Genomic DNA, 522,447 nt, shown 5'->3' on the forward strand with positions numbered 1-522,447 from the left:
ATACTTTTGCATCTCCTTACACACTACTGTTCTATGCCAATAATGTTAATTTTCTCTTTGGTAATCTGAAGTTTTTCAATGGAAAGTTTCTTTTTAACTTTCTTAAATCTTTTTAGAATCATTAGTTGACTATTTTCCTTATTTGAATAGTTTGAAATAAAATTTTCTGTAATTGCATTATTCTTCTAGAACGAGCAGTCATTCGTTTCATAAGAATAACAAAAGAAAACTGTATATTTTTTTTAAGATTATTAAAATTCACAGTTGATGTATACTTAGCTGCTGTGATTTTTTGGATCCCAACTCTTAACCATTAGTTATTTGTTTGCAAATGCTGTTGCACAAAGGAATTTCTAATCTTCCAACAAACATGCTCGCCTTTTCAGCAGTGTTATAATGTGTTGGTCAATTCCACTATTCATTGTTAAAGGTAAGCTGTGGGAGGTTATGACTAGATGCCTTCCCTTTAGTCTTACACTACTAAATTAAAGACGGCTAGCTCAGATAGCTCTTGAGTAGTTTTTCGTAAAATTCAAGAAGAAACAAACAAAAAAACAAACCATTATCAAGAAACTTAAGCATTATGAAATGAAAAAGGAATTATGTAGATTCATGTTTCCACTTAATCTGTGTTTATTAAAAGCTGTATGGAAGTCCATCAGTTTAAAGGAATGTGTAAATCTATATTTCACTTCCCGATCACTACTAATTTCTTTATTAACTCTCGGCCATCTTTGTATATACCTATGATTGGGTACAATTTTGCTTTAAATTCTCTTTTGATGCTGGATAATTATCTCTAAACATCTATTTAACTGTATTTGTGATATTTAATACTTAAAATATTTCTTTCTAATAATACAGAACGAGAAATGACTCAAAGAATATAATTTTCGAAACTGGATTCTCGAAATGAATTTGGAATTTTAAAACTTATTCAAAATGGAAAATCAATAAATAAGTACTTATACGAATTGAATCAAAAAAACATTTATGGGATGGTATAGGATTCCACTTTTCTATAAGTCTTACTTAAACTAATTGTTGTGTATATGCCCTGAAAAGCATATCATTTAACATAGTTAACAATGTGGACAGCGAAAATTAAATAACACGATAAATATAGCTATATTTGCAATAGCTTTTCTTTATCTTGAATCCCCCTGTGGAACAGTAATAAGTCTTTGAATTTTCAACGCTAAATTCAGGGGTTTCATTTCCCTCAGTGGATAGAACAGATAGCCAATTGGGGCTTTGCTCTAAGAAAACATACACAAACACTTACTTGATCTTAATTCATACGTTATCGTTTTCATGAAGTGAACTTCGTATGTTTACCTCATATATTACACACATTATTTTCGTTGAAAGACGATTTTACGGTCAACATTTATATCAAACTAATTTTTCTTGCAATAAAAAGCAGGATTTGCATGTTATTAATAATGATAACAAATAACAGTTATAATGTATTCTATTTAAGTTCAACAAATTCTGTTGATGAAATAAGTTTAAAAGAATTTGTGATTAATACTGACGTCTAAAACCTGATTCAAAAGTTATGAAAATAAATATTATAATTTGAAATGTTATAAATGATCGGTATACAAGAGAATGATTGAATTTTGAATTATAACCTTATGTAATTTAAGACGTTTCTAATATTATGTTACACTGCTTTTTCTGCACAGTGTTATTACAATCAATAGTTAGTAGAATTGATATTGTACACCAATTTACATTCAATGATGGTATTGTGTATTATATGTGAGTGTTTAAGTGTTGTTATATATATATAACTGATTATCTTTGTTTATTTGTAAGAAACTGTAATAAATGCTGTTATCATTTTTAAAAAGAATCTTCTCTTCTTTTATAACATGTTTACTTTCTGCTTCTATTTAGCTCGGCATGGCCAAGCGTGTTAAGGCGTTCGACTCATAATCCGAGGGTTGCGGGCTCGAATCCCGCTCGCACCAACATGTTTGCCCTCACAGCTGTAAGGACGTTATAATGTGACGGTGAATCCTACTAGTCGTTGGTAAAAGAGTAATTCAAGAGTTGGCGGTGGGTGGTGATGATTAGCTGTCTTCTCTCTACTCTTACACTGCTAAATTACGGACGGCTAACGCAGTTAGCCATCGAGTAGCTTTGCGCGAAATTCAAAAACAAACTGTTTCAGTTTTGTAAAATAGTGTTGTAAAACAAGCAATAATACAGTAATTACACTTAGTAGCTTGTTTAACTTCAACCCCACTTTGTTAACTAAGGCGAGCCTTACAATCTACGAGGAACTTGAAATAATCCTTACTTTTGGTTCGTCAGTAGCACAGCGATGAATCTGGAAACTTACAATGTTAGAAACCGAGTTTGAGTACCAGTTGGGGAGAGAGCCAGAGAGTACACTGAGAAACATCGTGGTGAGCTCAAATTGAATATACCAACCGCAGTATTAATTCAGACATACTAATTACTACAAATCCATATACATGTATGAAATCATTGTTATATTTCTAAAGTTTTTCAATGGATTATCCACATGTACAGAGAATTAATGATACTTGATTTGTTACAATATGTAATCCTGATGTAACGATGTTGCGACATGTTTTAGCTGAGGCTTTTTTTTTGAGAATTTTAGCATATATAAATTTGAGTTAAGGCGAAATCCATGTAATTCGATAAAACAGTAACATCAGGATGACACGTCTTAAAATCTTCACTGTGAAATGCGTCAATCTTAGACAGAAGAAAATTTACGGCAGCAAAGGATCCCAAAGCCAAGCTCTAAACTAATTTAGGCCTCATTTATAAAAATGGTACTGGATGTGTACGTTTGTGGAAAGAGGTCAGAGATTCATTTTCACTTATTTCACAACAGCTTATTATAATGGAGATTACGATAAAGTCAAGTGATAAAGAATAATCTGAACGTCATACTTCACATGGTAATTGAAGCTGTCACCCTAAATCTGAAGCATGGATCTTTTAGTACCATTAACGTAAGAAAATAATTGATGTGCTCTTTGATAGACTTGTACAAATGTAACCATTAATCTGATATTTACAAACTGTGGAACATGTCAACAACACGAAACAAGCATTTATGCGAATATAAATCCCACTGAGGAAAAGAAAGTCAACATTAGCTGACTTGAAGTTTTTGTAACAAGAGACTTGACAACACATTGTTAAAAAAATGCTGACGATATTTAATGTGAATGAGCTCTTTTATTTAAAAAAGAGACATCTGACGTTTAAGGATATTCGTTCTATTTGACAGACCCAATACTTGTATTCGTATATTACTTTGATTCGTTTGGAATCTCAAACAATGTCATCGAACTAGAAACTTTACTTTTTGGGGGTTCATTATAAAACTGAATAGTGGGGGAGAACATTTTGTTAAACAAGTTATAATTTATTAGATTTATTTATTAACATGTATATTTCAAACTTTTTATTAAATCCTCTAGGCGTATAATTGTAAAGCGTGTTGTAAGATTGCAATTTATGTATCTTCAACAATGTAATTCCATTCTTTTAATTAGCTTACTTTACATCACTCTCACTAGATTGAGGAATGTGTAACTAGCTAGTGAAGGTACGTGAAATCTTGTGTTTGCTGACCAGAATGAGACACGTTAAATAACATACATATATTTTACTAAATGGAACTATACTCGAACAGTAGATATCCACTTAATACACTACGCTAGAGAGACAAGAAAACGTATGAATAAACGGTTTATATAACATGTTCATTATAGCATTTTATTGATGTTGTCGTAATTATTTTTTACATTCTAGTCATATTTTTGAAAATAGTGCCTTATGTAAAATGTTACAAAGTATTCTGGCAAAATATTTGAAAAATAGTGGAGGTTATCTTATTCACACCATAACTGTACCTCTAACATTCACCACTATTAAAGAAAATTATCGTACCACACGCTTGGTAGATAGGTTATATCTGAGTAAAAGAAATTTTCGTATTAAATTTGGTACTATGATAAATAGTACCATAGATTTTCTCGTATCAACTAAAATGAACGGATCGTAATAGTCTATGTATTACTGAGGATTATTCTTATTTGTCATTTACAGTGAGTGTGCTATAGGCCTATGATGTTATAATTGTGATTAACGTCTGAGAATTGTAAAACTACAGACACTTGACCAGAAAAGTTTATCGATGTCGAACAGTACTAACGTTCATCTTGAGTGAATTACTTCGGACGTTATTATTTCTACGAGTACATTAATTAGCTTCCCTTGTATAAAGTGAACTTGTAATCGGTGTGAAGCCAATCAAGAACGATAACTAACTCCCATAACCTAGATGTAACGATAACAACCGAGAATTAATTTGCGCGTCTTGAACCTATATAGTCGATAAAATATCGAGTTCTAAGCCGGATACAAGACTCAATGTTGTTTATAGGTTGTAAAAGTCTTGTATATATCATTTACAATAATTATTAGCAATAACCGTTATTGGAAACTGTATTTTGTGATATTAAAGTATACTTATTTTAAAAAATAAAATTATATGTATTAATGTATTTGGTAAATGTCATAAATTTCATACATACTAACATTTAATTAACTTCGAAATTCAAACTTAATTTTATGGTTATTTGAAATAAAGAGTAAAAATAGAATATACGTACTTAAATATCTATTGATCCCAAGAGATGACGCTGTATTTCGATGTATGGACACGCTTCTGATTCCAAATGTAAGATATATATTTTATACAGGCAAGACATAAAAATTTAACAAACAAGAGTTTTAAAAAATTATAAATATTAAAATGACGTAGTGACCTTACTATGAAAACTATTATAAGAAAGTTAAAACTACAATTATTAATTTTTAAAATTTAATTCTTACTTCATATATTTATTTGTGAACCATATAATGATTACATTTTATTACATCGTAAATGAGATTTTATTTCTTCTAAACCTTATAACGATCACGGATATGGCTATCCTAAAACTTTATGGATGTTGTGTTCCTTCAATGGACGTATGAAAATAACAAAAAGTTCATTTTTGTATCTCCATGGAATAAGGGTAAAAATGAAAATTTAATACCAAATATGAATCGTTGACTATCAATAAAAATGCTAAAAAGTCCTTTCAAAATAAATGCTACAATATGAAGTATACAAATATTTTACAAACTCTACTTTTTTGACATATTTCATTGTTTCAATTAGCTATACGGATCACAGTGCCAACCAAAGTAGGGACTTAACATCTTTCAAAAAATCTATCATATGCATATACTGTACATTTCAATAAATTATACTACATTTTATTCTAGTAATAAATTAAAAAGTAACTACTTTTTGTATGTAGATACCGTTTTTTTACAATAACGTATACCGAATTTTGTTGTTGTAGGGAATTAAAGATACTGTAAACATAGCTCTTCTTGTGGTTCTTAGAATAATGGGAACACTACAATATTTGTTTGATTACCTTTTACTTCTTGGTACAGCTCGATTTTACATAATCTAATTTATTTCACGTAACTATGAAATATTTGGGTAGTAGCAGTTACACAGTTATTTGTAAAATACTGTACTATTGTGTTTAGTATAAACATTTTGCACACATATTTTCAAATCTGACTTCTAAGTGAATTGTCGTTTGGTTTCTTATAACGAAAATGTATCTTTCTTTCTTTACTATTGTCAAATAATAAAGATGTTTACGTTATTATATTCAATGAAGCAAACATTTTCTATTACCTTTTGATTTTGCTAAATTACCAGAGCTTTAGGAAATAGTTTTACAAATAACAGAACAAAAATATGGAATTTTAACAGTGATAGACCCCCACAATATTAAGAAGTGCAGTTGCGAAAAGTATTAGAGCTCTAGTTTTGAAGAGTTTTAATTATAACATTTCCAAAAATAAAGTTACAGTTACAATACATTTATTGCTTCTGTATTTCTGAAGTTTCAGAACTATATTTTAGAATGAAGAAAACAACCAAAAATAAAGTTATAATTTTATTCACATCATACAAAAGTTTAAAGTAAACTAAGGACAATATAACATTTAATATAATTAAAAATATATATATTTTCGGTTAAATATCTCTTCGCAAAGACTTCTAGTACTATCTTCGTCTGCTTTCGGTCGCCGACGTTCTACATCTTTCGTTGGAGATGCTGTGGTAGCACCTTCGTCAGCCTCAAGTCGCAAAAATCTACTAAATGGGTAGGAGAAGCTGGGAAGTTGGTAACACACCCTGGACTCCATTATCCTGCGTAACATCTGCACGTGCTTACGATACAGACTCTGTACTCTTGGAAAAATGCTCCTGGTATAATGGGGATACATTTCAGAAAACACCAAACATGGCGAATGCAAATCTTTCACCGCACGTAAGGTAAATTCAGCCGTCACCGAGAATACTTACCAAGAAATTGAGGTTGAAGAGAATTCTTACCCTACTTATATGGCTCGAACCAAAAGACCAGAAGGCCCAAACAGAAAAACGATTTACAAAATAAAAGTGATCCCTCTTAGAATCAAAATGAGACTCCTGCCAAAATATTAAGTCAACCTTCAAATGGTTGAAAAGAGAAAATGAATAGAATTGCTTTGCGCAGCTTCACATTCCCTGGATGTTCAGTGTGATGTAGGATAGACCCATCAACGTCTCCCGAGGGAGCAACTTACTTGCGTTGTTACTCAGGTGTTACAGCTGGCAGTGAAGGATCATGCACTCTTTTTAGACGAGAAAGAGACGTAGACTAATTAGCTTGGTCACGTGATTAGAATAACCGCTCTAAAACTTTGCTTTCTCTCAGACTTGAATCTGGAAAATGGAGGGTATGTTATGTATCAATTTATTTTTGCTCTTATGATGATGAATCTAGAAGACTCAGAAGAATTGGAAAATTCTCAAAATATTTTCCGGGAGACATGCCTTCCATAAGAAATGATGGCAAAGGTAGTTCATGCTACACCAGTGTGAGGTCCCGACCCTTTACTAAAGAGGTGGCTTGATCCTTCCCCAGATCTGCAAAGAAGTCTGAGCCCCCATAGAGATAGGAACCTTCTCTGCACCTAATAAAAAGGTCTGAGCCCCATCAGAGATCTCAACCTTCTTTCCATTTAACAAGGAGGCATGAACTGCCTGAGGAACTGGAGCTGTTGAAGGGGCTTTAGCCCCCAGAGAGGCCTCAATCTCACTGTGAACTAACTGGGAAGCCTGAGCGACCCTTATAGGAATCAACATCCTATAAAACCGGTGAAGAGGTCTGATACTCCTCAGAAGCCCCAACCCCATCCCCGGGCGGCAAGGATCCCTAAGTGCCCCACCAAAGACTGATCCGACTGGCCATGTTGTGATGGCTTGATCTTCTTACTCTTTCCCGCGACCTTGACTACGTACGATGTTACGCGTCGTGGACAAAGTGATAACGTATTATCGCCATCACAAAAGTAATATTTTACTAAGCATGTATCGCGTGTGTGTCCATATACTTGGCACTTATTGCACTATGGAGCGTCACAATTTGCAGATAGGTGGCCCTCAAGGCCACAACGACGATACATGCGTCGCATGCCGGGATAGTTCACCATAACATGAAAACCTTTAATTTTAAGGAAATTTGGAACAGGTGTTTTCGTATTAAAACACATTCTTCTGTTACTTTTGCATATATTGGAGCGTATCTGGTACCATTCGTGTTCCACTTTGATCATCGCCCCATATTTCTGTAGTTCTGACGCTATTGCGTCATGAGGTTGTTCGTAAGGAGATGATCGAATGATCAGCCATATACTATTCTGGTCGACCGGCTCAACTGGGATCACTTGTCCTTTAAAGGTAAAGTCATCTCTATTCAGAAGTTTTTGAACAACTGTGAACGACGACAGCATCGCCACATATTGCTCCTTGCCAAAATGATGCAGACTGTCAAGGACGTTCCCACAGAGGTGATCACAAATAGCGTCAATTATCGCTGATGAGTTCGAGTCTGCGGGGATCACGAATCTAATCGACCATGGTCGAACGGAATATGGTAGAATGGCCGTAGCCACGACGACCACTCCTTACAAGTTAACTGATTTAATAAAATATAACCGAAAAACAGGACGTTAGATACTTTATACTTTACAACGCACACGACACAGAAAATGGAAATAAGCAAAAACACTACAATAAAGTGTTAAAATAGAAGAATCTAACAATCACTTACTGATTGCAGAAAGAAACAAATCATCGAGCCAACTAAACTAAGTAGTGTGGCTCACTATAACCACCCATTTATTCAATCTTATCAAAATATTATGCTCTAAACAAACTTTTATATACAGTAACGTGTAGATTAGAATGTTTCAGTAAAATTTCTCAAATTTTTATTACTTTATATTTATTAATTCATTCTTATATTTGTTACAAAATAGTTTAATAATTTTATATAAAGTTTCTTTATTGATCATTAATTTTTGTATCAGTATTTCAACATTGCTGATAAAATATTGTAATTTATAGCAAATTTTACAATCTTTGAATAGTAGCAAAGTTTGGTTTGTTTTGAATTTCGAGCAAACTTCTCTATAGTTATCTGTGCTAGCCTTCCCTTAATTAGTAGTGTAAGACTAGAGGGAAGGCAACTAGTCATCGCCACCCACCGCCAACTACTTGGGTACTCTTTTGACAACGAATAGTGGGATTGACCGGCACATTATAACGCCTCCACGGCTGAAATAGCAAGCATGTTTGATGTGACAGGGATTCGAACCCACGACCCTCGAATTACGAGTCGAGTGCTTTAACCTCCTGGTTAAGCCGAGCCTAGTTGCGAAGTAAATATGCTTATAACAGAAGAGTGCGGTACATTGCTATTAAATATTAATTTATTGCATCACACTACTTTATCCAAACCAGTATGCGTGTGTGTGCTGTTATAATTGGCGAAATGCTGAACTGATTCACACTAAAATTTGTATGTACCGTTATGGACCTACAGCGGCCCTCATGTCTTCGTCGTGCTTTAAACGAGTACGATAACAAATACGATAAAAATAAATTGCCCGACATCTCCACACATCAACAAGGCTGTTGTTTGCATTTTGTTTTACTAATTTATTAAAAACAGCATCTGATTGTAAACCAGTGAGCAGGGTGTAAAATAGCGTTAGAAAATCACTAATTTTGACGTAATGAGACATAAATAAAAGTTGATGAGGCTTAGCTTGGCTAGGTGGTTAAGGCTCTCGAGTCGTAATCTGAGATACGCGTGTTCAGATTACCCAACATGCAAATTTTAGCTTTTTCACAGTTCTCTTTAGAGACAGTAAAAAGGCCGATAATTCATTCATTCTATGTACCGGTCTTGTAAAATATTGATATTGTAATTCAAGTTCACATATCATAAATGTAGGTTTTTCTTTTCATTTGAATATTTTCTTACAAGATGGTGCATTTAACAATTAATTTCTGTTAAACAATAATGCCATATCATGTTGAATTGGAGTGTAGTCGCATATAATTCATGTGGATTAAGTTGTAGTCTAGTGAGTTACTGAGACACAAACAAATTTGAAGACTACAAAAGTCGTTTTGGGTTAAGAACTAACACATCACTCAAAGAAACACGTTAACATAACTTACTTTATAGACAGTCTTCAACATAGTCTATCTTTAAATTTATGTTTCTCTTTCTGCATCTGTCGATTTAGTAGTTGCTAGTTTTTTGTTGTTATTATTTAGAATTAAGCACAAAGATACACACAGGGTTATCTGTGTTCTGTCTACCACAGGTATCGATACTTAGTTTCCTTTATCAAAAATATACTCTTTTTCATTACTGTAGTCAAATATTATAGGTGTTTACTTGGTTCTATGAAGTAAAAGCTTTATATTACATTTTCGTAATGCTAAAACACGAAAGCTTCAGCAATTACTTCTATAAATGAAGGAACAAAGATAAAATATAATGAGATTAAGAAGGGCTGTAGCGAAGAAAATTAGAACTGTAGTTTGGAGGATTTTACTAATTAAATCATAGTTAGAATACAGTTATTGTTTCTGTATATCTGAAGTTTCAGAAGTATACTTGACAACTGTGAAAACAACCATTAATAAAGTTTAAATTTTATTCATACAAAAGTTTAAAATGAACTAAGGACAACAGAACAAAATATTTCCCTAAAGTAGTTTATAGTTTCGGTTAAAGATATATTCGTAAAAAAAATTGTAATATAATTTTCGTCTGCGACATTTCTGTGAGCCTGTTTCTAAGAATTGGTGGGTTGCTGGTTTGGTGTACATAGTTTACAGGTGTGTATGGACCAATATACACAGTCTGTTTCCTTGTCTTAGTATTTTATGTTGTTGTACTGGGATCTTCTGTGGAGTGTTGTTAAACATATTATATGTGACTTGACATCCATATTCTATTAACGGATAGATGATGAATAGTTTTAATGTTTTCTAGATATTATCATTAAATGTGAGATGTGTTTTTTTAATGAGATAAGTGTATGTTGTTAACATGTTTTTTCCATGTTAATCTTGAGTCGAAAGTGATGCCAATGAACATGATGTGCTTGCTCATGATGATAGGCGTATTGTCAAGTGAGATGTTTACTTTTTCCAGAGTTTTTCTGTGTCATTTTAATTTCATATATAAAATGATTTCTTGCGTTTTTGTCGGATTTAAAACCACTCTTCACTTGTTGCTCCAGCTCGAGACATTATTTAATACTTCTTGAACGCAAGGCATGGTCATTAATGAGTTTCTTGAGATACTACTGATAGGAATGTCGTCTATTTATTGTAAGTGTATGTTAAACTGGAAAAATGTATATCACTAACAAAAATGATGTACAGGAGTGGCGACAGGACGGATACTTTGGGCACTCCTGCAGTTATTTTGATGAGGTTTTATTGACTTTTACTTGGGCTGTTCTATCTGTTAAGAAGTTTGATATCCATTTAATAACAGTGCGAGTTATTTTCAGATGAGTTAATTTATACTTAATGGCGTTATGCCAAACAATGTGTTTATGCTTTTTAACGTCTAAAAATACATCTATGGTTACCTGGTTGTTATTAAATGCTTTGTAAACTGATTCAGTGAGTCGTGTGAAGTGATCTGTTGTTTGTCTGTTTTTCCTGGAAGCATTTTGAGATTGCGGTAGGATGTTATTTATTTCACAGAAATGAAGAAGTCGGTTTTAGACAAGACAATTTAACAGACTAATGGGTCGGAAGTTATCAGGATTTATCCTGTGTGTTTGTTGTTGTTTTTTTACAGATGTGTGTGTGTGTGTTTATTTATTTATTTTAAACTGGGTAGGCGTTTAGGTTTTAAAGCATTTGGGGAGACCCCAAAGGCAAACCTGGAGCGCTCAGAAACTTCTGTTTCTCTTCAGTCTCGCATATGAAAGAAGGTTAAAGTCATCGTAGCTTAACGACTTAGTAGATTTCTGATAATATACTTGGGGCAATTCGGACGTAGCTGCAATTCTGGTTAGAAGAGCTGAAGGAGAAAAGGAGGAACGAGCAATAATGTGTTAGGGGATAGTGGCTTCATGGGCTGGAGAGTAGATACAGATTAATGTGGGTGTTACATGAATTACAGAGATGATACAGGACAACAAACCTCGTTTCATTTCAGGACCTGGGTATTGAAATACCCAAAATTTTTCTGTGGGGGGAAATGGAAGCAGCTCGAGGAAAACATACTTTCACGTGTAGTCCCCCGCTAGTACAGCGGTATATCTTCGGATTTACAACGCTAAAATCAGGGGTTCGATTCCCCTCGGTGGGCTGAGCAGATAGCCCTTTGTGGCTTTGCTATACGAAGAACGCTCGTAGGTGTGTGTGTTGGTTGATAGTAGACAGGTATTCAGGTTAACTTATTATTTCGTTTCCCGATACTACTGATTCTTCTGAAGTAGCAGATTCGTTTATAGAGTTTTGAGAGTGTGGTTTTAAAGTGATCAGTCCAAGCTAATTTCTTGTTGAATCTGATGGCAAGAAATTTTATACTTGAAGAAAATTTAAGATTAATGTTCATCATTTTCAGTTTAACTTTAGGGATAGATTTGTTTTTCTCGAGATTTTGCGTTTAAAGATTATAGCCTGTGTTTTAGTTGCATTAAACGCAACCCGCTAAGTGTTCCATCAGGTGGTAATGATGTTTAGTGTGGATTGGACTTTAGATGCGGCCAGTAGGGGTTCGCGTGACATACTTCATACTGCTATGTTGTCAGCATATTGCGACGCATAGGTGTACTTGAACTTGGGAAAGGGGATGTCATTAACATATAATACAAACAACAGAGGGCTCAGTACTGAACCTTGGGAAACACCAGCTGAGAGGTGAACAGTGTGGGATGTAGAATTTTGAATTCTTTTGCTCTCCTGTTATCTAGAAAGCTAGATATTCATCTTATTAAGGTGGACGGGAGGTTAAACTGAAGGAGTTTAAACTTGAGACCCTCGAGCCAGACAGAATCAAAGGGTTTTTTAACATCCAAAAGTAAGCTCATTGTGATGTGATATCTATTAAATCCTTGAATAACGGATTCGGTTACTCGCCCTAAATGATCGGCAGTTTGTCTTTTTCTTCCGAAAGCATTTTGTATATCAGAAAGTAACATGTTACTTTCCAACTACCATGTAATGCGAGTTGCTAGAATTTTTTCCAGTAATTTACCAGTGCTGTTAATTAGGCTAATGGGTCTGTAGTCTTTTAAATTATTAGATGCAGGGGTTGTTTTAGGTATGTTTTTTAATTATAGCGGACTTGCATTGGGGCGGGTTTTGGTTGCTAGTTTGATTTCGACCTGTGTAATGGGTCTGGTGAGTTTTTGAAGGTCGGTGAGGTGGACACTGCTGTCATGGGATAAGTAGCATGGGAAATTTGTACTGAACGGTGTTAAATTATTTTTGATGTAATTCTGGATTGTGCTAAAATGATTGTTATCAAAGAGTGGCGAGTTCGGAGTGGTGAAAACCTGTTTGTAGTAATCGGCTAATAAGTTAGCTTTTTCGAGGTCGCTGATTGCTGAGCTGTTTTCGAGTTTTAAGCTGGGAATGCTGTTAGTTCAATTGTCGTTACATATGCTCTTGAACTTTCTCCAGAATGTAGCCGGATCTTTGTATGAATTGTCTAAGCGCTTACAAGTTAAAAATACATTTACATAATAATTGAAAATAAAATATAATAAATATATAGAAATATATACAACAGTGTAAACTGTGTTTACAAAAAATACAAATAAAAACACAAATAAATGAAAATACAAATAGAAAAAGGAAATACAAGAACAAAAGTACACTTTTATAAGTACACATATAAAATGAAAATACAAAAAAAGCACTACTTTATTTTCGCATTTTGTTGTCACTTAAATTTTTGATAATCTTGTCTAATGAGTATTAAAGGAAGCTATCTTAAAACGCGGGGAGGCAATATAACATTCTTCGTCAGCGAAAAATAAGCAACATTTGAATAAAAACTTATAACAAAATACAACATTCAAGTAAACACCAAATTTATTCAAAAACCAGATACAAAGCCAAAGTCCATATTATGCTAAAACTACATCGACAAACATAACACCAACATTATCTATAAAATACAATAGAACTACTGCCACAACGTTTTTTACTGGAGAAACAAGCATAAAAATGGAAACCAGATTCAAAAAACACAAAAACACACGTTCACATGTTTTTGAACACTGCAAATCAAGTAAACACAACATAACCTCTGAAAATATAAACAAACTCAAAATCAAAAAAGCCCACTAATATTAATTCATAACCTAGCATTTAACTGCAACACCCACTACAATTCCGTACAAGTTTTCTTTCCTTTCTCAAAGATATGTGCCCAGCAACGGTCAGTTCTAAACTCTCTGTTCGTTAACCTAAAGATGACCAAAGAAGGTCGAAATGTTGTTCTGTAATTTATTTTAATTAACGTTCTAAAACCCATTCCAGTCGTCTTGAAAATATATTTTTGCTTCAAGGGGGATTCTCATCGTCACGAAATATATTTTCAGATAATGTAGGGTCGACAAGGCTAAATGATTAAAGCACTTCATTCGTAATCTGAGGGTCACCGGTTCGAATCTCCGTTACACCGAACATGCTCGTTTTTTTAGCGTAGGGGTGTTATAATGTGATGGTCAATCCCACTATTCATTGGTAAAAGAGTAGCCCAAGAGTTGGCAGTGTGTGATGATGACTAGCTGCCTTCTCTTTAGTCTTACACTGCTAAATTAGGGATGGCTGGTGCAGACAGTTCTCGCTTAGATTTGCATGATTTTCAAAACAAAACAAATCTTTGTCCATGGGCATTGCTAACATTGTCAACACGTGTTTTGCCTAATATGGTCAACTATATTCGGCTTCGCCTGTGCATAAAGGAGTTTAGCAGGACTTTACACAGTTCTTGCCAGTTCACAATCCTTTATTATTTGAGGATCTGATGAAACCCTTTACCTTGGGTCTGGTCCATATAATTTGATAAGTGTCAGGAGCCACATGGTTTACGAGTGGAATTATGTCGTCACGTATATTACATCGTTGGACTTCTTTTAGTTAGACTCTTCAATGACTGTCTGACACGAGAATGCATACCTCTGTGCGTATTGGACTGGTTAATTAAATTAATTAGTAAGAATCCCTCCCACCCAATCAGAAGATATTTCATCATGGTGTCCAAGATTCTGTGTACACGTTTGAGTGCTGTTAAATATATCTGTAATCATGCTTTTAGAACTCAAATGAGTGATACTTCTACACAACCTGTTTCCTTACGTAACAGACAAAATCATCCCTGGAATTTTTTTCTGTCGATCAAAATTAGGCTTTTGATTGAGTCCACCATACTATTTTGTGGTATGTTCTGTAAAGGTTTTAGTTTTGTGTATTATGCACGAGCTTTCTGCACGTCTACTTCAAGCAGGCTCTTAGTGAATGGATACTTGATGGCTCCCTGTTACATATGTCAGGGTGTTTGTCAGGAGTGACCATTGTCACCATCGTCATGTACATTAGTGTGAGGGTATCTGTTTTCATCTGTGTAGAACCCGGTTTCAGTAATTAGTATTTTTTTGCTTGGAGGGATGTGTATGAAGTATGTCAGTCATGCAGGTGATGTAAAAATTTGGTTGCTAACCAAACATCTTTAGGTTCAGCACTTGAAATCGTTAACAAGTACTCTCATGCCATTGAATCCCAGATTAAGTACACCAAGTCTAAGGATCAATGGTTAGGTAAATAGGCCTCATCTTCAGATTCCCCATTTGGTTTGGTATGGACTTTTTCTTTGATCAAATCTTTTGGGATTCACTTCCTTGCAGAACCCAGGGCTGCATGGGTGAAAGTTGTGCAATATGTCAGTTTGATAATTCAAGATTATTGCTATAGCTTTGGTAAATTGTTTGGCGTCACATAGGTGATAAAAATGAAAATACTCCCCTTGATGTGGTATATTGGGGCATTTCTTTGTCTGATTAACCATGGTGCATGACCTGTTGAGCGGCATGTCTTCACCTTCATGTGGAATGGTAAGACCGGGGCAGTGTCTCGATTGTCATTAATAAAGCCACAACTATCCACTGTTTGTCCTAAAAGGACCATTCCTGTAGCCAATTTGCACATTTCTCACTTGGCACCGGGCTTGGACAGTTTGGTGTTTCAGCAAACCTGAGTAAATCAATATGTTTTGATCCTCCGAAATGGTATGCTGATGCTGTTGTAGCGATTATATGTTGTCATGCCTAGTCATGTGAAATTTCGATGGACACCAGTTCACTCTACCGTCTGCTTGTTCCCCAATGAACTCACAAGATAGAGCAACACCACCCTGCTCTTCTATGGGACGTTATTAGAGGCTTGTTCTCTCTCTGATATCGGATAGGATATGGAAAAAGGTGGCTTGCCTTTTTCGTGTCCCTTTGTTCTTAGGTAGGGCCATACTGTGTCGTGTGCAGGTCCCCATTCCCAGTCACCTGGTCTTTACATTTCACTACACTTTAACTGTGTTTAAGTACGTCATCTGGCTTACCCGTACCCAATACGTTTATGAGCGGGCTCCGGTGACGTACTATAAAATACTGGCTAAGGCCAGGTACAAGCTGTTACTCTGCCTTGAGGCGGACTATCAGATACTGGGACCAAGGGATATTTACCATCGTTAGCATCCAGACGTGTCGACTGTACGTACAGTTAGCAGTGAAACTTTTCAGTTAATGTTTGAAATTGTGGTTGTATTTTCATTTTTGCAACTATATTTACATTTTTTGTAACTGTAATTTTATTTTTGTAAATAATATTCCTCTACATATTTTTATATATTTTTGTTCTTATTCTTGAATTGTGTATAACATTGTATATTCTTGTATGTGTGTATGTATATATGTGTAATAAAATTGCTTATTTTTATTTGTATATGTCATTGTCAATACCATTCTCGTATTGTTTGTATATCCATCTTTTGTTTTGTAAATTTTCCATATTCTAATGTTAATTCTATTGTTTATTTAATTTTTGTACCTTTGTTTTGTGTTTTACATCTTGTTACATCACTGTTCTATATACTTATTGTTCTCTTGTATGTTTATTCTGATTTTGTGCTTAATAAATTCAAATTTATATTAGTTTATGTAAATAATTATACTTGCAATTGTGCAAGTAGCATGTCTTTGTGATTAATCTACCAAGTAGGTAAACATTAGGAGTTGTCGGCATATCTACGGTCCTATGGCTATTTTCTGTTTGCCCACTATCAATCAGGTTCGTAGTTCCCGCAAACGCGATCTCATTAGCGGTAATAGATGTTATTTGTGATCACCTTGGGAGAAATGTACTGGAGTGTTTGCAACATTTTGGTAATGGGCAATACGTGGTGCCGTTGTCCTCGCCGACTGTCGTTCAAAAATTGTTGAATAAAGATGACTTTATTTTTAAAGTAACAGCTATCCCCTTTAAGCTGGCCAGCCAGAATATTAAATGGCTGGCCATGAGATCATCGCCCTATGAACTGCTTTACAACGGAGGGGGTACTTGGACCTCTTCGCCGATCCGGGAAGAGGTAGAAGCCTATGAAGAGGTTTAGGCTTCTTCACCAGTCTGGGAAGGAGATGGGGCATGTGAGGGAGCTCAGACCATCTTGTTAGTTCAAAAAAAAATTCAGGCATTCTTGTCAGTTTTAGAAGTTCTGGTTTCTGAGGAAGATTGGGCATCGTTGTCAGTTCAAGGAGAGATTCCCGCCACAAAGGGTTCTCCGGCCTCCTGGTTAGTTAGAGAGGAGGTTCAGGTTTCTCAAAAGACTTAGATCTCCTTGCGGATTCGGGGGCTCGTGCCCCCTTTTTGTTCAGAAGGGAAGACTCTATGCCAGTACAGAACAAACTGCCTTCGCCATCCTTTTTTTTTTTTTGGAGGACATGCCCCCAATAATACCTGGAAAATTTTCCAAGTCTTCCGAGCTCATCATTGAAGTAGTCTGAGGAACCTGTGTCAGGACATCCCCTTCAAAGTTATGGGGTGGTTACACCAATCTCGTGACCACCCAGATGAACCTTTGCTAGAGCAATACAGTTTGAATAGAATGCACGACCCTTTACTGCCAGATGTAACAATAAAGCAACAGCGAAAATAAATCGATCCCTCCAAGACGCCGATTGGTCAATCATGCCTTACACTTAACATCTAAAGAATATGTAGCTGCACAACGCAGTTCTAAGCATTCTCTCTTTACAGCTGATATCAGATTGTTGCAATATTCCTGCAGGAGGCTAATTTCGTCTCTAAGACGAATTACGGCTCCTTTAAAAATCGTTTCTCTATCAAAGCTTTCTGGTCTTTTGGTTCGATCATGCATGAGAAATGGGACTTTTTTTCAATCCCAGCTTCTTAGGAAGTATTCTCGCATCACATAGTGATGCTAAAGAACGGGTTGTATATGTTGATGTCATCACTCAGAGTCGTAAGATATGGCTTGTTAACGTATATGCGCCTGTTCAAAGGAAGAAATTGTAGATGTTCTTTTCCTCCTTCGACAGGATTTTGATAACACAGACCCATATTGTCCTTGGTGGGGACCTCAACTGTGTGCTCGATCCTTACCTTGATAAGATTGGAGGAGATCCCCTTTCTGGTGATCAAAACACGCAGCCTTTGTTCTCAGGGATGTTAGACTTCGGCTTCCACAATGTCTAGCGCACACTTTATGGAGCTGCTTTTATTGTCATTTGGATCGGTCATAGCATATCATGCCGCCTTGATCATCTCTATGTGACGCCTAATCTAAAGCAGTGCTTAGCTGGGGCTGCTGTTTAGTGGGTTGGCTATTCTTTATGTCATGTGTCAGATCATCGGGCTTTTTTAATCACATTCCAGGACTTAAACCCCGTTTTTTGGTATCCTGGAGTATGGAGACCCAATGTCTGACTTCTCTGTGAGGAAGAGGTGAGGGATGAATTGACAGTCTTTGTCTGAAACCTCTGTTCCGTTGACGCCATTAATAAGACCTGGTGGGTGGGTTTTAAGAAAGCATGTGCTTCTTTGCTGAAGTAGGCAGACATGAGGCATTCGAGAACTCGCCGTCTTGGCCTATTTAGTAAACAAGACATCTTAGCAGCCTTGCAATGAACCAGTGGATACTTTCAGACATTGACAGGCTCATCAAGAACATAGACTTAGAATATGCCAATTATTCTTAGCAGCAAGAATTTCTAGTCTGATATAGCCACTAGATCCCAGAAATGTTATTAGAGTTGCACTGTGTAATGCACAGGAAATGTCTAAAAACAAGCACATCTCCAGTCTGTTGAGGGAAGATGGTCAAGTGTCCACAGACATTACTCACATCCTCAACACGTGCTTTAACTATTATAGCCAACTATATTCCGCTTCGCCCATAGACGAGGATATTTCCGAAACATTACACAGTTCTTTTCAACCCTTGATTCTCACAAGTTGACAACCTCAAGAAATCCATTACACTGGGTAAATGTTGGGTAGCTATTTGGTCTCATGTTAAGTGGTAAGTGTCCAGGACCAGATGACCTACCAATGGAATTCTATCACCACGTATGGCTTGTTATCAGACCTCTCTTTGTTAAACTTTTAACGACTTTTTGACTCGTAAATCTTTGCATTCGGGTACGTTGGATAGGTTAATTACTCTAATCTGTAAGGATCCCATCCACTCCAAAGATCTTTCCTCGTGGCGTCCCATATCACTCTTGAATGTGGATGCAAAGATTGTACCTAAAGTCCTACGTGCCTGTTTAAGTGCTGTTATGCCCAATCTTGTCCTTGTCACTCAGACATGTGGTGTGCAGGTAGAAGTATCCAACAAAATTTGGTGCTTCTGCATTACCTGTTTCTTTATATCAAGGGAAGGAACATTACTGCAATTTTTGTGTCGCTCGATCAGAGTGAGGCCTTTGATTGAATTCACTACAAATTTTTGTGGTACGTTCTGGAGAGATTTGGTTTTTTTCCAGTTTTTGTGCAGTTTGTCCGAACTTCTGTACATCTTCTTCGAGCAGGCTCTTAGCAAATGGATACCTAATGGCCCGCTATAACATCTCTCAGGGTGTTTGTCAAGGTTTTCCATTATAATCATCTCTCTATACGTCGGTTATGCTCTCTTACCTGTACCACTTGGTTTCGGTGTGTAGCCTTCATTTGCCAGGAGGGGTGTGAATCAAGTATGTTAACCATGCAGATGACGTAAACACCCCATGTGGTTTGGGATAGACTTTCTTTCCATTCAAATATTTTGGGATTTGAATCCTTATTGAATCCAGGGTTGCCTGGGAGGTGGCTGTGCAACGTATCAGTTATTGGCTATTGCTATAGCCCAGCTAACTTCCTTGAAAGGCTAGAAGTGATAAAAAGAAAAATACTCCCCTTGATGTGGTATTATGGAAGTGGGTGACAATGTACGAAGCATTGAGTATAGAGTGGAATAATAAGGCGTTTTTCGGAAAATAACTCACTTGGCACTCATTGTGCAAAGTTAATATGTTGCTAATATAACTAGGGTTGGATGAATCATTCTAATTATGGTTCTATTGAATTCATTCCTTATGTGGCAAAACATATGGTTAGACACCAAAATCAACTTTATAAGTTAACTGGTTCAAAAGTTATGAGCGATTTTGCGAAAATACACCCAAATGTGGCCGCCATCTTGGATTTCTGCCATATCACAAAATTTCAAAATTCCATATTTTGGTCCTATTTGTGCTTTATACATCAGTGACTAACGACAATTTAAATATTATAGGCCAGGTGGATGCAAATAATAATTATTTCATATATATTGTAGAATTTTACGATTTTCGGTGGCGGCCATTTTGAAAAAAGCCCGAAAACCCCCTTATACCATGAAAGCGCAACCGGAAGCATATTTAATCTTCAAAAGTATCCTAAAAACTTTAAAAAAAAGTTGGTTTGAGAAGATCATAGGGGGGGTGCAGGCAGACCTATTATACATGCCCGACTATACGTCACTTCAGCCCTCTCAAAAATAAAATTGTTGCGGGTAAGTCAGATGACATATTTAAACACCGTTATGGTGTAATCAAGCGTAGAGGCCAGGTGGCTGGGAACAGGGGCCAGCACGTGATAACGATGTTGCTAGCAGAGATCGAAGGGACACGGAAAAAGACGAACTACGTTTTTCCTTATTATATCCGATTCAGAGCAGAGTATCAACGTGAGCAGGACAGACTCCACCTGAACATGACACAATGGGTATGACACGGTAGTATGGATTTTCAGAGGTATAAATATTCTCTCACCAGTAGTATATTATGAACGATGTGCCAGTTGAAAGCCTGTAAGTTACTACCGAGATGCCTCATTGTCACCCACTCCATAATACCACATTTGGCAGAACCCAAAAAGCAGATATTAAAGTAAATATGAACATAAACATAAACGCGAGACAACCTGATTAAGGGCATGACAATAATGTTGCCTTGGCTGGGATCTAAAGATCCAATGCCTAAGATTTGGCTGTGGGGGGAAACGGGAGTGCCCCGAGAAAACCCACTTTCACAGAGAGATTTACCTGTCCTGTGCCCGAAACCTGAAAAAGAAGTACATATTATATACGTAATGTTTATCATTTATGTACTTTGTTGTGTGATTTCTAATTGTTGAAATATGTTGTATGGGGGAAATATATTTTGTTGGTGCACTGGCTAATTTACAGAGTGATGCGGTTAGTTTGTTTCTGTGTTCTTCTTTTAAATAATATTTGTATGGCATTTCTGTTAGTCTGTTTCTAAGAGCTGGTAAGTTACTGATTTGGTGTATATCGTTTATGGGAGTGTAAGATGGTAGTCTGTATGCTGTTCTTAGTATTTTGTTTTGTTGTACTTGGATTTTCTGAAATGAGTTATTTGACATATTATACGTACCTTGACATCCGTACTCTATTAACGGACGGATGTAAGCTTTTTATATATTTGAATAACGGTCTTTGGTGAGCAGTTTGAGTGTTTGCTAGTAAGAGTTATTAAATGTGAAATGCGTTTTCTGATTGATGAGTGTATGTTGTTAACATGTTTTTTCCATGTTAGTCTTGTGTCGAAAGTGATGCCAAGGAATGTGATGTGTTTGCTAATGTTAATGGGCGTATTTCTGAGTTAGAATTTTACTTTTTCTAGAGTTTTTCTTTGTCTTTTCAGTTTCCTGTAAAAGGTGATTGATTGTGTTTTGGTTGGATTTCAAACCACTCTCCACTTGTGACTTCAGTTCGAGAGATTGTTTTGTGATTCTTGAACACGAGAATCGGCCATTATTGGGTTTCTGGAGGTACTCCAGGTAGCAATGTCGTCTGCGTATTGCGAATTATGAGTGTATGTTAAACTGGGGAAAGGTATATCGCTGACGAGAATAATATACTGTAGTGGAGAAAAAAACTGATTCTTAGGGCACTCCTGCAGTTATTTTGAAAAATTTGGATATAGTTTTACTGACTTTTCCTTGTGATGTTTCAGTTTCCTTATTTACATACTGTTTTTATAATAAATTATAATAAATTTTGTTTTAACAACAAATAAAAGAAAATATAAACAATACTGCTGTTGGTGATAAATATAATAAGAACACTACTAATATTTTGATTATCGTTTGAAGAGAAGGAACATTTCTTTCAGTTTGGAAGTTTTAGCTATTGCAATACTTCCTTTATTTTACGTACTTATTTTGTATTATGTTGAGATTCAACTTTAAGTTTAGATGCAAGAAATGTATATTTTTTCATTCCAAAGTAATATTTTCCTGAATGATGATGCTTTTAATAATCATTTTCTATAAAACCATTTGTGTGGAATGAAAGTTTAGGCGAAGATAATCTCATAAAGTTAGTTGTGGTCTTGTAAATTATTGTTACACAAAATAGATCTCCGAAAATTAAAGTTTATAATTAGTTGGTTTGTAAACACTATTCAATGCAGTCCAGATTTATAATTATGTTTCTCTGTTTGAATATATCGAGAATTACAAATCACGCTTTACAACAATTCTCAGGAACCGTTATAATGAACGAATGGATTATGTAGTTTCAAATAAATCTTCATTTATTGCTAAAACGACAGTACTTTAGTAAATAATTCTATTAATTACAAAACAAATATTGAATCTTAAAGATAGACACATAAGAGGTTAAAATGTGAAGTAACGAAATTAAAACTACACATTGGAAGAGCTTCACTAACTAAATGTCCAATGTAACTTACAATTATAAAATTACTGTTTTTGTACTTCTGAGGTGTACAGAAAGTACAGCACTTTCTATAAAGTGTACTTAACTAAGAAAATAATCATGAATAAAGTTCGACTTTTATTTACATTATACACAAGTTTAAAATTACGGAAAATGCATCTCAATTTTTGAATTCAATACATAGTCATAGTAAATTTCTATCAACATCGTCACCCGTCCCCAATTAAAACTCCATGGAAAACTAGGATGATGATGCTATATCCTCAGAGTACAATCTGGGGCCAATGAACCATACAGAGAACTGGAATACGTGGCCAGAAAAAATCACAAGACGAGGCCCAACAGCAGCAAATAGCTGCAACAGCTATAGTGTACCACGTGAGGGAATGAAAACACATTGGTTTACTCAGGCATTGCAGTATTCCAAATTACTTAACTTACTGTGTCAAGTAGGAAACAAGGGAGCTCGTACAGCGATGATCCTCCCAAAAGAGACTACAAATAGTGGTAGGCAATACAAAAGAGAGAGGCAGTTTGACGGTATACATGGCAAACCCAATTTAAACTTGTGAGGTGGTTTTATTAAAGATCATCGAGACAACAGTTCGGTCTTAGCACTTCACAAGATACCACATCAAATGGAGCATTTTTCTGCTAAACAAGTCAGCATGGCTGTAGTCATAGTCTCGTACTGCCGAACTGACATATTGCATAACCTCTTAAAAGGCACCCTTGGTATCCACGATGAAGAGAATCGCAAAGTACTGAATTACAGAGATAGTCCTTGCTAAATCAAATAAGGTGACTGCAAATGAGGCATTGAAACAGTGTGGACCTATGGACGTTTAACAAAAAAGTTTCACATTCATCTGCAATACTGAAGTATTTAATGGGCGCATCACCTGGTAATAAAATACCAGGCATTGAGACAACGTGAAAGAAGTTACAAAGCAGGCACCAGCATATACATTTATATGGTAATATACATTTTTGATGAGCACCCTGAATTAAGTGAAAGGAACCATAAAGTATTAATTTCCTAAAATCCTCCTTCAAGAAGACTTATAGAAGGTTTTTAAATAATTTTAAAAAACTGGAAGAAAACCATATCTTTCCAAAACATACCACAAGAAATAATGGTGGACTCAATCAAAGGCCTTAAGCTGATAGACTGAAACAAAAATTCCACGGTTGTTTTTGTCTATTATTTGATAAAACAGGTCGGCGAGAAGTATCAAATTATTTTGGATTCTTCTATCCTACACTTCACACGTTTGAGTTCTAAGAACAAGATTACGCATAACAGCACTCAAACACAAAGACAGATCATCAGACACAATTTTTTGTATCTACACTTAGGAGATATATTGGAAATGATGAGGAAATATCATGGAGATTTAGTGTTAAACAGGGTAAAGCTATAAATACCTACAAAAGTGGGAATAGCTTCCTTATACTGCTGCTTCACTGTTACATTAGGTAACAAGGAGTTGTAAACACATTTCAATCAACTTTGTTCTATATACTTAGCAACATCATTCACCTGCGTGTGGACAGTGAAACTTCACTCTCGTCTCCTCTAACATATTTCCATGCTTTGAAAACAGACACTTCACACCAAATGACAGAGTGTCTGACAGCACAACTAAACATACCGACAAAGCAAGATCTTGTATTATCGGGTGGTAAAGTTCATGTCAACTAACTTGGAGTTCACTGAGCTAAGACTATTAAGGCAAACTTCGCCACGAGACAACTGCAAAAAAGAAATAATTTACCAAATTCTGTGCACATAAAAAAGGAGTCCTCTATTCATAACAAAGTAGCAGCAACAATTTAGTAAATGTCGTGAAAATACAAACATAAAGACTACATCTCCAACTGATGTAACACGACACAGTGTAAAAAGTGCTTGACTTTTACCATAACAGTAAAACATGCAAAATGGGAAATGTGTAATGGTGATCATATCTCATCTCTTTCACTCCAATACGTCACTTTCTACAAAGGTAAGTTTCCAGGGATGCTGACGATGGAACCCATAGTGAGACACACTGTTCTGACGTGAGTGCAACCCCTGCCACAGGTAATAACAGAAGTACAGTCCCCTTCAAGTAGGACGAGGGTAGAGCCTCCGTCAAAAGTTCTATCAGAGGTACAGCCTGAGTCACAAGTAGCATCAAAAATACAGCCTGATCCAGACATTGCATCTGATATTCATCCTGAGCCACAACTACAATCAGAGATACAGCCTGAGCAACAAGCAATGATAGAGGTGTAGCCTACTCTGCAGGTACAACCTATGCCACAAATGACGTTGGAGGAATAAACTAAGACACGGGTGACCATGGTGGGTGTAATCTGTTTCACATGCAGTGGAATATTTCCCTTCCTTATTTCTGAAATGTCTCCTCAACCATACAAAAGAGCATTTTCCAAGACTTCCGAGTCTGCCCAGTTCGACGTCCATAATCCATATAGATATCATAGGAAAATGTCTTTGGGAATAATCGAGTCCAATAGGAAGTCATCATGTTACTTGCTTCCCCGTCTATCTAGTAAATTCTCTCCATGTGCCAGTTGATCTACCATGTCCTGGAACAAGTAAGGTAGTACAGTGGTCATCACAGTCACATGGCCACTCACCTTCCACTGCCCAAATGGATGATGATTTTATGTTTGTGGAACAAAGTTGTTTTAAACGTGTTTACAACCCCTTGTTACCTGATGTAACAGTAAAGCAGCAGCATAAGTAGATCTTTTTTTGGAGGTATTTGAAATTTATCCTGTTTTGACACAAAATTTCTAATGGATACATGCCTATACAAAGCAGTGGTATGCATTTTCCAATTTCAACTACTTTCAGGTTGAAATTATCCTTTTTAGGAAATCCACTTTAGTCAGAGGTAGGACATTTTTCTTTATTCAGAACCCTCCTGTCAGTGCTTTATGGTCTTTTTATTCTATTGATTGGCGTTGGTTAGGGGTTATTTTGAACACCAACATTCCAGAAATAATCATTTCATAACTCAGAGATGCAGAGGTATGGTCGTTTGTGTTGATGTCCTCTCTCAAGGCATAGGACCGGCTTGTTAATGACTATGCGCTAGTTTGGAGGAAAGAAATATGATTGTTCTTATTCTCTTTCGCAATATTCTTGATCATGCAGGTCGACATTATCCTGGGTGTGAATTTCAACTGTTTTTTAGATCCTCATCTTGAAAAGATTGAAGGAAATCCTCTTTTTTGATCAAAGTAGACAAACTCTCAGTTTTTTGTTATCATATTTTACTCTTAATGATGTCTGGCGCTCTTTAGATGGCACTTCATTTGTTGTCACTTGGATAAGTAATAGTGTGTCATGTCGTCTTGACTGTTACTATGTTACACCTGACTTGAAGCAGTGTTTGACCAGGGCTGCTATCTACCATGTTTTTAATGCTCTCAATTATGTTACTGATCATCGAGCTTTCTCCACCACATTCCAGTGGTTACTCGGGACTTAAAGGGTAGAAATTCAATATTTCCCTGTTCACTGATGAAGTGATAAGAGAACAATTGATTACACTTGTCCAAAATATGTGTTCTATTGACACCATAAATGAGATCTGGTGAGTGGGTTTTTAGAAAGCCTATGCCTTCTAGCGAGATGACAGGTATTAAGTATTCTCGAACCCACCGTCTCAATTCTTGAAACAATCAAAAGACCCTGACAGCTTTACTTTGAGGTTAAACAATGGATCAATGGGCACTTTTGGACATTGAGAGGCTACAGAAAACATAAGCTTGGAATATCTTAAACTGTTCTGAGCTGCCAACGTTTCTAATCTGATGGAGTCATTCTATCTCAGAAGTACATATTGAGTTCTATTGTATAAAGCATGGGATATGTCTAAAAAGGGTCACATCTTTCGTTTGTTACGGAAAAATGGTCAGTGGTTAAAGATCATTGCTGACATCCTTCATATGTGTTTTGATTACTATAGCCAACTATATTTAGCTTTGCCTTTCGATAGAGAGGTTTGTCGAGACCTTACACATTTCCTACCAGTCTTTGTTTCTTCACTGTTTGATAATGTGATAAAACCCATTAAAATGGATGAAAGTTGAGCAGCTATCTGGTCTATGTCACTTAGTATGTGTCAAGGATGGAGCGATTTACCATTGGAATTCTATTATCACGTTTAGTATATCATTGGATTTCTTTTTAATTAGACCCTTTAATTACTTACTTACACTAGGGTCCTAGATTCTGGTTACTCTGGATGGTTTTATTTGTTTTGCAATTCTGCGCCAGCCATCCTTAATTTAGCAGTGTATGACTAGATAGAAGGCGCCTAGTTATCACCAACCACCGCCAACTGTTGTGCTACTCTTTTACCAACGAATAGTGGGATTGACTATCACATTATAACGCCCCCACGGCTGAAAGGGCAAGCATGTTTGGTGTTACGGGGGTTCGAACCCACGACCCTCGGATTACGAATCGAACGCCTAAACCCAGGATACTGTGGATTGATTTATTACATTAAGTTATAAGGATCCCATCCTCACGACATCTCACATCTCTCCTTATTGTAGGTGCAAAAATTGTGTCTAGGAATCGCTGTACACCTTTTAGTGCTGTTATGCCTAATCTTGTTTTTAGCACTCAAGTATGTGGACTGCATAGTAGAAGTGTCCAACAACATCTGGTACTTCTATGCGATCTGTTTCACTATATCCCAAACAGAAACATAGAAACATTCCAGCATGTTTTGTTTTACTGATGAGAGTGAAGCTTTTGAATGAGTCTACCTACATTTGTTGTGGTATGTTATAGGGAGGTATGTGTTTCCTCTATTTTTTTCGTTCATTACTTCAGAACCTTCCACACGTCATCTTGTAGCAGGCTTTTAGTGAATCAATATTTGGCGGCTCTCGTTCCCCAAACATAGTATGTTCATAAAAGATGTCCACAGTGAACGCTGGTGACAGAATGCTTGCTTTTAATCTGTTTCACTCTGTCTTGTTGCGTGGTATTTTATTGCCAGGTGAAGTGTCCATTAAATACGGAAGTCATTCAGATGAAGTGAAGCATTTTTTCTTGGATAAAACATCCCAAGGTTCAGCACTGGATGGCCCGGCAAGACCAGGTAGTTCAGGATTTTGACTTGTAATCCGAGGGTCGCGAGTTCGAATTCCCGTCACACCAAACATTCTCGCCCTTTCAGCAATGGGGTTGTTATTATGTAACGGTCAATCCTACATGTCGTTGGTAAAAAAGTCGCCCAAGAATTATCAGTTGATGAGTGACTCCCTTCCTTATCGCCTTACATTGCTCAATTAGGAAAGGCTAGCGTAGATAGCTGTCGCCTAGCTTTCGCGAATTTCAAACCGAATCAGCAATTGTATTCTAACCAACTTCATCTCAACTGAATTACGCTAAGACTAAAGCTTGGTGGTTGGACATATGAGCCTCACATTCAGTCACCCCATTTGGTTTAACATAGACTTTCTATTCAGTTATGTTCTTTGCAAATCACTTCCTCGTGAATCTCGAAATTGCCTGGGAGGAAGGTTATTCAACGTGTCACTTCGGCGGTACGGGGCTATCGCTATAATGACTTGTTTTACAGGGCTGAAGTAATCTGTAGGAGAATTTTCTCCTTTATGTGGTATCTTGTGGCAGTGCTTTCTTTGTACCAATTCTATGTACATGCTATCAATCGGCGGGTCTTCACCTTCCTGAGGAGTGGTAAGACCGAGCTGATGTCTTGATTGTCTTCAAAAAGCTGTCCCACGAATATGGGCTAGGTATACCAAATGTCTGAACTAAGTATCTCTCTCTCCTATTGGCTTTTACTAAAAAGATCATACCTTCCGACAGCTCACACATTTTATATGTGGCACAAAGCTCAGGCAGTTTGATGTACCACCACACCTGAGTAAACCAAATATTGCTGCGATTTGCCACTGTCCAGCTGTAAACAGTGATTTTTCCTTGGCTTCAGACTCCTGTTCTCTCTACGGTTTACAGGTCCGAAATTGCACCCACAGGATAGAGCAACATCATCCTGGTCTTCCAATGAGTGTTATTTGTGATCGAGTGACGGTGCGTCATATTAATAGGCATTTGCAAGCCTTCAACTGACGCGTTTTTCACAATGTTCTACCAATGAGAGAACATTTTTCTTTGTTTAACATCAGTACAACCGACGCACGTCCATTGTGTCAAACTCAAGTGGAATTTGTTCTCTATTTGTTGGTCCTGTGCCTGATATCCAGTAGGATATGAAAGTTTATAGCTCGTCTTTACTGTAACCCTCTGGTCTAAATCAAAACTATATTGTACTTCGTGGTTTCAGACACCTAACCTTTACGTTTTATTGCACTATTACAATGTTTAATAATGTTTAATGGATCACGAGGAACCAATTTGTGTACGAACAGGTTTCCGTGACGTTTATAGGATATTGTTTAAGGGTAAGTTTAAGTTGCTACTCCTCCTTGAATCAGATTACCAGCTACACGACCTCTCCTACGAAGGATGTAGAACGTCGGCGACGAAAGGCTGACGAAGATACAACTAGAATTCTGTGCAAAACTTTCATTGTATACAACAGAGTACAGCCTTTTACAAATAAATATATAACTGCTACTACCCGAATATATCGTAGTTTCGTGATATAAATTAGATTATGTAAAATCGAGCTATACCAATAAAGTAGGAGAAAAAGGCAGTCAAACTTGAGTGCAAACAATCAAAATTAATAATCTTCACGGAAGAAATTTGTACTTTATTCATAGAGTAATTGGTTAAAAGTCAATTAATTTAAGAACTTCTATAAGAAGTTACAACATTTTTTTGTATCGTAGTGTTTGGCGATAAAATGCATGATGTCACTCGATATCGGTATGGAAAACTATAAAAACGTGTCGATATTCATGCAACTTTCTTATGGTAAAAGATATATTTCTATTTCTCTTTTCTGAAACCCGTACCCCAGAACGGTAAGTATTCGGAATCCTACTTCCAAAACTAGGTTGCGATAATCGTAATAAACAGAGCACATATAACCCATTGTGTACCTTTTTGATTAATTCCGAATAATATTTAACTTTGACAACTAATAAATCAACAGATGCAGAAAGAGAAATACAAATTTAAAGCGTGAAAGTTGTGAAAAATCTTTATAAACCAGCTGAATTTAAAGTGTATATTTGTGTGAGTTCTTAGTTTTAACCCAAAACATTTGTCGTATACTTCAAATTTGTTTTATGTAACAATAACATACAAGGCTATAACTTTAACAATATGAGATTTTCTTCGACTATACTCCACAAATATCAGTTTTAAATGGAAACAAAACCTACATTTCTAGTGGTTGAACTTCAAGTGAAATATCAATATAATACAAGATCAGTGCATAGAATGAAATAATTATAGACGTATCTATTTGCTTTTAGGAGAACTATGAAGTTGAAACTTGCGCACCAAATGCTACGTTCCTTCTCTCCAAACTACAATAGAAATGTTAGCAGTGTTTCCATTTCTCTAATTACTGAAAGAGTAGTTACGCTTACAGTATCTTCAGTTTATTGCTGGAATAAAATTTAGTATATTTTGTTGTAAAATACAGTATGTGCATATGATATATTTTAGAAAGATGTTAAATCCCGACTTTGGTTGGCACTGTGATCACTGTGATCCGTATAGCAAATTGAAACAGTGAAATATGTCAAGATATGTAGAGTTTCAAAAACCTTTTGTATACGTTGTATTGCAGCATTTATTTTGAGGAGACTTTTACAGTATTTTTATGAATAAACAACGATTCATATTTAGTATTCAATATTAATTTTTCTCATTATTTCATGGACATTTGAAATATATACGTTTTACAATCAGTTTTAAAGTTTTAAATTCAGAGAAACAGAATTTAAATATCTGAAATAGATTTTTACACAGATATAATCTTTAGCATCAAAGAAATCGTAGTCCTTATTATTTTCTTTTCATTTACTTAACCACCTAACATTTGCAAAATCAATAAAATCATCAAAAGTACAGTCACTGCTTTTCTTCAAAGACTCAACAAACTGTCAATGGATGAGAGAGCTTTAACTTCTAATATAATTCACAATTTTTACAACAATATCCATTAAATTTTTCAATTCATCACTGTTAGACATCTGATGCAACATACAATGGAAAGATGGCAGCGTGGACTTCACATTATTTTTAAATAATTTGAAAACTTTCGAAAGATAACAATGGTTTGATACATGTATCTAGATTTATAGTAATTAGTAAGTCTGAATTAATAATGAGGTTTCTTTATTCACTTTTAGTACAGCACAAATATTCCCAACTGGCTATCAGGGCTTTCTCCACCACAGGCATTTAAACCAAGTTAACAGCACTATAAGTATCAAGAAACATCGCTGTGCCACTGGTGGACCAAGAATAAGGTTTATTTTAAGTTTCTCGTAGCTTATAAGCGTCGCCTTAGTTAACACAGAATAAGCAGTGCAACTTAAAGCATAAAGTGAAGACATTAAAAGGAGGAGAGAAAATTCTTTCTAAAATTGATATTAACATTTATTTCACTTTCTTAAAAATAAAGACAATCAGTTATCAAATACAGGATATATAACAATACTTGAACACTCACATGTAATACACACTGCACTATCATTCAGTAAACATTGTTGTATAATATCAATGCTACTAACAATAGTTTATCATTCAATTGACCAGTAAAACATAATATTAGAAATCTCTAAAACTGAATAAGGTTGTAGTTGTAAATTGATTATTTCCCTAATACATTTCTTCTGTATACTAATCATTTATAACATTTCTTCTGTATACTAATCATTTATAGCATTTCAAATTATAATATTTCTTTTCGTCACTTCCGAATGAGGTTTGTAACATCAGTATTAATCATAAATTCCGTTAAACTTATTTTATTAACAGAATTTGTTGAACTTATATAGAATACAATATAACTGTTATTTCATATCATTATCAATAACAAGAAATTTCTGCTCTTTATTCCTAGAACAGTTAGTTCGACATAAAATGTTGACCGTAATATCGTCTTTCAACCAAAATAAGGTGTATAATTTCAAGGATAAACCAACGTAGTTCACTTTATAAAAACGATTACGTACCAATTAAATTCAAGTGAGTGTGTGTGTGTTTTCTTAAAGCAAAGCGACCATGGGCTATCTGTTGTGTCCACCGATGGAAATCAAACCCCAAATAGACTTACTACTGTCCCACTGGGGACTCAAGATAAAGTAAAGCTATTTCAAATATAGTTATATTAATGAGTTAATTAATTTTCCCTGTCCACATTGTTAACACTGTTAAATGATACGGTTTTCGGGGAATATACACAACAATCGTGTTTAAGTAAGACTTACACGAAAGTGGTATCCTATCCCATCTGGTAAACTATTTTATTACATTCTTATTGGTATATATTTATTGGTTTTTCATTTTGATTAAGTTTTAGAATTTCCAAATTCTTTTCGTGAATCCAGTTTCAAAAGTTATAATCTGTTGAGTAATTTCTTTTTCTATATTGTTGCAAGAAATATTTAAAGTGAATAAATATCAAAGATACAGTTAAGTAGATGTTTAGAGTTAGTATATCCTGCATAAAGAGAGAATATAAAGTAGAACTGCACCCAATCATACGAATAGACAAAGATGGCCGAGAGGCAAAATCGATATCAGTGGTGATGGAGTTGTAAACTTCCTAACTTCTGACTTTAATTCAGGGGACGAGTGGAGAACATCTATAGGTATTATTGATAGGATGTTTTAGAATATGTTTCGTTGTTGGATCTCACATCTAAAAAGAATGAACTCCTTACTATTCAGAGGCTTCTTTTAATCTCATTCCGCTGGTGGACAATTTAAAGAAAGTATTTCAGTGTGCCACATAATAGGAAAGGTCTGTAAACTATAAGTAAAAGTTCGTTATACTTCTCAAATCTGACGTCAAAGACACTTCTATACATTTCTTTGAAATGATGGACTTTCACACAGCTTTTAATAAACAAGGGGAAAGTGGAAACATTAATTTACATAATTCCTTTTTCATTAGATAATATTTGAGTTTGTTGATTATGTGCAAACAGATAACCAAAGATTAGGTGCTGGGGTCCAAAAATTCCTAACAGCTAACAACACTTCAACTGTGAATTTTGAAAAATCTCAAAAAATAAAGGTACTGACCATCACATTATAAGGCCCCCCACAGTTGAAAGGGCGAGCATGTATGGTCTCTCGGGGATTTGAACCCGCAACTCTCAGATTACGAATCGAGTGCCTTATCCACCTGGCCATACCGGTCCCTCTTCAATTCGAACTTATAAATTTCAGTCATTTACAACGTTTTAAAATACAATGTTAAAGTAAAAAACAGGGTTTAGAAATTCATCATAAATAATATCAAACAACGAGTTTCACTTTCTAAAACTCAGGATCTAAAAACTTTACAGATTTTCATTGAGAAAAGTTTTAAAAAATTATCTCATACGAAAGTACTACGGTCAAGACAAATACAGTTCTAGACTCCTTGATATCGTCATTACCAATGTGTATTATTATTTAAAATGTCAATAAAGAAATGAATAAAATATTAAGATATTAATCCCATATGCAAACATGTATTGTAATATCTTCCCAAAGGTACAATACTGTAAATCTATAATAATGTGCTACATACTACATACTACATGTGCGTTTTAAAATTTAAAAACTGAGGTACCACGTAAAACCAATATTGCGGAAATGTTTTTAATAGATTATGCTTTCGTAACTGAAATAGAAAAGTAATTGAATATGAGTCATTATACGTATTGTAAGACCTCGATATTTATAAGAATTTGAGCTAAGTAAATAACTAAATACGAATTATGATTTAAAACTGTAAATCCCCATTATAAACTATTATATGATTCAACACATTTATTGAAATGATTGCAAATAAAATTGAAATGCCCTAAAGTTCATACATGGAATATTCCATGAAAATGTTAGGCCAAATTAAAGTTTGTGTAGTTTTATTTACATGCTTGTAACATGAGGAGGGCGAAAGTATGCAGCTGAAACGAGTAGTAAATGTTTACTAGAGACCATGTATTCGTCGAATTTGCAGAAATCAGAAAAATAATTTAAAGAGCTTCAATGCAGTTAACTGGATTGTAAAAAATGTATATTTCATTTTTGAAACAAGTCTTGAAATTTCTAGAAATAATTTCATAAATGAAGTCGGAAAATATTATAGAAAATAACGTTACTCAATTTTATACAGATGAATGTAATTCCAATAAATTTTTTTCTTCAAAATTACACAAAACCTGCTTCATAAAATTACAATTATTTTGTGCAAAAAAATATATTGTCGAGTTTTTATTAAACTTAAGTTTTTAATCAACCATTGGTAGTTTTTGAAATCTTAAGGAATTTCTTCCTTTTCTCTCCAAATAGCTCTCTTTTTGAGTAATCTTCTGTTTCTAAAAGAACAAAGAACTAAATTCTTAGCATGTAGCTTAAGTTTATAACTTTTAAAGTTTGATTTTCATGTGATTGTCATGAATTCTGGTTGGTATGAAATCCGTCATCATACTATCATATCATTAGAAGTGTAGTTTACTGTCTCCTATACATCAACATGTACATCTTCCACTGTTACACTTCGTTAAAGAGTTGGGTAGCTTGCAGGTCACCATTGGAATTATAACTCAGACATGAATATTTATTGTCTGAATCTAAATGGCTCACATTGGGAGAGTAGTGATTATAAAGAACCACAAACCTACAATCATGGTTTGCTTCCCCTCAGTGTACCTAGTGTGGCTTTCTATGCAACAACACATACACACATTGAAAATACACATGGTATCTTTGGTGAAACTTACAATCCAGTTATCATCAAACTGAACTAGTGTTTAGTTAAAGTTTCACCAAGCAAGTAATATCTGGTAAAAATTACCATTGAGTTAAAAGTCAATTTTCCAACACACAGAGAATGTTATATTACATTGTTAACCCTTGATTTCGCATCTTTCCCGTGAATTTCAGTGTATAAAAAGTGAGCTCTAGATGATACATTCCACAGAATTTTTACTAGTCACTATTTCTGTTTTCTCAATTTACTTTCAAAATGACGTACATAATAGAAACGCATTCACAGTACAACGAACAACCCAAACCATACCAATTAGAAAACTAATCTGGTTAATTACATATTGATAGTTAAGTGACGTCCTTTCAGTCTCCCTCATTGGTTACTAAGGTATCCTGTCTCCATATGGTATCCTGTTTTCATACACTTCATTAGCTTCTTTCTCATATCACTTGTCAAGTTACTTTAGCAGGGAACAAACTTTATCGACATGCTATACACAGTTCACATATCTCATATTCACTGTAACTTATATACTGTAGGATGAACTTGTCGGATCCGTGCTTTTATGCTCCTGGCAAATGCCACAACCACACCACTCACCATGTTGGAATATTCACTGTTTTACTATTTAGCTATACTACCTCTCTTTTTTGTGCTGTTTTACATAAAAACTGTTAAGAAAACTCATGTGCATTTGACAGTGTAAACCTCAAACATTTTATACAGTTTCGAGGGCAACTTTTCCTTTTGGTAGCGTATCATAAATGATGTCCATGAGAAGAGATATTTCCCATTAATATTAGAGGTAGCTGTAAACAATCTACTCTTTGTTCTTTCTACTATTGTTGATTACAGTAAGTGTTTTATATCATTCAATCCCTTTTGGTTTAAAACGATTTGCTAACATCTTCTTTATAGTTTGTTTTATGTTTACTACCTAACTATCAAAATGTGAATGATAAGATGAGGTATGTATTTGCTGTCGGCATAAGAATTTCTCTTTTACCAGTCATATAATAGCATAATGCTTCATAAATAATACACTCAGGAGCTGTTATGGAAACCACTTGAACTTTATACTATTTATAGTATCACTGGCATCAGTGGCTACGAAATCCAACAACCCTGAAAAAGGCAAGCGAACATTAAGGCTTCTTACAAGGCTAATTTTCGGTACTGAGAAGTTTGGTCACACTCTTTCGTCGTATGGAAATGCTCCTCCTATTTTTTGAAGAAAGACAGAAGTGCTTTTTTCGTTGATAATTTCTCCTTATGTTGTCGATATTGAAATAAAATCCTATGAAAATAGTTCACTGAGAAAAGTATATCTAATATTCTTGTTGGTTTATGTACTGAAACAATAAAATGTATTTACGAAAATCTGGAAATTTATATATTAATTCAGAGTTTCCGTTAATTAAAGATGTTTATTTTGTATTGAAAACGTAGATGATATAACATAAAATTGCTTAACTGAGAAATGATCCAATTGTATAGTTTAACGATGTTTTAATAAACTTTATATGTTGGCATTTCTTACTCTTCTCAGTTGGAGAAATCAAGCGTGATATTACATCACACAGTGGTCTTTAGATACATTACTCTTGTTAACGAGAATTTTATTTGACTCTCCTGTTAACAAAATTAAACATAAAGCAAATTTCTACCTGCATTCAATGTTATAAAGATATAGAAACTTACGAGATTCTACTAATTTCTACATTTTTACAAATTTATACGGTGAGAGATTTAAGTAACATACATCCATAAGATACGGAATTATTCAATACTCTATATTAATAAGGATTTCGTGTGGGGCAAGATTCTAATAATTCTATTAACGTGAATCCATAAGATGAAAAACGCTTCTAGAATGTATAGTAAAATCATCTCATACAAAGCGAGATTCGAGGATTGCTCTATCAAAATAACTTCCTTATATTTAATGTATTTTTTTCTTCCTTTTATAGATCGTCAAAACGATTTCTATCATTTATGGAAACAGTATTGTTATTAACTTTAAGAAACGTTGTGCAAATTACAAGATATGGGAGCAGAATTGGAAAGGCTGTAAGCTTATTATATCAACACTTGCAATACGGATAAGGTTTCATGCTTACCTTCCACCTAGTCACTAAAATATTATTGTGTATATAATAAGCAATCTGTTTTATGCTGTTAAAAGCATTTTGTCTTTTATCACTCTTCATTATTTGAAAAAGCAACAGTGAAGTGATATGTAATCGATGTTATAAAGATTAGATCACTTAAAACGTTTCTTGGTTTTTATATTTAGTATTAATATATCAAATGTGGGTGCTTAAACCAACCACATAAGTTGCCTTCATTGAAGGCAAAGAATATATGTGCAACGCAGTTGATAGATCGTGCAGATGATGCAATTATCAAATCAAAAATGAATTGAACATGCAAGTGGGACTCCATTCTTACAAAACATTACTGAGGAAATTAAAAATGAAATATTTCCTAAAACATTTGAAAAAAAATTAAAACACTATGTCATCACTGATAAAACCCCAATCATATCTAGTAAACTAGTGATTAAAATATCTCTTTGTTATGTGTCGCTAATAATTGTTCTCTTTGATTTGGTTTAGTTGAAAGAAAAGGATGCTGAAGTTTATAGACGTTTCCTTTAATATGTTTGCATGATGTAAGATTTCATAGTGGATATTTGAAACATAATTTCGTCGCATTCTGCTCAGATGGTGCAAATGTAAGGTTTGGCCACAAGTCAGAGGTGAGCACTAAACTTAAAAATTATTTTCCTGACATCATATTTTGGCATTGTTTAAATTACGGACTGCAACTGGTGTTAGATGATTGTATAACTGATATAAAACAAGAGAATCACTTCAAAGTGTTTACAAATAAAATCTAGACGATCTTTCAAGAATCAAATAAAAACTAGATGGAACTTTTCAACATTTGGGAAGAAACTGGACGAGAAATTCTTAAGATTAATAGAATTATGGGGCCAAGATGGACCAAGACCTGTAAAACTATAAAAAGGGTCATTAAGGCAATTAAATGTTCAAAGACAGTAAGGGAACCTTTGAGAAGAAATGTGATGAAACCATTGCTGCTGACGTCTTTAGGAATATTTACTTTGCTAACATCCAAAGATATGTAGGCCTTTATTTCCAAAAATTACTTGAAACTATAATAAAAAATATGAAAGCTGGATTAATGGATTGTGATCCCTTAAAATACAAAATAATGAACAAGGAAATGGCAATACAATTCATGAACTTGTAAACATTCTTGAACAAGGTTCTTGGAATATTGATAAATTTGTTGTCCCTTGGAAAGACGCTGAAGAAAAATTGAATGAATCCAGTAAGCTCTTTAATCACGAAATCAGCTTTAATGATTTCAGTGACTATGTGAACAATTTTCTACGAAATCAGCATAATCATGAGATTCCGAGAACTATACAAAAGGTTAAAAGTATCATCAATATTGTTGCTTTTAGTTTCGCAGAGACAGAAAGAGGGTTTTCAATGATGAATATTATATATTCACATAAAAGAAACCTCCATACAGTTGAATATGTTACAAATCTGATAAGAATTAATTTGATTGGCCTCCAACTGGTTTCACTTTAGTTCAAACACACGGTTGTTGACAACAGGGTCAAACGAGGAAAGAATAAAGATTTTGATAATAATCCAGTTACGATTTGGAAATGTGTAAAGAATGTTAAATGAATTATTTCAGTAAGATATTTTGTTATTATTTTTCATTACAAAAATGGTGTGTGTAAAGCGCCACATTCAGGTCGTTTTGCTGAGTTTAATGCTGACTTGCAACTAGTGCACTTGATGAAGATTAAGCTGTTACAGTTGAAGAACTAGACAGAAATACAATTCAACCCATTCAAAAGTACACCATCATCTGTAACTGCTTAGAGAATTGTCAATACTTTGAAAAAAGGGTCCTCCATCATTTGATAGAAGCCAACCTCAGAGAAAGAGTGGATATTTGTACATCTCTGTACTCTCGTGAAGCTAACTCGACGTTTTTGGACATGTTAGTGACTGGAAATGAAAAATAGATGTGTTATAAAAATGTTAAGCGCCCCAAACAATGGTTCGGTGGAGGTAAATTAGCGGAAGCACAGCCCATAATGAACCTTCACTCTAGGAAAGTCCTGTTAAGTGTGGGTGGGATATTGTTGGTGTGATTCATTTTGAGTATCTGCCACTCAATGTAACGATTACATCTGACTTCGACAGTCAACAGCTAGAGCGCTTGAATATTGTACTGAAAGAAAATTGGCCTGCTTTAATCAATCGTAAAGGTGTTGTGTAACACCAGGGTAATGCGCGGCTTCATACAGAAGGGATCACATCTGCAAAGATTGAAGAGCTAGACTGGAAAAACCTCCAAAGCCTCCTTGGTATTCAGACATTACCCCATCTGATTAAAATCTCTTCCGAAGTTTCCAGAACTATCTTGATGGAAAAGAGCTTAGAGCACAAAAACATGTCAAAGCATCCTCTATATATTTTTTTTCCTCCAAACACCAAGAAATTTATAGAAGTGGCATTTTAAATCTTGAAAATCGATGGCAGTGAGTAATTGATAATAATGGGGCATGTATTATTGATTATATAACATTAAAGCGTTTGAAATCATTCCATTTCAACTGAACTTAACATCGAATCATTAGTTAAGGAATGCGGTGATATTACAAACGCACGTATTTTTTTATAACAATCTTGGAATTTCATTGGAATCTTTATAGTTTTGAATCAGTTAACTGTGGAATACTTCTTTTATGAATAATTTAGAATATTTTAAAATATTTTTTGACAGTTTAATTCCTTTTTGTTTTTATTTGTGTTTAGTAGCCACCACTACGTGGCGATTGAGTGATGATTTTGTTTTCTCTTTGTATTTGTTTACTATGTTCATAAAATGGTGTACGTGGGTTAGTTGTTCAAAAATATTTTAAAGAGTCAAATATACTACGTAGCATTATGATAAACTTGGTACTGGAAGCACATGTGCACGGTTTTGCTCGAAAAGACAATGGAAAGCTTGTATTCATTATGTATGAGCGATTATGCTAGGTAAGAGGTTATATCTACATGTTGATGGCATTTGGAGAATAACATCTAAAAGAGTTTAGCCTTGCTTTAAAACTAATGTCCGTGCCATCTGTAGATAGTGCACTCACTGATAATTAAAATATTGTTACAGGATATTCATAGTGTGAGGAACGTACGTACACTTAAAGAGGTCGGCAATCAACTTGATTTTCCTGTAACATATAATGAATACGGACTGTTCTCTTTACTGCATAATTAAAAGCATGCGCAATTCTAGAGCTCCCAGAATTTATCAATGACCGATTGTATAAATACCAGAAGATGAAAGCATGAGGACGTTTACAGATTTTAGTTTATTGTATTTTTCGGTGTATTATTTTTCCACTTTTGTCGTCAGAAATGGAGTGAAAAATTGTAGTTGGTATATTGTTTGTATATTTTAACATTATCTATCTGAATTGTTTTCCAACAACTCACACACCACCTTAGATATTCATTACAAACATTGATCAAGCACTAAGTAAAAAAAACATGAACGACGCGAGGCTGACGAAGGTGTTACGACGGCCTCTCTAATGGAAAGTGTAGAACATCGGCGACGCGAGGCTCACGAAGACACTATGACGGCCTCTCCAGGAAGATATTAACTATAACTGTAAACCACTTCAATGAAATGTGTTGTGCTTTGTTCATATTGAGCTTTTGTGTTATGTGAATAAAATTTTAACCTCTTTAGTAATCGTTGTTCACTACTTCTATACTTTTTTCTAAACCTTTTAATCAATTACATTTTCATTAAATAGCACCATGTAAACACTTCTATTCGACTACAGGACCAATTAGGTATCCTGAACTATATATTTATTTATCGCCACAAGCGATAGGTTAAATAATTCAACAGCATTTTGTATTAAAATATTTAAATGAGAAACATATGTATCTGGTGTCTGAACACTAGTACAATACCAACATATTACATGATCAGTAGAGACGAGAGAGATTTAAAAGGTTAACTTTCAAACCGAAAGCGACGTTTTTTGTTTGTAAACTTAAATACACATTACCTGTATTTCTACTTATTCCAATATCTACATTGTGAAATGCACATGAGTTCCCTTAACATTTTTTATTTACAACAACGGGAGGTAGTTGTACTAACTACCTAACCTAAAATAACTTTTCTGACACGTCTTGCTTAAAACTCATAATGTCAATTATTTAGTATAACTAAATAATGAAACAGTGAATATTCCCACGTGGTGAATGATGAGGTTGTGGCATTTGTTAGGTACATGCAAGCACAGATCGGACCATTTGATTCTCCAAAGAAGGAGATACTGTGAATATGAGATATGTGAACTAAGTGGTGCATGTCAAAAAATGTTGTTGTCTACTGAACTGACTTGAAGTGATCTCGCAAAGCAACTAATAAGTTGTATGAAGACAGAATGCCATACAGAACTTAGTACCTTAGGTGGAACGCTGAATGGGCGTCACTTAACTATCCATACGTGATCAGCCAGGTTTCAAGAAACTTCGATTGGTGTTTGAAAAACAAAAGCATGATAAAGCTGTTTTAAAATATTGTGTTTGCACAAAATATTAGTAATTTTATGAAAGAGGTTTCGTGTAATTTTAAGAAAATTCATTGGAATTACAACTATCTATATAAAATTTAGTAGCGTTATTCTAGAATATTTTCCTACTTCATTTAAAAAAAAATTATTGTTAGGATTTTCAATGTTTGTTTCGAAAACTATGGATACGTTTTCCACAATCCATTTAATTGCTTTCGAGCTCTTTAAACTATTTCCTGACTTCTACAAATTCTACGAATACATTCTCTCCTGTAAACTTTACTATTCATTTGAACTGCCAACTTAGGTACTTTACATATTAGTAGTATGTAAAAAAAAATATATATATACGCGACCTTTAATTTGGCGTAACATTTTCGTAAAATATTCCATGATTGAACTTTAGCACATTTTAATTTTATTTGTAATCATTTCAATAAATGAGATGAATCGTTTAATACTTTATAATAGACATTTGAAGTTTTAAATCAGAATTTGATTTTAGTTATACTCGTAGCTCATTCCTATAAATATTTAGGTCTTACTATACCTATAATGACTGGTACTTAATTTGTTTTGTATTTCAATTACGAAAATATCATCTGAAACAAACATTTCCTCATTACTGGTATTTCATGGTTACCTCTAAAGAGTGAAAATGTAGCACAATATTGTATTCTGAAAGTGTTGTAGCTTTGGGGAAGATTTTACAATAAACGTTGCTAATGGGATTAATATTTCATTCATTTCTTGAATGATATTTTAAACTATAATTCACATTGGTAATAAAGATATCAAGGATTTTATAACTATATTTGTCTTGACCATAGCACTTTCGTTTGGGATTATTTTTTAAACTTTTTAAAAATCAAAACGTGTAAATTCTTTGGATACTGAGTTTTGAGAGTGAAACTCGTTGTTTGGTATCACTGAGGTTGAATATGCAAACTTTGATTTTTACTTTTAAATTGTATTTTGAAACGTGGCAAAGACTGGAATTTATAAGTTCAAATTGGTAAAACTGATGTCGCAGTACTTCCATGTATCATACTTTTGCATCTCCTTACACACTTCTATTCTATACCTATAATGTTAACTTTCTCTTTGGTAATCTGAAGTTTTTCAATGGAAAGTTTCTTTTTAACTTTCTTAAATCTTTTAAGAATCATTACTTGACCGTTTTCCTTATTTGAATAGTTTCAAATAAAATTTTCTGCAATTGCATTATTCCTCTAGAACGAGCAGTCATTCGTTTCATAAGAATAACAAAAGAAAACTGTATATTTTTTTTAAGATTATTAAAATTCACAGTTGATGTATACTTAGCTGCTGTGATTTTTGGATCCCAACTCTTAACCATTAGTTATTTGTTTGCAAATGCTGTTGCACAAAGGAATTTCTAATCTTCCAACTAACATGCTCGCTCTTTCAGCAGTGTTATAATGTGTTGGTCAATCTCACTATTCATTGTTAAAAGTTTGCTGTGGGTGGTGATGACTAGATGCTTTCCCTCTAGTCTCACACTAGAGACGGCTAGCGCAGATAGCCATTGAGTAGTTTTGCGCTAAATTCAAAAACAAACTGTTTCAATTTTGTAAAATAGTGTTGTAAAACAAACAATAATACAGTAATTACACCTAGTAGCATATTTAACTTCAGCCCCACTTTGTTACCTAAGGCGAGCCTTACAAGCTACGAGGAACTTGAAATAATCCTTACTTTTGGTTCGTCAGTAGCACAGCGATGAATCTGGAAACTTACAATGTTAAAAACCGGGTTTAAGTACCAGTTGGGGAGAGAGCTACTGGGAAACTTCGTGGTGAGCTCAAATTGAATGAACCAATCTCAGTATTAATTCAGACTTACTAATTACTACAAATCCATATACAAGTATCAAATCATTGTTATCATTCTAAAGTTTTTCAATAGATTATCCACATGTACAGAGAATTAATGATACTTGACTTGTTACAGTTTGTAATTCTGATGTAATTATGTTGCAACATGCGTTAGCTGAGGCTTTTGGTTTGAGAATTTTAGCATGTGTAAATTTGAGTTAAGGCGAAATCCATGTAATTCGATAAAACAGTTACATCACGATAACATGTCTTAAAATCTTCACCGTGAAATGCGGCAATCTTAGACAGAAGAAAATTTACGGCAGCAAAGGATCCCAAAGCCACACTCTAAACTAATTTAGGCCTCATTTATAAAATGGTACTGGATGTGTACGTTTGTGGAAAGAGGTCAGAGATTCATTTTCACTTATTTCACAACAGCTTATTATAATGGAGATTACGATAAAGTCAAGTGATAAAGAATAATCTGAACGTCATACTTAACATAGTAAATGAAGCTGTCACCTTAAATCTGAAGCATGGATCTTTTAGTACCATTAACGTAAGAAATAAATTGATATGCTCTTTGATAGACTTGTAAAAATGTACCCACTGATCTGATATTTACAAACTGTGGAACATGTCAACAAAACGAAACAAGCATTATAAATCCCACTGAGGAAAAGAAATTCAACATTAGCTGACTTGAAGTTTTTGTAACAAGAGACTTGACCACACATTGTTAAAAAATGCTGACGATATTCAATGTGAATGAGCTCTTAGATTTAAATGTGAGACATGTGACGTTTAAGGAGATTCGTTCTATTTGACAGACCCAATATTTTTATTCGTATATTACTTTGATTCGTTTGAAATCTCAAACAATGTCATCGAACCGGAAACTTTACTTTTTGGGGGTTTATTATAAAACTGAATAGTGGGGGGAGAACATTTTGTTAAACAAGTTATAATTTATTAAATATGAAAATCATCAACATATAAGACATACTTAATAATGAAGAGTATGAAGAATCACTCTAACAGAGCTATGAATGCACTTCTCTACTGAATAACACTTGAATAACTGTTATTTAATTTAATAATTTTATTGTAACATGTATATTTCAAACTTTTATTAAATCCTCTAGGCGTATAATTGTAAAGCGTGTTGTAAGATTGCAATTTAGGTATCTTCAACAATGTAATTCCATTCTTTTAATTAGCTTACTTTACATCAGTCTCACTAGATTGAGGAATGTGTAACTAGCTGGTGAAGGTATGTGAAATCTTGTGTTTGGTGACAAGAATGAGACACGTTAAATAACATACATATATTTTACTGAATGGAACTATACTCGAACAGTATATATCGAGTTCTAAGCCGGATACAAGACTCAATGTTGTTTATAAGTTTGTAAAAGTCTTGTATATATCATTTACAATTATTATAAGTAATAACCGTTATTGGAAACTGTATTTTTGATATTAAAGTATATTTGTTTTAAAAAATAAAATTATATGTAATTATGTATTTGGTAAATATAATAAATTTCATACATATTAACATTTAATTAACTTCGAAATTCAAACTTAATTTTATGGTTATTTGAAATTGTAATACGTGACGTGTTACCAAAAGTAAATTTACTTAACAAAAAGTTTGATTGTTTTGAATTTCGCACAAAGCTACATGAAAAACTAAAGACAACGCAGCTAGTCATCACCACCACCGCCATCACTTGGGTTAATCTTTTACCAACGAATATGGGGTTTGACTATCAATTTGAAACGTTCCTACGGCTCAAAGGGCAAGCATGTTTGATATGACGAGGATTTGAACCCGCGGCTCTTTGATTACGATATAGTGCCTTAACCACCTGGCTGTGGCCTGGCATGGCCAAGCGCCTAAGGCGCGCGACTCGTAATCTGAGGGTCACGGGTTCGCATCCCGGTCGCGTCAAACATGTTCGCGGGGGCGTTATAATGTGACGGTCAATCCCACTATTCGTTGGTAAAAGAGTAGCCCAAGAGTTGGCGGTGGGTGGTGATGACTAGCTGCCTTCCCTCTAGTCTTACACTGCTAAATTAGGGACGGCTAGCACAGATAGCCCTCGAGTAGCTTTGTGCGAAATTCCAAAACAAACAAACAAACCACCTGGCCGTGCCGGGTGGAGATAAATACAATATTATTCATCTGATACTATGAATTTTGTAGGTTTACCTAATATAGCAATAGAAAAAAAACAGATTTTCAAACAACAATGAATATAAGAAATTTCATTAAAGTATAGAAGTAAATTCAAAACTAGACATTTCATTATTACATATCATATAAAAAAAAGACAAATAACTGGTGCAATAATTTTAAAATAGTTTTACTCTATATTGACAAATTTAGATATTAAAGTGTTAACAAAAGCTAATACTACCTTCAAAGGTTTGTTTGTTTATTTTTCAATATGGTTATAGTTACATAAGGGCTATCTGCATTAACCGTCCCTAATTTAGTGATGTAAGAAAAGAGGGAAGACATCCAGTTATTACCACCTACCGAAAAGCTTTGGGATACTCTTTTACCAACGAATAGTGTTATTGACCGTTACATTAGAATTCTCACACAGAAATGCAAGTTTTAATTTTTCATATTTCAAAAATATAACCTTAATGTCTACAATTACGGAAGCAAAGACCTTGCTCGTTTGTACAGAAGTGAAATTACATGTCATTTGCTAACATATAATACAGAACCTGCTGAAGTGTTAAGCTTAATCCAGACTAAGGGTTTTATTAAAATTCATATAATTGTCATATATAGTTATTGCAATACAAATATAAATTATTTTTTTTTCGATAACTCAGAGTTATGGTAGAATTATTTTAAAAAAATAATTACTTTATAGCCAACGTAAATGCGTATGTTATCCATGACTGTGATTTTTAAAACTATAAAAGATTTCAGCAAGAAATGGTTTACACCAACATATAAATGAATACATAAGAGAAGATAATATCAGTACAAAATTTGTTTCAGTTGTTAATACAATTAAAATATCAAATTATTATTTTTTTATATTTTAATTGATACATAAAAATTGTCATAAATAAATGATAGGTAGAATTAATGAAAGTAATATAATAAATTATTAAACTGACTGATATGAATTAGCAAGTAATATTAATAATTATACAGTATTCTGTTTACACCATTCTCCACAATGTATGAGAAAGGAAAAAATAATGGACCAGAAAGTATTACTGTTGAAATAAAAAGTTGTATCATAAGAGCGCTATATATAGCGGATACCTCACTAAAATAATTCAACAAATGTATGTTATAGATATAATTGTGTGAAAAGTGAAAAAGGAAAAACATTCAAAAGTAAAATATAGAAAAAACAATGGTATCTCTCAAGGGTTTATAATAACAAAATATAAAAAAATATTAAAAATTATTATAAAATAAATGAAAACTTAAGTGACAATTACAGATAAATTTGTTTGTTAGAAATAAAAATACCAAGCTACACAATGGATTATTTGTTATACGTCTATCATTGGTATAGAAAACCGGTTCCTAGCGTTGTGAAGCCGCAGACATACTGTGCTTCGGAATGGCGTTCAAAGCAGATATAGTTATATATAGTTCATATAATGAAGTACAGTAATACTTAAGTGTAGGGATAAACACCGAAAATTCTCTCTATTGAATTTGAAAGCAAAAAACACATCATTCAAAGTATTCGTTTCGCTGTTTTAAGCACACATATACTAAAGTGCTGAAAACCTTCCAGTGAAACAACTCAATGATTTCTAAAACAGAAACCATTTCTTTTCCTTGTCTATCGCTACACAGTTTAGCCTATAACTACAATATTTCTCCAGCTTATGTGATTAATTTGTTTATATCACAATTTGTAATTCCTCTATGTATACACATATTTTTAATAAAGAGTAAAAATAGAATATACGTACTTAAATATCTATTGATCCCATGAGATGACGCTGCATTTCGATGTATGGACACGCTTCTGATTCTAAATGTAAGATATATATTTTATACAGGCAAGACATAAAAATTTAACAAACAAGAGTATTAAAAATTATAAATATTAAAATGACGTAGTGACCTTACTATGAAAACTATTATAAGAAAGTTAAAACTACGATTATTAATTTTTAAAATTTAATTCTTACTTCATATATTTATTTGTGAACCATATAAAACTTTATGGATGTTGTGTTCCTTCAATGGACGTATGAAAATAATACAAAGTTCATTTTTTATATCTCCATGGAATAAGGGTAAAAATGAAAATTTAATGACAAATATGAATATCTGACTATTAATAGAAATGCTAAAAAATCCCTTCAAAATAAATGCTGCAATATGAAGAATACAAAAATTTTACAAACTCTACTTTTTTGACATATTTCATTGTTTCAATTAGCTATACGATCACAGTGCCAACCAAAGTAGGGACTTAACATCATTCTAAAAATCTTTCATATGCATATACTGTATATTTCAATAAATTATACTACATTTTATTCTAGTAATAAATTAAAGACACTATAAGCGTAACTACTTTTTGTATGTAGATACCGTTTTTTTACAATAACGTATACCGAATTTTGTTGTTGTAGGGAATTAAAGATACTGTAAACCTAGCTCTTTTTGTGGTTCTTAGAATAATGGGAACACTACAATATTTGTATCATAGTTCGGAGAGAAGGAACGTAGATTTTAGTTCGCAAGTTTTAGCTTTTTCACAATTTTTTTCAGAGCAAATAGATACGACAATATTTCTCTCCTTTCTATATACTGATTTTGTAATGTATTGATATCGTGCTTCAAGTTCACACAGTGGAAATGTAGGTTTTTTGTCTTCATTTAAAAGTAATATTTTCCAATAAGATGCTGCTTTTTACAGTTAATTTCTGTTAAACTACAATACCATATGGTGTTGAATTGTCGATGATAATCTCATGTAGTTAATGTTACAGACTAATATGTTATATAAAACATATTTGAAGCCTACCACAGATGTTTTGGATTAAAAATTAACAACTCACTTAAATATACACTTTAAAATCAGGTGGTTCATAAACGCTCTTCTAAACAGCCCAGCTTTAAATTTGTATTTCTCTTTCTGCATCTATCGACTCCTAAGTTGTAAGAGTCAAGTTATTATTTGCAATTAATAATAAATATACCCAATGGGTTACCTTTGCTCTGCTCATAACGGGTACAGAAACCTAGTTATAGGAGTGGGATTTCGCATACATACCGCTCTGCCACTGGGATACGTTTTACCAAAAACAAAAAAGTTGCATGGATATCTACATGTTTTTGTAGTTTTTTATATCTATATCGAGTAACATCATGCTTTTGGCGCCAAGCACTACGATATAAAAAAAAACAACAATGTTCTAACTCTTTATAGAAGTTCTTAAGTTAACTGACATTTAACCAATTATCCTATGAATACACCGCAAGTTTCTTCATGAACATTATTAATTTTGACTGTTTTCACTGATGTTTGATTACCTTTTTCTTCTTCTTTATTGGTATAGCACGATTTTACATAATCGAATTTATTTCACGTAACTATGAAATATTTGGGTAGTAGCAGTTACACAGTTATTTGCGAAATACTGTATTATTGTGTTTAGTATAAACATTTTCCACACATATTTTCAAATCTGACTTCTAAGTGAATTGTCGTTTGGTTTCTTATAACGAAAATGTATCTTTCTTTCTTTACTATTGTCAAATAATAGAGATGTTTACGTTATTATATTCAATGAAGCAAACATTTTCTATTACCTTTTGATTTTGCTAAATTACCAGAGCTTTAGGAAATAGTTTTACAAATAACAGAACAAAGATATGGAATTTTAACAGTGATAGACCCACACAAGATTAAGATATGCATATACTTGGCACTTATTACACTATGGAGCGTCACAATTTGCAGATAGGTGGCCCTTAAGATAACAACGACGATACATGCGTAGCATGTCGGGGTAGTTCACCGTAACATGAAAACCTTTTGTTTTAAGGAAATTTGGAACAGGTGTTTTCATATTAAGACACATCCTTCTGTTACCCTTGCATATATTGGAGCGTATCTGGTACTATTCGTGTTCCACTTTGATCATCGCCCCATATAATCTGTAGTTCTGACGCTATTGCGTCATGAGGTTGTTCATAAGGAGATGATCGAATGATTAGCCATATACTATTCTGGCCGACCGGTTCAACTGGGATCACTTGTCCTTTAAAGGTAAAGTCATCTTTATTCAGAAGTTTTTGAACAACTGTGAACGACGACAGCATCGCCACATGTTGCCCCTTGACAAAATGATGCAGACAGTCAAGGACGTTCCCACACACGTGATCATAAATAGCGTCAATTATCGCTGATGAGTTCGAGTCTGCGGGGATCACGAATCTAATCGACCATGGTCGAACGCAATATGGTAGAATGGCCGTAGCCATGACGACCACCCCTTACAAGTTAACTGGTTTAATAAAATATAACGGAAAAACAGGACGTTAAATACTTTATACTTTACAACGCACACGGCACAGAAAATGGAAATAAGCAAAAAACACTACAATAAAGTGTTAAAATAGAAGAATCTAACAATCACTTACTGACTGCAGAAAGAAACAAATCATCGAGCCAACTAAACTAACTAGTGTGACTCACAACAACCACCCATTTATTTTGTCTAATTAAACTATTATGCTCTAAACAAACTTTTGTATGCAGCAACGTGTACATTAGAATGATTCAGAAACATTTCTCTAATTTTTATTACTTTATATTTATTTAATACATTCTTATATTTGTTACAGAATAGTTTAATAATTTTATATAAAGTTTCTTTATTGATCATTAATTTTTGTATCAGTATTTCAACATTGCTGATAAAATATTGTAATTTATAACAAATTTTACAATATTTGAATAATTGTAAAGTTTGGTTTGGTTTGAATTTTGCGCAAAGCTTCTCGATAGCTATCTCTGCTAGCCTTCCCTTAATTAGTAGTGTAAGACTAGAGGGAAGGCAACTTGTCATCGCCACCCACCGCCAACTCCTTGGATACTCTTTTGACAACGAATAGTGGGATTGACCGTTACATTATAACGCCTCCACAGCTGAAATAGCAAACATGTTTGATGTGACAGGGATTCGAACCCACGACCCTCGAAGTAAAATTGCTTATAACAGAAGAGTACGGTATATTACTATTAAAGAAAGGTAAACCATAAATTGGACAAAATATTTCCTTTTGTCAAAGGAATTTACATTGATATCTTTAAATTTTTAAATAATTGAAAAACACATTATTTAGATAATGACTTAAACTAAGGAAACTTGTCAGTATTTTGTCACCGTGTTTGAAACTTTCATGTTATCAAAATTGACAAATTCCCAACAATCCAATATCAACTAACTTTGAACAAACCAGCATTTTTACCTCTGATCGAACATGAATGGCAGCTTACATTATTTGAAAATGTTTTTTTTTAGTATAGCATGTGCAAGTAATAGCATTATTTACATATTTTATATAGAAAGAACATTTTTCTAAACGTTTTAGAATATTGAATTGGTCTCTCAGAGAGATATTCATCCTGGATTTTCTTCATTATTCTACCAAAACATGATTGAATCAATGTGGCTGCTACACAAATTGAATTGTTTCATTTTTATTTTAAAACCATTTTTTCCTTATTTTAAATGAATAACAACTTAAAACTGTATAAACAAGATTTGGTTTTTGTTAGAAACTTTGAAAACGTGGTTAGACTTTCAACAGCTCTTCATATTGATTACACCTATAGTAAGATGTATTCAGGTAAGTTTTAACTTTTTGTGTAGATGTTGTGCATGTAGCTAATGACATCTTTGTGAGGCGCTTAATTTGTGATCTGAGGGTCGCAGGTTTGAATCCCTGTTACCCCAAACATGCTCGCCCTTTCAGCCTTAGAGGCGTTATTATGCATGATCTATTTGAAAAGCTACTGCAGTAACAAATCTTGAAAACACTTTCAAATTATGGTCCAATTCCATTCAAAGAAATCCGTTTCTCACCTGCTGATTTTAGAATAGTTTTTGAAATATAATAAAGAAAATAATAAATGGTTACACTGTTAGTGTTAAGAGTAAAACGGAGGCTTCATGATACATACTATTCAGAACGTATTAATTGGTACAGAATATCAGAGTCCTTTACATGCCGAGTTTTGAAAACCTTAATTTCCCTACCTAAATAAATGATATATTAAGCTATCACAAAAGTGTCCCTTTCCTCGTCGTTTCAAATATAAAATTTTACCCAATTAAGCTCTTCCAGAGGTTCAGTGGTCAGTCTATATAGGTATAACGCTAAAAATCGGGTTTTGATTCCACGTGAAATACAGCACAGATAGCTCATTGTGTAGTTTCCCTAAACAACAAATAAGTACCACCATATAAACCTACACTTTATTTCATGTAGAGCATATTAAACATAATGTTCCACATATTTTTAAAATAATTTTATCTGTACATCAAAACACAGGCCTACTTGTTTAAACTTCATAAAAGTTGTTTTAATTTTGATATTGAATTTTCCGTAATTCAGCTACTTCGATTTCGAAAATAATATTCACTATTTTCTACCGCGTGTGGATTTTTTTATAAAACGGGAAGAAAAAAATCTTGTTTAGAAAAAATTATTATTTCGTTTTCCACAATGAACATTTTTTTATTATTATTATGTCAGGGTTCTAGAGCCATCGATAAAACTCTCACGTCGCAATTGGTCTAGAGAAACCTATAGCTACTGGTTGTCACCACTTTAAGCACAATAAACTGTGTCCCGATTTCAATGAAAATGATTCACTTATGTAAAGGTGCATTTAACATCTCTGAAAAATCTGTACGTGATACAGAAAAATGATATCATATTCAGATTTAGCGTACAAGAATTACCGTAAAACATGTAAACATTTTAAGACAATAAAACCATTGCAGGCATGTTTAAGGAAACAAGTCTCATTATTAATGGAGAGTAATTTGTGACTGAACAAAACATAATGTTATAAAACTACTTTCCTTCATATCTAAGATACGATTTCAACCACAGAATATCACAACACTAAGCTTACATACAAATAATAGTTTGTTTGTTTCAAGTCAAAGCTCCATTGGGATATCTGCTAAGTCAACTACAGGGAACATAAACCCCGGATTTTAGCATTATACGTTTGTAAACTTATTATTGTCCCAGCAGAGGACTACAGGATATGTAGTGAAGCATACCAACATTATGTTCAGTGTTTCAAGACAAAATTGAACCGTGTATCCTTTAGTAGAAGGACGGTACTGGTTTACCAGCTTTTCACTTCCGATTTCTACAGTTGTCCCTAATTACTCGCAATATAGCTGCACAAAAATTTAGAAAAAATTACCAGAATATACCTGTGAAAAGGTATAATCTTTATTAATTATGGAATGATGGAATGTTGCAGTTTTTTATCCTATTTCTTTAAGAAAAAACCCTAAATACCACGAAGATTTAATTAGTCTAAATATATCCATCAACCAAAGTCGTGTTTAACTTGTAATTTGATGAACAACCATAACTCTGTATATTTCGCATTCTAGCATCAGATTTGTATGTGTTCACTTTGGGTTATTTTACATTCAGCGTATTTTGTCTCTGTATATGATAAAATACATGTTTTGTTTTTCCGTGTTTTATTTCATGGACTGTACATACGTGTAAATTCCGACTATTCGTTTTCTCGTTTATGTCTAAGTTAAAAGTTTTCAACCGACGATTTAACTTTATCTCACCTGTGCTAAATTATATTCACATAGTTCATTTTTCAGACTTCTCTCATGAGAAATAAACATATTTCACAAACACGGGGTTAAAATTTTTTTCTCAAGCCATCGTTTTTTTTTATCTTATGAGACAAATTGTTATTCAGTAAGACATTCAACCAAATAGTTGGTCCCTCCTATTCTACCACTTTAAAATAATTAATGAAACTGTCATATTCTATATTTTGTTACTCATGAAAAAACATATTCATTTCATTTTCATGTTTTTATGCAAATCATTGTTACGTTTGAAACAAAAATAATTTAAAATACTTAAATAAATACCCATTTATTGCATCACACTGTTTATCCAAACCAGTATGTGTGTGTATGTGCTGTTATAATTGGCGAAATGCTGAACTGATTCACACTAAAATTTGTATGTACCCTTATGGACCTACAGCGGCCCTCATGTCTTCGTCGTGCTTTAAACGAGTACGATAACAAATACGATAAAAATAAATTGTCCGACATCTCCACACATCAACAAGGCTGTTGTTATCTGATTGTAAATTAATTGTAAACAAGTATATATTATTAGTGAGCAGGGTGTAAAATAGCGTTAGAAAATCACTAATTTTGACGTAATGAGACATAAATAAAAGTTGATGAGGCTTAGCATGGCTATGTGGTTAAGGCTCTCGAGTCGTAATCTGAGATACGCGTGTTCAAATTCCCCACCATGCAAATTTTAGCTTTTTCACAGTTCTCTTTAGAGGCAGTATAAACGCCGATAATTCATTCATTCTATGTACCGATCTTGTAAAATATTGATATTGTACTTCAAGTTCACATCTTATAAATGTAGGTTTTTGTTTACATTTGAATATTTTCTTACTTGATGGTGCATTTAACAATTAATTTCTGTTAAACAATAATGCCATATCATGTTGAATTGGAGTGTATTCGCATATAATGCATGTGGAATAAAGTTATAGTCTAATGAGTTACTGAGATACAATCAAATTGGAAGACTACAAATGTTATTTTGGGTTAAGAACTAACACATCACTCAAAGATACACGTTAACATAACTTAGTTTATAGACAGTCTTCAACATAGTCTTGGAGAAGTCTCAAAAATTCTCTCCCCAACTGGGGTGAGCAGAAACGTTGTGGTTCCTCTTCGTCCCCTCACGTGAAAGATTACTTAACTGTGCTTAAAACTTTGCGTGTATTTAATTTTTATTTGTTTAAGGTGATGAAGTGCGATGGGGCATTATAAAATTAACGGATGAGAAAGAGCGAAACAAAGGCGGCACCGGAGAAGTGAGCCAGGCCAGAGCCCGACAAGCAGATATCAACGTAAAACGACCCGATTCAGGGCTGGGCAATAGTGTTGCCTTGGCTGGGATCTAATGATCTAATGCCTGAGATTTGGATGTGGAGGGAAACGGGACTGCCCCGAGAAAACCCACTTTCACAGGACAGACGCCGAAAGCTTCACCCGTCCTATGCCCGAAACTGAAAAAGAGATAATATAAGCATGAATTTACCTTATCTGTGATTGTGTATTTTGTTGAGCGAATTGTGATTGTTGAAATGTGTTATGTTGTGGAATGTATTTTGTAGGTGCACTAGCTAATTCACATAATGATGGAGTTAGTTGGTTTCTATATTCTGCTTTTGAGTAATATTTGTATGATATTTCTGTGAGCCTGTTTTTCAGAATTGGAAGGTTACTGATTTGGTGTACATAGTTTACGGGTGTGTATGGACCACCATACACAGTCTGTTTCCTGGTCTTAGTATTTTATGTTGTTGTACTGGGATCTTCTGTGGAGTGTTGTTAGACATATTATATGTGACTTGACATCCATATTCTATTAATGGATAGATGTAAACCTTGTATATTTGGATGATGGTCTCTGGTGGGTAGTTTTAATGTTTGCTAGATATTATCATTAAATGTGAGATGCGGTTTTCAATGGATAAGTGTATGTTTTTAACATGTTAATCTTGAGTCGAAAGTGATCCCAAGAAATGTGAAGTGCTTGCTTCTGATGATAGGTGTATTGTCAAGTGAGATGTTTACTTTTTCCAGAGTTTTTCTGTGTCTTTTTAATTTCATATATAAAGTGATTGCTTGCGTTTTTGTCGGATTTAAAACCACTCTTCACTTGTTGCTCCAGCTCGAGACATTATTTAATACTTCTTGAACGCAAAACATGCCATCAGTGGGTTTCTTGAGTAGGTAGGAGTATTCTTTATAGGTATGTCGTCTATTTATTGTAAGTGTATGTCAAACTGGAAAAAGGTATATCACTAACAAAAATGATGTACAAGAGTGACGACAGGACGGATCCTTGGGGCGCTCCTGCAGTTATTTTGAAAAATATTGATAAAGTTTTATTGACTTTTACTTGGGCTGTTCTATCTGTTAAGAAGTTTGATATCCATTTAATAACAGTGTGAGTTATTTTCAGATGAGTTAATTTATACTTAATGGCGTTATGCCAAACAATGTGTTTATGCTTTTTAACGTCTAAAAATACATCTATGGTTACCTAATTGTTATTAAATGCTTTGTAAAATGATTCAGTGAGTCGCGTGAGGTGATCTGTTGTTTGTTCGTTTTTCCTGGAAGCATTTTGACATTCAAGTAGGATGTTATTTATTTCACAGAAATGAAGAAGTCGGTTTGAAATAATTTTCTCCATCAGTTTGCCAAAACAATTTCACAGACTAATGGGTCAGAAGTTATCAGGATTTATCCTGTTTGTTTGTTTTTTTACTTTGAGAGGTGTGTGTGCAGCTCGAGGAAAACCCAATTTCACGTGTGTGTGTGTGTGTGTGTGTGTGTGTGTGTGTGTGTGTGTGTGTGTGTGTGTGTTGGTTGATACTAGACAGGTATTTAGGTTTACTTATTATTTCGTTTCCCGATACTACTGATTCTTCTGAAGTAGTAGATTCGTTTATATACTTTTGAGAGTATGGTTTTAAAGTGATCAGTCCAAGCTAGTTTCTTGTTGAACGTGATGCCAAGAAATTTTATAGTTGAAGAAAATTAAAGCTCAATGTTCATCACTTTCAGTTTAACTTTAGGGATAGATTTGTTTTTTCTCGAGATTTTGCGTTTAAAGATTATAGCCTGTGTTTTAGTTGCATTAAGCGCAACCCGCCAGGTGTTGCACCAGGTGGTAATGATGTTTAATGTGGATTGGACTTTAGAGGCGGCCAGTAGGGGTTTGCGTGACATGCTTCATACTGCTATGTCGTCAGCATATTGCGACGCATAGATGTATTTGAGCTTGGGAAAGAGAATGTCATTAACATATAATACAAACAACAGAGGGCTTAGTACTGAATCTTGGGAAACACCAGCTGAGAGGTGAACAGTGTGGTATGTAGCATTGTTAATTCTTTAGCTGTTCTGTTATCTAGAAAGCTAGATATTCATCTTATTAGGGTGGACGGGAGGTTAAACTGAAGGAGTTTAAACTTGAGACCCTAGTGCCAGACAGAATCAAAGGCTTGTTTAACATCCAAAAGTAAGCTCATTGTGGTGTGATTTCTATTAAATCCTTGAATGACGGATTCGGTTACTCGCCCTAAATGATCGGCAGTCTGTCGTTTTCTTCGAGAAGCGTTTTGTATATCAGAAAGTAACATGTTACTTTCCAAATACCAAGTAATGCGAGTAGCTAGAATTTTTTCCAATAATTTACCAATGCTGTTAATTAGGCTAATGGGTCTATAGTCTTTTGGATTATTAGATGCAGGGGTTGTTTTAGACTTTAATTACAGCGGACTTGCATTGGGGCGAGTAGTACCCTGTGTAAAAAGAAAGGTTAAATAAAGCTGCTAGATGACTTATGAATGAGTTAGAGGCTTTTTTAAGAATGGTATTACGTATGCTATCCTCACCTGGGGCACTATTTTTAAGTTTTTGGTTGCTAGTTTCATTTCGACTTGTGTAATATGTCTAGTGAGTTTTTGAAGGTCGGTAAGGTGGACACAGCTGTCGTGGGATAAGTAGCATGGGAAATTTGTACTGAATAGTGTTATATTATTTTTGACGAAATTCTGGATTGTGCTAAAATTATTGTTATCAAAAAGTGGCGAGTTCGGAGTGGTGTAAACCTGTTTGAAATAATCGGTTAATAAGTTGGCTTTTTCGAGGTCGCTGATTGCTGACCTGTTGTCGAGTTTTAATTTGGGAATGCTGTTAGTTGAATTGTCGTTACATATGCTCTTGAACTTTCTCCAGAATGTAACCGGATCTTTGTATGAATTGTCTAAGCGCTTACAAGTTAAAAATACATTTACATAATAATTGAACATTAAATATAATAAATATATAGAAATATATACAACAGTGTAAACTGTGTTTACAAAAAATACAAATAAAAACACAAATAAATGAAAACACAAATAGCAAAAGGAAATACAAGAACAAAAATGCACATATAAAATGAAAATACAAAAAATGCACTACTTTATTTTCGGATTTTGTTGTCAACTAAATTTTTGATAATCTTGTCTAATGAGTATTAATGGAAGATATCTTAAAACTCGGGGAGACAATATAACGTTCTTCGTCAGCTAAAAATAAGCAACATTTGGAAAAAAAACTTATAGCAAAATACAACATTTCAGTAAACACCAAATTTATTCAAAAACCAGATACAAAACCAAAGTCCATATTATGCTAAAACTACATCGACAAACATAACACCAACATTATCTACAAAATACAATAGAACTACTGCCACAACGTTTTTTACTGGAGAAACAAGCATAAAAATGGAAACCAGATTCAAAAAAACACAAAAACACACGTTTCAAAGAAGTCCTACTTAAACAACAACTAAAACCAAAATTAAACCTATATAAATGATCACCTTTACACCAATAATAATTCATAACCTAGCATTTAACTGCAACACCCACTTCAATCCCATTCAAGTTTTCTTTCTTTTCTCAAAGACATGTGCCCGGCAACGGTCAGTTGTAAACTCTCTGTTTGTTAACTTAAAGATGACCAAAGAAGGTCGAAATGTTGTTCTGTAATTTATTTTAATTAACGTTCTAAAACCCATTCCAGTCGTCTTGAGAATATATTTTTACTTCAAGGGGGATTCTCGTCGTCACGAAATATATTTTCAGATAATGTAGAGTCGACAAGACAATGTTAGTGTTATTAAGTGATGGTCAATCCCACTATTCATTGGTAAAAGAGTAGCCCAAGAGTTGGCAGTGGGTGATGATGACTAGCTGCTTTCTCTTTAGTCTTACACTGCTAAATTAGGGGTGGCTAGTGCAGACAGTCCTCGTTTAGCTTTGCATGATTTTCAAAACAAAACAAATCTTTGTCCATGGGCATTGTTAACATTGTCAACACGTGTTTTGCCTAATATGGTCAACTATATTCGGCTTCGCCTGTGGATAAAAGGGTTTAGCAGGACAGTTCTTGCCAGTCTTCAATCCTTTATTATTTGGGGATCTGATAAAACCCTTTACCTTGGGTCTGGTCTATGTAATTTGATAAGTGTCAGGAGCCACATGGTTTACGAGTGAAATTATGTCGTCACGTATGTTACATCGTTGGACTTCTTTTAGTTAGACTCTTCAATGACTGTCTGACACGACGATTCATACCTCCGTGCGCATTGGACGGGTTAATCAAATTAATTAGTAAGGATTTTCCCCACCCAGTCATCAGATATTTCATCATGGTGTTCAAGATTCTGTGTACGCGTTTGACTGCTGTTAAATATATCTGTACTCTTGCTTTTAGAACTCATATGAGTGGAGTGTGGGGTAGAAGTATCCAACAAAATTTGATATTTCTACACAACCTGTTTCCTTACATAACAGACAAAATCATCCCTGGATTTTTTTCTGTCGATCAAAATTAGGATTTTGATTGAGTCCACCATACTATTTTGTGGTATGTTTTGGAGAGGTATAAGTTTTGTGTATTATGCACGAGCCTTCTGCACATCTACTTCAAGCAGGCTCTTAGTGAATGGATACTTGATGGCTCCCTGTTACATATGTCAGGGTGTTTGTCAGGAGTGACCATTGTCACCATCGTCATGTACATTAGTGTGAGGGTATCTGTTTTCATCTGTGTAGCACCCGGTTTCAGTAATTAGTATTTTTTTGCCCAGAAAGATGTGTATGAAGTATGTCAGTCATGTAGGTGATGTAAAACTTTCACTAGCAAAAAAAAAATATCTTTAGGTTCAGCACTGGAAATCGTTAACAAGTATTCTCATGCCAGTGTAGACCAGTTTAAGTACACCATGTCTAAGGGTCAATGGTTAGGTAAATAGGCCTCATCTTCAGATTCCCCATTTGGTTTGGTATGGACTTCTTCTTTGATCAAATCTTTTGGGATTCACTTCCTTGCAGAACCCAGGGCTGCATTGGAGAAAGTTGTGCAACATGTCAATTTGGTAGTTCAAGATTATTGCTATAGCTTTGGTAACTTCTTTGGCGTAACAGAGGTGATAAAAAGGAGAATGCTTCCCTTGATGTGGTATATTGGGGCATTTCTTCGTCTGATTAACCATAGTGCATGACCTGTTGACGGACATATCTTCACCTTCCTGTGGAAAGGTAAGACCGGAGCAGTGTCTCGAATGTCTTTAATATAGCCACGCCACAAAAGATGGTTGGGCATGCCATGTATCTACACCAAGTGTCTTTCTCTGTTCCTCCCCACAATTATCCACTGTTTGTCCTAAAAGGACCATCCCTGTAGCCAATTTGCACATTTCTCACTTGGCACCGGGCTTAGGCAGTTTGGTGTTTCAGCAAGCCTGAGTAAATCAATATGTTTTGATCCTCCTGAATGGTATGCTGATGCTGTTGTAGCGATTATATGTTGTCATGCCAAGTCATGTGAATTTTCGATAGTCTCCAGTTGACTCTATCGTCTGCTTGGCCCCAAATGAACTCACAGGATAGTGTAACACCACCCTGCTCTTCTATGGGACGTTATTTGAGGCCTGTTCTCTCTCTGATATCAAATAGGATATGGAAAAAGGTGGCTCGCCTTTATCGTGTCCCTTTGTTCTCAGGTAGGGCCATACTGTGTCATGTGCAGGTCCCCATTTCCAGTCACCTGGCCTTTACATTTCACTACACTGTAACGGTATTTAAGTACGTCATCTGGCTTACCCGTAACCAATACGTTTAGGATCGAGCGCCGGTGACGTACTATAAAATACTGGCTTAGGCCAGGTACAAGCTGTTACTCTCCCTCGAGGCGAACTATCAGATACTGGGACCAAGGGATTTTTACCATCGTTGGCATCCAGACGTGTCGACTATACTTACAGTTTGCAGTGACTTTTTAGTTAATGTTTGAGATTATGATTGTATTTTCATTTTCGCAACTATATTTACATTTTTGAAACTAATATATTTATGTATTTTTGTTCTTATTCTTGAATTGTGTATAACATTGTATATTCTTGTATGTGTGTATGTATATATGTGTAATAAAATTGCTTATTTTTATTTGTATATATCATTGTAAATACGTATTGTTTGTATATCCATCTCTTTTTGGAAATTTTCTATATTCTAATGTTAATTCTATTGTTTATTTAATTTTTGTACCCTTGTTTTGTGTTTCACATCTTCTTAAATCACTGTTGTATATACTTATTGTTCTCTTGTTTTGTTGTTCTCATTTTGTGCTTAATAAATTCAAATTTATATTAGTTTATTTAAATAATTATACTTGTAATTGTGCAAGTCGCGTGTATTTGTGTTTAATCTACCAAGTAGGTAAACTTTAGGAGTTGACGGCATAGCTACGGACCTTTGGCTATTTTCTGTTTGCCCACTGTCAATCAGGTTCGTAGTTCCCGCAAACGCGATCCCATTAGCGGTAATAGACGCTATTTGTGATCACCTCGGCGGAAATGTACTGGAGTGTTTGCAACATTTTGGTAATGGGCAATACGTGGTGACGTTGTCCTCGCCAACTGTCGTCCAAAAACTGTTGAATAAAGGTGACTTTATTTTTAAAGGAACAGCTATCCCCTTTGAGCCGGCCAGCCAGAATATTAACTGGCTGACCATGAGATCATCGCTCTATGAACTGCTTTGCAACGGAGGATGTACTTGGGTCTCTTCGCCGATTTAGGGAGAGGTAGAGGCCTATGAGGAGGTTTGGGTTTTTCACCAGCCTGGGAAGAGGATGGGGCCTGTGAGGGAGCTCTAACCACCTTGTTAGTTAAAAAAAAATTCAGGCATCCTTGTCAGTTTTAGAAGTTCTGGTTTCTGAGGAATATTGGGCATCCTTGTCAGTTCAGGGAGAGGTTCCCGCCACAAAGGGTTCTCCGGCCTCCTGGTTAGTTAGAGAGGAGGTTCAGGTTTCTCAAAAGACTTAGATCTCCTTGCGGATTCGGGGGCTCGTGCCCCCTTTTTGTTCAGAAGGGAAGACTCTATGCCAGTACAGAACAAACTGCCTTCGCCATCCTTTTTTTTTTTTGGAGGACATGCCCCCAATAATACCTGGAAAATTTTCCAAGTCTTCCGAGTTCATCATCGCAGAAGTCAGAGAAACCTGTGTCAGGACATCCCCTCCAAAGTTATGGGGTGGTTACACCAATCTCGTAACCACCCAGATGAATCTATGCCAGAGCAATACAGTTTGAATAAGATGCACGAACCTTCACTGCCAGATGTAACAATAAAGCAACAGCGAAAATAAATCGATCCCTCCAAGACGCCGATTGGTCAGTCATGCCTTACACTTAACATTTAAAGAATATGTAGCTGCACAAAGCAGTTCTAAGCATTCTCTCTTTACAGCTGATATCAGATTAATGCAATATTCCTGCAGGAGGCTAATTTCGTCTCTAAGACGGATTACGGCTCCTTTGAAAATCGTTTCTCTATCAAAGCTTTCTGGTCTTTTGGTTCGATCATGCATGAGAAATGGGAATTCTCTTCAATCCCAACTTCTTAGGAAGTATTCTCGCATCACATGGTGATGCTGAAGGACGGGTTGTATATGTTGATGTCATCACTCAGAGTCATAAGATATGGCTTGTTAATATATATGCACCTGTTTAAAGGAAGAAAGGCTGAGTATTTTGATCACCAGAAAGGGGATCTCATCCAATCTTATCAAGTTGAGGATCCAGCACACAGTTGAGGTCTCCACCAAGGACAATATGGGCCTGTGTTATCAGTGATGTTAGACTTCGGCTTCCACGATGTCTGACGCACACTTTATGGAGCTGAATTTATTATCACTTGAATCGGTCATAGCATATCATGCCGCCTTGATCATTTCTATGTGACACCTAATCTAAAGCAGTACCAAGCTAGAGCTGCTGTTTATTGGGTTCGCTATGCTTTATTTCATGTGTCAGATCATCGGGCTTTCTTAATCACATTCCAGGACTTAAACCCTGTTTTTTGGCGACCTGGAGTATGGAGACCCATTGTCTCCCTTCTCTTTGAGGAAGAGGTGGGGGATGAATTGACAGTCTTTGTCTGAGGCCTCTGTTCCGTTGTCGCCATTAATAAGACCTGGTGGGTGGGTTTTAAGGAAGCATGTGCTTCCTTGCTGAAGTAGGCAGGCATGAGGCATTCGAGAACTCGCCGTCTTGCCCTATGTAGCAAGCAAGACATCTTAGCAGCCTTGCAATGAACCAGTGGATACTTGCAGACATTGACAGGCTCATAAAGAACATAGACTTAGAATATGCCAATTATTCTGAGCAGCGAGAATTTCCAGTCTGATGGAGCCACTAGATCCCAGAAATGTTATTAGAGTTACACTGTGTAATGTACAGGAGGTGTCTAAAAACAAGCACATCTCCAGTCTGTTGAGGGAAGATGGTCAAGTGTCCTCAGACATTACTCACATCCTCAACACTTGCTTTAACTATTATAGCCAACTATATTCAGCTTCGCTCATGGACGAGGATATTTTAGAGACATTACACAGTTATTGCCAACCCTTGATCCTCACAATTTGACAACCTCGTGAAATCCATTACACTGGGTAAATGCTGGGTAACTATTTGGTTTCATGTTAAGTAGTAAGTGTCCAGGATCAGATGACCTACCAATGAAATTCTTTCACCACGTATGGCTTGTTATCAGACCTCTCTTTGTTAAACTTTTAACGACTTTTTGACTCGTGGGTCTTTGCATCCGGGTACGTTGGATAGGTTAATTACTCTAATCTGTAAGGATCCCATCCACTCCAAAGATCATTTCTCGTGGCGACCCATATCGCTCTTGAATGTGGATGCAAAGATTGTACCTAAAGTTCTGCGTGACTCTTTAAGTGCTGTTATGCCCAATCTTGTCCTTGTCACTCAGACATGTGGTGTGCAGGTAGAAGTATCCAACAAAATTTGGTGCTTCTACTTTACCTGTTTCTTTATATCACGGGAAGGAACATTACTGCAATTTTTGTGTCGCTCGATCAGAATGAGGCCTTTGATTGAATACACTACAAATTTTTGTGGTACGTTCTGGAGAGATTTGGTTTTCCTCCAGTTTTTGTGCAGTATGTCGGAACTTCTATACATCTTCTTCGAGCAGGCTCTTAGCAAATGGATACTTAATGGCCCCCTTAAACATCTGTCAGGATATTCGTCAAGGATTTCCATTATAACCATCTCTCTATACGTCGGTTATGCTCTCTTACCTGTACCACTTGGTTTCGGTGTGTAGCCTTCAGTTGCCAGGAGGGGTGTGAATCAAGTATGTTAGCCATGCAGATGACGTTAACCTTTTTCTATCAAACCAGACATTCTTGGGTTCAGCAGTAACGATGGTCAACAAGTACTCTTAAGCTAGTGCAGCCCGACTCAATTACATCAAATCTAGGGCTCGGTGGCTGGGTAAATGGGCCTCTTCGTGAACACCCCATTTGGTTTGGGATAGACTTTCTTTCCATTCAAATGTTTTGAGATTTGAATCCTTATGGAACTCAGGTTTGCCTGGGAGGTGGCTGTGCAACGTATCAGTTCCGCAGTTCATGGTTATTACTATAGCCCAGTTAACTTGCTTGGAAGGCTAGAAGTGATAAAAAGAAAAATACTCCCTTTGATGTGGTATTATGGAGTGGGCGACAATGAGGCATCTCGGTAGTAACTTACAGGCTTTCAACTGGCACATCGTTCATAATATACTACTGGTGAGAGAATATTTGTACCTCTGAAAAACACTACTACCGTGTCATGCCCACTGTGTCATGCTCAGGTGGAGTCTGTCCTGCACACGTTGATACTCTGCTCTGTATCGGATAGAATATGGAAAAAGGTAGTTCGTCTTTTCCGTGATCCTTCGATCTCTGCTAGCAACATCTTTATCACGTGCTGGCCCCTGTTCCCAGTCGCTTGGCCTTTACGCTTCATTACACCATAACGGTGTTTAAGTATGACATCTGACTTACTCGCAACAATTGTATTTTTGAGCGGGCTGCAGTGGCGTACTATAAAATACTGGCTTAGATCAGGTATAAGCTGTTACTCCACTTGAGACGGACTATGAGTTACTGGGAGTTATATAATCGTTGACTCCAAACGTCTCACCTATAAGTACACTTGGCAGTGAAATGGTTCAGTTTTATTTTCAGACTGTACATTAATTTATTTTATTTTATCCTTAAATTTTAATTTTTATAATTGTATTTTATATATTTAATTCTATTTATTTTTTGTAAATACAATTCCCATTGTTGTACATACTTGTATATATTTCTTGTTCTTAATTTTATATTTGTATATGTCATAATATGTAGATGCATATAATTAATTTTGAATTTGTATCTGTCATTGTATATTGTTGTATATATTTAATTTTCAATTTGAGTATATTATTGTAATTATTTTCACATGTAAATCCAATGTTCCTTTCGTTGTTTGTATATTCTTAAGACCTTTAGTATATTTTCTTTTGTAATTTTTTGTTTTGATAAGTTCACAATTATACTACTTTATTCAGATAACTGAATGGGACTCTTTATACTGGTATAATTCGTATACTGGGCTACTAATCAGTGCCTTTCTACCATAAGGGGGGCTGAAATGCTAACTGAAAGAGGTAGGTTTTAGTTTACTTACCCTTAATTAGTAGTGAACTCAGCAAATAGCCCGATGTGGCTTTGCTATAATAAAAAATAAACACAACCAAACACTTTGTAGTACCTTATTTTTCTTATTCTTATTTTTACTTTTCAATTATTTTTTTTCTTATTTACTTTGGAGAACAGTCACCTTCCCACAGCTGTCTGCAGGAAATGAAGGGTGATATGGTTGTGGGACGTTGTAAGCTTGAGCATCCACATTTCACTCTCCTAATTTGGATGTTTGGATTTGCTGTTTTAACGCTTTTGTTTGTTTGTTTGGGAATTTCGCACAAAGCTACTCGAGGGCTATCTGTGCTAGCCGTCCCTAATTTAGCAGTGTAAGACTAGAGGAAAGGCAGCTAGTCATCACCACCCACCGCCAACTCTTGGGCTACTCTTTTACCAACGAATAATGGGATTGACCGTCACATTATACACCCCCACGGCTGGGAGGGCGAGCATGTTTAGCGCGACGCGGGCGCGAACCCGCGACCCTCGGATCACGAGTCGCACGCCTTACGCGCTAGGCCATGCCGGGCCCTTGTTTTAACGCAATCCTTCCTTTTGATTTGTTTGCTTAACTTTATCAGTATTAATTTTCTCTAATATACATACATATTATTTGTAAAAGCAGTAATTGTAGGGTAAATTCAGTTTCAAGCATCATACAGTTGAAAAAAAAACAATTTTTTGTTAATGTTGATATCCATCATTTTTTAGTCATGTTCATATTTAGTTCTGAACGTTGAAGATTTTCCAATAACTTCTGTCATTGCCGTCGCGCCAAACATGCTCGACCTCTTAGCCGTAGGGGCGTTATATTGTTGTGGTCAATCCCACTATTCGTTGGTAAAAGAGTAGCCCAAGAGTTGGCGGTGGGTGGTGATGACTAGCTGCCTATAGCTAGACGAATGGTTCGTATAAATAGTATTCCGATCAGAGGTAATTTTGTTTTGTCCTGCCCGGCCTGGGAAGGATCTCTGTAATTTAGCACAACACAGCAAGATAATGTGGTTTGTTGGATATGCGGTGAATGAGATAATTTTGTACACTTTCGTGTTCTTGAAAAACCCTAAGAGACCAAATAAGGAATAGAGTGTTAAAATATAATATTACTATTGTCTCATTACTCTAGTGTCCTTTTATCGTTGAGCGCAAAGCTCAGAAGCGAAGCTAGGGTTTTCAGCGCACGGGGACAAAGTCAGTTTTCGCGCCACCTCGTGACAAAATGTAAGCCATAAGGGGTCCGTCATGCTTTCCCGGAAATTTAGGAGTTTTAGAACATGAAAACCTGCATTTCGTGGCGTATTTTTAGGGTATGAAGGAGATGAAACAAGTGAAATAATTAAGGCATCAATTGTACTTTGAAGATATAATTAAATAACAGAAAAGGACAGAATCAGAAACAAGAACGCATATATAAGTCAGATTCCAAATCAGCCGTTGGTTCGGTTGCGCGCTCACCCGTTTCAATTTTAAGATCAATGCCGAAAGGTGCAAAAAGTTCGGACTCGTATCTGCTATTCGCAATCTAGTCCAGTGTTAGATTTTCTTGGCTTCGCTTAGATACTTCAGTCAGATTTCCTCGGCTTCGTTTCCAGCTTTACTAGACTTGCGGGGGTCTGGTAAAGTCATTTAAACTCCCATTTTAATTATCTGTTATAGCCATTCGGTTACTCCCCAAGGACAGGGTGTTGAGGCTGTGGTATCATTCCGAAAACTGGATCAAGTAATAGACAAATTTCCGGCTTTGTTCAGTGAAGTATCCGTGTAATGTGCGTTCTAATTACTGATTTACAGCATATAATGTTACATTTCACAACGTTTACACAATGTTGCATAACAACGTTGATTATTCGCTACGAAGTGACTGCATTTTGACGTTTTCATAACGTTTAGACACTTAATAGAAAAATGTGACCAATTACGACGTTGTAACAACGTTACACAACAATGTCCATTATTCGTCAGGAAGTGACGTTGCAATCTTACGTTTTCGCAACGTTTAGACGGCGCTATGGTATAACGTGACCAAATCACAAACAACCAAGTTGTGGCAACACCCATATATTGGACACTGGGCATTAAATGGTTAAGAGGAGAAAACGTTTAATTCTGAAATTAATTCCTAATTATGTAACATCAATTTGGCGCCCCCAAGCCCTGATGCTACGCCCGGGGACAGATGTACCCCTTTGTTCCCTCTAGCTACGCCACTGGCAAAGCTATACAATGGGCTTTTGTTCTTCCCCGCCCACAGATATCGAAACTGATTTTATACCATACTTGCATATATTGCGTTTTTTATTGTCTTCATAATGCACGCTGTTAGGATAGTTTTTTTTTGTCGTGTCAACTAGGTGTTTTCATAAGTATAGAAAAAATACTTTTTACAGTGAGACGAAATCGTATAAAGAGTATGAATTTTAAGATATTCAGACTGGTAATGCTTTATTGTTAAAGTCCTACCGGAAAGTTTTGAGTAATACAAGTCACGTTTTATTTTATAAGGGGCAATGAAACAACAACAACTAGAAAAAGATTAGAACGTTACGCCTAAGAAGAACTTTTGGCTAAATTTCTGTCGTGCATATTGGAGGATAAAAGACATTCTAACACAGTAAAAAACAACTTTATAATACCAAATCTGTTGGCTCGGCATGGCCAGGTGCTTAAAACACTCAACTCGTAATCTGAAGGAGGCGGGTTGGAATCCCTGTCATACAAAACATGCTCGCCCTTTCAGCCGTGGAGATGTTATAATGTAACAGTCAATCCCCTATTCGTTGGTAAAAGAGTAACCCAAGAGTTGGCGGTGGGTGGTGATGACTAGTTGCCTTCCCTCTAATCATGCACTGCTAAATTAGGGACGGCCAGCGCAGAAAACACTCGTGCAGCTTTGGAGAAATTAAAAAACAAACGAGATATGTTATTTTTAAATTGACGACTGAATGAGTCAGGGTGAGAATACTTATCATTTCTTAAAATTACAAGATATTTGTATCAAGTACATGTCGTAAGAGTTCTGCTTGAATGAACAAACTGATCATATATAGGTTCTGGAATAACTGTCACGGTACTCCAAGCAGCAGTATCTTAACTATACAGAAAGAAGTTAGTTAGCATATGGTATTGGTATATGCAAGAATGCATCAATTTAATAGCGCTTCACTAACAAATATTGATAAAAACAGCATTTAACACTATATATATATATATATATATATATATATATTTTGTTTTGTCTTGCCAGAGCCTAGAAAAACATAAAGAATTGTCTGTAGACCAGAGAGTCGCATAAAAGTTTTACGTGATGTTGATTGGAGTCTCTGACAAACTTCCGCAGAAATGCTCACCGAACACTATTAAGTACACCTTAGATCATGAGATCGAGACAGGTAAATGTGAAAATTGGATAGGAAAAGAAGAACTTCTAAACTCAATGTTACTGATTTTAAGTATCTTCGTTTATGCAGCTTTCGGAACAGAACAAAGACTGCCACTGATCTGAATCATGAGATAAACGACCATGAATGACATTAGAGTGTCCAGGTATACAATGTTAAGAAGACTCAATAATAGACTGAAATTTACTAAAAAATTACAAAACTGCGCTGTTGATAAACGAACGAACGAATACAAGTTTGAAATATCTGTTTCAAAATGTAGGTTGTACGCCCTGATGGAATAAGGTAAAAGATATTTACCTCAATTCGTAACACCTACCATGAAGCATGAAAGAGGCAGTGTGACGGTTTGGGGATGTTCTTTTGCTGAGACGACAAAAGATACTTACGAAATAGATAGAATAATGGATCAGTGCAAGTACCATTAGATATTGATCCGTCGGGATTTACGTATTATTGGTAAGAAATTCCACTACTAAGAAGATAATGACCCCAAACACTCATTCACAGTACAGAAATTACTTAGCTAAGAAAGAAGCTGCTAGTGTCATTCGGATGATCCAACGGCCCCCACAGATCCTCTTTCTCAATCCAATTGAGCAGATCTGGGATTTGACAAATCAAAAACTTGATAAATCAAGAGTTACTTTCAAAAACACTTTATGGGAGTGTATTAAAGACATTTAAGCCAAACTCACAAAGGCCAATCTGATTAAATGTATTGCAACAATGCCTGAGAAACTGTTTGCAGTTACTAAAGAAAGATGAGAACACACAAAATATTAACTGTTTACTGAACTCAAACACTTTCTCTAAGTCTGTGTTGTACTAAATATGAAGTATATACAATTTTGATGTTTCACCCGTGATTTACCTTCCCTTGCTCTTTTAGAATATTCTGAAATATAAATTTTGACTTTGTTCTCTTATGTTTATACAGTACTGTACATATATTTATATGCGTGTGTGTTAGTGCGCTCAACTCGTAGTCTGAGGATCGCATGTTCGAATCCCCATCGTACCAAACATGCTCGCTATTTCACTTGTAAGTTGGCGTTATACTGTGACGGTCAATCTCTCTATTAGTTGGAAACTTAATGGCTCTATAGCTGGCCTTCCCTCTAGTTTTACACTGCTAAATTAAGAATAGCTAACGTAGATATCCCTCGTGTAGCTTTGCGCGAAATTAAAAAGAAAACAATCCAAACCTGTTACTTCTTCTTCAAACATTTAAATTATAAATCATACAAGCATGATGATGTGGATAGCTCGAGTCCTCAAGATTATACCATATCCACTAATTATTCGCATGACATTTTATTAATTGTAAATATGTGTGTGGTTATTTGGTATATTTATCTGTATGTAAAAGAAATATTCACATATGAGTGATCATTGACAATACCTTAATAGGTGCTTGGTGTATTATCGGTAAAATACAGGATTATATTCTCTGGCAAACAGTGTTTGGTCTTTTTGAATAGCTTTGCGCTGAAAAACAACTTTATATCAGATGGTTGAATATTTTAGCTCATATATAAACTTTGTTTCATATATCATTAATACAAGTGTCAAAGTCATAAGTTTTATGTAGATATCTTAGGCACTTGGTACGTGTACTTTCAAAACATATTGCTGAATTTAATCCAACACACATATAATAACATAAAAGTTTAACTAATACAAAGTTTAAATGATACGTTTATTGACATTGAATAGTTTTCCAAGAACTTGCGATACTGACAATGTATATAGATCGACATAAGTTATAGCGAATTGTATTATAAGATACAATATGCAGTATTATTCTCACGTTCCGCACTTTTAACTGAAATGTGTTTAGAGCAAGAGTTAATTCCGATATTCGTTTAATAGTTAGGCAAGTTTGAGGGAATCATAGAGGGTCTTTGGCCTGACTGTTTCGCCCGTTGTGTGCATAAGATGTTGTTAAGGTGAATAAATAAGCAAACAAACGTTAGTTTTGCATATATACTGAATAGGAATGTAATTGTATGTTTAACACAAAAGAAAACAAACACAGAGTTTCTCAAAACTTTATAAAAATTCCTGCGATAAGTATGATATGTTAACTGACAGATGTGGATACTTTACATAAAGTTTTTTTTTTTCAGTTTAAGATTGACAACCTTATGTAAAAAGAGAAAATAATTTATGTATTTAAAGTCACCCTGACAAAACTACCATAATTAATTTAAATATTGTTAAAAATATAATTTCCGATAAAGATGTTATTAAAAGTTATATTTAAAAGTTATTGTCCAGTTTTTTGTTGCGGCATTAGTTCCAAATTGCCACATTATAGACATAGACAGCCCTTTTGTATGAAACTTGCAAGAAGTATTAGAACACATGTTGTGGCATAACAGGTAAGGTCAAATTCACTCCTGCAACTATATATCAATGCAATATTGAAGAATAAACAAAGACAATTGTACGTTTCACAGAAACTTTATTTATTCACAACCATAGTTTCGCCAGGCACCTGATGATGCCTCTACTGGTAAAAGCATGGTCGTGAATAAATAAAGTTTTCATGAAAAGTACAGTTATCTTTGTTTTACTTCAACACTGCTTATGGAGTTTTACCAAAGGTCGACGATTTCAAGTATCAGTTATATATATCACTAGATAATGACACTTCCTAGTGTTAACGACAAGGGCCAAGTGGCGATTATTTAACTTGGCAAATCTCAAAAGTTTCCAATGAATATGGTCAGAAGAACACTGCTAAGTCGACTAGTTTACTAAATGGATTTGTTGATTCACAGACATAACCAACGATATCAGCAAAGTTTTGAGAGGTGATGGGAACCACTATATTTTTTCTTTGAAAACAATATGAAGCGAAAAATATTTCTATCATATTAGACTGGGTGAGACTCAGGTTAACATCGCCTCTGTGATCCTTCATCAAGACGATAAATATCTTACTGAAGAAGAGAGTTCTTTACTAGGAAATGCAATCACTAAAGGCATTTGGAATGTCAGTTACTGTATGCAGAAGTCTAGCTGAAAATCTTGGAAGATACAAGTGGATGTACTTGAACTTGAAAGGTCAGTCAGATTGTTTCTATGAAGAGGTTAGGAAACTTATCAATATAACACATAAGTAAGACATTTTCTTAACACATACATGGAAAACATAGCGATTAACATCAAATAGATTAAATATTGCAAACAGCTTTTGAACTTTCAGTTTTATACCACTCACATTATCATTATATCTATCCATCAGATAGAACATCAAATTGATGTCAATGGTTTAATTTTATCAGTGGGATCAGAAGTATAGAAAAATACCATTTTTTTCTGAGACAAAATATTTAGTGACTATAAAATTGGTGACATTTAAACCAGTAACATTATCTGAAATTTACAGTTGTCATGAATCTGTCTTATTCCAAAAGTCAACTAACAATAAGGATCAAAGAGAGGCACGAATATTAGGCCTAGAAAGTTTTTAGAAATTAGTATCTCAAAAAAGCACAATGGAGAGAGAGTACAAACTATAGAGCCATTAACCACTAGCAAGATATTGCTTCTAGAGGTTAAGTACATCTGGAGACTTATAACGCTAAAAATCAAGCTTTAATACTCGTAGTTGGAACAATACAAATAGTCCATATACAATATACTGTATTTTTCAGAGTTATCCACGACAGATTGAAACTACAGATGAAAAAGTACCTTGTATAATAATAATCAGACGTTAGAGTGGAAAGAAGTAAAATGGAGAAAAAACTCAGTTATCATGAAATGCACCTTAAACATAAGAAGTCTTCTTCCACAACACCATTGACTTCAAGAAAGGCTTACTTCAAGCAGGCCTAGCAGTAAGCATTAGGGGCTACAGCAAGAAAATTATTGATAGAATATACTTCCTTTACCTTGATACAGAAAGTAAAGTGCTGCTCAGTTATGTACTAGGCAACTGTAGTCATTGTTTTATTTTGGGAAAAACTTAATTTTTAATTTATTGTGCCGATCGCCATATTCTATTATTTATTCTTTATCTATAAGTTTGTTTCATTTATACTATTCATGCAGTACTCGAATGCTTGTTATATGTTACAAAAATTCCCTGGTTGAAATTGCAAACAGAGCCCTGGACTTCCATATCTACAGACTGGCATGCTAATAACTGGAGCACGCCTGATCTTGTGAGTAAATAATTAGTTGTTGACATTAAAACCTTTAAAACATATCAAGAAATCATTTTATTAATAATAACAAAACTGATGCATTGAACAAACACTAATGGTAAAAACAACAGTATTCCAAATTATGCAAATACCTTAAAATAGAATATAGAATAAATGAGAATCTGCAGAGAACATATTTGAGAACCGCATATGAGGATAAAAATGTTTTTAAATACAATAAAAAACAAAAATGTACAAGCCTTAAAGGTCTGAGTTATTCCTTCTCGTGACTGAGAACCGCAGAACTGTCCTTTGGTAAAAGCAGTCAGACTTTGAATCTTCAAGTGCCAGCAGTGCATAAAAACTTTTAATTGTGTACCTGTTATGGGTGAAAGAAAGCTGTTTCGCATACCTGAGAAAACATAAAAGTCAAGCGTTTTCTTAAATATGCTGCTTTCTGTGTGATTGACCTTGGCTGAAGTAAATCATTGTAGGGAATATTTAAAAAAAGTTTAGTATGATTACCATTCAATAGCACAGGACATATGGTTTTACACAATTTTACCAAATTTTCACTCTGATTATCATTCAATAACACAGAAAGTGTATGTAGTTTCGTATAATTGTACCATACCATTCGTATCATTAACGTTTAAGACTCATAAGGTTAATGTGGTTTCACACAATTTTACTTATCACCAGTGGCGTATTTAGATAGGAGCTAAAGAGGGCTCATGGTCTTAATAGGGGCCCATTGATGATTCTATTATTTTTAAAATTCCATGGGATGTAGGGCCCATTGATGATTCTATTCTATGTAAAATTCCATGGGATGTAGAGCCCAATGATAAATAATAAATTATGCTCACATAAATTATTAGACACTGGGCCCACACAACCTTATATCTGCCACTACTTATCACTTTTATTTCTTCGATATAATTTTCAGTTTTTCTACATTTAACATTCAAACAAAAGGATTTGTTTGTATGTTTGTTTTTGAATTTCGCGCAAAGCTACACGAGGGCTATCTACGCTAGCCGTCCATAATTTGGACTAAATGCAAGACTAAAGGGAAGGCAGTCAGTCATCATTACCCACCACCAACTCTTGGGCTACTCTTTTACCTACGAATAGTGAGATTGGTCGTTGTAATGTAACAGTCAATCTCACTATTTGTTGGTTGATTACCCTTTCAGCCGTGGGGTGATTCGAAACCACGACCCTCATATTACGAGTCGAGCGCCTCAACCACCTGGCCATGCCGAGCTTCAAACGAAAGGATTATAAAAACCTATGTTTACTATAGTTAGACGAGTACACATCTTAAGCATAAAAACAAAAGCACGTGACTTCATTTTGTAACAAGAAGTTTGCTTTTTTTTTTTTTGGTATACTTATTGGTACTCACAATGAAATTAGAGTATTTCTGAACAAATTGAACTTTACGTATCTTATCTAGATACTTATATAAATGTTGCCATTTGCTTAGTAATTCATGAAGGAGAGCTGATTGTTGAATCAGTTGTGCTTATATGTTGGGAGTTTATGATCCCAAAGTTCACGAGACCGGAACATTAGCGATATCTGCTCGTGGCAGAATGGCTACAGATTCTGCTAAAAATTCCTATTTCCGAAAAAAAAAAAAACATGGGAAAGTTAATAAAAGATGTTAAAATTAATTTATCAATGTGCTCAATACTAAATTCTATCCTAATACAGAGCATACAAAATATACGTTAAAATGCGTTGTTAAACCATTATGCCAGATTGCTATCTGCAATGTTAGAAAATATGTAAACAGTTTTATTGAGTGTTTTTTACTCAAACTAAAAAGTTCATTTTTAGTAAGAAAAAGTACGCCGAAATACATTTTTGTGCTTAGAATCCAGCAATAAAAGTCGAGAGAAATCATTTGTCATAAAAAACCAATTATCGCGAGGAAAAATGTTTAATCATTGAAATTTTATTTCCCAGTTTTCAAAAAAACAATAACATGAAATGGGGAAAATACTATAATTTGGCATTGGTGAACATGCTAATTGAGATGTTTTGCATCTGACAGTTTTATACAAACGAACAGAAGCCGAGTATTTGGGTCTTTTTTTTTTTGTTGAATGTTCAGCGCAAAGCTACATAATAGACTATCTGTGTTGCCCACAACAGGTATCGAAGCTTTGTTTTCGTGTTTTAAGTCTTAAAACGTATCACTGAATCACCTAACAAAAGAGTAACCAACTTTTTAAACATATATTATTCACACTCTCCGGACACAGAAAATACACAAAAGAGAATAACAAGCGAAAGTGAGTTAATACTTAACAGCATTATATTTCTAACATGTTTTCCGAAAAGGGAGCCAAAGTAGTGTGTCGTCTATCAGTCAGTCAGTAGACATTAAAATACACTGAAGTTCAACTAGTAATTACGTACATATTTTGTTAAAATATGTAAACATAAAAAGGGTGGGGAGCGATAAACCACAGGCACCATCTGTAACAAAAGATGTGATATAAATTATTGCCACAAGCTTTTGTCTATCAGAACCAACTTGTTTTCAGATACGTACATTTAAATTTATAAAATACCAAAGATTATTATAATAATCTCATCACTATTATTTTATTATAAAATGAAATTAAAACCCTCCTCACTGTACTCATTATACGTTGTTGTTAAGATCCATGCTCTTGTGTAGTTCCAGTGTAATTTTTACTTTTCAAACTACGCATCAAAATACCTATACTAATTCTTAGCCAGACTGTCATTGTATTTCACCATAATATTTATTAATGCTGGAATTTATTGGATTTTGTGAAGTCCAGTAACGTCTGAATTTAATATGGGATTTTTCGGTTTGAAATATGTTTGTTGGTTGTTTTATTATCATTAGTGTTTCTTGATTTAGTAGGTGTGATCGTGCTGCCTCTGTGTAAGTGTATATAATTGTAGTCCGTACGGGTTTATTGTGTGTTACTGGTGTGATTAATGGTGTTTTCATGTTAGAGTTTGTTTGTTTGTTTGTTTTGAATTTCGCGCTAAGCTACTCGAGGGCTATCTGCGCTAGCCGTCCCTAATTTAGCAGTGTAAGACTAGAGGGAAGGCAGCTAGTCATTACCACCAACCGCCAACTCTTAGGCTACTCTTTTACCAACGAATAGTTGGATTGACCGTCACATTATAACGCCCCCACGGCTGAACGGGCAAGCATGTTTTGGTGAGACCGAGATGCGAACCCGCGACCCTCAGATTACGAGTTGAATGCCTTAACACGCTTGTTATGCAACATCGCAGTATTTAATTTGAATAAACATAGTTTAACTGTACGTTTTGATAAGGCTACTTGAATGGGACTTAAATTAGTGACTGAACAAAACATGTTACTCTGGTTTACTGATGTTACGTTTCATTCGTAATACAAGCAAATCAACGTTAGAATTTTAACTATATAGTTTTTTAGTATTTGTTTACCCAGGGTCTCGAGGAATGACCAGTATTTGTAAAGTTGTTGGTAAACGTTTTGATAACTAGTTGAGGGATTATATTAGCAATCTACTTTCACAATTGGATCCACTGCTTATGCCAGGGGCAATGAGACAGTGAAGAACTGTTCTATACAACCTAGTCATGAAGCATGTGTATGTTGGTAGCCAATGTCCAGCTGAAATATGCCCATGAAAATATGTACGGAATAATAATCTTCTGAAGCAATTCACTGAAGCTGAAGGGTTTGTAATGTTAAACATCTATAAATGCTTCTGGTTCAATTCTGTAGTTTTTTTTTATTAATAGATGTTAATTACAATTATAACTTCCTTGGCCTATAGCATACTGATTGTAGCTGTCCAATAATATTCACCTTCACTGTTTCTCGGCTGGCTACTTTTTATACCAAACACGAGAGACTCTAGACCTTCACCACAGCTCACGACAATACTGTCAATCACTAGTATTACGTATACATTTAGTACATTGTTGAAAAGTACCAAGTACTAAAATAAATGCACAACGGTAAATCCGTTACATATGAATACTCATTTCATTCTCCAGCTACTTAAACTATGTGACAGTTGCAAGGATAAGTTGTTGAAGACACTCGGGTACGTATGATTTATGTTTCTTTTTCATACGTTGTACTGTTGTTTTCGTCTGGATTTTCACCTTTTAAAAACAAACACACTTTGCTTACTATCGTTGTGGTATGATTTGTTGCATAGACTATTTTTGTAATGACCCTGATACTCCAAGTTAATTAATGTTTATGTTTTCCAATGTCACTGGCCCGATATGGCCAAGCGTGTTAAGGAGTACGACTCGTGATCTGAGGGTCGCGGGTTCGCATCCCGGTCGCGTCAAACGTGTTCGCGGGGGCGTTATAAAGTGACTATTCGTTGGTAAAAGAGTAGCCCAAGAGTTGGCGGTGGGTGATGATGACTAGCTGCCTTCCGTTTAGTCTTACACTGCTAAATTAGGGACGGCTAGCAAAGATAGCCCTTGAGTAGCTTTGTGCGAAATTCACAAACAAACAAATAAACCAATGTTACTAATTCAAAGGGTAACTTATTCCATCCGAACACATATATTTGTGATTGCATCACACTATCTACGAAATGCTTATCAATGCTAAAATGTTGTTCTGATATATTCAGTTCCACAGCGATATCATATGGCTCAACATCATTGTTTGTTTTGCATATTCAAAATATTTTTACTACAACGTGCTGAAGCATCTGTAGAACATATGATTTTTGCAGTAGTTTGTAAAGATAGGTTTCATATGCTGAATGAGGATAAGGAAGAACGTATTGCACACTTTTGAGACACCTTTTGAAACAGTCTATGTCGTATTCAAACTTTCCTGGATACAACTGCGAATGAAATACAGTTTTCCTTGCACAAATAGTTTTAAGATATAATAATTTAATGTTTATCAGCCTTCCGTCGCCGACGTTCTACACTTCCCGTTGGAGAGGCCGTCGTAGCGCCTTAGTCAGCCTTGCATCGCCGATATTGCATATTGCTTGGTTCTTGATTAATTTGTGTAATGAATATCTTACATGGTGATTGTGTTGCTAGATAACGCTTCACACAGATAAAGTTAAAACATACAAACAATATACCAACTACAACATTACACTCCATTTCTAACGCCAAAATAAAATAAAATAAAAATAGTATCAACTAAAACCTAAAAACGTCTCCATTTTCTCAGCTTCCGGTAATTATACAACCAGTCGTTGATGGATTCTGGCAGCTCTGGAATTGCGCATGCTCCTACATATGCGTTAAAGAGAACAGTCCGTATTTATTATATGTTACAAGAAGGTCAAGTTGATTGCCGACCTCTTTCAGTGTACGTACGTTCCTTACACTATGAATATCCTGAAACAATATTTCAATTATCAGTGATTGCACTATGTACAGATGGCATGGACATTGGTTTTAAAGCAAGGTTAAACTCTTTTAGATGTTTTCTCCAAATGTCATCAACATGTAGATATAACCTCTTATCTAGCGTAATCGCTCATACAAAATGAATGTAAGCTTTCCACTATCTTATCGAGCAAAACCGTGCACATGTGCTTCAATTTCCAAGCTTATTATAATACTACGTAGTATTTTTGAAAATTTAAAATATTTTTCAATAACTCACCCACGTACACCATTTTATACAAATAGTAAACAAATACAAAGAGAAAACAAAATCATCACTCAATCTTCACGTGCTACCTACTAAACACAAATAAAAAGAAAAAGAAATTAAGCTGACAAAACATATGGACCCAGTTTTCTATTTATAAACTAATTTACATTGTTGATAAAAGAAGTATTCTACAGTGAACTGATTGAACATTATAATGTTTCTGATGAAATTCTAAGATTGCTCTCCAAACAATAGGTGGGTTCACAATATTATCTCATCCCTTAACTACTAATCCGATTTCAGGCTCAGTTCAAGAGAAATGACTTCGAACGCTTTTAATGTGTTTTAATCAATAATGTATGTTCCATTATTATTAATTACTTTCTGCCAACGATTTATAAGTTTATGAATGCCACTTCTATAAAATACTTAGGGTTTGGAGGAAAAGAACATAGAGAAATTGAAGTTTGGCATTTTCTTGTGCTCCAAGCTCTTATCCATCAAGATAGTTCTGGAAACTTTGGAAGAGATGATAATTAGATGGGATAAGATCTGGATAATTAGGAGGCTGTGGAAGTTTTTCCCAGTCTAGCTCTTCAATCTTTACAGATGTGATCCTTTCTGTATGGAGCCATGCATTGTTGTGGTGCAGCACAACACCTTTATGATTAATTAAAGCAGGGCTCTTTTCTTTCAGTACAACATTCAACAGCTCTAACTCTTGACAGTAGAAGTCTGATGTAATCGTTGCATTGAGTGGCAGCAACTTAAAATGGATCACATCAACAATATCCCACCAAACGCCTTACAAAACTTCCCTTGGGTGGAGGCTCATTATTGGCTGTGCTTTAGCCAGTTTACCTGCCCCTAGTCATTGTTTGCGGCGTTTAACGTTTTTATAATATATCCATTTTACATTTCTAGTCACTAGCATGTCGATCAACGTTATGTTCACGAGAGTACAGTGAAGTTTAGGTACACAATCTTACGCTGAGGTTGGCTTTTGTCAAATAATGGAGGACCAAATTTTCCAAGCGTTTAGACCTTTCCAAGCTGTTGCAGATGACGGCGTATGGCCTGGCATGGCCAGGTGGGTTAAGATGTGCGACTCATAATCTGAAAGTCGTGGGTTCGCATCCCTGTCTCACCAAACATACTCGCTCTTTCAGCCGTGGAGGCATTATAATGTGACCACCAATCCCACTATTCGTTGGTAAAAGAGTAGACCAAGAGTTGGCGGTGGGTAGTGATGACTAGCTGCCTTTCCTCTAGTCTAACACTGCAAAAGTAGGGACGGCTAGCGCAGCTAAACCTCGAGTAGCTTTGCGCGATTTTCAAAAACAAACAAACAAAAGATGACGGTGTATTTTTGAGTGGGTTGAATTAAGCTTCTGTGCTAGTTCTTCAACTGTTACAGCACAACCTTCATCAAGGCACCAGCAGCAAGTCAGCATTAAACTCAACAGAACGACCTGAATGTAGCGCATTACTTAAGCTGTGAACACATCCATCTTCATAAGTTTTTATTTGATTAATGATCTGAAAAAGTGGGGTTCGTTTAGTTTCTATTATTTATCTGAATATATTTATATACGTCCTACTACATATTTTTGTCATTAAAGCCATCTATAAAGACAGAATTTGTGATTCACTTTCTTTATTAAAATTTCTGACATTACTGATAGGATAAACTCATATAAAGGAGTTATTTTTCTTTTGAACTGTTCAGTAGTCGGTGAAGTTGTATGTCCTTTTAAGCTCTGTTTAGTTTGGTTCCATTTTTTTAAGTTTATTAGCTAGTTCTACGTAGCTTTTGTGATTAGTGATTGTATAAACTTATTTTGGGTGTTATAGACTTTAAACATAATTTACAGCACATACAACTCAAGTTCACATTATTTAGAACTGTATTTTTTTTGTTCTAGAATAATGTAATCCCGCTCTTAGGTGCTGTAAGTCATGTGGTATGCCGGGTAGAAGCATACGACAACATCTAGTGCTTATCAAGGATCTGTTCCATTACATTATGGACAGGAATATTCCTGTGTCTCTCAACCAGAGCAAAGCTTTTGATCGCGTTCACAACTTCTTGTGGTTTGTTCTAAAGAGGTGTGATCTTCTAACTGTGTTTGTCTCATGAGTGCAAGCCTCGCACGCTACCACTTCGTGCAGACTCTTGATTAATGGATATCTGACAGCTTACTTTCCTATCTTACAGGATGTTCATTAATGCTGTCTGTTGTTGCATTCAATTTATAAATTGGTGATCGAGTGTCTGCTCTCTTATCTGTATTAATTGCTTTTGGTGCATGGCCTCCAGTTGTCGGGGGTGTGCATGTCAAGTATGTTCCCCATGCTATACACATTTAACAATATAAGTTACATACATTTCTAAATAGATATATATTAAAATGAAACAAACACAGATATTAAAATAATATTAAATTCTTTACAGATAGTTTATGGAATCTTGTTACTAATTAACTATACGATTTAGTTTCATAATGAGTAATTATAAACTATATTAATTAATTAATAGATGTAGAACTTTGCTGAAGTTTATGTATGTTTACTTTTAGGTAAGTAGTATATTTTTTTAGACTTGACTTGAATATATCTGTATGAGTACTTTATAATTTGTACATTTTATATACTTAACCACACTAAGTTGTTTTTTCAGTTTCTTAACAAATGATTGTCAGAAGTTTAATTTCAAATGTGTATTACTTTCAGTTTCAAACGCAAACGCAAACACAAACTAACGTAGCAGGGGTTTAGTTTAGAGAGAGAGAAATCTGAAGAATTCTCTCTCCAACTGGGGTGATCAGAAACGTTGTGGTTCCTCTTCGTCCCCTCTCATGAGAAAATATTGAAATTTGCATGGGGTTTTTACCTTTCTTTTATTTTGTCTCTTTTTAGGTGAAGGAGTGATGAGCAAGACAAAGGCCGCACCGGAGAGACCAGCCAGAGCAGAACCCAATAAGCAGATGTTAAAATAAATATGAACATAAACACAAACGCGAGACAACCCGATTCAGGGCATGACTAAAATGTTGCCTTGGCTGGGATCTAAAGATCCAATGCCTAAGATTTGGCTGTGGGGGGAAACGGGAGTGCCCCGAGAAAACCCACTTTCACAGGACAGGCGTCGAAACATTTACCTGTCCTGTGCCCGAGACCTAAAAAAGAAGTACATATTATATACGTAATGTTTATCATTTTTGTACTTTGTTGTGTGATTTGTAATTGCTGAAATATGTTGTATGGTGATATATATTTTGTTGGTGCACTGGCTAATTTACAGAGTGATGCGGTTAGTTTGTTTCTGTGTTCTTCTTTTAAATAATATTTGTATGACATTTCTGTTAGTCTGTTTCTAAGAGCTGGTAAGTTACTGATTTGGTGTATATAGTTTACGAGAGTGTATGATGGTAGACTGTATGCTGTTCTTAGTATTTTGTTTTGTTGTACTTGGATTTTCTGAAATGTGTTATTTGACATATTATACGTGACTTGACATTCATACTCTATTAACGGACGGATGTAAGCCTTGTATATTTGAATAACGGTCTTTTATTAGCAGTTTGAGTATTTGCTAGTTAGAGTTATTAAATGTAAAATGCGTTTTCTGATTGATGTTGTTAACATGTTTTTTCCATATTAGTCTTGTGTCGAAAGTGATACCAAGGAATGTGATGTGTTGCTAATGTTAATGAGCTTATTTCCGAGTGAGAATTTTACTTTTTCTGGAGTTTTTCTTTGTCTTTTTAGTTTCCTGTAAAAGGTGATTGCTTGTGTTTTGGTTGGATTTCAAACCACTCTCCACTTGTTACTTCAGTTCGAGAGATTGTTTTGTGATTCTTAAACGCGAAACATGACCATTACTGGGTTTCTGGAGGTACTCCAGATAGCAATGTCGTCTGCGTATTGCGAATCATGAGTGTATGTTAAACTGGGGAAAGGTATATCGCTGACAAAAATAATATACAGTAGTGGAGAAAAAGCTGATTCTTAGTGCACTCCTGCAGTTATTTTGAAAAATTTGGATATAGTTTTACTGACTTTTTCTTGTGGTGTTTAAGTTTCCTTATTTACATACTGTTTTTATAATAAATTACAATAAATTTTGTTTCAACAACAAATAAAAGAATATATAAACGATACTGCTATTGGTTATAACTATAATAGGAACACTACTAATATCTTTATTATAGTTTGAAGAGAAGGAATATTTCTTTCAGTTTGGAAGTTTTAGCTTTTTCGATACTTCCTTTACTTTGCGTACTTATCATGTACTATGTTGATATTCAACTTTAAGTTTAGACGTAAGAAATATATATTCTTTCATTCCAAAGTAATATTTTCCTGAATGATGATGCTTTTAATAATCAATTTCCAAAAAAAAACCATTTGTGTGTAATAAAAGTTTAGACGAAGATAGCTCATAAAGTTAAAGTTGTGGTCTAGTAAATTATTGTTACACAAAATAGATCTCCGAAAGATAGAGTTTATAATTAGTTGGTTTGTAAACACTATTCAATGCAGTCGAGATTTATTGTTATATTTCTCTGTTTGAATTTATCGAGAATTACATATTACGCTTTACAACAATTCTCACGAACAATTATAATGAATGAATGAATCATGTAGTTTCAAATAAACCTTCATTTGTTACTAAAACGACAGTGCTTTAGTAAATAATTCTATTAATTACAAAACAAATATGAAATCTTAAAGATAGACACATAAGAGGTTAAAATGTGAAGTAACGAAATTAAAACTACACATTGGAAGAGCTTTACTAACTAAATGTCCAATGTAACTTATAATATTTGAATTCAATACATAGTCATAGTTCAGGGAAAACAACTCCTCATAAAGATATTGTAAGACAATCTTGGTAAACCTCCCGACATTCTCTAACTTTTGTTAAAAAGGCCGTGGTTGAGCCTTTGTCAACCTTCTTTCATCGACGATCTAATTCTACTCCGTTAAATATAGTATTGAGAGTAAAGATGTAATATGTCGATCTTTGCAGACACTTTTGTTTGTACTTGATTCAGTGTAATCCAAAATCGTAGCAGGATGTTCTTCGAATAACCTAAATTGATTTTCTTGTATTGAAGAAATATAGTAAACGTATAATTAAAAGATAAGAAAGTTTTCTAATTAAAATATGAAGCAACATTATTTTTATTATGTTAAAAATAAATAAAACATTATTCTATTTCGATTTTATTAAGAAATAAAATACAAAGTACAAATAAAAAAAAGAATGTTAAACAATAGAAACATGACATGTTAGGAACAATATACATAGCTCAATTGAAACGTGACAGTGGAATTAATAAACTTAATGGGCTCCATGTGAGTTTCAACATTTTTCTCCCGCAACATTACTCGCGAAGGAAGTAATGCGGTGGGGACAAAGAAAAGAGGTATGATCACCATGACATATTTCACATGTAATTATTCACGTATCAGTTTATGGCCAAAGACCAAGCATTTCTTACACTGAACGTATTACACTGGTTTCACTGGTGGCCTTCAATGCAATTAACGACGGAAAGAACGGCGTATTCCTGGATCGTTGATCATAATTGTAAATCATTTGATATTAATTAAATTTAGTACGGGTATTTTCAAACTAATACAAGCGTGAAGATTCTCAATATAAACATTGGGCATGGTACACCCACATGGCCATGCCGGGAAACTCTGGATTGATTTATAACATTAAGTTATAAGCATCCCATCCTCACGACATCCCACATCTCTCCTTATTTTATTTTAGATGCAAAAATTGTGTCTATGGATCGCTGTACACGTTTTAGTGCTGTTATGCCTATTTTTGTTTTTAGCACTCAAGTATGTGGTCTGCATAATAGAAGTATCCAACAACATATGGTACTTCTATGCGATCTGTTTCACTATATATATGTTTCACTATAACAGAAACACTCCAGCATGTTTTGTTTCACTGATGAGAGTGAAGCTTTTGAATGAGTCTACCTTCATTTGTTGTGGTACGTTATAGGGAGGTGTGTATTTCCTCTATTTTTTTCGTTCATTATTTCAGAACCTTCCACTCGTTATCTTGTAGCAGGCTTTTAGTGAATCAATATTTGGCGGCTCTCGTTCCCCAAACATAGTATGTTCATCAAAGATGTCCACAATGAACGCTGGTGAGAGAATGCTTGCTTTTAATCTGTTTCACTCTGTCTTGTTGCGTGGTATTTTATTGCCAGGTGAAGTGTCCATTAAATACGGAAGTCATTCAGATGAAGTGAAGCATTTTTTCTTGGATAAAACATCCCAAGGTTCAGCACTGGATGGCCCGGCAAGACCAGGTAGTTCAGGATTTTGACTTGTAATCCAAGGGTCGCGGGTTCGAATCCCCGTCACACCAAACATTCTCGCCCATTCAGCACTGTGTTGTTATCATGTTACGGTCAATCCCACATGTTGTTGGTAAAAGAGTCGCCCAAGAATTGGCAGTGGGTGAGTGACTGTCTTCCTTCTGGCCTTACACTGCTAAATTAGGGACGACTAGCGCAGATAGTTGTCGTGTAGCTTTGCGCGAAATTCAAACCAAACCAAACCGAATCAGCAATTGTATTGTAACCAAGTACTTCATTGCTAGTGCATCTCAGCTGAATTACGCTAAGACTAAAGCTTGGTGGTTAAACATGTGAGCCTCATCTTAAGATACCCCATTTGTTTTAACATAGACTTCCTATTAAGTTAAGTTCTTTGCAAATCACCTTTTTGTGAATCTCTAAATTGCCTGGGAGAAAGGTTATTCAACGAGTCACTTCTGCAGTACGGGGCTATCGCTATAGCTTTGATGACTTGGGTGAAGTGACTGTAGGAGAATTTTCTCCTTTATGTGATATCATGGGGCAGTGCTTCCTTTGTACGAATTCTATGTACATGCTATCAATCGGCGGGTTTCTAATCCCTGGGTGCTACTGATGGATTTTTCCCTCCTTGTCAGCTGGCTAATCTTAAACCTTGGAATCTCTGATTAGACCATTTAGCTCATACATTCAGGTTCAAAATACTAAATACCTTAATTTGTTAATTACCTTCCTCGGGAGTGGTAAGACCGAGCTGATGTCTCGATTGTCTTGATAAAGCTGTCCCACGAAGATGGGCTAGGTATACCAAATGTCTGGTCCAAGTATCTCTCTCTCCTATTGGCTTTTACTAAAAGGATCATCCCTTCCGACAGCTCACACATATTCTATGTGGCACAGGGCTCAGGCAGTTTGATGTACCACCACACATGAGTAAACAAATGGATTTTAATCCTCCCGTGTTGTATACTGACATTGTTGCTGCGATTTGCCACTGTCCAGCTGTAACCAGTGATTTTTTTTGGCTGCAGACTCCTGTTCTCTCTACGGTTTACTGGTCCGAAATTGCACCCACAGGATAGATAAACATCATGTGTTATTTTAGATCGAATGACGGTGCGTCATATTAAGAGGCATTTACAAGCTTTCAATTGACGTGTTTTTCACAATGTTCTACCAATAAGAGAACATTTTTCCTTGTTTAACATCAGTACAACCGACTCATGTCTATTGTGTCACACTCAAGTGGAAGTTGTTCTCTATCTGTTGGTTCTGTGCCTGATATCCAGTAGGATATGAAAGTTTGTAGCTCATCTGTACCGTAACTTTCTGGTCTAAATCAATACTATACTGTATCATGTTTTCTTTCATGATTCCAGACACCTAACATTTACATTTTATTACACTGTTACATTGTTTAATAATGTTTAATGGATCACGAATAACCAATACGTGTACGAACAGGTTTCCGTGACGTTTATAGGATATTGTTTAAGGTTAAGTTTAAGCTGCTACTCCTCCTTGAATCAGACTACCAGCTATCACGGCCTCTTCTACGAAAAATGTAGAACGTCGGCGACGGAAGGCTGACGAAGATAATACTAGAATTCTGTGCAAAACATTCATCTTAAATAACAGAGTACAGCCTTTTACAAATAAATATATAACTGCCACTACCCGAATATATCGTACTTATGTGAAATAAATTAGATTATATAAAATCGACCTATACCAAAAAAGTAGGAGAAAAAGGCAGTCAAACTTGAGTGCAAGCAATCAAAATTAATAATCTTCACGGAAGAAATTTGTACTTTATTCATAGGGTAATTGGTTAAAAGTCAGTTAATGTAAGAACTTCTATAAGAAGTTACAACATTTTTCTTGATATCATAGTGTTTGGCGATAAAATGCATGATGTCACTCGATATCGGTATGGAAAAGTATAAAATTCATGCAACTTTCTTATGGTGAAAGATATATTTTAATTTAACTTTTCTGAAACCTGTACCCCAGAACGGTAAGTATGCGGAATCCCACTACTTAAACTAGTTTTCGATAATCGTAATGAACAGAGCAGATATAACCCATTGTGTACCTTTTTGATTAATTTCGAATAATATTTAACTTTGACAACTAATAAATCAACAGATGCAGAAAGAGAAATACAAATTTAAAGCGTAAAACTTGTGAAAAGTCTTTATAAACCAGCTGATTTTAAAGTGTATATTTGTGTGAGTTGTTAGTTTTAACCCAAAACATTTGTCGTATACTTCAAAATTGTTTTATATAACAATAACATACAAGGCTATAACTTTAACAACATGAGATTATCTTCGACCTTACTTCACAAATATTAATTTTAAATGAAAACAAAACCTACATTTCTAGTGGGTGAACTTCAAGTAAAATATCAATATAATACAAGATCAGGACAGAGAATGATAGAATTATAGCTGTATCTATTTGCTTTTAGGAGAACTATGAAGCAGTTGAAACTTGCGCACCAAATGCTACGTTCCTTCTCTCCAAACTACAGAAATATTAGCGGTGTTTTCATTTCTATAATTACTGAAAGAGTAGTTACGCTTACAGTATCTTCAGTTTATAGCTAGAATAAAATTTAGTATATTTTGTTGTAAAATACAGTATATGCATATGATATATTTTAGAAAGATGTTAAATCCCGACTTTGGTTGGCACTGTGATCCGTATAGCTAATTGAAACAGTGAAATATGTCAAGATATGTAGAGTTTGAAAAATTTTTGTAAACGTTGTATTTCAGCATTTATTTTGAGGGGACCTTTTCAGTATTTTTATGAATAAACAACGATTCATATTTAGTATTCAATTTTAATTTTTCTCATTATTTCATGGACATTTGAAATATATACGTTTGACAATCAGTTTTAAAGTTTTAAATTCAGAGAAACAGAATTTAAATATCTGAAATAGATTTTTACACAGAGATAATCTTTAGCATCAAAGAAATCGTAGTCCTTATTATTTTCTTTTCATTTACTTAACCACCTAACATTTGCAAAATCAATAAGATCATCAAAAGTACAGTCACTGCTTTTCTTCAAAGACTCAACAAACTGTCGATTGATGAAAGAGCTTAAACTCCTAATATAATTTACAATTTTTACAACAATATCCATTAAAATTTTCAATTCATCACTTTTAGACATCTAATGCAACATACAATGGAAAGATGGCAGCGTGGACTTCACATTATTTTTAAGTAATTTGAAAACTTTAGAAAGATAACAATGATTTCATACATGTATATGGATTTATAGTAATTAGTACGTCTGAATTAATAATGAGGTTTCTTTATTCACTTTTAGTTCAGCACAAATATTCCCAACTGGCTATCAGGGCTTTCTCCATTACAGGCATTTAAACCAAGTTAACAGCACTGTAAGTATCAAGAAACATCGCTGTGCCACTGGTGGACCAATAATAAGGTTTATTTAAAGTCTCGTAGCTTATAAGGGTCGCCTTAGTTAACACAGAATAAGCAGTGCAACTAAAAGCAGAAAGTGAAGACATTAAAAGGAGGAGAGAAAATTCTTTCTAAAATTGATAATAACATTTATTTCACTTTCTTAAAAATAAAGACAATCAATTATCAAATACAAGATATATAACAATACTTGAACACTCACATGTAATACACCCAACACTATCATTCAGTAAACATTGTTGTATAATTTCAATGCTACTAACAATGGTTTATCACTCAATTGAGCAATAAAATATTAGATTAGAAACCTCTAAAACTGAATAAGGTTGTAGTTGTAAATTGATATTTCCTAATACACTTCTTCTGTACACTAATCATTTATAACATTTCAAATTATAATATTTGTTTTCGTTACTTCCGAATGAGATTTGTAACATCAGTATTAATCATAAATTCCGTTAAACTTATTTTATTAACATAATTTGTTGAACTTATATGGAATACAATAGAACTGTTATTTCTTATCATTATCAATAACAAAAAATTCCTGCTCTTTATTCATAGAAGAATTAGTTTTATATAAAATGTTGACCGTAATATGGTCTTTCAACGAAAATAAGGTGTATAATATAAAGGGTAAACCAACGTAGTTCACTTCATGAAAACGATTACGCGTCAGTTAAGATCAAGTGAGTGTGTGTGTGTTTTCTTATAGCAAAGCGATAATGGGCTATCTATTGTGTCCACCGATGGGAATCAAACCCCTAATAGACTTACTACTGTCACACTGGGGGACTCAAGATAAAGTAAAGCTATTTCAAATATAGTTATATTTATCGAGATATTTAATTTTCCCTGTCCAAATTCTTCACACTGTTAAATGATACGGTTTTCGGGAAATATCCACAACAATCGTGTTTAAGTAAAACTTGCACGAAAGTGGTATCCTATCCCATCTGGTAAACTATTTTATTACATTCTTATTGGTATATATTTATTGGTTTTCCATTTAAATTAAGTTTTTGAATTTCCAACTTCCTTTCGTGAATCCAGTTTCAAAAGTTATAATCTGTTGAGTAATTTCTTTTTTTTATATTGTTGCAAGAAATATTTAAAGTGAATAAGTATCAAAGATACAGTTAAATAGATGTTTATAGCTAGTATATCCTGCATACAGAGAAAATTTAAAGTAAAACTGCACCCAATCATACATATAGACAAAGATGGCCGAGAGGCAAAATCGATATCAGTAGAGATGGAGTTGTAAACTTCCTAACTTCTGACTTTAATTCAGAGGACGAGTGGAGAACATCTATAGGTATTATTGATTGAGTGTTTTAGAATATGTTTCGTTGTTGGATCTCACACCTGAGCAGAATGAACTCCTTACTATTCAGAGGCTTCTTTTGATCTCATTCCACTGGTGGACAATTTAAAGAAAGTATTTCAGTGTGCCACATAATAGGAAAGGTCTGTAAACTATAAGTAAAAGTTCGTTATATTTCTCAAATCTGACGTCGAAGACACTTCTATACATTTCTTTGAAATGATGGACTTTTACACAGCTTTTAATTGACAAGGGAAAAGTGGAAACATTAATTTACATTATTCCTTTTTCATTAGATAACATTTAAGTTTATTGATAATGGAAAATTAGCCGTTCCTTTGTGAAAACAGATAACTAAAGATTAAGTGCCGTGGTCCAAAAAATCCTAACAGCTAACAACACCTCAACTGTGAATTTTAAAAAATCTCAAAAAGTTAGTGTTTTTTGTAATTTTTTGATTTTCTTACGATAGGTGTCACTATTCGTTTTAGAAATATACATACAATTACAGAAAATATTATTCCAAATTATTCTATTAAGGGAAACGGTCAATTTTCCGATTTTCAAAATATATAAGAAAGTTTAAAAAAGAAACTTTTCATTGAAAAACTTCTAATTACGAAACAAAAGATTAATTTTTTAGGTATAGAATAGAAATGTGTAACGAAATACAGAATTCTCATAGTAGAAAGAAGCAAAATGTAGCAAAGTACTAACTATGATTGAAAAAAAGATACATCATGTTAAGAAAAGACAAACTTTTAATTGCCAAAACACTTAATACAGACCAAATAAGATCAATAAAGGATGTAAACATGTAACAAAAAGTCAACATTTGATGATTTAATAAGGTTCAATCATACTATAACTAAAAATTACTTTAACAATTCCCTCTTTCCAATCACCCCATTAGATTTTGGTTTGCTTTATTTGGAATTTCGCGCAAAGCTACTCGAGGGTTATCTGCACTATCCATCTCTAATTTTGAAGTGTAAGACTAGAGGGAAGGCAGCGAGCCATCGCCATCCACTGTCAAATCTTGGTCTACTCTTTTACCAACGAATAATGGTACTGACCATAACATTATAACGCCCCCACAGTTGAAAGGGCAAGCATGTATAGTCTGTCGGGGATTCTAACCCGCGAACCTCAGATTACGAATCAAGTGCCTTATCCACCTGGCCATACTGATCCCTCTCCAATTCGAACTCATAAATTTCAGTCATTTGCAACGTTTTAAAATACAATTTTAAAGTAAAAAACAGGGTTTAGAAATTCGACATAAATAATATCAAACAACGAGTTTCACTTTCTAAAACTCAGGATCTAAAAACTTTACACATTTTCATTGAGAAAAGTTTGAAAAAAAATCATCTCACACGAAAGTACTACGGTCAAGATAAATATAGTTCTAAACTCCTTGATGTCTTAATTACCAAAGTGTATTATTGTTTAAAATATCATTAAAGAAATGAATAAAGTATTAATCCCATATGCGAACGTGTATTGTAACATCTTTCCCAAAGCTACAACACTTTCAATACACAATATTGTTCAACATATTCGCGCTCTAGAATTTAGAAACTGATGTTAAAAAATGTTTTTAATACGTTATGTTTTCGTAACTGAAATAGAAAAGTAATTGAGTCATTATAAGTATAGTAAGACCTCGATATTTATAAGAATTTGAGCTAAGTAAATAACTAAAAACGAATTTTGATTTAAAACTGTAAATGTCTATTATAAACTATTATATGATTCATCTCATTTATTGAAATGATTGAAAATAAAATTCAAATGCCCTGAAGTTCATAGATGGAATATTCCATGAAAATGTTAGGCCAAATTAAAGTTTGTGTAGTTTTATTTACATGCTTGTAACATGAGGAGTACGAAACTATGCAGCTGAAACGAATAGTAAATGTTTACTAGAGACCATGTATTCGTCGAATTTGCAGAAATCAGAAAAATAATTTAAAGAGCTTCAATGCAGTTAACTGGATTGTAAAAAATGTATATTTCATTTTTAAAACAAGTCTTGAAAATTCTAGAAATAATTTCATAAATGAAGTAAGGAAATATTGTAGAAAATAACGTTACTCAATGTTATACAGATGAATGTAATTCCCAATAAATTTTTTTCTTCAAAATTACACAAAACCTGCTTCATAAAATTACAATTATTTTGTGCAAAAAAATATATTGTCGAGTTTTTATTAAACTTAAGTTTTTAATCAACCATTGGTAGTTTTTGAAATCTTAGGGAATTTCTTCCTTTTCTCTCCAAATAGCTCTCTTTTTTGAGTAATCTTCTGTTTCTAAAAGAACAAAGAACTAAATTCTTAGCATGTAGCTTAAGTTTATAACTTTTAAAGTTTGATTTTCATGTGATTGTCATGAATTCTGGTTGGTATGAAATCCGTCATCATACTATCATATCATTAGAAGTGTAGTTTACTGTCTCCTATACATCAACATGTACATCTTCCACTGTTACACTTCGTTAAAGAGTTGGGTAGCTTGCAGATCACCATTGGAATTATAACTCAGACATGAATATTTATTGTTTGAATCTAAATGGCTCACATTGGGAGAGTAGTGATTATAAAGAACCACAAACCTACAATCATGGTTTGATTCCCCTCAGTGTACCTAGTGTGGCTTTCTATGCAACAACACATACACACGTTGAAAATACACATGGTATCTCTGGTGAAACTTAAAATCCAGTTATCATCAAACTGAACTAGTGTTTAGTTAAAGTTTCACCAAGCAAGTAATATCTGGTAAAAATTACCATTGAGTTAAAATTGAGTTAAAATCAATTTTCCAACACACAGAGAATGTTATATTACATTGTTAACCCTTGATTTCGCATCTTTCCCGTGAATTTCAGTGTATAAAAGTGAGCTCTAGATGATACATTCCACAGAATTTTTACTAGTCACTATTTCTGTTTTCTCAATTTACTTTCAAAATGACGAACATAATAGAAACGCATTCACAGCACAACGAACAACCCAAACCATACCAAAAAGAAAACTAATCTGGCTAATTACATATAGATAGTTAAGTGACGTCCTTTTAGTTTCCCTCATTAGGTACTAAGGTATCCTGTATCCATATGGTATCCTATCTTCATACACTTCATTAGCTTCTTTCTCAGATCACTTGTCAAGTTACTTGAGCAGGGAACAAACTTTATCGACATGCTATACACAGTTCACATATCTCATATTCACTGTAACTTATATACTGTAGGATGAACTTGTCGGATCCGTGCTTCTATGCTCCTGGCAAATGCCACAACCACACCACTCACCATGTTGGAATATTCACTGTTTTACTATTTGGCTATACTACCTCTCTTTTTTTTGTGCTGTTTTACACAAAAACTATTAAGAAAACTCATGTGCATTTGATAGTGTAGACCTCAAACATTTTATACAGATTCGAGAGCAACTTTTCCTTTTGGTAGCGTATCATAAATGATGTCCATGGAAAGAGATATTTCCCATTAATATTAGAGGTAGCTGTAAACAATCTACTTTTTGTTCTTTCTACTATTGTTGATTACAATAAGAGTTTTATTTCATTCAATCCCTTTTGGTTTAAAACGATTTACTAACATCTTTATAGTTTGTGTTATGTGTGCCACCTAACTATCAAAATGTGAATGATAAGATGAGGTATGTATTTGCTGTCGGCATAAGAATTTTCTTTTACCAGTCATATAATAGCATAATGCTTCATAAATAATACACTCATGAGCTGATATGGAAACCACTCGAACTTGTCACTGCGACATTAAAAGTCGATTTATATTATCACCAGCATCAGTGACTACGAAAAACCAACAACCCTGAAAAAGGCAAGCGAACATTAAGGCTTCTTATACGGATAATTTTCGGTACTGGGAAGTTTGGTCACACTCTTTGCTTCTATGGAAATGCTCCTCCTATTTTTTGAGGAAAGACAGAAGTTCTGCTTCGTTGATAATTTCTTCGTATGTTGTCGATATTGAAATAAAATCCTGTGAAAATAGTTCACTGAGAAAAGTATATCCTAATATTCTTGTTGGTTTATGTACTGAAACAATAAAATGTATTTACAAAAATCTGGAAATTTATATATTAATTCAGAGTTTCCGTTAATTAAAGATGTTTATTTTGTATTGAAAACGTAGATGATATAACATAAAATTGCTTAACTGAGAAATGATCCAATTGTATAGTTTAACGATGTTTTAATAAACTTCATATGTTGGCATTTTTTACTCATCTCAGTTGGAGAACTCAAGCGTGATATGACGTCACACAGTGGTCTTCAGATACAATACTCCTATTAATGAGTATTTTAGTTGACTCTCGTGTTAACAAAATTAAACGTAGAGCAAAAATCTACCTGCATCCAGTGTTATAAAGATATAGTAACTTACGAGATTCTACTAATTTCTACATTTTTACGAATTTATACAGTGAGAGATTTAAGTAGCATACATCCATAAGATACGGAATTATTCAATACTCTACATTAATAAGCATTTCGTGTGGGGCAAGATTCTAATAATTCTATTAACGTGAATCCATAAGATGGAAAACGCTTCTCGAATGTATGGTAAAATCATCTCATACAAAGCGAGATTCGAGGATTGCTCTATCAAAATAACTTCCTTATATTTAATGTGTTTTTCTCTTCCTTTTACAGATCGTGAAAACGATTTCTATCATTTCTGGAAACAGTATTATTAGGAACTTTAAGAAACGTTGTGCAAATTACGAGACATGGTAACAGTAATGGCAAGGCTTTAAGTTTATTATATCAACACTTGCAACACGGATAAGGTTTCATGCCTACATTGCACCTAGTCACTAAAATATTATTGTGTATATAATAAGCAATCTGTTATATGCTGTTAAATGCATTTTGTCTTTTATGACTCTTCCTTATTTGAAAAAGAAACAGTGAAGTGATATATCGATGTTATTTAGATTAGATCACTTAAAACGTTTCTTGGTTTTTATATTTAGTTTTAATATATCAAATGTGGGTGCTTAAACCAACCACATAAGTTACCTTCATTGAAGGCACAGAATATATGTGCAACGCAGTTGATAGATCATGCAGATGATGCAATTATCAAATCAAAAATGGGTTGGACATGGGAGTGGGACTCCATTCTTACAGAACATTACAGAGGAAATTAAAAATGAAATATTTACTAAAACATTTGAAAAAAATTAAAACTCTATGTCATCACTGATGAAACTCCAACCATATCTAGTAAACTAGATTTCTGTTTGTTATGTGTCGCTAATAATTTTTCTTTTTGATTAGGTTTAGTTGAAAGAAAAGGATGCTGAAGTTTATAGACGTTTCTTTTAATATGTTTGCATGATGTATGATTTCATAGTGGATATTTGAAACATAAATAAACGCGAAATAAAGGCTGTGTTGTTGTGTTGGTATTTATGATGCATTTTGCTATTATTTGAACGGTAAAAGAGAAATCCTCATGTCGACAGCTAATTCGTACTTCATGTTATCATTTACATTTTGATAGTTAGGTAGCACACGCAGAAAAAAAACTATCAAAGAGATGCGAGCAAATTATTTTAGACCTGAAGAGATTGAATTGATTGTAATCAATAATACCAGAAAGAACAAAGAAGTTGACTGTTTACAGATACCTCTCATATTAACAGGAAATATCACTTACCATAAGCATCATTTATTATACGATACTGAAAAGAAGAAGCCCTTAAACTGTATAAAATATTTGAGATCTGAATTGTCAAATGCACATGAGTTTTCTTAACAGTTTTTGCGTAAAACAGCACAACAAAGAGAGGTAGTATAGCTAAATAGTAAAACAGTGAAAATTCCAACATGGTGAATGGTGTGATTGTGGCATTTGCCAGGAGCGTAGAAGCACGGATCTGACAAGTTGATCCTGCAACATATAAGATGCAGTGAATATGAGATATGTGAACTGTGTAGAGCATGCCGATAAAGTTTGTTCCCTACTAAAGTCACTTGACAAGTGATTTGAGAAAGGAACTAATGAGTTGTACCAAGACAGGATACCATACTGAACTTAGACAAACTACCTAATGGGGGTGATTGAATAAACGTCACTTAACTATCTATACATAATTAGACAGATAAAGTCATTAGTTTCCTAATCGATATGGTTTGGGTTGTTCGTTGTACTGTTAATGCGTTTCTGTTATGTGAAATGTCATTAAATGCATTGAGAAGATCATTTTGAAATGAAATAGAAGAAAGTTTATAGCAGCGAAGGGTTCCAAAACCACACTCTAAACTAATTTAGGCCTCATTTACAAAGTAAATGATATGGTTATGGAAATTAACTATCCGATAAATGAAAACGGCTGTTTGACGAAGCTGTTTGTATCTCTGGCACAGTTTATAGGATAACAAACAATATTACAAATTTTTAAAGCTTCTGTCTGACCACACTAGTAATCAGTACCACGTTTTCGTTAGAAATATGATCGGAGAAACTGAAATTACAAAACATAATTCGACCACATCGCTATCAAGCATCCCAAAGCAGTGATTTTGGTTTGCTTGAAGATGATATTGGATGTCGACGTCCACGTACAAAAGAGCGTCTGTGGAAAGAGGTCAAAAATTGGTTTTCTCTCTCTTCTCAATAGCTTATTACATTAGAAGAGGCGATGATGCCAAGCGATAATGAAAAATCTGAACATCATACTGAACATGGTACATGAAGTTGTGACCCGAAACCTGAAGCATGCATCTTTTAGTATCATTAACATAAGAAATAAATTGATATGATCTATGATAGGCTTGTACAAATTTAATGACTAACAATATATTTTTAAACTGTGATACATGTCAACAATATGAAACAAACTAATGTAACGTTTATTTAGTTTTTAGATTTAATGAAAAATTCTTGCAATTTAAAGACACGTGCTCTTGCTTTCTGTGTGTGTGTGTGTGTGTGTTGTTTTTTCTTATAGCAAAGCCACATCGGGCTATCTGCTCAGCCCACCGAGGGGAATCGAACCCCTGATTTTAGCGTTGTAAATCCGGAGACATACCGCTGTGCTAGCGGGGGGGCCTATTGCTCTGTCTTTCAGGTTTCGAGCACGCATTTGTGCGAATATAAATCCCACTGAGAAAGAAACATTCAACAGTGATAGTATCTCTCTTAGCTGGCTTGAAGTTGTTGTAACAAGAGACTTGACCACACGTTTTTAAAACAATGCTGACGATATCCAATGTGAATGTGCTCTTTGATTTAAAAGAGAGACATCTGGCGTTTAACGGGATTCGTTCTGTGTGACAGACAGGATACGTTTATTTGTATATTACTTTGGTACGTTTGAAATCTCGAACCGGAAAGAAATCTCTGACGTTACTTTTCTCGAGTTCATTATAAAACTAAATAATGGGGGAGATCATTTTGTTAAACAACTTATTGATGAGATAATTTATTAAATACTAAAATCATTCAGCATGTAAGACGTACTCAATAATGAAGTGTATGAAGAATCACTCTAACAGAGCTATGAATGAACTTCTCTACTGAATAACACTTTAATATTATTTATCAGAAATTAATAATTTTAGAGTAGCATGTATATTTGAAACTTTTTACTAAAACCTCTAGGCGTACTCTTGTAAAGTGTGTTATAAGATTGCATTCTAAGTATCTTCAACAATATAATTCCATTCTACTAATTAGCTTACTTTATATCAGTCTAACTAGATTGAGGAATGTGTAACTAGCTGGTGAAGTTGTGTGAAATCTTGTGTTTGGCGACAAGTATGATGTTCTATAACATACATATATTTTGCTGTTGTTGTAATTACTTTTTTAATTATAGTTATATTTCAAGGAAATAATATGCTTTGCGTTATTTAAAGTGTTACAAAAAAATTGTGGTGAAATATGTGAAATATATCAATTAAAAAGAATGGATCTTAACAGCGTATATGTCAGGGAGGAAGCTGGTCGTTGTACCTATAAGAGACTTACTGTTCTTCATTTATTTTAGTGTCTACGTTTGTTTCAGTGTAGTTTTCTTGTTTTGCCTAGTACGCATTTTGTTGGTTGGGTATTGCGTAAGTCCCGTCTGTTCTCGAAATCTGTAAAAGGTTCTTCAGTGTAAGAATCAACAGTACCTGTTTTACGAAAATGCTGGCGTGTTCGAACTTTGGTGAAGATTCTTGAGTCTTGAGTGATTCGTATAAAAGGCGAGAGACAGTAATTGAAAATTATTGTTATTGGTCAGCTACTCTCTCCGTAGGAAGTGAACTTGTAACCAGTGGGAGGTCAGTCAAGAACGATAGCTAAACAGCTTAAGTGAGGTGTGACAATAACAACCCAGAATTAATTTGCTCGTCGTGGACCCGTATCGTCGATAAAATATCCAGTGTTTGGCCGGATATAAGACTCAGTGTTGCACGTAAGTTTGTAAATCTCTTGTATATAAACCATCGTTTACAATAATTATTAGTAATAACCGTTATTGTAAATTGTATTTTTTATATATTAAAGTATATTTGTTTTAAAAAATAAAATTATATGTATTAATGTCTTTGGTAAATATCATAAATTTAATACATATTAACATTTAATTAACTTTGAAATTCAAACTCAAATTTGTGGTTATTTGAAATAGTAGTACGTAACTTGTTGCAAAATGTAAACTAGTTAAATATAACATTAATCGGCTAGAACTATGAATTTTCCAGGTTTACCTAATATAACAACAGAAAAAAGATTTTCAAACCAATGAATATAAGAAAGTTCATTCAAGAATATAATAAAATTCAAATATGTAGATATTTGATTATTGCGTGTCATATAGAAAAATGTAAATAACTACTGGAAAATTTTCAAAATATTTTTACCATATGTATTGACAGATTTAGATATTAAGGTGTTAATTTGGCGACTAGTTACATGAGGGCTATCTGCGCCCACCGCTAGTACAACGGTAATTCTCAGGATTTACAACGCTAAAATCAGAGGTTCGATTCCCCTCGGTGGGCTCAGCAGATAGCCTTATGTGGCTTTTCTATAAGAAAACACACACACACACACACATTTAGTAGTGTTAGACAAGAGAGAAGACATCTGGGTATCACCACACACCGAAAACTTCTGGGTTACTTTTTTACCAACGAATAGTGTTTTTGATCGTTACATTATAATTCCCCCACAGAAATGCATGATTCAGTTTACCTTATTTCAAAACTATAACTTATATGTCTGCAAATTAAGGAGGCAAATGTCTTGTTCGTGTTTATAGAACTGAAAGTACATGTCATTTGCTAACATATAGAACCTGCTGAAGTGTTAAGTTTAATTCAGATTAAGGATTCTATTAAAATTTATATAATTGTCATATATAATTATCGCAATATATGGTTAAACTATTTAACTAAAAAAAATTGATTTATAGCCAACTTTCATTCGTATGTTGTCGATGATAATATGATTTTCAAAAGTATAACATATTTCAGCAACAAATGGTTTACACCAACATACAAATGAATACATAAAATAAGATAGTATCACTGCAAAACATTCAAATAAATAATTTTTCAGTTGTTAATACAATTAAAATATCAAATTATTATGTTTTTATTATTTTAACTGATACTCAAAAATTGTCGTTAATAAATGATAGCTAGAAATAATGAAAGTAATATAATAAATTCGTAAACTGACTGATTGAATTAGCAAGTAACATTAGTGGTTATACGGTATTCTGTTTACACCATTTTACGCAATGTATAACAAAGATAAAAAAAGAAGAGTAATACACTAGAAGTAATTACTGTTGAAATTAAAACGTGCATCAAAATAGCGTTATATATATAGTGGATACCTTACTAAAATAATCCAACAAATGTATGTTACAAATAAAATTATGTGAAAAACGAATTAACATTTTAAAAAAGATAATATAAAGAGATAATTGCATCTCTCAATATAAAAAACATGGATATTATTTATAAATTACTGGGGCACAAGTTATCTACAGCAGTAAAGAACTGACCTCAGAGCAATAACACGTGTTCGAACTTTTCAATGTGATGGCTAACCCATTAATTTTATCCTCGACTCAGTCAAAGACAAATCATCCACAGAAACTATCAGATCCATATCACCGTCTAGTTTCCGAAATAACAAAATGTCAATAAGAAATCAAAACATATCATCAAAAAGTTAACATTGAAACTCGTTATGAAGTCCCAAAAACTGTGAGGTCATTACTAGTACATACCAAACCAGCTGCACAAACACTTTTTTATAATAAACAAAGAAATACTTTGGAGTGAATCTTAAAGATCACAAAAACAATGTTAGCTGATAAATACACAAATATCTACCTTTACAAAGCATGCCTTTCTCACATATCACACCACTAGATTGGATAATTAGAAGTTTCTCACCAAAGAGTTGTAGTGGAATAAACCAAAATTCAACAGAAAAAATGCCAAAAGTTATAGGCACGGGTTTAGAAGTCAGCTACCTTGGGTATCCCATTCTGAGAGTCGCAGGTTCGACTCTCCATCGTACTAAACATGCTTACCATTTCAGTGGTGGGGACGTTAAAAAGTTACGATCAATCTTACTATTCGTTCGTAAAAGAGTGCCAAGAAATGGCGGCAGGTGGTGATGACTAGTTGCCTTTCCTCTAGTTTTTCACTGTTAAATTCAGAATGTCTAGCATGGATAGCCTCTGTGTAGCTTTGCAGAAAATTCAAACCAACTCTGTATAATTATATGTTCAAGAAACAGTTTCAAATAATAACAGTGGCCCTGCAGCAGAGTCATACTGGAACAATCTCTCAAAGACATCCTTGCACTTATCGTTTTTTCAATGAGATCTGAGTCGTCTTGATATGTATGTTAAGAATTTTAATACCAGTAGACTTAAATACAGAGTAAAAATTAACTAAATGTCATACTAAACTAACTTGCTTTTCCAGAGTGATTATTCTTAATCTTAATTTGATTCTTTATTTCACCAAAAATCGTACTTTTTTCCATGTTTAGGATAGAAGAATGGTGTTGCTGAAAAGAAATTATGAATCAAAAGTTGTTAATTAAGAAGTAAAACAATATTGACTTTTTGTTATTATTTGCGTCAAATAATCCAAAGAGCTCAAAGAATAATAGAAATCATTACAATAGTGGTGCAAATAATAAAATTATTACAATAAAGAAATAAATAAACTCTAGGCATATATTCAAGATGACATGTGCTGAAAATAAAATTGAAAGTCTTATTGAAATGAGAAAATAGTGCAAAGAATGCTGGAAAAATGAGACAGAATATCAGAAAAAAGAACAGAACTCAGAAAAAGAATTACAATAATGACATACGTTTGACAGGATATTTACAAACCAAAATCAATTTTATTAAAGATAAAAGTGAGAAAGCCCCAAGGAATGCACAGAATAACTATAACAAAAAAATTAAATACAAAAGGACTTTGATGAAGTAAAAAAGGATTATAGCACTAAGGTCAAAGAAGAGAGAAATTGTATACAAAAGCACATAAGCTCTAGAATAAAATAGCTATTGTTTGTTTTTTTGTTTTAATTTCGCGCAAAGCTACTCGAGGGCTATCTGCGATAGCCGTCCCTAATTTAGCAGTGTAAGACTAGAGGAAGGCAGCTAATCATCACCACCCACCGCCAACTCTTGGGCTACTCTTTTGCCAAGGAATAATGGGATTGATCGTCACATTATAACGCCCCACGGCTGAAAGGGCGAGCATGTTTGGTGCGACTGGGATTCGAACACGCGACCGTCGGATTACGAGTCGAACGCCTCAACACGCTTGGCCATGCCGGGCCAATAAAATAGCTATAACCTGAATTAGCATATACAAGGATAAAACCAGGCATATCGCTTTCTGAAGCAGCCTGAGAACTTCAAACTGAAATGTCATTTTATTATTTGGAAGTGAAAAGCATATGATTAGGATATATCATAACAATTTTGAATATGCTAATCAACAATTCATGTGAAATCATCAATATAGAGTTGTGGTCAAGGGACATGTAACATAATTACATCTTGACTCTGTTTGGCATTGCAAAGATAGGACGATACCACCTAAATCTGACTGCAATTGGGAAAGGGTTGTAATAGTCTTCTCTGATGTCAAATATTAATTTCAAAAAGATGTGTCTAGATTGATGATTAAGAATTTCTAAAATAAGGATAGCCTGTGCACACAATGGCATTGGCAGACAAAATAATATGGATCAACTTGAGGCACCAGAATTATGCAGTAAGAGACTTGCAACAAATAACATCCCATTCGTAGTAAGCATTTGTCAGTTTGTAGCAGGTAATGGCCCGTTATTATAAAGGTCAGGGCCAAAAGCTATCCATGTGTCTGAGGCAATAATATACAACATAAGATATCTGTACTTTAAAACCAGGCCAACAAGATATTAGTTCAGAAAAACAACCCTCCCATTTAACTATCAGATGCTTGAAGCATCTAGAGCAGTGGTATACAAACTTTTTGAGTCAGGGGCCACAAACAGACTTCTCGTAATCATTGGGGGCTACAAAAAAGTGAAGATTAAAATCGTCCCACAGTTGTTTCACACAAGATGGACATCACATTTAATGACACACAAATAATGATTGCATCAAAGAGTTTGCACATTATTCTAAGAAATGTTATGATACATCAACTGTCACAAAGTCAGTGCGATGGATGGTGCTGCATGTCATCTACGAGCTTAGAAATGTCCGACTTGATGTTTGACGTTGAAAGACGCAAGACTGCTTCTAGATGATCATCAGTCAGCTGATTGCGAGTGTTGCTTTTGTTATGTTTCATATGCGAGAAAGCTTGTTTGCAGCAATACGTGCTGCCAAACATACTGGTGTGGACAAGTGTGTTTTCTTTCAGATAAGCAAATGTGTCAAGCAACGTTTTGTAGAAGTCAATCAAACTGTTTTCTCGGTAAATAGCATGCAGTTCATCAGATGCCTGGAGATCAGTAAGTTCGAGCTGATATTCTGCTGACAAGTCATCCACTGACACACTGAACGGATCAGCAAAATGTTTCATCAACAATCTGCATTGGTCAAAGTCATTAAACCGTGAGTTCAAGGATTCAATCAAGGTATCTAGCTTCCCAACATAAAATTGTGTGTCAATGTCCTGATTCTTCTGTAGCTGTGACTGAAAAGTTGGAAAGTGCAAGAAGTTGCCTGATTCTGCTTGCTGCCAGAACAACTGCAACTCTGTCCTGAAAGCTGAGACGTGATTTGCAAGCTGAAAGACAAGCTGATTTTTTGCCTTGCAACTTCAAATTCAGATCATCAAGTGTTGTGTCATGTCGACCAGAAAGGTCAACTCAGCTTGCCATGCTGGATCAGTCATGGAACTTACTTCTGTGTCTTTGTTCTTGCTTTTGAGGAATTCTATCACCTCATCAATCAACTCCCAGAATCTTCTGAGCATCTTCCCTTGACTCAGCCAGCGTACTTCACAGTGATACACAAGGTCACCATAGTTTGAATCAATTTCTTCAAGAAGACTTCGAAACTGACGGTGATTGAGCCTTCGTGATTTGATGAAATTAATGGTTTTCGTCACTAATGCCATCAGTGCCTGAAAACCAAGTTCTTTACTGCACAGGTTCTCTTGTGAATAATACAGTGCAACTTCACCAACTGTCTGTTCTGCTTTCCTCGATGCTTCATCAGCAGTGCTATCAGCCCGTTACTTTCTCCGGTCATGGTTGGTGCTCCATCAGTTGTCACACTTACCAGTTTAGTGAAATTCAATGAAACACTACTAAACAGTTGTTTTGTCTCCTCGAATAGAGCAGATTCAGTTGTCTGACCCTTCATGAAACCCATGCCGATTAGTTCCTCTGTGATATCAAACAATGACGACACACCACGAACAAAAACTAGTAGCTGTGCTGTTGAACTGATGTCAGTCGACTCGTCTGCTGCCAAAGAGAAGTAGACAAAGTTGGCTGCTTTATTTGTAAGCTGCCTTGTCACGTCTGCTGAGAGGTGTGAAATTCTTCGTTGAGCTGTCATACGATTCAAAGCCACCGTCTGTAGCTTGCGAACTGCTTCTGGACACAAAGTTTCCGATGCAGTAATCATACATTGCTTGACAAAATCACCATCAGTGAATGGTTGACCAGATTTCGCTATCATCAACGAAATATCGTAACTGACCTCACATGCTGCACCTAAATCTGCTGACTGCTTTGAGAAAACGTTCTGCTGGTGATTCCACGACCGCCGCAGAGATTTATTTCGAGCTGTTTGTTCATCACCGGCAACGTTGTGGAAATCTTTATGCTTCGACACATAATGACGCTTTATATTGGATACCTTCGCCACTGCTACTGTCGAATGATACAGAAGACAAATCACGTTATTCTGTTGTTGAACAAAACAGTATTGCGCAGTCCAATCATCATGAAACTGTCAGTTTTCGTCGTCAACTTTTCTTTTACGATTAGCTGCTATTTTTGTTACGAAATAATATCAAAATAGGGCTCGTAAGTAAATCTCGAAGAACAATTGGAACGCGTGAGATTTCGTAATTACGGAAATATTAAGTCACTGCGCCAATGATTAAATGCCTATGCATTAACGAGATTTGCTTATTAAATTTTCTTCATTGCTCGACACACATATGGTACCATCCAGTATCTAATTTAATGCATATTCTTCTATAGCTCTTAATCTTCGCGCAGGCGCGAACTCTCTATGTTTGACTTTCCCGTTGGACATCGCGAGCCACTCGGCGACTCGTCGCGAGCTGGATTTGGCCCGCAGGCCGGACTTTGTGCACCATTGATGTAGAGAATGAAATGTTTATTTGTTCTATACCATATAAAAATCATACCAGTCAAATTGCCAGACGTAAACACTACGGATTTCTGAGTGACTGAACTCAGTGACTGAAAGATGTCCAATTGGTAATGAATTTGAATCAATTAAAATTGCAGAAAACATCTAAAGATACAATTCAGGAATTATTGGATTGTTACATCAAATACTTATAAACTTCAAATGTCTCTAGCAGAGGTATAAAATAAACTTAAAGACTAATTATGCAATCGTTTCCTCTTACTAGAATAAGTAAACCGTAACAGAGTGGGTGTGTGGTATTCAGCTCCATTGATGTAAAATACATAAGTTTTAAATGTTTATTTATTTGCAAAATGAAGATTCTCTTTTAAAATAACTGTGTCAGTCTTCATACTTATAGACAGCTTAATTCTTTCTATTGTGACTTCACTGTCTATTGTGGATAAGAGGAGTTTTATATTAAAACATACTTAACAGGTAAAAATAAAAAGGATTTTAATTTACTCACAAAAATCAGAACAATCGTAGAAAATGTAGTACATCAGAATCCAGTGCTGAAGATGACATCACTAACTGTTTCGTGTAACATTTATGGAGTAGAAAACCCTTAATTAATACTGATTTGTACAAGTATCCGAACTTCCTCTTAAGATGCTCTCGCCACAGCGCTAGGATCTCAAAAACAGTCAAAATGGCACACAATTAAAACCATAGTGCACAATCTTAGCAAAGAATGAATAAAATGATTAGTCCACTTTCGACACCTGTTTAACAAAAATGTCATTTTACATTCAGAGCGTTTTGAGAAATTTTTAAAAAAATATTTGAATATTTGACTAAATATATATTTTAAACTAGTTGTGTAGGGGTGAAATTCGTGATTATTCGTGATCACAGGTGTTTCAAATGAAACTCAAAAGATATATTTCCTGAAAAAAAAGTTAAAGAAAACTATTATAAGTGTGGAAAACAGGAACATTCATGAATCACCTTGAAAATGTTGTTAATTTGTTATATCGTTCATTAGATAAGAAAAAAATCTAAAAAACTATATGTTATTAGAATGCACTCGACGCGATATGTTCAAATATGATGTAAAATTCTAATTTTAACACTGGCTTTTATAAACATCTGAGCCTTTCACGATTTTAGTTACATTTTCTCATAAGAAGTGTTGTGCACCTGCTGTTGTGTCTTGGATCTTCTCATTCCAATTAGCCTACAAAATGATCAAACAAGTTTCTCTTTGCCTAGTCAGTACTGCCTAAGCTAGATTTGCATCCTTCATTCGTTCTTCCCAAACCATCTGTTAATCATTAGCTACAGTAAACGTTTAAAATCATGTCTCAGTGTTTTTACGAAAAATCAGTACACCTTTCTGCATATATGACTGTATACACGAGTACTACATGATATATTTTTTAATTTATGTCAGTTGTGTTTTAGTTTTTTGCTTAGCATATAGTGCCCAAACTAGATTTCTTTCCTCATTTGTTTTTCACAAAGTTTCTGAATTGTTATTTGAGGTATTCATTCACCAGTGCAATGATCACATCATGTATGTTTTGACATCTCTGTAGCTTTAATGTTTTTTACTCCCTCAAGGTGTCTAGTATCAGGACTTTCAACAAAAAAACAAGGTTTTACGTTATTGTGAGATAATCCATTGGAACTTTTGTATTACAGGTCTGGTCAATGACTGATAACAATCATACTTTTGCAACTTTGGTATCACATGTGTACTCATTCAGTACAACTTTTTGAACTGTTTGGGACATTTTCATTACACTTGATCCACAGAAATTATGAACTTCTTAGTATTTCAAGTAGTGTTATTAGTGTTAGGCAAACATTACAGTTGCAATGAATTCTTTATTTGTCGTGTTGTTTACGTGCTTAACATCCATCAGTACATAACCAGCTTAATTAAATTGCAACTTCTTCTCTATCCTGTACTTACGGCAATATCAATCCAATTCCACGTTTGCTGGAATTAGTATCCTACAGAAAAGAATAATTGTTATGCGGTATGCCAGCTCTATAGCTTGTACTAAAATGCATATTAATGACTGAATTACATAGTAATAAAGAGCACTTCTCCAAAACATTCATTTTAACTTTAGTCAAAGCAGACATTAATACATTCATCTTCAAGCAGTTGAATAAGAAGAATCGGTAATACAACAAAAACCTTAAAAAAACTATAAATCTCTAAATGTTTCTTCGTTCAGTCAGTTCCTAACTGATGCGGTTTTCATAGGGTCTGTCAGAGGTCCATCACTTCCACAATGTGATAGAGGAATTCCGTTTGTGCCTGCACACTGCTTTGGGTTTCATTTTTCCCCCACCGAACGACCATTACTAGATTCTCAAAAGCAGACTAAATTTGCGACCACACACCAAGAAATCGTGAAAAATAGATCAGGCATCTCTTCTAATACAGCTCTTATAGTGTAAGATCTATCAATTGCTCGAAAGTGTCCGGCACCTTACACAGATCAAATGACATGACCTGGAATTCATACAAACTGTTTAGCATGCTGAAAGCAGTGTTGGACCTGTTTTTAACATGTATTGCTGTATATATTTAGAGGTAAATTACTGTTGTCTAAGCGTAACAACCAAAGAATGCTACAAACATTACAGCATATTCAACCATAAAAGTTTCGTATTTTTAGCACTATACTGAACTTCTATTGTTTTTGCAATCATCAACCAATGCAATCACATGTGTTTGCTCTCAGGCAGTAGATATCGTAGGAACTAGAGCAATAAAGTTAGTTCCAGCCACTTCTCCTTACCATGTTAATAATCATTCCAGCAACTATGTATTCCTAATTATAGAGTAAGTTGTTCCCGTTTTACTATTAGACAGATAACTGATCACACATGATGAAATTTGACTAATGTGCTTTTCATACTGTTTGCTAAAAACGACCTGCACTTCATTAGTTTTCTACTAGAGTAAAAGTAACCATAGATTTCCTCAGCCCTCTTGCATATAAAGACCAGTTGGGTGAAATGGGTGATTTCTCCTATCTTAATTGGTGCCAGTGTTTGAAAAATTCACTTTATGGTATCCTACCGCCCAGCCACCAAAATAGATACTCCTACTTCCCTTCCAGAGCAGTGTAAAGGTAAATTATTGCAGCACTTGCTGAAGTATGACGATTATGGGAAGCCTAAAAATTACTTCCAATTCATTTATAGACATTGCAACTGTTTGAAAACTCTAGAAAATGTCTGTGGATAGGTAGCTTTTTCAGTAACCTAAATTTTAATTCTGTGATAAAGCCATATTGGGAGGTACAGACATTGAAGCTACCAATACATTCTTATGGGTCAAAACGTCTGCACATTTTAGTTCCTCATCAGAAAACTTAAATGATTCAAGCAGTGGTCCTTTATTTTGAACATCAGTCATTGGACTGCTTGTCCTTAAATTCACCCTTTCCAATCTAGAAATGTTTCGGGTTTCTGTGATTGTATGAGAAATTTCACATAACAAGTGGTCAAGAAAGTTATTAAGTTAATGCCATTCTAGCTTTGTTAGTCTACTGAGGTCACGCCTGTTCTAACCTCAAAGAAATGATTGTAATAGTTTATGCTGTGCAATAATATAGAATTAAGTGTTCTTTAGAAGTATGTTCGACAATGTTTAAAGGTTATGTTCTTCTTTATGCTTGAATGATAATTACCAGCGCTTGGGTAACGCTAGTTATTGTAGGTAAATCAAGTTTTATCTGTGAAACAAGGAATGTTAAATTTAACTATTTTGGTAGATGACTTTGGATTGATCATTTAGAGAAAATAGTTTCAGTCCAATATAATCAGTAGCACGTTCTCCAAAGTAAAGATACCATGTCTTTATGTTACATTATAATAAACACTGTACTTTTGTATCTCACATTGTGTTTAACCTTTATATTTAATTTTCAAGAAATTGGGTATTCACAGAAACAGACTATAAATTTGAAATAAGTATTTTTTCAATATACTGTTATTCTGCGGACCTATCCTCCTGCTCTAAAGGAAATCACTTTGACATGGATATACCACAACAGCGCCAACATTTCATCTTATTTGTCTACTTTGTGGTATTATTATATGCATTGATGTACTCTTCTGGGAGTAACTGTATTTAACAGGAAGATCAACCAAGATATACATATATTACAAAATTAAAACTAGAAAAGTGACGTGATTGAGTTGGCAAAAGAAAACTGGATACAACGTTAATTTAACAACGTCAAATATTTTTACAAAAGAAGTCAACGTAATAGAAGGTTCACAATATTTTAGACAGCATTTTAGAAAGACGAATAGCATTTGAAGATTCTTGATGTTATTCTAAAGAGGTTCTTTGTGAACCTGACGATGACCAAGGAAGGTCGAAACGTTGTCCTCTACATAACAATTTTCCTCAACCTAAGCCAGCCGTTTTTACATATACATTTTTCTCTTTCGTATATGAAAAGGTCTAAGAGCACTCTGAAGTATTCAAAACATTTCGATAAACAATTTTATTTCTAAGCAAAGAAAAATGAAAAGACAATATTTTTCCAAGTACCACACTTAAATTCATTGATATTCATAAAGAAAATTGCAAGTAATATGCAACAGAAGTAATTTTGAGGCCAAAAGAACGCCAGAGTTTATTCATAAAACTAAGAGGGGAATAAAATAATGACGGCATCGCAATGTTAAGTTAGGCAAAAGTTCTAGTTTCGTAATGACCAAAGGTTTAGTTAAGTATCCCATTAAAACTTTATTGTGTGTATGTAAGATTATTTATTTTTTCTATTATGTGCTATAATAGGAAAGGTGAAATACAGCAGTTTTTTCAAATACTGAAGCCAGAGACTGGTCAACAATTTCAATGATAAACACAGATGGTAATAAACTGTTCATATTATTCAAGATACAACACGACTTCATTGTTTATATTATCAAACTTGTTAGTAAGTTTGGTCAACAGAGTTCAAAGTCCCATCATTACATTAAACTTCATTCTTAGATGTTTGTTGGTTTGTTTTTGAATTTCGTGCAAAGCTACACGAGTGCTATCTGCGTTAACTATCCCTAATTTTGTAGTGCAAGACAAGAGGGAAAACAGTTACTCATCACCAACCACCGCCAACCCTTTTACCAATATAGTGGGACTGACCGTCATATTATAACGTCCTTCAGTGAAAGGGGGAGGATGTTTGGTGCAACGGAGATTCAAACCCGCAACCCTCAGATTAGGAGTCGAGTACTTTAACGATCTCGCCATGCCGGACCCGTCTTAGATGGTTGTTGTGTTAAATATACTTTTAAAATATTTAAAAATATATTAAAACAATAAAATATTTACTTTATTTGTACGTGTGTGCTTACTTTAATTTTATTTATTTATTGTTTTGATATAATGTAAGAAATTTTATGTTCCCACATTTATTATATGATTTACCAATTTTCATATAAATATTTCTATGAAAGAGGGCGCAGTGTTACTAGTTATTCTGCGATGTTTAGAAAATTACGTGAAAGGGGTGTAATGAGAGTGATAGGTAAAATTACAGTATATTGAAGTGTCACTCGTATTTAATTCACTGCTTTGTTGAATATGATAAAGTATGAAGCATAACCTTTATATATTTTTGACAATACAGTGTTTTAAATCGCATTGGTTAGCGCGACTACATGCGCAATAAGTCTGAGCTTGAAAGTTGGCTTATTACTAATATTAGTAACGTCAGTGATAAGTCATGTGATTTTTGTTTGTGGATTATTGAGACGTAGGGTTAACCAACTGTATGAGAAGTTTTAAGATCTATAATAAAATGGTTTACTCACTCGTTAGGGAAAAAAAGTGAATGACAAATTGACATTTACAGCTAAGTGGGAAGTTATGAATTTTGTTCAAACATTAGTGTGAAGAAGGTTGTATATTTTTCCTATCCTTGAAATTAGATCTGCTTCTGATATTTTAATTAGGATTTGAGTTTTTGTAGCACGTGAGCTTGAAGCTACTGAGTCTGAAGACTGTAAAGTAGATTCTTTAAAAATTGTGTGTGGTTATACTGTAGTTAAAACCTTAAACCCTATCATTATGTTCCAAGCTCTATTATTTTAGTAAGTATCACTGATACTTTCAGAAGATTGTGTATATACTTAGTACAAGCTTCCCAACAAGTAAGAAAACTGTCTAGTTATTTCTGTGAGAGGAAACTTGCAGTCTGTGTTAGAAAAAATAATGGCAGCAGAAATTAAACCTGTTGGAGGAGCGTTAGGTAATTTGGGAAGTTCATGCAAACCTCAACTCCTTAACAAACTAGAGGGTCATCAGGATACTGTGAACATGGCTGTAATTATTCCTGGAGATGATGGAGTAATTAGTATCAGTGATGACAAGTAAGAATATTTTAAGTTCCATGCACACCTTTTGAACTTAGAATTATAAATGTGTCAGCTGTACTCATTTCTTTGTTATGCACTCTTCAATATTTAAATTCATAATATATGTGATGATAATATTGAGAAAACGTAATATGTGAAAGTTTTATATCATTGTATTATTGGCAGTACCCTCAGAATACAGTCCAGAGATAGCAGTGTATTATAAGCTGTAAGTAAGGCTAGATGTGGGTGTTATTTACAATGGCACAGACTCTGTAAAGAATTTTATTAATGTTAAAGAATATTGATATTTTTATTTTTAAATGGTGCAACTTGTGAATGTCAGAATTTTGAAGTATTTATTGAATGTTTTAAATGTGTTAAAGGTTGAAAAAAAATGAGAAAATAGCATTTTATCACTTGTTGGCCTTAATATTTTAAATTTTGAGATTACATTATTATAGTATTAGAAATAAAAGGTAAAAATAGTCATACCTTTAAAGTAATGAACAGTATTGCAAAAGATAGAATACATAAAGTATGTGATGAGTGAAAATAAAAAGAGTAGGATATTATCTTTTAAGGAATTAGCAAGGAAAAAAATAGCCCATGAACTGTTAGGTTTTTATTAATTAATAAAAAAGTTATGAATACTATCATCACAAAAGTTTTGTGAAAATTACTAACAATGAATAATAGTTTTTTGATAGTTTACTTTCTAGTAACTTACTGATTTATTTTCTATTATTATTACTTCATGGATAAAAATAAATGAATTAAAAGTGTTGTGATGTTTAAATATTTTGACTTTCTAAATTTTTTTTAGTATAATGTGTAGATATAAACTTGTAAATAATAAAATATTTGTGAACTTAAAATTTGCAGTGAATGTGGTATGTGTGTGTATAAGAACTTGTGCATAAACAATGAGATACTATATCATTATTCCCTTGTGTAGAAAAATTTGGAGTGGTCATGTAACACACCTAAATGAAAAATTAAGAAGCCCTGCTTTTGCATATTCTAAAAACATTATAATTAAGCTACAATCCCTTCTTTTAATATGGTCATTATTCATGATAAAATAAGAGCTAGCCAATCTGTTTGTATAACTTACTACTTAACAGTTTTTCGTGGTATATTCTATAGTTATGTGAAATATTGTCTACTTAATAGTACAACTGGTAGAATTTCCTATGAAAAACTGTTTTTAAGTACTAATTGATTTTAACATTTACCTCAGTGTTTATAAAGGTTTAACAAATTACTAAAAACTTCAAGTTAAATTTTAATAAAGGATTGTTTTATCAAAGATCCAAAAATTTTAGTAATGATGCTAATACTGCTGAATAGTTCTTCATGGTTAATAGTGAAATAAAAGTATAAATAAATTATTCAGAAATTAAATACAACTTTTATGAGTTAGTGAATAAAGAATAAATGAGAATAAAATTGTGACAAAAGAGTCACTGACATCTGAGATCTAAGATGAAACAAGTGGGATGACAGATCTCTTCAGCTGATCAGTTACCTCACCACGTACTATAAAAGTGCCCCATAGTAACTGAATTAAATGTAGACTTTTGAGTTTCATATACCAACAAAATATTTGACTTATATTAACAGCACATACCACATCATAAGTAAAATCATCTTACAAGTTGAAACTTCTTAGAGAATTCTCGCATGTAAATTTTATGAATAAGAAGCCTTATTTTGATCTTTCAAAATATGTTCGTATTACCCTTAATAAGAAAGTTTGTTTCCAGTACTTTTTATTTCATTAAAAAGTTGTATGTTAGGGAAACTCCCTTTAGTAATATTAGTAGATCTACTTGTGAGAGGTTTATGAAAACTAAGAACTCATTTCTATGATTAATTTGTTGATTTTTATAGCAAAGGGTCCTTGTTTTATGTATGTCTACATTTTACTGAGGTTTGTGGCCATGTATGTGTTCACAACTTTATTTTTGTCAGATGTCCTCTGTGTTCTTCATAAACTCTAACTTAACTTGACATGATCACATCCTGACTGACATGTTAAATACAAAAATGTACATATTTAGATGTCTTATAATAAAGCACACACTGTTGATAGCTATTGTCATGAAGTATTTATATCAATGAATATTAAAGCTCTCAAATTATTGATGAGCTTTGGATATTAAAGTTTTAATAATTATGAATATAAAATTTTGTTTCCCTAAAATATGCCAGTGGATATGGGTGGGGGGAAAAAATCCCTCAAATGACTGGCAGGATTTCAAAATAAAATACAAGGTTAAAATTAATATTTTATAAGTTATGAATATAAATGGTGTTTCTGTTTTAGCCCTAAGTATGCATGTAATGATTTAAAGTACATACTGTATCTATACTCCATACAATGAAAGAGGAAAATGGAAAAATCTTATCAGTACCCTTGGTGGCGGTTTTTGATAACTGATGTATATTTAGCTGTCATAGAAACTATGAAATTATGCATTTTAAGAGAAATTTCTTGACACATTCTGATTAAACCTTAGTTAGCAGGTCAAAATGAAAAAAGCAAAGGTGGAGTTACAGTATAAACACAAACCTTTCTCAAATTGCCCTTCAATGCTGTGTACTTGCACATCCATCCTCTGCAAAAGTAAAAAATGTTAGCCTACCCTTTTCTTTTCAGGAAGTCCATCAACTTCCTTCTTAAACTCCTTTGAGGTGCTGGTTTTTGCAGTTGCTAACAGCAACATTTCCATAAATCAGTCACACCTTCAGAAAGTAAAATTACTTGAACATGAGTCTAGACTGTTTTCTGAATCTTAAACTTTCATCCTCTCATCCTGTTACCTTCAGAATACAGTACAAAGAAATCAGTTTATCCTATTGATCTCTTGAGTAATTCAAAATGAGATCACTTCTTAAAATAAGCAAAAGTAATCTACACTGTCCCTGTAAGATAACCCTTGCATCCTTGGAATTGTTTTAATAGCCCTCCTTTGAACTCTTTCCAGTTTGTCAATATCTTTTATATACCTACTTAGAAAAGGATTCCAGAACTATACTTAAATTTCAAAGTTGTATAAGGGTTCAAGTTGGCTGGCCTATATTAGCAATGACCTTTCTGCTTTTCCCATTCAACAAAGCTACAGTCCATTTACCCAGTTTTGTTTTGTTTTTTACCTCAACCCTCACCATTAAAAGTTTCTTGCCAAATATTATTTGTTTCTTATCATAACATTTTTCAAGATCCAAGTACACTAAATCCTCACACTTAACAAATTGTATCCTTGAAAAACAATGACAAGCTAGTAATACAAGATTTCCATTGGATAAATCTGATTATCTAATAACAAAGGCAACTCTCAAATCCTGAGTCCTCTGGCCACAGTTTATTGGCATATCACAAGTGAAAGTGCATTTTCTTATAGCAAATCCACATTAGGCTATCTGCTGAGCCCACAGAGAAGAATCAAACCCCTGATTTTAGCATTGTAACTCTGTAGACATACTGCTGTACTTGTGCAGGGGCAAAGTGAATGAGAAATGCTTGCATATCTTTGACCTCCCTTATAATACTGAAAGATATTTTCCAGCTTTAGTGTTTTATCAGTTTTAATCCCTTGTTTCTGCTTACCATCAAAGAATTAACTAGAGAACACTTAATAGGACATGTACCTCTGCCACTCAGCCTTGATCACATTCAACCTTAAAAAAATATGAAAGTTTGTCTGTATGACCATTATAAATGGCCAGAACAATTTGTGTAGGACAATAAGGAATAATATTCTACATATGTCTGCCAAGTTTCATCTAAATCCAATCATTTTTCACTGAGTTTAGAACAAATATAGTGTAAAAAATATCTGCCTCTATTAACTGATAGGGTCTTTCTTGTCGTGACCTGGCTATGGAAAAGACCTTTGACCTTGTCAATTCCACAACTAATCACTTCTAAGTTTGGTCACAGTCCAAATTTATACAAATTTTCATCCATATCTCTTAAGCCATTTTCAAGAAGTCTTGTCACACACACACACACACACACACACACACACACACACACACACAGGGTGAAAATATAACCTCTGTCTACATTCAGTGGCAGAAATAATAAATGATTCAGGCCAATTCTAATATTTACCATAAAATATTTTTTGAAATTTTCTTATAAAGTAAGAGAGAAAAAACTTAAACTTGATTGCTTTCTTGTTTTTAAGTGCAAATTTCACATTCTAATATTTTGCATACCATTAACATACTTAAAACAAAGACAACCCTCATTGTCAAGGTTTAAAAGAGTCTGTCAACACTTTCTCCTAAATTCTTTTGGATTTGCTAACTTTAAATCAGGTTTGTTGCTTTCTGTAGAACTAAATCTTTCAACTTATCTGTGAATTTAAACTTCATAAATTTATGGTATGTATCCTTAATTTGCACCTTTTGCTCTTAGCAAGGCAGTTAGGTTTTATCTTCCCTGTTAATCTTTTGTGTTTTAAAGAATGTCTTTCTTGAATGGAAAAGCAGCTTATTTTTCAACATTACTCAAATTTGTCTAACATCGTCTATTAACTTTGACTGAATTCATTGATGATACCTTATGTGGCCTCAGAACTGGCTTTCTAAAGATTAAGAACTAACTTTTCATTTTCTTTTATCACGCCATGTATCAAAATATCAAATCTGATTATACAATGATAATTCTCTCAACTGTTTCTTTGGTAAACTCTTGCAATCGTAGTTTTAAAGTGGCATACCATCCATCTCCACCTGCACTCAAGCGTGCATGCACGCACACACCAATTTGACTTTCACAAAAAACTGTTGTTTGTTTATATCTTAACTTTTACTTGCCAAGATTAATAAATTCTCTTACAATATATTATTATAGTTTGTAGAATTTATTCTGGTTAATATGTGTATTGTGTAGATTTATGTGCTTTAAATATCCATTTTTAAAGATTTTTTTTTTTTATCTTAGGACAGTGAGAATTTGGTTAAAGAGGGACACAGGACAGTACTGGCCAAGCATCTGTCACTATATGCCTTGTGAGTATTTTAAAAATATTTTTCCAAAATTCCATACTCTTATTATTAAATACCTTGTGTTCACTCAAAGGAAGCACATTTATATTTAATAATTTATGATACTGGGTAATAACCTTAGTCTCTAACATTGTAGTTGAGCCTGTAGCTTAAAAGAAACTTTTGTAGCAATTTCACTTCTGGGGTGGGTAAATTATAAAACATAGACATTAATTCACAGTAGAAATACTACTGAGATGTATTATTTAGTGTTTAAAAATTTTGTTGGCCTAATATTACTGTCTTATAACATACTTTTGTAATGGTTTTAATAAATTATTACTTTACTCAACCATAATCAATGTAATATATGCTTAAAGATAATTAATGAATCTCCTAGCCTTAATACATATGGTAACATAAATAAAAACATGAAATTTGTTTTGATGAGTCAAGAACAGACCACATTTTCAAATAAATAATGGAGATAAATCTAACGTGTGTGTTCTATAGAGGGTGTCCATAAGGCTACTGGAATATTTTTCAATCTGATTCAAAGCATTGAAACTTAATCTGCTAACATAACACTAGCTGACATGCCCATTTGATGCACAGAGAGGACACAGATCGGGTTACTTAGGAGGATCAGAACTAAATACTGGTTCTCCACTCCCTCTCTGTCACTCCCAAGGAGAAGGAAAGATAAACATACATATCACATTTGGTGTCCAGCAGTTTTCAGTAATAAGTGGGGACACACTCATTGTGCATGTAATTTTTATTTCTGTCTTGGTTATAAGAAATGAACAAACAGAACATATATTTCATGTTTGATATAGTATTTTTATCCCTATAATACTTGTATCTAACTATCTGCTAGTTTTTTTTTATAATCTGTTACTACATGTTTTCATTATACCTGTATATTTTAAAGTTAATTCTGTCTTGTAGATCATAAAATTGAAGATATTTTCATATAGTTTAATCCTCAAAAGAAACTTCTTCCTACTGTTAAGTAATCAAATACTAATTCAGAAGAAATCCTTTGAATTTACATCTCTATTTCAGAGTTAGATTTGCAGAATGTATTTGATTTGTGAAGTTTTGATGAAGCCATTCAACTCAGTTGAATTTTGGCTTGATTGAATGTGATATTTCTTGTTATTTGTATGTCCGAATGTTTTGGTCAGCCACAAGTGTGTTTGCGGATATTTAAAAAAAATATGTAATATGAGAGAGAGGGAGATGCACTTGTAATCAGGTTAGTCAAATTAATGAACCAGTTAATCTAAGTACAATATACTATATTTATGTCACTATTTAATCATAATTCAGACTAAGTACTAATGGTAATTATTATTTTAGAAGTTTTTAATACCTCTTCTGATAGAAATAACGTAAGTGGATAGTACGTACCAAGCATATCAACAGTATTGTGTTACAAAGGATGTGGTTCGTTGATTGCATTTATTTTTGTGAATGTAAAGTGGAAGAAGCTCTGTAGACAGGAAATGTACAAGTGATTACATCATCTATTAATGATTCTAAGTGGACACATTTTTTGTTCTTAGTCTAGCTTGGTTATTTTACTTGACTACATGCTTAAATTCTGGTATTTTTATTGTATGAAACCTATTGAAGTAATAACTTAATTTTGTAACTTCAGAAATTAACCACCAACATCTACATGTTGCTTTGATCATTATATAAATTGTTACTAGTATATGATAAAAACTTGTATACCTAAGTGATTTTGAGTTGTTTTAATGTATGTGTTCACTCACCAAGGGGATAAATTATATAATGCAATTAATTAATGATGATAGGAAAGGCATGTTAGAAATATTAAATGTACATGGTATAATAAGTAACGAACTACAGCTTTTATATCCCATTTACCTTTACAAAAATGAGTTGACAAAAATGACACATTATCAATTATATATTTATTTTAATCAAGTGTGTATAATTTGTTTAAATCAGAGGTCTCCAAACCTTTTTGTTCAAGGGCTGGGAGGTAGATTTTTTTAGGGTTTGTGGGCTGGAGGGGTCATGGTAAAATTGAAGTAGGAATGCATGCATAATCTGAATACAACATTACTTACTTATTTCTCGAGGAGCACATATTGAAAATATTTAAGATGTACAATAGTCTTTTTTAGCATTAGTGAGAAACATGAAACCGGTGCTTTTCTGACAAAATAACACTTAAGGAGCACCAACTTTGAACCTCAATTATCATCAAAAGTGAGTGCAAGTGCTCATCAGATAAGGCTGATATGTAACTAGATTCCACATACTTTATTTTTGAAAATGTTTTACAGAAATAGTTAGTGCTAAAAACTGAAATAAATCCACAAGCAAAGTTTTTGTTTTTTTTAAATGACTATATTGATCACTTGGAAGGCATTTATAGAACTCATCAGTTTTGCTTCTTTGTTGTCCTTCAACATGTCATTGGATTGCAAATCAGTCACTTCCATATGAACTTAATGTGGTAGTTCATTGATAACACAATCAAATGGGTTTTGGAATATCCTTATTTCTGTTGCACTTGCATCAAGATAAAAACAAATGCTTCTTGTAACTGTAGTCTCAGGTTAGAAAGAGAATGTTGTGCAATCCTGCATGGGAATGGGGATCCCCTTTCTTGCTTGAACTTTTTACAAAATGGAAAGTGTGTGAAGCAACTCCTCACCAGTTGGGACTTGTAAAGAATTAGTTCTTGTCAAAATGCATTCACCTTGGTGACCATATAACAGATAAATGCAGTTTTGCCTTGTAATCTAAGATTGAATTAATTCAGGTACAAGGTCAAGTCTACAGAAAAAACTACCAAAACCATTCACAGTTTGTGAGTAATGGTTGAGGGAAGTTCTTTTCATTTAAGAAAATTTCACTCTCGTTTCTAAACTTAAAAACATCACAACACAACCTTCCCACAACTAAGCTATTGAACTGAAGTGTGGTAGGGCAAGTCGGGGTATGCTTTTTCTGTTTCCACCAAACCTTCATGGAATTAACAATTGTTGAGTCTATGAGAATAAATGAAATTTACTGTTGAAACTTCAAGTTCCATGACACAGGACAGATCCAGATGTTTTCCATGCTGTGCATGTTGATGAATAATGGAGTGAAGAACCATAGGCTTGGAACAACCTGCACTCTCAACAGCTTTGTAAATTTGCCCAACTAAACCTTTTCCTACACCACATGTTTTTGCCACCATCTGTTGTAATGCACTGTAGGTGTTTCCATTCCTGGTTGTGCTGAGTTAATGATTTTTCGACCTCTCTGAAAGTGTCCTTACCTGTGGTTGTTTCATGCATGTTGTGCACAGAAGCTAATTCTTCAGTCACTTCAAAATTAATATTGACTCTGCAAATAAACAGCAGCAGCTGTGAAGTCTAGAACACACATGTTGACTCATCAAGCAAAATGAAAAAGCACTCAAACTCTGGCCTTGTCTTTCTGCTGAGACACTGTTGCTTCCAGTGTCATTGACTCTACAAGCAACTGTATTAGCCAAAAGGCTAATAGTCTTAAATAAGTTTACTTTTTCTGGGCACATGTGTTTGGCTACTTAAGTCATACATAATTTAATTAGCTTACCATTAGTAACAGGTATGCCACTTGGAAACTTGTTCTTGTTGCAGCTTCATTCTTAGCTTTCTTCCTCTTAAATACAAACTGTTGTGATGGTAAGTTATGTTTCAAGGTATTGAATTTGTCTGAATGTAGCTTTCCTGTGAACTGAGAATATTTTGAGTGCTTGGTTTCGTTATGTGTACGAATGTTGTATTCTTTTAGCACTTCGATAGTCTTGTTGGATATTAAGCAGAACGTTTTGTTACATGATTTAATAATGAAGTAGTCCACACTCCACCTTTTTTTAAGAACACTATATTCAGGGTCAACTTTTCTCTTCTTCCCTTGTCATGACATAACTAGAAATAGCTGTGCACTCAAACATAAAGTAAACAGCAGCATTCATTGACACAAACTGAGGTACATGGGACAGACATGGGAAAAGACACGCTGCTTCAGGGCACTGGGATTGATAAGTGAAATGATGCAATACTAAGTAATGTTGTTTACAAGCAAATAGAAAAGTGTATTGCTCCTAGATTGGCTTTTGCTCAATTAAGTTTTTTTATTTTTATATCATTAAAAATGAAAATATTACTTTAATGAACTGTTGACAGGCTGTATCACAACTAGATTAGCTTTTGCTCGATTACATTTTATTTTTTTGTTTTTATATTAAAAATTATATTATTACTTTAATAAACTGTTGAAAGGATGGATAAACTGAATTCACAGGCCAGCTGATGACCATCCAGCCCATGTGCTATAGTTTTAAAGACCCCTGATTTAAACTACTAACATCATTAACTATATGTAATATTGAGGTGTCTCCTTAAAACATTTTGTTCACAATTGTTTCACCTTATGACCAAAAGTAAAATGCAGTTTTTCATTGTATGTTGTGTTTAAGATTCTAACCAGAAAAGGCAGTCAGTGTAAAATAATGAAACTTTACCCTTGTGCACCTTTTAAACTTTACTTATTCTGTATAAGAATAATAAATGTTGCTGTTCGTAATGTGTAAATATCCTACTTGAGTTCTGTTGTTTCATTTATTGATCATTATAAAAAGTTGAATAAGGTTAGATTTTGTGCTATTAAATGATGTAATGCATGTTATCTTAAATGCAGATAAAAATTAAGAATTTAGTTTATAGCAGTATTTATTACTGTTGTATGATATACTGTCAAGTTAAATATGTATTTCTCGTAATTTTAGATTTTAACTTGTGAATATAATTGGGTAATTAGTTAATATTTTCTATAATATTCCTATAGCTGCAGCAATGTGTATGGACTATAACTCAGAAACTAAAAGACTCTTTGTGGGAATGGAAAATGGCTCAATATCTGTAAGTATTAGGATGTTGAATATTTGACTTGCATGATCCACACAAGTGGAACTACTTGTGTTCAGGTTGTAATGTGTAATTTAGTTATATACTAGAATAATTTCAAATTAAAGAAATTGGTACATGTGTGTGTGCTGTGTGATAATTGATCATTTCTAACCATATCATTTAAAAGGATATACCTCTTTAATCAGGTAGATTTTGTATGAAACAATAATGTTAAAGGTTTTTACTTGAATAATACTCTTTGCAATCATGATTATTTGGACTCTTTTTAGTGCTGCCTCAAAATGCAGAATGGTATTTATTATCATTTAAATTAATTTACTGCTACTAAGTTAAAAAAAAATTCAAACCTGCACAAATTAAAATAATTTGGAATTCAGAAATAATCTTTTTATTGAGTTTTATATTTATCATAATTGCAAATTTGCATTTTAGCATTTCTTTTTGAGCCAGTACCTAATTAATTGTTTTAATTTAACCTGACTGATGATGATAATGGTGAAATAAAGCCTTTTTTTCTGTTTAATAATTTTTGTATAAACTTATTTTTCTGTGCATTTTACAAGTTTGTTTTTTTTTATCAGTTACCTTCAAAATACTTTATTATTGTAATATATGAATGAATAAGGCACCAAAATTTAGCTAGTAATACAAATTTTAATATTATGTAGCCTTTAAGTTCTTAATTCTATAAAGCATTATTTTTACAAAAAACATCAGTTTTCCCCTGTTATGAGACTAACATTTGATCTCTTGGTATTCTGTAGCAAATCAGTCCTCTTGCCACACCCTACATATTACATTCTCTTTCACAAATGCAAATACTTACTCTAATTTTTAATACTGTATTATTTATAACAATAGAAAGCAAAGGTTCTAATATACTGAATTACATAGTTTTTTTTCTGGTTCAATTTTATTTCAACAAATAACACATTGCCATCTTAGCTGGATTCTTAACTGCTCTTGTTACATTGTTACAGATCCAGAAAACTTTTGATAGTTATGGATCATTGTTTTTCACACGTTATTAATTTGGGTTCTTTGGCACATTATTTAAATAAATAGTATTTAGTTCAGTAGTACCATTGGTATTAAAAGTAGGGTTATGCTCCATCTGATAACAGCAAGATAAAAAACAGGGTAGGTACTTTTTGTTAACCTGAAGATGACAAAGGAAGGTCAAAAGGTTGTTCTCTCTTTATCAATAAAAGTATTAATATCCATACCAGCTGTTCTGAAATACAAGGTAAGTACTTCTTGTTTTTCATGTCTATTCTGTATTCATCTTTATAAAAGTAAATAAAATCTAAAAATTAAAGATTTTTAGATCAGGTAAAATGAAGAATTTGCATGAGGATACACTCAAGACAAACTCCCAAGTAACCTTCACATGATGTAACACAGTGAGGTAACTTGAGCTACACATATACCAAGCAATTTACAACTTGTGTAGTGGGAATATTAGTTATATTCAAACAACAGTCAAACAATAAAATTTAAGTATGAACAGATGTTTACTGTTATGAGTTTAAACATAGTTTGAAATTACAAGTTGAAGTCATTTTAGAAAGGGAAAAAGTGATGCATATTTTCCTTGTATACCAACTTTGTATAAAATTAGGGAATTGAAAAAATGGATAAAATAGTTTTACTGAAGGAAAATTATTGAAATTTTATTTAAGAGGCTTTACAGATAAAACAAATGAAATTTGATATTTTTTAGACTGAGAAAAGTATTTTTAATCTTAACATGAAAATTACTTGGTAGTTGGAGTAGTTAACAGCTTGACCTCGTATATTCATGGAGAAATGTTTAATGAAAGTGTTTCATTAATTGTTTTGTCTACATATAACTTGCTGATTAATGAAAGCTTTCAAAATTTTATGAAATTACAAAAATCATAGTGGAAACTATATTACTGAAACTTTTAAGGTCATGTTGGGGATGTGAAATTGGCCACACCCATAGTGTGCTTCTGTTAACATTGTGTCAGATTGGTCAGTTTTTTGTATATTTCTGTAACAACATCGTATGTATGATTAAAATTATAGGTGTTAAATAAATTCATTTTCAAAGCTATCGTGCTAAATGAATTTTTTTTAATTGGCAAAAGATACTATCTTTACCATTGTCATTTTAATAAACAAAAAATTGTTTACTGTTTAAATTCAATTGAAAAAAGTATATCATTTAATTTGGATTTATGATTACTGTATATATCAAGTAAGATTTTGGTACTGATTAATACATGACAATAAATATAAACATTTCTAGTTTCTGTAATGTGCACAGAAATACTTGGATATGTTTAAATTGTCAAAATTACTGATTGCATAGAGAAACGTTTATTTTGAAGTTCAGTAAACTTAACTTTTCATCAGTTTGATAACATAAAGTGGGACAAACAATGAAATAATTATTATTGTTAATCATAAAATGTATTTGCCACTATGGTCTGATAGATTCTGTAAAACTACATCACAGTATCAAGGTTTTCACAGGTCAGGAAAATTCTAGTAAGCCACAGAATTTTGTAAGTATTTTATCAGGAGGTCTGACAGTTTAATGCCATTTCTCCAACATCTCCCATTTCTATTGGCAACAAGCTGTGCTATTTTGTTTATCTTAGTTTTGTGAAAAAACTTATCTAGAAAATGAGACTAATAAAATATACTAATTTAGCAAATAGTCAGTAACAGGTCCTGAACTATGCACCTCTATCTGCAAGTGAATAGATGTCATGTGATTACTGCTGGAATGATACTGTTAGGACAGAATAAGATCAGGACTTGTTTGGCAAAAAATATAAAATCATGGATTAAGATTGATAAGACAAATTTATAAACATTTCAGGATCTTAACTCAATTTTCAGTGTAAACACTTCAAACTAACCAGCAATATTTCTACTTTATTTTTATCAGTTGTTTCCTAAAAGTTGTTAATTAAGAAAAAACTGCAATTCCAAATGTGTACAGTATAAGAAAATGAGTAGCAAACATGCTATGCATGAAATAGTGAAAATTTTTATTATTAAAATTGGCCTCATCTTAGCTGTGAATATTTCACCTGTTATTTTTACAGTGATTGATCTAAGCTGGAATATTTTGAGTGACATCTTGGGCTCCATCATTAAATATGTTGGTAAAAATATTCTGTGTTTAAAGGGCAGTCAGGACTAAATATAGTATGATATATGTTAAGAATGATGCTCTGAGTCAGTTGGACTAATGGTATAATTTTTGGTAATGAATTGTGTCCATATGAAGTTTGGAAAAATTGGAGTAAAGTATATGGGTCTGTGGGACTTGATACAAGGAGTCTTTCTGCTGCAGATACTTGTGTAGCAAAATGACCATAGTAATTTCCTATTTCTCCAAAGTTAATTGCTTCCACAATGCTGGTTGTGGCTATCCATGTCTTATAACAATTCTATAAATATACACAGTTTATAGGTAGCTATGCTTCTCTGAAGCTGTTTTTTGGCATTTTATATCAACTTATCAGCAATTGTTTGTATCAAGAGTGACATTTGAGGTAAATGAATGTGTATCTTATTGATGAGATTTGTGAAGATTTCTGCATTCTTGATGTGGTGAGATTTAAAGTCAAGTAGCTTATGTCACATCTTGCAATCTTGAGCTACTGCTACCCTGTGCCCAACATCAATGTCACAGTGCTTCAAGTAGTCTTTACCTATTACATTGTTAACCTTGTGATCATTAGCCTTTATAAAGCTCTTCACAGAATATGTTCTTTAGGAGGCATGGTTTTAACATTCTGACATGATTCTTTGTTGTACTTTTATTATGATAACACTAATGCATGACATGCTTTTTTGTTCCAGGACCTTTGTTTTACTTTCTCATTCTTGTCTTTCATCTGAGACAGTTGAGGTGAAAATGGTTAAGTTTCTTCAAACAGTTACTATATATCTTCTGAGGCTTGCATGCATAAATCAGAGATAGAATGACTGGCTTTATACTCATTTCTAAATATAAAGTCTTTTAGTTTGTTAGTTTTTTTTTTGCAATTTGAAGTTTTACTGTTCACTGAATGAAATAAAATTTTTATATAAATATATATATATAAAAGACATACAATATCAGTATTCTACCTTATTATGGTTACTTTACAATTTTAAAATGTTTCATCAGCACAACAATGTGCTTTCTTTATCAATTTCTCCACCAATGGTGTGTTTTTTTCACATTGTGCTCTCCAGGAAAGTAAATTGCCTACTGCTTAACACTCCTACGAAAAGACGTTTCTAGTCCTGATTTCTCCAAGCCCGTTCCCCTGGCTGTGGTTTTGCTAGATAGTAGATAGGGACAGTGGGAATCTCGTTAATTCATTCATTAATGGATTTAAATGGCAATTTCATTTAAATACAAAATTATTAGCCTAATATTAATAACCTTTCAAGTTGCTCTGGGGCCTATTAGGCCCCACTTTTCGTAGGAGTGTTAAAGAACATTTGTTGGTTACACAAAGATGGAATTCTAAAAATTAGCGAGGTTTTGGTTTGTAGCTAAGTTTTAAGTAAGTTTAGTGACAATGAGTTTTCTTTTCAGGAATATTCTAACTGGTTTTACATGGAAGTTGAACTTTGAAGAATGAGACCATGATCTGTTTGGCATTTTGTTCTCCTTATGGTATTTTCTGTCTAAGAATAGACTGAGAGGATGCAGTTGATGGTACAGCTATGCCACTCAGTATATTTACATCAGAAAAAGCTGCAATTAAACTTGTCAGAATAAAAACTTTAATGGCAATAAACATAGAGATGAACTGTTTTCTCATTATTGGTCCTGTTATGGTGTGGAGGAGGCCAGCATAATAATTGTATAATTGTTTCAAAAAGGCAGATTTACTGCTCAGTAGATATTGACTTAGTTTTAAACCTAATTGTATTGTCTCTGAATGCATTCCATCCAGACTCTGTACTAACTTTGAATAATTCATAATGTCATACTTTCAGGATTCTAATATAAAACTACAACTTTGAACAAGATACTTAGAGATCGTAGATTGGCCAACAAGAAGACCTTAACTTGTCACGTTGTCAGTGAACTTCACATTCCACTTACTGAGGAGTAGAAAATTATGACCTATGTCTCAGAGCTTAACAAATTAAACAATATAGTAAATTATCTATAAGCTGTGATTTAACTTCAATTAGTATAATGTAAACCAGTTGATTAATTAAATGTACCATTAGAATGATTAGATCAATTAAATGAAACTAATATTTCCAGTTATTATTCTTTCCATTTATTCCAATAATCGATCAGTCAAAATTATGATTGAATCAGTTGTCGTGAACATAATCAGTTAATTTAAATTAGGATTCTTGATTATTATGATTTTTAATTATTCCGAAATATTGACTATATCTGTTTGTTATACATAATTGAATAATTTTGTACTGCTGGCTAGAGGAAAGTTAATTGGCTAGCAGTACCCACTGCCAACTTTTTCTTCATGAACTACTAACTAAGTGGAAGACATCTATCTGGCAAAATATTTTTGTATATACAGTGGCTTGAGGAACACAGTAATAACTGTTATTCAAATGTAATCAACTAGCAGGTGTCATTTAATCACCAAACTACAAGGTCTTTCAATAAATGATCAGAGTATTCCATGTATTTCTGGAGACAGTATGAATTTCAGGAAGTTTATAACCAATACTGAATTTTTGTTGTTGTTGTTGTGCCACATGTTACTTGGACTAATCAATTCAAATCTTAACTCTGAACACCTTAAATGTAAGAGGACTCGTGTTCCATATGTTGTTACTTCTGGTGTATTACCAATATAATAAAACAAGTTTTATACAGTTTCAGGGGATAAATAGTACACCTTAGGTTTACTTTTAACTCTTCCACTGGCATGTTTATTGTAGTTTTAACAATTCTTAAAAGTAATGTTTATTTTTGTACAAACAGAAACACATGATATATTATAACTGCTTGTGCATAGTTTATTACTTGTCATTTAAACAATGATGCAATTAAGAGAAAATTATCTAAAATATTTGATAAATGATGTTTCATTAATTTCTAAATTTAATTTTTATATATTTTTTTAATTTCAACTCAGGAGTTTCTAGTAGCTGAGGACTACAATAGAATGGCTCATCAACGTAATTACCTGGGTAATGTACTTTGTCAGCTTGTTGTTTTAAGGGATTTTGGACTAATATATGCATGTGTGTCTGTAGTTTTCTTTTTTAATAAGAAATGGTTCTATTAACAAGGTTACTGTAGCTAATATCCAACTTTGTAGAAATGAAATCAATCTCTGAATTCCTTAATATCAATATTTCATTAGACATTTGTCATATTTGTAGAATTGTATATGTTGTTAAAGTCCATTGAGATGATACATACAACAGTAAATTACTAAATGATATTTATTGCACTCATTTAAAAGGAAAACTGCTTTCTGAATTACGTTTTTACTATTAGTTAAATGTAATTATACCTTTATTTGAATTTTTTAAGATGTATTTCCATTTTGTAATGCTTAATGAGCAGTTGCTTGTAATTAGCTCATCAAGCCCGTGTGACTGGAGTTGTATTTTCATTAATCACTGAATGGGTGCTTAGTGTGGGACGGGACAAGTACTTTCAGTGGCACTGTTCTGAGTCTGGTCGAAGATTTGGTGGCTTTCACTGTAATGCGTGGTGTACAGCTCTGCAGTATCCTTGTGTAAAAATTCAAGTTCATAGGCTTAAAACAATCTTATAGTTGTGATACTTCAGCTGATTGTAATTTATATCTCACTGTGAAGGTTTTTGGGTCTTTTTAAATAGTTCAATTATATCAATCCAAGAAGCTTTAAAATTAATGAATGTATTACAATGCCAAGTAATATAAAATTTACTTTGTGTATTTATTTTTCTTAAACTCATAATTTAGCACTTAACATACCAGTTTTAGTAACAATATCATGTGGTTACCTGAACTAAAATTATTTGAGAATTGTTTCTCTATAACATCAAATGAATTATGTAACATGCATTAGGCTTATTTTTTAACATGAACTGTAATTGTACCAAGATGTATTATCCACTTTGTCAGTATTTAGTTGTTTGTTTTTCTAATAGAACTGTGAACTAAAACCTGTTTATTGTGTGTTATTCAAACTTTGTTTTTTACAGTAATACCCAATTGATAAGTTTTACAATTTATTTTTTGTAACTCTGGTGTTAGAAATACCAATCACAATGACAAATTGTGAATTACATAATTTTTTACAATTATCAAAATATATTTATTCCATACAGTAATTACTTATGTTTAATTTATTCTAATGTGGTTATAGTGTTGCATAATGTATTTACAATCCAGTTATTTTGTTTAATGTGTCCACAGTTGCATATGGCATGCATTTTGTAACTGTATACTTACAAGAATTTAATTTACAGTCTCACCATTGGAAATGTCCATAGCATTTAATTACTTACTGTTCTTGTCATCTTATTATGGTTCAAAGAAAAATGGTTGCTAAGAACAAAGAAAACTTGAATTAATGATATCTGCATTTTAAATAAATTCCTTTTTATTTTTAAAGTTATTCTGTTTTACAATTTATTGTATCAGAAAGGTAATGTACTATCTGGTAAATATGAATTGTTTAATATTAGTGACTGTATTGCTTTTCAGTATGATTTACTTTCTTTACTTAGTTACTTTATATTTACTTATTTGTTAAACTTAAGTAAATTTAATGATGTTTATTTACAAACATTTTAACCTAATGTCACCTCTGCCATTTTCGTACCTCTTTTCTGCATGTTACTGAGTTACATTCAAAATGTCATTAAACCCCCTTAACAGGAATGTATTTTAATAAAATTACTATTATCAAGTGTGTCATGACTTAGTCAGATATTATCTATATTTTATTTCTTTGTTTTAAAAATTAAATAATCAAAATGGCAATTAAAACTGCAGTTGTTTTCTCAAGTGTGATTCCCTTGCAGCTAAGTCTAAAGTTTACAATCTTTTATACATGATACTGTGAGAATATAATACTGTTGGCATAGAAGGTCAAATTAAGGTTCTACTTGTCTTTCTTTTGTGTCTGGAAATTTTCCAAGAATTTCTTGATGGGGTTTTGACATTCTATTATTTCTAAGCTTAAGGCCATCCACATCCACTTGGAAAGCCAAAGCTGTGTTACCAGGTGAAATTTGAAGTTAAATGACATGCTTAGCAATGGAAAGTGCAGATTTTGCACTATTAAGTTATAGCCTGAAGAAACCTCTATATATGGATTTCTAGCATGAGATAGAAAAGCTTAGTGCATTGTTCTCTTGAAGTATACATAGTGCTTGGCAAGTGTTTTTTGCCTTTGTATTAATTTGTTAAACAGATTGCATTTAGGTTTTACATTTACATTTTAATTAGTTATGTATTATTTCTGTTAACAAAAGCATATTTGTATGCATATGATTGTATACATTTAACTTGATGTAGTTTGACTTGTGGAAATGTCTGGGATAGGGCTTCATTCTTGGGTGCAAACATTAGGGAAGGACTTTGTGGACAGTCTTTGCTCTTTAATAAATGCAGAACATTGTGAGGTCACTTTGGCAGTAACAGGTTGGCATACTTGCATCAAGAATAAAATACAAAGAATTGGGAAAGAAAGTATGATCTAAGTGAAGAGATGGATATGTAAAATAATGTGTATGGGGTAAAAAAACAAAGAAATATTCTATGAAAATTTAAAGGGTGTCTACATATTTCCATTTCTTAATTTAAAATATTTCATTGCACTGTACATTGATAATATCTAGTTAATGATATAAGGAAAATGAAAAATAAAATCAAAATATTTACTTCACAGAACATTTGAGAATGTTTTGTGATATTCATTTAGGAAGTTCTAGAGATTATGCAAATGAAATATGAAACAAAGAGATAAATAGTATTTTTATATTCAAAATGTAAATTACATTGTATATGAATTATTCAGTCAGAGTTCAAATAACTGCATTAAATAATGAATATCTTGTAACATATAATAGAAAATAATCAAAATTATGTTTTATTTTTCTAAAGCTACATAATTTAGGATCATTCAAGAAAAAATTTTAAATTATTTCTTCAACAGGTTTCAATTTTGTAAAGAACTTACAGTGCAAGTTGGTTGTAGTCATTTGGTTACAGTGCAAATTTTAAGAAGGTCATAAAATTTTAAGGTAATTAATTACCTTAGTTTTGTGTTACACTGTAAGAATAATTGTTCTAGAATAATTTTGGGAAATGTTTGAACCATTTTTGTTTTATTTCACATTGTATAACTGCTATCAAGTGTGATTTCTTAAATGTAATCAACATCATATTGTTTTAAACTAGTAAACTTTGTTCCTATGCAAATCACGCCTTGTTAAAGTGCTTCTGTATTGTAACAGTGTTGAAAAATGATTTATTGTTAGTAAGAAGTATGACATTAAAGTACTTTACACATTACTTCTCACTGAAACATTTTGAGCTTAATATCATTTATCTTAAATTTCAATGTTTGTGTTTGACTTGAACTACATTGGTGTAAGCTTAGTGAAATGTCATGCAGTAATGGCTTTACACTGATATATTTTAGGTGTTGTGATGTAGATAAATATTTCATGGTTTCTTGTGTGCTATTGAAATTACGAAGTATATTACTACTTAATAAACGTGCATCTTAGTTGTAGCCCTCTAGCTGTGATTTTACTCAATTATGTTAACATTCAAGGTTTCATTCCCCATGGTGGACAGAGCACAGTCTCATTGTGTAGCTCTGCATCAGAAATATCCTCAGAATTACTTTTTGAAAATCACATTAGATTGCTAGTCTTTAAGGCGCAAAGGTTTGGAAAAATTTTAAAAAGTGGAACTTAAAAATACTTTATTTCTAATATTGTAATGTGTGTGATGCCCAAATGTTTGTTGTTTTCTTGTGCTTGCATTACAGTCAGAAAAATAATTCTTAATAAATGTTTTAAAAATGATGTTGCTTAAACATTATTTCCACTTTAACTGTCAAATGTTTAAATGTTATTCTGTAAAATAAAAGCTAAAGTAAACTAATTTGTAGAAAAAACATTCACTAAATTTTAGTAACTTTAAGCTAAAAATACTTTAAATCTTTGGTTTTGTGGATTTAACTGAAAACACACTTTGCAGTTGTATCTTTTGTGTATTAAAGGTTAGATTAAGCTTTTCCCTTTTTGTTTGCTTCCATTTTCTATAACTGTTAGTAGTTTGCAATTTAAAGTTTTACCGTTCACATTATTTTTAACATAATATCAGTATAATATCTAGTCTACCTTGTTATGGTTACTAATTGTAAACTTAGGCCTAAATAAAATTTATATACTTGTATATATTTCTGTTTACAATTATTTCACAAGTTTATGTTTAAGTACACACTAAGAAATATTGCTTTGGAATTCATTTAGTTATGGTAGCAGGTACTTTAATTACAAATCAGATTTGATATGCAGTCTAAACATGCCTTTATTGGAGATTACTCTGGACAGATAACTATGCTGAAAATAGAAGCTACTGGCTATAAACCTGTTACTACACTTAAAGGTCATTCAGGTTAGTTTATTCACTTCCCTCAAGTTACTTAATGTTGTCAGTTATAATAGCATTTCCTAGATATTTCTAGATACAAGGTGCATGTGCTTGTTAACATTGGAGTAAAATTTGTAGGTAGCAGAATTCCATTGCTTTGTTTTTGCATATGATAAAATAATTAAATCTGTTAAAATGCATTTCAGCTTCTGAACTGTTCAGACTTTTGTTTTAAGAGTTTGAATAACCATGTGACAGTTTGAGTTTTTACAAAATACCAGTAAGTGTTAGTGGGTTAACCCTATAACTCAATTGGTAGATCAAGAGATTTTGAGTTCAAATCAGTATCAAGTTAATAAATTATATCATAAACTCTACAAGTTAGTTTATTTTGAAAACATTCTGTTAAGTTTTAATTAATTACCAGTTCCTTATCTATTCATGTTTTATTTGTGATATGAATAAAATAAAATGCTATTAATTTTTTAGAAGTATGTTTACAACTAGCACAGCTATTGTCTGAACAGAAGGCTAATGTTTAGCTATTTTTAAAGAGAGGATCCACATTTTGCTTTGCACATAACGTGCAGTTTCCAAAACTTGTATCTCTGCTCTATAGCTGTTTTTTTTATTATTTACAGGTTTTCCATTCTTTATCCATCTAAGCATTGAATGTGTTTGCTTCAGTCTTTCACACATTTGAATACCCTTAACAAATTTTAGTGTGCAAAATTCACTACCAGCTTCAGTGTACTCTATGTACTGTATATAAGCACTTCATTCAGATTTCAGTTTCCATTGTGACTTGAAAGTGGTTGGTGTTTCTATGGTCATATCATTATTTATATTTATAAATTACTTTTAAAAACTTATGAGTATGAAGTCTTGTTAATGTTTCTAACATGGAGGCCAACAAGATCTCTCATATCTCTGCTATCTAGTGTATGTCAGTACCCAGGGGATGGGTCACTCTCAGCTGAAGCTGTCTGTAATATCATCCATTGGATGTCTTTCCAGAAGGTTATGAGGTTGCTTTTGCAAATGACCCAGGACAAGCTGGAGAGAATTGACTTTTTTTTATATATATACTTTTACTATGTTGGCCTCAACAGAGACTTTTTACCAGCCCCCTTCTCTTTAGTTGATTATACTTGGATTTTGTGTAGTTTTGGGATTCTCTTCAATTGAATTTCATTCTACTCCTACTTTGCTAGTGGAAATGAGAGCAAGTGACTACTTGGTTCTTTTCTACTTTTCCTTATGTTGCTGTTCATATTGGAAGATTTGCTGCTTAGTCACATGATGCAATGGCCATACCTTGACTGCCACATTTATCAGAATAGTATGCTTTGGCTTATCACTGAGAGGAGGAGATGTATTTAGATTCTCAATGGTTGGGACCCTCTTTTGGTCATGTATTGTTTGAGATTGGAACTTGTGATCACTTTTCTTGGATTTATCTTACCCTTGTGACCATCTTGAAATATTTTTCTTCAATCTAACTTTTGTCTGAAGCCTATGAATATTCCTATCAGCAATTTGAGGACAAGTTGAGAATTTTGCTATTGTCTACACCAGTCAACTATTTTTGTTGTTGGGATATTTTTAATATAAACAATTTGTTAGAAAGTGTTCATTACCATATTCTGCCCTTGGGGAGTTACAGGAAGACCAAATTCTCTAACACATTGATTTCTGGGGTTCGAGGGATGTTAGAATCATGAACTGATACAGCTTGTTTACATTCTTCTTCTTTATCCTCATTGGTTCTCTACTTTCTTCAGCATCGGGTGCTAATTTAGTAGTGTCAGCCCATCATGTTTCCTACACACACCCTCCTTTGGTTCCTGTACATGGTGAGGAAGGTTCTGTTCTTTCAGTTCACCTCCTCTGGGATCTAAACATCCATGCACATGTTTGCCATGCATGGCAACCTGTGAAGGGGAGGAGAGGATCCTGGTGGTTGAGGGTCAACCTTAACACACCACTTTGGTCTTGAATTCCTGGAGACTTTGGGCTGAGGGTGGCTCCCTTGGGTCAGTCGGCTGGTCCACTTGGGCTATAGTCAACCAAGTACCAGTGTTGGATGTTCTCAGCAGGTGTCATGGATACTGTATCTGATGATGGTGTTTGGGTATAGTGCTCACAAAACCCTAGCATTGCTGCAATGTCTTTCCTTGATATTCTAATGCCTGTCCCCTCACAGGGCTTCATAGTAAGGAGGGGTCAGTGGACACCGAAGTTTTCTTTTTTTTATTATGGATCCCCCCAAATAAAAACTTAATAGTGAAAAAACAGTCCATGAGTAAGCATCCACGTCTAGAAGATTCTGAGCAGCAATTTTCAACACCTATAACACCTGTTGTACCTCATTTTCTTATCCAACATTCTCTTTCAGACAAAACATTAGGGCACATGTCTCCCTTTTTCATTCAGAAGGGACTAGAGGGATTTGCTCACACTCCAAATTTAGTAAAGAAGCTTTGATCTAGTGACATTGATGGAAACATCCACTTCTCAATGCAATTGCATTCTAAGGCAATTGGGGATATACCTATAGAGGTTACACCTTATGCTATTTTGAATTCATCATGAGGAGTTATTGTTGAGAGGGATTTGATGAATTTCCCTGAGTTAGAGATTTTCACTGGTTTCTCCACTCAAGGAGTTTCTGCAGTGAAGTGCATCTCCACTCCCAAAGGTGGAATTATGATGCCGACCACTATCCTCGTTCTGACATTTACATCACCACGTCCACCTGCCACCATCAAGATAGGTTATCTTAATTGCAGAGTATGGCATACATTCTAAACCCTCTTTGATGTTTCCAGTGTTAATGGGTTTGGTCACTGAAAGACATCAAGTCATGGTTCCTTGATGTGTGCTCGTTGCAATGGCAATTACCAAGATACCTATGATTGTGAAACGGACCTTCATTGCATCAGTTGCAATGTCTCTCACCCATCCTACTTTCATTCTTGCCCTAAATGGTTGGAAGAAAAAGAGGTACAGCATTTGAAAATTATTCATAACATTACTCACCCTGTGGCTCGAAAGTTGCTGTCCACAATTTCATCTCGGGCATATGCTCTGCACTTCATTTCACTACTACAATGGAAGTGCAGACAAATCTCTCTGTGCCTCAAAACAAATGTCAAGTCTTTTGACCTCCATTGTTAAAGTTGATGAATCAACTTCATCAGCCATCTCTGTTCCTCACATACATTCCAACAAATCCCAAAATCCACTTCCTCCAGTTCTGGGTACAGGCATTTTCTTGTATACATCTTCTCCCATCCCAAGATGTAAAACGATCACTCATTCATGTCCTCATTCACTGGATTCCTCCACCAACAGCAAAGACTTGTCCAATTGACCAGGACCCATGGAAGTCAAAAGACCTCACTTGAGTAAAGACAGTAGAGAAAAAAGACATGGTCTTAAACAGAAGGGTTCTCCACCCAATTTTCCTACACATAAATAAGAATGGCTACCTTGATACACTGGAACTGTCGAGGTTTACGTTCTACTCTGGATGACATCAAAACACTGATTGCTTCCTACCTTCCTGTATGTCTTTCCTTACAGGAAGCATTTCTGAAACCTGCTGATACAGTCACCTTTTGGCAGATGTCTTTGTACAGAAATGACAGGCTGTATGATGGATGAGTGCATGGAGGGGTGGCACTGTTGGTTGATCAGCATGTGCCCACGCTGTCTTTGCCACTCGACACACCCTTGGAGGCCATAGCCGTCTATGTTTCCTTGTGTTGTACTATCACTGTTTGTTCTCTCTACCTCTTGCCTGGAGAGACATATGATCAATTAGACCTTGATGCTCCCATTAAACAGTTACCACTTCCCTTTTTAGTCCTGGGGAGTGCTGATATTGATAGAAGGGGTCACTCTGTACAGTGTATACTCATGATCACAACCTTTCTCTTTTCAATGCTGGTTCTTCTACTTATTTTCATGCACCTAGTCAGTTCTTTACTGCTATTGATATCTCAGTTTGTTCCCCTTCATTATTCTCCCATTTTTCATGAAGGGTTGATAATAATCCACAAGGCAGTGATCATTTTCCTATAATTTTGAGAAAAATTGACTGTGGTCGATGCCACACGAACCGCATGGCCTGGTGGGAGCTGGATCACACAAACTGGCCCTCTTTCACTGCTTTTCAGAACTTGATCCTGCCATTGTCTGTAACCTACCCATAGAAGACTGTGTGGCAGCAGTAACTGACTGTATTATACAAGCAGCTGCTCAATGTATTCCTAAAACTTTGACATGTTTTCCATGATATCCTTGTCAGTGGTTGAATTCTTCCTGCCACATGGCAAAGAAGGTTCAAAAACAGGCCTGGTATACTTTTTGTAGGCAACCTACACTCTCTAATCGCATCGCTTTCCAGCAGGCCTGTGCACATGCTTGGTGGGTAAGACATCAAAGCCAGAAGGAATCTTGAATTAAGTTTGCAACCAGCAGCAGCCACAGCCTGCCCTCAATTGTATAATGAAGTGGACCATAGTAAATGGCTATAATTTTTCTCTCTGTAAAACTGTTTGCATGCACTTTTGCCTCCAACAGGGTATTCATCCTGATCCTGAACTCTGTATTGGTGAAGTTGTGTTGCCTGTGGTTCCTGAGACAGAGTTTTTGGAGCTTAACTTTGACCACAAGATGACCTTTATAATAAACCACACATCAAGTACCTACAGGTCAAATGTACAAGACCACTGAAAATCATCTGTGTCCTCTCTATCACCACTTGGGGAGTGGATCAATGTTCATGGATCACTGGTCTGTGGTTCTGCCACATCATCATCAAGGACATTGGCTCTGCACTGGGGCTTTCCATGCTTCCCCAGTTCAGAGCTTATACATAGTCTCATGAACCTCCTTTGCACCTCTGCCATTTGCAACTATCTTTACTATATGCTTTGGAACTTTGTTCCTTACCAAAGCATCCCACCTGGGGTTGTGTTTCCTTCCTCAGTGGGCCATACTTTCTCAGAACAGATGATCTGTCATTGCTCCTTTTGGCCTTCGTATCCAGGTGCTGTTGGAATAATTGGGTCTGTCCTAGGATAACATTGCTGTATCCACTGGTCAGCCCATTTCACCATGGCTTCTTACAGTCCCTAAATGTGACCTATCTTCAAGTCATCTGAGAAAAGCAGACACTCCTGATTGGAAATACTGTCTGTTATTTGCTTAACATCTGTCAAACCATTCTTCCATTCCTATTTATACAGATGGTTTGAAATCAGGTGACTGTGTTGTCTCTGCCATGGTTTGTTGCAGTTTGGTGGTTGCATGCAGAATCCCCTCTACAGCTTCTATGTTCACTGCTGAACTATATGCCATTTCTCCTGCCTTAGATCACATAGAAGCTAATCAGTACTCAAACTGTGCTATTTATACTGACTCGCTTAGTTCTCTACTGGCCTTGGAATCTCTTCACATTAGTTCCCACACTGTTTTTGCTGATATTGAAAACTGACTGGCCCATTTCTCTTTAAAATCTACTTCTATCCAGTCTTACTGGATACCAGGCCACGTTGGTATTCACAGGAACAAGCTCGTCGACATCACACCTAAATCTATTTGTTTTGGCACTATCACCACTGTACCATATGTGGACTATATTCCTGTATTTAAGGCTCTGCTCTGTGCCAGCTGGCAGTTGACTTGGAGTGAGCACTGTGAAAACAAGCCTTTTGAAATAAAATCCTATATTGGACTTTGGCCGTCTTGCTTCTGTAAAGATCAGAAAGAGAAAGTTGTTCTAACTAGACTACGTATTCGTCACAGTTTTTTAACTCATTGTTTTCTTTTATCTGGAACTGATGCACTAATGTATAGTCTGTGTAACACTCAGGTCACAATAAGCCACATATTACTTTCTTGCTGTTGTTAGGACTCTCAATAATGGCACCATTTTAAACATGTTCTGTCCCAAGGTTTGTCCATAATGTTAGACAGTGTTATTGGTGATGGTGACACTGTCTACCTTGGAAATGTTTTTAGTTTTTTAAAGGTCATTAGTGAATTTCACTAAATTTAATTTTAACTTTTTACTGGATGGTTGGTGCGGATAGCCTAGCTGCTTTGTGCCATAAAACACCAAATCAACCAACCAACCTTTAGTTCCCTTAATAGAGTTTATCCTCATTCTCTAGGATCTTTGTCGGTATAATTGAACCAATGTCATTCCTGACTATCACATGGGTGAGGGAGCAGTGGGAGCATGATTACTTCACTTTCTGGACATCTGAAGATCTTTCACCAGGGATGCATGGGTACTTCAGGTTCTGGCTTCAGGATTGGTCATTCAATTTACATTACTTCCAACAGATCCACAGTGAGTAAAGCTTTATTTCAAAGCCATAAGTAAATTGCTAGTCAAAAATGGTAGTAGAGGTAGTTAATTTTAGATTTTATTCCAATTTATTCATTGTATCCAAGAAGACAAGAAATTGCCATCCAGTCATCAATCTGTCTTGGTTCAACAAATTTTTTTACTTGATTTACAATGGGATGTTTTCTCAGCTTAAGATGGCACTTCATGCCAGGATTTTGGATGACCATGTTTAATGTGACTAACACTTATCTTCATATTCCCATAGTGGAATCTTCCTGTATGTTCCTCAGGTTTGTATACAGAGTTGTTCAAACTTTTTCTCATCACCTGCATTCCTTGGGTCTGTGCACACATCATTATATGGATACTGCTCCTTCTGGCAACATCCCATCAATTAGCAGAATAACATTCTCAGATTTTCCATTCAGAAACCACAAAAGTGGGCTTCCTTATGAAATTTTAGAAATCCATTCTTTCATCAACACTGTCTCCCTCTTGAGTATGGTTATCAATACTTACTTAAGTCATTCTCAACCAACTCCTATCAAGCTTCAAGCTACAGAAAGAGCCACCATGCTTTTACTTGTCTTCTTCTACTGCACATACGATTCTTTCTCCTTTGGGAAGGTGGACATCCCTCGAGCCTCTCATTTCTCTGGGATTAACATACGAGGTTCCTTCAGTGGTCACTGTGCAACCAGTAGATCACACGATCCTTTGGATCATCTGTTTCATTACTCAGGATCAACATTATTGACTATTAATGTTAATTAGATTGGAACAACACTACCATTGGGATGTACCCATCCCACCACTTCATCCCAAGATCAGTCTGTTTACAAATACATCTCTTTGGGGATGGAGAGCATATATTCAAGGTTAGGAGTTTTTGGATGAAAGAATTGTCTACCCTCTGTGTCAACGTTTTTAAACTCTTTGCAGTACACTAGGCAATGGCTTAAGGTTCTTTTTTCTAGAAGGGAAAAGTTGTCATGGTAGATTCTGACAATTCTGTAGTGTTATCTCAGATTTCTTGTCAAACAGGCACAAATTATCAAGTCCTTTGTTTTTGTACCTTGGACCTTCTCTACTTGTCTCATTCCCTTCATATCAGTCTTAGGATGTATCTTTTATTCCATATTTATCCTGCTTTACCCCAATAGGTCTTTTCTTCCCAAGACTGACAGCCAGGAAATGGGAAAGATCCTTTTCACCAATCCATTTGCCAACCATTTCTCACCTTTATGACCACTTCAGTGCTGATTGTTTCTGTCCTGTTTGGACCCTCAAGTGCTGTGTCTTGTACTAACTCATTTCAAGGTACTAGAAGTTTTATTCATAAGTTGGGATCCTTCAACTTCCCATGACTTTTCTCCATTTAGCCTAATGAGATGGCTACACAATTTATTCACTTGGCCTATAATGGATTATCATTACAGGAAAAGAATCTTTTATATGTCATATCTCTGTCATTAGCCACCTGGTTGAATTGACCTGTGGAAGTTATTATGCTTGCTGGTAAGTGCATTACTCTTAATACTGTCCTATCTCATTACTAACATGATCTAGAAGTTGCCTCTTTTGAAGGTTTTCAGCTACTTCCTTGTAGATATTTTGACCACATCTGTTAGACTTTAACCAGAAGTGATTATTTAGTTCAATCATATACAGTCCTTTATTTAGAGAGTTCTTTTATATTTCACTGTGCCCCTTTCTGTAGCAATTGTTGCCCAGGTAGGTATGCCTTTATTTTCAGTTTTGCATTAGTAACCATGTTCATTATAATTACTACAGGTTATAACAAGCTTTGTCAAAATGGGGTGTTCCATAAATCCATCTAGTTGCTGACTGGATGGTATTACCATATTATCGTGGATTATCATGTATATCCCTTTACTAATAAATTATATTTGTGTTACTTTTGTCCTTCAGTTTTTGCTTGTGTGATTTAGACTGAAGCCCTGAAGGTTTGACAAAACCCTATTAAAGTTGAACATTGATTCTTAGGTGAAATTATTTATTCTTATTATACACACACACACACACACACAGAGGTTGTTTTATTAGTATAGGTGATGAAGTGCTATTTGAAATGTTTTAACAGTAGCAGCTATCCATTAACACACTGCATTTCTAAAATAAGAAAATGTAAATTACTGTTGTTAAAATATTTTTTACATTAAATTTCTAAATTTTTGTTATTAATTTTATTTCTTTATTACAAGGTTCTTGTTATTGTGTAATTTCCACTCATTATCATCCGACTAGCCTAAAACCTGATTTTATATTTTTGCTTTAATGTTTTATATGACTAGTGAGTATTTATGCTGTATAAAAGCCCTTCATCAGTTCAACGAGGTGTTTTTGACAGCTACAACATTCACTTTGTTGCTTTGTTTTGTTTAAAGCCTTCCTTACAGCAACTCCCCCAGTATCAAAGGTGTGTGTTTGTTTGAGTCTTATATTTTTTTTTACTTTTTATATATTAAGGAAGTATTCGTTGCTTATCATGGGATGCAGAGCGTCAGCTTTTGTTTTCTGGGAGTTTTGATCAATCAATTGTAGTTTGGGATATAGGTGGTAAACAAGGAACAGCCTATGAACTGCAAGGACATCAGTAAGTAACAGGCTATCATGCTTTTTGTCATCCTTGTGTGTTATTTTAGAAGCCTATAGTCATACATCTAGATTAAGTTTTATTTGAAGAATTTTATGAAAAGAATTTGACTTTCTTCTGCATATCCTTAGTTAAAAACAATAAATTGCATACATAATCAACTATTATTACACCTTTCTTTTACTAGAATTATCAAAATATGAAAGCTTTAGTTTGCTTGGTAGTCATGAAGTCTTGGTAAATTTACTTTTAATAAATAATATGTAGTATTTATATTTTGAACTCCTGAAAATCTAAAAGTACATGGATTTGAAATAAAATATTTTTATAGTTAGAGTAAAATAAAAAAATTGGAATTTGAAAAGAGCTGCAAATTATTGCTAACATCAGCACCTGACAGAATTATTACTTTTAAGTGTAAATATTTTGATCATTTATTTATTTTGCTTTTCATTTTATTTATATTTTAAAGTGATTTCAACAGGAAACTAAATGTTCATTAATACGTGCATCAAGTAATTTAATAAGCCTTTTCTTCCTGTAGATCAATGTGATAACTAGCTATTTAGTCGTGAGCAAGTTAATTTTTTTTTCTATATTTTCTTGGAATGAAAACATCCATCTTATTAAATTTTAGTTTGTTTCAGAGAAATTTATAGCAGTAATTAAAAAATTTAGCAATTTTTTTATAGATTTGTGACTGCTTGATTAGGTAAAATTATACATGGTATTGTGTTCTATGTAACTTTGATTCAAGCAGTTGCAAGTGATATAAAAATGTCTACAAAAAACTTAAGATTTCATAGAAATTTTTGATCATTAAATACAGGAGTCTTGTTTCTCAAATAATTGTGCATGTTTTTATTTTCAGCAACAAGGTCACTGCATTATGTTATGCTAGAATGTCCAAGCAACTAATATCAGGAAGTGAAGACAGTATTCTAGTTTTTTGGCACATGGAAGTTGGACGTCAAGAAGTAAATTATTTTTTAATGTAAAACATTTGAATTTTACAGTTGCGTTCCTAATTACTTTATAAATGTAAAATAATACAATTAAGTTAGTTTTTCCCATAGCTTTGATTTTTTTTCCTCTGCAGTGAGAAGAAACATAACAGTAGCTTTTCTATTCCCAAACAAAATTCAAACTGCACTTTAAAAAAAATTGCTTTTAGTCTACAGTACATTTTTCAATGTTAATGATTTTAGATGTCAGAAAAGCATGAAAAGAAAATGTAATTCTTTAATCCAAAATAGATAAAATATCACAATACAAGAAGGAAGTACTGAAGAAAAGTACAATACATTAAACAATTTAATCATGTGCACACTGCAGGGCTTAAGTGTGCATGTTACAACATTTTACATTCAAAAGTTGGTTAACATTATTCTTCAATAACTTTCAATATTTAGCATAAATTACTTATATAAATATTAGTAAAGCAAAGCCTTATTTTTTATAGTGTTAAATCTTTGTTTAACTATTTCCAGACAGGTCACATATGATCATGTTTGTTGACTTGCTTTCAAAGTTGTATTGAAATACTATTTTAGGAATTTATTTCCTTAAGTTTGGTATCGAACTGTAGATTATAATTCAAATTTTCATATTATACATTAATTAATATTTAATTTATAGGTAAATATTAAACACACCTGAATACCAGTTTTGAATGCAGTACTTTTTCAGATTGGATATTTGTGATGTCAAAATACAAAATGTATGAATCAAAAACTCACTGATATTGACAAGCTAAAATACACAATAAATTCTTTAACTTTTCTGTTTGTTGAGCTATCGTGATACTTAATGAATTAAGCACAGTGACCTTCGCTTACCTCTTTCCATTTTTGGAAACAGTCCCTTATATATATACTTCTATATTTGGCACATGAATAACCAGTCAAAAGCTCAGAATGTCTCCTTATTGATTTTTTTTTTTTCCAGCCATTTTCAAATATAATTGCATCCTCTCTTTCTTTTGAGACAAACCTTTTGAGTTGGTAAGTTGAGTCTTTAGTCTCTTTTGATTTTGATTTTTTAGATACAAATACAGCTTAGTTATTAAACTTTATAATGGAATCTTGTGGTATCAATGAAGTAATTTGTGCTTTTTTGGTTATTCAGATATATAAAACCTAAAATTCACATCCTCCATATGCAAAATTTCTTAAGATGTAGGAAGCAAAGATGACAGCAACGAGTACAAAGGCCGTAACTAGAAGGGATAATTGTGTGCTTTATTTCTTTATTTACTGTTCTATAACTTAAGAAAAATTTTATAACGTGTTTGTGTGTGTGTGTGTGTGTTATATATTCACAAAATGTGTAATTGAAATGACTATTAACAAATACTAATCCACTTAAACACAACCAAGATGGGTTACTTTGTAATAGCCAGATATGACTGAAAGGTCAATATAATAAAAATAATGAATCTTTATAAATCTATAATGTTGTGAGTTTTAAACTATTTAATCTAAACACTTATGTTTTTAGTTTATAGTCTCTAGTCCTCTAGAATGAAAAAGGCATAATTTATATTCATTTCATAATTGTTTATGGCGAATACGAGATCAGTCAAATAGACTAAATGCACACAGAGGTTTGTTAGGGAAAATAACATAGAATATAAAGTTTTGTTTTAAGAAACATTTGATAAAGTTATCTGGATATTATAAGAATTTTGCATGTGAAATTCAAATTTTCCTGATGTGTAAAAATATTTTTAATCTTACAATGAAAATTGCTTTGGTTCATAAATAGCAAGCAAAAATAAAAAAAAGGCAGGAAAAAAAATTACTTAACAAATCTTAAGACTTAATACATAAATTTGATTTTTGTGTTTTGAAAGTTTTGTAATGTTTACTGATAATTTGCACAATTTATTTAACTTACACTTACTAATTTAAAAGAAATAGCATGAAAACTATAACAAACACAAAATGCTTACAGGGTCAATCCCAGAAACCGAGCCTGTGTTGAAGAGATAAACTAGAAAATCAGATTCCTTGTGACACCTATGTCATATCCTCTCTTTCTCAAATTGCCATTAATTCTATGTTTTATATTACATCAATAGAATGACAGTTTTAGTATACCAAATGGTGTATTATGTTGTTTTCAGTACAGTATATTGTCTATTGTGTGAAATTCCTTTTGAATTTCATTTTCCTCCTTCAGATGACATTAGGGTTCATGATCAAACATTTTCAGATCACCTTCAGGCAGATTTTGGTATGCTCTGTTCCTCTTGCTTGTCAGACTAACATTCTTTGATGTACTATGGCTCTTAAGATCCATAATTGGATTATAAACAATTGAATCTTCTTTGAGGATCAGATCTAGAAATGACTTCATTTTCCTCCTTCAGATGACATTAGGGTTCATGATCAAACATTTTCAGACCACCTTCAGGCAGATTTTGGTATGCTCTGTTCCTCTTGCTTGTCAGACTAACATTCTTTGATGTACTATGGCTCTTAAGATCCATAATTGGATTATAAACAATTGAATCTTCTTTGAGGATCAGATCTAGAAATGACTTCATTTTAATTAGGTTTAATTCTCAAAAATTTGTCTTTCCAACTTCTATTTACATTACCTGTATTCCTTCCAATTATTGTCAGAGGTCTTTTATTGTTCTCCTAAATATTTTTCAGATAAGCTCATGTCCATCCCTCCTTGGGTCCATCCACTATGGCTTGTTTATCAACCTCTTCCCTTTCCCATAATGTCTGGCTCATCTGCTGCTTGGACTTGTTGGAGAGATGCATTACTTGCAGGAGTGCATATCTCCCATTTATCCTTGTGGGATCTACATTAGGACACTTTCCTAAGCAATATCATATTTGGTGGTTCCTGGGAATCCAGGATTGATGTAGCTGTATTGCATTGTTTATTATTTCTACTGGCTATACATTTATCTCAACCTCCTCCTTCCTACCATGAGTGGCCTGCCCTTGTTTCCTGTCCCTCTTTGCATAGGCTTTTGCTTTCTCTATCCTTGTTATTTTCACACCCAGACTGACTAGCTGCCAGCATTATAGGTGAAACTATGGAATTTTCCAGACAGTTGCGAGCCAGATTGCTTCACTTTTTTGTCATGTAGCAGCATTTAATGAAGGATCCATAGCTTCTGAGAGTTATTTCAAGAGATCTCTGCATTCAGTTCCAATTCCACTATTTTCTTCCCATCCTTACTAGATCCAACATATCTTGGTTGTCTTACAAAGGCTTTCAATGACCTGTTTTGCAAAGAAAGTATCGATTGCATATGCCTTGTACAACTATGATTCTATCCGCATCTATTCATGATCTCCGAGAAGACAGGAGATTTGAGAACTATGAATGATCTATGTGAGTGTAATTCTTTTCTGGAATCCTTGATTCATCATGAAGTCCTATCTCTCACTTTGGTGGGTATTTTCTCCAGGACTGAATGACCAATTTGGTGTGACAGATGCTTGTCTTTACATTCCTATTGCTTCTAAGTCACATTGTTATCTTTGGTTCATTCACAAGGATTTGATATTTCAGTTCAGGGCCCTGCCTTTAAGACTAACCTCATCCTTTTGTGTATTTTGTTGAGTAGTGTGAACTGTGAACTTTTGCCTAACATCTTCACTCGATGGGTGTTTGCACTCATCATTACATGGATGACTGGCTCCCATTCATAGTCAGAGACCACACTTGTCTTTTCTCCAAGAAGCAGGTGGATGTGATTTCTCATAATGATAGAAAAGTCCATTCATACCCCCAGTTCATTTTGGGGGTTTTCTTCAGCTTCAACCTCACTTGGGCCCAGCATTCTGCATGTCATCTTGGAGATATGAAGCAAGCAGTCCACAATGCCCTCATCTTATATTCTCTCACAGCCTGAAAGGTTGTATCTGTCTTAAAGATGTGGGATTCCTTAAAATCTTTCATTCCCATGGGTTGAGCTCACATGCATTCCCTTTAGTGTACACTCCTTGATCAGTTCAACTTCTTGGATTCTTTGAACCAGTCAGGGCAAACTTGGTTTGGTGGCTAGACAATGACCAGACTGGCAGGGATTCTGCTTCCATCACCTTGTCCAGATTTACACCTGTTCACAGATGTATTTTAAAAGATTGGGGTACTTACCCCTGACTCTGGGAGACTTCTTATATTTCGTCTGTATTCTTTACAAGCTTTGTCCCATTTCTTTCCTCTCCTTTGTGAAGGGTGGTTATGGTATAATCCAAAAACTCAACAGTGTTCATTCATAGATAAGCAAGGGAACACCAAATTTATGTCTGGATCTCTCTTTTTCTGAGACCACAGTTTCCACCTGCTAGTCTGAGCTAGCCATGTTCCTGGTGCCCTGAATCTGATTGTGGATCATTTATCTCAATCCAACAAGATTCTCCCCACAGAATAGTCCTCCAATCTTTGAACCTTTTAGTTGATATTCTCTCAGCTGGGGATTTCTCATATTCATGCTTTTGCCACCCACTGAAACAATAAGCTTCATTCTTTATCTTTTATTTCACACCTATTAGCTCTGGGAATAGGATGCATTCAGTCAAGATTTGGGGGAGTCATCCCATCTATGCTTATTCTCCTACTCTGCTTGTCTTAACACTCCATGTCTAGTCCTTCTGGTGGTTCCATTGGCTAGTGCAACCATGATTCCTACTTTTCTCACTTGTACAACCTCCTTTACCCTTATCTCTGTCTTGGTTTCTGTTTCATAAGTCTCAGTCAGACATCATTTACCCAGGTTCATTGTCCTCCATCTTCACATGACTTTTAGTCAAGTCCATTGCTTCAGCCCTTTGACTGACTGCATGTGTTGTCTCTTTCCACTCCAGATCCACAGAACCTTTTCTCCATGTCTCTTTACCTGGAACAACAGTCTGTTTTTTACCTTTTGATCTCTTTGAAGTGATTTCCTTGTTTTCCACCCTTCTGTTCATCATCTTTCTTAATTTTTCACCTGTTTTTCTAACAATGGTTTGTTCACTTCAGCTGTGTCAAGCTACCAGGTGCCTTTCTTAAGCATCTTCTCTTCCTCCAAGTTATGTAAGGTTTTCTTTTCCTTTGTCATTTCCCTTATTTTCTGCTCCTTTTCATCATGCATTCTCCATGTTCCTTTGAATTGTCTGACTGGGATCTCAGTATGGTCCTTTATGCCCTTTCCCATTTTCCCTTTGAACCTTTGTTTACATGTTTTGTAAGTCATCAAGAGATGTCCTTCTCCACCTCGCTTGTGGGTGGCATTTATCAGGTACTTATGCCGTTAATGTTACATATGTTATCTCATATCCATACCTATGCTGCCTATGAAGGCTCTCTTGTGTTTGCACTCATTTTCTTGCTGCCTTTCTTCACCATGTTAGGTGTTGCCTGGTCAGGTATGCTTTGCCTTAATCCTTTCGCAATGGGCTTGATATAAAATACATGATTTATTATATACATGTTAAATATTTCTATTATAACTTTGAATGTGTTATGGTGTATCTTCATAAAATTTAGAAGACTTTGAGCAAACATTAAGTCTTGTATACAAAAAATCAGGTTTTTTAATGAAGTACTTGTTACTAAAGATTTATTTGAGAATATATTAAGTCTTTCGTTACTACTATGAGCACGAGGAGATGTTATGATTAAAAACTATTCTTTGTTCTAAAAAAACCAAGTATCATATATTTAATCTATAAAACCTAAATACATTGCAAACCATTCAGTAAAACCATATCTTGTGTTATTTTCTTTACCCTAAGTCTGAGAGATTAGTCAATTTGACCACCCTCATAACTGCCATAAAAATTAGAAAATATAAATTTTGCTTTTCATTATAAATTACAACATTAAAACACAGATGTTTAACATAAATAGGTTAGATCTCATAAAATTATACATTTATATAAATTCATTATGTTTATTATACTGACTTTCTAGCCATGCCTCGCTAACATTAAAGCTACAATAATGCAATATATGTGCACTCGTGTTACAGTATCCAAGGAAAAAAAAGACTGGCCTTTACGAAGTGGCCTGTCTTAGCTGTGTTTTAGTAAACTAGTATAGTGTAAAATAAAATCACATCTCAGTTATATTATTCATGTGTATAAATTATTATTATTATTATTTGCAAACAAGTTCTTAAACTTATTTTTTTGAAATATAGAACAGTAAATAGAGAAGTATAGCAAACAATTATCTTCTCTAGTTATGAACTTTGTACTCATTTACTGCTTGCTGTAGACTGCCTAGTCTTATCAAATTTTGCATGTAGAGGATATGAAACAAAATAATTTTTAGGTTTTATATATACATTTGAAAATAACAAAAAATCATAACAGAATTTCACTATAATTTACAAGCTTAGTAACTAAGCTGTATGTAGTCTTAAAAAAATCTTGAGCTCTTTAAAGTTTTATCTTACTGTTTGGATTCCCCTCAATGGACACAGCAGATAGCCTGAAGTGGCTTTGTAACAAGAATTTGCACACATACACATGCACAACTACTGCTTGGAATTAGCATATAAAGAAAGTGTTTGTCATATGAGAAAGCTACTAGAGGGACACTTTGAAATTTTGAACTTTAAGTTGTTTATTCACATGTCATAGACAAAAGTATGGTGACTGGGTCTACTGTGTTTCATTCAGTAAAGGTAGCAATGTCTCGGCAACTAGAAAATATAGGAAGTTCTTATTTACCTGCTTTTGAATGTCAGTAATTTGAGTCTGTACTTTGTAACAAACTATAGACTTTGTATTTGGATGTTTCAAACATCTAATATGAACCAGTGTTGCATTTAACATATGTCACACAAATATTAATATTTGCCTTGTTTTTTTAATATTTACTTTTAAATTAAGAAAAACTAATGTATAATACTAAAATTTTAGGTTTTAATCTACAATGTTATACCAGATTTACTGATATAAATTAATAAAGTAGTAGTTCAATAACATTTTGAGTGCAAGTCAACAAACAGTGACATGGCTTTTGACTCATGACCTAAGTTGATATGGTTAAACCTGTATTTATTGGTAGCATTATAATGCTCTGTGTAGAAATGGTGTGTTCTGAAATACCATTCTTGGCTTCCTCTCTGATATATACATATTTCTCAATGTCTTTTCCATTTTACTCAGTTGTGGACTTTCATGAGTAAAGCAGGAGGTTTATGTCCATCTTTCCCAACCCTTTGATTTAAGAGATTGTTGACATTGTGCAAAAGATATCTGAAATTGTTAAATGAAGAAAAATATTTAAATATTATTTTGAAATTTACTTTGCACTTGGAGAAACCGTGTAAATTGTAAATAGTTTTCCACTTGTAGAATGTGAGCATGTTGTGTACTTTGTATGTAAATAAAGTTGTTCTTTGATACTGAAGTGCTTTTCCTTTTTTTTTTTTTTTGAATTTATTGACCTCTACTGAAAAAACAAGCCATTGAAAATCTCTGGGACAGGGACCTTTCAAAAAACAAAAGTTGAGAGAGTGTGGGACCCTAGTAAGAATTGTGATATGTAATTGACATGTCCCAGTTGCATTGTTTGTTTGTTTTTTTGCTGCTATGTATTGCACCTCTCGGAAGAATTCCACTTGTATATATAATTTTTTTTCTCCTGCCTATATCAGGTTCATTTCCTTCTTGAAGGGCATGCTTATTTTAGAAGTAGTGCAATACCCCACATGTAATTCAGTTTATCTTGTAGCACATCTATTCATTCTGAGCAGTCTTTTCTATTTTGTTTCAGTGTTGTGTGCATATGTTAGCACTCTTATTTTTGCAATGTGAGATTCTAGCTTTGTAAAACTGCATCAGGAGTTAATATTTTCTTACACTGAAAATGCATTTTTGAATGGAACTTGCCTCTTTCTTCCTCCCTACTGCCAATGTTAATTTTATAGATTCTGCCAATTCTTGAGAGTAAGTATTCATTCAGCAGGAGTAGGTGAGGGATCTAGCTGTGCCAGTACAGGTGGCAAAATGCAATTAGTTGAAAGTAGTCATATGTAAAGATGTGGTCAGTAGTGTGATGCAAGATTGGTAGTGTATACAAGATGGTGTGCTGAGTGTGAAGCTTTGTTTTAGTAATGTTTATGGGGCACAATAAAACTTTTAGCCCTCATTTGTTATTATAAAAGTAACTAAAACATAATTTGTAACTTATTAGGTTATATAAAGTTAGGTTATGTAAACTAAAATATAATTTGTAACTTATTAGGTTACATAAAGTTACATTAATTTTTTGAACACCAGCTTCTGCTAACTGCATCATATCATTGTAACTATATTGGATTTTTTTTTTTTTAACATTACGTTCTCACTGTGGCTAATTGCTGTCACTTAGAATAGTATCTAAAGGGTATTGTAAAATTAATATATTCAAAGCAACTGTATGCTAATATATGATGGAGGCTGTTATAAACTCCAGTTATTTTAGAAATAAAAAGGTAATTTTAATTTGTACTTTTCAGTTTTTCATTTCCCTTTTCAATGATTTTGCTTTGGTTAAAGAAGAGACTTAATTTAGGAGGTTCTAAAGGATTATACAAATGAAATATCAAAACTGCAAGATGAGAAGAAATTTCATTCTTAACATGGAAATCGCCATTCACTCAGACACTCTGAATGACTTTTCAAAGTTTTCGTAAAGGAACAGATAAATAGTTGGTAGTGTAGTAACACTATGTTAAGAAACCTGATATATTTAGTAAATATAGAATTGCAGTACTGTGCAAAAGTGTTAAGACAAGAGAATATTGTCATTTTTTTCAACTTTATGGGATTAACTACAGAATGTAAACATCAACACTATAATAATGCTTCACTGATTCCTCTTGACAACTGAATAAGCCAGGATAAGAATACTTATCATTCTATAGGTGAAGTTACCAGAAATTTTTGGAAAGTTATACAAGTCATCAGTCTTATGAGGACAATGTAACAAGGACCAGAAAGATATAAAAAAAAAACTGTTTGCTAAATGTCTACAGTGCATATTGGAAGATAAGACATTCTAATTGTAATATAATAAATGACTTTATAATACCAAATGTTATTTTTGAATTGACAACTGAATAAGTCAGGATGAAAATATTTGTCATTCCTTAGAATTCACATGTATTTGTAATAAGGGCAAGTCATAAGGATTCTGCTTGAATAAACATACTGATGAAATTTAGGGTCTGAAATAACTGTTATGATACCTCGTGTTGTGTCTTAACTATATAGAAGGAAGCAAGCATATTGTACTGGTGTATAGCAAGAAGAAATCAATTTAGTAGCACTCTACAAGTAAACCTTGTAAACAAAATATTGACTGTTTGTTGACTGCAAGCACTTATGAGTTTGTTGTACAAAATATGAAGATTAATGAAATTTTGATGTATGTGATTTGTGTTCCATTTGAAAGTAGCCTGAAATCTAATTTTTGTCTTTGTCCTAACACTTTTGCTGATCACCTTATATTAATGTGATTTATTATTGTATTAATTATTACCTGTTTGTAGAATTTTTCTATTGGGCAGTTTTCAAGATGAAGGTAAATTCTGGTATTTTTATGTAGCATAACTGCATTAATCTTGTTTGCCATTTTCATTTGTTTTTGGTCTTTGTTCTACAATGTTAGAATCTATAAAAAAAAAAAAATATGTTAAATTATAAGTTAGATAATATTTTTGGAAAATTCTTGGTAATTACAAGAAAAATGAGAGATCCTTACTTTTTGTCCTTTAAAATTAATTTTACCTCACCTTGAAATTTACAAAGGAAGTATTAGATCAAACAGAAAAGTTAGGATATTTGAATATCAAGCTTCCAAGCTCTTGCATATAAAATAAACCCCACCTAGCATCTTCATCAGCTATTTTAGAAATGATGTGTCCATTCTGTATTGTCTGTGGTATACAAATTGAAAGTAATCTAATGATCCATGATTACACACTATTACATTTTATGTATGTTCAGGGATAATGAAATGTAATATTGGAATGTGATGAGAACTTATTTTAAATAACAGTAACTTGGAATAAGTACACTTTTTTTTTAAATTAATAAAGAGTTAAGTTCTGTGCACATTGTAAAAGTATGTAATAATATATGTGCACTGTTGTAGGGTTACACAGATGTAACCTGTGGTCCAGGATGAAGATTTTAAACATTTACTAAGTGTCTTAATACCTGTTTCTGATTACTTAAAAAAAAAAAAAAAAAAAAATGCATGTATTCCAGTAAAGTATGTATATTTATAATAATATGACAAGAACTCTGTACAAGCCACTGTATCATTTTTCAGCAATATTCATGTTTTATACTTTCACTTTTTACTCTTGTATTGTTTGATATTTGAATTAATTCAGTATTTCGATATTTAAGATGCACAAGTTATATTACTTTTGGTGTTGTGATCAAGCCAGTCAAAGGCTCTTGCAACAGAAACAAAATCACACAAAATTAATTACACAGAGAGTAATTCTAGGATGTTTACTTAATTTTGTTGTAGTTGTTTGCTGTTTTATTGTGCTTCTGAATGTGATAAATTAGTAATTACCTTCCAGACTCCAGAATGGGCAAAAAGCGACTGTTGTCAACGCTGTACTCGCCCTTTTTTCTGGAATGTTAAAGCTATGATAGACCAGAAAACCATTGGTATTAGACAGGTAATTATTACAAATATTTTAACTTTTATACACCATACATAAAGCCCACACTTGTTTCAATTGGAATTACAGCTAATGCATAAATCTCCCAAATTTTGATGGTTTGCTTGTTTTGTTACACAAAGAACATAAACATTTCTATCCATATTAGAAATAGTCACACTATTTGCCTTTATTATGGGTTGTTGAGAAATCAATCAAACTAGGTACAGCTGCATATGTTATATAAATGAAAGTGTCTGTTTATTCCTTTGTTTTGTACTCTTTAACAATAACATAACCAAGTTATTTAATTTTTCTATTAAGAGAAATTCATGAGTGAAGGAGATATAATGATAAGGATTTTTTTCTTGTTGATTCTCTAATTGCTATTAAGTCCCCACTGTTGTATTTATCCTCATGACTGAATAATGAAAATATTCTTATAAATAAATTGCCCGTGTGGTTTATCTGTGACCAAACTTTAGTTGTAAATAAAGAACTGCAAAATGTTTTTACGTAATTTCTGACCGAATTATAAAATTATATATTTTAGAGAATTCCACTGTAACTGTCAGTTAATTTTTATATTAAAAAACAAATTAAATTTTGCTTATCTTTTATATTTTGAAGTAATTTATGGTAGTTATAGTTGTTGTTTTTGCACCTAAAACATTAAAAGCTTCTTTGGATGACATATCTTTTTAGAAAACTAGCTGGGATAATAATAATGGAGTTTAAAAATTACAGTGTAGTTCATGTCGTATTACAAGAGACTGCGCTACTAGTTCAGAAAGTAGTGGCTGAAATGTATAGGGATACCTAATATAGAGATAAAATTCAATCCTTCCAAAAATGGTTCAAACAGATGTACAGAAATTGGCATTTCTTCATAACATGGTCTGGATTTTAGGGCTCTTAATTCGTAATCCACAGGTCATGGGATTAAACCCAACTGCTTGTTGTACATATGAAAGTTTTGCTAGTTTTGTAATCTAAATTAACAGGTTAAGTTATGAATATTGATGTTAACCTTTCTTGCAGCATCACTGTAGGAGATGTGGGAAAGCTGTGTGTGATGCTTGCAGCACTAATCAGAGTTCTATTCCTTCAATGGGCTACGAGTTTGATGTCAGAGTGTGTGATGAATGTCACAGTGTAATTACTGATGATGAGTAAGTTCATGCAGTATTTTGCACAAATGTCTTTAGCTATTTAACTGATTTGCTGACCTTATTGTACCTTGGTAGACATAATGGTCAAAAGGAGAATTACATAATCTAGAATCAGTTGTTTTTAACATTTTTAGCAATCAGACTGTAACTGTAATTGATGTAAATATGTCGAGAAATGTTATACTGAATTTTTTTAAATTGGTACAGCACTTACTGATTGCTGATGCAGCAATTCTTCATATGACAAGGCCAAAAACAAAAAGAGCATTTTGCATACAAGTAAAACTTAAGATGTAAACTACAATGTGAGTAAGATAAATGTGTTCAACTAAAGAAGAGATGTGTGTAAGAAGGGCCCAAATGCTTTTAGTGATACATCTTCTGTCAGATTTAAATTTTCTAATGGTAAGCCTTACATATGATGAAAAAAAAAAACTAAGGGCAGGTATATGTTCATACAACTACAACCTCTCCAGAACTAACAGTAATATTCACTGTTCACTGACAATTGTAAGTTGCTCCTAGTGGAATACAGGTATAAAAATATGCTTCTACAGTCATATCACTAGGATGGTAAATAATTTATTTCCTGAAGTTGGCATTCCAGCACCCATAACAGTCACTTATCCATATGGATACGGTTTTCAAACTATGCTTGGGCTCTGCAAGGAAATTTTACAATGTTAATAGTTTTCAATCAGAGCATACGGTACAAAAAAGTAAAATATATCTTTAATATAACATGTTTATCACGTATTAGGCCTTTTAATATTTTATTCTGCCTAATGCCAGACAATTTTATTTAGCTTAGGGAAAGTTCTTGCTGTGAAAGTGTTAATACAATCTCAGTTAACTTTGACAGTGGCACCACTGGTTGCTAGAAAATATGGCACTATCTCAAGATCACATGCATCATTGGAGATGCAAGATAGCCTAGTAACTTTCGTATGAAACATGGGTCAACCCTGGGTAGTGATGCCAACTGTCTTTTAAAAGCCAGATCTGGATTAGCAGCTAAATCTTGAATGAAATGAAACAAAATGGAACATGATGTTATAACTGAAACTTGTTCAAATTTGAAACATTGTGATGCAATTACATGTATCAATTGTTTCAATTTCAAAGTATATTTATATGAAGTATAATTATAATTGGTAATTGTTAGGTTAGATTCATTATAGTTTAATTAGACTTTGTACCATTGAGCTCTATGACATGTTTCATTTTGTTTGAGATTTAGATGCACATCAGACCTGATTTAATATTTTATTTGGCTTAAGAATTTCTGTTAACCTATTATTTTTACAATTTTTTTTTTATCTTTTTCCTTTATAAGATTGTATTATTCTAGCAGCCTAGCCTTTTTGCCAGAAATCTTTATTTCTGACTTCACTGTGGCAACACTGATCTTAGGTCAGCATGTCATTGTATGATGATAAAATGTAAGTGTTTGAATGATTTTTCATTAAGCTATTTTGTGTTCATGAAAATACTTTTGAAGGGCTAAAGATATAAGAATATGTTTTTAGACAAATTGATAATTAGTTGTCACCCTTATAATGGATAAGTAGCTAAATATCAATAATAAATCTGATAAGAGTAAACATCTTCCTAGGACTAGGCCTAATACATATTCATCAGCATTATGTCAAGTCTTGCAGCACATATCTGATTTGTGTACAACTACTGGGGAGTACTTCCCTCCTCATTTATAAAAATTACTGTAGATTCAAAATCCCTTTGACTCTGCAAATACCAACAATTTGCCTTTGAAAGCATATCAATATTTCAACTGATTACACCCTAAAAACAAAATTTTAGCAGGAAGAAGTTGCACAATTTTGGATTCAAATTGCCATGGAATAAGTAACAGACCTTTTGAAAATTTTGATGCATTTTCCAACAACATAACTTTGCGAGCAAACATTTTCACTGTATACAGCTACAAAGATCCAAATTTAGACAGAGTCTAAATACTGAAGATGATTTGTGCTTACAGGTAACAACCATAACTCCAAATATTGAACTAATTTGTGAACGAAAGCAAGCCCATCTGAGTCACTTATAGTATTTATAAGTGCACTGTACTTTTATTGATAAATTTTGCAAATGGAAATTTTTGAACAAGTAGAAATAAAAATCTTTCTTTAAATATTACTATTTTTAATAAATTTATATTCTAAAAGCTTGAAGTAAACTTTATCTGGTGCTAGTGACAAATTGTTTCCATTTTTTAGTGTATTTTTTTTTAATTAAGGCTCTGTAATTTATTTTTTTTTTCTTTCTGATGTGAAGCTCCACAGGTCCAAAACCTTTGGGAACCCCTGCATATGAATACCCATATAAAATCTGAAATGTGTAAATCAACAATTACTACTATTATAATATAAAATTTAAAAAAAAATTCAAACAAGACAGCATTGAAAACACCTAATCTTAATGTTTTAAGTCACCAATGATAACATGATTGCAGCAAACAACCATGAAATAACTGAAATAACCAATAATCAAATTAAAGCAAAAAAAGTATTTTTGTTTCCCAATGTGATGATTTTAGACTGTTTTATACAAAATTCTGTATTATTCTATGTAGGTTTACTTTCTTTTAAGCATTCAAGAAAACTAAAACCCTATGAAAAATAAAATTACTGTTGGCTTTTTGTTTGTTTGTTTTTTACATACATGAAAAATTGCTGTTTTCAATAAATCAATGTTTTTGCTATGAATCTATAAATATAAGATATATTATTACTAATGCCTTTATTACTAGCTTATAAAAGTACCAATACCACTGCTGTTGAATTAATATCAGAACCATATTAATCTTTTTTTTTCTCTAAAGGAAACTTGACTGAGCAGAAGTTCTAGTTACAAATATATAAATTGATTACCAACATTCAGTTAATAAATCACAACAAAATAGAGATAGATTATAGTAATATTTGATACTTGTAATGCAAAGTGTAGGATGTATAAGTAGTAAATAACAAGTCTCCATCCATGTTTTATTATCTGCATGTATATAGAGAAGAAAAATGTGATTTTGAATTTTATGCAGGTTTAGAAATGGAATGATGTTCTGAGTTATTTTACTTTTCTTCAATTCAAATCAAATATTTCTTTCAATCTACCCATACAGTTGCTTACAGCATTCCAAGTTGTGATTACATCAATATATATAAGATGGGGTATATGTCCTCTTTCAATTATAACATTGCTTTATTTCAGTTCCGATACATATTTTGAGTTTTATGTTAAATGGGGTATTTAAGTCTGTTTTTAAGACTAATGGCAAGATTTAATTCCAAAATATCTTATTTTAGATGTTAACTTTGCTGCTGTTTTTTTTTTTAATTGAGATTATTTAATTCAAAGTCTTTAAAAAAAAAAAATCTTCAAATGGAAAGTCTACAAGTTAGATAATGTTCAGTAAGAGGCCTGAATTCATAATGTACACTGTTGCAACAAATTCCTTTATTTGTTGGTTTTCTCATATCTCTTGTTCCAAAATTGAACTAACAAGCCTAATCAAATAACTTGTGACTTCAGTCTTGGTGTACCTTACTAAAAGACTCAATAATAAATCTACTGTGGTTTAACTTGCATTTTCTACTACTAAAACTTTTTTTTAGAAATTCCAGACTACTTTCAACCATAATTTGATCACTTTGAGTTAAACATCCCTCTAATTAGGCTGTACAAGCATCTGAAGTAAAATATAGCCTACAAAACTGGTAACCTTGCATTTTCAAGTGATATATAATTATATGTTATTCATTCAACTCTTTTATGGTATAAAAATATTTTGGCATGTTAAAACTAATTTTCTGGGAAAGAACATTTAGAAAAATTAAGATGAAACTTAAATGAATCTGAAATATTAATACTACTGGATACTATTAGTGTTAAATGTGGTAATATATTTATAGACACATTTTATAAACTGAATTTCTTATTTTAGTCGAATTCCAATGGCCACATTTCATGATGCTCGTCACTGTATTATAGACATGGATTTAGATGAAACAAGGTTCCACCTTTTGACAGTAGGCTCAGATCGTGTCATGAAGGTAACAATATGCATTTTTATCAAATTGTTCTTAATAAAGACACTGTGGTCCATATTTTTTTAGTATTACACAAACTTTAAAATTTAAACTTTATACAATGGAGGGAAGAAACAAGAGAAGAGGATATTTTTGAAGTCAAAATCACATAATTTAAATTTGTCATGACCAACTATTATTAAATTTTAGCATACTTTGCATTTGAAGACATTGGTATCTTTGTATAAGTTGCATAATTAGTGAAAACCAGTATTAATTGGTCTGTGGTAGAAAGTGGAGAAGTGTAATAGTATTGGTAAATGTAATATTTGTAACTATTACAAATAAATATTTTATAGTTGTAAGCTATTACAAATAAGGTGAAACATTCATTATCCAGCTATCAGTTGTAGGTACCTCTCTATGAAGTAGTTATTTAACTTTAAGTAAAATTGCATGGGTGAATTTAAAACTTCATAAAATTAATTTATAGTCATTTAGATTCTACATTTTCTCAAATACTTAAGTGCTTAAATTTATTCAGTGAAAAGTTGTATTTATCAACTTTTATTAAAAAAAAAAATTGATTTTTATGTTTGGGTTGGTTTCAGTAGCCTGTAATAGGTAAACAATTTAATTTTTTGTTGTTGTTTTTTTCTCTAAGTGAAAGTCTTATGATGCTTTGTCATGTTTTCAGAGAAATCCATTTGCATTTTCATATTGGTAGGAATGTGGGATATTCATCCTTCTCTGGCAATAAATAGTCTTGGGCCTAATTAATAAGCAAATTATACATGTTTTTTTGTGATTGTTTGCTATTCCATACATTTACATGTTGTGCAGTCTTTTTAGTAAAAAAGTATTTCAAAGCAATCTTGAAGTTACAAGTACTTGCCTGGTCTGCTATGCCTGGATAATGGAGGTTTCTCTGTACATCTTACAATAAAATAGTTAAATTTTCTCAGGAATACAAATGGTAATACTAAAACAGTTTCAAAATAATACAAGTGCACACTTCACATTAATATTCTAACTCTTTTGTCATCTCTTAACATGCATGAAAAATTTGTTTAAATTGTTTTAAGATGATTGAAGTAATTACAAAATGACATTATTAGTTTTCTAAAATAAGTTTTGGTCTAATAATCAACTTTTATAGTATTAAATCTGAACATTTATTGCTTTATATTATAGCTCTGGGATGTAAGGAGCCTTCTGAACTGACCTTGTTAAGAAGTATTATGTACAGACAAGAATGTATTTGTTGTCTTCTGTAATTCTGTCAACCACTCTACTAATGTAGATACAAAACAACCACTTGTTAGAACACTGTCCATCAGTTGTGGGTACAACATCAATGTTCCAACAATATCTAGAGAGACATCTAATATTGGCACATGTGTATGCTTAATTTGTTTTAGTTAGTTTTGAAGAAAATTTAAAACATGGAAGTATTGTGTGTCATCAAAGCAACAAACTTTTGAGTGGGGTGAGGGATTAACTTAAAAGCTGTCGAGTGTAACTGTTATTAATTTTGATATTTTATTTCTATTAAACTTTGTATAGTAAGTGAAAAAAGATAATCATATAAAATGTCTGCTAGATATGTTTCTCTCTGACCTTAATAAAGAAAATTATAATATTGTTTCTGAGTTTCTTATTCTTTCTCTGAACTTTAATTGGTGAAGAAAACTGTAATCATTATGTCTTCTTGACATTGTTCTTTATGTGAACTTTGATCACTGAGTGACGTAATCATAAAAAATTATTAAGAGATGTACTTGTGTTTTCCTTTCAACTTTGTTTAATCAGTGAAAGAGTGTAATGAACATAAAAATTAGTTACAATTCAAGATTTATCTCTTATTGTATTGAAGAAAAATATTTAGTTTTGAGCATAAAAGTACCTACTTAATTTGTACTAACATAAAAAAAAACATTAACATTCATAAATCTGAATTTTTGATTTCTCATGTATCTCATGCTTTTTTTAAGAACTCAAGGTGAGCTTCTGTGAATGAACTTCTTTGCACTTTTGTTTTACCAAAGAAACTGAGAATTTTTCTTCAGTCATAGCCCCATCTGGAATAACTTGTGATTATCTAAGAAATGTTCGTTAGTCATATAATTTGTTGTTTCAACCTACAAAGGAAAAGTTAACAAAAAATATTAATTTTTTTAATTAAGATTTTAGAAAAGTTAAATATCTCTCTAAGTGATTTATAAAAGTAAATTCTAAAATAGATGAAATCTGAATAGAATCAAGTTTTTGATAAATCTAAATTTTATGACTGTTGGATAAAACATTGTAATGAATCACATATCATAATGAGAAGTACTGCAGCATGAGTAAATATTTGTCAACATATTTTCTTAGAATTCGACTGACTATAATTATTAAGTTTTGTTATGCCAATATTCTCGTGATACTCAAAAAAAAATCAAGGAACTTAACACTTTCCCTATTTTGTATGATATATATGTTCTGAGTAAGTATCTTAAGTGAAAATGTTTAGGCAGTGTCAAAACTGCATCTCAATGTTTAATGACGAGATTTAATATCTCATAATTTGATGTGAAGGAGTGCTTTCATCAGCTTGTTTGTTTCTTAATATTGCTTAATTTAAATAGAAGTGTTTTTTGTTTTTTTGCATGTTTGTTTATAAATCATTAGGTGGCACACTGTTAGGTAAATTCAACAGTTTGATTTTACTAGCTTAAATTTCTGAAATGAAGATGCACGTTAGCAAAGTCAAATATTCTGGAGATATACCACATAGTAGTGGAAAATGATTAATTTCACTTGTATTATGAAGTATTGTTAAGCAACATTTCTAAGAGTAGAAAGTTTAGATGCAAAAGTAGAATTTAACAGTTCGTAGATCAATTGACAAATGTTATGTACATAGCCTTGTTTTTGTATGTCTTAAATTTTTTATTTTCTTGATCTGTTACAAGCTAATTTAATGTATTAGATAAATTATTATAAATTTTATCATAATGAGGATAAAATCCTTTCATATAGTGTTACTTACAGGCGTGCATTGTATTCCACTAATATTACATGGATTTCAGATAATAGTTTATCGGGGCTGATCGTATAATGCACATGATACACATGGAATGTGCTTAGTCCTCTGAAATTATACATTTTTTAGAACCTATTTCAACTGTTGCATAAGTTTTTGTACTGAAGGTTGTGAACAGAAGTTTCTTTAGCCCTTCACAGTTTTTGAACTACCATGGTACAAAAGAGGAATAAGTTATCAAAAAACAGTGGCTTTGTATAATGGTAATGATTAACTCTCAGAATAGTAATTGACAAAGTTAGCTTTTGTCAATGTTTTATATGGAAAAATGAATTAAGTGTATTGAAAATGTAAAATCTGATGCAAAATTTTGAAATATAGCACAATTTTTAAAAATTTTGCAATGAAGTTAAATAAATTTGAATACTGTGTAACTGATGTGAAAGGATAAGCATAAAGACTAGAAGTTTGAGTTGAGAAACATGCACAAGTTTTTATTTGTGTTAATATTATCATTCTAGTCTGTAAGAAATGGATTAAAGTCGGAACTTTGAATTATGTATAATAATTGTTGTGTGATTTGGTTCTATAAATTATACATTACTGTTTTGACAGTTGTGGAGAAACCCAAGTGGTTCTTGTAACAAAGCTAATTTAATGTACATGCATAAAAAATGTATCTTGGTATTATTATGTAAGTTAGTTGTAGCAGTTTTATAATTATATCCAGTAATTTTCTACAAGTATTTGTGTTTTGTTTTTTTATGAAAATAAAAGCCTGTTGTCAGAATAAATTCAGGGTTTTACACATTAATGTACAATCTTTTTTTTTAATCTGGCCTTTTTGAAAGAAAAAGGTTAATGCAAATAAGGTATTACATTTATATAAAATTGATTATGTTCTGGAAATATAATTAAATGAGGTGAAGTGAAAAATATGAATATAGGGACCATGTAGACTTGTGTTGGGAAAAGCTTTACTGAAATTGAGAAAATATTTCTTACAGAATAATTAATGAACTCAAATTAGAACTGCATTAAAATATTTTTAGTAGTTTCATTAAAACCAAACATATCATCTTGTCATGCTTCATGTAAGACCTGTACTACTAAGGACTAACATAGTGATGTCAGAGCTGTGTAATGTAATCATCTATTGATTCATGGTTTTCTGCACTTTTAATAACTGTGTGATTCTGAATGTTCACTTACGTACTGTGGAAAATAGAATGTGTGCATGTCAGTTTAAATAATGTACAACTACATATAATTATGTAATAGTTTTTCTTTCATTTTGCACATTGAGCCATGTGTATAAGCACTCATCTGATATTTTGTTGTATTGTACAGTGTAGTAACTCTTGTAATGCTTTTCCAATCATTCAGAAACCTAAAATGATAAAGATAATATTTCAATATAAAATGTTCATCAAGTCAGAAAAAGCTGTTAATACCAAAACAGAAAATTAACTGCTGGAAATTATGGTATTTTTAGCCATTGTTATATCAACTGTTTAATCTGCCTTTCATTGGTTTCTAATAACAAATTTTATAACAAACTTTTAGTAACTGTTAATTGAAATTTGCCAGTTTCAAGCATATATTAACAGTAACAATAGATTATTACAGCTTTGTGAAAATAACTATTGAAATAAAATTTGCCTTATTAAAAGTATCAAATAACTTGTTGTATTGATTTTTCAGTAGGGGTTCAGATGTTCTAATGGAGGGAAAAAGTAATTACAGAAAAGCTCGTACATTACAATTTGATTTCGGTACTATTATGCAATATATAACTTTCCTGGAGCGATACTACAGTATTCTAGAAGATATTAGTAAAATATGCTTTTTTATCCTTTCTCACAAATTAAAACATAATTATTGTATACTGAGGCATTCTATTTAAATTTAAAACTGTAAGCAGAATATAACTCAGTCTTTACGAAATTGACAAAACACGAACTTATACAGTCAGAAATATATATGAATGGTACACTACTTCGGGCTGCCAAATCGTCAAAATTCTTAGGCCTACAGTATGATTGAAAATGAACTTGGATTAACCATGTAAACGAAATTAAAAACAAAGTCTGGCGAAGAACAAACTACGCTAGGAGTCTCACTGGCAAGAACAGTGAAGCATCTACAGACAACATAATAATAATTTACAAAACATACATTAGACCAGTAATAGACTACGCAGCTCCAGCATGGATAACTGTAAGCGACAAAATAATTAAAACCACAGTACAACCAATCCAAAATACACTCCTCACAACAGCATACAGAGTTCCAAGAACCACATCATCAAAATTCATACACAAATATGCGAACATACCAACCACACCAGATAGACTCGTACATAGTACAATAACGTACTTCGATAAAAAATGGATGAAAACGAATTACTGCGAACTAGATAGGTGCCTCATACATGAAGTTAGTAAACATCTCTTCCCGGTCAATATGTTTTAAACAAAAATTAAATATATAATAAAACGTGCGTGTGGGAAAAAAAAATTAAAGTGCGACCAATAAACTTGACATCTTGCTGATAGGGCAAATTAATACCCATATATGAATCACAATACATGGACATTGCCCTGAAAAGGATCGGAGTAATATTCAGTTCACTCTGACCCAAAAATGAACTATCACTATCAAATACTGCAAGACCACATAAGTACGAGGAGGAGAAAGAGGTCAAACAGGACCTGATCTTCCAGGGTACGAACATATCATACCCAAACACCGAGAGAGAGAGGGTATTACAAACTTAATTGTATTTTTACTGAAAAAAAATATACTCGTTTACACATAATTAATCAAACAACCATATAACAATATCTTAGGAGAGATAATTGTTTTTTGTTAATTTCGCGCAAAGCTACTCGAGGGCTATCTGCGCTAGCCGTCTCTAATTTAGCAGTGTAAGAAAGACTAGAAGGAAGGCAGCTAGTCATCACCACCCACTGCCAATTCTTGGGCTACTCTTTTACCAACGAATAGTGCGATTGACCGTAAGATTATAACAACCCCACGGCTGAAAAGGCGAGCATGTTTTGTGCGACGGGGATGCGAACCCGTGACCCTCAGATTACTAGTCGCACGCTTTAACCCACCTGGCTATGCCGGGCCAATTGTTTTGTTTAATACAACAATTTGTTATGGGGCATGGATGTTAAAATTTGTCAAATTAATTAATACTTTGTTGCTGTTAAGTGCATGTAATATAAATTGTAATTACAGAAATAATGTTTATAAAAATAAATTTAATCTTTGCCATTTGACAGATCTACATGACACTAACTGAAGAGATATTCCGATCCAATAGCTTACCTCCTTTCACAAAAGGGCCCGGCATGGCCAGGTGGGTTAAGGCGTTCGACTCGTAATCTGAGGGTCGCGGGTTCGAATCCCCGTCGCACCAAACATGCTGACCCTTAAAGCCGTGGGGACGTTATAATGTGACGGTTAATCCCATTATTCGTTGTTAAAATAGTAGTCCAAAGTTGACGGTTGGTGGTGATGACAAGCTGCCTTCCCTCTTATTTTACACTGCAAAATTAGGGACGCTAGCGCAGATAATCCTCGTGCAGCTTTGCGCGAGATTCCAAAACAAACCCTCACAAAATGCTTTCTCGACTTGCACTATTTTCTATAAGTGCAAATTGTCGTTCCTCTCGATGGAAGAAAATACGCATATGCAAATTCTATCTCACCACTAGCATTGATATTCCCACTTATAACCGTATACTAACATGCAAATGATTATGCAACAACCTTCCACCAGTATGACTGTAGCACTACATAACTATCTCACTCTCTAATGTTGCAACTGTTAACCTCTCCTCAGTTGGTAGTCCCATTGAATATAGGTGTCTTTTCCTTGAAGTATGATTCACTCTTCTACAAGTTTTTACCTTCTTAACTTTTGTACCTTAATTGTGTTGTTCTTTACCATTTTAATTCGTTTGTGGAGAGTTACGAATTATTTGTTGTCGTTTTTTTTTCCTTTTTGAATTTTGTGAGTTATTTACTTGCGGTTTCAAGTGTTCACGAATATAACAGCTGCAGCAGAACTGTCAATCATGTCCAACAAACAGAACAAACTGATTTTTCCATCATGATGTTTAGTGTTTAAAAGTTTCGGATTTTGACAGCCTCTAAAAATGGCCTGTTAGTCGTGTGTTGTTTTGGGGGACTTGTACAGACCTCTCCCCTTCGGTGGATTTGATTATTCAAATTTGTTCTGTTCTATTCTCGTTTCTGTTTTCCATCTCTTTTCATTTTGAGGACCAGCCCTTAAATCATTATTTCAGTGCTTCTTCCTTCTCTGGACATTGGGGATCATGCGAGTCGTATTGTGGGAGTGTTTATGGTTGGTGTTTGTATGACATGGACTGTAATGTTTTTTTTTAATTATAGTCGTTTTATCTTTATTTATTTAGACTCAAAACATTGGTATTGCTTCTCTCTTAGTAGAGAATTGGACTTTATTGCATTTTATTTCCCCGACCAATGAGTTTCACTTGTCAACATAATCGTCTTCACTAGGTCTGCCCCCTAATTTCCGCTAAATGTATTTTTTCTAGATACTTCATTTACTTGTATAAACTTTTGAAGAAATCGACAACTTCTTTGCGGGGTTGAATGATGAAATTACTGCAATATATGACTGTCAACTCTATCATAATTGAGTACATATACATAGCATAACACATAGAAGAAAGTTTTGTTTGAAAGCTGCCTATGGAAAGTTTATTTGTGTTGTTTGAAACATAGAGACATGTATTTTTTTTATATCAATATTGTAATCTTCAAATACGCTTTTTACTAGATCGATCAATCCTTGTCCACTACCACTATGGCCATATGAGGAAACAAGAGCTAATGGGCTTTCAACTATTTTCCGGCCAATCACTGAACTACTGCAGCACACTTGTCAGCAGAAATGATGGTATAGGTGGAATCAATCTGTACTGAGAACGCTGATTTAAATTTATGAACATGGGTTTATATGTTAAATAATAGACTATAAATCACTCCTTGAGTTATAGAGAGGCCCACCGGGATTTTACCAGATTGTTTGGCAAGGCCAATCCACCACTAGAAACGTGAACCAACCGAGTTTTTTACCTGCGTCACGAGAATTTGGGCAATAAATAATTTCTGTTTTGACTATGGACATTTTCATCTTCGAAAAACAAGCTTTCAATATTACCTGGTGAAATTCAATTAGTTATCAATGGATTGCATGCTTCGGTAGTTGGGACTTTTGTGAAGAGGGAGATTACATCAAAACTGACCGTTAAAGCTTTAGGGTTTAGTTGATCAAGAATAGATTTAAAGTTAAAAGAGTTTAAAAGACAAGCCGACTGATGTTACATATTTAGAAAATGTATTTACCGAGATTGTAGTTAAATGATTCATAGGCGATTATACGAGAAGTGTAAATCTATAGTGTTTCTTTGTGTACTGCGTTATCTGTTTAAACTCCATTTTACCTGAACGTACCTACATTATGCCATTGTTAACCGTACGCGCTCGTGCGACCGTAACGAAGCTAAGAAACTTAAACCAAAAAATTATTAATAGAAGGAATGACATTTATTTCATCCAACAATGTCAAAAGGAACAACTAATCCCTAATTTTGTGAAAATATACCCATCCGGGAATTTTAATCAGTGTACAAACATTATCCATAATTTACAGAAAAAAAGTTGATAAGTGCTATGTTAGATTCAAATTACAAAGAATTAAATTACTTGCAGAAACAAAAAAAAAAAATGAATTTAAACTATCAACTGGTCTGCTGCATTAAACCAGACATTTGTAGACTCGTACAATGCAACAACAATCAAATCAAAAGTAAGAACGACAAGCAAAAGAAGATTCGCCACGACAAAAAAAAAAAAAAAACACTAAATAAAGTAAGGTGTCAACAACCAAACAGACATCAACACAACGAACCACCAACTAACCTCATAATTAATAGATCCAACTAACAATTAAGCAATGAAGAGATACATCTGCTCAACAAAAGACTCGATTTCTTAGTAATACCTAGAAATATTCCATCCACTAATATGAAAGTCTGTCTGGAAGTCTTAGTTAAAAGACAAGTGATCCATTCTACACAAACCGAAAACAACTATCAGAAAGAAGACAACTTTGACAACAGTTCCATCGACAACCTATCTTTCCAAGTAGAACTGAAAACATCTATTTCCCCTAAGCACGTTAAAATGGAATTTTAAACAACTTTTTCAAAGAATTTTCGTGCAAAACTATCAACATAATTTCACAGAAACGAAAATCAAAGAACAACTTCACACAAAAAGATATTAATTGTATAAATAATCTAAAACAAGACACCAAAATTCTAAAAGCAGATAAAGGCAATGATATAGTTATAATAAACACAAGCGAATACCTTCAGAAAATGAATTACATCTTATCAGATACAAACAAATTTAAACTAATACACACAAATCCAACAAAAACCCAGATTAACAAAGAGAGTTTGCAACTGACTGCAGCCGGTCAAAACATTATCCTGTACTATATTTTTTTAATTAAAGTTTTAATACTCACACCAGCCATCTTGAGAATACACTGTTGCTTATTCTGTTTCTGAATAATCTCGAGAATTGCCATTTAATACCAATGGTCAACAGACCCAAAAACTGATCTTTCTACTGTTATAAACAAAGCAGTATATTAGAATGAAACCATTATTGATTTTTATGGAACAACATGACGTCCATAATTGCAATTAAAACTGCATCAAGTGTATAAGATGGAACTTCGGTTTCGACTGTGGTTTATCATGTCACTGGATTTGGTATTAACTACGACACCAGAGAACAAGAAGTAAATTTCGCTTTATTGGACCTATGTTGGAGAAACAATGAGAAAAATTGAAGCCAGATTCAAAGAACAACAAAAAAAAACCTTCACACGTTTTTGAAAACAACGAATCAAATAACCACAACATAACTATAAGAAACACCCAGATGCTAAGTAGGGAAACAAATATAAACAAACGCAAAATCAAAGAAACTCTACTTGTACAACAACTCACATCAATATAAAAGAACATCTTTATACCTGTACTAATTCATAACCTAACTGCAACGCCCCCTACAATTATATACCCGTTTACACTGTCATCCCTAAGACATGTGCTCGGCAATGGTTAGTTGCAAATATTTTAACCTGAAGATGACCTAAGAAGGTCGAAACGTTGTTCTGTACTTCATATCAGTGAAAGTTCTAATACCCGTACCAGACGTCTCTAGAATATATTTTTGCTTCAAGTGGGTTTCTCGTCATCATGAAATGTCGCTTTAGATGACATTGAAGTAAATGCGAGATATTCGTAGACATACAATGGCTATAACATCTCCAATTATTTCAGATTACTGGAGCTTGAATGAAATATAACCAACTTTAATGGGTCTAACAATAAACTTGCACCTAACAATGTGATTGTTTGAGTAATCATGGTTTGGCGTCACATGGTATTTAGTTTCTAGCTTATTTGTTTGTTTTTAATTTCGCACAAAGCTACTCGAGGTCTATGTGTGCTAGCCGTCCCTGGATAGCTGGGGAAAGTCGGAATGGAACATCTAATAGCTATGGGGTGGTTAAGTATGACCATTCATCACTAGAGACAAAAGATGATCGAGTCGTTTCACTGAATCTTTTAAATGCCAAATATCTTTCTTGGTCCTGTTCTCTTATTAGCCTATCAAGACCTGGAAATATATTTTTCTTCTTTCGGACAGGGGATTGACGAAATGCCTCAAACAACGGGTGGTAATCGTGGTCCACTGCAAAAGCTTGAGATGATTCTGGTTCTGGTGAGTGTGGCGACTGAACTTGAACAGATACGTTTTCTGGGTATTATTCAGTCGTCTGGGACAGTTTATGTTTTATAGGTATTCTAGTCTGAATGACTCGAGAGATGGTTGGGCGCTTGTCTGTTACAATTGCCTTATCCGACTGGGCAGACTGTGCAAGTATGCAACTGGGAAGATGTTGTAGAGCCTAGTGTAACAGACGGCGTTTGAGTTAATTTGTTGAGATGTTGGGTTTTGTTCTGTCCATAATTAGAGGTCGGATTGTCGTTTGTCTGGGACTGGTTGTCGTGCACCTTGATGGAAGTTTGTGTTGATTTGAATACCGACTTTACAGGATAGGATATCTCTGTAGACTGTGGGGGGGGGCAGTTGATTGCATAAGATGATATGAAAGGTGGCGAAACATGTTTTGATTGCTTGGGTGACCTAGGATTACTTGAGCAACGGCGGGGACGTTCAGCACTAAAATGGAAGATATGATAATAGCAACCATTACGTAGAATGGTATCGGCATACTGTTTGGAGGTCGTTACTATTTTCATGTAGTTGGTAGCTTGCTTGGTGGATTTTGAGTATATCCGGTGCACGGCATAAATCACGGACTTAGTTTGGCTCTCAATGGCATGTTTGACTTCACTTGGTTGAATGGAGTGGTGAACTCCTCTTAGGAAAACAGTGAAAAGGTTAGTAGCGCTCTTGGTAGGTGAACATTTAATATTAAATTGGGAATTCCAAGGTTCGCAAAAATAAGACAGTTCAGCAGGCGTTGACGGTTGGAGGAGAATTCCCCCTAGGCGAAGAATTCGCGTTCTGGAAGGGTCTAAGGAGGCGCCAGGCTTAGACTGCGCGATAAACGTGGCGATTTGAAGAGGCGAGAGGTGGGGTGGCAGGCCATCGTGGATTACCGGCGGGACCGTTAGCGGGATCGGCACAGCAGGACCAGGTAATGAGAACGTCATTCTGGTATAGCGGGAGGAGAAAAACAAACGTCTGACTAGCTTGGTATCAAAGCTGGGCTAAGAAACCCTAAAAATCAACCTCTTCCTCCTTCCTTTGTATTTGTTGTGTAACATGTCAAGTGTATTTATACATTGTACACGAAGGCCAGAGTAACCCGCACTTACTCAAGCCCCTATCAGGGTAATGTCCATACGCTATCTACCAAAACACTTGGTGCGAATATATCATTTCTCTCAAAAGTTCAATAACAATTTGCACACTCATTAGTCAAGTATTAACCATAAAACATTCACATAAATCCCTTTCAATGTTTATTAGATAATCCCTAAACTAATGTGGAGTCTAGTTTATAAGTGGCTTTTTTGTTTTATTTGAATACATATATATATGTATGTATATATATATTTACTGGGGAAAGATGTTTAGGACTATCCTCATCACATGTGCAGTATCTGTCTAGTTCGCCTACTAGTTCATTTTTTTTTTTTTTCAATTTTTGTCAAAATAATTTATTTTACAATGTAGTAGTCTATCTGCTGTTGTTTCTCTTGTAAATAGCGTATTTTGTATCGTATGTATTTTGCTTGTACCAGTTTTTACTTACATTTATATATGCAGGGGCTGTATAGTCAATCACGGGTCTAATGCATGTTTTATATATTTTTATGATGTTATCTGCCGTTGCTCCACTATTTTTACCAGTTAGACTCCTAGCATAGTTTGTTCTTTGCCAAATTTTGTTTCAATATTATTTATGTAGTTTACCCATGTTAATTTAGAATCAAATATTAGTCTTAAAAATTTTGCAGATGTAGCAATTTGAAGGAGTGCTCCATTCATATAGATCTGTGGTTGTGCTTTTTTGTGTTAACTTTTTGTGAATTCTACTAGTTGTGTTTATTTTGATTCTATATTTTTGACAATATTCATTTATTCTATTGAACTGTGGTTGTATGTTTGTGGCTGCTATTGCTGGTGTACTTTTCCAAACTGCCACATCATTAGCGAACTGTGAGGAGTATCCATTATTTGGATATTTTAGCAGCATATTATTCACGTACATGATGAATAAGATAGGGCTAACCACCCCTCTTTGAGAGATGCCAGCTTTTGGAGTAAAACACTCTCAGAAGGTCCCTTCAACACCGACTCTGCATATTGTTTAGGAGAAAGTTTGATAGCCAGCAAATAATTCCCCACAGTAGTCTCATTTTTTGCATTCGGAACTAGACCAGATTTCCTCTTAGAGTGGTTTGGTTTGTATTGAATTTCATGCAAAGTTATACGAGGCTATCTGTGCTAACCGTCCCAAATTTAGCAGTGTAAGACTAGAGGGAAGGCAGCTAGTCATCACCACCCACTGCTAACTCTTGGGCCACTCTTTTACCAATGAATAGTGGGATTGACCGTAACATTATAACAACCCCACGGCTGAAAAGGCGAGCATGTTTTGTGCGACGGGGATGCGAACCCGTAACCCTCAGATTATGAGTACCTTAACCACTTGGCCATGACAGGCTCTTCTTAGAGTGACATTCTGCACATTATACAAGGTTAAAAACATGCTAATTAACATTTATAAACTGATTACATTAATACACCTTTTTCCCGTTCAATTCTGGTGGCAACTGTACCACCCTAAATTCTTATGGTGCTGTGTATTTTACCTGAAATTAAATATATACAGCATTTAAGATTTCCTCTTTACTTTTGCCTGGAATTACCACCTCTTTCTTCAAGGATGGCTACTCTGTCTGCATTATGTGTAAAAATTTTCAATCATGCAATGTTGGCTATAATTTGACTTAAATATTTCTGTTGTATGAGACAGTCTAGATATTTAAATAACACATTTAGAAATTTGAGTAACATGGTCAAAATTGATCATGCAATGGATAAAAAACAACAAAAACTGCAATCCTCTCAGTAGCATCATGCCTAAAAGGAAATAAATTCTGTATATGTAAACAAATAACAAGCACCATAAAAAAAAAACTGCAACAATAAGTTTATAATCACTATAGGACACGTGTCATGCCTGCCCCATAAGCATTAAACTGCATTCACAGCTTGCACACAACTATGTACATAGTAAATTATGAGGTTCCATACAAACCACACACTAAATTAAACAATTTGGTGTCAACAGTTATCCAGCCACTGTTATTTGCTAGATAACTACAAATACCTAAAGTGTAAGACCACACACATGTATGTATGAACATGAGATATCCATGGGTGCTGAATAACACAAAGGACAAATATTATGTAACATATGAATGGAAGCACAGGGTTTCATCTTTATGCTCATACTGTGATATAATGTTAATTATGATTACTTACCTGTAAAGTACTAATTGTACACAATGTAAGTGCTATTTTCATTAATACTAGTATTTGAATGTTTCAATTTTGACAGTGCAATAATTGACAGTTAGTGAATTTTCATGGAAAGATAAGAATTTGTTTGTAGTTAAGCACTAAGCTATACAATAGGCTATCTATGTTCTGCTCACCACAGGTATCGGGAACCCAGTTTCTAGTGTTGTGTGTAAACATACCACTCTGTTGCAAGGATAAGAGTAACAGAGAAATTCAAACTACATCTTAGAGGTAAACAATTATACCTTTTGATTTTCAGCAGTGCAAGTTGATTACATTGAATTTAAATACTTATGAGTGAGCTAAATTATCAGTAATTATAACAGAATGGATAATATACCAAATGGAATATTTCCCATCATACAGTTAGAAACAAATATTTAGTAAACAAACAGATTTCTAAATATTTTCCTAACATTATTTTAGCACAACATAGAGTTAAAGATGTACAAAAACTGCAGATTATGTAAGTATATTGTAAAGGACAAAAAATAATGCCTATGTGATGGTACTTTGAAAGTCACAACTAGCAAGTACTAAACCTGTATTTGTAAGAAAGTCCCAATGGGTGCCCACTGCAGGTACACTGAAACCTAATTTTTAGCATTTTTAAGCCTTCAGATTTACTGTTCATGTCCACAGGATAATGTAAATGATAGATGTATCCATATCGCTATATATTTTGTAACTGTTCTATGTTTACTGTTTTCTGTTAATATAATTTATTTTTGAACATTATTGGAAATTACAAATTCAGGGAGTATTTATAAAGAAAACAAAGGGTTCAGGTTTGTGAAAATCACAACATATTTATTTTCAACTTTCAGTAAAACTTACAATATTTGAAAATTAGACTAGTAAAAAGAAATAACAAAATAAAGATAATTCACAAAAACAAGTGTATATATTTCTTTCTTGGCCCCATTATTGGCAAACAAAATACTTTAGCGTTAACCACAAAAAAAGCACAATTTATTAATATTTTATTAGTATGGTTATTAATAAACCTGTTTGTTTACTTTTTTATAAATACACTGTTTTACAAAAATAGTGATTGTCTTCTACATTCATGCTCTTACTATGATATTTTAAAAAAATTGTAGAATCTTTTTTTTTAAAACAAATACACAAACTAAGCATGGTAAATCTGTAATTTTGATAAGTATACAGTTGAAACATTGAATGAGTTATATAAAACTTTGATTACAAGCATCAACTCTTTTTGATTTTTACATATCAATAAATACTTTTTTTTAAGACTCCAACAATGAAAGTGTACATTTTCAATGTAGTTGTTTTGCATATGTGTTACTAGTGCCACTTAAAAATGTGTAGAACGACATAAAATATTTGTATTCACTCAGAAGAAAAGAATTATATAGTTGAGGGTAAATACAAATTCAAATAAAAAAGACTGAATCATCTATTTACAGAAAATTTTTCTGTTTTTACTCATCTTTTGTCTAAAGTTTTTGTACTGAATTACTTAGTTAGAAAGAAGGAAACACATCTTTCAGAAGTCTTTTATTCTAATAAAAGTGATTATGAGGTGTCTTAAACAGATTGTAAAATTCTGAAGTATACGAGATTCTGCTTGTCATTTTGTGCCAAAAATGAAAACAGCATATACGATCTTCCACAATACCACAATTCCTAACTGCATTTTAAAATATTTTTAAAAAATATGAAGGTGGGATAATGAAGGCATATTTCATTAACTAACAAATATCAAATCATTATCTTCAGATATTTCCAGTTTACCATCATAAAACAGTTTAACATTTTCATTTTATTAACAATTTAAAAATATTATTTCAAAACTTGGACAGATAAAGTCAATAAAAATCGTTTTAAAATGTCAGTTCTCTAAATATTCCTGAGATAAAATTTGTGTTAATATTTTCTTTTTATGCCCTTTATTTACAGAAAGACAATCTACATATATTACACTACAATTAATTACTTTTTGAGATTTCCTTATATTTACAAACAAGAATATATGCACATGTATATGTCCTTCCAAAGGTCAAGATTTTCTGGCACTTTTCTACTTTAAGATATATTTTCTGACAACACATTGTGAACACAAGCTTCCTCTAAGCACACCACATTTTTCATTTCATTATTTGTAATACCATTGTTTCAACTTGGCTCTGGTTTATGTACTAATTTGGGTTTAATAAGTTTAACCCAGGTGAATTTCATTTAATTGGGCTAACAACAAAAGGACAAAAGACAAAACTGCCAACCCTAAAATTAGAGGCGCTCCACGAACAGGCATTCGAAAAAGTTTTGCCTGTAAACAGAAACGTATAATTAATAATACACTAATAGTTGCAGTTTAATCAAATAATATTATAGAATGTACTAATTTAGGTTTAAAAAGCTTAACCCAGGCGAATTTCATTTAATTGGGCTAACAACAGAAGGACAAAACTGCCAGTCCTAAAATTAGAAATGCTTCACAAACAAGCACTTGAAAAAGTTTTGGCTGTAAACAAAAGAGTATGATTACTAATACACTAATAGTTGTAGTTTAATCAAATAATATCATGGTGAAACATAAAATAAAGGCATGTGCTATGTTTATGTATAAAAATACCCCAAGTAAACAAACAAGGCTGTCATTTTCTCTTCACCAATATGAAGAAAACTAAGCTTTACAGCAACTTAAGACCATTTTTATCCTTGCCTTTAATTTTTTAAAGTTTTTAATTTTAGGCATTCTTGTATTATTTGAACTTTTAAGTTAATTTCATGTATATATGCTATACCAGTAGTCTCATTTGGTTTTCTTGTATTACTTCCACACACCAATAAGCCTCTTTGATTGTGCTTTAAGTAATTAAATTTTCCAATAATAAGAATAAATGTGATGGATAAACGAAACAAATATTTTAAACTTAATTGTTCCCCTAATTCCATCTTCTAAATAGATGTGAAAATAAATATTTTTACACCAGCATTAAAAATATTACCAATACAAACTAGGGTTAGAAAAAGTTCACTTCTATACAAGTGTTCTCATTCTTCTCAACCATACAATTTGTATATCAGGCTAAGCAGTACCTATTCATTATTAATGTTAATAAAATATAAAAGTTTTGCACTTTAAAAAGTACTGCTCATAAAATTTCTGTCCATTTTGATAGAAAGCTTTTAAGTATATTCATATATATAATATATTTTATGACTAATCAAGCAAAAAACAAACTAGGCTCTAGCAAATCCTGTGTAAAAATAACTTCAACCTGAAATACATTTAGTCAATGAAGACATTTTTTATGCCTTTAAAAATATCAGCTTCTAAATATATCTTGCTTATATAAACACCATAAAATATAGGAATGTGCTGCATTTTAAAGGAAATTTTGCTTTATTAATGAATTTCTTTACCATATTTTTCCATTTTAATTTTTTTGCTAAACATTTAAATGGTCTCTATATAAAAGTCATAGTTATATCAACATTTTTAATTAAAGTATCCTTACCTGCATTTTTAAAGAAGTTGTGTAAAGTAGGACAGAATCCAAGTCATCTTGACTTGTGTCCTGGTATCCAAATGGACGAGCCCGAAGTTCATGCCCAAGTTTTCTAAGTGCTCGGCATGAGCTTGTTAAACGAGCTGCCTAAAACAAACAATTTTTGGCTAAGCTAAGAATAACTTATTGAAATAAATATTTCTAAAGACTTTTTCTTTCTTTTGAGATGGAAAGTATTATACAAACATAAACAAGTTTTAACACTACCACATGCCAGCAAGTTTACAAACCTCACAGTTATTGATCTCCATTTCAAACAGTCTCATTTTACAGTAATGAGGTACTTTTACCATTATTAAAATATCTGCAAGAAGTTTTTTTATATCATTTCATCCAAAATTGAGAAGATCTTCCAAGTTTTTAATTATTTTCATAATAAGACAAACTATTCATTACTGAACTTACAAAGATTATATGAATCAAGTTCTCGTTACATCTTTACTGTTTCTGCTTTAATACAGTTTCATTTTAGTTTTTATATAAATATTCTACGTTTTATGTAACTCGATAAACACAACACAGAATGCAAACATTAATTATTTTACACTAAAAAGTAAGTTTTTACAATAATTACAATTAGTTTAGTAGTTTTGTAAAGTAAGTTCTCATTGTTGTACATTTTTCAGATGTAGTATTCCAATAAAATATAATTTACAATATCAAATACTATTAACAAAAAGGTTATTTCCACATATTTAGATTATAAAAGCATGTAAAAGTTTTTATGTTTAGAATTACAAAAAAAAATCAAATGAGCACTGAACAAATTTCTTTGCATTCTCACTATTAACTTCTTCAAAACTGGCAGTCACTTTAACAAAACTTTGCTTTATTTTTCCAACCACATGCATAAATGTTAAGTAATTACATAAAATTTGGACACTATCATCACAACCCTTAATTTTACAAATAAACTAATTGTCTGCGTCTTATCTTAATTCTTGTAATAACAAACCACTTTTGTTCTTTACTATTTCTCTCAAGAATCATAACACAAGTCACAACCTACATTTTTAACACTGTTTAAGAAAAAGCAAATTAAAGCTTTGTAACTTAAATTATTTCTGTGTACTAACTTTATATGCAATGTAACAAAACATCTGTTTTTTTTTTAAAGTGGATTTGAATATTCAACACAGTTATAATTTTCCTATCCTAAAAAATGTATTTCCAACAGGTACTTTCCTCCTATCACAAGATTAATTATTCTGTCCAGTGCTGCAACTATGCGTAAACATTTTCTTTACATACACCATAAACCTTCTACTCCCCCCTATTGAAATCAAATGATTTCAACATGTCTCATGCAAATCATGAGTGACATACATGACTCCTTTATATGCCTCTACTGAACTATTACTTCGATGTCTAGCAGAAGAGATAAGGACCAGAGAAAAGTAGGAAGTATGTGAGGAGGGAAGTACCTATCAGAAATAATTTTCAGAATACGAAAATTATAACTTCCAATATCGTACTTCCTTCTTTTCATATGATTAACTAGAATCTCACATTGATTAAGTGGAGGGATTGGTACAAAGGCATGACAGAAGTACCCCTCAAAAAAAAAAAAAAGAGTCCAAAGGATATTCCTAGAAATGATAAAGTCAGATATAAAGAGCTGATGAGGTGAACTGCACCACTTCTTACCAGATATACAGTTCGCCCATTCGTGAAGTGTGTAGTAGACAAGGGCAGAAAAAGAAAGGATAGCATCCAAGTGCAAGACAACTGAAGCAGAATCGTGATTTTAATCTTGAGAAATATATGTAACTTAACTCACAAAGTATGAAGGTAAATACATCAATGGAGATGGTCCTAAGTATAGAATGGTTAGGGTGCAATGGATCATAATATTCTGTAAACCAACTATATCTAAAACCTATACCACTGGGAATCAGCATCCAGGACAGGATAGGATGAGAATCATACTGTCTTAAACTCAAGTTCAAGAAACCAAAGGGAATGTAGAACCACTCCAACTTCAGAGCATGATGTGTTTACTTCGATCTACTGATCCAGTGTCACCTACATCTGGTATTGAAAGAATGGCTATTAAATATAAATCATTCCCAAGGAGAAATAAGCCAAGTGAATCAAACATAAAATTCAATTGCTGAGGGTAGAAGGAGTTGGATCCAAAAAGATTTTACTAGGCTTAACCAACTCCTTGGGAGGGGCATAGGAATACAAGGTAAAATCAGGAGGTGGAAATAGGCGATTCAAGTCCTCGTCAATCTGAACAGACTAAGCACGTTCAAGAGGAAGTGAGGCAAGGTCTGGAGATAGAGGTTAACCCATGTAACATTCAATCTACCTGCAAATAAAGGCTGATAAACTCCTGTCAGGTTGCCCACACCAATGGCCTGTGACATAGCACTAGTTGCAGGCATGATCCCCAAAGTAATAGCATGTACTTTGGAATTCATAATCAAAAAGAGTTAACCAAAATACAAATTATAATAACCAGACTGTAATAAACTTGGATTGAAGTGCAGAAATAATAAGAATAAACTTGAAAGTAATTTAAATGAAAACCACTTTGTTAGTATATCAACGATGAACATGAAACCTAAAACAAACAATGAAACATGGTTACAAATATTGTCAAACGAGAAGTGAGTTTGGTTGAAGCATATAGGGGAAGTCACATGCATCACATGAGTATGTCATACTCCCATTGGTCTTTAAAGAAGTGATGCATGATGATCTGCATGAGAGAGATGTTGGAATCATTTAATTTCAACAAGAAGGAGAGCAGAAGGCTTGTAAAATGTGTAAGAAAACGTTCACACAGAGGGTAGCACTGGACAAGAATAGCTAATCTTATGAACAGAAAGAAGTACCATATCAGAAGAATTATTTTATCATATATCACTAATATTTACTTTATTCTCATTTTCGTAAACAAACATTTTAACACTCTTACAGTAAATTTTTGAAAATTCTACAACACTATTAGTCAAAAGTACTGTTGTTCACAAGTTCAAGAAAAATTATATTATTTAACCAAAATATTAAAAAGATATTCTGAGGTTCCAATACATAAATACATTAAACTTTAACACGTATGTCTTGAAATTTTTCAAAATAATAATGATATTACAGGATCAATACTATAATGTATCAAGTGAACACACCTGTATAACTGGAAAGGCCAACAAAATTATCCACAGTACAACAGAATTAAGAACTGATATGAAGATAAAAACATCTCTAGTAGCATTACTGGTATCACTCACAAATCCATAAATAGCTGAAAAGGCAATAATATGTTTCATTTCATTTATGAAGAAGAAAGTAAAAATAGAATGATACCAACATTTACTCCTGAAATTAGCACTAACACATTTCTATGAAAAATTTACCTTAATAAAAATGTACATTTCCAAAGAAAATAGTCGTATTTTTGGTTCCATAAAAGCTTAAATTTAATAATCCAAAACTCAAATCACCATTCCTCTTATTGTATATTTTCGTAGCAAAGAATATACACTTTTTTTATCATCAAGTTGTCCCAGTATAAAATGATGATTGTAAACATAGCCTTTGGCTGTATTTTGTGTATTAACTGAAGTTATTCTTTCAGTTACAAAAATATTAATTTTTATTTCTCTAAACCATTATATCCTTTCTATGAAACAAACATTTCCTACAAGTTTCAAAACAGATATACAACTAAATATATTCAGTCACCACCACACTTACACTCAAGTGACAACATACATGTTATTTTGTTACATATATGTATTCACTTATATTTCAAATAGAGCTTATATATACATGTACATGGGAGACACACAAAATGTATTTATACACATTTTCCATGGAGAAGAAATATCAAATGTTAAATGAAAAACTCTAACAACAATACTTAAAACAGTCTAGGAAAGATGGCAGATTCACAGTTCACACTTTTGTTTGTATTAACAAAGACAGATGCGAATACTTTGACATAAATTACCTTAAGCCATTTGTTAAATGTATTTCACACATCTGTTATTTATAAATATAAACACAAATAAAAATGCACATTGTTATTCAGTGTAATTTAACCACCATTCATATAAAGGACTCATGATCACAAAGTACAGAGTGCAATATTTTGGTAACATGATGCAAAGCATGGATCATCAGATTCAGAGTCCAACACATTAACCATTATATCACATCAAGTTTCAGTGTACATGCAAGTTAACTGTGATGGTTTGAGAATCATATTTCACATATTTGTTTGTTAGGACACAGAAAAAATGCTAGAACTTAGTATAAAATCAAATTACCTATGGTGGTTTGACAACCATAGTTCAATATTAAAAGAGAAACACCAACTGCTTGGTCTTCATTTAAGTAATTGATAAATTTTCTTGCTTCCATGATTTCCTAATAAATGATTAAAAACAATTCATACCAAACAACAACAGTTAACAACAAACAGTACTAAAAAGCATGCATCTATATTGAATACTGAACTTAAAACTATAAAAATTTCATAAAAAAGGAGGATGTAAGTATTGATTTGTTCAATCAATAGATGTTGTAAACAATTCCTGTATTAACTACATCATAACCATCACCTCCAATGACTCATATTGACAGTGAAATGACAAAAAAGCCACATGCTAACATTCGATTAGAAATAATTAAGCTAAAACAATTGAACTTTTAACATATACAGTTACAACAGAAAGTGTTCATACCCCTGCGTCCCAAGTAGTTTTTTGCTCATAACTTAAAAAGTATCATGATTAGGCTAATAGATGTACAGTATATTATAAATATTATACCAACACACATCTACATAACGTTTTATGCAAATTAAACGACAAATAAACTGTTTATAAACAAATAACCAAAAATAGGAGGACAAGAAAGTGTTCGTACAGTTCAGAACATGTGAAAAAACTGATATTCCCATAAATATTTTGTTCAGTTTGGCAATAAACTACATTATACCAATCCAGAACTAAACACTTGGTTCATAATTATTGGAATTTAGCCAGCAAAACATTTACTTCTGGCAATTCAGCACCGTCTCTGTCATTATCTGCTTGGTCATCATGGCGAACAGGAAACAACTGTCCAGTGATTTAAAAAAACGAATTATTATAAAATACAAGACTTGTATGCCTCTTTCTGGTATTGGCACACAACTTAATGTGCCAAAATCTACTGTTCAAACCATAATTGCCAAGTTTAAGCTTACTGGATCAACTGCTAACCTCCCTCGTTCCAAATGCCCCATCAAAATTCCAGAGAGAACCATGAGGAAGCTTCTCAGAGAAGTTAGTAAGAACCCTCGTTTAACATGTAATGACATACAGAAGCTGATAAGAGAAACTGGGGTTGAAGTAAGCACCTCTACAGTTACGAACATGTTACGCTTTTCTGGGTTCAAAGCATGCCATCCTCGTAGAACTCCATATTTAAAGCGTGTTCACTTAGAAGCACGACTGAGGTATGCAAGAAAGCATGTAGATAAACCCTTTACCTATTGGAAAAGTATTCTTTGGTAAGATGAGACTAAAAATCGAGCTTTTCAGCCACAATGATGTTCGCAAGAAGGGGGAACAAAATCTTCCAAAGAACACCATCCCTACAGTTAAACATGGAGGTGCCTTGATCATACTATGGGGTTCCTTCAGCTCTTCTGGTGTAGGCAGTCTTCACTGTGCCAACGGAATCATGAAAAAAGAAGAGTAGGTTGATATATTAGGTACTTATATCAAGAATGATGCTTGAAACTTGCAGCTTGGGGGTCGTTGGATCTTCCAGGACGACAATGTCCCTAAGCACACATCGAAATATGTGCAATCCTGGTTGCAGAGGAACCACATAAGCATTCTGAAGTGGCCATCGCTGTCACCCGATATCAACCCAATTGAAAACATTTGGCATGAGTTGAAGACCAGGGTTCATCAGCATCATCAAAAAACTTGCAAGAGTTGGAGGCCTTCTGTAAAGAAGAATGGAAGAAAATACTACTCAAGTACTGTGAAACGATCATGGAGGGCTATGAGGAGAGACTGCGCCAAGTAATTCACCTGAAAGGCTTCACAACTGACCATTAAAGTAGATGCATGAACACTTTATCCCCCTCCTATGTTTGGTTATTTGTTTATAAACAGTTTATTTGTTGTTCAATTTACATAAAAATTTATGTAGATGTGTGTCAGTATAATATTTATAATATAATATACATGAAAAGCCAGCAATATTTTTAAGGAAATAAAAATTGGTCTTAAATACAAGTCAGACAAATAACTGATTGAGACTCATGCTATTCCAAAAAAATAAAAAAAAAATATTTTGCTATTACAACTTTATAATCCATTAAAATAACAGCTAGGCATCTAATCTGAGTTTTTATTAAATTTTTGTTTCTTTTGGAAGAGGGAGGGGATACAGTATTCATTAAACAACTTTAATGTACAACATATTCATGAATTGTGTGATTTGATTACTCTTGAGGTCTTGCACTTGACAAGGCCATGTTATCCAACAGTCCACTATTTATTTCATTTGATTCTACTAGACAAGCCTGCTAAAAAGTAATTTTTATTTTGAAATTAGAACATACAATTCTTTATACATATATTTGTATTTTTAGTTATTTAGGGAATAATAAAATATTGTTTTCATGCCATATTATATTGTATTTTGTCTTTATAAACAGAACAAAATTATAATTTTTCAATGCTGAAAATATATTTCCCATACAGTACTTACCTCCTCTTACAAGATTTGCTACTCCCCTCTAACCATGAACCTTTTCACTAACACATGCTATAAGCTTTAGTTTCTCCCCTGTTTGAATTAGAATGTCTCTCATGCAAATTATTGCGTCACTTGTTAACAAACAGGAGCATGACATACATACATTGTGCATATGGTCCACTCTACACTCCCTTACCTAACCTTCACTTCAAAGTTAGGCAGGGGTGAACACTAGCAGAAGTGAAGAGAAAGGGAAGGAAATATGAGGAGAGTTAAGTATCTATTGGAAATATAGTTTCAATGCAGGAATATTATAACTTCCAATATGGTACTTACCTCTTCTCACAAGATCAGTTGGAATCACACACTGAAATGGAAGAGGGTCCAGTGTGAGAGAGAAAACAGATATATCCCTAAAAGCATCTAAAATATAACTGTGATCATAAGATAAAAATGAAAAGCACTGCACTCCTTCTGAGCCAGGTATACTTTCCACCCTTGTATATAATACAGGAATCATGAGGGCAATAAACAAAAGGCATAATGTGGCTATGGTACTTTGGACTGTGCACAGCAGGTACATAACATCTTAAACCTCCTTTAGAAGGAGATAATAACCCATGAGTACAGTATAAGAAACATGCTTACATCACTTCTAAACCAAGAACTTGGGATTAAAATCCACACCAATTGCAGGATATTTCTACTTGTGTGAGGACTTGAGTGAATTGGTTCACTCCAATTCAAAACCTCTACTGTGAGTAACTGACATCTAGGTTGGGTGAGATAAGGACCCATTTCAAAAGTGCAAATGCTGTATGGATGAAACTAGCATAACAAAATCTAAAGATTGTTTCACTCAATCCAAAACTCTCACAACAAGGGTGAGTTGAGAATACCCAACCTGTACATACAACACCAGTGGAGGCCATGTCTTTTTTTTTTTAACACCAAATAAACACCACCACCCTATTCTCAACTTAATGGCTATAGTAATTTATGTGGAACCATTCAGAAGAGAATCTCCATGATCCACTATTGCAGTGGCTTGGAACTGGAAAATGGCAAGTACTCTCATACTCTACTTGAAGAAAGGGGATAGCATGTTGGAATGTTCGAAGGACCCTTGTCACTAGAGAGAGTGGAATGAGTGACTACAAAACCCTATCTTAAAAAGCAGATCATACAGTTCTTAACTCAAGGCATTATAGAGATGGGCTGTATCTTCATCTGCTTTACACATCTTTCATGGATGATATGGTCAGGAATGGGCACATTTATAAAACAAATATCAAAATCTTATTTACCTACAAGCAATCTTGTGGAACATACCATCTCAACATGTTGAAAATTATGGATTTAATAGTTAAAGAATATGTGGTCAGGCACTACTCATCACAGAGCAGGATCTAAGAGAAGAATGTGAAGCAAGAGCCCCTATAAGAAAATAAAAAAGCATTAAGAAAGACTTATCTAGTGTCCATGCTGCACCAAAGTGTGAAGTATAACCACAGGCAAGAGAAAATATCCTGAGGATACAGATACTTTAATGTAATGGAGATAATGGGAGATGACACTGATATGGTGGACAACAAGCCTGAATGTAGAATATCCTTCAAGTCCAACCTGTAGGAGAGGCAAGGGGAAAAGGTGAAGATGTAGATAGAAAATAAAGGAAGCCTGAAGATGGGAAGGTGAAATGAGAAATAAACCAATGGATGAAACAATGAATCCAACAACAACAACAACAAAAAAAAAAGAGTAGAGGGAGAAAGATCCTGATAGGAAGAGGGTTACCTGGGAATAAATAGCCAGGAACATGAACAATTGAAGGAAACTTTGCTGACAATATAAGAACCAGTAGGATGTACAAGAATAAAAGTCCATATAAATCTTGATGAGGGTAAACATAGGAGAAAAGAAATTAAGCAAAGAGTAGTGAACATCAAAATTAGTTGAGGAGAAGGAACAAAGGAATGAACTACAAACAGGAGAGGATATAGAATGTGGTACAGTGAAAAAAGAATGGGATAAATATATATGACTGATATCCTCTGCAGGTGAAGAGGGGAAGAAATACCCTCTAAAGAGGAAAAAAAAACACTAGATGAGAGGAGAAAACAGAACTAATAGAATGGAATACAACATAAGCATCCAATCTGGACGCATCGAAACATGAAGGCTTCCAATGCATTTGAAAATAATGGAATAAAGGATAGAACAGGGAAGAAAAGATGTTGTGGTAACAAAGAAAAAGGGAATAAGGAAAAGAAGTTGACACTAGATGTGAGAACCAAACATGTCAGAAACCAGAATGGGAAGGCTGGAATGTAGAATCAGTGACAGCAATTAAAGAAAGAAGAGGAGAGGTAGGGTAGAAATAAATGAAAATGGAGTAAAAAAATTACAGATGAATGGGCTAGAAATGAGCACTTTGAAGGGCCAGGAACATAATGTTAAAGAGGAGGGAGGCAAACTGACAAAATAACTGGAAAAAAGGATAAATGAAAGGGAATGTGTTTGACCAAATCCAAGTGAAGGCAGCTAATGCTAAAACCCAATGATGGGGAACAGGAGACCAAACCAAATGAAGAAAGGAGGAGGAAGTATATGTACCAAAACAAGGAACAAACTACTATGTGCAGAGTCAGTTAACGAAACAAGAACTAAAGAGACCATCATGTAAGGCCATTCTAGCCGAGAGCATAATCTGCCCTAAATCTGAATGTACCCTGCATATGGCACAAAGCCTAACAATCATGGACTAAAATGATTCAAGTGGAAAAGTACTGGGATCTTGACTAGTTGTATTTATGGAAATATGAACCTCAACTGTTAATATGTTAGGTTGAAACACGACCAAATGATCTTTAGAAATAGGAAACAAGGATCCCAAGGCCAGCAAACACCAAAGAGCTCTGCGATGGTGATAAGGATAGAATGTACAACCTCAGGTTAACTGTCTGAAGCCAGACTGTGGTCAACACATACATACCCCATTCTTGAAGGGATCCACCAGAAAATAGAAGAAAATCCATCAATAGAGAATGGACCATGATTCCCACATTAATATGAATCCAGACTCACCATAAAAAGAGATAACCATTATGGCAGTAAAGAAGGGGAACTAGAGAATCCAAAGGATCCACAAAAAGGTTCTAACAATTGAGGAGAGCCCAAAGGAACATCAGACAAGGTCTACCAAGGGGTAAAAGAAGAAAGACTCCATCCCCAAAAGGGATAGAAGCACTGGAGGAGAAAGGAAGGGATGAGACAGTGTGTACTAAATAGTCCATACCAGAGAATAAAGTGAAAAAGACTGCACTCAACTTTAAAGGGTGACTTATTAGCCTTAAAGAATGTGAAATTGAAAAGGATTAAAGGGCTCCCCTTAGTTGAAAAACCAACCCACCTTAGGACCATTGATAAAGAGATAATGAGTAGGACAGGCTGACACTCTTAGAATAGTGAGAAACCAGTTGTCCTAAAAAAAGGGAAAACACATTTCCAAGTCACAAAACTGTAGAGTGAAAGGCCACCCCAATCAACAAAAATGAAAAGGAAAGATGTGAAAGTAGTACACCATCCCATGATGGACAGACCAAATAAAAGGACAAGAATGAAAATAAACATTGGAGAGGGCATTTGCAGTCATCCAAGACCCTTATCAAAGAACCACTAAAGGGAAAGTACAACTCCCTGGTGGATTGAGGGGCAAACAAATGGAGTAAAATGGGGTAGGTCACTGACCATGTCCCAGTTCCTGGTCCATTTATGAACCCCAAACCAGTGGGAATAACTCCCAAACTAGAGGGGGAGGTCTGAAAGCTTGTTGGATGAGGAGGGCACAACCAATAAAGAAAGATACTGGCTTGGCCAGGGATAATGCAGAGAGAAACAAATAAGTATGCCTAAAGCTGAGAAAAAAAAAAGAAATTATAAAAAAAAAACATGACATTAGATCAAGACCCCAATGAGATATCCAAGGAATGCACTGATGAACAAAGTAAACACAGATTCCCACTGTATCCAGACCCACTGAGCATCATACATAACCAATGTTGATGTGCCTTACATCACTGAAAAAAAATGATGAACTATAGAACAGTGAAAAGAAGAAAAAAACATGGACATAGAAGGAAAGTCTGGTAGACAAAATTAATAGCACACGTGGTTTAGACTAAGACAAATGTAGTGCTAGAAAAGAAAGCACAGAAAATTGTTGGACTGAATAGATCATACACACCAAAGGCTCTGAATATATGATAAATATGTATTGTCATTAAAACAGGGCCAAGTGTGGGACCCATAAAAAAAATTCCCAAGGAAAGGATCCATGAAATAAGGCATCCCAACCCAAAATATCTTATCAACAAAGAAACTATGGTTATAGGGTCAGAGCAAAAGACAACAGGTGGACATACAGGAAAATAATGATGGAGAAGATGTCCCTCAGAAAGAAGAATGACAAAACAGAAGAAATGCAATAATCAGTACGAGAAAGTAAAGGAAGGAAAGCAGTGTCTCATGAGCCAAACACAAAATTCAGGGCATGTCCTGGGTGGAAACTGTCAAAATGAACCTAATATATGTGGGCCTGTTAAGAACAGCCCATACAACAATGAGAGAAAGCAGACTAATACAAGACCCATGGGGGACAAGAGAAACTCTAATGCAGTCTCTCTAAAGGTAAGGCAAAGTATAAGGTGTGAACTCAAAAATCAGAGAACAGTGGACTGTTGTTGTTTTTCACATAACTAATGAAAAGTGAAGAATGAATGATAAATTTAAACTTTAAAGAGCAATTGACAAAATACCACATACCTGAAAAATTCATCACTGAGTAACTAACGAAGTCCAAAAATAATTACATCTAGAGTGCAGGAGGGCACGTCTTATGCCAGAAGGGGGGATAAAAGCCAGGTACAAAAAGCACAGGTGAAAAACAAAAGACGTCCATAAAATGCTCAAACTCCTGACAAACAACAGCTGATAAATTCCCCGACAGGTCACCAGTACTTATGGCCTAAAATATAGGTATAGACTTGAAGTGTTAACATGAACTTCAAATACATGCTTGAATTTGTCAAACAAGACAAAGATTTGGCAAAGCAACACATGTAAAGAAATGCTTTCAAAATAAAAGTGAAATTAAACAAATATGAAGTGAAACAAAGAGAAACCCCTGCAACCCCAAACTGGAACTAAAAAAGATGTTGGCACTTGAATGCTGCAAAACAAGAAGTGAGGGTAGGTATGAGAGTGGAAATGGAACCACATGTGTCATATGAATATATCATACTCCTATTGGTTAACAAGTGATACATGAGAAATATGTTGAAATCTTCTAATTCCAACAACGGGGAGCATAAGGCTTGTGGTCTGCATTAGTAAAACATTCACAGTTAGAAGGCAGCACCAAATGAGAATAGTTAATCTTGTGAAAGGAGGTAAGTACTGCATGAAAATTTCATTTTCCATAAAAAAAATCCAAAAGTATGCTTGGTAGCATTTTGAATTACTATGTTGCATGCAAACTTACATACAAAATTCTAAAGAAATACATATGTAGCAAAAAAATGTGTAGGCAGTGCTGAAGACAGACTGATGGTCAAATCCAGAAAACACTATTGGTGTCACAACACACAGAATTATCACTAGCTACCAAAATGCTATACTAATTGAGAACCAGGGTTGTTTCGTTTTTACAGTTTTCTTCTAATTTTTAAACTAATCAACATGCTACAACTGTCTGAACTTCCAAAGCTAATAACCAATCAAAGTAATACCTGAAACACAACATTCCTGCTATTTATGGGTTAATAAAACATAACTGTCACTTCAGATTCTTATAGTTTTTGTAGACTGTAACATACTTATTTGACTGTTGAAAGGGACTGTATAGCTTTGAAGGAAGTACTAAGAAATAGAAAAGTTATATACTACTAGATAAACTATAATTAAATATGTTAGTAAAGAAACTATCAAGTGTTTACTAATTTAAGTTACAATAATTTATAATTAATACACATACATAGATATACTAATAATTTATTGTTAAATAGTTAAATACCACTTCAACAGTAGTTTGGTATTTGTAAACATTATACTGAATAACAAAAAAAAAAAAAAGCATACAGTTCCATATGTCTAGGGGATATCTAAACTTTTCATACATAGACCTAAACTTTCAGGAATAAATTAAAGTTGAAACTTGTTAATCTTATCTGAGTATACATCACAAAGCCATCCTTTTTATGAACTACTTATAAACACATCACAACTTAAAAATTACTATTCATAACACGTAAGAGAAAGATATTTTCACATTAAGTTTCCAATTATTTTAGCAGCAAACATTTTGTTTTTTTTTCAAAAATATATACAAGTTTTTTTTCATTCTAAAACAAAGTTTGAAATAAGTCACAAATACTGATTTTGTAAGGTTGAACAGACTAAATGTTTTTTAAGTTAACCCTGAAAACAATGTTTAACTGAACTTTAAAGATTTCCATCATATTCATTATTTAGATATTATTTACCTTGTAAAATTCCTGGAAGCTGAGAGTCTTTTCTCGAACAGCATAACTAATATTTTCTAAGTAAGAAATTATCAGCTGACAATGGACAGAATAGCTTGTTGCTATAGCAACACAAACAATATCATTCCACAGCAGAGTAACCAGCATCAGCACAATTAATAAGATTCGAAGAAAATTATAACTACAAAAAAAAAAAAATTTGCCCTAAAAACTGCATGCTGAGGTTTGCAAATAATAAAACAAATCTTCAGCATAAATTTGAAAAGTTATTTTGATAATTGTATGATGAAATTATATATATTAGAATCCAGTTTATAAATAAAATTAAAAAAAATTGAAATAGAAACTTTTCAGTAATTCCCTTAAAATAATAATTTACTGAAGTTTAAATTAAGTGTAATATAAATAAAACAAGTTTATAACATTAGTTTCATTTATTTAGTCCCTTTATTAATTTATTTGAAGATAAAAATTATGTACTTATGATTGTGTATCAGAGCTAAACATTTGTTCACACAAATTCATTTTCCGTAAAGCAAGTTTAGAAATAATCTCTGCCAACATTAATGTAACTATTTGTTAATGCATTTTAAAACATGAAACAAAATAATCCTAATAAAAAATAAAACAGTAAAATGCAAAAACATGACTACGTATTAGGTACTCTTTTTGTTGTTTTATTCTATATTGTGCAAAGGTGTTAGGACAAAGTCAAAAATTGTATTTCAGGCTACTTTAAAAGAACAATGGAAGGAAAATCACAGAGGAAACATCAAAATTTATTAGTCTTCATATTTAGTACACAGAAGCTCAGTGAAAGTCCTTGAATTATGCAAACAGTTAATATTTTGTGTGTCCCCTTTTTTGTTTTAATAACTGCAGATAGCTTTCAGGCATTGTTGCAACATATTAAATTTAGGTATCCTTTGGGAATTTACTCACAATGTCTCTAATACACTCCCACAGAGTTTCTTTGGAAGTAACTTTTGATTTCTCAAGTTTTTGATCTATCAAACCTCATCTTTGCTCAATTAGGTTGTGATCAGGTCTTTGTGATCTGTTGTATCATTTGAATGACTCCAACAGTTTCTTTCTTAGCTACATAATTTCTGCATAGGTTGAATAAGTGTTTACAGTCATTATCTTCTTGACAGAATTCTTTACCAATAATATGCAAACCACTGGGTTTTCCATAACAGATCAGTATCTGGCAGTACTTGCACTGATCCATTACTCCATCTATTTTGCAAATATCTCCTGTTACGTCAGAAAAAAAACACACTCCCAAACCATCACAAAACCTCTCTCATAATTTATGGTAGGTGTTATGCATTGAGGTATGCTTTACCTTTCTTTTACCAGACATACAACCTATGCTTTGATCCAAATATTTTATACTTGGACTCATCCGTCCATAACATCCTTTTCCAATCATCAAGAGTCCAGTTTTTTTTAACCTTTTAGCAAAGTTCAGTCTTTTGACAATGACTGGAGATCAAAGTAAAGGTTTTTTATTGCTAAATAATCAAATATTTCATTCTCTTTGTGTCTTCTTGATAATGCAGATCTGGACATTTCTATCATTTGGTACATGGTTATTTATCTCACACTTAATATCAGTAGCAGTTTTCTTTCTGTCCCAAAGATTACATAAACAAAGATACTTAAAATCAATATCACTGGGTTTAGGTGTTCTACCTCTTCCTCTCCTATTCTCAAATTTACCAGTCTCAGTCTCACAATCTAGGGTGTATTTCAACCAGCATCATATAAAGCTTTGATGTGAACTCTTTGCTCTACTGACAACTATGCTTTTTGGGCCATGGCACAACAACAAAATGAAAAATATATATATAGTTATAAACTCTGTTTTTAAAGTTTATTTGTATAGTGCTATTAAAATGATTTCTTCTAGCATGTAGCGGTACCATATACTAGCTTCCTTGTACCAAGAACATGTCACAAGTATATAGGAATTCTAGAAAAAATAAGTATTCTCAACCTGGTTCATTTAATTGTCAACAATCAGTGAAGCAGTGCCATACAGTTGAAAGTTACATTCTGTAATGCCATGGAAAAAATGACAAAATATTCTCTTGTCCTAACACTTTTGTACAGAACTGTATACTTTAAACTTTTAAGATTTTCTGATAGAACAAACAAAACAGAGTTCTTACTGAGGATTCATCCATGTAAAATTAATCTCAAAGTCTGACATCATGTGAAGAATTTGTGGAGAGGTAGACAACAGCACCCAACAGAGGCCCATACCTAAAAATGCTCTTCAAAAGAAAGTGAAATATAAGTATTTTAATGTACTAATCTTTTTATTGTGAACAAGTATAATATGCAATAAAATCATGAATATATCCATTAAAAATATTCTTGACTGTGGCATACGAAAAAGATACTTCTGAAAATGTATTAGTAAAACATACAAAAATGCATGGTTTTTCATTCTTATGAATATTAGGAGGTTTAAAATTTTAAATATTTTGTACACAACATCCAAAATAACTTCTACAATTCCTGCAAAACTAAAATATGTTCATCAATTTTAAAACACAATCTTAGACATTTTGATATTTCAGAAATTTACTACAATTATTTTGGCATTAAAATATCTCAAAATAAGAATTATTGTTAAGCTAATATCAAACAACAGTCTAAAAGTGCTGTGTGCTGAAGATTATTATTTTACTCCTAACTTCCAATCACCTATTTTTAACAATTTCAACTTATTTATATGAATTTTCTCAAAAATCTCCAGCTTTGTTACTGTCTTCATATTCAGAATAAGTAAGAAATGTGTTCATGAAAATGTCATGCAACTAACATTATGATAATGATGCAACATACATAAAAATACAACATAATTCACTTTCTTCACAAAACCTTATATGCATTAGACAACATGAAATGTCACATTTGATGACAAGGAACCTACTGAATAGAAAATAAGTTTGGTTGATTGTTTAGTGTTTAGTGGCACAAAGCAGCTGAGCTATCTGTGCCAAACAGCCAGTAAAAAGTAAAATATCTAAAAAGGAATCACCGGATTAAAAATCTTAAATAGGGTTAAAAAGACCAATAGCCCTTAAAAATTTAAAAACACCACTGAAGTAGTCGTTATCACCCTCACCAATGATAAGGGTGAATTCACCATAAAAGTATGTTTAAAATAGTGCCGTCATTGAGAGTCATAACGACGGCAAGACAGTGAAATGAGGCTTATCGTGACTCAAGTGTTACATAGACAACACACTAGTGCATCAGTACCAGATAAAAGAAAATGATAAGTTAAAAACTGTCACCAATGTATAGCATAGCCAGAACAACTTCCTCCTTCCGATCCTTACAGAAGCAAGACAGCCTAAAAGCAAAAGAAAGTTTGATTTGGAAAAGCTTATTATCATGTTGCTCACTCCAAGTTGATTGCCAACTGGCGTGAAGCCGAGCCTTGAATACAGGCACAGCAGTGATAGTATCAGAGCAGACTGACTTAGCTGCAATATCAGTGAGCTCATTCCCATGAATACCAATATGGCCTGGTATCCTGAAAAACTGGAAAGAAGTAGAAATTAGAGAGAAATGGGCCAGTCAGTTTTAAATATTGAAAATAAAAGGGTGAGAACAGGCATGCAGTGATTCCAGGGTTAACAGAGAGCTAAGTGAATTGGTATAAATAGTACAGTTCGTATGCTGCATAGCTTCTATGTGATCCAGGGCATGAGAAATGGAGTACAATCCGGCAGTGAACACAGAAACTGTAGAGAGGATTCTGTGTGCAACAACCAAATCACAGCAAACTGTGGAAGAGTTCACAAAGTCACCTGATTTTTAACCATCTGTATAAATGGGAATGGAAGGATGGTTTGAAAGATGTTTGGCAAACAGGAAGTGATATTCAACAGTTCCACTGGATCAGAGTAGCCATTTTTATTTATGTGGAGGAGAATATGGTGGGGAGGCCTTCTGTTTGCGACCCTGTTTTTTTTCTCTATTGGATGAAGATGTATCAACCTCTGTGAATCCTACCCTGGGTTGAGTAGACAGGTCTCTGTCTGTAGACAAAGATCCCAGTGACTGAGGGCATGAATAAATGGTCAATTTACTTTTTGGGGCTGTAAAAGAGGATGAAACTGAGGAAACATTTAAAACTGAAGGAAGTAGAACTGGGCAGTCACTGGAAGGAGTGGTTGAAACAGAGATGGAAGTAGACATAGATGAATCAACTTTTTGTAATTATGGAGGGCACAAAATTCTTAAGAAAAATCTGCACTCGGCGTGGCACTGGAATGGAGTGCAGCAGCATACATTCAAGATGGAGTTGGGAACAATAATTTCTGAACCTCTGGGTATGTGATAATATTAACAGTCTTCAAACATTGCACCTCTTTCTCTTCTACCCATTTAGGGCAGGAAATAGAGTAAGAGGAGTGTGGGTTGCTACAGTTAACACAGCATGGTTCCAGGTTGCACTTGTAAGCGTTGTGCTCTTTACCACCACAATGAGCACAAATCAAAGAACCATGACATGATGATTCTGAGTGACCAAACTGCTGACACTGGAAACATCTGAGCTGGTTAGGAATGTAAGACCATACCTTGCAGTTCAGATAATCTACTATGACTGTGACAGGAGAATGTGGTGATGTAAACATTAATATCAGAACATTGGTAGGGTCTATTATTCTGTCTTTACAAGTGAAGATTTGGTGCACAACAGTAATGCCTTTGCTGGAGAAACCAGTGAGAATCTCCAACTCAGGAATGTTCTTTAAATCCCTCTCAACTATAACTCCTCTGGAGGAATTTAAAGTTGCAGGGGGAGTAACCTCAAAGGACATATCCCCAATGGCCTTTGATTTCAAGAGGAGTTAGGTTAGGTAGCAGACAGTAGTTTCTAGCTGTTTCAAAAAACATGGCAGAATGGCATGCTCTTCTTTGGCAATATCAGGACCAAGTAGAAAAGTACACAGCTCAGTGTGAAAAACTACTAAGTTGAGAGTTAAGTCACCGAAATTGACTTGCAATTGATTGGAGTGTTCTTGAATTGGATTTGTTGTGCTGATAAGTTTTGTTAACTTGTAGACATATGTGGTGAGTTGTGTACTTGTGTCATTTAACATGGCAGTGAAAATGAAAGGAGAAAGCATTGGGGATTGTGAAATGTAGGTTGTTCTGTTGTTTGTGACTCAGAAAAAGTTGGCTCATGTCTGTAAAATACATGGTGTTGTTGTTAAAGCCACTTGAATGCAACAAATGCCATACATTGGTGGATTAGTCCCAAGTAAAAGAAAAAGAAGAGTTAAAAAACTATGACCAATGCATACTCTGGTTAGAACAACTTTCTTTTTAAGATCCGTACAGAAACAAGACAGCCACAGAACAACAAAATGTTTGATCTGGAAAAGCTTGTTACAATGATACTCACTTGATATAGGATAGGAATGGCTGTGATGGCACAAGTACAGACAAACTTATCTGCATTGTCAGCAAGCTCATTCCTACAAATACTGGTGTGGTCAGGTATCCAAAAAACTGGATATCAATGGAGGATAAAGAAAAATGAGCCAGTCATTGGTGAAAGAGGGGACATAGAAGATGTTCAATGCCCCAATACACTTAACAAGTAGTTACTTAATGTGAGGAATGAAAGTAAGTTTATGGTCAAAGATAAGCCTCGGAGACCATGGGAAGGACATCATCACCAATACAAATCTAAGGATCAGGATGTATACCCTGTTGGTGACAAAAGTGTATGCAAACAGTTTTGGAGAAAGAAAAGGTAAAACTATTCATTGTGGTCCACTTCAACAAGCCACTCAGGGCAGACTGAAGCTGTTGCTCAATAAACATCATGTTCATCAACCAGGACAAGACATGGAAGTTGATGACAAACAGCCCAATTGCAAAAGTATGAGGAAGTTGTATTGACAGCATTAATTTTGATACTAAAAAATGTGACACTCAAGACACAGCCCCAAGGGACTCTATGTTCCTGATGAAAAGAATGGAAAAGTGTCAAACCCACATGGACTCGTAGTAACCTGTCCAGTTAAAAAGTTCCAGATAAAAGTGAATAAATGGCCATGCAATCCATCATAGTGTGAGTTCCACAAAGTGCCATACCACCATGTAATGTTCATAAACCTTCTTAAGGTCAGAAAATACAGAAATAAGATGTTCTCTTTTGTGGAAAGCTTCCCTAATTGATATTTCAAGTCAAATCAGGTAATCCACAGTGGAGCACTGTTGACAGAATCCACATTGAGTGGGCAAGAGAGGTTATTTGATTTGAGGAACCAAACAAGCTGAGTATTAACCATCCTCTACAAGACCTTACAGAGACACCTAGTCAGAGCAACTGGACAATAATTAGAAGGAAACTTGGAATCCTTCCCAGACTTAAAGAAAGGGAGAACAATAACCTGGTGCCAAGAATCAGGATAAACATTCTCCTTCCAAATCTAATTTTAAACAAGCAGAAGAATAGTAAGAGAGGCAGAAGAGAGGTGGTGCAACATCTCATAGTGAACATCATCAGGTCCAAACAATGTACTGTCAGACCAATGAAGAGCAAATTGTAGTTCCACCAATGTAAAGGGGCAATTGCTCTACCCAAGACTTGATGACCAAAAAAGTGAAGGAAGAAACAGAAGTGCCAGATACATGAGAAAATTTCTTACGGAGTCTATTGGCAATGCTCTGGAGATCAGCAACTACCTGGCCATTGAATATCAAGAAAGAAAGGGGATGGGAAATACACCTCCCACTAACTTTAGAAATCTTGTCCCATACGATGTTGGAACTGGTGTTAGAAGAGATACTAGAAGTGAACTTAATCCAAGATTCCTTTTGGCTCTGATATCCAACCTCTTGAAAGCAATGTGGTTTTAAAGAGTGGGATACCTTTTGCAGGTATCCCAGGTCAGTTTTCTGTGTCTCCTGGCAAGCAGGACTCCACCACAGATGAGGATATCATTGAAAATGTGTCAAGGTCTCAGGAATAGATTAAACAGATGCCTTGATGAGATAATCAATCACTGCTATCACACAGTCATCTACTGATGACAGGCAGACAGATGGTGACAGGATCAACTTCCAAGAAAGAAAGAAATGAAAGAGGGCCAGTTGGCTTGGTCCAATGTCCACTGAAACATGTGGATCAGGTAGTATCGACCACAGCCAATCTCCTCAAATTAATAAAATAATTATTGCTGCCCTGTCGGTCACTGTCAGCCATCAAAGAATAGTGAGAGAAAAATGAAGGGGAGCAGATAGATCAAAGGCAGTAAAAGACTGACATAGGTGCATGAAAATAACTATAAGATCCAATATTAAATATAGAAAGGTTGTGATATGACAGCATGCACTCTATGGAATGACCCTTCCCATCAATATCAGTAACACCTCAAAGGGGATTGTGTCCATTAGAGTCTCCCAGAATTATAAGAGGAAACAGCAACTGTTCAATGAGAGCATCAAGATCTGATTTATCACAAATCTCTCCAGAAGACAGAAAGAAAAAACAAACAATGATGGTATGACCCAAGGAAACATGGATGGCTACAGTCCCCAAGGATGTATCAAGCAGCTAAGACAGGGTAGACAGATCCTGGTCAATCAGCAGTGGCATCCCTCCATGTACTCATCTGTCACACAACCTTTTATTAGTATTTATTGGAGCAAAGCAAATAAACTATCTGTACACAACCTATCATTTTGATATAAAGAAAACCGTGACAAAAAGAGGGAATACAAGCAGGTTTCAGCAACATTTCCTGTAAAGAAAGACATATGGGATGGTAGAATTCAATCAAGGCTTTAATGTCATCAAAATTACAATGGAAACCTCAAGAGTTCCACTGTACCAAAGTGGCCACTTTCATTTAAGCAAAGGAGGACAGGGTGGAGAGTTCTTCAGTTTACCACTATGTCATTTTTCTTTATTATAAGGAGGTCTGTAGATCCCCATGGATCCTGCCCTCAATCAATTGGGCAGGTCTTTGTTGGCAGATGTATATTCCAGCACCTGAAGAGGGTTGAGAATATATGGCCATACAATTTAGATATCCAGTGGTAGGTGAACATGGCAATGTAAATATCAAAATTAGAAAACTCTCAGGCAACATAATTAAATCTTTATGAATGGAGTTACACTGCACTGCAGAAACTCCTTGGCTGGAGAAACCAGCAAGGATTTCCAACTTAAGATGTTCTTCAAACTCCTATCAACAATAACTCCTCATGAGTAATTCAAAGTAATGTGGGAAGTAACCTCAATGGATATATTCCCAATGGCCTTTGAATTCAAGAGGATTTCCCTGTGCTTTGAAGTAGATGCTTCCATCAAGATGGCCCCAGATCATAGCTTTTTGACTGACTTTGGAGATCCAGTAAGACCTTCTAATGCCCTCTGAACACAAAAGGGAGACATTTGCCCTAAAGTTTTGTCAGACAAGGAATGCAAAATCAGAAAATGAGATACAAGATCAAAAGGAGTTAAAGATTAATAGAGTCCTCAAGGCATTGTCATTTACCAGTGAGCTGTGTTTTACTGTATCCATAATAAAAAGATGAAGATTCAGAGTACATTGACCCTACACACCATAGGGTCTAACGAGGGGATGCCAAACAAAGACACTGCAGCATCAACAGAGTTTCATGAGCACAATACCCAAACATCAACATTAGAGAATATATCCACAACACATTTTGAGAACACCAAATACTGGCACTTGGTTGACTCCTAGTCCAATACAAACTAACTAACTGACACTGGGAAGGCCACTTATCTACAGGAATTTGAGGACAAAGTGGCATGTTGAGGTTGGCTGCTTAAACTATCAGGATCCTCTCCTCCCCTTCAAGGGTTTCCATGCATGGCAAACATGTCTGTGGATATTCAGATCCCAGAGGAGGTAAAATGAAAATACAAAACCTTCCATTGGAGAACCCTCATCATGCATAGAAATCCACTTCAAGGGGGATCGTGAAGGAAGTTAAAGGTTGGATACGTGAGCCACTTACTATTTTTTGTCAGTAGTAAATAGTAGGCAGGTATCAGAAGATTTGAAGTTAGCTACTGTAACCTCTCTTTTCAAGGAAGGTGATAAAAATTATCCCAATAGTTACAGGCCCATTAGTATTACATCAGTTGTAAAAAAAGTTTAGAAAAGTCTGTTAAAAGCTGATTTGCAAGGTCATTTAACAAAGTTCAGAAATTTATTGAACAGTGAGCATGGTTTCACTAAAAGAAAATCTTGCTTTACAAATCTTCTGTCCACCTGAGAAAAAAAGCAACCAGGGGAAATGAAAGGAGAGAAATCAGCTTTTTCCCCTTTTTACTGAATGTATGATGATGAGTACATATGGTAAAGTAAAGGGTAGTTAAAGGCCAGCAGCCAAGAACACAGTGATGTAAAAAATTTGATGAGCATAAATGTAGAAATGGTGACCTTCCAGGGATGAGTCCAAATATGTCAGCCTAACAAGTTGCTGAACCCAACCAGTGAGAATGACAGATGAAAGATCATGGAAAAGGGAAGAGTTTCAGGAAATGAAAAGTCTGGAACATGAACCCTGAAAAGAAGCAGGACATGTCACAACATCATAAGGAGCAAACCAGACAAAAATGCCAATCAGTATTGAAGTGGGAGTACAGGTAGGAGATGGAAGGTGAGAAAACCAAGCCATCATAGGCAGCATAGGTCTTTGGGAGGAAGAATTGATCAGGATAAAGGATGACAGAAAAGGAATGGTAAAAAATGCAAGTAACATCAACTGTCTCTCAACACATGACCTCTTTGTACTTGTTTACAGTCTTTATAGATTTAATACTTTTAACTCTTAATATAGTAAGTTTATCTTCACAATACTTGGCAGTCTAATAACGTAATGAATATTTCACATGCAAAAAAAATCATATCTTTTAGTAAAGTATTTTTAACAAACTAAAATAAAGATTTGTCAATGAATGTATTACATATTTGTTTTGAATACTCTGTATGAAAAGTAATTTTCATGTTAAGATTAACAATACTCTTCATCATCTCAAATTTCCTATGTGTAATCCCTAAATACATTTCAACACTTTATATCTTATCTGTTATTCTCAATAGTACATCTCTATGTGGGATTAATTTGACTGATCTTATAACCACCAAAAATTTAAATAATTCTGAATAATTTTTTTCACTCTAGAATGACTTGAAATGTAACATGAAACTACATTCATTTATCCTAATTAGTTTTAAGCCTGTAACAGTATACTTCTATTTATACTTAAATTAAATTTGTTGTATTGCCATTTCAACTGTCTATAATTACTATTCGCACCATTATAAGTTGTAAATCACTTGGGGAACATGCAGTTCACCTTAAGCTATTGAAGTACATTACCCACAAGATACTATGAGCTCCTTGAATGCATGCCTTGTGAAACATTTTTATATTATTTATTTTACCTAATCTAATCTTATCTAACCCAAAAATATTAACTTTTACATTTTAGTTACTTTTATAATATTAAATAAATAGCAATTATAAAAATACCAAGAAATAAAATACTTACCTAACCTTTTTTTATTGCTGTCAAACGTTGATGGCAGTTAATCCTACTTTTTTTATATTAATGGTAGCAGTGCATTAAATTTTTATTCAATTAAGTAACCCAACAAAGAATGTAGACTAATAACATGCAAAAAAGCAGAAAATTTCCCCTAGCTCTCAAAATTGTTTTGGTTTTCTAACTATCTGACGATAGCCATTACAAATTTGTTCAAGTTAGTTGTTAATTTTCTCATGGTAAAAAAGTTTTATTCTGAGTAAACCAACTACCATCTGTTCAGAACATAATGCAATACATGATTTGACAGATAAAAACCTTCATTTTCTATAGTCAGAGAGAACACTGAATTAAATGTGACTAGCAGTAATTATATAACATACAAACTATCTAAACATAACTGGTTAAAAAAAAACCTCAAAATTTACAAGGTCTTCAAAGTACACAATACAAAAAATGATATACAAAATGACTAAAATTACAAAGTAATAATCGATATCTAACCTAAAGTTCATCTGAATTAACTTGGACAATAAAAGACACAAATATCTAACTTACCAGTCTGAGCACTGATAAATGTGAAATACTTAGTTTTCCCCCATGCATAAAGAAGGACAAAGCCAAACAAAGTGTACCTGAGGAATATCTCCCACAGAAAAATCTACTAAATATTGATTGTACAAGTCGATAAACTTATCACAGATCCAATGGGAAACTGGAAGCAGTATGAAGGAAGGAGGATGAGAACAAACCTCCACCAAAATTAACTGAAGCAGGAAAAAGAAAATAATGAAATCACCTACTTTTCAAACACACAGTGAAACCAGAATGTGCTTCAATGAAGGACCTGAAGAACAAGCTATAAAAATAAAAATAAAGTAGAAGGGAGAAACTTCTGAAAAGTGTAGAGTGTGACAAATCAAAACACAAAATAGAGAGTCCAATTAATCTTCTCTTTTATTGTATTCTTCATTAGAAACATTGTCAAGTTGAAAGACAGAAGAATTTGCCAACCAAACATATGATTCTAATTTAATTTTCTGCAAATTTAGGCCTGTACCCCCTCTGCAGATAAAATCAAACCCAATTCCTGGGAAGTAATAGCACCAGGATTTTTTACTGTAATGGAATTTTCTATAGTCAATACACTGAAACGTGAATTCGTACAAAGATCACTTCTAATTCAGTAACAAGAAACAAATGCAAAAAATATTGTTGAAACAATTAAGGGCAAACATGGTAAAATAAAACTGGTGAAGAAAAATTTGCAATGGTAAAACAGCACAATCATAAATGGTAACCACAAGTGAAGAAAACACTTATCTAAATTTTTTGTGCCACGATGAATTTTGGTTAAACATATGACATCTGCCTGGTTGTTGTAGAAACACAAGTATAAAATAACATTTTGAAAGTTTTTCACCTTTCATCAAAGATTGTTGTACCAGTCAAGAAAGTGATGACTGAGTAGGAAGAGCAGAGGAAGCTAGATGCACCAATAATTATGGTACAATATTATTGGTGCATCTAGCTTCCTCTGCTCTTCCTACTTATTGGTCATATGATATGCAAGAGTTCAGAATTTTTAAACAATGTTTAAAGGGCAGAAGAAAACTGATAGTTTTGCATTACAAGAGGTAAGACTATCAGGAACTGATGTTTTCATTGGAATCACACTGAAATCAACCAAATATAATAATCTGTAGTTTAAATTTTTATGTATGACAATAAGTAATACTTTATTGAATACATTTCAACTCTGATTTTGTTTCACTTACATGAAATTATGAATAAATTATTGCATATACAAGACTGTTTAGTGTAAGTGATATTATTCAGTTTATTTTGTGACTTAATATTTAATGACAGTTGAGTTTTTAAGAAAGGAATATTGAAGATGGATTGTTTTAAAGTGTTAGTTGTGACAAATTTCATTATGAAACTCTGTACGAGTCATAAATTGTGTGTGCAATTACATTGTTGTCAAAGCTTTACTAATATTGTTGGAATCACGTTATTCAAATCTTTGGTATTTTTTTCAATACCTTACAGTGCCACTCCCACAATTTAAAGAAAGTTCAAGGTCTCAGTAAACAATATATAAACATAAAATACCAAGTAAGTCAATTGAAATGAAATTAAAGTTCAGTCAAAGAAAAGTTAGTGAAATAAAACAAGTTAGTCAGTGTGCAAGTTATTAGAAGTAATGGGAAATATTTTAAAGTGAGTTTTAGACTTTGAGATACAAGAATACTTTGTTTTGCAAAGGGTAAAATAATTGAACCCATCTGGGTGGACTTTCAACAAAAAGGAAAATTATTTGAAGTTTGAGATACAACTGTTGTAATCCATGAGATAACTAAAGTAAATTATTTACTAATTTGTATTGGTTGATTAGCTGATTTATTGTTTTATTGCACAAAGCAGCTAAGCTATCTGTGCCAAACGTCCAGTAAAAAGGTAAAAATAAAGTAAATGTAATAAAATTCATAAAAGGAGATGAAGGTAAAACAAACCAGCATTTAAAAACATAAACAGCAGAAAACCAATGTTAACATCTAGTCTACAATGTTGTAAAGGACTTTCTGTAGCATAATGGTAATTATCATAACTCGCCAGGAAGACTAACAGGTAAGTACAAGAACCACCGTCAGTAACCTGAAGTTGGCCATTCCAGTCATGGTTCCGAGTTATGTGTCATTACGACCATTATCAAAAGGTAAAGTAATAAAAGTTTTAAAAGACATGCAGCAAAATTGTAACAATAACTTGCCAAACATCCAGTAAAAAGGTAAAAGTAAAGTAAATGTAGTAAAATTCATAAAAGGAAATGAAGGTAAAACAAAACAGCATGTAAAACCATAAATAGCATAAAACCAATGTTGGCATCCAGTCTACAATGTTAAAAAAGAAACTACAATAAGAGAAGTTGTAAAGGACTTTCTGTAGCATAATGGTAATTAGCATAACCTGCCAGGAAGACTAACAGGTAAGTAAAAGAACCACCATTAGTCACCTGAAGTTGGCCTTTCCAGTCCTGGTTCTGGGTTATGAGTCATTACGGTCATTATCAAAAGGTAAAGTAATAAAAGTTTTAAAAGACATGCAGCAAAATGGTAATAATAACTTGCCAGGACGACTAACAGGTAGTTCAAACGGATAGTAAAAACAGCAGCGTTAGTCATCTGAAGTTGGCCTTTCCAGTCTTTGTGTCGAGTTATTTAATGTTACAGCCATTTTCTAATTTCAAATCGAACTAGAGAGATTGTGATTCTTAAAAGGAAACCACAATAAAAAAAGGTTTAATGAATAAATATAAAACACTTAAATGACATTAAAAAGATTAATGGTCTTTAAGAAAACTAAAAACTTTATCAACGTGGACAATGTCACCATCACCAATAACACTGTCTAATGTTAGAGACAAAACTTGGGACAGAACATATTTAAAATGTTCCTATCGTTGAGAGTCGTAACGATAGCAAGAAAGTAAAATGTGGCTTATAGTGATTTTAGTGTTGTATAGACTACACACTAGTGCATCAGTTTCTGATAAAAAAACAACAACAAACAGTAACCAATGCATAGTCTAGTTAGAACAACTTCCTCCTTCCAATCCTTATGGAAGCAAGATGGCCAAAGTCCAATATAGGGTTTTATTTGGAAACTCTTGTTTTCGCGTTGCTCACTCCAAGTTTATTGTCAGCTGGCATGGAGTCGAGCTTTGAATACAGAACCATAGTCCATGTATGAAGTAGGAACTGCAGTGATAGTGCCAGAGCAGATAGATTTAGCTGCCGTGTCTACAAGCTCGTTCCCGCGAACACCAACATGGCCTGGTATCCAGACAAACTGGATAAAAGTAAATGTTAATGAGAAATGGGCCAGTTGGTTTTAAATATCAGCAAGAACAGGGTGTGAACCAATGTGAAGCAATTCCAGAGCCAGTAGAAAACTAAGTGAGTCAGTATAAATAGTGCAGTTGGAGTACTGCTTAGCTTCAATATGATCCAGGGCAAAAAAAATGGCATACAGTTCAGCAATGGACACAGAAGCTGTAGAGGGGATTCTGCATGCAACCACCGAACTGCAACAAATCATGGATAGCCCACAGAGTCACCTGATTTGGAACCATCCGTATAAAGTGGAATGGAAAAATTGTTCAAAAGTTGTTCAGTAAATAAAAGATAGTACTTCCAATTGGGAATATCTGCTTTTCTCAGATGACTTAAAGAAAGGTCATATTTGGGGACTATAATAAGCTATGGTGGGATAGGCAGACCAGCGGATACTACAATGTTATCCAAGGACAGACCCAATTCATCCAACTGAGCCTGGATGTGAAAGCCAAAAGGAGCAATGGCAGATCGCCTGTTCTGAAAATGTATGGCCAACCAAGGAAGGAAAACACAACCCCAGGTGGGATGCTATGGTAAGGAATGAAGTTTCGAAGAATATAGTAAAGACAGTTGCAGACGGCGAAGGTGCAAAGAAGGTTCACGAGACTCTACGTATAAGCTCTAAACTGGGGAGGTGCAGAAAGCACCAGTGCAGAGTCGATGTCGTTGATGATGAATGGGGTCCAGCATCTTTATGGCCAAGGGTCTGGCAGAGCCATAGTCGAGTTTCAATTGAATAAGAGCATGATATATCTTTAACATAGAACATCGATCCACTCCCCAGCTTGTAGTAGAGAGAACACGGAGGATGTTCAGTGCTCTTGTACATTTGACCCATAGCTGCTTAATGTGTGGTATAAAGGTCAGCTTACAGTCAAAAATAAGTCCTAACAACTTGTTCTCAGGGACCACATGAAGTGAAACTTTACCGATACGAATTTCAGGATCAGGGTGAATAACCCGGCAAAAGCTTTCACCTAGAGTATCAACGATGCTCTGGACATCAGCTATCTCTTAGCCATCAGAGAGTAAGATCGAGAGGGACAGAATTGTAGTGACCACTGACCTTTCAAACCCTGTCCCATATGACCTTGGAACTGGTGGTAGAAGATATTCTAGTTATAAATTTAATCCAAGATTCTTTCTGGCTTTGACGTCTTGCCCACCTAGCATGTGCATGGGCCCATTGGAAAGCGATGCAGTGTGAAAGTGTGGGATATCTACAGAAAGTATCCCAGGCCCGTTTTTGAGCCTTCCGTGCTATGTGCCAGGCAGGATTCCACCATGGATATAGAGAAAAACTTGTGTCGAGGTTACAGGAATACATTGAGCAGCTGCTTGTATAATACAGTCAGTTACTGCTGCCACACAGTCGTCTATTGATGGCTGATTCACGATGGCAGGATCAAGTTCCAAGAGAGCAGTGAAAGAGGGCCAGTTTGTGTGATTCAGCTCCCACCGGGCCATGCAGTTCGTGTGGCATTGACCACAGTCAATTTTTCTCAAAATTATAGGAAAATGATCACTGCCTCATGGATTATTGTCAACCATCTATGAAAAATGGGAAAATAATGAAGGTAATGTATGACCATATCCTGCAATTAAGATAACCTGCCTCGATGGTGGCAGGTGCACATGGTGATGTAAATGTCAAAAAGAAGATATTTCTAAGTAGTGTAACTCCATCTTTGCAAATGGAGCTGTGCCTCACTGCAGAAACTCCTTGAGTGAGAAACCAGCAAGAATCTCTGACTCTGGGATGTTCTTCAAATCCCTCTCAACAATAACTCCTCGTGATGAATTCAAAGAAGCATGAGGTGTAACCTCAATAGGTATATACCCAACTCCCTTTGAATTCAAGAGGAGTTCACTGTGTTGGGATGTGGATGTTTCAACTAATATGTCTCCAGATCAAAGCTTCTTTACTGACTTTAGAGATCCAGCAAGTCCCTCCAGTCCCTTCTGAATAAAAAAGGGGGGCATTTACCCTAAAGGTTTCTCTGAAAGAGAATGTAGGATGTTGGTGGTACAAATGTTGAAGATTGCTGATCAGTCTTCAAGACATGGTCATTTACCTATTGACTGTTTTTTCACTATTTTATTTAAATTTTCATTTGGAGATCAGATCCATAGGAAAAAAGAAAATTTCATCTCTTCCTAGTGCTTATTCCATTCACTTGATGGAAACATACTAAAATTTTGAAATTCTTTTTAATAAGGTCAAATAAAAGAACACAGTTGGCTACTTTGTGGAGACTTAAATGTCCTTTGTTTGTTGTTGAGTCAACGATTCAATTATACAAAGTTTCCATGTGTTTTTTTGTGTGAATGGGTCAGCACAGTGCAAAATTAGCACTGGATAAAGATGCAATGGTCATGCAGATAAGGCCGATACTAGGATCAAAAACACTGAACATTTGGTTGGCACAAAAAAAGTTCTATTACCTCCATTTCACATAGAACTTGGCTTAATGAAGCAATCTGTTTTGAGTATCTCTGTGGGCAATTCTCAGTTCTTTCAGAAACAAAACCTAAAGAACACATTTTTGTTGAGCCTTAGATTAGGAAATTGACTTTGGATGAACAGTTTGAAAGAACTACGAGAAAAGCTGAAAAAGAAGCATGGATTGCCTTTAAAGATGTTATTGCTATATTTTTACAAGACAATAAGGATCCAAATTAAAAAAATATTATCAATAATAATTGGGTTGTGATACGAGTTTGAAAGTGCATTCTTACACTCATATACTAGTTCCCTAAATACCTTGGGAGCCACCAACATGAATAAGGGGAAAGGTTTAATCAAGACATTACAGAAATGGAGAGAACATATCAGAGAAAGTGGAACATCAGTACGATGACCGATCACTGCTGGTCATTGAAACATGATGCTCCAGATGTAATACGTAAAAGAAAGACCACAACACAGTTTAGAGACTAAAAGTTCTAAATTTCACACAAAAACATTAGGACGAATGAAGATCAACATTCTTTGTAGAAAATGAAATAATAATTTGGTATAAGTAAAAGCTTTTATTTACTTACCAGTTTGCAAAAACCCTTATGTGATATAAAAACAATTAATATTATTTTCAAAATTTGAATAGCTGAAATAAGGAGCTCATTATTAAGACCAAACCAACTTTTGTGAAGTTTAAATTTACAGGCCAATGTAAGTAATATTGAATTAAAACTTATTTTATTGCATAAATTTACCATACTAAAGCAAAAAAAAAAAAAAAGCATACCTTAGTCTACGAATCAATTTTCTCTGTGATAAGTGCCAGGCATGGGTTACTGTTGTCTGTAGAAAAACCTGTGGATAAAATATTTTACTTTCACTCAAACATTCAGTTCTTAAAATTAGTAAGGGCAAACACTATTTCTTTTACCTTTTCTATTTCCCTTTTGTTTGTTTATTTAAACAAAAGGTTTGGGTTCATCTAAAAAATAAGTTATTGTATATATTAGGATATTAGTTAGTACCAACACTATAAACTACTATTGAGAATCAACCAATCAGTTTGTATCCAAATAAAAATCCTCAACCATAGTATGTTTATTCTCTTTCTATAAATTTTTCTGCAAAGAAATTAATTTTTGATAAATTTACTTCCTTGAATTGAAGAAAAGTCTTTGAAAAGCCCATCAAATGTAGTCTAATAATTACAGATATTAAACCTAGATTTTGTTTCCAAGGTCATGCCATATAATTTTGTGAATATTAAAATTATTTTTAACCATCAATATTAACCCTTTTGTGATGGATCATGGGTCAAAGGCCATATCATTGCATTTGTTGACTTGCATTCATAGTTTATTGAACTACTATTTTTGAATTTGTCAATAAATTTGGAATTAAATTGTAGATTATAATTCACACTTTAATTCACATATGAATTAATTTCTTAACTCAAAAGTGAATATTAAAGAACACACCTCAATATCAATTTTAGTGAGTCATGTGGCATGCTGAATGCAGCACTGTTTAAAATTAATAGTTTGTAATGACAAAATACTAAGTCTATAGTTTCATACAAATTAGGAAATCAAATTACCAATATTAGCAAGCTAGAATATAATATATTTTTTTATTTTTCTGAGATATGGCTTATTTGCTGACTCACACATAGTGACCCTGTTCACCTCATTCCATTTTTAGAAACAGTCCTTTATATACACTTTCCCACTGATTTTAATATGTGAAAAGGCTACCACATTCTTTTGAACCAAGTTTTCAAGATAGGTAGGTTGTGTCTTTAGATTGCTCAAAGGTTTCATATTTAAACCTAAATATGTCTTTCTTACTAAATTTAATAAATTACAGTGGAATTCTTTGGTATCAGTACAGTTATTTTTGATATTTTGGTTATTCAACTTTACATATAAAAAACAAAAAAAAATTTTGTTTCATATCCTCCATGTGCAAAATTTTCAGAGGCTTAACAACTTATGTCCAGCAGCAAGAGTTCGAAGGTCATAGCTAGAAGATAATTATTTGCTTTATTTACTGTTCTAGAGTTTAAGAAAAATAAGTTTAATAATTTATTTCTGAGCAGTAATAATTCATAGACATATATAATGTATAATAACTGAAATGCGACTACAAATTACAAAATACTAGTTAAACTAAAACAGAGCAAAGACAAAGAAGACTAGAGGTCACTTTTACATTACTGGATACGTAACACGAGTACATGGGTACCACGTCAATGCAAGTTACATAATGTTAGCTTGGCATGACTGGAAGGTCAATATAATAAATATATATAAACATATAATGTGGTGAGACTTAAGCTACTTAAACTGAACTTTGTATTTTCACTTATAATATATAGTCATTCCAGCACAAAATAAAGCATAATTTATACTTGTTTCCTAATTTTTTATGATGATTAAAAGGTTGATCAATTGGACCCCACATATAGTAAGAGTATATAAAATAACATTATAACTGAAAACAAATGTTTGAAATGTATTTGGGAAGCTTCAGAGATTATGCAAATAATATTTGAGATTTTTGGGATGGAGAATAGTTTTATTTTAATCATAACATGAAAGCACTTTGCACTAATGACTAGTAATAAAACAGACTCAATGTTTTCACAAACAAATCTTTAGTACAAATATTTCATTAAAACATCTGTTTTTTGTGTACAAAAACTTGTCTTTGTTAAAACTCTACCAAATTTTGTGAAGATACATGTGATGTATCAAAATTTATAGTGCAAACACTTAACATGTGCAAATGTATAAAAGAATTTGTGTACATTATACCAAACTCATTGCAAAAGAGTTACTTGGAAACTTCAAGATAATGCTTCATTAGATAAGTAATATTATATGAAATTAATTACCTTTCCCAAGTTATGCTCACAGGCAAAACTCCCTTTACTACTTTTAGACATGTTGACTTTTTTTATTTTATTCAATTCGTATGCAATAGAAAAAATAAAGTATGTGTAATTTTTTCTATGTTTTTTTTATTTTTGTGAAAAGGTCACACATCGATCTGAAAATCAGCCTGGATATGAATAAGGATGTACACGTATAACACATATCACAAACTTTAGTGGCACATTTAAAATAAAACTAACCCTTTCCATTAGATGTTCTAACTGCTCCCTTTCTGGCACTCTCATCTGATACAGGACATATATATATGAGGAGAGGTGTAAAACATCAGGCAAAAAGTAGACACCAACTGCATTACCATTACAATGCTGTTGTGGTTGTGGTTGTATTGGAAAAGACAGATGATTATAGTAGCTATTATTAAACTCCAAAGGATAATGGTAAAGAAACAATGAAGCTGGATGGGCAGATTTCACTTTTAACTGTGGCAGTACAGATCTTTCCTAAAGAAGTATGCAAAATAAATCTTAATACTTGAAAAATAATAGCTACAGTAAACATTAATACAAATCCAAACTATAATAAGTGTTACAAAAAAAATAAAGGAATACTCCCAGCCTCGAATATCATACTCAGGTATAATTATTTTTGTCATTTCAAACAAAATGTTCTCAAAACTAACTCTTTTAATATTCTAGCATTAGAGAAACTATTATCTTGAAAATCATTTTCAATAAGTTCACTCACCATCATATAGGGGCCAAAGCCATCTCTCCTAAAACATGCAGCATACTGTAGAATGTAACCAATCACAATAAATGCGAGCACAGTAATTGTATAGCCAGTATTAAAGACTTTTACACACACATTTACATCTTGAGGAGTCCCAGGAGAAAGAAGTGGTCGCCATCCAAGCTAAAATACATGTAAAAGTAAATGTGAAATGATTTTCTATCAAACATACAAGTTTTAATAAAACACTTGTTTACATTTTCATGCTTGATATAAAATAGTAAAAATATTAATTAGCTAATGCACTAAACAACCAATAAAAAATTCTTAGTAGTACATATGGTAAAAAGTTGTCTTGTAAAGAAAAATAAATAGTTATTTTAATTTTTAAAAAAATTCCAATATTGTGAAAAAATTACATTCACTTCAGTATAATGACAAAATATTTACACCCTGCAAGTTATTTTAACAATTATACTTTAAGGATAATTTATATAGAATTTTCACAAAGTAAAAGTATTGAGCAATGGATGAAAATGACAAAAACTTAAAAAAAAAAAAAAAGACCCACTTTTAAGATATTTTTTTTAATCTTTTTAAAATTTATATCATATTTTTAGAATGCTAAAATGCATTTTAATAGTACTTATACAACATTATTTAATCATATCTGGTGCAAGATTAAGCAATTAGCTACTGATTATCAAATGATAATTTTAATGGGCCAATTGTCTAAGTTGTAATGGAAGTATGTTAAAATCAAATTAATACATTAAGGTGAAAGGTCAACATCAAATAAAACTAATTCTACTGCCTCATATTCATACAGTTAATTCCAAAATGCTTATTTTCAGTGTATGGGGATTCTGAAGTATTTCAAAACCTGAGTGCAAAAGAATAAACCTTATGAACAGTTTTGAAATAGCTTTATAATATTGACAGATGTGAATTAGAAAATATGAGGCTTACTTCCTGTTGTCACAAAACTGACCGTTACACTTTGGGACTGCACATGTGTATGTCATGAAACTGATTGTCTAATCTCACTATTTAGACAGAGCTATAATTGGACAATTAATAAATTTTACTAATCAATTAATCATTTACTAATCATTAATTACACTTAACTAATCATTTATTCTAACATGAGCTTTCCATAGTTTGAATAAACAAAAATAGCTATAATTGGGAACATCAATATTAATGAGTTTGCTGTTTTTGAAAGTTGTGATACCAATTAAGCTAAACAACTATGATTCAAATCAGATATAATAATGGAAAATAATAATGGTAATATTTTAATTACTTGAATTGTTGAAATGATGAAAAATGCTGATTTCTATTAGTTGATTACTTTCAAGAAATTGATCAATTTAAGGGTGTTTTCAACTAAACAATTATTTGTTGACTCTAAATCGAATCAAACTAGATGAACTGTGGTTTTTAAAAGAGAGCCACATTAAAAAGGTGTAGAGTACATTTTAAAACTTTAATGGCATTAAAAAGATTAATGGCCTTTAAAAAACTGAAAACATTACCAAGGTGGACAGTGTCACCAACACCAATAACACTGTCTAATGTTATGGACAAACCTTTGGACAGAACATGCTCAAAATGGTGCCATCATTGAGAATCATAATGACGACAAGAAAGTAAAATGTGGCTTATTGGGATCCGAGTGTTACACAAACTACACACTGGTGCATCAGTTCCAGATAAAAGAAAATGATGAGTTAAAAAACTGTAACCAATGTGTAGTCTAATTAAACAACTTCCTCTTTCCGATCCTTATGGGAACAAGACAGCCAAAGTACAATATAGGGTTTTATTTGGAAAAGCTTGTTTTCGCATTTCTCACTCCAAGTTGACTGCCAGTTAGCATGGAGCCAAGCTTTAAATACAGGACCACAGATCAGGTACGGGACAAGCACAGCGATGATAGTGCCAGAGCAGATAGACTTAGCTGCAGTGTCGGTGAGCTCGTTCCTGCCAATACCAACGTGGCCCGGTATCCAAAATAACTGGATAGAAGTAAATGTTAAAGAGAAATGGGCCAGTCGGTTTTGAATATTGGCGAGAACAGGGTGTGAACCAACATGAAGTAATTCCAGGGACAGTAGAGAACTAAGAGAGTCAGTATAAATAGTGCAGTTGGAGTACTGTTCAGCTTCTATGTGATCCAGGGCAAGAGAAATAAACAGTTCAGCAGTGTACACAGAAGCTGTAGAGGGGATTATGCACGTAACCATGGCAGAACCCACACAGTCACCTGCTTTTGAACCATCTGTATAAATAGGAATGAAAGGATGGTTCAAAAGATGTTCAGCAAACAACAAACAGTATTTCCAATCAGGAGTGTCTACTTTTCTCAGATGACTTAAAAATAGGTCACAACAGGAGACTTTAAGAAGCCATGGTGGGATGGGCTGACCAGAGAATACAGCAATGTTATCCAAGAACAGACACCAATTCATCTAACTGCGCCTGAATACGAAGACCAAAAGGAGCAATGGCAAACCATCTAGTCTGAAAAAACATGGCCCATCAAGGAAGGAAAACACAACCCCAGGTGGGATGCTTTGGAAAGAAACAAAATTTCAAAGCATATAGTAAAGACAGTTGCAAACAGCAGAGGTGCAAAGAAGATTCATGAGACTATGTATAAGCTCAGAACTGGGGAAGTGCAGAAAGCCCCAGTGCAGAGCCAAAGTCTTTGATGATGAATAGGGTTGAGCATCTTTAAGGCCGATGGTCTAGCTGAGCCATAGACCAGTGATCAATAGTTGTATTTTGATCAAATAAAAGTACAATATATCTTTAGCATAGAATGTAGATCTGCTCCCCAAGTAGTGGTAGAGAGGACGTGGAGGACATTCAGCACTCTTGTACATTTGACCCGTAGCTGCTTGATGTGTGGCATAGAGGTTAGCTTATGGTCAAAGATAAGCCCTAAGAACTTAGTCTCAGAGACCACAGGCAGCACAACTTCACCAAAATGGAGTTCAGGATCAGAGTAAATACCTCGTTGGTGGCAAAAGTGCATACAAATGGTTTTAGAGAAAGAGAAGGTAAAGCTGTTTGCTGTAATCCACTTCAGTAAACAACTGAGGGCATTCTGTAGCTGCCCCTCAATATACCTCATGTTTGATGACTGACATGAGGTGTGAAAGTTGTCAACATAGAGCCCATTTGCAACAGTGAGAGGGAGTTGTTCAGTGATGGCATTAATTTTTACACTGAAAAGTGTGACACTCAGAACACAGCCCTGAGGAACCCAAAGTTCCTGTAGAAAAAAAATGGGGAAAGTGTCAAATCCACACGAACTTTGAATCTCCTGTCCATTAAAACATTTTTAATAAAAATGAGCAACTGGTCACATAACCCATATATATGGATGTCTCTCAAAATACCATACCACCATGTTGTATCATAATCCTTCTCAATGTCAAAGAATATTGACACAAGATGTTGTCTTTTGACAAGGCTCTGATTGACGTTTCAAGTCAAATCAGGCGGTCCATGGTGGAGCACTGTTGTCAGAACCCACACTGGGTGGACAAGGAGATTATTTGATTCAAGGAACCAAACAAGACAAGCATTAACCATCCTCTCTAAGGTCATACAGGATGGTAGGAAGCAATCAGTGTTTTGATATCATTCAGATTAGAATGTAAACCTTGACAGTTCCATTATATCAAGGTGGCCATTCTCATTTATGTGTAGGCAAATTGAGTGAGAACCCTTCTGTTTATGACCACATCTTTTTTCCTTACTTTCCTTATTCGAGGGAAGTCTATCAACCTCCATAGATCCTGCCTTGGGTCAACTGAGCAGGTCTTTGCTGTTAGAAAGGGATTCCAGAGACTGAGGACATAAATGAATAATTGTTTTGCATCTTGAAGTGAGAGAGGAAGATGGATCAGAGGTAATATCTGTGCCTGAAACCAAAGGATGCGGATCTTGGAGTTTGGTGGAATGCATACAAGGGACAGAGATAAGTGTCGAAGTTTATTCATCAACTTTTTTAACCATGGAGGTCAAAAGACTTTTCATTTGTTCGGAGAACAATTCTTTAGGAGGCACAGAGAGATCTGTCTCCATTCCCACAGTAGCTGTAGAATGAAGTGCAGCAGCATACGTCTGAAATGAGGTGGTGGACAGCAGTTTTCGAGCCTCAGGATAGGTAATGTTATGAATTGTTTTCAAACGCTGCACCTCTTTTCTTCCATCCATTTAGGGCAAGAACAAAAGTCGGACAGGTGAGAGCCATTGCAATTTATGCAATGATGGTCCGTTTCACACTCATAGGCATCATTGTCCTTGCCACTGCAACGAGGACACGTCAATGAACCATAACATGACGCCTTTGAGTGATCAAACCGTTGACACTGGAATCATCGGAGAGGATTTGGAATGTATGGCCGTACTCAGCTATTAAGATAATCTGTCTTGATAATGGCAGGCAAACGTGGTGATGTAAATATCAGAATGAGGACATTAGTCAACACCATAATTCTATCTTTGCGAGTGGAGATATGCCTCACTGCAAAAACTCCTTGGGTTGAGAAACCAGCGAGAATCTCCGACTCTGGGGTGTTCTTCAAATCCCTCTCAACAATAACTCCCCATGATGAATTCAAAGTAGCATGATGTGTAACCTCTATAGGTATATCCCAAATTGCCTTTGAATGCAACAGGAATTCACTGTGTTAAGATGTAGATGTTTCCACCAATATGTCACCAGATCAAAGCTTTTTTACTGACTTTGGAGAGCCAGCAAGTCCCTCTAGCCCCTTCTGAATGAAAAAGGGAAACATTTGCCCTACAGGTTTGTCTGAAAGCGAGTGCAATATAAAAAAAATGAAGTATAACAGGTGGTACAGATGGTGAGGATTGCTGCTCAGAATCTTCAAGACATGGTTGTTTACCTATAGACTGTTTTTTCACTATTTTATTAAGATTTTTATTTGGAGTATCCATAATAAAGAATGGGAAATTTCAGTGCCCACTGACCCCACCCACCATGGAGCCTTACGAGGGGACGCACTACAATGTCAAACAAGGACACTGCAGCAATGCCAGGGTTTCATGAATACTATATCCAAACACCAGCATCAGATATAATGTTCACAATACCTGTTGAGAACATCCAACACTGGCACTTGGTTGACCATAGCCTGAGTGGACCAGCCGACTGACCCAAGGGGGGCCACCCTAAGGCTGCCAGTCTCCAGGAATTCAAGGCCTGTGTGTTAGGGTTGGACCCCTCAACCACCAAGATCCTCTCCTCCCCTTCACGGGTTGCCACGCATGGCAAACACGTGGATGGATGTTTAGATCCCAGAGGAGATAAACTGAAAGAACAGCACCTTCCCTGGGAGGTCCCCTCACCACATACAGGAATCCACACTGAGGGGAGTAAGGAGTAAGTAAGTATGCTTAAACATTAGTGTATATGTACCGTGTTTTTTCTCCGAAAATAAGACAGGGCTTATATTAATTTTCACTCCAAAATATGACACTAGGGCTTATTTTCGGGGGATGTCTTATTTTGATATATTAAAAAAATGAAGTTACAAAGTAAAACTATTAAACTAACCATTTAAAATAAACTATTATTAAACTATTAAACTAACTGATTAATACTTAAACAAACTAATTAACTAACTATTAAACTAATTAATAAATTATTTTTTTTTATTTTTTTTTTTTATTTCTTTCCTCTTCCTGCCACTCTTAACTAGGGCTTATTTTAAGGGTAGGGCTTATATTAAAACTATCCCCAAAAATCACACTAGGTCTTATTATTGGAGAAACACGGTAGTACAAGTTAAGAAGTAATGAACAAGACCCAAATGATGTATGATTTATATACATGTTACATAGTAATGAGTTATACCTAAACATTAAATACTATGAGTTAAATGTTAAGAATGAATTATATCTAAACAGTAACTTTGGTGTGTTACCTAGTAAGAAAGGAAGAAAAAGGCATAAAACAATGGGAGAAAACTTGAAGGAAATGCTTAGGAAACGTCAAGAGATATTCATTAGGTAGGGAATTACTGGGTGGAAAAAGTAGTTTTACTTATACTCCTGAACTTTAGTTTCAAAATTCTCTGAAGGAAATTGTGTGGCAGGAACAGAAGAAAACAGTCTACTTAACATGTACTCAACTACATGGTGAACAATGCTGTCACAATCTTAACAGGCAAAGCTGTAATTACAATAGAGTTCATTATAAATTCACTTGTAAATCTGTATTGAAAGATTGAAAATACAAAGTTTCTGAAGTAACATATTTCAAGTATCAGCAAAACAAATGCAACTTAGCACAACTGCATCAAGAAATAGAATGGGGATTTTCACACTTGAATGTTGAGAGAGAATTTACACAGGGAGGTACATCACACTCCTATTAGTGGAGGATTTTGGTACATGATTCATCATCATACAATAGCACAATTTCACATGATTGTGCACAAATATTTCATGAAAGTTAAACAATGTTGGTAGCATAAAAGTCTCTCAAGCAGAAGAGTATGACTTCAAGATGAAAACTGTTGATCTGGATGCAGAGATGAGACGTATCATAAATACAGGATTATCTAACTTTTTATTATGTTGAAAACAGCACATACATTTAGAAAAGCAAGCAGTTTAAAAGATAGAAATAAAATTCCACTTTTTCTCTATGTTGAAAATAGCTTATGTGTACAGACATGCACACACTTACCAAAGCCAAAAGTCTGAAGTATGGGATTAAAATTTTTCTCTTACAGTAATGAAGAACTGCTGATGTTGAAACTTCAATTGACTGGAAATCACTATAGTGACTGGCCTAAAATAAAACAAAAAAATCATGGTTAAATAATTACCAGTCTATATTTAAAAAAAAAAAAATCCTTCTTTATAACAAAAAAAATTGAATATTTGTATTTAAATACAAATTTCCTTTTATAAAGTTTCTGCTTTATTCTTTGATATTAAGATAAAGAGTGTAGTGCTATTTAGTGAATACACAATGTAATGATAATAAAGATTAATAATATATCAAAACATTTTAAATTGCTCCTTTAATTATTATAACTGTTGATGAGTATAAACCTGCTGTAACTGATTTGTCCTTTCAAATTTATGAATATAGTCAATTTAAAATAATTTCCAAAGTACTGTTTCAAGGCTTAAAATTTATATAATCTTAAATAACGGCACATTCACTTAAATACTTGAAACTTACAAGGAAGAGAGGATAATTAAATAAATTATTTATTTGAAAGATCTAACTGGTGCATACACAGCCTCTTTGGTGAAGAAGCAAGAGGCAAAATTCATGTACAAGTGTACTTGTGCAAATCTGTAAAAGCCTGATGTAAATCATCCAACATCTCCATTTTGATAATCAGTCATTTCTTAAACAAACTTATGATAAGATGTAACCATGTAAAGAAAAATCAAAGGAAACCAGAAACTTTAGGCAATTATGTTCAAAATTCACCCTGAATAGTTAAATATCACACACAGTTCTCATAAACTAAAAGACAATAGTTATATTTCATATAAGTCAAATAAAATTGTAATTTTTTAAAGCAACAACCAAACTCTCTACAACAAAACACATCACATCTATGATTTTCACTTCAAGAAAAGAAATTATTATTATAATAAACGTTGACCATTTATTCCATGGCTTTGAGTCCATTAAAAATGGGAAAAAAATTAATATTTTTATTATCTGGGGTTCAAAGTGCACATAGAATGACATTTTACCGAGTACCATTCAACACGATATTATGTAATTATTTCAGAGTTCTTATCTATTCATGATACTCTGCACTGCTGATTTAGTGACAGTTTGGGGTAGAAAGAGTAAATACCAGACAGAATAAACAGGAATATGGAAGAAACTACACATGCATTTTGGAAATTCTAGAAGATATGCAAGTGCAGTATGCAAATAGCACAATGGAAAAAAATATTTTTATTCTTATGCTCCAACATGTCAAAGTCTGAGCTAAACTGATACAATCATTTCACAGACATATTTTGAATATAAACATGTTAGTAACATTTTTTTTGTGTGGTTTTTGTTTTCATAAAATAAACTTGGACATCCAAACAGAAGTTACACATTCTGTGTAGATACACACAGTACTCTTATAATTATAGTAAACATTTCTTCTTCAATATAGGATCAGCTTATTGAACCAACCAATGTATATTCAGTCAACAGACAATATAAACTTGAAAAAATGGTCACAATTCATATCAAGTTTGGTTACTAAAACTTTGTTCACAAATACAATTATTTTCCCTAAACTGAAGTTACAAAACAAAATTTCAATGAATTTAGTATGCAGCTGTTGAAATCTTAACCTCTTCTGTTAAATATCCATGTTATAATATTTATTTCATTGGAACTTGTTATTCCCCAGTTTTATGTTCGGTTGTACATATGTGCGTTTCTAAACAAAAGTATAACTTTTCATCAGAAAGTTTTATAACCAAAACAAAATACTACAATAAGCATCATTTCTTAGATTTTCATTAATATCTATTTATTGTAATAAAAGCTATTAATAAAACAATTTCAATTTCTTCTCCTACAGTTATTAATAAATTGTACAACTTCTACTTTAAATGTACAAATTACAATTACACCGAGAACAATAACAAATACAAAATAGTAGTAGTCATTGAGCTAAGATGAATTCTCTTTGACCTTTAAAATATTTAAGGTCAGCTTTGATATTTATATTTTTCACCACTGCAATAAAAATTCTGATTAAGAAGAAGTATGTGAAATAGAAAAGCCTATACAAGTGGCACCAACCACTACAAACTCACATCAGGAAATGAATAACAGAACAAGGGAAAAAAGAGCTAAACTGAAGAAAATATTGACTATTGAGTATAAAAGGGCTGTTCAGCTTAAGAGTTACTATTTAGTTTATTCAGTGACTTAATATTTAATGACAGTTTAGTTTTCATAACAAGTGTATCAAAAGTTAATTATTTTAAAAAAGTGACTGTTATGACAAGTTTTATAAAACTCTGTACATATCATGCATTGTGTATGTAATTTAATAATTGTACTAGGAGTTTTTAATATTGTTGATATCATCTTACTCGAAGCTTCTAAGTCTTTCTCGATATGTTTAATTTTGTTGTAACTACAAAGCTAGATATTTTTAAATTATTCTCTCAAGTGTTCTAAATACATGCAGATTCAAAGAGGAAAAAAGTTAGCGAAAGTAAAAGTGAAAAAAATTAAGTTAGACTACGTGATTGTCAGTTTAGATATAACAGAAAATTTCTAACATGAAAGCATCACATGTTGTATTGTAGCAACAGAGATAATGAAGGAGAATTTTTCTTGTCAAAGGGAGTTCTAAAGTAATTGGACCCACCTGCATGAATTTGAATAAAAGGAGAAATTATTTAAGACTCTGGAAAGAACTGTCCTAATCAACAGTTACAGTGGTGATTTTAAACTGTTTCACATCTTGTAACAACAGAAATAGAAAAGAATAGTTAGTTAAACCATGTTTTAAATCAGCCATAAAAAGTGTACACATTTTTTACAGTAAAAATATTTAGACCTACATTGTATTCACTATTAATGCATTTGTTGTTACTGTTAAATTATAATAAAACCAAAAAATAAAGTGTAGGGACATATACATTCAGTGTGTTAAACAATATCCACTAAACTGTAAAAACCTTTAAATTTCTACTGAGCCCCATCTCATAAGCAAAAACAAGAGGGATCCCTCCCAGAATATGATAAACAGTATTCTTTATTTATTTATTCAGCATAAGTGGCCACACATGCCCCATATATGTGTGTATGCAAGATTTCTTCTGTACATAAAGCACAATATAGTTTAAAAACTTGCATTAAATCTTAAAATAAGGAGAAAAAATGTGGCTATGATGAAATCCACAACAGAAACACGTATATAAAAGAAAAAAATCACAATAACTAGTAGAGATGAATATTGTGATATCCTTCCCTAAATCTATTAGTATCATTTGATCATCTCCTCATAGCATGGCACTGATTAAAAAAAGTGGAGATTACAATCCCAAAATATGGCATGAATGTGGATATATGACATAACAATACTGTTGACAGTCCAGATACTGAGGTGACAAGTGAATATAAATTTAGTCACTACAATTTTTATTTACTTTAGTTTCATCTATATTTAACTTGTATATACAGACTGAGTGTGGATATTTGTAGATATGTAGTAAACACATGCCATGTCCAGAATCTAATCAAGTAAGTAATGTATACTTATGTATTTCCAAGTTTACAATTAATGATTCAAAAGTCTTACAAAGCATATAAAATATATGAATTACTTGTTAAAGCAACTTGCAGAGAAATGTCAACGACTCAATACGTTATTTAAAACCAGTACAACTACTGGCAAGGTAGATTTTAGGAATGATGTTGAATTTATGCTCAACTTACTTCAACAGTAACAAATGCACCTCCATCAGAAATGGTGTTAGAGTGAGAGCTGATATTTATTTCATCAGGATCTGTCTCACTGGATAACCTTTTAAACTGGTGGTTTGAACTATTAGTTGTTAGTACTGTTGGTACAGTGGTCATGTCACGGTACTTTTTTCTAGAAATAAATTATGGTACAGTTAGTGTTATAGATTTTTCAAACATTAAATATATTCTAGATTCAGTTTAATATAGATAGAAGTTACTTATTTTACATTTTAAAACTCTTAAATATTAAATACACATAATTATAAAAACAAGCTTAATCTATTCATTAGAACTATAACAAATCATTCACACACACATTTATATAGTCTACATGATGGCAAAAACCCAGTTGTGACATTCAACAGTTATATGAATAATATTTAAATATTTGACTCAATTCTAAGCTCTGGAAAAACTGTAATTCATAATAATAAAAACACAAATGATATTCCAAAATTTGATTACAAATTTAATCACATATATGTGTGTGTGTATGCATGTAAATGTATAAACCAAAAATTACATGCTAGCAGTAAACAATTTATATATGTCCTATCCTACTGTCTGTACTGTTTCCTGAAAACTCAAATATTTTTTTTCAGAAAATATATTATCGACTCACCTATGAGCAACTACATCAAGTATCACTACAGTTATTTCAATGAAAAGTCAATGGCATGACAGAGAAATAGCACTAAAGCAAACTTACTAAAAAACATCAAAATATTTAACATAATTAGGAATATTTAACATATTTAGGAATATGGAACTGCAGCAGACTAACATGTTAACACTCCTATGAAAAGTGGGGCCTAATAGGCCCCAGAGCAACTTGAAAGGTTATTAGCCTAATATTAAGAGTGTTAAAAAATATAGTGAAATAGATCTGCCATATTGATAAGGAGGCATTATAATATTGACTAGTTATCAGATACAAGTATAATTATTCTACATTTAAGATTTTACTGATTTTTTGTTGAAAATAAAAATTTCTTCATCTGAAGAATTTTTTTTTACTCATTTGGTGTACAATAGTTTTGCGTGTTAGCTAAAATTACATGGGCCTTCCTGTACAAGCGCTATAATATACAGTAAACATATAGTTTTAACAAAAAGTCTGCAAGGCCCATGGACTGTCTTTATGTTTCTTGATGATATTTAGCAGGCTCAAAATATAATTAAAGAAATTTGTTATGCTACATTTTCATATTCCTAATTACTTAAAATATTCTAATATGCTCTCTTAAATGCTGCATATCCGTCATTTCACTCAATTTAACTAATATAAATGTCTTGACATTTCTGCTAATTCATTAAACCCCAACACTTGACATATTTTAGTACAACTACTAGTAATAGTAGATTTCGTTGCAAAATAGACAGTCAAGAAAAATTTAACAGATTTGGTTAACACTTTTCTCTCCTTTTCACTGTTATAACTCGTACCTAATTTATTCCAATAATTAGCTTAATCTATACATTTATTATAACTGTTTTCAACTTACAAAGAAAACTGATAATGATATTACTAACTATTTTAAAACACTTTAATTTTAAGAAGCTACTTTCAAAACTCTTTCTAATTTTATAGTAGTAATTACCCTTGACTATCCAAACTTACTAGAATAAACAGTAGGGCGTTTTACACTTGACCATGACCATGAATTAAATATGACATTCAAAATATCTTGTCTTCACCCCGTTAAAGTTTACACCAATACCTTGAATTATGAGAGATGTTACTATAATAGTCATAAATTTACTGAAACAGCGTACAGATATTAAATATTTCCAAAATTGTAAAATCATTAAAAACTGTCTATAAAATACTTTGACTGTGAAAAATACACAAAATATTATTACCGATCAACTCACTGTTGTACCTAATATAATAACCACCTGATGAAGATCATTTTCCCACCACACGGCTGTAGTAGAAAGCTGTTCGTGTGAAGGCTTTGTTGTGATGCTCCATAATTACACAATAATATACTAGATGACACTACGTAAATTTAATAATAAACATCAACCAACTCATAGAATAAACTACGCAAAATATTCAATTGTTTTAGCAAATTATGAAGGTAAGAATAAACGTATGAAATAATATCGCCCAATAAAAACATCTATTGAATAATAAGTATTATTTTTAAGGTACAAACAAAAATATCGAGGAGAGAGTGGGCCAAATAATACTATCACACAAATATATTATCAAATCCCTATAAATATTAATATAATAGTACTGTTTGTTGTCTCTCCCTCTAACTACTTCACAGGGTTTGGATGTTCAACAAATCTATGCGGAAGAACTTATAAATTTTCAGTTTTGCGGTTTGTATGGGCTTTTTTACCACTACTCCGCCCCCTGTTGATGGATTTTCATCAAATTGGTGTGAAGGTTTTTTGAGTTCGTGCGGAGATGTATGCAAATTTGCGGTTTCACATTTTGTGTTTAGAGTTTTAATATGGTTCGGCATAGCCAGGTAGTTAAGGCACTCGATTCGTAATCAGTGGGTTGCGGGTTCGAATCCCCGTTATACCAAACATGCTCGCCCTTTTAGCCTGGGGGCGTTATATTGTGACACGCTTGGCCATGCCGGGCTGCTTCAGCTAGTAAATAAGATATTAATATTTGTAAGATGAAAGCACACCGAGTGTGTTTAGCATATCAAAAAGTAATTTGTACAACAAGCATCTTCATTAAATGTTGTCCAGTAAAATATTAGTTTATATATAAAACCTAACTTATATCAATTAATAACAAAATTTACCTCTTGGCTACGTCATGAATATAGGATGGACTTATCTTCGAAAATCTACTAATAAGACCAATTTTTCATTTTTAGGCTAAAGCCTTCATGTAACTCAGCAATATTAATATAAAGCATAATAGTATTATCAACTTTCATTCCCGAAAATAGACATTGTAGGCTCCATTTATCAAGAGTTTGTTTAAATTTGTTTTTGAATTTCGCGCAAAGCTACATGAGGACTATCTGCGCTAGCCATCTCTAATTTAGCAGTGTAAGACTAGAGGGAAGGTAGCTAGTCATCACCACTCACCGCCAACTCTTGGGCTACTCTTTTACCAACGAATAGAGGGATTGACCGTAACATTATAACGCCCCCACGGCTGAAAGGGCAAGTATGTTTGGTGCGATAGGGATTCGAACCCGCGACCCAGAGAGTACGAGTTTAGTGTCTTAACCACCTGGCCATATCGGGCATTTTAATATCGTACTTGCAATATATACATTAACGTGTTAAGATTCTTCATAATTATAATATTGCTGTAGCACAACTCAGGTATTATTTGAGGATTTTGAGCAATAATACTTGTAATTTGTGAGAAGGATGTTGTTGTTTCATTTTCAACAATTATATGTGATATGACAATATATAATTTTCACACGATCTAAAAAATGTGATATACCTTAGCACTCCATCGTAGGTCTTCCTATCACAACTGCAAGTGTTGTTTTTCACGGTGAAATATTAGGGCACTTGTGATATAAACATCTTGTGTCAAACTTTTTGTTCAAATGCAGTTTTAGCCTGTATAGAGAGTGCTTTAAACAAAATAATAATAATAATTTAACAAATATTTGTGATTTTCTCACACTTAGCGCTTTTTCTCAGAAAGATATGACAGAAGCTATACTATGCAACAGAGGCCTGACTTTATCTTACTGATTGAATCTGACACACACAAAAAGAGACTATGTACCATCTTGCATATAATCCAAGTTAATGTTGTAACGAATTTACTATCCTCTATCTTATTAATGTTTCTTTAAGTTAAATGTATATTTAAAAATGTACATAACTCATGCTGTTAAATCTGTATTACCAAATTCCCGCCTATTCAGTAAAACTGTAGAAGATTCTTGAATATCAAAATTAATAATATACGTGTGAACGCAAAGATTGGTTTGGTTTGTTTTACGAGTCAAACGCCTTAACACGCTTGGCCATGCCAGACCCCGCAAAGATTGGTATATCGTCTACTTCGTTGTGCTGGCTGAAATTTCTAGAAATTCTAATCACGCCTATGAATGTAATCAACTTGACGTATCAAGATACAGTATATATTGTTGGTTTGTTATAGTTGATATAATATAAGTCTCAGAAGCTATAACTGTGATTAACGTTTATTAATCGGGAACTTCAGATATCTGGCTAGGAACGTTTATAAATTTCAAACATTACAAACCATTTAATTTCAGCAGATTCACATCGGACATTACTCTTCCTGTGAAGACATTATAATAACTTCACAGGTGAAAAACTCGACGTGTGATCAGCGAAGAGCTAGATAGCTCCATGTTAAATGAATTGTACCTACATTATCTTGAAATTAACTCGCTCATCATGAGCACTCGATAACGTAAAGTTGCAGACCAAATAAAAGACTCAACACTGTCTGTAAGATTCTAAAATGTTTGTATATAAATCATTATTTGTAATAACTATTATTGTAAATTATACTGTTGTTTGTATATTAAAATATATTTGTACTAAAAATAAAATCGTGCGTATACATCTTGTTGGCATGTATCTTAAATTGGGTACACATCGACATTCATTTAACTTCTAAATTACAAGTTGTTCTAACTTAGTTTCAAGCTATTTTAAATTGTAACACGTTACAATGTCAAAAGCTGAATACTGTTGAGAGAGAGAGAAAATGTTTATCTTATATTTATTGTCTCTCAACAACTTTAATAAAATTTGACTTAAAATCCTGAAAAGCTGAAATGGTATAACTTTTGTTAAACATAACATTCTAAACATTTTAATACTAATGCGTTTCTCAAATTTAAAAGTGATAACAAATTAGCCTACTTGTACATATAAATTGCTTATTTTTATCATTGCATCAATTGGTTAGGCTTAACCCAATCTTGTACATATTTAATAACACATGTCTATACATTGTCTACAGTAGCAATATCCTTTAGATCAGCAATGGATCTGTTTCTTGCTGTTTATGACGACAAATAGTTCGTATTTTGTGGATAAAATAAAAAATGTCTTCTTAATCAAACACAGAGGAGCTGTCAAGATTGGATTCTAGACTAACATTTACATCCAAAAACAGGTAAAAATGAATTTATAACTCAATGTTATTGATTCAAAGGTTAAGCAATGCAACACCTCTAGTTTAGTATTTAATTTTTATCCGCGGTAACCTTCAAACTTAGTGCTAAAATTTGGCTTTCGACACTTGCGATGGGCACAATGAAAATAGCCTATTATGTAGCTTGGCACGCACACAAATGCCCTCACATATATAGATTCACGTATTTTGAGCCTGTGCTACCACAAGAAACATGCTAACACCATCTTGTAGAAATACATTTTCCATGGCTGTACAGTCTTCTACAGACAGAGCAGCATCAGATTCTTGTGCTTTACCAGTTAAAACACTTTGTAATAATAATATTTTTTTTGGTTGGCCATTACATGGTTTGAGCAACCTTCTCAAAATATTGGAAATATTTATCAACTTAATTTTTATGAAATGGTGGTACTTTAACATATCTGCCAAGTTCAAAGTTGTTATTTTGCCTTGGTCAATTACAGTTCAATGTTAGTTCCATTCCTTTAAGCTAAATTTATTTTTCAACTTCAGTACGAGCTTTTTCGGTCTCGAGACGTTTATTTTCTCTTTCTTTTTTGGCTTTGATATAAGCTTGTTCAAACTCGATTTGTTTAAGTAATAACCGGAACTCTAACTTATCTTTAGCACTCAACTCTGATTGGCTAGCTGTGACTCTAGAATATTCTCCCGATACTTCATCAAACAAGAAATCACCATCAACTAATATTTCAATAGTAAGCTTTTATAACTCATTTGTTCTTACTGGTTTTTAACCTCTAGTTTTGAAACTTTGGTAAGTTCGAGCAATTCATTTTTGTCATCTCTTTGTAATTGATTGTAAGAGAGTGATTTGAATTTAGATAGAATTTTGTTTTTGTTTCACATCTCGAACACGAGTCTTCAATTTATTACTATTTTGAATAGTCTAAAACTGAGTTAAATTTTAATTAAAATTTAAAAGTTAAATACATGTTGATATGTATCCAATTTATACTTGCTAACAAGATTGATACATAGTTTCCTTTTTTAAATATAAATATATTTTAACATACAAACAGTAATACAGTTTACAAAAACTATTACTACAAACAATGATTATGTACAAAATTGTTACAATCTTACAATATCGAGTCTTCTTTCTATTTGGAACTTTAATACCTTGTCAAGGGTTCACATTGAGCCATTACACTGGTTACATAGTGTTTGATCTGGATCCGCTCAAGTTAAATGGTTCGTAACGGTTTGAAACATAAACGTTCGTGGTTAAATACTTGAAGTTTCAGATTAATCTCAATTATAATTTCCAGCAGCAAACAAATTGTTTCTTGACGCGTAACATTGCTTACATTTACAGGTGTGAGGTGTGTTTCTAGTAACTTCAGCTTGCACAAATTTTATTGACGATCACTAGTGTTTACGTACACAGTTATTGTTGATTCTTACACTATAATTTCTATAACTTCGACGAATTGGTAGGAATTTCGTAATACAGATTTAACAGTGTAACTTATATATATTTCTAAATATAAATTTCATTTAAATATGAATATTAAAATAGATATATAATAATTAATTTATTACACTTGTTACAAACAAAAACTAAAAAAAATCTTAAAATATTTACCATTATAAATTAATTAACATCCACATTAAACACTTTTATATCATGACAGTACGTGTACACTTTAAAAAGTTACAGCATAACTTTATGGTTGTGGGCTGGGTGGAATACACCCACCCGTAGTGAAATACATTTAAATTGGATTTCGTTAATTGCAATATATTTTCACTGTTTATTGCAATTTCAACATTCATTTAATTTCTTTTTCCCCAATGGCACAGCAGTATGTCTATGGATTTACATCGCTAGAAACCGGGTTTTGGTTTGATGTGAATTTCGCGCAAAGCTACACAAGGGCTATCTGATCTAGCCGTCCCTAATTTAGCAGTGTAAAGCTAGAGGGAAGGCAGCTAGTCATCACCACCCACTGCCAACTCTTGAGATACTCTTTTTCCAATGAATAGTGGGATTGACCAACACATTATAACGCCCCCCACGGTTAAAAGGCGACCATATTTGAAGTGACGAGGATTCGAGCCCGCGACCCTCAGATAACGAGTCGAGTGTCTTAACCACCTGTCCATGTCGGATTTCGATGTGTGTTGTGGGAAGAAGACAGACATCCCTTTGTGTAATTTTGTGCTTAATAAAACACAAACATTTAATTTTTATTTTTATGAATATTATTTTTTTTATGAGATGTTTACCACCTTGCTACCCAACTCTATAGTTAGATAGTAACGTGCTATGTTAATTTAACACAGATGTTACACTACCCTGAAAGTTAATCATATCATTCTTTACCGGCTCTATTTCACTAATAAAAATATATAAAAGCATTTCAACTATACCCTGGCCTTGGATGGGCCTATAACTTACCAGTACCAGTATTTATTACACTAACAGCAATATTGCAATTTTACTTAATATACTGTATATTGCAGTTATTTGCAAAAACATCAGTTCTGGTGGTGTATAACACATAACGTTGCAAAATACAAGGTTATCGAATAAAGTAAAATCTTACATGATTTACTCACTAAAGTATTATATACTCTAAACTACTTTTTTTTCAATTCTACACATATCTTCCATTGTAGCTTTGAGTTAGATTGTTAAATACTGCAAAGACAGTTGGCTTAGCTAGTATTTGAAATGCTTTTTCTTGTCATATTCTGACACACAGTAGCTATGCAAATAGTTTTTTAGTTTGAGTAATTATTAATCAATGATTCTTTAGTAGGTCTAGATAAAAATAACTATACAAGATATTCTCAAAGTAAATGATCATGTGTGAAACACTCAAAATACGAGGTTATATCCCTTCATTTTTATGTACCTTTTTTTTCATCATTTACTCAAATTTTTTTAAAGGTACTGTATGACACTGGTTAATAGACCTGGAGGATAAGTGGAACGATAATCAATTACATTTATCCAATTGATTATTCAAGTAAATGATAAACAGTTGGTATAACTGGAGAAAAACATTTCTGATTACTTGATTATATTTTACACTAATTGATAAGTAATAGGCAATCGACCAGCTATACTGTGTGGCGAGATTTTTTATCATATTATCTATGGGTACATGGCCATGTGTAAATGCACATAATTAAGCTTATTAGATATTTTTTCAGTAGCCAGTAATTGTGCAGTATTGAATTGTAATCTTCAAGTATAGTAGCTAAATAAAAGTTTAAAAAACATATGTTAAAAAATGTATAGGATAGACTGGATGTGACTTAAAATTCGCTAGAAGAGTTGCCAATTATACTCATTTATTATTGCCTTATCAAGTAGATATTTGCAATTACTATTGAAAGTGAAGTGTTTGCCCTTCTGGTTCTTTTTCCTAACTTCTTTCAAGGATATATTGGTAACTTAGAAGTTACAAAATTAGACATGTAACTTGTAATGTCTGAGTCCAGCACTTTTGAATCCTAGTATTGATGTGTAATAATCTTAGTGTAGAATAAAGAATTCATTTCAAGTGTAGATTTGTTTATAAAATGAGATCATAGTGTCTATGTTATTACGTTTTATATGGTACTTAAACTTTAATTTTGTATGATCTTTAAAGCTATAAACCTTCAAATGGCAAAACATTTTTTGCACATCATTTCAAACATTTGGAAATAAGCCTAGTTTTATATATTTAACCACAGAAGTAGATTTTTGAAATATGAAAAGAGCTGATTTTATATTTTTATGATGAAAAGATACAAAGTTCTAACAAAGGTGGCTAAACAACTAACCGACAACAACAACTTGCTTTTTTGTACAGTAAAACACAGAAGAGAAACAAAGAAAAGCATATATTTTTTTAAGTAACTTTTATTATCCTTGTTGTTCCAACAATTTCACTCTAATGCTGTAAAAAGCTTAACAAATAAATAAATGGAAAACAATGTTTAACTTTTATGATAAATTCAAGGAAGTGTGAAAATTTCATGACTGAAAAAAGAAAGATATTATACAGAGCTGGATTAACACCACAAAATATAACAGTCTAATAAGTTTATTTCTAGGAAGACACTTTCAATACTTCTGTCCACAAGTCTTTAGCCATTTTCATTTTAAACATTTCACTGTAATACAAGACAAAAGAGCTTTAAACCAGAAATGACTGAATATTATATTATTTTATTGTTATTATATAGTGCTTTAGTGGTCTGGAAATTTATTTTTAGTTTTTTTTTTAAATAATGCAATTAAATTTGCTTAACATGTATTCATTAACTGTGATGCAGAAAGAAATGTTTGAAAAAAATGCAGACATTTACATAAAACGTAATATAAATAAGATACCACATATGCTTTTAGACACAGTTTCTGAAAAATACTTGATTTTTCATATTAATAAACATTCTAGAGTTAATTGAATTGATTATTTCCTTCTAATAAGTCATGTAGTAATATTCTTCACTTTACATGCAATACTGAATGAGCTAAAGAAAAGTTTTTGATTGTAAAACGTGTAATCAATACACGTACTCAATTTTTATTTTTAAATGCTCGTCATTTTTCCATAAATGTTGCCTTGACAGATTTAGTTGTTTTTGCACAATCTTATTTACTTTAGGCAAATAAAAACGTAAGCTACCAATACTTACTCAACATTACTGCATGTTTTCTATGAAACTTGGGACATCTAGCAGTTAGAAACATTACTCTTTCATATGACCTGTCTTATCAAAATCTCAGTCATTTTTCTAATGGCTAGTTTTAAATTGCAGATGATCAGAAATACAGTTACTTCAAATTGATTAACAGGTAACATGAGATTCTGAATGAACTATATATCTTGATGCTACTATTAGTAGACTAAAATATTGTGACTAGTATAAAAAATCAGATCTATTAAGCAATGTAGCTTTGTGTGATTTACATGTTTAAGTTTTAAAATTAAAAAATACTCAGAAATGTTTACATCTTTAACAAAAGTTTGTAATGCAATTATTAACAAATGAATAAATCACAAAAATTTAATGACTACATATCAAAACACATTTTCAAGTAATTTCTATTTATACAATTGTGACATTTCTTTCACTCTTAGATAGGATGTGACAATTCATTGTGTTACATAATGCTCAATCTACATTATACTTCAATGAAATAAAATGCATTTTTATTGGGGGTGTCACAGTTACTTAGGTAACTGCTATGGTTCATGTATCTAATTGTTTCTTGATTTATTTTGTACATAGTTTTATATACATCCTACTATAGATGTTAGGCAGTGAAATTCAATTATAGATGAAATTCACTCACATGGCCATTCATACGATATGCAACAAATGTCGGATACAAAAGTTTAGAAATAAGCAGTACACAATTATGAACAGATAAACTGAAGCAGTACTATTTCAGCTGTTCTGAAATAGAGAATTGATTTTAATAACCTATTTGCTTTTAAATTCACAAGTGACTGATCAAAACTTGAGCCAAACCAGTCCATTGGTTCAAGCATGATAAGTAGCTGTTTATAAAAATTAAATAGCGACAACCCTAATTTGTATTGAAAAACAAACCTGAAGACTGTAAAAACATCTCTGTAATATATACACAAACTAATACACTGTGCAACATGCCTAAATTAACTAAGCTTCTGATTACTGTCCAGAATTTAACATAATAAAGCAGCTGTACAGAATTGTAAGGTTTTAGACAGTAGATGTTTCATAAATGTCTAGTGAAAAAAGAGTGATCAGCCTTCAGCACAATTTGAAAATCAAAATATCACTATTGCACAAAAGTCACAAAATAGACACAGCTTTTCGTAAAACCCATATGCACTCTCATGGAACCACAATTTTCATTATTAAGCCTAATTCTGGAAAATTGGTTTTGCACTCCACTTATTAAGAAATAAAGGTAAAAACCAGATTTATCAAAGAATTGTTCTTTAACTGCAAAACTGTGTAGAATTGAAGCACTGACCTACTACATTTACAGAATACTAAAATACTGTTGTATGGTTGTAGAGCAGTAAAACATTCAACAGCTTCCTTTTTCTTTGTTTTGGTAAACAATTTAACGTACCATTAAATTATTTCACATGATTAAAATAATAATAATAAATTACAGTTAAGCCTAATCAATTAATGTTACAAGTGCATAATTTAAAGAGCTTGCAAGCACTTTATAATTTCAACTTTTAAAAATGTGCATTAAGAATGTTGAGAGAAAATAATTTTTCAGGAAAGATCAACCTCAAGTTTTGGGTACAATTGTATAAAACAGTATTAAAACTCAGTTTGGTGCACTTCTAAGATAGCCCTTACCAGAAAAATATATCAACAAGTTTGGTTACTTGAAGCTCAAAAATAAAGATTTTAAAAAAAATAATATAAATGGCAAATGATGCAATGACGAATCAGACTGAAATTCATTTTTATCACACATTGAACAACTAGTGTTATTTGCTCTACATGAGCATTATTTTTACTATCTGTTGTCTTCAGTACAATTTCTTGAGATGCTCATATACAATAAAGAACTGAAAGGCTATTTAAGGTAAAAATCATTTTTACAAATAAAATCTCTATGTCTGAGAGAAACCAAGAATAAAATTAAAGTTTAAAGAGCATTAGTAAGTCATGCATCATACAGAAGTGTGAGGAAAGTGGCAAGCTCCATCATTTAAAATGTTCTAAGTGTTACCCACCTACTAAGAGCAGAGTCTGTACTTTAATCTTGACAAGGAACACACAAAACATTATGATGATACAGTTCATATTCTTGCACAGAGAAAGCTTTTGAATTATCCTGTACAATATTCTATTTATGTAACTTAGTACACAAAACAAGCACAACTCCACAAAAGAAGGAATATTATGCAGTATTGAATGCATACAATATTCATATATTAATTTTTCAGTTACTTACTCAAGGGATTTCAAAGTAACTTATACTTAGCTATAGCAATCAAAGAAAAACTTATAGTAAACTACTTCTTTAAAAATGTGTGTAGAAGGCCATGCACATTTCACAAAAATAGAACATCTTACACTATGATCTCAGCTTTTAAATAATAGTGAATAATAAATTAATACTTGTTACAAATGTTGCATTAAAAAAAAACATATACACAACTTTTACGAATTAGACATTTATCCAAGATAAGTAGTATCTAAAGTGTTTAAAAGTGAGATCCTACCACTTTATTATTTTGTGGCTATGCCCTTGAAGTACTATACAAATAGTATGCATAAAAAAATTACACATTAGTAACAGAACTGAAAAAGGATACAATAATGTTCCATGGTCCCAACCGAACCCAAGTGGGTACAAATCCTTTGTACAAAGCTAAAAATCCCTCTGTTTGTACTGTCTGAGGATGACAAAAGAACAGTATATATTAAAACATTGTGGCAAGTCATTCTTATTATACAGTAGTGCAGAAAGGAGTTTCAAAGTGGGGATGCTTGGCTAGAGATGTAGATTCCACAATGGAAGATTTAAAGTACAAGGAGTTGTCAAAGGAGGTTCAATCTAGGGTGGTCTCAGGGCAGAAAATTCGGAATTTACAGTTGGTATACAAGTCAAATATGTAAATGTGGGGAATGCTACAGCACTCCCATTTTTAATGTCTGTGTTATACAAGTAGTTTATTGTAAATGTTGCTCTCTAATGCAATGGTAATTGTATTATTAATTGTAAGTATTAAATAATAACAAAAATTTAATCTAAAATTTTATTTCTAGAAATGTATGTGTATTTTTAGAAGAAAGTTACATAAACCAAATGTCTTTGTTAAATGTGTCATGAGGAACATTCAACAGTCAAAAAGTATTAGTAACATGATATAGCTTTATATAAAATACAAAAAAAAACCAACAAAGTTAGAAAGAAAAGTTAAATAATTATACTACTTATATATTGTAAATCATCTAGAAGTATACGTAAAAATTTGTTCAAACCTTTAAGTTATATAAATATGTTTATTTATAATACTTGAAACTGTGAATGGATCAACTGTTAATTTTAATTTATTCATTTAAAGTATCAGCAAAATGTATATATAAATAACAACATAAGATCCTTTTCAATGAGTTTCTTAGATGCTAAAATTTCAACTTTCTGTACTAAACTGTACACATGACTAACTATTCCTAAAAAGATAAATACAAATGTTCCATAAAATTGTGAAATAACTTATTTTGTTCAACTACAAATATTACTGGAAATGATTTAAATTTTTTTCCCCCAAAGACTTGAACAACTTGTGGTGCAAAATTTAAATAAAAATCAAATATTTGTTTAAAATTATTTCAAAGGACAAATAAAACCAAAAAGTGATTGTGGTATGATTTCCTACTTAAAACATTCATTTAAAACACACAAGTAAAAACATTTTTAAATTAAAAAAAGTTTACGATGACTTAAGATTTTACATATATCACACAGATAATCTTAATGGAGCAGTGTTATACTTACTTGAATTGCACATTGCAGTGAGCTTGTGTACACAACCTCTGCTCTACTACCATTCACTACAGCTGCTTTGAGTCTCCTCTGATTCATCAGTCGAGTCTGTCAAGCACATGTTGTGCATTTACACTTGAGCAATTAAAGTAGTTTCAATAATTACATTATACACATAAACTACAGTAACGAATTACCTTCTATTACCTATTAACTAAAAATAAAGAATATTAAATATTATCTAATCAGTAGCCAAAGATAGCATTTATCAGTAACTGACAAACTTGCTATAATTTTTTCCTTTTTACTTCCTTTTTTTTATTTTGTAGGAAAAAGTATGGTGTTTATAGTGTTCACAATAATGAAAAAACAAATGTAACTGTGTAACAATTGTAAGTTACCTCATAGAGAGGCAGAAAGACACTGTGTGATAATGTAATAGGCTTTTTTTTTAATTCCAAGCAAAGCTACAAGAGGGCTATCTGTGCTACAGTCTAATTTAGCAGTGATACACAAGAGGGAATGTAGTTAGCCAACAACAACCAACAACAACTCTTGGACTAATTTTTAATCAACAACAGTGAAATTGACTGTCAAATTACAATGCCTCCAAGTCTGAAATGGCAAGCATGCTTTTCTATCTATAAAACAAAAATTATTCGGTACACATTAAATTTATTGGTGTGTAATACGACAAATAATAAAAAGTCACTTTGTAGGCTTTTGTAATTATAAAATTTACACAACAGTAACTGACCTTTATGATTTGAATAACACAATAAGAAAGTGGTACATCTAATGGAACTTGTGTGATATTTGTATTGTTATTGGAAAATTAACATTTTTGAAAGAGAAAATTGTGAGGCTGTTAATGTAATTTTATTCTACATAATGTTAATATTTTATTCACAGTCATAAAATTGTTGCCATAAATCCTGGATTTTTATTTCAGTTATGTAAGTAATATCCACCTACATTAAAAATTACACATACACAAAAAAACAGCAAGGTATGTAACCTCTTTTAGTGTTTTATTAGCATGTTACATATTTATGGTTTGCACATATATTTTATTTTTAAAAATTCTTGAAATCTTAAAAACAAATAATTAATGCACCTTTTCTTAAATAAGCATAAAACTGAAAAGAATTTTAAAAACTGACTGACCATTCTACAAAAAGTATTATTCTTTCAAAACCAAAAATGTTTATACACAACAAACAATTTCCACTACACTTTCATCAAATATTTATAATTTTGATTTTTCACACTTTCCCAGGAACACAATACAATTTATCTAATTTAGTCTCACTATTTTGCACTGATCCTTGGCTTAATTTAATGAAGAATAGCTTACCCTAACCACATCAATTGGAGTAGATGCAATGGCTCCTGTAACTCCAGCTATAAAACTAGATCTATAAAAACAAATTACAGGCCTTATTGATACTTTTCACTGATAAAAAACACATCTACACAATTCTATGTCAAAATCTTATGCATATTTATAACAACATCTGCACTATTCATTGATAGTCATTCATTCTTTTATTCATTTTTTTTTTACTTTAGAAAAAAGGAAGCCAAAAGAACATACAAAATTTGATGCATTGTGACTGACACTTAACTAAGTAATGATCCTAAATAGATAAATTTGTAAAGATCCATTACTCAAAGCAGCATGTGTAGGATCCTAGCAGAATGTCATTTTTAATTTTTTTCCCTATCAGTCAATAAAAACTGTCTTTTGTATCAATATAAATATTTCTATACTGATTCTCTTTACTTCAGAAAGCTATGCAGTTTTAAGACGGGAAACAAAACATTATTACATAGAAACCATTTTATTTTTATGGACATGACTCCAACTAAATTCAAAGTTCATTTCAGATGAGGTGAAAAATACAATTATAATAAAGCTTAAGCAGAAATCACAAATAAATTTACTTATTTGTGTGTAAATAATTCAAATTAAAAAGGTTTTAATGTATCATCTATCTATCTGTATACATATATTTTTTCTATTTCCAACATGCACTATAAATGTATAACTACCTTTGCCTGAGTTTGTAAATCTACATGTAGAGATCAGGGATATATAGATAAACAGTCTTGTAATTATACACTATATGGTAGAGATAGCAAACCACTCAAAGAAGGAAAGTATAAGTAATACACAAACCTTTTTAAAAGATCAAAATTGCAACTGTTCAAGGTGTTCACCACCATTACAACATAGGTAAAACTAAAAAGCCTTTAAAAATATAGAAAGACTTAGTGCAAATTGATGCTATGGCTCACTCATTATATTGCTTCATGACTTATACTGTGTAGTATCAATCAATCCTCTAAATTTTTAGTATACTCTGCAGTATTTGAATTTCTCTAATCCATAATGTATAGTACCATTGCAGGTTAGTGTAATTCAGAGAATGCAGGGTATACTAATAACTATGAAATGATCACCCAAAATTAGCACAGGATATTATATAATTACAGAAGTATGCATTTCATACACCTTTAATGTGGCTTGCATGAATTTACAAGTACAACCAAGTACATTACTACAGAAAATTTAGTAGCTGTGTTGCTCACCCACATATCTAAGTGTAGGCATCGTTGTTTGCAATCTTAAATGAAATATGTACACATTACCTGTTGAAAACTCTCATTAAACAGACATGTATTTGAAACTATACTACTGGCCTACTGTCAGCATGCATATTCTTTAGGCAGAGCACTTCTAAACAAGGTTATATAACATACTCAATTTTCCTTATATCTGTTATCAGACTGTTGCATGTGAAATGTTGGTTTTCTCACATGAAAACTTTAAACTCAATTTTTAATGTCTAAAAAAAAGTATTATCATAAATTTGTTAGAATATAGTATATTGTCTGGTTCATTTAAACTTTATTTTCTTACTTCAGAAACTAAATCATATTTATACTGATTTTTGTCACCATGGATAAAACTGATAGTCATGTAATTTTCTTATAAGAGTTCAAGCTTAGTTACAATGTAGCAACAGCAGCTCATAATATTAATCATGCATTTGGTGATGGCCTAGCTAATGAGCACACAAGCATAACATTGGTTTAAGAGATTTCCTTCTGGTGACACAAGCCTTGAAAATGAACCTCAGAGCTGCTCTCAGACAACCACTAATGAGGAAGAACTGAAGCTCTTAGTTGAATTAGACACTTGAAAAACCACAAGAGAACTTGCTTACAAACTTAACATTCATTATTCAACAGTTTTCCGATATCTTGAAGCAATTGCTAATGTTAAAAGTTCAATAAATTGGTACTTCATGAACTGACTGAAAACCATCAAACAAAAAGAATTGATATTTGTTCCCCATTTCTTACTCTCAACAAAATCTACCCGTTTCCTCATTGAACTGTCGCCTGTGATCAAAAATGGGTTCTTTATGACATTCAGTGATGATCTTTGACTATGAAGAAGCACCAAAATTTATGCCAAATCCAGCTTTTCGTCCTAAGAAGTTTACAGTCAGTGTTTGGTGATCATCAGTACGTGTGATCCATTATTCATTCTTAAACCTAGAAGAAACAATCACAGCAGAGATAAATTGTTGTGAACTTGAATTATGCATGAAAAGTTGTCACAAGAACATCCAGCAATAGTCAATAGCCATTGACCCATACTGCCTCATGACAATGCTCAACCCCATTTCTCACATGCTACTGTCCAAAAAATAAATGAACTTCAGTATGAACATTTACCTCATCTACCAAATTCACCTACAAACTATCACTTTTTAAAACAAATGGACTTGTTTTTAAAGGAGAAAGTGTTTGCAAATCAAAGGTTAATTGAAAGTGCATTTGAAAATTTCATTGTATCATAGGATGTTCAATTCTTTAAAGTTTGTTTTTTAATTTTGCCAAAGCTACAAGAGGGCTATCTGTGCTAGCCACCCCTAATTTAGCAGTGTAACACAAAAGGGAAGAGAGCTAGTCATCACCACCCACTGCCACCTCTTGGGCTACTCTTTTACCAGCAAATAGTGGGATTGACCATCACATTACAAAAAATACCCCCACAGCTGAAAGAGCAAGCATGTTTAGTGTGACAGGGATTCAAACCACATAATCTTCAGCCAAGCACCTTAATTTGCTGGCCATGCTGGGCTCAATTCTTTAAAAATGGCATTTATAAATTTGCAACTTGTTGGTAGAAGTGTAGTGAATCTAAAGGGGCTTATTTTGGTTAAATAAACTAAACAATAAAAAGACATACTTGTTTAACATTTTCCTTTAAAAACATGACATATGCAACAGCCTGATAAATTACAAAATGAAATTGGGGTTTTCTTTTAGTTCCAAATTTAAAATACTGTTTCCTCTTGGGCATTAACTGTTTATCACAAAATACAACAGCATTTCAACAGAACACATTGAGTTTGGTAGTCAACAAGCCTACATATTTATAATGAGCAGGCATTTGAGTTTTAGCTCAGCCAACAACTGTTTCTGACTAGTTGAACAAGAAGTAAATCATTTTACAACTTCTAATATACACTTGGAGTCAAGCTTATTGTGAAATAACTATTACAATGATTCTGTAATATAGAGAATCCTTTGTTATGATAATTGTATAAGTACTCTGATCACAAACATTGGTATTTAATTAAAAATGTGATGAAACACAAAGTATTCTACTTAGACCTTATGAGAATGGAGCCCTAAGTGATGTTTTATGTGAATAAAGAGCTCTAGTTACTGCAGAATGTCCTTTACTCCAACACATTATAAATTACACATGGTAGTCATATCTATGAGATCTAAACATACAAGCTCAAACAAAAGCCTGAGTTTGGATCTTGAAAAACAATAAATATTTGTACATACATGAAGTGTGTGATAACATTATCTGCCAAAAGTCCTGACAAAATAAGGTTTTTCTTAGTAATGTCATAAACAGGAAGTTCTACACCAACCACAATGGCTGCTCTTTGGGCAGTTGGCCCCACTCCCTAAAAGAAAAAATGAAATATATTTTGATTTTGTTAGAAATACCTTTGTCTTACAGTAAATGTCATTTGAAGTTCAAAGGATAATCAATAAATGACAAGTACAAACTGCATTTAAAAAACACCTATGCTCCCACTAATGTTGTACTTCACATTTAAAGCTCATCTATTTGCTCGTCTCTGATCTTTAATTCATGACCTTAAAAAGTTAGTCATATGTAGATTTTGGTATGTAGTACCTGTTATATACGTTTCATTAATATTCATCCATTTAATCTTGAGGTATCTGTCCACAAGATTGAGAAGGGCAGGCAAACTGATACGACTTGTTCTGCTTTACAAAGCAGTGGGGGCATAATTAAAATAGAAAATTTATCAATTAACAGAAAAAGTTTAAAATTTTATTAGCATAACATGAATGAAGGTTAATTTTAATAATGCTTTCCTCTAGTAAAATGAGTGCTTATTACAGAGTAAAATCATACCACTTTTCAAGAAATTCTATAACAAATGATTGGTCAAGAAATTAAGAAAATATGACAGCTTTAACACTGAAAAAAAAGTTAACATAACTCACTTTCCAGAGGCCTCTGATGCCTTCATTTTTGTAGATATTCACGAAGCAATTAAACATTCCTTTTTTAGCATATTGATGGTGTTGAGCCTGCATTCGCACCTAAAAGTTAGTAGAAAGAATATAAATGTTTGTTACATGTCAGAACAAAGATATCTTTCAATATCAACACAGTTAACTTCATACTGTCTTATCATACAGCTCTGGATAAAGAAAAGACTAAATTACCTTTATGGGCATTGACAGTCTGAACTATTAGGCAAAATTACTACTATCATACTTTCTAAGAAAAATTCAACACAATGCTTGAATAAAGATATAACCCTTTTCAGTGTTGAACTTTAAATTAAAGAAAGTTCATTTATTATAAATGAACTCCCAATTTTAAATAACAACACAGCCTCACTACAATTAAGTCTGTTCTGAATACTTTTACACTATTGTTATGTCCCTCACTGGTACAGCTGTAAGTCTAAGGATTTACAACCCTAAAAACAGGGGTTTGATTCCCTTCGGTGGACTCAGCATATAACCCAATGTGGCTTAGCTATAAGAGGAACAAACACTGTTGTTACAGTTGTTGCATTGCTTGTCTTTCTTGTAATTTACTTCATTCTGTATTTTAATTATTCTTTAAAAAATGTTTGAGCTTTATAAATTTGTGTACCTAATATTTTACCCTGTTCAACATAGTGTTCTGAAGATGGAATATGTACATCTCAAAACGTTCAGGAATTAAAGGTTTGTTACTGTACACATGTCAAATGTTTGTTGTTGCTGCCATAGTTCTGCTGTTTATCATCAACCTGTTTCTTTTATAAGTACATATTTGTCAGACACTCGGATCATCAATAAACTGTTCAACAAATCAACACAAAAATCTGAAAAAACCTTTAAAACATCAGTAGGGTTGGCAATAGATGATGATATAACTCCAGCAATAACTCCACATACAACATTCTTCAGTAACGTCTCATCTAGAATAAAGAATAATTATGTTTTGTACTTCCAACACAAATATAATTGTGATACAATATCAGAATAAACTCCTATTTGCAGTTATCACACATACAAAGAGTATGAAACACTTGTGTTGTCACAAACAATGAAGCTCTGAAATATTTTAAGGTCAAATAGTATATTCTAGTGAATTTGTGATTGATTATTATAATGAAACATGAATAATTATAATCCACAGAAATACACTGTAAAAAGTATGTAGAAAATGTTTATAGTCTTTGCTTTATACTGAATTATTCTGAAATTTTTAAGCATGTAATTTGGTGAAAGGTCATTATAAATTTTCATTTTCACCATAAACATATGTTACTGTAATGTCTAAAATGTGTTTGAAATAAAAACCATAAAAAATACAATGCAAAAATACATCATTCTTTTTCCCCATGCTCTGTATGTTTGAAGTATTAACAATGTAACCTGTACTGCAAAACTCTACCAGATTTCTGTTTGTTTTTAACTTCCTTCCTTTATCACACATGAAATAAAATGATGGTTCCACTTATATATATTTACTAAAGTATAATGACTTCAAAGATACATAAATACTGCCCAAGTAATCTATCCTTTATCCACTTCTTTTAAGGATAACAGCCTTAATTATTCAATGCTTTTTATATCCGTTTTAATGCTTAAGAAAATGTTCTTTCTCTAATCTAAAATAGTACAATTTGAAACTTTATTTTTTTACTTTGAAATCATAATATAAGATACTTGATGTTTTCACTATGATCACTAAGATACCAGCAGGTTAGAGTTCCAAGAAATAATGGTGGTATTATTTATTATATGTACATTTCCAACTCTCTGTTTGTATAAAACTTCTGCAAGTAAGAGATGCAAATATTTTGTTCTAGTAATAGGTCAATAAAATTTTATACATTTCACATAGGAGAAGCTTAATAGGAAAAGTAACTTTTACATCATTTACACTTGCTCACTGATATAAGAAATAAACAGCACATTTCAACTTCATATGTTTTTGTTTATCTGTATATCTTATGATGGCCTAGTTGGAAAACAGTCAAAAATACCAAAACGTAAATACCAAAAAATTATGTGGAGTTTATTTCTCAGTCAACCTTACAAGAATTTACCTTCTCACTATAATTTTCATATTTTTAAGAAACAAGTATATTGGGGATGAAATTGAGAGATTAAATATCTTTCATATCAGATGGAATAACTCTATGAAACAAAAACTGGAACTGCACTCAGAAATCAAATTAGGTGTTAAGAAACATAGTATATATACTTGTTGTAAATGACATTTATAGATTTAATCAGCAAAAAAATGGGCAAAAACCTGATTTATATAACAAGAAATAGAGAAGACTACAGCATGACAAAGCAGAGAAATGAAGCATTGAATTGGATAAAAAAATAGTAAACATGGTTGCTTCAATAACACAACTTTAAGAAAATTCAACCAACAAACACTAATTAAGTAAATGATGATGTGACAGAAATAGAACAATGCTCAAAAGATGGAGACAAAACACTAATTTTGATAGCAGATTTGAGACGATTAGCACAAAATAATGAACATTTCTATACTACTCAGGCCAACAAGTCTTAAGCTACAATAAATCAAAACTAGATATATCTTAATGTTATGAAATAGATCATATCAGATCCTCAAAGGAAGTTATCAGTCTGAGCTATAGAATAGATAATTATTAGAAGAGTTTATTACATGCTATTCAAAATCATAACATATGGGAAAAGCTAGACACCATATTAATAATAGTAATTTAAAATAAATAAAACAAATTCATAGAAAGGTAAAAATCACTGGGAGGACAACAGCAAAATTCACAAAATATTTCCCTTACAATACAGCAGCGAGATGAAAATGATAAAGTAAAAGCTTAAAAATATGCAACACAAAGCTTATAAAGATATGAAACAGTAAGTCTATATGAGTGAAATATCGAACACTTTATATTTGTTTACGAGCCATGAATGGCAAATTTACAGGCAGCATATAAAAGCACTATATCATCAATCTAGTGATGATTTCAAAACGGTAATTGAGGTAGGTATTAAAACTCAGTAATATTTGCTCCAAGATCCATACTCAATAGGGTGTCCCACCATGGTATCAACAGCATATATGTAAACATTTCTGTTTAACTCAGAGACAAATGTAATCTGTAATAAGCAATAAGATGGTATTTGATATCACACTGCACTATTATTTTTGAAAACAATATACACAGCAGAATACAAATTTGACATTAACATTCAAACAACATATTTTAACAAACAATACATATATCAGACGCATGCATGGGGTAACATGTTACCAAAATGTTGATTATAAATTTCTCTTTTTTTTCATTCAAGTTTATAAACATATTGAATGCTACTTTTTGGGTGCTTTACCGATATTAGCAGCAACACCTGTTAATAATCACATATAAGCATTCTTTACTCACTAAATGCCCAGTATCTGACTCCTTGGTTCTATTTTTCCTAAAATATCATAACAGTTAACTAGGGCGGAAAACTCGGGTTTCTGTTATAATTTATTTTTTGTTGTGGTATTTTGTATTTAAAAGCAAATACTTTTAAATTTTCTTAACCTTAAGAAAGCTCCAATTTCTACACATAAATATGTATTGTGCTAGCTTATGATGTAATTATGATTAAAATATAGTTCTTCACCAATCGGAGAGAAACATATCCACCATGAACAGTGAACCCCACAACTACTAGTGTTTTTGACAAGGCACACAAAATGCACTTTAAGTTGAGAGGAAAGGTGGAGAGGTGATGTAGAGAGATGAGCATTTATCTGAAATTTTCAGGTGAGGAAAGTGTTAACTTCAAAAATTATATTGACCTCTCTGCACTACTAAAATCCCACACTGGAGACAGTGCATAAAAAGATGAACTCCTCTTCAAAAATAACATCAGAAAGAGAAACCTCAGTGTGTGACACTGAGGCAGTTGGTAGCCTAGTAAGGTAACAATGGAGACAGCACATAGAATGATATTACAAAAAAACTCCTCTTCAAAAAACAACATCAGAAAGGGAAACCTCAGTGTGTGACACTAAGGTAGGGGGTAGCCTACTAAGGCAACACTTGGTGGGACAATGCACTCATCTGGAGCCTTTGCTTAATAACAAGGATGAAGAGCAAATGAGAGTATTAAAAATTATTTTGGTTAGTGCTAAAGTGTCACTAATGTGGAAATAATTTAATGTTCAACCAGTCATTACCTCACAGGTAACCAGCTGAACATGAATATATAGTATAGCTATGGCTGTAAGTTAAAACATTTTGTATAGGAGTAAGAAAACCAAGGGAAAGATGGAAAAAAAGGTATGTTAAGGTTGCTTCAGTAAAGCTAAGTCTCAGTGGATAGCATCCAAATGAAGATGAAACACGAGAATCAACAAAGAAGTAAAGTAAAACATGGAAATGAGCAGAAAGAGGATAAAAAAATAATAATAAAGAGGAGATCCCTAAACAGAATGAAAAGATTCAAATGAAGCTGGTTCATGAAACAAGAAAATGCAAGGTCCAGGAATAAAAATTACTAACGAAAAAAAAACAACAAAAGAGACTCTGTGAAATCCAAGTAGTAAAGTGTGCAAGTGAGACTACCTAATTTATGTCTGCAAAGAAAATAAGTAGCAAAAGCAGCTTTGGAAACAACTGTGGTAGAACACTCAAAAGATGGAACAGGATCAGGCTAAAGTAACAGAAGCAAGTGATCTTGAATCAGAATGGAAATAACCATGTAGTGCACAATGGCAATAAAATCACTGATCATCAGAGTATCTTCAGTTGTCAATACAGTATTAGATTATTCTTGTAAGGAAGAATTAAACAGCTTGGGAAATACCAAAAACATGGAAACATGAATACATAATCAAAAATATGGTGTTCCATTTCTGTACAAGATATAATTTTTTATTTTTTCATTTTTTATTTGTAAAAAATGAACCAGATATGGCAATGGTGAATAGGTCTAATAATGATCTTAAAGAATGCCAGACAAAACTTCTATGTTACACTAAGTAACAGAAACAGGCAGTGGAATATGTATTCCAAAAGTAGAAATTCAATTAGAAGGAAATCATATTGAAGATAATTTGAATGAGTTATAAGTTTAAAAACTTAGTACTACTCTTTCATATAACCAAGAAAATTAAGGAAAGAAAGGTCTAATGAAAGGTTAAAACTATGCAAAATACATCTTATGAAAAAACAAACAAAAGAAAATGTATGATGACAAGCAGTGCCTGAAGATACAACTTTAAATCCTATTTGCCCTACCACTAACAACAGCACACTGCTCCAATGGCTTACAAAACTTATTAACCATTACACCAAAATCCTTTTCTTTCATGACACTCTTAATATTATTCCCATCCAAATTATACTTATAATTCCAATTATAATAACCCACATGCAATATCTTGCATTTATCATAATTAAATCCCATCTGCCATTTATTTGCCCAATTAAATAAATGATCTAACTCCTCTATAGCAGCAGCATCCTCTTCACAGCTAGCAACACTTAAGACCTTGATATCATCAGCAAATTAAGTAATTTGTTGACCATTCTTTCATCTATGTCATTAATGTATATTAAAAAGAGCAAAGGTCTTAAGACTGAGATCCAAAGTACACAGCTTGCAACAATAATCCAGTTTGACTGAGCACTATTTATAACAACCCTCTGCTTTCTTCTAACCAGCACTCATTACTCAATTAGTTAACTCATCCCCCACATCTATAGAAATAAATTTATTTAAGCCTTTTATATGACACTTTGTGAAATCTTCTATAATACCAGTCAACTTAAATTTCATAAATGTGTGATCTTTGTGAGCCAACCTGTTTTTTTTTTGTTTACTTACAGATACCCTTTTCCTTTCCTACGAATATATTTGTTTTGAATATTGAAATATTTTTAAAGAAGAACTTGTCCATATTTGCTCATTGTCTTTAAACAACTCATCTGCCCAATTCATAACAGATAACTCTTGTTGCATCCCTTCAAAATTTACTTCTTTGAAAGTTGGAATCAAAATATAATTATTCCTGGTTTCCATTTGCAGCAAAATATCAAATCTAATAACGTAATGACCATTTGTACCTAAGTGTTCCCCAATTTCCACCCTTTTAACTATTTCTGTATTAGACATTAACCATAAATCTAAAATAGCATTATTTCTAATAGATTCCCTAACCAACTGGTAAAAAAATACCTCTTGAACAGTTTCCAGGAATCTTTCTTCTTCAAGGTTTGACTCTAGCATTTCCCAATCAATTTGTCTGAAATTAAAATCACCTATAATTTTGACTTCATAAACAGCTGAAATCTTAATCTCACTCCAAAGTTTATCACTAATTTCATCAGTTTCATCTGGTGGACATATGTAAATTCTTACTAAGAGTTTCTTCCCTCATTATCCACTAACAGAAACCCAAATGGATTCAATCTCCTTGCTACTATCCTTAATATTATCAAATTAAACAGGATGTAGCTCACACTTCATATAAAGAGCCATTCCTCCCCTCTCTTTACTACTCTGTCCTTATTAAATAACATAATAAAACACCTTGAATTTAAAAAAAAAATTTCTGTCATCAAAATAATCTGCATTTAACCATGTTTCAGTTGTTCTAATTATATCAAAATCTTCTATTCTACCAGTACCCTCAAGTCATCTATTTTATACAGTATACTTCTAACATTACAACAGTAATAATTAAGTTTATTCTTATAACTATTTTTATACTACTTACCTATGCTAAACTTTCATTTATATCTCAGTTTTGTTATATTTAGTTTATCTTTGCCCTCCCCCACTATCTGGTCAGAGTTTATATTGGTTGGTTGGTTGGTTGATTTAGTGTTTTATGACACAAAGCAGCAAGGCTATCTGTGCCAAACAACTTTTAATTTAGTAAAATTCATAAAAGGAAATTAAGGTAAAACAAAAATTTTAAAAAAGAAAGACATAAATAGCATAAAACCAATGTTTACACCAAGTCTACAACGGTAAGAGAAAAACTACAGTAATAGAAGTTGTAAAGGACTTTCTGTAGCATAACAGTAATTATCATAACCAGCCAGGAAGACTAACAGGTAAGTATAAAAACCACTATCAGTCACCTGAAGTTGGCCTTTCCAGTCCTGGCTCCGAGTTATTTGACTTCATGGCCATTTTCAAAAAAGAAAGTAATAAAAAGATTTTAAAAGACATGTAGCAAAATTATAATAATAACTTGCTAGGACGATTAATGGGTAGTTCAAACAGCAGTGTTAGTCACCTGAAGTTGGCCTTCCCAGTCCTGGTTGAGTTATTTAATGTTACGGCCAGTTTCTAATTTCAAATCGAACTAGATGAACTGTGATTTTTAAAAGAGAGCCACATTAAAAAAGATGTAATGTATAAATTAAAAACTTAAATGGAATTAAATGGATTAATGGCCTTTAAAAAACTAAAAACATTACCAAGGTGGACAGTGTCACCATCATCAATAACCCTGTCTAACGTTATGGACAAACCTTGGGACAAAACATATTTAAAATGGTGCCATCGTTGAGAGTCGTAACAACGACAAGAAAGTAAAATGTGGCTTATTGTGAACTGAATGTTACACAAACTACACACTGGTGCATCAGTTCCAGATAAAAGAAAATGATGAATAAAAAAACTGAGACCAATGCATAGTCTAGTTAGAACAACTTCCTCTTTCCGATCCTTACGGAAGCAAGATGACCAAAGTCCAATATAGAGTTTTATTTGGAAAAGTTTGTTTTCACATAACTCAATCCAAGTCAACTTACAGTTGGCACGAAGCTGAGCCTTGAATACATAGTTCATGTATGAGACAGGCACAGCAGTGATAGTGCCAGAGCAGATAGACTTAGTTGTAGGGTTGGCGAGCTCATTCCTGCAAAGACCAATGTGGCCAGTTATCTAGAAAAACTGGATAGAAGTAATGTTAAAAAAATGGGCCAGTTGGTTTAGAATATCGGCAAGAGCAGGGTATGAACTTATGTGAAACGATTCCATGGCCAGTGGAAAACTAAGCAAGTCAATATAAATAGTGCAGTTTGAGTACTGCTTAGCTTCAATGTCATCCAAGGCAAGAGAAATGGTATACAGTTTAGCAGTAAACACAGAAGCTATAGAGGGGATTCTGCAAACAACCACCGAACCACAACAAATTATGACAGAGCCCATACAGTCACCTGATTTCAAACCATCTGTATAAAGAGGAATGAAAGAATGGTTTGAAAGATGTTCAGCAAATAGCAAACAGTATTTCCAATCAGGAGTGTCTGCTTTTCTAAGATGACTTAAAGATAGGTCACAATTGGGGACTGTAAGAAGCCATGGTGGAATGGGCTGATCAATGGATATGGCAATATTACCAAGAACAGACCCAATTCATCCAACTGCACCTGGATATGAAAGCCAAAAGGAGCAATGGCTCAGAGTTTAGAATTCCACTCTTAAAACTGAGTTAACAGCCATTACAAAAGTGCCAGACCCTTTCCTAGTTAAGTGTAAACCATCCATTCCAAAGGTTTTCTCCTCCAACTGAAGTGATCTCATAAGTCCAATCAGTTAACCTGCTCATCTTTACACATTAATTTCAACCTAGTATTTAGCATTAATGACCTACTCAAAATTTCACCTCTACAATTAATTCTTGGCAGTATCCCTGACACACAATTAATTTATGGCCTTTATCTTTGAAGCCTTCCCAGTGGCACAGCAGTATGTTTATGGATTCACACTGCTAAAATGCAGGTTTTTGATATCCATGGTGGGCAGAGCACAGACAGCCCATTGTGTAGTTTTGTGCTTAATTCTAAACAAGTAAGTTATCTTTAAAAGCTTTTATCAACTCCACATATTTATTAATTAGCTTCTGTGACCTTCCTTTCCATACATCATTTGCCCCTATGTGCACCACAAAAATTGCATCTACGCTAGCCTCCTTTATTATATCTCTTGCTGTGTCAGTTATATCTTCCATTTGTGCTCCTCAGTAGAAATATCTAACTTTTTTTCTTCCTACTTATTCTGCAGACTATTTTACTCATATGTCACGTCAAGGAATCATCTAACTATAACCTCTTTAAGTTCACAATCCATATCTGTCTCAATTCCTTTAGCTTTCCCTGCCTCCAATAATTCCTTATCTCCATAAGCCAAGGGCTGAAATCTGTTGTTCAACAGAATAGGGTTGTTTACAATTAAGTTGACTAATTTTAACCCTGATACTACACTTTTTAACTTCCCGAATGTCATTGTTAATTTTAGCTGATGCCTCCCTTGTATGTAAAAGCTTATGTTCCTCTTGAAATCATGCTGTTTTATTATTTCCCACAATTCATACTTCTCTTTATCTATTTCTTCAATGTTAGTGATGATAGCCTCCAACCTGTAAACTATGTATAAATCAAACATACATTCTTATTGCAAAAGATTAACAAAAATTTTTCAAATAATTCATTCAAGACTGTCAAAAATGAATCATGCTGTATTAGTCAGTTTTCCTAACAAGTTAGTACTTATTAATGGAATAAATGTAGAAAATATAGTAATATAAAAACAAACAAAATCAACTCTATGAATCATCACTTGTTTCGCTCACAAAAACAAATTTACACAGTCAGTGCCCACATACAATTGATTTATATTTGTGATGCAGTTACAATTGGACTGTATTAGCTTAGCACACCATTTTAACATAATATATATATATGTGTGTATTAAAAATTGATAGTTTAAATAGACCTTTTCTTCGATCTATGTTATCAAATGTTATCCTTAATCACAATCCAATACACATGAAATTGCAGAGTTTTAGTTGCATGGTCTTAAAGTATGTATTGATTTTTTATACTTATATAAAATCAAACTAATCTGTGAACTTTGACTATATTATTTCTCTCTTAAAATGTGCCCCTGCATCACTTTTATCCAACTATAAATGGCTTCAATTTGTACAATAAAAATAATTACATAAAATATCTTGCTACTCGGCCAGTATGACAATTAACTGCAGCAATACAACAGCTGGTAAGTTAATATAACATAATTTTGGCTCATCCACAAAGTGCTTACAGGATATTCAGTCTAATCAGCTTTTGGAGTCTTTGAATGCCAACAAGTGGTACATTATATACCAAAAGTTTATGTATTAGTTGTTTGTTTGTTTTTTACTAATTTGAGTACATTTTGGTCCAGCACCATATAATCATTAAAAAACAATAACTGACTTATTTTTGCACACATCAGTTATATTATTCAACATAAGAGGCAAAGATAAATCATTTGTTACCTAGATAATATAATAGTTAATACTGGAATATAAAATGTACTAAAAATTTAAGATTTTGTAATAATAGAATGAACTGTCCATTTTTTAGAGTGTAATATATTTTGTAAATTTTATTAAATGTTTATTCTTATTAATTTTCAACAACTCACTAATCCTATGAAAAAGACAGTTGGGCAAGAGAGGGTTAAAAAAAATAATCCTTCAACGTAGCATGACTTTTGAACTAACACCACCAAAAAATACAAATTATTTTAAGAACAAAATATATATAAATGTATGAAAAACCTGTTGTTAAATTCTCTTATCTTCATATTACAGTGCAATGAATCTTGTTTTTTCTTAAACTCTCACTTTAAAATCAAACTTTACATTTGAGCAAAAACCATAATGTTATATAGAAATAAAGTAACAATTCAAAAAGTGTAGAACTCTTTAAATTATGATGAATAATGAACATGAAAAAGAATATTATAAGATTTGATTAACAGAAGCCTGTTGAAAATGTCAGCTTTAGGAAGAGAGTAGTCACGCAAGTCTCCAGTGACTTACTTACTCTACATATTCTCCACCAGCACAGCTGGGGATCAGGGAGGAACAGCACAGCCTACTATGCTAGAACTGTGGAAGGATTCTTCATGCCACAGGCCACCCTCTATCTTTAGAGGGAGAAAAAAAATTTGACCGGGATTCCTACAGCTAGCACAGTATCATAAAATGGGAATAAGCACTTCAAACAATAAACTACATGCAAACACAAAGTATATTATGTTTAAAGTCTTAACTAACACAATTACTAACACTTGATATACATGCACCACAACAGGATTTCTGGTAAAATTGAAGGTTTAGAAAAGACACTTTAAGCCTGCTAAGTTTACAGCACAAATTCATAGAAGTTAGTATTTATGTTGAAGTTAGAAGTTATACTATTCCATGGAAAAACAAATATTGTAACTTATTAATACTGAGATTTAACATCTAAAGTATCTTCCGTTCTATCAGCTGTTCATAGAAAGGAAAAAAAATCATCAAAACTATTAAATATTTTTTATTTGAAAAGTTTTTATTTCACACAAAGATAACATCAGTAAACTGGTATATATATTTCAAAATTAAGTAGTTATAATGTGTACACACAAACACAAACATTTATTAATTTCATAAAGTTGTCCTTTACATCCTTTAGTAATATATGTTAATTTTGGTATCTGAAGTTGTTCAAACAGCTGTAAATCTAATATTAATATCTAGATGTATATCTTTATGGCATTTAATACATTATGCTGCTTCAATAACTCTCTGCACATCATTTTAAATAGTGATAGTTTTAGCATTAAAAATATATACATTTTAGTGAATATAATTACATTTTTATGAAGTTAAATAGTAAAATAAGTAAAATCATAATGAGGGACTACATTACAAACAAATTCAAACCTCTTACTAATTATATAATTTGTGATTTTAACCCAGAAACAAGCCGAAACAAAAATTAAACAAAAAAATGCTGCATCAACTGAAACAATCACAGGATACAAACTGCAATGTGGGACTTTTTTCAGTTGATGCAGCATTTTGTTTGTTTTGTTTTGTTTTGAGTTATTATATATGTACACAGCCTTTAATACACTTATGTTATTCTTTTTAACAACTTACAAAGTTTTCATCAAACTAATGATAACATCCACAGTGCTACTGTAATCCTGTCACCCTCTCACTAAATCTCTAGGCACATATACTATTTTATTTATTATTGTTTAATTTTTTATCTTATTCTTTCACTCTTCTGTCACTTTCATTCAGCTTTTAGTTGTATATTTGTAGCATTTTAAATTCATAACATTATTAGTACTATGTTATTGTGTAGCAGACCTTTGAATATTTTTAAGTATCAATATCTAATTCATAATTTACAAGAAATGAGAATTGATAAAATAAATAATACAATTGTAACAGCATAGATTTTCAAGTTTCCTAAATTAACAAAACACCTAACCAGAGTTTGCATTTTTCAAAAATAAAAAACAACTTGTTAAAATATTCATATTTTTAGTACAAAAGTCAATTTCAAACAGGTGCTTTTCTCTGAAACAGTTTGCCTTTTTATGTTGAGTAGATCTCAGTATGTCAACATCTAAAGTTCTCAATGCAATACTTGTAATCATACTTAGTCATAATTCTCCATTCTCTTATCTTTCAGGCAATGCATACGTAAGTATATTTAGAGAACACTTAAGCTCTACTTTCCTGTACAAAGTCAGTTTCAAGACTGTGATATGTAACTGAAATCTCACAGTTGTGGAGAAACAGGATGGAAAGTGTTTCAGAGTTAAGTAATTATATGAAATTCATTTGAATTCTAAAAATGTAAAATTCAAAACAGGCAACTTACCTCTAACCCATTTTGACTGATTAACTACACTGAAAGTGAGGTGTGAGCCACAGAAAATGACAGTCTAAAGACTGATGTGATCCACATATACCAGTTGAAGGCTAGTACAGCTTAGTGTGAGAAATAAATTTATTACAGACCCAATTAAGCAAGAGAGGCTGAATCCACATGGAAGAAGGAATAGAGAGGATTAAATATTTGTAAAGAGTATATAATAATTAACAAGGAATGGCCTGTTATTTTATAAACTCATTCTGAAGAAGCATTTTTCCCTTAGGATATCTAGTCATCTATGAAAACACCACCTGTCTTACTATACTGACAGAATTATTATATCTGAAGGATCATAACCAGGGATGGCATTAACAAGAAGTGGAGCTCTGAAAGTTATCAGTCCATTTATTGTGGAAGATTCTTGGTGAAGAAAACCATACCACTTTATCTTTCAATAAAATAAGACAGGACATCTCTAATAGCAGAAGACATCACTCTAAATGAAGCACCAGAGAGAGAAAGTGGTACGATTAACAAATAAATGCAGAGGTTTCTTACTAACATATATAAATTCTGAGTAGACTATTCAAAACCATAGAAGGATAGTTTAGCTGTCAGAAAGACACAACCACAATATTTTTTTTTTCTTAAAAACTGTATTTGGAGTCATTCATGTAATGGTTCCCATGATATTCTTTAAAGTGACTAAGATGCTAAAGACAATTAGATTTTCAATCCTTGTAATCAATCCATTTTTTTTTGGAAAATGTAACTCAATGAAAAAACATGAATGTAATAACAGGAAGCATTTATTAAACATTCTGATATCATCAAAATTCCATCACCAGTAATCTTGAAGTATAAAACATGCTCGTATATTAAGGTGACACCTAGCTTCCCCAAAAGGAGGCTTCACAATCACTGTAGACTGAAAAAAGTTTTAGTCTGAAATTCAGTTTTACAATAACATGGGTATATCTATAAAATCTGGAAAGAAGGTTACAAACCCTCCAAACTCTGCTATCTATCAGTACAATACAGAAACATTACCTCCAGTTTCTCTCCATAGCTTTGATGTTCTTTCAACAACCAAACGTGATAATGAATATTTTATAAAAGAAATATAAAAACTCTACTTCCATCCCTACATGATACACAGTCTTCAATAGATTTAAACTTATTTTAACTTAACTAATTCATTTTTATCACATTTTCTCATCCTATATCTGTATATTAAAATTATCTACTCTTTTGTATATAATTTTGTTGTAATTACAAATATGGTTAGTCTGCTTTGTATCTCTAGATTACTGATGATGGGATTGTGAAGATTCTAAAACATTTAATAAATGCTTCCAATTATCACATTTCTGTGTTAGGTGATCAAGTACATTTCTGTGTTAGTTGATCAGGTACATCTCTGTTAACAAGGCAAATCAACTCAGACCTTCTAAAACATTCCATATGAATAAGGTAACACCTAACAGTTCAGACAGGCCAAAGGAAAAAAAACTAGGGTTAACCCATTCAGCCAAAATTTCAGGGAAAAATGCTTTATCAGGAAACAAATAGAGCAATTACCTAAGAAATGAGATGTAAGATGAATCAAGAGCACAAAGATCTGAATGTCCCTCTCTAAAGCAAGTAAAATTAAATAGGTCTCAACCAACAGTTGATAAAGTAATGTTTATCCTAAAGGCTTTATAGGTAGGGCTAAACTATATGAAACAAGACCCTAATCCTTAGTTGGACAACATCATGCATGCAAGGATGATGAAACCAAAATTGATTTGTAAAAAGTAAAGCTTAAGTGAAAAACTAAAAACTGTATGTGCATACAACATCAAAAGGTGATCAATAAAGCATATTTATAACCACAAAGAAAGGATGAGAAAAGGCCTTGTTCATCAAAGATATAAAAGAAAAAGGATGCTGCCTATTGAGGAATGGGTGAAAGGAAACTGTTAACACCACCAATAATTAAAATTAGCCAAATAGAACAAGTACATTAAAAGAGAAGAACATCAGGAAGCCCTTCGAAACATATTAGTGAAATGAGATAAAAATTATACATGTCTAAGAAAGGATCAAACAATGACCAAACTTGAAAACACTGATGATGCTAAACTTCAGAGTAGAAGATGGAGGTTCTAGGTTGATGAAGTGTAAGCTAATAAAGAAAGAGGAACTTCTAGAAACAAAAGGTGTGAAGGCCAAAGGCAACAGTTATGTAGAATAGTAAAAGAAGTGATCATGGAATGCCAAAAATGATTGCACACTCATGAGAAAATAGATGAGTGAAGAGTCAAATTCACATGAAGATCTCAAAGACTCCTAGGGATGGAATGCATTAGAATGTATCTCATGTCTGACAAGTAACATACAAAGATCAACATGGTGAAAGTGAAGTTATAGTAACAGGGAGATATATACACAGACCATGAGAAAGTATGACTTCTTGACAATTACCATTAAACATTACTGTTGATTTGTCTATAACCTGATTTGTAGTAGAGTGGGGGTATCAAATGACAATAAAGATGACAGATATTCCAGATTTTGAGAAGTCTTGTGAGATATTACCTCAAAAAAGGTTCAGGTGTCACAACTGCAGTGATCTGAAACCATGTTATAACCTAACAGAGATGCCTTTGTGAGCAGACACAAATCTATTGATACAGGAAGAAGTTATAACTACAGAGGTTAATCTTCAATAAACAAATGTGGTGAGATAAAGGGTACATAGCTAGAGAGGATTAGGTTGGATTGCAGCTCATATCCTATCAAGACACCAGATACTATAAAAAAGAACACATATTGTCCCACACCACAGAAACAATAGTGAATAGTGAGTCACAGCCACCAAGGTAGATGTCTTTGACTTGAAGTATGGTACAGATAAGCTTGCATAGTCTCAACTCTAAAATCTTGAAGAATCAGAGGAGGTTGAAGAGCCTTATGATTAGTACTGGTCCAATATATTAATTTGCAATCAGGGTTGGTTCATCCAAGAGATGGATCCAACTGGATAGTTAGACGTGCGTGCACCTAAGGCTGAGTGAACAGAGGAACTAGTATACAATAATGGAAATTTAAGAGTGAGTGTGTCAATGCTTTAATCACTTAAAAAAAAGCACTAGCTCTTTCTCAACCATTAGAATGGACTCAATATTGGTAAATCACTATCTAATGTCAAATTTTAAGAAATAAATCACAAAAAAAAATGAGATGTGTAGATGATAGCCATTCTGTAAATGTACTTTGATCATCCCTTCATAACATGGAAATTTTCTTAGCCATCCTTTGTTCTGTTTTTGAAACAGGAGACAATGAGATATGTATTGAATAAGGAGAGATCTATCACAAGTCTCTAGTTCCTTGTCACTTGTGCCAAGAAGACTCACACTAGTATCATTTTCATTGTTGATTGTTTGAAAGGAAACAACATGACAGAACAAAAATCTTTTAGAAGTGACATGACTATACATATTATCCATACTAAGAGACTGCAGAACCAGTAAAATATTGGTAAATATAAATATTCAGCAGGTGGAAAGTTTATACAAGTTCAACTGAAAATATAATTACTATACAAATCTTTATTATTAACATAATTATTTTAAAATGAGGAGAACTAGATCCAAACTGAAAAAGGAAGATGAATGACTTAAAAAACACATCATCATTCAAATTAATTCTTGCTGACACAATACCTGTAAATATCAAATAATTTCAAGAAGGAAGCACATTCTAATTCAGTTACAATAAATATTAGCAGGGATAATATTACTTTACAAAACAACAGTACAAATGAGCATATCAAAACGACAGAGCATTCATGTTAACAAGAAACTATGTCCATGATGGCAATTAATGAGTAAAAATTAGTTAATGAGATCAAAATTAGTCTACAGGCCAAAAGCTGTAAAATGTCAGCTCAAGATAAGATATAACATTGATTAAATTGATCACCACCTCAAAAAATAAAAAAATCCACATAAATGCCCTCCTAGCCCCTTACTGGTACAGCAGTAAGTCTACAGATTTACAATGCTAAAATCAGGGGTTCGATTCCCCTCGGTGGGCTCAGCAGATCGCCCGATGAGGCTTTGCTATAAAAAACACACACACACACACACACACATGCCCTCCAATTAGAAAATATTTAGAGTAAGAATATGAAGCCAAATGAGCCCAGTCAGAATATCCATCAAAATATGTATAGCACAGTGAACAGAAATAGCATAGAGCAAATATTAAACTGATTTCTGTAAGAGACAAGAACTCTCAAATCAGAAGGCAAGAAAGATTATAAAAACATAAAATAAAAAAGCCCCCCTCTTATAATATAGAATTAAACACAAAATATAGTAGTTTGTACCTGAAAGAGAAGCTCCAATAAAGTCACTAGAAGTATCATCACAAAATGAATCAGATGAAAATTTGTTTTCCAGAAGAGATGGCAAAGAAACCTATACAACAGAGCAAACATGCTCATCATCAACAGGTAAGTGATGTTCAATGACAATAGCATCAACCTGAACAGGAATTCCCACCGAGGTGATTCATTATGCATGGCTTGAATACACTGAGTAATAGGGCTGAAAAGCAGTCACAGAATCCTTGTACACCCAAAGTCAAGTGTAGAGTAAGGCCTCAAGTAAAGTAGAAATGATCAGAGGTGTAAACAACAGGGTTAACAGTGAAATCCTAATGCACAATGAAACATAGATGTAAACAGATTGCCAACAAGGAATATATTACTTTGGGCTGGAAGGTAAAGCTTATGTGGTCCCCCAACACATGTGGAAGCAAGTCATATGGAAGTACTGCACATCATCAAAAACATTAAGAATGTTTGGTCATGCAATGTTAATGGAGTTTATCTATTTTGTCTACTCAACAAGAGACAAACTGTGCTTTAAAGGGTAAGTATCCCTGTTTTGAGAATGTTATCTGTTTCTTAGTTACAAAATCTCTGTACAGAAATACTTATCTGCAGTGATTTACTTCAGAAGTGAGCTCTAAAGATAAACAAAACATAAATAGTAAGTTAATCTATGAGCCTCAACAGCACTTGGATTTTATTAAAACAATGAAAGACCATTTTGGACAAAACCTTGTTCAGTTCCCTAAAACACTCTTAGTATTTTGTTAATTAGCACAATATCTTGAAATTTAATTATCTGGTTATACTTCAAAAACCTGAGTAAATTATGCTATCTTCTGATATCTGATTAAGTTTCCTATCTCAAAAAATTTAACTATAATACCTCTTGGTATGTGAGTAACTAATGCTATTTCTTGATGCATTATTAATTAGTCTTGCTTTTTGAAACATTAATAACTATGCTGTTTCTGAAATGAATAACTAAGAACAATCAGTTAAATTTTCTGAGTGCTTATTTTCAGAAATTAAATAACATTCTTAATTAAGCCAGTTTGTTATTGTGTTCCACAAAATTCATTATTGGATAAACATTTAAAATACACCTTCTAAGAACAATCAGCAAGAGCTAATATACCATTAAAAAATGCATATATTTCACAACTTATAACTAGAAGCTATGAACAAAACAAAGCTATGATATACCACTGGTACATAATACAGTGAATAGCTTAATAATAGAGCCCATTAAAATATAGGAAAAAATTAGACGTCAGTTGTTTTTTACACCTTTGAACAATTTCACTAAAAATGTAATTTCCTACTGTTTACTTTACACATGTATGCAAACTCTCAGATAACTGTGTGTTAAAGCACAAAAAAAAATTTTCTTTGCTAAACATTCAAGTCACCAGAAATCCTGCAATGATGCAACATAAAGTTAGTAAAGTCAAAAAGCAGTCTCTTTTTACCCCTTATAAATACAGTGCAACAAAACACTATTGTTTGACAAGGAATTTTAGAGTTTTGAAAATGAAGAAATCATGGTCTTATGTTAATTTATGATGTTTACATTTAAATAAAATACATAAACAACTGAAAAATTATATTATTTTAGTTTATTTAATGTGTCAACCCTTGCAGTTTGAGCAATTTTATTTACAATATTTATCTGATTTTTAGTCACTTTTTATTTTAAATACCAAAAAACACATGAATACAATAACATTCAGTATAAATTTATGAGCTTGTGGCAAAACCATTTTAAAAGAACTTCCATGTGTTTAAGTTTTGAATTGAAGATTTTGAGACAACTTGAAAACTTCTATTTCATATGATTTTTCTTTTGTAGTAGGATATGAGTTACTGTTGTAACTTTCAAAGTTAACATCTTACTTTACTGAAAATACAGTGGAAGTGAGTAGGTGAAAGGAGGTGAGTATTTATCAAAAATACCTTTTGAGCAAAGGAAAATGTTGACTCTGGAAACAATAATCAATTACACACATAGAATTGCTAGAATCCATGTTAAATTGATGGAGGCACCAGAGAAAATTTTATTTTAAACCTAAATGAGCTCCTTTTGGAAAATATCTAAAGAGAAAACTTATGGTAGAGGCTTCATAGTTGCTCACCCATGGAAAATGGCATCTTGTCTCAGTCAGGGTATATTCTTCACCTAGAATGCAAAGGGAAGAAAAGCAAAAACTCTTCAAGTGTCACAAGGATGGGCAGAACTCTAACATGGCCAACCAAGCATGTGCACACAAGCTTTAGCCAAGTAACATCTGTACTGTGGTTAGGGCATTCACAAGACCATACTGTGTGTGCTCACCTTGACTATTGGAAATACTCTGGCTACAGGAAGAGGACATGAGTTGTTTGATGTGTCCCCATTTCACATTAAGCCCAAACGGTGAGAATTTTTTATGTTCCACCACACCAATGGCTAGGAACTGGTAAATGGCAAAGGTCTCTGGTGCTTCACTTGAAGAAAAGGGGGAAGGTCATACTGTGGAGTCCTAGAAAAAGTGACCAAATCCCCATCAGACAACCTGCTGAAATGATCTTTTACTGAAGACAGCACAAAACTCTAAGAGGGCAAGCACACGCCAAAGAATTAGATAGTCTATACCCTAGTGCCAGCTTTCTCCATGAGAATCCATGGTAATAGTAGGATCTGGATAAGATAAGAGAGTAAAATTGCACATCACTAGGATATTTCCAGTAGACTTGCAGAACAACCCATCCCTCAGTGGGTACTATGAGAGTCAAGGTAAATGGGTTGAGTACTTGTCATTGGCCTTGTTCCAATGCAGATTTTGGAAAATAAGAATACCTTTAGAAACAACATCAGCTATCCCACAAGATCCTGTTTAATAGAAAATGAGAGAAAAGAAAAACAAAGTATACTTATCTATCTCAAAGACAGTGGGTTGAAGTCAAAATCCTGCAGAAGATGAAACAGCCAGATGATAAAGATAATGAGTTACAAACACATAGTGAGTAATTCAAATGTCTACTTAGGCTCGTGAAAATGTGATGCAAAAGAAAGAAACTCGTAACAAGCATGATGCAATAAGACGTGAAATAGTCTGTAAGCATCCACATCCAGGGATAGACTAGGGATAGAAGGACAGAGATTTCAGGAAGGAGGGAGGTCCCAGGGTAGAAACAGATGTTAGCAAGGGCTCCAAAAGAAAGAAGTCAGTTATAAGTAACACTAAACAGGACACAGCAATCAATCAAGATCTGAATGATTATAAAGATGAAAAACAGAAGGTATGGTTTCCTTCCGAGCAGCAGAAGGTTTAGAAGCTTAATTCTAAACCTGATATTTTGGGTGTGAAAGCTTTATAATATTTACCAATAGCATGCAAAAGTTTGTAAAGATTTGCAAACATTATCAAAAATCATAGTATAATTACCGTCATGGATACTTTTGTGGTTACGATCTGAGTAGATTCTACCCAACCCGTAACAGAAGAGTTAAACAAAAGAAGTGATCACAATAAAAGGAACTTCTAACAGAACATGTAAAAAAAACCAAAAAAAACAAGTCAGATTAAGTACATATTTTGGCCATTATGAACAAAAACAATACACAGGGTTATGGACAAATTCTTAGCTCTCAAAGGATTTTAAAAAAAATACATGACTGCAAGAGGACAAATGTAACAACCAGTTTTTGTTTAAAGAAGCAAGTTCAATGAATGCACAACTCAAATTATTTAAAAACTTCTATTTGAATACTTAAGATAGTGACTTGGATAATTTACTTGTAACTATACTAAGAAGTTGTGTATTTAGTCTTAAAAAAAATGAGTGCTGAAGTCAAACATCAGTGGGTATGGTTAAGTCTTAACAATATGTCAAGGAAGTTGCTGAAATACCAGAGGATATGTCTGTTGAATTTTGTGCACAGCTGCTCAAGAACTAGCTGCACGAGTTATTCCTAATTTAGAATTGAGAGACTGGAAAGATGACAGATAGTCAACACAACCCACTGCCAACACTTGGACTGCTCTTTTACCAACAAAAAGAGGGATTCACTGCCATACTATAATGTCCCCATGGCTGAAAAGGCAACCATGTTTAGTGATGAATTTTTAAACTCATAACCTGCAGATTGCAAGTGAATTTCCCTAACCAACAGGCAGTATTAGCAAAGGAAGGTTATCACAAAACAGTAAATATTTAGTACTGGTAGGCAAATGAAAAATTAATTCCAAGAATGAAATTATTTTCATCACCTAACTTGGATGCACTTCCCATACCTTCTAACACTTTTTAGGACTTTTATTCTGTAATAGCATATGAAAACTTTATGCACCATATTCTGGAAGTTTTGTTTAACATACTCTATTTTATTGAATATTCAAAAAATATTGGTTATTTTTTGAACATTCAAATTTATGAGACTCAATGAAGCTTAGGGAAGAAAACTTTGAAATCTTTGAGAATTTAAGAATCTTATTATGCAGCAAGTGTTAAAAATCCTTATTTTTATGTATATTATTTAGTGATACATGTATTTATAACAAAGATAAATAAAATGTAAAAATTATAAAAACTTATCAGTTTAGTCTGATGACACTTGAGTAAAATACCTAAAATTCCCCAAGCTCGAGCTAACCAATACTTGTGGGTTACCTTCATTTACTTTTTATATTACAAGTGACAGAAACAAGTAACAGTTTCCACTGTGATTTATTGCTCTGTGAGTAAAAAGAACCACAACAAAATTATAAAAGGAAACTGATGAGAAAGAGTTAATAAATGAGTGGAAACTTTTAAATAATTTGAAACTTCCTGAAAAATCCTTAACTTCAATAAAAGAATATTATTACTCATTTTATTTAAAATTTTTCATGTTCACAAAAAACACTCATGTTCTGGTTGTAAAAAACACAACTGACAAATTTAGGAAGAAAATGTAAGAACTGAAAAACAATTTGCAGACACAAGACTATGTAACTGTAATCCGATAATACAATCTAAAAAAGCCTTCTCCTATGACTGAAAAAAATATACTCATAGGAGAAATCTGTAAAAAGCTTTGCCATGAAAATAAACATACCATTTGTTGATGATGCTTACCTTTGGATTTATTCTGAATAAAGCAAATCATATTAACTGGAAGTAAAAAAATGATGCTGAAAGTGAAGAAAGAAGAGTAATAAGAAGGAAAAGTGCCCTTAGAGGTCAAAACCAAATTAAAAGAAAGAAATGTGTATGACATTGATTCTGGAGAAAATGGTAACGTTAAAGCCTCTAAAACATTACTGTTATATACAGCTGTATCTTTTCTCATACTCCATGAATTTCAAATCTGGAAAAAGATTCAGAATAGTGGAGACAAAAGTTTATTTCTACCAATCAGCACCTTTTGGGATATAATATTTCAAAACTGGGAGAAATGTCTGGTCTGAAAAGGTTGTTTTTTGTTGTGACTGGGGGTTTAATAAAACACTTTAGAAATACATTTGGTAGCCTTTAGAAATTAAACAAATGAAATATGAACATTTTAAAATGAAGAGATTTATTGCTTGCATAAAAACCATCTTTCACTTAGACACAAACTCAGTAAAGGCTTCAAAACTTACAGAAAAATTTACCAAAAATATTTTACAACAAGACTGATTTTATTTTATACAAAAAACTTGCAATTCTTAATAAAAGCTTATAATATTTTCCAAAGATATATTCAGTAAATTCAATCATATTAAAAAAATTAGCATGTACAGTTTCGTAATTAAATAGCCATTAAATTTGACCACGCTCATGAAGTTACTTTATGGGGTTTGCCTGTTGATGTAGAATTCTGGGAAGTTTCAGTGAACATTTGAACATGTATTGTGAAAAAGCTCTAATTAAATAAACCTTTTTTCTTCTTAAGAAATAAAAAGATATTTTCTACACATTTGTTCTGTTCATGTATAGTGAAGCTATCTGATTGATTGATTGATTTAGTGTTTTATGGCACAAAGCAGCTGGGCTATCTGCGCCAAATGTCCAGTAAAAAGGTAAAAATAAATTAAATGGAGTAAAATACATAAAAAAGAATGAAGGTAAAACAAAACATCATTGAAAAACAGAAAAAGTATAAAATCAATGTTGACACCTAGTCTACAATGTTAAGAGAGAAAGCAGAGTAAGAGAAGTTGTAAAGTACTTACTCTAGCAAAATGGTAATGATCATAACCCGCCAGGAAGACTAACAGGTAAGTACAAGAACCACCGTCAGTCACCTGAAGTTGGTCTTTCCAGTCCTGGTTCTGGGTTATGTGTCATTATGGACAGTGCTAAAAGGTAAAGTAATAAAAGAGTTAAAAGACATAAAGCAAAATCTTAATAAAAATTAGCCAAATGTCCAGTAAAAAGGTAAAAGTAAAGTAAATGTAGTAAAATGCATAAAAGTAAATAAAGGTAAAAACAAAAGAGCAATTAAAAACAGAAAATTTCATAAAACCAATGTTGACATCCAGTCTACAAAGTTGTAAAGGACTTCCTGTAACAGAATAGTAAAGATCATAACCGCCAGGAAGACTAAGAGGTAAGTACAAGAACCATCGTCAGTTACACGAAGTTGGTCTTTCCAGTTCTGGTTCCGGGTTATGTGTCATTATAGCCAGCACTAAAAGGTAAAGTAATAAAAGTGTTAAATGACATGCAGCAAAAGTGTAATAACAACTCACCAGGATGACTAACGGGTAGTTCAAACAGCAGCGTTAGTCACCTGAAGTTGGCCTTTCCAGTCCCGGTGTCGAGTTATTTAATGTTCTGGCCATTTTACAATGTCAAATTGTACTAGAGAGATTGAGACTGAAAAGGGAATCACAATTAAAAAGGTGTAATGAATAAATATCCAACACTTAAATGACGTTAAAAAGATTAATGGCCATTAAAAAACTAAATACTTTATCAAGGTGGACAGTGTCACCATCACCAATAACACTGTCCAATGTTATAGACAAACCTTGGGACAGAAAATGTATTAAATAGTTTCGTTGTTGAGAGTCCTAATGATGGCAGGAAAGTAAAATGTGGCTTACAGTGATTTGAGTGTTACACAAACTACACATTGGTGCATCAGTTCCAGATAAAAGAAAACGATGAGTTAAAAAACTGTGACCAATGCGTAGTCTAGTCAGAACAACATCCTCCTTCCAAACTGTACGGAAGCTAGATAGCCAAAACCCAATAAAGGGTTTTATTTGAAAAAGCTTGTTGTCACGTTGCTCACTCCAAGTGGACTGCCAGCTGGCATGGAGCCGAGCCTTGAACACAGGACCACAGTCCATGTACAGAATAGGCACAGTGATGATAGTGCCAGAGCAGATAGATTTAGCTTCCATGTCTGCAAGCACATTCCCACGAATACCAACATGGCCTGGTATCCAGAAAAACTGGATAAAAGTAGATGTTAATGAGAAATGGGCCAGTCGGTTTTTAATATCAGCAAGAACAGGGTGTGAGCCAACTTGTAGCGATTCCAGGGCTGTATAGAACTAAGCGAGTCAGTAAAAATAGTACAGTTGGAGTACTGTTCAGCTTCAATATGATCCAGGGCAAGAGATATGGCGTACAGTTCAGCAGTGAACACAGAAGCTGTAGAGGGGATTCTGCACGCAACCACCAAACTGCAACAAACCATGGCAGAGCCCACAGAGTCACCTGATTTTGAACCATCCGTATAAATTGGAATAGAAAGGTTGTTCGAAAAATTTTCAGTAAATGAAAGACAGTACTTCCAATCGGGAGTATCTGCCTTTTTCAGATGACTAAAAGAAAGGTCACATTTGGGGGCTGTAATAAGCTATGAGGGGATGGGCTGACCAGTGGATTCTGCAATGTTTTCCAAGGACAGACCCAATTCATCCAATTGTGCCTGGATGCAAAGGCCAAAAGAAGCAATGACAGATCGTCTGTTTTGAAAAAATAAGACCCACTGAGGTTAGAAAACACATCCCCAAGTGGGATGCTTTGGTAAGGAGCAAAGTTTCGAAGAACAGAGTAAACACAGTTGCAAACGGCGAAGGTGCAGAGAAAATTAGTGAGATTCCACATATAAGCTCTGAACTGGGGAGGTGTGGAAAGCCCCAGTGAAGAGTCAAAGTCCTTGATGATGAATGAGGTCCAGCATCTTTAAGGCCGAGGGTCTGGCAGAGTCATAGACCATTGATCCATAGTCAAGTTTTAAATGAATAAGAGCACGATATATATCTTTAACATAGAACATGAATCCGCTTCCCAACTGGCAGTAGAAAGAACACGGAGGATGTTCTGTGCTCTTGTGCATTTGACCCATAGCTGCTTTAAGTGTTGTATAAAGGTCAGTTTATGGTCAAAGATAAACCCAAGAACGTGGTCTCAGGGACCACTGGCAGCGAAACTTCACCGATATGAAGTTCAGGATCAGGGTGGATACCCCGTTGGCGGCAAAGGTACATGCAAACGGTTTTAGAGAGAGAAAAATTAAAGTCATTCGTCGTAGTCCACTTCAGTACACAATTGAGGACAGTTTGTAGTTGCCGCTCAATATATCTCATGTTCGACAACTGACACGAGATGTGAAAGTCGTCAACATAGAGCCCCTTTGCAACAGTGAGAGGGAGTTGTTCAGTGATGGCATTTATAACAATAAGTGTGACACTCAAAACACAGCCCTGAGGAACCTCAAGTTCCTGTACAAAAGAATGGGAAAGTGTCGAACCCACACAAACTTGGAATCTCCTGTCCATTAAAAATTTTTCAATGAACATAGGTAAATGGCCACATTACCCATATATATATATATGGAGGTCTCGCAAAATGCCATATCTCCATGTTGTGTCATAAGCCTTCTCAATGTCAAAGAATATTGAAACAAGATGTTGGTGTTTGAGAAAGGCTTCTCTGATTGATGTTTCAAGTTGAATTAGGTGGTCCATGGTGAAATGCTGTCGTCAGAACCCACACTGGGTGTGCAAGAGGAGGTTGTTTGATTCGAGGAACCAAACAATTCGAGCATTAAAAATCCTCTCTAAGGTCTTACAGAGACAGCTCGTCAAAGCAATTGGACGGTTTATTCTCTTGCCCAGGTTTAGAGAAAGGTAAGATAATAACCTGGTGCCAGACATCAGGAAAAACATTCTTCTGCCAGATCCGGTTAAAGACAAGGACATCAAGAGAAGCAGGAGATAGATGGTGCAGCATGTCATAGTGTACATCATCAGGTCCAACAGATGTACTGCCAGACCGATGAAGGGCCATTTTCAGTTCCACCAGTGTAAAGGAACAATTATAGTAAAAAAGACAGTCAGTTCAAAAGGAAAGAGGTGAACACTCTGCCCGAGTCTTGATGGCCAAGAAGGTGGAGGAACAAGCAGATGTGCTAGATACCCAGCAAAAGCTTTCACCTGGAGTATCGGAGATGCTCCGGACATCAGCTACCTTTGGCCATCAGAGAGTAAGATGGAGAGGGGGACAGAATTGTAATGCCCACTGACCTTTCGAATCTTGTCCCATATGACCTTGGAACTGGTGGTAGAAGATATGCTAGTTGTGAACTTAATCCAAGATTCCTTCTGGCTTTGACGTCTTATCTACCTTGCATGTGCACGGGCCCGTTGGAAAGCGATGCGGTTCAAAAGTGTGGGATATCTATGGAAAGTATCCCTAGCCCGTTTTTTAGCCTTCCGTGCCAAGTGGCAAGCAGGATTCCACCACGCACGAGGATATCATGGAAAACATGTCGAGGTTTTAGGAATACACTGAGCAGCTGCTTGTATAATAGTCAGTTACCGCTGCCACACGGTCGTCTATTGATGGCTGATTCACGATGGCAGGATCAAGTTCTGCGAGAGCAGTGAAAGTGGACCAGTCTGCCTGATTCAGCTTCCACCAGGACAAGCGGGTAGGGTGGCATTCACCAAGGCCAGTCTCTCTCAAAAGTATAGGAAAATGATCACTGCCTAGTGGATTATTGTCAACCCTCCATGAAAAATGGGAAAATAATGAAGGGGAGCAAACCGAGAGATCAATAGCGGTAAAGGACTGACTAGGTGCATGAAAATAAGTGGAATAACCAGTATTGAAAAGAGAAAGATTGTGATCAGAGAGCATACACTCTACACAGTGACCCTTCCTATCAATATCAGCACTTCCCAGAAGGGATGATGTCCATTAAAGTCCCCCAGGATTAGAAATGGAGACAGCAACTGTTCAACTAGAACATCAAGGTCTGATTGATCATATGTCTCTCCAGGGGACAGGTAGAAAGAACAAACAGTGATGGTATGACCCAAGGAAACACGGATGGCTACAGCCTCCAAGGTTGTGTTGAGTGACAAAGACAGGGTAGGCACATGCTGATCAATCAATAGTGGCACCCCTCCATGTACTCGTCCATCACACAGCCTGTCATTTCTGTACACAGAAAACTGCCGAATGGTGATGTATCAGCAGTTTTAGAAATGTTTCTTCTAAGGAAAGACATACAGGATGATAGGAAGCAATCAGTGTTTTGATATCATCCAGATTAGAATGTAAACTTTGATAGTTCCATTGTACCAAGGTGGCCATTTTTAATGATGGGTAGGCAAAGTGGCTGGAGAACTCTTCTGTTTACGACCATGCCTTTTTTCCTTACTGTCCTTATTCGGAGGAGGTCTATCGACCTCCATGGATCCTGCCCTGGGTCGATGGGGCAGGTCTTTGTTGTTGGAAGGGAATTCCAGTGACTGAGGACATGAACGAATGATTGTTTTGCATCATGGGGTTGGAGAAAAAGATGTATCAGAAGAAATGCCTGTATTTGAAACCAAAGGATGTGGATCTTGAGATTTGTTGGACTGTATGGGAGGAACAGAGATGGGTGTAGAAGTTGATTCATCAACCTTTTTAACAATGGAGGTCAATAGGCTTTTCATTTGTTTTGAAAACGATTCTCTTGGAGGTACAGAGAGATCTGTCTGCACTCCCACTGTAGTTGTGGAACGAAGTGCAGCAGCATATGTCCGAGATGGAGTGGTGTACAGCAATTTCCGAGCCTCAGGATAACTAATGTTATGGGTTGTTTTCAAATGCTGCACCTCTATTTCCTCCAACCATTTTGGGCAAGAACAAAATTAGGAAGGGTGGAAACCATTGCAGTTGACACAATGTGGGTCCATGTGACACTCATAGGCATCGTGGTCCATGCCACCACAACGAGCACATGTCAGGAAACCACGACAGGACATCTTTGAGTGCCCAAACCTCTGACATAGGAAACATAGAAGAGGGTTTGGAATGTACGGCTATACTCTGCAAAGTAGATAACCTGCCTTGATGGTGGCAGGTGCACGTGGTGATGTAAATGTCAAAACAAGGATATTTGTGAGCAGTGTAACTCCGTCTTTGAGAGTGGAGATGTGCCTCACTGCAGAAACTCCTTGAGTGGAGAGACCAGAGAGAATCTCTGACTCGGGGATGTTCTTCAAGTCCCTCTCAACAATAACTCCTCATGATGAATTCAAGGTAGCATGATGGGTAACCTCAATAGGTACATCCCCAATTGCCTTTGAATTCAAGAGGAGTTAACTGTGTTTGGATGTCGATGTTTCAACCAATATGTCTCCAGATCAAAGCTTCTTTACTGACTTTGGAGAGCCAACAAGTCCCTCTAGTCCCTTCTGAATCAAAAAGGGAGACATTTGCCCTAAAGGTTTTTCTGAAAGAGAATGTAATATAAGAAAATGGGGTACAGGTGTTACAGATGTTGAAGATTGCTGCTCAGAGTCTTCAAAACGTGGTCGTTTACCTATTGACTGTTTTTTCACTATTTTATAATAAATTTTTTATTGGAGAATCCATAGGAAAAAAGGAAAATTTCAAAACCTACTGACCCCACCAACCATGAAGCCCTATGAGAATACGCACTACAATGTCATGCAAGGACATTGCAGCAACACCAGGGTTTCGTGAGCACTATACCCAAACACCAGCATCAGACACAATGTCCACAACACCCGTTGAGAACTTCCAACACTGGTACTTGGTTGACTCTAGCCCAAGTGGACCAGCCGACTAAACCAAGGGGCGCCACCCAAAGGCCACCCATCTACAGGAATTCATGGCCAAAGTGGTGTGTTAGGGTTGGACTCCTCAACCACCAGGATCCTCTCCTTCCCTTCACGGGTCACCACGCATGGCAAACACGTGGATGGATGTTTAGATCCCAGAGGAGGTAAACTGAAAGAACAGAACCTTCCCTGGGAGGTCACTTCACCATGTACAGGAATCCACACCGTCTGATTCAAGTTGTCAAGCAGCTACGATAGAACAAGATAAAACTACATAAATGATTTGTTGGTATTATCTTTTTCTCTACAAATTTACATGGCATATTCTCATGAAGCACATTTGTTCACTGAACATTTTGTGTCAATATTTCCCCTGTGAAGTTGATACAAAGTTAATTATTACTGTTCTAAATTAATCTCTTCAAACCTCTTATTAATGTACTTTTAACAACTCACCAGTTGAATTTAATGCAACTTAAAATACCGCAACTTATTATCACTATTTCCTTCCTTTGAGTGTACTTCAGTCATATCTATTTGTATGTGAAGGAGATTAAGGACTGTGAAAGTCCCTGAATAATGTAACTTCTTCCACAGATATAGGTTGAGTTTTCTAAAACTAGACTTTTCCAGGTCAGCACTATTGAACAAAAATCAGATAATTTTCTGTAGAAAACTTAACAATTTCAATTATAATCCAAAATGAAAAATACAACTATACTTGTATAATATATATATATATAAAGTTGGTTACTTGATAAATTACAACCAAGTCCCTTATATAAAATGTAAAACTTGTTTTTATAAGCTGTAGGAATAGCCTACACAGTATATACAGGGTTAATATACAAAATTCAGTATATCAAAATGATTTTGAATAATAAAATCACTAAGTTGTATGATAATCATGGCCAGTAGAAAATCATGGTGAAATGACATTTTATTGTTTGTGGGAAATATATAATAATCCTTTCAATGCAAAATATTCATACACACAGATTATACAGATGTGTTCAGATCAGGGATTTAGAAAATCCAAGATAGGGTTATTCTTTGTAATTTACAACACTGAAAAACAGAGGAATGTGGATGAGTCTGGGACTGCAGGTCCCTCCTACCCAAAAGAGACTTGCATCAAGTTGAACACCAACCATGGTAAATTAAGTGCAGTTCATGTAACAGTGAGAGTCCACATAGTACAGTTGTTGGGGCTGAAGCTGTCCAGGTGCCTCACACAACAGCATGCCACAATCAAGAAAGATCTGTCTATACACAATACCAACAGAGCATGGGTTGACTAAGAAAAAGCTTTCAGTCACACCTCCCATTGAACCACAGCATACCTCAAGTAGCTGTAAAATTAAATGGATATTCATGCTGTTCCATATGAAAACATACCGGGAAAGCTGTTAAATGCAGTGCCTGTGGATTCCTATGACTAGACTGTTAAAGCAGGCACTAGAAAACTGTTGTCCTTTGCATACAAGATGAATTGTGGAATGCCTGCAGGGAGAAGTTGTGTACTTAGAACATGAGAGCCTTATTATAAAGCCTTTGACAATGGAAACTATGCTGCAGGGCTACTGTTATAATGACAGTCATTATACAGAGCATTGCCTGTAATGACTTATAATGTACTCATCTCTCCATATATTGCATATGTAACAAGTCCTTAAACCTTAAAAAGTGAATCTGTTCACTTATCCATTGCATTTGTCACCAAATCTTTCTTCAAAATAATACAAACATTTTAATATAAAGAAATGTACGAAGATTAAAAATATCTAGCATGTATGCTATGTACACAAATATTCAAATCTTTTACATTTCAACATTTTAGGCATGACTGTAACAATGCACTTAATAAGCTTTTTAAAAATCAGCAAGAAATTTTTGGTTGAAAGAAAGACATGTGAAACATTGACCTTATGACATCAGTTCTGACAGGTAGTGTATTTTCAGGAAAAATGTTTTTGATGTCCTCAATTTTTATTATATTATACATCTTCTCTTTATTAATGTTGTCAAATAAAGAAGAAAATAAACTTTCCTTTGTTTTTTTTAATAAAAATGTATAATCGTGTTTTAATACGCGAGCTCTGCATGTTACAGATGTTTGTGAATTAAGATTTACACTTGGTATCTCTTAAAGTTTTTCTACTTCAGATATATTGCAATTAAGCAAATGTTAAATTTGTTTATGCACCAGATGTCCTTATTTTTTAGTCAAAAAGAGGGGGTGAAAAAAAGCTGCTTTTTGACCATACAATTACTTAAATTATAAAGTAATTTACATAACACACAAATCCAAAGCAAAAATACATTCCACAGTATTTAAATGTTATAAAAGTTTTAAATGAACAGCTGTGTAAACTAAACCTTAAAATCAAATTATGTTAACAATTTAAATAAAAAAGACATACTTTGATGTTTTACAAAAGCCATACTTTTGAATGAAAATTTAACTGTTGAAAAATACTGCCATGCAAAACAAGAAACTTTAAGTCATGTAATGTACATAATAAATTCAAAATTTCTTAAAACTAAATATTTCATTATATTACTGACATTTTTGTGTACATGTATCCTTAATATAGAGTAATAAATGTAATATTTCTGAAAGCAACACAATAAAACGTTTCAGAAAGGGATTTTTAGAATCAACAACAACTAGAATATTACTTATATTAATGAAAGCTTTTTACTAACTTGTTCCAGGGGCAAAAGTATTTTAGTTCTTGCATACATATTTTTCAATAAGGCATGTATAAAAAAATGGAAAGAGCTGAGGAGTCAGATGCAGACTGCATAAAAACTAATTCAGTCATTTTAAATGAGTAAAAAAGAGAAAAAAACATTTCTTCATTACCAGATAATTCAAATGCACAAACCTCACTGACAGCTTTCAAAGCAAGGTATTTATGCTTAAGATCAGGAAATATACACCTGCTATTCAACAAAATTACAATTTTTTGGCAATTTCTTTCTGTTTGAAACCATTATTATTTGCTTTCAAGCCAATGTGACACCAATTAGATTAGTCAAAGCATGACCTACCCAGTATAAATTGACTATGAAATTAAAATGTTTCTACTAAAAATAACAGCAAAAGTTAGAAACAGTCTAATCAATATATGATGGGAAAAGAAATAATGGAAAATTACCTCAATAAGAAGAATAAATTAAAAGAATAGTTCTTCATACTTGACTCAGAAAAAAAAACACTTTCAACAACAATTAGTTCAAATTCATTAATAATTTTTTGTTTCGTCTGGTTAAAAGGCAACTACTACTTGGTTTTAAAAGCAAGCATGTACAAATATGCACGCAACTAAGCATCACAGTAAATGTGGCTACACTGCTTTTTAATAGCTAGGCAAAACAGAAAAGTCTTAAAAAGAACAGAATATACTAAAAATCTGATAGATATTAATTTTCTACAACAAAAAATATAATTTTGAAAAAGGTATTATTTCACATTTTAACAAAACAAATAACAATGACACAGACTTAAATAATAAGTTCCAAGTTATATCAAATCTATGGAAAAGTATATAACTTAAAAATATTGCCCATGGAACAAGTTACTGATTGATTTTTCTCATCTATGACAGTTCTATATGTTCCTCACACATTAGTACATACAAATAAAACATTTTATGTTTCCATATTATAAAATTAGAAGACTGGATTTAAAAATACTTTACTAATTACTATAAATGCATATTGGGTAACTTACATTCAATATTATTTTGTAATATTAGAAAAATTGAAACAAATTATAATAATGTAACAATGGATTTCATCACAAATTTTCCATGAAATACCTAATTCAACATAGAGAAATTTTTGGCATGCACTAAACAAAAAATTAAAATATTGTAACTACACAATGAAAAAGCTTTACACTAATATCTTTCAAAGTTTGAAATAAATTCCTCATCAAAATATCAAATACACATTTTTTTTATATTCAATTTAAATACAGCATTACACCTTGTTTGTGAAACTGCAGACAGAATATAAAAATACACAAAACACAATCTAAGACTTACAAAAAAACCTAAACAAATGATACACTGTTTCACAGAAAATTTAACTTGAATTTTTTATTTTGAAAATAGCTACTCTGAAAACACCATTATAAAATGCATATACTAAATAAACCTTAAGATAGGATACATGTACACTAATAGATAAAAAATGTTTTTAATATCAAAAATTTCTAACTTCATCATTGAATACGATATCTATGAGTCAAAACCTAAGCAAAAACATACCAGCATACTTCAGTAATAAGATTACTGATGTAGTAAACAGAAAAGTAACTTCTTCCCCTACCATGAGCATCCCTGATGAGAGCATTTTTCAAGGAATAGTAAATACCAATCTTGATTGTACCATATGTTGCTTGGCGCAAAAGGGCTGGTGCAATTCTATAAAAAGAGAAACAAAACTAAGTGCAGAAAATACAAAATGTTTACATCACCTATAATACAGTTACTTGTGAAAAAGTTACTTTCTTCATTAGACAATTTTACAAGAGCTAAAACAATACAAAAAACTATGAAGATAACTGCTGCTTTCCATGTAGAGGGGGGTAATAATTAGATTGGAGAAATACACTGATTAAACCACTGAATCATGAGGCTAGACCTTTAGATTAATTTTTGAGGACTAGGTTATGAATTCTGCCTTTACTACCAGGGACTGCATTTTCTCAAGTGTTTGATGTGCATCATTCTTTAGGCTCTAGAAATAGGGCAGCTAGTAGCATCAGAAAGGAGGTACAGATTAGAATATGCATTGACTGTGGAGAATGCAATTCCTAGGACATAACTATTGCATAAATTAACACTCCTATGAAAATTGGGGCCTAATAGGCCCCAGAGCAACTTGAAAGGTTATTAATATTAAGCTAATAATTTTGTATTTAAATGAAATTGCCATTAACTGACCCTATCCCTTTATATTTTAAGGAGCAATAATATTTTGACTTTTCAGACATTTGCAAAATAATATTTAAAAAAATTTTTTAAAACATCCACTAAAGGGTATTTTGGGGCCTATTAGGCCCCAGATCAAAAAACATAAAAATGACTATTTATTTCTTGAATAATTCTAGAACAGGCCTGGGCAACCGAAAAAAAGCAAATTATAGTAAAAATATGTTAATTTTACGACTTCTTTTCAAAAGATGGATATTTAGGATAATAACTCTACTCCAACAATAATTTTAGACGGTCCTGATTATTGCCTAGTTTGCCCACGCCTGTTCTAGAAAATTCTAGAAACTTTACAGAAGTATTTAGAATAATCTAGAATATTCTAGAAGAATCCACAAATCCTATATATATATATAGGAGCTGAAATCTTCAAACCGTGTCAAAAATGATATCTCTTGATGAAGCTGTACATTTACTGACAAAACCATCCGACTATGAAAGTGAACATGATAATGTCGAAGACTACTCTGAAAGTTGTGATGATGATCCTTCTGAAGCCAAAAATGATGAACAAATCGCGCGCCGTACCCTTCTGAAAGTGAAGAAAGTAATCAAGAAGATCTTACTACGATGTCAGTGAACGAACTTTTGTCCAAAGATAAGAATTTTAGTTATTCAACAACACCTTCAAGGATCAACAGGAGAACCGCAGCTCTCAATATATTCAATGGGAACCCAGGCATTACAAGGCAAGCTGCTCCAAGAGTCTCTACACCATTCGAAACATTCAAAATTTTCATTTCTGATAATATGATGGAACAGATCATTTACTCAACAAACACCGTCATGAAAGAACCAATTCTTGAAGAAGACCTCTGGATATGGATCGCAGCTAATCTTTAACTTGGAATAAGCAAATCCAAAAATGCATCGATAGATCTAAATGTTTTCAACCGAATTGGTTTGCAATTTTGCAAAACTGATTACACAAGACAAATTAAAAAATGTGCTCAAATATCAGATTTGACATCCACTCTCAAAGAAATAGAGAAATCAAAGATGCCGCCATCTCTGGAGTATGGTATTTTTTCATTGAAAATTGCAAAAACAGTTACAGCCCAAGCGAATACCTGACAGTGGATAAACAACTATGTAACTTCAGAGGAAGAGTTGGCTTCAGAACATACATTCCGACAAAGCCAGGCAAATACGGAATAAAGATTTGGTGCCTAACAGATGCAAAGACAAGTCACCTCCTCAACGCTCAAATTTATACCGGAAAGGTTGGAAATACAACAGAAACAAATCAAGGAGAAAGAATAGTCAGAGAACTGAGTCAGCCATTTCTTGGAAAAGGAAGGACAATAACGACAGATAATTTCTTCACAACAATGACACCTGCCAAGTACCTACGAACAAAAAGAACAGGACTTGTTGGAACCATACGGAAATCAAGAACCTTCCTGCCTCCTGAAATAAATGCAAGATCTAGAGAGTTATCACCAAAGTTTTTCTACCATGACGACATCACTCTTCTCAGGCACTCAGACAAACCAGGAAAATATGTGCTACTACTGAGTTCTCAGCATTAGTCTGGTGAAGTAGAAGAGAATGGAAAGCCCGAAATCGTCAATCTTTACAATGCAACGAAGGCAGGTGTCGACACTCTCGATCAACTGGCGAGATATTATACAACAAAGAGGCAATCAAATCGCTGGTCAGTCTGCATATTCTATAACATTCTAGATCTTGCTGCGTACAATGCTTTCGTTCTATACTCGACAAAACATCCAGAATTTCTTCGTCAACATAAATCAAGAGCCAGAAGAGAATTTATACAACAATTGGTGATTGATATCAAAGAAATTTACTGTAAAGATAATGACAAAACAACCTCATGTGAATCGCCTGCAAAGAGGGCAAAAAGAGGACGATGCCATTTGTGAGGCAGATCTAAAATAGACAGTCGAAAATTGTTTGCTCAAATTGTAAAAAAAATGTTTGTCAGAGCCATTCTGAAGTTGTTTGTAATGAATGTTGCTAAATCACTGTGTTTCTATTGGAAAAATATATGGGGCTTGATAGGCCCCAAAATCACTTTAGTGGATGTAAATATTTTTTTCGTAGGAGTGTTAAAAATTACGTGTATTTTTCATCAGTGGTGTATTACAGGGAAGTCAAACCCTCTACAGCCAAAAGTCCCAAACATATCCAATTTTCTAACTTACATATTTGAAAAAGGGCTTGTTTCATTCACAGTGGATAAGACATCCTTATTCACTGTTTCTGGGTGTTCAAAATATTGGAAGTTTTTGATTCCCCAGCTGTTTTACATTCATTGTCTCATCCTTGTTTTGAGGCCTTAGCTTCTTATTCTCTGTTTCACCTTTCTCTTTAAATTGTATTTTTATTGTTGGTCAGAGTTGTTTGCAATCCATGCACACAAGACCCTTCTATCACTCCACATTTGTACTGCTTTATCCAGATAGGACTTTTCTTCCCAAATCTCTGGCAGCCAGGGAAAGAGAAAAATCCTTCCCACCAATCCATGTGCAAGCCACTCCTTGTCTTTATGACCACTCTAATCTAATCATTTATTTTGTTCTGTTGGGCATCAAGAGTTACGTGGCTCATACTAATTCATTCTGAGGTACAAGGAACCAATTTTTCATTTATTGGGATCCTTCTATTTTCCATAACTTATCTTTCATTACCCTCACAAGATGGCCTCAAAAATTGATTCACATGTTTCTTTCGGATGACTGTTACAGCAGAAGAATCTTTTGCATGTCACATTTGACCAGGTTCATTATATGCCTATGTCATTAATTGCCTGGTTAAATTGCCCTCTGATAGATATTGTGTGAGCTGGTATGTGGACTACTCCTAATACTTTCCTATTTTAATACTTACATGATCTAGTAGTTTCCTCTTTTGAGAGTTTTGACTGCACCCCTGTAACTATTTTGACCACATCTGTTAGACTTTAATCAGAGGTGAGTATTTTCCTTAATCACACACACTTTTATTTCCAGTTTCCCTTTATTATTCACTGGATCCCTCTCTGTGGTGAGCACTGCCTTGGCTTCCTGTTCTCATTTCCACATTAGCAACAACTTTCACTATAATTACTACATGCTGCAACAAGCTCTGTTGAAATGGGGTGTTCCATAACATCATCTAGGTGCCTACTGGATGGTATTACCTTATTATAAACCACCACTTTTGAGGCTGATTTAGTACAAGAAGGAGCCAGAAAACATGAGTCTAAATTTTCATCAGTCATTCCTGGATCATTTGCAAAAAGAGCTTCAGAACACCCTAGAGAGACACCTTTGGTCTGCATATTAAGGGGTTTTTTTTTGTTGTTAAGCAATATACAAATATAAATGTAAAGATAACCTTAGAAATGCCAATCATATTCAAAATCACAACATAAATAGTAAATAATCACAACATTCCTGTTCACAGAAAACCTTACCATATGCTTTGTTGACAAAATGTAATTACATTATCAGTATGACGTGCTTATATACAGTATCTTGACAACAAGGGCTTTGAATTTGGTGGAGAAATTTACAAATTAGAATTTGCCTAAGGCAGCTGAGTGAAGCATAAAAGACTGGAGTAAGCATTCTCAATGCTTAGATGAGCAAAGATAGGAAACCCTGGAGATCAAGAAATAGTTATAGTGTCAGCAGATAATACATATGTTTAAGAAAACTAAATAAGACCCAAAGATTAATCAAGAAAGAGAACACGAGTAAAATTCAAGGATATAAGAGACAAGAACAAAACAAAAAACATACCTGAGGAAATAACAGCTACAAAGGTAGAAGGAGATCAGGTAAGACCACTCCAGAATTACATGCAGCAGAAAATCATACTCAGGAAGATAAAAGTAAACTGCCATGAGTAACATCTACCCATTCATACATGCACAGACATTGGTAAGACAGACTACTCGAAAGGTTATTCAGAACATTGTCACAAATGGTACAATTCTTGATGAACCATGGCTATCACGTACACAGCTGATAACTGTCTAATCACCCCCAAAAACATGAACAGGAAACCTGTCATAGCAGCAATAGCAGTGATAGTCATGATTATTTAAAACTGTGAGTGCATAATCTACAAATTCAAATACATAAAATTAAATGTGGAAGAGTAAATAATAAAATTTAAATCTCAACTCTCCACTACAAAAGAGGGGGAAAACAGCAGTGACTAAATTAGAAAACAGTTGAAAGTAAATATTTATAAATGTAATAACTAAATCATGAGCAAAAATAAACAAGTCTATATAGTACGACTGCCACTCTAGAAGTAATTGTGCATTAATAGCAAGGGCACTACTTGCAATAGGGGTTTTGTCTCACTCCTACTGGTGAAGGGTCGCTGCACAATCATTTGCATGCAGATACAGAAAGAAGTGAGGATTACAAAGCTAGTGATGAGAAAATAATTTGCATCAATAGAGGGCATTACTAATTAAGAAAGTTTTTTGTGAGTAGAGGTAAGATATCTTACAAAATGCAACACACACAGTTAACAACAAGTAAAATATTAAGTTTTACTAGAAAAAAGTTGTATATGTACTTAGGAGGTTTTAGAGGTTACACAAATGAAATTTGACTTTTCAGACAAAGAAAAATATTTTAAACCTTAATATGAAAATGCCTTTGCATTTGGACTAGTCAAAAAAGATTTGATATGTTCATGGGCAAATCTTCAATAAAAGTCCATTAAAAATCAGATTTTCCTTGAATAAAATACTTGTAATAATTACTAAAAGTTTTACAAATTTTGTGAACATATGCATAATGTGTTAAAAGTTGTAGTATGGAAAATAAAACAAGTACAAAGTGGTTAATAAGTTGGTCAACTAAACTGAGCTTTGTAACACTATCATAAAAAATTCCATATACTGTTAATTAACACAATTTATGATGTGTATTATTTTTCATGTACAGAAATATAAGCTTACCCTGAATAAAGGGCTTTTACACCTTCTTCTTTAGAAATTCTCATAAGAGCATGAACCATGCCCCTGTATTTCAGCTGTTTAAACTGGACATCATGGGTTTGTCCCTGCACCTGAAGTCTTGTCTTAGTTGTATCAATTGGAAAAGTACCTGAAATTTAGTCACAGGTTTCTAAAAACTATAAGATTTTATAGGTAAAACTTCATTTAAAATTTTTCCAGTTGTGGTCATTTTTTTTGCCAAAGAAGTAAAGTAGATCAGTATTCAGTACTTTCACACAACACTACTGTTATAAATAATATAAAAGCAATTAAAAGTATATTGTTACAAAACAAACTAAAAAAATACTACAGTAGCTTATTTCAAACTACATTACTACAAACCATTAAAGAAGAAAAATTTTACTAGTTGCCTAAAAAAGAAAGAGGAGGAGTTAAAAGTAAATGTCTGCTTGATGAAAACCAATCTGTGTGAGAAACCACCAATCTCCAAGACCAATCTGTGTGAGAAACCACCAATCTCCAAGACCAATCTGTGTGAGTAACCATCATTCTCCAAGACCAATCTGTGTGAGTAACCATCATTCTCCAAGACCAATCTGTGTGAGAAACCATCAATCTCCAAGACGAATCTGTGTGAGTAACCATCAATCTCCAAGACCAATCTGTGTGAGTAACCATCATTCTCCAAGACCAATCTGTGTGAGTAACCATCATTCTCCAAGACCAATCTGTGTGAGTAACCATCAATCTCCAAGACCATTCTATGTGAGTAACCATCAATCTCCAAGACCAATCTATGTGAGTAATTATCAATCTCCAAGACCAATCTATGTGAGTAATTATCAATCTCCTATGTAAACAGTAAATATTATATTACAAGAGCTTCTACTTGTGTATATGAGGAAAACTATTAAGGCAACAATTCATCTATTATAAAAAAATATTTCAATATATCTATATACACTGTTTACCACTAATAAAAAGCCACTTTATACATAAATATTACTAATAATAAAAATTGTGCTAACTTTATAGATCAGAACTAAGAGTAACTTGTAAATTAACAAAGCTAAAACTGTATCACATTAACTGAAAAACACTTTTATACAACAGCAAACAGAAAAATAATTTCCACAAAAATAAAAATAGAGTGCTTAATTATTAATTGAATAGTTAAGCACCATTGTTGTTAACAGTACTTTTGACCACAGCACCAGTAATATATCCTGTGACGTTCAACCAAACTAAGAAATTTAGGTTTGTTCTAATTCATTATATTAAGTTGACAATGCAAAATGACCTAAATAAAATTACTACGTTAACTCCCAAATATAAAATCATATTATTTTCTGAAAACAAGATAATAAATCTTCAATTGCTTTATATTCTCAGCATAGGCTCTGAACATGCACAATGGATAATTGTGAGGCCATTTCCATTCTTATGACCTGCTAGTATACTGTTGCTCTCAGCTAGAAAAATGCTCAGTGCACTTAACGTTTTTAAGACTGTGTTAGTTAAACCTATAGAAGGTGTTAAAATGCAGCAGAAATATTAAAGAGAATTGTGAGAGAAGTGGAATGTTTGTGCTAGACACTCCTCATAGTCTTTTGACAAATGATGTTAAGAAATAACTCATTAAAATAAATACTGAAATGGTAATATCTCTAGAACTTTGCATTTGCAAATAGTTTTAAAATGCAGTTTTAAATAAACAACTTGAAGACAATCTATGAAAACAATACATGGGCTTTGTGTTTACCTAAAATAAACATTACATTTTTTTTAGTATTTAGAGCCATAATTTTAAACAAGTTTCATTAATGCTTTTTTTCACTGTTGTATTTTATGCATTTCAATCAATAATATTAATGAAACTAAAAAGTAGGAACAACTTTTTTCTCAATATGTAGAACAATCATGTATTTGCAAAGTGCAAATCTGCAACAAAAACACCTGATTTTACACAAAATGGAATAAAAATGTCTACCAAGACTTGCATCATTAACCACTACCCAAAACGACCAACCATTTCTATGACTGTTGATATTTAAAAACAATAAAAAAGTACTGTGACAGAAGGACATTTGGCCCATCAAAATCAACTTGTACACACTAAAACAGGTAATAAAATTAAATAAATAAAACATCCATAAGGAGTTTCAAAAAATCCAAACAAACTGTACACACCAAAACATTAGTCACATCATTCCATAATTTTATAATTTTAGTCAATATTAATATTTTCTTTAAAAGAAGACTGCATCTAAACATCTAGAACTCAATACATTTAATACTGAAGTGCAAGTTGTAGACCTTTTCATTCCACCACTCAAGCACACCATCTATCAGTTCATCCCATAAATAATGTCTGAAAATTTAATACAGAAAGTGCATCATCACTTCTGTCTTTGTAGAAGGCTTTAATAACTAAAATATGTAGTAGGATGTGTATAAAAATATTCAGACAAATAAAAGAAACTAACCCAACTCCACTTTTTCAAATCATTAATTAAATAAACCCTTATGAAGATGGATGTGTCTGAGAAGCATATTAGGCATATAATGCTTTATGAGTTTAAAAAAGGCAATAGTGCAGCAGAAACTACACAAAACATTCAAGGTGCTTATGGTGCAGAGTCTTTCAATGAAAAAAAATGTCAAAGATGGTTTTAGAAGTTCAGATCAAGTGACCACAGTTAAGTGATGCATCATGTTCAGGTCATCCTGTTGAGTTTAATGATGACTTGTTGCTGGTTGCACTTGACGAAGATTGTGCTGTAACAGTTAAAGAACCAGCACAGAAGCTTAATTCAACCCATTCAACAGTTGAAAAGGTGTCAAAACTTGAAAAATGGGTCCCCCATGATTTGACAGAAGCCAACCTGAGAGCAAGAGTGTACCAGTATAATGTGTGGCCTCATACAGCAAGGATCACATCTGCAAAGATTGAATAGCAAGACTGGGAAACATTTCCACATCCTTTTTATTCTCCAGACCTTGTCCCACATGATTATCATCTATTCCAAAGCTTGTAGAACTATCTTTATGGAAGAGATCTTGGAACACATGAAGATGTCAAAACTACTCTTTCTACATTATTTTCCTCCAAACCCTAATTGTTGACAGAAAGTAACTAATAATAATGTAATATACATTATTGATTAAATAACAATAAAAGCATTTTAAATCCTTTATCTTTTTCTGAACCTAAAATTGGACATGACTTAATGGATTACCTGATATGACAAGAATGTACAAGTTCAATACAAACCTGAATACCAGAATGAGGTTATCTGTATCCTCTAAACAAAACTAGTCCAAAGTTTAAGACTCTTTTCTAGCTAAAATCATTTATACCAGATATGAATCTAGTAAATCATCTGTTTCTTCAATACATTGATACACTTTCCAAGGTATAATAGGGCTAACCTGGTATTTAGTTATTTGCATATGTATATATCTAGAAATGTGTCTAATAATTCTCTGGTAAAATACCTAAAGGTATTTTTTTGAAATAGGAATATCACAAATATGTACATTGTTTTTAATTACTGTAAAGTAATTAACTCTTATGTGTAAATAAATACACCAGTTTACACTACATGCGACTTACTAAATTCTGCCACTACTGAGGAAAAACCTCCATAAACAAAAGGTCGCCAATCACGTGTTGGCATATCACGGACTTCAGACTCTTCTTTAGAATCCAGTACGTGATGACAAAAAATGCTTGGAGAAAGGCAATGGAATAAAGTGATGTACGTAAAAGATGTTTCCCTTCTTGATCCTCTGACAATTACTTAAGAATAAAGACTGTCAATGGGTAGCACTTTTTCTGCAAGAAAACAACAGCAACTGCATTGTAAATGTTACAGAATTCATACATTGCAAAATTTCAAAAAGGTTTCTTTACTTGGTAAGATTTATTAAGCTTTAATAAATATTAAATAGATGTGTACAGTTAATAAGAATATAAATTTAAAAATGATCGTAGTAACTGAAAGCCATTCAGCCATTAGACTTTTAAATCCAACAAAACAATCTAATTCTCACAAAAAAAAATGGTAAAACCGACAAAGTCAGTTTCAGCCTAGATGTACCAAAGTATACTTTAAGAAAAACAGGCTCAATGGGGTATTTTTAAAACAAAATAATTAAATAGTGTATTTATCATACAGTCCATAATAAACACTTTTTCTTACACAGAAAAATTATGTGTTGAGCATTAATTCTTTACAACAGAAAAAGTAATAGAATTTGAAACATATCAGGAGTGTAACACAATGAATTTTTGCTGTATTAATACCTTTCTTTTAGTTACTAAATAATGGGCTTATTAGAACTTTTTAATATCAAATCTCACCTTACAATAATTTATTAGAAAATAAGGTAGATGAGTTTTAAATGTTAAAAGTAATATCTCAAGGTTTAGCTATAAGACTAGTAAATATGCATAATTGGTTAAATTACTTTTCTAAAAATATGTAAAAATGTTTTAATATTCAGTATATCTATATATTTCAGTTAAATACTTATAGCATTACTTTGTAATGATATTTTTTGTTGAACAAGTTAGAGATTTATCTAATATTCTAAAACTACAAGTTTACTTTACATTTGTGCTTCTGTCTGAATTGTATCTCATGCTGAGAATAGAGAGAGAAAACACACCAAAATGTTAGACAATTCTATCCAACTATGATGATTTTACAATAGTTAAAATCTCACTGTCAATAGTACCTGGTGGAAGCACTTGCTGGCTTAAAAACTACACCCAACCTCTTTTACAATTATATCAATCATCTCAATCAAAACTGAGTTTAAAGGCTGTCACACCAAACATGTTCAATCTTTCAGCCATAGAGATATTTCAATGCAACAGTCAATCCCAATATTTATTGGTGAAAGAGTAGACCAAGAGTTGGTGGTAGATTAAAGATGGCTAGCATAGATAGCCCTCCCATAACTTTGCACAAAATTCAAATGAAACAAACAAATAAATAAATAGGCCACAGCACAAAAATTGAAAACAAACACAGGTTCTATAATTTGTTTTCATTTGTGAAAAAAACCATTGTTTCCATTTCTTTAAAATTTAAATATAATGGAAAAATTGTCCACATTTTAAACTGAATATTTTATCTTATGGAATAAATGTTTAAGGTGTTTTTTCTTATGAAGATTTCCTCTATAAATTCAGTTTAAAATGCTAAGCCATTTTGTTCATTGTTGCAAATTTTATATTACAAGCCTGAGAGTTTGTAACCTGCAGCTATCTTAGCCCTCCTGCTGTCCAATTATTGGAGAAGTGGTTACATGCATGTAACTCTCACTATCTTACATTTTTACTGAATGTGAAAAAAATGACACTTGTTATTTGAATTGCAAATCCTCACCTTAGCCTAATGGCAGCATTATTTTCAATAGAAAAAACTGTCATTTTTATCTATTTCAAGCTGAACTATAGAATAAGTTTTAATAAGAGCATGTAAAAACTTGCTTCAGTAGATGTATTATACAATTATAAAGTTTTAAGTTACATTTGAAAAAAATAAAAGATAAAGATGATGGATTATTTCCTCAATAAACAAAAGCACTGAACACCTGTTTATAATCTAAAAGTCTTTATTCTTCAATTTTCACAGTGTATCCAGAGCCAAGTGTATAAATTCTATATTCTCATATTCTACATTTAAATTCCTATGACTGTACCTTTTGACTCTAAAATTTGGAATTTTTTTTATTTATATTTACTTACTTTACTTGATACTGCCATCAGAATTTCTTCTCACCAAAACAACAGTATATTTGTTGAGCAACATTGCAATATCTTATAGCTTCAACTCAATTACATACATTTTTCCTGAAACTCACTAGTGTCTTTTCCCATATAAATCTTTGCCTTATCTTAAAATGTAAAAATTGACAATAATTATCCTTTAAAAACATGTCTTTCCTTCTGCAACTTTCTGAAAATTAAACAAATTGTCACTGGAATGTCAATGTAACTGCAATTCACAAAGGACAACAGAACAAATATTAGGTAGCCCACATAACTGCAACATATACATTTGGATCTAGATAATTGTATCTAGAATAATAACAGAGCTAAAACACATGTAAACGTAGAAACAATGGGCATTAATTGTTTTTTTAATAATCAAGTAATATTTATTGACATATTTATCTTTATAAGTTACAGATGCATCATACAATTGATTTTTATAAAATGTACTATTAGCAATAGTACTGGTATACTACTTATTAACGTTGTAGCGTTAATTTAATGAGCTGCATGTGATGTAGCCTTTTACTGTTATGTCTTCAATTCAGGTTTCACTAAAACTTTTAGTGAAGCCTGAATTGAAAGTATGGCACTAATATTTCTATTAGTATTAATGATATTAGTAATAAGCTTTATTTTCGTTACTTACTTAATATCAATCAAATAACAAAGTTAAACTTTCATTCATTAAACATTACCACTTCGAGTACGACTAACTGGTTTAGTCTACACTACGGCTTAATACCTCTTTAATTTTTAAATTTAATGAAAATTTATAAATAATAAAGACATACCCGTAATTACATCAATTTAATCAAAGCAGTTATAACTTAAAAGTACTTATAGTTTTAGTTCTATTAAAAATACAATAAAAGTAACCCAACTGCACGACTTATATATATTAAAATACTTTTTCTTCTGAATAAGAAAGAATACTTTGAATTTGCTATCTCAGTTATAAAATCATCCTTAAAAGCCTTTAATATTTCCTACCTCACCAAATTAAAAGTGCTAAAAATTAATAGTTAGCCGCTATTATACATTTATGTAGAGGAACATTTTAAGGGACCGTTTTTAAAATACTATAACTATAAAGGACAGTTTGCCCCTGAAGAAGAAAGGTCCACCTTTCGAAAGCGCTCGGATTAAATGGTTGTTATTTCAATGTTATCAAGACTTCTTGGTACTACGTGTTTTTAGAACATCATGACTCTAAAGCACAGTATATATTTAGCACTTAAAACTTTCAAGCAATTACAGTATGCCATTATCCATGCATGCGAAAGAGAACAGTTTTCAATTATCTGATGTTTTTAAGAGGGATTTAAAAAAAGTGATTCACAAAGGAAGGAACTTTTATTAATTGGCCCGGCATGGTCAGGTGGGTTAAGGCGTACGACTCGTAATCTGAGGGTCGCGGGTTCCCATTCCCGTAACACCAAACATGTTCGCCTTTTCAGCCGTGGGGACGCTATAGGGTTTCGGTCAATCCCACTATTCGTTGGTAAAAGAGTAACCCAAGAGTTGGCGGTGGATAGTGATGACTAGCTGCCTTTCCTTTAGTCTTACACTGCTAAAATAGGGACGGCTAGCGCAGATATCCCTCGAGTAGCTTTGTGCAAAATCCAAAACAAACCAAAATCAAACCAATTATGAAAAAAAAGAGTCGAATTTCATTTTGAACATTTCTTCAAAGTAAACGATGCCAAACATTAAAATTCAAATTCATGGTAAGAATTTAAATTTAAAAAGTATTCAGGTATCAGAATTTTTTCTGAGGCCTGGGAGATGTAGATTGAGTGAACGCGCTTTTATTTTCGGAGATTTCATAGAATGAATTTTATTTAAGTTAAGGATATTTTATACAATTTTGATAACGAACTGTGACTAGTTAGTTATGGTGGTTGGTTGGAATAAAACTATTGGTTATTATATGAATATTATATACTGATGTAGATCAATGGAAAAATGTATGTCTGCAATGTATAGGGTGTGGTTGTTAGAACGGGAAAGTTGCATGTTTGACTGTCAAGTAGACGATGTGCAATTACGAAAACTATTTTACCTACATTTGCCTGTAACAGAGGGTCATCATTCAAATTAGCTTTTATCGTTACTTCGACCATATTCTCTGCCCGAGGAATGCTATATAATTTAAAGTACCTAATATTTAGGTTTACAAAAAAAGTAATACTTTTCAAAAGATTTTCTTCTAACTTAGTATTTTATGTTTTGAATTATCTTCAGTTGACCTTTCACATTATTCAACCTTGATTCATTTTTATTTTCACTTTAAAAATATAGATTTCTTAACTCGCTAAGGCCAGTTTGTCACATATCTGCTTTTGACCATTCATAAGTAAGTTAATTTTAAAATTCTGCAGACTTCATTCAATTGTTCATATTACTCTTCTTCAAAAGCACGTCTTATTTTAGCTAGTTATTTTATTTCGCCATAACAACAAACACCACCAACTTTTATTTCTAGTTCTTATTTCTGTCAACCTTGATCTCACAGAAATTTCACTAGTTTTCGTTTTTAATATATTTTTAGATTTCTATCCTTGATTGTGGCTTGGGTATTTTATGGTGAACTTGGCACAATATTTCAAAAATAAAAAATCAATGTATAATATGTTATGCTCACAATCCTATTCAGAAGTTTTTAGTGAAGGTAGTGGTTGACATTCACTATGAAGGGCATGTTCTAGAACAATATACCATGCAAGTTCAGCAGATTTTCTTCATAAGCAGCCTAGTATTTACTTTGAGTTTTGAACTCAGCCCCATGGATTGCTCAATTTCCACAAGTTAAACTTGTGGCACAGTTCAGTCATACTTTCTCCAGTCATTGCGTGGTTCACTGTTTAAGCACTCACTGCCATCAAGTATCAACCTGTCAAAATGTACAAAAGGATATTGTACTGCCTCTCTCTAAGCAAGTCAAAAAACAAACAAACAAACTTATATTTATTAATCGAAATTCATACTATTAGAGTAGTTGTTCAGTATGCAAATATTATGACTGCAAACGTTTAATACCTTCGCAAGTTAATTTGCCTTTATTCTGATTTATATGCAGGCAGTATTTTGTAACTTGTTTAGCGTATTAAGTACACAGTTCAAATTCTATTTAATCTTATTAAGTATATGGAGAGATGAAAATACGAGAAACTTATGCCCATTACATCCCCCCCTTTTTTAAATCTGAACTCCAGACATGGGTGACGTGGCATTCTGGAAAGTCCTGAAGACTTTTACCTGGAATAAAGTTCCAAGAAAGCTAGTTATTTATTAAAATTCGACTTAAATTAACATTTTCAAGTGCTAGGACAGAATTCCCCTTGTGATCACTGAGTTCTAGCACTTATACCTTAACATGAGTGTCGCGGAATCGAATCCTCTTCATCAAACATGTTCGCCCTTTCTGCTGTGTGGTCGTTCAGATGTGACGGTCAGTTTCACTATTCGTTGGTAAAAGAGTAGCCCAATAATTGGCAATAGGTGATGATGATATTCGCTTATGACTGAATTATGAACTCAAAACCACCGTAATCATTTATACTTCTATGAAAAGTGAAGCTGAAATACCAGAGGAGATATTTGGTCAAAATTCCAAAGATGGGGCATGTAATAACAAATATTATTCTCAATATATGATATACTATAACCCAGTACCAGTACTGATACTGACTGCAAACCCTAGTGCAAGATCCAGTGTTGATGGTTTTCTTCTTCTGGCATACACTTATCATCACCCAAAAAATAATATAAAAATCATTAAAGCATTATCTTGAACACTCAGTGGTCACTTTATGATGTACACCTGCTCTTTAACGCAAATAGCCAAACAACAAATCATGTGACTACAATTTATAAAGCATGTAGACATTAGAATGGGAAAGGTGCGTGATATAAGCGACTCTAACCATGAAATGATTGTTGGTGACAGACATGGTGGTTCAAGCATCTCAGAAACTGCTTTCCTCCTGGTCTATAGAGTTTACAGAAAATGGCACGAAAAACAAAATCATCCAATGAGCGGCAGTTCTGTGGGCGAGAACACCTTGTCAGAGGAGAATGGCCACACACGTTAACGCTGACAGGGAGGCCACAAATACTCTTTACAACAGTTGTGTGCAAAAAGGCATCTCCCAGCGCACAACGCATCGAACCCTGAAGTGAATGGACTACAGCAGCAGAAGACCACCCCGATTTCCACAACTGTCATCTAAGAACAGGAAGATGAGGCTACAGTGGGCACGGGATCACCAAAACTGGACGATTGAAGATTGAAAAATGCCTTCTAGTATGATGAATTTCGATTTCTGCTGCAACATGCAGATGGTAGGGTCAGAATTTGGCGTAAGCAGCATAATTTCATGGATCATTCTGCCTTGTGTCAATGGTACAAGCTGCTGGTGGTGGTGTAATGGTGCGGGGAATGTTTTCTTGGCATACATTAGGTCTTTTATTACCAACTGAGCACCATTTGAATATCACAGCGTATCTGAGTGTTATTGCTGACGATTTTCATTTCTTTATGGCAACAGTTTACCTGTTGTTCAAAGGCTACTTCCAGCAGGATAATGCACCATGTCACAAAACACACACTATCTCAAGCTGGTTCTACGAACATGGCAGTGCCTTCAGTGTACTACAATAGCCTGCACAGTCCCAAGATCTCAATCCAATAGAGCACTTTCGGAATGAGGTGGGGAGGTTCGCAGCATGAATGCATGGCTGACAAATCTGCAGGAACTGCGTGATGCTGTCGAGTCAGTATGGACCAAAATCCCTAAGGAATGTTTCCAGCATCTTGTTGAACCCATGCCGCGAATAATTCAGGCTGTTCTAAAGATAAAAGGGGTCTTACTTAGTAATAGATAGGTGTACCTAATGAAGTGACCACTGAGTGTATATTGTGTAGTTAATCATTGATTACTAGTTTACATAACACAAACCTTTAATATATTAAATAAACTGTATTTTAAACGTTTTTTGAAATCATATCTCTTTCACCTGGCTTTCAACTAGTGTAGAGATTATTCAGTAACTAGCACTATGAATGGATGACAGAATCTTGAGGATCATTGTGTAATAAATTAAATTATTATTATCATACCATACCAATACGACAATAACATACCAATATGATACTACTAAGACATATTACACATCACAAACACATTTTGTTTTTATAATTTACTATTTGGTTTTGAGGATCTTCTTCGCTGAATCAGGGGCTAAACCTATCAGTTGTGATCAAGTAATTTCCAAGCACAGCAAAGCACACTCAAGTCTTGTTATAAAGTGAAGAACAAAAAAATGAGATAATCTTTCACAGTATTTCCGTTATTATTTGCAGTTAAACATATTCCAGTGAGATTTGCTTTCTTCCTGATCATTTTCGATGTGCGGCACTTGTGCTCAATTAGAAGCAGTCTGTGATGCAGGAAATCAACATTTGCGAAGTCTCAAACATTTTGAAACAAACAGAGCTGCGGCACCCTAACAGTAATCCTTATACAACAAGAACTGGGCATATGTTTGTTTTTCTATACTCTACAGGGTCTAATTCGATCTAAGATGCACTCTTTGTATGAAGAGCATAATAACGGAAAAATAGGGTTCAGTCAATATAGTATTTAATGAGCTGTACATTGCTCATTTCAATCTTTGAACATAAACTTCATCAAAGAATACGTAATCGTCACTTGTAACACGCATTGGATTTACTTCAAAGTGAATCTAAGTTCTGTATTTGACTAATTCTGCCAAAACTTACCACAAGTTTGACAAAACTGAAAGATCTTTGTAATAAACCACTCCAGATTTGCAAGCCACTTGTTGATGCTTTGTTTTCAGAAAATGAGATGCGATTTGAAATTACCTTTGTCAATGACAATAACACTCTCGCAGCTACTTTTCACCCATGATATAAACTAACTTGGATTAGTTTGGATGCAACAAAAAACTGTAAATCAAATTGTGATTAAAACAAGCTTTCAGAAAAGATGGAAGATGGCTGTGATGAAAGTTTAACATAAATACCGATTTAAACGATTTTTCGACATTTCCACGCGCAGAAAAAGATGACGAAGATAACTTCTCAATGTGTTTTAAAAGCATCAAGCAAAATCTGCAAGAAATTCATCCACAAGTAGACATTATCAAATAACAGTTTCTGAGTTAGGAACCAAGTACTTCAAAAGATATACAATTAAGCTTGTACCCTTCACCACCTTTATTTACTTCCTTATGCCTATTCCATCAAGTTCATCGGTAGAACGAATTTTCTCAACAATGAAAGACAACGTGAAGCTAAAAAAAAAAAAAAAAGCTGTATAACGATACCGAGAAGCCGATGTTACTCAAATTAAAATAATAATAAAACTGAACAAATAATAAGAGACGTAGTGTTTGTTTGTTTTCTGAATTTCGCGCAAAGCTACACAAGGGCTATCTGTGCTAACCGTATCTAATTTAGCAGTGTAAGACCAGAGGGAAGGCAGCTAGTCATCATGCACCACAGCCAACTCTAGGGCTACTCTTTTACCAACGAATAGTAGGATTGACCCTCACATTATAACGCTCCCACGGCTAAAAGGGGCAAGAATGTTCGGTGTGACAGGGATTCGAACTCACGATCTTCAGATTACGAGTCGCGTGCCTTAACCACCTGGCCATGCTGGGCCGAAAGGTAGGGTTCTGATATTAGAGATTTATTATTTCATATTAGCTCATTTATTATTATTGCTATTATCATATTTATTTATTGTTTGAGGTTGTGTTCTTTAAGTATAAGTGCTATCATTCAATGTTTCGAAGGTTGTATGGTTTTTATCTGCTTTTTTCTCATCATTCACAAATGTTTTTTTGTTTTTCACTTCGCACAAAACTACACGAGGGCTATCTGCACCAACTATCTCTAATTTAGCACTTTAAGATTAGAGTTTGGTTTCTTTTTTTAAGTTTACACAAAGCTACACGAAGGCTATCTGCACTAACTGTCCCTAATTTAGCAGTGTAAGACTAGAGGGAAGGCAGCTGGTCATCACCACCCACCGCCAACTCTTTTACCAACAAATGGTGAGATTGATAGTCACATTATAATACGCCCACTGCTGGAAGGGCGAGCATGTTTGGTGTGACGCAGATTCGAACTAGCGACCCTCAGATGAAGAGGTAGAACACACAACAATTTGTATTAATAATCGCAATAAGCTACTTTGTTATTAAAACCTTCATAGAAATTAGAAATTAAGATTTTTTGTTTTTGTTTTCAATTAAGCACAAAGCTACACAATGTGCTGTCTGTAGTCTGTTCACCACTGGTATCAAAAACTAGTTTTTTAGCGTTGTAAGTCCACAGACATACCGCTGTGCCACTTGGGGAAGAAACTAAGATACGATGTGTTATGTAAGTATTCAGAATAAAAGGAATGTATCTTATCTTTAACAATCTTCAAAAGTTGATTACAGATTTTGATTTTCCTTCCTTTTAGTTTCATAGTAAACACAGTGAAGTTGTTTGTTTAATTTTAGACAAAGTTACACAAGGACTATCTGTGATTGGTGTTCCCAGGAAGCAGAGTGTAGTATTTTTGATAACAGGTGCAAACTCGGGATTTAAATTCTATAGTACGTAAAACAAACCACTAATCAAACCTTAACCCATAAATGTAGAATGGAAAGATTATAACCTAAAAGAAAAAAAAAAGGGGGGGGGGGTATTTCCCAATTTATAATATAACATTAAGTTGTTTTGGGACAACATGGGACCTACTGGTCCATCTCAGCTGTTCCACACTCTGAATTAAATTTGAAAAGAATGAGCTTAAAACCAGCCCTTCTCATTCATAAATTTATTAAGCTTTTTCTCATCTTTATTTAAATTTACTGCCTCCACAATGCCTGAAGGCAACCTATTCCAAAGGATAATCACCCTGTTAGAAAAATAAATCTGTCTTAGATGAAGATGACTCCTACCCTGCCAAAATTTATACTTGTGTCCTGCAATTACTACTATTCACACTGTTAAATATGAAAAAAATGAAGATACATTAATACTATCATTTCCCTTTACAATCTTAAACACCTCAATCAGATCTTCCCTAATTCTTCTTTTTTCAAGAGAAAACAATTTGAAATATTTTAACCTCTTCTCATATGACAACTCCTCCATCTCAGGTGCAATTCTAGTAACTTTTATTTGAACTCTTACAACAATTCAATGTCTTTCCTAAGGTAAGGAGCTCAAGACTGAACACACTATTCCAAATATGGCCTAACAAGTGACCTGTACAATGAAATTATAGCCTCTTTAGACTTGTATTCAATATTTCTGTAGATACAACCTAAAATACTGTTTGTTCTACCACTAACAATAGCACATTGTTTAGATGGTTTAAGAGACAAATCAACCATTACACCAGGATTCCTTACTTTCATCACAGTATTAAGGTTATTCCCATTCAAATTATGATAACCCACATGCATAACCATGCATTTATTATAATTACAACCAATTTACCATTTACTTGCACAACTAAATAAATGATCTAAAGCAGCAGCATCTTCCTCACATTTAGCAACATCCAATACCTTAATATTATTATTAAGTTTAAGTAATTTATTGACCATCTCTTCATCTATGTTATTGATGTAGATCAGAAAAAGGAAAGGTCCTAAGACTGAGTCCTGAGATACCCCACTTGTGACATTTAAACAGTTTGACTGAACTCCATTTATAACAACCTTCTCCTTTCTTTCATCCACTCACTCTATCCAAGTTGCTAACTTATCTCCCACATGTCTAATGACAATTTATTTTACAAGCCTTTTATATGGCACCTTGTCAAATGCTTTCTGAAAATCCAGATGCATCCAAATCTACACCATTACCCTCAATTATGTAGGCAGTAACCTTTCCAAAGAATATCGGAAAATTTGTAAGGCAATATTTTCCCTTAGTGACATCATGTTGACCATTGAATAAAATTCTAAACTTTGTTAAATGACTTTGCAAAGCATCTTTTAACAGACTTTCCAAAATTTTTCCCACAACTGATGTAAGACTAATGGGTCTATAATTACTGGGACAATTTTTATCACCTCCCTTGAAAACAAGAGTTACATTAGTTAACTTCTAATCCTATGGCATCTGCACACTTTTCATGGAATGATAAGAAATAGTAGTAAGTGGCTCACATATCTAATCTTCAACCTCCTTTGAAACCTTTGGGAAATGCTATCTGGCTGAGGAGCCTTATTGTTTTTTTAAACTTCTCAATTTTTTTTTCTTAACCATCTCAGAATTAATGCAGTCATATTGTTTTATCTCATTTCCATTTATCAACAGTCCAAGGGGTGAATACTGATTAAATTTTCATCAGTAAAAACTGAAGAAAAAAAAGCAAATTTTTACAACCTAGCTATCTCAACAATCATCAGATACTATCCTTCCTTTATCATCCCTCAAGAGTGCTACCCATATTCTAACAATTTGTTTACCCTTGATGTATTTAACAAAATCCTTAGTGATCATTTTTGTATTTTCAGCCAACCCTTTCTCATACATACTCTTTAATGTCCTAATTTCCTGTTTCACCAACTTTCATGATATTCTGTAATCTTCTATGTCTCCTGTTATACCAATCAATTTAAATTTCTTAAATTTTTTAGGCTTTTTTTATTTTTCTCTTTTATACCCTTTGTGAGCCAACCTGTTTTTTACTTACAGCTACCATTTCCTTTCTGTAGGGAATATGTTTACCTTGAATATTTAAAAATTTATCTTTATACATTTTCCACATCTGATCAGTCTTCACATAACTCAGCTACCCAATTCACAACAGATACATTTTATTGAATCTCTTCACAATGTATTTTTGAAACTTGTACCCAAAATATCATTATTCCTTATCTCCTTACACATCAAAATATTGAACCTAATGGAGCAATGATCATTTGCACTTCAATATTCCCCAATTTCTACCCTTTCAATTATTTCTGTATTTGAAGTTAACAATAAATCTAAAGTAGCATTGTTTCTAGTAGGTTTCTTGACTAATTTGTGAAAAAAGCCATCTTAAACAGTTTCCAAAAATCTTTCTCTGTCTTGATTTGACTCTAGCATTTCCTAACCTGTATGCCAGAAATTAAAATCCCCCATAATTATGATTTCATTAACAGCTAAAATCTCAATCTCATTTACATATAAAGTCACTCCTAACCCCTTTCTTTAATACCCTATCACTGTTAAGTAGTATGTAATCCTGTATTTGAAAGAAACTTCTGATATCAAAATTATTTATGTTTAACCTTGTTTCAGTTATTCTCATTACATCAAAACCTTCCATCCCTACTAATTCTCTAAAAGTTATCTGTTTTATTTCTTATACTCTAGCATTAAAATAGTAACAACTAAGCCTATCTTTATAACTACTTCTATACTCATTGCCTATGCTAATTTTTTTCTCTGCCTCTTATTATTTTTGCATTTAATTTTCCTGGCCCTCACCACTGTCTAATCCAAGTTAAAAACTTCCCTTATATAAAGCTGAGTTAATAGCCTTAGAAAACAAGCTAGTTCTACCCTATTTAAATATAAACCATCCATTCCAAAAAGCTTTCTTCCATTGAACCAATCCCACTTGTCCATCCTTTGCTCATCCTTTCATACTAATCTAAGCCTAGCATTTAGCTCTAGTGACCTAATTACAACTTAATCACCTTTATTCTGAGCAGTACCCCTGACAAAATTACATTATGGTTTTTATCTTTAAATGCCTTTTTAAACCCTCTGTACTTATTACTTAGTTTCTGTGACCTACCTTTCCCTGCATGACTAACCCCTGCATGCACCACAAAATCTACATCTGTGCTAGCCTTCTTTATTATATCCTCCACTATGCCATTGGTGAGCATAATCTGATTTTTTTCTCCATATTTACCCCACATATTATTCTATCCACATGCCTTGTGAAGGAACAACCTATAACCATTATTTCCTTATCATCCACATCCTTCACTGAGCCTCTTGTTTTTCTTCCCTCCAATAGTTCCTCATCTGCAGAAGGCAAGGGCTGAAATTTATTTCTCAATTAAATTCACACTTTTTACTTTAACAGTCACTTTTCTAACTTCCTGAATGTCATTGTTAGCTGATGTATCCCTTACATGTAAATGCTCAAGCTTCTCCTGAAATCCTGTTGCCATTCCCAACATTCTACACTTCTCTTTATCTATTGCAGTAATGAAAACACAAAAGTTTATGAAAGACAATTACAGTAATTTAAGAAATAGTGACAAATTTATGATGTTAAATGAGGACACAATTATATTGAAAAAAAATTTACTTATACAAAAGGAAGATACAATTTTGAATGAAAGTAAATATAAACAGATTAAACCTGTTAGAAATTATATGCAGGAATTTTATACTATTGCCAAAAATACACAGAGATTGTTCAATGAAATTTATAATTTATAAGTCTTTAACTTAGGTACTTATAAGATGTCTAGTTATTAAACACAGTTTATTGATCATTCACAAAAAGTTTCAACACTGAGATACATGTGGTGGCAGAGCCCTGTGTGCTTAATTATAAATATAACAACAACAGCTTCCATAAAAAAATGAATATATTTAATAAAATAAATACTGAGTTCCCAAAAATCTCAAAACATTTAAATTTATATCAAGATATCATTGCTGTTAGTCAGCTTTGACAATGAATCATTATATACTATCTTGACTTTACAACAAACAATAAATTTGTGTAGTGAATGAATTTTTACTTATTCTGATATTGTGAATGGCTCAGAAAAACTACCTTTTTACCACAGGAATGGCACATTTTAGTTTCATTTATAAAAATCTATGACCAGTTTTATGTATTCATATGGTTCAAATTTTGCACCAACAACTTCCATCTTTATTTTTTCGTAAAAACCATTAGTTTTTGATGAATATGCTGAAACATAACCAATTTACCACAATGGGTATGTTTAAAACACTTTTGTCATTTTTAAATGAAATAATGTCACATTCTATGTTCCAGGAGTATTTTAATAGAATATTGGTAAATTCACAAAGCAAAAAATTCAATTAAGGTTACATTTTTTTTTGTATGTATCTATAGGAAACTTTTTAAACTTCATTAAACAAAGTAAAAATGAAATTAGGAGAAGGGAAGTATGGATGAAATCACCACGTGCATGATGGAGGGACAGTACTAAGTTATTTGGGGAATCAATCTCTTATTCTTCAGATTCCTGGCCCATCTCATATAGTAGTGGTTGTATGCTGTTTGGATGTGTGAATTTCATTGTTTGTTTATAGACATTTAGAGCAGCACTATTCTTACTATATTGAGTTTTAATACTTGCCCTGATACTCAGGTTTTGAAACTGGCACTAAATGTAATGTTTCTTACTAAGTTGGTTGGTTTGTCATTTTTGATCACACCATTTGGTTCAAGGTGTTTCTTCTACAAGAGGTGTTTGGTGAATTTCACATGTTGTGAAATACATTTAATGCACTTAGATTTAATCTTATGATCATTGTGATGACCACTGGATTTGTTCAGAACTCTATGTACCTAACCTCATATGTAAGTAGTCCAGATAAGACACTTAAGTGTTTCAATTTCTTTAAATACATAGCACTGCCTTTATTTCTTTATAAATTTTGTGCATTTAAATACAAAATACCACAACCACAAAAATGTTTTGTGCATGGAGCATGAGTTTTCCTTTTAGTTTGTTATAACAATGGTAGGAAGTTTAACATTGGCATTTATCATAAGCCCACTTATAAAGCAGTTTGATACACAGTCAAAGTTTTTATACTGAATTTAGTTATGAATAATCATTTAAAATGAGACAGAATTATTTGCACTTGTTAATTGTTTCATAAAGAGGTACAAAAAAGAGGAAAAATTATTAAAATAAATCAATTTCCTACCGTTATTATTAATAAATGTACATAAGATGTACATAAAAAAAAGATTCTTCTGATACAAAATGAATTAGACATCCACAAGTCAAAATGTATCTAAACCATTAGCTAGGATCAAATATTTGTTTTAAATGAAAATGTTATCATTCACTAGTCATGCAAAAATACATATAGAATATGTGGTGCCCATTGTTCAATCCCTCTTAATGTGTATAAAGAAAACACTTGTTATTTAAATTACAAAACTGTAAATCTAGCACTGCACATCATCTTACAAGTTTTCAATATTGACTTTAACTCTACTCAGTATAAGGTTGTTAGTACAGCCTGAAATGAACAATAACTGAGAATAACAAAATGCCTGTTAATGAAAGAGTAAAGAAATAAAAAAATAACCAAAGTAAGAGAAAGTGGTAAAATGCAGTGTTGAGTTTGTTATATTTCTATCTAACTGTGATAAGTTGGGGCTCTGTCTTGAGACCACTGTTATATGTTACATAAATCAACAGTTTTGATAGTTTCTTGCATGACAATGCATCCAAGGCACATGTTCTATAGGTTGATGCACCGTGATAAGTAATTGTCCCTGATATTAGTGTCTGTAATATCTGTTGTTATTCATTGAAATGGGAAGCATAAAAAACAAACATCTGAAGAAAGTTACAATTATGAAATTTTTAATTTAATTGCTTATTTAATATATATTCCTTTAACACCATCAATACAATGGTTGTATATATTTTACTTTTCTCTAGCAAGCTATAAATTACACATATAAGCAATATTCTTTGTTTTGTGCACATTCAAGTACTGTCACATTTTAATTAGAACTATACCCTTGGTTTAAAGTATGGAAATTGAAAAGAAAGAATTTAAATGTGGTTCATTGTAATATCAACAAAGTATTTTACTGAATGTTTAGCTGTGAGATAATAAAAGAAAAATGATAAATTCCATGGTTGGTCATTTTGAGTTAAAGAGATTGAAGCTTAATAATAATTTATAAGGACTACACACAGTTTTGTCCTCATCTTACTTCAATGAACATGCTAGATACAGAGATGAGCTACTAAAATAAAAGCTTGTTTTGCTAATTTAAGCTTTGAGGAAAGGTTAAGGCTTGGACTGTTTTTTTTTTTGAGAGGATAAAATTAAATACAGCTGGCATGATTCAAATGTTTAAAATTGTTAGGAGTTTGGAGACAGTATTTCTGTGGGTGGTAACATTGATGACTTATGGAATTATGAAAAGTTTGGAAATATGAACTTGAATAGTGTGAGTTCAGATACACCCTTTGTTTTAACAAAAGCATTCCTTTTTAGTTAATGGAATGTTTTGCCTGAGGGGTGATGTGTAATGTTACTTACAATTATTTTAAATCTTTGTTAAATGGATGTGGTTAGCTACATTTCCTTTAATGCTTAATGTTTTTTGTAGATGTAGTTATAATAGTCTTTCATTGTTTTTATATTATTTTCACATTTGTAAAAAAAAAACAAAAAAAAAGGAAATTTTAAAGATTTCAAAAATTATGATGTTTTTAATTTATTGCATTATACACTCACCAATAGTGTAGAAACTTCAAACAGATATTTTAAATGAATGCTACAGTCACTATAATTATTAACATAATAAAATTAGGGGGAATCCAGGATTTCCTGAAAACCCCTTCTCCTACACTTGTGGACTCACCAATTTCTAAATGGTGCCAAATGAATCATCTCAGTCCTAAGATTTGCACTAAACAACACCTTAGGGAATCCAGGTCTTTTGCAAAAACATTTCTATTGGGGATTCCATGAAAGTGGATCTCAAATCTGGCATTGAGAAAAATTTTAACAATGAATATTAAATAATACTTCTATTATTGCAAGGGCTTTTTCCATGTTTAATTAATATACAATAATAAAAAAAAACAATTCTCCTTATGATCTGATATAAACGTACTTTTATTTCCAATATAATGACATTACAGTAATACAGACTGATTTTTTTTTGGTTACTGTTTCTATAAGACATTACGTTTAATGACCAGGACTGACTAACTATTTTTATTATAACATACTGTGACCAGGAAGAGATGTAGATGTTGCCAAGAGAAAGAAATTAAACTGTTCTCATGTTTGACAAGCTACTTTAACAGTACAATCCAACCTTATTGTTGCTATTTTTAAAGAACAACTTCCTACTTTTAAAATCCAAAAGGGTGTAGAAGCTTTTATAGTGATGCCAAAGAACAGTGTAGACTCTTGTTTAAAGAGAAACTCCTGAGAGACAAACACTTGGAAAACCTCAGACATCTTCCAGGTATCAAATCACTTGTTTCCAATATTTATCAACAGGTCATATAACAATTCAGAGTTATAATATGTGCTAAAAATGTGAATGCAGCAAAGTCTAGTAGTGGAAAGACTGGCTTAACCTTTCAGTCAAAGCATACATGCTATTTTACTACACTTCTTTTATTTCATAATTTAACATATCAGAATCATATTTTGAAATGATTAGTTATAGAGAAAACAACAATACAGATTTGTTTTAATTATTAGTTCATAATCAGTGATATTCGTACCACTTGTTACACATTTGTTCTGATACCAATCCAAAAAAATGCAGTTTATATAAACAAAGTTTTATGATACAGTTTCCAAGAAACCATGATGATGATTATCAATTGTTATACTGGGAAAATTAGTTCTTTCATAATGAACAAAAACTTCTTATATATATATGTATATACACATAAACATACATTATGTAGTCAATATAATATCCGTTTCTAAAGGTCATCTACTACTGCTAACCAGCTTTTGGTAGTCAGTTAAAATGTAGAGCTAATAAGTTAACTATACATTGCAACCAACAGATACCACAGTAATTAACCTTGTACTGGAAGTAATAAAATATTAGTTAGTAAAACACTTTGAATGCATATCACACATTGTATTGACTTCATATAATCTGTTGAAACATGATCATTAATTAACAAATCTTCAGTTAGCTTATCTAAAGTATCAGTGAAAAACAATCTTCCCTTCACATAAACATTCATAAAAGGAACTGAAAAATGAAGTTATGTAAATTACTAATTTTTTTAACCTTCAGAGAATCAGACATAATGACATGTTCATGGTCGAACAAAAGTGAGAAATGAGAAAGAGATCATAAAAAGAAAAGTAAAGGAAAACAAATAGAATGTTTCTCTCTTAAAATGTAAACAATATCTAGGATAAAAAGTTTTACATTTTTTCTAACAAACTGCAAGCTACCTGATTAAAATGGAAGTTAGGGTTGAACTAATTTGTTGATAGCATTTTGCTGTAGTTCTTTGTAGACATGTATAGCCCTTTTAATAAAAACCTATGTTATAAACCAAGAGTTTTGAAGGCAAAAGCCCTTGGAAAGGAGAAAGTTGAATCCTTGTGAAACAGGATTTTATAATTATATTACACACAAAAATATATAATCTGCTGTTTATTTCAGACCTTGAATAATCAAATAAAATTTATAAAAAACACAAATGATATGCCAATTAACATGTCCAACAAGAATGAATTGTAAAGTTTTTTAAAGAACATAAAAATCATAAGATGAACATTTACATAGCCACCTCCATTATTTCTTTGAATTCAAAGTTTTAACTGAAGTGTGAATTCATATTTAATAAAAAATAAGAGTCATAAGCTTAGAAAGGCTTATTTTATTAATTATGCTCACAGTTTCCTAGAGGCTAAAGTAGTGAGTATTTAATAGGTTTTTGAAAATGTTTTTTTTTAATTAAACAATTAATTACAGAATTTGACATAGTCATCAGATGATGAATTTTGACCAACAACTCACAGAATAAACAACAAGATTTCTAAATTCTTTAATTTACAAACCAACCTATCAATGAGACTAGTTAGCTGAAAATATAACAGATCAAACAATCAGGTCAGCTCACAAGCAGTTATTATATTAGACACCATGAATATGAAAAGTTAAAAAAACAAAACGAAGTAATAATCAACTTTTGTGTTTTCAGAATTTTATCAAAAAAATTTTCAGCTTGTGAGTAGCAACTGGTATAAACTTAACACAGAAATTTGACTATCACAGCCCTAAAATCCACTTACATCAATCAAAAAAAAAATTTAACAAAGAGCAAAATGATACATGGAGATTGTGCTGTACTTAGTGAAGAACTGGAAGAAATTGTTGACAGTCAACATCAGCCAGAGATCATCATGATCATGCTGGAATGTTGGCTTCAAAGTACTCACTCTCATAACTGTTTGAAACACTGATCTTTACACTTTCACTATAGGCATTACAAGTTATTTCTCTATTTCAATAGAGTAGATTTTTCTTGTTTCCTATATTTGTTTAACTACAGAGTGTAGCCAATTAATATTGTGAATATGTTAATTCAAAATAAATTTTTTTAACTGACATTTCTTAAGAGCTTATGATAGAACAAATAATGTATATTATCATATTAAAAGATATTTTTTTAGGAAAGTTACAGATGGCACTAATGAAGATATACAAACAATTCCAAGAGCATGGTACACTGCACATTTAAGGCTGATGAAAATAGTACGTAATGCACTTTTACTTTGTCCATTTTTCATGATAAAGTTTCATAACACGATGAGCTCAGAACAGATGTTTTACAGTAAAAGAAAACAAAAGTTTGAAGATAGCAAGGGCAAAGTCTGATACTACTATATATATAAAAGTCATTGAAATAAGTCACCACAAACAATTTTAGAACAGTATTGTCAATACAGAATTGTGAATAGTTCACAAAAAATAAATTTTCTCCAGTAACGAAGATTGTATATTGCTTAAATATACAGAATCGTAACTTATGTAAGGTAAGCACATCTAGCACTCATTAAAAATTTCTTTTAACTTTACAAACAATAAAGCTCAAAATTAATTTAAACATGTTGATCTTAAAACTTTAGAAGTTCAGCAGTATAATACAGAGTTAGTACAAAAGAGCCACTAGTGTCTTCATGCTGAAATGACTTATCACATAAACTCTGTCTCATGATAAATCTGACAGTATACATGAATACACCAATCTGTATACTATGGAATATTTGGGTACTTATACTATTGCATAACAGCATGTTCTAATTATGAGGAATTGGTTTATACTCCAATTGTCTTTGCATGAAGAGTTTATATTTTTACAAAACCAACACCATTAACAATAATAGACAAGAAACTCTACAATCGTTGATATGATTGTAATAATAACATTATGTGACATAAAAAAACAACATTATTAAAAATATCCTCTCGATTTTTTTTCAAAATCCATTCTCTCTATCTCCCTGTAAGGTATGACCTTTAAAAAAACAAAAAAAACTTCATAGGTTTCCATAACACATTTGACTTGACCTTTAGACATCCCTAAATACATATATCATCAAAAAGACTTGCAGAACCTGAAACACACATATAGCCTTTGGTTATACAGTTTTCAATGAAAAATTAACAACGGATTTGACTGAACAAAAGCATTTGCCTAGGATACTATTTTCAACAATTTGCATAGCCTAAAATTACTGTTCAGTTTCTGTTTTATGAAATAAAATATATTTGTTCTTACTGACTACAATGGAATACCTTTAAATATAAATAATGAGTAGCATACTTACTAGTGTGGTTGTATTTCATGCACGTGATACTTATTGTTTTACCATCCAAAAACTACATTACAAATAGCACACAAAACTTTTTAGATATGTATCTAAAACACATGCTTACTTCTGTGTTGGTAATCTTCCATTGACTAGATCACTCAAGTTAGTTTGAAATATTATTGTGATTTACTGATGCCATGCAGATAAAACTAGCATTTCACATAACCTAATCTTAACACACATATAATGTAATCTAATGTGCTTTCATCTTAACATAAAATTCCTATACTGCTTGTGACTTTCCATTTTTTGAAACACTCAGTGGTGCCTTTATCACAAGCTAGTAAGTCCACCCAATGTTTATGCAGTTATCTTAAAACGATAGGGGGGGTCTGAAAGGGCAATATAGCCAAATGTCTTGTCTTTATGGAAGAGTTCTCTTTCTATTCTCTCTTTCTTGATAGGCATACAATTTACCTCACCTAGGATTTGATATCGTCTTCAAATATTCCCTACAAAAAATTAAAAGTGAATTTTTAGCTTAAAATAAAAATAATTTACACTTAATATATTGAAATTTTCTTCACAAGTAAACAAAACTGAGACAAAATAGCAATAACATTTCCTTGGTGATTCTACCTAGATTACAAATTTGATACAATGCATTTTTTAAGATTTTTATTTTTATTTTATTTATTTTTTACCAGATACTGACATTAAGTTTGAACTACCACTGACCATGGTTTCTAACTGAGCAAGGCATTGTTTTGTTACACACTACATGGTTTATAATGTACATACCCACCTTTATAATCTTTGCATTTAGCTTGAAAAATTCTTTTTTAAAACCTTGGCATACCAGTGGGATGTCCTGAAACTGTAGAGTGAACAAATACAAATACCTTTATTGAACATTTGTATCATAATAATAAGAAAAACCTCAGTGTTGCTAATAAAGCAGTACTCTCATGGTTACTTTTATAAAATTTTCCAGTTCTTCACCATTCACAGCTGTATTTTAAAGATAAGGCTTTGTTCTGAGAATAAACAATCTTAGCAAAAACTGTTTATTTACTTGAAGGCTATACATTACAGCATTTCAGATTAAGTTTGTGTAATAAAAAGTTTTCATCAAACTGCTGCTTATAGGATATTTGATTGAAGCAAAGTTTGTCATAGTCTGGAAAATGACACCTTATTTCAATAAAAAAAAATCAATATCTCATTAATTAACTGTATATATGGGGTACTTTGTTCTGTATAATGTGATGGTCAATCCCACTATTTGTTTGTAAAAGAGTAGCCCAAGAGTTGGTTGTGGGTGGTGATAACTAGCTGCCTTCCCTCTAGTCTTACACTGCTAAATTAGGGATGGCTAGTGCAGATACCCCTCGAGTAGCTTTGTGCAAAATTCAAAACAAACAAACTCTGTTCTGAGAATCCAAGAATGCTTTGACACATATTGAATGTATTTCTCCAATTTTGACTTCAGATATGATCATTTGAAATGGTTTCTACTTAATGGGAGAAATAGAATTCCAGGTCAAAATACCCTTTGTCTAGGTCTCAGGACAAAACATTTTTCAGTCGTTAATGGTATTTGAGGTAAATTTTACTGTGCATTTATGTAAACATGATAGTCACTGATGGCTTATAATATTTATTTTTAATAGCAAGTATCTTTACCTAATATTTAATTAATTTACAGGAATAATAATGATTCAATAACAATATCATTTATGATAAAAGAAATAACTGCAAATCCCATGTATATGTTAATAGTGTAATCCCCAATACCTTGACTAAAGGTGTGATATGCAGGAAAATGTTTTCTACCTGCTTTCATGATACAAAGATTTACATTTTTTTGGGGTATTTCATCTCTGTATTGTGATAATGGAAATGTGTGATGTAACAATGGTGATATGTGGTCCAGAGAAATGTTAAGGTTATCTCATTCTCGTTACTTTGTTTCGTTGTTCTCTATAGTCGGTGATGTCACTTCTGCCTGAGAGACTGTTGCAGTAATATATAACATCCAGGTTAAAAAGATTGGCATTATAATATCCTTTGTTAACCAGTTTTGCTATGAGGGAACATGCTGTTGAATGGACAAAGAAAGTAATTTTACCTGTTGAATTAAAGCATGCCTTATTTTGCTAGTTTCTTCTAGATTGTTGAATGAAAAAAGTTTTTCAAAAACAATATGGTTTAGTTCTACATTGCTTAGTAGAAAGGACTATCACTTTGTCTGTGTAAGTATGCACACTGTGTTTTCAATTTACTTGTTATTATGAAGATTTAATTTACTTATTCACATTTGTGCAGACTCATTATTTTATACTTAAAGAAAACTCAGTCATGTTATTTGTTTCAGAACACTTCCCATATTTCTTGATTTAATCTACTGTTATTTGTGTTTTAGCCTATATGACACTTGTCAGAAAACTGTTTTTTTACTCGAATACACAGGATAAAAAAGAGAAATTCTGGTGTTGTGCCATCAAGATATATTGCTGAATTTCTGAAATGAAAACTTGTATATTAGTTCCTGCTTGTACTTTCAAATTTAAAGACTTTTAAGGAATTCCTCTTACAAAAAGAAGGGTTTTTCTAGTCACAGAAATACCTCAGACCAAGAGGAAGAAGTTACAAGTAAAGAGAAAAGGTATGGAAGAGATGTTGATTTTAGTAGAAGCCCCCCTTCTGGACATATGTTTTTGTTGATTGTGGAAAGGTCTGTGGAACTGCTGATTCAGATGAATTTGCTTATGTCTGATGCATCCAGGAAAATCAACCAATGGAAAAAGTTTATTGAAATGGTTTGTGCCTGCAGAGGTTGAGATCACATGGGGAGATCTCTACCAAACTCTCAGGTTGTCATCACTAGTCAAATCACAGCAGCCTTTTCTCTGAATAGATAAAAAATAAATAGTGCAAAGAGGTTTTACATGCCTTTGGTGAATAATTTCTGTTAGTAAGAGTTGTTTTCTCAGGAGATGAGGTAATAGGCACTCATGAATAAGGACAACGATCCATATAGCAAGGTACCTTTAACTATGACAAGGTTCCCAGTCACATTAACAGCATTTTATGGCACTTGGAGTTGTGCAAGACTTTAGTATGGGACATTGCATGCAGCTCATTACCCTGGATCAGGGACAGGCCACCTGTTGGAGGCATCAAAATTCCTTTGAATGTGTTCCATCTAAAACTAAGGATATTGACAGCATCTCATCCTTGCATCAATCAAGATTATGAAAGTAAGACATTTTGGCTTATCACACAGAGCCTTGTGAATGAGTTCAAGCTTATCACACCCCTAGTGCCTAAGGATACAGAAAGAGGGAGGATTTGGATCAGTTCCTGAAACAGGATACTGCCTGATATGAATGGACTGGGAACAATGCTGTTCACTGCTGTTCCTGAGTTCAGGCAATTTGACTCTGAGTGCTCTTAAACTCCTGAATAAGGAAGAGTAAGATGACTGTGAGTCCATTTTGTACATGCTGTATTCCTAATTTCACACAGTGGAGAATCAGCTACCCAATAGGCCAAGTTTGAGGCTCAAAGTAGGACTAGCACAGAGAGACTGACCTTCTACTCAGATAAAATATATGATGATTGGACAGGAAGAATAACCCAGCAGTGGCTTATGCAGATCAAAAGGAAATGCTGATCAATGAAGTTACTGAAGAGCTTCCATTGAGCTTATGTGACAGCATCTGGAAATGAAAGGCATCATTACTTTAAAAGAAATTGTATCCATTTTAACATGCTTTGAAGTGATCATTTCAAACTATTAATAAAAGAGGAGGAAGAGTGTAGCAACAGCTGTAGTAGCATTTCTACTTACAAGTTTGGCAATTCAGGTGTTTCCACCAGGGCAGACTATATTATTTGAAATGTTAACAACCAGCTATCTCTACATGACCGAAATGCAAAGCAACAACACTGATCTTTAGTGTTTGGGCAGATCTATGGATGTCATCCAACATAGTAGATTATACCATAAGTACCCATGAAATACATACCACAACCATGGAAGATGATTCTGCATGGAAAAACAAAGCATCTGCTTTGCACATGGACTTGTGGTACATTGGCAAAAGAACTATCCAAAATTTGCACAACAGCAAAAACAAACAGCACAACTATCAATTCCAGCCAAGAGACAAGCAGATTCTTGTCAACCCACATTGTCAGCATATTAACAGTTATGTTTTTGGAAGAAAACAAAGTTTCACAATGAAAGGAATAACAATATTTAAGGTAAACTATTGTGTTTATCTATAACACAAGGGGACACAAATAAGTCTTTTGGAATTCAGTAGATTCATTTTCAGTATCTAAAGCTAAATAAAACTTAAGTTCACTTGCAAGGTTGAAAATAATAATAGCATACCTTTTCTGGACATTCTTCCTAACCATAACACTAGCAGATTTGGTACATCAATATACAGAAAAAAAAGATATTCCCTGGACTTCTATCATAATTTGACAGCTTTATCCAATTCACATACAATTCTTATTAAACAGAGCTTATAACTTTAATTTACACTCTCAAATTTCACTCATACTAGATACTTTACAACATAACAACTACCCACAACATCTACTACGAAAATATTTCTTATGCTTTTCTAACTACAAAAATCACTAACCTACCCAGACTATCAACTGCATCCAAATGTACTATACACTCTGGTCTTCCATACACAGGTAAACAAAGCTTAACTTTAAAAAGTCAAATTAAACATGTTATTCATCATTATTACTCAAGTTGATTTCAGATTAGTTTTTAAACCTATATCCCACATACTAGATTTTTTCCATATTAAAGACCTTCTCCCAATTTCTCCTTGTCTTGGATTATATATATTTACATGTTTGTAGACTTTAAGATCTCCTACATTGGCAAAACCAAACATTATCTACTAGCTTGAGCCAATGAACATATGGGAATTTCCATGAAAACACAAAAATGTTGAGTAACCCTTACATTTTCTCTATACACCAACATAGTGAAGAAACGGGACATGAATTTAACCTTTCAAATCCCAGTATCCTTTGCAAAGCCAACACTGATCTGGAATCAGTGATTAAAGAAACCATCAACATCAAAGAACTTTCACCAACACTGAACAACATGTAGTCTTCATTTAAATTGCACATTTTCTAATACACACACACATATATATATATATTAGTATTCTGTTTGTTGATCATTTAATTTTTATGTTGTTGTAGTTTTAATTAAATTATTCTTATTATAGCTATGTATTTCAGTCACTTACTTTGGAATGATGTAATTTTTTTTTTACTTTGCTTTAGATACTAAATATAGAATCATTGAATTCCAAAATGTTTATCTGTGTCCCCTTGTGTTATAAATAAACATTGTTGTTTATTTTAAATAATGTTATCCATTTTATTGTGAAACAATGGCAGCAGTTTTCTGAGCAGCAAATTTGACAAAGTATTAATAGTAGCCATTGAATAAATAAGTCCAGATGACAAGTGACAAATAGTAAATGCTGTGGTAAATGCTCCTGAAAACTAATGGAACCCAAGTTTAGCTTATCCACCAGCTCACAGAACAGTAGCCAGCTTGCAACCAAAGATTATGGTGGCCAGAATTCAGAGGAGATTTTTATGGGCCAATAAGTATGAAAGGACAAACAATTGAGGTTCTAGGCACCTAGTACACCTTGCAACATTTCAAGCCCTCCAACTGACACCACTACTATGAGCTGTGAATATTAAATTTATTCTAGTCAATGGCAATTGAGTAGATGTTAGAGGAAAGACAGATCTATGGCTTAATCTAAGAGATGTCACCCACAGAACAAATGTGATAATTTCTAATGCTGGAAGTGGAATAAGTCTCCTTGAGATGGACATGTTGTGAAATTTATCAGATAATTTTGTCTATGCATGAAGTGATATTTCAATAGAAAGTCATCCAATGCCAACCAAACTAAGCTCAAAAGTAGTGGATTGCATGAGTGTGTGTAGTGATAAGAATAACAGTACTTCCTAGTTCAAAATGGACAAGGTCCATTTGTGCTGTGTAACATGACTATAAAACCATGCATGAAACAAATTTGTTTCTTGTCTAAAAAGCAGACAGCATTAGCTCAAGCAGTGAATATCTGACAAAGAATGAAGGCCCAATGTTGCTTTAACGTTATAAACAATCAGCTATTGAGATGGATGCTGCAATAATCATAGGTGCATTAATCAAAGTGAGTGTAGCTAATGCTAGAAGTAGTGCTAGGACTGCATCTGTCCCACCACAACTAGCTGAGACCAAACACAAATTAACTGACACACCTAACCTCAGCAAACAAAAACCTCCAGCCCCAATTCCTCAAATAAACAATAACCCTTTTCTTTTATCCTGTAAAGCTATAGACACTACTAACTTGGAAGATAATTTATTTCAAATTGCCTCAACTGGTTATGTATCTGACCTTTCCAACTCTTACACTTATGATTTCTTGTCCTACTACTTTTAGAATTCAATAAGATAAAATCTGATACATCAAATAAAATCCTAATATTTTTTATAGAAAATCCTTTATTACATTTTAATAAGGGTACTACAAGTGTGGATGATAGATTTAGGTGTACATTTACTACCTAAATGATTTAAACACTAAAAAAGGAAAGTCTCATAAAAAAATCCATAGTTTGTTAAAGTATAATTTTCCAGTTATTGTATTTAGTTAAGCAACATAAGAAAAGGATATCAACAAAGCAGGACAAATTATATGAATGCAATTATTTTAAAGTAACTGGAAAAGTATGCTACTGACTAACCACAGAATTCAGGTACCAAATTATGTAAGGAGTATCAATGTGTACAGTATTATTTGTCCAATAAATAATCAGGCTTTACTTTTTAAACAATGTTTGTGGTTTAACTGATAGTCCCAAAAGACTTTATTTCTTACAGTAACTACCACAGAGATGATAAGGATGTTAACATACATCGTAATACAACCAGATAAACTAATAGATTAGAATTAGACTATGATGTACAAACTTAGTATATGCATAAAATTTGTTGCAGTTAGTATTAATGATGTGTGAAATTTGCAACTATTATTTTTACTTAGAAAGAAAAAAAAATGTAACACACACAAAATATTAATCCTTAGCATAAAAATTTATAATAGTAATATCACAGACTTAGATGAAGAAATATCATATGCAACTGTCACTGGTTTTATAAGCAGCTAGATGATATTTTTGTAAATGGCTGTTTTAACAAATGTTAAAAGATGAGTTGTTATGCAAAATATTATAATAATTTGATATTGTGTGTTAAAATTTCTGAAGATACATCATTATTTAACATATAATTTTTCTAAAATACAAAAGTAGTCATACATGTAGAATAAACCTGATAGATTATTAAATAAGAAAACTACACAAAATAAAAAAATAGAAATGCATATATTCAGGGGGACTAAAAATTCACATAAAACAGTTAAAAATTAAAATAGGTTTTCAAAGTTGACAACTGCATCATTAGAAGCAAATGATAAAATCTGCAAAATATCAAACATTTGTTTTGATTTTTAACTTATATTTATTTTTTACACTTTTACATGAATTTTTGAAGGAAGCTGGTTTAACAATTTTATTAGGATATATTGTTTAGGATGATTTGTAATTAAGTTAGTACCACTAGCAACAACACACTGTTTGGATGTCTTAATATACTGATCAACCATTACACCAAAATCCCTTTTTTCGGGACACTGTTAAGGTTATTCCCATCCTTATTTTAATCATAATTAAAATTATGAAAACCCACATGCATTAACTCACATTTATTACATTTAAAAACCACCTACTGTTCATTCCCTCAACTCACTAAATATTCTAAATCCTTTTGCAAAACAGCATCATCCTATTTACAGCCAGCAACACCTTAGACTTGAATATCTTCTGCAAATTTAAGTACTTTATTGACTATTCCTTCATCTATGTTATTAATGTAAATCAAAAAGAACAAAGGTAAAAAGATTGAGCCTTGAGGTACTCCACCTGTGATAACCTAGTTTGACTGAACTCCAAATCAACAACCTTGCCCCAACTACACAAGCAGCAACCTTTACAAAGAATGTCAAAAGATTCAAAGGTGGCTGTCCATAAAAAACAGCTTGGAGCTCAGTTCATAACATTATAATTACATATACATAAATAACAAAATAAGATTTCATATCATAATTTTCAGAAAAGAGAAACAGAGTGGATGTTTAGCACCAATTAGACAATACAGGAGTAAAAGTAAGTTTTTGAAAACATTCTAACACTTACATGATACAGGCACAAATGGCTGCTGAACCTGCATGGCCATAGCCTGTTGATAGGCCACAGCAGCACTTGGATGAAACACTGGAAGTCCACTTTTGTCCACAGCTGGACGTTTTGAAAATGGGGCCATCCCTGGGAAAGCCTAAGAGGGAAGGCATTTGTTTTGAGGAGATAAAGTTCTCTTACATTCATGTGACATATACAGTAAGAGTGTACATGCATAATGAATAATTTTGTCTCAAAAATCTGACAGAAGTTACAAATAGTATTGTAATGTTACTCCTTCATTTACATACAACTTGGATTTCAGTGATGGAAGAGATTTTTATTTCTTCATTTATAATTATGAATGAAAAGTACGAAAATAATTGTTTCTTTGAATAATAAAGAATATTCTCCAACAGCAATGTTTGAATATGAAGAATAAAGACAAATATAGAGGATTTGCAGGACAATCTCATTTCAATACTTTTTACAGTTTATTTTCATCACATAAATATTACATGTATAGCAGTCATCTGTTCATTTATTATGTAGAAACTCATTTCTCCACTAGCTTTGGTTATTATGGAATATAAATGTTTAAGTAACCTGTACTCATATAAAGTTTTTTAAATATCTATTCTGTTTATATAACTCCATTGATTATGTTCAAACATTACAAATACCTCATTCAGGGGAAGAATTTAAGTGATTTTATATATATGTATCTCTGTGTATGTGTGTGTGAGTTGCTCACTAACATGTTGTATAAATAACCAACCAATTATACTTAAATATGGCATCTTTTATACTTTGAAACTGTGTAAGAATAGGACTGATTATACTTATACATGACAATTACCATACACCAAGAATGTATGTAAGAACTTAGTTGATTATAGTTGAATATGACATCATAACTGTTAACCATTAATTTAGTGGGTAAGAATTTGAACAATATAATTATTGCCCATCACACTAAAATATAATTGCTTGATTTTTGTATATGAACATGATTAATAATGTTTGTTAAGCTTGTGAGTGAATTTTAACTAACTGTGTGTTAAATAAAAATTATTAATCTTTAAAATGATCTATAAGAAACAACATAGTACAAAAGGCTGCACATTATGGACAAAATCATGTTTGTAAGTATAATAATCTCTCCAACAATTTTATAACTTCAAAGAAGAAAAAATATGCCCAAAGGTACATAGATATGCATAACCTTGGAATAACTGATTACATGACTATCAGTGTGTGAAAACCATGAGAGAATCCTCCCAGTGAACAGCTCAACCTAATAAATTATGATGGAAAGCAAGCCTAGGAGTCAACTTATACAATCATGTTAGGACACCCTATGAAAGCCTGTGTATTTTTGTAACATTTTTTGATATATAGATATGTAATCTCAATTTTAACAATACTGAGAGATTATATGAATATAACTAAACAATTAAAACTGAAGAAAATACTGTAAATGTAATTCTACAAAAATGCATATTCTAACTGAGGAAAAAGTTAAGACACCCCCACATTTATTCCCACTTAAAATGGCTCAACTCACACACAGGTGTATCACACCAGGTGCACATGATTAGAAGATTGTTACACAGCATTTTGAATGAGGCTTGACCTATTTATACCTTAGACATTTAGTTTGGTGTGCTCCTGACTGTTGAAGTGAGAGTGAGCACCATGGTGTGAGCAAAAGAGCTGTCTGAGGCCTCCAGAAAGAAAATTATAGCAGCTTATGAGTCTGGTAAGGGATTTAAAAAGATCCCAAAAGATTTTGAAATCAGCCATTCCACTGTCCAGAAAATAGTCAACAAGGACAAAACAACTGCCAACATGCCCAGGTCTGGTCGTCCAAGCAAGTTCACCCCGAGAGCAGACCACAAGATGCTAAAAGAGGTCTCCAAACACCCTAACATGTTATCACGGGACCTACAGCAGGCTCTGGCTACTGTTGATGTGAAAGTGCATGCCTCTACAATCTGAAAGAGACTGCACAAGTTTAACTTGCATGGGAGGTGTGCAAGGAGGAAACCTTTGCTCTCTAAGAGAAACATCAAGGCCAGACTGAAGTTTGCCACAGAGAATGTAGACAAAGACCAGGACTTCTGGAATAATGTTCTTTAGACAGATGAATCCAAAATTGAATTATTTGGACACCAGAACAGAGGACATGTTTGGCGTAAACCAAATGCAGCATTCCAGGAAAAGAACCTCACACCAACTGTGAAGCATGGAGGTGGAAATGTAATGGTTTGGGGGTGCTTTGCTGCAGCAGGACCTGGACAGCTCACAATCATAGAATCCACCATGAATTCTAATGTATATCAGAGGGTGCTTGAGGAACATGCGAGTCCATCCATAAGAAAGTTAAAGCTGAAGTGGAACTGGACCTTGCAACACGACAATGACCCAAAACATACCAGTAAATCCACCAAGGACTGGCTGAAAACTAAGAAATGGAGAGTCCTGGAATGCCCGAGTCAAAGCCCAGATCTTAATCCCATTGAGATGTTGTGGGGTGACTTGAAACATGCTGTACATGCAAGAAACTCCTCAAACATCTAACAGCTGAAAGAATTCTGCATTGAGGAGTGGGGCAAACTTTCTTCAGACTGATGTCAGAGACTGGTAGATGGCTACAAGAAGTGTCTCACTGCAGTTATTTCAGCTAAAGAGGGTAACACTAGCTATTAGGGGGTAAGGTGTTCTAACTATTTCCTCAGTTAGAATATGCATTTTTGTCGAATTACATTTTACAGAAGATCTTGAAAAGTCTTTTCTTCAGTTTTAATTGTTTAGTTATATTCCTATAATCTCTCAGTATTGTTAAAATTGAGATTAAATATCTATATATCCAAAAATGTTACAAAAATACACAGGCTTTCATAGGGTGTCCTAACTTTTTCACATGACTGTAGCTCTGTGAGTTTGATATCAGCCAGCAGTCTCACTACAGATAAAAAGATTCAACACTCTGAGTGGCATAACATCCTATAATCAGTAGATGAGGCAATTGTAAAAAGAAATAAATGCAAAAGAGCAAGATGAAACAAAATACCTGATTACTATGTTACTGAACAAGTAAAGCTGAAAGAACTCAGATCCCAAAAACAGAGGAATTTGAGAAGTCATCCTATGATATATGTTTTGGGTTAGAAGAACCTACTTTTTAGGATAAAGAATGATTTTTTTCCCAAGATATAAAACTCTGGAGGAGTCAACATCTTCGAAAGAAAAGGATCATTAAAATGTGGATGGAAAAATAGAGAATAAAACTCAGTTAACTTAATCCTCCAAACAAACAAAATGTTTTTGATTAGTCTGAATGTAACCAAGAAAAATCATAATAAAACTCTAAAAATAATCTGTATGGAAAAGCCAAAGTTAATTTTGTTATCAATATAAAAATAAAAAACTTCAGTGAAGATAAAAAGAAATGAAACTGATATCATTCTAGATGAAGAAAAATTTTAAGTCACATATCTGAATCACTCACCTCTGAACAACATAATGATTTGATGGAAATATTCACAGTAAAACAAAGCTTGACTAGATGAGAAGTAAGAGAAGGCAGATTTATAATGGAATACCAGTCCTAGTGATGAGTAAAGAACTAAACAAACAGCTTGAATTCCAGCTTTATATATTTGTTTTTCTCTTCTAAGTAGTACTGATGAGCCACAACTTCTATAAGCTAGTCTACTGCAGTGGGGACCCAGCATGGCCAGGTGGGTTAAGGCATTTGACTCATAATCTGAGGGTCGCAGGTTCGAATCCCGGTCACGCCAAACATGCTTGTCCTTTCAGCTGTGGGGGCATTATAATGTGACAGTCAATCCCACTATTCGTTGGTAAAAGAGTAGTCCAAGAGTTGGCGTTGGGTGGTGATGACTACCTGCTTTCCCTCTAGTCTTACACTGCTAAATTAGGGACAGTTAGTGCAGATAGCCCTAGTGTAGCTTTGCATGAAATTCAAAACAAACCAAACCAAACCAAACTATTGCAGTGGGAGCAGAATAGATCAGACCAATACATTATCTTTTCTTTACTAAAGTTCACATTTTAGTGAGGAAAAGAAATTCAAAAACAAGCAAACAAAGGTTGTTAATATGATGAATACCCAGGCTTTGGACAAAATGCAGCACCTATATTCATACTAATTAGCTGTTTTTACAGCTTTATACAAAAGGAATTTTCTACATTCATTCAAGGTAGTTTTTACAGGTGCAAAAAGAAATTCCACAAACTAGTACATATGACTATCTACATGAAATACCAGTTTTTTTTTTTATATCTATGGAAAAATATACTAGTTTTGCATCTTAACTGTTAGCAGATGTTACAAATAATGTAACATATCTAATAAATTCCCTTGTTCAAGTCTTTGTTCAGGCACTAACTTGCAACAATATGAAATAAATAAAGAACAATTTATTATATTAAAATGTCTTAAGACTGATGCTCTACATATCAAGTAAATAGGACTTCAAGACTTCACTACAAGCCACATTCATTCAAAATATGATTCCATAATTGATGTACAGATACTTTAAACTTCTTTATACTTGTAACAAATCTTAAAAAATATTGATTACATTTGTATAAACTACTCCATTTGGTTTACTTCTTAAAATGAAAATTCTATGTAACATTCAAATTTTACAATCTTCAAATAATTTCATTCAATTAAAAAGCTGTAAATTAACAATTTTCCAAAGATATTCATTATTACTTATTTTTACTTTGGAGAAAGCAACCTGGTGAACAGTAAACCAGTGTAAATATGCTACTAAAGGCAAAGTTAAAACTTGAGAGAGAGAAACCAGAAAAAGTAGAAAGGGTGCAACTCAGTGTAAGGCCAGAAGTTCAGAAAGATATGAAATGACTTTTCAGGTTATATTGTCATATTAGGTCATCAATTTGGTTTGATTTTCACACTTACTAAATCTATTTTTGAGTAACAATTGGATTTAAATCAATTGAATGTTCAAGATAGTCACATAATCTAACAAACAAGGGTGTTGTGCAGCATCAGACTCACAATGGTAAAATAATGTGACTGACCTACTGCTGTGTCTGGCTATGGAAAAGTGAATATTTCAGAAACTTATAAAACGAACAAACAGACAAGCAGAAAAAATGGTCATATTCAGCTGCTAGTTAGTCATATTATGAGCTAAAAGCAACATTTTCTAATATGAATGTTGAGATTTATATAACAGGCAAGTTAATTTTCATTTGGAATTTGTATTCAGTTAGGAAATTATTGCATTCTTACCTTCCAAAGTGTGATCACTATGTTTTTTTAAAACTTTGCTGTTGCTGAAAATATGATGATTTTTATTTATCAATAAAAATATGCAAAAGATAACTGCGGTAATAAAACAGCCAGTTAAAAAGAGGCTAATGTTACATAAAAATAATGTAGCTGAATTATGCTATAAAATGTTTAATCTCTCTTATATACTTTGTAAAATGAAATGCTGAACATTTTGATTTTATGTCAAAAGCAATTGCACATTGTTTTAAACGTATGGAACGCTATATGCTAAATAATTGTTAAAATTGATGTGCTTAAATTTTTTTGTATAGCTACTTAAAACAACTCTGGAAGATAATTAAAACAATGTGATTTCATACTCAAGGTGGGGACCAAAAACTAATATGTTGCTTAAGCTCAAATTTCAACTAGCAGTCTTAAATATTTTTCACTTCATATACCTTTTCACTGTCTGTGATGTGGTGACATGCTGCACAACACCTTCTACTATAAAAAATTAAGAAATCTGAGCTACATGCAGAAGCACTAAGGGCCAATACCAGAATCAGATCATCAGCAGGGTCACGTGAGCGTTTCTTGCTGACCAAGGTTTCAACCACGTGTGGCTAATTAGTATGCAGAGCAGTTGATGGTGATTGGTAGGTGCCAGGGGTGGGCAGTAGGTGGCAGTACATGACACAGCAAGCAGCAAGATGATGAAAAGAAACAAAACAAAACAGCAACAATTACAAGTCAGCTCACTGAATCCAACATGCATTACAGAACCAGTCCTTTAAATGTACAACTATCAAAATGAAAAAAAGGGGTCAGATATTAAACTTGTACATTGTCTAAGTCACAGAGAGCTAAACAAATATGAAATAAAAATCTACAAAAATATTTGTACTGACTTATTATACACATATTACAAAATAATTTGGTGCTATGGTGATTTCTAACTACTAAGGACCAGTTTTCAACACTACTTCTGAAAAAAATAGGACCACAATAATATTAGCATGGATAACAGAAGAAGCTGACATACAAGATACAGACATAACCTAGAAAGTATACAAGAACTATTTAATAATGTTTAAATTAAAAATGACATCACTGAAAAGTTACACAAAAACACACCTACTGTCATACCACTGCAACCATTACAGAATAAAAAACACTTTTTGCAACTTTGACATCCTTATATCTAAAGTGGAAAATACCAATTGCTAATAGCAAAAGTTAAGACAACATGAAATATGTTTGATCTAACTCTTTTCTCAAGTATTTCTAAGAGTGAATCATCAGGTTTGTTGAAAATATATTAATATGATATTAGAAATATATTTTCAACTAACATTGAAAAATTAGACACCAGCACATTTTTTTAAGTCAACTTAATTATTTAGGAAATGCAAACAGCTTGCAAACAGAGTTATCACAAAGACCTATTACCAGTATATATTATAAAATTATATTTTAGTGTATATATATATATATATATATATATATTTTTTTTTTTTTTGTGTGAAAATACCTTAACAGTAAATAAAATTTTGTCAGACTTGAATAGTTCATTTAGGACCTAGAATATTATTCGTCAGTAAGACTGAAATCTAATTTGAAAATAAAGGTTACTAAACAAATAACTATGCAGTGATTATGTTTAAATGCTACTTGTCAGACTCCAAAAGAATATATATATTGGCCATGTAGTACATGGGTAAATTTTTAAAGTCTCAATATATACATATGTAGAATAATTACGTGCAAGTTCATTCCATCTTTTCTTAACAAAACCTCAAGTATCACCTAAATTTGTTTTTCTAAATATAGAGGTAACTTCTGTTTCTTTTCAGAAACATTCTAAAATTGAAAGAAAGGTCATGACACAAATTACTTAAGTGGTCTTAGCATCTTAGCAAATTACAATATAAGAATTACAGTTTTATATTAAGAAACAGTAAAAATATTAGTGTAAACAATAACATAACAGATAATAAAGTAAAAAGCATATATTTCCCTGCTCAATAGCTTTCACTTATTTAGAAAGTTAATTAAACTAGAGAAGAAAAGGTGTTACCTCAGTTGAATGATAAAGAACAAATGCAGTAAAATGACAACAACTTCATGGCTTTCTTGACTCTATGTTATATGAAACTGCATACTCAACAATAACCAATAATTCAGAATACTACTATATTCAAACAAGTAGTAGAAATACATCAAGGTATATTTATAAATAGAATTTCCTTTCTTTTTTTCCTACTTTAGGACTTGTTCTTTAGTTGACAATTAATTTTAATTTTAAAATCAATAAAATGGAAAATGAATGCAGAACAAAATTCATCAATAAGCATTACTGGCCTTTAAAGGTCTCACAGTGTAGATTTAAAGTATACCTGGACAGGCACCACTTACCGCTGAGCAGGATCCAGAGATGTAGAAATAGATCACTGTAAAGGTAACACATATAAAAAGAGAACTTAAACATTAAGAACTAATAAGTGGTACACAGAATGGTGACAGGAGGAATAGAAAAAGATATCCAAAAGATGAAGAAAATGTACAACAATTGTATGTGGTGTAGTACATGTGTGAGTTTGCATAAACTCATCCTATGGATGATGTAAGTAAAGAGCTAGATATTAAGGTTTTCAACTTGGTGTGTGGGGACTTGAAAGAGTCAATGTGAATCTACATCCTAGGAAACACAGGTTAAATGAATGAGGTACTATTGTAACCTCTTGAGAGTAATAGGATTAATAACTGAGAGAGATAAGGAATTCCAAAGAATAAATAAATGGGAGCATGAACCACGTGAAGGAGCAGAATGGGACAAAGAACAATGTGAACAATGTGCCACATGGACAGAACAGAACTAGAATAATATTGACAAATTGAATGGAAAATATGAGAAGCAGTAATGACATACACATCATATTTCTTACAGCCACAGGCAGAAAATAAGAAAGATATAAGTGAAAGATGGTACAACGAACAAAAGACTAAAAAAACAAAGAAAAGAAGGGTGTGGAGAACAGTATTCAAGTCCAAATTAGGATAGACAGCAAGACAAGGAGGACAAAGGTGGCAAAAAGAAGACAGGAGAGGAGAATATATGATAAGAAAACCCAAAAGCAGAAAGTAGAGCTACCCAGTAACCAGCCAAGTATTGCCAAAAGTTCTAACAGATAGTTTTGAAGGAATGATGTGTCATGGTACTAATGACCCAAATTCACATGTGAATATAGACATGACCCCATCTCATCAAAGTAGTATCTGGCATACTCCCTACAGGGATAGTTTTATTAACTCACCAGGTGAAGTATTTGAGTAAGGAAGTAAACTTGTGGAGGACAAGGGATACCAATCAAGGATACATATAATGTGCACACCACTGTAGACCTCTCAAATGAGCATGCTGCAATACGACATGGGATTCCATGGAAGCCTAAGTCCCCAAAAGAGAGAAAACCTTGCACACAGTGAGGGAAGGAGAAAATATGGCATGAAAAGGCAACTTCTTACTGTCTCTCTCTCTCAAAAAAAAAAAAAAAAAGAGTAGAAAACAGTCTCCTACAACAAAGGAACATAACAAAAACCCAACTGAATAAAAAACAAAACTGATGTGAGATGTGCTATTCTAGTTGAACCTTACAACCCAGATCTGCTGCTTCCCAAAGGAGGAGGAAAAGGTGGCTGCAGGAGGCTTGTTGGAACAAAGCCAATAAGAAAAAAAGCATATGAGATGTCTGCCTTGGTCACCTTCCAGATCTGGGGTGAAAGACCATCATAGTGTGAAAAATTCCCCATGGAAAAGTAAGGGAAGACAAAAACAAATGAGCATGAAACATGTAAGATTTAACACATATCTGCAGATTCTCTGGAAACTACAGAAAGGCAGGAAGAAAAATATCTAGAAAAGGATGAAAACTCATCCAATAGTAGTTATATCAATTAGTACCAATGTCAGCAAGATATAAGATCCCTTGGAGGATGTAAAATAAGTGGAGCAGGAGATATTCAAGGAGGAAAGGAAAAAACAAAGGTTAAAGCTTTCTGGTAGACATTCCAGTATTCAACAATTAACTGCAAGCAGAAGGCAAAAGTCCATAAACCAAATGAAAAAGGCACAGCAAGCAATATATTGCCATGGATCATGGGCAAAACAGGTGTGACTTCAATAAAATAGTAAAGAACAAAAACAACTAAAATCATATTAATTTAACAACTTTCTTGACCACATTATATGAAAATTGCATATACACAGAAATAACTGATTAATTCAAAATAACAGTATATTCAAATGAGAAGGCAGAATAGCACTTTATATTTATATACCAAATATATGTGCTAATGTACAAATTACATGCTGATCTTGGTTCAAAAGTATAAAAATATTTCACCTCTTGTGTTGTACAGTAATACTAAAAGCCAGTACAAATATGTATGTTCTATGTGATTTTGGAACCTGTTTTTACATTCTGTACCCGTTCTTTCAGATATAGTTTGTACTAAAACATTTTGTAGACAAAGTATTTTTACTAATACATTTTGTGTTGGGCAAGAATCTTAGGTATACAAATATTTATTTCTTCTGAGTATGTGGTAAGGAAGTGCTTTGTGTTAATTATGCTAAATGAGCCTAAGTACAGTACTTATTAATGAGCTTTGAAATAATTTTCAGTTGCATATTTAGTTCATCATTCCTTGCATATATATTTAATGTTTTAGTAGAATATATATTGTTCATGTATTACCAGGTTTTTTTGTTTCTGTCCCATAAGAAATGAAATAATGTTGGAAATACTGTTTTGTTTAAACAAAGCTAAACAAGAGAACAATTGGTTACATTACGCTCATGCTATTATTTCTCTAATGTGCAAGAGAAAAGAGGGAAGAAGGAAGCACATATAGCCTGCAGTACAGGCAAACAATAAAGTATAAAGAAGTTATTATCTAAATCAAACCTGAAGTGAGACATCCTAAAGTCAGTGATATAATTATTATCCTACCAGAGCAGCTGCATTAACTCGGCTTTGGGCAGCCTTTAGCTGTGCTTGTAAGTGAGGTGGGGGGTGAAAGTAGCGGCATGGGTCCCGCGTGCACCGTCCTTTAACAAAATCCATACAGACAGTCACCATGCCTTCAGTACTGTCCACTGTCACATGCTCAGGAGGGTGAGCGAAGCGGCATTCAGTTTCCACTCGTTTACAATTTCCACGCTGGAACTCTCGGCATACCTATGAGGAAAGGGAGATGGAAATTGGGTAGGCAAGCAGGAGAAAAACTTTTAAAATGGCAAAGACAACTAGCTGGCAAAGATATAGAAAAGAAAAGCACAATCTTTTCTTTCTTACACACTCACACAATCACTATAACAAATGCAACAGGGAATGCCATCTATTGCACCATGCACTTTTAGAAATAAGCTTGAGCTTTGATATAAGAAATTTTTAAAACTTTAATCCTTTAAAAGATTGTTTGGGCAGAGTATTCATGATAAAATTTTGGTGAATGGACAGCAATGGTGGAAGACTTTTTAAATATTATCTCTATATTGTGTTTCTATAACAGGCAGTTGCTGTCCATTCAATTAAATTTCAACTTGAATCCAGTCAGAAGAAAAATGAAAATGTCTTTACATAGTAAATGGTCTTTTTTTTCAACCACCTGGTACAATATAGTAGCACAAACATTGTAGTGCTATAATTTGACTTTGTATTAAAAGTAAGAAACTCCAACAATGACAATACATCAAAAATTAATTAAACATTTTATATGAACAAAAACAACAACTAATATTTTGCAATAAACTAGTTTCAATTTTTCAGTGTAAATAAAATCCATGTTTAAATCTTAACATATACAAAAGGTTGAGTACATAATATTAAAATGATTTTGGAACCTCACCAAATCATTACAATCTATGTCACCATAATTATCCAAGGCTGTCATTGTCAAAACACAACTTTTTCCCTAAATGTTTCCATAATCCATCAATTGCAGAAGAAAGTTGGTTTCACAGCACCTTTTACAACAATTCAAATGCACAGAAATCCATATATGCCTCACTTTGCACACTAAGGCCATGGTATGACTTATTTTAGGTCTCTTTCTGGATATTCCTGATGCCTCACATTTATCCATATTCTTCTCCTTTCTTGTGCCTTTCAGTTCAAGGAATATCCCCATCTTGGAAATTCTATATTATCAAATTGAACATATCTTTATGATCTGAGTGTATGAATATTTTGCACTGGAAAGACCTGTTACATATCCCATTCAAAGGTAATAAATTTTTGGTGACATCACACTACAAACAAGATGCCAAAAAATTTCAAAATGTAGCTATGAGACATTCCATTCCACCAGAAATTTTTATAGTGACTTGGTTTATTATATGACATGCTGACTTGCATATCAAAATTGTTTTAATAAAGTGTACTCAATCCTGTAATAGTGCTGTTACATTTTATTTTGCATAATGTGTAATTGAACTTCTGCTAGCTACTTACTAAATGATGCAAAATTAAACTACAATTGCAATGGTTAAATAATGATGGAATATTAATTGTAATTTTTCCATTATAATTAAAGTTGATGTAATTTTTTGACATATTATTAATAATTTTATGCTTACAAGGTATTAAATCATGCTTTTTATACTTACACAACCAACTCTTTGCTAGTTTTGGTAATAAAAAACATTATTCTTTGTTTATTTCCATAAACAAGTTAATAAACTAATCAAGGATTACTTTAAAGTTCCAGTGAATAAAATATGCCTTTTTGTAAAATTAGTTAATATTCATATTTTAACTCAATAACATAAAAAATGTATTGTCAAGTTTCAAAAATGCTACTTTGTCTTTGGATGAATAAGAAATGAAAATCCTCACAAAAGAAAAAAAAAGAAAGTATAGGCATAAGCATAATGTAATACCTTGAATAAATTTAAATTTCACACAAACTATTCAAGGGCTATTTGTCCTATCTAATTTATAAATGATAGACTAGAGGAAAAACAACTAGCTAATCAATGCCATACACTGCCAATTTTTGCCTACTCTTTTACAAATGAAATGGGGGTTGACTATCATATTATTAATTTCCTATGTCTAATGTTTTATGACATGATTCAACTCAAAACCCACTTATTGTGAATCAAGTTCCCTAACCACCAAAACTATATCTTGTTACAAAATGGAGAAAAGAAAAAAAAAATGGTCTGAGGCTATACAGTATGTGGATTGTATAAAACAATCTCTCTAAACCAGATTATTGAAACAGAAGAAACTGATAATGTCTTTGGCAACTAAAGATGCTGCATGAGAAACATGCAACGGTCAGATCCATTTAATTAAGAGACTGAAATGCAGTTGAAAAACATCAGCGACAAAAGCTAACCTGTTTTGTAGAGGTACTTGAACCATAGTTTAAAGTTATAAATGGTACTCAGAAGCAAAAGGTCAGTATTTGGTGAGAAATAAAATATGATAAAATAGAAGGAGAGCTTTACATCTTCCTAAGGGTCATTAAGTTGCAGTAGTTGTGGAGGTATATTTTAAATACAAAGGAACTTGATGATCATCCTGAAAAAGAAAGAAAAGTTAAATCCTACTTTAAACATAGGAAACTGATTCATAGCCTGATAAAATTAAGGTCCACACAAATGCTAAGTGTAAGCCAAATAACAATAAAAAAAATTTTAAATGTAAAAAAAAAAAGTTCGGTTGATAAAGTTATGATTAAAGAAGAGAAATTGTCATTCTCTGGAGGAGAATATCAAAATTGTAGCAATAGCATAAATATACTGATGACATCTATCTATGCAGTGATGAAGATGTAAAAGAAACAAGAGATTCAAAAAAGACAAAGTAAGAGCCATTAGAGCTACAAAACTATTGTGATCTGGAAGTTTCCACATTTGGTATATTCAGGTAAAATCTAGTTAATTTTTGAGTAATTGAATGGGCCTACTTGTTAGCTAGAAATTCAATCATGATTTATATAAATAATAATGATTTATCTCTTACTAACTGAATTGTGATGTTAAGTGGGAAAACGACAACTTGACACTAAACACAAACACAATAGGTTTGTGTTTGCTTTACGTACAAAAACTGTTGCTTCTATTTTATTTTCTCAAACTGTTTCTCCATCAAGATCCTGTTTCAAACTGTTTAAATTCAATGTTTCTTAGTTTCCAAGAAATGTCACAGTTATGAAGAGCAACTACTGATGGTAATTCTTGTTACAACAAAGATAAGACTGTAACCTCTAGGTACTACATAACATTTGAATGACCACTGAAGTACATTAGTATTAAAATCCTTGCACAACAAGCAGTATTGCAGTAATATCTGCCTAAAGCAGAATGGGTATTATCCATTCAAGAATAACAAAGGTAATTAGAAAGATATGAACACAATGGTTCTCTTTGAAACCTGCACATATACAGAACAAAGATTAAATTTAGGATAAATAATATAATATCACAAGAGAGAAATGCATGATATATTCATATACCACACAAGGATCGAGAGAAATCTGAAAGAATAAAAAACACATGAAAAAAACTTAATGGTATACGTTTTCAATAGAAACCAAATGGAGTGTAGAAGAAATCAGACTCATAGATATAAAAACAAGAAAATATTTTAAGAAGAAAAAAAAAAGAAAAAATATATGCCAACTGAGTGGAACAATGACAAGCTTTCACAGAAAAAAGTCTGCCCTCTACATAATCTTCATAAGAATAATGAACAGGAAGTATAAAATGAAAACAAGCTAATGTGTGGGTCATTTGATAGAATAAAACTACCTCTTTTTTAAAATAACACAGAGGAGGACCTTAAACAATAGGAAAGGACAAGGCCCCAAGCATACCAGAAGAGAAAAACAAGGCTGGACAGGATCAAATGCTTATATAACTAAAACATTACAATATGTTACAAACATGTCAAGGTAATCAGAAAAAAAATGGAAACTTCAGGGTATTAAAAACATCAAGAACACAAGAAGCAAACTTTGGAAAGTAATACTTTTTTTGTTCAAACACAAAAGAAAAAATTCCATACAGAAAATGAACATGACATTTCTATTTGTCTGTGAACATATTCTACAGGTCTTTTAAGGTCAAAATAAAGTCCAAAATACACATTTGCTTAAAATACAACCATGATAACAGTCAGAAAGTTAGAAGATTGAATCAAATGAACCCAATAGGATAGCAAGCTTGAACTTTATTTGGATACAACCAAGCTGGGGATAAATTCTAAAACCTTGATAACATGTTATAAATAAAGTTGAAAGACATTGCAGAGAATTGAAAAACTTCTGCACAGGATCAGAACAATTAAACTATTTGAACAGTTAGAAAACAAAAATAAGCAGTGGAAATATCCAAGAAGAGACATCTAGAAATTTAACCATTTTCTTTCTTGATAATGTGTTCCATATAGATACCCACCTCTTCACAGAGTAAATAGCTAGCACTTTAGCACTGGCACCAAAATTTTTTTATATGTGCAGAAAGCCTTTGAACAAGTTTTTACCCATATATATATTATAGAATGACCTGTGCTAGGCTATGACACAATCATAAATATAATAGTATATTTCATCAACAGGTGGAATGATAGCCTCTTTATGCACTACTACCCTTGATAACTTTGTGGAAACAAAACTTTCTGAGGAAATAGGCATGCCAAAAATGGGATGGGGGATTCTGTGGAAAGATAGCCATCTCACATGCATTTTTAGGTTCATTAAATGTTAAATTTAGACTAGAATTCCACCATAAGAAGATAGTGTAGAGATCAGTGTGAAGAAAGAAACTAAAAAAATGAACAAAAGAAAGAGAAGTCCATGGAACCAGTTAGTTGACTTAGTGGGAAGGGTAGTTGGTGAGAGATTATACTTTTCACCCAATACAAGTAGTTTGTTCTGAAGGATCTGTTAAAGAATTTCTTGGTTTTGGAGAGTTTTACTAAGGTGTTGCAAAAGTGTGTCAAATTTAAGGATGTTCAATCAGTAAACCATATAAATGAAATGTGGATAGGGAAATATGTAAAACTGTGTGACATATATGAAAAACTTACAAGAATATGCCAGTTCAGAAACGACTGACTAATCCCAGATCTGTTTTCCAAGAAGAACTCAAGACCTATCCATTTAGTCACAATCACAGAGGATGATTCAGTTCTCAGTGTTGACACTGGGTTGTACTACTTTTCTAGGTTTACACGTTTACTACCATTCCAAGTCAAGGGATACATCTACTATATCTCATACCAGTGGTTTATACTGTTGAAAAGAAACCTCTTCAGTATTATCCACTCAAAGGTTTGGTACTAAAGAATGGTTCTCCCTCTCCACTTGAAGAAACCGTGATGGAAGAACTTGTATAAGTGAGAACATTGGAAAGGCACATGAACTGAAAAATAATAATCACATTTGTATAATGCCCCTTACTTAGAGACTGTGCAGTGGGTCACCAGAAGTACAGATAGTAGGATCTGTCCTGTTAAGCAGGTGTGTAGCCACATTGTTTTGTTGATCCAGTACAGCTTGAAGGGTATATATATATATGTACATACACATCATTAAAGCATATCCAATTTCAACAGTGGCACTTAAACTGAACATTTTCTGTTATACCCTACTCAGTGCAGATTCTGATATATATAAGCATTCACTGTACTCTGTATCTGACAATCAGAAATAGATATGCCACTAAGAAGGAAGTAGCAGATGAACTAATCTTGAAAAATCACATAGCTGGATGGCAAATAAAAACAATAAAAATGGGCAACTCTGCAAGAAGGTCCTGTTCATCTCATAACAGACTAGTCAAAAACCATGTGCAAAGATGAAAGCATGGGATGTTGTGGTGAAAAGTGGACATCTGACAAATGAATCACATACAGAGTGAGAGTCAAAACTGAAATTAGAGAGCTTGACTAATCAACAAAAACATGTAGACTCCCAAAAGATAAGGGAGACAACAGCAGAGGATGCCTCTCAAGGAGGTCTTAGGGAAAAGATGTTGACCTAAAGGATGTATCCTTTGAGTAAAAGTCCTCAGAGCTTATTTGAAAACAGAGTGGGCTTGAAACCTGAAAGATAAAGAAAGCCTCTGAAAGAAAACTGTGTAACTCAAGGATTTTCTCTGAAATGAGTCTTTAGGTGTTCCAAATGTAAAAGTCAAGTTCACACAGGACTGAAGTTGAGGGGTGGACCCAGAAATGAGATATCTTCAGGCTCCTTTATGGTTTTAGTCTATTTAGAGCATGGACACCTAGAAGGTGTCACAGGATGAGAAACTCTTCAAGAAACATCATTTTAAAGGAAGGTTACCAAATTGAGTTGCAAATAATAAAACTGGTCTAACTCCAAAAGGTATAAGGCACCATAATCAAGAAAATTTCAGAAACCAACCAGTCTAGTTAATTGGAAAACTGCTAAAATAGAAATCAAGACAGTATATGGCCTTCCACAGTAAAGCTCTTGGGGTTGTGATAAAGAGTTTCAGAAAAAAAAGGGGTAAAGAGGACAAATAGCTAAAATGCTGAGCGATGAAAAGATGAAGACAAGTAAACTGAGGGAGAAAGACAATCAAAGTAAAAGATCCTCATGATAGAAGAATAGGTTTAAGGAAACAGAGCTATGGAGAAGAGTAAGAATTCTGATCATATGTGAAGGGACAAAGATTCTTGAGCCAGGATAGAATGTGGCAAATGATTATCGATATGATCCTGAAATACAAAATGATATTCATGAAAAAAAAATTAGGTGAGGAAAAACTTTTTTTTGTGTGTTGAGGTCTAAGTTATAATAATAATATGATGAGGATCAAAGATAGGGTTACTTGATCCTCATCAAGGGCAGAAGAACCAGAAGTAAAGGCAGACTGTTGGACATGCTCCTCAAATTTATTCATTTATTTTTTACTGAAACCACTACTGGTTATCAGCTTCTTCCTAACGTACATCCCAGAGTTATTGATGATGGGCAATATTCCTTTTAAGGAAACCTTATTACAGTCTTTTCAGCATTTGCCACAAATCTTATGGTTTAATTTTGTAAAGAAATTAAATTTAAAATTATATGCAGCATAGAAGATACTTTGTTTTACAAACTGTATAACAAAAGAACACATCTAAGTGATATTGTGCTGAGATAAAAACAAGCTTTTGGTTTACAAAAAAGTTCTCAAAGGGAGTACTGAACAAGGAGGTTTTATCACCTACCTTCTGGTGGAGAGGTGTATATATATTTTAGTGAAATTAACTAATTACATCCAAATGAAGCCAAACAAATACACAAAACCATAAGGAAGGATTCCATTAAAAACAGCAATTCCCAACCTCTGATTAATTATACTATTACCATAAATTTTAAGCCATAAACAAAACACATTAAAATTACACAAAATATGTTAAATGTATCCTAGGTTTTGGAGGTGACTGCTGAAGTGAGGCTCACATTGCAGGGGGGGGCTACACCATCTATCATTCGTAACCTCCATTCACCAGTCTTACATAAGAAATACAACAGTAGCAATAGATATAGAAAGAAAAATTAGGAGAAGCGAGATGTGGATGCTCAAGCTCACAACGTCCCACATCTATATCACCCTTCACTACCTGCAGACAGTTATGGGAAGGTGACTGCTCTCCAAAGTGAAGAAGAAAAATTAATTGAAATAAGAATAAGAAAATAACATACTACTATTTGGGGGTAAGTAAGTTGAAAACTTACCTCTTGAAGTTAGCATTTCAGCCCCCAATATGGTAGAAAGGCACTAACTGATAGCACAGAAGATGAATTATACTAGTATGAAGCATCTAATCCAGTTGTATAAACAAACTAGTATAGCTCCCAACCACCACCAATTCATTAAGTCTACTGTGACTGTCATGCTCTAAACAAGCCTTTATATGCAGCAAGGTGTACATCCACATATAGTAGTGCTAAGTTGTTAAATGACCTTATTCATAAGTAAAAATAGTTTTTAGAAATGTTAAGTAAAATTTCTCTAATTTTTATTTCTTTATATTTATTTCAATAGATTCTTATATTTGTTACAGAATAGTTTATTAATTTTATATTTAAGCTTCTTTATTAAATCCATAAAATATTAAGTATTGTATTAGAATTTCAACATTACTGATAAAATATTGTAATTTATTACAAATTTTACAATATCTGAATAATTGCAAAGTTATAAGCATTATAATAGTTAATAGTTTCACTACTTATTTAATCCTATAATAGCACAGTTTGCTTATTACATGAAGGGTTGAGTGTTCATTCAAAGGTTTGGTGAATGCACAAAAACTTTTTTGTGGCATTAGCACTGAAATGTTAGGTATTTATTCTATGAAGAGATGAATAATTTAATTTCAAATAAAAATACTAACTTCCAAAATGTCACCAATCATGAAACAAGGGTAAAAAAGTTCATTATTGATAACTCTATCACAGGTTGTCAGTCATAAACAAGTGGAACAAAAATACCAGAAATGATATTCCATGGCCTTTGTAAATTTCTTGAAAAAAAAGAGAAAAACCTCTTGGCAAGAAAGCAAGGGTCAATAAAGAAGAGTAGATAAGAACTGAAAATGTAATGAAACAAACAACAAAGGAATAGTTAACATTTGTAGGGTTCAAAAATCCAGATAAAGAGTATCCCCAGGTTAAACCTCTCAATGGATGTCAATAAAATATTGACACACAGAAAAGAAGAAATCCACTAAATCTCCAGAGCACAGTAAGAACTAATAAGTTGAACACTGAACAAGTGTATTAAATAATAAGGAAGAAGGATTCAATTAGTTACATGTAATTATGAGATTGAGAAGACATATACACAATCAATGAAAAATTTAAATCTTGAAGTAAAGAATGTTAGCCTAAGGATGAAGACCATGTTTAAAAAATAAAACAGAAGTTTACATGTCTTATGAAAGAACTGTGATAATGACTATTAAATAGGTACCAGAATAATAAGCTAGCACAAAAATATATTCAACTAATAGAGATGTTTCATGAAAAATGAAAATTCCTCAGTTTTGGAAAATACAATTTAAAAGAAATGGGTAAAGAAGCAAGTTTTCATATTTAGAAGTTAGTGAAATGCACACCATATGGCAAAAATTTAGAACAGAAAGATGTTATATGAAGGAGGAAGGAGAATAAAAAAAATATAGAATAAATGTGAAAAGACAGAAGAAGAATGATAGAAATCTTAATCAAGAAAGTAATGACCAAAGGACACAGATTACTTCCATATTGAAAGAAATTTCCAGATGAAAAGTAGGTTCATCATTCGTTAATATAAGAGAAAATACATTCATAATGTTATAAGAAGGAAACATTATCGTGGTCAAATCATGATAATAGCCACAAATTAGAAGGAGAAGTAGATCAGATCAATGAAGCTTCCTTGTGCTCAAGAAGTAAAAAATAACATGTAGAATATAATACATCATTAGATCCCTGTTAGCACTTATATTCACTAGAAACCTCTGACACTGAAAAACTTTAAAAATGATAAATAAAAGCAGTAAAAGATATAGATTGATAAAAGAACATAAAAAGCACTTATAATCACAGCCTGTATATCTTAAAAGAAATGATGTTGAATAAAAAGTAACAATAAAAGAGGATTTCTTTCTTAAGTGAAGATAATCTCAAAAATCTTTGAAGTATTTGAGAAACAGACCACACAAGAAGGTACAGATTTCATTAGTGAAAGAAAGACAAACACATTTTCAAATTAAGTATTAGCTTCTTATTCATCCATAGGAACAGTAGTGCATTTTCGTAAAGATTATCAGATTTAAAGAACACATTATATGAAGTTATCTTAAGAACAGAAGTTAGTAGCTAGTGTAAAACCTTTTTTTTTCCTTGAACCTTTTGCAGTATCACCAAAAATATTCTAGAAATTCTAGAACCATAATACACAATAAGTAGTACACAGTGGTATAGGCATTCTTAATTTCAGACATGTGTAGAGGAATGCTCTATAATGGTTTGTGATGACATCAACCCAGAAGAGCCAAATTTAATATGTGAATACAACCTCTTTAATGCCTATAATCCTATTTCCAGGCTGATCAAAATCACTTCATAACTACTAAATTTACGTTTCCAAGCATTTCTATTAGCAACCAACTCACATCTTTCAGTTTTACAAATTTAATATAAATATTTATTTTGTACTCTATCTTCCAGTGAGAAAAACTCAAAGCACATATTGTTTTCTTGTATGATTCATGTAACTTGAGTTTGTTTTATACTGAGGCAAAAATGAACAAATAATAAACATCAATTTTTTTTTATTTCACTTCATGTCTAAACAAGAATTACATATGCATTTGTGGTAACACTGTGGTGATATGAAATCAGTTACTATCCTGGTTTTTAGCCTGTATGATCATCTAAATATACTTATTATTTAGTGACTATGTTTTATTAAAATTGTTAGTAAATAACCAATAATTAGACTTAAGTGTTCAAATATGCAATTAAGCATGACAACACCTATTATAAATTAAAAGGGAAATGCTAACTGTGCCATATTTTATATAAATGCATTTGTTTTTGCTAGTCCACAAGCCAGTTTATTCACTGCTCTTTCAAGTATTATTCTTAAATAATAGAATAAGTATGAGTTTTGATTTACCATTATTTAATTTCTGTATGACTAGTAATACCCTAATATAGTTACATAACACATAATATAAAATGAAAGTAAAACTCTTATATCAAAAAATGACTGTACTCTACAAAGTTATTTTGGTTTTTCTTGTTTAAATCTTCAGATACATGAATTTACACTTAATTCATTATAGAAACTAAGACAACTTTAGTATTACAATTAAACATGTAATTTCAGGAGCATTTCAGAATTAAAAAATAAATCCAATTAACTGGATGAAACAAGATATGAGAACTATATTAGTACAAATAAAACAGCATTCTATGTTTTGAAGTAACATATAAATAAATTCATATTTACTGCTTAAGTGATAATACTTCTTTTAAATGTTTACAATTATTCTTCATGTTAAGATATTTGCTATGATTTCTATAAATCACATTTTTCTAATCTTACCTCTAATCTATCAGTTCGTGGCACTTTCTGAGTTGTAACAAGAGGAGTAGGGGCAACACTAAGTGGTGCAGCCATTGCATCAGGAGGCATCATACTAACCACAGGACTTGGAGTCAAATAGTGTGTAAAAGAAGTAGGTGAAGCTACTGTTGGAAGTGCAACCAGGTATGGATTGGCTGTTGCCTTAAAAGTAGAATTACTCATTTGAAAAAAACATTTTTAGTCCTGAATTGTTACTTTTAGAATCAGTATCAATATAAGTTCCATTTTTGTTCACTTATCCACTGATATGCCACCAACAGTTGAATTTAAAAAACAAAACTTGATATAAGCAATGTATGAGAAATATATATTGAATGTAAATTAAAATAGAATTAAAGCTAAACATAATAATAATTAAAAAAGCCAGCATTTGCATGCAAATGCACTATACTATGTCTTTGCCAAACAATCCTAACATTGCCAATTTTGATACCAGGAAAAATTGTGAAATACACAAAAAAAATTAAAATCTGTCTTTATCATTGCTTATAACCTGCAAGAAGGTATCTTTGTAACAAATTCTATGTAACATGGTTGACTACACATAAGTAGTTCATGAAAAAAACAAACTTGTTAGGAAACTAGGTTAAAGACAAAAATTCTAAAATTGTCTACATCCATCACTGTAACCTGCAAAAAAATCTTGACACCAAATACCATGTAAATTGGCCAAAATATCTTAGGGTAATTGTAAAAATATCCTAAAATTATGGTTTTCATGGCATCTTTACCTCCTTATAATTATAAAAAGGGACAAATCTGCCATTTTTGTCTGTCAATGTGTGGAACTTGTAAAAAAATATCTTTGTACCAAATTCCATATAAAGGTATTAAAATACAGCTAAGTTATTGACCAAAAATTCCCAAATTATGCATTTTTTTGTGAGCCCTAGCTTCCCCTAAGGAAAAAGAGAAACAAAATGGGCAAATCCAACTTTTTTTGTAAGCAACATGTTTTGTGCATAAACATTTATGTTTGTACCAAATTTCATTTTGACTACTGTAAGTATAATCACACAAGAGCCCAAAATATACATTTTTGGGTTGTTTTACCTTTTATCTTATAAAATCCTTGTATGAAAAAGATGAAAAAGGAATCTGGATGTATTGGAACAAAATATAACCCTACAAAGTTACAATTCAATCTGCCAAGAAATTATGGAATGACAGTCAGTTGAAAAGTGCTTGGAAGAAGAAGAAAGAAAGAAAAAATAAGCAGCCAACACAAAAACAGCACAACTCTGCAGATGTGTAAAACCAGCTGAGATTTAAGTTTCCAATTCCTTAATAATGGGAATTTAAAAAGTACACTTGTCTGAATGTTTTACAGTAATGCACTACCATATGAATCATTAATCAATGTACATTGACACATAACAGTAGTAAATAAGAGTTTACCGATTTCATTTTTCTTTTTTGTCAAATCTGTCCTTCTTAGTAATTAGTTACCCCCTCTCCCCCATATCACATATGATGTGCCAGGACTGGAATAGTAGCAACAAATATTAGTTTTCAACCTACTGTGTTTATCTTTAAATCTGACAGAATTACCTTTAAAACTATCATTTAACTCAGAGTAATTTGCTTATTCCAATTTCCAAATTTTTCACATCATTGTGCAAATATAAGGAAGAGTAAAAATTTTAAAGTGCTTGAATATTTTAATAGATCTATGTGGAAATATTAACTGGCTGTGAAATATTATATCGTTAATATTATTACATTAAATATTGTGTCAAATATTCACATAATACTGATTATAAGCTATTCTTTAGAATTATTTCCTAGACTCCATTCTGTAATATTATAGATGATTACTGCTCGATTAATTCATGTTTAACATTCCACTATACCATCAAAGACAATTTAAAGCTTCTCTATATTTTTGCATGGCCTTTGAAATAAAAAGGCTAATTTATTTATATAAACAATGATAAAAACCCTGTAAGTTGAACACTTTTAAAAGGTGAACCTTTCAAAAACACTCAGACTACAGGGTTTTTATTGTTTAATATTAAGATTTGAACCTATATGCTTTTCTACCATGAGCTAACTCTACTCTAAATATCACATTTTTAATGTAAACTGTGCAACAATAACTCTCAATTAATATGATACCATTTCCTTTTGGAGTACCTCCCCTTAAACACTTGCACACAAGATAAGCTCATTTTTAGATAAGGTGAGAAGAAAATGCATCCAAAGTGAGAAAAATGGGTGGAAAGGTGTGAAAAGATGAGTATTCTTAGAAAATATATTATAAGATTACTTTCCCACAGTGACATGATGGAGGGGATGGTAGAAAAAAATTAAAGTTAGATCAACTCCCTTCAGCAAATGCCAAAAGGGAAAGCCTATGGAGTGTGGCATCTGATGCTATAGACTCTACAGATGCATGCTCATGAGAGATTGAATGTAATCTAAACCAGGTTATACTCTTCACCTGAAATGAAACACAGATTGGAAGAATTAGATCAGGACCAACTGAGTACCTGAACACAAGAGGTTGGTGAGCCAAGAAGTGTAGATTGGTTATGGCATGATATTACCCTAGGGTATGTACTCACCTTGACTCAATTGAACAACTTCTTGGAAGAGGAGAGTACATTACCTAGATAGTATCATCACTGCCTTACCTCTTATTGGTGAGGAATCTTCCAAGGTTCCCACTCCTGTGGCTAGAAACTGGTAAGTGGCATGGAAAAGAATGAATAATTTGCAGTGGAGAGACCCAGGAAATCTCACAAATAACCATTGGATGCTTGCCAAAAAGGACTTTTGCTGAAGACAATGCAATTGGTGACTGTAAAATGATTTTTAAGAGCCATCAAATGCAAGACAAACAAGTGAGAAAAGTGGAAGAGACACTTATCTAGTGCCAGTTTTTTACCATGATAGTCAGTCTAACAGTATGGTCTGAATTTGACAACTGAGTTGCATGAACATCATGAGGGTACCTCTAGTTTTCTTGCAGAAGTTATCATCTCAACAATGAGCATTTGTACAGTCAGGGAGGATGAACTAGGTGCTTTATGTTATTTCTGGCTCATTGCAGAGTTCGAGAAATAAGCATACCCTGGGAAGTAACACTAGCCACCTGACAAAATCCAATAAAGGGGAAGAGGGTACTGAGAGAGAAAATGCACTTATCTTTCTCAAAAATGATATGTAAGTTTATTGAAGAACTGTGGGAAATTGGCTAAACAAATCCCGCATGGAAACTTTTAGATAGGGTGAAAGAGAAACATGGTTGAAGCAAGAGAAAAAAGTACAATAATAGAGCAAAAAAAGATGGGGCCTGGACACCAGTGACAAAACATAGGAAATCACAGTAGTGCTGGCAAAAGAGGTGCCACAAATAGGACCTGACAAAGTGTGTTATATGTCAAAGCAAGGGCACAAGGAAGAAGAATAGGAAAATAGGCAAGAAGAAAAAGTTGATACCAGTCATGGATGTGAGTGTCAATGCCCACGGTAAAGGATGAGGAACCAAGTACTGTAAGAAGAGACAACTGATGTGAAAAGTGGTGAGGCAATGATGAAAGGTGAGCCTAACTGTGCAAACTCAACGAAAAATCTGAGGCTGGGGAGACCACTCCTTGGTTAGAGCCTTATCTGGTTAAGAGAAGCAATTCGCCATCAATTTCAAAGCATCTGGCACATAACAGGCCATGAGATTAACCCAATAAGAATAATATCAAAACAATAAGTCCAATGTGAGAAAAAATCCTGGAACAGGTACTGCTTCATGGTTGTTGATATAAGAAGCAACTGTAGAGTTATTGAAATGGATCACCACCAACCAATCCATGAAAAGAAAAAGAAAATAGAAAATACCCAATGGACAACAAGAAGTTAGAATAATGATGTACAGTAAATGCTTCTTCAAAATCTACATGCCCCAAGTCACATAGTCATTTAGAGTTTTGGAGATGACACCTCTCAACCCAATAGAGAGATATCTATAAAGAGATGAAGTTGCAGTTGAGGATGGCAAAGGAATGCCCATCATGACATTGGCACAGTTGAGATATAAAGACAAATCTTTGGGAAGAGACCCTAGGTTCATATTTGGAAACAATTAATCCTGAAAAAGATTCTACACTTTTAACATAAAGAGGCACATGTGTGTGTGAAGTCTGAATGAATGAGCAGTTCAAGGAAAGTCAGAATTTCCAAAAGAAAAAGAATCTTGTGCACAGAGTGTAAAAGGAAAGAACAAATCTTGGTTACAAGACATTCCATTGTTTGTAAGTGAAATGGTGAAGGCTGAGCATGACTGATATAGGAAGTGAAAAGCATGCCAAGATTAATATATATAAGGTGGGCGTAAGAATAAACTCCTATCCCAACAGCAGAAGAACAAGTACTTGTGAATGTGGTGAAAAAAATACAACCATGATTGATTGATTGATTTAGTGTTTTATGGCACAAAGCAGCTTGGCTAACTGTGCCAAACGTCAAGTAAAAAGGTAAAAATAAATTAAATGGAGTAAAATACATAAAAAGGAATGAAGGTAAAACAAAACATCATTGAAAAACAGAAAAAGTATAAAATCAATGTTCACACCTAGTCTACAATGTTAAGAGAGAAAGCAGAGTAAGAGAAGTTGTAAAGTACTTTCTCTAGCATAATGGTAATTATTATAACCCGCCAGGAAGACTAACAGGTAAGTTCAAGAACCACCGTCAGTCACCTGAAGTTGGCCTTTCCAGTCCTGGTTCTGGGTTATGTGTCAGAGCAGCCATTATCAAAATGTAAAATAATAGAAGTTTTAAAAGACATATAGCAAAATTGTAATAATGAGTAGCCAAATGTCCAATAAAAAGGTAAAAGTAAAGTAAATGTAGTAACATTTGTAAAAGTAAACGAAGGTAAAAACAAAACAGCAATTAAAAACAGAAAATTGCATAAAATTGATGTTGACATCCAATCTAAAAAGTTGAAAAAACTTCTGTAGTAGAATGGTAACGATCATAACCAGCCAGGAAGACTAACAGGCAAGTACCAGAACCACCGTCAGTCACCTGAAGTTGGTCTTTCCAGTCCTGGTTCTGGGTTATGTGTCATTATGACCAGTACCAAAGGGTAAAGAACTGAAAGTTTAAAAGACATCCAGCAAAATAACAACTCGCCAGGACGACTAACGGGTTCAAACAGCAGCGTTAGTCACCTGAAGTTGGCCTTTCCAATCCTGGTGTCGAGTTATGTTTTGGCCATTCTTCACTGTCAAATTAAACTAGAGAGAATGAAACTGTGAAAAGGGAACCACAATTAAAAAGGTGTAATGAATAAATATCCAACACTTAAATGAGATTAAAATGATTAATGGCCATTAAAAAACTAAAAACTTTATCAAGGTGGACAGTGTACCATCACCAATAACACTGTCTAATGTTACAAATAAACCCTGGGAAAAAACATGTTTAAAATATTGCTGTCGTTGAGAATCGTAACTATAGCAAGAAAGTAAAATGTAGCTGATAGTGATTTGAGTGTTACACAAACTACACACTGGTGCATCAGTTCCAGATAAAAGAAAACAATGAATTAAAAAACTGTGACCAATGCGTAGTCTAGTTAGAACAACTTCCTCCTTCTGAACCTTATGGAAGCTAGATGGCCAAAGCCCAATATAGGGTTTTATTTGAAAAAGCTTGTTGTCGCGTTGCTCACTCCAAGTGGACTGCCAGCTGGCAATGACCACAGCCTTGAATACAAGACCATAGTCCATGTACGGAATAGGCACAGTAGTGATAGTGCCAGAGCAGATAGATTTAGCTGCCGTGTCTGCAAGCTCATTCCCGCGAATACCAATATGGCCTGGTATCCAGAAAAACTGGATAGAAGTAGCAGTTAATGAGAAATGGGCCAGTCGGTTTTGAATATCAGCGAGAACAGGGTGTGAGCCAACGTGTAGCGATTCCAGGGCTAGTATAGAACTATGCGAGTCAGTAAAAATAGTGCAGTTGGAGTACTGCTCAACTTCAATATGATCCAGGGCAAGAGATATGGCATACAGTTCAGCAGTGAACACAGAAGCTGTAGAAGGGATTCTGCGTGCAACCACCGAACTGCAGCAAATCATAGCAGAGTCCACTGAATTACCTGATTTGGATCCATCTGTATAAATGAGAATGGAATGATTGTTTGAAAAATGTTCATTAAATAAATGATGGTACTTCCAATCTGGAGTATCTCCCTTTTTCAGATGACTGAAAGAAAGGTCACATTTGGAGGCTGTAATAAGCCATGGTGGGATAGGCTGACCTGTGGAATCTGCAATGTTATCCAAGGACAGACCAAAGTCATCCAATTGCGCCTGGATGCAAAGGCCACGCGGAGCAATGGCAGATCGTCTGTTCTGAAAAAGTACGGCCCACAGAGGAAGGAAAACACATTCCCAGGTGGGATGCTTTGGTAAGGAATGAAGTTTTGAAAAATGTAGTAAAGATAGTTGCAAACGGGAGAGGTGCAGAGAAGGTTCATAAGATTCAACATATAAGCTTTGAACTGGAGAGGTGCGGAAAGCCCCAGTGCAGAGTCGAAGTCCTTGGTGATGAATGGGGTCTAGCATCTTTAACGCCAAGGGTCTGGCAGAGCCATAGACCATTGATCCATTGTCGAGTTTTGAGCGAATAAGAGCATGATATACCTTTAACATAGAACATCGATCTGCTCCCCAACTGGTAGTAGAGAGGACACGGAGGATGTTCAGTGCTCTTGTGCATTTGACCCGTAGCTGCTTTAAGTGTGGTATAAAGGTCAGCTTACAGTCAAAGATAAGCCCCAAGAACTTAAAACCACTGGCAGCGAAATTTCACCGATATGAAGTTCAGGATCATGGTGAATACCCCGTTGGCGGCAAAAGTGCACGCAAACGGTTTTAGAGAGAGAGAAATTAAAGCCGTTCGCCATAGTCCACTTCAGTACATGATTGAGGGCAGTCTGTAGTTGCCACTCAATATATCTCATGTTCGACGACTGACATGAGATGTGAAAGTCGTCGACATACAGCTCATTTGCAATAGTGAGAGGGAGTTGTTCAGTGATGGCATTTATCTTTATACTGAAAAGTGTGACACTCAAAACACAGCCCTGAGGGACTCCAAGTTCCTGTACAAAAGAACGAGAAAGTGTCGAACCCACACGAACTTGGAATCTCCTGTCCATTAAAATTTTTTTAATAAACATGGGTAAATGGCCATGTAACCCATATGTATGGAGGTCTCGAAAAACGCCATACCTCCATGTTGTGTCATAAGCCTTCTCAATGTCAAAGAATATTGATACAAGATGTTGGCATTTGAGAAAGGCTTCTCTGATTGATGTTTCAAGTCAAATTAGGTGGTCTGTGGTGGAGTGCTGTCATCGGAACCCACACTGGGTGGGCGAGAGGAGGTTGTTTGATTCGAGGAACCAAAAAAGACAAGCATTAACCATCCTTTCTAAGGTCTTACAGACACAGCTCTTCAAAGCAATTGGACGGTAGTTTGAAGAAATCTTTCCCTGGCTTAGAGAAAGGTAAAATAATAACCTGGCACCAGGCATCAGGAAAAACATTCTCCTGCCAGATCTGGTTAAAGACAATTAGAAGGACATCAAGAGAAGCAGGAGATAGATGGTGCAGCATGTCATAGCGTACATCATCAGGTCCAACAGATGTACTGCCAGACCGATGAAGGGCCATTTTCAGTTCCACCAGTGTAAAAGGACAATTATAGTCAAAGAGACAGTCAGTTAGAAAGGAAAGAGGTGAACGCTCTGCCCGAGTCTTGATGGCCAAGAAGGTGGAGGAACAAGCAGAAGTGCTAGATACCTGGCAAAAGCTTTCACCTAGAGTATCAGCAATGCTCCAGACATCAGCCACCTCCTGACCATCAGAGAGTAAGATCGAGAGGGGGACAGAATTGTAGTGCCCACTGACCTTTTGAATCCTGTTTCATATGACCTTGGAACTGGTGGTAGAAGATATGCTAGTTGTGAACTTAATCCAAGATTCCTTCTGGCCTTGACGTTTTACCCACCTAGCATGTGCACGGGCCCGTTGGAAAGTGACGTGGTTTTTTTTCCTTACTGTCTTTCCATGTCTTTTTCCTTACTGTCCTTAGTTGGAGGAGGTCTATCAACCTCCATGGATCCTGCCTTGAGTCGATTGGGCAGGTCTTTGTTATTGGAAGGGGATTCCAGTGACTGAGGACGCGAACGAATGATTGTTTTGTCTCTTGGGATGGGAGAAAAAGATGTATCAGAAGAAATGCCTGTATTTGAAACTGAAGGATGTGGATCTTGAGATTTGTTGGAATGTTTGGGAGGAACAGAGATGGGTGTGGAAGTTGATTCATCAACCTTTTTAACCATGGAGGTCAACATGCTTTTCATTGGTTTTGAAAACGATTCTCTTGGAGGTACAGAGAGATCTGTCTGCACTCCCACTGTAGTTGTGGAACGAAGTGCAGCAGCATATGTCCGAGATGGAGTGGCGGGCAGCAATTTCCGAGCCCGATAACTAATGTTATGAGTCGTTTTCAAACGCTGCACCTCTTTTTCCTCCAACCATTTTGGGCAAGAACGAAAGTAGGAAGGGTGAGAACCATTGCAGTTGACGCAATGTGGGTTCATGTCACATTCATAGGCATCGTGGTCCTTGCCACCGCAACGAGCACATGTCAGGGAACTACGACATGATGTCTTTGAGTGGCCAAACCTCTAACATCGAAAACATCGGAGAGGATTTGGAATGTATGGCGTACCCTGCAAATTAGATAACCTGCCTTGATGGTGGCAGGTGCAAGTGATGATGTAAATGTCAAAACGAGAGTATTTACTGGCAGTATATCTCCATCTTTGCGAGTGGAGATGCGCCTCACTGCAGAAACTCCTTGAGTGGAGAGACCAGCGAGAATCTCTGACTATGGGACATTCTGCAAATCCCTCTCAACAATAACTCCTGGTGATGAATTCAAGGTAACATGAGGGGTAACCTCAATAGGTATATCCTCAATTGCCGTTGAATTCAAGAGGAGTTCACTGTGGTGGGTTGCGGATGTTTCAACTAATATGTCTCCAGATCGAAGCTTCTTTACTGACTTTGGAGAGCCAACAAGACCCTCTAGTCCCTTCTGAATAAAAAAGGGGGACAATTGCTCCAAAGGTTTTTCTGAAAGAGAATGTAATATAAGAAAATGAGGTACGTGTGTTACAGACGTTGAAGACTGCTGCTCAGAGTCTTCAAGACGTGGTCGCTTACCTATAGACTGTTTTTTCACTATTTCATTTAAAGTTTTTGAAGGAGGATCCATAGGAAAAAAGAAAAATTTCAGTACCCACTGACCTCATCCACCATGGAGCCCTACGAGGGGACGCACTACAATGTCATGCAAGGACAATGCAGCAACGCCAGGGTTTCGTGAGCACTATACCCAAATACCAGCATCAGGCACAATGTCCACAACACCCGTTGAGAACTTCCAACACTGGTACTTGGTTGACTCTAGCCCAAGTGGACCAGTCAATTGACCCAAGGGGGGCCGCCCAAAGGCCGTCCGTCTACAGAAATTCAAGGCCAAAGTGGTGTGTTAGAGTTGGACCCCTCAACCACCAGGATCCTCTCCTCCCCTTCATGGGTCACCACGCACGGCAAACACGTGGGTGGATGTTTAGATCCCAGAGGAGGTAAACGGAAAGGTCAGAACCTTCCCTGTGAGGTCCCCACACCATGTACAGGAATCCACACCAAGGGGAGAATACAACAAACCTCTCTAGAAAAATTCATTCTTGAGCATGATGAAATGCCTCAGATATAAAGTGAAGTGAGAAGAAGTAAAACAGGAAGGTGATAAAAAGAGATAAAGGTGGAAATACTGAGCACTAGAAATGAAAGTAAAAGTTAAGGGATCCACCCCCAAGTTGGTAAACAAAATTCCCAAGAGTTGAAATTGAGAAATGGAAATTAATAATGGCTATAAGCCAGGATAAAATAGACAAGTGAAAAGAGAAGACAAGGCATGTTAGTGCAGGTGTGCAGGTGTTAGAGAAACTAGTCTGTATGGATTCTAATACAAAATCATGCCAAAAAAAAAAAGAGATGAAAAACAATGAGTATTTTTTTCAACACATAAAATTGTAATTAGAGCAATCCCTGTTGGAAACCTATCAAGGTAATTATCAGACTGGTAATGTGCAACTTGTGGAGAAGAAACTTTGACTGACTGGATAGGAGAAGACAGCTCGTGTGCATGAAATAACCTATGATACATTGAACAGTGACTGTAACATCTTCCAAAGACATCAAATTCCCAGAAGCCACACTAGACACAGGTCCCATGTTAGGAACATAATCACTATCATGGGATGAAGCAGAAGATACAGTCCTTTAAGATTTCATAACAGATAAGTTGGATGAAAATTATTATTTTCTTATTCAATAGTTATAAAAGAAACCAGTAAAACAAAAATGAAAGTTAAGATTTGTAAACTGTCACAAATTTCAGGTAATTGATTAATAAATTTAAAACTACATTTGTTGTAAACAAAGGATACATTGAGATCGTTAAACTTGTTTTCTCTTTAAAAAATAATCAAAAGGGATCCAGTTAAGGTGTTTAAGATTGTTAAAGGTACTAATGGTGTTGATGCATCATCTTTTTTCATATTCAGTGATGAAAACTATAATGCTACTGGATACATATATAAATTTTGGTACGAAAGAAGTTATCTTAAAAAAAAAAAGACTACTTTACTTTTCTAATAAAGTGGTTGCACTCTGGGATGGATTGTCTTTTAATGTAGTGGATGCAGTTGTTTAAAGAGAGTTCAAGAAAAAGTTTATTTATATTTGAATGATAAAGGGTAGCTTTGAGTTTTTTGAGGGTTTAGTTGAATTCAGTAGGTAAGATGTCCCAAATGGACCAAAAGAACCCTTAATGTTATGTTATCATCACAGCACTAGTAGTTGACCTCCAATGAGCTCTTTCCTACAATTCAATATCATTTCTATGGTAAGGAACAATGACATAATAAACTCTTGAGACTTGTTTTCAATATTTCTGTAAATACAATTTAAAATCCTTTTTACTGTGCTACTAACATTAGAATTTTGCTTGGATGGCTTACGAGACTGATCAACAATAGCATAATAACATTACTCACATAAAAATTACTGTCATAATTCAAATTTTGATATCACATATACATTACTTTGCATTTATTATAATTGAAAAAAACATTTCCATTTATTAGCCTAACTTACCAAATAATTTAAATACTTTTGTAAAGCAGTAACATCGTCCTCACAGCCAACAACATCCAAAACTTTAATGTATAATCACCTTTAAATAATTCACTGATCATACTTTCATCTATGTCATCAATGTGAATCAAAAAGAGCAAAGGTCATAACACTGAACCATGAAGTTCTCTACTCATGACATTAATCCAACCTGACTGAACTTTTGGTTTCTTCTACCAAGTCAGTTTTCAATCAGTCAAGTAATAATAATCTTCAATAATGCAGAATGGAGCCTAGCACTATTAAATATTGATAATGGTAAAAATGAGGATATTTTAGCAATTTTTACTTTTTCAATATTATATTTTTTTTCGGAAATAATACTGCAAAAAGTGAAAATGTTCAGACAAAATCATAATCTGCATGAAATTCTATTGTTTATGAGAAGCCAAATATTCTAAAATTACTCATTATAATAATGTTATTTACCCTTGTACACTATAGCATTTTCTCGAAACAAAATGTAAATGTCTGTCTTTTTATGACTGAACTAAATCTGCTCAAAAATCAGTTTTTTTTTCAATGAGTTACTACTCATTTGGATACTAACTCAAATACCAAATTTTATTTAATGTTCTTTCCAGTTCTCATTTACTCAAGTTATAAGCATCATAATCGTCACGTACATTTACTAGAATAACTAACTAGCCATGATAGATCTCAGTGAGTATTTGGTATTCAGTCTCATATCTAACACTGTTCAAACTTTTGACATTCGGCTTACAATATTGTAGTTTAGTGTTGTGTTCTTTTGTGAGGAGTATTTCTAATATATTTATATATATATATATATATTTACTATACTACTGGTTGCATTCGTTTCGTATCATATTCAATATTCTACACGTACTTTAAGTGCCTTCAAGTATTAATGTTACTTGACACATTTCATCCTAGGCCCTTTAAACAATGGAGACTTTCCATGGGCCTAAGTTGCAACTTATTCTTACTTTGGAAAAAAAAAAAATGCAGTTCAAATGACAACTTGAATTAGTAATCCATCAAGGCCGATTTGCTCTAATTATAATAAAAATACAAAATATATAATTCACTTTTAGTTTTCAAACGATTACTTATTTCGAAAAAAAAGTAAAAAAGAGTTGTACATGTATAAGACAATTATGTATCAAAAATATTTCCATTCCCATTAGTTTGATAATTATCATGTTTCACAGGATCTTTTACAAACCACAATGTTAACTTAAAAGTGCACAAAGCTAAGATGAAAAATCCCGATATATAGCATGTAAGGTAACTTTTGCACTGTTAATTGTAGAACTCCCAAGAACTAAAATTGGTGCACAACGGTGTTGCAGCAGACACTACTGCGCGAACATTATATTCAACAAGTTAAAAGCACCACTTACCAACGCGTGTAACTGGCTTGGAAACACAGGCTGAAACGGAACTTGCTGCAAAAGTGAGTTTTTCAGGGCCAGGTGGTTTCGTCCCGTGATGAGCAACTGATCTTTGAGGTGCTGCGGTGGGTGGAAATATTTACAAGGTGGTTTTTCTCTGTTACATCTCCCCTGAAGATATAATAATTTTTATTTATCAAACGTTTGTGTCAGTAAAAATAAGAATATCACACTTGTTATATTTTACAAACTTGACAATAAATAAAAGAAACAAACAAGCATTGTTAACTAGAAGAGTTTTGTGATTTTTTGCAGACATAGTAGTTTTTACAACTCAATATTATTTTTGAAAAGGAATATCAATATAAACAATTTTTAATGAAGCTAAGCTGGTGAAATAAATTGAAAAATGTTTTACCAGCTGGGTTACCATAAAATATCATTTTTAAATCCCACTAAATCATATGTTATATTGCCTTATAAAGGTAACGTATATTATCTAAAATTTTATAAGTATTATTTAAACCATTATTTGCCCTCCAGTGGCACAGTGGTATGTCTCTGAACTTACATCCTTAGAAAACGGGTTTCGATACTCGTGGTGGGCAGAGCAGATAACCTTTTGTGTAGATTTATGCTTCATAACAAACAACAACAAACCATTGTTTGACCAAAGTCTCTACGTATGTGTGTCCGCTTATGATCAATTCACAAGACTTTGTCTTCCCCTCTTCTCTGGAGGTAGGTATTCGGCTCCTATTTTACCTGTTCCTCTCCATGTCATCTCTGGAGCCGCTATGTGTTCATCGTCAGTTGAACGGATACGTCACCAAACACATCAATATTTAAACTGGAAAAGTGGAACTATGCTCAAGCATTGTTGTGTGGGTATGGATTTGTTTCCAGGTTGGGAGTTCTTATTGAATCTAGTACTAAAATACTAGATGTCATAAAACATGTACAATTGTGCATGTCAAGCGTATAAGCTCACATTACCCAAAACAGCATCTCATATCAAGCGTTATGTGTTACTTTATATAAACATTTACGTACCCAAGAAACTTTAAAAAAAAATCATCTCCTATTGTATAGAGCACACTTCATAATTTTGAATGAAAGCATACCCAGTTTCAAATATACTGTTGATGTGAGCTTGCTTTTTATTTACTATTAGAAAAACCTATACAGTTTGTTTGTTTTTATCTTAGTGACTACAAAGTATGTTCACACCAACAATATATTTGATATTTTTCACTATGATATAGGCCGAGCTTATCTCTCTTTGGTTAACTTGTGTTTAAGGTTAGTGATGAGGAGTGGAATTCTCCGAAATTAGTATAATCCCATAAAATACGTTTCTCGCAAGTGTAGATTGAACTGGACCTACCCTGAACATTGACTTTGATATTAAACAATTTTCGGTATACTAACTTTATGTATTAGCACATCCACTTATACAGGGTAATGTGCAAAATTAAAAAAAGAAAAACCTTTATTAAATTTTCCATATATAAAAGTTATTAATACTTGTCTGATTATAAAAGTGGGCCGAGTTTTGCAAAATTTTATGGCAAATCAGTTGTGAAAAATCACTTTAGTTTTAGTAGGATAAAAAAAATTACATTTTGTACACATTATAAAAATCCTGAAAATTATACCCCATTGTACACTCTAAAGCATTTATTGAGGGTACTTAGCGATCGCATATCCCGCTGCCTTAGGATGATGCGTTACATTTGTTTTGAAAAGTTAGGTATATATTTAAACATTTTATCGTATATTTATTATGTAACACTGGCTACATAAGGCAAGAGATCACCCATTACCTTTAAACAGCGGCTATCATCAACTGATATTGTTACCTACAACATTTCCGCTGTTTAATGGTTAATCAGCTGCAATATGGTAAATGCGTCATAGTTTTCCATAATAGTTTATTGCTACTTTTCGTGTGGCTGAAGTTTACCTGTGCAACATATATATCCATAAATCTACTACTGTGTATATGGGTTAAAACAGTACATGAAAAAACTTATCATTCACTGCGCTTCTACTCGCCAGATGTTAATTTTTACTTGTGCTACGTACTACAACTTCAAATTGGCTAAAACTGAGTTAAATCGTAATTTACATTTAGAAGTTAAATAACTGTCGATATGTGTCCATATTTGTAATATTAGCCAACAAGATCTGTGCACACAGTTTTGTTATTTTTTTTAATACATATATACTTTAATACATAAACAATATCACAATTTACGATAACGGGTGATTACAAATAACGATTTATGTACAAGAGTTTCACGAACTAACAAACGATATTGAGTCCTCTATCTGGTCTGAAAATTCCTTAGTATTTTATCGAGGGTTCAAAATGAACAAATTAATTTTGAGTTGATACTTAATACACTTAATAGGGAGTTGTGCGTTGATTACACGTCGAGCTTTTCACCATTAAAAGTAAAATATCTTTGTAAAAATACTAATGTCCGGTGTGAATCCGCTGAAGTTAAATGGTTCGTAATGCACGAAATTAATAAACATTCCTGGTCAAATATCAGAAGTACTCGATTAATAAGCGTTAATCACACATATAGCTTCCGAGGTTTAAAGTATACCAACTGTAGCAAACCAATAATATATATATATACTGTCTCTTGGCGAGTTGGTTAATTTGTAGGTGTAAGGAGAGAGTCTAGAAGTTTCAGCCTGAACAACAATATAAACGATATACTGATGTTCAGTTTGGTTTGAATTTCGCGTAAAGCTACACGAGGGCTATCGGCGCTAGCCGTATCTAATTTAGCAGTGTAAGACTAGAGGGAAGGCAGCTAGTCATCACCACCCACCGCCAATTCTTCAGCTACTCTTTGAACATTACAAGGTGTGAACATTACTCGCTGAAAAGGCGAGTATGTTTGGTGTGACTGGGATTCGAACTCGCGACCCTCTGATTACGAGCTGAGTGCCTTAACCACCTGACCATGCTGGGCCCAGGGGATTTGGACATTACATGACTTCTTAATTGTGTTGCAGCGACAAATCTTGAATCACTACCACAAAGTTTACAGAAATATATTGAACTTGACAATATAAATTAGATAATCGCCAAACAATTAAAAGTAATTATATTATAGTACTAAGGTAAGTTTTTCAATATGAAATATACATATTGTAAAAAAAAATACTAAAAAGTTTTCTTATTTCAACCATAAGTGCACTCTTCCTCTTCATCTTCAACTGAACATACAAGCCGAGCTAAATAAACTTTTCGAGTCTTAAAAGGTTGTTCTTGAGAAATATATAAGATGAAGTACTAAAGTTGCAATACTTTCTCGGTGAAGTGATAGAGTTAATAATATGAAAAACCCCATTGGACAAAAACAGAATACTTGCACAGTCTCTAGGTGGGATCGATGCTGTTGTCATGACTACCGACAGCATAACGTATATTCTTGCGAAGTCTAGACCTACAAATGACCGACAGATATATGGTTTATAAGATTTCTATACGCGGTCATCAGGTTCAGGAAGTTAGGTAATGAATACACGTACGATTTAGGGTCAGACGATACAGGCTATATTTGATTTGAATGAAATACAGTGGATGAGTATGTCATTAATGGATAAAGACGAAAAATACGTAAAGCTAGACTTAATCGTTATAGAAGTGAAACGTTTGTGTGATAATAATAAAATCCAAAATCCTTACTAATGGTAGGTTGTAGTTACTAGTGGTATGAGCATTTATCTCCATAATGAGGCATTTTCAAATTTTCTGTATTTTCATTAGATTCTCAATTCTGAATAATCAAATTCATAAGTTCCTTTCTGTCTCCAATAAAAAAAAAAACGTCTTAGAAGTTAACACTGTACAATAAACGTTACACAAGTTCGACTAATAGCTACCATTATCTCACTCAGTCTAAAAACCACTAGTAAAGCTTCGGACTCAAATAAATCATAAACTTACACAATTAATCTTTATGAGATAAAACCAAAAATGTCTCAGGAAATCATAAACACGTGAGAATCCACATCTAGGGCTATATCAAACTGAAATACCCTAATCACTTGACTACAACAAATGGTCACACTAATGCTTAACCAGCCATCATGCACAAATATAATGGTAACTTTTGTTGTGATATTGAATTTCATACAAAGCTACTTGTGGGTTATGTGTGCTGGCTGTTCCTGTTTTGAAGTGATGGACTAGAAGGAAGGTAGCTGGTCGACACAACCCACCGTCAACTTTTAGGTTACTCTTTTCCAACGAATAGTGGAATTGATCGCACATTATAATGCCATCACGGCTGAGAGAACAAGCACGTTTGACGATGGGTTTCAACCTCGTGACAAGTAAGTTGCAAAATCCAGTGCTTTACAACCCTCAGATTACGAGTCGAGAGGCTTAACCATCTGGCCATGCCGGGTCTCGTTGCATTTGAAGTACTGGGGTGGAAGTGACGTTAACAGAATGACGATATTTTCTACGTAATAGTAAATGAGACAGCTAAAAATCCTCCACTGCCTTTTTTTTTCTCACCTTTCTCAAACTTACTAACTTCAACAAAAAATATGACTATTTAAGGTGTGGTAGGTGGCGAATATCTTTTGATTAAATCATCTTGTTTAACACAAGCTCTGGGATACTAAAATTACTTTTTCCAGTTTTGTTGTTATTCAAAAAATTTAGAAGTTGTTAAATTCATTTGAATCAGTTTATTTATTTGTATCTGTTATGCGTTTGAATGTATACTCAGTAATGGCCTGATTTGGTGAACCTTTTCCACAAGGTATTAGTTTCTCTACGTTTTTATGATTTATTTCAAAAGATTTTTTATTCATTATTTCTACAGTTAATTTCATTTCAGTACGTTTTGAAAGATTCTTACTTTGTAATCTGCGATAACTTTTTTATTTCTCTCTTAGAGAAGTTTCGTCCATTGCCGAGTTGATGGTCTCAATTTTTATTTATTTATTTTTGCAACATATAGTACAGACATGATCACCAAACAACGTCTGGCATACGTACGTTACTATCGACCACAAGAAAATGCAATTTTGTTCTAGTTCCAGTTATAAAATAATTATGTACTTATACAGGTTGGCCCGTAAGTCCCATACAATCTTATGTATCCAGTGTATCTGTGTGCTGTCCCTCATTCTTGCTGCATAATATTATGCGACGCCATATTACGTGAGACATTTTCCTCAACATTGCAATAGCAGGGGTTATTGTTCCAAATGCTGCGGTAACAGCTGCCTTCAACTCATCACTAGTATTATTTAATATAACATAATAACATATGGATGGGTAGGGACTTACGGCCCACCCTGTATATAATAAAAAATCCTAAAACATTTTTGGCATGCTTAACATGACTTAATAACTTAAGTACACTAAATATAACAGTTTGGTGTAATATTTTCAACCTTATGCTACACATGGGTAAAGCAGCCAGGACATAATCCCATATTTGTCTGAACTGCTGATATCATGGGAGAGGGGTAATCAGTTGGAACCACTCACCGCTTAAACGGCTACTTTCTCAATCGAATAACAAGATTGATCGTCACTTACTTTAGGCCCGGCATGGCCAAGTGGTTAAGGTGCTTGACTTGTAATCCGAGGATCGCAAGTTCGAATCCCCGTCACACCGAACATGCTTGTCCTTTCAGTCGTTGGGGCGTTATAATGTAACGGTCAATCCCACTATTCGTTAGTAAAAGAGTAGCCCAAGCGTTGGTGGTGGGTGGTGATGACTAGCTACCCTCTCTCTAGTCTTACACTGCTAAATTAGAAAGGCTAGCGCAAACAACCCTCGTGTAGCTTTGCGCAAAATTAAAAAAACAAACAATCCCACTATTCGTTGGTAGCCCAGGATTTGACGGTGGGTGGTGATGAGTAGCTACCTTCCCTCTAGTCTTACCTTGCTAAATTAGGGACGACTAGCGCAGATAGCCCTCATGCAGCCTTGTGCGAAATTCAAACAAATAAACATTCTCACCTCAAAAGTCTGGTCTTATTATTGAGGAAAAAGAAAGTCGCGGAAATACAGTTTATTACTTGAATAATTCACACTTATATAAGTAAACATATCTACACAGTTCACAGTAAGCATATCTACACAGTTCACAGTTGGAAAAAATTATATTCAAAAATAATATTTACTTTAGTCAATACTGAAATTTTGAACACAAACTAACAAACCTTCAGTAGTTATACATTTATATGTATTCTAAATCATGGAAAGATTGTAGCCAAATGTATTCGTATTACTCATGCACGCATTTAAAATATTTCTTTCTGCCTTCTACTGTATTTGATATATTCTTAATATTAATTACATCTTGTAAATATGAAAATCCATATTCTGTACTCTTATTAATCCAACTTATTCTGACGATTAAGATCACCTACTAATGTCTGGCACCGCAGTTTCCGTAATAACACACTTCTGTGAAGAATAGTTAAGCCAGTCTTAAGCCTGACAACGTAATAAACTTTACTCTCCGTTCTGGCTTCCAAGATTATGTTTAAACACAGCGTTGTTTCTGTGGGCATATAGCACCAGGAACCAGGTTTCGATACTAGCGGAAGGCATAATACAGGGCATTGTGTAGCTTCGTACTTAACTTGAAACAAACAATCAACAGACTTAAGACACAGGAGCCTCTTGTAACGACAACTATTTGGTTGAATGGTTTATTACAGTGATCACATTTCTTTCGGCTGTTTTTTCTCACAGAAACAACCGTTAATTTCGAGATGTTAGAAACTTTTCACGTTTTGCTGTGTGAACCTCAGTCAATTTCAAATCCTTGCTCATTTATTTTCTTTTTAGCGGTAACAAGGAGAAATTCCCAGCTTTATAGTAATGGTTTTGTTTTTTTTATCGTGATCCATTATTGGAATAAGGCTGGCGGTGTTGTATCGAAGACAGTTGCTGTTTCATTTGTTTCTTTGAAACTTTTCGTCTTTGAAACGTTGGGTTAATTCGCTCTAAATCGTTCAACAATCACACAACGAATGACCTTTCTTTATAAGGATTATATCATATCTTCCAGCCACAAGCCTACCCTCTTACACTACGGCCAGGTGGATTAAGACGTTCGACTCGTAATCCGAGGGGCGCAGGTTCAAATCCTCGTCACACCAAAAACGCTCGTCCTTTCAGCCGTTGGGGCGTTATAATGTTACGGCCAGTCTCTCTATTCGTTAGTAAAACAGTAGCCAAAGAGTTGGCGATAGGTGGTGATGACTAGCTGCCCTCCCTATAGTCTTACACTGCTAAAGTAGGGACGACTAGCGCAGATAGCCCTCGTGTAGCTTTATGCGAAATTCAAAAACAAACAAATTATCTACGAGCTATGTATATATATACACTTTACAAGCCGATGTTTGAGACGATACGTTTTACTCTTGAAACAATAGGTGATTTCATTTCTCGTCTCAGACACAGGTTCAAAGATACAGTTCCACTAACACATCTCCAGTTTACAGCATAATTAATCCAAACTACGTTGCTCATTTTATTTTTACTTTTTGTTTGCTTTCTCGAGTAATTGTGTTGTCACCGTGCAATCAACTGAGCTACAATAACATATTTGTAACTGCATCATTTGCTTCGATTCTTTATTCTAGAAATTATCTCACTTGTTAGTTACAATTAATGAAGACATTTTATTTGACATATAAACATTACACATTATACTAAAATAAAGATAGTATTATATAAAAAGTTTCTCTAATGTAAGTTTTGTGAACATACTTTTATAGTAGATTACTATATCTTAAGGTTTAGTATTTGGTTTGTAATAGAAAAAAAGAGTTAAACTGTGATAGAACTTTTGCGCAGTTACGTATTTATTACATACTTGTGACTTAAATTATGCCGCATTGAGCTGTCTGTAGTGTTTGAAGAGCATTAAAAAAATCACACTTGTATTGGTTTTCCTAGAGCGCAGGTTACTACAGTTTAAACACGACTTTTAAAAATTTCTTTAAAAAAATAACATCATATACTCCCTTGACAACAGAGGTTCTATATGCCGAACGTCCGAGAAACATATTTAATTTGTTAAAAAACCTTGGGTTATCTTGTACATGGTACCGTCTTATGTATATTATAAAAACTGCTGTATTCGTTTATAGGAAACTAGGCATAGTTTGTTTGTTTGTTTGTTTTTGAATTTCGCACAAAGCTACTCGAGGGCTATCTGTGCTAGCCGTCCCTGATTTAGCAGTGTAAGACTAGAGGGAAGGCAGCTAGTCATCACCACCCACCACCAACTCTTGGGCTACTCTTTTACCAACGAATAGTATGATTGACCGTCACATTATAACGCCCCCACGGCTAAAAGAGCGAGCATGTTTGGCGCGACGGGGATTTCGGCATAGTTAAAAAACAATAGTGTATAATAAATAAATAACTCACTGTAACTTTCACTTAGGGTTTTTTCTGTGATTTATTTCAGCAGTGGACATAGGCTGACTTCGGTAAATATAGGTTTTGATTTTGTCCAGCTACAGGGGAAATATTTGAGGTTTTCATGATTTAGTTTGCTGTTCACATGAACCTATTTATGGAAACTGAAAAGTCAGATTTCTCTGACTTTTTTAAAGATAATTTTCCATTGTTGTAGCTCCCTTTAGAAAATGTCCACAGGTAAAATACACTCGAAAGTGTGTATCCAAAAGTAAAATCGGCTGTCATTCAAGAAATAAAATAACTAAATTATTCTTGCTTGTAGGATACAGTGAAAAATACACTGGTATATGTAATTTAGGTCTATGCATTTGTTATATCGGGAGTGATTGGTGCACTGGTGTTGTTATACTGTCAGTAAATCCATCCCTTCAAAACTCTTAAGGCATACCGATCATTTGAGATCAGAATTGAATGTAGTTTTTACCAACATTAAAGAGGACAATTTTATGCCACTCAATTATAGAGCAACAGCAACAAACACGATAAGCGAAATTATGAAGTTCCAGTAGAGATACTGCAGTGTAGATGCGTAACATTTCGTGCTTGTGAGTGACAGGATGTCAAAAGCATTTGATTTAAAGGAACTCCTGGAAAAGTGCAAAACAGTTGTTCATGCTCTTCATTATAAAGGGTATTTGTTGTAGTAATAAGTTTGGAAATTTTAAGATATATGATTTAAATTACGTTTCAATCGTGTTTGTTTGTTTTAGGATTTCGCCCAAAGCTACATGAGGGCTATCTGCGCTAGCCGTCCCTAATTTAGCAGTGTAAGACTAGAGGGAAGACAGCTAGTCATCACCACCCACCGCCAACTCTTGGGTTACTCGTTTACCACAGAATAATGGAATTTACTGTCACATTATAGCGTCCCCACGGCTGGAAGGGCGAGCATGTTTGGTATGACAGGGATTCGAACCCGCAACCCTCGGATTACGAGTCAAGTGCCTTAACCACCTGGCCGTACCGGGCCCTTTAATCGTGTTCGGCTAACAGTTAACTATCGTAACTGAACGCATGACACAAGAAGTAGAATTATTCAGTAGACATTTAGTGCAGCTGATCAGAAACAGATATGTGACAGAATCAGGGGACTGTGTTACGACAGTCCAAATAAAACTCCGTGTTGTATCATAAACGCGTTTGTGTTACCCTGAGCGACTAGATGCGTAAATTTCAATTTTGATTTTCTCTACCTGCTCCTCTTTGTATATATATTGGTCGATATGAATGAAAAAAATTGTGGGTTAAGAAAGACACTTATGAAAGCTTCGTTGTAAAATATGCAACATTATATAGAAATTTAAGTATCCAATGGATGACATATTACAAACACTGGTGTACGCCAAGGGACGTGGTTGTAGATTAAGTGGTTTACAACAGAATACTTAGTTACAGAGTAGGAAACATACTTTAAGATACTTCACTATATAGAATGAGACGTACTGCAGCAGAAGGTGTGACTGTGGAATAAGTGGTTTAATATAGAATAACTTGTTACATAGTAGGAAACAAAACTATTATATTCATAGTTGGGTTAGAGTAAGAAACACAGTACAGAATATCTGTATGCATATTAGGAATGAGACAGTAGAAGATGTTAAACATATAATACTGTGTGAATGAGGACACATAATAAAATATTTTTAGTTCAGGGTAAAAAATGGTACATAATTTATGGGTTTAGAATAGGAGATATACCACACAATAAACAATTGAAGAAATGGTACATAACTTATGGGTTTAGAATAGGAGAGATACTACACAATAAACAGCGGAAGAAATGTTACATAACTTATAGATTTAGAATAGGAGAGATACCACAAAATAAACAGTTGAAGAAATGGTACATAACTTAGAGGTTTAGAATAGGAGAGATACCTCAAAATAAACAGTTGAAGAAATGGTACATAACTTAGAGGTTCAGAAAATGACAAATACCACACGATAAACAGTTGAAGACTGGTACATAACTTACGAGTTTAGAATAGGAGAGATACCACAAAATAAACAGTTGAAGAAATGGTACATAACTTATAGATTTAGAATAGGAGAGATACCACAAAATAAACAGTTGAAGAAATGGTACATAACTTAGAGGTTTAGAATAAGAGAGATACCACAAAATAAACAGTTGAATAAATGGTACATAACTTATGGGTTTAGAAAATGAGAAATACCACACGATAAACAGTTAAAGACTGGTACATAACTTTCGAGTTTAAAATAGGAGAGACACAACACGATAAAGAGTTGAAGAAATGGTACATAACTTATAGATTTAGAACAGGAGAAATACCACAAAATAAACAGTTGAAGAAATGGTACATAACCTATCGGTTTAGAAAATGAGAGATACCACACGATAAATAGTTGTAGAACTGGTACATAACTTATAGGTTTAGAATAGCAGAGATACCACACAATAAACAGTTGAAGAGATGGTACATAACTTATTGATTTAAAATAGAAGAGATACCACTAAATAAACAGTTGAAGAGATGGTACATAACTTATGGGTTTAGAATAGGAGAGATACCACAAAATAAACAGTTGAAAAAATGGTACATAACTTATGGGTTTAGAATAGGAGAGATACCACACGATAAACAGTTGAAGAGATGGTACATAACTTATTGATTTAAAATAGAAGAGATACCACAAAATAAACAGTTGAAAAGATGGTACATAGCTTACGGGTTTAGAATAGGAGAGATACAAGAAAATAATTGAAGGAACGGTACATAACATATTGATTTAAAATAGGAGAGACAGCCAAAACAGTTGAGAACATTAAAAGATCTTAGTTATGAGTAGCGATAACTACATTAAGTATGCGTAGCTTTGTAGGAGCGATAGTGATTTATAGTCATTTATAGAAATTACTTGGTAAATGCAGTAAGAGGCTTATTATATATATATATAATTATTGGACATAACAGTTTTAGTAGATCGTTAAAAATATGACTAAAACTTTTAACATGCGTACTGCACTTTTGAAGAACAATGTTTCAGGTCCTGTATTGCCTTTTGGGCTATTTCCTGCATCAAATATCGTGCTCAGTTTACTGGGCATTTTACGTTTTAACACTCGTTAGTGTTTGTATGTGTTTTCTTATAGCAAAGCCACATCAAGCTATCTGCTGAGTCTACCGAGGGGAATCGAACTCCTGATTTTAGCGTTGTAAATCTGTAGACTTACAGCTGTACCAGACGGTGACCACTCATTTGTATTGTAACAAGCTCCTATGTAGGACAGCGAGGCTGGTCTATCAGTATACAGCTTGGTAAACTTTCTAATCGTGGATTTCCATTGCTGACAAAGGTTGTAGGTTAACCCATAACATAGTATAAGATTAGAACAATGCTTTACGTTAATACAGCTGCTGATAAAGGTTTTAAACTACTCTATAGCACAGTATGGGTCAGGATAATGCGTTGTTTTAAAGGCATGCCCGATAACTGTTGTAAATTACTTATAACTCAGTATAAGATAGAACAAGGCGTTGTGTTAACATCATTGCTAATAATGGTTGTAAACTGCTGTATAACAAAACATAAAATTATAATAATGTGTTGTATTAACAGTAGTATTAATTATTCTCCGATAACAATGTTTATTTATGTTACTTAAATAAACACATAACTTGTACTGTCCATGGAAAATTGCTTCATGAAAATTATTTGTTTTATATAGATTAGCATTCACTTATTATTTATGTGTATCAACATAAAACAAAACCATTTTTATGGAATACATAGCAGAGAAGTTAAAAAAATGTGTGACAATATGATAGTTCTTGTCCCATCTTTCTCCGTAACAACGGTTCGCTTGTTACTCACCAAACGTAACTGTAACTCAGTTATGTTATTTAGAACTAGATAAAGATAAAATGAATTTTTTGTGCTTCTCTGGTATTTTTCAAGAGTACTAGCAGAACCAAATCTCTTTTCACAAACGCTATCTAAATTTAGGAGATAACGCCCCCACGGCTGAAAGGGCGAGATGTTTGGCGCGACGGGGATGCGAACCCGCGGATTAGGAGTCGCACGCCTTAACGCGCTTGGCCATGCAGGGCCTAACCGGAAGGAAATTCACTGCATGTTCCAATATTCAAATTCAAATTGAAAACGTGCAAGAAACACAACAAGGTCAGATTGAGCTTTTGTTTTTTTGCATGTTCGACAGAGGTTATTAAATCGTTTCTTGGTAATATTAATAAGCATATAAAAAGTTAACACAAATTCGAATTATTAGTATATTTAAAAGCTTCAGAAACATGTCCTATATTATAGATCTGATCTTATTACTGGTTATATAACACTGGTTTGAGTTGTGGCACATTATTGTGGTCAAACAAATGAAACTACTGCATTCTGTATTCTAACGTAGTAAAGAAACAACTTACTTAATTTATTTATTGCGTATGCACATGAATAGATTTTGTTTTTATCTACACATAGCATGAAAAACTAATAACTGTGTTCTCATTCTATGTATATATAACATTCATTTCGATTATCAGGCCAACCTTATGTCAGCATCACGTATGTCCAAACTTAGTTACCTATCGCTCTAACTAGACTTAACTGAAACACAGTTTCGGCATCGCTACTGTAATAAACTCGACGTTTCTAGTCATACGATGACATCCAATGCATAACTAGGCAGAATCTATACATACACTTTAACAATGATTAAACGCCAAGCACTTTATACGGTCTTTAATCACAAACCGTGATACACCAGAGCAACCTTTAATTATAGATAAGTGTTTGGGAAATAGTGAAGATTGAGACAGGTTGATTCAAACTTGTAACTGTTTACTTGACTTTAGTTAACTAAGTCATCACGTTTTGAATGTCACAACTGTCAGTTCTTGTCTGGTATTAAACGTTTTCGCCCAGCAAGGCCATGTGATTAAGGCACTCGTCTCGTAATCCAAGGGTAGAGGGTTCGAATTCCCCTCACATCAAACATGCCCGCCCTTTCAGCAGTAGGAGCGTTAGCATGTGACGTTAAAAAAAGTAGCCCAAGAGTTGGCGGTGGGTGGTGATGACTAGCTACCTTACCTCTAGTCTTACACTGCCAAATTAGAGGCGGCTAGCGCAGATAACCCTCGTGTAGCTTTGTGCGAAATTCAAAAATAAACAAATTAAACGTTTTCAAATATATATGCGTTTGTACTCATGGGATTTTGGAATGGTTTTTGACCCCTTCTCCAACGCCCTTTGCCCTTCTACACATATTTTGATTTGATGTTGTTGGGTTTTTTCCCAAAAAATGTTCCTTTGAGAAATATCTCTAAGAAAATTTTATTTCACTTTGTGCAAAAGCATAATGACTGTGTTCACATGTATACTCGAAATTCATCACTTCACACCCTTTTCACTATTTTTTTTTGTTTCGAAGGAGAACAACAGAATCAGTTATTATTTTCAAATTGGTTTTCCATGGATTATTCTCTCCCACCGGGCCCGGTATGATCAGTTAGTTAAGGGCGCTCGAGTCGTAAAGCGAGGATCGCGAGTTCGAATCCCCGTGACATCAAACATGCTTGCCCTTTCAGCCGTGGAAGCGTTATAATTTTCGGCTAATCCCACTATTCGTTAGTGAAAGAGTAGCTCAAGAGTTGTCGGTGTGTGGTGATGACTAGATGCCTTCCTTCTTGTTTTTCACTGCTAAATCAGGGACGGCTAGAGCAGATATCCCTCGTGTAGCTTTGCGCGAAATTGCAAAAACAAACCTTCTCCCCCATCCCGTCAGAAACGTGACATATTACTTACAGTCAACCAAAAATAAAGCCAAGAGATAATTTAGCTGAACAGCTGAATAACAACCATCAAAGTTTCTTCAGAGTAAATGTTAAAATATAAGTCGTATATGTTAGAATAGGAGTTCCCAAACTGCAGGTTGGTAGCCCCTACGAGGTGCTGCGATATCATATCAAAGATGCCGCATTGTATCAAAAATATTTGCTCTCAAATGTCCGCGGTATCTGAAAAGTGCTTCCGCTTACGGCATGTACCATTTTAATAGCAAAAGAAGGGGCACAGCAAGGAGAATATAATAGGCCACAGTAACCTATAGGATTTTTGTTGTTCTTTTAATTTCACGCAAAGCTACATGAGGGCTATCTGCTCTAGCTATCCCAAATTTAGCAGTAAGAGACAAGAAGGAAGGCAGCTAGTCGTCACCACACGGTATTAAAGCAGGGCTATTCTTTCACCAACGAACAGTAGGAGTGACTGGCTGAAGGGAGCGCTTGTTTGGTGTGAAAGGGATTCGAACTCGCGACCCTCATAGTACGAGTCCTAACCACCTGGCCATGGTGGCTCAACTTAAATGAATTTTTGTTTGTTTGTTTAAACTTAAGCACAAAGCTACACAATAGTCTGTCTGTGCCCTGCCCACCATGTATATCGAAATCCAGTTTTTAGCGGTGTGAGTCCACAAACACACCGCTGTGTCACTAGAGGGCGCCTAAATAAAAGTGAAATAATCTATTTCTGTTGTTTCATTTATCGGAGGTCCCTCATCAGGATGTCATATATGTATTATAGAATGATAAAGATAATTTCGAAACCAATAAAATCACGATGAAATGAAACATTCATTTTGGATAATTCGCAGCAAGTCGATGAACTCTTAGCGAATTATTATTCTAGTGCTCAAATAGTGTTGAGGCCTATTAAGTCAAGCTACTTTTTAAGTGTGCAGATGTTAAACTAAATGCTTTGATTTAAAAATATTATTTCATCATTCTTCAGACTTCTAAGAAAGTCCAGAGACAAGAACCAGACACTGAATGACTGGAGTCTCCGATCACCGTACATTAATTAGAAGATTGCATTATCCCATGAAAAAATAAACATGAAGAGTACCATATTCATGCTTTGACAACGAGAAATTATAAACTTTACCTAAAATTAATAATAAAAGTTTCAGACAAAAAAATAAAATATAATTACAAATACTTGTAGGAGTTGTAATCTTTCTCTCTTTTCGTTGTCGTTTATCAACGTGAAAATGTATATGTATATATATATATATATATGTGTGTATTTCGCTTTTATTGTGTGCACATGGTAATAGTTCTTATGAAACATTCCCGAAATAATTTATTGAGCTGATTGTTTACCACGAGTATACTTTTTCATTCTTTTCTAGACATTGCTGTGATGATAGTTCTTTAAAATGGACAGCACTGAAAAGCAAAATATAAACTGATAACGTGTTGATAAAAAGTAGACCAAATTAATTTTTTTTTAACTGTTGAACTGTGAATCTGAATATCCATGGTTCGCGGTCCGTTACTGTAAAATCGCGCCTGTAAATTGGGGCCGTGGATGCATTATACAAGTTAAGTCAAATTCCCTTATTTGATTAGATTTAGCCCAAGAGTTAGCGGTAGGTGTTGTTAACTATATGCCTTCCATCTAGTCTATCGGCAGAAAACTGCGAATGGCTAGTTCAGATAGTTCTTATGTAAGCATGAGCAAATATTCGAAACAAACAATCAGAAAATGTGTGTTCTAAACCTCCAAAACAGATAAATGTCAAACTTAGAACAGCTGGTTAGGGAAATAAAGTTGTTATTATGCCCGTTAGATAGCAGCACTCCTTATATATAGTATTTTCAATAAAAACGTACATTTAAACACAACACTTTGTGTTTCACCATTAGAACAAAGAATTAAAGAAATTAAAAATTATTTTTATATTATATTTTTGTTATTAAATTAAAAGTACTTGAAGTCATAAATAAAATTGCCTCTACTTATTCATTTTATTCAAGTCGATTAAAAATTATTCGACATAAAATCTAGTTTGAAGCAGAAATTGCAGCTGAAGGATTGGTTCATCTCATGACAACAAGCGCAGTGTAAACAGCCTGTCCTTGGCACGTGCAAAGAAAAACACGATTAACATTAAACGTCTTTTTTTTTAATACATTAGAGTCCTTGCAACAACCATTTATACTTTGAAACAAATACTGGATTACATGTAACAGTATTTTATGTTTTAAATCTCGCCATTATAGCAAGAATGATATATTGATAGATCAACATTTCAGGGTTTTGGAACAGTAAATAAATGAAAAAAAAATCACATTTTTTATACATGTCCAGTATCTTCATTAATTTACCATTTCAATTTTATTTGTTAAATGACAAAAAAACATAAGAAAAAATATTTTATATTTGTATTTTGAGACACAAATATTGGAAAACTACAATCTTCTACTTTTCAACTGACAGATTAAGGGAAAGGCAGCTACTGAAAGCCCCCCCCCCATAATACTCTATGTAAGGGTGATTTTGTTTGTGCGTTTGGAGTTAAGCACAAAGCAACACAACTGGCTATCTGTGCTCTGCTCATCACGTATTCTAGCCTATACATAGACATACTGCTGTGCCAATGGGGGCCGATCCTTAAAGTTTCTGTACCATGACACGAATGTACATTTAAAACACATGACAATGGTTTCCTAAGGTTTAAACTATGCTCTCTAGTAGGCTGTAGTATTTGGAAATTTTAAGTCAAAATATTGGAATTTATTGAGACACCTCTTACAATCCGTGGATGAAAGCAATGAAACCCGAATAAAAGAGGCTACCAATTATATTTTTTGCTTCTTTAGCGCAGACCTTCTCAGTACACCATCTAAACTGTGTCTACTGATAAGTTCAAACATCGAATTTTAGAATTTCTTTGTTTTGTTGTTAAGCACAACTCTACATAAGAGGTTATCTGTGCTCTGCCAAACGCTACTGTCGAGCTTGTTTTTGTTTGTTTTGAATTTCGCGCAAAGCTACACGAGAGCTATCTGTGCTAACCGTCACTAATTTAGCAGTGTAAGACTAGAGGGAAGGCAGCTACTCATCATCATCCACCCCAACTCTTGGGCTACTCTTTTACCAACGAATAGTGGGATTGACTGTCACATTATAATCCCCGCCCGGCTGAAAGGGCGAGTACGATTGGTGGGACGGAGATTGGAACCCGCGAATCTCGGATTACTAGTCGAGTGCCTTAACCACCTGGCCATGCCGGACCGCTACTGTCGAGACCCCTTTTTATCATTATATGCCCCGCTGAGCCACTGTGGAAGAGGGCTATTTTAGAGTTAAAATCTCTCAAGCTTATCGCTGATTCACCATGGGTTCTATTAAAATTAGGTAGTTTGTCTTTTCAATTATGTCTTTTTACTTGTAATAAGATAGGTGGTATTTTTTTTAACCGATAGCAGAAGAAGCCAGCTGAAAATACGTGTTTGTCTACAAAGTTGTTGTCGGGTTTTCAGTACAAAACTACACAATGGACTGGGCCCGGCATAACCAGGTGGTTAGGGCGCTCGACTCGCAATCTAAAGGTCGCGAGATTGAATCCTCGTCACACCAAACATGCTCGCCCTTTCAGTCGTGGGGGCGTTATAAGTTATGATTAATGCCACTATTCGTTCGTAAAAGATTAGCCCAAGAGCTGGCGGTGGGTGACGATGACTAGCTGCCTTCTTTATAGTCTTACACTGCTGAATTAGGGAAGGTTTGTGCAGATTGCCCTCATGTGGCTTTGCGCGAAATTTAAAAAAACAAAACAAGCAAACAAACAAACATAATGGATTATCAGCGCTCTGTCCCACGGGTAGAATCGAATCCTGGATTTTGGAATTGTAAGCCCGGAAACTTAACGCTGATCCATCGGGGGGCACGTTGTTTAGGAAAGTCATTGCTTTTGCAAAAAATATTTACTTTCGGGAATACATATACCTGATAGAATTTGTATTCAGTTTCTATATTGCTTTGTTACGGAACATTAGTGGAAGTTTACATACAACTAGTGGTAATATTTTGGCGCAAAAGGCTTCTACTTTTTTTAATATCGACTTAAATAGAGGATTGAGCTTACAATATACAACACCCTTATCAACTGTCCAATTTAGATGCTAAAATTTATATTTGAAAATAAAATTGGTATGCACATCGGAATATCACCGAATATTAGTATTACTAAAGGAAAATAACTTTACGGAGTTCAGTCCTAGTATGTGAAGTACATCATATAATTTTTTAGGAACTATGCTCTTAGAAAGGTGGATAGTTTATATGGTTGCCTCGTCTATGTGGATGGTAATGTAATTTCAACATTGATTCTGTAAAAGCTTAGATTTAAGACCGATGTTCATGTTATTGCGTCTAAGTCATCATAAAAGTCTTTCCTTTTTAACGCTCTGTCCGTAGACATAACACAATTAAGATACAGCAATGCTTACAAGGCAGTAATGGCACGTCTAGGTATGTATGAAACCGCTACACTGTTAAAACATTTACTACGAAAAGCTTCTTACTATATGATATCACACATAAATTGTACCTCATTTGTCTTTCTCAGTTATACATAGAACAGTCTGCGCAACGTACTTTCATTGTAATTTATTTACAACAAAAATGTAGGTATCTTTGCTATTTGTTACGCTAAATGAAGCAAATACATACGGAATATATACTCTTAAATAATTAGCACATTTTTCAAGGTTTAAAGCTCGAGGCCCAGCATGGCCAAGTGGGTTCAGGCGTTCGACTTGTAATCTGAGGGTCGCGGGTTCGAATTCCCGTCGTACCAAACATGCTCCCCTTTCAGCCGTGGGTGCGTTATAATGTTACGGTCAGTCCCACTTTTCGTTGGTAAAAGAGTAGCCCAAGAGTTGACGGTGGGTGGTGACGACTAGCTGCCTTCCACTGTTTTACACTGCTAAATTAGGGACGGCTAGCGCAGATAGACCTCGTGTAGCTCTGCGCGAAATTCAAAAAACAAAACAACCAAATTGTAGCTCGAAAGATAAAACTTGTAAAGATACGTTTAATTACGTCCTAAGTTTAGAATACATAAAATGTTTTTTTAATTACATTAATAATGCTGAAATCCAGCACAAGTTTCATAACTGTTACGCTTTTTCTTTTTGTGGAGACAGAGTAGAATATTAACTAAATATCAACATGCGATTTGTTACTGGCAGAAAGTTGCGACTGGTAATAAGAGTGAATACCGAGTACAACGGTATGATGACGAACACTGAGCAAGTCTACAATCTTTTCCTAAACGTTTAGTGTTTGCAAAACCTATATTTTAAGATTGTCATTAATTAGTTGGCTTACATAAACAAATATATACAATAAAATGCTGATAAAAGTGGGGCGTGTCTTATTATAAGACACCGTCTCCAATTAATATCGGGGGTTATAGTCCCTTAAATCCCAAAGTAGATGGTGTAGACCATTTTTAATATTTTCAAGAAGTTCTCCAATTAATAATGATTTTACCTATAGAATTAAGTAATTATCACAATGAGTGATTATTAGAGTGAAGGTGGAATGCATAGTGTAACCAGTGGTTCATAGTTTGCATCCCATCATCGCAAAAAAAGAAAATATCTCGCACACATTTTGGGGCCCTGGATCCTTTATAAGATATGAAGGTCAGTAACCATTACTTGGTCAGATAAGTGAAGCTCATGAACTAGTGATGAATGCTGTTGACTAACTGCATTCCTTCTAGTCTGTTACTTCAAAATTAAGTACGGCTAGTGAAGACTGCTTTTGCACGAAATATAACCAAAAACGTAAACAAAAATATTTGAAGGATATATGAAGTATAGTTAATGTACACACTAGACTAATTTATGAGACAAAAACAAGTAAGATGTTGTCTGAAACTGGAAAAAAGAATTCTATACTTAAAAGGTTTAAATATTGAACTAACGGAAAAGCACGCGAATTTACGTGTTATTGTGATAAGTTATGACAAGAACGTGTGCATATAATGACATAACATTTAACATGCGTTAAAACAGCATAAAAATACTTCTTTAAAATTAAAACTTTTAAGATTTGATATCTAAAATTTAAATTTACAATGAACAGTGAAAATATTTGGTTTTATATACACATACATATATATACATAAATTATTTCATATTTAGATTCCTGTAAAGATATCAACTCCAACATTCATTCAGCAGTACCGAATTATAAAGGCGGGAGGCAGCAATTTTCAGAAGTGGCATCTCGTTACCAGGCAACTACACCACACGCCCTTAACTAAGTGCTGACGCGAAAAGATGTAGATGAGAGATTCTCCCATACCCCTCTACATAGACGCAGTACAAGGTACGGAATCTTAATTGTTTTTATCTTCCATGGAAGTGACACCGTCAAGGTGGCTGGGAATTAACGTCAACGACTCTACTCCCAGAGGAGTTTATTGGTTAAACCGTCAGTGAATAATGTAGTTTGCGCATATCCAATGAAAAGTTACCTCTTGCAAAAATTGCGCAATGTACACACTATCGATATTCAACACCACTCGAGAAATAATTTCGGTCGATTCTGTTGTTTACCTAAAGCACACATGGTATAATTAAGAGCCATAATGTAACGAGCAATGAATAAGTTCTTGTTGAATGTTAATTACTGAGCAGACGAAATCAGGAACAAAGAGAGGAAAATATTAAATAAGTACATAAAGCACAACTATAACTGCTTGTAATAATCAACATTACACACTTTTTTCTGCACATGGACACAAACGTAACTGAAGATTTCGAAAGTATGCACTTACCCATTTTAACTGTAACGTTATAACGATTATTCCTCTAGACTGTCTTGAAATTGTGACATACGATGTTTTTTTTGTTTGTTAGTCGTAAGTTAAATTATACAATTTTAAGGAGAGATGGGAAGCTGATATACACATTATTTATTTAGATGTTTAACTTCCTAGATACAAACATTCATTTTGTAAGGTTTATGAAATGTACCCTGAAACATGGAGGAGTACCAAAATTCGAAATGAACATATGATCTAACAATATGCAAGAAGCATTTTAACATATTTTGTGTAAGTATTTAGCTAAATATATGTATATAAAATTAGCTTTAGCTACTGCTACTGACTGATATTTTAAAGTTCTCAGTAATATCTGAAGTATATAGCGTATAAAATGAACGAAGTAGAAGCTTTATTCTTGTAAGGTTAAATTATTAAGCAGAAATTAGAAAAACAACAACACTGATACAAAGCGTGCGACTCGTAATGCGAGGGTCGCGGGTTTGCATCCCCGTCGCACCAAATATGCTCGCTTTTTCAGCCGTGGGGGCGTTATAAAAGAGTAGCCCAAGAGTTGGCGGTGGGTGGTGATGACTAGCTGCCTTCCCTCTAGTCTTACACTACTAAATTAGGGACGGCTATCGCAGATAGCCCTTGAGTAGCTTTGCACGAAATTCAAAAACAAACAAACAACCAATGTTTCGCTGCCAAGTCGTAGGTCATATTATTGGTGCACACGTGCCACTTAGAGCGTAATAATACTCACACCTCGCGAACAATCCGTCGGTAGCCGATCGATATGTCTGATGGAAGGAGTTGCACGAAACAACATGTTTACATTTTGGTTTTCCAGCCGATTTCCTCCCCGTACATTGTGATTCGATTAACGATTGTTAATAATAAGACTATGTAATCTTAAATTGTGTATCAATATAAATACTCAACAGAAGGCGAAATGGAAAACATTCCCATAGAGGTTTATGCTTTATCCAAGTAACTTTTCCGTCCTCCATTCATCTTCAAAAACCTGTCGCCTGTTCTCTTCAGTATATGAGTATGCGTATCTATCACTTTCTATTCAATTTAACACATAAAAGTTTTAGTTTATAATAATAATTCACTCTGTACACGAGACAATGATAATGTCTAATTAAGCTTATATCATATAATGATAGTTTATTGCTAAATTTGTTCCTTCAATTAATTTCTCACTTAACTCGTCCATTCAGTGATAACTTTCAACAACGATGATAATTTCTAACCAAACTTGTCCCCTTGATATTTTTTAATCAGACTTGTCTCTTTGATGATGTTCTACCGTAGGACAACGGTAAGTCTTCGGATATGCAATGCTAAAATCAGGGGTTCGATAGACACAGTATACAATCCAATGCAGTTTTGCTATAAGAAAGCACACACACACCTTTTAACCATAAACTTTTAAAAACAATAATAATTTCTAACTAAACTTGTACCTTCAATGATAATCATAAAAAATTGTTGTTTTAACTAAACTTTTTCCTTCAACGAGAACCTTTAAAAACAATGATAATTTCTAACTGAACTTTTTTTCCTTCGATGATAACTTTTAAAAACTAGAGGGCACTTAGTAGAGGGCGAACCTTCGTCACACAGCGTTGATCATATTCGGCTTTCAAAAAATACAAAAATGTTTCAGTCGTTATCAACGAAAACCGACCATTTTGGTAGGGCTATGGAGAATAATATTCTTCATATGTTCAACAATTTTAATCAAAATCCAATCATTTCTGACTGAATTATACAGCAAATTTAGTGTGAAAATTCGGTCCTCATATTAACATATAGGGATTTTTTTCGAGACCTTGTTGTAAACATGATCTTTAGGCTCAATGCTGAAAAATAATTACTTTTAAGTTGTATCATTGTTCAAACGTATATCAATTTTCGTCTAAATCCATTCAGCCGTTTTCGAGAAATCTTGTTGACAAGCATTCAAACAAACATACACAGGGGTGGAAACAAGTTTTGCCCACTTTCGGTGGCAGAAGTAACAATGATAATTTGTAAATAAACTTGTCACTTCAATGATAACCTTTAAAACGATTATGCCTTCAGCATATAACAACTATAATTTCTAACACATTCACTTCTATCAATATATAACAGTATTTATAAGTATAGGAGCATATTATTCCTTTAATTTATAACAATGCTAATCTCAAGCGGTACCTTATTCCATCAATACCATTAATCTCTAGCAGAATTTTATTTCTTCAGTGTGTAACAATACAAGACTTTAACATGTCATCCTTACAATATGAAGTAGTACTACTCTCTATCAATATCTTTTTAGTTATAATTAGGCTGAACTTTCAACAACACACAACGTCTTAAATACAGGTTCAAATACCTAATCTTTATAATCTAAGCGTCAAAATTTCAATTCTAACGCCTCTTATGTCTAACAATGCCTAATCTCAAGTGCTTAATACATCATCTATGTGGAAATAGTGTCCGTCTCTGGTGGCCCAGCGTAAAAGCTTCATTGCTTATAATTATACAACACAACATAACATAGATAGCTTAGCAACAACAAAAAAAGACAAGTAAAAATACACGATTTAAGCATTTCTTTACAACTAGCGGAATTTAATCTCTGAAAATTAATTTCTTACGTAAAAAACACGTAGTGTTTAATATCTGTCATTTCATTTTTATCTGTCTTCTAAGTATAATTCTTCATATTCAACAGGAATTCGATCTTTAACATCTAAGCTGAGACTTCTTTATCTAGCAATAATTATATCTCACTCATCTATATCTGTATATATATATATAGCGTCACTTCAATCACTAACATTCAATCTCTAATCCAAGGAGCTTACCTTCTCTCTACAGACATATATTTTCTAGTGTGTCTTCTCTGTATGTTTAATTTTTTTTCATATTTAATCTTTACACTACACAAAACTCTTAAATTATACGAGAACGATTTACTCATGAATAATACAAGAAGAGATGTTGAAATAAATCGCAAGGACACGCCCACAACAGTAACTTAAATGTAATAAAAGAAAGAGTAAACAGTAGCGTGAGAGAAAAAAGTCCAGATGAGCTTCAGGGTGAGTAGCTTCACATCTTAGGCATGATTCATTTAAACCCAATCAAACACTTCATATAGGCATGCATTTAATAAAGCAATTTTAGCAAAGCTTGAGGGTGACTGCTTAAGTTTGTACAGTTTTGTTCCCTGAATTTCAGACAAAGCTACACGAGAGCTATCTGCACTAGCGGTCCTTAATTTAGCAATTCAAGTCTAGAGGGAAGGCAGCTAGTCATCACCACCCACCGCCAACTCTTGAGCTTTTCTTTTACCAACGAATAGCGGGATTGATCGTAACATTATAACGCATCCAATGGCTTTAAGGGCGAACATGTGTTTGGTGTGACGTGGGATTCGAACCCGCGTCCCTCAGATCACGGGCCGTTTATACAATTGTATGAAAGGATTCACTATATAAAGTATTACTAGTAATATAAGCTGAAAGATATGAAACTACCTCAGAAAAACTGACGTTACAAACATCTCTGATACCGAATATGTAACGAACAAATGTTTCCTAATCTTCAAGTTTCGCTCCTGTTCCTGGGGAAAGTGTCAGTTAACAGACTAGATCACCTACAGTTGGGTACTTCAGTGATATTTTTATAGAACAAAAAGTCGTCAAAGAACAGATGCGTGTTTAGTTTGTTCATAACTGATCGACTAACCAGTGTAATTTATACTTAATAACTAATACAGGATGCCCGAAGAGCCTGGAACCATGCAATGTGCTCCTCATGTTTGGTTGAACAGAAAGATTAGTTCGGCCTTCTCATGTTTCAACAGTGCCACGATCAGTCACACATGTGAAATTAAAAATGCTGCAAATCACCTATGGTTCCAGAATTTTCGAATACCTTGCATATTATGTTAAACGAATGCTATTCAAGAACATTTAGCTTTGCAGTATTGTACTTGAAATATTTATATATATATATCACCACATGCTTTATAGCCTATTAATATCAACTGAAAGAAACACAATCTCTGCTATACCTAACTGTCTGCTAATGACAAAATATAACATAGAATATCGTGTACTATTCTACTGGCCAACACTAGTAGCATTACATGTTACGGAAAAACTGTACCGGAGTTATAAAAATAGGCCCAGTAATTATAATATACCAATCATTTAATGTAAATTGTATCGACTGGATATATATATATATAACATATTTTAAATAAATCTACAGATTATTAGATAGCATTTTCACATATCTAATTCCCCTTATGATGCATGCATTTGATTTTAGAAGTTACGATGAAATACTTAAATATATACTAACAAAGGCACAAACAGTTAACAACGTCCAGTTCCGTGAGAAGTGGTTATATGGAGACAAACTGAAACACAATATACTAAAATATTTTCTTAACATTGAAATTCCCAGCAGCTTAAGGTGAAAGGAAAAACCACAACATAAATTGAACTTGGCTAGTACAATCTACAACTGACAATTTAACTTGCAAAATACTAGTTGCAACATACACTTGGAGTTACCTGGTACATTTCGTTATATAAGGTTGAACCTTGTATAATCCACATCACACAGTTGCACTTACTTAATATTATTCATAACATAAAGTTCAATATGACTGGTCCACAACATAGGGTTGTGATTATGCTATTTAAGTCATACAGATGACTATCATTGGTTCACAACGTAGAGTTACATTCAAATATTATATAAAGATATAATTAACTAGTAGTATCCAAGCTATACAATTTCAACTTAATTTTACTATTCAAAATATATAGTTTCATGTGACTGACACTATACATAACGTAAGTTGAATTTATCTGGAACATTCGACTTACAGCTGGACTTATAATTATGATATATAATTAAACATGACTTACACTATCCATGATATGTAATTGTACTTGTCTGTTACTGTCAACGAAATACAAACTTAACCTGACTGACACTTTTCCTGACATATAACTGCGCTTCATTGGTACTATCCACGATATACAATTACACCTGTTTGACACTACGTAATTGCACAGTACGTAATTGCACCTGACGATACAAAATTACACGTGACACTATCCATGGTATATAATTCAACATTACTGTTACTACCTACGACTTAAAATTACTCTTTACTGACGCTACCCATGATAATATTGCATTTGAGAAGTACTAGCTACAATATACAATTACAGCTGACTGACAATACACATATCTCACTGCACTTAACTGGTGCTATCGACGATAAACAATACACCTCTCTGACGCGATCCATAATATGAAATTGTACTTGACTGGTACTATCCTTGATATACAATTATATTTGTCCGACTCTGCTCATAATATGTTATTACTTTGGACTGGCACTATTCACGAGATACAATTAAACCCGAATGATACTATTTTTAATATGTACTTGTATTGTACTATCCAAGACATACAGTTACACCTGACTTCCCTTATCCTTAATGTTTAATGCACTTGGCTAGCACTATCCGAGACATTTACTTAAACGTGACTCACACTTTCAATAATATTCAATTGTACTTTTCTGTTATTATCCATGACATACATTTGCACCTGCCTGACACTATCACAAATATGTAATTGCACTTCACTGGTAGTATATACCATATTACACCTGAGTGACACTTCCAATCTATATAATTAATCTTGATTGGTTATTACCTACGGTACAAAATTAATGTTAACTGACACAATCCATGATGTTATTCCATTTGAGTGGCATACAATTAATCCTGGCTGACACTATCCGTGACATACAGTTAATCCTGGCTGATACTATTCAAAAACTGCAATTTTACTTGACTGAAACTATACACATTATACAATTACATCTGCCAGACATAAAAATTAAACCTGTCAGACACTGTTTTTGATACGTAACTGCACTAACTGGTACTATCTACGACATACAAATACACCTGGTTGACACTATCCATGTTATGTAATTGCACCGAACTGTCATTACACAAGACATAGCGTTGGTTCTAACTGACATTATCCATGTTATGTAATTGCACCGAACTGTCATTACACAAGACATAGCGTTGGTTCTAACTGACATTATCCATGGTATGTAATTCCATTTGTCTGGTACTATCTGCAAAATGTAATAAATCTTGCTGACACTATGCTTAATATGTAATTGCAATTGACCAATACTATTCACGATATAAAATTAAGCGATACACACTGCACGACATGCATCTCTCTGTCACAATCCATGATATGTGATTATGTTTCACTGGTACTATTCACGAAATACGGTTACGCCTCTATCATTCAATTCATGATAGGTATTTATACTTGTCTAGGCCCATTCATGACGACAATTAAACCTGACTGGTATTATTCATAATATGTAATTGTACTTAACTGGTACTACCCACGACATATAATTACACTTCACTGACACTACCTACGATATGTAAATGCACTTGAGTAGTTACATCCACAGTATAAGATTACACGTGAATGACGTTATCCATGCTATGTAATTAAACTGTCCTGGTTACTATCTGGTTACTCGGCCATGCCGAGTGGTTAAGGCACTGTATCGTAATCCGAGGGTCGCGGATTCGAATCCTCGTCACACCAAACATGCTCGCCTTTTAAGCCGTGGGGGTGTTATAATGTGACAGTCAATCCCACTATTCGTTGGTAAAAGAGTAGCCCAAGAATTGGCGGTGGGTGGTGATGACTAGCTTCCTTCCCTCTAGTCTTACACTACTAAATTAGGAACGGCTAGCGCAGATAGCCCTCGTGTAGCTTTGTGCGAAATTCAAAACAAACCAAACCAATTATTGCACATGAGCAAAACTATCTATGACATAAAATTACATCTGACTGACATTAAATATGATATGCTATTCCACTTAAATTGTGTTATCCAGAACATAAAATGCAACTCTCCGACATTATATCCAATACATAATTGTACTTGTGTGGTCATATCCACGACATACAATCAAACCTTTTCTGACACTATTCACCATACGTAATTGCACATTAAATATTAACATTTCACAGATACTGTTCACCACATATAGTTCCACTTGGAAACGAATACTATTTTTAATTTACTGATAATATCTTCAACATGTACATTACAATCCGGATTTTACTATCCACAATACACGAATGCTTGTAATTGGTACTTCTGATAATGCACTATATATTTCTCTAGTACCATGTAAACACATACAGGTACATTCGACGTAAAAAACATTGCAAGGCTATGACAGGTGTTATATTTGCAATTACTCTAATAATTTTTTTTCCCATAAGATAAACTTGAGTTGTTATATCGAGCTGCACAATCATGGGTCCAATGTTCGAAACCTAATCCTGCCGAACCGGTCTGTGGCGCGCTATAAAAATGTTAATCAGTCCATTACTTCGGCTCCAAAAGCTTGACAAAGCCCACGAGCTACTGACTGGTTACCTTACATCTGATTAATAATTTAACATTAGGGAGAATTAATCATGAATTCTTGGTATACCTGGCCTGGAAGTTGGACCTAAGTGGACATATTACGACGTTCAAAGTTCTACAACACTTTGCTCACATGAAAACGACTACTCCAGGGTGCGTTTGTTTGAACATGTTATTAATGTCATTGAAACAATAAGCTATTTGATATAATTTATTCATTTCGGTTCTTGTTTTGCAGTTCAGTTCATCTAAAAACTGGTTGTAAATTAGTTTGTTTGAAGTCATAGTTTAATCAAACAACCTGAGCTTTCGGTTTAATGATAAAATTTCAATGTCTCCAGAAGAAAAAAAAAGGTTTTTCTTACCTTAATAGAATCATAGCAAGCTACAACACGTCCATCCTGGACTTCTATATTAGCCGGCGGATGAGCAAATTTACATTCCGTATCGGGACGATTACATTTATTCCTCTGGTATTCTCGGCATACTTCCAACTGTAACCAACGAGAGTCTTTCACGTTATTAACCATGGCCATCATCAGAAACTAGTTCGGAGATTATAGAGCGAAAACCAGTTTTATTTTTTCGATTCAGGACAAAGAAGTAACTTATCGAGGTCGACCGAGAGATTCTGGCGGGTAAAGAGTCAAGAGAATTCGGCAAGCAATGGAATCTTCAAGGATGATAAGGGTGTAAATCACTTTTTGTCAAGACGAATCCGCTAGACGGTCGAAAGACGCCTGTTTTTGTTTTTTTTTAAGCCATGAGGTACGGTAGCCTCGTATGTTCACACGTAGCCAGAGTTCAAAAACAAAACGAAAGTGACTCTTTATCACTGAAACATTCACTTTCGGCAAAGTATCAGGGAAATATTGACAGACCTAGTGAAATTTATCAGTGCGAAAAAAAGGCCTTTGTGTCAGTTGGACTAACAAACGTTTTAAAATTTTCTAATGGTAATAAGTAGACTTTTTGATTTGGTGTTATCTAATCTCTTCCTCAGGATTTCTGGAGACTGGGCGGCTGTTGGGACAGGATGGGCAAACTGGACGGGCAGCCAAGTCTGTTTCTTAACACGTGGCCAATCCTGTAACATAACGTGTACACTGTGGTCAAACGTTCGTGGACAAAGACATAAAACAAGAATATACGCTTAATATTTGAGTTTGGCAATGAAGCAATTTTGTCGAATAAAATATATTGCATACATTATTATGTTTATTTACACTTTTTATTTTTTAGGGCGAAAGAATAATATAATTAAATTATTGAAAAAATATTTCAATTTTAACACATAAGCTACCAGGGCGTGGGCTTAGGACCTTGGCCACACAGGGTCCCAGTAGGCCACCCAAGTTAAAAAAAGGGGTTCGTAAGAATAGAAGAATATAGGGAAGAATAAGTTATTATTATTAACATTATTATTATTTACAAACATATGAAATGGGCCTAAAGGCCCACCAAACCCTAATCCTGCCCTGTACCCAGAAACATGTATTTTTCACCAAGATCACCTTACCCTGTTCATCAATAACACCAGCGTTTTCTTCCATGTTATTATCCACACTTTTTCTTAGTGTTTTCTGTATATTTCTGTTATACCTTCTCCGTTGTTATTTCCACACTATTTTAATCGTTATGTATATATGATTTACCAACTGTCATTCCAAACTTTTCCGTGTATTGCTATCACTGTACCTTCCTCACTTGTATTACCTTCGGCTACATATACAATACATATATCACCATATGTACCACATCTTTATATATTTATTTTAGCCAATTACTCACAACGTTCACACGGACGAAATGACTAAAATGATAATAAAAGGTACAAATGGAGTTGGTAATGAGGTAGATAAGTCTAAAAAATAATTGCGCATACTGTTTCATCATAATTTCATCATCAGTATTAGCTATAGCAGAAAAGTATTAGTATTCTGTATTTATGACAAAGCTACAAACGATGTTTGCTGTTCACCTTGATTTTGAACTACTGACCAGAAGGAACGCAGCCACTCAGTAGCACCCTATCGTTTACCATTCACGCAAAGAAACTAACTGTCGCTATTATGACGCATCCACAGCTTATGATGCTGGAAATATTATGTGGGGCGTCCGGATTCGAACCCAATTTGCCAGCTCTGAAATGCAGTACTCTACCACAGAGCCAACTCGCGATCATTTAGTGAAAAAAGGAATTCTAATATAAAAATAACCGAAACAAAAGCATGTTGATAAATACAAGTGTATGAAAGGTGTTAATAAATAAATTATATATTTTATTTTAAGTTAACTATATCCCATTTCGACGTGCACCAGACATTGAGGGTATAGGTAACTAAATATCGTTCCTTAACACAGCCCATTAAGAACAACGAATATATTCTTCTGTTGTTTTGTGATATTCGTCATGATAGTTCAGTGAAACCTAGACATGATATTCACGAATTCAACTGCTTACAGCTTAATTGAAAACATGAGTTATTAGAAAGTTTTATCCAAGATTGGACGTCCTTGTGGGGGCGAGAAATATTGGGTTCAAATAAAGTTCGGTCAGAGTAGATTACGAGGCTCCACATAACCCACAGACTACATTAAAACAATTAGGTGTGACTGGTTATATAGCCGCTGTTCTTTACTAGGTAGTAAATAAACTTAAAAATTATCCTACACAATGCGCAATGATGCATTTAGTGATACTGACCAAGTTTTATTACAACACTCGCAGCCAATTTTGCTGTATATTGGCAGGAACAGTAAAGGCGAAATAAAAAATAGAACACCTTAGCGATCCCTATTATGAACCACCACCGGACAGAGGCTAGCCATCTCTAAAATAATTTGTTGTCCGCAATTAAATGTACGGGAAAAAATCCATTTCCTTCTGAACGATCTCAAACATTGCATCCGGTTACTAAACAACTGAGAAAGTTACTTCAGTCATACTGGAAAATTCATGTTTTACTAAAAATTATTTCATAATGCAAAAACAATGTATTCTGTAGAGTTTAATAAAAAATATTACAATATCACACGTCTTTATAGTAACTTGCAAGAATACAAATCTTATATGCACTTTTTTAAAACACAAAATATATACTTTATCATAGAAATTATCAGGAACATTCTTTATATCAACACATAATAAGCATTCTATATAAAACACATAGAGAGTAGTATTAACAGCAACTAATAAGACACTACAATAAGATCATTCACTGTCTTACACAAACATAAGCATTCTTTATATAATACCCAATTTAATTTATCTATCGCTCCTGCCTAGTATCACAGTGGTGTGTCTGCAAACTCACACAGCTAGAAACCGGGTTTCCAACCTATGGTGAGCAGAGCACAGATAGCCCATTGTGTAGCTTTATGCTTAATTCTGTATAAACAAATCATCGCCCCTACGTGGTACAGTGGCAAGGCTGAAGAATTATACTAGAAACGGAGTTTTTTATGTCCGTGGTAGACACAACACAGATTGCCTGTTGTGTAGCTTTATGCTTAAAAAGAAATACACAAACTTTTATCCAATATCACGAACATTTTCATAATACATATTACAAAAAGTATTTTTATAAGACACTTTTATAGGCACGTTTCTTGTTGGTTTTTAAACTTTTATATCATATGCATACACTTAGAAGACATATTACAAGCATTCATTAGTGATACACTTGACCATTAATGTTATGAAAAATAAACATGCGAATTCATTTGACCATATATATTACGAACATTCTCAGTGTGTAAAAGAACATAGTTTCAGGTTTTCAGTTCTCCCCAACAATATTCGTTTTTTGACTCATATTTCAGATTCGAAGACTCATAAACCGTTTTCATCCTAAACAACATGATAAGAAGCTCATTTGACAAGTGCTATTTAATACTCGTTGTTTTGTTCATATATACAGAGACACGTTTCTTTGTTTGTCTGTGTTGAATGCAAAGATGCACAATGGGTTATTTCCACTGTGCCTACCCTAGGAAACGAACCCCACATTTTAGCGGACTGTGATACGAACGTTAACATTTGTATTTAGCATTGTTTTGGTACGCTCAAATAAACATACCAATCTGTTGACTTTCAACTGTTTTCACAGTATATCAGAATGTGGTTATTGTACTAGTTTGTTAAAGTTTGCGTAGGAAGCTCTTTTACGAAGTCGTAAGTACAAAATCAAACTCAATCTTCTATACAGGAAACTGTTTTATAGAGTCGTCAGTTGGTTAAAACAAATTCAGTCCTCTAAACAGGAAGTTATATTGTGAAATTGTAAGTAGGCAAAAACAAACTCAGTCCTCTACACAGTTGACTAAGTCTCCAGCTGTTTCAGCGGTAAGTCTACAGATTTACAACATTAAAATCAGAGGTTTGATTCACCTCGGTGGACTCAGCAGATAGCGCGATGTGGCTTTGCTAAAGAAAAACACACAAATACATACAATTGGCTAAAACAAGTTCCTTTACACAGGAAGCTATTATAGGTACATGAGAATGAGCTTTTTTTTTCATATTTCAATAATAGCGAATACAATCTTTTCAACAAATAAAATGTTAAAAATAACTTAAGAGTTGAACTTGTAGAATTTCTGACTTTCAAAACAATAATTTATTTGTAAATTTAAACTAAATAAGATAACATACTTTCAATTGCAATTGTTCTTAATACATATCAAATCGTTAAACCTGCATTTTGGCCACGCAGTTTATTAATATAATCTCTATATTCTTGTAATCTAACATGATTATTGTTTTGATCGGTTATTCATAAACCAACTGCAGGGACGCATTTAAGGTAATATCAAAAACAGGGAGTACTATAATTTGGTTCTTACATCATTATTACTATTAAAACGAGAAATTTTCATAAGTTGTACCATTTACGAAATATTTTTTTAACCCTTTCTGGACCAAAGAGTATCAATGACATTACTCTTATTACGTGGCACTAGTTATTGCAAAAAAATTAGTTTATTAGTTACACAAATTCAATGTATTGTTACGTAGTTATTGTTGGTAAAGACTGCTTCAATTTTCCTATTATGTGTGTATTATTACTGGTAGTAATGATTTTTTCTTTTATATACGTATTATTAATATTCACTAACTGAATTAAACAAAAACAAAAATATATATATAAAAAATGGTGTTTAAACAAGTTCTTTTTATTTTACCATTACAATTTTTTGTCGAGAGTTTCATATTTTGGTGTAATATATGAGTAATACAAATATTACGATTAAGCCTAAATGGATTTGGAACGTACGTAAAAATAATATAAATCTTAATGATATTAGAGACGAATCTTCGAAAAGAGAGTTATGCTATTAAAATAACATTTTGGTTTGGTTATTGTTAGGCACAAAGTTATGCAATAGGCTATGTGGGCAGTATCTACTACTGCTAAACTTGAGACTGGTAAACTGTGGTAAGTCTGAAAGGGAGAGGACCACGTGTTCTTCATGATGGTACAAAATTCCAAACTGACATGTGGTTAATAATACACTTTTCAAGGTTAAAACAAAGATTATACATGCACTATATATGGACCCCCATGGCAATGAAAGAGTTAACAACATATAATCCGTTTGTCATTACAAATAAACACCTGGGTTTACTTTTCTACTATAAGTCTTCATTATTAGATTGTGGCGCAATTTATGTTCCTTGCACTTTGACAATTTTCGTGTAAAACTTCATAAGGACGTTAATGCCAGACGTCTCTTATTTCGAACTGATAAACGAGAGTGAAAGCAACTGGTCAACAACACCCACCACCAACCCTTTAGCCACTTTCGTCTAACCGAATAGTGAGATTTGACCATCATTCTTACAACGTACCTACAGTCCCAAAGTGGGGAGTACAGTTCTTCGGCAACGAGATGCGAACCACGAACCCTTGGATTCTCAGTCCAGGCACGCTAACCATTAGGTCACACTAGACAATGATTAACGAACAACATAAGTGGTAAAAACCAGGTAAAGCCAAATTTCTTTCACTTCTTACACGAAACAAACAACAAACTTCCATAACCTTTAAAAAAAAAAAAAAAGACCGACATTTTAACTCGTACTGTACTGCTTGACGCAGATGTAGTTGCTTCTTCGTGAGAAGAGCAGTGCTATTTCATTATATGTCCAGAAGAATCCTGCTGTTCATATGGTTCATCACTGCCTGAGCAAGTCCGTCTTTTGATTATTTCGTAAAGACTACATATACTAGCCCACATAAACTGCAACACTGCACCTCATTCTCTGAATTAAAAAATATTGTCCAAAAGACATTAAAGGTGAGCCATTTGTTACCTGTCTCGTTGTGTGTTTACCGAAGGCTCTATAAGGTACACTGAGAAAGGATTATTGCTTTCGGAGCTTTTCAAAACACGCGGATCTCGTTTCACAACATACCTTAAGATTGATAGGCATGACTATCACAGAATGTAATGGTCCCTTTGATTCACCCTTCTCTCTGATGCTGTAGCTGGCACAGATGGTTATAAACCCATGTCACCCCGTAAGGTTAACTGTTCCCGTTCTTTACCCTTCCCTTATCGTTTTCTACACTATCAGCTTTATTCACGTGAGTATACGTTCTCCAAACCACGGTCGCCAAAACCTGGTAATAAAGGGTTAAGTTGTAAGTCTTAGAATAAAATATGACCGTTAGTGAAAAACCGGAGGAACAGTATCCGCTGTCTTTGTACTATATTTCTAATTCACAATACAGAAATGGACATTTGTTTCGTTCATTCGTCGAGAATCCTTTCTATCTGTTAAACTGCATAAACGTTGTCTCTGTTAAACATTTGTAATCTGCACTTCACAACTTTAAAACCGCTAAACTGTAAGGCAACCAAGTTAAGTACACACCGAAATTAAACATTCTTCAAAATCCTATACAAACAGAGGTCCATTGTGATGAGTTAAAAATAATTAAAACACCATTCATGGAACACGAATTTCTTTCTTAAGTATTTTGGAAACGGTCATAATCAGAGGTGAAACGTTGAAATATGTAGAGTGTACAAGACTGTGTCCAGACTCAAGGTTCTTGTATTTAAACAATAAATTACTAAGTAAATTATTTATTGTATTTTGAGATTGAAGAAATCTTATTTTTAATTTTGTCCACTGTTGAACCTTTCCTTTTTCTTTTAACATTTGTGTAACTTAAAATTTACACGTGTCGTTTTAATCTTAATAAAATACAGCCAGTCCTTATGTGCATAAGGGTAAGATAATAATTGCTATAGCGACTTATTTTCGGAAAACGGTAGCAATGCTACCCACAGAATAAGATAATCTTCGGATCCACTACCTGAATGAGATCTATATATAATATTGTTACCTCTATTTCATGTACGGGACACACGTGTAAGCCTGGTCGACAATCTTCCAGGTTTGTTGCTGTTACAAAAAAAAAAAAAAAAAGGAATAATAGAAAAACGAAAATTACGAATGTCTCTTTGAAGTCATAGTGGTGTGAAGCCCTCTCAATGTTACACACCCTTGTTAATTTTCTTACCAACCAAAACACAGATATCAACATATAAAGACGAGTTTATCCAATTTTAAAAGTTTACACCAACGTTCAAATATTTCCCAAAACTCAAAGTCCTGTTACACATTAAGCTTTTTACTGAAATTTTGTTGAAAAATGAAACTTGATGGCTTGCTAATAATAAAATTGTCGATAGGTGCATTGGCCCTCTCAATGTTCTTAACCAGTTATGCCTCAGATTGCTTATGAATTCACGAGTTTATTAAGTTACAGAACATCTAATAGCAAAATGGTTCGCAAATAAAACAACAAGAACAAAGACATAAGCAAAAAAAAAACCATCATTATTACATCAATCATACTAATTACTGTAGAGATCCCCTATATATACTGCACATAAAATGAGCGATTTCGCTCAGGTCGTTTCCTCAACTCTTTGTAACAGATAATATTAATGGCGCAGTTTCTGAAAGTAATTCAAAAAGAAAGAAAGACACATTTCACGAGTATAACTATCTTTAAAAATATAGTTTACTGATAATGTACCCTATCTCATAAGAAACGGTTATTATTCGACTTTCTACGACAATAACTTTGAACATTCTCTAAACAATTAGGGTTAAATACTGCTATGCTATACTGTTTTTTAAAAAAAATAACATTATTCATCTGATTCAATCTAACAGACAAAACGTAATTAAAAGAAGTTACATTACAAAAAAAAGCTTGCAACTTCAGATGATAAATAATTTACAAAATAAATTATGGCATACAACTAGATATCAGTATTATATACACGAATAGTATTTTTAGTATATACTAAATTTATTTGAAAACGTAGAGCTTAATTTGTAATATTTATGAATATTTCTACGTTTTTTATTTAATGCACTCCTGACAAATCTCATTTCATATCTCCATAACTTCAAAAAAATGCAAATACATTTATAAACTAACAGAGGAAATCGTTAAATGCAAAATGCCACGTGAACGCATGGCACACGGAAGGGAAATGTTATCCATTGTAGTGACGTCACGTGAACGGTCTGAAAGGAGTATACGAATATTCCACGACTGACGTTTGATAAATTACACCAGCTAAAGAGAAGACTATTTGTCCCTAAATACACAGCCACAACCACATATTCTATGATAGATAAAGTTTGGCGAAAACATTTACAACAATAGCGTTAAACAGAACTACACGTTCTGTGTGAATGTGAAGAATTTGTTTCTTGAATTTCGCGTCAAACTACACGAGAGCTGTCTGCGTTCGCCATCCATAATTTTGAAGAGATAAACAAGAGAGAAGACAGCTAGTCAATATCACTCACTACCAATAACTGGATTTGATGGTCACTCTTATAATGCACCCAGGACTCTGAAGTCGCGATTTTAATTTTCCTGTAATGATTCACAAGTCACGAAACTTCAAGTACACAATCTGACACGCTAACCACTGGGATGCACTTGGCGATAGTGAGAACAAACATATCCGCAAATATATTAACCACAGAAAATATCCTATACCAAATAGTGTGTACAAAAAATTAATGCAAAAGTTTTAACCACAATAGTATATCCTACGACAAAAAATATGTATAAAACATTAAATAAACAATTAAACAACCTATGACAACGTGTACTAAACATTACTACAAGAGCAATAATTTTAACCACAACTAAACATCCCATGAAAGACAACGTGTAAAATACATTAGAATAGGAGTATTAACTAAGTATCCTATGACAGACAGTGTGTACTATACATTACAGCAAGTTTTAACCACAACTAAACATCATATGACAGACAACATGTAGAAAACATTTCAGCGATAGTTTTAACCACCACTAAATATTATGTGGCTGGCAGCGTGTAAAAAAACGTTTCAGCAAGAAATTTGACTACATCGAAATATTCTTTGGCAAAAAATGCGTACAAAACATTACAGCAAGAATGTTAATCACAAATAAATATCCTATGACAGACAACGTGTACACTACATTGCTATAATTTTAACAACAACTAAATATCTAAATAACTGAAAGTTAGTGTGTACGAAATATTACTCCACCTTTTAAATACAAATAAATATCCTGTGACAAACAACCTGTACAAACCATTGCAGTAAGACGTTTAACGACAGCTAAATATACAATGAAAGAAAGCATGTAAGAAACATTACAGCAAGAATTATAACTGCAAATTCCTATGGCATATTTATTTTATTATCTGCGTTTGTTTCAGTTTGATGCACGTTAGATATTGTATATTGTTGGATGTCTACTGCACAAGTCTCGCCTGTTCTCTAAATTTGTACAAGATTCTCGAACGTATGAAACAGCAATGTGATTGTCAGTATTGTTACCAATTGAACTTTCTAGAACCTCGCCAAAACGTTTATAAATCGGCGTACCAAGAGACAGTAAAGAATATTTTTTGATCGCTACAGGCAGTATACTATAATTCTCGGAAGCTATAGTTGTGATTATCGCTTATTAATCGGAAAACTACAGAATATATCTCGAACATCACAAACCGTTCAACTTCAAAAGTGTGTTCAAAACATCGGACGTTAGTATTTCCAAGAAAACGTTAAATATCTTCGTTGATAAAAAGTTAGCTTGTAAGCGGTATGAGACCAGCCAAGAAAAGATAGCTAGCTAGCTTTGGCGAGGTGTAGCAATGTGAACTCGGAATTAATTTGCTCGTCGTAGACCTGAAACATCGATGAAATATTCAGTTGTAGATCAGAGAGAAGACTCAGTATAATTTGTAACTTTGAAAAACTCTTGCATATAAACTATTATTTGTGATAACCGTTATTATAAATTATATTGTTGATTGTATATTAAAATATATTTGTGTTAAGAAAGAAAACTGTGTGTATTAATTTTGTTGGCAAATATCATAAATTTGATACATATTAGCATTTAATTAAGTTCCAAATTAAAATTTCCGGCTATTTGAAATCTTAATATTTTGTGTACGTTAAATAATAAATCAAAGACTCGCCCGGGATAAAGCGTAATACTAACATAAATATTCTATGATAGATAATGTGTACAAAACATTATAGCAAGAGTTTTAACCACAACTAAATATCTTATAATAGACAGAGTGTACAAAAGATTATAGATATAGATTTAATCGCAACCTAAGCATCATATGACAGACATTGTATCAAGATTTAACCACAACTAAATATCCGACGATAGACAACCTCTATAAAACATTACAGCAAGCAAGTTTTAACAACTAAATATCCCATAACAGACAGTGTGTTCCAAAACTTACAGCGAGTTTTACCTGTAACAAAATAAATTAGGATAGACAAGTGTACAAACACAGCTAAACATACTATAACAAACACTGTGTACGTAAAATTACGAGTTTTAATCCCAGTTAAGTATCCTATGATAGACTGTGTATGTAAAACATTACAGAAAGTTTCAATCACAGCTAAATGTCTTAAGATATACAAGGTGGAGGAAACATTACAGCAAGAGTTTTAACCACAACTAAATATTCCATGACAGGTAGTAGTGTGCACGAAATGTTGGAAGTTTTAATAACGTTGATAAATTCTATCTTCAAATAATACGACTAAATATTACAAAAGTAATAAATGCAACTATATATTTTGTGACAAAGAGCTGAATAAAACTTTATTATAACAGCGTTAACTGCTATTCTTCACACAGTTACTTTATGGATCAGATAAATATAAACAATCTAAAAACACTATTTTTGGCGAATGATAGCTTTGTAATAAATAGTTCCTACGAAAACAAAATACTATATTAGCAATAATAAGCCACGTTAATGGGTTGCTGGGTTTCTCTGTATCATTTAATCTTTAAAACTGAAAACATTTCATGTAATTTTCAAAACTTATTAATGCTGACTTAAAATCTTTTGACATGTTATTAAAATAAATAGATAAAACATTTGTTTATTCTTTATTAATTTTCTATAGTTTCATTCATAGACCTTCATTTAGAGACTATACGAGCTTTTCTGTACAAAGCTACACAACGTGCTATCTGTTCTGCGTCCACCACGGGTATCGAAACAGGGTTTTCAGCGTTATAAGCTTTCATCCAGTCTTACACGCTAAGTCAGTGGAAGAGGGGGAGCTTGAAGGTCTGAGAAGTATAACTTGTGTATCATAACTATACCTGGTTATCATTTCTGTGTTGTCACGCCTTAAAGTTGCAAAACTTCATATTTTTATTTCAATGTTAGGTTACTTTTATCAGTTCCCCGCTGGTACAGCAGTAAGTCTTCGGATTTATAACGCCAAAATTAGTGGTTCGATTTCCCTCGGTGGACTCAGCACATAGCCCAATGTGGCTTTGCTATAAGAAACCATGCACACATACTTTTATCATGGTCAATAATAATTATCTGCACAAATTAATAACTGTTGTTAACTAGCTTAGTCAGATGTACCAAACGGAGCTGCAGGCTCTATATGAAACTCATTATTCCACAATATTCACACGTGAGTTTTATATGAATATTATATCAGTGTTTTATAATATTACTATATGATGAAGATATTAATCCAATTCTGTTTTTATATTATTATTATTATACAATACTCAGTACTTTATAACAATGCATATATGAGGGACAACATACTCTGTATTAATATTACAGTAATACGTAACAATAGTCAGGCACATATAAATTGACACTATACATCGATTGTATCAACCTTCCATGTTATAGTTCTAAGTCATCAATACATCACATAGTAAATTATGCCCTTGGTCCTTTATCTATCTGTTTAACAACTGTTAAATCATAGAAAATGAGAAACTTATATTAATATTACATTTTTGTTTCAAAGGAGTCACAAAAATAGATTATACGTTCTACATCCACCTTCTATTATTGTTGTACAACACTAAACCAACCTTGCTTACAATAACGGCGTACTTTGTGTTGATCAGTGAACTACTCCTGAGAAATAACGAAGTTCATATTTTTCTCTAACTTTCTCGTTTACTATGCACTTATAACCCATGCCAGATTTCTTAGTTTACTTTATAACTATTTATAATCTACACAGAATAAAAGTTTGCATTTTCCCATCACTTATATTTTTTAGATTTGTGCCACATTACTCATTGTTCATTCTCAGGTGTGAAAAGTATGAAAAATATATTTTTCTTTCCCATAGCTACGTTGTTAGATTATGACTACGCACAACCCGTATCATAAATCGAATTTTCACTTCCTCAGCTGCTGACTTCGTTTACTACTAGATACTAGTAGAAGAAAAGCCAAAAATTACTTTCTTCGACCGTCTCCTGAGTTTTTGGCTCTGCATAACCTGCACAAGAAAATATGATTTAATACTTTTCACCACATTGTTTAGAGGCTATAACGTTGCAAGTTGAATTTTGAGTTGTCCATTTCTACATGATTTTTGAGTTGTCCATTTCTACATGAGGCTGATTTGATCTGTTTGAAGTTTTTTTTTTATTTTTCTTCTCAGACACACTTTATGTTCTCACTGAATTGTTCTACAGAGAAGCTGCACACTCGTATTTGTCCGCATGGTTAAAGATAATAGTTTTTATACGAATTTAAACTTTAATGTGAAAAATCTATTATTATCATTTAAACGCACTGAACCTCAAACCATTTACTCGCGGAAGTTGTTCTTCCACGTGTTACTAGTACAAAGAAAAGAATGTTTCTCTCAAGATCCGACTTATGCTCACCAACTTAAGACAACGTGAGAACTTTAATTTTATCACATTCACCTCTGAACCTTGATGTCTGAGGACTAAACGGGCTAACATAAACTGCAGACTTCGGATCATCGCTAATGCTAAACAAACAAAAATAACCTAGTCACTCAGCCCCATCTTATCGACAGTTTCACAACTATCTCGCATGCTCCATTTCTAACATCAGCATTTCAACAAATACGGGATAAAAAATACCCACAGTTAATGTGACGTAAAATGTATAGACAGTGACTGAGATTACAGTTCCAAAGCATACAAAAAAACAACAACCCAACAAAAACATACCACTATAATGACGAAAATAAATGCTAGCGTACCAGATAGGAGTTAAGATCTTAAAAACCGAAAAACTAATTTAGTGTTTAAGTAAGTGAAACAATACCATAAAAAATTTAACTCTCGGTGTGAGTGAAGCGTTACTGTATAAGATGATGGAAAGAGGCAGTCCACCATGAAATATATTGAACATAACGAAAAACGAATATCACTAAAGCAACACGAAATGCCAACATACAGAGATAAGATACTAATGCGTCTCAAACACACTGCAAAAAGTACCTAAAAAACCACTACTAGTAAGATGGCTGTCGTTTAAAATAATAGTAGCGTAATGCTATAATTAATGGTCTGGAATTTACTGTGTGTCTTCTTTTCATTGACATGAGGTATACCTCTACAAGTTACCAATCAAACTTTGCTTTATAAACTATTCATTTGATGGAAATATAAAAAATCTATTTTCCCATCAAAAGACATTATTCTGCCTTTAAATTTAAAATTATCTGTGAATTTAATACAACTTTTATTTCATTTATCTGTCAAACTTTTTTTTTTTTGTACTCCACTTAGTGTTTCATGTATTTAAAACCAACAGGACTGGATATCGTACACTTACAAACATGCAAGTTTAACAAGTTGGTTTCTGTTATACTTATCATTAATTTTCTTATTTCAAATATGACTTCCCAGGTGTTCTGGAACAGACGGTAAAATATAATACCGGACCGAGCCGTTCGTAAGCTGTTGTAAAAGTGTAAATGTGAAGACAATAGTCAGTTGGTCTTGCCTGTACTTTCTAATACCAGTTCTGACGGATGTTGCACACCTTCTCATCCTGTTCAAAGTGGATCTTTTCCCATATGGTCATCATTTTAAAGTTACAAATTTACCGTGTATAATGAAGGATTATAACACAATTAATTGATTTGAACAATACTTGCAAATAATTTCCTAAATTACTGTAACAATCTTTTCAAATCCTGATTATTTCAGGAGAACAAAGTGTCAAGACAACTGTTTTAAAGTACGTTGTGTTATATTCAGTGACAATCTCATATTTTAAGCAAGTTCGTTTGCTATAAGTAAACATCTTTAGACAAAATATTATGAGGAATTAGACTAAAATCATTATGAGAAACATAAACTCAATACATCTTTAGACAAAATATTATGAGAAATTAGACTAAAATCATTATGAGTAAGATAAACTCAATACATCTTTAGACAAAATATTATGAGGAATTAGACTAAAATCATTATGAGAAACATCAACTCAATACATCTTTAGACAAAATATTATGAGGAATTAGACTAAAATCATTATGAGAAACATAAACTCAATACATCTTTAGACAAAACATTATGAAGAATTAGACTAAAATCATTATGAGAAACATAAACTCAATTCATCATTTTTGGTTTACCAAGGGATATTTCGCAAGGCATTGCATTCCACTACATAAACGAACAAGAACATAATTTATTTTAATGGGATTTTACGTATCGTGGAATCTTTTGTGGCCTAAAAAAGTAATATCAAGTTGAACACATATCAAAAAGAAATCTTGCCTTTCAGTCCATCAGATATTCCAGTTAAAATTTATATCAAAAGACAACGAATATGAAGTTTTTACTTTCCATAGTCGATAATCTTCCTGATACTGAGCCTTATTTCATGCATCGACTGTTATTTTTCTAGCAACCAATGGAAACGGGAATAACAAGCTTGATACTACTTATAGTGTAAATTGTGGCCAATGAACGATCGGGTCTGAAAAGTCACATTTTCTAAACTAACGGTAGTATTAAACGCAAACTTAATTTTTATACGTAACTATTATATCGGAATCAATGTTCCAACATACATTTTTTAACGAACAACACAAAACTCGACCACATTCTTTTAGGTGGTAACTATTTCTGCGGTAGATGTGTGTCAACTCTGTAAATAGATCCGTCTACTCCAAATGCGCATGACCGCTCTTACAAGAGTATTTGCCATCTCAAAGGTAATTTTTTAGTGTTTTACTTAAGATTCTTTTCACCAAAGAGAAAGAGCAGTGTAGTAAGATAGATCCGTTGTAAGATTGGCTCTGCAAGGAGTAGGTGTCAAATATAGTACTCCTAAAAAAAGACAGTGTAATACAAAACCTGCAGGTTCGCGTCACGAAAAAAATCATTGAAAACACAAAGAAATCATTCAGCGCTACGGATTTTAGTCTCTGAAGTAGACGCGTCTGTCTTTTTGTTATAGAAACTTTAAATGATTAATTTTACAAGATGAAGGTTGTTACAATGGTTGCTTTGTCAAAACAGTTGCATTCGACCTCAGCTAAACTAAATTATTACTTCTTAACATATAACTCGTAGACTGCGATTACGGCAATTAGGAAACTTTTTGTGTTAATAATATCTTGAAAGCTCTCGTTATAGAAAGAGTTGACAATTCTTTAAGAGATAAATTACACCTATATGTGTGCAGTATATTCTAAATAAGGCGCATATATTTTGATAAACACTGATCTTAAGGGGTGTGACGGTAAGATCGTATCGATACATCGTCAGATACGACAGGATTTATGTATCTTCACGAAATTTGGCAGTCTTTCAGTAAACATTATAAGTCTTTTTTACAGAGAAAAATAAGAATTTCTAATGAAGGTTTTTTTCCCTAAAAATTGATGTTTTAATATATGGAGTCAAAGTAGTAATTTTCATATTAAGATTACAAACACTTTTCTCCATCTGAAAATTAACAAATTTCTTTTGTATAATCTTTAAAACAGACGAAATTAATTTTCAACTTTTTTTTTCGATAAATCTTCACATTTTATCTGCTGCATATACTACCCTAATTTTATGTGAAGTCTGTCAGTTTGACCAGCCTCATAACCACAACAAAAATACAAAATAAATAAAAATTATCTTTATTTTCTATCTAGAATTACTACAAACTTCAGCAAAAAAAACATACTCTCTTACACTGAATAACATAAAGCTCTTAGCATTATACTTCTGTTTTTAATTAACTTTTATTATTAAGACTGTCAAACTTTATAACAAACGCTTGATGACGAGAAACCCACTTGAAATAAAAATGTACCTCAGAAGAGCTGAGATACATTTTTATAAAACACTGTTGTTAAAACTTCTCTTTCTATATACGTACCTTATCGACTACTATCGTATCGTATAAACCTTACTGATCTCCCACACTGGTGTTGCTTTAACGTTTGTTTGTAGTTAAGCACAAAGCTATTAAAGGTTATCTGTGCTCTGACCACCATGGGTATAGCAACTTGGTTTCTAGAGTTGTAAGTCTCGAGAAATGCCGCTGTGCCACTGGGAGCTCTAACATCAAAGTCAAACATTACTAACATTCTTTCATAGTAGGTGTTAACTATTGGATGTAAATAATAACTGGTACTTTTATGTTACTAGCGCCCTCAATTATTATTATATTAAGTAAAGTCGGCTGTGTAGTTTGTTTGGAGATCCATATACCATGTATGTATGATAAACTTTGTAGACATTTAACACTTCGAAAGAAAGCACTCAGCACAGTGAAAACAGGATAAATAACGAGATTATTTCTTGTATCGTGTATGTGGAACAGAAAATGGAAATAACTAAACAGCTGAAAAATGATATTTTTAAACTATAAAGTCCGATATTATAGATCTGATCGTGAGATTTATAGACTTAATGATACATACTACGACCCTTTAATTAGAGGCAAGATGAGCAACAGATAGATATAGATAGAAGTCAACGAGTTATAAATAAATATAAAAAACATAAGTTAATATGAAAAACCGTATTTTCATTTCTGTGTGTGTGTGTTTTCTTATGGTAAAGCCACATCGGGCTATCTGCTGTGAGGGGAATTTCGTTTCTGTAATGTAGCATTTTAAACGTTCTTACAAATGATATAAACTCACCAAGTATTTGTATGTTGGTACAACAAAAAACTAAATAATGGTGACTTACGAAATTTCCACGTAGTATTTGTATGCACTACTGATTTGGAAAAAAAAATTAAACACTAAATATTTCTTTATGATTTTCAAGAATTTTCAAAATATGTGAAATCTTTAAGTAACTATACGTCTGTTATCGTAACTAAAATTCCCAGCCTCTACAGAAAAGTTTTATAAGAATTTTTTTTGTCGGCTTATCAGAGAATACTTCATCCAATTACAAATAGATAAACAGGGAGATAAAAGAGCGAATTTCTAAACAGAGAAAGTAAGATATAAGTAAGTAATCAGCTAAGAAGATACACTAGCAGAAAGGAAACCCAATAAATAAACAGAAGGAAAGTGGCAGAATCTGAGTAACACACTTGAACATATACATATATTTTTTTTCACACAGTCTGTTCTTTAAACAGTTCAGCTCTACATTCACATCCTTGACCGCAAGACACTTGGAGCTTAATTTAAAACTGGGCATAGATGACACTTCACGTGTAAGATAAACAACCAGTCTCACCGGCGCTCTCAACTCTTGCTTCACTGAGAGCTTAACTACCAAGGTCATGGCACTGATAGACAGTGAAATCAGACACGTTAGGAATTCTAAAACGAAATTATAGCAAACTACATTTAATTTCTCTGTTGTTGTTTTTTTTGTTCATCCCCTACTACCGCAGTTTCACATTGACTTTTAAATAGACCTAATGAGATCCCTGACTAACGATAACGAGTCCTTCCTCAGATTTTTTCTGATTGGACGACGACTTTTTTTTAACCTCTTAACTATACTACTTAACGCATCCTATCGCTCCAACAAAAAGTCTTGCAGAGAATTAACTACGGATAGATCTTTCTTTCAATATCATTAATAATTAGACCGGCTGGTGTCGTGGTTTTAATCACAAATCATTGTTTACAAAAACAATGTAAAGAAGAATCTAAATCATAAATTTGTTTCAGAATTCAGTCTAAGTGGAAAAAATGAATACCCTTCACAACAGTCAAATAGAAAGATTCTAAGTTTTATCTAATCGGTTTAGAAGCATTGACAAGGCTATTCGTAGAACTGACGTAGTTATCTTCATATATTTCGGCTTAAATACCAACCAAATATTTTGTTAGTTTACTTTAATATTAATAAAGTTGCTTGCATTACATATTAGACTATGAACTATGCAACGTTATGTTGCATGCTGATATTCTCAAGATTATGGACCGCGTTACGCTTGTAAACTGACAGATATAGATCGATAGATAAACAAACAGATAGATAAAACAATGACGGAAAATTACGGAGTATAGACGAGATATTGCGTAAATACAGAAGGACGAATAGATGGGTGTGAAAACAGGTCCATATTTGCAACGAGTAGGCCACACTCAGAAGATGAATATAGGTCAAAATGTGGTGCCACTCTTATGCACCAATCACACTCAACATTAAAAAATGGTTCACTCTACGCAAGTTGTTATATGATTTTCGCGAATGTCACAAAGTGTAGGATGTGGGTATACGAGGTATGGTAAATGAACACGATCTCACATAATGTACAATATTTCGCGCGCACAAAAACACGTCGAAAAGTGAACAAAGGAAATTTCTCATATTAAAAGTGTTAAAACAAAAACAATGTCGTAAACGTTTTACGAAAGATCGATATGACAAAAGAAGTAGATGATCATAGACAGTATATTTGTTAAATAACCTAGATGGAGAAGAAAATAAGAAAATATGTGAAAAATCGTTATTATGCAATTCAATAGTGTAAACCCTTAAACTACAAAACATATAAATACAACCAACCACAAATCTACTTCTATCGGTACCATCTTACCAAAAGTAGTCTAGTGATTAATTTGCCCTGAGCCCCTGCTGGTACAGCGGTAAGTCTACAGATTTACAACGCTAAAATCAGGGGTTTGATTCCACTCGATGGACTTAGCAGATAACCCAATGTGGCTTTGCTATAGAAACACACACACTTTGCCCCGAATATAAATCTGAGCGCAGCCCGCTGCCGTAAAAATCCGCGTTCCGCACCGTGGGGTCGTTGGTGTGCGTTATTAGATCGACAGTCAAATACCACTTAGGTACACTCCTTTCTACAACCTATCAACTCAAAATTAAGGGTGGGTGTGCGTAGAGAGCCATATGTTTTCCTCGCGGCAAACATTCTCCAGCAGGTTTGTCAATTGTAGCACAAAGTTAGACATTGATCTACCTACCGCGGGTATCGAAACCCGCTCTTTAATAGTATAACCTCTCAGACTTGTCGCTAGACCACCGGTGGGTATTTCAAAACAAACCAATATCATATAACCATCCACAACGAAATGAAGAAGTCCACACACATTTTATTCGAATCTGTTAACTGAAATGTACAAAGAAGAAGATACGCTCCATCCACCAGAATTATTCTGGCAACATATGCCTCACATTACAGCAAAAGTAATAAAATTAGGCTGGCAAGAAATGGCGCTTTTTAATTTTTCATGAGCAATATTCTAAATGATTTTTTTAATTCCAGAAAGGAAAAGAAAAAAAAAAACAGGAAAAAAAGTCTATTAATCAACCAAATAATAACATTTTATTCCAACGATATATTAAGACAAATCAACAAAAGGTGGATTTCTTTTTTTTTACAACTTTTAATTGAATTATTCAGCCATATTTACACGACACAGAAACATGCCCGGCATGGCCAAGCGTGTTAAGGCGTTCGACTCGTAATCCGAGGGTCTCAGGTTCGAATCCCGGTCGTGCCAAACATGCGTGCCCTTTCAGCTGTAGGGGCGTTATAATGTGACGGTCAATCCCACTATTTATTGGTAAAAGAGTAGCCCAAGAGTTGGCCGTGGATGATGATGACTAGCTGCCTTCTCTCTACTCTTACACTACTATATTAGTGACGTCTAGCGCAGATAGCCATCGTATAGCTTTGGTGTGATAGGGATTTGAACCTGCAACCATCACATTAGAAGTCGAACGTCCTAACCACCTGCCCATGGTAGCCCTAGATGTCTATTAATAATGTAACTAGTAATAAATGATTGCGTAAAATTCATAACCCTACAATTTTGATGTTTTTTGTGTGTGTGTTTATTTTTCTGAAGAATAATGCCATCTTAAATAATTCCTTTAGTGTATGTACCTTTAAGTTGAAAACAGTTCTTGTTTAAGGTAGACACAATTTTATCTATATCTTTAATAAGAGGAAGAGGGGTATACTATGATGGACTTTTATAACAGACACGAGCTTGTGATCACGGGCAAGCCTTCCATGACACAAAGGTAGGTCTGAGGGCTTATAAAATTAAAAAATGGTGTTTTATACCCATGGTGATCAGCGCACAAATAGTTCATTGTGTAACTTTGTGGTTAATAAGATATAAACAACCACAAGCAAAACTACATTCTTCAGGATGTGCTTACTTTATATATTTATGTGATTCTCATTGTCTGATACAAAACTACACTTTGTGAAAACGAACATGGTCTGATAAAATTAAATTTTTAGAAACTGTCCAAATGTTTGTAAAATACAAATACAGAATTGATGTTTACTTGTATTTAACATTTAATAATTAGCGCTTAAACATTCAACTCTGAATAACAATACTGTTTTATCTACACGTCGCTCAGAAGACGACCAGGCGTGTGGCTAACTGCCGAAAATCAAAAGGATGCCGACTCGTTAACATTAAAATGTAAAGTACTGATTATATAACATAAAGAGCACGCTCTCATAGAAAACACATACTGCGGTAGCTATGAAAACTGCTGGTGCCACAGACGATATTCGTTCGTGTAAGACCTATTACGATATATATTTGCAAACCATCGACCAGTTATTTATCTCTTTGACAAGAGAAATGGCCAAAACATGCAGACTGTCTTGGAAGGCTGAGTGAGATTGTGACAAGATACGATTAATAGCCAATACTCAACCTTTATATCCAGTAGCAATTGAAAGAGATTTTAGTCGAAAGTCGTAGCGGGTAATAGCTATATATTTACACTATACTCGGTGCGCCTGGTGAGAACTAAATATTTATTTAAATAGTATTTATTTGCAATAAATAACGTAAAATACTGAAGAGAAATGTGTTTATTATGTCAACAATTAGAAAGACTGCAGTTCCAAATCTCAAGCGGTGTTTAGTGCTTTAGAAATGTTCGCTACTTCAGGATTAATGCATTATGATATAAATACATATGTATAATGGACGGTAGGCAACGTATATATATATATGTGTGTGTGTGTGTGTAATTTCGTGCCATTCCTTCAAGCATCACATTAAAACTTCATATATAATTCCTTGAACATAAACTGCACAATATCGCTAAGACTCAGGTAGGCTGTTGTTGAGATAATATTTATATTTCAGATAACGCGATTCTTACATATAATGTTGTCTCTTGTTGTCTCCAACAATAGGGTCACTAGTTTATTCTAGTTATTTGTAAAATTTTGAGTCTTGATAAAGTGTTCACTAATTATTTAGTTATTACTAACCAACGAACTCAGGGAATACGACACCAGTTTTACATACAAACAATTAAGGAACTCCAGAATAGAAAATAGAAAACTATTGGTTTGCTACAGTCAGTATACTGTAAACTTTGAAAGCTTTAACTGTCCCCTAAAAAGGTTTATAAATCGATGCGCCAAGAGACAGTTTAAAATTGTTGGTCTGTTACAGTCAATATGTAATAAGCCTCAGAAACTATAATTGTGAGAAACGCTTATTAATCGGAAAATAACAGATATTTGACCAGGAAAGTTTATATAAATATAACAAATAGTTCAACGTTAGAGAATTAACTTCGGACGTTAGTATTTCTATGAGAACATTAGATATCTTCTTCAGCAAAAAGTTAGTTTATAAACCGCGTGAGGCCAGCTAAGAATAGAACTAACTAGCTAGCATTCCGTCAAGTGAGTTGTACTTCTTTATCAACAAAGAATTAATTCGTTCAACGTTAATCGTCGATAAAATATTTAGCTCCAGCTAGATAGAATACTCAGTATTGTTTGCAGGTTGATAAATCTTTTGTATATAAATTATTATTTATAATAATCGTTATTATAAATTGTATTGTTGCTTGTATGTTAAAATATAGTTGTGTTAAGAAAGGAAACTGTGTGTATCAATCTTATTGGTAAGTATCATAAATTTAATACATATCGACATGCAATTAACCTCTAAATTCGAATTAAAATGTCTGACTATTTCCAATTGTTATACGTAACAAAGAAGACTTATGATGTCAAAGTATTTTCTTCCCTATTTTTCTTGTTCTTAAAGTGTAATGAGTATTTGAGTTATAAATACATCAAACTTTTTTCACGCCATTAGAATTGCTTATTGAAATTATATTCCAAAAAATGTAGACAATTACGAAAAATGTGTTTATACCTTAATCATATACTTTATACAATTAATTATATTTGAATAAATAATAAATTGTTGATTCTCTGTCAAATTTAATATGTACATTGATTAAGATATTTTAAATCATAAACGTTTTTTTTTACTCAATCTATGCATGTCAGTAGCTGTGTTATACAAGACAATGTTATTTTTGTCTATGTTAGTTGGTGTTCAACAATTTCAAAGAAGTAAGAATTACCATGGAAGTTGCAATCTGAATGGATACCTTGTGTGTGAGTTAACTGAACAATCCGTACAGATACAATTACGGTTCAGCTATAGCCTGGATGTGAACTGCTGACCTGAGAAAAAAGCAGATAAATGCTTAGAAAATACATCAAGTGGAGAGAATTATATATTTCATCAAACTTTTTATTTTTTCCGAAAACATTGAGAAATAATGAACTGAAAACTAAACTATGCTTTTTTCACAAAGAGTTTCCATCAACAAAATTACATTTTTCTTTTCTGCAAAGTATGTGTGTTTTCTTATAGCAAAGCCACATCATGCTATCTTCTGAGTCCACCGAGGGAATCGAACCTCTGATTTTAGCGTTGTAAATCCATAAACTCCTATGAAATCACATAATTAGCACGGGAATAATACGGGTAACGTGTTTTGTTTAATTCTGTAAATGTTGCTAATGGTTTTCCAAGAAATAATATAACTTGATATTTCACAGCATCATTAATAATTAATTGCATGTTTTTAACACTATGGTGTAACTGACACGATTAATCTGTGTATGTATGTATTTTCTTATAGCAAAGCCACGGAGGGGAATCGAACTTTTAATTTTAGCGTTGTAAATCCATAGATTTACCGCTGTCCCAACGGGATACCGATTAATATCTTAAAAATAATTATACTAGTCATATTATTCCCAACACTTTTGGGCCCAAGTACAGTTCAGTGATTAATGTGACGGATTCTGGAACTGAGGTTCGACGGTTCGCATTCCGTTACCACCCACACCCCTCACTTTGAAGTCGTGGGCGCGTTATAAGAGTCATAGTCAAATTCCAAATTCAAACTTTCACTCTGTCAAAAATAGTTTAACAGTTTAGGATGGGTGATGTTGAGTGCTTTTCCTCTAGTTTATAACATTAATAAAAGGGGCGGTTAGCGTAAAATTACAAAAAACCTAGCACTTTTCATAATTTTTTATGATAAATGTCTGTGGACAGTAAGTGGCAGATAAAGTTTGGAACTAACAATTCAGATTGTAAAAACCTAAGTTCAGCTTTCCTCTGTTTCTTTTGTGTGTGTGTCTAAAATAGAGATACATATCTCATAATACAGAACTGAAAAACGTATTTTTGCTGAATACACCCCGCGTTTGTTAAGTCTTTTTAATTAAACCTTTGAACCTAGCTTTTCCTTTGTTTGGTACGGAACGTCAAGATAGACTTCAATTTGATTTGGTTTTCAGTTTTCTTAAGCCTGACAAAGTGTACTGATTTAAAGAAGTAACTATGACGTTCAATAACGGAAATTTAAAATAACGCCTACTTACATTTGTACTTCTAAAGTGAATAATTCAGAATACAAATGTTTTGATAATGCGTTAAGGTATGATATACATTACACTAAGGGATGTACGACATTCTCACAACATATTTACATATACCGATTCCTGTAGAGGTTTGCTAGTTGAAATTTTATAAATTGCAATAAAAAAAGGTGTTTTGTTTGTTTCGTTGTTAAGCCCAAATTTACACAATGGGTTGTCTGAATTACGTATATCGAATGTCAAATTTAAAGGTAAAAAGTATTCAAACTGGCTGCTGAACCACTGGGTACATTTTCTTTATATGAGTACTCGAAATTTTCCTTCTAACACTGTTTTAATTACAGAAATTCTGTACAAATAAAATTTAGAAAAGTTAGTTAAATATTTGTACCTATTTACTTATTGGTAAGTTTCAATATGTTTATTTCGGCTCTAGTTTTGGTAGACTATAGGAAAAGCAGTAAGTGACCAGCACCCACCGTCAACTCTTGGGTTGTTTTTATCGAATAATTATATTCGGCCTTACTCTTATAACTCACCGACGACTAATAAGCGCGGAACGCGATTTTGGGACAATGAGACTCGAGCCATGGACTCTTGAATCCACAGTCTAAAATGACAACCACAACACCACGCTCATTCCAGATGTATGAATGCCAAACCTTTATCCAACTCGTAATGGATAAGATTTATATCTTCTAACTAAGGTTCTAAACTTATCTAAATATAAAACAAATTTAATAAATAGTAATCTTCCTTTTTTAATTATACTATGTAATAAAATTTTTACTTTTTCTTGTTTCTGGGCAAAAAGTGTTATTTCCCAATTGCTTATGGCTAAAGTAAGTGGAAAAGATCTATTTTTTTCTTCAAACTTTGCTTTTGTGACCTGGGAACGTATAACGAAAACATGAAGGGAGACTATATTTGGGGGCTGATACATGAAGGTGATTTACATTAGAGTCGCAAATCTCGAAAAGCTTCTCACTTCTAAACATTTTTGTATACCTTTGGTATAAACACATGTCAATCTTGATTCATATGTTGTTTTATTCAGGCCTTATGTAAATGAAAATGTGCAAATTTGCACTTTTTTACATAGAAACTAGGTTAATTTCTAAATTTCATTATCCAGATCACAAAGGAAAAGTTTGAAGGGAATAATGGCCATTTTCTGTACTTTTACAACATAAGCAATTAAAAAATAACACATACTATCCAGGAACAAAATTTATGTTACATAGTGTTATCTTCGTACAGTTTCAGCTTCAACAATTTAAATATTCATAACGATTAACTTGAGCAGAAGATTCTTCTAACAGTTTCACTGCGCACAGGATTAATGGCGGATAAGCTAGTATATACTATGAAAAGAATGAAGGCGGATACCGTCAGATATATCAACATTTACCATACACAGTACCGAAGCTGGCGATAATGTCAGACAAACATCCTCAATCTTATACAAAATGTCGAGTGTATAAAATAACTTTAGAAGAGTTAATTTTAAAGTGCAAAACGCTGTTCAAAGAGAATTACCATTGCGCATTTTCTTTGCTACTGATAATGTTAAGACTAGACAGATTATCATGAAGCGTTCAACTTCTGGCTACGTCACTGTCGAAGAATGTTCAAGTGACTGCTGTTACATACGCCGGCAACATTGCTTGAAGAGACAGCGTTGGTTAGATTGTTTATTTCCTTGACAAGCAGGCTTTCATGCTTATAGATAGCGACAAGACATAAATGACCGAGTGCAGGCAGAATCACAGAGCCATTGTCCAATCAGATCACTCTTTCACCTCAGCAACAGATCGTGTGCCAATCCCCATGCGGAGAAAGGAATGTTTAAACTGAAAGTCCGTGAACTGTCACTTATAACGAGTAATATTGCACATGTTTAATCAAATTTCTCGATCTGTGGAGAAATACTTCAAATCTTAAAATCTCTAAGTAAATGGAACAAATAAATACTGATTCTAGATACATTTCAGAAACAAAAATATATATTACTAATTCTCTGTATATGGTGGTACACAGTGTCTTGTTTTGTCCTTAAAACCATTCAACGTCGAACATCTTCAAACATAAAAATGAAAGATAACAGAATAAACACGATATAAATTAACTTATTCATATCCATAAATCTTTTACAGGTGCATTTTACTTAATCCACATAAATTATCTGTTAGAATAGAAGCTTTATATACGGTAACTTACTCAGATTAACACAGTACCTGTGCACTTCCGTATTTCTTCAGCTTAGTGTAGTAGATGTATAATGCAGTTACTTCTTCCTCATCACACCAAACATGCTCGCCCTTTGAGCTGTAGGGGCGTTATAAAGTCACAGTCAATCCCACTATTGTTGGTAAAAGAGTAGCCCAAGAGTTGACGGTGGGTGGTAATGACTAGTTGCCCTCCCTTTAGTTTTACACTGCTAAATTGGGGATGGCTAGCGCAGATAGCCCTCGTGTAGCTTTGAACGAAATTCAAAACAAACAAGCAAGTAAATGTGCTCAGATTTCTACAGTGGCTTTATAATTCAATTACTTGTTAGCATATAATTCAGTTACATATTAGCATAGAACTTGATAACTGCAGTTACTCTTCTATATTAGTACAGTAGCTTGGTACTTTAGTTACCTGTCTACACTAATACAGTACTTCTATGCTTTAATTGTTTCTTGTTAACATTAGCTTAGTAGTTATATAATTATGTAATGTGCTCATATCAGCATATTAGCTCTATGCTCCATTTATTTGTTCAGATTATCACATTAGCTGCGTATCTTACTTGTTCAAGGTTTCAGGTGATCCTTGTAGATGTATTCTTCAGTTACTTATTTCAACCAGCATAGTAACTGTATATTTCAGTTCCTTGTCCACATCAGCAAAGTAGCTCCATACTACAGTTACTTGTTCAAATTAGCATTTTAGCTGTATACTTCAGTTACTTTTCCCTTCTCTAATGACTATGAATTTTAGTTATTTTTTGTTTTCTTCAGATTCACATAGAAAAAGTATACTTTAGTTACTTGTTCAGATTACCACAGTACTAATATTATTCAGTTGCTTGTTGACACTTCTCTAATGGCTGTATACTTCATTACTTGTTCAGATTACCACAGTACTAGTATAATTCAGTTGCTTGTTGACACTTCTATACTGGCTGTGTACTTCAGATACTTGTTCAGATTACCACAGTACTTGTATTATTCAGTTGCTTGTTGACACTTCTCTAGTGGCTGTATACTTCATTACTTGTTCAGATTACCACAGTACTAGTATAATTCAGTTGCTTGTTGACACTTCTATACTGGCTGTGTACTTCAGATACTTGTTCAGATTACCACAGTACTTGTATTATTCAGTTGCTTGTTGACACTTCTCTAGTGGCTGTATACTTCATTACTTGTTCAGATTACCACAGTACTAGTATTATTCAGTTGCTTGTTGACACTTCTCTAGTGGCTGTATACTTCATTACTTGTTCAGATTACCACAGTACTAGTATTATTCAGTTGCTTGTTGACACTTCTTTACTGGCTGTGTACTTCAGATACTTGTTCAGATTACCACAGTACTTGTATAATTCAGTTGCTTGTTGACACTTCTATACTGGTTGTGTGCTTCAGATACTTGTTCAGGTTACCACAGTACTTGTATTATTCAGTTGCTTGTAGACATTTCTCTAGTAGCTGTATGCTTCAGTTACTTGTTCAGATTATGTAGGATTGCAAATTTCAACTTCATAAAAGTTGTTTTGGTTCTAATAACAAATTTCAATAACTCAGCTAAGCACATTTCGAAAGTAATATTCATTTTTGCTCTCTCACGTGAATTTTTTTTTTTTTTTTTACAAATCGGGAAGAAGAAAAAATCTCTTACATAGATCAAATTATTATTTTGTTTGCTAGAATGATTTTTTATTATTATGTTCGCTAATGAAAATATAAACAAATTGCAGAAAAGGGAAGAACATTGATACCAAACGTGTATATATATATATTCTGTTTCGTATAACAATTTGAAATGGCTTAAAACTGAATTGAATTGTAATTTGTATTTCGAAGTTCATTAAATGTCGATATGTATCAAATTTATGATGTTTGCCAACAAGACTGATACACAAAATCTTCTTTCTTAATACAAATATGCTTTAATACACAAAAAGTTACAAATAATATGAAGTCTTCGTTCAGGTATGGAACTTCCTTGATACCATATCGAGGGTTCACGATGAGCGAATGAATTCCGAGTTAACAGAGCTACAATTCACTTAACAGGTAGCTAGCTATCTTTGTAATCCGCTTGTCTCATGCTTTTTAGAAGCTGATTTTTTAACCGCAGACGTTATGTCATATTTTCGTAAAAATATTGACGTTTCGCTGTAAATTCACTGAAGTTGAATGCTTTTGCAACGTTCAAAATCTATAAACGTTTATGGCAAAATATCTATACTTTCTTAATTAATAAGCGTTAATCACAGTCATAGCTTTCGAGGTTTATAGTATACTAACTGCAGCAAACTATATAAAACTGTCTCTTGGCGCGTCGGTTTATAATCGTTAAGGCAAGGATCTAGAAATTTCAGTTGGCTCAACAATACGCTAATACTTTCGTAAAACAAGTGTTGTTGATTCTTACATTCGAGAATCTTCTACAGAATTTGGGAGTAGGCGGGAATTTCGCAATACACTTTTAACAGATTAAGTTACATGCGTTTCTAAATATATATTTAACTCACACAAACGTCGATACTAAAATAAATATATAATAGCAAATCCGTTACAAATCCCATTCGTCCTAATTTTTTGTGCGTGTGAAATCTACATCTTTTTGTCTCAGAACTCTTTTATTTATTATGACGTTTTCTGAAAAATCTGTATACGGTGGAGAAAAATGGATATCATTTTCTGATTCAGTGTATAGGTCTGTATTATTATAGCATTAACATATTTCAGTTACCTGTTCAAATTTCTCTGGTTGATGCATAATTTTCTGTTGGTGGTATATTTCAGGCTTTTTGTTTTGTTTTGAGACGCTACGATTTCATAATAATCAGTAAATCCCTTGAGATGTTACTTTAAATTGTTCCATGAGGCTGACTTCGTATGTACAGAAAGTGGAGTTACACTTTTAATTAACTTGTTCCTTCCAGCTATGTATAGTTTTCTATTCATTGAGGTTTGGGTTTAAAATCCTTTTAGGAGTTATACTTCTAGTTCACATCTTTTTTTCTCTTTAGATTCATACTACTGGTTTAATAATTCAATTCAGTTATATACTTTTTAAGACATACTATTTTTTCTTATATTTGTGTTTATTTGTCACTGTTTTCTAGAAAATTCTTTCTCAAAGTTCAGAGGTCCTATTGTGAAATTGTTTTTTCTATTTCCAAGGGGTCGGTTTGTTTGTTATCTGGTAGAAGAGTTGTAAGTCTATGGACTCAGCCGCTAAAATCTGGAGTTCGATCCCCGCAGTATAAACAGCAGATAACCCAATGTGGCTTTGCTTTAAAACAAACAAATAATCAGTTTGCTCTAAGAACTGTATACTAAGCCATCGTTCTTTTATCAAATATTTCTTATTAAACAGTTTCAACCTTTGTTTCATATCTTATTTGTCTACCGATAAGAAGAAATTAATGAGAGGAAAGCACACGATATTCTAGAAGCTAACAAAAAATGGCAATCTTTATTATGAGTCCTGGGTTCAAACAGAAAAGGTATATGTCATCCCACTGAAACTATCACACGGGCAAAAGTTTAAAACTAGATACAGAATGTCAAATAATGATAAGGTTGGTGATAATCCTATAATGAGAATCTGATCATATCACAAGAACACTTTGCTTGCTTCCCAGAAACTTACTGCAGTTTATTTCATATTACAAAGAATATGAAACTCCTAAGTTGTTACTTGAACCTTTGACCAATAATCTACAAGTCCATGTTAGATGGTTCCGAGAAAACGTATTTAAAATGTCGTGTACAAACAAAGAATCAAAGCGAAACATAATTCTTTGTGACAATTAATTGTTACTAGGTAAAATATAACCCGTAACAACAATGATACTGACTTGTCACTTGGTTCATACCGTAATAAATAGAGAAATATGAGTAAACATATTCAAGTACACTCTGCCGTATTACCATTTGTCTAAACCTTTAATAGCATGACTACTTACCTTGATAAATTTTCAAGAGAACCTAACGTTAAACCTAAAACCATAATTTACTTATGTAAAAATAAATATTTATTGTTACTTTGAAATGTGTTTTATAAGTGTTTAGTTCGGGTGATTCTAAAGCTTAAAAAGTGTTTAGAATAGTTTCAAGCAGTTATAAACGCAAGTTTAAAATACCCATTATTATCTGAAATGACCGAACTGTACACAAAAAAAGTTTACAAAATACACATCATAAACGGGAGCATTTGAAGCTTTAAATGACATCCCTATATGGCAATGATAATTGAAACGTGTGGCATAAATATTGGATAAGATACTTGAAATTATGGGGACATATGAAACCCATCAGAGTTTCGATCAGCGTCTATGATCCTTCTAAAATATTTAAGATTCAGAAATAACTGTTATATATGAAACAACGGTTCGAAATGAAAATAGCTCAAGTTTTGGTTTAGTGTTATTTGAAGTAAATACTTTGTTAAATTACAAAACACAATAATAAGCCTCCTGCACTATAGCGTAAGTATGAAGTTGTGTGTGCTCTTCAGCTTCTGTCACTATAAATGATTATCAAGTGATATTCACTAAGCGTTGTATGCTGCCTGTCGGAGCAAGAGAGATAGCACTGTGGAAGTGGTAATCATCTTCCATTAGTTCCTGTTCGGTATTGTAAGAAATAATAGAGGTGATTCTGAAAGATACAGACTAATGGAAGGTGATTTTGAATTTAGTAGTACAGGAGGTAATAAAGATGATTTTGAGCAATACAGAACAGGAATCTGGAATCTATAATTTATTGCACTACAAAATTCAAAATCATCTTCCATTGTATTTATATATATATTTAGTTCTTGCAGCACAAATAAAACGGTAATCCTAATATCCAAGAAAACGAAACCTTCAACTTTAATCAAGCAACTACGCAAGTAAAATATCACACAATAAATGCAAGTAATGTAAGCTTTGATAGCTTGGAATTGGACTTCACAAGCTAATATTGAATTGAATTGTTTTCACATGAGATTTGTGGCAAGACTCAGTCAGACAGGAGTCTATTATATCATCTCACAACCAGTTTGAAAGCCACAAAAAGATGGGATACATGCTTTCCCTAACAACTTAGAAATTCCAGACTTTCTGGCTTCCGCTCAACTTAACATTCAATAATCTTATTAGACGTCACTGACTATTATAACCGAGCAGCCAAACAGGTACAATGGTATTATATGACACACATGAAGCGTCAGTGATCATTGGATGAAAACGCCAATTACAATTTACCCCTATAGACTTAACAAATGAATTAAAAATGAAGGAAACAACTCCAAAGGCTGCAAATTTTATAAGTAATTCGTGTTTTACATGTCGGCCACGTAGTCATGTGTCACAGATTTATACACTACCTTGCTAAGGATGTTGGTTAATAAACTTACCTTTGTTCAATAGAACAGAAATCCATGTGTTATGAAGTTTGAACAATATATACAATCTATCAATTGATATTTGACATCACTCACAAATTAAACGACAGCTAAAGAACATAAACTGACAGAACTATGAAACTAATTTTAAAAAGCGCCCCCCTGTGGTACAGCAATATGTCTGCAGACTGATAATTCTAAAAACCGGTTTTCGATACCCATGGTGGGCAGAGCATAGATAGCCTATTGTGTAGCTTTATGCATAACTACAAACAATACAAAACAATACAAATAAAACGCTCAACAATGGCACAGCTGAATGTATGGGGATTTACAACGCTACAAACTGGGTTTCGATACCCGTGGTGGGCAGAGCTCACATAGCCCATTGTGGAGCTTTGTGCAAACAAACAAATTAACTACATTAACATTTCTAGTCAGAATTCCTTCTGTAAAAATTATTACTTAATACTTGCAGAATCAAATTTCCAATTATTTGTTATCCTTGCAAAAAACCACAGGCAGTAAAATATTTCATTATAAGAGTTAAATGGCATAACTATCGAATAGTTACATAACATTTATCCAACAAATATGAAAATAAGTCATGCTCTTAACATTTATTTTCCCATCAACCAAAAGTGTTCGCTGTTAACTTTGGCATCGTGACTAACGAAGTAAAGGTTCATAATTCTGGATATGTCCAAAAAATAAATTGGAAACGCATCACAAGAGTAATTAGTACATCAGTGAGGAAAGTTTCATATAAATGAATTACTAAAGAAATTTCAAAAATAATTCCGATTACAAATTGATTTCATAAAGTTAGGCATGGTCAATAAACGTATAGCACTTAAAATCACTGCTAACAAAAAATAAAAATGTTATGGGTAAGAAAGAAGATATCGTGTATTTAGGTTATCCACTTAGTAGATATATCATCACTCCCATAGATAAAGCAGGTGACAATGAAGATATACAGTATTTAAGTTATCTGCATAGAAGATATGTCATCACTCTCACAGAAAAAAAACAGATAATAACTTTTGCAAAAAAATTTCGATTATAACTTTAAGCAAAGTACATACAAAGCTTTGTGTATGTAACACTGTAACATTATGAACGAAAGAACCTGTTCATTATCACAGTTGGATAATTTCATTGAATGTAAAGAGAGACTTAAAGGCCTTGAAGCTAGAACAATAGAAACGTTTTATTTGAATAAGTTTACATTCGTATTTTCATTGATAAAATTAAAGTATTTCATCAAGAATTTCAAGGTCATTTAATAAACCGAATAAATTATTACTCTGTGTCAGTAGAAAGTTTTCCATAACAATGTCACTCAAAACATATACCATTTGCCCACATCAAATAACTTTCTGCCAACCATGTATTTGTATATTTTGGCCAACATACATTTCAACAGATATAACGAATTCCAACTGTAGGTAGTTTCAGTCCGCGAGTTGCAGATTTATATTTATTTGGATTTGAAATTATTATGCATGATAAACCTTACTAAGAAAGACTATAGTAAAGTTTTGTACAACAGACGCACTTGATGATATATATATATATGATATTATTAGACCAAATTTTCTAGGTTTTCTAGACACAGCCTGACAAAATTATCCAAAAAATATCGTTGTTGCTAAGCAAAAAGCTACACAATGGGCTATCTGTGCTATGCCCACAACGGGTATCGACACTCTAGACTCTTAGATGGTTTTCTAAAAGTATAAAGCTTTTCCATTTAAACGAAGAGCAATATATGTATTTAGATATTAGCATCGTTAATCTAACATCGAAACTTAAAAGATTTCAATAAAATGAATACTTTTAACTTTTGAAGTTATAAATTTTCCAGTCCTAAACACGGATAAAGTTATTTTACAATGTTTACTGATCATATGTTATTAGATAGAATACATTTTTTACATTATTACAATATTTTCTGGATAAAGTTCGAAAACTCACTCTCAATTTTCATATTAGAGATGTCGTAAGGCAGCAAATTTAACAAAATCTATTCAGTTTTTGTTAGGAAATCAACAATATTGTTGCTACATACTATGGGTGTAGAGTTTCAAAACGTTTTATAAATGTTTACGTCCACATCTTAATTAATTTCAATGTTGTTTAAGATAAAAGCTTTGATGTATTGACAATCAATGATTTTTACTTCCATTAGTTTAAATAATTATCATACATGGTTAATATTAGTTGGATAATAGTTCCGCATATAGTATGATATTATACCATTAATTTAATTACATAAATGCATATGATTAATTTATTTGTCACATTAATGCCTCTTATATCCAGCATCACTACATATTATTACATAAAGTAAGTTTCGAGTGATTATGGTTTCAACTTACTGATCTGACAATTGAAACTAAAACTAAAGTTTCTTTTTTCTCCTTTGATTTTTTTTGTCAAATTATTTCTTCTTTTTTGATGCTTATCGTGTTTTATTTTCGACGTTTTTATAAGATTTAACGATATATATTACTTTCTGCAGCCAGCTGTATGTGTCTCTTTCAGAGAATAGTTAAAATAAAAATGGTGGTAAAAGTTCTTCCACACATTACATGCTGATTCCTTCTTATTGCACTCGATGTTACTACATCATCACGATAGGTTCAGGTTTTTTTATTATTATTTTGTATTTTCATAAATTGCTGCAATATGAATCATAAATTTTCAAAGATGTGACCCGCTTAGATATTATACAATAAGTAAGGTTTACTGGATTTTGTTTAGTCAAAAGACACTGGAGAGAAATGGAGAGCAAAACTACAACTTCCTGAGAAATTTAACACTACAACAGTAGTTTAAGCTAACAGCTAGTGTTTCTATTTCATTAGTAAGGTACACCGTATCATTTATTTACTGTTACTTCAACAGTGTTTGTTATACTAGTTCTTATACCTTTTTGTTTATTATTAGACTTTTATAATAAAGTGTTTTTTTTACTGTTATCTTAAAAGATATAAATTAACAGCAAATACACCCAACCAGAGAAAAGTATTTTTAATCAGTTATACAAGTGGCCAGGTTGATTTTGAGTTTCGCTGTAAGTACACACGATTTACTCTGACCTGAAATTGTTATTATTATCCAACAAAGTTGCCTGGCATGGTCAGGTGGGTTCAGGAGTTCGACTCGTAATCCGAGGGTTGCGGGTTCGAATTTCCGTCACACCAAACATGCTCCCCTTTCATCCGTGGTGGCATTATAATGTGACGGCCAATGCCACTATTCGTTGATAAAGGCGTAGCCTAAGAGTTGGCGATGGGTGGTGATGACTAGCTGTCTTCCCTGTAGTCAAAATTAGGGACGACTAAATTCAAAAACAAACTACTAAAGTTGGTTTTCTCTGGTCTATGACGAAGTTAAGTTTTAAAATTGTACCCCAAATCAAATGACTTGGATTTATTCATATTAATCACAAATACCTAAATGTTTTTAATCTTTGGAGTAACATACGTTAAAGTAATAAGAAAGGTGTTATTTAAAATTTAATGTCCTTGAACTGTATAGAAAAAAAAACCCTTCCAGGACATGCGTAACAGAAATTGAGAGTGGTAGCAAGTTATTCCATGGAAATTATCAAGACAATGAAGTTGTAGGATTATTTTAGATAATGTATAATGAAAGTGGAATAGAGGTTTGTTTGGAAGGCTGACAAAAATGTAGGAACATATAATAAGGCAGTAAAATAATGAAGCTAGAGGTGATTTATAAAACCGTCAAGAAAACTGAGCTTGTGTTTTCTGTAAAATTAAGAAATTGGAGCAAGGATTTTGTTTCAAGGAAGTGTTCTTAGACTTCTGGGTAACACCTATAATAGTAAAATACCTTTCTATAAAGGAGGTTGGAAAAGTGACATTGTTAACAATACATTTTATGTACTTCAAAAAGGAAAAACAAACAAACAATAAAGTTACGAGTATGTTCTGTATAGAGTAAAGTATCTAGTGTCGGGTTTAACAGAATATACGTCTTTTTCAGTAGGCCAAAAAATTAAACTAATCGACTTGTATTTATCAAGCTATACAAGCTGTACTAAATAACATATTTTTCTGTAGGCATTAGAGTAACAGATTACAGTAGCGTAGGATCTTTACTGTGTTAAAAGCGATGTTGTTTTGGCCTTAACTGGTCATGCCAGGCCTGTTTTTTTACAGAATGTTGAGTTTTCATTAAATGCACATGAATTTTTGTATTAATCCAATCACACTGTAACAGTAACTGTCTTCATTAATGTAGAGCTTTAAGTAAGGTGGACTTTTAATTTTCTTTAGCTTTACTTAAGACAGACTTTATCATTATTTGATAATGTAAGTTTTTAAATTAAGCGAAGTGTGACTGTATCCTAAAATATTTCATTCTAACTGAAACAGACCGTATTTATTTTCGAAAACGGTGAGTCTAAATCAGGCGGAATGCAATTAATTTCCTAATTATAGTTGTCATTTTAAAATAAACGTAGTACTGAATAAGTCAGCTTTAATGTGAAGATTATTTAACTGTTGGCGATGACTTCGTGATAGGCATATTAACACGAAGTTAAAAACACGTACAAATTCAACTTGCATGACAGAGCCTTGACTGAAGTGAAAATGTACACGTTGTTATCAACTCCATGGATTAGTTCAAGACGAAGAGAGATTACATAACAGTTTCAAAGACAAGTGTTTCTTAAGAAACAATTGTTTTTGGTGTGAACGACTTTTTCAAGCTGACAGCACGATTACAATTAATTTACTTTTCATTACACATTAATATTTAACCTATTGTATTATTTAACACTACATTCTATATCTAATTCTTTAGGGATTGTCAAGAATTAGAAAAGTATATATTAATGGTATTCCATTAATATAAGCTTTATATAAGCTATTTCCTACAACAAAAAATGATTATACTGTGAACGCCCTTTTCACGCAAGTGAAGGAACTAAATATAGAACCCTGTGTTAAATAATATAATAGGCCTGATACTAATATCTAAATTAAGGATATAATAAATCTTCAAGCCTTTCATAGGACAGACTGTTCCGCAAGTCATCGTGAAATCCTAATTCAAATAATTTGAAAGCAGAGTCAGTAAAACATGTCATGTCCTTCTTATTCTAAAGCACGTTATGCGCCTTGGAATTTAAGATAAAATTGGAGTCATTAATTATCTCACGGGAATGTTTCATCATAGCTTACCATACTGAATTTCGGATGTAAACAGTGTACCATAGTTTCGCACAAGCTTTCATTCTCCCAGTACTTGTATTATGAAATAATGAAAAGATGCTAAAATGAGTATTTTTCTGGTGTCAAAATACGAATTATCCATAATTTAAGCGTTAAAGATTAATCTTCATTGTTACATCTATTCCAAACAGATTTAACATTTTTACTGGAACATATCATACTTAAACAGTATTTTAAATGTGGAAGTGTTAAAAGCTTCAGTTCAAGACACATAAACAATATCTCATAGGTTATGTTTGCACATAGATATCATAAAAAAAACTCAACATTTAAAATGATTATGTAGTAAAAACTACCTTTCAGAGGAGAATTAAATTTCATCCAAACACATTAAGAGCCGTAATCTGTATTCAAAAAAGTTTGTACATGGTGTAAGACATTTAAAAACTGTCAGCATGTTACGCCTATTTCCATATGAAGCTACTACAAGCATCACCTGTTCCAGACAGTTTTAACTGGTCCTGGCAATCTTATTTCTAATGGCCGTTTTCAGATCCTCTACCCTTCGTAGGTTATTCAGAAGGGCCCGGCATGGTCAAGTGTGTTAAGGCGTTCGACTCGTAATCCGAAGGTTGCTGGTTCGAATCCCAGTCGCACCAAACATGCTCGCCCTTTCAGCCGTGGGGGCGTTATAATGTGACGGTCAATCCCACTATTCGTTGGTAAAAGAGTAACCCAGGAGTGGCGGTGGGAAGTGATGACTAGCTGCCTTCCCTCTAGTCTTACACTGCTAAATTAGAGACGGCTAGCGCAGATAGCCCTCGAGTAGCTTTGCGCGAAATTCAAAACAGTTGTCCAGAAACGTATTCCCTTTATCATGTGTTGGTGTAGTGTTCGGGAATTGAGTAGTGTGTTTTGAGCGTACATCTGCATGCCACAGTTTGTATACTATGACGCATGTAAATCACCAATCTCATATGTTGAAATGGAGAAAAAAAAAGGACAAGAAATCTAGAACCAATGCTAGTGTGAGAGAAAAGCACTAAGTGTGCACCAGAGTATGGCTTTGAAACATTATAAGTACATCTAAATTTCCCTGAATAAAACTTACGATCTTCAACGGGTCTGATGATATTTTATATTCCATATACAAAGAAGTAGTTAAAAATGCACGCACTGTAGTAATCTGAAATACGACGTTCTAAATATAAGCACTTTACCTTACAAAAAAAAACATTTCAACTGTTGTAACTTCAGTTGTTAAACAGATTTTTGTGATGACTACTAAGTCTTTAAAAATATATAAACATATAAATACATGTGTGTGTAGTTTTTAATTGCAGTGACTCGTTACATATTTAAAATTTAAAAAATTCAGTCATTTGTTTCAACGCTAGTCATGACAGTAATCCAGAACAAGAAACAATGTCATACTTGAAAAAAAAAAAATCTTATTCAAATGTTGTAAAGAGGCATAATACATTTCAAGCAATGTAAGTGAAATCATGATCAGTACCTTATGTCATGACGGTAAATTTTGAACTGATAATCTCGTAAGCAATACCTCAAAATATGTCCTCACCATATAATAACATTGGTTAATACATTTAGTTGAAAAGTAAAGATTTGTGGTTATACTGAAAGTGAAGAGTATTAATTAATTTTATAATGTATCGTATCTTTTAAACTATAAATAAAGGTAAGAGGATTTTGTTCATCTGGAAACTGTCAAATAATATACATGTTTTTAATTAAAACAACTCAAATTTAGTCAGATTGTGTGACTCAGTGAGAACAGTTTGTCACTGTCACATCATTTATACTGACATCACTAATGCTGTGACTACATATAGAATACAAAGAACACATGAAAATATTACTAGACTCTGACATAAGTAGTTAATGCCGTTAATGTTTGGTTACGTACTGTTCCCTATTTATTGTTGCATGACTGAATTAACAAAAGTTCTATAGACTTGTTGTCTAACAACTTACAGCCCATATTCCCAGTTTGTCCTCAAATTAGTAAAGGTCTACATTTCGAAAGAGCTTGGGTTATAGGTTTTCTTACTTTTCTCTTTTAACCTACATACGATATGGTTTTTATTCCCATTTTTGTTTATTTGTAGGTACATACAAATAGAATTATATTTTGATTTTGACTTGTATTTTCTAAATCAGCGTGCACATTAGATTTCTCTTTATTTTAACAGTTTGTACACATGAACAAACTGAAAATTCTAAAATAGGCAACTATATAATCTTGTATTACCCTGACAAGCCGTATACTCTGTTCTCTCAACTGTTTCTCTATTATCTTTCTCAAATTTTACTTCCTGCAATCTTGAGTAAGTTTTAGAACAATCTTTTTGTGCCACTTTGCGTGAAACTTAAAGCTATACTGTTAAACACTGAAAAAATGCGAATTACCCATATGAATGAATAAAAGAAAAGTGTTCATTAATCTCAGCTGTTTATCTTGTTGGAAGTTAGAAATATACATCTTAATCTAAAAAGGTGAACTCACTAAATAACGCAACGTTCCGTTCTCCGAACACCTTAGCATTCAGTATTTCAGTCGTTCACTTGGCAAGATATTAGAAAAATGTCCATTAACTTCAGTTGATGCCTCAATAGACATGAATAAATAAAGTGCTAATCAACCTCAGTTAGTTGCTTAAGTGACGATCAGAATGTTTTGTTTTTTTTAATAATTTCAGTTGTTTGCGTCACTGAACGGAGGAGGTTTTCAACAACGTCTAAAGCCACATAAAATATTTTTTTCATTTTATTTGAAACGAATAAAAACGCCATTTAATACCTAAGTCTGTTTGTAATCCCTTTTCGATAATGTCATTTTTATTTCCTTCTGTGGCCTTTATTAGTTAATAAATAAATGCATGAGTGATTTACAGTATATTTGTGTGATAAGATTGTAGGCGAGGCTTTATGACGTATCTCGTAACACGGATAATAATATTGTATGTCATATAAATCGTATAAGAGTGAAGTGACATAAATTTGTGTTGATACCCTGGCTGCTTTGATCGGAAAAGAGCATTAATTCATTTCTTGTTTTCAATGTACTTATAACAAAACACAGGGGCGTAGATCCTGGGGGGATGGGGGTATACATCCTCCCTTCGTTTTAGGTGTGGGGTATGGTGCATACAATCATCCCCCTTCCCTACAGTTTGGTCTGTAGAATTGTTTTATTGCATCACAGACCTACAAATTGTGTGTTTGTTCTTGTGATTCTCGTGTTCTTACCAATCGAATTACATAATTAGGCCTAGATGTAGGCTTTTTCAGTTGCCAAAATGTACATCTTTAATATAGGCGTGCTTCTAAGCTTTTCGATCTAAGCGATAGTTCGTATCAGTCAGCAGGCCTGAGTATACACGCAAGTATCGTGGCAACAAGATTACTCTGTGACTGCATGTTTACAGCTTTCAGGTTCACGTAATCAGAGATTACCAATTTGCAAATTGAACAGTCCACATAAATGGTTGCAAAAATCATCCCCGCATCGGATGTAAAATATCTACGCCCCTGATAAAACAAAATAATTATATGTGTAATAACCGTATTTTTCTCAGATAGTATAAATGCTTCACAAACATCCGTATAGAAAGAAGCCTTACAAAAGAAAATCCAACCTTTCAAACAGACAACGTCACTGGTTATGAAATTCCAGCCAGGCTACGAAAGAATAATCGCCTTTTGTATGTGGACATGTGAAAATAAATAATTCATACACTAACATTTGTTCATAAAAAGAGAACAACAGACAGCCCAGCGTTTCGCTGGTCGTTTCAAGTTGTAGATATTTATATATGAATCTCAAATTAAATAGCATTTATGAGTATGTCAGTTTGACGACAAATGAGGCGTTTCTGATTCAGTGCCTTGAAGCATGTTTAAGAATAAGTCGTCTTAATCGTTTCAAAGTACTTTAAGTTGTTTTAAAGCTATTTATTTAAAGTTTAAACTAATAAGTTTAAAATTATTTTACTGCAAACGTCAGCAATGTGCTTCGTACTTTCTATTTCTTTTGGTTTGAGTATTACTTTAGGAATCAAAAAGAAAAGGATAATCGTTCGTTTCAGTAAGCAAAATTTATTTCATCATTGCTCCTGAACGATCTTAGATAAAGATGTATCAAATACAATTATTTAGTTTTAAGGGTATTAACTATATTAAATTATTACTTCATTACTATATATTTTATATCTTCATTATGAGTTAGTGCTGGTTAAGAAAATTCACAAACAAAAACGTCAAATATTTAAATGCATTTGCTGAAATAAAAGATAGATTTTTTAACGTACAAATCGCACTATAGTAGTGGTAACCGTTTAATTATAACTATAACTGAGTGAATGATGTTATTTCGTATGTTGAAAGATTAATAGGGTTAAACAACTTCGATTAAATCATTAGCTTTAAAATAACAGAACTGAAAAGTTTATCGTTTAACAGTTTCAAAAAATTATTTAAAACTAATGTTTCTACCTTGACCAGGCCTTTATTCTCAAAATGTTGAGAGTTGGCACGTACGTCAAAGTTAACGGTAACTGTAGAAAGCTGCTATTCTAATAAGGTCATAGAAATATTTGGTGTGGCCAACTTGATACATACCCCAGGAAAACATCCTTTTTTTTACTCAAGCATAAGTATGTATCGGAATATAATTCTTTTCGACAGTCTTAAAGGAAATGCAGTTCGAGGGTCGAAAGACGAGATGCAGACATCATTTGATCTGAGATTGAAAAACCGTCACCACGCGGCAAATGGTGTGCGCTGAAACGGCCACGCTACGCGCGCAAGCTGCAGCAGTCTACTCAACCTGGTCCATTACGATTAACATCAGTTTGAGCAAGAACACAGCTGTTGGCTACAGGAAGATGACATACCATATAATTCAGTGCTGGTTAAGCTCTAGAAGTTACGCGCAATATGCAAGCTAGTTAATAGTCACCTACTTTGGTTAGAGAAGCGGTATCCTGGCGAGTTCAGTGGGTAGGGTCAAGACGAGCACTAAGCGAAAACTCCGCCATTTCTTGCTGAGGACCACAGCTGACATAATCCACGTTCACTTGGTAACAACTTTAGGTAATCAGGCTAAAAGCAATTGCGCATGTACGTAAGACGACACACAAGGGGCCCTAGAAGTCGTGATCACAGCCGAATATATTTAAGGTTTCCCAGTGTTTTGAAATTATAATTCGTGGAACGTATTTGTTTTGAAAATTTAATAACTTTAATCATTTTCTTAAGAGAAATTATAAATACGCTCACGCAAAGAAACTGTTTTGAAAGTTATCCCTTGACGATGTCAAGTTTAAACAAAACAGTACATTTGTATGTAGTTTTCATTTCTGTAGACCTTAGTAGCAACCTGTTATTGACATATTTAAACTACAATCAATAATAGAATATTTTTATTTATTCACAAAGCGACTTCTACAAAAGTAATAATTACTTAAATAATTTTAATCAAAGGAATTATCTCGTTTATAAACAAGAAGCAGTTCAAGGTATTATTAAAGATTCGTTAAAACTGGAATTTGGAACAGGCTATCAATTTCCAAAATAAACGTAATTTACAGGAAACGGGTTTACATATGAATAAGTTGTGAAATATAGAAACATCTTTTTATGAGGCAAATAAACATTGAAGCTGGATAGCAGTGAAACATTGAATTACCTTTACTTTACATATGACCCGTTACGTCATGCTACGGGACATCAAGTTTTCGTTCGTCTTATTAATTAATCTATTTGTCATTTATATTTCTGATTATCAATATTTTTTTTCCAGAACATCCCGAATCTGGCGATTATTATTCCCCGAGTGCTCCAAAAAATTTTCTACACTCTACCCTTAACGTATTTACATCATTCATATAACTGTGCCCTAGAGCATGACGTAACAGATTATTGATGGGAAAATTTACTTTTCTGAATTTCGCGCAAAGCTGCACGAAGGTTCTCTGCGCTAGCCATCCCTAATTTAACAGTGTAAGACAAGAGGCAGCTAGTCATCACCATCCACCGTCAATTCTTGGGCTACTCTTTTACCAACGAATAATGGTGTTGACCGACATTATATCGTCCCCACGGCTAAAAGGGCGAGCATATCTGCTGTAACGGGGATTCGAACCCGCGACCCTCAAATTACGAGTAGAAAGACGTAACCCACTGGCCATGCCAGGCCAAAGTGTATGTTACTACGTTAGATGTGATATTTTATTAACGTATAAGTTAGGAGGGCGGTAGAAAAATATCAGTGGTAAAATTACAGTATTTTGATCAGTAAGCTACACTTAATAGGCTTACGTTACCGAAATGTCTTGTTATAGCTGCATAGATTCCACATTAAAGAGTTTTTCATTGTTTGGAATTACGCACAAAGATACACAATGGACTATCTGCGGTTTGCCCACCACGGGTATCGAAACCGGTTTCTAGCGGTGGGAGTCCGCAAACATACCGCTGTGGCACTGGGTAGAAAGAGCTTTCCCTTTCGTTAGAGCATGTTTTGAATATTTTGATATTAAAAGTTGAGGACTTTTTTTCCCAGAAGTTTATTTAAAACATAATAAAACTTGTTAATGAGAACATGATCTACAATCATTTTCTTAATTTCATGACTTTTATTCAATTAGAATAAAGATTTAAAAAATAATACTTTGATAATTGAATATGATTTGTATTAAAAATAAATAGTAAAGCTGAATAAATCCTGGAATGGATAATTAGAAATTGGTGAGACTAGAAAAATCTATAATATTGAACATTTTCTCTAATGTTGTAATGTACTGAGATATAATTAATACAGTAGTTGTGTCACTACAATAAATGACAAGACCCAGATTTATAGCAAAGAGTGATTCACCAAAGCAACAAATAGGTTGATACAAAAGCTTCACAATTTAAAATACTCTGTTGATAGAAACAGTACAATTAATACTGAAATTAAGTATTGCATATTATCGTGGTTGACCAAACCCTACGGTTAGTGTTATCTTTCTCTTTATCAGTTACCTTTCTGACTGGCCCGACATGGCCAAGTAGTTAAAGCACTCGACTCGTAATCTGAAGGTCGCGGGTTGGAATACTCATCACACCTAACATGCTCGTCCTTTCAGCCATGGGGGCGTTATAATGTGACGGTAAATTCTACTTTTCGTTGGTAAAAGAGTAGCCCAAGAGTTGGCGGTGGGTGGTGATGACTAGTTACCTTCCTTCTAGTCTTACACTGCTAAATTAGAGATAGCTAGTACAGGTAGCCCTCCAGTAGCTTTTGCTAAATTCAAAACAAACCAAAACCTTTCTGATTACGTGAGTGGTTAGGCAAGAATTAAAGGACTTTTTTGAATACACACCAAGGTAGGCCTAGGGATCACCATTTGCTTAGAGACACATTCGAATCTTTGAGTTCTTACTCTACCTTAGTTCCCAAGTAATAAATATGAAAAGCAAATAATATACAAACTAAAATCACGAGTTAAATATGTAAAAGACAAAAAATAACAAATTCGTAAATGTAAAACGATTGATTAATTACCTGGAATTAATCATAAAACTACACAATGGGCTATCTGTGTTCTGTCCACCGAGAGTTTCGAAACTCGGTTTTTAGCAGTGTGATTCCGCAAACATACTGCTGTGCCACTGGGAGGCAATATAAAATGAAATGGTTGGCCAAGAATCTCAATATACAAGTTAAAATTAACAACATATTGTAAAACGAAAGAGAACAATGGAGAAAAAACAAACGTTTCTGGTACATTTTAAAATTATCCTTTTACAAACAAAATGCATGAATAACATGAAAATCATTAACAAAGTAAGAAAGATTAATTGAACCCACCAATTGTCGTCATCATTATGTACAAAAATCCTTGATAAAACAGCGCCTTAGAAGACCTGAAAGAAAATTTAATTGATCTGAAAACTCAATTTGATCAGTAAAATATTTTAAAGATAATACATATAAGTAGAACAAGTTGAAACTACACCATACTCTGGTTCTAGTTAAATATAATAAACAAATGAAGTAATATCTTTAGTGTCAATTCTACCGAAAAGAAGCAAAAATAAGAAATAAAACTGTAATTGGCAATTTGGTGAAATATGTACAAACATTTCTACACGTAGGTAGTTGTATTATTTACAATATGCCCGCCCATAAGTAGCTTCAACGTTGTGGTTTAGATGGAAGTTATGAGTCATTCCACGACAGTGGATGATCATTATCCCTCTTGTGATATTCTCCAGAATAAGTCCTTAGCCTTAATGAGTTTTCGAACTTTAACTGTCGTTTCTTTAAGTTAGCATATCTTGTTTGTTTCTTCACAGTTTGTATGACATCCCTGTCCTCTCCAATGGCCCATTTTGTTTTGTAGTAAGAAACAGCTTCTGACCATAGGCAGATTAAGCCTGGCAATGATGCATCAACACTGGATAGTGTTATGTATAGTCAAAGCGGCCTAGAAAGATGTTGGTGCCAATGTCAGTAAACGTAAATTCCATCAATATAGTAGGTTTTTTATAATCAGTTGTCTGTTTTGGAGATTAATGGGGAAAATTTCATCTTTTATGGACCTCTGTAGCCTTTATAGCTCAATAAAATGTTTTCTTCGTCTTAGGATTCGTTGGTCACAATGGAAATACACATAAATGCCACTCTTACGGTAGTGGTACTTCCATGCCCCTTATATCCCCTCACAAGAAGCTCGGCCTTCTTGCATTGTGTTTTGGAAAAAGCCTTAGTTCATATCTGCTTGTTCTTATACATTTCTTGTTAGATTGAGTGTTGGAGTCTTTTGTCTTATTCGCCCGCGTCGCGCTAAACATGCTCGCCCTCCCAGCAGTGGGGGTGTATAATGTGACGGTCAATCCCACTATTCGTTGGTAAAAGAGTAGCCCAAGAGTTGGCGGTGGGTGGTGATGACTAGCTGCCTTCCCTATAGTCTTACACTGCTAAATTAGGGACGGCTAGCACAGATAGCCCTTGAGTAGCTTTGTGCGAAATTCCAAAACAAACAAACAAACTCTTGTCTTATTGATGGCCTTGAAATTTTTGCTAGTGGAATTAGCACAAGTGCTTGAGTTTTTTATTTGAAATTACTCTGCCACCTTCTTTTTCATTGAAAATGGAAGCTGGGCTGTCGCTATTACAAAGTCCATCATCTATCATCAGCATCATATTTAGAAATTGGGTTGATTATTTTAATCTTAACTCAACATCAGATAAGTAAAATAATTCCTCTATGGTAGGATAGTAGAACATCAGGTAGGTTACGTGAAGTTTGTTTAAAGTGGCGATCAGAACTTGACAGTATACTCTGTAAAGAAATGAAGTATTAGAATTGTTTGCTTAACAACATCAGCATGGGGTTGAATGCTATAAACTTTATGAACTTAATCTGAACCTTTATTGGAAAATTTCGATAAAAAAGGAAATATAGTGAGAGAAATAAAGAGTGATTGAACTTTTGGTACACTCACCCTATACTGAAAAGAGTATTGTACTGCCATTTTTTGCATGTATGGTGTGAAGGGGATTGGAACCCTCGACTCTCGGATTACGATCCGAGTGCTTAACATCCTCGCCATGCCGGGCTACCGTGGAATGGACCACCGAAAAATTGTTATTATTATTACAGAGTGTTTTAATTTGTAAAGCACAAGAACCTTATGCCATTTTCTGTCTTGGAGATTATACGACTGAAGCAGCTATTCTCAAGGCATACTTGTTAGTACCGCATGCTTATCACCAGAAGATTCAAGGTTATCACAAGCAAGATAGTTAAACTTGCATGGAATTCGCCCACTAAAAAGAGGCTTATTTTCATTGATGGAATAATTATATGCATATTGGCAGCAGTTTCGACAAATTAAGACTATTTTATCTAACTGAGGAATTTAAACGCTGTACAAACGACGACCTCAAACATGAAACGACTTTAGATAAAATGAAAGTTGAAAAACTACAGGAAGCAGCTGATTTTCCCTATGATTACACTTTAACAACCACAAAACCACTTTTCATAGAGAAGAAATTCCTGTGATCTCAGCAAAGTCCTGTATCTGTTGAATCCACTAGAGGCGAGGATTCTTCTGAAAACCCAATTCCTCTAGTTCGAAATCTTCAGGCACTCAGGATTGAACTTCATCAAAACAATCAAGGCCTGTCTACAATTTTTGTAAACAACCTGGTCATGCGATGTTCGACTGTAGGTGTGTGAAAAAAGAAAAGAAGGAAACACTCGGTGTGTTTCTGTCTACATTTGACATAGTTTCACCAGATCACCTGATGTTATTGATTTTGCCGTTGATAAATACGTTGATGTAGTTAGGGAGGAATTTATACGTTTTGTATCTGTTGATTCTGTGTCTTTGACAAATGACGCTCTAATATCTCACCAATACGTATCTTACATAATACTGGGACGACTCAGTCATTGTTGTTGGAGGGTGTATTGTCCTTAGATTAGAGTTCTGCCACTGTTGAGTTTGTTATTGCACGAGGGTGGCTTGCGTGACAACAGATTTGGTGCTGTTTCTCTGACACTATTCGATAAACCTGCAACTTTCTTTTTCTTTAATGTGTGAGTTTAGATGCAGGTCTTTCAACTTTCTTCTGTTGTTGTACTAATTTTAGACAATTTCACTCTATCTTCACAGGTAGAATTAAGAAACAGATCTTGTACCACACATGGCATACTCGCTTCTAGTTAGACAGCAAAGTTGGGTGGGAGGTGAGGCATGATAAATAGATATTCCAAGTCTCATTAAAGAAAGACAAACGTACTATTCAAGTTAGAAACAGAAATTTAGTTTATTTGTAATAACAACAAAACAAAAAGCAAAATAAACAACAGTTGCAAAACTTAAAGGTAAAATCTCAATCAGATGTTAAGATACACTGACAAATGTATTTCGTCCTGTTAATTCGATTACTTTGGTGTTTTGTGTGTTTGTTTTCTTTTTACTTTATCACTTCCAAAAATGTGCATTACAGTTCTTATTCATCGATGTGGCAGTTTCTAGTTTATTCGTATTTACCTTTGACCTCGTCCTAGACCAGGTTTTGCACCATATAACTATGTGGACACGACTAATATTTGATTTAGATGAACTTTCATCTGTGTACTTAGACCGTTTTGTTTCCAGTCTGACAAATATTACTTTGGCTTTTCCGAGCCAAACCTTATTTCTTTGTCAAATGATCCAGCAACAGTTCTTTGTCATGGTACATTGTTTGTATTCACTGTTCAGACTTCAATTCATGAATTTGTAAGTAGAGATCCTGTGATATCTAACACTGCATTTAATGCAGTTATACTATCTTTCTTCTTACTGTTATTCACAAACAACAGACCCTATGACTCTTATTTGATATTACCTATTATTTATGGTCAATCTTTCTATGTTCAAGACTGTATATGTATCAATATATTTATAGTTTTATAAATAAATCACAAATATTTCTAATGTTCTCACGTGAGAATTTGTAACAACCGATCCTATAACAACGCTGTAAACTACATGCAAACTCGTCGTCTATGTACAAGAATGAATATTTGTATTTATAACTAATACTCTGCAAAAACGTTAACTGAGGTTAATAAATTAATATTGACAAAACATTGTTTTAATATTTGGTAATTTTCTAGTTACAGGGTATTAGGTGATTAAAACACGAAAAAAGAAACTTAGTTTATCGTTCGATTCACCACTTGTCATCGAGTTCCATCGGTTTCAAGAAATTCCACTTTCATCGGCAACCGAGGACAAGTGTAAATTAAAAATGCCAAGTGATTAGTCGAATGATAGATTGGGCTAATGCTTATTGCTAGTATCTTAAATAGCTAGTTTTAAATCATTCGGAAAAATAAATAAATAACATAAATTTACATGATATTCAAATCGTAATATGCTATAGCTACTTGGGTGTCATGACAGGTTTTAGTCGTAAAAAGTGTCATTTTACTAAGGTAGATTTTAACTGGTAGTAGAAAACTAAAAAAATGAAGTAAAATCTTATATTTTTATGATTAAAATCTGCTACAGGAAGATCTACATTCAAAATGGTCAGGATAGTGAGCTGCTTTTATCTTTGGAGCGATAAAATCAAAGTAATACATAAATCTTAAATAATGGTATCGTTTTAACTGACCAAACGAAATGCAACTTTTTTGGATGCATATATAACTAGATCTAACTAATACACGCTTAAATATTAGAAAACCATTATCAGAATTTTTATATAATTAAGACAGTCTTAATCTTAAGGAAGTTATAACGAATAAACACTAGAGAGAAGGAACACCGTTGTTTTTAAGGCTAAGAAAATGTATATTCTTGTGTACGTGTATCATTTAATGGAACAGTAAGCTATCCTAAACAATGACAATTGTGTAAGTTCAAAGTAGAAACTCATTAACTTTTGAAAAGACTTCTTAGGTTGTTCACTAACAGTTATGTTCAACTTAGGTTGTAAAGCCTAATAATGGCTTACTTATATAATACAAAACACTAATTCTGTCATATTCTCAGATAAACACATATCAGATATGTCTACTTTATAACTGAAAACTGAAAAACTGTCAAATAAACCTGCTTTTAGGCAAACGATTAAGTTTTGAGCTAAGAAATAAAAGAATGGGCGCGTTATGTAAAGTCAAACACAACCTTTATTACACGCAAAGTATAGCAACAAAATACAGTGTATTGCATAAACACGGACAATCACTTTCCCACTACCTGACTGAACCAAACAAGAGCTGTTATGTTACAAATTCTCTTTCTATTGATTGACTAGTATCTCGAATTAAGTAGAACTATACGTTGATCTATTCTGACTAAAACTAATGCTCTGCCCTCAAAGGTAACTCCATTTTTGCCCAGAAGTGATATTCCATATCACGTGACTGGCTATTCTCGTACCAAATACAAAGCTTTTAGCCTCTAAATACAACCTATCCAGACAGCGAGGGACATTAATGTTAACAACCTATTTTGATACAACGTGTGAAGCTAAAGGAACATCCTGTGAACAAAATAATTCCCAACTGCTAAAAAATAATAAAGGCAAAAAGACATTTAGAATAAAGGAATTTCAGTGGCTTTCCGTACCACGTACTTATGCCAAAACAGTATAAAAATAGGGACTAATTTGTTAACATTTCTATATTAATAAAAACATATAGAAAACAAACTCTCTTTGTTAACTCAAAGATGACCTAAGAAGGTCGAAACGTTGTTCTGTACTTTATTTCAATTAAAATTTCAATACCCATCATATCAGCCGTCTTAAGAATACATTTTTACCCCAAGTCGGTATCTCGTCATCACGAAATAGTATGCTAGCTTATCACATTTCTCCTTCCTCCTCTGTGTATAGATTTGTCCTCGATCAGACAAATGTAACTTTAAAACCAATAAACCTTAAACTCTTGGTATGGCCAAGAAGTGTACTAACTTTTCCTTGTTTTTCCAAACGATTAAATGTTACATTAAAAACACCTTCAAACAAAGAACTACTCTCATATGTCACTTGTAAGGGATTTACTGGTCTATATTTATTTTAATATTGATGTTTATTTCACCTAAAAGGCCCGGCATGGCCAAGTGTGTTAAGGCGTTCGACTCATAATCCGAAGGTCGCGGGTTCGAATCCTGGTCACATCAAACATGCTAGCCCTTTCAGCCGCGGGGGCATTATAATGTTACGGTCAATCTCATTATTCGTTGGTAAAAGAGTAGCCCAAGAGTTGGAGGTGGGTAGTGATGAGTAGCTGCCTTCCCTCTAGTCTTACACTGCTAAATTAGGGACGGCTAGCGCAGATAGCCCTCGAGTAGCTTTGGGCGAAATTCAAAACAAACAAATTTCAGTTAAATATGTATTTAGAAATGTATGTAACTTTTACTGTTAAATGTGTAGTGCAAAAGTCTCGCCTGATCCCTAAATTTGTAAAAGATTCTCAAGTGTAAAAATCAACAATATATGTTTTACGAAAGCACTATCATATCCTCGAATATAGTTGCCAAATAAAATTTCGGGAATGTTCCCTTAAAGATTACAAGTTAGCACGCTGAGAGACAGTTAATGTTGCTGGTCTGCTGCAGTTGGTAGACTGCAAGCCTTGGAAGCGATAAAAACTGTGACAAACGTGTATTAGTCGGTAAACTATAGATATATGACCAGGAACGTTTATATATTTCGAACATTAGAAACTTCAGTGAATTAGTTTCGGAAGTTAGTGTTTCTGCGAGGACAGTTGATATCTTAGTCGGGAAGAAAACTCACGTGTGAAGAATAGAGCTAGTTGGTATTCCCGTCCAGCGAAGTGTATATGTGTATCAAAATAAAAGTAATTTGCGATTCGTAAATCACCGATAAAATGTTTAGTTCCAGACCAGATAGAGGACTTAATATTGTTTTTAAGTAAAACTTTTGTATATAAATTGTTATCTGTAGTAACCATTATTATACATTGTATTATTTTTTGTACATTAAAGTATATTTATGTTAAGAAAGAAAACTGTGTGTATCAATCTTGTTGTTAAATATCATAAAATGTGATACATATCAACATTCAGTTAACTTCAAATAAAATTCAAACTTCTGGTTACTTGAAATCGTAATAGGTAACATACGTACCATAATAATTCGGAGACTCGATCGAGATAAATTATAATACGTAACACATTATAAAATTTAAATCACTTTACACTGTACACTGTAAAATATGACATAATACATTACAAAATAGGGTAATAGTTTAAAAATCTTCTTACTATATAACATAAAAATAAAGGAATATGTTCAAGTAATGCAGAAAGTAACACATAAATACGTGTCATAGAAATATCCTTTAACATGAAATACATTAAGTACTAGCAAAAGAACCCGGCTTTGCTTATAGTGTGTACATTCTGAAACAATTTTATAATCTATATACTTTTCTTGCTAAGCAACATGACATCAAAGCCATTGTTGGAATACATTGTTACGAAAATGCATATATCAGAAAGTATTATATAAGGAGCCACTTATGCGATTTTCGCTAGCTCGTCTCATTAAAAAAGATGCGTACATGCACATAAATAAGTAATAATACCCAGTTGCGCATTTTCAGGGTCCACTTAGTATGGGGACAAAATTTCAGGTTTCCAGGTTCTTAGCTAGAAACTATGCCAGTCACAGACTAACAGACACGTCCTTTTATTATTATAGATAACAGTTCTTTCTCATACCAAGATGGAGGTGCTTTCTTTACCAAAATCAATCCTCATCTCTATTATAGACCGCCAAATCCTCTGTACAGTTGGCGGTCATCTCTTGACAATGTCTTTTGAGCTCTGTCAGCTGTTTTAATGTTGGCCAACACTTTATCACCTTAGGTGGTTTTGTCAGGAATTCCACCTCTGGTATCCTTTTCTCTGGAAATGCTCCAAGAACTCCTTAATTAGTGCAACCATTGAGGTTGCTGTGATGTATGTCTCCCTCTAGTAAGTCTGTCCTGTTATCAAAGTAAAGGCTACATCTTTAATCTTAAATTCCCATCTAGGTGTTGGTAGTTGAGGAAATTATACACAGGATATAAAGGCATAGTTTCAATCTATTAATTGACATATCTTGTTGCATTGTCTTCAGTGCCTACTAAAACCTATTTCTTCTTCAGTTTCTCTCATGATGTTCAGATCAAAAAGGTTGGGAAACTTTTTAAAGTTATTATGCCATAGTTAGAAAGCCAGTTAAATTATGATAATTATAGGGCGTTGTTTGTGCGTGTTATTATTCGGTGTTTTAGGAGCATTTTTAATATGGCATAAGTTATTTAATGTACTAATATAATTAATATAAAAAGTAGGTTTAGATCTCAGCAGCAGCTGATAGCAAACAACAAGAGCTCAAAGTAAGTACTATATTTCTGTATTTTTGCTTTCTGAGTGTCATTATTTTGTTTTCTTAGGAGCATTATTTAAATAAATAAAAATTATTTGATGTAGTAGTATCATTTGTATAAAAACTAGGCTTAGATTTCAGCAGCAGCTGACAGCACAAAATAAGAAGTCAAAAGTAAGCACTATATTTCTTGTGATTTACAATATTTATGGTGGGATTATTTGTTAGGCACGGTTTAACGAACAATAAAGCAATAAAATTATGTATTCAGAGATGTTGATTGTTATGATCCTTAAGCTATTTGAGATAAAAAATTGTAGTTAATTGCTACAAACTGTACTTATTCTGGAATTTAAAATGGGAGTATAGATATATTTTCTATTCATTAAAGTGGTTACAATGTCGGTCAAATCGACTGAGTTTGAATAAAGTTATGGTAAAGAAAATAACAGATGAAATATAAGGTTTTACTTTTAAAAAATCTGATAATTATTTAGGAGCTTTATAGGCTGTACAAGTAAACTCTGGAAATTTTTAGGTGAAGAATAATGTTTTAATGCTAACATAAAAATCATTTTGTACTAAGAGTAGTCAACAACCTAGCTGACAAGTTTTCTCAACTAACTTGGGTCGACTATAGGATTTTATAACTATGCTGGTACACCTTATATTTATTCCAGTCTGTTATTATTGTAAACTATGAACTCCTGTGTTCCAACTCTAAAACTAACTATTTTTACAGTTTCTTTAGTTTCAGAATCGGTTATACAATTTCTAATCCACTCTTATAAGTTCTATTCTTCTATCTATTATTTTATTCAACGCTAATTTTCTGTTGGCTCAATTTAAATTACTTTTCAATTATTATTATAAATTGTGTTGATTTATGTATGTAATTTCCTGACATACAGCTGATTTCGTCTCTTCAGTTGGTTGTTTAACACTTTATTTAGTTGTTACCAGTTAAATAATTAGACTCTTTCGTTATTTTGCAGCTCCTAACTACTTAATGATTAATTACTTACTGAAAATAGATGTCCTAATTTTTGCTGGACAATCCCGCCGTTTCATGTCCCACCGTTCTTCAGAAACTTAGCGGACGCGAAAATGTTTCACTTTTGGAAATAATGAACTTTAATATCCCGCATGATAAAAGTTAATACCGGTAACCATGACAGCACTATGACTGCATATATGATTTGCACCATCCTCGTATAATATTCAAATACATAGATAATCATATATTTATTTGGGATGTAATAATGTTAAATTAGCTAGTTTATTATCTCATAAAACACTGTTAGGCGTTATCCATTGATCTTTATACTATGAAATCACTGAAACGTTGTATATTAGCATTCATTACATAGTAATACTGTTATAACTGACAGGACAATAATCTCAGAATATTTGAGAAATTATTTTCAAATATAAGAGTTGTAGTGATTATATGGTATCTACTTTACAGAAAAGAACGACATTTATACATAATACTGAGTTTTCTATGATATGTGTACGTGTATATTCTCAACAATAATCACTTACTTAGCTTATGCCATACATCTGTATTGACAATTATGTCATTGAACCTCGTGACTGTGGGCGCGAAGTCCGTGTTTGAAGGGTGTTGGTATGACGCGAAATTATTTCATGACACATTTCTCATTTTCATTTAAAAAGATCAGTAGAAAATATAAAAACAAAGTCAGATTTTCTTCTAATAGGAACCTTCAATTGTAGTTACAATGAATCTTAACAAAAACAACTCTTGATTGAAAGACATAAGACATATCATTTAGCTACATAGTTATTATCCTATTATTATAAAGTAATTATGTGTAATCATTATTTGTGTTTTCATTGTTAAAGTCTGCTCATATTTAGGGCAGTTTATAGTTGATAGCTGCCACTATAGAACACACAAAATTTGCATAAGTTTTATATATGTATGTTGTGTGTATTTTTGACAATGTCAAAAACCTAACGTTAAGTTTCTACGATCGTGTTCATTTTCCTTTTAACAATACTGCATCCCAAGTGTCTGGAATAAGGTATACATATGTTAAACATTTGTATGTTGATGGTATTCAGGACCGAATTTCAAAAAGACTAACTACGTATAGCTGTCCCTAATTCTGAATTGACAAGTTAAAGGAAAGACTGCTAATTAATAAAACCCACCGCATTCTCTTGGACTACACTTGCCTGAGAGTATAATGAAAATTTACCGTAACTTTTATGGTTCACGCATGGACCTAAATTGTGAAGCGTGTTTTTTGAAGCAGACATGAACTCTTGAATTCACAGTCTGAGCTCTGCCTAGCGTACTTTGCATACATTTATATATATATATATTCAAAGTTTGGTTTGATTTGTTTCGAATTTCGCGCAAAGCTACACGATGGCTATTTGCGCTAGCCGTCCCTAATTTAGCAGTGTAAGACTAGTGGGAAGGTAGCCAGTCATCACCACCCACCGCCAACTTTTGCTCTATTCTGTTACCAATGAATAGTGGGATTGACCATCACATAATAACGCCCCACGGCTGAAAGGGCGAGCATGATTGGTGCGGCGGGGGTTAGAACTCGAGACCAAAGGATTATGAGTCGAGTGCCTTTATAATTTATTCAGCGATTTGATTGTTTGTTTATTTTGCATTTCGCGCAAAGCTACATGAGGGCTATCTGCACTAGCCCTCCTTAATTTAGCAGTGAAAAACTAGATAGAAAATAACTACTCGTCACCAGCCACCAACAACCCAAGGGCTATTCTTTTATTTACGAACAGTGGGATTGACCATACATTAGAACAACCCCACAGCTAAAAGTGAGAGCATGTTTGGTGGGACGGGGATTCGAATTCGTGACCTGCATGTTGCCAGTTGAACGCCTTAACTAACTGGCCATGCTCGGCCTAAAACTTGGTCTAAAACAGGGGTGGGAAAAATACAGCCCGCGGGCCAGATGTGGCCTATCTAACATTTCTGTCCTGCTCGCCATGACTCCTAACAATTGTAAGAATAACATAACGGGGCATTATACAAACGATGTTTAGATAATTTAATTAATTTTAGTAAAAATTAATGCGGTCCGTAACGACTTACCAAATTTCGTGGATTGGTCCTCCCTGTGAAAATTACTACCCACGGCTGGTTTAAGACCTACTTTTTTATGACTTATATTTATATTTAATAATTTGTAAAAGCGTCTAAAACACTGCAGTAAAGTCAACTTTGCATAGATGAACCGCAATATTTTTAAACACGGCTTTGCCTCGTGATAACTATTATATATTATTCTAATTATCTTGTAACTAGCTGTGCAATGTACTTTACAAAAGTTCAGAAGCGAATAAATGAAAACATAAAACAGGTTATACAGACATGTTTAGAACATTGCATTAAAATAAATGTGTTTTTGAAACACGAAAATCATGTTTATGTATGATTTTTTCTTGTGTAAAAATTACATCAGTGATATATTTTAATTCAATAAAATAATAGTTCATTACTGTTAATTAATAATATGCTTATTTATTTGAAAAGCGAGGAAACCATTAATCAAAATAGTGTAAATTTAAAGATGTGGATCATTATTTTACTAGTTAACAAAGATGCTGTACGGTGATAATTTCGGTCATTTGGGCACTGCTCTAGTTTGCACTAACTTTATACCATTTTGAAGCTACAGAATTTCGACACTTATCATCTCGGGTATTTAGACAGGCTGTCAAGCTACTATTTTTAGACCTTGTTTTAACTATAAAACGAGATGATTCATCACGCGTAAAGAATTTTAAAGATACATATGTGTGTGTATATATATTAACGAATTTCCCTTTTGCACGAACACCTACAAATGTTTAAAATATACTCTTAGAAAGAGTATGAACGATATACAATCTGCGACCTTGATAAGATCAAAATAACTTCTTGGAGAAGTTATAAAGACTGTTATAATCTACCAATTAACGTGTGTATGTTTTTTCTTATATCAAAGCCACATCGGGCTATCTGCTGAGTTTACCGAGGGGAATTAAACCCCTGATTTTAGCGCTTTAAATCTGTAGGCTTACCGCTGTACCAGCGAGGAACTACCAAGTAACATAAACCCATCTAAAGTAACTTTCCAACTTTTGTGCAAAACAAAAGTTAAAATCTGTAATGACATAACTTATAAAGTAATGAAGATGAGGATTTACCATACACATATATGTGTATATGAATTAATATTTTACTTTCCTATCAGTTTAGAATGCCCCCTTCAGTGCCACAGTAGAATGTCTGTGGACTCACACCGCTAGAATCTGGGTTTTAATACCCGTGGTGGGCAGAGCACATGGGGTAGTTTTGTGTTCAATTCTAAAAACAAACAAATAAATAGTTTAGAATGTCTCAAATTTCAGGCTCAGATCCAACTAGAACATATTTTTACTAGGGAGGGGCACGTCGACTTTCCTTGATTTTGGCTCCTGTATGGGTTATTCTATTTATGGAACCTCTTAAATGTCGAATATCTTAGATTCTTTAAATAAACTGAAAAAGAACTTAATTAGTATGAGTCGTCAGAAAACTTTCAAATATTTCTCTCATCATTACGTGAATTCATGTTTAAGATTATCGAAGCTGTTTAAATATATATTTATTTACAAGTATTCTTGATTATTATACGTTATCCTAAGTTTCTGTTTTAGAACACTGAATTTATCTGGATTGAAGCAATAATGAAAAAGGTTTGCCTGTTAGATTTCACGCAAAGCGATACGACGACTATCTGCTCATAAATGTGTCCTTAATTTTGAAGCGAGAGACTACAGGGAAGACAATTACTCAACACCACCTACCGTCAGCTATCGGGCTACTCTTTTCAAACGAAATATTGGTATTTCAGAGAAATTATTTTAATCCACTTACAGCTCCAAAGTGCAGAGTTCTACTTTTTAAAAAAAGTTGCGAGAGTGGGATTCGAACTAAAAACTTTACATTTACTGTCCGATGCGATAACTACCCAGGCCTCACGTGGCCTGATATAGAAAGTGTTGTTAAACCTTCTTCTTTAACAATCTCTACAAGAAAGTTATCATAAGTGATTCATCAGAATTATATTTTTGTACAAAAACATAACATTCATTATTCGCAATGAAATCTTACTCTCAAAAGCATAGATAATAATTTAAAAATAATTCAAGATTGCAAAAAGCACATGGTACAGATAGCTTAAAGAAAGTTAAGAGATTAAAAATATTTATACTGTGTCAACACTCATTGGGGATCGGCATGGCCAAGCGCGTTAAGGCGTGCGACTCGTAATCTAAGGGTCGCGGGTTCGCATCCCCGTCGCGCTAAACATGCTCGCCCTTTCAGCCGTGGGGGCGTTACAATTTGACGGTCAATCCCCCTATTCGTTGGTAAAAGAGTAGCCCAAGAGCTGGCGGTGGGTGGTGATGACTAGCTGCCTTCCCTCTAGTGTTACACTGCTAAATTAGGGATGGCTAGCACAGATAGCCCACGAGTAGCTTTGTGCGAAATTCAAAAACCAAAAACAACCAAACACTCATTAACAGTAAAAAAAAAAAGTGTTTAAAGAATTTTAGCCTTAATTTGATTGTTGTAAGCGGCCACTGACCCCAAAACGCATCAGTGTCATTGGACTGCATCAAAGTCTCAGTTGAAACACTATTTATATAACACATCACATTTTATTATACCCATTGCCCCAAGAGAATTCATGCCGTGCTATTATAAACTGAAAAGTCATAAGCTGAAATGAAAATTAATGCACCCTTCATAAACACATTTTCTAAAACGTTTACATTCAAATATTTTGACTGTCTCAAGATAGTGCATGAATTCTTTAATTTCAAACACCAGTGTTCTTCATTCATAGTATAATCTTTTTGGACAATTTTTGTGTCAAACTGTGAATCATATATGGTATTTTAAAAGAATTTGTCACTTAAGATCCGTTTAATGTTTATTGTTCATCTGTGCTGAATTTGGTTTGATTTTGAATTTCACGCAAAGCTACATGAATGCTACCTGTGATAGCCGTACCTAATTTAACAGTGATAGACTAGAAGAAAGGCAGCTAATTTTTTAACATTCACCGCCAACTCTTGGGCTACATTTTTGCCAACGAATAGTGGAATTGACCGTCACATTAGAAGAACCCACAGTGACCATGTTCGGTGACGAAGGTTTGAACCCGCCACCCTAAGGTTAAGGTAAGATCGTCTTAATATCCCGATCACACTAGATTTTCTGTGTTGTAAGTGTTTTAATTAAAACGAAACACCAATAAGTTGTGTAGGAATCGGAAAGTTTAAGGCGTGTGTACTTGTCACTCAAAGATATAAGATTTGGTTTGTCTCACTATAACTATAAAATTTTCATGTAGATCTAAATTACTGATAATTTACTGGAACCAATAAGAAAAATACATTTCTCTTTATCACGAAATTTATGAGTTTCTGAAAAATGGAAACCCCTATTCTATTCTAAATTCAATTTGACTTTATCACCAAGCTAGACAGTTTTGGGATTTCCAACATTCATAGTAACATTTCTTGCTGAAAAGAGATTCGATATTTTAATAATAAGGCAAAAATACATTTTATTTACACCACTTATTCTCTATTTGATTCATAAAAATAAATAACATTAACGATACATATTATTCAAATACCTGTTTAATTATACGTTCATTGTAATGAATAAAGGATAACTTATATAACGTACACAAAAAACAAATTGTATTTATAAAATCGTTTAGAATTAAATAATTGGATCAAATAAGAATAATTAAAAGCAGGAATTGAGTTGTGACCATTTTTTATGTGTGATCGTTTGTTTGTAGTTAAACACAAAACTACGCAAGGGACTCTTTGCACTGTGTCCACTCAGATGTCGAAACTCAGTTTCTAGAATTGTAAGTCCGCAAACTTACTGCAATGCCACACGAAGGCTCAGTGTATCATTTCATACACGACAGAAAAATGAAAAATATGAACATTATCAAAGATTGATACTTTTATAACTAATGAGTAGAGACTGACTGTCAAATCTCTTTTCATATATCTTGCTCTTACTGAGTGTAATGGGTTTTGTTTTTCGACGGATTATTTGGTATAAGTGCTATTGCAAAGTCCAGTCCACTTAATTATGAAAAAAACGTTTTATTTCCTGACTTCATAAATAAACAGAAATTCCAATATCATGTTAATCTTATGTACTTATTTCTTCCTCCTAACATGAACACAATATTCAAGGTTTTGAATTAACTAACTGGCTGACAGTAACAGACAAACAGATTAAATAATGCACTGATTGCTTGTTAACTAACAAGTTCATAAAACAATAACCTACTCCAATAGACTTACTAACTTATTCTAGTTCAGTTATTGTATATCTTATATGGTTTCTAAAACTCTGAAAAAAGTTCCAGACATTAAGGCAATGCCCATCACATTATGCTAAACGTCCTTTAGAATAAATAACTCTAGCTGAAAACGTCTGGGTTAAAAATAAAAGCAATAACAATATTCATCAAATGTGATAAAATGAAAATATTGTAAATATATATTTTCCAAGATTCTACAAATATTTAAAAATATGATTTACGTGCTTTATTCCAATATAAAATAATTCACAAGTAAATTAATATATATTTAATTTTAATAAAGATATATGCATTTTATCATAATATCCACTTGTTGTTTCTAGAAATCAAATATAAAATTTGTTTTTATCAGAAAAACTGCAATTATTCATTACAACATTTACAACAACACAAATGTTTTGTCTTAAATCAAAACGTGATGCTTTTTAATTGAATCACAATATTTTAGTTGTTTTTTTCATATCAAAAAGCATAAAATAAATGTGTTTAAAAGTAAAACGTCACATAATTTAAATACTCAGAACACTGTTGTTCGGGTCCTGTGTTGGATCAACTCAAAACATTGTTGTTAGCGTCCTGTGGTGGATCAGCAGCAAATTTACATACTTGAAACGATAAAACTGAGTGTTCAATTCTCGGTTCCTGACAGAACATAGACAGCCAATTGATTTACTTGGCCCTGAAAGAAAAACTCATTTTTAGCCGTTTACTTTTTAAACATGCTTCACTTAAGATTCATTTCATGTTTTATGTTTATATGTTTTTGCCTTAAATATGACTTGAATGAAATAATTGGTTGTTGTAACGCAGCCGCATCGATAATATCTAGAACTGAGCAAAAATCAGTGTCGGAAGGGCAAGCATTTAACAAAGACCATATAAGATAACGTTTTATTTCGTATTCAACTGTTGTAGAAAGGTGAGCTACATCTCTTTATTTTATTTAAAATAATTTTCATTTAATGTGTAAATTAAGAAACTGTGTTAGTTTGCAAGTGATTCTCTTTAACGAATCCTAAAAACGATTGATTAAAGATTATTAATGTTCTCTCCCTGTTTGATACTGGTCTGTGTAAACTCAATTCACACGTTAGGAATTGTTTGAAAGCTATTACAGCAAATTGAAAAGTTGTTTTATAATGGTCACGTTTTCTTAACAATAATTATCTAAGATAATTATGCCGAGCCGGTACTCAATGACTTCAGTTAACAGTAAAACATTATAAACGTTACTGTTATACCACTTAGGAAGGGGGTGGGGGAGGAGAGAGAGAGAAAGAAGTAAAATTAAAACCCGTTATTCTTTCAAACTAGGCCCGATATAGCCAGGTGGGTTAAGACGTTCGACTCGTAATCCAAGGGTTGCAGGTTCGAATCCCGGTCGCACCACACATGCTCGCCCTTTCAGCCGTGGGGCATTATAATGTTACGGTCAATCCCACTGTTCGTTGGTAAAAGACTAGCCCAAGAGTTGGCGGTGGGTGGTGATAACTAGCTGCCTTCCCTCTAGTCTTACACTGCTAAATTAGAGACGGCTAACGCAGATAGCCCTCGAGTAGCTTTGCGCGAAATTTAAAACAAGCAAACAAACATTGAGTACCAAATTGCGTTTTTTAGTTACAAAGATATGTAGCCCAATATGTCAAATTTTAAAAAATACTGCAAAAGTAACAGTAAACTTAACCAACAACAGGAAAGTTGTGTGTTTATTTTGTTTACCAAACTATAGTTGTTTAGTATGTGATATTATTTTGTTTCAGGTAAGATTTAAGTTTATTTAAAACTTAAATTAAATTTAACTGCATCCTCTATATAAATTTTGATTGTATTATTGTAAATGTATATTGTACATTTGTTTGGTGACTCGTGTTAGATCTTTGTTTTTCTTTTTTGTATACTTGTTAACATGGACTCATATCAGCTCTTAGTTTTAACTTGTAAAGGTTACAACGTCCCAATAACTTCCTAAAATATTATTCTATATTTATACTAATAAAAGATACAACTGTATAGATAGACAAACAGATATAGATACAATGCTTTGCGAAAGTATTCACCCATACCAATGATGTCGCGTTTTGATGAAATACAAATAATGAAAACAATTGTTTTAATGAATCCGTATCTATTCAAAATTCTAATGATCAAGTTTAACACTATAATGTTTGAAGGAGGTTGAATGTCAGCAAAACATGCGAAAGTAACATTTATAAATTGAAATGTGCTGATTTCATAATTATTCAGCTCCCTAAATAAGTATTGGTTAGACCACTTTGGCAGTAATTACTGCTGTGTGTCTTTTTTAGATAGGTCTCTACCAGCTTTGCACAATGGGATGGTGTAACTTTTACTCATTCTTCCTAGCAATATTGCTTTAATTCTGACAAGTCCGTTGGGGATCATTAATGGATTGCAATCTTCGAGTCTCACCATAAATTTTATATTGAATTCAAGTAAGGACTTTGACTAGGCCACTCAAAAACATTAATTTTATTATTTTGAAACCAATCCAGAGCGGCTTGTCTTGTGCTTCAGGTTATTGTCCTGCTGAAATTTGAATTTTCGACCAAGTTTTAGATTTTGGTCTCAGAATAGGTTTTCTTTTGTAAATCACCTGTACTTTTCACCGTCCATCTTTTACTCACTTCTGACAAACTTCCTAGTCTGTGCTGATGAGAAGCATCCCCGTAACATGATGATGCCACCACCGTGCTTGACAGTTGGTATGGTGTTGACTGGATGATGTGCTGTGTTGGGCTTGCGCCAGACGTAACGCTTTGAATTTAGACCAAAAAATCCAATTTTTCTATCGTGTGACAGCTAACCTTCTGCTACATGTATGCAGTATCACTAACTTGCTTCGTCACAAGCTCATTCGAGATTGAAGATAATTCTTTTTCTATAATGCCTTTTTTCTTGCCACTTGCCCACACAGACCAGCTTTATTTGTGGATTGGGATATTGTTGATGTATGAACACTGACACCCATTTTAGACAAGGAACTTTGTAACTCTTTTAAATTTACTGTTGGCTTCACAGTGGTAAACCTAACCATAATCCTGCTTAGCTGCTGCTTGTTTTGAAATAGCGGACTGATCTGGGTAGTATCAAGCATAGTCCACTTCTTAATAATGGACTTTACCGTACTCAAATATAGTCCTTTGCACCCGAACTGATTTAGGGTTGCATTAGCAAAGGAGTTGAATACTTATGCAGTCGAGAATATTTTAATTTTCTTTGAAAATCTAACTTACTTACATAATATCAATATTTTTATCTTTCTCAGCTTGAAGTATTATAAAGTATATAGATTCTTAATATAGTCTCATATCAAAGTTTCTTGATTGCAAGCCCAGAGAGCAACAAAATGTGGAAACTGTGCAGGTGTTGGGTGGATACTTTTACAAAGCACTCTATTAAACAAATTTAGTGAGTTCAAATATGTATAAGTTATTTTATTAATATGATTCAGTATCAGTTTTCTTTTTTTAACCGAAATATTTACATTTTTGATCAGGTCGACAAACAATTTCAGATAAATATTTATTTATTCTACCTGACATTTCGGATTACGCCTTTCTTCAAGAGTCTATGAACATCACAGGTTACAAATCTGATGTTAAATTATTGTAACCTGTGGTGTTCATACACAGTAAATAAACATTTATCTGAAGTTGTTTGTAATCTTCATTGAAAATTGTTTCCATCCTTCAGTTAGCACTGACAGTTTTAAAAAACGAAATATTTTCATTTTACAAGGTTTGTTTCCTAACAAATAAAAAAATCGTTAACATTTTACATTAGGTGAAATTATGATAAAGGTTGTTTATTGATAAACATACATATAGATGTTGGTAGGAACAAATTATCAACTTTAGTTATTTTGTATTAAAACATAACATTTCAGTCTCCAGTTGATTTATCATTGAATGTAAAATTTTGTACACATTTACTGAAATGTTCCAATTATTTATTGAAATGTGTGTTGTTTTTAATTAAACATAGTACAAAAATTGGTGATACAAATATATGTACGTGGTAGTGAATATTTATCTTAGGTTCTGAAACTGTGTTTCTTATTTTTCACATTAATAATTTACATTTTGTTTGAATGCTTCAGATAGAATAATTTGAACTTTCGACATTAATAGAACAGATGTGCAATAGAAAATGGTTACTACGTTTTATGCTATTTTGTTTTAAATATTGTTATATAATATATCCGTAAAAACTAAAAATTTAAACCTTCTAATCTTTGTGGTCGTTAAAGTTAACCTAGGTTGTGAATGTTTATTAAAATATTAGATCGTTTTTAGTTTGAAAACATAAAAACACATATTTGGCTTACATTCAACAGCAACAACGCATCTGACAATTTTGTGCAACATAGAAAAATTTAGCGTTTACTCTACATCCAAATTCAGTATCAGAGCACAACTATCTGTGGAACTGAAACGTTTTGCCATATTTTATGTATTAACGTATAAATGCACACAAGCAAACCTGTTCCAAGATTTTTAAAGTAAAAATTCAGGCAATCGTTGTAGATGTTATTCTGAGCTTCTTAGTCATTTCAAGTTTCAATGTTTACTTCAGCAGGCATACACAAGATTTCAGTGCCAAAAACATTAACACGTCTGTTTCTTGACACAACATTTAGCTATATTTTCCTGCTTTAAGGCATGAAAAATACTTCTTTTTTAAAACTATCTTTCTATTTTTAATATTTTGACTTAAAAAACGGACAAGTAATTATCATATTCAATAAACTGGTGTAAAACATTTAAGATAAGAAGAACTTAGGCTTTTTTTAAAGCCCACCACATGGCTGCAGATGCTTTCATTACACGTATTTCAATTAGTCATTGCAAATTTGTAATTAAATATGTGCAACATTGACTATTTAAAACTTATCTCCATACGTCACTACTAAAACGACCTTCAGATATATGCCATAACACATAAAGTGTGCTGTATTTACTGTAGGTGTTTTCATAAATTCGCCTACAGTGACACAGCCTTACGTCTGAGGACTTACCAGGTTTCAATACAGGTGGTAGGAAGAGCACAGATAGCTCTTTATAAAGCTTTGTATTTAACTTCAAACAAAGTATAACGGATTTACTAACGTATATTTATTTTAATATCGAGTGTAAGAATCAACAATATATGTTCTACGAAAGTATTAACATTTCTTTGAATATTGTTTCCAACTGAACCTCACCCTAAACACTTATAAATCGACGCGCCAAAAGACGGTTTAATATTGTTACTTCACTACATATAATACACTATAAACCTTGGAAGTTATAACTGTGATAAATGTTTACTAATAGAAAAATTACAGATATTTGGCCAGTAATGTTTATATATTTCGAACATTACAAACCATTTATCGTCGATGAATTAACTTCGGACGCTGGTATTTCTTCAAGTACATTACATATTTTCGTTGGGAAAAAAACTCATATGTGAAGAAGCTAGCTCCCTTCCCATCAAGAGAAGTGTTCCTGTGTATCCATATAGAATTAATTCGCTCATCGTGATCGTTTGTTTGTAGTTAAGCACAAAGCTGTATAATGGGCTATCTCTGCTCCTCCCACCACATGTATCGAAACAGTTTCTAGCGTCAGAAGTCCGAGAACATGTCACTGTGCGAGTGGGGGATGCTCATCGTGAAACGTCGATAAAATATTCAGTTCCAGACCAGATAGAAGACTCAAAATAGTTTGTAAAATTTTAGTATATCAATCATTAATTGTAATAACCGTTATTATAAATTGTATTGTTGTTTGAATGCTAAGAAAGAAAGTCACGTGTATCAATTTTGTTTATAAAAATCGTAAATTTGATACATATCGACGTTTAATTAACTTCTATATTAAAATTTCAGATTATTTCACATTTGAATAAGTAACAACACAAATCTGTACCCATTCTTCTCCACATACAATCTTTTCAAACACACACACGTATTTTCTTAACGGTAAACTCAGTCTCTGTCATCCACAACATTTCTAATTTAATTCTTTATCCATTTTCGTTATTCAATACATCCTAGATGAATGGTTTTTGTCAGTCACTACTCTTAAATTGCTTGTTTGTTTTGGAATTTCGCACAAAGTTACTCGAGGGCTAACTGTGCTAGCCGTCCCTAATTTAGCAGTGTAAGACTAGAGGGAAGGCAGCTGGTCATCACCACCCACCGCCAACTCTTGGGCTACTCTTTTACCAACGAATAGTGGGATTGACCGTAACATTATAACGCCCCTACGGCTGAAAAGGCGAGCATGTTTGGCGCGACGGGGATGCGAACCCGCGACCCTCAGATTACGAGTCGCACGCCTTAACACGCTTGACCATGCCGGGCCAGGTACATAAAATGGTCATGCTTTACATTGTTGCGGTCCTTCACTGGTACAGCGATAAGTCTAAGGATTTACAACGCTAAAATCAGGGGATCGCCACCCCTTGGTGGACTCAGCATATAGCCCGATGTGGCTTTGCTATAAGAAAACACACACACACTATTGTGTTATTCTCCAAAATCAATGCAGCAGCCATCATTTCAAAAGTTTTTCTGAAAATTCTCATACACAATGTAGGCATTAACTCATTTGTCCTTCTTTGGGCTATAACTTCCGAGTGTCTCTTGCAAAATGTCTTTCTCTTCCAAATTAAATATCAATTTCTTGGCAACGACCTTTTCAAAGAACTTACCATACACAATTTGTATTGTAATAATGCGGTAGCCACTCATTTGTGTGTCATCCTTCCCTGGTTTAGGAAATTGCTTTAAGTAACTAGGTAGCCATTCTTTTGGAATCACTGAAAGTTGTATACTGTCATTGAATTCTCACAATTTCACTCAACTTGCTTTGATCTAGTTCCCTGATGTGATGGTATTATACCCCATCAGAACCAGGAGCATTGTCCTTACTCTTCTTAAGGATACATTTGAACTCCTTTATGCTGATAATATCTTCATAGTCTTCTGGATTTATCATATTTCTCAAACCAACCCTATTCGCATATCTTACCTCGTACTTTCATTGATCTGTCTGTTCAAAGAAACATTTAAAGAAGGTCTCACCCTTTCTCCGAACAACATTCATGATGAATCAATCTCTGTGTTACCTGTATCTTTTCACTTCATCCTGGGATGCAATCTCTGGTTAACTGTTCTAATTCTTCCTACTTATATTTGGTTGCCAGTCTTCTAAATTCCTCTGTTAGTCTATTATTTTCCCTATTTACTTCACTCATCAGTTACTTCGTGATTAATAGTTATCTTCTTAATTTTTCACATCTTTGTACAGCACATTTTTTCTTCCAAATTTACTTGATCTTCGTACACCATTGTAGTTAACTATTTTTTTTTACAATCTGTTGGAGGAAGTCAAAGAGTCCTGTCATTTGCTTAATAGAGTAAGTAAACGTCGATGATGCTGTTTTTTGCCTTACTACTGTGAATCTTCCTAATTAAAAAAACATATGATAGGTGATTACTTTTATGCTGTCCCAGCACATTCCATTGTGTATTGGTTATTGCTGAATGTCACACAAAGACAAGATTTATGACACTGTAAGAGTTGCTTGGATTTGTTGCTAATCTAGTTGACTGGCGATTGATAAAATAGATGATCAACAAAAAACAACAACAACAACAACAAAAGGCTTAATCTAGAAAACTTTCTCAGAGCCATGCTGAGTAGCCTTTCACTATGTCTCAAAACCTTACCACAACATATGTCAAGCTAATGCATGCGTAGTGTTTCTAGAGTCTTTCCTATACTTTTTTTAAACAAAAATAATCGTTACATCTTTTTGAACAGATAATTGTTCTCACTTTCAGGCAACTTTTAAAAGATAGCTGTTAGATACCCCGGTAATTTATTATTAGGATCAAACCTCTTCGAGCTGAAAACGTCTATTCATAAGAGTTTCCAACATTTTATAAAACTGTTTGTTCATCTCCATTTCTTATTTGTTTTTGCAAAAATGCACATTTCAAAATTGCACTACAGAATTCTTATCTTGGACACACACACAAAACACGAAAGAAAAACTAAAAATTAATAATATTTGTTTTTATTTCAGTAATTGTATTTTTACTGCTTCTTATTGTTTGAGATCAAACTGTTTTCTACGCTTGAGAGGCTCAATCTCTTCATGTTCGTACAGGACAGAGACAGAAATAATTATTTTATAGTATGTTTTCAAATCAGACGATCGATCCAAGTGTAGTATCCCATAATCCCAAACTCCATATGAATACTTTAAACAACAGATAAATATGGGAAAAAATCCTAACTCATTCAAAGTGATCCAAGTATATAGCCATTGCCAAATGTAACCTTATCTAAGTAATATTTATTACTTTTCGACATACAGCTGACGAGAATATAAATACTGGCAAATTTAGAAGAATTTTCTAAACATGTTTAACTGATAGTATACTGTAAATTATTTTGGAAATATCAGGTTCATAGCTGTTTCAACTATGACATTTGCATTACGCTTCGGGAACCTGCTTTTTTTGGGTTCTTGGTTTATTTTTTGCTGATATCATCGAGCCTGAACATCATAATTCTACAGCATCATCCAATGGAAACAATACTTTATTTATTTGTCGTAATTAAGCAGAAAGCTACACAATAAGTTATTTGTACTATGCCCATCATAGGTATCGAAAGTGATTTTTAGTCTTATAAATAAACCTTCATGCTTACTACTTAACTACTAATGAGCCAGATACAATGGAGTTTATAATATTATGACTGTGAATAACCAAGAGAAATTGTACAAAATATTTCGACAATACTTTTTATTTAAAGTAACTTATATTGCACTATATTTTTGAAGTTTCGATTAAATAAAAAAGTACACCTTTCTTGAACAGAGTTTAGCACATGAAAAGAAAATATAATAATCCCCCAAGCCATCGATAAAATTTCTTCTATCTTGTGAAGAAAGCAGACATAATAAACAGCTAAGTTACGTTCGATACCAATGTGGTATTGAGTATTAAATATTTTTTGGTTAAAGAAACTACAATTGAAACAGGTGATTTACGCTTGGTTTCCTTCCATTGGTGATCCCGTGTAACACGAGAATTACCGTGGTGTGTGTATACTCTCACACACACTCACATATATATATATATATATAGTGGGTTGGGGATGAATTATTAATTTCTTTTTGTACTGTGCGTTAGGTTGTTATTTTGTAGGCTTAGTTACGTCTAACGTGTAAATATATAGGCAGCATTGTTTTCTCGTTTATTTACGTATTCTGTGTGTAATGTACTCTTAAGAAACATTTTGTTTGAAAAGGTTTTAGGCCTTTTCATCAAGCAGTTTGAATTTGGAATGAAACTAATCAAGAAATATAAAATAGTGGCGTAGCGACGATGTCCAATCCAAAAATGGGTAAGATTCTAACTTCTAAGAACTAAGTTTATTGTTTCATATTTTAAATCACGCCCAGTCGCATAGTTATTATCAGTTATGTACGTTGACTGAGCAAAAACGCTAAAGCACGAAAATGATGATATTTAAAGGGATATTTAATTCTTGTTCTTGTTTTAATCCTTTTAACTTGAACAGTTTACCGTATGAAATCAGTGTTTTAATGCCGTAATTAGCATAAGATATACAAATAGTGGGTTTTTATCATAAGATTTGTGTTGGATCGAACACAGTATGGGTCTAACGGTAATAAGACTAGGAGTAAAATTAAACTTTGGAAGGATATCCAATGTATGGCCATAAACATAGTATTTTTGATTAAGTTATTTTGAGTAAATTCTGATGAAAATATCTAAAAAGTGATTTTATGAGGGGAATTATTATATTAAATGGTTTACAAACATATTTTGCGGTATTATCTTGGAAAAATGAGGATTGGTGGATACTCTTGCATTGCTAGGTAATAATAATACTAATTATTATTAATAATAAAAAATAAAATATATATATATATATAAATATAAAAATATTTATAAAATAAGTGACAGTTTACAGGCTGAAGTACGTTTATGAATGAATAAGGTTTTAATATGGAAGCTGTTTGTTGGTACTTGTTGAGATCTTTAAATAGTTTGAGTGGAAGATTATATCATACTTGTCTAGTGTCAACAGTTTTCTTGTTTAACTGGTGTTCCATTTCTTTTAATGATTTGATAAACTATATATGTGGTTTTTGGTGAAATATGATTTTTATATTTTATACCTGAATTCGTATTGCAGATAAAATCCAGGTTTAAAAATACATCACAGTTGTATGTGTGAATATGTTATACAAAGTAGGATACACAAATGTTTTTTTTTTTTTTTACTATACAGAAAATGCTTTTTAAATGATTGCAGGATTATGTAAACCAAACATTTAGGTATGTGTATGTTGCAGTCTTACTAGTTTCATTTGTTCAAATAATCATAAATTATTTGAGCAGTTAGATAAATATGAAAGTAATTTTAGTGTAGAATATTACTGATGTTGTACAGATCTTTATGCTAAAATTTATAGGTGTATGAGTGAAAGAATGTGCTAATTTAAGAATGCTAAATAAATGTGATGGAGCATGTGCTAGAGTAGTGTGACATATCCATTAATTCGTATTAAGATGTTTTTAAGCACCAATAATGAACACACTCCACATAAAGGAGAGCTCACCCATTCATAACCTCTATAAGAAAATTAGGAAATATAAATTTATGCTTTTTATTTTATATTGATTGCTTCCTACTATTTTGTATGCCCTTTTTTACAGGAAACATTCCTGAAACCTGCTGATACAGTCACTTTTTGGCAGTTTTTCTTTGTACAGAAATGATAGGCTGTGTGATGGGCAAGTGCGTGGAGGGTTGGTGCTGTTGGTTGATCAGCATGTGCCCACCCTGTCTTTGCCACTCAACACACCCTTGGAGGCTGTAGCCATCCGTGTTTTCTTTGGTTATATCATAGATGTTTGTTCTCTCTACCTGTCACCTAGAGGGACCTATGATCAGTCAGACCTTAATGCTCTCATTGAACAGTTACCGTTTCCCTTTTTAATCCTGAGGGATTTTAATGGACATCGCCCCTCTCGGGAAGTGCTGATATTGATAGGAAGGGTCGCTGTGTAGAGCGTATAGTGTCTGTGATCACAACCTTTCTCTTTTCAATACTAGCTCTTCCACTTATTTTCAAGCACCTAGTCAGTTCTTTACTGCTATTGATCTCTCAATTTCTTCCCCTTCACTGTTCTCCCATTTTTCATGGAGGGTTGAGAATAATCCATGAGGCAGTGATCATTTTCCTATTATTTTTAAAGAGACTGGCCATGGTTGATGTCACCTGACCCATGTGCCCTGGTGGAAACTGCATCAAGCAAGCTGACCCTCTTTCAGTGCTCTTGCAGAACTAGATCCTGCTATCATCTGTGAGGCATCAACAGATGACTCTGTGGCAGCAGTAACTAACTGTATTATACAGGCAGCTGCTAAATGTATTCCTAAAACCTCATCATGTATTCCACGATATCCTTGTCCATAGTAGAATCTTGCCTGCCACATGGCATGGAAGGCTAAAAAACGGGCTTCGGATACCTTTCATAGGTATCCCACACTCTCGCACCACATTGTTTTCCAGCAGGCTTGTGCACATGCTCGGTGGTAAGAAATCAAAGCCAGAAGGACTCTTGGATTAAGTTCACAACCAGCATATCTTTTACCACCAGTTCCAAAGTCATATTGGGCAAGATTCAAAAGGTCAGTGGGCAATATAATTCTGTCTGCCTCTAAGTCTTGCTGTCTGATGGCCAGGAAGTAGCTTTTGCTGGGTATCTAGCACTTCTGATTCTTCCTCCATCTTTCTAGACATTAAGACTTGGGCAGAGCAGTTACCTTTTTTCTTTCAAGCTGATTGTCTTTAAGACTATAATCGTCCCTTTACACTGGTGGAACTTAAACTGGCCATCTATCAGATCTGGCAAGAGAATGTTTTTCTTGGCACCAGGCTTTTGTCCTACCTTTCTCTAAGTCTGGGAAGGATCCCAAGATTCCTTCAAACTACTGTCCAATTTCTTTGACAAGCTGTCTCTGTAAGACCTTAGAGGATGGTTAATGCTCATCTTGTTTGATTTCTTGAATCATACAACCTCCTATCGTCCACCCACTGTGGGTTCCGATGACAGTGCTTCACCATGGACTTTCTGATTTGACTTGAAACATTAATCAAATGAAAACATCTTGTATCAATATTCTTTGACATTAAGAGACCTCCATATATGTGGGTTACATGGCTATTTGCCCACTTTTATTAAAAAAATTTTAATGGATAGGTGATTCCAAGTTTGTGTGGGTTTGACACTTTCTGGTTCTTTTCTACAGGATCTTGGAGTCTCTCAGAGCTGTGTTTTGAGTGTCAAACTTTTCAATGTGAAGATCTTGGATTATCTTTGACCATAAGCTGATCTTTATACCACTAATCAAACAGTTATGGGTCAAATGTACAAGAGCACTAAACATCCTCTGTGTTCTCTCTTCCACCACTTGGGGAGGGGATCGATATTTTATGCTAAAGATATATCGTGCTCTTATTTGATCGAAACTCTACTATGGATCATTGGTATATGGCTTTGCCAGGACCCCGGCCTTAGAGATGCTGGACCCTGATCATCATCAGTAACTTTGGCTCTGCACCAGGGCTTTCTGCACTTCCCCAGTTCAGAGCTTATACACAGTGTGATGAACCTTCTTTGCACCTCTGCTTTTTTCAACTGTCTTTAATATATGCTTTGAAACTTCATTCCTTACCAAAGCATCCACCCTGGGTTTGTGTTTTCCTTCCTCAGTGGGCCATGATTTTTCAGAACAGATGATCTACCATTGCTTCTTTTGGCTTTTGTATTCAGGTGTAGTTGAATGAATTGTCTGTCATTGGATAATATTGCTGTATCCACTGGTCAGCCCATCCCACCATGGCTTCTTACAGTCCCCAAATGTGACCTATCTTTAAGTCCTCTGAGAAAAGCAGACACTCCTGATTGGAAATACTGTCTGTTATTTGCTGAACATCTTTCGAACAATCCTTCCATTTCTATTTATACAGATGGTTCAAAATCAGGTGACTGTGTGGGCTCTACAGCTTCTGTATTCACTGCTGAACTGTACGGCATTTATCTTGCCCTGGATTACATAGAAGCTAAGCAGTACTCACATTGCTCTATTTATACTGACTGGCTTAGTTCTCTACTGGCACTGGAATTGCTTCATGTTAGTTCACACCCTGTTCTCACCAACATTTAAAATCGACTGACCCATTTCTCTTTAACATCTACTTCTATCCAGTTTTTCTAGATACCAAGCCATGTTGATGTTCTTGGGAATGAGCTCACTGACACTGCAGATAAATCTGTCTGCTCTGGCACTATCATTGCTTTGCCTGTTCTCTACATCGACTATGGTCCTGTATTCGAGGCTCGGCTCTGTGAAAACAAGCTTTTCCAACTAACTCTACTATGCAATGGTCACAGTCTTTTAACTCATTGTTTTCTTTTATCTGGGATTGAAGCAACAATATGTATTGTCTGTTTAGCACTCGGGTCACAAAGAGCCACGTTTTAGTGTTTTGCTGTCATTATGACTGTCAATGATGGCACCATTTTAAACATGTTTTGTCCCATGGTTTATTTGTAGTGTTAGTGTTATTGATGATGGTAACACTGTCCACCTTAGAAATGTTTTTAGTTTCTTAAAGGCCATTAATTTTCTAAATGCTATTTAAGTTTTTTAATTTATACATTAGATGTTTTTTAATGTGATTCCCTTTTAAGAATCATAGTACATCTAATTTGATTTGAAATTAGAAAATGGCCTTAAAGTCAAATAACTCAAAACCAGGACTGGAAAGACCAACTTCAGGTGACTAATGCTGCTATTTGAACTACCTGTTAGTTATCCTGGTGAATTATAATTAAAATTTTGCTAAAAGTCTTTTAAAACTTTTATTACTTTATTTTCTGAAAATGGCCATTATATCATATAACTCAAAACCAAGACTGGAAATGCCAATTTCTGGAATTGGGTTTTATAAATATTGCATGGCTCAGATCACTTTCTGGTCATAGCTTTCTTTCAAGTAGATGTGCTTCTTTGTTTTCTGCCCATGTATGAGACAATTTTCTATGATGAGCAAAGAGTGCAGTTGGTTCAGAAGTGGTACAGTTCCCCACATAGGATCTTATAATCTGACTGTTTCATCTTAGGGTGCTTCTTTTTTTCCCTTGCACAGGTCCCTGCATCTATTCAGTGTAGGAATCTAGCTATTTTTATGAAAGGAGATAATGCACCATATCAGAAGTTGCAACTTATCTTTGCTGAAAATGTATTTCTAATAAGCGTTTATCTCCTCCAACACTTTCCACTCTTCCTCCACAGTGAAAAATGTCAGTTCCATCTTCTGCCAAAATTTGACATGATAGAATTGAATAGTCACATCATAAGAGTATGTCATACTCTTATTGGTGAAAAGTTTAAGTGTCATGATTTGTATAAGAGATGCATTAGAATTGGTCAATTTCAATGGAGGTGAGATGGAAGGCTTATAGTATATCTAAAAAGATGTTTTTCCATATAGAGGACAGCAGTTAAGAATAGCTATTTATGTGAGGCAGAGGTAAGCGCCTATTGACATTTTCAGTGTAAGAAAATTATGATGTTAAGACAGAAATAAATGTTTATCATTTGTAGGAGGTTTTGCCATCAGGCATGACTAGACACAGAAATGTATATTTACGTGTAGTATGGAATGAAGTTTCATAACTAGAGATTGCTTAATGTGGGATATTTTTATAAAATGGCAATTACTTGATAATCTTTAGTGGTCATTAGTGATTTGTTAAGTAGGAAGTGTTCAGATTACCTTTAAAAACAGTTGTACCAAAATTTTTTTCCAAACTATTTTAGCCAAAAATGTGTGTTGTGCAAAGTGCACAAATAGCAACCTCCATAAGATGTGTATTATATAAAGGAAAAAGTTATTACTTAAAAAAAAAAGAAAAGAAACTAGGACAGTTAATATGCTAAAATAATCTTGTGGTTTACAGCTGTTGAAGCTGTTGCCCATCTGTTTTCCTTGTTTGTGTTAGAAGCATAACTAATCTTGTTGAACATGTATCAACCTATTAGCAATTATGGAAAATTTCAAATGTTTCCATGATACTTTACTTTTCTCTTAAGCTTTCACCGTGCACCTTATAAATATTTATTCCCACCTCATTTTTACTTGTGCATTCTTTGAGACTTTAAAATCTAAAACATTTTCACATTCATTTAATGAATACTCTACAGTACTATTGATATTTAATATACTAGTTACAGCCAGACTCTATTACTATTACTGTAAGAATTTGTTGTAAAAAAATTTCGTTTTTATTTAAAGAAGATAAGTTGATTTTCAATATCCTTTAAAGCATAGCCTATTTGCCTCATATCTTGTGAATTATAAAAGGAAAGGAATTTATCCTGCTTCCTGAATGAGAATGTGATATTCTGGATATTGATTGATCATCTTAATTATAGTTCAAGATGTTTAAATAATTTGTTCTCCAAATTAAAAAAATATATATATAATCTAACATTATTTAAGAGAGCACTGGATTTAAAAATGTATATGTGGCTTGGAACTATTTTATGTGTGTGTATTAATTATCAAAATCTAATAATTTTTCAGATAATGGTATTTTTTATTAAAAAGATTATTGTATTTGAGAAAAATAAATAGTTGGCCAAACTTTCACAATTTTGTTTAAGGATAATTATTTTACAATGACTTAGCTAAGTTTGTTTAAAATTTGTTTCCTCGTTTTCACAATTTGCATTTTTGATACAAAAATGTGTAGGTGACATGGTAGCATATTAATATGAGTAACTGGTATAAAAACCATTGAACTTTATTAGACAGAGACTAAAATTATATTTTTTTGTTCAGGCAAAAGTGGAGAGGATGTTTATGTGATAGCTAAATATGACTACCAAGCCCAGGCTAGCCAGGAACTTGACATTCGAAAAAGTGAAAGACTTCTTTTATTAGATGATAGCAAACACTGGTGGAAAGTGTCTAATTCAAAAAACCAATCTGGGTTTGTTCCCTCAAACTTTGTCAAGCGTGAAAAGCCTTCAATATTTGATAGTTTTCGTAGAAAGGTCAAAAAACGAAATGAGTCCAAAATGTCTCCAACTTCTGTACCAATTATAAATAGTGATATTGAAATCAGTGCCTCTTCCCCTAAAAACATTTTCCTTAAGAATAAAGCTGTAGTGACCACAACAGCATTAGTGAAATACAATTATACAGCCCAACAATCAGATGAAATATCTTTGGTGAAAGGCACACGGGTTGTTGTCATGGAGAAATCTAGTGATGGGTGGTGGAAAGGTGAGTATGATGGTAACATGGGTTGGTTTCCTTCTAACTATGTTATGGAAGAACATGATGACCTGAATGATATTAGTCATAATTATACACCTGCAAGCTCAACCACTGGAATTTTAAAAGATTCTGAATGTTTGGATATCGTCTTGGCTTTGTATTCATACTCTGCACAAAATGAGGAAGAACTTTCGTTTCATAAAGGAGACCATCTCGAAGTAGTTGATCGACCTGCAAATGATCCAGGTTGGTGGAAAGCTCGTAACCAAACTGGGGAAGTTGGATTAGTTCCCAAGAATTATGTTAAAGTAATTACATTGAGACAAGGTAGTGAAACTTTGGAACCTAAGGGTTTTTCATATTCACTTGATACAGCAGTTGGTAGTTCTGCAGTTGTAGATATAGACTTAAGTGGTATTCAGACTGAAATATCCAACATAGATGTAACATCTTCAGAAGGATCACCACTAGTACAAGTGAAGAACAGAGGCCCTCTTCCAACTCCTGTCTTTAGACAAGATCTGCTAGCTAAACCATGGTATGTTGGGAATGTCACAAGAAGCCAGTGTGATAATATGCTTAATGAATATGGACAGAATGGAGATTTCTTAGTTCGAGAAAGTGAAACAAATGTAAGTTTCTTTTACTTTACAAAAGTTGAATTTCTTAATGGATTTAAACTAAATAAAAATGGTAACTGTATTTACAATTGCTAACAGCCTGCAGGTTCAAGGTACTTATAATATATCTTAATTTATAGCATCAATGTTACTGTCTCTTAATATTATATGAAAATAAACAAAATATAATTTTTTCTTTTAACTAGATTGGAGATTTCTCTGTATCACTGAAAGCACCAAATAGGAACAAACACTTTAGGGTTCATGTTGAAGAAGGAATTTACTGTATTGGTCAACGCACCTTTGTGTCTTTGGATGACCTTGTTGAACATTATAAGAGAGCTCCTATATACACTAGCCCTCATGGAGATAAATTGTATTTGGTCAAACCACTTGAAAAACCATAAATAAAATAGAAGCATAAATTTGTCATCTATTTTAGCATACATTTTATACCATATGTTCTATGGGTTACACTGTAGATTCCCATGCACAAGAGAAAATTATAGATTACAAAGTAAGTAAAACTGTTGAATTTGTAAAATGGAAGTTAATCATATGCCAAAACCTCTTTGAAGTTTGTTCTTTTCAATATCAGGTTTGATTAAAAGCATTAAAGTTGCCTGTTTTAACAAAGCCATCCAATGGTGGTTTTTAATAGTTTTATTAAGATGATTATAAGATTGAGTGAGGTTGCAGCTACTTTCTCATGTAAATAGTAGTAAGAGAACTCAGTTTACTATCCACACTGAACTTTTTGTGAGAGGGGGGGATAACATCTATGGCTGGAATTAGGAACAAGCTAAAGAATTCAGTGTGGTAATGCCTCTTAATTTAGCTTTTTGGCTGACAGAGGCACAGAAAATACATAATTTTTATTTCTTTATTGATTGTAAATAATTTACAAAATTAGTATAATTGGGTTTGGATCATTGGCTTTTTTTGTTTGAAGTTAGCCTTTGCTGACTGGACTAATGGGCTTTCATGCCTCTTTTATGAAAAACATTTATTCTAGCTTGTGCTAGAGTGTTTCATTTATGAAATTAGCTTAAGTATTAGATTTATGTAGCTACCTTTCACTATACTTGTTTTTATAATGCTTCCATTACACCCTGAATACTGTATATATTCAAGATGATGGTATTGTATGACTAATATGTATAAAATTTATTTTGTAATTTTTTTTTATTGTTCTGTGTAGATAAATCCAAGTAATTATGAGAAGTGGATAAACTGGTACATGTATGGATAAATGTGTTAAGACTTCTACCTTTTTCACAGAGTCTGATGCATGATTTTCTTAGTCCTGGATTTCTTCCAGTTATTTTAATCAAACTCTATCTTTAAAGTAGGAAATTGGAAACAATAATAAATATTGCTGCTTCATGTTTTTTTACTATTAATATTAAGCTTATGTTGTAGAAATGTCATTAGGGTTACTCCATTAGAAATAATTAAATATATATAATATTGTTTGGTAAAATATGATTTATTTTCTGTAAATCAGAATGAAGTAGTTATAGTTTCTGAATTTAGAAACCCGTGTCTCACTTAATTTTTCTTAATTTAGCATTTTGAACAGATTAGAAGTTTGAAGTTTATTTTTATTTAAATGGCTGGTAACGTATGGTGAATCATTACATTCTGAATGTTGTATGTCATTAGATTCAGTTTTGGCCGAAATTGTGTATAATTTATTTGGTTTATATATGGTTCTAATTGTTTTAATCTAAGAAATCTGAAGAACATTACAAGCTTAAGATGCATGGTAAATTGTAGTGTTATTGTGTCAGCTGGTAGCTAAAAGAGATGAGAATAAAATAATGATAATGTTTCTTTAACTTTTGTTGTAAAAAACCTTAGTGTGATATCATTTGTTACATAATTGTCCATCCATAACATCTCTTAAAAATGTATTTTAAAAATACAACAAAAGCAATGAGCTTGATTTCAAATATTGTCATGATGTGAACAAATTTTTTAAAATATGGAATCATATTCATTGATTTAAATTTATTTTCATAATGTCTTGCTGAGATGTAATACAGATTGATTACAACATTTATTACACTTCTAATAGTCTGTAGCAGTTTTAGACAGGGTTACTGCATTTGATTTTACTTATTTTATAAATTTTCTTCTTTACTTTCTTAGATGGTTTAAAAAAAAAAGTAATAGATTGATCTACTGTTTACTGTGCACAATTCACCACACACACAAACTAAACCTTTTCACAATAAATGGTATTATAACATTTTTCCTGTTATTAATTTTCCTTCAGAAATATTTTGAAATAATGAAAGATATTGATCTTGGCAAAAATACCATAGTATTTTAATATAATGTAGTTGTAATTTCATCTTGTAGAAAGTTTTAATTTTTATTCATCATATCTCAAAGACTGTAAAGCAGGCAACTGTAAAATATAAAATACGTGAGTGATTCCTCGTCAGTTAATATTTTTCTTCTTTCTAAACACCTGATACCTAAAACAAAAAAAGTCAGTGTATTTATGATGTGTGCACTTTATAACAAATGCTGGTTGTTTTTTTAGGGTATTTTAATAGATATTTAAGTTATGGTTGTTCCAGTATCTTAAATTTGAAATTGGGAGATTATCTCAAAACTTCAAGATAAATTGTGCATTAAAATTCTTATGTTATATTAAGTCTTTAAGGTTTGCTAGTGAAGTCTTTACATTATACAACCTACACTGAAGGTTGTGGTAAAGACTATAGTAGCCCAGGGTCAAACTCCAAATCTGTTGTAACATTTGCTTTTATTTGACTAATATGAAATCAGCTTACTGTTTGCATTCATTTTTTTGAGGCATAGTCATGTAAAGTATTAGCATCTTGTATTCTGATTTATAATGTAATGAGCTGAAGTGATTTTTACTGGTGTATGTGTACAGTAATTTATAATGTATGCTTTAGGTTTAAAAAATTTTTATTGTTTGAACTTTGTAAAACCAGAAAGACACTGTCTGGGTTATTATCTCATCTAAAATATGGCAAGCAAACAAAAATTATGATAGTTTGGAAAATGTTCTTGCATCAAAATGGTGTATTCAAAGCATCGGTGAACAAGTACTTTAGTTTGGTTATTGTTTTATATATGCTAATTTCATTCTAATAACTTTGCTATTATTATCAGGTTCTTGCTTAATTTAAAAAATCAAACTATTTAAAGCTGTAGGTTTGATTAAAAAAAAAGTTAGCACACAGGATCACACACAATAGGTACAAAGAATTTTAAAGAAAAATGTCCTAATTTGAGTGCTTTGAAAGAGGAAATTATTCTCAAGAATAATAATTTACTATTCAAAAATGTTGAAGTTTTGGGTCTTTATTTTTTAAAGTTGTAGTTGCTACACTAAAAATAGTCAATGTTATTTTTTTTGCATAGCCTCTTTATTTGGATAAATGGATATGATGCATGTTTGAGAAGCGTTATTTTTAGAAAATACTGTAGATAAGAATTCTTCAATACTTGGTTATTAAAAATGTGTACTTGACTTTCTGGGAGTCTATTTTTGGTACTTTTCTAAGCTGAAGTATTTCTTGTAAAAAAAACAAACAAACTGGTTGAAGGTTTGTTGAGCATCTTTTGAAAAGAATTCTATTAACAAGTATTATTTGGGCTTTCAATACTCATTTCAAACAAAGTATGTGTTAAAAGGTTAAGAATTTCTTAAATGGGACCATATAATAATATTTTTCATAAATTAAGGTAGCTTTAGCTTTGAAGGTCCACAAAAAAGATTTGTTTATTTACTGAATTAATCAAGTTCAATGTAAGATGACATTATATGTTAAAAAAAGAAATAGAAAAATAACATTTATGAATAATGTAAAACTTGACATATAAGTTACAGTATTGTATTATCATTATTTTTTTATTTACTTGTACTGTAATTGTTGTAAAATCTTTCCTGCTGTAATTTTTAAAGGTACTGTGTTAAATCCCGTAATGAGTAAATAAGCAGCTATTGAATTGATTAGGGAAGAGTTGTGTGTAAAGAGAAATGTGTATTATTGTTTGTGAACATAGAAACACTTCGATTTAGTTGAAGTACTTAGGGTTTATTAAAATATGTACTTTGCTGTACACAAGCAATCAGATCAACACATCCTTTACAGCAAAAGTTCAATTTATGTGGGGTGTGAATGTTGAAAGGACTGAGGAAGTGTGATTTGTGCCTTCAGTAACTGTTGCTTAAAGTGCTTTTGTAAATAAATGTATTTAATTTGTGATACATAATTACTGAAAATTAGGTGGCTAACAACTGTAAAAGTTACTGAAATATAGAAATAATACTGAGGTGTTATATATTGTAGTTTACACATACATTTTATATTTAGTACAAACCTTCCTGAATACTTATTTGTAAGCCTAAAATAAAACACTTTAACAAGAAGATGCAGAATACTAGTGTTGTATGTTATACATATTTTTAAAATTGTAATGAAAAATGTAATGTGTGTTGTTTTGAGAGAGAGTAGGATTGCAGAAGCATCCATAGGTTTCATTAGCTTGTTTGATCAAGAAATGGTTCAAATGCCCACTGTATTATATTCACTAATTATAAGAACGGATTGAAAATACAGGAGTATGTATTGGTGAATTGATGCTTAAAATTGTTTTAAAATTAATTTCTACATTTGATATCAAAATTTAATTGTTTGTTTTTTAAAATCTTGAATTTTTGAAAAATTTTCATTTTCTGCATATTATTCAATCAGATATGATAAAGGCAGAAATTTTTCATTTTTGAAAGGTTTGTTGTAATTATTAAAGTATAAACATTTGTAAGAATGTTAAATCAGTTAGTAATTTGGGTTGTCTTACAGTTTATTATGCAAGCTATTTTTGTTCAAGTACCTTACTAAAGGATGGTTAAGATATTCCATTTTACATATCAAAAACCTTGAACTTGTAACATGTAAAGAATTAATGCTGTATTGCAATTTGCTACCTTCTCGGAGGTTTACTCTTTTGTGTTTGTGCTGTACTAAAAAAATGTTTAATGACTAATTCACCAATTGGAAGAAAAGTATATAAATCTATTATTGAAAGAAGCAAAGTATATTTTTATGTATAAATTACATTTGTCCTTTCAACCTATTTTTCTTCATTGGTGATTTTAAACTTTTTTATTTTTAAAGAAATAATTTCCACATATTTTGTTTAGTTTAAACATTTACTAGAAGTAACTTGAAATTGTGTTATCTTAACATTGGTGTAATTATTATCTGTAGAAAAGAATTGATTTGGCTTACGTACTTTCTTAATGGTTGAAAGAGAAACTGAAGACAGTTTATTGTCAAATTTTGGATGATTTTTGTGCTCTTTGAAGTACTATAGAGAGGTTCTTCTGTATACATTACACCAAAGTTGTTATTAAAGATGGTTGATCTATGTTGCACATGCAATTGACTGAAATCAGCCTATGTGTGATTAATCAGTGCAGAGTAGTATTTATGGTACAGTTGAGTGAATGCAATCATGTAAGAAAAATTTGTATGCAAGTTAGTATCAAGTACTTTTTCATTTATGGTAATAAAAGCCAGTTGTATGGTGAATCGAGATTATGTTGTGTTTATTGTTGTGGGGTTTAATAAACCACTGGGCACATATAGCTGAATAAGAATCATTAAAAAATCAAGTCTAATTGAAAGCTAGATGCATGTTATGGTGAGTCTTGTGTTCTTTCTGTGGTTGAGTAAGAGGCAGTTATAACTAGTATATGTGTGTGTGTGTGTGTGTGTGTGTGTGTATGAAAATAAACAATATTTTACCCTACCAAAACAATTATAAAATATCTTTATCCAGCTGTATTAAAATAATTTTTCTAAGTTTCTACAAGTGTTCTACATGTAGTTAGTATTATCCTTGTAATCCATATATATGAAGGTTATAAACTTGCTTCAGTTTTTTTGTTAATCAAATGTTACATGCAACTGCACTTTTTCCCTGTTTCTTTGTTAGTCTCTTATAGTCATGTTAATACAGAGAATTGTACAAGTTAGGATTAGTTGGTAGTTTCTCTTCCTTGAATGTTATTTGATATGATTATTGAAACAGATAATTCTGATATAAAGTTGAGATATCTAAATAATTCTTGGTCTCTCTCTCTCTCTCTCTTTTTTTTTCCTTTTGTTAATCCAGTCCTTGTACAGTGGGATATATTTTTGCTATTTTAGACATTTCCAGAGCCTTCATTTTTGAGGTTACTTAATTTTTATGTATTGCACATCAGTTTATCTTAATACTACGGACAAGTTATATTGTTCCATTTTGATGATTTGATCAAAGGGTATGCTTATTTTTGTTTTTGGTGCTATAAATTGTATTAATTGTTGCTATGGAAGGGCACTTTTTAAAGACCATGTAGAACTTGTAGTGGAGAGAAGGAAACTGATTGAGATGAAGATACAAAGTATGCAACAAGAATTAAAGCCATGAATTTTCAGCACCACTTATGAAAGCTACAATTGTTTTTTCACTCTATCTTTTATACGTTGAAGTTGAAAGGTGGCTATTGGGAAATTTGTACTCCTTTATGTAACCTCTGTTGATTACCTCTAATGTGCAGAAGCACATTGGTAGAAATGAATCGTGGTGCCATCATGAAAACTGAACATCCTGAGACGTAATGGGGTGGTTTTTATGGGACTAAGGTGCTTATTAATGAGCCTAAGTATTGCAATGCTCTTTGTCGTCTGTGACTGAAGGTGACAAGAAGTGAATCGCAAAGGAAGTTCACTATAAAGTTTTATGGATCTTGCAGGGCAGGAGTTCAATGACTGATAAGTGGATGTTAATGAGTTGTGTTATATGTGGAGTGGTGTAGACAACTAAGTTATATGTATAGCTGTATTCAAAGCTTGAAAGAGAAGAACCAAAAGGTTTATGTGTATAAAATTTCAGTAAAAATAATTAGTAACTATTTCAACTATTGCTTACTCTTTTAAATCGATATTTTGCCACTTTTTAACATTTGCACTTTAAAAAGAAAATAAATTGAAATACATTTTTGTATAGTCCAGGTTTTTTAAAGTATTCTGTTTTTTAACAAAACATTAAATTTACCAATAAGCAATATTCCCTGAAGTTACATTTTTAAGGTTTAGTTTTTACATGATTTCCCCCCTTTCTTTTTCTTTGATAGTATTAATACATTCTCTTTCCAAACTTGTTGTGACCTTAAAGTATGTAATGTGAACAACCACTAATGAAACTTTGATTTGAAAACAACTACAAAAAGTTTAACTAATATTGGATAGAGCTGATGCAAAACAGCAAACTCCAAATTGATTCATTGTTTACCTTCACATCAGGATTTTAAAAGTATGTAAATAGGCAATTTATTTATTACTACCACAAGCTACGTGAGGATAATTTACAATATCCTAACATTAATGCATTAGGCAAAACAAACATATTAAAAACAGTACAGAATATTCACCTCTTTATTGGCACCACATTGCCGATCTTCATGCTTCACGTTGTTGGTATAAGGGGAGACGTATGACTACTCAACTGCACGGCATACACGCATTAGGCCAAAGCCTGCTGCGCATTAAATTTTCAGTTGTGCTCCAAAATGGATAATCTTTAATTTCCATGTCTTTGAATTTATCTTCGATTATATGAATAGTCATTAATGTCTTTGAAGTTTATGATACTTTGCAGCTTGTGTCTTCAGCAAACGAGTCTCCACATGTTGCATTTTTCATATCACCATCAGCTATGATTTTTTTTTGGATGTTGCACACTAGCATAAAACAAGAAACTTTTCTTAGATGGTTTCCACTTCAATAGTTCGTGCTATTCACATGTATCTGTTCCTAAACTTTGCGGGAATGGAAGGTAGTGTCCATCTTCACCAAGAACGGGAAAAGGGTGTACACGTAACGTAACCAAAAATACCTGTAGGCATATGGACAGCCTTAAACATCTTACTTGCATCGTTTTTACTTTTTATATTCTCATTAATATATTTTATAGTGATATACTTAGTAATAATGCTAAAGAAAGTTCGACACTTGTGTTCTTTAATGTTTGTCTTCACATAGTTTTTAATTTATTTTAGAGCGCGATCCAAAGCTCTAACTGCTGTCCAGGATTCACTGATTTCCTGAGGTGTTACTCAAATATACGATTGGATTGGTTTTCTTTCAGCTGCACACGAGCGAAAAATAAGTGCAAAGCAAGAAATTCACCGGTGATGGGGTATCTTTGATCGCTCCAACAATGTGATCATTATTTTCAGTAGTTATTCTCAGCTAAGCATGACTGTTACACTTAATCACCTCTTTCTCACAGATATATGGCATTTTCTCCCTGGCTACTATAAACCTCAGTTCAATATGACCATGATCATTTCTACAGGATTGTACTAGGAATAATGAGCTACTGTTCGAACAGAACATAAGTCAAGATAGAGCTGCAGAAAAAAACAAATCAATGATGATTGCACTAACATGTAAGTTGATGGTTTGGCCCTCCATCAGAATATACAACAAGCACTGATTTAGTAAATGATGCTGACTGCAATACTTCGTACAGCTCACTGTGTGCCTCAATAAGAATGGTGGTTCTAAGGTTTGTCCTCGGGTGAAACAAACTTGCACATAATATTAAGAGTCTGAACTTTCATCATGTAGGTCATTCACTAAAATCACGGATGATACAGTCCTAAGTTTAATAAAATTATGATCTGCAATTGTCATAAAATCATTGCAAACTGAAAGTATTCTGTCATGTACTACTACTTGGCAACAAAATTCACCTATTTTGAGTTTATTATGAAGGCAAAATAATGCACAGTAATCATGAAATAAACAAAGCATACGTGTGTAATAAAATATTTGATGCTGCATAATGTTTATAAATATGTAAATTATGCCTATGCGATTTCTTTCTCTTATACTTCCAGTGGAGTAAATTGAACTCTTGGTAATTGGTATCTAGTGAAAAAAACTGAAACGTTGTCCACTCAACACTAGAATGGAGATATTAACAAAGCAACTTTCACTTGCTCAACTAAATCTCAGACGGATAAATCAAGCAAACTGAGTGATTTGACCATGCTACGTATCTGGCTACAATGCTTTGAAAGCGTCGAGAAAACCTTTCACGAAGTCGGTGAGCGAAAAGCCCAAATTGGACATACGGTACGCTGTTAAGAAAACTTACCTAGATAATGTAAAACCCGAACTGAACTGTAGTTTAAACTATAAAATTTATAATAAATATGTTACCATCATACAATTTTCAATAAAAGAAACGGTCCTTCTCAAGGCCAGGGATATCGCGATAGGTCCAATGGCAATTTTGATGTGGTGGAAACCAGAGAAAACCACTGTCCGGTTTTTCGTTATTAATGTCAGTCTCGATCTTCGCTAGTCCCACAGACATGGTTTAAAAAGCAAGAAAAAATCATGGAAAGTGTACTTTGTTCATTTGGTTGAAAAAAAAACGTTTCGGAACAACATATTAACAACTGTCACATTTACAATCGATATATTTAAAATACACGTTAATCACGTGAACACAACTTTATGATAATAAAATATGAAAGTAAGTAATGTGTTTTTCATAGCAAAGCCACATCGGGCTATCTGCTGACAAATGAGAGGAATCGAACTCCTGATTTTAGCGTTGTAAGTCCCTAGACTCACTGTTATCCCACTGGGGGATATAATGAATTGACTTAGTGGCGTAAAGCGTTAAGAATCAATTTATGGTACGGTTTTGTAGAGAAGTGATTAGATCTTATTCTTGCAGAAAGAAACACCAGAACTTAGTGAGAAGTTTAGAAGACTCAGGACTAAGCTTAATTTTTTTAGATATTAGTTTAATTCCTAAATTATTTGTATGGAAATGAATGAAACATTAAATTATTTGGTGTGGCAGACAACCAAATATTCCGACAATTCAGTTCCTAATTTATTTAACATCACTGTTTATTCAGGCAACACAAATACGAAAAGTAACTAATTTATTAGGTATAAATTTATCTGGACCAAGAATATTGTTGCATAGCCTGATTTGACAGGTCAGGTTAGGTAGAGGGTACTTGAGTGAGAATAACCAGTCGTTTGGGTAGAAGTGATTGTTCTGGTTAAATCGAACATTTATTATTAAGTGAGGAATACGAGAATTAAAAGTTATCAAATGCAATTTGGTGAAAGAACCTCTGGAATCCAAAATTAGTTTTAAGGAACAGATGTGTTTGGGGTCAAATATTATTACTAGTCCGATTATGACCGCGCCTAAAGAGTTTGTTTGTTTTGAATTTCGCGCAAAGCTACTCGACGGCTATCTGTGCTAGCCGTTCCTAATTTAGCAGTGTAAGACTAGAGGGAAGGCAGCTAGTCATCACCACCCACCGCCAACTCTTGGGCTACTCTTTTACCAACGAGTAGTGGGATTGACCGTCACATTATAACGCATCCACGGCTGAAAGAGCGAGCATGTTTGGTGCGACCGGGATTCGAATCCGCGACCCTCGGATTACGAGTCGAACGCCTTAACACACTTAGCCATGCTGGGCTGAAAGGCATAATTGTGTGGTTTTTCTTATAGCTTTGCTATAAGCCACATCGGGCTATCTGCTGAGCCCACAGAGGGGAATCGAATCCCTAATTTTAGCTTTGTAAATCTGTAGAGTTACCGCTGTACTAGTGGGGGGCCGACTAAATAATATAAACCACCATACATGTTTAATTTTTAGAGGCAATGATAAATAATATCCACAGATTTGCAAAATTAGTCAACAATTTAATGAATAATGTTAGATATTTCTTGAATACGCTAAGTGGTGTTCAAGCATCGACAAACTTGCATACTCAAATCATTTATACACACATAACAAGTGCACAAAACACGCACATGTTTAGTTCACACTGCTAATCGGTATGCTTAACAGTAGTAACAAATCTTATCTGTACTTCTTTAATTAAACTACTGTTTTCCTGGCTTTTTATGTAGAAAAGGTATTTATGTTTGGTGTTAAGAGATTCTAACAAGTAATTTTCTGTGCACAAAAGTGCCAATGCATTTAGCTTGTCTTGGCATATTATTAATCAAAGTGTGTTTTTATAGAATCAAGAATGATATTTCTCCCAAGAAATTTCTCAACATGTGGTACAGGTACGTTCTTCAAGTTATTAAGAAATTTGGAAAAGTTGATTTAAGAGATTGATTACATATAATTCTCGGCATTCATTGTTCATTCGGTTCTGACGATTTTTCAACGAACACTGCCTTGTACCCAATTTTAAAAGCTCATTGCATGTGAATTATCTTATGTCTGATAATGTCTTTATTGTTGGGAACCCTAGTTTTCAAGCGCATCGTGTAAATACTTCCATATGTTGGTTGTAGCTAAGGAAAACAAAACAAAAAAAAATTCTGCATAAAGAAAAAGAATAAACAAGCTTCATTACAGAAGTCCACAGTGCAATGTCCAACCAAAATGAGCGCAGCAGGGAGCATAGTCTGCAAGGGAGTTCTAATATTTGATTAAGGTTTGCATGGCTGCTCATTTGCAATGTTGTAAGACTGCCCATAGGAATATTGATTTCTTATATGATTATTTCCAAGGTCTGCTCCTGCATGATTGTTTATTGGTGAGAGTATTATAAATCTCTCTAGAGGGCCACCACCTAAATTGTATCTAAAGGTTATTGTCGGTTTATACATGAAGGATATGTCTGGAGTAGGATCAATAGATTCTGAGTCGTATTTGGATGATTCGATTTCCTGTATAATGATGGTAAGAACTTCTTTGTGTAGACTTTCTGTGAATTCTTCACAAACATTTGAGGATAAGTATGAAACATGAATGTGTTCAGCAAGAAATGTATCAGTTAATATCTTCAGTTCTCCTATCATACTCAGTTACTATCTTCAGTTCTCCTAAATAATTACCATTATGCACTGAATCAACTACTTTATTGCTTCCTCTGAATGATAGAAACTTTATGACTAAGATAATATGCTCTAAAACTTTGTGCTAATATTTTTTTAAACCCTATTTTCTCTCTTAAAGCCTTGTCGATTAATCTGCTTTTGTTGTTACAACTAAATTTAGTAACAAGGTCGATGCATCAAAGCCCCTTTTAGCATGTTTCCAGTTAGAGTAACCAGTTATTGCCACCAAAGAAATTTCCAATTTGCATATAGTACAGAAAACGCTTTCCTTAAATGACAAGTAGCAGAGTCAATTTGTTCTAATCTTTTCTCTATTCAATTGCTCAAAATAAAAACAAAAAAAGCCACCACTTGTGTTTATACTTTTCACCGAGAATTCATTTTGAAAACCTGCATCTATCTAATGGCAAGGAACAATCACTAATATACAAACAAAATAATTTCATCAGAAATTTGTGTACCTGTCTCAATACCAAATGTAAAGGATAGGTTAGTATTTCCATTGCCATTGCAATAACTGCTTTCTTCCTGTTGGTAGGAGCATTGCTAAATTTGATAAGGTTGACAGGCACCAGTATTGAGAGTTGTAGTTTCTACATGATTGTTGCAACAAAGTTGTGGTTGGCAGTCATGTTTTCATAGCTTTAAGACTGAGGGCAAGGGCTCGATTTGTTATGATGAGGTTGATGACCATCAGGATCAAGAGATTGTATCTCCATCATTGTTTCAACTGCCTTGGTTGGCTAGGGTTTTGGCATTAGAGGACAAAGTCTACAAATTCGTGAGCTTCCAAGTACCGTTACTCTCTCTGATTTTATTTTTATTTCTTTGACTTCAACGTCTTCAAACCATTTTTGTGTTTGTGCACGTGTATAATAAGTAAGATGAATAAGGTGTGTGCATATATAAGAATACTTTGTAATTACGTACATATGTGCGTGTGTGAAGGAGAATGAGCTATCTAATAGTTTCATAACAAATGATCACGTATCTACTTTTGTACTTAACTAGAAACTTTCAAATTTGATACTTGGGCGACTTGTAGTTTATACCCTTGAATTAATACTTGTCAAGTTGTCAACAACTTATTTATAGTTGATGAGTCGGCCGACATAGGCTCTCAAGTAATTATGGATTTTTTATGGGATTATAATTTGCAAATTCTGTTCAAGAAACAAAAACAATTCATACAGTGTATACACTACAAACTTAAAGTACTATTATTTACCTCGTTAGTGTTGATTGAACCCTTTTTCCTGAAAAAAAATCCAAAGCCTTTGAAGATGACGAATCGAAACATATTTTCAATCTAGGTTAATGTAAGTCTGGCCATATTCTAGGTCTGCTGCTTGATCATATGCTATGAAATTGCATGTCTGGTTCGAGCCGTAAGGGAGGATCCTGGCTGAGAGCAGAATGAAAATGTGAAGACATTTTGATTGTCCAGAGACTATAATTCGATTATCGTGACTAGGTATAGTCTCGATTAGACCTAGCATATTTGAATTGCAAGTTGTATGCAAAAGTGTCAGAGCAAGGCTTCATCTTATTACAATATTCAGAGGCAAGCCAAGTCTCTGCTCCCTACATTGCGCGATAGGCCTATCATGTCAAAAAAAAACTTTTTTATTTTATAAATAAGTAAACTCTGAATCATTTTTACTGTGCATTTTTCTAAAAATACGAAGATGGTATTTTTTGTTCCCAGTCCTAGGACTATAGCTATTGCTTTAATATGCTTTTGCTGGAATCCACCGAAAGTGACAGTCCGACATCTATTTAAATACACATTAACATTGTTTGTATCATTTAAAAGTGTTTGTTGGTTGTATTTATATTGTATCTAGTCATTTCATTTTGGTATCACAAACTGTATTATTTTGAAAGAAATTTGGTACTGTTCTGTAATAGAAACCTTGTTGGATCTTCTGTTATTTATTGGGTTTTTAACGCTCCAAGAACATTAGGTTTTACCCGAATATACTACAATGTCAATACGAATGCTGGAGCTAAAAAAGAAACCAGAATCAATAATGAGTATAGCTGTACATTGAGATTTTAAAATTATGGGGGTCCTTAAGGGTCAAGAAAATATTGACTGATATCTCCACTGCAGCGCACATACATATAACACAATGGGCTTCATCGGCCCAGTTTAATATTATAGTTGTACTACAAATCAAATAAGAATTGAAACGTGCTTCAGTACCAATCAGGCCAATGCTTCAGTAGATGCATAATGGTGAACAAATTCCTACAGCTATAACTGCTTCAGCTAGTTTAATTATGCTGAGTCATACTTGGATCTGATTACTAACTTTGAGTGATTATTGCAGTTAATTTTTTAATGTCGTATTCGCTAGTTTTGAGAACCATGGACTGGATATCATAGATGTGATTATCAGAGAATATTGATATTAAATTTCTAGTGGACTTCCAATCTTTCAAGACTTGACTTTGTATTACATTACGCACTTAGTAGAAATTCACTGCTTTGACATGATAGTGAAAACTTCAAATGGTGACAAGCTAAATGTGAGGAGAATTGTCTCTCTTATGCATCTGATACTGGAAAAAAATAATCAACAAGTGCAACTGAAGCTGCCTACCTTGAACTAAACACGAGTGTTATAAATCAAACATATTTTTTTCAGTGTTTACAATAAATCAGAAAAGTTTATTTTTGAAGTTAGGATACCATTGCGTACGAAAGAAGTATATCATGGGTGCAGTTTAGTGTTGTCTTTGTTTGTACGAAACAAGCTGTTTTCTGTGTACAACAGACTGCATTTGTTGAAACAGTATGTTAGAATGTTGTTATTGTGCCAGTAATTAGATATTTAACTACCCAACTACCAGATCATATGATCATCGACTTTGCAGAAGTGATACAAAAAGTAAAGTGCATTAGCCATTGCAAATTTTCCACGATAATATAGCTTCTAGTGCACCTGAAGTTTAATTGAGGATTGTGCTAACAATGTAAACTTAGTGAATTTCTGATAAATGGACCATATAATTATTAGATCAGAAAAACCATCATATAACATAAGTGTTGGATATGCACGACTGTTTTCGTTTAAGTTTAATGTGAGAGTTCTTAATTATTTTTAGAAGTGATACTGTATTGCAGGTTTGTTTATGTAACTGTCTACGAATCATAGGTCGTATGGTTCAGTAGTTTTAAACTGGTGATTGTAATATTATTGGGTCGTGTTACCAGAACATCCTGTTTCTCGCGTTGTTTTGACAGAGTATTATTGCATCATAATATCTAGTAGGGTATGGAAATATTCTAGACTTCTATCGGGGTTTAAATATACGTCGAAAACGTAGCTCAAAAAATAGATCTAGACTGTGTAATTGTGAGTTTAGCCATAAATATCATATAATGGCGATATTAAAGTGAAATTATCACAGAATGTGGAACAATAATTTGTTTTGTCAGTTGTGTTCTAAAGTAAGTGAACCAGCCTGTGTAGAGTTGGATGAAAAGGTAACAATTATTTAAAGTTCTGGATATATAACTGCTAACCAACAGTGCAACGAACATTTGTATATACGTTTGACTTATTTTAATACGTTATTTTACGACAAGTGGGCTGTATGCTGTTTGTTTATTGTTGAAAATTGTCGCCAAATAAATATTTACTATGAAGAATCCAGTCCTTTCACAAAACTTTTGGCAATCACACAAACACAGATGACAAGTATCCGGTAAAATAGTTGGTTTTCAGGTTTCCTTTGAGCACCATAGATATTGCCAGTGAAGAAATGAAGCAGGTGTTGAAAGACAGGAGTGACTAACTGTTGTTTTAAGCAGTGATTGTCCAAAAGAAGGAATGCTAGGGGTCTGAATAGACTGTATTTACAGAAGTTTCTAGGTTCATTTGAATATGTCCCTTGAGTCAATGTATTATATTTGATTTCTGATTGCTCGTAATGTAAGAACTTAACTAGTCCTGCACTGTGCAAGAACTTCATGAATTTTTTGTCGTGCCATTCAATGAGATTGTATTGAGAGTGATCTCATATTTGTAGATGACATACTAGTCTTTATGTATTTCAAGCTACAGATGAGAATCCAAGAATGATATTTCATTGTATAAGGATGCTAGCTTCAAAGTGAAACCTGAAAAGTGTGTATTCATACGCATGGGAGTGGAGTTCCTCAGTCATGGTGCAGACGATGAAGTGTCTACAGATCCTGCTGATGTTGCAGTGCCAATGACTGCCAGCCTGAGGACACAGAAGAATTATGCAGTTTTCTAGGTTTCATATATTATGTATAATTTCTGAACAATTTCTCTGAGATAACCACATCACTCTTTGTAATGACTAAAGGTGGTACATAATTTGTGTGAATACAGTACTGTAAAGACATTCTAGTCCTTCAAGTATGTTTTGATCAGAGCATCATTATTGCTTATACTGGCCTGACTGTCCACTCATCCTGAAAACTGACGGTATTGAGAACTGGAGCATTTTGTTGTAGGTGCAGAACTACATGGAACGTATAATTACATATTCAAATAGTACACTAACTGTTCCTGTGCATGCATAATGTATGAAAAAGAAGATGATTGCAGCTCTAGCACTTGCCAAACATTACTGCTATTATTAATATATATATAAAAGAGAACACCATTTGATTGTACCACGCATCATTGACACGGTGTTTCTGTGTTTTTCCTATAGCAAAGCCATATCAGACTATCTGCTAAGCCCACTGAGAGGAATCAACCCCCTAATTGTAGTATTGTAAATCTATAGAGTTACCGCTGTACTGGCGGAGGGCGTTGATACGGATCATTAAGTTAAAAATATATAAGTAGAATTGCACACCAGAGTTTTCGATGGCGAAAGTGAAGGACTTAGGAAATTTCAAGATTGAGAAAATTAAGCTTGAATTTAAAACTTTTCTTTCAGTTTTTTGCAAAATCCCTGTGTGATCATTTATTACAGTAGAGGTCCAGCATGGCCAACTGGTAAAAGTACTCAACTCGTAATCCCAGGAGCGCGGACCCGAATCTCCGTCACACCAAATATGCTCGCCTTTTCAACCGTGGGGACGTTATAATGTAACAGTCAATCCCACTATCCGTTGGTAAAAGAGTATCCCAAGAGTTGGCAGTGGGTGGTGACGACTAGCTGCCTTCCCTCTAGTCTTTCACTGCTAAATTGGAGACGGCTATTGGAGATAGCTCTCGTGTAGCTTTGCGCGAAATTCCCAAATAAACCAAACCATTACAGTAGATATCACTTGCAATAATTTTATAGTGTAGTCATAACAAGGATTTATAGCTTGAGTAAACATTAAGCAGTAATTTTCCATCTTTTTTTGCTTTCTTTGTTTTTGTTATCCCAACCAGTAAAATTTAAATTGTCTTGTATATTGTCTTTTTAATGTACAAAAAATGACTAAAAATATACTCAGAGTAAGACACAACTCTTACTAAGCACATATAAAAATTTACCAGTAGAAAAGCAGTATTTTCAAGTACGTCTAAACATTGCTTTAAATAAAGTTTCATGTATTTTATTATAGTTATTTAGTTATTCAAGTGGCTTTGTGCCTCATGTTTCATGTAAACACTCGTCGAGTACAGAAGCAGAAATTCACAACACTATCTTGTCTATTATATATTTATAACCTCATAAACTAAATTTTAATGAAAAATAATAAACTTTTAAATAGGTATGGACATTCTTAGCGTTTCATATACCATACCTTCCCAGGTTTTTGATACAAAATACCTAGCAGATTTTGCTGTAGGACTTGTTTTGTTTTTTTGTTTGTTTTTTGGAATTTCGCACAAAGCTACTCGAGGGCTATCTGTGCTAGCCGTCCCTAATTTAGCAGTGTAAGGCTAGAGGGAAGGCAGCTAGTCATCACCACCCACCGCCAACTCTTGGGCTACTCTTTACCAACGAATAGTGGGATTGACCGTCACATTATAACGCCCCCACGGCTGGGAGGGCGAGCATGTTTAGCGCGACGCGGGCACGAACCCGCGACCCTCGGATTACGAGTCGCACGTCTTACGCGCTTGGCCATGCTGTAGGACTTGTGAAACAATAATATTGATAATAAAACTAATATGAACAAATGGGAAATTTTTGATTTTGTGTCCAAGAGTTAAATAATTTATTTTGCTTATCAATGTTTGGGTGGTTTTAGCTATTGAAAGAAAGTCCTTAAGCTTTGTTTCAAGAATAAGCCAGGTTTTTCATTTTTTTCCAGAATGTTATTTGTTACTTTTGAATTTCGCGCAAAGCTACTCAAGGGCTATCTGCACTAGCCGTCCCTAATTTAACAGTGTAAGACTAGAGGGAAGGCAGCTAGTCACCACCACCCACCGCCAACTCTTTTACCAACGAATAGTGGGATTGACTGTCACATTATAATTCCCCGCGGCTGAAAGGGCGAGCATGTTTGGTGCGACCGGGATTCAAACCCGCGACCCTCAGATTACGAGTCGAACGCCTTAACCCGCCTGGCCTTTCCAGAATGTTTTAATACAGTTTTGAGCAAATTCTTCTGTGATCCTCATTATTTATGTATTGCTATTGTGATTCACGACAAGAGGATAATTTTCAAGCAACGTAAAAAAAACTTGGCTTGGAATATAGAAACGTTATATATTTACTTAGGAGTGTAGTAATTACCTGATGTTGTATTTAGAGAGAAACTCATGTAGTGTGTTTTCTCACTGTTGGCAAGACATTTTCAGTAAGGTATGGAATTTGTGAAAAAGACATAGAGTCGGTCTATAATCTACACTACACTAACTGAGAAACATGGTAGTTCAGTTGTTTTCACTTGTACGAAAGGAATATTCAAAGATTATACCTTTGAAGAAGAAATCGCGATTAACCGTTCAATTGGAATGAAAGAAAACGAAGTTTACCTTTTGTGGTAGAAGCATTTGATTTGCATATACATATATACACATATACTTCTGAAATTTGTCGATATTGTTGAATGTCTTTTCTTCATAATAATTTTCACCGAAGTAGTTATTATATCAATGAATTTTGTGTTAACTGCATTTAATTGTAGTTTGTTTGATAATTATTGTGTTGAATACATGATTACAACTCTATGCGTATTATATTTGTGAAATCAGGCAGTATCTATTCAGATTGTATTTAAATCGTGTTGGAAAGCAAACTACAATTTAAATGTTTTAGCATAAGAAGCCATACTTCCATCTTTACTCTTCTAGCAGACGTAGGCTTTGTTAAGGTAACCAGACATTGGTGGGAGATATTACACTCCAAAAATGGCAGCTAGACTGAGCTAAAAGAATTGCTACAACACGATAACACCATCACATACTAAACCTAGAACTAAGAAGTCTCAATCACTGGTTTGATGAAACCTGCTATATTGTATATTCAAAATGCTGGGTCAGCAACTGCCAACCAAAGTGTTTTAAACTCTAAGTTATAGGCTGAATTCTAAACATTCTTGTTGTTGAACACACTACTCATTTGTGAACTTGGCAACTGAGCCACGAGTTTCGTAAAATGTATCAATCTATATTCTATTCACAAATTAATACTATGAACTGTTAAATATACCCGAAGGCCTTCTGCTGCATTACACTGTGGATAATAATTAGCTATGTTTTAGTGAAGTGTCTGTCTCCTCAGCTGTTGTTAATTTGTGGCATGTAGGCATACCATGCATTTTCTAATTTATTTTAATGCAGAAAGTTTCAATTTTTTTTTTCTTTTAAATCTATGAAGTTTTTGCATAGTACGTTGTCCAGAAAAAACACACTAAGTTTTCTTTGGTTCTAGCTGCCTTTATTGTTTTTTAGAGATATTATTTATAATACTCGTGAGCAATGTCCTCCACTGGTAGTGATATCTGGACGTTAGGGTAGTTTTAGTTGCTATGGTAAACTTGATATTTCCCATTAAGTAATAAACATAGGATTTAAACAATACTACACAATATATTGAGTCAATTAACACGAAGGCATCTAGAGGGAACAAAATTCACAAGTCCAAAATTTTAACACAAATATACACAATGTTTATACAGTGAATAAAATAAAAAATGCTTTTATTCTCTATAACACATTGTGTCCAGTCTGTGTATTTCTTTGATTTAATGTTAGTTTAGTTACATTAACACTTACTTCCTAACTGCTGTTTTTCCTATTATAAAATGGACCTTCCTACTACTCATAAAAGAAATCAGTCAACACCGTGATTGTAATGTAATGGTCTATCCAGATTCTGACCTAAAAAAAAAAAAGAAAAATAGAGAACCTCAAGAGTGATCATAACATACAAGAGAGAGAGAGAGAGATGTGAAAGGTCAAAGCGATCAACTGGGCCTGCAAAATAGTTATATGTATATATCTTTACATTATCCTGATTTTACATTTTTCCAGCTGCAGCATTTATTTTCTTTCATATGGTTTAATTTTGTCACTTTTATCATGCTTAATTGACAAGCACTTCACCTTGTGATGTACTTAAACTTACATTTAGTTCTATCCAGTTTAATGTTTGTGTACTGCTGATAGCTCAGTTTTTATGAAATCTTGAGTTCTGGTTTCTTTTTGATTATTACTTGTTTTTCAGCCTTTGTCTTTCTTGTGATGCTGTGTGTGACTATTTTATTCAGTGTTAAAATATATATCAAGTGTTCTGCATTTTATGTATTTACAGCTTGTTTCCTCATTGACTACGTATTTATCATTATGACCTGACATTTAACATATTTTTAAGTTCGAGACAAAATGGGGCTAAAAAAAAGAAATGCGTGATAATAGTACTATCATATTTTACTCTCTCATTCATAACTGGTACAGTGTCATTAATTACGGTGGTACTTAATAGTTTGTTTGTTTTGCATTTCGCGCAAAGCTACACGAGGGCTATCTGCGCTAGCCGTCCCCATTTTGCAGTGTAAGACTAGAGGGAAGGTAGCTTGTCATCTCCACCCACTGCAAACTCTTGGGCCACTCTTTTACCAACGAATAGGGGGATTGACCGTCACATTATAACGCTCATACGGAAGAAAGGATGAGCATGTTTGGTGTGACAGAGATTAGAACCCGTGACCCTCAGATTACGAGTCGAGTGCCTTAAGCACCTGGTCAGTACTTTATAGTATGGATTGTGATGAAACAAAATGACGACTATAAACAGCCAATTTAAAACCATCTTTGAAATGTCTGAATATTAACAAAATATTAATTAACGGTATTTGACAGAGCAAAGCTAAAGTTTACTGTACTTATAAAGCCGCCTAAATCGCTATTAAGTGTTTAGGAAATTAATCAAAATTTCGCTGTTTCAACGAATTTTAAGTTTTTTCTTTATTTTTTTTTTCAGACAAGTCTACAGAAAAGGACGAACCTTATCGCTTTCATTCTTTCATAGAACTCTTCCATTTGCAGGCTATGCGCTACTTCGGGCACATAATTAGATTTGATGGCAAGTTAACAGAACTCCGAATGAATACTAAAACCTAATCGGGTATACGCGTGCCAAACGCTTGGTATTGTTGGCACCTAGAAATACAGCTAATAAAAAGGAAACAAACATTTTTATAAAGACAAGTAGAATCGATATATATATATATATATATTTCACTTAGCTAGCTATAGTAACATGAAAAGTGTTAATGCTACAAATAGTATACTAACAATTAGTAATATGCCAACTAGGGAATAGACTTTTTCAGTAACTCAGTTTTCTTGTGTCAGAACTTTTTGCGTAGCATTAAAACTTTCTATATTATAGTTAGCTGGGTCACATATACATCGATCTATACTTGTCTTTATAAAATTTATGTTTGTATATCACTGTTCACGTATGTTCGGATCTCTTTTTAATTGAATGTACAAAAGCCATAAATTAGTATCAATCCTTCATATTAGAAAAGGGTTATATGTCGCAACGCTTATTCCATAAAAATATTATACCCGTTTTATTCTATTTCTTTGACAGTCCCATGAAATGAAACTATACTCCTTACAAAAATGCTGCAAAGAATTTTACAAATTAGCAAGAGTTTATGGTTTCTTATCCTTAAATATGATTATTTGAAATGGTCATTAACACTGGTAAGCTAAGAGTTACAGGAAACCAAACTAGGGCCTTTGTTCAACACAAATTTGAAGTTTCTACAAAATTTGGGCGTCTTTCTCGATTCTGTCTTTGTCTTGTGCAACCATCATTTGAAATATATTTTTTCTATCAACAAAACAGACTGGTCAGTGTGACTAGGTGTGTGAATGGTATTTTCTCATATATGTCATTTGTTTACATTTGATGTACATTCTAATTTAATTTTTTACAAGACATTTTTGAAACCTGTATTGCAAATACTTCGTTTTTATCTGCTGGATATCAGTGTATATGGATACCAAACTAAATCAAAATTATGAATAATGAGGTTTAGTGGTCAGCTGTGTGTCGCTTATAATACAAACCTTGCTTAATGCTACCTTAAATAACAATTATTTGTGAGGTGAAGATAATGTTGAGAGTAAGATCAGGCCTAAAAGGTTGCGTGCATGGGAAGCTGAGACGAGTGATTCTTTGTAATGTGACTAATTAAACTTAAACTTATGTTAGATTATCATTGTTAATTAAGCATGAATACTGACTGGCTGTAACCGACGAAAAATGAAAAATAAAAAACAACAACATTGAGATACAATGGGACCACTGCAGTACAGAAACCATTCTTATTGCAGTTAATGAAGCTGTATCAGTGCCCGCTACAGCAAAACGTTTTAGCATTCTTAAGCACTAGAATAACCTTAGAAATTAGAATCGTAACGACAATAGCAAGAAGTTCTGAAGATAATTTTATGCATAGTTAACAATAGATTTATATTTATGTCTTCCCTTTCATTCCACAGGTTCGGTCATTACAGCAGTAAAATAAGGTAATATCTTCAGGCTTCACCTCGCCTTCCACTAGGATAGATTACAGTATTTCTTTACATCGCATATTAAAGTCAACACTTGCTCAGAACAAAATGTGATAAAAGCAGTTTATTCTGGTTCCAGCAACAAGATTCTATTGTTGAAACTACATACACTGCAACAAAAATTTCTGAATGTGAATGGCTCGGAAAACCGTGAATCAAAAGTGTACACCTACATAAAAGTAATAATAATAAAAAAGAAATACACAATATCTTTCAATACTACATTTCCTTTTCTGTTTGCTTTCAGGAGACCACCCTTTCCGGCCCGGCATGGCCAGGTGGATTAAGGCGATCGACTCGTAATCTGAGGGTCGCGAGTTCGAATCCCTGTCGCACAAAACATGCTCGTCCCTTCAGTCATGGGGGCATTATAATGTGAGAGTCAATCCCACTATTCGTTGGTAAAAGAGTAGCCCAAGAGTTGACAGTGGGTGGTGATGACTAACTGCCTTCCCTCTAGTCTTACACTGCAAAATTATGGACAGCTAGCGCAGCTTTGTGCAAAATTCCAATCAAACAAACCACCCCTTCCTTTTAACTTTAAAAAAAATAAAGTGTCTGTTGATCATAAAGTTAATTAAGGTACTTGAACGGAACTATTTTTCAAATCTTTTTTAAGTTCTACATTTTTATGAAAAAAATGTCTGAATTTCATGCTTGCCATAATTTTAGCAGATTGTCAATGAAAATATGTAGAATAGTTGTAAGTTTTGGAACAGACAGTTATTTGCTACAAGTTCTGATTTGTTTATATATGAAATTGTAAGGTTAACATTTCTCTTGTGGAAAATAGCGTGGATATTTGAAAGCAAGCAATAAAGAAACACCCCAATAAAATTTAAATCTGTGCTTGTCTCCAAACTATGTTTGAAATAGCATATGATAATATTTTTGTAATGTGTTAATGGATGCCAAAGTGCCTTCAAGTATAATGCAGCTAACACCAAACATTATACTAAAATATTTGTATGCTGCGAAACAAATGGTTAGGTAAATGAAATTCGATGAAATTTAATACACTGTCCATACCATTTATCATACATGGGACAGGTTTCAGATGTTTGAATATTATACAACCCTAAAACAATGACACAAATACCATTATCCTTTGGAACACTTTTTCTAAACTATTTATGCATGAAATTACTTGGATCCATGATTTTGTTTGCTATTTAAACCATCAATTTAAAAAAAAATCCATCAATATTGCAATTGATCTAGTACTCGCTGTTGGGATTTTTTAGATATTTTACATAGAAGATAAATTAGCTTGCCCAAATTGTTAGTTCTTTATATAAGTGCTAAACATGCAAGACCTTTCTCAATATGATGCAAAACATCACGACGTCACTGGTATTCAACAGTTTTTCTTGATTAGAAATAAAACACAACGGATAAATTGTGACAGTATTTTTTTCAAGTATAGCATAAATATCTATAATATTATATTACAGGCAGCAAGAACACTGTACAATATAATTTCAAAAAAATACACTAACAAGATATCAACAAGTTTAGATTATTTTAGGGTTGGTCCTGAAATACATTAGTTTTCTAGTACTTTTATGTTATAGTAGCATAAAAATGAAATAAAGCATCTCACTATATATTGTGAACAGGAAAAAGTAACTGTGAAATTAAACTGAATGTAGCCATACCAATATCAAACTAAATCAGTGTTTTCAAAAAACTTTAGATTCAGCAATTTTAGTGTTGCAGACAAATGTTTGATAGCTTATATTTTCAGCACAAGTTGATTAAGTATTATATTTCATTCTCTTTAGAATACCTTAAGAATATGAAAGATTAAAAATGCAACTTGATAAAGCTTTCCAACCCAACTTCTCTAAGTTACTCTGGCATTTTCAATCCTTATACATACAACATATTTTACTAATAACTAATCATGCAAATAAGATTAACCAGAATAAAAAACTTGAGAAATTGTGTCATGTTTCAAAGACACATTGACTTGTATGTAGCCAGCAGATGTAGTTTTAACTTAAAACAGTTTTGTTTCACACAATTTGTTTTATGAAACTGATAAAAGTTACATAAAGTATCAAAATACTTAGAAAATGACTTACATTAAAATCATTTCTATAAACATGGAAGGAAATAGTTTCAAAGAGGCTGCCACGTAATTTTTCTTTACCTCTAAAAAAAATAAGTATTTTTTTCCATTTATAATTGATTGTAACATTCCTTCATTTCTGTACTTTTAAAACTGAACCTGTAAATTATATAAATCTAATTAACAAAATAAAAAACTTCAACTAAAAGATAGAGGTGGTGAACAACTTGCAGGCTTCATGAGATCACACAACAAATGAAACATAATACACAAAACAAGCCAACTAGCAAGGACTAATGCTATATAAAAGTGATGACAATAGCTTTAGACTAGGTGCATTAATGTACTAAGAACCTGAATTACGACTTTCAAACTAACAAGGTTGTAAATAAACTACCACTATCAATTCTTCAGTATTTGAAACTGATAAAAAATTCTGTTAAGTGTAATAAACTGACAAGAATGACAAACACTAATAGTAAAAACCTCTTTCTTAAATCTAATAAAATGAAATAGTACACATATACCCTAAACAAATAATGAAATTATACACTTTAAGCAAAACCATTTAAACCAATAGGTAGTAAAAGCTGAAGTCCTCTTTCTCTTTACTTCAATAATCTGAAATTGTTTTTCTGTAGCCTTTAAAACTTCAGACATTATTTTTTCTTTTATTATAATTTCTTGAATTAAAAATGAAATGCTGTAAATGGTTAATTTAATTCTTATATGTAATATGGTGTTTTAGTTCTTGATTTTGTGACAACTTAAATGGAAGAAAGTGTATAGCAAATATTAACAAAAGGAATAAAAGATATCTAAATACCCAAGAATTTAAATACCTTTAAAAGTAACAACAATTTTAAAGATGTAGGAAAAATGTGTGAAGTTTCTACTTAAAGATAACAAATTTATTATTTTTATTAAAAATATAACATTATACATCACAAAGGTATCAAGAAAATCATATTTAATACTGTATGATAAATACTTCAGTGGAGAATGCCAATATTTTTGTATATGCCAGTTTTTCTGAGAGTATTTTCAAAATCTGGTTAATTTGAATTTTCAAAAGCTGCAGAAAAACTCTAACCACAAAAAGTTACAAATAGATCATTCTGTGTATAATATCTAAGAAGTCATAGCTATTTTTAAAATAGACACTGCATATTAATGTATTTATGTTGGTCAATCTCATTTGTTCTAACTTCGTAAAGCAATTGTAAAAAACTTATAATAAAAGGTTAAAGATACATGTTGATAAATCCTCAAGGTAAGATGTTTTCATGAAATCAAATATTAAAATAAAAAAGTAAGAAGAACACTTTTAGATAATTCTACACATAACCATTGTTGATAGACACTAAATAAGCAGTTGTAAAGAGAATAGTCTTACAGACATTATATAAACATTAAAACAAAATACAGTTAGAGCTGTGACAAAAATTCTAAGAAAAGCTTATCAAAATCTAAAGGGTTAAAATATTATTGCAAAAAACTTGAAGCAAGCATTCCAGCTATTTCATTGTTGTAGTTTAATGAAATAATTAATCAGAAGTTGCAGAGATATATTACAGAATCTTCACTCTGTAATCATTACTTCAAGAACTTCATTAGAGATGCTAAAATAAAAAAATAAAATAAGCAATCAGGATACATCATAAATACTATAATATACTATCAACCATTGTAAGATGGTAACATAACAACGTAACTTTCATAGTCAGTAAAACTGCAAGTCAATTGTAGCTACTAGCAACTGTTTATAAAAGAACTTTCTTTAAATAGTCAATTAAATGAAATTAGTAATATTACAATAAAACATTGTAATGAACATTCCTGCAAAGTTTACATAAAAGCCAATTATTAAATTGTTTTATTGTTGTACTATTAATCAAATACTAACATAAAAACATTAGTAAGATTATCACTTCCTGTTATGTATCACTACAAAATCATGCACATCATAGAAATTCAAAAACTTCTACTGTATGAGAAAGGACAAAGAAAAATACCACAATAAAGAAAGAATTTCAGAAATATTTATTGCAAAAAGTTTAGAAGCAATTTAAGGAAAATGTTTAAAACTCAAAGAAAAGAAAACTGCAACACACACTTGTACGTAATCTTATCATTAACATTGCAACTGTTTTTTGTACATAAATATTTAGAAATATACGAAACATGATGAATTTATTGTAAAAAGTCAACTACCTTAGTGACCTAGTTTGGTTCATATCTAGAAAAGGATTAATGTTTTAGATTAAACTATCAATTGCAACAGTGATTCTGAAAAGGGCAACATTAGTGCTCTACATTATTAACAACAGTAATAAAGATATCTGAGGAAGTCACATTGCTATTATGCAATATACATACAGTAACCTTACTGGGAACAGGCAAGTCAAAATGATAGTAATATTTAAATACTCTAAGAAAATAGTATACACATAAAGAAACTAAAGTGCATTCATGCAGGTCCTGTTATATCTCGTTATATTATCAAAGTTATTCCACTGGTGTTTAAAAGACGAGAATCTAGCTATCAGAAAAGATGAAGGATTTTAGCAGATTTCCCAAATATTAATTTGTGACAATATGCAGTTAATTTGTGTAGCCATTTTCACACAAGCAAAATTTACAAATGACGTAATAATCTCAACTCTCAATACATGAAAATGGTTACTAAATTTGTAATTAACATGAGCCTAATATTGATTCCATATAACATTAGATTGTGACAGTTATAATCAGTTTGTTGTGTACTTCTAGAGATGTTTTTAAACAAAATGCTAGTCCTAGAACTGAATGTGAAAAAAAAAAAGGCAGACCCTACTGAGACAAACAGTCCTCAAAATTAGAAATAGCAGATGGAAATACCACACCATGGACTTTTATGAAAAACATGAAGTACAACAGAATGAAAGAAAAAATCATCATAAGAAAAAAATGAGTGAATTTTTTTTCTGTAATTTCTTAATTTTCTCTGAATAACAAAGATTAAGATTTCCTACAAAAATAAAGTTGCTGATAAATAACTTACTATTTAATGATACATTTATCTCACATTTCTTAATTTGAAATTTCAGCTACAACTGTAAGAAAATAGGAAAGCATCAAATTTGAAAAATGTTCATATTATGGTTTTGAATATGTAAACCTATCTATCCAGATATTGAGTGATTCTGTGAAGTGCTACACTTTCATCAACAAACTATTGATTGATAATTCTCTGGTTAGTAGAGTTTAAACTTTAGTAAATTTACAAAACATTTGTTTTAATTAAAATATACTTCAAAACCAAAACAAACATGCACTCGATGAAATCCACATGTAGAGTGAGCAGGTTGCACTTTGGAATTTGTTATATGCTTTAGTATCAGAGTAAGTAAGTCAAATTAATTGCTTTAAACTTACAATAGTTTGTCACGTTGCAGATACTACTTCTTAGAGACTTGATAACAAATAACCCACATTTATGAATAAACGTTTTGAGACAGCTTGACTGGTTAATGAAAAACAATGTCATACATATATCACCCAGTCAATCCATCTCAAAACTTTCTACTTCTTTGAGAACAAAAAGAAAACACTAGTTCAGTTGGATTGGTGTTTTATGGAGCAAAGCAAATAAGCACTCTGCACCAAACATCTGGTAAAAAGTTAATATTGAAGTAAAATTATTAAAATTCATAAAAGGAAATTAAGGTAAAACAAAACAAAGTTTATTTTTTTAATTACAAACATAAATAGCATTAAATCCAATTTTTACATCTAGTCTACAGTTGTAAGAGAAAAACGACAGTAATAAAAGTTGTAAAGGACTTTCTGCAGCATAATTGCTATTATCATAACTCGCCAGAATGACTACTGGGTAAGTTCACACATCAGTGTTAGACACCTGAAGTTGGCCTTTCCAGTCCTGGTTTAGAGTTATTTGACATCACAGCCATTTTCTTATTTCAAATCAAACTAGATGTACTTCGATTTTTAAAAGGGAATCGCATTAAAAAAGGTCTAATGTATAAATTAAAAACTTAAGTAGCATTAAAGAGATTAATGGCCTTTAAAAAACTAAAAACATTTAAGGTGGATATTGTCAATAATTCTGTCTAACATTATGGATAAACCTTCGAACAAAAGATGTCTAAAACAGTGCCGTCGTTGAGAAACATAATGATGGAAAGACAGTAAAATGTAGCTTACTGTGACCCGAGTGTCTCACAGACAAACACACTGGTGCATCAATCCCAGATAAAAGAAAATGATAAGTTAAAAAACTGCAACCAATGCAAAGTCTAGCCAGAACAACATCCTCTTTCCAATCCTTACGGAAGCAAGATGGACAAAGTCCAAGAGAGGGTTTTATTTGGAATAGCTTGTGTTCATGTTGCCCACCCAAAGTCGACTGCCAACTGGCAAGGAGCTGAGCCTTGAATGCAGGACAACAGTCAATGTATGAAATAGGCTCAGCAGTGATAGTGCCAGAAAGATTTAGCTGCAGTTTCCTGTGAATACCAATGTGGCCTAGTATCCAGAAAAACTGGACTAGAAGTAGATGTTAAAGAGAAATGAGACAGTTGGTTTTGAATATCAGTCAGAATAGGTTTAGAACTAACAAGAAGCAACTCCAGGGCCAATAGAGGACTAAGTGTGTTAGTATTAATAGTGTAATTTGAGTACTGCTTAGCTTCTATGGGGCAAGAGAAATAGCATACAGTTCAGCTGTGAACACAAAAACTATAGAGAGGATTCTGTGCACAACCACTGAACCACAACAAACCATGGCAGAGGTCACAGAGTCACCTGATTTCAACCCATCCATATAAATAGCAAAAGAAGGATGGTTTGAAAGATGATCAGCAAATAACAGACAGTACTTCCAATTAAAAGTGTCTGCTATTCTCAGATGACTTAAAGGTCACATTTGGGGATTGTATTAAGCCATGGTGAGATTGGCTGACCAGTGGATACAGCAATGTTATCCAAAGACAGACCCAATCCATTCAACTGCACCTGGATGCAGAGGCCAAAAGGAGCAATGACAGATTGTCTGTTCTGAAAACATGGCCCACTGAGGAAGAAAAACACAACCCCAGGTGGGGTGCTGTGGTAAGGATCATACAGTAAAGACAGCTGCAAACAGCTGAGGTGTAGAAGAGGTTCATGAGACTTTGTGTATAAGCTCCCGGACTGAAGAATTGTTGGAAGCCTCAGTGCAGATTCAAAGTCCTTGATGATGAATGGAATCCAGCATCTTTAAGGTTGAGGTCCTGGTAGAGCCATGGACCAGTGATCCATAGTCAAGTTTTGATCGAATAAGAGCACAATATATCTTTAGCATAGAACATTGATCCACTCCCCAAGTGGTGGTAGAGAAGACACGGAGGATGTTCAGTGCTCTTGTACATTTGGCCCACAGCTGCTTGATGTGTGGTATAAAGGTCAGCTTACAGTCAAGGATAAGCCCTAAGAACTTTGTCTCACGGACCACAGGCAGCACAACTTCACCGATACGGAGTTCAGGATCAGGGTGAATACCCTATTGGCAGCTAAAGTGCATGCAACTGGTTTTAGAGAGAGAGAGAAAGAAATTAAAGCCATATGCTGTGGTCCACTTCAGTAAATGATTGAGGGCAGTCTGCAGCTGCCGCTCAATATACCTGATGTTCAACAACAGATGAGATGTGAAAGTTGTTGACATAGAGCCTGTTTGCAACAGTGAGACAGAGTTGTTCAGTGATGGCATTAACTTTTATACTGAAAAGTGTGACACTCAAAACACAGCCTTGAAGGACTCCACGTTCCTATTGAAAAGAATGGAAAAGTGTCAAACCCACATGAACTTGGAATCTCCTGTCCATTAAAATATTTTAAATAAAAAATATGCAAATGACCATGTAATCCATGTAAATGGAGGTCTTGCAAAATGCCATACCTCCTTGTAGTATCATAAGCCTTTTCAAGGTTAAAGAATATTGATACAAGATGTTGTTGCTTGAAATTAAGGCTTATCTGATTGACGTTTCAAGTCAAATCAGGTGGTCCATAGTGGAGAGCTGTTATTGGAACCCACACTGGGTTGGCGAGAAGAGGTTGTTTGATTGAAGGAACCAAACAAGACAAGCAATAACCATCCTCTCTTGTCAAAGCAATTGGTGGTAGTTTGAAGGAATCTTGCAATCCTTCCTAGGCTTAGAGAAAGATAGGACAATAGCCTGGTGCCAGATATTAAGAAAAACATTCTCCTGCAAGACCCAGTTAAAAACAATCAGAAGAATTGCAAGAGAAGCAGGAGATAGATGGTGCAGCATTTCATAGTGTATATTATCAGGTCTTACTGATGTACTGCCAGACCAATAATGGGCCAGTTTGAGTTCCACCAGTGTAAGGAGGCGATTATAGTCATAGAGACAATCATCTCCAAAGAAAAGAGGTGATTGCTCTGCCCAAGTCTTGATGGCTAAGAAGGTGGAGAATGAAGCAGAAGTGCTAGATACCTAGCAAAAGCTTTTACCCAGAGTATCACCTACATCCTAGCCATCAGACAGCAAGATCAAGAGGGGGGAAAGAATTATATTGCTCACTGACCTTTCAAATCTTGTCCCATATGACTTTGGAAGTGTTGATAGAAGATATGCTGGTTGTGAACTTAATCCAAGATTCCTTCTTGCTTTGATGTTTTAACCATCAAGCATGTGCTCGGGCCTGCTGGAAAGCAATGCAGTTCAAGATTGTGGGGCACCTACAAAAAGTATCCCAGGCCCATTTTTGAGCCTTCCATGCCATGAGGCAGGCAGGATTCCACCATGGATGAGGATATCATGAAAAACATGCCAAGGTTTTAGGAATACACTGAGCAGCTGCCTGTATAATAGAGTCATCTACTGCTGTTACACAACACAGTCATCTATTGATGGCTTATAGATGATGGCAGGATCAGTCCTGCAAGAACAGTGAAAGGGGACCAGTTGGCTTGATTCAGCTTCTACCAGGACATGCAGGTGGGGTGGCATGACAACAGCCAATCTCTCTGAAAATTATAGGAAAATTATCACTGCATTGTGAGTTATTGTCAACTCTCCATGAAAGTGGAAGATCAGTAAATGGGAGCAAATTGAAACATCAACAGCAGTAAAAGACTGACTATGTGCATGAAAATAAGTATAAGAATCAGTATTGAAAAGAGAAAGGGATTATGTCCATTAAAGTCTTCTAAGATTAGAAAGGGAGGTAACAACTGTTCAATGAGAGCATCAAGGTCTGAATGATCATGGGTCTTTTTAAGAGACAGGTAGAGAGAACAAAAAATGATTGTACAACCAAAGAAAACACGGATGGCTATGGCCTCCAAGGGTGTGTCGAGTGATCAACCAACAGTGCCACCCCTCCATGCACTTGTCCATCACACAGCCTGTCATTTCTGTACAAAGAAAACTGCTGAAAGGTGACTGTATAGGCAGGTTTCAGAAATGTTTCCTGTAGGGAAAGGCATTCAGGATGGTATGAAGCAATCAATGCTTTGATGTCATCCAAATTAAAAGGTAAAGCTTGTATCAAGGTAGCAATTTTTATTTATGTGTAGGTGAATTGGATGGAGAGCCCTTAAATTTTCGACCACATCTTTTTCCTTTATTTTCTTTATTCAAGAGAGGTCTTCCAACCTCTATGGATCCTTCCCTGGGTCAGTTGGGCAGATCTTTGTTGTTGGAAGGGGATTTCAGCAAATGAGGACATGAACAAACGATTGTTTTGCATCTTGGAGCAGGAGAAGATGTACCCAAGGAAATGGGGTTTGTTGGAACAAATGTTAGGAATAGCAATGAGTGTTAAAGTTAATTCAACAATTTTTTAACCAAGGAGGTCAAAAGATTTTTCATTTGGTTTGAGAACAATTCTTTTAAAGGCACAGAGAGATCTGTCTACACTCCCACTGTAGTAGTGGAATGAAGTGCAGCAGCATACATCCAAGATGAAGTGGTGGACAGAAACTTTCAAGCCTCAGGGTAAGTAATGTTTTGAATTGTTTTCAAATGTTGCACCACTTTTTCTTCCAACCACTTAGGGCAAGAATGAAAGTACAATGGGTGAGAGACATTGCAATTAAAGGAACTACTAGATGTCTTCAACTGACTGAACCACTGACACTGAAAACATATCAGGGTTTGGAATATATGGCTGTACCTTACAATTAAGATAACCTTCTTTGATGGTGGTAGGAGGATGCAGTGATGTAAATGTTAAAATGAGGACACTGGTTGGCATCATAATTCTATTTTGCAAGTGGAGATATGCCTCGCTGCAGAAATTCCTTGGGTGAAATCAGCAAGAACCTCCAACTTGGGGATGTCCTTCAAATCCCTCTCAATAATAACTCATTGTGATGAATTCAAAATAGCAAGGGTGTGTAACCTCAATTGCTTTTGAATGCAAGAGGAGTTCACTATGTTGACATGTGGATGTTTCAACCAAGGTATCACCAAAGTGAAGCTTTTTGACTGACTATAGAGAGCCAGCAAGTCCCTCTTGCCCCTTCTGAATAAAAGAGGGAGACATCTGTCTTAAAAGTTTGTCTGAAATAAAATGTAATATAAGAAAATGAAATACAGGTGTTACAAATGTTGAAGATTGCTGCTCAGAATCTTCAAGATATGATTGTTTTCATATGGACTGTTTTTTTTTCACTAAGTTGTTATTTGGAGGATTCATAATAAAAAAAAAAGAATGTTTCAGTGCCCACTGACACTACCAACCCTGGAGCCCTATGAGGGGATGCACTACAATGCCAAACAAGGACACTGCAGCCACACCAGGATTTCATAAGTACTATATATCCAAACACCAGCATCAGATACAATGTCCACAACACCTACTGAGAACATCCAACACTGGTACTTAGCTGACCCTAGCCCAAGTGAACCAGCCAACTGACCCTTGGAGGACCACCCAAGGCTGCCCCATCTACAGGAATTCATGGTGAAAGCAGTGTGTTAGTGTTAGATCCCTTAACCACCAGGATCCTCTCCTCCCCTTCATGGGTCACCACGCACGGCAAACACGTGGGTGGATGTTTAGATCCCAGAGGAGGTAAACTGAAAGGACAGAACCTTCCTGTGAGGTCCCCTCACCACATACAGGAATCCACACCAAAGGGCTCATGACATTAATCAAACATGACTGAACTATATCATAACAACATTCTGGTTTCTTCTATCTAGACAGTTTTCAATCAGTTCAGTTTTATGTTATTTGAAAAATAGAGGACATCAATAGTTGGAAACAAAACGATTTCACTGTATTCAGCGATACAAGCTGCTGTTTTAATTATGACTTTCCATGAAAGCTAACTATATGGATATCCTTTCTTACCTTGTTAAGAATGATTACTTTAAACCTCACTATTGTATTACAGGCCATCTTTACATGGATTGTTTGTTTGTTTGTTTTGAATTTCGCACAAAGCAACTCAAGGGTCTATCTGTGCTAGTCGTCCCTAATTTAGCAGTGTAAGACAAGAGGGATGGCAGCTAGTCATCACCACCCACCGCCAACTCTTGGGCTACTCTTTTACCAACGCATAGTGGGATTGACCGTCACATTATAACGCCCCCACAGCTGAAAGGGCAAGCATGTTTGGCACGACAGGGATGTGAACCTGCGATCCTCAGATTACAAGTCGCACGCCTTAACAGGCTTGTCCATGCCAGGCCCAGCTTTACATGGAAGAATATATCATGGCATTACTCTGATCAATATGCTAATAGTTGCATTTAATTTTTTGTTGCTTGGATTTCATATTCTAGCTTCAAGGACTGAACACATGAACCAAAAAATTATTGTACATCTCATCAAAAGAACTGTAAAAGTACAATATGTTCAAGCAGGTGATATGAGTGGCACTCCCATTGTAGTTGTGGAATGGAATTCAGCAGTATACGTTTGAGATGGAGTAAAGAACAAAAACGTCTGAGCCTCTGGGTAGGAGACACTGTTCAAAGTTTTTAGATGTTGCACCTCTTTCTCCTCCACTCATTTAGGACAAGAACAAAAGTAAGAGAGTGGGAACCATCACAGTTAATACAGTGAGGTTCCAGTTTGCACTCATAGGTGTCATGGTCTTTGCCACCACAGTGAGCACATCGTCAAAGAACCAAGGCATGACGTCTTTGAGTGACCAAACCACTAACATTGGTAACATCTGAGAAGGTTGGAAATGTGCAGCTGTAACTTAAAGTTCAGATAACCTCCCTTGATGGTGGCAGGTGGATATAATAATGTAAATGTGAAAATCAGAACATCAGTAGGTAGCATTATTCCATCCTTAAAAGTGAAAATTTGGCGCATCACAGAAACGCTCTGGCTGGAGAAACCAGCAAGGATCTCTGACTCAAGAATGTACTTCATATCCCTCTCAACTAAAACTCCTCTTGAGAAATTTAAAATAGCTTGGTGAGCAACCTCGATGGGTGTATCCCAGTGCTTTTTGAATTCAGGAGTTTAGTGTGTAGTGGTGACAATGTTTCTACCAAAATGTCTTTAGAATGCAACTTCCTTACTGACTAACTTGGGAGAGCCAGCAAGCCCTTTTAATCCCTTTTCAATGAAAAAAAAATATCTGCCCTAAGGATTTCTCAAAATAAGGAATGTAAAATGAGAAACTGAGATATGGAATCCAATTGTATTGGCAACAGTGCAACAGAGTTTTTGTTACAAGATTCATCATCATATTTTTTCAATTTTATTTTTTTTTTTTTTCATGGATTGGAGTATCCATAGTAAACAGAAAACATTCGATGGAGCCCTCTGAGGGGACGACAAATTACAATGCCAAACAAGGACACTACAGCAACATCAGGGTTTTGCGAGCACTGTACCCAAACACCAGCACTGAGAACATTCAATGCTGGTACTTGGTTGACCATAGCCCAAATGGACCAGCTTACTAACCCTGTGGGAGAGCGTCAATGTACAGGAATTCAAGACCACAATGGTGTGTTAGGGTTGGACCCCTGAAACATCAAGATCCTCTTCTCCCTTTCATGCACAACAAACATGGGTGAATGTTAGAACAAAAAGGAGCTAAACTGAAGGTACAGAACCTTCTCTGGGAGGTCTCCTCACCACATACAGGAAAAATGTAATGATTTAGTTTATATAGTGCAAATGTTAAATTTAATCATTTTTGAAAGAAAGTCTGTTGCACGCTTGTATAGATAACTGTTTTCGGACCACGTGATGTGCAGCAACTGTTGTGAACTAGTGAATTTTGTATTACCATATTTGTCAGTGTATAAAATTCTGTTTTGCTCTTAAAACAATGCCTGATTTTTACCCCTCATCTTGTACACAAGCTCAAAGAACTTTCCAGCTAACTGTTCAGTAAGAACTCTCCAGTTAATAGTATATTTAACTAGAAGTAGACTATGCTGTTCCTTTTACTTTTATTTGCTTTTTGAGTAAGTTCTTTGACATCTTGCCACCTATTGAATTATAATAGCATAATACTCATAATTTTATCACTTGTCTTGAGTTGTCATGATAAAAGTTATCTCACATACTAATTACAGTTAATGAAGATATTTTAGATTTTAAATTTATTGTTGTCATTCACTGTGTAAAAAAAATACAGTAATAAGTATTACAAAATCATAATATGGTTATGTTTTCTGTTACTAACTGGCAGAGGAAATGCATTGTAAAAAATGTAATAACTAGAGTACTTTGAAACTACAGCAAAAGTTTGTGTGCGAGTTATCCAACATGTGATGCATTTCCTCAAAACAGTTAATATAAATTGCTGAGATATAGTCATACTAATTTTTATGCCGTATGATTTTGGAAGTTGATATTTAACAAAACAGTATTTATTGGAGATTAATATCTTTATTATCATCATTACATTTTACTACTTTCTAGTTCGACTGGCTGACAATTTTTTTACACATTTATTTAGCAGAATCTTAGAAATCGTGGATTGCACTCAGTTTAGAATCTTTGTCTATATAGAAACTTACACAATACTTTCAGCATTTGCAAACATATTTCACATATCAAACATTACACTCTACCCCTCTATACTGTTTTATTCTAACTTGTATATAGTTGAAAACTTGTTTGTATGCTTGTTTTCTTACTATTAGGTTTACTTCTATTATAATAACTTTAAAACTTCTATAAAGGTATGTTATGGCTATAAATGCAAAAAGGAGAGGCATTATACAATTATAAAAAAAGTATTAAAATATCAATCAGTTAAATACATTACCTGAATGTTTAGCTTTGTGGAGTTTCACATATCACCACTACTTTTCACAGTCAACACTGTGTTAGACAAGTACTGTGTGCATAATAATGGTAAGCATACTTTAACATGATTAGCTGAATAATTTGATAATTTAAATTTTTAAAAACTATACACTACTGTTATGTTTTTACACTCTCCCCTCTAACTAAAATTAAAGTGGTGATGGAATTCAATAGAAATAAATTTTCTACAATAATTTATACATATATTGATCATTTATCAGAAGACTTTCTCTGTTCAGAAAAATATTCACCTCTCTCTGTGAAGAGTAGTTCAAAACCTTCTTCAGGTGAGCAGCTCATAATGATTTCTGCTAACAATTTTGCCAAGGGTAAAGCTCATCAATGTACCTAGAAGCTGAAAACAAAACAAAACATGTATTTGTGTTAATTAGGAAAAACAGTTCTAACAAAGTAGCATCCAGAACATACATTTTTATCACAAGAAGTACTTTTCAATAAAAAAGAAAGAGGAGCCTTTCTTTACAGGTCAAACTTAATACCCTTTTAATAATATGAAACAATTATATAAAAATATTGTAATAATTTTTACTTTTACTTTTTAATAGCACCATAAAATGTGATACAGAATAAATGCCACCTTCAAACTCCAAGTAAAACAAAAGTCCACATATATAAATAAAGTACCCACAATTTTCATTTGAATGAAATGAGTGATAACTGTCATTCAGCATTGCAACACCAATATATCTGATACACATTTTCACACAAGTGGCAACAAGAACTTGTTTTTACTATTCTAAAGATACTAACCTGAAACAAAGCAAATCCTCCAAAAACACCAAGAATAACATTTGCATACTTCTTTATCACACCAATTATGATACTGCTGCAGCCCTAGAGAGGTCATTACATAAGAAATCATTAAAAACAAGATACTTAGTCAAATGTGAGTAGGCATAATTTTACATTATACTACTAAAAGTTAGAATTTTCCTATGCTGAAAATGTATTTTTGATAGGTACTTGTCTTTTACCACAAGATTAGCTATTGCTCTCTGTATGTAAACTTTGTCTTCACACATGCCACAAGATTAGCTATTGCTCTCTGTATGTAAACTTTGTCTTCACACATGCCACAAGCCTTCTGCTCCATCTATTACAATTGCAAGATTCCAACATGACTCTCATGTAAATTTTCATATGACATCCTCACCAAAAGGGGCATGACATACTTATGTAATGGATGTGACTCCCTCTACACTTCTGTACTGAATTATTACTTTGGAGTTTGGCAAAAGATGTCAGTGCCATAAAGAAGTGGAGAGGAAGGGTGGGAAATATGAAAGGAGGTAGGTACCCCTCAGAAATACATTTTAAGTATAGAAAAATTGTAACTTCTGATACAATACTTACCTCTTTTTACAACAGCTAGAATCTCACACTGAGAAGGAAGAGTAACCAGCTCAAGGAAAAAACAGAAGTCTCCGATGAAGGTGTCAGAAGAATATCTTTAAAAATGAGAGATTCAGATCTGAAGATCAGAAGAATGGAGCCACATCACTTCTGAACCAGGTATACTCTTCACCCATTTGTGAAATGTGTAAGATATAAGGATGGAAAATGAGAGGAGCACATTCAAGTGCAAGAGAAAGGTGAGTAAACAAGGATGTAAAATGTAAAGTGGTTAGAGCAAAGCAGACCACACATGGTATGCCAACTACATCCAAAACCTCCATGTAGTTACTGACATCAGCATGAGGATAGGAAGAGAAACATGCAGTCTTAACCTTAAACCTAAGAAACAGATTAAGAACCACTCCAATATCAGGTATGACATGCAAATTACCTCTGAGTTATTGATCTGGGAACTTGACTTTTGGTATTGAAAGGATGTCCATTGCATGGAATCAACTTCCCTAATTGTAGCACTAGTAGGAACCATCCAAATGGCAATAACATCCTGTTGAGAATAGAATGAAGGATGTTTAAAAACAGAAGTGTAACAGTCTCATGTATCACCATTGCAACTTATAACACAGACAGAGGGAGAAAGACAACCCAAACCCATGTGAGGACTAATGCTGATTGGTTCCTTTAATCTAAAAACTCCTCACAGGTTGCAATGTTCACACAAGGTTGGGATGAAGGCTCCCAATCAAAGAGGTGAACTATACCTTTGACGTCTTGCTCTGTTGTCTTTTTTTTTTTTATATATATCACAAACAGGAGGATATAATGCCACCTACACCAACATAACACCACCACCTCATGCTGTAACTGAATAGTTACTATCTGAAACACATTCAGCAAGACGTTTCCATGGTCAACTATCCCAGTGGCTTGGAACAGGAAAGAAGTAAGGACTCCCATACTCCACATGCAGAGTCCAGAGGAATATCATCAATGGAGACAAATGAAATGGGTGGCAATCAAGCCTTATTTTGAAAACTAGAAAATACCAAAGTATTCACTCCAGGAATGGCAGGGATGGGTAGCACACTCCTTCTGCTTTATGGATGCAGTATAAAAGTGAAATGGTCTGGAACAGGCATGTTTACAAAGCAAAATATCATCAGGTTATTCACCTTCAAATAATCTTGTGGAACACCCCATCTCCACAGTGAGGATGCACACTCCAATGGTGGAAAAGATCCCAGAAAAAGGAGGGGACCTAATATACACTCTGTGGGAGATATCCACTGGAGGGCAAAAATAATCTGCAACCAAACTGAAAGCACTAGGCACAATATGCAGTAAAGACAAATGTGACATTCTTGGGCCCTCTATGATAGAACCAACTTTCAAAAACAAATATCTTGGTGATTGATATATGCCACCACCAAAGAACTGTCCATATGAATTATCATCAGACAATGCCAGGCAAGAAGGAAGTGATGCAATGCTTAATATACAGCTAGAAGTCTAAGAACACTGATAAGCAAAGTGCTTTGTCCACAGACCACCAGCCCATAGCTTTCTGGTGATTGACACATGCCTCATCTCCAAAGGAATGCATCTACAAAAAGATGTAGATTCAGACCTGGGGTAAGAAGTGCACACTTAATGATATATGGGCTTTGTCCAGCCACCAATGCACAGTCTTGCAGGGAAAGGGAAATGTATGTGGAAAGAGGATCCTGAGCAAAGTTCCATTGTTTGTGAAACACCCACTGAAGGAATTTCAAATGGATACAAATTAAAAGGACCAGTGGTGTCATGGAAGACCATATACCCAAAAACCAATAGATCTCACAAGCAGTAAGTTACTCAGCCATGAGGAAGTGGTGAACCAAATTTTCAGTTGAATAAAGTTGTAAAGGAGATGCAGTGCTTGATTTATATTTGTGTTGAAAAAGAGCTAAAAATGAACAAAATGTTGAGTCAGTCTAAGGAAAACTTCTATAATTTGTTCAATCAGCCCATAAGTACCTACAGAAAGTAGCTATTGACTATGATCAGCCATTTCCTGTTTGGAATGAGCCAGAAGAAGCCAGTCATCCATGTAATAAGAAAATCACAGCCACAGAGCATGGAAATGATATGCAAAAGCCTGGATAATCTAATGAAACACCTAAGAGGCCAAGGCAAGTCTGAAGAGAAAGGTCAAAAATTGGTAAACCATCCTGATACAGACAAACCAAAGATAAGGACAAGACTGAGATGATATCATTATAAGTAGGTAAGTATTGGAGACATCCATTTTTGTCATCTGCAGTCCTGAAGAAAATGTCTATCTATGGATGAGAAAAGACTCATTGTTGAACTTGGGTAGTGATATAACAGCTGAGGTGAGATAAGTCAATTACTGACCACCAATGCCTAGTTTTCATAAGTGAAAACAAAAAAGATGAGAATAATAAAAAAACAAACCCTGGAAAGACAGGGAGCAGGTTTAATTACCCACTACAAGAGCAATTCCCAAACCACTTCTGATAGACACTGGTTGGTCACGAGGTTCTCAAGAAGAGTGAAAAAATGGACAAAGGAGAAACTGGAGGTGGGAAATGATGCTGGATAATGAATCCTTCTGACAGAACCTGAAGCACCCATTGATCATTGACAGAGAAACTTGAACAGTCAATCCCCCACCAGAACTGAACCCATTGGGTAGCTACCATTACCATTGACAATGTAGGTGCCTTGTCAAGGAACATGACAAATTATCCTTAGTAGAAGTAATAAGAACATGGAAGGTGAAGGAGAATTGAGAGAATATAAAGCTCTGACTGAGCCAAACAAGCTACAATATTTGTAAGGATGGTTTGTTGGTGGATAGATGGCCAGATACATTTCCAGGACCCCTTAAACATCTTAGAAATGGGGCTATACATAAATCCTAACAAATGCTTATCTAAAAATTGGCAGTCTGCACATGGTAAGAAAAGGCAAACTGATCAGATTTCCTAGGAGGGCACAGTGTGCTAAACCTCTCACTTAATTGTGAGGGAAATTGATCAGCAAGAACCAAAAATCAGGGAAGGGGGGAAAAAAAAACAAAAAGGTTAGAAAGACAGTTAATGCAATGAGGAAGGAAGTAGTGAATAAGATACAGGTGAAAGGGATAAAATATCACAAACCTAAGATAAAATCCATAAAGACTGAATTAGGCCTAAGAAACTCCTAAGGCTGGGAATGGGAAGGTACAGCAAACTCTGGAGGTGCTGGTTTCTCCAATATTAAATACTTCATATCCTGATGTCACCACCACTTGTGTAAACAAACATACATGCATTCCACATGTTCTACTCTCACTGCACCTCTGCACTCCAAGCTTCTGTCAAGATAAGCTCTGCCTCCTTCCCTGATTTCTTCATTTCATCTGATTTTCTGAGATGCCAACTATTTCAAATGACTAAGCATAATGATTGCAGACAGAACCCTTTATCATTTGCAGCTATTAGGCCTGACCAATGTCTCTAGGCTGTGTATTATTATATTATTATTATAACTATTATTATTTATTACTGCCATAGATTGCTCATTTATGACTTATTTTGTGTATTTAATAAATAAATTTAAAAAAAATTCTTTTGATATGTCTTATTTAGTTCAGAGTAACAAACATACTGGTAAAACAACATTGAACATGCACAAACAGTAAGCAGAAAAAGCCTTTGTGTAAGGACTAGTTTATATCATGTTTATGACACTTATTGCAATAGTTTTGTAGCAGTTGCAGCCTTTGCTTTTATGAGAATGTCTCTGGATGTTTGGGAGTTATAACAACATTGTCCATTTGACTGCATACACAATTTGTGTGTTATAATACTGCTCAAAACTGAGGTGCTCAAGTTTGGTCTGAACTTACTTTTGTTTTTAATCACTAAACTAAATATCCTTTCACTGTCAGCATTAAAATGGAAGATTGTAAGAATTCTAAGCATAACTCTACACAGAATGTCATACTTCTGGTTGCTATTTCCATCCTTAACTGCAGACAGCTGAACTTAAAACTTGTCAACATTCAACTGAAGGACAATTTCTGAGAAAGTATCAGTTTGATAGTTCAAATATTGCCTTTCCAACTTGTCAATAGTGTCATGCTCATGTATATTGACAAGGACAGGATACCTGTCTGTGAAGAAGTGTAGAGAAGAGAAATCTTTGCTGACTTTCAGTTTTGGATCAGCAACCTCTGCGTGAATCAGAAGTTCATCATTTAGAGGGAAATGTTTCATCATGTAATTTGTAGCTGCAATATAGTATTTCTTGACACTGGTGTAGAACCTGATCAGGCCCAGGTCATTTTCATATTTAACAATGTATTCCTTGGCAGCATTTCCAATAGAAACTGCCTCATCAGATTTGTGTAAGGATTCATTGTTGTAGTCAAGTTCAGTGATGTTGCCTTCAAGATATTCGGGCTTGATGTATCTGACAAGCATATTTTTAACTTGTGTAATCAAAGATCTGTGCATAATTTGTATGCAAGGTCCTTTTTGCAATATCAAATTGGCTTGCTCAAATAGAAGATATTGCAGACTGAAGAAAAAAACAAACTAACAAGTTCATTTTGTTGTCCAAGAAAACTGTTAACTTATCTAACTTGCTCTGTGCATAACTTTTCTTGGTTTCTTCCTTGCTAGGTTTCGTTTTCTTCTCTTTTTTTCATTGATTGTCTCTTCTTTAGTTCAAGTTCAGACTGCCTCAACATATATTGAGTTATACCAAATATTTCTTTGTCTGCTTTTGGAGACTGTTGTCTTGTGTCCCTGTGTGGCTGAGAGGATATCCTGACTGTTAAAGTCTTGCTGCCTGACTGAGCTGCACGTTTAGATCCTTTTGAAACTAGTTTTTCCTTTCCACAGTGAAAATACTTCTTCAATGGCTTCCACATGTCCAATATTCTGTTGAGGCACAACCCAAGTGATAGCCATCTTGCATTAACAAGTTGTACAATTTTTCTTGTTTCTTTGTCATACAATCCTTGAAACTCTTTGAAATGTTGTTTTCTGCTAGCACTTTTGTCCAGAAAATATTAGATATCTATCAATACATCAGAAACTTGGCAGGGCAGTTCTCTGGAAACTTTCTGGGCAGCAATATTCATAAGGTCAAGGAGCACAGCCCATGAAGTAAACGCTAGGCTGTCTTGAGATGTGTCCCATCACACCTTTACCTATACCAGACATAACTGAGGCATTGTCTGAAAAAAAACTAAAACAGTTTTCCCATGGAATTTTCCTCTTTGTCAGTTCATGGTCAAAAAGCTTGAAAATATTCTCTCCTATTGAAGCTTCTTTCCACTCCACCATTGTCAAAAGAGAAAAACAATTTTTCCAAGCAAAGGGTCAAGATATCGTATAACCATTGGATACAGTTTTGAGCCATCCATGTCTGTGGATCCATCTGTGGCTAAACTGTAAACACTGTTAGTAAGTATGTTTGAAATCATTTTGTCATCTTCACAACCCAACATTTGTACAATGGCTGTAGTTTTGGTTCTAGCACAGCCATATTTTTTCACTATATCAGAGTCTGAGAATATTTTTCTGAATAGATGTCCTGCATGATTGGCTACAGCTAGGAGTAAATTATAAGCAATGCCAAATTATGTGAACATCACTTCTGCATTTATGGTTTCATATTCTGAATTCTTACTCATAAATGTCGTTATCTGCATCTTTTTTGTCTTCACCTCAGCCTTTTGTTGGTGAGATGCTGATTTTGTATGTCAGAAACAATCACTTATCCCGCCATGTGCCACAGAAAAATCGATGTAACAAATTGTACAAAACGCATGACTATCACTGACTTTTGATGCAATGACCAGATATTTTGCACTACACTCTTTCCTAAATTTTTGATTCACAGTTTTAGTCCTTTTATATTTGCCAGAAACAAGACAATCTGGTGAACGAGACCTCTTTTTTTTCCATCTTGTGAATGATCGCATTGGTGTTTCTATGTCGCTTAGAAAACGAGAAATACCCATCTACGGGAGCGCTGACTGGCTGACAAGCACTGATGACGTAACTATGGATTCCCCCCACATACCCAGTATGGAGAATCACCACACTCACACTATTGATAGACGTCAGAGATACAAATATTTTTTTATTATTTCAAGCACAAACATGATTATCACAAGTGTCCATTTGGACTATGTCTTTTATTTATTATCAAAATTTATATTGTATCTCACTAAAAATTTTCTTTTCACCCCTTTCAAGCCCTGGGGGAACAATTTATCACTTTATTGTATAGGCCTATATAATATATAATAATTTGGGAGTTGCAACAAGTCATAATATTTGTTTATATGAGAGTATAGTCGTAATGTATACACCAAAATCATAATGATTATGCTCAAATCGTAATGATTGGCATCTCATGATTTTCACAGCATTTTTTGGATGCTTTTGTGGCAAAACAGCTAGATAGTGTTACCCTCCTAAGTTGGGAAGTAATTATAAAATCCAAGTCAATTATCTAAATATAAAATTACCATAGCTATGAAGATGCCTAGAAACCTACTCATCAGTAGATCTAAGTAATAAAAGGTTGAACCTCCTCCAAAGGTGCATGACAAAAGAAAGAGCATGAAAATGGCTGTCTAAGTAATTCTTGTCCTGAACATTTCTATCAGCTTGAAAGGGCAACAACCACTGTGAAAGCCCAGACCTCATGTAAGAAACTGTTGATGAACCAAGGCTTGTATATCCTTGGCCAAATGTACTGATCTCAAAGACTGGGTAATAGGAGTTTGTGTATCCCTGGAAATTTTATGAGCAGTGATAACAATCAGGGTAAGTCAGAAATTTATTATTGTGGTAATTTATGCAATAATAGAAATAAAAGTCTGTAACACATCAAAAGTCAAGAAATAACAAACTTATCAAAAAATAAATACAAAGTATGAAAAATTATTGAAAACTGAGAGCAAGAAACATGTACAACTCATGCCAATCAGGAAAGTAAGGTCATGTAAAGTAGTACAGAGGTAGACATCTGCTATCAGAGGGAGTATTGTACTCCTGTTGGTGGAGACTTGTCACATGATAAACGAGCAGATTGAGCTGTGGAATAAAGACAAGTGCATCAAATGAGATCATCTCTTTTCAATAAGTTTGAGGGCAGTGGAAAATCACAAAAAGCTACTGTGAAAGAAGGTTGGTATTGTCTCAGAATTATAGTAGTTTTAGGATGTTCTATTTTCTGTCAATGATACTTTTGTGTCCTAAATTGAATATTTGGAATAAAACGTAATAATGTTTTTGACCACTACCATCATTGCAAAAATGAGCTTGGTCAATCAACAGCAAGAGACCCAAGTCCAGATGTAAGTACTCAATTTCTTTTCTTTTTTCTTATCTAGTTTCATTTATTACCATAAAAGTAACTTAAATGCAATAATTAAAACGTATTAGGTTAGCTGTGAAAATTTAAATGAAAAAAAAAATTTTGTGATACTCATCCTAACATGCACCCATTAAATGTATAACTAATTTAGTCACAGGATACTAATAACTTAATCATTTGCTTGCATAAAGCTGAAAACCACGGTAAATGACTTTCAATAGTCTGAGAAGTCTAAATACAACTGTAAAACAAAATAACTAAATAACAGATTTGCAAATTCCACTGACTTTGGCTGTAAAAATAAAGTAATTGTCTGTTATAACATGCAGTAATTCAAGAAAGACAAAAGGCAATTTAGATTTCGTATGTTTAAACTTTTAATTTAACCCTCTGTTACTAATTTCATTCAGTTATTATTAGGGTTGATAAAATAACTCAAAATATAGTTTCACAAAAACTTTCAACATGCCCTTAAAAGGTTCTAAGGGTTATGCAAATAAAATATGAAAACTAAGATGAAAAGAAATATTTTTATTCTTGAGATAAAAATCGCCTTGTACTCATGCTAGATAGACTGAGTCACACTGACTCAGTAGATTTACAGACAAACCTTTAACAAAAATATGTAATAAAAATCAGATTTTTTTTGCACAAAATGACTTGTAATGTTTAATAAAAATTTTAATATGTATAGTTTTATGATTACATGGTGGTTGCAAGGTTGGTTAAAACAATCAAAGCAGTATACAGAGGGTTAACAAATACAACTACAGTACATAACAGTATTTGGTGAGCCTGACAGCAAGTATTCTAGATAAACAAGACTGCAAATGTTTTTGCCCTTGAATTAGTACAAATATTTATAATGTTCAGATAAATCTGAGCAGGGCTTCATGTACATAACATTACATATTAACATAGCATTAATAATGTTTAGAAACCCATCTATGTACAATACACCAAACTTTGCTAGTATGGACTATATCTTGAACTAAATCTAACTAATATCTTACACAATGTGAAATACTGCTGTTAGGCATCTCTTCTTGTACAAGTGGAAGTGTCATATGATAGTTAACATATTGCTACATAAACCTAGTACTTCACACACCTGCTTTAACTATCAAACTTGAATCTTGTGTTTACCAAATTTAAGTTCAAAGTTTTACCATTTCTAACTGAAAACTGTTATTGTGTAGAAAGGAGTGTATATTAGGTTATGCTTACATTTTGGTAAATCTGGTTTACATTAATCAAAGGTCTGTTGGAACATTCTTGATCATTCTTACAACAGCTTTTCGGTACAGCCTTTTCTCCACCTGCCCAGGAACTTTTGAACCAATCAGTGTAATTGTGCACTCCACAGCATTTAATCTAAAAAAAAAAAAGTGAAACAAACAGGTACTATACAGACTTTTTTTCTGACAATTTCCAAATTCTTAATAGCATTAAAAAAGGCTTAATACAGATGTTCAGCAACTGCATACATATTTGCAATCTATTAACATTCAGAAAGTTAAAGATACTAAAAATACTTACAGTTAACTGTAACAAATCAAAATCTGCATCTATGCCTGTCTTGCTACCTTTATAACTCATCAACATATTCTTCATGCCGTCTTTAAATTCCTTCTGAATCTTCTGATGAAACATGTAGGCTGAAATAGCAAGACCTAATTCCACCACAAAAATGAAGAGGAGGAAAGTTGAAAACTAAAAAGAAGAGAAATTTGTGTAATTATTTCTTTGTGATAATATATTTTACAATAGTGAATCCAAAGTTCTTGATATTTCTTGAACTAGAACATTCTGGAAAGTGTTATCTCTCAGTTATATAAGCATGTAAACAGAGTAGGAAATTTTAGAAAACTGAAATTAAAAAACAAAGCATATGTGTAGGGAATAATTTTAAATATTCAAGACCAAAAGGACAACCAATAAAATAGCAAATGAGAACAGGTAAGCATTAAATTGGTAGGGTTGCAGTTAGGATATGTAGGTTAACCTTTCAATAAAAAATAGTTAGAATATAACAATGTATGTAGGCACTGTCTTTGTTCTATCAAGAAAAATGAAACAAAAAATCATTGAATTTTATTATAAAAAAAATTGAAGTGCTGCTACAGAATTGAAAAATATCCAGTGATCTTAATGCTGAAAACTACACAAAATAAACTTAGTCATGTTGTTTGTGTTTCTGAACATAATCAGTTCTAGTCAAGAACACAAATCATGATACAACAAAACAAATGAAAGAATTGAAACAAATTTTATTCCTGCATTAAACCATCAGGTTTGTTTTTTTCAAAAAATATGGAGATTATTAGTCAACCTCAAAGAATCACAATGCCCATTATCTAACATAAAAACCAGCCATACCATCAACTTGATAGTTTTCACTTTAAAACTATTGGGTTGAGGAATAATTCGCGAGCGTTTTTTCAAGTTAACAAAATATATTCATAAATGAAACGCTTTCGCAAAATATTTCATGTCATTTGGTAGATAGTTTTTTGCTCTAATAGATGGTGTGTTTGATTTTCATATGTCTTTAATTTTTTGCTTTCATTTTCAGCTCATTAAATGGAATGTCAAGTGGACAAAATCGAGCATTTTCGACACCATCTGCTTTTCGCATTTAATTTCTTGCAATTTCGTTTAAAACAATGCATACTATATACCTAGGTATTACATGAAATAAAGTATCATAATTGTTTTGGGTGTAATGTGTTCATGCATTGAAGTATTGTATAGTCTTGCATGTAATGCTTGAATGAAATTATTTAAAAACGCTCACGAATTATTCCTCAACCTAATATATTTTTGTATATGAACAATATATTAGTCTGTTCACAACATTTGCTAAATCCATACATTAAATATCCTAACAGGGTTTCAAAGGCAAACTACACAATTGAAAAAGTTATAATTGCTCTTACCTCAGAATTCCAAAGACCCAACTATTTGACTGCTCTTTACAATACTTTCTTTTATTTAAACTAAATTTTTTTTGAATTGCAAGCAGACTGCAAATTCAATATAGATGCCTGTTATTTATATCTCCAACTGAGCTCCAAACTCTTTGATTACATTAGTATTTTATTACATTTTAGCCCTTGAAATCTCAAAGAACATGTCTGCCAGCTGATGAGGGTGAATTTTAGCCTAGTCTACCTATGATCCTAGCAATTCCTGTATGAAGTGGCATCTGCTTGTCTGTCAATTTGAGTATATATAGTAATGAAGAAACTAGCAAACTAAAAAAACATGCATGTCTACTAAACAATTAATAGATGCTTATAACTTTGTCAGAAAACTATTCTAATGCTGGAAATTATGAATTTGACAAACAGACAGTCCTGCAAGTGAGAAAAGTGCTACTCTCACCAAAACAGTTCCCTTGATGCAGAGGAAGCAGTCTTGGACAATCCTCTACAATACCAACTGTATCAGCTTCAGTTTCATCACCAGCATAAGGAAGGGTGAAACAAACTCTACAAAATCTTTTTATAGAAACTCTATATCTTACAAAGTATACAAAATGCAACACTGATAGCAATTTCAGTGCTTTTCACTTATTGACAGATAAGTGAATGCTACACTAACTCCAACAATCTACTGAAATAGAGGCACATAGGGTGTAAAACAATTATTACTAGAAAATAACTGATGGAATCGCAAGTGTTTATTGGATTTCTATATATTCATGGGGTCTACGGTGGGAAATGCATTTACCTGGAAAGCTTTTGGTTTGAACATAGGATTTTTTTTGTCTTAAAGATAATGTCAAGGAATTGATTGTTAAATACTGAATGTTTGGCTTTTAACTTCAGAGTGATGATAATTACCCAACTACAAAACAAATGTGTCCTGATATCAGAAATTTGAAATGGCTTCATTCATTGAAAATGGCAATGTCTATTACAAACCAGAAGAGAAAATTATTGTGGAGAAGCAGCCCTTTCTCACAAAATGATAGTGTCACTGGATACTATACACAGTAAAACAAACAAATTTGGAATAAAATTTTGGCTGGCAAATAGACATTGCCTCATAATATGTTCTGAAACTCACCCATTAGGCCAGAAATTAGTATACAATATGGTACTGAAAATGTTGGCACTGTACAAACAAAAAGGTTATGAACATGGCTATAGACAATTTTTTTACTTCATTTGATTTGGCAAAATAGGTTTGGAAAAAAACATGCTAGTTGGAACAATGAACAAATCAAGAAGAAAGATTTCACCATTTGCAATAAACTCACAACCAGAGTATATGCCAGTAAAAATTTGAAACGCAGTGACTTCACTATGTTGACTGTTTACAAGTGCAAGCCAGGGAAAAATGTATTTGGAGCTATTTTCACGTGCTAGTCGGCAATGAAACCACTGAGAAGAAAAATAAAACAGTCTGTTTTATACAACCAGACAATCTAAGAAGTGAATGCTGATCAGATGGCATGTCAATATTCAGTGAAAACTTATTCATATTAGTGGCCAATTACTGTATTTTATTATGTCCAGACAGCCATCAATTCCATTTGTTTTGTACAAGGCTTCAAGTAGTTTGATTTATTGATTTTCAGCAACCACAAATTTCTACAGTTTATTCAAACTTAAAAACTGTACAATGAAAAAGTATAAACCATTTTTATTTGTTCTTACTAAACTTCATCTACATCAACAACTTTTGACTTTAAAGCATATGACATTTTTATTCTCATAATGGTGTTAATTATTTTAAGTTGTCATGTTGATGACAGATAAAATTCCAAAATGTCAATAATTAAATACTTGGTACAATGTGATTTTAATATATCTTACAAAACTTTGATTTCCACATTACAAATTATTTTAATTTCAGCAGAATACATCTAGTATCTCCAGTTTTCTTATGAAAACTCTTGTACTCTGTTTTTCTAGGATCAAAGTAAAGTTGTTTTCACTGAACTAAATGTCATCTATCACACATTGTAACAAAAATCTTCATTTTATCACATGAAATCCAACAATTATTCTTAATATAAAATAATTTTAGTTTGTAGTAGTATCCAAATCTTCAACAATTTGTAAAGAGAAATCTAAAGGTCATTATTAAATGTACTTTCAGCTTGTTATAGAAACATTGCATGTGCTATTTATATAATCAGTTTTATTAAACTAATACAACCAGGATGTATTCATTAAATGTTTGCTTCAAAAGTACAAAAGTTTCTTTAATATTTTAAATATGAATGAATTTCTACTTTTAATACAACTTCTTCGGCATTATATGATTTACAATTTATTCCATTATAACCAGTAATGAGACAAATTGCTGCAAATGGCCCAAATAATAACCAAAAACCTTCCAACTATGAGGGTTTTAAAGAAAGTCAAGAATTGAATATATGAGCCACTTACCACAATTGTATGCTAGTCCTTGAGTAGTTGACAAGTACCAACAGACAAGAAATCAGCTAATGTCACTCTTATCTTCAACAGATGTTACAGAAGTCATCCCAGTATTTATATGCCTATTAGTCTTACATCAGTTAATGAGAAAAGTTTTGGAAAGTTTGATAAAAATACTCTTTCAGATAGTCAATGTGGTTTCATTAAAGGAAAATTTTGTCTTACAAAATATTTTCATGTGCTTCAAAAATATTAATGCATGTGTCATTGAGAATAAAAGTGTGGATTTGATGTATCTGGATTTTCAGAAAGTGACAAAGTGACACATAAAAAGGCTTGTAAAGAAATTTTATCTCCATAGGTGTAGGGATAAGTTATTTAACTGTGTAGAAGAGTGGCAAGATGGAATAAAGCAAACAGTTATTATAAATGGAGTTCAGTGAACTGGATTAATGTCACAAATAGGTACCTCAAGACTTAGTCTTAAAACCTTCACTTTTTTTTTTATTTGCATTCATGATATATGAAGGAATGGTCAATAAATTACTCAAATTTGTTGATGACATCAAGGTCTTTGGTGTTGTTGGCTATGAAAAGGATGCTGGTGCTTTACAAAAGGATTTAAATCATTTTATGAGTTATGTAAATAATTGGTAGGTGGGTTTTAATTATGATAAATTCCAAGATATTGCATGTAGATTATCATATTTTTAATTATAATTTGGATGAGAATAACCTCAACGGTGTCATGAAAGAAAAGGATCTTGGTGTAATGGTTGAAGAGACTCTTAAAACCATCCAAGTAGTGTGCTGTCATTAGTGGTAGAACAAATAGAATTTTAGGAGGCATCTACAGAAACACTGAATACAAGTTTAAAGAGGTTATAATTTCATTGTATAGGTCACTGGTTAAGACACATTTGGAATACTGTGTTCAGTCTTGAGCTCCTTATCTTATGAAAGACATTGAATTGATGGAAAAAGTTCAGTGGATGGTTATTAAAATGGTATTTGGGATGGAGGGGTTTGTCATATAATGATAGACTAAGCTATAATTCAAGGTTAATGTGTAAATATGTATAAAACTCAATTCCTTTTTCTACCAAATTGTTTGCTCCATATGTTATGTATTATAACTTATCTCAGATGAGTCTTCAATATATTAGGTTACTTATATTAACATACTGCAATTTCAAATAGCCAGAAATTTCAATTTAAAAGTTAATTGAATGTTAGTTTATATGTACAAAATTTGATATATGCCAACAAGATTGATATACACAATTTTCTTCCTTAACACAAATATATTTTAATATAAAAAAAACAATAATACAGTTTATAATAATGGTTTATGTACAAACATTTTACAAGCTCACAAACAATACTTAGTCTTCTAGTTTGTCTGGAACTGAATATTTTATCAACAGTCCAGGCCAACAACGAGCAAATTAATTTTGAGTTGATATTGTTACACTTCTCTTCACTGGAGAGCTAGCTAGCTCTATTCTTGGTTGGCCTCATGCAGTTTATTAGCTCACTTTTTATCAAGAAATATATTTAATGTCCTTGTAGAAATAGTTATATCCAAAGTTAAGTCTCTGAAGGTCAGTGGTTTATAATGTTTGAAATGTATAACCGTTCCTTGTTAAATTCTGTAGTTGTCCAATTAATAAGGTTTAAATCACAATTACAACTTCCAAGGCTTATAATATATTGACTGTAGTAACCAAACAATATTCTATTACTGTCTCTTGGTGTCTTGCAACAGCTAGCTTTTATACTCTTTAGGTGAGATTCTCAAAAGTTCAACAACACTTAAAGATATACCAGTGTTTTTATAAAACATATATTGTTGATTATTACTCTTAAGAATCTTCCAAAAATTTAGAGAACAGGTAGGACTTGCACACTGCACATTTAACAATATACATTAAATGCATTAAACTGAAGCAAACAGGTATTAAAATAAATGTATAACAGTAAATCCACTACAAATACTATGTAAAACTGTGTTACACTACTCAGCTGGTCAATGAAACTTACCACATACAATAAGACTGGCTGACTTTTGACTGTACAACAACAAGCACTGATACTGATTATGATAATCACAATTCCAACAACAATAAAGACATACTGTGCTACTGAACTGTAGTCTTTTGTCAAATGAGCATAATGGTTTTCATATACTTTTAGCAGCACTCCTATTGCCAGAATTCCAACTCCAGTGATCTGAAATAAATTGTACACATAAAAGTTACTGTTATATTAAAAACAGCTCATTTGTTGGTTTTTCTGGGTCAAAAAGTACCAAAGCTGCACATAAATACTTATAATTTTTTATTTATGATCAAAACAAAAGTACAAATTATGAAAACCCAGTAAAATAACATAACAGATTTAAACTCTTTATATAAATGGAAAATGTTACAAACAAGTAGTATAATTTAGTTTCACTTTCTTAAACCAGTACATTAAAATATATGACAAGAACTACACTTAAATAAAAGTTCAGTATATCACCAAAACACACAACAATAAAGACTACACATGTAGAAACAGGTCACATCTTCAGGTAGCTAATATTTTTCAGCCTGCCTTGTCCTAACTAATTCTGCTAGTTGATTGCAAACTTAACCATCTAATAGACCTAAAAAAATGACTAACACTTTCCTAGTCATGATAATATGATTTATCAAGGCTCTAGACATAGGTCCTATCGACAGAATATTATACATAATTATAAGCACACCCAGAGCTAGGTCAGCAAGTGTGGTCTCTGGTATATAAGACAGTCACTGTAGAACACTTTAAAAAAAAAAATGGTGTATTAAAGAGCAACATGGTACTGACGGCTAAAAATTCCAGATCTCTCTTACTGCTTTCTCAATTTAGGCCTTTTTTTTTTTTTTTAAATGAAAATTAAAATGTAATGAATATGGGTGTAGGCTTCACTCCAAAATTCTCTACGACTATTTTGTTTGTCACACTAGCTGCTAACAATTACATATCATAAGCATAAGTCAATCAGTATGCTCAATCTGATGTTGCAGCAGAATGTTAAACCAATGAACATACTTCTTGTTGTTGTTGAAGACTTGTGTTTTAACAAAGAAATATGTTGACTATACATTGTACTAACAGATATAAACTGAATTATCATCAGTGGGTTACAGGTGTTAATGCTGATTAATAAACATGTGTCATTTCCAGCTCAAAATAACTACATAGTGATATTTTAAGATGTCTTTATTCATTCTTTTAGATATAAAATTATATTTTAAGTACGTAATCAAATCAAGTTTATACCTGTTGTCATAATAGTAATCTATATTTGCTGAGAATATATCAAGCAAATTATTTAGGCAGAAAATCTTTAGAAAAATCTGAGCACATTCTGGCAAGAAACAAAATGCCAATAAAATATCACAAAAGTTCCCAAAGTTTTAAATCAGAATAGATTCAGTTACTGTATACAAGATATCAAAAACTTTAGCACTGCTCAATTTGTAAAGATGTATGAAAAAGCAAAGCTAAAACTACAAATAATGACCAGCATCCAAAATGTAAGTTAAATTTATAAAAATATTTTTGCTTGTAAAAAATTTAAAGCCTACAATCAATTATAAATATAAAATTCCAAATGGTTCACTATAAGTTTTTAAACTAATCTGAATGTAAATGAAGTTAATAGCTTTCCTTATGAGTGTGAAAATAGTTTATTTATTGATACTTCTCGTAAACATTGTTATTGGTAACTTGGACATTACAAAAGATAAACACAATACTTAAATACTCAAAATAGATCTAAATACAGAATAGCCACTAAATGTAACAAAAATATTCTAAAATCTATTGAAAATAATACTGATAAGTACATTTTAAAACTAACTATATTACATCTCACCCACTTAGGTTTCTGGAATAGAAGGTTATGTACTTATAAAAATAAAATTTGAATTATCCTGTTTAAAATTAACAAAATATCATACAGATTTATCATTTCATCAATTAAAAAAATAAGATTCAAGACTGATTGATTGATTGATTTAGTGTTTTATGGCACAAAGCAGCTAGGTTATCTGTGCCAAACGTCTGCTGAAAAGGTAAAAATAAATTAAATGTAGTAAAATACAGAAAAGGAAATGAAGGTAAAACAAAACATCATTGAAAAAAACAGAAAAAGCATAAAATCAATGTTGACACCTAGTTTACAATGTTAAGAGAGAAAGCAGAGTAAAAGAAGTTGTAAAGTACTTACTCTAGCAAAATGGTAATGAACATAACCCGCCAGGAAGACTAACAGGTAAGTTCAAGAACCACCGTCAGTCACCTGAAGTTGGCCTTTCCAGTCCTGGTTCCAGGTTAAGTGTCATAGCAGCCATTATCAAAATGTAGAATAGAAGTTTTAAAAGACATATAGCAAAATTGTAATAATGAGTAGCCAAATGTCCAATAAAAAGGTAAAAGTAAAGTAAATGTAGTAAAATGTGTAAAAGTAAACAAAAATAAAAACAAAACAGCAATTAAAAACAGAAGATTGCATAAAACCAATGTTGACATCCAATCTATAAAGCTGTAAAGAACTTCTGTAGCAGAATGGTAATGATCATAACCCACCAGGAAGACTAACAGGCAAGTACCAGAACCACCATCAGGTCAGTCACCTGAAGTTGGTCTTTCCAGTCCTGGTTCTAGGTTATGTGTCATTATGGCCAGTGCCAAAGGGTAAAGTAATAAAAGTTTAAAAGACATACAGCAAAATTGGAATAACAACTCGCCAGGACGACTAACGGGTTCAAACAGCAGCGTTAGTCACCTGAAGTTGGCCTTTCCAGTCCTGGTGTCGAGTTATTTAATGTTTTGGCCATTCTTCACTGTCAAATTAAACTAGAGAGAATGAAACTGTAAAAAAGGAACCACAATTAAAAAGGTGTAATGAATAAATATCCAACAATATTAAATGAGATTAAAAAGATTAATGGCCATTAAAAAACTAAAAATCTTATCAAGGTGGACAGTGTCACCATCACCAATAACTGTCCAATGTTACAGATAACCCTGGGAAAAAACATGTTTAAAATATTGCTGTCGTTGAGAATCGTAATGATGGCAAGAAAGTAAAATGTGGCTGATAGTGATTTGAGTGTTACACAAACTACACACTGGTGCATCAGTTCCAGATAAAAGAAAACGATGAGCTAAAAAACTGTGACCAATGCATAGTCTAGTTAGAACTTCCTCCTTCTGAATCTTACAGAAGCTAGATGGGCAAAGCCCAATAAAGGGTTTTATGTGAAAAAGCTTGTTGTCGCATTGCTCACTCCAAGTGGACTGCCAGCTGGCATGGAGCCGAGCCTCGAATACAAGACCATAATCCATAGTCGAGTTTTGATCGAATAAGAGCACGATATACCTTTAACATAGAACATCGATCTGCACCCCAACTGGTAGTAGAGAGGACACGGAGGATGTTCAGTGCTCTTGTGCATTTGACCCGTAGCTGCTTTAAGTGTGGTATAAAGGTCAGCTTACGGTCAAAGATAAGCCCCAAGAACTTGGTCTCAGGGACCACTGGCAGCAAAACTTCACCAATATGAAGTTCAGGATCAAGGTGAATACCCCCTTGGCAGCAAAAGTGCATGCAAACGGTTTTAGAGAGAGAAAAATTAAAGCCGTTTGCCATAGTCCACTTCAGTACACGATTGAGGGCAGTTTGTAGTTGCCACTCAATATATCTCATGTTCGACTACTGACATGAGATGTGAAAGTTGTCGACATACAGCCCATTTGCGATAGTGAGAGGGAGTTGTTCAGTGATGGCATTTATCTTTATACTGAAAAGTGTGACACTCAAAACACCGCCCTGAGGGACTCCAAGTTCCTGTACAAAAGAACGGGAAAGTGTCGAACCCACACAAACTTGGAATCTCCTGTCCATTAAAAAAATTTTAATAAACATGGGTAAATGACCACATAACCCATATGTATGAAGGTCTCCCAAAACACCATACCTCCATGTTGTGGCATAAGCCTTCTCAATGTCAAAGAATATTGATACAAGATGTTGGCGTTTGAGAAATGCTTCCCTGATTCACGTTTCAAGCCGAATTAGGTGGTCTGTGGTGGAGTGCTGTCGTCGGAACCCACACTGGGTGGGCGAGAGGAGGTTGTTTGAATCGAGGAACCAAACAAGACGAGCATTAACCATCCTTTCTAAGGTCTTACAAAGACAGCTCGTCAAAGCAATTGAATGGTAGTTTGAAGGAATCTTGAGATCTTTCCCTGGCTTAGAGAAAGGTAAAATAATAGCCTGGCACCAGGCATCAGGAAAAATATTCTCCTGCCAGATACAGTTAAAGACACTCACAAGGACATCAAGAGAAGCAGGAGATAGATGATGCAGCATGTCATAATGAACATCATCAGGTCCAACAGATGTACTGGCAGACCGATGAAGGGCCATTTTCAGTTCCACCAGTGTAAAGGGACAATTATAGTAAAAGAGACAGTCAATTCGAAAGGAAAGAGGTGAATGCTCTGCCCGAGTCTTGATGGCCAAGATGGTGGAGGAACAAGCAGAAGTGCTAGATACCTGGCAAAAGCTTTCACCTTGAGTATCAGTGATGCTCCGGACATCAGCCACCTCCTGACCAGAGAGTAAGATCGAGAGGGGGACAGAATTGTAGTGCCCACTGACCTTTCAAATCCTGTCCCATATGACCTTGGAACTGGTGGTAGAAGAGTATGCTAGTTGTGAACTTAATCCAAGATTCCTTCTGGCTTTGACGTCTTACCCACCTGGCATGTGCACGGGCCCGTTGGAAAGCGACGTGGTTCGAAAGTGTGGGATATCTACAAAAAGTATCCCAGGCCCGTTTTTGAGCCTTCCGTGCTAAGTGGCAAGCAGGATTCCACCACGGACAAGGATATCGTGGAAAACGTGTCGAGGTTTTAGGAATACACTGAGCAGCTGCTTGTATAATACATCCAGTTTCTGCTGTTGTCTCTTGATGGCTGATTCACGATGGCAGGATTAAGTTCTGCGAGAGCAGTGAAAGTGGACCAGTCTGCCTGATCCAGCTTCCACCGGGGCACGCAGGTAGGGTGGCATCAACCACAGCCAGTCTCTCTCAAAAGTATAGGAAAATGATCACTGCCTAGCAGATAATTGTCAACCCTCCATGAAAAATGGGAGAATAATGAAGGGGAGAAAACTGAGAAATCAATAGCGGTAAAGGACTGACTAGGTGCATGAAAATAAGTGGAAGAACCAGTATTGAAAAGAGAAAGATTGTGATCAGAGAGCATACGCTCTACAGAGTGACCCTCCCATCAATATCAGCACTTCCCCAAGGGGATGATGTCCATTAAAGTCCCCCAGGATTAAAAAGAGAGAACAAACAGTGATGGTATGACCCAAGGAAACACGAATGGCTACAGCCTCCAAGGGTGTGTTAAGTGACAAAGACAGGGTGGGCAAATGCTGATCAACCAATAGTGCCACCCCTCCATGTACTCGCCTATCACACAGCCTGTCATTTCTGTACAGAGAAAACTGCCAAATAGTGACTGTATCAGCAGGTTATAGAAATGTTTCTTGTAAGGAAAGACATACAGGATGGTAGGAAGCAATCAGTGTTTTGATATCATCCAGGGTAGAACGTAAACCTCGACAGTTCCATTGTATCAAGGTGGCAATTTTAATGACGGGTAGGTGAAGTGCCTGGAGAACCCTTCTGTTTATGACCACGTCTTTTTTCCTTACTGTCCTTAGTCGGAGGAGGTCTAACAACTTCCATGGATCCTGCCCTGGGTCGATTGGGCAGGTCTTTGTTATTGGAAGGGGATTCCAGTGACTGAGGACGCGAACAAATGATTGTTTTGCCTCCTGGGGTGGGAGAAAAAGATGTTTTAGAAGAAATGCCTGTATTTGAAACTGAAGAATGTGGATCTTGAGGTTTGTTGGAATGTATGGGAGGAACAGAAATGGGTGTGGAAGTCGATTCATCAACCTTTTTAACCATGGAGGTCAAAAGGCTTTTCATTTGTTTTGAAAATGATTCTCTTGGAGACACAGAGAGATCTGTCTGCACTCCCACTGTAGTTGTGGAACGAAGTGCAGCAGCATATGTCCGAGATGGAGTTGTGGACAGCAATTTCTAAGCCCAATAACTAATGTTATGAGTCGTTTTCAAACACTGCACCTCTTTTTTCTCCAACCATTTTAGGCAAGAACGAAAGTAGGAAGGGTAAGAACCATTGCAGTTGATGCAATGTGGGTCCATGTCACATTCATAGGCATCGTGGTCCTTGCCACCGCAACGAGCACGTGTCAGGGAACTATGACATGATGTCTTTGAGTGGCCGAACCTCTGACATTGGAAACAACGGAGAGGGTTTGGAATGTATGGCTATACCTTGCAAATTAGATAACCTGCCTTGATGGTGGCAGGTGCACATGATGATGTAAATGTCAAAGAGTATTTATTGGCAGTATAACTCCATCTTTGCGAATGGAGATGCGCCTCACTGCAGAAACTTGAGTGGAGAGACCAGCGAGAATTTCTGACTCGGGGACATTCTTCAAATCCCTCTAAACAATAACTCCTCGTGATGAATTCAAGGTAGCATGAGGGGTAACCTCAATAGGTATATCCCCAATTGCCGTTGAATTCAAGAGGAGTTCACTGTGGTGGGTTGTGGATGTTTCAACTAATATGTCTCCAGATTGAAGCTTCTTTACTGACTTTGGAGAGCCAGCAAGACCCTCTAGTCCCTTCTGAATAAAAAAGGGGGACAATTGCCCTAAAGGTTTTTCTGAAAGAGAATATAATATAAGAAAATGAGGTACGTGTGTTACAGATGTTGAAGATTGCTGCTCAGAGTCTTCAAGACGTGGTCACTTACCTATTGACTGTTTTTTCACTATTTTATTTAAATTGTTTGAAGGAGGATCCATTGGAAAGGTGGATCCCTATGAGGGAACGCCAGGGTTTTGTGAGAACTATACCCAAACACCAGCATCAGGCACAATCTCCACAACACCTGTTGAGAACTACCAACACTGGTACTTGGTTGACTCTAGCCTAAGTGGACCAGCCGACTGACCCAAGGGGGGCCACCCAAAGGTCGCCAGTCTTCAGGAATTTAAGGCCAAAGTGGTGTGTTGGGGTTGGACCCCTCAACCACCAGGATCCTCTTCTCCCCTTCACAGGTCACCACGCACGGCAAACACGTGGGTGAATGGTTAGATCCCAGAGAAGGTAACCAGACAGAACAGAACCTTCCCTGGGAGGTCCCCTCACCATGTGCAGGAATCCACACTGAGGGGGGGAAGATTCAAGAATTGCAAGAAAATGTTACAGTTCCCATTGATAAAGCTAACTGTTAAAAAAAACAACTTTCATTTGTAAAACTTTTTATGCAGTAAGAGAAACATTTAAACTTATTAACCAATCTATAGATACAGTAATTAATAATTTCATTAAAGCTTAATAAACTTTATCCTAAATAAAATTCTTATGTAGATTTACCTTTTCTATATGCTATTCCCAAACTCCATAAATCTCTGATTAAATTTAGATTTATTTCTAATTCAATAATAATTATTAAACAACTGGCCATTTTAATAAATAAACTACTTAACATTTTATCTGATAAAATTTAAAACAAGTGTTAATAAGAGAAAACATGTTTTAGATAATAAAAAATAATCGACTCATTTTAGAATACTCAAGAAACTGTGAATGAATAAATATTCAAACATTTGATTTCACAACATTTAACATCACAATTCCATTAAAAGATTTAATTTTTGTTTTAAGTTCATTAATAGAACAGTTCTGTTATCCTTTCATAGAACTGGAAAAAAGAAAATTTAGTGGTAAAAAAAAAGATGTTCAATTTATGCATTTACCATAATTATATATTTTTCAATAATCAGGTTTTTAAGCAAGTAATAGGAGTTCAATGAGAGCTAACTGTTTTACTTGTATCATCAGTTTTTATCTTTACTTTTATAAGAATAGGTTTATTGAAAACTACAAAATCCAGGTATTTTTCTTTAACTTATATATATAGATGATTTAATTAGTATAAGTATTCCTGAAATAAATAATGTTATTAACACTATTTATCTGATAGATTTAGAACTTGAAAATACTTCAATATCTAATACAGAAGCACATTATTTATATTTAGAAATTAAAATAATTGATAAGGACATCAATATAAATATTTTTGATAAAATATTTTGCCTTTCCAATATATGGTTTACCCTCTTCCAATAGTATTGTACCATATAGGTGGTATAGATGTAGGACACTGTGGGCTTGAGTACCCACATTATAACCTCACAATTAGTTAGATTATTTAAACTCTGTAATAAATTACAATTTTATTAGTAATGTTGAAATATTGATATAAAAATTAATATTAAATGGATTTAATAAAGAAACTTTAAATAGAGCTAGATAATTATCCATGGTACCAGAGCATTAGTTTCACATGTGACATATGCATGATGTCATATCTGCACCCTGAGAATAGAGAAAAAAAGTTTTCCATTAAAGGAAACAGATGTGAAATGGAAAAATTGTGACCCCTGTTGCAAACCCACATGCACACATGATAAAAAGTTTGTTAAGTTAGTGGTTTCATATCATGTATTAAAACAAGTTTTCTAGCATCATATAAGCAAGAGTTCCATTATAGTATGATTATTAAAATATTCTGTAATAAATATAAAGAAATAAAATTTTTAAAAATTTTACTAAAAAGCTCTGATAATTATTTTAATTGAAAATCAGGTCATTTGATGGCATTGCACTATTGTATGTGGATGAACACCTTACTGCATATGAAAATTTATCTAGAGTATGAAAATTAATAATTACAGTAAACTTAATGGGTGGTGGTTGGGAGTTATACTAGTTAGTTTAGATAAGTGGTTGGGATCCTTCAAACTAGTATAATTTATTTACTGGGCTACCAGTTAGTGTCTTGATACAATAATGGGGACTGGAATGCTAACTTTGAGAAGTAAGTTTATTTATCTTACTTACCCCCAAATGACAGTTTTTTTATTTATTTATTTACTTATTTTATTTTCCACTTAATCTTTACTTTGGAGAGTAGTCACCTTCCCATAACTGTCTGCAGACAGTGAAGGGTGGTATAGATGTAGGACACTGTGGCTTGAATACCCACATCTCACTTTCCTATTTTAAATTTCTATTATTTTCACTTATTTTATTTCTTTATACAAGACTGGCAAATGAAGATTAAGACTGATAGATGGCGTATCCCAACCACAATGTGGGTCCTACTTTTTCAGTCACCTCCAAAACCTAGGGTACATTCTATATCCTACATTACAGCCTGTTCTCTAGGATCCCTTCAATTGGTGGTTTTTATTTTTGCTTTGGCTTGTTTTTGGTTAAAATAAACTATATACCTTGCGTACGTGCAATGGAAAGAAGTAACCCTAAAATAAACAGCATTTCCATGGTGTTTTCATGCTACTAATGAATTTGGTACAGAAATGAAGTGTCTCTACTTTTCAAAACTTCTCACTGTGTTTTGAGAATGACGTTTCACCCTTTGTACAACAAGAAATATTCACAAGTTTAATGTCATGAAAAAGGTTTTCTAATTTATTAATTATACAGCAGTTAATATTACCATTGTGAATTTAAAAAAATCATGTGATTTCATTATATAATTCTAAGGCAATCTTTTATGCAGCCCCTTCAAAATCTTTCTGCAGATTTATGCCTACCACATCCATATCCCTTCCAGATAACAAGTAACATCCTCAAAGAAGATTAACACATTAGAAAAGAAAGATTTTCCTCAAATCCATTTTTGCTTTCTTTTATGATGAATTTTGCTAAATGCTTTGGTAAAGCTCCTTTCTTCAAGCACTAGAACATTCCTCACTACAGAGATAATTAATTGTAGCTTCTGACAAATAACTACACTACCAATTAAGATTAAAAGTAAAAATCAAACTGGTAATAAATACAAATAATTAAGCATGCTTTTCTTACATTCATACTTATACAGATTACAATATACTGTTTCATCAGATAGATGAAAGACTAACATATAATAATTTCCAGGCCAACTATTATCTCCTCCTCTTTAAAACTAGGAAAGACATTAGCAACACTTCATTTTTAAGGCATCTGTCCACTATCTGTTGACCTATTAGAAGTAAGACAACTATCTGTTCAACTGCTGATCTCTTTTAAAACCCTGGAGAAAAAACTTGCCTGGTCCTGGTAATTTTCAGTTTTTAACTCTGTTATTCTATTTACCATCAATAGTTTACTATTTACATCATTCAGGTCACTTATGTCATTTTCCATGTATTGATTAGGATCACAAAATTTACCAATAAAGACAGACAAGAACATTTAAAGATACAACCATCTTATAATCTTCACAAAATCTATGTCACCAGTATTCTTTAAAAGTCCAACCCTCATTTCAATATTTACCTACCTTCAATATATTCTTTTAAAAACATCCTTGCTGTTAGTTTTGACATTATCACACATTTCTCATCCTTCTTATTTCTAAAAACTTATTTTTAGCCAAATCTATAGCTTTCCAACAATTCTGTTAATCTTTCATCCTATTTGTTGATCTAAAATTTTGATATTTAGCTCTGATTTTCTCCTCTTTATCTTTATAAAGCCAATTATATTTTATCTCCCTAAAACATGCACATCTTGAATTAAAGCATTGTAAATTAAAGTTATGTTCAAATACTTCAAGTCTATCCATCAGTTTTTAACTATTTAAATTCACTAATGACACATCTCCAAATTGGTTTTTGAGTATTAATTATTATACTATGATACATGGATTTTATAATAAGTGAGTCATTAGTTAAAGTAGAGGTCTTTATGTACATCAATGTTACTAGCTATGTTCAATTTGGGAGACTAGACTTTAGTTAAAATACAATTTATTAAGCTTGGACATGTACATCATGTCAAGTTTTTCTAACAGTTATTTTAGTTACCTAATGTACATTGACAGTAAGTCCAAAGCCAAAAACATTACTTATTATTCCACATTTAGGCTTATAGAAAATCAGTTGTCCTTTTTCATAGTGTAACTTAAAAACAACAAATTCCCTTGTAAACATTTATGACTTATCTCACCTTACAAAACCATTTTCTAGTTTTATCCTATTTTGTCTAAAAATGTAAAATACTAAGCATCACATTGTACATCAGTCTACTAGTATTAATATTTTACTACTATTAGCATTAATGCTAATAACCTATCAGCCATTTTAATTTATAGCTGTGCTAGATGAGACTATTCTAGAGTAAAAGTGTTTCATGAAAGTGATGTGTGACAATATCTAATGAACTGAACAAAACTTAGTATCTTAAACTACATCTTTAACTTTTAAGAGAAATTTCCAAATAAAAAAATATAATGCCCAATGTAAGTAACCATCTAACATTACAGCAAAGATATTTTAAAATTTAAAGCTGAATTTATGATGGTAGAACTCACATAACTTTGTAATCAAGATGTCAAATGAATGGTTAAGATTTTCAGTACTATAAGTACTACCACTAGCACTACACACTGTACAATATTATTTTAATAATGATAATAAGTTCAATATATAATTATTATTAGATAAAAATAGTGTAGCATCAGCTATTATAAAAACTAATTTTTATTTTATTCTATATTTCTACCAACAAATGTCAAAGTACATGCATATATCAGTATAGTTAACAGAAATAGTATAGATAATGTCACATTGTCCCTAATTATTAGGAGTTCCAACTTCTTAACATTGAGGAAATGGTGAAGTGTAATAGAGGTAACAAAAATGGAGTAGCACCAGTTGGGGCTGGGACAAGTCTTGCATCTAATGATGAAACAGAATTGAGGAAAGTGCAATACTATTGTTAAAGTATGAGATAGGGCACTGAATTATAAAGCATGTAATCAATGATTCCATTGTGCATATATTAAGGTTAGTAATGAGAATTTCAAAGCTACTAATCTTAACAGTAATGTCCTCTCAGGTATTAGAAAAACAAGACATCTAGAACAAAGATTGGATAATACTGAGGGTAAAATTGGAGTATTTAAATGATTACTTTGAGAAGGAGAAAAGGAAAGTCAATATTGTGATATTTGGTATTAAAGCAACCCCATCTGATGTAATAAATAATCAAACTAGAGTGAATTATAACTCAAGTCAAACTTGTGGGTTACCCAAAGGTTATGTCCAGACTTAGAGATAAAAGCTGATCAAGCTAACAAAATATTCAGAATAGGTAAAAAAAAAGTATGATTCCAATTTTAGACCCATCTGTATAAAGTTTTCAGAATCAAAGACAAAATACCCAATTCTTAATGCTGTCAAAATTATTAAAAATGCTCCTGTTGAAAATGAATGAAAGAACAAAGTGTATTGTTTCCTTATATTAAGAAGCAACACAATATGTCAAAGACATCTTATAGTGAATTGAAATACAGGAAAAGACAAGATAAACATAAGGAATAGAAATAATAAGGTGGGCAAAATTAAGATTGGTACAAATGCCTCTGAATATAAAAAAAAAAACTAAGTCCCAACTCTGCATCACAAGCTTGTAGCAGTACAGTTAAAGAAAGTCATGCAAGATGCTGGTATACTAATGATGAAAGTCTATTACACACTATGAATGAACTGGAGAAAAAAAATAAATTCAAAACCACATATCAGTGTAATTAATGAAACCTCGTTTACTCATGATATAGGGATAGATAGTCAACTGAATATAAATGGATATACAATGATAATGATGAGGAAAGATTGTAGTGAATTAGTCATATATGTAAAATATAATATTAACTTTGAGCGAAATGATTACTCAAATAACCCCTTGTTTCATTAGTCTCTGTCGCTGACTTTAGTTTTAGATGGTAATAGAATGGTTTTTTTGTTCATAGGTGTAGTTCTTATGAAGCTGATAATGATAACTGTTTGATCAGACAAAGTGATATGTTTATACTATAAACACGTATTGACTGTTGGAGATTTTGACATACCAAATGTAGATTGAGACAATATGCAGGGTGTGGGTGATGCAACTTCCCTCTAACAGATTTGTTGAGTACTAGGAGGATGGATATCTGTCAGCATAAACGTGAATTTACATGAGCTTGGGGAGGTAATATTCCCAACTTGTTGGATTAAGTGATAACAAAAAACTATATAGAAATATATAATCTAAATATCATGGGACCCTTAGGAAAGAGTGATTTGGACTGTAGATGATCCCCCTCCCCAAATAAAAACTAACTAAATGATTAGAAATGTAATAAAGATAATATAAAATTAATACTAGATTTGGACTAAAATGCATTGCTCAAGACAAAAATATAGAAAATGCATGGACTATTTTTAGTGATAAATACAATACTTGTATTAATGTAAATGTATAAAATTATAACAGTCAGGATAAGGAAAAAATGAAACCCCTGTGGTTTAATACAAAGGCTGCTAAAGCTGTCAGAAATAAGACATGCTCTTGGCAAATATTTAAACTTAGGAAATCTAGAATAAAAGAGAAATAAGTCAACAAAAATTTCTACAATAAAATATAATTTCGACAAAAAAGTTTGTTAAACATATGATGACTAATAAAACATGTTTTTATAAATATGTAAACAGAAAAAAAGAACAAAAACATGCCAAAAGGGTACTTAATATTAATTGAGATTTGATACAGAATAGTGAGGAACCAGCACAGGTGCTTAAGGAATATTTTGTATCTGTGTTTAACAAAGAACTGAGTGAAGATGTTTTAATTTTGAGTGAGGCCACACACTCATTCTTTGGGATTGAAAAAGACACAGATAACAAGAAAAAGATGACTTGGTTGTAAATGAAGGGGAGATTTTTCAGTTGATGAAACAGATAAGTGAATTCAAAGCTATAGAACCCAATAATATCCATCCAAAGATACTGAAATTGACAGTGGATCATCTAGCAAAGTCCTTAATAATTTTTAACAAGTTTCCAGTGGACTAAATTGAAAAGTTAAATATAATTTCACTTTTGCAACATGGATTTGCACTGATGATCATTTCTTATTAATTTAATTGAGACCTCAGAAGGCTGAGCATTGTTATATGATGACAGCACACCATCTGATTTTATATTTCTCCAGTTTAATAAAGCACTTGATTCTGTCCTTTATAGAAGATTACTACTTAAGAAAGTATATTACATGAACTACCTATAACCAGATTCAGCATATCATTAACATATCTCAATTTGCCTTGGTCAATGGACAAAAGTCTGAGTGGAAGAAAGTTACGAGTGATGTTCTACAAGGCTCAGTGCTTGGACCTGTCTTCTTTGCTACATTCATTAAAGATCTACCCAAGTACATCAAATCAGCATGTACAATTTTTGTTGATGATTCTAAAATATATGTAACTCATTAAGAACTAAAGACTATATTGAATAATTAAGATCAGACTTCAAAATATTAACAAACTGGTCTAAAGAGTGGATGTTGGAATTTAATACTGAAAATTGTAAGGTAATGCATTTGGGAATAAGTAATACTAAGCAAAAGTATTTCATGAATGGGGTTAAACTAACTGTTATAGGTGCTAAAAAGACTTAGGAATATTATATTCTTTAGACTTTGAAAGTCGATCTAAGCTTTTGGAATCATAAGATATTCCTTTGAGTTTTCTGGATGTAAGACATTTTTGATCTATGCAAGACAACATTTAGAATAGGGTGTATAATCTTGGTCACTATACCTAAAACAAGGATGCTTTGGAAAGGGTGCAAAGGTGAGCTATAAACTGGCTGTTAAAGACATTAAATGTGACTACACTGGAGGAGAAGATGCACAGACTGATAGATCATATCTATGCATAATAGAGATCTTCAAGACTATCAAAAGGATTTGAAAATATAAATACTGAAAAATTATTTTAATGAATCAATAAAACCCAAAATCATTGTAATAAGGATATGGGAAAGAAATTTCTATACATAAAGAGAAGTAAATAAATGGGTTGAAACAGTTAATTATGACATAAATATTCTATAGGCAACATCAGTAAAGCTTTTAGGAACAAATAAGAAATTATTAACGACAAAAACTGTCAATCTCAAACACCTCCATTCTAAAATAAAAATTGTACAAATAGTGATAAAATTAAATTATTTGTTGAGAGGCGGGCAACAAGCACTAATACGTATACTCAAACTCTCATATTTAATAAATTATTACCGTGAACATGAGTCATACTAAGTTAACTAATCGGTGCATAATACATAAATAATAATACTTAATATGCAAAACAGTATAAGTTACAACAACTAATAGTAATATTATTTATCACTCTTACGTCATTCAATACAAGTATCTCATTCTTACCAAAAATATTATGTTATAAACGATCAAAAATATCTTAATGCAAGTTATTGCGACATTTGTTTGAAAACTTCTTTTCACTCTTTCTTCATCCATACTGGCATACACAGATTAACTTCAAATTCGATGGAATAAAAATCGAACAAGTGTAACTAATGTTTAAACTATTTATTTGACTAATACTCAATTCAAAGCTATTATACACTTCATACATGTAATACAACCCTTCACTAAAACCAAAAAGTTACTTATAAGTTGTCGCACACAGAATTCTTCGTACTTTCAATTTAACGTCATAGAGGACGCTAATTTGCATGAAATTTCCAATGTTTGTTGAAAAGAGATAAATGTATAGAATAATTGAAAAACTATTTCAGTGACCAACCATTCATATAGATGAAAGCTTAAAGTTATTAGTTAGGTTTCGATAAGAATTTATTAACTTAGAAACTATTCATTTAAGTGACAAGCAAATAAACTGGTAATTCAAAACCCAGAATACAAAGATGATCATGGTATTTGACAATTACCACCAAAAAATTACAATTAATGTCTTTTACAAATAAGTAATTTCTTATTATCCAATTACTTTGATTCACAATTCATCTTAGAAATATCTGAAGGTAAAATTAGAAAGTTATTATTAATTGTTTCATAACACGAATGGGCAGAAGTGCAACAGAGAAGAGCGCTTCTAGGGCTCGACCTTTCCCTTCGCTACAAAGTTTTAAAATTGTCCATTATGCGTGTATATATATATACATAGATACACACGCTAGAAAGTGTTTTATTTAAATATCTGTCTCTAATCTGAATAGCATTAGTAAGTTTACGGATATACATGGCTAGCTTCTACGGTTGGTTTTTCTGTGATGTATAGAGCGCAGATAGTCCGTTGTATGGTTTTATATTAAAACAAAACACAAACTTATTGTTTTTTATGCTACTATAGCTAAACAAACTAATTCAGTTGATTAAACTTTATTTCAGACAATAATTTTAAAAAATAATAATAATTTGTAGCAAATTACTTAAGAGAAGAAAAACTGTCGTTTTCTTGTCAAAGATTCAGAAACTCTTTGGGAGTAATTATTACAAAAGTATATTTAGTATTATGTCTAATATTTTTAGGACTGACTTAGAAAAAATATAAGACATGATATTAAATATACAAAAAATAGTTCCATATTTTATAACGCGATAAATTATAAAAATATAAACATTTTAGTATATAATATGAAAATAATGTTATTTTCTCATCAACTGTTCCCCAATGGCACAGCAGTATGTATGTCTGCAGAGTTACAATGCTTGAACGCGAGTTTTAATGCCCATAGTGGGTATAGCACCTATAGTCCATTGTGTAGCTTTTTGCTTAATTACAAACAATCAATCTTATCAACTATGTCATTTAGAGATCGGTGAATTAAAACTGAGCCTTCTCCTTAACTTCTTAAACAAAACCCTGGTGTGATATTTGTAAATGGTGATTTTTATGAGTAATCTGCACCTTAACAGTCGTTAAACCACATACGTTGCTAATTACCTTAATTTTAAAAACAACAACAAATACGTATGTATATATATATATATATATTATAACCATAATTTTATAAGCCAAAACAAAACACATTAAAATTAAACAAAATACACTGCACTTTTTTTTTTAAAAAAAAAAAAATTCTAGGGTACGTGGGATTATAAAATGTATCCTAGGTTTTGGAGGTGCTGAAGAAATAGGACCCAGACTGAGGTGGGGATACACCGTTCATCAGTTTTTACTTCCAATTCGCTAGTCTCATATAAGAAATGGACATAATTAGATTAGTAATTACGAGAACGAGATGTGGGCGCTCAAGTTTACAACATCCCACATTTATATCACCCTTCACTGCCTCCAGACAGTTGTGGAAAGGTGACTGCTCTTCCAAGTTAAAATAAGAATAACAAAAAGATAAAAATAAAAATAAGGAAAGAAGAAAGTGAGATGAAACTTACCTCTTGAAATTAGCATTCCTGCCCCTAGTATGGCAGAGACACTAACTAACACAACATTGAACCATATCAGTATACTAAGTTTACTGTAAATGTCGTGCTTTTGTATGCGGCTCAACCTGTACATCCGCAAAAAGTAGTGCCAAGTTCTTAAATGATCTTATTTTTAACTAAAAATAATCATAACTATAACTATATACAACAAAACTACCCTACTATTAATCCATAAGTTACAATTAAAATGAATTTTACAATTCTTGTATACTTCAGGCAAGAGGATTCCAGGATGTATTTAAATTACACTTGAATGGACCAAGGAAAGAGAGTACGCATCAAAGCAATACAAAATAAAGCGCTTCTTTACCTCACTACAAGCAAAAATGAACAGAGATTCAGTGGAAGTGTACACTGAACAAAAAAAACAATAACACGTTGACCTAATGATTGATATCTGTGATAATCAACCTTATCCATCTTGTCATATATAAAATCTAGACATATCTAATTCTCTTGGAATGTCACCACTCATGCCATTGTTGACTTTGGTTAAGTAAAAAGAGAATACAATGTGTCTGGTACTTCTTCATCTTGAGATAATTAACGAGGTTAGAATACTAGAATAAATCTAACGAATTTTCATAAAATTGTATGGTGAGTTATAAACCACTGAGTCTTGATTCTCAGACTGTGCTGAAGCTAGAATTTCCCACAGGTGTAAGCAAGGAAATTCTCCAGAATTTGCATAATACAAGTAATGGAAAACACCAAGTTCTCACTTGCATTTGTGCCAATGTTCAGTTGCAGTTCTTCTGAAGCATTTGGCTAATGATTTTAAGTGTTTAAATATGCATTTGTTACATATATTGAATAAGTTCATTATGGTGCGTTATAATGTGACGGTGGGTTTGACTAGCTGCCTTCCCTCTAGTC

The 522,447-nt window shown here is 33.5% G+C and overlaps 6 protein-coding genes and 2 long non-coding RNA genes across 36 annotated transcripts; 4 read left to right on the forward strand and 4 right to left on the reverse strand.

Moving 5' to 3' along the window:
* Nucleotides 1-71,293: 71,293 nt before the first annotated feature.
* On the forward strand, nucleotides 71,294-82,511 carry LOC143227223 (uncharacterized). The gene is made up of 2 exons (XR_013014943.1): nucleotides 71,294-71,595; nucleotides 81,247-82,511. It is a non-coding gene; the product is annotated as an uncharacterized LOC143227223 (long non-coding RNA).
* A 27,340-nt stretch (nucleotides 82,512-109,851) lies between these two features.
* On the forward strand, nucleotides 109,852-161,830 carry LOC143226049 (WD repeat and FYVE domain-containing protein 2-like). Of its 3 annotated transcripts, XR_013014260.1 has the most exons (13): nucleotides 109,852-110,767; nucleotides 115,713-115,780; nucleotides 120,623-120,696; nucleotides 126,810-126,864; nucleotides 127,261-127,411; nucleotides 131,197-131,309; nucleotides 140,143-140,269; nucleotides 141,141-141,246; nucleotides 151,818-151,919; nucleotides 152,943-153,073; nucleotides 154,410-154,515; nucleotides 157,035-157,143; nucleotides 158,314-158,766. XR_013014260.1 is itself a non-coding variant. In XM_076456463.1 (12 exons), the coding sequence occupies exons 1-12, from the start codon at nucleotides 110,610-110,612 to the stop codon at nucleotides 158,341-158,343; spliced, it is 1,224 nt and encodes a 407-aa protein (XP_076312578.1). In that variant the 5' UTR covers nucleotides 109,852-110,609; the 3' UTR covers nucleotides 158,344-161,830. The 3 variants fall into 3 exon arrangements, 1 of the variants encoding a protein (XP_076312578.1); XM_076456463.1 differs by lacking the exon at nucleotides 154,410-154,515 and having other exon boundaries at nucleotides 158,314-161,830; XR_013014261.1 differs by lacking the exons at nucleotides 152,943-153,073; nucleotides 154,410-154,515 and having other exon boundaries at nucleotides 158,314-161,830.
* Nucleotides 161,831-172,147: 10,317 nt separating this feature from the next.
* On the reverse strand, nucleotides 172,148-221,241 carry LOC143226051 (uncharacterized). Of its 4 annotated transcripts, none has more exons than XM_076456466.1 (12): nucleotides 221,112-221,241; nucleotides 219,199-219,358; nucleotides 215,452-215,556; nucleotides 208,731-208,898; nucleotides 208,226-208,486; nucleotides 205,877-205,944; nucleotides 190,334-190,438; nucleotides 188,157-188,337; nucleotides 179,181-179,280; nucleotides 178,038-178,153; nucleotides 174,850-174,987; nucleotides 172,148-173,654 (listed from the first exon to the last, which is right to left on the reverse strand). In XM_076456466.1, the coding sequence occupies exons 2-12, from the start codon at nucleotides 219,340-219,342 to the stop codon at nucleotides 173,544-173,546; spliced, it is 1,497 nt and encodes a 498-aa protein (XP_076312581.1). In that variant the 5' UTR covers nucleotides 219,343-219,358; nucleotides 221,112-221,241; the 3' UTR covers nucleotides 172,148-173,543. The 4 variants fall into 4 exon arrangements, with proteins under 4 accessions (XP_076312581.1, XP_076312579.1, XP_076312580.1 ...); XM_076456464.1 differs by having other exon boundaries at nucleotides 221,092-221,212; XM_076456465.1 differs by having other exon boundaries at nucleotides 220,850-221,152.
* Nucleotides 221,242-228,215: 6,974 nt separating this feature from the next.
* Nucleotides 228,216-284,419, reverse strand: LOC143226052 (kidney mitochondrial carrier protein 1-like). 3 transcript variants are annotated; one of them, XM_076456468.1, is made up of 11 exons: nucleotides 284,292-284,419; nucleotides 281,127-281,348; nucleotides 277,511-277,658; nucleotides 271,916-272,010; nucleotides 239,295-239,380; nucleotides 238,407-238,505; nucleotides 237,708-237,832; nucleotides 234,187-234,247; nucleotides 232,842-232,937; nucleotides 231,655-231,735; nucleotides 228,216-230,901 (listed from the first exon to the last, which is right to left on the reverse strand). In XM_076456468.1, exons 2-11 carry the CDS (start codon nucleotides 281,188-281,190, stop codon nucleotides 230,863-230,865), a joined length of 894 nt encoding a protein of 297 aa, XP_076312583.1. In that variant the 5' UTR covers nucleotides 281,191-281,348; nucleotides 284,292-284,419; the 3' UTR covers nucleotides 228,216-230,862. The 3 variants fall into 3 exon arrangements, with proteins under 3 accessions (XP_076312583.1, XP_076312585.1, XP_076312584.1); XM_076456470.1 differs by lacking the exon at nucleotides 284,292-284,419 and adding an exon at nucleotides 284,093-284,282; XM_076456469.1 differs by lacking the exon at nucleotides 284,292-284,419 and adding an exon at nucleotides 283,272-283,427.
* Nucleotides 284,420-297,795: 13,376 nt separating this feature from the next.
* LOC143226053 (muscleblind-like protein 1) lies at nucleotides 297,796-415,419 on the reverse strand. 20 transcript variants are annotated; one of them, XM_076456472.1, is made up of 10 exons: nucleotides 415,257-415,409; nucleotides 408,163-408,382; nucleotides 396,124-396,226; nucleotides 373,315-374,036; nucleotides 344,332-344,493; nucleotides 331,632-331,814; nucleotides 320,515-320,742; nucleotides 316,060-316,125; nucleotides 310,240-310,378; nucleotides 297,796-298,083 (listed from the first exon to the last, which is right to left on the reverse strand). In XM_076456472.1, exons 4-10 carry the CDS (start codon nucleotides 373,486-373,488, stop codon nucleotides 298,019-298,021), a joined length of 1,017 nt encoding a protein of 338 aa, XP_076312587.1. In that variant the 5' UTR covers nucleotides 373,489-374,036; nucleotides 396,124-396,226; nucleotides 408,163-408,382; nucleotides 415,257-415,409; the 3' UTR covers nucleotides 297,796-298,018. The 20 variants fall into 20 exon arrangements, with proteins under 20 accessions (XP_076312587.1, XP_076312589.1, XP_076312591.1 ...); XM_076456474.1 differs by having other exon boundaries at nucleotides 408,163-408,404; XM_076456476.1 differs by having other exon boundaries at nucleotides 414,913-415,409.
* Nucleotides 373,899-396,479, forward strand: LOC143226057 (uncharacterized). The gene is made up of 3 exons (XR_013014264.1): nucleotides 373,899-374,038; nucleotides 388,254-388,520; nucleotides 396,089-396,479. It is a non-coding gene; the product is annotated as an uncharacterized LOC143226057 (long non-coding RNA).
* A 27,303-nt stretch (nucleotides 415,420-442,722) lies between the features above and the next one.
* LOC143226058 (SH2/SH3 adapter protein dreadlocks-like) lies at nucleotides 442,723-456,402 on the forward strand. Of its 2 annotated transcripts, none has more exons than XM_076456492.1 (3): nucleotides 442,723-443,027; nucleotides 449,572-450,644; nucleotides 450,839-456,402. In XM_076456492.1, exons 1-3 carry the CDS (start codon nucleotides 443,009-443,011, stop codon nucleotides 451,037-451,039), a joined length of 1,293 nt encoding a protein of 430 aa, XP_076312607.1. In that variant the 5' UTR covers nucleotides 442,723-443,008; the 3' UTR covers nucleotides 451,040-456,402. The 2 variants fall into 2 exon arrangements, with proteins under 2 accessions (XP_076312607.1, XP_076312608.1); XM_076456493.1 differs by lacking the exon at nucleotides 442,723-443,027 and adding an exon at nucleotides 443,098-443,526.
* Nucleotides 456,403-474,943: 18,541 nt separating this feature from the next.
* Nucleotides 474,944-519,830, reverse strand: LOC143226059 (tetraspanin-6-like). Of its 2 annotated transcripts, XM_076456494.1 has the most exons (8): nucleotides 519,526-519,814; nucleotides 517,169-517,252; nucleotides 504,131-504,319; nucleotides 498,231-498,404; nucleotides 497,919-498,065; nucleotides 488,700-488,783; nucleotides 488,180-488,283; nucleotides 474,944-477,244 (listed from the first exon to the last, which is right to left on the reverse strand). In XM_076456494.1, the coding sequence occupies exons 1-7, from the start codon at nucleotides 519,616-519,618 to the stop codon at nucleotides 488,212-488,214; spliced, it is 843 nt and encodes a 280-aa protein (XP_076312609.1). In that variant the 5' UTR covers nucleotides 519,619-519,814; the 3' UTR covers nucleotides 474,944-477,244; nucleotides 488,180-488,211. The 2 variants fall into 2 exon arrangements, with proteins under 2 accessions (XP_076312609.1, XP_076312610.1); XM_076456495.1 differs by lacking the exon at nucleotides 517,169-517,252 and having other exon boundaries at nucleotides 519,526-519,830.
* Nucleotides 519,831-522,447: the final 2,617 nt, after the last annotated feature.

Source organism: Tachypleus tridentatus, chromosome 9 (assembly GCF_004210375.1).
Source record: "Tachypleus tridentatus isolate NWPU-2018 chromosome 9, ASM421037v1, whole genome shotgun sequence".
Classification (NCBI taxonomy): domain Eukaryota; kingdom Metazoa; phylum Arthropoda; class Merostomata; order Xiphosura; family Limulidae; genus Tachypleus; species Tachypleus tridentatus.

Bases quoted from the DNA above. Each gene is read 5' to 3' on its own strand.
- LOC143226051 (XM_076456466.1), bottom strand. From the start codon at position 219,342: ATGACCACTGTACCAACAGTACTAACAACTAATAGTTCAAACCACCAG. The intron at 208,899-215,451 runs GTAAGTGTGTGC...CATGTATTTTAG, and splicing joins ACTTCAGACTTTTGGCTTTG to CTTGGATGGCGACCACTTCT. The intron at 208,487-208,730 runs GTGAGTGAACTT...ATACTTCTTTAG, and splicing joins GCTTTGGCCCCTATATGATG to GAAAGATCTGTACTGCCACA.
- LOC143226053 (XM_076456471.1), bottom strand. From the start codon at position 373,488: ATGATGGCCATGGTTAATAACGTGAAAGACTCTCGTTGGTTACAGTTG. The intron at 316,126-320,514 runs GTAGGATAATAA...CATACTAATTAG, and splicing joins GAGTTAATGCAGCTGCTCTG to CCACACGTGGTTGAAACCTT. The intron at 310,379-316,059 runs GTATTGGCCCTT...CTTCCCTCTTAG, and splicing joins CTGCTGATGATCTGATTCTG to GCTTTCCCAGGGATGGCCCC.
- LOC143226049 (XM_076456463.1), top strand. From the start codon at position 110,610: ATGGCAGCAGAAATTAAACCTGTTGGAGGAGCGTTAGGTAATTTGGGA. The intron at 141,247-151,817 runs GTAAATTATTTT...ATTACCTTCCAG, and splicing joins TGGAAGTTGGACGTCAAGAA to ACTCCAGAATGGGCAAAAAG. The intron at 157,144-158,313 runs GTAACAATATGC...TTTATATTATAG, and splicing joins GCTCAGATCGTGTCATGAAG to CTCTGGGATGTAAGGAGCCT.
- LOC143226052 (XM_076456468.1), bottom strand. From the start codon at position 281,190: ATGCCAACACGTGATTGGCGACCTTTTGTTTATGGAGGTTTTTCCTCA. The intron at 238,506-239,294 runs GTTTTTTCAGAT...ACTAACTTTTAG, and splicing joins ACCCTACTGATGTTTTAAAG to GTGCGAATGCAGGCTCAACA. The intron at 230,902-231,654 runs GTATCCTTTTTC...ATAGCCTTTCAG, and splicing joins TGGGACCATGGAACATTATT to TTCTTTATTGTATATGAGCA.
- LOC143226059 (XM_076456494.1), bottom strand. From the start codon at position 519,618: ATGGATGAAGAAAGAGTGAAAAGAAGTTTTCAAACAAATGTCGCAATA. The intron at 498,405-504,130 runs GTAAGTTTCATT...TCTTCTTTTTAG, and splicing joins AGCCAGTCTTATTGTATGTG to TTTTCAACTTTCCTCCTCTT. The intron at 498,066-498,230 runs GTAAGTATTTTT...TTTTTTTTTTAG, and splicing joins TTGATTTGTTACAGTTAACT to ATTAAATGCTGTGGAGTGCA.
- LOC143226058 (XM_076456492.1), top strand. The intron at 450,645-450,838 runs GTAAGTTTCTTT...TCTTTTAACTAG, and splicing joins TTCGAGAAAGTGAAACAAAT to ATTGGAGATTTCTCTGTATC.